Below are 507,863 nucleotides of genomic sequence, written 5' to 3' on the forward strand. Positions count from 1 at the left end.
AGAATCTTGATGCATTAAGAACAACTGAAGATAAAATAAGAGATCTAGAAAGAGAGAAACAACAGCTTGAAGCATTAGTATCTGAAAAAAAAATGATGAAATCACAAGGTTGATTGGGATTCAACAAAATCTGTCAGATCGATTGGGCTATGCACATCATCAAGCAAATCTGAAAGAATCAAGCATTGAAACTTGAAGTATCAAGGTTGACCAATGAACTTGAAACAGAAAAGAAATCCAAGGAAACATTGAAGAAAAGTTATGAAGCATCAAAGATGTTGGATGAGCAACTGAATACAAGAAGACCCAACAAAGAAGCATGACTTGGTTACAAAGGAAAAGACTCTACCGAGAAGGGAATTCATACAACCGAGAAAGGAGAATCATCAAAGCAAGCTGGAAATAAGAAGAATATCAAAAGAAGCCTGTTTGCAACTACTATGGAAAACAAGGTCACACTGCTAACATGTGCCAAATCAGAAAAGGTAAGCAACCGAATGTCACTAGGTCTAATGGTTATTGTCACAATTGCAACAAATATGGTCACACATCTAACCAATGTAGGACAAAGTCTACTAGCAATTATCAGAAGGCAAAATTCAAAGGGTTTTGTAAAAACTACAATAGATATGGACATAGTACCAAGGAGTGTTGGTTTAAGCAAAAAAACTATATGTGGTCTACACACCAAACAAATACTAGAGGCTACCGAACTCACACAGATCCTTACCGACAATATTTTGCAGTACCATGGGATTACAATACAAGGATATGGTGTGAATGTTGTGGAAGATATGGACATATAAGTGCCAAATGCTTTATAAGGTTTAGAATGAACAACCGAAGATCATGGAGAAATCCTGGTATGGCATGTTTTCATTGTCACAAAGTTGGACACTTGGCTAGAGATAGCAGAGATCAACCTAGAGGAGACACTAAGGAAATAAAAGGCAAATTACAGATGATTTGGAAAAAGAAGGAAATTGTGTCAAATGAAGAAAGCACCTTATCTACCGAGCTAGGTGCACCTATTCCAAATTAATCGGTAAAGGTATGAAGGGACTGCATTCTCTCAAATGTCAAATCTTAATAGTTCCTATTTCATTTTGTACTTAATTCAAAATCTGCATAATTAAAGATGCATTAGAAAAATTGAAATTTTATTTAAGTCTTTTGGAAGCTTGTCAAGCCGGTAAATGCAAGAAGTCTGGCTACTCGGTAAAAGCATGAAAAGGAAGTAGTGGTACCGAGTGCATTTAATGTTTTCTGACCTAACTGCACGAAGCCCGATGAGGTATAATGAATACTTAATGCTATTGCACGGTCATTTTTCACACACCAAGTTTTCAAGAAATCTGAGCAAAGCGAATCAAAGGCGATCAAACCTCCTCTGAAGCAAATTCAAAGGTATTTACATCAATCACAATGCATTATCAAGATAGTTTACCGATCATATCAAGTTGTTATTATTTTCTAAGTAGAAAGCGTCTGCCATTTGAAAATCTTCAAACCCTAAGGATCTTTTGTTAGTATTTATCTGAAATCTGCAATGGCACCTAAGATCCAGAAGCCTGTTGTTGTTGAGAACATTGAAAAGCCCTCATTGAAATACTCTTTAACTCCCAAAATTGCATCTGAATCGGATAAAAAAACTACATTTTCACTCATTTCGGATAGAGTTTTATTAGTCGAGGATGTGAGATTCTTCACTAAGTGTCGAGTTGAGGAACTAGGTCATGTTAAGATCAAAGGCACATATGATGAATTGTGTACCGATGGTAAAATGGATAGCAAATATGAAGACATCAAAATCAAGGGATTGACCGAAGCCCTAACCTATCCCCGTGTCTTCAAACCCCAATGGGTCAAGTTTGTTCTGAGCAGAGTTCATGATGACTTTATGTGGCTAGAAGAGCAACCGTTTAAGATCACCAAGGAAATCATTTATTTGATCACCAGCTACCCTATTTATGATCATGCTCGAGCTCAGAAAATGATATCATAGAAGGAATTGATCAGTTTAATCAGAGTAGAATCTGATTGTAGAGGACTGAAATTGAACAATGTCACTGATGCAGAGCTAAAGTTTGCCATTAGAGTAATAGGTTATTATTTCTTCCAATCGGCAAGGGAAAACAGTGTACCCTATGCAGTAGTCGACTTAGCATATAAAATTGTGAAGAAAGGCATGAAAATTGATTTATGTGAGGTATTGTTGAAAAACCTGTTTGAGAATCTCAATACCATAAGGAAGCCAAAGAAGAACAATTTGGCTAATACACTAAAATTTGGATCACTTCTAGTATGCATGTTTTTCTATTTTGAGAAATTCTTTCCATCAGTCGGTAAAGTTGTTTGGGAACTACACTGACCAATCACCCATCAAATCAATGACTTCATCAAGAAGCTAGGTGATAATTTTAATGATATTATGGATGATTATTTCAGCAAGTTTCAGGAGAAGATGCATAACAGATATAAAATTCCACCCAAGTTAGTGGAGAAATACAAGGATGACATATGTTTTGAAGTGGACACTGATTACTGCTATGTTAATATTGTGGAACAGAGAACTCAATCTTTTCCACCTATGGGTTATGAGATTGATTTTGATATCACACAACAACAGATAGATGCTTTTCTTACATTACCAAGGCATGCTACCGAGCTGAGGTATGGAACATATGAAGAAGTGAAGGAAAAAGTAAAAATGAGCATTGTAGTGCCCAAAGCTACAAGGAAGGCAACAAAAATGATCAAGGCATTAACGAAGAAATTTGGAGAAGGTTATTCCTCCACACCTGTCAAGGGCACTATAGACATCACCGAAGAGGAATATGAAGCCCAAGAGGCAGCTATAACACTGAGCACCGAATTGCCTAAAGGGAAAGTTTTGAAAAGAAAGAAACAGGATACATCAAAAGTATCACCGACTCCTCTAGCAAAGTGACCTAACACAAGAGCATCTGCAACATCACCAAGTAAGAAAACAAAGAATTTTGTTGCACCCAAGGTAACAAAAACTTACAAGAAATCTACTCGGAGACTCATTTTGACTAAACAGTCTAGTGACACTGAATCCGAAGACAAAAACAAATTTCAGATTGTCAAGAGTACAAAGGTAAATGTACATAGTGCTAAATTTTTTTGTGCTAATCTGAAGCAATATGGTGGATTTGGATCATTCAGATATGTAAAATATGAATCCAGATCTTATGATGAAAAGAGACAAATAGAAGAAGTTGTCATCTGCACACTATTGAAATTCAGATTGGTCCCATTGGAAGTATGTAAATCTCTTCCAAATGAATTATATTTGCATATTGACAACAGGTGGAAGTATGCCATGGACTTAGAGAAACAAATGAGAGAAAGAAGTCTGGTACATCTTTTCTCAGACATGTTGATAGATGAGATCACCGAACATCTGAAAAATTGCCACACAAAATTCCTAGTCAAGCAAAGAGCCTTGAAATTGATGAATGGCCTTTACTTAGATGTAGAGAATGAGACCAAAGAAAAATGGCAGGAAATCTTTCGAATCAAGCATGCCGGTGAGCAAGCTAAAGTTGAAATAGTTGATGTCACTGAGCAAGATCTTGATATTACCGAACAAGACCCTGCTGACACTATACAAGTTGATGAGGATATCATGGACAATGAGGCACCAGAACAAGAAATGATAGAAGGGAATGCTTATGCCCAACTTGTATCCAGTGAATCAGTTTTGGAACAAGTTCAGCCTTATCCTCCAGTCAATCAGCCTATTTCAACCGAGGCCCCTCAGGATATGGAACAAGGCACAGAAGGTCACAAGTCAATAGCAGGAGAAGGTACTTCTCAAGATCAGACCTCTCAAGCTCCCTCTAGCACTGAAAATGTTACAAACAAGACACCAAGCTCAGAGACACCAAAGGACACTACAGAGGCTAAAGAAACCGACCAAAGTGTTGCCTCTACCGAGCAACCTACCGAGGGTCACCAAGCCTCACAAGCCATTGTTTTAGTTCAACCGGTGAAAGGTAAAGAAAAGAAAATGAAAAAGCATAGTTTCAAATTAGATTTGTCAAAACCAATAGTGTTGCCCAATGTTGATATATCCAAATTAAAAGGGCAGGCACTCATTGAATTCAGTGAACTATGCAAAGCCAAAGCCAAACAAGAGAAGCAAATGGCTATTCAAAAGAAAAATAAAGTACTTCAGAAGGTGAAAGCACTCTTAACTGATATACTACTTGAAGCAATAGTGACAAAAGATGTCGCCATCCACATTCAACTAGATGAACTCCTAACCAAGATAGAGACATCTGTAGTAGATGCATCTAAATATTTGAGCAAGTTAAAGGACAAGGAGCTTACTACTAAAATGATTGAAGAGGTACAGAAAGCTATTGCTATTGGCAAAGTTAAACTTGTCAAATTTATTGCTGAGTTGACCCCTCAACTCAAGCACATTCTTTATTTATTTCAGAAACTCTGTACATTTTCTTTATTCATTAAAGATATTAAAAATAAAACTGAAGTGATTGAAAAAGAGATCACCGATCTCTCAAAATAAGTTGACCACTGAGCCAAATTCCATTCAGAATTTTTATACAAAGTTACAAAAGCTCATGGCTCAACAATTGGAACTTAGGAATGAAGAGCACAAGATAAGGATGGACATAATGACACTTCAAACATTATTCATTCCTCATCTTTCCTCTGTCCAAGAATGAATCAACAAAGCTACCTCCCTATCCACTCAACAAAAGGGAAGCACCTTAGATGGACTAATTTCATTGTTAGCTGACATTACAACTTAGAATTCACTCATGGATAGTGTCAAGGATGCCCTCTTTGCTGCTCTCATAGATGCCAGAACGAAGTACAAATCCATTTTTGATGAGTTTCCACCACCAAATGGTAACTAAGTTTTGATGTTTGTCAAAAAGGGGGAGTGAGTATCATATCAAAGTATACAAGGGAATGTAGTATACAGGAGGAGTATACCGAGCAGTGATCACCAAACAAAACCAAGTACAGAATATTGATCACCGAGCATGCAAAATCAGAGTTTTGTATAGTATATTGATAAGGGGAGTATATCTGAATATACTATTTCATTGACAAAAGTATATGCTGTCAGTTTTATCAAAATTTTGTAAGTATATAGATTTTTGAGTTATGACTTTGAAAGTAGTTTTGTCAAACATCTCAACTAATGTCAAAAGGGGAGATTGTTACTACTTATTATAGTTGCCATTAGTTTTATATCCAAAGTCATTCTATATACTCTAGTTGGTTACTACTACCAAAACATTCAGTCGGTATGCACAAAGCAGTCGGTTATAGAAGAAAGTAGTCACAGAGCCTAGCATTCACCGAGCTGTCTACCAAGTAACATTCCATGTCTACCGAGCAGAAACAATGATACACTGAGTAAAACGTGTTACCAGATTCATTAAATCTAGACACACATGGGAAAACGTGTTACCAGATTCATTAAATCTAGACACACATGGGAAAACGTGTTACAAGATCAAGGAATAAAGAACCGTTATCACATTGAAAATTGCACTTAAAGATTGTGTATGATTTTGAGGTCATCTAACCAATGAAATATTTTGTATGGTTATTCATTCGATAAATCATGTTTGTAAGATCGAAGCAATGAACTTGATCACTGACATAAGATATCTATTTATACATCATGGATTGAGATCAGATAGAGATATAGAGGTGTCAAAGAATAGAGTAAACGGAAGGGTTTACTGAGTTACTTTATGGGTTACCAAGGTATACTATAAGCAAGGTAATCTCATTTTGAGCACATAGAATCTGTTATAACGTTCCAGATGTAAAGTTGCAGATATTTGTAAAGATTTTATTGTAATATTTTGAAGTTGTAAGAGAAACCTTTAACAAGGTAAAAGACTCTAACAAAGTCTATAAATTGAAAAGCCTTTAACTAGGTGCAACATTTAGAATAAGTGTTGTAAATTCCTTTAGCAAGGTAAATCTAATGATCTTGATAGTCCTAACAGGGTAAGCTATCAGAAATAGCTGAACATGTAGCTCTAACCGAGCAACCTTTATTATTGTAGTAGTGAAGTTGTGGGTGTCATCCCCACCGCAATTTTTCTCTCTAACCAAGAGTTTCGACATAACCAAAATATATGTGTTATGGAGTGAATCATGTATGATTGTTATTTATTTGTTTTAGCTTTATGTTATGTTACAATAGTTTGTGGTTTATGCATAACAGTGAAGATATTGTTGATAAAAGGATTTGAAGTACTGATTCACCCCTCCCCTCTCAGTACATTATCTTTCCATAGTGGGCCTAACAAAAATGACATCACAACATATGAAATAATACTCACAAAGAGGTCTTCAAGGTCATATAACATCACTGAGCACATACTGCACATAAATCATACATATGAACCATTACAAGTATAATGCCTTCACAAATACCTCATAGGAATAGTACCAAAGCAATAACATGAAACATAAGCAAATCATAAACTACTGAAAATCCTCAACAACAAGGTACAAAACATCCTACTGGAGTCATAGAAACAATCCTCAAACAATAAGGCAAGAACCTTTTGCTGGAGCAAACTTTTGCATAAGGAAACTCCTCAATGGTAGGCAATGATCCCACATACCAGAGCATAAAATACATCATGAAATATCATATGACATTATGAACCAATCAAAATTACTCAACACAGACTTCACATGCCTCTGGAAACTTCACACAATCCAAACTAGGGCTTTATAGCACCAAAATTGACCTTTCTAGGCATTCTAGATCAGTTTAGCTCTCTTGGTATGCACAATGGAGTTCCTGGTTTGTAGGGTAGCATTTCTGATACCTATCATAGAATTTTTGGTTTATTCCATAACGTTTCTAGTCCATTAGTTAGCGTTTTAGGTTTGCAGGTCAACATTCTCAGTCTGCAGGTTAGCTCTTCTAGTCAATTTGTCGGCTCTTAGGGTCCAAACCATGGTGTTCCTAGTATGCATAGAAGTGTTCCTATTATGTAGGGTGACATTCTTGGTTGATTTGGTGGTGTTTCTAGTAAAGTGTGCAAAATCACAAGTTTGAGGGATCCTGAAGGTAAAGTAGTTGCCCAGATTGACTCAGAAGGAAATAATGACCCCAAGGGAATGAAAAATAGGCTGGATAAGAATTAGAAGGGGTGTAGACATGGATTATGCATCAAATCCAACTCTCAGGAAAGAGTTTGCAACTCAATGGGTAAGCCTTTTGGCTAAAACTACATTTTTTATTCAAAGAGCAAAGGAGGAAACCCAATCTCTGCATAGGACAAAAGAACTAAACCAAAAAAATTTCAAGACATTCCAAACAAGTTACAAATGTCTGAACATGACATGGATACTCTTTGTGAGCTTCAGGATCTCTTACAATGTAGCTGGCACATTCAAACCTAAGAGAAACAATTCCTATCTCAACAAGGAGTTCACAAGAGAACTTACACAAACAGGTATTCAAAAGCACCATGAAACTCTCCTAAAACATATAGGAACAATAACATTCAAATGAAAGAAATCCATTTTACATTTTAACAGTATAACATTTCTGGAAAACATACTCAGAAGAATTTTTTAGAAGGAATCCACAATAACAATTCACATGGAAGAATCTAAACAATCTTTCCCTACAAAACTAACCATTCCCCCTATCAAACCAAAATAAACTACTCCCCAATCAATCTTTGAGTTGCAGACACGACAAACACATTTTCACAGGAAGGAAGCATTCACTGTAAACGAGAATGTAAAAATAAAAAATCCACCAACCTCCAAATCACAATCCAAAAAGTCGAATCAAAGAGGAAGAAATGTTAAATCCAAAACCACTCCAAAATCTTCAATCCAAATAAAAAACACGAATCCAAAATCCAAAATAGTTCCCTGCTAGTAACCCCCTAACAGCTTCCGGAAGTCAAATAAAAAGGTTTCCGGCAAAAACTCTCGACCAATCAAAAAAATTCATAAAACAATATTTCCTACCTACCTTGTATAGTTCCAAGGTAGAATATTTAATATATTTCCTACCAACAATTTCAATTTTACCCAATCAAATAAGAGGGTAGGTTAAAATAAATCTATTTTATTTTTACATTTCCCTACATAGTAAAAGCAATAATAATGATATTGTTATTATTTTAGGAGTGTAAGAAAAGAAATATGCTTATACCTTTATTATTAATAATAATAAAATCAACTTTATAACAATATCTAAAATTAATAAAAATTAATCAATCATCAATAAACCAAAGGATAAAAATAATTAAATGAAGCAATAACCGATAAATCAATTAATAAATAACAATCAATTAAATTCAAACAAAAACAATTAATTAATAAATTAAATATAAATGTGGATCTCAAATTTTAATAATAAGTAGAAGCATTATCAAATAAATCATTATAATTGCTCTGCGAAAAGGCGAAAATGCGAAATAGACATCCAACGCATTTGTCAGGTTTTTCGACGGGGGGGAGCAGGCAGGTTTTCGCTTCTTGCCCAAAGAGCATCTCGGTTTTCAGTCCGCCTTGTAAGAGAATCCCTGCAAAAAACACAACGGTGTCATATGAAAGGAAGGATTCGGTCTCCAGATTGGGCGACTTTGGGATAAATAATGAATTTAGGGCTAAAAACGCCAAAACCCTGTCACTTCCCTCCGACGGAAGATGGCAAGTGTATCATTCGAAAAGAACCAAGAAAAAGATGGGCATTAATAAAGATACAGCTTTAAAAATGGATAAGGGCACACACACAGTTTCAAAGCTTTCTCCGGCAACAGGGGCTAATTTGGAGCCGCTCGGGAAAGTTCGAATTTTTGAGCCAAAACCTAATATTAGGCAGAGGTGTATATGCAAGATACCGGATTATTTGATGGAACCCCAATTCAATTCATATAACAACTATGGGGTTTTTGTAAAATGGACTAGATTCGGTGATGATATAGAAAGGATTGTCGACTAGTGGCTGGCCCTATATCCGGGACAAGTAAGTATTACTATCCTGGAAAATAATTTTCTTGCTATTTTGTGTAATAATCAAAAAACAAAGGATGACATTTTGCATGGTAAGGCTAAATTGTATAGAGGTTTTGGTTTTTTTCGATGTGAATGGATGCCAAATTTTGATCCACATTCACAGAATATAAACAAATACCCAAGATGGATTAATCTGGGCTCTTTACCTATCGAATATTTGGATTTTAAAATTTTGGAATTCTTAGGGGAACAGTTCGGGTCCTTTTTGGGCTGCGAAGGGTTAGAAAATATGGTTTCAAACAAAAACACCAAAATCTTAGTTGAATTTGATTGTAACTCCCGGGTCTTGGAACCCACCAAGCTAGTAACAAAAAGGGGGGAATGGAACATTCATCCCACCTTCTATGATGGGGTCATAAATGAATCTGATATTTGGCTGAAATCAAGCCCGGCACTGGTTAAAAGTATCGATCACAAGGAAAACCCTATTTCAGAACAGAATGATAAAATCACATTAAATTCTATCCATGAAAATGCTATCTGCCCTCCTGTGACTAATACAGATGAAAATAACCAAAACAATCTTAGTAATATTAATGACCTTGATAAGATAATAGATGAGGCAAATTCCATTAAAGAAGAAGCCTTAGTGGAGATGTCAAAAAGAATCTCCGATTCGGTGGATTCATTGAAATCTCCTTCTGAAACAAAATCAGTTGTAAACATGGGGCAAGAAAATGAGGCTGATCAAGAAGAAATGTCTTCTAGAATGGCTGCTGTTCTAGAGGTATTTAATAATAATGAAGTTGAAAATCTTTCCCCGAAAGAAGAAGCTGAGAAGAGGTTTCTAATTCAGGAACTTCTGGCCTCTTTGGATGTGGGAGATAATAATGAGAATAGGGAAGGAGATATCACCCCTCTCCCTGTCAATGACTACACAGCAGCTCAGTCCCAATTGGGAGAGGATGACGGAGAAGGAGTGACAATTCCCCAACTACCCTTAGGAATAACAAACATATATGACGGGAAAAACACCCCTGACTGCGCTAGAGAAGCTAGAAGTAGAGGCAGAAAATCTTTAAGCGAATTAAGGTTGCAGGATGGAAATGCTAAAGATCAAGGCAAATTAACTGCCTTCTTTGATGCTGGGAAGGGGAAGGGCCTTCCCTCGGTCCAATGAAAATCTCCTCGTGGAATGTTAGGGGCATGAATGCCCCTAACAAACAGCATCTTATTAGACGCAACATCATAAAATGGAAACATGACATCGTTCTCCTTCAAGAAACTAAATTAGCCCAGGTAGAAGCTGAGGCTTTTAAAAGGAAATTAGGTCTTCTAAGCTGGGAATTTGTGGAAGCCAGGGGTGCCTCTGGTGGATTAGGTATCATTTGGAATCCACGTAGTATATTATTCTGTCCATTAGCAGGAAACAGAAACTGGCTATTGGGAAAGGTTACAAGCAAACACAGTAAGCTCTCATTTACCCTTATAAACATCTATGGCCCGATTCCAGATGCTGGGAAACGCAAAGTTTGGTTGGAAATCTCGTTTATGATGGAAATAGATCCCTCTTCCCCTGTTATTCTAGGAGGAGACTTCAATGCTATCCTAAATTTATCAGAGAAAAAGGGTGGTATTCGCAGGGAACCACAATCTTTAAAAGACTTTAGAGAGTGGGTAGATCTGAACAATCTGATTGATATAGAAACTAGTAATGGTGTGTATACCTGGTACAATAGAAGATCAGGCTTTACTCAAATCGCTGAGAGATTAGATAGATTCCTTTTTAAAGGAAATATGAACGATCTAGCAATTAATCTCTCAGCTTCGTTACTCCCTTCGTCAGGATCTGATCACTATCCTGTCATCCTCAATATTGAGGGAGAGGCTACACCGAGGTGCTGCCCCTTTAAGTTTGGAAAAATGTGGATGCAAAATCCGGATTTCTATGATCTCGTTGCCAGGTGGTGGTCGGAGGTTAATTTTCAGGGTTCAAAAATGTTTTGCCTTGTAAATAAACTAAAACATCTTAAAAGCAAGTTATTGAATTGGAATAATGAAGTCTTCGGTAATATTTTTGAAACCAAAATTTCATTAGAAAAAGAAATTGCAGACCTTAATGAAAAGGTGTTTAGACTTGGAATGGATCAGGAGAGCTTCCTCAAGGAAAAGGAGCTTCTCGGGAAATATGAGGATACGCTAACAAAAGAAGAAATTTTTTGGAAACAGAAATCTAGAGAGAATTGGCTTCAAAATGGGGATAGGAATACTAAGTTCTTCCACAACAATACAAAAAATAGGAGGATCACCAATAGTATTCACAAGATCATGAGCAATAATGGCATCCTTCTAGAAGATCAAAAGGACATTGCTACAGAAGCGGTGAACCATTTCAAAACTTTATTCAGTTCGGAATCTTCTCCTAAAGACACCAATTTAGCTTTGCTTAGGAATATTCCTAAGATCGTAACTGAAAATCAAAACAAAGCTCTTTGCAACAAACTTTCAGAATCTGAAGTAAAATTAGCATTGGGGCAACTTAACCCGGATAAAGCTCCCGGTCCCGATGGTTTTCCAGCTTGCTTTTTCCAAAAATGCTGGCACATTATTGGTAAGGAGGTGGTGGATGCTTTGGAAGCCGTAAGAAATTCTGGAAGTATTTTAAGGGAGATCAACAATACTTTCATAACTTTGATTCCTAAGAAAGAGGAATCAAGAAACTTTGATGAATTCCGACCTATTTCCTTATGCAACACAATCTACAAGCTTTTTACAAAAATTTTAGCGAATAGATTGAAGGGCATTCTCCCTTGCATAATTTCAGAGGAACAGACAGGATTTGTTCCAGGCAGATCCATATTTGATGGTATTATTGTGGCGCAAGAAGTCATGCACTCATTACATCTAAATCGTTCAGCGGCTATGATGATCAAATTAGACATCAAAAAGGCATATGACAAAGTCGACTGGAGATTTTTGTGTAAATGTTTAGAATCCTTTGGGTTTTCTAAACAATGGATCAATTTAATATTCGAATGCATCTCATCTCCCAGGATATCATTACTCATTAATGGTTCTCCTGTAGGCTTCTTCCAGATATCTAGAGGGATTAGACAAGGGGATCCTTTATCCCCTTTCTTATTCATCATAATGGCAGACGGCCTTGGGAGAATCATTTCATGTGCTCGCATGAACCAGATTATTAAAGGCATTAAAATCACTAATGGATTGGAGGCTATTACTCACCAGCAGTTTGCTGATGACACAATGCTGATGGGATGTGTGAATAGGTCGAAAGCCATGGCTTTCAAAAGGATTCTTGACATTTATGCTTTAGCCTTGGGTCAGGAAGTAAACAAGAATAAATCGGAAATCTTTTTTTTCCATACTTCGCAGAACTTAGAAACAGATATATGTAATATTTTTGGGTTTGATCGAGGGAAACTGCCTTGTAAATATTTAGGGATACCGTTGGATAAGGGAAACAATTTAATTTCATTATGGAAAGCTATCCTTGACAAGATGGATCTCAGGTTGAATTCTTGGAAGAATAAATGTCTCTCTTCGGCTGGGAGGATTACTTTACTTAAAGCTGTTTTGGTGGCTATTCCGATATATCAAATGTCCTGCCAGCAGCTACCTAAAGGAGCTCGGCTCGATATGATAAAAAAGATGAGGAAGTTCTTTTGGAATATGGATTCAGACAAAAAGAAATTCGCATTAATTTCTTGGGACAAAATTAGCCAACCTATCAGTTTTGGGGGAGTTGGCATCAAAGATTTGGGGGCACAAAACTTGGCTCTGGGGGCGAAATTAGTCTGGAAAATGTACTCGGATCCTAATCTTAAATGGGTAAGGATCCTCAAAGCTAAATATCTTACCAATTCCAACCCTGATAGCATTTTGAGGACGGAAATAGTACCCAAAGGATCCAAAGTTTGGAATTTTATGATGGAATGTAGAAAGGTGATCAGGGATTATCTTTCTTGGGATATCGCGGATGGATCTGAGGCTCTGTTCTGGGAAGACTCTTGGGGGGGCTATCCAGCTTTAGACAAAACTGGTATTAGCCTAGAAGGTATTGAACATTGCAAAGCTATCAGGGGTAGGTTTGTTAAGGATTATATCAAGCTTATTTCCAATGATCCCGCCTTGGGTTGGGAGTGGAAACCCCTTGATGAGATGAATTTGTCAAATTCTGATAAGGAGATCCTCTGGAATAATTTGAGGCATAGGCAATTTTCATTACATTCTGGGAAAGATAGGATAATATGGGCGGGTAGCTCGTCTGGCATTTACAAAGCCAAAGAAGGATACTCACTTCTAAAACTCAGTTGAGCTGCAACCTATCCTAATATACCGATTAGCCTATGCTGGAATAACATTGGTCTTCCTAAAGCTGGTATCTTCTCATGGGCAGCTTTCGAAAAAAGAATTCTTACCTCAGACTGGTTCTCAAAATTAGGTTTCCTGGGTCCTTCGAGATGTCCTCTCTGCGAATCTGAGGAAGAAAATGTGGATCACCTGCTTCTCAATTGCAGTTTCAGACAGAGATGTTGGGATTGGCTCTGCTCAAGCCTTGGATGGCTGACGCCGAGACCTAGGGACATTTCAGAATGGTTGCTTAGTTGGCAACCTCCTCACACAAAGGATATATATCACTCAGTGTGGTTAATTTCCCCGGCAATCCTCATTTGGGAAATTTGGAAGGAGAGAAACAGGCGGATCTTCAAAGAATCAAAATTGAGGGTAGAATCCCTTCTAAATAAGATCGAAGCAACAATTGTGGAAAAAATCAATAATAAACTTAGATATACACAGGAAAAGTCCATTAGCTTATCCAGATGGGATGAGGTCCTTCGATCTAAATGGTTGGGTCTGATAATTCCCCCGTTTATTGGGAAAGGTGGGAAACAGGCTGAGATGGATAGGAAGCTAACAAAATGGGCACCTCCCAGAAAGGGCTGGGCTAAGCTTAACTTTGATGGCGCGTCCCGTGGGAACCCGGGTGTAGCAGGCATTGGGTGTGCTATCCATCAAGACAACGGTGATCTTATAGCTAGCATAAATAAGCCCATAGGTGTGGTTTCCAATAACATGGCTGAGTTTTTAGCATTGCGGGAGGGTCTGATTATAGCTAAATCACTCAAGATTAAATATCTGGAAATTGAAGGTGATTCGTCATTAACTATTAATGCAGTCAGGACTAGGGAAGTTACTAACTGGAGATTGAAATCGGAATTAAAAAGTATTCTGGATCTGATCAAATATTTTGAGGAAACTTCGGTTAAGCATATCTATCGGGAAGGTAACTCTCTAGCTGACAAGTTAGCTAATCTAGGGGCAGATGGTAACTCATCAGTCTTTAGGAAGGATTCTCCCTGGGATTAATACTTTGGCGCTGACCATGTCAACATCTCACTTCACTCCTCTCCAAGTCCTCTCCTTGGCCCTCTTGTATTTATCCTAGGAAATGCGGTCAGGGTATCCTTATTACAGCATTTTTGTAGTCTAAGCTTCAGACAAATATTTATTGGTATATATACAGATATATATATATATAATCACATATATATATATGTATATATTTGTAGACTCATATTAATACAAATATATGCATATATATATATCCATATATATAGATACATGTATATATATACAATCATATTGATAAACATATATATACATACTCATATATATATATATATATGTGTGTGTGTGTGTGTGTGTGTGTGTGTGTGTGTGTGTGTGTGTGTGTGTGTGGGTGTAAATAGATACTCATTCACTTACACTCTCACATATATACATATATATAAATTCAAATATTATATATATATGAGTTTGTGTATACATGTACAAAAACTAACTCATATAAGCTAGTATCTTTCTCTCCTCACCTGAAAAGGGGTGTTTCGGGAGTATTGCAAGGTGTTTGGTTGTTATCGGTTATTCTTGTTCTGGCACATGCTGGTCTCCCCTCCAATGCATGTTAACTATGTTGAGAACGCCCTGGGCAGCATGGGTATTGTCTGCTTTGGCAGATTTGATGACTTTTATGACAATTATTGAGTCTGCCGTGCCAGGTGTATTCAAGCTATGGATTTCTAGATCTTTATTGTCTGACATTCTTGATTCTTTGCACCGGCTGATAGCCCTGTGTTATATCGGGGACAGTTAGAAATGGTTGTTGTTGCATGTATAATGGTAAAGCAGTGGTTTGGGACTTTTCTTGGTTTTAGTTATCAGTGATGTTGCATATATTTGAATATATATACAATCTAACAAATATACATATTCATATATATATATATATATATATATATATATATATATATATATATATATATATATATATATATATATTTATATATATATATATATATATGTGTGTGTGTGTGTGTGTGTGTGTGTGTGTGTGTATGTGGGTGGGTGTAAATAGATATTCATACTATTTCACACACACAAATATGCATATATATATATACAGATACTATATATATATATATGAGTTTGTGTATATATGCTCAAAAACTAACTCAGCGATATCCTTATTCAAACCTTCACATATGCATGTATCATCCTCTCCTCTCCTGTCCCTGTTTGTGGGTAAAGGGGTGTTTCAGGAGTATTGAAAGGAGTTTGGTTGGTGCCGGTTATTCATGTTTTGGCACATGCAGGTTTACACTCCACTGCAGGGTATCTGTGTTTAGTATGCTCTGGGCAGCTCGGGTGTAGTCTTCAATTTGGCAGATATGATATCTTCTTATGACAATTGGTGTCTGCTAGGCTATGTGTATTCATGCTAAGGATTCTGGCTTTGTTTTTTGATATTATTGATTCTTTGCTTCGGTTGTGATTGATATTTGCCTTGTTTTTATTTTGGGGACAGATTGCACTGGTTCCTGGTGCAGTTTTAGTGGTATAAGCTATGGTATTGGACTTTTCTATATCGGGTGGGGTTCACTCGGGTCTTTACTATCTTCTGCGAATTAATGGAATGGTTTTCTTTTAGTGGTTTTGTGAAGGGCAGTTGTGATCAGCCCAGTCTCAATCATTGTTTCAGATCTGTAGTAGGTCCTATTGCCTCTGTACAGATCCTTTGTTATTCTGGTTGTTTTATTCCTTTATCCAGACATATTTTTCACTGTGAACTTTTGTTTAGAATCATGATCCTGGCAGACTCCATGATAATCTCGCATATTGACATTTATATGTGCATACATAGGCATATGAATTTATTTTTGCTATGGAGTATCAGATGTATGCTGTGTTAAAAGTGATTAAGAAATGGACCCTTTCCATTAGTGTAGGTAGAATTGTAGCCTGGATAATCTCTTAAATTGAATCCTAAAAGGTGAAAATGGTTTCAAGCTAAGGGTTATCCAGGCTACAATTCTCTTACATAAAATAGAAAAGATGATATTATTCATTGAAGGATTTTTTCATATTATCATGTTTACTATGCTACTAATAGTTTGGCAAAGTATGTTGCAATAAGGTTTTTGTAGATGCGGGATTCAGGTCCTAAAGTTAAAGCTCGGAGTATTAGTGGTTTCTCCTTTTTTGTGAAGACGGGTACATCCAGAAAGTGGTGCGAGATTTTATGCACAAAAAGAAACTTAAAATGTCTTATTAAGACAGTCATCTCCCTCAGATGAGGAATTGTAAAAAATTTTCAGTTGTTCTGATATCTGATCCCTTAAGGGATCTAGGCTAGACCGAAGGTTTTCTTAGCTCCATTCTTTCCTACCGGTGCCCACACTGAATGGAGTTGTAAAAAATTTCACAAAAGAAATAAAATGCGGCTTCGGCCTTTTATTGATCAAAAAAAAAAAAATTAAATATAAATAAATTCAATAATAATAAATCAAATATCTATTAATTAATTATAACTTTATTACACAACATTAATTAATTAATTTAATAAACATTAATTTGTTAATTAAACAAACATTATCCAACCATAGCATAATTAATCCAATCCATAATAAATCATACACACACACATGACCAACCACACATAGGTAGAACAAGATACCGACCCAAGACTGGACAACACTTACGCCTGACAAGACTAACAAGGTGAACATAATAGACCATGAGTAGGTGAGGGAAAACCAAGTCATCTCCAACAAATGCCATTGGGATTAGGACACGCTCAAACCTGTGAGACCAGGTGGAGTTGATGTCCGGTACCTACAGTCCTACATCCACTAGTAAACACAATAGAGCATATATATATACAACATCATAGTAGCAGGCAAGTGAAAGAGAATCAAAACACCTTATCATGCTCACAATGAGTGATAAGGCATCGTCCCTTTCATGAAGACGGTCACCCAGTACAAACACATCTCATAAACTCATCATCATGAAGTAGGGTTAGTATCATCATCATATATCATAAAATCATATAAATCACATAATAATCTTGAATACACATAAGCCATCAAGAAATATCATCCATCGAGTAATCATGACATGTCATCCATCACATAGATCATCAAAAGTCATCAATATATCATATATCCATAAAACATCATAAATGTCTACTGCATGGGAATAAAGCAATAGTCACCATCAAAATATCATCACAAGTCTAGATAAGTCTATCGAATCATGATTCAAAATGTAAATCTAGGAGGGACACTACAATTAACCTTTATAGATTGCATTCAAACTCATTTATATAATCAAACTTGTGGTTGATTCATCTAACTAACTACTATTTGATCCATGAATCTAGGGTGAGAGAGTTATTGAATGGATAAAGAAATCATAAACTAAGAAAGAGTCCTATTAGGATGGAAATTCCTTAAAACCATCAGGACATAAAATTTCACTCAAATTGGTTCAACAAATTACTAAAAGACATGCCTTTAGGTGGTTAAGATCATTATAGAATATTTTTACATGTGAGTGTCATCCCTAGATAGCTAAGTCTACCTAAAACTACATTTGACTGAATTAACATTGGCTCTACCTATGGCTATGAGAGCTGGTATAGATTTTGGCTATAGGAACAATTTCTTTTGGATTGAGTGAAGTGTTGCATAGAAGGTTAGTACATAAAATATTGCAAATCATAACAATCAACTATTTCCATCCATAACATTCACAATTACAAGTGTATATATATATATATATATATATATATATATATATATATATATATATATATATATATATATATATATATATATATATATATATATATATATATATATATATATATATATATATATATATATATATATATATATATATATATATATATATATATATATATATATATATATATATATATATATCTGTGTGTGTGTGTGTGTGTGTGTGTGTGTGTGTGTGTGTGTGTGTGTGTGTTGTATTAAATCCATTAACCAAACATATTAAGAGTGCTTGGGTAAAGGCTTAATAACATAATAAGTCACACTATGAGTAAAGTTTACAATGTGTATGTCATGAAACTTAGCTGAAGTTTGTAATGAAGCTTATAAAAAATGGATTAAATAAGGACCTGTCAGAAATGAAACATCATCAATATATGAGTACATATTACTTCTTCACATGAAGTAATGTCAAACCTTGAATATAGAGTACAATAACATAATGTTTAAATAGAGATGACCTAGGCTCTCTAGCCCATCTTATTACAATATAAAATAAAAGTACAAGTCGCCAAAGTCTTTGGCTACCACTAACCCAATGATCATTTGAAAAACCATGAGACGAGAACATGTTTTAATTACTTTTCTACCCAACCGTGAATCTTGCTCTTCCACAAAATTCTTCATCCTCAAAGAAAATTTGGCCCTACATGAGAAGCCTAACAACTTGGAAATTGTAGGCATGATGGAATCCAATGCAACCTATAATATATAAATATATTTCTAATATAAACATGTTATGTCCTACTATTGATATATGAATGAGAAAATAAAATAGTAAGCTTAACATTCATCTATTTGAAAGAAACACATGGATTTGGCCAAAGCACTTTAAATTGTATATTCATGGGTAAATCCTGAAAATAATATTTGCTCTCTCTGTCAACCCATATTCAACACTTCTCCTATAAGTTAAAGAACAAAATACATATAGAAAATAAGACTACAATCTTTATCAAAATAATTCAAAACATGTCATGCATGGTCTAGAAAATAAAAATAATTCATTATTATTTTCATGTAAAATTGATTAACATATATATGATACTTTATGAAATTCAATTTCTACTATCATTTCATGCAATCTTTATGTAAATGGATATACTATCTATATTTCATTGTTGTAAAGTGAAAAATTGAACCCTAGTGATTCCCCACCTAGGAGAGAGAAAGGAAATCACTAGGATGATTTTCACTTGGGAGATACTTTACATTCAAAAGAAGGGTTGAACTCAATAGATCCAAACCCTAGTTTGAATAAGGATCTTAATACTAATTGAATTACAAAGGTGAAATACAATTTACCCTCTTTTGTAAGTAGAAGAGTTGACTTGTTGACTATGTAGAAAATGAAGACAAAATGGGTGAAATAAGGGGCTACTAATTCAGGATCGCCTTGTAACTTTGGATTTGAGATATTTAGACTGATACAGACCTGCCCTGCAAATTTGGAGAAAATTCGTTGAGACTGAGTTGAAGTTGCACCTGGTCCTCCGAAAAATCCGCGAGTCGAAAAGGGTTTTTCCGTCTTTGCAAATGAAGCCTAAATATGCAATTACAGTTGTGCACCTGCAACCTACACACAAAAAAGAAGGGAAGAAGGGTTGTGGATAGGGGTTTACCTTAGTCAAACCCTGATTAAGGAATCAACCTTGAAAGAAAGCAATTGCAAATGCTTAAATGTAAATAATAGAAATGTATACCTTGCAGATCTGTAATTTTGTTGATGATGGTTTCTTTGCTTCTTGAATGCAATCACAAGTGTTGCATTAAATGGCATGTAACATGACAAAACCCTAACACATACACATGCTTGCAAATGAATGTTGTATTTCTGCTCTAATGGATGAATGAAGAAGACACATGAAGAAGGAGATGTTTGAAGACTTGAACGCTTGATGAGGATAATGAAGGCCTCGACCTGAATATTTATTATGCAAATGAGAGGACTAAATCCCTTTTTATACTTGCCTAAGAGGATTAATTTTCATTTCACCGAAGGCCGACATATGGGAGATTGAATCGTGAAGAGAAAATTAGGATCAAGGGTCAGATGGACCCATTTTGGGACCACACAAAGAGGGAGGACAAGGGCACCACACCCCTATCCTAAGGCTAGGGTGCCATGCCCTGGCCTTGCCCATTTTTGGGGCTTGAAACAAGGTCAAAACAAGTTATAAAGTGTGAAAATGGGGCCCAATTCCATTGTGGATTCATAGATGGGTCCCGATCAAGCATGGGAGATGATATCACCAAGGTAAGGGGCCTAAAACGTAGTCAAATTGCAAGGGGTGCAATTTTATGACACTACATTTAGCTCCCACTTTAGCGAGAGTATGGCTTATGTCAATACTACTGGTAAAGTAGAAGAAAGAAATAGATGAAGATGAGAGATGCAGAGCAATACCACAAGGAGTATAAGACAACACTAATCTTGAGGAACAAAGCCCCCATTCTCATGATCTTAACTCACTCAAACATTATGCAAGAGCACACAAAACAAAAAAGAACAAGACAAAAAAAACAAGATAAAGCACAACAAAAACCAAAACACAAGACCACAAATCAACTAGCTAAAGAGACCTCGATACTCAAATTTCCAAAAAAACAAATTGAAACACAAAGACAAATGCCATCACATAAACACCAATAATCACATAAAATAGGAAAGCTGACATCATTCATGAACCATCAATAGTAAAACTATGAGCTCATGAGAGGAAGAAGAGAGAGAATATGAATACATACTTTGGTGATCCATGAGAAGAAAGGCAAACAAAAGGAACCATGGACATCTTGCCCCTAGAACTAGGTGATCCATGGAGAGAAAAAGGACATGGAAAACTAGCCCCTAGATTCTGTCTAGGTGATCCATGTAAGGGAGAAGAGTGAGAACATCGTTAGTTCCACTCAACCTCATGCGCGTGTGTGTGTGTGTGCAAGTGAGGTTCGAAGCACCTCATAGGAGTCTATGCCTGAGTATGCTACAACTTGTATAAGATGTATAGTACAAATGTCAAGAAAGTGGCAACATCTCGTTCTAAGAGGTTGCCCTCTGGTTCCAAAAATAACCCACTATATAAGAGAAAAGTGGCAACTTCCTTCTCTAAGAGGATGCCCTCTAGTTTCAAGAATAACCTACTGTATAAGAGAAAAGTGGAGACATCTCGCTCTAAGAGGCTACCCTCTAGTTCCCTGGAATATCCCCTTACATAAGAGAAAAGTGGCGACATCTTGTTCGAAGAATGACCCACTGTATAAGAGAAAAGTGGCGACAGCTTGTTCTGAGAATGACCCATTGTATAAGAGAAAAGTGGCGATATTTCATTCTGAGAATGACCCACCATATAAGAGATACAATGTGTGAGAGAAATACAAAAGGAGTAGTGTAGGTACCCCTTCCCTTAAGATGTCAACATAGTTTAATGTTGATATCTTAAGGAAAGTAGAACAAGGATACCTACTGTTGGGACTCATAAAATTTGAGTATTTTGAGAGGCCCATTTCACAATTTTGCTCTGCACTTTCAAATGACTACCTAGTGAATCAGCCTGAGAGGCCTACTTTGAGGGCATGCAAAATGGAGCCAGTCGATTATCAAGAGGCAAAGCTTTGGAAACTTGTTGTACACCTTTCATTTAGCCTATGCAGTGTTCTACAACTTTCACACTTCAGTTTAGATCAGTTTGTCAAGTACCCATTTCGAGGGGTAGACTGAAAGTTATTCTATGCACAAATTCAGGTTTTACAAAGTAGCCTACTTTGAGTGCCTATAAATTTTGCCTAGTTGATCATCATGTTGAAATTAAAAGTGCATTGAATTGTGTGCATATAGGTGAGTCCACATGCCAAATTTCAAGACCCTATGAATACATTTGCTCAGTTTGGTAAGGCCATTTCATTTGCAGTTTGTGTTGTTTGCATAAGTCCCTGATTCAACAGCTAGTCAGAGCCCTACTTTGCACATGTGTAAAAAATGCCCTGGTGAGTGTCATGTCAGGATGTTTATTCCGGGCTACTGCTAGTATGAAAGAAAAGCTATATTTCCAGCTTGAAGCTCCTGCCAATCCGTTTGATCAGTTTTCCAAGATGGTTTCTTGAGTCATTTTATTAAGTTTTTTGCACTTTCATTGTTGCATATGTTAAAGTGGCTATTTTCATGAGCTCACCATTTGCACCCAGTCAGCCTTTTGGTCAAACTAAACATTCCATGGTCTTCCTTGTACTTCAAAGTATCTATGCCCGAGATTTGGGGATCCATGGAGATTATTTCAGATTTTTAGTAAAGGCATTTTGTGGTCCTTGCACATTGATTTTATTAGGTTCAAATGTTGACAGAACCATTTGGTCATCTTTGTGCATTAATATTTCTTCACTCGGGATTCGTCTTAAGGAGTGGTTTTGCAGGATGAAAGTTAATATATCAAATTACACACCTATCAGTTTGTGATGTCCAGGAAGTTGTTCTGACCAATTTTTAAAATGCCTCTTTGGGTTTAGATGTAAAAATGTGACACATTTGTCTGATAGTCGCAGATTAAGTTTTAATGATCATAAAACTGTGTCAATCAACTCCAGAGGTATGTTCAAGGTGCCTAAGGCATTTCAAGGGTCAGTTGAATGAAAACAAATTTTTTTTTAGTCGGGCCCACTTTGGGGCCCGATCTGGCTCATGCCCTTACAGTGTTGATTTCATGGTGAAATGGTCTTAATTCATAGTAGTGCATATTAACACCAGCTTGAATTCAATTGCAAACTTGGTTTAGTGGGACATGATTTCATTTCATTTTTTGTCATATATGGATGTTAGTACTTCAGGTATATGTCCATCAAGTTTGATACATATACAACAACTATAGAAAGGGGGCAATGTGAAATGAAATTGGAAAGCGTTAAGCCAAATCCAACGCAATGTGGTGTGAAGATCATTTGAAATTTCAAACAAAGGTGTATTGCCAACATCCTTCAGGTATGGGGTTTGTAAAGACTATGAAAAATTTCAGTAGATACAATTGGCATGAAGCCAAATCCTCTCCTCCCTGCGTGGTATGTGGAACAGGTATTAAACTTTAAGCAAATTCCATTGGCAGGCAAAAGTGCCCAGCCCTCCCACACGTGGTTGAAGAGACATTAAACCTCAGGCAAATGCAGTGGCATGTGAAATGCCAAAATCATCCCTGTTGTGGCACGCTATGGGTAAAGGTTTTATGAAACTTTCAGCGAATGCAATTAGCACGTGTTGCCTCCTCTTCATGTGGCAGTTAGAAAAGGTTTTATGGAAACTTAAGAAAATGCATTGGCAGGTGTTGCCTTCCCTCGTGTGCCTTTTCCTATGCCCCATGCGTGGAGGTTTGGGAGGGTTAAAATGAAAAATTTTAAGTAAATTCACTTGCTAGGCAAGGCGTTTAGCTCCTCCCTACCGTGAGCTATGTGGAGTGGAGTTTGGAAGGCTTAGAAGTCTTCAAACCAATGCAATGGCGTTAAATGCCAAAGTCCCAATGCTGCGTTGTTGAAAAGGCCAATTGAAACATTCAGCAAATGAAATTGCTAGGTGGTGCGTGGTTAACAAAGGAGGCATTTAGAAGCTTTCAAACAAATGCAAAGTAGCAGGTCTAAAATTATTTTCACAACCTTTGCCAGTCCCCCTGCCATGAGATGGAGGCGTTGAAAAACTTTAGAAAGTTTTAGGCAAATCCAATATGTGCAAATAACATTTATCCCACATTGACAGTGTGAAGGGAGTTAGTTGTATTTAAATACATAGCCACATGTAAGTATAGTGTCAAAGCTTAAGGGCTTTTGATAAGGAGCTAGATCAGCAACCCAGTGGACCCCACGTGCGTGCACATGTCCTAAGGCAACTAAATGTTTTAGCAGATGGGCGAATTGACAAGTGAGCAAGTTGCAGATGATCTGACGGTCGTCGCTATACCGCAATGGAAATACATCTAAACTTTAATCATTGAGACATGGCGACTAAATGGTGGGGCCCGCTAGAAAAAAATAGCTCAAGTGTTAAAGGTCGAGCAGGTCCGAGGCAGATCCAATGACTATCACTATACCATGATGAGAAATAGCTCATGGGTTAATCATCGTGACTTGGCGACAAGGAGGGCCCAGGTCCAGTGGTGAGTCCGATTCAAGGTGAGGTGGCGGTCCAGTGGCAGGTGAGGTTGCGTCTAGGTGGACTTAGAGCGAATCAGGAGGTTCCACGTGGTAAGGCACAGAGGGAAAATCAAGTAAAAATCAAAGCTAATTCATATAGTTTAGACTATAGTGAGAAATTCAAAAATTTAAATGATGGATCCAATCTGAGAGATTAATTCGCCCGAGGGGTATTTTTAACCCAAAATAGCAAGTATTATATACCATTGGAAAGCTCTCAGATCGGAATAAGGAATTTAGTTTTGTTATCAGTTTCAACAAATATTAGATATTTTGAGAGCAGTTTTCGCGGGCATGTTGCAAAGAATTTTTTCAGTTGGGGAAAGAGGACACTAGGCAATTTGTGATGCAAATATGATCTTTCCCCCCTTCTTTATATTCTCAATTCTTCCCATTTGTAAGGGTTCCAGAATTTTTGTGAGAAGGCTCTATAATTCTGTGCTTCCAATTCTGAACTTTGCTTCTAAGTTTGTACAGGGTAATGTCTTCTTTCAAATAGTGGGATATAACTCTTGTTGTAGATGTTTCTAGTTGTGAGTTTTACTTGTGTAAGCCATGAGTAGATTTCACACAAAATTGTCTTTAAATATGTATTCCTTTGTTACAAATTAAATCCTCAAGGAGGTTGGAATTTGTCATCTCAAGGAGATTGTTGTGATTGTTTGTAGGCATTCTTCAGTGAAGAGTTTAAATTCTATAATCAATCATAAATAATCGAATATATATTCAAGATCTGATGATTTTGTGAATGAGCTGAGTAATGCATTTATGTAAGGCATTAATGCAGGAATATTTGATGATGAAGATGGATTTGCAGTAGAACTTTTCATTGACAGTTTGATGTATGATTCCATGCCCTTGGATAAGGCACTGGTCTTGCAGACTCTGAGGATTCTCAGAGATTTAAAAAATCAAATATCCATTTGCTTTTATGTTTGCAGTTATAATTGGTTCCACCTATCTCATGCTCCAATTTAGTTGAGATATCAATGTAGATCTAGCCCATCTACAGTAACCTCCTTGGTGTTGAGCCTTTTGAGATTCATCTTCTTTCTATTGATGTTGTCATGTGTGTGTAATGGGTCTAATTCTATGCATCAAAGGGCGTTCCCCCTAGGTCTAGCAGAACCTGAAGTGCAAGAGGGTCATTAGGATCCTATGTTATGTTGTCCAAGTCCTAAAGTTCTTCATTATTTGAAACTAGCTATTTCATAGATCAATTGCAGGTGAACTTGGGTTAACCAATTTTGGTGAACAACACCTACCTTCAACACAAAGAAGATATCCATCATGAAACAATGTCATAGATCCAAGCAAGAGAGGGAATACTCTTCAAGCAAGGATAAGATATTTGAAAAGAGATATCTTGCTATAAGTGTAAAAGAAATCCTTGGAGGAGAAGAGATATTTTCTCAAAAGACATCTACCTCCAAGAGGAGTTGTCTTAGACAAATATAACATCTTTTAGAATAAATCAAAGAAGAGAGAAAGAATTAAATTCTTCCTCCTATTGCTAAGTGAAAGGGATTCTTGATGAATGATGAATCACTTTTATCCTAATGGGGATGGGTGAATTTATTATAGATGTACATTACCAAGTGTGAAAGAGATTGTAGTCAAGGATTTACACCTCTTGTATAAGAGATAACCCTTGGGAAAATAACAACAACTTCACACAAGGAATGACATCAAGCAATAAAACTCGCACCATCTGCAAAATAGGAAAGAGTGGATCCTTAGAGAAAGAGAGAGGGAGAGAGATCATTTCCCCCCAAGTGTAGGACAATGAGAAGAATTACGCAACTTCTAGAGAGACATTACTCATAAGAGACGTACCATTTTAAACAAGGAATTCATCCTATCCAAGGAACAAACAAGCACTCGCATGAAGGATAACTCCATTGAAGAAAGGAAATAAAGTTATGAATAACACAATAGAAGAGGTAATTTGAAAAGAGAGAGAAAGAAGAAGGTTCACAAAAGTTATCTGAGGAGAGATTGTTGATAATAGACATACCATTTCAAGAAAGGAGAAGATCCCACTCACAGAACAAACATGTGCTCGCATGAAGGAAAACTCCATGCAAGAAAGGACATCAAGTATATGAATAATTTACTCCATAAACAAAATAGTGAAACCTTAGAAAGAGGAAAAGAAATATTCTTTCCCCCCAAGCATAGAGGCAAGAATAAATAGACTATTATGTTGCTCACTAAGTATGATTGCACCTGAAATTGTACCACCATGAATGACAAGGAGCCCCCAGTAGGTAGGCTAACTATGTCACATAGTGGGGAGGAACATAATAGGAACTTGAATGTTATTTTAAATGATCATGATGAATATGGCATTCTGGTGCAAGGCACCCAAGACATATCTCAGAACCTTGAAGATCACTAGGTTGTAGTAAGAGGTTAAAAGGGTGTAATCATGGTGTTGATCCTTTGGATCCACCTAATAATGTTTTTGGTCCAGCTTGTAAGGCTAAGAGTCCCAAAGGTAGCTTATAATAGGATGTCATAGGTGTTTTGATGTTGTTTTAGTAAATAAATCCTAAACATATTTGAATCTTAGAGGATGCAAATTGCTAAAAGTTGCAAAATTATCAAAATGTTATCAACAACGTTTTGCAATATTGCTCCAAGAAATTGCATTTTGGTTCCAGCGGTCACAACCATTCAAAAAGGTGGTTAGATTTGTTGGAAAGGGTCTATGTAAGCATGTGAATCCTTCCATGTGAAGGTTAGAGAGATTGGATGACACTTTTGGTGGAAAATTGAATGAAAAGCACTGAATTTCTTGAGCAATTTTCTTTTTCTGAGGTAGTACGGACTAGTACGGATTGCCAGATCAAAACCCTAGGCATGGAATGTTAGTAAATTGAATTACTTCTTATTTTCATGTTGTTGGATTTCACTTGGTGTCTAGAATATAGATTTTGTCTTCATTTTGTTCAGACTGGTCTAGAAACCCTTAATTTCAGGGTTAGTGCAGAGATGGAGCCCTAACTTGTCTTTTTTGCAGTGGAATCTCACGACCACTTGGAGTAATTTAAGGGAGTGTATAATAAGACCCTAAAGGATTAGGATTGGAGGAGTTTTTTTGTTGCCTCAACCACCAAGTCCTAGGCTAAATATCTCTATGTATTTAGCCCTAGCGATGAAACCATTGTGTGGACAATCAGCCAAACAAGCAAGGTGACCAGTTTGATAGTGGATCCTAATAATTTGGAGGTAGGAGAACCCAACCAAAGTTCTGCATTGTTTCTATGCACCCATTCCTTGATACTTACTTTGTTAACCAAGCCTAATTAGGCCTATTAGGTCTATGAACATAGTAAGGGTTAGGGTATGCTGGAGTAGGCTCAATTCCTACAACTTTGGGATCTTTTGTAAGTCCAAAAAGCATAACCAAAATAGTGATTTGTTTGTCTAGTCCTTTGGAAGTTTTACAAGTTGTTTCCCATAAACCGGTCAAAGAGACCTACAAGGATCCTCTAGCCTTATAAGAGTTCTTAGCCTTGTGGAGGTCCCAGAACCCAATTTGTGGTTGATTGTCCTCATATTAGACATAAATAAACTATCCCAACCATCAAATTGAAGATTTGTAGATCGGAGGCCAGGTTTCCATATTTTGGTCAAATTTGGGGAAAGTGTCCCCAAAACCCAATTTTGGTTAGAGTTATGTAAGGTCCCTAGAACCTATGGGAGAAGTGTGGGGTGTGAAACACACTTAGGAGATTATTCCTTTCATCTAGGAAGCCATTGGACCACCTAGGAGTGAGAAATCAATCTTTGGGTGCATAAACCAAGAAGTAGGACCATTAGTACATTTCTTGTTGTGTACTCTACATTAGGTGGTATCAGAGCATTAGAAGAACCTTGGGAAAGACAAAGAAATGGAAGACACAATAGAGAATAGTGAGGAGATCCCCACTAGACCTATGACAAACATGGAGTTGGCCAAGATAGTGAGAGAGCAGGCGGCCACGAATAAAAAGATGGAGGAAGAGATAGAGAAGTTGAAGAGAGAACAAGCAGGCAAAGAAGTTGCATTGACCTCTGATGGAGAAGGAGAAGAGGAAGTAGAGAGACAAGAGATGCCGATAGACCAAAGATAATTTGTTGAATCCCTTAATAGGGTGGGATGAAGAGACAATAGAGAAGAACTACCTACATTCTCTGGGAAAATGAATACAAAAGAATGTATGGATTGGATAGAAGTAATGGTGAATTATTTTGAATGTGAGGAGGTACCTAATAACCAAAGGGTGAAGGTAGCTAAATCCAAAATGAAGGGTCCAACTCTTAGTTGGTGGAACTTCCTGCAAAATGAAATTGATGAAGAAGGAAAGAATCCTATAACTTCATGGAAAAAGATGGTTGTAGAGATCAAAAGACAATTTGTGTCTGAGGACTATGAGATCATCTTACACAAGAGATTACAAAACCTGAGGCAAAGGGATTTGGATGTCAGTACCTACATTGAGGAATTCCACCAGATGCCACTCAAGGCAAAGATACCAAAAAGTGAGACACAAAAGCTAGCAAGGTACATGAATGGCCTTAAGTTCAACATTCAAGATGAACTAAGTTTGTTTAATTCTGAATCAGTGTACAAGTGTTATCAAATGGCACTTAGAATTGAGGAGAATCAAAAGAGGACAGGAGAACACAATAATAGAGGAAGGGGTGCAAATTTCAGAGATAAGGGAAGATTCAATGGTACGGGACCATCTCCTAAACCCCAAGGAGAGTCCAATCATTAGGAACATGAAGGAGAATCGGGGAACAAAGGTAACTTTAGAGGAAGAAGGAGGAATGGTAGAGGAAGATTTGGTTGAAGAGGACCTAGTGTCTTCACCAGTAGGTTTTTTTCATCCAACCAAGTTGGGCATCGATCATTTCGGTGTCCAGAGAAGCTGAGCAATAGTAGCCAAGGAGGTGATAGAAGATAAAATCTAATATAAGAAGAAGATAGTCAAACTATGACCTCCTACCACACATCTACCTCAAAGTCTACAGACCTGGAGCAAGGAGAACTCTTGATGATTAAGAGGACCCTCTTGAAGATACCAACCACCAAAGAACCCCCTCAGAGGAAATCTCTTTTTAGAACCTCTTGCAAGGTACACAGAAAGGTATGTAAAGTCATTGTGGATTTAGGGTCCACAGATAACATAGCTTCTATTGAAATTGTTACTAAACTTAACTTGCAAATATTACCTCATCCCCATCCCTATAAGGTGTCTTGGTTGAACAAAGGTCAACAAGCCTTGATTAGTGAACAAGTTTGGATAGAGTTTTCAATAGGTGAATACAAGGATAGAGTGTTGTGTGATGTGGTAGAAATGGATTCTTGTCATATGTTACTCTGCAGGCCTTGGAAATATGATGTAGATGCTAGGCATGAAGGTAGGAAGAATGTTTATACCATCACCAAAACTGGAGAGAACTTCACCATGACCCCTCTCCCAGATGACAGTAAGGATAAGAATATTTTGACTAGTGTCATGCTAGTAGATGAGGAGTTCATGAAGGTCTTAAAGGAGGAAGATACCCCTTTCTTTGCAATAGTTGTCAAGCCTAAGGATGAACCTAAGAAGCAACCTAAGAGTCAAGAGGCAAAGAGGAAAGTAGGCCCTAAGGAGGTTCAAGATTTGCTAGATAAGTATAAGGGAATAGTTGCAGACAGTACCACAGATGCTTTACCTTCTCAAAGGGAAATCAGTCATTGCATTGACCTTATACCAAGTGCAACATTTCCTAATAAGGTAGCCTACAAATTTTCCCCTGAGCAAAATGCAGAAGTTGCAAAAGATCCAAGAATTGCTAGAGAAAGGGTTCATTAGGAAGAGTATAAGTCCATGTGCAGTCCTGGCAGTGCTAGCTCCTAAGAAAGAAGGAACATGGAGGTTGTGTATAGATTCTAGAGCTATTAATAGGATAACAATAATATATATATTCTCAAAGCCAAGAATACATGATTTGATGGATTGTCTAGGAGGAGCCATGTACTATTCCAAGATAGACTTGAAAAGTGGTTATCACCAAATTAGGATTAGAGATGGAGACCAATGGAAGACAACATTTAAAACCAATGAAGGCTTATTTGAGTGGATGGTAATGTCATTTGGGCTTTCTAATGCCCCTAGTACATTTATGAGGTTAATGAATGAGGTTCTTAAGCCTTTTATCTATCATTTTGTGATAGTATACTTGGAGGATATCTTGATTTTTAGTAAAGATAGAAATGAACATCTAATACACTTGGATTTGGTGTTGAAGAGGTTGCATGAGGAGCAGCTGAAGATCAACTTGGACAAATGTGTTTTCTTTCAGGAAGAACTAGTGTTTCTTGGATTTGTCATTTCCAAAGGTAATCTGAGAATGGATCCATCTAAGGTGGAGGCCATCCTCAATTGGCCAACACCTAGGTTTGCAAGTGAGGTAAAAAGTTTCCATGGCTTAGCAAGCTTTTATAGAAAGTTTATTAAGAATTTGAGTGGGGTTAGTGCTCCTATGATAGATACCATCAAAGGAGGAAGGAAGTATCAATTTGCTTGGAATGATGAAGCTAATGAGACTTTTGAGTTCTTGAAAACAAAAATTTCAGAGTAGCCCATCTTAATCCTCCCTAATTTTCATTAAGTTTTCGCTATTGAGTGTGATGCATCTAAGAAGGCTATAGGAGGAGTCTTGAGTCAGGAGGGTAGACCTGTGGCCTTTTTCAGTGAAAAGTTAAATTAGGAAAAACAAAAATATTCAACCTATGATCTCGAGATGTATTCTTTGGTACAATCTCTTAGGAAGTGGAGACATTATTTATTGCCTATGGAGTTTGTTGTATATACTGACAACCATGCTCTAATGTTTTTGAACAGGTAGGAGAAACTAAATCACAGGCACATGAAGTGGATGGAGTACCTTCAAGCTTTCACATTCACTATCAAGCATAAGAAAGGAGTGACAAATAAAGTTGTAGATGCTCTTAGTAGGAGAAACTTGATCATCCAAGAAGTTCAATTGGACAACATGGGGATTCGCTCCATGAAGGACATGTATGATGGTGATGAAGATTTCAAAGCTCTAGCATATCAAGTTTGTAGGGAAATGGGAAATAGGTATCACACTGAGTTTTCTAAATTTATTTTGCAAGAAAATTTGTTATTTAAAGGGAGTCAACTTTGTGTTCCAAAGGGATCTATAAGGGAAAACGTCATAAAGGAAAATCATTGTGGAATTTTGACTGGGAACTTTAGGGTTGATAAGACCCTTGAACTAGTTAGGAGATTCTACTTTTGGCCAAGGATGCAAACAGATGTCAGGAGGTATGTAGAGGGTTGTTTGATTTGTCAAAAGGATAAAGGCAAGACATCTAATGAAGGATTGTATACACCTCTCCTAATACCTACTAAACATTCAGTGAGTATGAGTTTTGTAATGGGACTCCCAAAGACTAAAGCAGGATATGATAGTATATATGTTGTTGTAGATAGATTTTCCAAAATGACACATTTTTTGCCTTGTAAAACCACAAATGATGCCTCTCACATTGAAGGTATATTCTTTAAGGAGATTGTCAGACTTCATGGGTTACCACTGTCCATTATCTCAGACAGGGATTCTAAATTCATAGGGCATTGTTGGAGAACATTGTGGAAAAGGCTAGGTACAAACCTATCATTCTCATCCACCTACCATCCTCAGTCAGATGGTCAAACAAAGGTAGTTAATAGGTCCCTTGGTAATCTTTTGAGATGATTGACAAAAGAGCATGGAGCCACTTAGGATGTCATCTTGCCTCAACCAGAGTTTTCATATAATGACTCAGTCAACATGAGTACTGGTCTAACTCCTTTTTAAATTGTCTATGGAACACACCCAAGGGGTGTCTTGGAATTAAGAGATGTTAGAGATATGGACAAGAGGAGCACCCAAGCAGAGGACTTTGTAGAGGTCATGAAAGATATCCATGAGCAGGTGAGAGACAAACTGCAACATACCTCTAAGAAGTACAAAATAAATGCAGATAGGAAAAGAAGAGAGTTGCAATATCAAGTGGGAGATATGGTCATGATTCATCTTAAAAATGAGAGATTGCCTAAGGAGAAGTATACTAAACTGATGATGAAAAAACTTGGTCCTTTCAATATCCTCAAGAAATGTGGCAACAATTCCTATCAAATTGACTTGCCCTCTGATATAGGTTTATCTCCTATCTTTAATATTGCTGACATATATGCCTACAAGAATGTTGTGAATGATGTTGGTGATGCAGGTCATGTTGATCCACTTCTTCCTGATATGATGGCAGATGTCCTTTCTCAGCCTACACCTAAGATTGAATACATTATAGATAAAAGAGTTAGCAAACAAACAAGGAGACAGACATATTATGAGTTCCTTGTCAAATGGAAGGGCAAAACTTTGGAAGATTCCACATGGATGCCCGAGGAGGCCATTAAGATGACTGGAGATACACCTTCTGACATACCAACTCAAGGGACTTGAGTTTTTTTTTGACATGGGGAAAGGGCACCCAAGACATTTCTCAGAACCTTGAATATCACTAGGTTGTAGTAAGAGGTTAAAAGGGTGTAATCATGGTGTTGATCCTTTGGATCCACCTAATAATATTTTTCATCCAACTTGTAAGGCTAAGAGTCCCAAAGGTACCTTAAGACAACCTTGGGTCTCATTAGACAAATAGGACCTTAGAATAGGATGTCATAGGTGTTTTGATGTTGTTTTAGTAAATAAATGACTTTAGAATAGATCCTAAACATGTTTGAATCTTGGAGGATGCAAATTGCCAAAAGTTGCAAAATTGTCAAAATGTTATCAACAACTTTTTGTAATATTGCTCTGATAAGTTGCATTTTGGTTCCAACAGTCATAACCATTCAAAAAGGTTATTAGGTTCATTAGAAAGGGTCTATGTAAGCATGTGAAGGTTAGAGAGATTGGATGACACTTTTGGTGGAAAATTGAATGAAAAGCACTGAATTTCTTGAGCAATTTTCTTTTTCTAAGGTAGTACGGACTAGTACGGATTGCCAGATCAAAAACCTAGGCATGGAATGTTAGTAAATTGAATTAATTCTTATTTTCCTATGGATGGAGTTCACTTGGTGCCCGGATAGAGATTTTGTCTTCATTTTGTTCAGACTTGTCTAGAAACCCTTAATTTCAGGGTTAGTGCAGAGATGGAGCCCTAACTTGTCTTTTCTGCAGTGGAATCTCACGGCCACTTGGAAAATGCAAGTTAGGGGAGTGTATAGTAAGACCCTGAGGGCTTAGGACTAGAGCAATTTGTTTATTGCCTCAACCACCAAGTCCTAGGCTAAATATCTCTATGTATTTAGCCCAAGCGATGAAACCATTGTGTGGACAGTCAACCAAACAAGTAAGGTGACCGGTTTGTTAGTGGATCTCATTCATTTGGAGGTAGGAGAACCTAACCAAAGTGATGCATTGGTTCTATTCACCCATTACTTGATACTTACTTTGTTAACCAAGCCTAATTAGACCTATTAGGTCTATGAACATAGTAAGGGTTGGGGTATACTGGAGTAGGCTCAATTCCTACAACTTTGGGATCTTTTGTAAGTCCAAAAAGGGTATCCAAAACAGTGATTGTTGTGTCTAGTCCTTTGGAAGTTTTGCAAGTTGTTGCCGATAAACCGGTCAAAGAGACCTACTAGGATCCTCTAGCCCTATAAGGTTTCTTCACCTTGTGGAGGTCCCATAACCTAATTTGTGGTTGATTGTCCTCATATTAGACATAAATAAACTATCCCAATCATCAAATTGAATATTTGTAGATCGAAGGCCAGATTTCCCTATTTTGGTCAAATTTGGGGAAAGTGTCCCTAAAACCCAATTTTGATTGGAGTTGTGTAAGGTCCTGAGAACCTATGGGAAAATTTTAGGTTATGAAACACACTTAGGAGATCAGTCCTTCCATCTAGGAAGCCATTGGACCACCTAGGAGTGAGAAATCAATCTTTGGGTGTATAAACCAAGAAGTAGGCCCATTAGTACATTTCTTGTTGTGTACTCTACATCACATTCATTGTCAGAAGTTATTTTTAACATGCCTAAATCAATCCAATATTGTATTTGTTTTTTCAAATCTTGACACTCATTAGTAGAATAGTCATGGGTTTGATGAAATTTAAAAAAAGAATAATTTTGAAAATGTTGTTTATGTTTTCTTCTTCGTTTAGGACAAAGAGGAGGTATTAATTTGGAATTTAGAAGATTGGTCAACACATTTTCTTGTTGTAACTCAAAATTAGAATGAGAAGGTGTGGATTTACAAGACAATTAAGAAGAAGATGTTGACAAAGGAAAGTGTGATTTCTCATGACTTTATCGCTCGCATTCAAGCATTTGTCCATTGCATCCATGTGTATGTTCAAAAGAGGGTTCACTCTTATGCCCAATAAATTTCAATATTTGTGTTAAGAGAAAAATTTGGAATATGAAATTCAGGCATCTTAGACTTTCTAGAAAAGGTAGGAGTGAAATCTAAGGACCCCCAATCATCCTCTAAGAGTCCTTCTTTAGGAACTTCTTTGGTAGGAGATGGTGTATTTGAGTGAATTGAAGAGAGGATTGTAGGAACTAAGAAAGCATATTATGCTTCACTTATGTTCTTATCAACTACCTCATTAGTATATGTGTAAGGCACAACATGATAATCAGGAAGAATTTTTGATTTCCTAGGAACATGAATGGAATTGATTTGATTTTTGTTAGGCTCTTGATTTTTGGGAGAGAATTATGATGAGAAATAATATCATCCTCTTGTTCTAGGGTTTTGAAAAAGATAAGAAATTGAATTGTAATTTTGAAAAAGGGCAAACCTAATGAATAGGGCCACCTTAAATAATATTTAGAAAACTGAAATTGGTTGAGATTGATTGAAATTTGCACAAAATCCAATTAAATTTGAAAATTAGGGTTTTAGGACCTAACCACTGAATTTTAAAATTTGGAATTTTGGGAAGAGGAGGGAAATTGAAAATTTGAATTTTAGGCAAGAAAACAAGTCTGAAAACAGTCGCAAATCTGAAAATTAAATGTAAATCTAATTTTTGCACAAGTTCAAGTTGATGTTTGAAAATTAGGGTTTTAACAATTAACCACTTAATTTTGTAAATTTGATTTGCAAATTGAACAAGACAATGAAAGAATTGAATTTGATAAGCAATGTAATTTTTAGATCTAAGACAATAAAGAGAATTTTTTACAAAATACAAGCATGTAAGATGTCGGGTTCACCAAAATATAAAGTGGAAAATTGAACCCTAGTGATTCCCCACCTAGGAGAGAGAAAGGAAATCGCTAGGATGATTTTTACTTGGGAGATACTTTACATTCAAAAGAGGGGATGAATTCACTAGATACAAACCCTAAAGTGAATAAGGATCTGAATACTAAGTGAATTACAAGGATGAAATTCAATTTACCCTTTTTTGTAAGTAGAAGAGTTGACTTGTTGACTATGTGCAGAAAATGACAAAATGGGTGAAATAAGGAGCGATCGGTTTGGGATCGCACTGTAACTTTGGATTTGAGATATTTACACTGATACAAATCTTCCCTACAAATTTAGAGAAAATTCATCAAGACCGAGTTGAAGTTGCATCTAGTCCTCCGAAAAATCTGTGGGCCGAAAAGGGTTTTTTCATCTCTACAAATGAAGCCTAAATCTGCAATTACGGTTGCACACCTGCAACCTACACACATGAAAGAAGGGAAGAAGGGTTTTGGATAGGGGTTTGCCTTAGTCAAACCATGATTGAGGAATCAACCTTGAAAGAAAGTAATTGCAAATGCTTAAATGTAAATAATGGAAATGTATACCTTGTAGATTTGCAATTTTGTTGATAATGGTTGCTTTGCTTCTAGAATGTAATCACAAGTGTTGCATTAAATGGCATGTAACATGACAAAACCCTAACACACACATTCTTGCAAATGAATGTTGTAATGTTACTCCAATGGATGAATGAAGAAGACACCTGAAGAAGGAGATGTTTGAAGACTTGAACACTTGAACGCTTGATGACGATAATGAAGGTCGCCTCCTGAATTTCACTTATGAAAATTAGAGGACTAAATCCCATTTTATACTTGCCTAAGAGGATTAATTTTCATCTCACCGAAGACTGACATAGGGGAGATAGAATCCCGAAGAGAAAATTAGGGTCAAGGATCAGATGGACCCATTTTGGGACCACACAAAGAGGGAGGACAAGGGCACCACTTCCCTATCCTAAGGAGGACCAGGGCATGGCCCATTTTTGGTGCCTGAAACAAGGTCTAAACAAGTTATAAAGTGTGAAAATGAGGCCCAGTTCCATGGTGGAGGCATAGATGGGTCCCAATCAAGCGTGGGAGATGATATCACCAAGGTAAGCGGCCTAAAACATAGTCAAAATTGCAAGGGGTGCAATTTTATTACGTTACAATTGTTTCTAACAATTTTCCTATGATGTTTTGCAACTAAACACTATAGAGATTTTAGTCACACAATAAACGACACAAGCATCTATCTTTATAGACAAAGCATTCAGTTGCTCAAAATATTAATTAATATAGAGATAGGTTGTCTAAAAGCTTATCTGAAAATAAAATTTGAGAGGCTTGGCATTCTGCCTATCTATTTAAAACAACTAGATTAATTTTATCTTTAGGTGCTTCATGTTGATACATTTTCTTGTCATATTTACCATTGAGGTCAAGCATTGGCATAGTGTTCTCCTTTGCATATAAAGCATCTATCACAGGGTGCTCTTGGTCCTCAAGGCCTATCCATTGTGTTAGTATTGTTGTAGTTACCCATCTTATTGCTTCCATTGTGATTTCCTTCAAATTTATCTTTGAAATTGTTGTCTCACTTCAAATTTTAGATCTGATGATTGTTACATCCCAACTAATTATTATTTTGAAATTTCTTATTCCTAGCTTTTCTATTCTTATGTTTATGATAGTTGGCCATGTTTTGATGTTTGTGCTCTTATTTGGTTTCTTTCTCAAAATAATCATCCATTTTTTAAAGATTAAGGTTATCCACATCTACTCCAATCTAAGGCCTCAACCCCAAGATAAATTTCAAATTCAAAATAGTTCATCCATCTAGTACTATAGTACACACTTAAGCAAATCGATGAATTTTTTTTACTACTAAGTCATTGTAATGTTAACATGAGTCATATTTTAAAATTATGTCATCTTCTTATCATATAAGAGTTGATGTAACCACCTCTTCCTAAAAAGTTGAAGAAAGAGTTCACAAGTGATCCCATTGAGTAGCAACTACTTCTTTGTCTTTTTATCGTCTCACCAAGTTGTCACTTCACCATTGAATTGATATGAAACCCACATAGCCTTGGTCTCATCTAATAGATTATAGAGATTTAAGTAGTTCTCAATCTCAATGATCTAAGCCTGTGCTCCATCTTCTATTGTTTTTCCATCAAAATTGGTCAGTGCAATTATCTTAAAGTCTCTAGCTAGCTCTTCTTCAATTTGAACCTGATTGTTAACTTGGTTTCCATCCTCTTGGTTCTACTCTCCTCAATATCTTGTAACCTCTTTCTCTAAGTTGTCCATCTTGTTTCTTTGTTTGGTTAGGGAGTTTATGATTTGGTCAAACCTATCATTTTTCTCACTACTTTAGCCACTATAGTTACTATTCCTAGTGTTTACCATGATCGATTAAGAAATGACCTCCATCAAGGTTTGCATCTTATAGTAGACAAAGGCCCTCGAGTTGAACCTAGAGCTGTGATACCAAATGTAAGGGACATACCTCAAAACTCTATCACAAAATCAAATAACTAACTAAATTTCACATTAATAAGGAATTTAAATGAAACATCATTAATATATGAGTACATGTTAAATCTTCACATGAAGTAATGTCAAACCATGAATATAGAGTACAATAACATAATGTACAAATAGAGGTGACCTAGGCTCTCTAGTCCACCTTATCTAACAATACAATAAGAGGGAAAAAATTAATTAAATTATTTAATTAATATAAGAAAGGAAAAAATAAATAATTAAAAATTTATCTAATTTGTGCATGAGAAAAGAAAAAGAAAAAGAATTAAATAAATAGACTATTTAATTCATGTGCAAGTGAGGAATAAATAAAACAACAATTTCATTTATTGCTAGAAGAAATGTATTTAGAAAATGAATAATGAGATAAATTAAAATAATTTATTTAACTAAAGAAGAGAATTATAGCTAATTAAATAATTAAAATAATTATTTAATTATAGAAAAAATGGAAGAAAAGGATTTAATTAATGTGCATGGTGGAAGAAAATTTGAATAATTAAATAATAAAAGATTATTTAATTTGTGTTGCAAGAAAGAATTAATTAAATAGAAAAAAGCTCTGCTCTAAATATTTTTGTGCGCTCCAAATATCAAATCTTCACACATTTGTAACATAAAATGACAAGAAATTTATTTTTCATTAGCATTCATAAAGATAAACAAGAATCGTGAGGGAATCCAAACATATTTCACAAACGCGTCTCTAACTACCAAGATTAATTTGACACGCATGAATTACTATTTTTCTTTTAAATTTGGTTGTTTTTCTTTTTTTCTAACTGATTTTTTAAAGGTATAGACCCTAACAATTTTTCTAGGAAGTTACAAGACCTAAATGATCTAAGAAGCATTACAAGCACAACAAATTAAGGAAAATGCAAACAAAGTATAAATTAGATTTGGAAGAAAAAGTTGCAACAACATCATGAAAAACAAGAAATAAGGGTATTACAAAAATGTTAGCCTACAAATCATAGACATTGAGGCCAATAGTGAATAATATGTGGGAATCCTCCTGGAATTAGTAGTCATGTGTAGATTTATTGGCCCAGGAAAAGATAGAGAAATGATTAGAAAATAGATTATAGACAAATGGAAGACAAAGGCAATAATGTTTCTACCAAATGGATTTTTCATTTTGGCCTTCATTTTGCCTAAGATTAGCTCTCGACAATGGTTGAATGTATAATTTTTATGCAAAAATGGTGTCCTAAGTTCGAACCAACCAAGATAAGACCATATGATCGACCAATATGGATTAGACTAGAAAACCTTCCAATGAAATATAGGTTTGAAACTTGTTTGGAAAATATTGGTAGATCTTTGGGTACTTCAATGGATATTGATGCTAAATTATTAGAAGGGGATTCATACTTATACACCAAATTGCATATCACAATGGTCTAAAAAATCTCAAAGAATGTTAAATTAAGCGTTGAAGGCAACAACTAGATCTGATCCATAGAAATTGATGACAAATGACTTTTTTCTTAAATGCAAGGCCAGGGGTCACTAGGAGAAAGACTACGCAAGGGAATTGAAAGGCATTAAAGCATGGAAACCTAAGCAAATAGAAAAGAAAAGAAGCCCTCTTTGTTCTCCCAAAAAGAATCTAGTATGGAGAGAAAAAAAGGCTAAAAAGAACAACTGCACTATTCTAGAACCTGAGAAATTCATGAAGGAAGAAATAGGAGCAATACAGGAAAATAGAAAAAAAGAGGCAAACAAGCATCAATAAGTAGTCCTAACAAAGAATTAAAAAATATCATTGAATTAAATAATTCTTAGAAATTAGTAGAAGATCTAGGAAACAATATCCTTGACAAGGGGAATAAGAAGGAGGAGATTAATGTCTATGAGGATGAATGGGATGAGGAATCAGATAGAGAGGATATTGGAATAATAGACCCAAGGTGCATTAGCCAATCAATTTCTAAACTCCTGGAACCTACTAAAGAGAAAAAAAAGAATAGGAAAAAAGACATGAAAGCATAAAAGAGAAGAAGAAGCAATAGAAAAAGGTTAGTTATAATTAAAGATTTCATCATTAAATCGAAGGGAAGTGCCCCCTCCCTTGGAGGGAAACAAATATATTATCATAGAATTCCATGAGCTTAAATGCCCTTGACAAGAGATGCTTAATTAAGCATCAATTGGAGAAGGGAATGTAGATATTATAATTTTATAGTGAATGAAATTAGATATAAGTGAAGCTAGGAAATTCGTAAAGTATGGCAAAATTTGGTCAGGTGAATTTGTGGGGGCAATTGGTAAGACTGGAGTTTTAGGAATAATATGAAAATATATGGATGTGACAGTTAAAATAACAACAACTCGCATGAATTGGATGGAATGTCAGATCAAAAGTTTCAATGCAAATCTATCATTCACCTTATAAAATGTCTATGAGCCAAAAAAGATAGGGGATAGAAAGGAAGTATGGACCAACATTGCCAATAGAATAAAATAATTAAGACACAACAAGATTATAGTGGGAAGATATTTCAATGCTATTGTAGAACTCAATGAGAAAAGTGGTGAGTTGAAACAAATAATAAGACAATGCAAGATTTTAGAAACTTTATGGAGGAGACAAGATTAGTAGATTGTCAAACATCAAATGGTAATTTTACCTGGACAAATCAAAGATTGATATTTACCAATATATCTGAATGTCTATACAAATTCCTAATATCATCAAATTGGATAGAGGAGGCAATAGGAATGGAAGCAAAGGTACTCTCATTTATGGTATCTGATCACTTTCCTATTAGTCTGAACATCCTAAAGGGATATAAGCCTTCAAACACATGCTTTAAATCCCAATCGATGTAGTAGAGAGAATCGACATTGCTAACATCTTTAGAGAGCTAGTGGACATCTTATCACATTTTGGGAACACCTAGCTATGTTTTATTGAAGAAGCTACAGTTCATCAAGTCAAAAATAAAGGTTTGGATCAAGGAAACATTCAAAAATATATTTAGCGAGAAGAAAATGATAGAAATGGAAATGAAGGCTATGAACCACAAAGTAATAACAACAAGAATGTGTAAAGAGGATTATAAAAAGGAAAAGACACTTAAGGAAATATACAAAGAATTACTAGCTAGAGAGGAGGAATACTGGAGAGACAAAGCTAGAGAGATATGGTTGAAGTCTGGAGACCTAAACACAATTTTTTCCATATCTCAACCAACGCAAAAAGAGGTAAATATGGAATTAATGAGATCCAATTAGTGGAGGGATCTAATTGTTCAACCAAAACAGAGGTGGAGAATGTCATAATCTCCTTTTTTTAGACATTACTATGAACAAGTAATTTCAAACCACTTGAGGCGGATCCCTTTCGATCATGTATACTAAGTTATATCAGAAAGGAGGATAACACGATGTTAACAGGAAAAATCTCTTTGGAGGAGGTAAGAGATGCTACATTGCATTTACACCCTAACAAATCACCTGGGTTGGATGGGTTCACAACAAGCTTTTTCCAAAAATATTTGCACTTTGTAGGGCATGACATTTGCGAAATGGTGGAAGAGTATAGGAATAAGAAAAGGTTTGTTAGGGACATTAATAACACAATTATTACTTTTATTCCAAAAAAGAAGGAATGTACGTCTTTGCATGATAACTATCATATATTATTGTGCAACACTATATATAAGATTTTGGCCAAGTACTGGCAAATCAATTAAAAAAGATGTTGAGTTTAATTATTTCTGAGGAGCAGAATGGATGTACATTAGGGAGAGAAATCATTGATAGTGTTATCATATCCAATGAGGTCATACACAAAATAGTCTAAAAAAAATTAGTGGAATGTTAATAAAATTAGATGTCAGTAAAGCATATGAAAAATTCAACTAGGAATTTTTACAAGTTATGAGAAGATTTGGATTTTGTGAGACTCATATTAAGATGGTGCGGGTATGGATAAGGAAACTAAGATACTTTGTGAACATTAGCAAATCCCCTCCGTTGACTCCTCTCTAGAGGATTACGTCTCCTCCCAAGATGAGGTTCCCTTTACTGCTGATGAAACCTTTGTTGATGTTACTGTTGTCGTGGACTCTTTCGCCCCTTTGGCTCCAACTTTTGTTGCTCCTACTCCTCTACCTCACTCTTCTCTTGGTGATTTTTCTCTTGTTTCTTTTCTACAACAACAGTCTATTGTTGTTCTGCAACAGCAATCTAGCAGTGACTCTGCGGGGTTCCCCCCCCCCCCCCCCCCCCCGGGTGATTTTTCTTTGAATGTTCCCAATGACAGTGTTGCCTAGATGGTTGTTTATCGCAGGTGGAAGGGAAAATCTACCTCCCTTTCCCAACCCCCCCTTTGTCAAGTTTTGGGTGTTTCTCCCAACTCTTAATTTGGGGTGGGTTGTTGCAGGTTTGACAGGTGTTTGGTTGTCTGACTTGTTAGTTTGGGGTTTGTACCCTTGCTTGGTCTGTTTGCTGCCTTCGGGTTGTTTTAAAAACTTTTATAGCCTTTTGGCCATGTAAAGGGTCAGCGCCCTAGTTAACGCTTCTTTTTTAATCAAAAACAAATCCCCATGCGACCTTTTTAATGCCACCAATGGACTCAAGCAAGGTAACCTGGTCTCACCATTTCTTCATAATAATGGCAGAAGCAATAGGTAGGTCTTTCAAAAATAAATACCACAATAAAATCTAGAATGGAATACAAGTAGTAGGAATGGATCATGTAAATCATGCACAATTCACATATAATATGCTTATGTTTGGAGAAGAAAGTCTAAGAGAAGCTAAGGTTAATAAGGAAGCAATAGAGGATAATTACTCAAAGATAACTAGACAAATTATGAATAAAGATAAATCATCCATCTTCTCGTTTAACACTAAGAAAAAAATACAAAAAAGAATAGCAAAATAGATAGGTTTTTAGATTGCAGAAAAACCGGCCAAGCACCTTTGAGTGCCTTTGATATTAGGTTTATGTAGATCTAAACAATAGGAAGAAATCATTGAGAACCACAAGAATAAGATGACAACATGGAAGACAAAATGATTGTATTTAGTAGACAGGATAACAATGATCAAAGCGGTACTATCAACAATACCAATATGTATCATGACATGCTTCTAGGTAACAAACAAGATTGAGAAAAATTTAGAAATTATATTTAATATTTTTTTATGAAAAGGGTCCCAAGGATGACAAAAGAGCACCCTTGATACATTGGGACCAAGCATGCCTACCAAAGGAACCATGAGGAGTACGGTTAAGGAAGATGAGCAAAACTAACATGGAAAATATAAAAATAAACAAAGAAATTGTGGTGCCACATATTCTAAAACAAATACCTGGATAAAAATGGTCCCACTATAATTCTCACAATTGGCAACTCAAGTGAAGGATTTGTTATATGGAAGTTCCTATGGGAAAGTAGACAATTGATTACACAACATTTAAATTGGAAAGTAATCGAGCTAAGGTAGATTTTTGGCAAGAGTCGTGGGAGAGCCTACCACCTCTAATTGACCTTGAAGGAGTTAAGGATTATGTGTAGAATATCGCTAAAGCATGGGGAACAAAATTTAAAAAACTCTATCAGTGCAGAAAAGGAAGAAGACGGATTACATAATAATTGGATCGATGTTAACCAATTTCCACTTCCTGAGGTAGTTAAAATACTATTGAGAAACGAATTGAATCGTAGGCAGAAAAATTTAATCCAGAAGATAATGAAGTTATTGGTGTGGGCCACGATCTAGTAATTACACAACAAAAACCTGGTTAAGAAAGATAATAAATGGCGCACTCCTTTATGCTGGCACCCGATGGTAATTCCAAAACTAATTACAAAAAGATTGATGGTTTTTGGTTTCAATGGGCCAAGCAAATGTGTTCTATGTTAGGTGAAAAATTAAATTATATATTATCTTTTATTATGTTGCCTCTATGCTTAGAAATACTAGAACTGGATTTAACTTGAGTTCGGTTGGTATAGACCATGATAGAAGGACATTTTGGAATTCCTTGTAAGTTGGCCTCAACCAAAGAAAAATTCTCTATGGAGCAATATGTGGATTGTTGTCCCATCTCAATTGTGTGATACAAGGAAAAAAGAAATTGACACATTTCTCAAAAATAGAATGTGAGGTCAAGGAACTTATAAGGGAAATCAAAATTAAAATATCTAAAATATCAAATGTAAAGGTTAAATTAAATATTTCCATTATTTGCATCAATTGAAATGAGGAGATCCAAAAGAATTGGAAAGAATTGAGAAGGCTAGTAGGGGTATATAGAAATAAGAAAGAAAACAAAAAGAATATTAAATGGTCACGACCACTTTCTAGAAGATTTAAGATAAACTTAGATGGACCATAAAAAGGGAATCCGAGACAAGTAGGGGCTAGTTGAATCATCAAAGATTAACAAGCAAATGTATCTGGGCACTTTCAAAGAATATCGAGACAATAACAAATAATAAAGTTGAATTGGAGACCCTGTCGTCAGGACTGAAGATGTGAATCGATAAAAACTTATAAAATATTGACATAGAAGAGGAATCATTATTATGCATTCAAGCCATAATAAAAAAGGAAACACCAAACTGGAAATTAAGAAGATGGATCACAATCACATAGGAATTGTTGAATAAGATCAACGACTATACTATTGTACATATTTACAAAGAAGCTAACAAAGAGGCAAACATTTTGGAAAATTATGAGTTGAAGAAAAAAATAAATCTAATCATAAAGGAAAATCCCCAACAATGGCCAAGATTATAGGATTGAATTAATAAAGAAGTGTAGAATTAACATAGGGAGCAAACACATCCCAAATAAGGTTGGGCACAAGAATCAAAAGAACATCATTAACCTGGTAGTAAGATTATGCTTGAAGCAAGGACTGGACATAACAGATCCATTACAAAAAAAATCATATAAGATTTGAAAAGATTAAGATTAAGGCACAAAAATTTTAGAAAAAAGAAAAGCACAAATGAATGGTGGATATAAGGAGTGAACCGTGATATTAATGCACCAAGTAGAGAAGGATCCAAAAAGATAAGAAATTAGAATTTGGAATATTTGGACAACCATCACTGAGCTAAATGGGTAGAATCTTAATGATGACACCAAGCATCGAAAGGACATTATTAAAATGGAAGTATTCAAATGCCAGGTCGAAGGAGAAAGTGGGAATTGGGAAATAAGGAAAGAACTACTAAAAGGATTGAAATAAGATTGAGGGAAGATATGATTAATATGAATGTGGCTATTAAAGCACATGGGATTTACAAATGATTTCTAGTTACATAGGCTAGAAATTTTGAATGCCATACAAGCCTAAGATAATGAAAATGGCTAAGAGTTTTGGTGTTAAATGTAGGTGCACGAAAGAAACACAAGAGTAGGTTTCCTTTTTGTTTCAAAAGGGAACAGAGGAAGAACACTTGACTTTATTAAGTTTTTGGGGACAGACTTCTAGGTAGACGGACATGTCCATGATGGGGAGGTTCTTTCCAATCTTTCCTCTAAAGTAGTGTAGGTGTTGGGCTATACTTTGTGGGGACTAGGCATAGCAAGAAGGATCGTGAGGCGGGATAGAGTGAACGAGGTGGCCTTAGCTATGGACACTTTGGAGATAGTCATGTATTCCAACATTATGCTAGGATATTTTGATCTAAATATTGAGGGAAAGAAAACAAGTGCCACATAGTGGCTAGTACTTGTCATTTAGATTTGTAATAGTAATTGAGTATATATTTTTGCAAACAATTAGCAAATACAAGAGATTAATAATTTTGTAACCATAACTTAATTGAATCCTAACCCTAATTAAGTTGTACTATTATTTGAACCCTAACTATAATCCCTAACCTAAGTTGAATGTTAATTTAACCCTTACCCTTACCCTATTTTAACTCTAATAAAATTTATCTCTCTAATTACAATTATAACTCTAATCTAAATTGAACTATATTCCTAATCTCTTTGAATCCTAACCATAATCTAACCCTAACCCTAAATCAAAAGTTTTACCTATAAGTCTAATTAATCCTTAACCTTAAGTCAAATCCTTACCCTAATCATGTTCGAATTATAACCATAATTTAATCCAAACTCAAAAAATTCTTTTATAACTTTAATTAAACACTAATTGAATCATAGTTCTAACCCTAATTGAACCCTACTCCTAATTAAAATCTAACACTAAGCTATAAATCAAATCCTAATTGAACTATAATCTTAACCCTATTTGTAATAGCAATTGAATATGTTTTTTTCAAACAGTTAGCAAATAGAAGAGATTAATAATTTATACTGTATTAATTATAATGAATAAATAGGTAATCGAAGAACTCAATCAAACTAGTACATATAAATGTAATAAATAAATGAGAGGCTTAGTAAAATTATTAATTTTATAAATTTATGTAAACAATATTTAATTTTTTTCAATTAAGAATACTATAACCCATCTAAAATTTAATATTTATTTGAAAATGTGATTAGTGAACAAATCATAAATTATACGTAAATAGTAGTAAAGAAAATTTAAATATTTACTTGTAGCAAAAGAGCAGAAAGTGAGAACAATTTTTTTTATATTACATTGTATTAATATTCATTATATTATTTTTTCATTGATATTCATTGTATTATTTTTTTAAACATTGTTATTTTGTAATATATTACATTAATATTTATTCAATGAAATAATATTCAATCTTAATCATAATTTAATCTTATATTTAAATTTTATTATAAAAAATGTTAATTTTATGTTATTACTGTTAAAATTATTAAATTATTATTTTTTCTTATTCTAATTACTAATATATTATATTATTGACTTATTATATTATTATCAATATTAATACTATAATTATTAAAATCTTTTTATTTTAAAAATTATATTACTATTTTATAATTTTTATGACTATGTTAATAATGTTTTAATCTTGTTATATTAACAAAATTTAACAGTATTAAATTGGGTGAGCATAATGCAAGCTAACCAACCAAGAGCTATTTATAAATTACTTGAAAAGTAAAGGATTTGTTACCTTGTAATGGTAAATACCAAGATTTTCACAATTAATTAATAATCAATCGATTAGATTTAAAATATTGGCAAAATATATTTGTCATGGTAGTTACCTTGTAACATATATCAATAAATAAATAAATAGATATATTATTATTTGTATATTATCAAATTGCATGAGGATTTCTAAATAATTCGAAAAGAAAAATAAAACAAACTAAATATTATTTTAATGTACCTAAAAAACTTGCCTAAAAAAAATCATGAAGAAAGTGGATCCTGGAAATCCGGTAATAAGATGCAAATTATTTGAGCCAATGAGATTGAAGAAAAACAATTTCTATAATTTGAAAACTTAAAAATCATGCATCTTAACTATATAATAATTGAAAAAAAACATCCAAAGAAAAAATTCATAGATATAATTGGTGGAAGAGAAAGTGAATAATAATAAGTTAATAAAAATTGTGTGCAACCGATTGAAATAGTACTAACCTAATGACAAGTACTAATAAAAATGAACAAAGCATGGAATCTCTATAAGAAGGGAGTGGAGAATCGTATAACTGAGATGAGTTTGAAAAATTCATTATTGAGAATTAGGGCCCGATGTCAAAGGAAATGGTAGAGAGGTTGATAAGAAATAGGGAATGGGATAGGATATCTCTATCATTGAGACGTATCCAGTTGATGTAATATTTTTGTTTTTTAGTTTAATGAAAGGGAGTTGTCCCAACTTGGTAACACTTATCTTGGAAAAAAAGAAATAAATAATGGTGGAAGAAAATTACATAATTGAATAATAAAATATTATATAATTTTGAGAAATGAGAAAAAAAAAAATTAAATAACAAAGCTTATTTAATTATTGTGCAAGAAATAATTAATTAAAAGAGAAAAATTACTTAAATTAATGTTAGAAGGAGTTGAGATAATCAAATAATTAAAATTTATATAATTTATGATGGAGGGAAATTTGAAATTTGAATTTGAATTAGAAGAATAATGTTAGATTAATTAATAATAAACTATATAATTAATTTAGAGGAATAATTAGTGAGGACAATTTTAGGTGTCTACATTTTGGCCCTCTTTGAGACTATGCAGTTTATCACAATGTTTCAAAGAATAGACATTAAAATGGTACATGTCCTAGTATGCCGCACTATGGGAGGTGGTATGCCCATCAAAAGATTGGACACAAAAAAAAATTGTAATCTCTCAATAGGAAGAAACAAAAAGGTTAGTTGGTAAACGAGTGGAAAGTAGGGTCAATTAGAAGAAAACACTACCAAAATAGGGTTGTCAAGGTCATGGGTTCTGGCAATCAACCATGGTCATTTAGGGTTACAATGCCTATATATAAGATCTTGGCATTCAATCCTCCTCATTTGCATCCTTTATGTTCAAATTTTAACCCAAAATAAAAGTAGAGCAAGCTAGGAGCCAAGACAACAAACATTCCTACAATGAATCACAAGTTTGAGTGTGTGCGATAGTTCAATCGACCTGAGTATGGTGAGTTGGTATGTATCTAACCCTTAGGCTAGTAGGTCATAATTAATGCATCATTAAAAGACCAGGACGGTAAGTAAAGAAAATATGAAAAAAGACTAATATTTTGCATATGATGTCGAAGTTCGTGCATATGATGTGCAACTACGCATGTGCACTGCATTGTTGAGCATATGTGTAAAGTTGTGCATATGATATGTAAATATTTGCATATGGTAAGTATAGAACATCTCAAATATTGAGAGGGGAGGGGTGAATCAGTATTCCCATGAATCTATTAAAACTTTTAAACAACCATCCATATAACATAGCTTAATTTGCATAATTGAAACAAACAATAAGGAAAAATACAATACACCACATAACACCAAAATTTATACGTGAAAAAACAAAGATAATATTGTGTGTGTGAAAAGTGGTAATCTGCAAGCTGTGGGACACAAACACTTCAATAAGTCATTGCATGCATGGTTAAAAAGAGATAATCAATGAATGTAAAAACCATAACAAGTCAACCTATTGCCTCCTAAAAGATGCAAGTATAGAATTTCTCTCAGATTTATCTAAGCAATACCAACGACTAGACTACACCAAGATGGAGGATTTAATCTATATGAGCAAAAAATTAAGCTAAATGGATGCAAGATTAAGCTAGATGGATGCAAGATTAAATAAACAAAGCTATATGAATGCAAGCAATGATTATCATGCTATATGATTTAACTAATATGCAAAGGACTAAGATGCAATAATCTCAATGAACCTAGAGAAAAAACAACATAATAACAATATTTTTTTGATTGAGAGATGAGAGCCCGAATTTATAGAAAATCTAGAGAGAGACCAATGGTCAAGATCGATTAATGATGAGTGGTCGAGATTCTCCAAGAGGAAGCACAATCCAAGTGATTTGATGTGATTAGCTGCTTTCTTCAGATTTGAAGGAAATAAAATTGAGCTAAAATAAAGATATAATCAGAAAAACCGATTTATTCCATACTTTTATTCAATTTTGAGATTTAATTGTTTTAATTTCTTTTCTTGAGATTTTTCCATTTATTAGATTTTCAAAATATCTCAATTTGATTCCTTTTTCCAAATTTAATTCCTTTTTTTCAAATTAATTTATTTTTAATGATTTAATGGCAAATTGATTAATTAATTAAATATGTTAGGATATTTAATTAAATAAATAGGATAATTGATCAAAATCATTTACTTGAAATGATTAATTAATTAAATAAATATTTAATTAATGTAAGATGATTTACTTGCCATGTGACATTGATGATTTAAGAATTAATTAATTAGGTGCTCAAGATTGATTTAATTTCCTTTGGTTGGGATCTTGGTGATATAGTCAAGATTAGGGGCACATGGTTTAGATGACCATTTTTAGGGTATTACATTTGCCCCTCTTTGATTTGATGTGCGAGCAATGCATTGATTCAAAGAATAGTTAATGTCAAATAAATATCAGTTCTGAAGTTGATGGATCACAAACCGATGAAGAGCGAGATATTCAACTTGATTGGAAGCGATGAAACTGAACATATTGATTAAAGTGATACCGATCCTAAACTTGATTGAACTAGGATCGATGAAGAGCGAGATCTACCGATCTTGAACTTGATGGATCAAGAAACGAGTACCAATCTAGAACTCGATTGAACTAGAATTGGTTGAGAAAAGAGATAAAACCAATTCTGAACTTGATTGAACAAGAACCGATTAGCAAAATAGAATGTCCAGCTTGATTTGATGCGATGAAAATGAACACCTATTTGGATTGAGCATGTGATCATTGTCAAAAAGACTCTTTAAACCCTTGATTAGGTTTAAACAAATAAACAACTTGATGAGATGTGATGAAACTGATTATCGTTAAGAGACTAATTCAAATGAAGACAATGTCAGCTTGATTTGGTGCGATGAAACCGATATGCCCCTAGAGATTGATTGAAGTTCAATTAAGCTTTGATTTGAAAAGATTTTCTGCTCGACTTTTGATGAAGATTTGAAAAAAAATTCTCAACTTTTGATGATGTAATCACTGATAATGTTGATGTAATGAGTATGCCCCCTCAGGAGTGAAATCGAAAGATAGCAAGATCACAGTGATTTTAGGCAATTTCATTTAATAAAATGATTTATCGATGATAATTTGAGTGTGGAGATTGATGTAATAATTAATTTGAGATAAGTTGAATAAATTTGGAGTTTATGTGAAAAAATTTGAGCACAAAATGATGCGAAAATTGACCTGAAGATGAAAGTGCCAAGTGGTCAATGTTGTGAGAATTTGACTAGAAAATTGACATCAGATTTCGATTTCGATCCTGAAAATGGATTCAGGACAGTCAATTTAGCTACGAGTACAAATTTTGTGTCAATCGGAGAAAGTTTGAAAAAAAATGATGATCGTTTCAAATTCAAGCTTTTATTCAAAGGAAAGAAAAAAATTAAGTAATCATGCTGAAATTTCTTGAAATGCACAAAGCTTAGTATGAATGCAACCTAAAACTTAGTCATTGGGTTTGGTATGATTATTTATCATCATTGAGTGTTTTAAAATGTTGGAGATAGACATAAGATCCAAGGCATGAAGAGCCAGGATGACCTGAATGTCATGTCCTTTTGATCTAGCAAGTGAACATAAGCACCAAGGTAGAAAGAGCCAAGATGACCTGAATGTTTGCACGCGAGCAAACAAACCAGAAAAAGTAGAGTGTCTTCCTTTACTATGCAATAGTGATTATCTTGTTTGCAATGACCCCTTTATCGTTCATATCCTAGGATAGATTAAGCATTCATCCAGATTGCACAATAAAGAAATTTACTCAAACAAACAAGAAAATAATTCCAACCTCCCTGTAGCATATAAATAAATGGAGTCAAGGTATGTGTGGCAATTTCACCTTGATGTGAAGGCACTTATCATAGACACCCAAATTATGAGATGTTTCCAGATCATCGAAATCATTCCTACAAGCAGAAAACAAAGAAAAGTATTATGCCCCCAATCCTAGCTCCTCTTAGTCAAGATAGACTTCCTCGAGTTACTTAGAGGGAATAATAAATGAAAATCAATTTAAAAGACAACACACAAAGAAAATTTCAATCATATCTCAAATACTTTTAGTGATTGTTTTCATTGTTCTTGCTTTGTGTGTTTACTCAATGGTAAAACCTTGCAATGGATAAGAGACAGGTGACTAACTCAGATTGGATGACCTGGTACTACCAACAAAAAGATGACTTGGTTAAACTACTTAGGATATTTAGTTGATCAGTTGATTACCTAAGACTAGGACGTTGATCAATTTCAAGCCATGAGGGTTCCAAGAAGAATCAAGGTGTCATGAAAGCGACTGAAGAATATGTACAAGCTAAAGCAAAGATGCAGGAAAGCGGGAAAATGCCAAATTTGCTTTGATAGATGGAGCACTTTAGTACAAGAAATAAGACCAACCTGGACAAAATCCAACAACCATACTGATCTATGCCATTGTTTTGATTTGTGCGATTATTGATAGGAATGTTTGGTTTCAATGAGTGAGTACCCCATATAAGACTGATCTGCCTCATTTTGAGTGTACCCTTCCTTGTATAAGACATGTTGATGTTTGATAGAGTTTGATAGATTGATTAACAAGACGTGATAATTTTTATTGCAAACTTTGAGAGTTTGTCTATTGTTGATTTGGTTTGATGGATGGTCTATGATTTCTTGCTTTGATTTTTCATTATTTGATTTTGCAAGTTTTTTATTTTTAGGGATTTTTTCAAGATATTTTATGATTTTTTATGTTTTGACCCTAGTGTCTAGCAAGGTAAAAGGGATTTTGAGCAAATGAATGAATAAATGTGATAAAAATGGACAAGTGAATGATGGAGGAGGCTTACACGATTTCAAGGACTATCTCGCAATGTCAATACAAGCAAAGGGACCAGATATAGCAATATAAAGCAAGGGTATGGTGTAATGAATGTCATATGGTCCAAAGAAATGACCATGTCAAGAGGTTTGTTACATTTTATGTCCTTAATTTTGATCAAGATCAAGAGATGGGTTTTGGATAGGAGGCAAATAGGATAAGCAAGATCAAAGGTGGTAATGAAGGATAAAAGTAAGAAATGGATAAAATAATGGATAGGAGCTAAAGGGTGTGGATCAAGAGCAATAGATAGGACATGCAAAGCCTGTAAAGATCCTTAACCTTGTCAAGATCAAAGGTGGAAAAGGAATATGCATGTAGATAAAGAGAATAAGGGATAATGGAGGATGAAGAATAATGGAGGAAGAAGGATAATAGATGGATGTACATGGATGGAACTAGCCCCTAGTGTAAAGTGCAAAAGGATAATGAATTACGCATGACACTTGTTTGCCAAGTTTTCATCATGGTACTTGCCCAAGGCACCACAAGAAGTGGTTTTTACACGTGAACGAAATTATTTCTCTTTACTTTTTTCTAATTTTTTTTTTGGAAAATAGTGGACGCATGATAGGAGATGGAAGAAGGACTCCAGTTTCTCACTTCTTTGAATGGTACCCTTGGAATATATTTTGCAATAGACCATGGCTATGAAGGTATGCTCAAAGATGTTGGTAGGATGATGAAATGAAACTAGGGTAAAGTCTTATGCAAAGGATTGGATAAAGGGGATGGAAGGGTGAAAAAGAGGTGTTGGATAATGCATCAGATATTGAAAGGTTGGTTTATGAGTGAATAGAAATGTTGGTGGGATCAACATTGGCACACATCTTGACGAGTGGTGGAGTGATGGAGGAAAAGTGGATCTCAGATTTTGAGATTTGGATGGAGGAACAACTAGGGATTTTGGGACATAAGGATCCAAAATGGATGAAGGAGGTGATGGAGGAATAGATTTGGAAGGTTTGGATGGAGGAACAACAATTTTGGATGCCAATTTGGATTTTTCTTTAGATTGTTGTGCTTCAAGGAGCCGCTTAGGGATCCACATGGTTTTTAATTTTTCATGCTTTTGTAGTTCCTTGGAACGCATTTCTTCTACAAGTGCCTTAGGAACCCATATAACTTTTGATTTTTTTTCTTTTTCTCAATGGGCCTTTGTGTCCTTTTAGATTTTTCTTCTTCTTTTTGGATCATATTTTGCTTTGTTTTGACATGTCAATTAGATGGGACATGTTGATCCTTGAATACATGTGGATTACTTGACTTATGACTTTTATGCTTGGCATCCAAATTACTTGGAGAAGAAAAAGAATGTGTGGATGGATACAAATGATATGGAAGTATTTTGGATGGATGGAAGGTGCTCGAAGATGCAAATTTGATGATCTGCGAAGCTGAGAAATTAATTTTTTTGGGCCCCATGGTGCGTGCCAAAAAATGTTTGTGTGAAAAGTGGTAATCTGCAAGCTGTGAGACACAAACACTTCAATAAGTCATTGCATGCATGGTTAGACAGATATAATCAATGTATTTTAAAAACCATAACAAATTGACCTATTGCCTCCAAAAATTAGATGTGAGTATAGACTTGCTCTCAGATTTATCTAAGCAATACCAGTGACTAGACTACACCAAGATAGGGGATTTAATCTATATGAGCACAAAATTAAGCTAAATGGATGAAAGATCAAGCTAGATGGATGCAAGTTTAAACAAACGAAGCTATATGAATGCAAGCAATGATTCTCAGGCTATATGATTTAACTAATATGATTAAACTAATATGCAAAGTTCTAAGATGCAATAATGTCAATGCACATAATCTCAATGAACCTATAGAAAAAAAAACATAATAACAATAAATCTCCAGGGTCCTTTTTCTGATTGAGAGATGAGAGCCTGATTTTATAGAAAATCCAGAGAGATACCAACGGTCAAGATCGATTAATGATGAACGGTCGAGATTCTCCAAGAGGAAGCACAATCCAGGTGATTTGATGTGATTAGCTGCTTTCTTCATATTTGAAGGAAATAAAATTGAGCTAAAATTAAGATAAAATAAGAGAAAATGATTTATTCCATATTTATATTCAATTTTGAGATTTAAATGTTTTAATTGCTTTTCTTGAGATTTTTCCATTTATTAGATTTTCAAAATATCTCAATTTGATTCCATTTTCCATTAATTCCTTTTTTAAAATTAATTTCTTTTTAATGATTTCATGGCAAATTGATTTATTAATTGATTTTTTATTTTTCAATAAAAGTGGAGAACCACTAATTTTATTAATTATAATTTTTTACAAACTTGGTTCAAAGAGAACCAATAGGAAAGAACCAAACAAACAAAACCTTTGGTCTTGCTCATAAAAAAACCCCATTGGGAAGAAAGCATGTACAATTACATAAAAAAGGAGATATGAGACCTCCAAACCAGTCCAACCCATCCCAAAAAAGCTTATAAGACAATACTGATAACAAAATGATAACCCAACACATCCAAAACTTGTGTGCCAATTACAAAATCGCCTGCCAAAGAGCTCAAGAGAAGGCGAAACAAGCAAGCATCAAGAATGAAGAAACCAATTGCTTGGACCCTCATCTAGAGGAGGTGAAATCACCTCAAACTGAGAACCAATCAAAACCTGATCATTCGGAGCAACCGCCTGTAGAGGTTCCACCATGCTCGAGAGAGACATAACTGCATTCATAGAGTCAAGAAGAAAGTGTAAACCTAAACAACCATTTACAACAGTAGCCAAGGTAACCGGTGAAACGTGATTCAAGAAAGCTACAAGAGAAAACATTGTATCATCATAGATATCATAAACCAAACCATCTCTCAATACTGAAAGTAATTCACAATGCCAACCATTAGATAATAGTTGATGTTGAGATAAAAAGCCACCATAAGGAAAATGACCAAATTCAAAATGATAAGAAGACAGAGCACTATCCAAATCAAAAGTAGAATAAAAAGAGGGATGTAAGTATGCATCCAATAATGCCCAAACCAAAGAAGCATCCATGAGCATATCCATACAAATAGTAAAAAGGAGAAGCCACTTCAGCAAGGAAAACATTAGCATTTTCCACCAGCCACCTCCTGCTCACCACCTTATGAATAGCAAAAGAAAACTCTGAAGAATGTAATTTAAACAACCCACCAAGCTTCTCATCATCGAAGGCATGAGTATCCTGAAAGTCATAATTCTTAATAGGCAACGAAATTCTGTAACTAGCAGAATAAACATCCATCAAGAAAACCCAAAAAAACTGTAAGGGACAAACAATATAAAATGCATAGAGTCGGTGAGCATATATAAAGAAAAAAGAAACATGATTAATTTATAACCTCATAGCACAAGCAGCCATAAAATCACACAAGCCTAATAGATACTAGTGCAAAACCATAAAGCCACACTAGCCATAATATATTACCCATACCAAAAAATGCACATAGGCCGCCACACCTCAAAGAATAAATCATTAACAATTCCTTAAAACAAAAAACTTGTGTGAAGCAGAGCAATACAGGAGATATCATAAAACAACAAGAGAATATCACCTCACCCAAGACGTCACCAATCAACACATCAACTCAGAAGCTAAGAACTAGCGGATACATTCCTTGCAATTATGAACAAGGATGCAATCTAATGCCATCAAGTAGAGAGCCAAAAAATAGGCCTTGTACTCCATCCCATCAAAAATGCATACATATTAATAATTCCAAGCAAAGTGCGAGATCGAGGCAGAGCTAAAGAGGATGACTCAAAAATATTCAAATAAAATCCCTAGGAAAGTGCTAAGATCTCATAGGCAAAGGAGGCAAGCAATACACATCTATATCCTCCAACATTTGAATATTCTCATCTAATTCCTTATTAGCCAAAAAAATTTGCAATGAAATTTGCTTCCCTATAACAATGAGAAATAGAATATGAATTAAAGAAATTAACCCATCTAAACCAACCGAGAGTACTTGAAATTTTGCAACATTATTAGTCCCATCCGGGATACATTGACACCTTGCTCTAATAATTTTGGAACCATCAATAGTAATCATCACCCCAATGGAAGACTTACCCAAGTTTCCACGTGAGGTAACATCAAAATTTAACTTATACTTGGACCTAGGAGGTGGCAACCAAGTCACCTCCTTTCTGTTGATTTTAGAAGCCATATTCCTAGAAATAGCACCTTGAGAAGGGAGTAAATGCAAGGCTGACCAATGCCTCATAATCCAGCTATCCCAAGAGGAAAAAGAACATTGAGAACCCAAACCCTTATAAATAAAAGCCAAAGGGGATTTTGAAATGGAATTTCTCAATACCGAAAAGCACATCCAGTAGGGAGGAAACCTTCTTCCTAAAAAATTTATTGTTCCTCTCTAGCCAAATATTCCAGATTAGAATAGAAGGGGAAATGTCCCACGGACAAGCATAAAAGGAGGATGAGCATAAAGAAGGCCAACTCCTAAACTAAGACTATAAATCCCCACATAATTTTGTAGACCAATTCAATTTACCAAAAATCCAGTACCAACACTCTGAAATAAAAGGACAATGTATAAAAAGGTGATCAGTTGATTCCAAAGAACAACCACACAATACACAAGGAAACACAACATTGATCTCAAGTCTATCTAATCTCATACCAGTGAGGATTCTATCCTGAATAGTCAGCCAAGCAAAAGCACCTGCCTTTGGAAGATAGGCAATATGCCAAAAAAGTCTAGAGGGCCACAATTCCCCCCTACAGTTAGCAGATAAAAACTTATTCCCATTTTTAACCGAATATCCCCCAGACTTAGAATGGATCCAAATTCACTCATCATCACACTCTGAAAAAATAATTTGGCACTTATTTAACTCCTCAACATAAGAAAACTTAATCTCTTTCCCAATAGGGAATGAATCTATCGATTTTCATCTAGCAACTGACACAAGACCAAACAAATCCAAATAAAAGTAATCCACCACAAAAATTCCCCAAGAAGACTTTAATTGAGACATGAAGGTCGACCAATCTCTAATACTAGTCAGAGCAGAAAAACCATTCCATATTTCCTCCCAAAATTTGGCTTTCCTACCATTATGCACAAGCCAAGATAAACTAGGGAGGATAATAGACCTACATTCAAACATAAAATTCCAAATTGCAGATCCTTTCGGAAGTGAGGAAGCTGTGAAAATAGTCTCCCTAGGGCTATTCCCTAAATATTTTGCAAACAAAATTGAAGCCCACTTGGAAGAAGGTTCTTTATATTACTTCCACACTAACTTAGTCCCTAAAGCCAAATTTTGCCTACCTAAATCTCTAATACCATCTCCTCCCCGGTCCTTCAGAGAACAAACCTTATCCCAAGCCAGCAATGATATTCTAGCCCTACCACTCACATTATCATTCCACAAGAATGAGCTCAAAACTTACTACAAATTAACAACTATTTTTTTAGGAGCCTTTAAGACTAACATCAGATAAATAGGAGCCTTTAAGAATGACCAAGGGAGAAACATTAAGAAAAAAGATCTTAGATTTAGCACTATTCACCTTTTGGCCAAAAAAGGTTGAATAATCTATGATAATCTTACTAATAACTCTTGCCTCAACCATAGTAGCATGTCCAAACAATAAAGTATCATTAGCAAAAAGACAATGTGAGTGCCTATCTACCATATTTGGAATACTAATACCTTTCCAATGCCCATCCTCCCTAGCAACCAAGATAGATCTGCATAAGGCTTCAGCTAAAATGATAAATAGGAAAGGAGACAAAGGATATCCTTGCCTAAGCCCTCTTGATGAGGAAAAAAAACCACAAGGGGAACCATTCAAAATCACAGATATCTAGCAGTAGAAATACATTCATTAATCCACCTCACCCACTTAACCCCAAAACCAAATTTTCTAAGAATAGAAGATAAAGCCTACCAACTAACCCCATCATAAGCTTTCATCATATCTAATTTAAGAATCATTGCAGGAATGGAAAGGTTGGAGATAGAATAGAACCTCATGTATCACAATGGCCCCTTCTGTAGTTCCCCTACCATGAACAAATCCACTCACCCGAAATAATCTTAGGGATGAGCCTAACAAGCCTCACAGAGATTGCCTTAGTAATTATTTTATACAACATGTTACATAATGCAGTTGGGTGAAAATAAACAAAAGACTTAAGATTCTCTATCTTAGGGATGATGGCAATAAGAGTAGTATTCATTTCTTTCAAAATAGACCTATTACACCTTGCTTCCTCCAAGACAAGAAGAATCTCATCCCCAACAAAATACCAACACTTTTGGAAGAACAAAGCAGTGAACCCATCAAGACCCGGGGCCTTCTCAAGGGCCATAGAAAAAATGACCTCTTTCACCTCTTGACTGGAAAAAGGGACCATAAGAATTTTATTATCCTCCTCAGAAATAATTTGTGGGATGGGCAAAGCAAAACTATCATCAAAAGAAGAAGATTATGCAGTCAACAAGGATTTAAAAAACTTGATGGCTTTAATGGCGATATCCTTTTCCTCAATTAAGAAGATCCCAAAAGAGTCCTGAATACAAGAGATCCTACTCCTATGTCTCTTCATTTTTGTGGAGGAATGAAAAAAATTAGTGTTCCTATCCCCCTCCACAAGCCACAAGTCTCTAGACTTTTGCAACCAATAGATTTCTTCCCAGGAAAGGCCTTCCTCAAGCTGGGAATTCAAAAGTTTATGTTTAGAAAAGGCAGGAGAATCTATACCAATACCCATTAAATAAATAGGATAATTGATCAAAATGATTTACTTGGAATGATTAATTAATTAAATAAATATTTAATTAATTTAAGATGATTTATTCTCCATGTGACATTGATGATTTAAGAATTAATTAATTAGGTGCTTGAGATTGATTTAATTTCCTTTGGTTAGGACCTTGGTGATGTAATCGAGATTAGGGGCCCATGGTTTAGATGACCATTTTTAGGGTATTACAAATAAAAACTAAAAAGAGGTTCAACTCTCAATATTATGTAATTGGCTATGGAATATAGGGTTGGCTCACTGCCAGAGGGCTCACTGCCCGGAGGGTTCACTGGCCAGAATATAACGTCTCACTATCGGAGGATGGCTTGCAGCCAATATTACAAAAATTGAACTATTAAGATTCCATCTACCATATGCATGAGACACAAATCCATTGAGGTGCATAAACACTTTCACATTCACTATACATATTCACCTTCACATTCACTATATATAATAACTTTCACATTTAATATACATCGCATGATATGATAAAAAAAATCATGATTCCTATCCATCACAAAGCAAATGTATATATACCCAACTAAGTCTTCTTCAAGTTGGCTCAACTAGAGGAAGGGTTAGCCTAAAAACCCTTTACATGTTATTGCTCAATTATTCCTACCATACTAGAGAAGTCAACCAAAATAGAAAAGAACTTGTCCATGATCCATGGAATAGGTGAAAACACCAAAATCATCTTACTATCGGCATTTCCTAAGAAGACTAGATCAAAACCTTCACACTGCACTATGTTGGTAAGTAGGCTATATTATTACCAGACGCATAATTGTGCCACAACAGAATGACTAAAATCTAAAAATAGACGTTAGACCAAATATAAAACATGTTCTCACAATCTTACAGAGGTATCTAGTCGCACGGAGAAAAATGGACCCAAAAGGTATATGTCAGACCCAAATGTATACCGGTTCTTGTTAGACTCATACTGGAGTATACCAGACTCGTGTTGCCAGATCACAAACACATCAATGACATCAATGACAATATTCTAACAATCTCTCCCTTTGTCATTGATGACAACATGATAACTAACAATTATTTGCATATATACAAAACAATTTATACATATCTATTTGTAGGCATCTAAAAATGGTCAACGCTTGCGGTGTCATACTTTAACATGTCCGTGTGACCTTATTTTAGGGTTTTCACATCCTATTAACATTTCTTCTATGTCGCACATTTGATCTTTATTATTTGTTGATATTTTGTCATTCTTTTGTGTTTCTTGCATTTGTTGCATTTTCAATTAGGTCTTGTGAACATTATCATTATTAATTGTGATCTTTGATCATTATCAATATTATCATGTCAATTGGACATGGTCAACCCTTCTCAATGTCAAATTAGGGTTTTATCCTGATCAATCATTGATTTATCATTCTCTTATCAATTTGCGATCAATTTGTCATTGGTCTTTGGTCATTCAACCTTCATCAAGTCAACTTTTTATCAATCTTTGATCAATTTGTCATCGATTTCAATCAATCATCATTTCTCGTCAATTTGGATCTATTAGTCATCGGTCCTCATCAATTGGCATCTATCAATTTCATCCTTGTCAATCTTGATCAATTTATCATTGATCTTTATCAATCAACATTGACACTTTATCAATTATCCAATTTTCATCGTTAAATCATGATCAAATCGACCCTATATCAATTATCTTTTGTCATGACCTAATTATCGTCCTTGCATTTCTAATTCATCTCCCAGGGTTCTGTGATTTAATCATTTAATCCTATTTATCATTTTCCCTCTAGGTTAAATAATTTATTCATTTATCCTAAGTCTTCTTGTCACAATTAAATATATATTTAATTGGCTAATTAAGTCCCCTTCTTTTGTGAATTAATGAATGAATGAAAACTTATTAATTAATTCACCTAATTTATTAATTTCCTAATTTCTAATTTCATCACTTTCTAATTTCCTAATTTCTAATTCATCATTTCCACCTAATTTCCTAATTTCTAAATCCTAATTTCCAACTCATTATCTCTCTCAAGTGGCTCCTACTTTTGTGCTTTAATTTGGAAGCATGTTTCCTTATTCGTCATGAGTTTGGATTCCACCTAATTTCCTAATTGCTAAATCCTAATTTCCAACTCATTATCTCTCTCAAATGGATCCTATTTTTGTGCTTTAATTTGGAATCATGTTTCCCTATTCATCATGAGTTTGGATATGACATATTATCCTAACATTAGATTTGATGGCTAGTCTTATCCTTTTGCATGGAAAGTGTGCAATGGCATTTCTTTCTAAATCTGATTTTTCCCATTTTTGAATCCAATTGTTGTCCTCTCTCCAATTTTTCCATAAATTGGATGCATTTCTCATCAGAAGAAACCACACTTTGAGTAACTTTATTATGTCATTTTCATCTCATAATATTGCTTCCACTTGCAATTGCACTTGTAGGTGAAATCCACAAAATCACATTTGAAGGTGAAAGAAGGACAATGGAGAACCATGGAGGAGGAACTTTGTGATTGGTTTACATTTATTTTAGTGATTTGTCTTCATGTATTTATTGATTGAATTATGATTTCATCTCATAAGCTTCTTAATTTTTGTGGTTAACTAATGGTGGGCTTTGATGTTTCCCAGAATTCCTAGTTACACTATTTACATAGCTACTCACTCCCCCTTGGACATCAATTAAAAAGGGTATAGACAAAAATCTTATATGCTAACTCCCCCTAAGAAAAAAAATTTAACTAACCATAGAACTATTTGATTTTTTGAATATGCAAAGTCCAACTACATCTATAGGTCCTTTGATTACTTTCTTGCCTTTGCTCTTTCTGACATGAATTTTGAATTTTTCTAGTTCTAATTTCTCTTACTCTTCCTTTGATTTTACATCAATAATATTCCTCTAAACCTCTTTTGGTTTTACCCTCTTAGATGGTGTAGATGAGGGAGTCTCCTACCTTTTTGTAGGTTTCTCCTTTATTTCTTCTAGAGATGCCTTCTCTTTAATAGGGGTTTCAGATGAAGCAATGATCATTTTGAATCTCTTGTGCTTGTCAACCTCTTATGTTGTAACACGAGCTTCCTTCAAAGATTCATCAATAACCTTATGTACATTTTTTTCCTTTCCTTCTTGGTCTGTTCTATGTGAAGTTCCATGGACTTTTCTTTTACAGTCCCAAATCTTTTTTGAGTTTCATCAACTGGACTTTCTAATAGCACTTTTGCTAGTCCTTCCAAAATTTCCTCAGAAACTTCATAACCTAAAATGAGAATCCAATTGGTTCTTGGTACAACTACCTCCATGATGCATTTTTTTATAGTGATTAGGAATGTGATGTCATTTTTGTACTTTTACACAATTGACTTAGGGATCCTTTCCCTATTGTGCATCTTATACTGAAGAACAAAGAAAAAGGAGGTAAACACAAGTGCAAAATTATCTAAAGAAATCCTTAAACGTTCTTCAATATTGTGCTCAACTGGTCTATCAGATGCCCAAAATACCTTGCCTATTCTAGGAATCTCTTGCATAAAGTAGAATAGAATGCACAACACTAGGGCTCCATATTTGAAAGTGTGCTTCTTTTCCTTGCACTGTTTCAAATTTTCAAGGAATTATAATCTCAACAACTCACATAGATCGTAGTCAATGTTCTTCTCCACTATCATATGCCTTGTTAACCGTTGTGGCTGAAATTGAGTTGTACTAGTTGGTAAAGTAAATCTTGTTACCGATCATCAGAGATGCATACTGTACAACAACATTTTCAACTATACTAACAAATAGAGAATGCCCATCAAAGGTTTCCTTGCTCAAATTTTCAACATCTTTGTTCTTTGCAGAATTAGGATTCAAAATCTCCCCAAAGTCATTCAATATAGTAATGACCTTAATTGAATTCTTGGTGATTTGGAAGGATTCTTCAAGCCACACAGACTCATCATGAAATCTGCTCATCACCATTCATCTTACCATGGTCGTGTTCTTCCAACTTCATATGTATATAATCCCTAATATCTTATGTCGATTAGACTTCAAAGGGTATGCTAGATAGATCAATCTCAATCAATTTTTTTAAGTATATTTTTCAGCTTAGTCGGTGTTGAGTGCTAATATCAACAACAGTGGGAGTGGCCATTGATTCAGATGTAGAAATAACAAATTTGCAAGAAAAATACCTTTCACAATTCCCCATAAAATTCTAACCCTTGAATCGCCTTTTTTCTCCTTTGGTTCTCTTTTTCTTTGAGTGAGAAAATAACTTAACAAATTCTTCTTTTAACCTTTTTGTAGCCCACTTGATTGTAATAAATACAATGAGAGAAAATAGTACTAGTATACTGTCTACATGCTTTGCCTGAGTCCACAAAGACCTTCCATATTTTTGCATTCTACCATAGTATAATGCATTCCACCAAAATCTTCACCATTACACATGAATCAACATGTTGTAACTACACCCTCACACTCTTTGGAGGGGGAAATATATTTCTTGATTTGCTCCCCCTGGGCCAAAGCCTCTTGATCTTAATTGTCAGAACAAATGTTTGCATTGAAGCTAGGTGCAACCTTGACTTCTTTCTTTCTCCAAATCTTCTTCATCTCAGCCTTCATGTCTTCCTTATTGTTTTTCTTTACCAATTCACTTATCTTAGCTTTTATTTTTTTGCAATATCTTACAATATGTCCAGGCTTGTAGCAGTTGTAGCATATATTATTTCCTTGACCTTGACTTGACCTGCACTAGTTAGCCTTATGTCCAAACATTTTGCATGTATAGAAATGACCTTCAAAATAATTATTCTATTTTGATCTATTATAGCATGATTTTTACATTGAATGGCTTTATGACAATAACTGTTACAAGTATAACATCTAATGGAGAAATATTTAGCATTTTGATTCATTCTATTTCTACATTACAATGCTTTGTGGCCTAGTTTATTACAATTAAAATAATAGCCATTGAAATAAGTGTCTCTTTTACTTACATGTTTCTCGATCGGTGACTTACCTTTGTCATCCTTAGAAAATTTATTGGGTTTTGCTTCTTTTGTCAGAGATGGACCTTCTTTTCTTTTTATCTTGCATTGTTATCTTTCACAGTTTCAAATCCTAAGCCATTTTTGTTTTCTGGAGACCTTTGTACAACTAACATCTTATCAAGCTTGTCTGAACTTATCTTAAATTTGTCCTCTTGTTTCTTTGATTTTTCTAGATCTGAGTTTAGAGCTATGAATTCTTGTTCAAGCTTCTTGCATTCTTCTAATTCATATTTAACCATGTTGTTTAAATACTCCTTAGTGCTTTCATATTCTTCACTTTTGGTCTTTAGATCTACAATAGTGCTATTTTCTTGCATAAGCTCTTCACTAACTTCCTTATGTCTTTCTCTAAATTTTTTTATTTGTTCTCTTAATTTTTTGTTGCATTCATTTGCCAATTGAATATTTTCCTTCAGATCTCTATTTTCATTTTCAACATTTTCAAGGTCTTCAAGAGCAGTTATAACTTCTTCATTTGCATCAAAGTATCTCTCTTGATCCAAAGTAGATCTAGGAGCCATATGTTCAACTTTTTGGATCTCCTTTGAGATATTAGACTCTTCTAAAGAACATTTCTCTGATACCAATTGTTTAACATTTAGAATACTAAGAGGGGAGGGGTGAATTAGTATTCCCTTGAATCTATTAAAAAAATTTAACAACCATCCACATAACATAACTTAATTTGTAGAATTGAAATGAACAATAAGCAAAAATACACCACACCACATAACACTATAATTTATATGTGGAAAACCCATGACGGGAAAACCCACAAAGAGGATAAGCTCTCAATATTATGTAACCAGTTACAAAATACATGGGTGGCTCACTGCTAGAAGGATCACTGCCTAGAGGGCTCATTGCCAAAAATATGGCAGCTCACTATAGAAGGATGGCTTACAACCAATATTACAAAATTTAAACTGTTAAGATTGCATCTACCATATGCATGAGATATAGTTTCACTGAGGTGCATAAACACTTTCACATTCATTGTACATAATCACTTTCACATTCACTAAATATAATCACTTTCACATTCAATATAGATTGCATTATATGATAAAAAAGATTATGATTCCTATCCATCACTAAGAAACTATATATATACCAAATTGAGTCTTCTTCAAGTTGGCTTAACCAAAGGAATACTTATCCCAAAAACCCTTTACACGCTATTGCTCAATTGTTCTTACCAAATCAAAGAAGTCAGCCAAAATAGAAAAGATCTTCTCCATGATTCATGGAATAGGTGAAAACATTGAAACCATCTTATTGTCAATGTTTCTCGAGAAGACCTAATCAAAACCTTCACACTATATTGTGTTAGTAAGTAGGGTATCCTATACTAGACCCATAATTGTCCCACAACATAATGTTATCATCTAAAATCTTGGAAATAAACATTAGGCCAAATATAAAACATGTTCTCACAATCTTACGGAGGTATCTGGTGATGAAAAACAATACAAACCCAAAAGGTATATGTTAGACCCAAATGTATACTGAAACTTGTCAGACTCATACCGAAGTATACTGAAATCATGTTGTCGAATCACAAACACATAAATGACATCAATGACAACATTCTAACAGTAAGAATGGTGATATTGCACATATGTGTTATTTTTTTGCACATTTGTGTGCTTTTGTTGTGCAAATGAATTTGCACATATGATAGGGTATTCTACACATATTCATAGAAGTTGTGCATTTTAAAGTTAAATGTGTGAAATTTATAGAAGTGAATGATTGATAGCTCACCAAGTTTAACTGATTACCAGATTGATCGATAGGTCGATACACTATTGGATTAGCTGATATAGTGGTTGTTTTGATTGTAGGATGATCAACCTATTTTGATGTCTTGTGAGATACATTCTCCTTCTCAAGGCATGCAGCCCAATCTATCAAAGATGAATCATGATTTGCTCAAGGGGACAAGATTATGGAATTCTACCTTTATGAAGGTAAAGTGGAAAATATAGGCTTAGAAAATTCACCACATTGAAAGGAGAAATCACTAAGTCAATTTTCACTTGGAGGACTTTACATTCAATGGAGGGAAGGAAATCCACTAGATCCAATCCTAAATGAGACAAGGACTAAATACTGAATGAATTGGATTAATTTGGGTTTTTCCTCTCTTTTGTAAGTTGAGTTGTAGAATGCTAGAATTGGAGACAAAATATGCAGAAACAATGAGCTATAAGTTCATGATTCTGCCGTGCACCTGGATCTAAGAAGTATGAGATGATTTGGACTTCCTTGTGAAAACTGCCAAAAATAGCAAGGACAATGGCACACCCTCTTGTTCCTCCAAAAAATTTTATCGCCGAAAAAGGTTTTTCCATCTTTGTGTCTGAAGCTTATTTCCAGAAGTACAGTCGCGCACCTATTTTCTACACACGGAAAGAAAGGGAAATATGTTGGGAATAGGGGTTTGCCTAAATTAAACCTCGATTGAGGAATCAACCATGAATTAAATATTGCAAATACTGAAGTAAATAATGGAAAGGTATACCTTAGATCTGCAATGATTGATAATCATTATTTTCTTCTTGAATGTAATCACATATGTTGTATGAAATTGCATGAACATGACAAAACCCTAATACACACACATGCTTTCAAATGAATAATGTTGTGATGCTAAAAATATTGTAAATAGAAGCAAGCATACACATATAATGAGACAATAAAACATAATGGAAAGCTTAATTGAAAACTAAATTAAAGATGCAAACCATAAGCCTTCCTTGGAATGTCCCATTTTCCTCTATTCTTGAGGACCTTGAAGGTGTTGGATTGATTGGCTCTCAGCAAAGCAATGACCTCCAAAGTGGAAACTCAAGAGTTGAGTAGCTACTTGATCATGATTGATTATGAAAATGATATGAAATGCATGATCTAAGAAACTAGATTAACATGCTATGATTAATCCAAAATGCTAATTACTAGATAATTGAAATACAAATTGCCTATAGTAATGATGCTAAAACTATGAATTGAAGGGATCCCTATTGCTCCAAAATGGGGGATATTTATAGGAATTCCAAGGCCAAAGCTGAGGTAGTAGGAATCGACGGTCCAGATTTGATCTGAAGATATCAAGGGCCAAGATTGAGGAAGTTGGAGAAGAGGTTGGAGGAAGGGACACTTGTCATCCCTATGATGACAAGTGTCAAGGAGCCTTTCTCATGAGAGGGCAAGTGTCCAAGGGAGGAGACATGTGGCAAAAGTGTCATGTGTCTCAAGGGGAGAATACCCACACCATAGGAGGTTAGGATAAGGAGGTTAGGATGTCCAAGATAGGATAGGGTTAGTTAGACCCTAGGATTAGATAGAATGAGTTGGGTTAGGGGATGATTGAAAGTTAGGAGCCATGTGCTCATTTGAATTTAGAAATTCAAATAATTGGAAAATGGTAATTAATCTCAACAAACTTGAGTTTGTTAATTTTAATTAGGGATTAGAAGAAGTGATTTATATGGGGGGGATTAATTAATCAAAAAGGGATATGAAATGAACTATATAAATAAATCATGTAGATTTATTTACTAGTAGATGAATAAGGGAATTAATCAAATTTGCTTGCGAATTCGATTAATTGGAAAGGGGGATTAATTAAATAACTACGCATTTAATTAATTGTCTTCGGATCATTTTTAGGTGTATACAGATGTAATGTTGCTCCAAATGCTTGATGATGAATTCTTGAATGCTTGATGTAGTCTCGTTGCCTTATCACGTTATGCTCCTCATGTATATTATTGTGTTATGCCAAATGAGAGGGGAATGCCTCCTTATATACTTGCCTGTTGTTAAACTTATTAATTTTCCAACATAGTCCGACATGAAGAGGCAATTCTCGCTCAAATTTGAGATAGGGCCAAGGGTTTGAATTGGGCCCCAATTAGGGAGGACTAAAGCCTAGCACCTTGGTCCTGGTGAGGACCAAGGCATGGTTCCCTGGTCCTACCCCAAATTGGGCTAGGGTTAAGGGCTTATGCAAGGTATAAGATGGAAAAATTAATCTTGACTGCATGGAGGAGGAACAAGTAGATCCCAATCAAGCATGGGGATGAGACCATTAAGGTGAGAGCCCCAAATACGGTCAAAATTATAAGGGGTGGAATTTTAGGATGCTACATTTAGCCCCCACTTTAGCAGGAGTATCAGCTTATGCAAATACTCATGGTAAAGTAAAAGAAAAAGAGATGAGGAATGCATAGAAAAATCACAAGGAGTATAAGATATCACTAATTTCAAGGAACCAAGCCCCCAATCTTAGGATCTTAACTCACTCAAACATATGCAAGGGCACACAAAATAAGATAGAAACCAAAAAGACAAATAAAGATAAAAAGACAAACAAATCAAAGACACAAAGGCACACAAGACCCAAAAGCCAAAGACCAATAACAAACAAGACCTCAAGTCAACTAGCCGAAGACACCTCGATATCAAAATCTCCCAACAACTAATATTGTATAAACACAAAAATGGCTATGAGTGATTAAATAAATATTTAACAATTATTCTTCTATTAAATAGTTAATTTGAAAAGATTAATTTATTTAATTCATTTCATGTCCTTCTATTAATTAATTTAATTGAAATATTTAATTAATTCATTCATTTATCCTTTTCTTCTAATCAATTAATTAAATATCAAATATTTAATTATTCCTCTAATCAATCAATTAAATATCTAATATTTTAATGATTATTCTTCTATCATATAGTCTCAATTATTAAATTATTTCTAAATTATTTAATCCCTTTTCCAACTCATCCACCATGTGGCTAAATTAATTCAACAAAATTTATTAGCCACTTATCTTCAACTTCCAAATTTAATGAAATATTGTGTACGTACACATATTTCTTAACCTTCTTCTATATTCTCTCCAATATCCCTACATCTTAGGAAGGACTTGAGTCCACTTGTACTCTCATGCCTAAATCTTCTCCAACCATCCCTAGATTTCTTCAGCCAGCAACCCAGTCAAGGTGAGATGAGTGACACTTGTCTTCTCCTTCCCCCTTTCTCTCAACCTTCACCTTTTCTCACAGCCATCCAAATCTGTAGATCTGATCATGACCGTTGATCCAGGCCACATCATCTTATCCTCTCAAAGTTTATAAAAATGGGAATTTGAGTTGAGAAAGAGTTAGTCTTCAAGTGGGTTTTCAAGTTAACCATTTGTGAAAACTTATGCATCTGTGAGTTTTAAATCTTGAATCAAATAAGCACTTCTCATTTAGCATAATCATTTAGCATTGCATATCATAGTATCAATTATTAGTCTATTCTTCATATGCCATCTTGGAAGCTATCAGTGCTTGTCTGAGAGCACATCATCTGCAACCAAGAAAAATGGAGTTAGGACACAATGAGACTTAAATAATGAAGGTAATAATAGTGTTTTTATTTTAATATTCATTTCATGTAGTTTCACTGGTTGAGTTTGGATTTCCTGTAGCATTTCCTTTGTATTTTGTAAAACTAACATATTGTAGGTAGTATTCTGATGATGAAATTCAAGTCGACACATTTTGGCACCCACCGTCCAACATCAAGTTTCTCTTGTTTACCAAGAGAATTTGATCAATCATCAATTATCTATCTATCTATCAAAGAGATCACTAATCTATCACATCAACAATTGGTACATCTTTTCAAATGAAGCAAATCGGGCTATCAAATCAATCTAAACCTAAAAATCATGGTTTTCTATCAATCAATGAGTCCAATCAAACTCTATCATGATCTTCATCAGAAATTGCATCGGTTTCTTAGAGATAATCTATCAATCTATCAATCTATCCAATCAAATTCAATCAATCAATTTTTTATCCTATCAATCATCATTATCAAATCTTTATCCATCAAGTACCTATCAATCACAATTGTGCATCAAAATGCCTAAATCTAATCGTCATAGTGAATTTTAACATTAACAAAATCAAAAAAATTCATTTGAAACATAAATGCTAATCTTTTTAACAAAATTTCTATTCTATTAAACACAGACGCTAAATCAAACATATGCGTGAACCTTTTTCGCACAAGCGCTAAACCTTGGAACAAAAATGTTGCCCTATTCATCATATGCGCAAACACTCAAAGCAAAAGCGCTGAAAAACTATATGCGCTAACATACATCATGAATACGCTAACTAAATGAGCATATGCACTAACTTTAAATGCAAAAGTGCTAACAAATAAATTGAAAGTGTTAAAACATAAAGCCGAAAATCGAAAAAATTCAAAAAATCCTCATACGCGCCAAAAACATGGAAAATCATACGACAAGTTGCAAAACAACTTGGGATAAGGTACATACCAGATAGCCATAGTCAGGAGGTTGCTAATATCGTCGAACGTGCTCAAATTGATGGTTCTCGAACGAAATCATCATTTCTCCACCTCACCTAAGGCAAATTTCTTCAAAAGATGACAAGGATGCAAATGAAATTAAAATTACCTTTGGTTAATTTTATATTTACCATTTGGAAGGGTAATTAATGCTATTAAAATGGGGCAATTTTATTTATTTTTCACAAATGAATTTAATTGACGGACTTTTCAATTATTGTGAGATCAATCGCTTATCCAAAATTTTCAACAATTTCACGATCAATCTCCCGAGGGGGCACACAATCAGGATTTTCAATCTCCATTAGGCACACTATCAAGACTTCATTTAATCTTTGAAACAATGTTGTCTCGACATCATTTCAAAGAGGGGCAAAATGTATACACATAAAAATGGCGATGAGCGTTTAAATAAAAATTTAATGTTTATTTAATAATTATTCTTCTATTAAATAGTTAATTTGAAAAGATTAATTTATTTAATTCATTTCATGTCTTTCTACTAATTAATTTAATTGAAATATTTTATTAATTAATTTATTTATCCTTTTCTTCTAATCAATTAATTAAATATCAAATATTTAATTAATCCTCTAATCAATCAATTAAATATCAAATATTTTAATGATTATTTTTCTATCATATAGTCTCAATTATTAAATTATTTCTAAATTATTTAACTCTCCAATCCTGTCTAATGGTTGACCAAGATCCTATTTCCCTGGAATCCCATGATGATCCTCTTATACCTTTCCATTTCTTCTAAGATGATCCCTTTCCATTTCAATAGAAAATAATCCTTCCAAAAGCTATTCCTAATTCACTTCCTAAGAAAGATCATGATGCCTCTTCCACCCTTTCAAGTGATCCTATTCATAATGAAGAGCCAAACACCCTTTCCACTTTATCCAATGGTTCACTTCCATGTCAAGATCAAATTATCCCTCCATCTCCTTGTCATAATCCTCCATATCCTACATAAGATTCTATCTCCCAAGGTGAACCTCTCATTCCTCCTATTTCAACTAAAGAACCTATTATGCCTCCAAATTCACCTAAAGATCCTATCATTTCTCTTAGTCCCCCTCATGATCCCAACATCTTTGTGCAAGTTGTTAACGAACCTTTTATAGGTCAAATGAGTTCCTCCACTTCCATTGGGTCTAGTCTACTTTGTGACCCTATCATTTCTTTCATCCCATATCCATCTCAAAATGGACTTGTGTCTTCTTCCAAAAGAAACGAGTATCCCATTAGTCAAAGGACTAATCAAGGCAAGAAGTCAAGCCTCCATGAAAAAAGTACATTAGAATCCCTCCATATCAAAACAAATCGTAATGTTCATGGTCCCAACAAAAAAATTGGTTTTCAAGATATTGGTCTCCCTATTAAATCCCACATCCTTCATATAAGTCCAAATATATGCCTACCCCTTCATCCCTTCCATCCATTTTAGGTCCTTATGCACCTCCAACCCTTATTTAGGATCAACAAAGGCACAAATTTATGATAACCTTCCACCGTCTACCTATATCAACCCATCCAAAAGGCCTTCATATCATTCCTATCCATCCATGAATTGCATTCCCTTGGAAAACAATCTGGATGCCAAGCAAAAAATTCACAAGTCTAAAAATCCACATGCATTTAACGATCAATATGTCTTATCTAATCAACATGTAAAAACAAAGAAAAATGTGATCCAAAAAGAAAAATTATCATTTAAAAGGCCACAAAGGACCCTTGAGAAAAAAAAATTAAAAACCATATGGGTTCTTAAGGCGCTTGTAGAAGCAATGTGTTCCAAGAAACTACAAAAGAGTGAAAATTCAAAAATCAGATGGGTTCCTGAAGAAATTGTACGAGCAATGTATTCCAAGGAATTGCAAAATAAAGAAAAATCAAAAACCATGTGGATTCCCAAGCGACTCCTCAAAGTACAACATCCTAAGAAAAAATCAGAGTTGGAATCCAAGATTGCTATCCCTGGTTCCAAACCTCTACAACCTTTCAAATCCATTTTGGGTCCTCATGTTCCAAAATTCATTGTCATTCCTCCATCAAAACCTCAAAATCCAAAATACACTTTTTCTCCATCACTCCACCACCCCTCAAGGTGTGTGCCAATGTTGATCCCACCGGCATTTCCATTCACTTGTGCACCAGTCTTCCAACATCCCATCCATTATCAAAAACCTCTTTGTCACCATTTCATCCCTCTTATCCAATCTTTTGCATAAATCCTTACCCTAGTTCCATCCAATCATCCATTCTATCTCCCTTTACCATTATCCTATCAACATCTTTGAACATACTTCCAATGATCATGGTTCATTATAGCACATCTTTTAAGGGTACCATCCAAAGAGTGAGATGCTTGAGTCCTTCCTCCATCCATTATCTTTCAAAAAGTCAAAAAAGTTTTTAAAAAAATGGAAAAAATGAAAAAAAAAGTAAGAAAGAAAGAAATAAAAAAAAGAAAAAAGTAAAGAGAAATAAATTTTTCCATGTGTGAAAACCACCTCAGTAGCGCCTTGGGTAAGTACCATGATGAAAATCTAATAAATAGGCATCATGTATAATCCATTATTTTCTTGCACTTTACATTTGGAGAAAGTTTCATCCATGTGCATCCATCATCCTCCATTATCTCTCATTCACTCTATCTACATGAATATCCCTTTTCCACCTTTGATCTTGACAAGGTTAAGGACCTTTGCAGGCTTTGTGTATCATATCTATTACACTTGATCCACAAACTTAAGCTCATATCCATTATTTTGTCCATTGCTTGCTTTCATCCTTCATTACCACCTTTAATCTTGCTTATCCTATCTACCTCCTATCCATATCTATCCCTCGATCTTTGATCAAAATTAAGGACAAAATGCAAAACATGTTTTCAAAAAAACCTCTTGACATGTCCATTCCTTTGAAAAGTATGACATTAGTTACACCATATTCTTTCTTTATATTGCTATATTTGGTCCCTGTGCTTGGTGTTGGGATTGTTAAAATCTCACCCTTGTCTGTTTTTTTTGCTTCTTGAATGAGCTTGATAAGTAGGGTTTAGTAGGGTTTAAGGACTTTGGCATTGTTTTCTACAAAATCCCTACCTCTTTTATGTTTTTTGGTTGATCGGTGATGGCAGGTTCATTGGTTTTAAGTTGTCGCGTGAAGGGTCTATTATCATGCGGTTATCGGCCCCTTGTGTCAAGCCTAGCTGGTTGGGTCGGTCGCTCTAATTAAAAAAATTGATCTTTTACTTATGCTTACAATTGCATAGAAAAATCCCTAAGTCTCTATGTCCTAGTGTGTACCCTGGCCACAACCCCTCTCACCCTCTATAAGTCTCCACGTGCATAATAAGTCCACTTAAGTGAGGGCCCTGACATCTAGCCGCACGAGATGGTGAGATCAACCTTTGGGCACTGAGAAGGCCTACCCCGCAAGGATCACATGTCATGGTTTCGAGCCACGCGAGATAATGGGGAGTGTTATCGCTAAAGGGAAGGTTTACCCCATGTAGTCTTCACATCTAAAAAGTTGCTCGTGCGAGCTAAGAAATTGCTTAGCAGGAACAGAGATGCTTACCCCACATGGCAGTATATAAAATTAAAATTATGATGGAGACAGAAAGATAGAGCCACCCTATAGGATAGCAAGAAAAAAGGAATTGCATCAAGAGGTTTACCTCACAAGAGTCACAAGATGCATTTTTTGGTGCTATGTGATAAGCGATATAGAAGAAATAAGAGGTCCCCGCCATCCCGCATGATCGAAGAAGAATTGTTGTGCCTGAATGAAAAAGAATATTTGATGACATCCTGGAAGCTAGTGGGAATAGTGGCAACCTAATGAGATTCATACCCCATAGGTTTTAAGGGCTAAGGAAAGAAGCAATGTAGGGAGAAAAGGGATAAGGAGTTTAGTACTCCTTGCCATCCCATGTCTAGTGATGAACAGATAATACAAAGGAAAGAAACATCAGAGTATGCAAAGCTAGAGAAGATTGTGTGGGATAGTGGGAGCCCTTAAAAGATGAATGAATGTTTACCCTAAAAGGGTAATACAAGCATGCCAAGGGTGACGTGGGATAAAAGTAAGGAAGGGAGATAGTAGTCCTCGCTATCCCATGATGACATGAGCCAAAACAAAATAGAAGGAAGATTTCTTCCTCCAATAGGAGAAGATGATAACTTATGGGGTAACGAGATGTATTGACATGCAAAAAGGGATTTTCCCCACATGATAATAAATGAATCCTGGAAGGTGATGCAGGGAAATGAAAGATGAGAAGAGCAAGTCTCCCCGCTATCTCATAGGAGAAAAATCTGAAGGGAGACGTGACTTTTGAAATAAAAAATAATCGAAGGTGGCTTACCAATCGCCATGTCAATAGTTAGAGGCCATTAAAGGGTGAATATTAACTATTCATTTTTTGCTCAACAGTCGAATTTGAATTTCTAAGCCACCAACCTGATACGCCATGCACCTTGGAATTAATGGCGACCAGCTTGTGTGCCATAAAGGTAAAATTTGAGGGCATTCTCATGCACCCTGCATTTGAAGAGAAACCAGAGAGATTAAAGAGCAAGCTAAGAGTAAACCTGTGCATCCAGAGTGACTGAATTACACCTTAAAAAGCCAGTAGGTCATTTCTAAGCTACTTTTTTATGTTCTGTAAGGTATTTGTAGTTGTTGGGTAGAGTTTTAGAAGGAAAGGATGCGTTTCTTTCCCTAGTTGTGGGAGGTTTTTATTTGTCTGGATTGTGTCTTATTTCTTTATTTAAAAGCAATACAATGGCATTATCTACTGAGAATACTCCCTCCTCATCCACTGCAAAGACCTCTGAAGTGGGAATAGGCTCTTCCATGCCTGAAATTACCCATGCCATCCCGTTAACCACAGTCCATCCCATGTCAAAAATTGCAAATTCACCTGTTGTTGTGTCCACCCCCGCAGCCACTCCTCATGCATCTTTAGATGCTGAACTGAGTTCTCCACCCAAGAAAAATCCTCTTCATCTCAAAAGAAAGATGGAATATAGGAAAGTAACTATCATTTAAACAAATGAGGAGTCATCTGATGACCCTAGCCCTCCCCCCAAAGGCTAGGAATCCAACTCAAAAAAGAAATGAGGTCAGTGCTAAAGCCTCCACCAAAAAAGCATCTACAGAAGCTTCCCCCATAGAGGATCTAAAAGTTGAGAGGTCAAACCCACAAAAGGAGTCCTCAGAACCCAAAAGGAAAAGGACTCCTGGCAAGAAGGCCACACCTAGGGCTACCAAGAAGACCAAATAGACTTTTTCAGAAGAGGAGCAAGCTCCTACCCAATCTGAATAGCCCATAGAGGCCTCAACAACACTTTCCCCATCAAAAATAGAAAAGGAAGTTGCCAAGGAAGTGGAAGATCAATTAGAGGAGATAGATCAGAGGAAAAAGAGAGAAGTGAGACTCCACCAAGATCTCCTTGAACTATTTCATGGTTCAACCATACAGGAGAATCTCAATACTACATTCAATGACCATGAGTCAAGGTGCAGAGATGGGTATACCAACGATCATGGATGGGACATTTTATTATTTCTATGGAAACACAAACAAACCAATCCCACTGTCTAACCCATGGAGACTCAATTTGGGAAAATTGGTGGTCCCAAACATATTTGTGGAACCAATGTTGATTATAGAGCTTGGTAAGAGGTATCACCCTCAAAGCATGACTATCAAAATAGCCAGTGGTCATGTCTTAGTGGATATACTAAAGAGGTCATAGTTGAATGTTTTGATTTAGATAGGAGTTCCCTTAAAGGCATTAACAAAGATAGGATGACACAAGAATATTATGCCAAAAGGGGCTTTTGTAGGAAGAAGATACTGCCTCTCTTCTTGAAGAAATTGTATTAGGGAGGGAAGAGTTACCTCTTGGAATCAGAGAAGGATCCTCTCAATTTAACTCTCTTTGAGGATTATTTCTCAAAGACATATTATGCTTTGTGCCAAGTTTTGGGTGAAGATTGTGGATTAACAATTATGCCTGTGGAATTCATGATGATGGCCATGAAGATCCAGCATTTAGATACTAATGAGTTATATGATTTTGTCACAATCATTCAAGAAAAATTACATGAGGGGTTAATTAAAGCAAAGAATCCCAAAGAGGGATTAAATTTCAAACATTATTCTTTGTTGTGTCATCAAATTCTTTTTCAAACAGAATTGAATGGGAGGAATTCTTGAAGTAAATAATTTTTATCCAAGGACTAATATAGAGTAGCCAGTATGGTCAGTGCAAAGATGGACCTAAGTATGGGACAACGGATCCAAGTATTTTTATTATAAGGCATTCTTTGATTGTTTTGTTATGAGGATCCTAATGATGATGGGGTTACATTGCCAAGGCTCCCAAAGTAGATAATAAAATTTTTGAGGGTCAACAGTGCTAACGCTGATAACATTGTATACCCTGAGGGAGAATTCACCCACAATTTTGGGGATTTCTTCTTTTATTCAAATTATACATTGATTAGAGTATATGGGTGTAATCAAGCACCTCATATACTACCCATCATAGTCTCTCCTAGTCTTGCATTCATAGAATTTATATGGCAATTAATGTGGTAAAAGAAGGATCAAATAAGGATAGAAAAGAAAGGGTAACACCTCCCCCAAGTGATAAAGTTCAACGAATTCACTATGGGGTGTGACACCCTTGATAAAGTGTAGGACTTCCTTGAGAATAATTATAGGCTAAAGGTCAGCTAGGCAAGGCATTTTGATCCAAAGGGCTACATTAATGATGTAAGGGTGAATAAATTGAAAGTGAGGGGTTTTACTCACAACTTTGATGAAAGCAAGGATTTAATTAGGAATGCCTACCCATCTGAAGCCATGTAAAGAAGGAAAAAGTGGGATTATTTAAATAAATTGGAAAGAGAAAGAAGAGAGGAAGACCCTGAATTCCATGGTTTTTTTGTGAACATTCATAATGACTTTGCCAGGTTGTTGTGCAAATTCAGAACATTTGATGAACTAATCACAAGTGAGTTGTCTCATAGACAAGCTAAGCAACCTGATAGAGTCCCTAAAGAAAGGCTCGTATTTACTCCCTCTGTAAGATACAAAGGGAAGGAAGTTGTGACAAAGGGGCCTTTACAAGGTGCTTCCCAACAAGACCCCCAAGGAACATAGCAACCAAGTTTCAGGGAAGTAAGAAATATTAAAAATGGGAAGGCTAGAATCTCTAATTTTGCTGATGTTATTGATGAAGAAATGGATTCTAGTGTGCTACCACCTTCCCCTCCTCATGATAGTTTTCAGGAAGATGAGGTTGCAGAAGTATTGATGGACATGGATAGGGAAATCATCCCTAAGGATGAAGTTACAGATGAAAGAGTAATTTCCTCAAGACAATTCATGTCAGTTGATAACTACATCAATACGGATGAGTTTAAATCTTTTTGGTTGCAAGAGAAGTTAAAGGAATTGTCTGAGGAGGAAATGCAAAATTTAAATAGGAATAATATTAAATGCACACCTCAAGAGGCTAGAGAATTAGTCAAAAAGAGTGGCATCCTCTTGATACCAAGATGGGACCTTGAGAAAATTTTCATTTTGGACCAGATAATAAGGCAAGAAGACCCCATGTATGCGCAAGAATTTGGAGAACATGGATTCGGGGTCAATCCAAGTATAAAATATTTTGCTTTATGGACTAAAGCTCCTAACACACATAAGGCCATGGTATTTCAAGGGTTGGAGCATAAAGAGGGTGATGAAGTCATTAGAAGTTTAGCAAACACAACTACATCAAAGGTTGCTACCATATCAATGCATGCAGCTCAATTCACTAAATTGGTTTTGGAAGAGCATGAAAAGTAGCATTAGAGGCTCAAATCCTTACACATGAACCTTAATGTTGATCATAGTCATCTCTTCATTGAAAATGCTAAGTTAAAGGCTATCTTGGCTAAGAGAGATTCAACATCCTCAATAAGTCCCAAACCTGAGGAGTTGGAAAAGATGAAAGAAGAACTACAAAAAGCAAAAGAAGAGGCCGAGAAAAATTACCTTTAAATTAGGAGGTCCACAATTTTGTAGATTTCAAGTAGAGTCCTGAATGAACTTGATGAGGTCCATGCTTCCTATTCTTTGGTGTCACAATTGAGTGGCCAGTTGGATGAAATTCTTTCATTCTTTCAACCTATCATGGTGACTTGGTTCCCGAAGGCACAGCAATTGAAAGAAATTCTTTTGGCAGTCAAAAATGACCCAAGGCACCCCAAAATGTGGGGGCTACATGGAAGAATTATAATTTGTTAATTAAAGAACTACCCCATGTGGATGATGAAATAAAGGCATCAAATGAGAAAATAGGATCTTTTAAGGGGCTACAAAAGTGAGACATTCCCACAATTTTAACAAATGAGGGGAAGGTAAAGGATCTTGCTAGATGGAAGGACTTCAAAATAGCAATAAAGTAAATCCTAGATACACTAACCAATGTGCCTAATTAGGAGAATACTTATCATTTGATTATTGATAAAATAATTGATGTGGATTCTCTATATCATAAGTTCATACTAGAGACTGTCAGCATACCAACTCACAGGATGAAAGAAGCAATGAAGAAATTGGAGAGCTTGAGGTCTTTTATCTGGCCAACTAATGAGATTGAGGCTTGGCATAAAAAGTACTGCTCCTTGGAAGAGGATCAACCTGAGGAGGATGTGTAATTAAGGTTGCATCAATTTTGGTATTGTCTTTTTTTATTTTTTCCTGTGCAGGTTATTAATTTCCGCGAGTTGATTGGAAAGCTCAACTACTTCGATTTGTCCATATGCATCTGCTCTAGCATCAAAAATCTAAATCCCCATGGTGGTCCGTGCAAGTACATAAAAAACCACCAAACAAAATTAATCAAGGATGGAGCTCTGGTTTCCAAAATCAATCCTTGCATCTACTATAATTAATGAACTATGAAGACTTGCACGTAGGGTTAATTAGAAGCTACTTTTGGTAGCATTTTTGTAAAGTGTAACGAATGACATTTTGACATGTGTCACTCATGAGCTGAAGCTTGTTTTTCTCCCTTATGCTTATAAAAGGGATTGGAGGGCCATAGTGACAAGATTCTAAAAAAAAACTCAAAAAGTAGTATGTAATAGGCCCCAAGAAATAGAGGAGTGAACATTTCCTTTCTACATATGTCTTCTTGTAATGTACACTTATATTTTAAAAATTAATGAATGAAATAATTATATTTTTAGATTGTCTCATATTTTATGTCCATATATTGCATGTATTTTTATGTTAATGAAATATAATTTATCTTCCTCAAGTATGAATGTGTGATTTGAATGTGGGCCTCTTTTAAGGAAGGAGTTAAAGTCTACTTTTAAGATTGCTACAATATGTGTTTGATTTAAAATATTGGTCATTTTGTTATGATTTTTCGAAATAGATTGTGCAAGTCATAAAATGTTCAAAGTGCCATTTGAATGATTGCATAACAAGTGTTGACATTTTTTAGGTTGGACTTTGTTTACCCTAGGCAGGCACTGATCTAGTTTATATTTTTAGGATCATTCTTATTTCACCTTTTATATTTCTTGTTTATCTTTTGCATTCTTATTTCACCTTTTATATTTCTGCAATAGGAGTAGTTTTTAGTTTAGAAACCAATCTCAATCCAAGTTTATAAGATATAAACTGAGGTTATAGCCAAAACTGAAAGTTTATCATTCTTTCCTTAGTATATTTTCATTGATACATCTTCTTAATTTAACAATACTATCCCATGCATAATTTTAGTACATTAACGCATTGTTAAGGTCTACCTGCCTTGGTCTTGTTGAGCCAAAAGTGCAGGAGATTACAGCCTTGCAACTGAATCTCATTCGTTGGCCAAATCCAGCCTTAGATGTGTTGATAAAAATGTGGCTAAGTCTTTAAGGTTTAAGGATTTGTTTATTTATGAACCAACACTTGGATTAACATCTTGTCATGTTGTGAGATATTCCTTGAAAATCACATAAGCCTCCTCCATCATTCACTTATCCATTCATGTCCCATTAGTTCATTCATTCACTCAAAATCACTTTTACCTTGCTAGGCACTAGGGGAAAACATTAAAAAATCTTTAAAATCATAAAAGGTCCTGAAAAAAATCTAAAAATCATAAAAATGCCTTGAAAAAATCCTAAAAAATCATCAAATGTCCTGAAAAAATCCTAAAAATTATAAAACTTTTCATCAAAATCTAAAAAATTTAATAAACATTGCGAAGACACAAATACTTTGGATGAGCATGCAACTTTGAACTTAAACAAAATCATCACATGATGAGATTATGATTAAGCAGACATAATAACACCTTATCAAAACCAAACACATTAACTGTGAACAAGAATCATTTTGGCATGAAGCATGATGTTTGTTTGTTTGATTATGCCTTTTAATTATTTATGATTTTTTTTTTGTGACATGTAGATTTTAACATTTCTGAGATGTCTCTGACTAGAGATTTTATCTCCAGGATGTCTTTGACTAGAAAGGCGAGGATGGGGCATCTTAACCCATTTGCTGCTTATGGATTGTTCCTTAGTAATATGATGACTCATCTTAGAAAATTATCATCCAATATCATTGAGGACATAATGGTATGATGCAAACTGAAGCATTCCTTTCCTATCTGATGAGTTTTCTTTCACACAATTGGTATGTAACTTCATTTAGGTCTAATCGATATCTAGATGACCTTTATATTTTGCTATGATAAGCTTGATGATGATATAAGCACTTTAAAAAGCACAATTCTCATCACTTTCACATCCTCTTTCTCATCATTATTCATTCTCATCACTTTTCTCCTTTCATCACCCCTTTTACATCTCTTTTTCATCATTTATTTCATCTTCCTTGTTTTGAAGAGGTCAATCAAATTGCTTTATTCAACTGATGCATGTCTCTTAATCAATTACTTTATCAAATAAATCAACTTGCTTCTTGAAATCTCACCACCCATGGATCAATCAATCATTGGATCACCTTATCTTGCACTAGCATCAACCCCTATCAACTTAATCAGCTCAATCCGGGATATACTGATCATTTCAATCAATTATTCAGTTATGCCTCTTAGTTATGGATTTTCATCAAATGTGCATCTCAGCTTAATCACTCACACAATATCAATCATCCAACCTCCTTTTCATAATCTATTGAGAGAGATATCTCCATCAATCTATTTGATCAATATCCCAAGGGGCATAACTGATCAATCATCATTCTTACTAGGACTTCCCTGGGGCATTTATCAGTTGATCAATTTTCATTAAAACAATGTGACAGGCTACATTGTCTCCATTATCTCAAAGAAAGGAAAGTGCAGACATAAAAATTTCCATTAAAATATCCTCTTATTTAATCTTAATTTTTGAATCATTATCAAGTGGATCCATATAATATAATACTATTATTCTCCATTATCTTATAATATTCATTTTTCATTATTCCATTATTCCTCACTATATCATAATATTCATAATATATCATATATTAAATAATTCCATTTAATAACATTATTAATCATTAAATCTATTTTTCATCTATTTCCTAAATCCCTTTCATATCTATTTCATCCCCTATTTATCATTTTTTATATCCACCTATTACACTCATCTAATTCATGTGGGACCAACATCTCCAATCCAATCTTTTATCCCACATCTATCCTACAATCTAGATCTACCAAGAGAATTTCTATTCAATCTTGCCCCTCTCTCATTTCAAGCTATCTAGCATTTAGTTCATCTTTTGCATTTTGTATTCTTGCGATCTCGCATTTTGCTTTCTTTTTCAATCATCTTGTATTTTGAACCTTCATTTCCTCATAGCCTTTTGTGTGTGCTTCTAAGAGAAATATTGCTACAAAACACAAAATCTTGAGGAATAGGAGTGTATTAGAGTAGGTTTTTAATAACATGCATGTGTGTTTTTAAATTAGATATTTGTATTTGCATGTGTGCGATTTGCAGGAACTCCATTGTGGATGTTAGAAGTTTTAGATCTTTGATTCAAAACCATTTCCTCCATCTACAAATACTTTTAAATCTTTCCCATAACTCATAAACAATATCTAAAGCAACAACCTTTTCCAATTCAGTTTTAGATAAAGCACTAAAGATAGCTTACCTTACTCACTCATTTTCTTCATAGGCTTCAATCTCATTCAATGTAGTAGGTCCATTGTTGGTGTCAAATAATTAGTCTCCATATCTTTCTAGGTCTTGCAACTCAAAGAAATCAAATATCCTCGCATCTTTACTTTCTAGAAACTATAGTCGCATACTTCAAAAGTAGGAATAGTCAATTTATGTGCCATCACATCTCCTTGAGAGGTTAGTCTCACTTTCTAGGAACCAAAGCTCTAATACCAATTGTTGAATATTTTGAACAACTAAGAGGGGGGTGAATCAATTATATATTAAAATATATCACTTTTCCCACAAAAACATATATGTAAAGTGGAAAATTGGACCCTAGTGGTTCCCACCTAGGAGAGAGAAAGGAAACCACTAGGATGATTTTCACTTGATACAAAAATGCACTTTACATTCAAAAGAGGGGTTGAATCCACTAGATCCAAATCCAAGGAAAATAAGGATGTGAATGCTAAGTGGATTGCAAGTATTGGAATGGAATTTGACCTCTTTTGTAAATAGATATGTTGACTTGTTGACTATGCAGAAAAGGAAGACAAAATAGATGAAATAAGGAGCTACCAATTCGGGATCATGTTGTAACTTCAGATATGAGATATTTAGATTGATACAGATCTACCCTACAAATTTGAAGAAAATTCATTGGGATCGTGTGTAAGTTATGCATGGTCCTCCGAAAAATTTGTGAGTTGAAAAGGGTTTTTTCATCTCTACAAATGAATCCTAAATTTACAATTACAGGCATGCACCTACAACCTGCACACAAAAAAGAAGGGAAGAAGGGTTGTGGATAGGGGTTTGCCTTAGTCAAACCTCGATTGAGGAATCAACCTTGAAAGAAAGTAATTGCAAATACTTAAATATGAATAATGGAAATGTATACCTTGTAAATCTGCAATTTGTTGATGATGGTTGCTTTGCTTCTTGAATGTAATCACAAGTATTGCATGAAATGGCATGTAACATGACAAAACCCTAACACACAAACATGCTTGCAAATGAATTTTGTAATGTTTCTCCAATGGATGAGTGAAGAAGACACATGAAGAAGAAGAAGAAGAAGAAGAAGAAGAAGAAGAAGAAGAAGGCTTGATGAATGCTTGAAGACTTGAAGACTTGAATGCTTGGTGACAATAATGGAGACCTTCCGCTTGTTTTCCCTAATTTTTGCCTATGCAAATGAGAAGACAAGATCCCCTTTTATAATTGCCTTGGAGGGTTAATTTTCCTCTCACCAAAGGCTGACATAGAGGAAATCAAATCCTGAAGATAAAATTAGGTCCAAGGGTCAAATGGACTCATTTTAGGGCCACCCAAAGAGGGAGGACAGAGGTGCCACACCCCTGTCCAAGCGAGGACAAGGGAACCATGCCCCTATCCTGCCCTATGTTGGGGCTTGGATAGGGTCACAATGTGATACAAGGGCTGAAACAAGATGAGATTTGGAATGATGATGCAAAGAGGGGTCCCAATTGAGTAGGGAGATGTTGTCGCTAGGGTGAGGACCTAAAACACGGTCAAATTTGCAAGGGTCACAATTTTATGATGCTACATTTATCCCCCACTTTAGCAAGAGTATGGCTTATGCCAATATTGTTGGTAAAGTAGAAGAAAGAGAGAGATGAAGATGAGAGATGCGAAACAATACCACAAGGAGTATAAGACATCACTAATCTTGAGGAACAAAAGCCTCCAATCTTAGGATCTTAACTTACCCAAACATATGCAAGAGCACACAAGACAAAAAGAACAAAACAAGGAAAAGAACAAAAGACACAACAAAAACAAAACACAAGACCACAAATCAACTAGCTGAAGAGACCTTGATACTCAAATGTCTCAACAACTAATCAAAACACAAAGACAAATGCCATCACATAAACACCAATAATCATATAAAAGAGCAAAGTTGACATCATATATGAACCATAAATAGTAAAACTATGAGTTCATGAGAAGAAGAAGAGAGAGAACATGAATACACACTTTGGTGATCCATGTGAAGAAAGGAGAACAAGAGGAACCATGGACATATCGCCCCTAGAACTAGGTGATCCATGGAGAAAAAAGGACATGGAAAACTAGCCCCTAGATTCTATCTAGGTGATCCATGTAAGGGAGGAGAGTGATAACACTATTAGTTCCACTCAACCTCATGCGTGTGTGTGCAAGTGAGGTTCGAAGTACCTCATAGGAGTCTATGCCCAAGTATGCTACAACATGTATAAGATGTATAGTACAAATGTCAAGAAAGGTGTGACAACTCTCTCTAAGAGACTGTGCTCTGGTTCCAAGAATAATCACCCTTTATAAGATAAAAGTGGTGACATCTCACTCTAAGAGGCTACCCTCTGGTTTCAAGAATATCCCACTATATAAGAGAAAAATTGTGACATCTCGCTCTAAGAGGCTTCCCTCTGGTTCTGAGAATGACCCACTATATAAGAGAAAAGTGGCAACATCTCACTCTAAGAGGTTGTCCTTCGGTTCTGAGAATGACCACTGTATGAGAGAAAAGTGGTGACATCTCACTCTAAGAGGTTGCCCTCTGGTTCTAAGAATGACCCACTGTATAAGAGAAAAGTGATGACATCTTTCTCTAAGAGGCTTCCCTCTAGTTTTGAGAATGACCCATTGTATAAGAGAAAAAGTGGTGGCATCTCGCTCCAAGTGGCTACCCTCTAGTTCTGAGAATGACCCATTGTATAAGAGATACAATGCGCAAGAGAAATATAATACAAAAGGAGCAGTGTGTGTGCCCCCCCCTTATGATGTCAACGTAGTTTAATGTTGATATCTTAAGGAAAGTAGAATAAGGAAACCTACCTTCGACACCAAGAAGATATACACCATGCAACAATGTCATAAATCCAAGAAAGAGAGGGAATACTCTTCAAGCAAGGATAAGATAGTTGAAAAGAGATATCTTGCTATAAGTTTAAAGGAGATCATTGGAGGAGAAGAGATCTTTTCTCAAAAGACATCTACCTCCAAGAGGAGTTGTCTTAGACAAATATAACATCTTCCAGAACAAAGCGTAGAAGAGAACAAGAATTCAATCCTTCCTCCTATTTCTAGGTGAAAGGGGTTCTTGATGAAGGATGACTCACTTTTATCCCAATGGGGATGGTTGAATTTATTATAGATGTACATTACCAAGTGTGAAAGAGATTATAGTCAAGGACTTACACCTCTTTTATAAGAGAGAACCCTTGAGAAAACAACAACAATTTCGCACAAGATATCAAGTAATAAAATTCGCACCATCCGCAAAATAGGAAAGAGTGGATCCTTAGAGAAAAGAGAGATGGAGATCATTTCTCCCAAAGTGTAGGGACAATGAAAAGAGCTTATACAATCCTTTAGATAGAGATTAAACATAAGAAGATGCACAATGTACTTACATAAACGCATGCAAGAAAAGACATTAGTAGATGTGAAATACACTTCTCAAGAAGTGGTAATCTTCTAAGAGAAGAGAGAAAGAGAATCACATATTCCCCAAGGGGGATTAGTCATAAGAATGTACCATTGTAAGAAATGATAATCACATATGAAAAATGCAGCCCCTAAAGGAAATAATGGTAAATGAGATAGAAAGAAAGAGAAAGGAGCAAAATCCTTGTCCCCCAAGTGAGAAGAACAAGGAGAAACATTACACATCTTGTAACAGTGATTATTTTCAAGCGATATGTCTTCCTAATGGAAAAAATCTTCTCAAGGAAGGGACATGTACTTCACAAGAGATTATTTCATGCTAGGGGAATATCATACTTGTAAATAACTGAAACCATAGAAGAGGTAAGTTTTCCAGGAGAATGAAGTCAAGAGAAGAAGTGGATTACTCATTAAAGATGCTCCTCTCCAAGCAAAGAGGAAAACCAAAGAACAATTATATGCTTGCATAAGAATAACTCTATGCAAGAAAGGAGATCTAATAATGAATAATGCACAAAGATAGATATAAATCCATAGAAAGAAGAAGGAAAGTGAACTTCATGTTGCTACCCCAAAGTAATGAAAATTGAAAAACCACCATCACAAATGATAAAGAGACCCCAATTAAGTTGGCTACTGATGTCATAGGGCGAAGAGAAACAAGAAGATAAAAGAAGTGATAAGGCACTATGTTTTTGCCAAGAAATATAGCTAGATCTATTGTAAGACAAATTTGTGCAAGATCATATTGCTTTTGAACAAATTTCTTAAATGCATGACATTTTCCAAGAGAATGTCAATATAAATCATGAAAAATGCAATATTTGTCACCTTTTACTTGCTCAAGATTGTTTTTCTGCTTTTTAGGGGGAAAGGAAATGTTCTTATCATACTTCAATATCCAATAGATTCTTTTAGCTAGTCTTTCGGGATGATAAATATGTTTTAACTCATCTTCTTGACATAGGGGAGAAAAATTGTTAGAAGAAAAAGGATCATTATCCACGATTCTAATTGTTCCATTGTCTATGCCTTCTTGAATACATTTCTAAAAATTAGGGCAATCGTCGGCATTGTGATCATGGGTTTGATGAAATGAGCAAAAAGGACATTTTGAAGAAGAAGTATTCTTGCAAGCTCTTATGATTTATTGTCTTTGGAGATGATTTTGAATGTTTTGGAGCCTAAAGATTTCATCCATACGTAGAGGAGTCTCATTTTCTAGGCCTTTTGTGGTAGGTTGTGTGAGAGGGTTTATAGGGACAAGAATTCCTTGTTCAAACTTCCCAAGTCCTTGTCCTCTAAAACCTTGTTTTGTTGGCATTGTGTTGTCATTGATGTCAATTGGTATGGGATGTCAATCGGTATGTTCCTTGGTATACAAGTTGGGATTAACTAGTGAGTAAGTATTGGAGACCAGCATAGAATGTCAACCAGTGAGTAATGTGTTGACATTGTGTTGTTGCCAACCGGTAAGAATGTAACCGATAAGCCATCAAGGTTGAACTAATGAAGAATGTGCAGGCAACCGATATGCAAGTTTGATGTCAACCAGTAGGACTCCCACCAATGAAGAGGTTGTCACCAAATGAAGAGAAGACTGACAAAAATTATGTTGCCTCAAGATAGCAAGAAAGACAAATGAGAAGTTTACCGAGTCATATGTTTGGTTGAAGGTGTATCCTCTCAATTTCAGGAAAGTCATATTAGTGCAATTTCGGAAGTAGAGAGAGCAACGTAATGACAACCAATTCCCACTAGATGATTGGTTGGCAGGTGAGAAAGATCCATTCCCATCTGGTGTTGGCAGTTTGAGTGCAACCATCTATCCACTCCTACCGATTGGTGGTAATGCTTAGCTTATCTCACAACATGCATGGAATACATCATAACCCTATGGGATAAGACAATCAAAGAAGTTAAAGGTAGGTGGTTGAAGGCTTATACCGGATGACCAAATTGAATCATGAGGAAGCCTTTGGTATATGAAACCAAAGAAATGAACCGGATCAACAAGGCATGATGAGCTACTAGGACAGAAAAGGAAGGATAAGAAGTGATGTGGTTGCCACTTTGCCAAAACCGAGATGATGTTCAGGCTAATGTAGAAGAAAGGAAAGGCTTAGCAATTGTAGACATAGTTTCATTCTGGGATGTTGATGTCAAATAGGATGTAGATGGAGATTGGTGTTACCACAATTGGAGATAGTTGAAGATTGTTGGCATGGTGTTCTCATGGGTGTTACCAATATATGGGCAGGAGTATTGTAAATCGGTAAACATATCTACCAATATTCTAGAAGTTCTGCATTGGAGTTTGTTGATGTGTTGTGTCAACAAAAAGGTAAGGCAATCGGTAACCTAACAAAGAGACAAAGTTAAGGACTCTCATCAGATGGAGATGTGCATAGTGACTCACTCTAGGCATGTGTAGTGATTTGGTAAGTTTGGTCCAGGATAACATGACCTAACCGACAGAATAGAAAAGAGCATGGCACAAAGGTTAACCAGTTATTTTATAACCGTTAGGGCAAGATGAAGCGGTAGGTAAACACCAGTTGTATGCTTGGTCGGTGACTCATCATGAACTGACATTGTGAACTGAGGTGGATACCGACAAATATTACATGTGGTCTCTAGGTGGTAAACATGTAGTGGCAAATGAACAGTGCGTCATCGAAGTAGTTGTTGATTGAGTCGACATTTAATGTAGACTGTGAAAATCACAGGTTGAGTGTAGAGGATTGTGGCTCAAAGTCGATCGAATGGCACAAACTTTTGATGAAAGGATTGATACAGGGCATCCAATTGCAGATCTAATTTGGAGTAGGGAACAACAAGATCATTTATTGTGATTGACAAAGAGCAAGGCCAACAAATAGGTTGCAGTTTTCTAAGCTTAGTAAATGTGTACTAAAAGGATGAAATATGGAGGTGTTATCTAATTTGTTGCAGACTGTCAATTCTAGAAACAAGATCATATATGATTTGATACGGTTTGTGGTTGGTGAAGAAAACCCTAGGGCATGAAGTTTGAATTTTTGTGTTGGCGGGAAAACATGAGTATAAATATGCAGACTGAAGATCTAATTTTGTGATGAAGGAGGTCGGATGTACCAAAGAAGAGAGTGTGAATGTGCAAGTAGAGAGGTAATCAGTCTGAGAGTTCATCACAAAATACTGAAGTGAATGAATGTTTATACAAGAACCAATAAGAGGGGTTTGACCGATAAGGCACAAAGTAACTAGTAACCAGTTACACAGTCTGATAGTTCATCTAACTGACAGAATCTGAACTGGTTAGTCAGCAGCAATGAGCGAACGAGGTAGAGAGAGAGAGTGAGAAGATGTTAGGTGAGGTAGAGGTTGAACAGAAGAGGAATCAAGAAAGGTGAATAAAACTGGTAGTGATGAGAATCAGAAAAACAAAGAAGAGTTGAATCGGTAGGGTGAAGTGTATACAAAGGTTACAAAACTCATTTTTAACAAGGTGCTTATTTTTTATTGATTCAATAATTCATTATATTTCACTGAGTTGGTTCTCGGTGCAGGGGTTGGTGCTCCTTTGGGTTGGTTCCCATAAATCATTAGGGATTGGTGCTCCTTGGGTTGGTTCCCTAAATTTTGTAAAACTATTGTTTTATTGCGAGGCTGGATTGGAGCAGTAGACTCCAACAGCATTTCTCACCAAGGTTTTTCCCACTTTGGGTTTTCCTCATATAACTAGTGTTGTGTGATGTGTCTTTGTGTGTGCTTATTTTTTTATTATTTCTTTTATCTCATCGATATACTCCCTTAGTCTTGGAATTGCTTATCGGTATGCATTTTTAGGATTAAAAGGCTTAAGGTTGTTGATAACCACTAATTCACCCCCCTCTCAGTGGTATCTTGTGTTCTACAATTGGTATCAGATCCTAGGTTCCCTATTAGATAAGATCTCTCTAGCTTGGGTAGATTCTGGTGTGTGAACATAATGGTTAAATTTGAGTCAATCCCTACTTCGATGTTTGATGGTTCAAACTATTTTGTTTGGAGCTATAGAATGGAAATCTACCTGTCGTCTTTAGCCTATGATGTTTGGATGTCTTTCAAGAATGGATACTTTGTCCCTACATGTCCTTCAACCAATTCCAATGTTGTGAGAAAGTATGAATGCAATGTTGAAGCAATGAAGGCTATCCTCAATGGATTATCTAATACAGCATTTTCAGAAGTCAAGACATGTAAATCTACAAAGAGCATATGGGATAGATTGAAGAATCTCTATGGAAATGAACCTAGCACTACAGAACCGGATTGTGTGAGCAAGAAGAGAAAGGGAACACATGAATATACAGATGATAAATATAAATCATTCGGTTGTTGCAGAAATGATGAAGAGGAAAATCATCTCCTCATGCCTCAAGAGACACAAAGTGAGATGCACAAATCAAAAAATGATAACAGAGATCAATCCTACCAGCAAGATGTGTTTGGGAGTGATGAAGAAGAGGAAAATAAAGTTGAAGTTGTAGTAGATATTGAAGGTGAACTTGTAAGTGCACTCGAGGAACTTAGTAGAGTAAGAAAAGAATACAAAATATGTGAAAAGGGTGCTATCAAAGAACAAGACCGGTTGAACAAATGTCTTGAAGAATCTGAGGAATGAATTTCAGAACTAAAAACTCAACTGGAAGATGCCAAGAAAATCAATGAAGAAATAGAATCAGAGCTAGAGGCCAAGAACAAAGAATGTCAGAAGCTAAAAGAAGAAATGGAGAATCTCGGGAAAGACCTTAAGAAGTTCCAAGATGAGCTCAAGGTGAGGATCCGATATGATAGCAGCACTGAAGCCTTGGATAAAATATTGAATAAATTAAGACACTCCAAGGATACCAGAGGAATTGGATGTGATATCGATAAATGCTCCACAAGCAAGGATATCTCTAACAAAGAAATTGTGTTTGTCTCCTCAAGTGAAAATGGTGATAAACAAACCTTTATAGTTAGTAGTGCTCCTAGAAAGAAGATAGATCTAACTACCTCTGATGAAAACATGAAAAAGAAGGTTGCTGCTACAAAAAGGGACAATGCTGATCCAAAAGGGAAAGGGAAGTTGAGAGAAGAAGGATTCATCATAAATGAGAAGATAAGAAGATAGCCTAGAAGACCTTCTGCCGGTAGAAGACAAAGAGATGTTGCTGCTCACAAGACAAAACAAGTGTGGAGAAAGAAGGGATCAGATGAAAGGACTGTAGAAATTGAACAGCTCAAGATCAATCCCCAAAAAAGTAGAAATGGAGAAAACAAGCTTGCAAGATGGGCCCATGTTGATTTCCAATGCTTTCTCTCTTTTAAAAAGATCATTAGTTGAAGCATTAGCTCTCATCTCATTCACGCAAGATACCCTAGGAGATGTACAAGGATGAGTATCTCTAAGATTGGGATCTAAAAAAGCCTTAAGGTGATTAACACATGAAATGCATTTTGTTAGTAACATCACCATAATACAACATAAATGGCACATCAAAGCTTTGAGATCAAATTGAAAAGGAAATGAATTTGAAATCCTAAGAACACAATATGACCAAGTCTTATAAATGAAAAGAAGCAACATGAAATGAAAGAATCCATTATCCAACACATGATTGTAATAAATATATGTTAAAAACAATATAATCATACGTGAAATAGAAAATAAATCTAATCCATTGATTTCCATTGAAAGTCTCTTAATATGCTAAAAATGAAGATCTAAAATTAGGACCCTTTTATGAAAATTAATTTAAAAGGTGAGAGTGTTGAAATTTGAATTTGTTTTCGAACTTAAGAGGTGTTAAAATTGATAAAGTACGTCAATTTCATGGATTTAAGTAGAAAAATACGGTCAATTTCGACTCCCAAAATTTCGGGAAAAAGGCTAGGGATCATGCGTAAGTTATGCACGGTCCAACCAACTTTTTTCAAAAAATTTCAGGGATGATAGAAATTATGATTTTATTACAGAAACCAAAAAAATTGTTGATTTGGAGATGTCTAGATAGGTCAAATAAGCAGTCAAAGTTCAAAATAGGAGATTCTGAAAAATTAGGGTTGTGTTGTTTAACCACTTAAATTTCATAATGAAAAGACATATTTGAATTACAATTTTAAAATAGAAATCAGACCTGAAACAAGCAACTAAAATGCTATACTTCACAAGCTTAATTTCCTCAAAATGAAAAATTGGGGTTTTTATGCAATTAACCTCTAAAATTTGCCAAAAGATCAAACTTGGAAATGAAATTTTGAAATTCAAATTGCAATTATCCAAATCTAACAATAAGAAATCAAAATTAAGATGTAACACGTCAAGTTCACTAAAATGTAAAGTGGAAAATTGGACCCTAGTGGTTCCCCACCTAGGAGAGAGAAACAAAACCACTAAGACAATTTTCACTTGATGCAAAAATGCACTTTACATTCAAAAGAGGGGTTGAATCCACTAAATCCAAATCCAAGGGAAATAAGGATGTGAATGTTAAGTGGATTGCAAGTATTGGAATGAAATTTGTCATCTTTTGTAAATAGATATGTTGACTTGTTGACTATGCAAAAAAAGAAGAAAAAAAAAATGAAATAAGGAGCTACTGATTCGGGATCGCTTTGTAACTTCGGATCTGAGATATTTAGACTGATATAGATCTACCTACAAATTTGGAGAAAAGTCATCGAGACTATGTGTAAGTAATGCACATTCCTCCGAAAAATTTGTGAGTCAAAAATGGTTTTTCTATCTCTACAAATGAAGCCTAAATCTACAATTACAGTCACCCACCTGCAACCTGCACACACAAAAGAAGGGAAGAAGGGTTGTGGATAGGAGTTTACCTTAGTCAAACCTCGGTTGAGGAATAAACCTTGAAAGAAAGTAATTGCAAATACTTAAATATGAATAATGAAAATGTATACCTTGTAGATCTACAATTTGTTGATGATGGTTGCTTTGCTTCTTGAATGTAATCACAAGTATTGCATGAAATGGCATGTAACATGACAAAAACCTAACACACACACATGCTTGCAAATTAATATTGTAATGTTTCTCCAATGGATGAGTGAAGAAGACATGTGAAGAAGAAGAAGGCTTGATGAATGCTTGAAGACTTGAACGCTTGAACGCTTGATGACGATAATGGAGACCTTCTTCTTGTTTTCCCTAATTTTCTCTTATGCAAATGAGAAGACTAGATCCCCTTTTATACTTGCCTTGGAGGGTTAATTTTCCTCTCACTGAAGGCCAACATAGGGGAAATTAAATCCCGAAGAGAAAATTAGGTCCAAGGGTCAAATGGACCCATTTTAGGGCCACCCAAAGAGGGACGACAGGGGTGCCATGCCCTTGTCCAAGGGGGGACAGGGGCGCCACGCCCCTTTCTTGCCCTATTTTGGAGCTTGGATAGGGTCACAATGTGATACAAGGGTTGAAGTAGGAGGAGACTTGGAATGATGATGCAGAGAGGGGTCCCAATTGAGTAGGCAGATGTAGTCATTAGGGTGAGGACCTAAAACACGATCAAAATTTCAAGGGTCGCAATTTTATGACGCTACAATATCTAGTATAGATTAAACTCAAAACACTTAGCCACGAATAGATAATACCATGAAAGAGCACACACATGAAATGTTAGATATGACGTCGAAAACCCAAGAAGGAAAAAACCACAGAGAATGTTAGTTCTCAATATGAAAAAACCTATTAGGGTGACATCGATTAAGCTAATTTTTACAAGATGGCTCACTCATAGAATTGCTCACTACAAGTGGGCTACTGCCTGGCTAAAACTATTAGAATAATACTTTATTATTTTATTATTAATGCTCAATATTGTAAACTTAGTGTAAATATCTTAATAAGATCTTGCTCAATCTTATTGGCAGTTTCTTTTTAGAAACTTGCCCTCTTGTAATTCTTTGTAATCCTATTTATTGAGCATTTTCTCATTGTAATATATCCAATTTTTTACCAATTATTTGCGTAATATGGTATCAGAGCCAAGTTATTTTTGAAATAATTTTTCAATTAAAATTTTTAACAGTTTTTTTTTGAAAAAATTTTTTGTTTATTTTAAATTGCTACTTTGGCAATTCATTTTGGCTGCAGCTACTAGGGTTTTCTCACTATTTTCCGCCCTCTCCCGTGACCAATCTCTCCTACATTTCGCGCAACCACGCGATGTATTTTTTCTCCCACCTGCAATTTTTTTCTGCCATTTTTGGACGAAAATTTGCATTTTTTATTAGGGTTTCTACCCTTTAGATCAAGTCAAAAAAAAATTCTGATTGCAAATTATTGGTGGGTTTTTCAAGATCTCAACTGGGTCATTGTCAGAATTTTCTGGGTGCCTTAATTTTCATGGCTTGATTTTCAAGCCAGCAAATCCAAATTCTAATAGTAGATTCTTTCTGGGTTTTTCGCAAGGATTTCTGGGTTGTCTTCAGATTTTTTTGGGTCAACAGATTTTTTTTCTTGAAATTTGTGCCAGCTATACTTCATTTTTTTAAGTCTGTACCTACATCTACCTCTGTTTTTGCATTGGGATTCAAATTTTTTTAATTTCGTGCCAGTGCCTCTTCTCAGTTTTTTTTGTTTTTCATGCATTGGGAAACATGCAAGATGGCGTCATTGACCAACTTGACGTTGAAAGGCAGTCAGCGATTTAATGGAAAAAATTATAACACCTGGAAGCAGCGCATGCTGACTATTCTTAATATTGCCGCCTAGATAATCTTGTTTTGGGCACAGAGTCCCATCCTAAAACACCTGGAGCTGACCAGGACAAGTTTGATGACTGTAATCGAGAAGTTGTTATGCTTATCAAGCTCTCTATTACAGATGACTAGCTACCTCAGATTCCTTCCGGCAAGTCAGCTGCAGATATCTGGAATCATCTGAAGGAGTTGCATGAGACGTCTGACAAAAGTTGAGCCTTTTTTCTCAAGAATCAGTTGTTCTCCATTACGATGGATGAATGCATATCCTTATAGGAGCATCTTACAAAGATTAAGGACATTCGAGATCAGCTCGAAGCTATTGGTCGGCACATGGAGGAAGAGGATATGGCAGTCATTACTCTGAAAATTCTACCAAAACCGTATGAGCACTTTATAGAGACTCTCAACATTACTTCTACTAATCTTAATCTGAAATTTCCAGAGTTATGCACCAAGCTTTTGTAGGGGGATTGTTGGAAACAACAGTTTGGTAGCAGTGCTACTTTAGCCTCCTCAGAACATGCCTTTGCTGCCAAATCCTTTCACAAGGATAAAGGCAAATCCCAGTCATCCCAGTCCTTTCAGCAAAAGGGCTCTTCTCAGTCTCAGGATGGTTTCAAGAAAAAGAAGGTGCAATGCAATTACTGTCATAAATTTGGTCATATGATCAAAGATTGTCATACCAGATTGGCTTTCGAGCAGTGGAAGCAAGGAGGGTCTTAGCCTAAAGCCAATATTGTTGAGCACACAGAGCAGAAAGAGTCTATCTTTTATGCCTTCATGGCTAAAAGACCTGCAGATCATGTGAAGTCTTATGCCTGGTACATTGATTCTGGTGCTTCTCGTCATTTCACTCATAGGCGTGACTGGTTTGTTGAGTTCTCTCTCTACATTGATTCAGTTATTTTTGAAGGTGGTGAAGATTACACTATTGTCGGCAAGGGCAATGTTCAGATATAGTCGGGAGGGAGGAATCTCATATTCCTCAATGTGTACTATGTTCCTGGTATGGAACTTAACCTCCTTTCTGTCAGTCAGATTATGTGGCATTCTCCTCAGCTGGATGTCATTTTCAGTACACATAAGTTCTCGATTGTTGATCATGCTTCTAGCACTACTGTATCTGTGGGCATTGAGGATCATGGTCTATATAGACTTGTGGATACAGGTGATTCTCTTGAACATGCCTTCGTAGCTAAATCTTCATCTATCAGTAGTCTCTGGCATCAGCAATATGGTCACCTAAACATTCATTATCTTGCACAACTTGTTCGGGAAGACTTAGTACATGGTCTACCTAATATTCAAACTTAGAATCATCACATTTGTGGAGCTTGCCAGGCTGGGAAGCAGCACCGGACACCATTCAAGAATGGTGACTCATGGCGAGCCTCTAAGGTACTACAGCTGGTCCACGCTGATGTATGTGGTCCTATGAATACTACTTATGTTACTGGGTGCAGGTATTTCTTGCTTTTTGTTGATGATTTCAGTCATAAAATGTGGGTGTATTTCCTTAAGCACAAATCAGATGTGTTTACTATATTTCAGAAATTTAAGGCCTTAGTAGAAAAAGAGTCTTTTTCTTCTATTATTATTCTTAGGTCTGATAATGGGGGGAGTTTTGTTCTTTTGCTTTCTCTACTTTCTATGATATACATGGCATCAAATGTCAGTTAACCACACCATACACCCCTCAACAAAATGGCATTGTAGAATGTCGTAGCCGCACCATTACAGAAATGGCCAGGTCTATGATGGAACATAGAAACGTTCCTAAGAAATATTGGGCAGAAGCAGTGTTCACAGTAGTCTATCTTCTTAATAGGTCACCCACTCATGTTGTTAAAAATAAGACTCCTGAGGAAGCATGGTCTAGTCGCAAACCTAGGATCAGTCATTTGAAAGTTTTTGGCTCTTTATCTTATGTGTGGATTCCTGATGCCAAGCGCACTAAGTTGGATTCCAAGAGTTAGAAGCTCATGTTTACAGGGTACAATGACAACCATAAGGCTTACCGACTGATTGATGTAGACTCTGATCATCTTATCTTTAATCATGATGTTGTCTTTGATGAAGAACGAGGACCATTTCAGCTTTCCTCATCTCAGCAGCATTATGAGGATCAGCCTTTGAAGGCTTCTAGCTTGGGTATCTATCTTCCATTTGGATCACCTGATGGGAGGGATGATACAGATTCTGTATTTGATGATGTACTACTTGAGTTTCCTCTGGAAGATGCTAATCTTCCTCCTACTCCTGATCCGTATCCGCTTCCTCTTCCAGGTATTCCTCCTACTCTTGATGTTGGCACATCTACTCTTCAGCCTAAATGGTGGGGGCTAAGAACATCAGTGATCTTCGTCCTGATGAGATCATTGAGGGTAGAGATTCTAGAAATAAGGGCAAACAACAAAACATAGTTAAGTTTTCTCTTATGGCCAACATCCACAGTATCTATGAGCCTCAAACATATGCAGAGGCTAAAGGGATTCCAGAGTAGGAACAGGCAATAGATGTTGAGTTCCAAAGTCTTCAAAAGAATCACACCTGGGTTCTTTCAAATCTTCCTCCAGGGAAGAAACCCATTAGCTGTAAATGGGTATATAAGGTCAAGTATCATACAAATGGTACCTTAGATAAATATAAGGCCAGATTAGTTGCTCGAGGATTCACACAGCGAGAAGGCATTGACTATGAGGAGACTTTTGCTCCTACTGCTAAGATGAGTACTATTCATCTTCTTCTCGCTATTGCAGCTCAATATGGTTGGAAATTCCATCAGATGGACATGAAGAATGCCTTCCTTAATGGTGAATTGCAGGAAGAAGTCTACATGACGCAGCCTCCTGGTTTCAAGGTTGCCAGTTCAAAACCTCAAGTGTGTAGACTCCAGAAAGCACTCTATGGACTTAAACAAGCTCCTCGAGCATGGTACATAAAAATTGATCATTACTTGGTTGCTCATGGCTTTCAGCATAGTCCTTCAGATAGTAATTTTTATATCAAACACTCTGGTAATGATATTCTCTTTCTTGTTGTCTATGTGGATGACTTGATCATTACTGGGAATTCAGCACATTTGATTTCAAAAATCAAATAGGATTTGGGCAGCACTTTTGATATGACAGATTTAGGACTTCTTCATTATTGTTTGGGTGTTGAGGTTTGGTAGACTAATAGCAGCATCTTCCTTTCTTAGTCTAAGTATGCCAGAAGCTTGCTTGACAGGTTTCGAATGCAGGATTGCAAACCTGGTTCCACACCTATGGAGACTAGTCTAAAATTGTTAGCCAAGTCTGATTCTCCTCTTGTAGATGAAACATAATTTGGGCAACTAGTGGGCAATCTCATCTATCTCACTACCACTAGACCTGACCTTAGTTTTGCAGTGAGCTACATCTCACACTTCATGATGGCCCCCAAGGATGATCATTGGGTAGCAGTGAAGCGTGTATTGCGCTATGTGAAAGGCACCTTGGATTATGGACTTCTTTACACTAGGAGTGATGATCCTAGACTTAGTGGGTTCATAGATTTAGATTGGGCAGGTTCAGTTGATGACAGGAAATCAACCTCTGGATATGTGTTCAGTTTGGGATCTGGTGCAGTCGCCTGGACTAGTAAGAAGCAGTAGGCAGTGGCTCTCTCTTCGATAGAAGCAGAGTATAGAGGAGTTGTTAAGGCAGCTTGTGAGGCAATTTGGCTTCACCGGATGCTTGGAGATATGCAACTATCTCAAGTAGGTTCGACTCCCTTGTTTTTGAACAATTGAGGAGTTCTCAAACTTGCCAAGAATCCAGTCTTCCATGAAAAAACCAAACATTTAGAACTTCATGGTCACTACATTGGTAGTTGGTTGAAGATAGATCCATTTAGTTGTTGTATGTTCCTACTTCAGAGCAGCCAACAAATATTTTCACCAAACCCCTCAGTCTAGATAAGTTTGTAAAATTCAGGGGGTCTATTGGTGTAGTTGATAAATTGAGCATTAAGGGAGGGTATTAGAATAATACTTTATTATTTTATTATTAATGCTCAATATTGTAAACTTAGTGTAAATATCTTAATAAGATCTTTCTTGATCTTATTGGCAGTTTCTTTTTAGAAACTTGCCCTCTTGTAATTCTTTGTAATCCTATTTATTGAGTGTTTGCTCATTGTTAATATATCCAATTTTTTACCAATTACTTGCGTAATAAAAACCGCCAGAAAAAGAAGAAGGGCTCACTGTCTGAAAGAAGAAAGAAAGAATCCACAACAAAGGCACAACCACCACTCTATTGCAATGCCAAAAGAAACCTTAGGCTCATTGCCACTGGTACCAAAAAATATTAGCAAACAACCACACTGATCAACCACTTTGCATCAACTAAAGATAAATCTTCCTTTTACAATAAACTTCCTTATATGAATCCTTCCTTGATTTCCATGTGTTTCATTACAACCATTCCTTACATATATTGATCTCCAAAATAGATTTTCCAAGTTGGACAAGGAGATAAATAAATAAAAAATACAATTCAAAATAGGTCTTCACTAAGCATTCCCACAATGGAAAGGAAGGAAAAGTGGACCACACAAAGAAGCAACAACACATTATCTAAACATCACAATCACCAGACCAAAAGATAGAGCATTTGGGGTTAACCAGACCAATTAACGACATGGTCAAACACATAATTCCGAAGCACATCAACACTTGCCAAATTAGAATGACAAAGATGCATGCATGAATAGCGTAAATCCAAAGACATGACAGGAGAACAAAAAATGTGGAGCTCTATAAACTTTGTCAGACATTCATTATCATCATTGCACAAACTTCTAGAGCACACCTTTCAGACCTCCAAAACATAAGAGAAGAATCTCAAGACAATATCTAACAACATGCCAACTCATCATGAATATATCTGCAACAATTCATCGTTGGGAAATAAGGTATTATACACCTTGCATAATATTGTTTGTAATTGTAATATTTTATGTATTATGTAATGTTGCACATGGATGTGTAACATGTAGAGATTCCTTGGGAATATTCTCAAGACCACTTGATGAGTTGTATTGTAACATTGGGATTATTATAATATTTATTTAATATTGGGGAAAGATATTTAAAAAAAGAAAACTTAGTACCCAACATTAAATGTGGGGTCAAGGGGGTAGGTAAGCACATGGTTTTGTGGCACATGGTTTTACTTTACTACTAGTTGTTTTTGTGTGATCTTGGGTCTATATAAGCAAACACATGCTTAGTTGTTAATGTTGGTTGGTGGTTTTGGGTTATCATTGTATTGAGTCCTTTGGAGGTTTGAATTTGTGAAGCATGGGATGTGTGGATTCATGCTTGGACACATGGGAATGTATTGGAGGGCTTGATGGTTCGAAGTTATTCATTATAACTCTTATTTCTTTATGGTTTATTGATACAATGGAGTATGGATGCTTTTGGAGGCTTTGTTTTTCCCTCATGAGAGTTTTCCTAGGATATAACTTGTGTTATCTTGTGGCTTTTCTATTTTTATCTTTGCATTATGGTGATTCCATAAGCTTGTATGAATGTTTTTCTCTCATGGGCTATGTAGGAAATGAGTTAAATGTATGTGGTTTTACAACATTATTTCCTAACATTCAGAACATCTGGAGCAAAAACCAAATACTGAAACACAAAATCAGTGCATTGACATCAATAACCACCATAATAAAACATCAATCCACTTCATATTTGCAACATTTCTATTACCTAGACAATTAAACTCCTACTCTACCCAACCAATTACAATATTCCATAACCCCTTACAAGTGATCTTGAATTCCCTTTTATATAAAAATGAAGGGAGCAAACAAGATTCAGATTACTTGTACACATGTCAAAATTTGATTCAATTACACTAGAATATTCCAAATGCATCTTTACTTGCATATGAGATAAAAAAATATTTGCATCCTTGAGAGGGAAATGCAAATATAACCACTTCTTTTTCAAAATTGTTGATGACTTTTTTTTTGTGAGGTGGCACATTGTTGTGTTGCATCTTTAATCATTTTGCCAATGACAAAAATTTTGTTGTTGCTGAGGTAGATCTTGCTAGACTAGAAATTTGAAGAAAATGAGATAATAAAATAACAAATTATTCATTAAAGACAATTGAGCAATAGTTGACCAATGGATCTAGATTCCAATGAACAATTAGCTTCTCTACATCTTCATAAGGCACCCATGATCAATTTATCTGGTAAAATCCTTATGTAAATAGCTGAATTGTGCCTGAAAATGTAGTTGGTCCCTCCTTCCACATGGTATTTGTTGGAATCAAGGAACATTGAGAGGGGGAGTGAATCAGCATTCTAAATTTTTTAACTTTATCAACTTGTTCTTTCAACCACTTAATGAAAATGAACAAAAGAAAGATGCAGAAAAACAAAGTAAACAACAACAACACCATAACACCAGATTTTATACGTGGAAAACCTAGTTAAGGGAAAAACCACGGTGGGGATGAGACCCACAATATAAATATACTCTGCAAAAGTATAAAAATATTACATTGCGAATGCACATGCATTCAAGCACACTGCCTAGAGCTCACTGCTCAAAATATCAAGGGCTACAACCCTAGGAAGACTCATTATCTTACAATATCTTTTACAAAAGATAATTGAAATGTCTGAACTGAAAAATAGCATCTACAAATGCCAAAGTATAGTTTTGGCTAAGCACAAAACTCTTAATCTTAAACACCGTTCTGTTGCACTACTCTGTTCCACTATTCTGCATTATTTCGAAGCATAAATCCTTCACTTGCGTATGTGAAACTATGCACAATCAATCACAAATACTATTCAAACATACATCGATATCCAAAATTATCATATCCATTGGTCTTATATATCCACAACATGAAATTAGGTATTCTACATGTCAGCTTCAAGAACACGTAACATATAATAAAATGTGCATACATAGTCGGCTCAATTTGAACTCCAATGCATATGTGAACCAAAAATAATTATCCACATGCTTCCTAGATTTCAGATAAACATCCTTGATCACAAAAAAAATCACCAAAATTACTCCATTAATTCCGCATAATTATCAACTATCCAAGACAGTCATACCACGTTGTTCAACCCAAAAACCTATACACTGAATCTTCTAACTCACACAACAATCATCACCAAAGGCTAGGATTCTACAATAAGGTACTCCAGACATCTAAATATCTTCCTCTAGCTCCGTAACACAAAATATTTAACTGAAATGAAAGGCCAACCAAAATACTACATTCTATCGGAGTGCTCTATTCTAACTCACCGGACTTAACCAAATCTTCATTTTGACTTCAAATCACACACTATGGATAGGATCTCTAACTAGAGTTGTCATCAATGAAAAAACTGGACAACCTATACAGTGTCTCTTGCCAACAATCTCCCCCTTTGACATTGATGGCAACATTTAGTGAAAAATGATTAAGTGTCGGAATCAATACCAACATATATATACACTGCAAAACTCAAAATCTACAAATTCCAAAATTTTGAATCTCCCCCTAAGATGAATACAACATTTTTCACTTCCCTACACTGCCCCTTTGACATCAATGGAAAAGGTAGGGATCTAGATGCCAAAATTCAAGATAAAATTCTATATGCAGACCACATATATACATAGGTCTTACTGCCTTACAAAAACTTGAAGATATCTACAAAAGTGTTTTTCAGTGAACCGAAATGGCTATCCCAGTCCTTCTTGAGACACTTAAGAACTAATATGAGACCACTAAATAGGTATGCTTGCATCTCTACTAATTTAAGATCTGGGGGCTTCCTGGTGGCTTGAGCATCTTGAGCATCCTCCAAGGCACTGAGCAATGTGTCCAATTTGGGAGTGGTGTGACTCTGAAGTTCACCAACTCTGCCAACAATCTTCTCCCTATCATATCTTAAGCACTTGATTTTGTCAAGTAGAGATATTACTTGATCTTCATGACTGCTCGCAGAAATTGACAAGGGGTCAAATGACTGAGATATACCAGCTAATTATTTTTCATGCTCTTTGGACTGCTTTTCAATATTGTCAATGAATTTTGACAATGATAGAAAAGATATGTAAATATTACCTCCTTCGAATAATGCATCTTGAATGCTCTTAATACAAGTATCTAATGTAACTATATCATCGACAATCATTCTTTTTAATATCCTAAGCCTCTTAGCATTAAATTCACTATAGACCTTGACCTCAGCTGACTTCTCTAACGACTCAAAATGAGTACTTACCAAATTGATCAAACTTTTCAGCTGACCAAAAGGGGAATCAAATGTATCCTTTTGAAATATAGGCATTATTTTATCCAAGATACCAGATGAAAGACTCACAAGCTCATTGTCCTCTATGTGAGACTTTAAGATCTCCTCTCTTGCCTTAGCCTGTGCAAGTGATGCTAGCTTTAGCTTTTGGATGGGAGAGAGAGAGTCCAAGTTAATTAGACCTTGAAACAATTCTAGATCATCAAAAAAATTCTTGTCTTTTTCAAGAAAGTCTTTCACATCATTTGCAATGTCTCTTGCTTCAAACCTTTTATCTTCTGCATCAATTTCAGTCTTGACCCCTTTAAGACTTGTCTCCTCTTCACCTTTACCCAACTCATCTTCATGCTTATCTTTAACTACATCTACCTTTACCAAAATAGAGGGAACACTTACATTAGCTTGATCATCTTTGGGCTACTCTTTTTGTGATGCCTCAGCAAATGAGACAACATCATGCTGGTTCCTTTCCAAAAATGGCTTGAGTATTGCCTCAGTATCCTTTATCACTTCATCTACTTGCCCAATCATCATCTTATTTATCTTAGTTTTACTTCTAAAATGTTGATGGGCTTCCTTGAGTATTATTTTTATTTCCTCCACTGTTATTACTAGACATATATTGACTATTACATATTCCTTCATTCTTTCATCTTCAGCTTTAGCAATTTGTCTTCTCATTTCCAAAATATGATATAAACTTTTTGGAATCTCTACCATTATTTCTATAACTGCCCTAATATAGATGTTCAAATATTTAAGTGTGGCTTCCTCTGGAGTTATTTTTCCATTATCATAAAACTTGTCATAAAAATCAAAAAGAGGTTTTAGATTACCTTATATTGTTAATGCTTCTTCCACCTCTTTAAGTATCATCTCAGATTGGGTGGAATCTGTTTTTGGCTTCTTGCTTGGTTTTCCTCCACCAGAGGGCTTTTCCTTAGAGAATTTTTTGGCTTTGGTGCCCTTGGTCTTCATTTTATTTACCTCTTCATTGAACTCAGTCTCCTCATCATCTTTCATAGTCACAAACCTTAATTTCTTCCTCTTTTCTTCACCACTAGATTATTTGGCTTCAGGTTTTGATGAGTGGGCAGGCTTCTAAGAACTGAAGGAGGGTGTAGAGCTCCTTTTTGGCTTTGTCTTGGGATAAGAGACTTCTGGTTTAGCCTTCTTCTTAATAGGCTCCTCTGCAGATGGATTATTTCTCTTTCTCACCTCTCAAATCTCCTCCTTTGTGATCCCTATGCTCTTTGCATATGCTTCCACTTCCTTCCTTACTTTCCCTTCAATTTTTGGATTTTTTAATTTATTATGTAGCTTCAAGCTCTTCTCAACATAAGTACTGAATCTCTCTTCTAAGGGATCTACCAGCTTTCTTAACAAGTGTTGAGCATATAGCTTCAATATTTGCTCATCTACCTAATACCCCATGAACATGATCCATACAATCTTGGGTTCAATGGCCTCCATCAAACATTGATCAGTATCCACCATGAAGCAAATGGTGTCTTGATACTTTTCAACTACTAACTTGGGAATTCTCTTCCTTCATGCATTTCACTCTGAATTTTTTTTAAGTAGCCCCATAAAATAGCTTTTCGGGTCTTAGTGTCACCAACATTGTATATTAGTTCTCTAATTTTCTCTCCCACATGTCTGTCATAAGCCCATTGGACTTGTCCAACTCCCAAAACTTCATTCATGAAGTAGAAAAATAAGAACAAGATCAAACTTCCATAATTGAATAGATGTTTCTTGTCTTGCTTGATTTTGGCCAAGTTCTTCATTAGCTCACTCTGAAGCAACTCACATAGGTCATACTTCTTGTTCTCCCAAATCGTCTCATAAGCTACATATATTGTTGTTCCAAATACAAAATTTTCTCTACTAGAATAGTATATCTTATACCCAATCACCATTGAACAAAATCTGACATCATACTCCAAAATGTCATTGATTGCCATGGCTCTTTTGTCAAACTTTAAACCGCTTGCGTTTGTGACAATTTGGTTCTTCACCAACTTCATTGAGGGCAGTTCACTAGATGAACACAACCTTGTTATAGCCATAATAGCATTTTTGTTGATCTTGAAAGACTTGTTTAACCACATGAATTCATCATGCATTCTGTTAAGAACATACCAGACCTATTCGTGTTCATCAAACATCAGAAATTTGATGAACTGAACAAAACCATTTTCCTCCAACACTTGAAATTTTGGTTTTAGCCCAAAATTCTATTCAATCAACTTCTTATTGTAGAGATTCAATAGATAAGAGCTTCGTAACTCCTTGATGTTGCAGTAAGTCTGAACCCTAATATCCTCAATATACAAAACACTGTGTGGAACCGACGAAAATGTGCTCTTCGAATCATCTTCAATGGAAATAAATGGGTGTACCTTAAAATATGGTCGATCTCTCTCAGTAATGTCTACAACAAGAGATGTCCCCATACCAGATGTAGCCATTTCAAAAATTTCAAACTTTGAAAAGTTTCACCAATAAATACCTCAACCACCAGATTAAGTTTTTGCTTGGGAAATCGCTTTCACGCTTCGATCTCTTGGATAATCTTCTCACAAAGAGCTCTCCTCTTCTTCTCTGGAATGCAAAGTGAAAAATGAATGGAAAAATGGCTTTTTATCATTCACTTATCTAATTTTTAGGGTGCATTATATGCATTTAGCCCTAAACCTTCCGAATATTCATCTTTTTCAGACAACTCACAAGGAATCACCTACGGGTCTTAATTATTGCTCAGATTCTTCCTAAGATTATATCTCATCATCTACAATACCCTAACACAACATCTGCCAATCTACCTAATTCAAGTATTATTTTCTACAGGGAGTGTATAAGATTTTCATGAAAACTCCCCTAGGTCGAAGGCCTTAACTCAATTCCCAGAGGAATTTCAAGCACCAAATTTAGGTGCATATCCATTCCTTGCATCTGAATCACTCTTCTTAACCCATTTGATCTATGATCTCTTCCACTTTCACTTTCCCTTTTTCATCTTTCCGGACATTCTTATTCTTGTTTATCGGACCATTCTTATTCACATTTCTACTTCTGTAGAATCTTGCAATGTGACCAGATTTGTTGCAATTGTAGCATACAACATTTCCTTGTCTAGGCTTGAAATTCCCTTGATTTCCTCTTGATCTTCACTGGTTAGCAACATGCCCAAACCTACCAATTGCATAACATCTAACATTCCTCCTATTTGGAAAGTTATTCATCATACTTCTACATTCATTTGACTTATGCCCATACTTATTGCATTTAAAAATTAACTAAAGAAAGATGGACCATTTTGATTCATTCTATTTCTACATTGACTAGCCATGTGACCAAATTTATTGCAAACAAAATAGTTACCATTGAACTTATGAGAATTAGGTTGCCTTACCAAAGACCTTTTAGCTTTGTTCTTCTGATGTTGAGACTTGGGATTGCTTTGATCAGATCTGGAGCTTTCACCTTTCTCAAATCCAAGTCCTCGCTTGTCATCTTCACTCTTTTGACTTTCAAGCATCTCATTAAGTTTAGTTGAACTGATCCTAAACTTCTCCTTGTACTCATTTTAGGCTTCAAGATCATATCTAAGAGGAAGGATCTTCTGTCCAAGCTCTTTCTCATGTTGTTTGGTTTCTTGTAGGTCAAGCTTCAGTTGGCCATTCTCACAATCAAGTCTACAATATTCATCAAATTTATCTTTCAATAACTAAGCAAGATTATCCTCATTCTTATTCCTTTCCTCAATCTCCTTTGTCAATTTCATCACAATGGATTCCATCTCATTCTTTTGAACTGCATTATCTCTAGCAAGTTTCTCACATTCTTTTATCATCTCTTTCAAGGCTTGGTCATCAATGCTTTGGCTTTCTTTCTCCTTTGGCTTATCAAAAAGTTCTTTTATCTTTTCTCTTGACTTGTTCAGCTGATCTTTCAATGAATGGATGAAGTTCTCAACATTCTTAAGATTCACTTTCATTTGTCAGACCTCTGCCTGGGATTGATCAAGATCTTCAAGTGCCACAATAAGTTGATGTTGAAGACTACTAGAATCCATTGATTCACCTTCTCAGATCCTCCTCAAGCTATTAGGATTCTTTTGAGGGACTAGGCTCAAATACCAATTGTTGGAATCACAGAACACTGAGAAGGGGGGTGAATCAATGTTCTGCAATTTTTAACTTTATTAACTTGTTCTTTCAACCACTTAATACAACTGAACAAAAGAAAGATGTAGAAACACAAAGTAATCAAAAACAACACCATAACACCAAATTTTATATGTGCAAAACCTGGTTAAGGGAAAAACCATGGCAGGAATGAGACCCACAATATAAATATACTCGACAAAAGTATAAAAAAATTATATTGGGAATGCACACCGCCTAGAGCTCACTACTCAAAAGATCAAGGATTGCAACCCTAGGAAGAATCATTGTCTTACAATATCTTTTACAAAAGATAATTGGAATGTTTGAACTGAAAAATAGCATCTAGAAATGCCAAAGTACAGTTCTGGTTAAGCACAAAACTCTTAATCTCACATTGTTTTGCTACACTTCTCTGTTCCACTATTCTGCATTATTTTGAAGTATAAATCCTTCACTTTCTCACATGAAACTACGCTCAATCGATCACAAACACTTTTCACACATACATCAATATCCAAAATGATCATATCCATTGGTCTTATATATTTGCAACATGAAATTAGGTCGTCTACATGTTTGCTTCAAGAACACATAACATATAATGAAATGTGCATATATAGTTAGCTCAATCCAAACTCCAATGCATATGCGGACCAAAAATAATTGTTCACACACTTCCCAGATGTTGACTAAACATCCTCGATCACAAAAAAAATCACCAAAATTACTCCATCAATTTTGCGTAACGATCAACTATCCAAGACGGCCATACCACACTGTTCAACCCAAAAACCTATACATCAAATCTTCTAACTCACATGACAATCATCACCAGAGGCTAGGCTTCTAGAATAGCATACTCCAGATGTCTAAATATCTTCCTCTAGCTCCACAACACAAAATATTCAATTGAAATGAAATGCCAACCAAAATACTACATTCCACCAGAGTTCTCTGTTTTAACTCACTAGACTTAACCAAATCTTCATTCTAACTTCCAGTAGGATCAGATCACACACTGAAAATAGGATCTTTTATTAGATTTGCCATTGATGACAACATCGGATGACCTGTAATATGTCTCTTACCAACAGTCTTTATCTATTCGTCCTCAATTGTGCAATATTAGTCATGCCACTATGCTATAGAAAAGTTTGAAGATCATTTAAACTCTTCTATCCATTGTACTCTAGCTGAAATTTCTCTATATTTATTATCCACAACATTATTTGCATTAGCTATAAAATTTCCATATATCAAATCAGTTGTAATATTTTTTCTATCATAGTATGGTATATAGATTGCTACAATTGATGACCACAATCAATTCTTTGAAGAGATGTGGGGAACATTGCATCAAATGCTCTATTCCATTCTTCAAGAGTTTTCATTTCTCCTCCCTTATGCAATAACTTTGAGATATTCGAATTCTAAAGCACATCAATTGAATCAACTTATCTTTGATTTCTCTTTCATCAACATGTTAAACATTTTATTTGTTGACATAATTATGGAAGGAGTCATCGATAAGTTCTATATAGCCATGGCTAGATCTTTGAGAGTGCTAGTTTATGGTTGTAACCTATCATAGAGTGGTTTCAATATTGCCACAAAAATCTTACATTGTTGCACACCTTGTGAAAGGATCTAATAAAAACCATACACTTCATCTAGTTTACTTATGATCCCTTTTAACAAAGGTAAAATCATACCCTTCATGACATCAAGAACTATATCTTTTGCTACAAATCTTGCTTGGATTAATAATTCTTCTATTCCTTTCACCTTTTCCTCCAAACCTTTAATTTGTTCATTCATTTGTTCAATTTCATTTGAAGAAGAAGAAACATCCTCCTTTGCAATCGAGGGTTGATCCATAACCATTCCATCTGATGGAATAGGTGGAGTCCTTTTATTCCTAATTCCCTTTTCAACTTTTTATTCTGAATAAATAATTTAATATATACATTATTTATCTCAATTCCCTCCCTCATCATATTCTCCAACTCCTTTTGTTGTTATCCTGTCATATCTTTAGCAAACATTGTAAAGTGCATGGTAATTGTTGCAGCTTCAATTATGGTGGCGTCTTTAAATTTTTTGATAACAACATTACCCATTGTTTCTTCCACACTTATCAATATTTGTGACTTTTTGGTCCTTGGGGCCTCAATCCATTGAGATAACTCTTTGAGTGTTGGGTGGTACCATGTACCTATAACTCCTTTTCAATGTTGAACTCAGTTGTAAAAAATGGATCCCTTTACTACCTAATCTGATCTAATAAAAATACATCTTCAAGATTCGAAGATGGAATCAACAACAATGCACTTTCTCTTACCATTTTTCTTTACATCTCAATTTTTAACTCCTCAAGGGTTGTCATCTCATTGTATTATGGCCCTTCCAACCTTGGTAGCTCTTTTAATTTCATTTTCAACCAAAAATCTTAAACTTTGGGGTCTTTATGAACTCATCATCTAACAAAAACCAAGTAGAAGCAATTTCCCTTTCATCATCTATTTGATCAAAATGAAGGGTTGTATGCACATCTATCTTGTCTTGTGGTACCTACTCTATAATATTCTCCCTTGGAGTGATCTACAAAGGTTTATCAACCTCTTCATCAATAGGTAAATCATACAATATATGAGCAACTCCTTTTGTCTCACCAGTCTACTCAAAAACTTTAGAAGGCACCATTGGTATAGTCTTCTATTTCTTATGAGGTGGCTCTTGTGTCAATGACTAATCTAGCAACACAATCTTAATACCCTTTGCCAGTAATTCCTCCAATCTTAGAGGCACATATTCTGAAGTTTCCTCTTCCTTAGGGAGTATATTAGCATATTATTCTTCTATTACAAGTGACATATTTTCAGGTATTTATTCAATCATTGGTGCCTTATTCATAGGTTTATCCTCAACCATTGGCTTCTTTCCCTTAGTTGCAACATTTCCAGTGTGACTTATCTCAAAATTTTCAATCATGAGCTCAATTATCTTGATTTCATTTTCTTCCTTAGAATATAAACCTAAGAATCTTGAGCCCCACTTCCTCCTTTTTGTTTCAATGCCTAGCAATATCACCCATTTCTTTCTTCTTTGCACAAACTCTTCTATATCAAGACAACTTCTTATGACATTTTTTTTTGTAATATAATTCATGAAAGTAGTGGCCCCTATTCAAATGTACCTTCTTCAACCACTTCATGAATCCTTCTATGATGGTATGATGAAAGAATAAGTATCTGGTAGATTACTAAGAGGGGAGGGGGTGAATCAATAATCTGAAAAACTGATACAAACTTCCCAATCTCAAACTCAATCACACAAAGTAAACTTTCACTGTCAAAATCAATACTCATAAGAATACTCAACATCAACTAGTTAACTATTATAACAACTTAATAGTAAACAAATTCAATCTTGTAAACATGAAAATGCTTAATCATATATCAACATATTCCATCTCTCAATGCTTCCAGTTATCATGCCTTATCAGAATAGTTAAGTAGTCAATCAAAACAACAAATAAGATCATAACCACAAAAGCATTCACCACATGACATAAATGTTTATATGTGAAAAAACAAAATAGGTAAAAACCACAGTGAGATGAGACTCACAAGATAGCTATCTGAAATCTTATGAAGTTCGCCCTATTAGGAGCCAAGCATGTTAAAGCTTTTACAATAAGTCCTATTAAGAACTGATCCTGCTAGGAATCACCCGGTTAAGGGATTTACAAAATGCCTTGATGAACAGCAAATACCCTGTTAGGAGTAACCTTGATAGAGGATTTGACAATCCAAGCTAATGGACCACCTTGTTAGAGGATTTAAGAAGTAACCAATCTTGTTAGAGCTTACCCGGTTAGGGGATTTCAGTTATGTTGTAATTGTTAGAAAACAACAGGTTTTCTTGATTTGTCTGAATAGCACTACATTTGCTTGATCAGATCCTTTTAAGCTTCAATTTGCCTTTACACAAACTGTAGATCCATTCTTTGGTTAGGCAACCACACACTCAATTGATTTCTGGCAACTTTGCCAACAACTTTACAAACAACTTCATTGACCTTAAATACAAATCAATTAGGTCGGTAACACAAAAAAAACCTAATTCTCTCATAGAGATTACAAACAAATCAGTTCAAGTGTGACCATTGGATTTACATAGCAATCTATACACATTCTTCAAGAAAATTCCAACAACTCCATGATCACCACTTCATCGGACTTTGTAACTCATCACGCACTATGCATTAGATGCAATCCACTTGTCTCATTCCCTAGACAATCAAACAAATGTGCCAAAACAATCTAAACTTATCCTCATACAATTATCACACATGTCACTATCATTATCGATCATCATCAGATCTTAAACTTACAAACTTGATCAGTTAGGGTTTAACAAAAACAACTAGTAGGGTTTACCAGTTACATTGCATAGAAAGGGTTTCACCTTATACACTGGTTTACCGGTTCAACTCACAAACTTACATACCGGTTTAAAACATCTTCCTCAAAGCTCCTACTACCAGTTATATGACAATATCAACAATATCATAAATACCATCACCGGTTCAATTGACATCAATGACAACATAACATATCATTAATGAAATCTTCATGCAAATGCCAACATTCTAGGTCATAGCTTCTAATCTTTCTAAATTGTAAGATATATTTGTTATTAAGATGCTCTTGCACCTCTTCTAAAGCTCTTGTCTTGATGAAAAAATCAGTATTTTATACAATAAGGCATAAAAGTACCTTTTCTTTTCTCTTCCAAGAATACTCTCTCCATCCACATCAATTGCCACATGAACTCTAAAAAGACAAACCCTGGAAAAATATAAACTAGCAATTGATGAGAAAATTGAGGAAACCAATAAACTCCAAGAATTGTATAATAAAAAAAGAAAAACCAATCACTAGAATTATGATCCATAACCAGATCAAGCTCGTATGCTTTAGGTTGCAACAACTCCATCATCCTTAGAGGCAATATTTCCAAGACAAAACCACACCAACTTACCACCTTTGTTGTAAAATGCTAAAGAAATTCTACATAGTCAGCTATCGTGCATTTGTTGTCCCATATATGAGTCTAGCACTATACATGTAGTGCTCTTCCATTATCATCAAAGCATTTCATTCTCAACTTCTCACTCCTCTCATATCTATTTCGGTACAATATCCAGTGACACAAAAGAGAATAATGCTTGAAATTAACTACCCTATCATTCTCTTATAACCTCACTCGTGCTTGATGAATTTTCCCTTCAATATATAAACCAAAATCATATTCACTATTAACATCAAAATCTTGGATTCTCATAGCCATCAACAATAAATTAGATGAAATCCTATCCTATGATCAATTCCCAATATTTGTCATATTGCATAATATGTACTGACAAAATAATTCTGAAATTTTGTAAGCTCAAAAGGTTCCTTTCTGAATCATAGATCGGTGCCCTTTTGTTATCACATTCTCTCTTTTTGTAATGGGGCACTTCATCATTTTTGAATGTTTTCTTTTGCAACTCATATTCCTTCTCAAATTTTGCCAAGTCAATTTCTATCAAATCTTATCTACTAAGATTAAAACACTCAATAATTGCAATCATTTTTATGTCCACTATATTGTACCATCACTCCTCTTGATAGTCCTAGTGGCATTATCATACCTTACTGATAAAAGTCTAATCATATCAACTTCAATAAAAACATTAGGATAATCAATCTATCCATGTCAAAGTACCATGGATTTGATAATGGGATAGGCATGTCCCTATTCCTATTGAAGTGAGAAAATAATCTCCACCTCAAGAGAGGTATAAGGGCATCTCTACAATTGGCACAAGCATCGTGAAATTATTTTTTTCTATTCAAATTCATGTTAGATTCTAGCAAAATGTCTAATAGGTCTTGATTAATTGGCCTTTTCTTTTCCATCTCGTTGGTGGCCTTAGTTATGCTAATAGTGGGCTCAATTTCACTAGGAGTTGGTTCCTTGCTTTTCCGTGGAACTAAAACCCTTTTATGTGTGGCATCTCTCTAACAAGTGGTTTGAGCTCAACTAACTATAGGCTCTTATCTACTAGGGGTTGGTTTCTTTTCCTTTCATGAATTTTTTTGTCTTTTTTGGTGCAAGCTCCTTTTTCTTTTTCAAGAATTCCCCTTTAGTATTTATTTTGGTTGGTATAGATTGACTAGGGTTTTATTTTCTTTCTACTTTCCCTAACAATTACAAAGCACTAAAGTGAAATATATGCCAACAATTGTAATTTAGTATACCATAGAGATTATTCAAGGACATTGATTTGAACACATTTTTTAAAGTCCCAACTATTCACCTGAAATATCCTTCATCATCGTAGAGCCCAATTCACATTTTTGGGTGCAATGTGAGAGAAAATCCTACACTTGCAAATATATGACCACTAAACTATACTTCTACTAATGTCTTGTCTACATTAACTCAAATCATGCAACAACTTTGAATTCAGTAGTTGTATTCATTTTTTAAAGTGAGGCATTGATTATTAAAAATCAGATGCAAATGAACAGCTACGATCAATCACTTTAGTTTTATTTTGTGATCCAATGCTTTCTTTTTACACCATGGCATCCTTTATGACTATTGTCACCTCTACCCAATCCCACTTGAAGACACATGACCAATACCCCATGCTCCCATAGTCGATCTTCATACCATTTTATTACCTCCACAGGGACGCAAGGTAAGCACTTTTCTAACCACACATTGTCCCTTCAACCCCATGTTCCTGCAGCCTTTACATACTCTATTCTATCCACAACATGAGGGTGTGGGGTAAAATAGATCCTCACACACCAAACAGAACTTGTGTTCCCATGACCTTGAAACCTTCACAATAAACACCCTTTCAAGGGCACAGGGTGAAGATAGCCAACAAATAACACACACCCCACATTCTTGCAGGATCCAAATAATTAAGGACCTTTACTCTACATGGGTGTGAGGTACGATCCACTCAATAAAATACTTAATGCACATAAAGACTTAAACAATCTTAGCAAAGGGGTTTGGGACCATTGTGCTAGGACATAATAAAACATTTAGGCATGAAAGACTTAGGAAAAATTAAAACAATTAAGTTTGTGAAACTTAACACTTGGGGTAAATGATTTCAACAACATGAGAACCCTTAATTGCAAATAACATAATTGGGAATTGGCTATTAGGGATCAACTACAAATTAGAATGTTCACAACAAAGGATAAGGGTTTATCTAAAAAGGACTTAGTCAAAATTTTTAACATGACCTTTTAGCAACATGAAACAAATATTAAGGCAAAAATAAAGTGAGAACCAAGAAAATATTGACTCTCCCAATAGTATCTCTAGTTGGGGATGATTGATCACTTGGATCATTGCAAGAATCTTGAATTTTAGGGGAAAAATCATACCAAACTAGAAGCAAACACACAAGGATATGTACAATTTTTACACTATAACCTACTATGTGTGGAAAGATTTCTGAATAAATAAATTCTTTGAGAACTATCCATGCACTAGAAGCTCTTGAATTTCAACTTCTAGATTCTACAGGAAGTACAAGTCCTCTACATTCTTTTCTATAATGACATATGAACCTAGCCAAAGGGCTTCAAACTTGTCATTCTTACCCTTCTTTTTTATTTCTGGCATTCCACATTAGAACCATATCATCAACCTTAACTTTCTATTTGTAGCCCTTTTATCAAATAGATATTTAGCCTATTGTTGCAGTTAGATATTTAGCCTACAACTGTAGTTTAGCATTTTTCTTTTGGGCCTCATTCTTGATTTTATCTAATTCAACTATTTGTTCTATCATTTCTTCCATGGGTTTAGGGATATCAACATCTTCTTCTTGAATGAACTTTAAAATTGGCAGAAAATTATGCATGAGCATTCTAGCTTGAGTTCCATAAACCAATTAAAAAATTGACTTGCCTATAGCCTTTTTTATGGTAATCTTGTCAACCCATACTACAAGTTTCAACTTTGAATCCAAAGCTCTCTTCTCTAGGATCCTCTTGATTATCTTCATCAAACTTTTACTACTTGACTCAGCTTTTATGTTCCCTTGTGGATGGTATGTTGATGAATATGATACTATTAAATACCATATGATTCACAAAAATTCTAAAACCTGGAACACATTACATTGTCCATAATTAATTTGGCCAGTACTCTAAATCTTGTCAATATGTGGTCCTTTAAAAAATTGATAACTACTTTATTGGTGGCTTGCTTTGTGGGTATGGCTTTCATTCACTTAGTGAAATACCAGGATCCATTTGTTTCCACCACTAGACTTCTCACTAATTTCACCAATGAAATAAATTCCCCATTAATGGAAAGGGGCTTCAACTTTTTGGGGTCTCAAAGGCAATGCACTTGAATACTTCAACTTTCTTGAAAACTTTTAGCATGTCTCACACTTTTTGACACGTGCATGAGCATAAACAAAGTGGGCCAATAGTAACCTACCCTCAAGACTTTGTGGGTCATAGAATTAGCTATGAAGTGCCCTCTACAAACTCCTTCATGCATTTCCTTCAAGGTCTACTATGTCTGGTAGTGAACTAAACACAAAAGCAAGATACCATCCCTATTTTTCCAAAACAAGTCTCCATTCACAATGACATATTTTTGGGCTTGAATCTTTAAGGTCCATTTTCCTATTATTAAGTAAAAGCTCAAGACATTTCATATGTTTCAAGAAATAAATTAAGTGTATACCATGGGGTGTGTTCAATACTATAAACCTTAATCTCACTTTCACTTACATTATTCCTTGACCTTGACTTGGTTGTATCCTAAGAAGCCATCCATCATAGACAATAACTCACAATCCATTGCCCTCTACAACATGGCTTCCATATTTGGTAATTGGTAATTGTCTTTCAAAGAGGAGATATTTAAATTTTTGAAATTACACACAGTCTTATATTTCTATTTTATTCCTCACTAGCACTAAGTTAGAAACCTAGGAAGAATGCCTGATGGGCTTGATTATTCCTCCATCCTTGAGCTTTATCAATTCCTCTTGCATTTTAGAGGCCAATGTAGGATTGATTGGTTTTTGCTTATGTGTGGAGGTCTTAGCATTTGGTTTCAATGGAATCTCATGTTGGAACAAATCTTCTCAGTATGCCTTCAAATCTTCATAGGACCATGTAAAGACATGTTTATATTTTCTTAATGATATTATAAGCATTGTTCTGATCTTTGGACTGATTTTCTTACCAATATACACTTTCTTAGCAGATGATATACTCCCCAAATTTGACTTCTCTAAGTCCTCTTTATTGACAGGAGCAGATTTCATGGCATGACTATCATTGCCATCAATAACCCTTTCTAGTATAGCTAGACCCCTTGGGATTTTATTTTTTTTCAACTACACCACTTCATTCCCAAAGATCATGTATTTACCATCTATGACTTCAACAAAAGAATTGAAATAAATCTCTTATGTTTCATATTGGTCTATACACTACAAAAATTTTAACAAATCATAATCATCTTGGAAAACTTGCCAATTGCAAATATTATTAGGAATTGAAGGACTGACCTTTACTTCTACTTTTGAAATTCATGCCAAAGTAATGTCATCACTCATCAAAGCTACATTATCTAATAAATATACCATAATATTCTTTGACCTTTCTACCCAATCAATTAAAAAAGTATATAAAAAACTCAAGGGTACCCGATACGGCAGACATACTGCTTTAACCACTTATTTTTTGAAGAGTATTTTGATCTAACTTGTGAAACTATTAATTCTAAATCTCCAAAGATAGTCAACATTTTTATTTCATGTTTCACAACCATATGAAGGCCTAAAAACAATGCCTCGTACTTGTTGGAAATATGCCTTGAATTCTCCTAACCAGTGTTCCGGTTGATCGATGTAACTTACCCCGATGGAACAGCTTGTGGGAAGGTATCGAGTTGTGGACTTTTCCTATCGGTGTAACTCTGACCGATGAACATGTTGCAGATAGGTATTGGGTTAGGTATACCCGATGTATCCTCCTTGTCTAGTTTATCGAGGATCGGGATTGCTTGTTCATAGTTATGTCGATGGCTAATGGAATCTTCTTCCTGTGATCGGTTAACAAGTGATCAAGTTCAAGATGATCCAACGAATGTCACTATACCATGATGGGAAGATGATCGAAAGTTATTCCCTGCAGCTTGGCAACAAAGCACGTGCAAAAAGAAGCAAGTTAAAGACCATGTAGGTTGCGGTGAATCAACGATTGTTGCTATACTGCATGATGGAGATGTATGAGCATTATCCATCGCGGCTTGGCAACCAAGTGGTGGGGCCCGACAAAAGAGCAACTAATATGGGTTAACGGGTGAACAAGTCTGGGATGATTGGATGATTGTCGTTATACCGCTATGGCAAGATGCACGAAGTTTATCCTTCGTGGCTTGGCGACCAAGGTGTGGCCCGATAAAGAAGAGCTTCATTCCGGGTGGTTAGTGAGGTCATGCTAAGGTGGCAGGGTAGGGACTCCAGAGCCAATCAAGGGGTGCCACATGGTGGAGCGTAGAAAGAGAGATCGAGCAAATCAAGGAAGATTGGATGATCAGGATAGCTGTTTGGCTGTCTTGCCGATGACCCAATGGAATTGTCTTTGCTGATCGAGGTATCATCAGAGATTAGGAGAATTGGTTGTTTGCTACACCAATACCTGATGAGGTCACCTTCGGCGATCGGGTTGAGTAGATGAAAGCTACGCCAAAGTCTGATGAAGTCATTTACTGCTGATCAGGGATCGAGGTAACTTCTAAGTGCTGGTTTCGATGGGCTAATGAAGTCATCTACTGATGATCGGATATTAGGGTAACTTTTCAATGCAGGTTTTGATGGCTGATGGGGAAGTATCCGACTATGAGTGGTCACTCGGACCGAAGTCCAAAAGACTAGTAGGTGAACACTTGGAATGTTTATGTCGGTGTATTTGAATACAAACTGACCCAACTTTTGAATGAATGTGGGATAATATGTTTTCCACAAGTTCATGAATGGATAGGTTATTACTCGATGGTTATGTTCCAAGGCTGTTATACAAACTGACAAAGGAATCTTTGGTTTGACAGATGGCGGTTGCTAGAGATGTAATCGATGAGCAGCGTGAAGAACGGTGTGCATGAAGGATGTGTGGAGGTAAGTATCCAAGTCGATGTGTCTACATGGGGTGAGAATAGAGTTCTGAGATTAGAGTCCGTAAAAGAGGATCTGATAACTTTATTGTAATCGTGTTGTTTACTGAATAAAGTGATCTCTCTTTGGTGGTGGGTTTTTTACACGTAAGGGTTTTCCCACATATATTTGGTGTCTTTCTCTGGTGTTATTCTATCTAGTTCATCTTAATCTTTTGTCTGTGTTTATTTTAATGTACTGCAAACTGAAATTGAAATACTTCCTTTCTTGCTAATCCCCTTAGAATTGACGATAGGAGAGCGTTTTCTGTGCATGGCTTCCTTAGAAGTGGTATCATAGCCATTTATTTATGTTATCCTTGTCAGGTAGGGCTATTTTGTGTCAATTATGTTTTGAGTGGGAGTCTGGCAGAGTATCTGGTTTGCAAATTGAGATGGCACACACTCCCGGACGAGTGGAGATTGAGAAGTTCAATGGTTCAAACTTTGAGTTGTGGAAACTCAAGATGGAATATTTGCCAGTTGATCGAGATCTATGTCTGGACAAAAACCTCCAGGCATGAAGCAAGAAGAATAGGATCTTGCAGATAGAAAAGCTAGAGGATTGATCAGACTCTATTTGGCAGAACTTGTTCTGTTAAACATTCATGAGGAAAAGACTGCACATCTTCTGTGGAAGAAACTTGGAGATATTTATCAGGGGAAGTCTCTGGTAAACAAGTTGTTCCTGAGGAAGAATTTGTATTCCTTGAAGGTGGATGAGGGTACATCTATTGTAGATCATCTAAATGTTTTCAACATGATGGTTGCTCAGCTAACTTTCGTGGGAGTCAAGATTGATGACGAGGATCGATGTATGCTTCTGTTATGTTCTCTGCCTGACGCATGGGATCATCTGGTAATGGCCATTGGGAGTACAACAACCACTTTCAAGATGAAAGATGTGGTTGCTTCGTTGCTATCAGAAGAAACATGAAGGAAATCTTCTGAGATGGTCAAGGAGGCCCTTGTTCTTCATGGCAAGATAGAGGACAATAAATCTAAATCCAAGTCAGAGGAAAGTTTTGCTCCTGAAAAGAAGTCCAAAGTGAAGTGTTGGAACTGTGGGTAGGTTGGTCACATTCAGAAGGATTGCAAAGTGAAGAAGAAGAAAGAAAATAAGAGTTCTTCAGATTATGGGTCCTCATAGAATGAGGATCGAGATGCCTTTTGAGCTGCTTTGGCAAGTTAGACATCTATTGATGTCTGGTTCAATCTTCATGAAGAAGATTTTTGTCATAATGCCATGTAAGACTTGGTACCATGTTTGGAAGTGATGTATATTCATCATTTGATGGTGGTTAATCTTCATGTGACTGAAGATGCTAACATCTTGAGGATTCATAATTCCTTGGTAGAGATGTTGTTTATGTCATATTTTGACATGTTTTCCTTAGTTAGGATGTCCTACATTATGTATGGTTACACTCTTGAGATGCATTTAGAGTTTTGACATAATATGGTTATGTTCATACAAAGCATGTAATCTCTTTGGAAGAGATGTTTTAGATCATGTTTGTCATGTTTATATTCCTAACTCTGCAATTGGAAGTTTGAAAATGATCTAGTTTGTTTGTTATTTTTGTTTCTGTATTTTGAGTACATTGATCATATTATCTGATACTTCATGATAATGTGGTTATGCATTTGGAGGTTCGCATGTGTTGATCAGTTATAGGTGCTCATGGATACATGGAAACATAGATAGTGTTATCTTTCTCTTGTGGCTAGAGATGTATGTGTTGGAATGATTAATAGGTCCAACTAAGATGCATTCATCTATTATAACAGAGTTGACATTTAAGAGGTGGGTGTAGAAGGGCATGATATAGGGTGTTGTGAAGACTTGCTTACAGGTTCTTTGTTTCTAGTCAGTATTGGGAAAGCTCTTGGTACAACAATTTATTCACTTCTATGTGATGTTGTAAATGGTTATTTTCAACTTTGACATTACTTGTGTAGTGGGAGCTCCTTGGTGTGTATTGCATGTGAAGCTTGAGAGTGTGAGTAACAGGTTGTACATGTTAATGTTCTAAAATTCATTTTGGTATATCTTAAGGGTATGTGTAGTTGGATGTGCTAGCACTTGGTGTGGGTGCTATTCTAGCTATGTCTGTAACAAATGTTTGTACATTCAGTTAATTTTTGGATCATGAGTTTTGTGTGCTCGAGAGATAGAGTTGTAGTTTTCTCAGTGGATAGCTTCTATGTATGTCCAGTGGCAGTGGCATGGTAGAAGGTGGAAGTGTTCATGAATGAGATGAGACTACTCTACATAGGTACACATGTTAATTTCATTTCTTTATGTTTTCTGATCGAGTGGTATATCAGCATTGATGGGCTTTAGAGTCTATGATTCTTAGTGAAATCTATAAATGTTTGGCATGGTAGATAGGTCCAGTAAATTCCTAGGAAAGTGGGAGATTGTTGGAAATATGCCTCAAATTCTCCTGACCAATGTTCAGGTTGATCGGTGTAACTTACCCTGATGGAACAGCTTGTGGGAAGGTATCAGGTTGTGGACTTTTCCTATCGGTGTAACTCTAACTGATGAACATGTTGCGGAGAAGTATCGGGTTAGGTCTACCCAATGTATCCTCCTTGTCTAGTTTATCAGGGATCAAGATTGCTTGTTCGTAGTTATGTCGATGGTCGATGGAATCTTCTTCCTATGATCAGTTAATAGGTGATGAATTTCAAGATGATCCAATGGTTGTCGCTATACTGTGATGGGAAGATGATCGAAAGTTATTCCTTGTGGCTTGGCAACAAAGCACGTGCAAAAAGAAGCAAGTTAAAGACCATGCAGGTTGATAGTGAATCAATGACTATTTCTATACCGCATGATGGAGATGCATGAATGTTATCCATCGCAGCTTGGCAACCAAGTGGTGGGGCCCAAAAAAGAGCAACTCAAACGGGTTAACGGGTGAACAAGTCCTAGATGATTGGATGATTGTCGCTATATAGCTATTGCAAGATGCACAAAGTTTATCCTCCGTGACTTGGTGACCAAGGTGGGGCCCGAAAAAGAAGAGCTTCATTCCAATCAGTTAGTGAGGTCATGCTAAGGTGGTAGGACAGGGACTCCATAGCCAATCAGGGGTGCCATGTGGCAGAGCGTAGAAAGAGAGATCGAGCAGATCAAGGAAGATTGGACGATCGAGATAGCTGTTTGGTTGTCTTGTCGATGACTTGATGGAATTGCCTTTAGTGATTGGGGTATCATCAGAGATCAGGAGAACTAGTTGTTTGCTATTTTCTACACCAATACCCGATGAGGTCACCTTCGGTGATTGGGTTGACTAGATTAAAGTTACACCGAAGTCTGATGAAGTCGTTTATTGTTGATCGGGGATCGGGGTAACTTTTGAGTGTTGGTTTCGATGGGCCGATGAAGTCATCTACTGATGATCGGATATTGGGGTAACTTTTCAGTCCTGGTTCTGATGGCCGATGGGGAAGTATCCAACTGTGGGTGGTCACCCAGACCGAAGTCCAAATGACTAGTAGGTAGACAATTGGAATGTTTATGTTGGTGTATTTGAATACTAACCAACCTGACTTCCAGATGAATGTGGGATAATATGTTTTCCATGAGTTCATGAATGAACAGGCTGTTACTCGATGGTTACGTTCCAAGGCCGTTATACAAACTGATAGAGGAATGTTTGGTTTGACAGATGGTAGTTGCTAGAGATGTGACCGACGAGCATAGAGAAGAAGAGTGTGCATGAAGGCTATGTCGAGGTGATGGTTTTATAAGTAGCCAATTTGATGTGTCTGCATGGGGTGAAAACAGAGTTATGAGATCAAAGTCCAGAAAATAGGATCTGATAACTTTATTGTAATCGTGTTGTTTACTGAATAAAGTGATCACTCTTTAGTGGTGGGTTTTTTACCCGTAAGGGTTTTCCCACATATATCTGGTGTCTTTCTCTGATGTTATTCTGTCTAGTTCATCTTAATCTTTTGTATGTGTTTATTTTAATGTACTGCAAACTGAAATTGAAATACTTCCTTTCTTGCTAATACCCTTAGAATTGACGATAGAAGAGTGTTTTCCACGCATGGCTTTCCTTACAGTACTCAAAAACATTATTTGTGCATTCAATGATAGTTCTGATACTTAATGTAAGTACAGATCCAATAGCCAACAAGATGAGAGGGGGGGGTGAATCATACAAACTTCATCTTCCATAAAAACATCAGATTCAACCTCAATAACATATACTTCAGTAATATAACCAAAACTGCTAAACATACAAACTCAAAAGCATACAAACATCATAAACCTCATAACACCAGATTTAACGTGGAAACCCAAATAGGGAAAAACCACTATGGGATTTCGGACCCACTAAGAAATATACTCTTCTAGAGTATGCTCAGTTAAAAGCAAATCCTGATAAACATTACAAACACATTGCTAGATGTGACCTAGTTAAGGGATTTCCCTCAGATCTATTAGGATCTTCACCTTGTTAGAAGTGACCTTGTTAAAAGATTTCAAACACTCAATTAGAATGTCACCTTGCTAGAGGGTTTTAAAAATAAGACTGTTAAGTCCACTCGGTTAAGAGATTTTCTGTCACTTTCACAAAATAACAGTAATAAAAATCTATCTACAACTTCACATCTAAAATGCTAAAGCGGATTCTTATTCACTCAATACAATCTAGACATAGAACTAATCGTGTCCATCTGTTGGGCTTCTATACTCCGTTATTCAAACAAGTCTTCAAGCTTTTGTGCTCGGTAATCACTATGTAGCATCCCTGTGCATACACTTGCCCGCATGCATTGTTTATCAATAGTTTCCTATTTATAAACAATTAGGTAACCGCTTAATCTCCTTGATCACATTTCCCATGATCAACCATAGCCATCAGATCTTCATGCTTGACCAGGTTCAATGCATCTTTCGATCTGAAAAATGTTTTACCTCACCTTGGAACTTGCATATATTTCTTGGAACTTGTGCTAGGGTATTGTGGTTCAATTTGAACTGTAGATCTTCCTGCCGATCTTCCATTGCCATAGATTCTTAACAAACTTTATTTATGGCCTACCAATCATTTAATCAATTCCAGCTCATCAGCTTCCTTCATTAAATAATGCATGTAAATATTTAATGCATTTTGTTACAACTCGGTAACAACTCAGTAAATACTAAAATTCACTCAGTAGACATTCCGCCTTCATTAACCGATAGCGATAACCTTAGGGTTTACTGACTAGGTTCCTTAGGGTTTACCGACTAGGTTCTTTGCTTGGTAACATAGTATAGTATTAACCTTACAATTTACAACATATGTATGATGTCAAAACAATCTAAACATCATGATCTCATCATTGTCTTACTCGGTAATAGTTTCTCATTGAATACCTTATTCATCCTCTTATTCATCATAATCTTTCTATGTCTTTTACCGACATCTTTATACTCTTCAAATCATACTTCTCAAGATATGGCAACATTATACTGAATTAGAAAATCAATTTCTTGACATCAATGAAAAAATAATAATATTAAGACAGTAAACATCCTTAATCAGTTATATCCATAATCATCAACAGCCTTCTCAATATCCTTGTTGAGATGCCAACAATCTTCCATTGTTTGTTATAATGCCAAATGCTAACAATCTCCCCCTTTGGCATTGATGGAAAAACCAATTGATTTGACCATAAAAGATTCAAATTGTTGTGATTCTGAAATGCTGAAATGCTCTCCCCCATACATTAGACTTCTCCTATTTTCTTCAGTCTTTTCAATCAGTCTTCTTTCCCTTATATTAGTCTTCTCCCCCTTTGACAACAATGCCAAAAAGTAAAGAACTAAAACATAATTTCTTCCCGTATGAAGTGATTTCTTGTTGTTGTGTATCAACTGAGTCTCGATCAGAGCATTTTGTCTTCAATTCATGTTCCATGTATGGTATCCTATATTGTTTCCTACACACCTTTAGAAAACCTCCTAAAGTGTGTAAATCAACATCAACTCCTAAAAGATATTCGATAGAGTCATCGGATTGATGCTTTCACCGAACTCGGTCAGTGAGTAGAAGATAGGGGTAGGACCCCTAACTTACTTCTGAGATATTCAAAAGTGTCCCTTGGTAGTGGTTTGGTGAAGATATCTGCTATTTGTTCCTTTGTGCTAAAATACTCCAACACCACTTTCTTTTCTTGAGCTTCTTCTCTAAGATAATGATATTTGATAGAGATGTGCTTTGTCTTAGAGTGCATAACAGGATTTTTTGAAATGTTAATGGCACTAGTATTGTCATAGAATATAGTTACTGGCTCGGTAACTTTCTCATTTATACCTTCCAACAGTTGTTTGATCCATGCAATGTTGGTACAATTCAATGTTGCAGCAACGTATTCAGCGTCTGTTGTTGACTATGAAACACATCCTTGTTTCTTGCTAAGCCAACTCACTAGTCTTTCTCCTAAAAAGAAAGCTCCTCCACTTGTGCATTTTCTATCATCAATGTTGTCTGCCCAATCAGCATCAGTATAAACTTTTAAATCAAAATTATTTCCTTTCTGATATACTAAGCCATAATCTTCAGTGCCTTTCAAGTGTCTAAAAATTCTTTTGATTGTTGTCATGTGTGTTTCCTTAGGATCTACAGAGAATCTTGCAACTATACCTACTGCATGTGCTATGTCTGGTCTACTGTAAACAACATATTGTAGCTTTCCAATCATGGATCGGTAAAGTGTCTCATCAATAGATGCAGATTCATCATTCTTTGATAATTTATAGTTGGTAGTCATAGGAGTACTTACTGGTTTTGAATCCTCCATTCCAAATTTCTTGCAGATTTCCTTTATGTACTTGGATTGAGTAATGAAAATCTCATTTTTCATTTGCAGTATCTGTAAACCTATAAAATACTTTATCTCACCAATTAAAGACATCTCAAATTCTTTGCTCATTTCATTTCCAAAGTTCTTGCATAAAGAGTCATTTCCACAAAATATAATATCATCAACAAATATGGCTGAGATCAGTATTCCATTTTCATCATTCTTCATGTACATATTGTTGTTCTCACTTCTCCTTATAAAACCAATCTTAATCAAATAAGAGTGCAATCTTTCATACCATGCTCTAGGTGCTTGTTTCAAACCATATAAAGCTTTGTTCAATTTACATACCTGATCTTTATTATTGTCTTCAACAAATCCTTCAGGTTGTTCAATAAAAACTTCTTCTAATATTCCATTCAGAAATGTAGATTTGACATCCATTTGGTATACCTTGAAGTTTTTGAAAGCAGGATATGCCAACAATGTTCTTACTCCTTCAAGTCTAGCAACAGGTGCAAAAGTTTCACCATAATCAATTCCTTCTTCTTGAGCATAACCTTTGCAAACTAGTCTTGCTTTGTTTCAAATGACCTCTCCTTTTTCATTTAGCTTGTTTCTGAAAATCCACTTTGTACTAATTACATTTTTGTCCTTCAGTCTTGGGATTAGTGTCCATGTGTTATTCTTCTTGATTTGATCAATCTCTTCTGTCATAGCATTTATCCAATCTTTACTATTAAATGCCTCTTTCACTATTCTCGGTTCAAATTCAGATATCAGACATGTGTTCTGTCTCAGTTTGTTCCTTGTCATCACTGGATCATCCTTATCTCCTATAATCTGACTTGGTGCATGATGTCTTTTGACATACTTGGCTAATACAGGCTCGGTAGGCTCTGTATGATCTTCTTCATCGCTCGGTAACTAGATATTCTCTTCATTTTCTTCAACAGTCTTCTCGGTAAGACTTGTCGATTGAACATAGACAAATTCATCATAGTCTTCTGGTTCCTTGGAATTTCCTTCATCATTTCTTTCTGCAAATTCATCAATTTTCACATTTGCACTTTCTACTATCTTGTTAGATGATTTGATCAGACATTTAAATGCTTTGCTTCTAGAAGAATAACCTAGAAATGTTCCTTCTTCACTCTTATGATCAAACTTGCCATTTCTATCATCTTTGTGAACAGAGCATCTACTTCCAAAGATTTTAAAATAACTTACATTAGGTTTCTTATCATACCAGATTTCATATGGTGTCTTCAAAGTACCTTTCTTCAATTGTACTCGGTTTAGGGTGTAAACTGCTATGCTTATTGCTTCTCTCCAAAATGTTTGTGGCACTTTCTTTTCTATCATCAGTGTTCTAGCACAATCCACAATAGATCTATTTCTTCTCTCAGCAATTCCATTCAGATGTGGAGTTCTCGGTGCAGAGACTTGTCTTTTAATACCATGATCATTACTGAATAAGTTGAATTCATCAGATGTGAACTCTCCTCCTCTATCTGATCTAAGACATTTCAGTTGTCTTCCTGTTTCATTTTCAACTCTTGCCTTGTACCATTTAAACATTTGAAAAGCTTCTAATTTTTCTTTTAAAAACATTACTGACATCATCCTTGAATAGTCATCCACAAATAATATGAAATATTTATCACCATAATAACTTTGAACTTTCATAGGACCACAAAGATCAGTGTGCACAAGATCTAAAATTCCCTTAGAAGTGTAAGACTTACTTGTAAAGCTTGATCTTGTCACCTTACCCATCTGGCATCCTTGGCACATAGAATTCTCAGGTTTTTCAAGACTCGATAGACCTCTTACTCGGTGCTTCTTGCTTATTTTGATCAGATTATCAAAATTTACATGACAAAACCTTTTATGCCATAACCAGGTATCATCTATCTTTGCATACAAACACTTGTTCTGAGTTGAGTCAAGGTGAAATGTGTTACCTTTTGTCTATGTCCCAGTAGCAGCTAACTTTCCATTCTTGTCATGAACTTTGACAATTCCTTTCTGAAATTCTATTCGGTAACCTGTGTTGTTTAGCTATGCTACACTCAACAAATTGTATTTCAAACCTTCAACCCAATAAACATCATTGCATCTTACATTGTCAAGAAGTGTTAAAGATCCTTTACCTTTCACCGGACATGGTGCATCATTACCAAATCTTACATAGCCTCCATTATAATCTTCTAATATAACAAACTTGTGTTTATCTCCTATCATATGATGTGAGCATCCACTATCTATGATCCAAGAATCATTAGTATTTATGTGAGATATTAGCGCTTTTTCTTCATACTTTTCTTCATCTGATCCATCTTTGGTAGCCACATAAACTACTTCCTCTGTATCAGTTTCATCTAATTTATCACCATTGGATTCCTCATCGACTATTAAGCATGTCTTTCTATCTCTTCTTCTAAAGTCTCGGTGTCCTCTGTAATGATTGTCTTTCTATCTATCATCTCGGTAATCTCTCTTTTCAGTAGAATCTTTGTCAAGACAGTTAGAAGCCATATGTCCTATCTTATCACAATTGAAACATTTTGAAGGTAGTTTTTCTTTATTCTTACCTTTGCCTTTCGGTAACCTTTTGGCTAATAGTGCTTCAAACTCTTCTTGCTTTCTGATTTCCTCATACAGTTTGTGTACTTCTTCCATGTTCTTATGAAATCTTTCACTTGCTCCATTGTGATCTCCTTCGGAGTACTTATACTTTCTTTCATTGTAATCATTAGATTCATCAAGATGAAAAGAACTAAATGCAGATTGGACTTTATTTACCGAAGATCCACTGTTATCAAAGTTACTTAACTCAAATGCATTTAGCTTACCAATAGTAGCATCTAAAGAAACTGGCATATTAGGTACAGACCTCAATTCATTGATTGCGGAGACTTAGATTGCATAAGTCGGTAGAAGGGTTCTTAACAACTTACTTGTTATATCCTTTTCTTCAATAGTTCCACCTGCTCCTTTGATTTGAATGACAATCTCCTTTAGTCTTGAACTGTACTGAGTTATGTTCTCACCTTCACTCATCCTCATAGATTCAAGTTGTCCTCTTAGACTATCTACTTTTGCTCTTTGAACATGTTCATCTCCTCCATATACTGATATAAGCTTATCCCACATTGCCTTTGCATCATTACAGCCTTCTAGGTCATTAAACTCTGAGTCGGTCAATGCAGATGTTATTTCAATCATTGCTTGGATATGTTATTGCTTTGCCTTTATCTCTTCCATTGTCAATGGATAGGTGCTCGGTGTAACAAAATCGTTCTCCAGATAGTATACAGCATATTCTCCAACTCCTGATAGATGCAGCTTCATCCTTTTCTACAATGTAGAGAAACTTGACTTGTTCAGCTTCGGTGCATCCCTCTTATACATCTTTGGATCTTTAACTCAAGTGCCTTTAAACTTTTCTTCTGGGGTCCAAAGCTCTAATACCAATTGATAGTTCTGATACTTAATGTAAGTACAGATCCAATAGCCAACAAGATGAGAGCGGGGGGGTGAATTATACAAACTTAATCTTCAATAAAAACATCAGATTCAACCTTGGTAACATATACTTTAGTAATATAACCAAAACTGCTAAACATACAAACTCAAAAGCATATAATCATCATAAACCTCATAACACCAGATTTAACATGGAAACCCAAATAGGGAAAAACCACTGTGGGATTTCGGACCCACTAAGATGTGACCCGGTTAAGGGATTTCCCTCAGATCTGTTAGGATCTTCACCTTGCTAGAGGTGACCTTGTTAAAGTATTTCAAACACTCAATCAGAATGTCACCTTGCTAGAGGGTTTTACAAATAAGACTGTTAAGTCCACTCGGTTAAGAGATTTTATGTCACTTTCACAAAATAACAGTAATAAAAATCTATCTGCAACTTCACATCTAAAATGTTAAAGCAAATTCTTATTTGCTCAATACAATCTAGACATAGAACTAATCTTGTCCATCTACTGGGCTTCTATACTTTGTTATTCAAACAGGTCTTCAAGCTTCTGTGCTCAGTAATCACTATGTAGCATCCTTGTGCATACACTTGCCCACATGCATTGTTTATCAATAGTTCCCTATTTATAAACAATTAGGTAACCACTTAATCTCCTTGATCACATTTCCCATGATCAATCATAGCCATCAGATCTTCATGCTTGACCAGGTTCAATGCATCTTTCGATCTGAAAAATGTTTTACCTTGCCTTGGAACTTGCATATATTTCTTGGAACTTGTGCTAGGGTATTGCGGTTCAATCTGAACTATAGATCTTCCTGCCAATCTTCCATTGCCATAGATTCTTAACAAACTTTATTTACGGCATACCAATCATTTAATCAGTTCCAGCTCATCAGCTTCCTTCATTAAATAACGCATGTAAATATTTAATGCATTCTGTTACAGCTCGGTTACTACTCAGTAACAACTCGGTAAATACTAAACTTCACTCGATAGACATTCCGCCTTCATTAACCGATAGCAATAACCTTAGGGTTTACCGACTAAGTTCTTTGCTTGGTAACATAGTATAGTATTAACCTTACAATTTACAACATATGTATGATGTCAAAACAATCTAAACATCATGATCTCATCATTGTCTGACTCGGTAATAGTTGCCCATTGAATACCTTATTCATCCTCTTATTCATCATAATCTTTCTATGTCTTTTACCGACATCTTTATACTCTTCAAATCATACTTCTCAAGATATGGCAATATTATACTGACTTAGAAAATCAATTTCTTGATATCAATGACAAAATAATAATATTAAGATAGTAAACATCCTTAATCAGTTATATCCATAATCTTCAACAACCTTCTCAATATCCTTGTTGAGATGCCAACAATCTTCCATTGTTTGTTATAATGCCAAATGCTAACATTCAAATGATAATAATATAATGAATATTTAAATGTCTCTCCACTAGGAGAAATGAAAATCACACCTGCCCTAGAACCCTCTCTACTACAAGAATCGTCAAAAAACATCTACCACATTCCCTTTTGGTCATGCTATATCTCATCAGCCTGTATTTTACAATTGAGGCTCAACCACATTAACCCTAAAATTGTCAACATTAACATCACAAAAGTGCACTACTTGGTTAGGGTCAATGTGTTCCACAATTACTTATGATATTGGTTCCTTGTCCAGCCTAACTTCTTTCCCATTCAAAAGGATTGTTGCATATGACATCTCTAGTTATACATTTCCACCTACAGTTGTACTCCATTGTCTAGACAATAACATTCCATAATTATGGGCTATGTCTACCCTATAAGTGGCCTCTGGGTAAGAGGAAAGCTTTTCTTCCACATTCTTCATGACACCTATTACTGAGACTAACATGTCGCTCGTTACATAACATTTCTCATAAGGGGTATCAACCCATAACCCTAACTCTTTCATGACTTCCACTGGCATTATATTTATAGTAGCTCCTAAGTCAATCATATAGTTTTTGACTAACTTGTTATTCACCAAATGGGTTATATAAAATGGGTCGATTTGGTAAGGATACTTGATGATTGTGGTCCCTAAGTACACTTCAAGAGTCTTCATTGATTCTGTTGTACATCATAAACTTTTTTATTTACGTTTTCTTGAGTGTTCAAAACTTTAAGTTGTACACTTGTCTTGGTTGATACACTAGAGAGTAAAGACACCCCTTGTGGTATATAGAGGATATCCCTAGTTGAGCTTGTGAATCCTATAGTTAAACTTTTTGGCCATCATTTCTTGTGTATGCAAGGATTGATAATCCCACTTGAGTAGGGTTGTTGATGTGTCTTATGTACTTGAGTGTTTAGACTACCTTCCCGACTTGAAGCCAAAAGGGGACACATCATCCAAAATGAGCCATAGGATTTTATATTTTTCATTTATTTCTTGTCTATATTCATTTTTTTTAAATGAAAAAAATCATAAAAATCAAAGAGACAAAAAAACATAACAAACAAAAAATACAAAAAAAAAAATCAAAATATTTCAAAAAAAAATATCAACAAAATATTTTGCTTTAACATCAAGCATTCCCAAGACATTTGACCTAACCCCCATCCTAAACATCCATTTCCATGACAAATCCTCAAATTCACTCATTTTCTATCAAACAATCACAAGACACTAGGATGAAAATACACAAATCATGGAGAACAAATTGAATCTTGCTTAAGAAAATTGGTCTAGCCAAACACCATCATGTTACAAAATAATTGTCACTATGAGCCTATAGTCAAACCCTCATGGCAGAATGGTACTAAATTTTGTGAATACCATAGGACCAAAGGAAATAGAACTTATAATTGTGTAACATTGAAAAATCTCATTCAAGACCTTATTGGTCAAGATATCTTACTATTGAAGAATATATTAATAATTCACCTAATGAGTAATTAGGCATATGTCAAGATTATTTTTCCTCACATGATAAAAATCATCTACCCATGTCTACAAATGGCCCATTACAAAACAATTACACCAATGACATATCTACCTCTTGTAAAGAAATTAGCCTATGAGTAGCCTCCATCTCTCCCACCATTCCTTCATACCCTAAAGCTTCACAACACCAACATGTGCCATCTCCATCAAGCAACACAACCAATGATGATACCTTTCAATTTTATCCCCAAGGGATATCTACAACAAAAATCTACACTAATCCAATTCTTGATGAAAATCCCTCCCATGATACAAAAACCCTAGAAACAATGCCACCATATGCTCCATCCCCAATCAAACCAATTCAATAGAGTCCCATTCAAAATATATTTCTATCATTCCATAATATGAGCTCATTCTAAGAATCTCCCATACATATCCAAACACATACCCCATGTCAAGGGGGTAATCTAAAGTATGAAGAAACAAGTCCTAAAATGAATCAAGATCAATACCCCAATGCTTTCCCATTCCATCCAATCATTGACCAGGACCCCATCTCCCTATAATTCCATGATCCCATCATCCATTTTCATTCCATCCAAGATCATCCCCTTCCATCTCAAGATCAAATTATATTTCCAAGTCCCATTCTTAATTTACCTCCTAAGCAAGATCATGGTATCCTTTCCATCCCATCCAATGATCCCATTCAAAATTAAGAGAAAAGCACAAATTCCAATGATCCTCTTCCAAGTCAAGATCAAAGTATCCCTTCATCTTCGTGCAATGATCCTAATCCACCTCAAGATCCTATCACTCCTCTCCAATTCATTCACAAATCCCTTACTTGTCAAATTGGTTCATCCAATCCAGTTTAATTCATTAGCTTATCATTCCTTCCATACCATATCCACCTCAAAATGCATTCACATTTTATTTCAAAAGTAACAAGTATCCCAATGATAGAATGATTAGTCAAATCATGCATTATCAATGAAAAGGGTTAGGAATCCATGAACAGGTATATTAGAACCCCTTCCTATCAAAGTGAATATCAATTATCTTGGGCTTTGCCACATAGCTTACTCTCAAAACATTGGTATCCCTGCTAAATCCTACATCCCTCCATCTAAATCCAAATATGTGCATCCCCCTTCATCCCTTACATCCATCTTATTCCCTTATAACCCAAAACCAAAGCCTTCATCCCTTCCATCCATCTTAGGTCCTTATTTCCCTCCATCCACTATCCATGTCACTCCTAGCTTACAATCTAATTACCCACTCGTACATCAAGATCAAAAAAGAAATACATCCTTGAAAACTTTCCAACCATCTATCAGCATGAACTCATCCAAAAGACCTACATATCATTCTTATCCACCCATGAATCACATTACTCTTGGAAGGAATTTAGGTTCTAATCATAAAATCCACAAGTCCAAAATCAACATGCATCCAAATATCGACATGCCGTATCTAAAAGACATGTAAAAAAGAAAAATCTGATCCAAAACAAGAAAGAATATCCATAAGGCCACAAAATCCCATCAATAAAAATGAGACATCAAAAATAATGTGGATTCCTAAGTTTCTCATAGAAGTAATGCATATCAAAGAACCACAAGGGAAAGAAAAATAAAAAACCATGTGGATTCCCAAGTCACTCATAGAAACATTGCATCGTAAAGAAAAATCAAAATTGGCATCTAAACTTGTTATTCCAAAAGCTTCCCTCACTCCTCCATCTAAACACATCCCACCTTTCAAATCTATTCCTCCATCAACTCCTTTATCCATTTTGCTTCCTTATGTCCCAAAATCCACAACCACTCCTCCATAAAAATATCAAAATCCAAAATCCACTTTTCCTCCATCATTCCACCACCCCTTGAGGTGTGTACCAATGTTTATCTTGCCAACATTTCTATCCACTTATACACAAATATTCCAACACCCCATCCATTATTGAACACCTATTTTCCATCCTTCCTTCCCTCCTATCAAATCCTTTGCATAAATTCTTACCCCTTTCAATCCAATCATCCATCTCATCTCCTTATCCATTACCCTAGCAACATCTATGAACATACCTCCAATATCCATGGTCCATTGTAGCACATATTTCAAGGGTATCATCCAAACAATGAGACGTGCTTGAGTCCTTCCCCCATCTTCTATCACTCAAAAGCTTAAAACTCAAAAAAAAAGTGACTAAAACTAATTTGCCCATTGGTGAAAACCACCACTTGTGGCACCTTGGGAAATTACCATGATAAAAACCTAGCAAATCAACGTCATGTGTAATCTATCATCCTCTTGGATTATACATGTAGGGGAAAGTCTCATTCATACTATCCTACCCATCACATCCTCATTTATCCCTTGTCCTCCACTATCAATCACCCTATCTACAAAAAAAAATTGTAGAATAGAGGTTAAGCTTCTTATCTTACAACCAAGCCAATGCTTGCTTCTTTCTATTTCTCCACCATCACCGCTTGAGGCATCCACAACATAACTAAACCCAATCTTCAAATTTTATTGTAATTGAATCAATTGGTTTCTCTCTACCCACTCTTAAAATTTAACTTGATATTGTAATTTCTTTTAAAATCCTCCCCTAGAATGGCATTAAAATCCCTTCCTAGAATATAAAAATCATTTGGCCAAGTAGCTAAGAATTGATATAATATCACCCATATCTCCTTGTTTCTAATATACACCATAGGACCATAGATATTTGCTAAAATAAATTGTAGATTGGAGGTTAGGCTTCTTAGCTTACAACCAAGCTAATGCTTTCTTCTTTCTATTTTCTCTACCATCATCGCGTGAGTCCTCCATAATGTAACTAAAACCACTTGAAGAACCATATGACTACACTGACTCTCCTTGCCACATTTTCAATCTCCTTTTGAGGTTCTCACCATTAGCATTAATCAACTTCATCTCTTGGATAAAGAATAAATTTTCTTTTGCAGTTTCCAAGTGACGCTTGACCAACCATTGTTTGTTGGAGGCATTTAAGCTTGTATAATTCCTTCATATGAGCTTCATGGCCCCTTGGGAATCAATATTTTCCTTCCCTAATCTAAGTAGCCTTATTATTTTGACTTGACCTTTCGCATCCCCATCAATTCTTTGTTTTTTTTTCTTGTCTTCCTTCATACCAATTTCCAGTTCGAGGAACCTTTGTTCCTCTAGGTAATTCCCAACTTCTTTGGATCTTTTCCAACTTTTATTGTGTATTCTTCTTGTTCCTTTAATTTTTTCTACCTAACCTTTCCCCTTGTCATTGTCTCTTTCATGTAACCAATATCTTCCTCCTCAAATTGAGATTCTAGGTTTTGGTCCCAATCCTCCTCTTCTAGGCCTCCTCTTTGAGAGTTAGAGATTTAAAATAGATATCTTGCTACCTCAAAGGCCATTGCATTGAAATATGAAACACTACTATTTAACCCTTCTAGTGTAGTATTGGGTGGAGAGATAACTCTAGCATTTGAGGTTTCTCCTACCTCTTTTGGTGCCTTTTCAATGTTTACGTCTTCTAGGTTCATATTAAACCTCAAAATCTTCTTCCCTGCATCAAGATTCTCCTTCTCCTTTGAGCCTTTTGACAATGACCCATCAATTGAGAAGTCTACCTCTATAAATTGACTAATCTCTTCAACTATTATAAATTTGAAAATAAGATTATTTGTGATCTCCTTTACTTTATGACATATAGTGGAGAAATCTAACATTTATCAGTTGCCTTCTTACGAAAGTCTTTGTGCCTTCCTTTTCCCAAATCTTATATGAAGTTGTTGGCTCCTTCTTACTAAGTTGCTGCTCAAAGTGGCTTTCAAAATATTTGTTTGTTTTCTCTATTTCCACCCTTTGTTTCCACCTTTCAGATTTTATTAATATCCCAACTTCACCCAACTATCTCCATTCACATCAATCATCACACAAACTTTGATAACTATCGTACAATCCCCTCCCACCATTTCTTCTATTTTTAGGAATGTCCCTAAATATTCACTTATTAAGGTCAACATTTCTTGTCTTGAATATTTGGGAGGAAAATTATTAAGCCTTATTCACATTGGGATTTTACCCATCATTTGAGAGGAAGGGTCAAAACTCGGTTCCCATTCCTTAATGTAAAAACCAACATCATCCATCAATAAAGGTTTCACCCTACATAATCTCTTTCTTTAGTTCCACAGTCTTACATTATATTAACAAAAAACCATTTGGTATATCCCTTTCTCTGACCCCATCTCCACATCTTTCATCCCACCGGTTTTCAATCTTATTATTGGAAGACCACCAATTGACCCATTTCGCAAAAAAGGCCCTTTCTTTTAATCTCTCTTTGTTGGGCGCTAATATTTTTTATGGAATGGCTATTTCATTGCTCCAAGGTATTTTCATGAAACCAAAACCCTCATCCTTCCTCTCTCATTTTCCAAAATCATTTTTCTAGATCCTACAAGTCCCACCCTTACTACTCTTCGAAGATCACCTTGCCCTTGTTGCACCCTAATCATCCTTCCCATGAAATCCTTCTTTCTGCCCTAATAGTATCTAATTAGTCCTTAGCGCAAGGAAAGGGATCTCCACTTGGGTCGTTGTTTGAAAAACCTCCCTCTACCCAAACTTGCTAGATTCCTTATCCCTAACTGTAGCGTCCTAAAATTGCGACACTTGCAATTTCGACTGCATTTGGGTCTTCACGATGGTGACGCAACACTGAACCTGAATGGAGACCCCGAAACTTGTTCATGACATCAAAAACTGCATTTTTCAGCACCCTGGCCTAATCCTCCTTGCACCCTGCTGTCCCTGGAGGTGGGACCATGGCGCCCAGCGCCCTGGTCCTTCAGGACTAGGGTGCCCAGCGCCCTGGTCCCTGGCCCTATTTTGGGCCCGGTCTCCTATGGGACTTCGGGCCTTTTTGTTTGCAATTTGGAAAATAACATTTCCTGGTCGGCCTAAGGTCGGGAAAATAAGTCTTTTAACCCTAATTGGCAAGTATAAAAACTACATTTCCTCTCCCATTTGAGGAGGAAGGACATATGTGTACAAGACGTGGAAACGATACTCAAACATTCAAGCATTCAAGCATTCAAACATTCCTTCAAGCAATTGATCATTCTAAGTCTCCATTCAAGGCTAAGTGTTGCATTCAAGACAAGGATTCAACCATTGAAGAGGAGATCACATGCTACAACATACAACATACAACAAACAACAACATCTATACCTTCGCATATAAGGATACAAACATCCTTACAACAAGGTACTAGTACTTGTTTTACATTACAGTCATTTACATTTACAGCATTTCTCATTTCTTGGTTAATTCCAAAACCGGGGTTTGACCTAAGGGCAAACCCCTAATCCCTAACCCCCCAATTGTCTTCGCTTTTCTGTGTGTAGGTTGCAGGTACGCAGCTGAAATTGAAGATCTGGAATCCTTGCGCAGAGACGAACAGATCCCCCTTCGTTTCGCGGATTTTTCGGAGGACCGTGTGCACGCCGGGCGCCATCGTCCCGTCAACTTTTGCTCAAATTTGCAGGACAACGCCGTCTCGACATTTTACTGCTAATTCCAGGTCCGCAGCTTCATCCTATATCCCTATCTCAGTTTATAAGTGAATCTTTCTCACTTTCTATGTATTCCTAGCTTAATCATTCTATCTACATTTCTTTACAAAAGAGGGTAGCCTTACTGTCTTAACCCTTGAAACTCATATAGAATCCAATCTTGCATTGTGTGGGATTGGATCTTGTGGGTTTCAACCCCTCTTTTGAATGTAAAGTCCCTCCTAAGTGAAAACCATCAACCCTAGTGACTCTCCCTTCTCTCTCCTTGGAGTCGGGGAGGGGAGAACAACTAGGGTTCGATTTTTCCGCTTTACACTAACATTCCATCTAAACTCTAATCCGCTCCTTACACCTCGTACTCGACTTCATTCCATTCTACTAGTGATCCAAATTATATATGCAATAATTAATCTATATTATAATAATTATTTACTAATAACATCAATTATATTATTAATTAGTAATAATTATAAAATTATAATTATCGCATTAATATATAATTATATTACATTATTTTATATTAATAATTTTTTATTTTTTTTATTAAATATATAATATAATATAATAAATTAGTGAAATCTCATCACTATATGAATGGGTTGATTAAAGTCACACATTTAACGTTTTTATAGAAATGTAAATCAACAAGTAAGAATAGTTCATTCTAGATCCCTTATGTTGGTTTTCCCACCTAGTGTCCAATCACAGGTTGAGAATGAACTCCAAGTCATTTATTTGCAAAATTAGTTTATGCAAGATTAGATAGATGGGGCCCCAAATTTATAGGTTACTATCCCTTAGGTATTACATGACCCTTAGAATCAAGCATAGACCCTATGCTGGTGGAAGAATGAATAATAATGATTAGATATTAGGGGATAATTTACTATGGTTGAACATTATCATGATTGCAACTAGTCCAAACTAGTAGAACTTCTTCATGATAAATTTTCTACCCAATCTAAAAATTGGTTTATATGGTCCAATAAAAAATGGGAAAGGACAAGAAATTGAGACATAGGTTGGATAGATTATACATATCCCCTATCTTGCCTTTGGTTTATGATTCAGGTCATGTGTTAAGGTGGACTTATCCACTACTGTTTATGATTATTATCTCATTATTTTCAATATAAATCAGTCTTAAACTTTAAAAATTGACAACTCTCTCCCCTTCAATTGACTTTATGTAACACTATGATTTATGTACATACTTTTTAATTGACTTTATGAAAATCTTTTCAAAGATAACAAATGTCAGGAAATTCAACAAAACCTTGAGGATATTGTCAAATCTTACATTCCTAACATAATAGAATCTTATTACAGTTAAATTATTTAGATAGAATTTTGTCACTAGAGGTGTTGGAAAATGCTCCTTTTCTCTATGGTCCCTTAGAAAGTTCTTACAATGATGAGATTTCTATGAAATTCTACCAAACTATGTGGCACACACATTAATGAAGATTTTTATTATTTATTACCTAGAAGCTATTAAGATTGTATTGTTGGTTCCTATTATTAATAGTGGTATAATTAAACTTGTTCCTAAAGAAAAAAGGAAGAATACATTTTTTGTTGGTGTCCTACCACATTGCTTGATGCTTCCTATAAAATTATAGCAAAAGCCTTGGCTATTAGGATTACATTGGTGGTGCAAAGAAACGTTAGAGTTGAGTAGACATGATTTATTGTTGGTATATTTATTCTTGACAGCCTTATGTTGGCATGGGAAACTTATGAATAGGCCCAACAAATAGGTCAAAATTCTATTGTGATCAAACTTGATTTTGATAAGGCTTATGACAAAATTCTCTAGAGCTTTATTCTTAAAATGCTTCAATTGTTGGGATTTGGTCCTAAATTTCAATCCCATGTTCAAATGTTGTTTCATGATGTTAATGTCTAGATTATTATCAATAATATGATGAAAAATCCATTTCTTTTACAAAGGTCTACCAAGCAAGGTTGCCCCTTTGCTCTATGCCTCTATGTCCTTATGGTTGATGCTTTGGGATATATACTTCAAAATGTCAATAATATGAAGTCGATTTCAAAAATCTCTATTCCTTATGATGTTGTAACTAACTCTCAATATGTTGATGACAATCTGCTATTTTTACTGATGCCCTGCAAAATGGACAAGGTTAGTCTAAGATAAACAACACAAGACACACAAGAAAATTGTTAGTGTTATTCAATCAAAAACTAATCTAAACAGGCATATCAAGAGAGACACTAAAATCATGCTAATATATCTAACTAATGAAATAAAGATAATGAGGCATCTCCAAATGCCTCTTAGCATGCTCTTAGTTCCTTCTCCCTTGTTCCTCTCCTCTCCAAGTTCCAAAATAGTGTAGCTCTCAGCAGCTTTTTGCACTATGGATGCTTATGGAGGATTGAGATTGTAGTATTGTGCTCCAAATGTAAAATGAAAAGCTAATATTAAGCTATTGATGCTAAAATGATTTATTTTAACCAAAATGACAATACATGAGTTTTCTATGCTAAATGCTCTCTAAAATGCCTATAGGTTAAATACATACAAGTTTTCAGGATCTGGATTATGAAGAAATGGGCTCTATTTATAGGAAAAATGGAGCAATGGATGGTTGAGATTGAGTAATCTCAACAAAGGTTAGGATTGAATGGTATTCAATCCATGTGAGGACTTTCAACCCAATCTCATGTTGACAAGTGTCACCATTAGGAGGCTTGAGAGGAGAGATAAGGAGCATTAAATGCTTGAGGGGACATGATGGTTACCCTAGTCAAAGAAATAAATGCTTTGAAGAGACACATGGGTTACATGAGGGTTAAGTTAGGGGTCAAAGTCCTTAACCATGGGTGCAAGTGGAATTAACCATTAATGGTCATGTAAGAGCCATAAGTGGTTTGGAAGACTTTAGAGGTTAATTTGTTGAACACACAAAGCATTAATTGTTTTTCAAAGACTTTGGAATCTTTGAGAAGTGACTCCAATTTGCTTAGGAATGTGACAATATTTAGGGGATGGATTAGGTTAATTAGGAAGGGTTTAGAAGAATCTAAAAGGGGTTTAAGCATGCAAGTGGATTTTGTAGGAAAATGCAAGTGGGAGGAATTTTGGTATTTTCAATTAAAATAAAATCATTTATTTCAATTAAATGGTGTAAGTTGCATTTGGATAAATATTTAAATAAATATTAATTTATTTAAATGAGAAAAAGAAGATAAAACATTAAATGCTTGAAGACTTTGAGGGAAACCATTAAAGGTTTAAGAAGACTCTAGAAGGAAGCCATTAAGTTTGAAGACTTTAAGGGAAACCATTAAAGGCTTAAGAAGACTTTAAGGGAAGCCATTAAGTTTGAAGACTTTAAGGGAAACCATTAAAGTCTTAAGAAGACTCTAGAAATAAGCCATTAAGTTTGAAGACTTTAAGGGAAACCATTAAAGTCTTAAGAAGACTTTAAGGGAAGCCATTAAGTTTCAAGTGGGTGAGGATAAATAAGATTTTAAATAAATAATTTATTTAAAATAGTTGGGCAACTTGCATTTGTAGGAAAATACAAGTGGGTGGAAGATAAAGGTGATTTAAATAAATGATTTATTTAAAATAGTTGTGCAACTTGCATTTGTAGGAAAATGCAAGTGGGTGGAGGATAAAGGTGATTTAAATAAATGATTTATTTAAATGTGAGAGGTGAGATTTTGGGGGAATTTAAATAAATATTAATTTATTTAAATGTGAGAGAAGATTTAATTAAATAAATATGATTTATTTATTTAATTAATGGTCTGAATTTGGTTAAGTGAATTAAATCAAATAAATTGAATAATTTATTTAATTAATAGGAGAATAGGGTTAAGATGAATTAATTAAATATATTAATTTAATTAATTATTGATTGATGGTTAAATAATCAAATAAATACTAAATATTCATTTAATTAAGTGGACAGATTTATGTGACTACATTTACATTATTTTTAAAAAGTTATATCTAACACAATGGATATATTGGAGTTGTATTATGTTATTTAATGAACTAAACATAGACATGATAAAACTATTTTTTTGATGGTTCAAGGCCTATTTCATATTGTATAGCCTAAGAAGAGAAACAAATCAAACATGAGGAAATTATGAGGTATCTTGGTATACCATTTGAGATGGGGGTTTCTCTCTCTAATATGCAAATTTGGTATCTTGATTGAGTCAAGAATGAACTTTTCAATTGAGGAAATCAATTCCTTTCTTTGGCTAGCAAAACACAACTAGCCAGTAAAACATTTCTTGCAACACATATTTATTATTCTTCATGTTTCATGCCTTCTAAAAGTGGGTACAAGGATAATCAAAATTATTTATCATTATCTTTGGGCTAAATGAGATGGTAATATTGGATTTATATCAACATCATGGATTCATTGTATGCAACATAAAGGTAAAGGTAGTTTGGGGCTAATAGATCCAATATATTTTGAACCATCTCCATGGGTGATACTCATAAAAAATTGTATTAACCTTTCCTCTGTCAAAGGTAAATGGAAACATGCGAGGTGGTCAAATAAAATTCTCCATGCCTCTTTTTTGTCAATCAAGGCCTCATCTCCCCTTTAGTCTATATGGAAGGCTTGACAAAATATTGTCATCTTCTAAAATGGAGAGAAAACTTGCTCCAACATGGATTCAACTTCTCTGCCTCATCTATTTGGTGGAACAAACACATTCTTTATTAGGATCAATCCCTTGCCTTAAGGTTTCCAAAATATTACTAATTTTTATTTTAAAAAGGAGTTTGCAATGTTGGAAATCTTATGGAATTTCTTATGATTAGTTGGTTACCATGGCATACTATTAAAACGCAATTCAACCTAAGCAACAAATACAAAGTTTTTTTGTTTTTTGTGCAATTATTGGTGTTATTGGAATTGTATGTGAAATTGTGTACCCTTATCTAAAGCAACTTTGCCAAATACTAGTTATGGATGTCATCATTTACTTTTCTATTTTTTTTCTTTAAAGAAAGTTTACTTACAACCACTTTATGATTTTCCCCTAAAGTCTTGACTAAACTTCAAATGGAATTGTAAGTTCAATGAATTTTTTTTTTGGCCAAAAATTTTTGCTCAAAGTTGATTTAGATGCTCAATTAATTGCTTGGGAGATTCTATATTGCAAACTACCCGATAGGGTGAAATATATGATGGTCCAACCAATTAATTGCCCTTTTTGTCACAGACAAGAAATCATAAGGCATATCTCGTGGGGATGTCAATTTGCTAAAAAAATAGTGGAATGTTGTTTTTCATGACTTGCCTGTTGTTTTGTAACACAAATCAAGCTGGAAAGAGGCCCTTATTGGGGCCATGTTACACTTTTTAAATATAAACTAAGTTAGAAAGAGGCCTTTCTTAAGTTTGGATTACATGCTAATATTATATTATTGATGGTTCTAGACATGTTATTGTATTGTACATATGGACTAACAAGTGCAAAATTATTTTTAATAACCATAATTATCACTAGGAAGTTGCATTTTTAAGGCTCTACTCTATTGTATTTCTTCTCTATTTTCTTAACTACAAATAGAGGCCAAGAGGAATTTAAAGATGGATTTCCAAATTTAATATATCAAATTAGAAGTTACATAATAGCTTAGTAAAAAGAAGTTTGTTATGGTGTATCGATTAAGACCTTTCTTACAGGTTTGACTATTGCTCAGGGTCTACTTGTTGTGATTATTAGTTCGTTCTCTTGTATATGTTAATTTTATGGTCGTATTATGGTACCCATGTTGTTGGTATGTTTTGTACTACTTATTGAAGTATATGGTTTCATTTATGTCTATTCTATGCTTATATTCTAGTAGAAAATATTGGTTTTTTTATATATTATTTGTTATTGATAAAAGGTCAAGGCTATAAAGGGTATTATGATACTTGTTAAAAAAAATTATAGACTATTAAAAAAGGGTCAAATATTATTTCAAGCCACAACCATGGTAACTAATCAAGAGATACAGACAAAAAATAACTATCTTGTCTCAATAGAACATGCTCATATTCATATTGGATAGAGACTAAGATAATAGTTTCAAAAGGATTGTCCATACTACTATAAAATGGGACAATGTAGATAATCAAACCAAGAACAAAATTGAGAAGCCAAGACAAAAAGGGCCTTCAATTTCTAGACCTTAATCACTAGAAGCAGGGGCGTTTGAATGACCAACACCAACCAAGTATGAACCATGATGAGAGTCATGATGATCTCCCTTTGTCCTAGCCACAACAACTTCCACATCTTCAATCTCCAATTCCAGTTCAACATCACTGGAACCTTCACTACCCATACCATCAATCCCTTCATTGTGTTTGAATTCCACCACCCACTCAGCCTCTTCATTCACCTCATCTCCAATAATATCAACAAGTAGTCCATATAGAGTGAAACCTTTGAGCCTTTTGAGGAAATATAGAATCGTCTAAATAATGGGTCTCCTAATATACATAGGCATATCACCCGTGGTGAGCACAAGAAACCTATGAACCTCTTCCCCAACAAATCTAATAGTTAACTAGCGCTTAGGGTAGGGAATGGTTAAATTATTATCCACATTTAGAAGCACTCAATCAATCTCCCAAGAAGGCATTATTGAAGACCCTTCTACACAATTCTTTAGCCACTAGCTTCTTCTCTCCCATCCACAAAATAGTGGCTAGAAGAAAGGAAAAATTATCTGTATTCACTTTATATTTGTAGTCTACCTTGATGAACTCTCCCCCCAAAATTCGCTTGACAACATGATAGAACAAATGATGAGAGTGATCCAATATTTGTCTAGACATCTGTTGGTCACCAGATCAAAGAAGCACATCTGCCTCTTCTTGGAGATGAGCCTAATTGGAAAATCCATCAGGAAGAAGCTCAATAATGCAAAGAGAAAATGTGGAGCTTAGAATGCATCCAGGCTATTACCAAGAGGTAGATTGATAGAAAGATAACCTTTCACCACACTCTTTTCGATATAGTAACAATTAAATGCATCATAATGATTCAGATCCAAGATGTCCTTTCTGTCATTTTGAAATGCTTCAAATTTAGTAAATCAACAAAAATTGACTAAGATGTGACCTTGAACTTACGTGAAATAGGTTGGCAAGTCTAGTTGTTGATCTTATTCATTGAATGAGAATTTTCTACCTTGGGACTAGAGATGTAATTGTTCTTGATTATGCATGCTAAGGTGTTGCTGACATGCCCCAAAGGTTAGCTGGCCAACTCATCAACCTCATGTCGTATACTAAATATGTCCATTTTTTTCCTTCAATAGCCTAAAAAGGAATTTCAAATAAAAATCTCATGCCACCTATGCTAGAATCAAATCCCAGAGAATGAATCAACTCATCATGAGATTTGGAGTAGTCCACAAAGTTGTTTTCTTGACTACTTGATTAATCTAATCATCCTTCCCATTAGTGCCACTCCTGATTAATCAATAGGACCCAATTTGCAAAAAAGTAGTCCATCTGCAACTACATTATCCAGCTTGTTAGCGGCCTTGTTCGGTTCTCTGTATATGTGATTGATGCTAAAATCATCAAAGTACTCTAAAATCTCTAGATTCCTCTCCAATAAATATTCCAATCTCCAATTTGGAGTGGCTTTGGATCTTACCACATTAAATACTATAGTTTAATCCCCTTCAATATCAATCTTGTCAATCTCCAAATCCTTGCACAGTAGGAGACCTTCTATTAATGCATTGAATTCTGCTACATTGTTAGTGTCCTCCAAAGGATAAGAGAACCTTGCCACAATAGAGCCATCCCAAAGGTGAATGATCCCACCAGCCCCAGAGGTCCTTGGGTTGCCACATGAAGATCCATCAAAGTTTAATTTGAACCAGTCAAATAGAGAGGGTGTCCAAGAGCAAACCTGCCTTTCTTTCTTGCTAGAATCCTCTCCAATGTTGAAGAAGGGGGGAATCTTTAGGCCACACAAAACCTTCATATTATTATCCCATTTTGTGAATATGATTCCTTTAGCTATATGTGTTGAGTTCCTGTTGTTAGATATCTCCACAATAGTCATTTCCACCTTATTGAATAAGTGCTCCCTAGCCATAGCCTTGTTTAAAAAGATCCTTATATTTTTCTCTTTCCATAATTCCCATAGAAGTATTGATGGATTATAGATCCAGAGGTTTCTAAAGATATTTTGTCATCTACCTTGTGGTCAACCTTTAAATAAACTTAATATATCATTTGGGAGAGTTGTAACCCACCCTAATCTGGCACATATCCACTGCCAACATGTTTGTGAAAAGGGGTAGCTAAGAAATATATGATATACTACTTCAACATACTCTCATAACACACACCTAGAGGGTCCTTCAAATCCCATTTTCCTGAACCACACAATAGTTATAATTCTTCCTTGAAGAGCAGCCCAAGAAAACACCCCTACCTTTGGTAAGCGTAGTTTTCTCCAACATAGTTCCAAAGGAAGCTCTATCTTCAACAAATTCAAGGTATGGATGATGCTCCTATAACCTTCCCTGCTATTATATTGTCATATTTTGGAACCCTTCTAGATTAATCTGTCCTATCCATGTCTAAAAGTCACTATCCTTTCCTTCAAGATTCGTTTGATTCAATCCAAACCCCCAACTACTAGAGGATGTCATCCATATTTCTCCATTTCCAACAATAAGAAAGATGATTCTCTGATAGTTCCACATAATCCCTCACTGTGGCTCCCTGATGCTATTTAAAATAAATCTTGATCCTACTAGTATCCATCATCTCATCAATAGCATGTAGACCATTTAGAACACAATATATCATTGAGAGGGGGGTGAATCAGTGATTTTAAACAATTTCAAATAGTGTGTGCAACCAGGAGAATAATAAAAACACTAACAAACAATCACACACAAGAGCATAACACATAACACCAAATATAAGAGGAAAACCCAATGTGGGAAAAACCTCGGTGAGAAATGTTGTTGGAGATCTACTTCTCCAATCTAGCCTCACAATGAAAATAATAGTTTACAATGATTTAGGGCACCAACCCAAGGAGCACCAACCCCTAACAATTTATGGGCACCTACCCAAAGGAGCACCAACCCCTGCACTAAGCACCCACTTAGTGAAAATACTATGAGATATAAAACAATACAATGGTCAACACCTTGTTACAAATGAATTTTGTAACTCCTGCAAATACTTTTCTCTACCAATTAAACCTTCTATGTGTCACACTGCTTATTTTCACTAGCGGTTCTCTGTCACTCTGTCTTGAATCTCATAACCTCAGTGTCTACCTAGCCGGTTCCTCTCTCACTTTTCCTACTCTCCTTCACTCTTTGTTGCTATCTTACCAGTTCAGACACTGTCGGTTAAATGAACTTTTAAACTCTGTAACTATTTACTAGTTACGTCAAACCTTTCCGGTTAACCCTTTCTTGTCGGTTCTTCTTGTAACACTCTGTCACTTCAATATTTTTTCTATCAACACCCAGACTAACCAACTCTCACCTGGCAAAAACACACTTTCTCATCATCATCTTAGATCTTCGATCTGTACATTTATACTCATGCTTTCCCGCTAAAATTGAAATTCAAACTTTACGTGCCTAGGGTTTTCTTCTCCGACCATAATCTGTATCAAATCAAATAAGATCTTATCTTTGAGATTGACAACCTGCAACAAATCAAACATTACCACCATTTCTAATCCGTCCAACACACGTACATTTATTATATTTAGCAAACTTGATCCTGTTGGTCGGCCTTGAATTTGTCAATCCAGTTGTTTCCTTTCGATCTGCTTCGAGTCGCAATCTTTTGCAATCGATCCATGATTTTTGTAGTCAGCATTTAATATCAACCTAATCTACAACTACCTTGTTGATGCACAATTCACCTACCACTACATGCTTTCCACCTGGAGTCCACGTATTATCTCTGTCGGCTTCCAACTTATTTGATTGTGTCGGTTCAAACTCGGTCACCAACAAAACATACTACCAATATACACTAACCAGTTAACATTCATATCATGCACTTCTTTGTTCTATAGGTTAGGTCATGTTAACCTAGACTACTCCTAGTTCTGTGTTCACCTCTTCAATCCATATGACTCGACAACCATTCAATTTGTTTTCTTCAGTTTTGTTCATCTTCCCTTCAATTTGTCTCTTTGCTTTCTTACAAATTGACATACTTACCGGTTGGCATCAATCAACATGTCAACAATCTCCAACTTGCATACCGGTTGACATACTTACCGGTGATATGCTATACCAGTTGCCATCAATGACAACACAATGCCAACAATCTCCCCCTTTGGCATTGATGTTAACATAATATCCCTTCAATTCGGGCTCTCAAATATCGGTTTCTTTCTCTGTCTTTGACAACAATGACAAAGGGCTCAGGCATCAATTTTCGGTCAGTCAAACCACTTTACCCTTTCTCCCAGCAAGTCAATTGCGACTTTTATAGATAGACAAATTGAATGGACAACTATAAAGCTCACAAATGAGGATGATGATCAAGTTCCCCCCTTGTGAAGTGACTCTCCTTGTCAAGTTGATTGTGACTTTGGTAGATAAACAAATTGAATAGACAACTTCCCAAAGTCTCAAACTAGTTGGTTTTGCCACACAAACACTTGATCTTCCCCTATGTCCAACAAATGGTCCAAGAGTCAAAAAGTATGGTTGTGAACTCCCCCTGAACCACAGATCTCCATAAACATTTAAGTGCATAAAGCTGGTGAGACAACTCTGAGCTTGTGTCTTAGATACTCAAATGTGTTTACTGGTAAAGTTTTTGTGAAGATATCAGCAACTTGTTCACATGTGGAAACATATTCTACCTTTACGTCTTGCTCTGCAACCTTCTCCTTGAGAAAATGGTATTTGATGTCAATGTGCTTTGTCCTTGAGTGCATAACCAAATTCTTTGAAATGTTGATTGCACTTATGTTATCACACCTGATAGAAATAGGGTCAAATATTTCTATCTGAATGTCCTTGAGGGTGTAAAGGAGAAAAAAGGTGATGGTGAGGAGATCAAGTGGAAAGCTTTACCCTCCTCAAGAAAAGAGTGAAAGTTTCACAAAGGATTCCCTTCAACTTCTCATGTCCATTAAATTTAAAAGAGGGGGGTTGAATTCATTAGATCTAATCTCAAATGAAAAGAGTTTGAATGCTAAATAATTGACAATGATTTGAAAAGAAAAGTAACCCTCTTTTGAAATAGATAAGTTGAATTAAATGAATTGAAACTAAGCATGAAGATGACAAAGAAATTATTATGACTTGAGATAGAGATGTAGGATGAAGTTGTGCACCTGGAATTAGCAATAAAATGTCTAGACGAAGCTTTCCTGCAAATTTGAGCGAAAGTTGTCGGGACCAAGTTGAAAGTGTACTTGTTCCTCCAAAAAATTTGCGCATTGAAAAGGGTTTTTCCATCTCTAAAATGAAGCCTAAACCTGCAATTACAGCTACGCACCTCCAACCTACACATAGAAAAGAGAGCAATTGTTGTTGGGATTGGGGGTTTGCCTTTAGGTCAAACCCCGTTTTGGAATTAACCAAATGATGAAAAATAATTGCAAGTAAATGAAAGGAAATGTCTGAAGTAGAATTAACCTCAAGAGAGGATTCAATTGAAATGTAGATAGAGTTGTTTGAAAGGATATGTGGAATTGAATGTCTTGAAGGTTGGTAGAGATCTCATCTTCAATGGTTGAATCCTTGAATTGAATGCAACACCTAGCCTTGAAAGGAGACTTGAGATGCTCAATGGAATTCTTGAATGCTTGCACTTGATTTCACTTGTGATCAATTTCACTTATCATTGACTCACTTGTTGAATGTATTCCGCTTGTGCAAATAGGAGGGGGAAACGCTCCTTATATACTTGCCAATTATAGTTTTTTTAACTGATTTCCCATTTTAGGCCGACATAGGAAAACCTTTTCGTGCTTGCAATTGACAAGCCCAATGCAAGATAGGACCAAGGAGGGCCCAAAATAGGGTAGGGACAGGGGCGTCATAGCCCTATCCTACCCTAATTCAGGATAGGCAGTGTGAGGTGCAAGAAAATGCAAGTTTCTAATGATATGAGCATGTCTCGAGTCTCCAATTAGGCTTAGGGATTCGTCCACTAATGCGAAGAACCAAATGCAATCAAAAATTATAGGGTGACAATTTTATGATGCTACATTTAGGCCCCACTTTAGCGGGAGTATAAGCGTAAGCCAATACTACTGGTAAAGTACAAGGAAACATGATTTAAAGACTTTAACCACATCAAGGAGGCAAGATACACCAAGCCCCTAGTGGACTAAGGATCTTATGAATTTGATTGACAAAGTAAAAGGGAAGATCAAGAGGGAGAGAACCATGACTACAAGTAGTAAAGGTTCCCCTCACTATGAGTCATGAAAGGAAAGGTGTATTGGTGGGAAAATGATGAGTGATGAATCAAGAGGAACACTACCCTTTCCCTCAAAGAGAGATGAGAGTTTCACTATTGATTATCCTTCAAGAACTTTTCACCATTAGATTAGGAAGAAGAAAATGAGATAAATCACTAGATTCAATATCCACATAGAGATGATAGATTGGATTCTGAATGAATTGAGAATGTTAGGATGATCCCCCTTTTCCTTGTTTGAAATGGAAAGGAATTTGATTGAATTATGTAGTACAAAAGTGACAAAGAATCGATTATAACTTGAGATGAGAATATGGGATGAAGTTGTGCACCTGGATCTAGTAGTAAAATGTCGAGACGAAGTCACCCTGTGAATTTGATGAAAAGTTGTCATGACTGTGGCAGGAATGTACACGGTCCTCTGAAAAAATCCGTGAAATGAAAAGGGTTTTTTTGCCTCTACAAATAGAGCCTGAATCCAAAAGTACAGTTGCACACCTACAACCTACACATAGAAAAGAGAGGAAAATGGGTTGGGATTGGGGGTTTGCCTTTAGGTCAAACCCCAGTTTTGGAATTAACCAAGTATTGAAAGAAAGTACTTGCAAGTAGATGTAAATGAAAGATTGAATTGTAAATCACCTCAAGGGAGGTTGTAGTAGAAATGTTGATAGAAATTATTGTGTGGAATTGTATGTTGAAATCAATCTCCTCTCCAATGGTTGAATCCTTGACTTGAATGCAACACCTAGCCTTCAAGGGAGACTTGAGAATGCTCAATGTTGGAAAAAAGTGCTTGAATGCTTGATCACTTGAACATATCCAACTTTGACCTCTCCAACTTATGCAAATGAGAGAGAGAATTCCCCCTTAAATACATGTTTGAAGGATTTGAATTTCATCAGGATCCGACATCGAGGAGGTTTCCTGCCCGAGGCACAACCCACAAGGCATGCTCTAGGAAGGGTCCTGCCCTAAAATAGGGCGGGGATAGGGCATGGGAGGAAAAGGGCACCATGCCCCTGTCCAAGGGGGGATAGTGGTGCCATGCCCTATCCTACCCCTTTCTCCAGGGCAGAATGCAGATAGGGTGATGCGGAGGCCAAGGAAGAAATTGCTTTCACAAGCCGAGCACTCTCTGATCTCTGATCATGCTAGAGGATTAGAGTTCGCATGCATGAGGACCCTAATGTAGTCTTAAATTGCTAGGGTTGCAATTTTATGACACTACAAAAGGATACCAAAAATTACAAAGCAAAGCCAAGTTCACCAAGTAACTTTAAGTATCAAGAAGGAAAATATGAGCGAAGTGTATGCCCCCATGTTAAAGCGTTTGCGCACGCCTTACCGGGAGCGATTGCTTTACAGTAGGATACACCCAAGAGAGAAAGAGAGGGATCAAGTTATCGCAAGGTTTTAGCCCCCAATCGAGGAATAAACCAAAGGATAATGAACACAAAACATAAAGAATGAGGTGGCTTCACTTTCCTCAGGGTCAGTATGTTGTATGATAACTCATGTATATCATGTATATATGCATAGAATAGTCCTAATTCCCTAAAGAAAGGAAACCACCTTGGAAGAAAGGGAACACGTGTCTTTTGAGTCAACATGAAAGAGACCAAAAGAGATCTCAATGCTTTGCATCATCCTCAAGTAGACATCACTAGGGACAACAAATAGAAGAATAGGGATACACATAGAAGAATGGGCACAAAAGAGCGAGAAAGAGAGAGGTAGAGGATATATGGTGTTAATGAAGCTAGTCTATCATGACATCCACCTCCCAATCTTTTTTATCATTATTTTGGGAAGGAAGGAAACACACTAGAGGAGCGACATCGAGCACAGCAGATGGATCTATCAAAAGATCCAAACAAGGACTATGCTCATGTGCTAAGTCACTTTGTTCATTTCTAGGAGCTAGGATCAAGGCTTTTGAAAATTCTGTAGATAAATGTTTGTCAACGTCAACATATTCATATTCACTATCAGAAGCATTAGGAGTTGTATTGCCATCATAAATGACATTTTCACCTATTTCTTCACCAATATTTATAGAAAGAGGATCTCTAACATGAATAGGAGTAAAACCATCACATGTTTTTTGCAACTTATGATTTGGAGATTTAGGTTCAACATCTTTCTTAGGAGAAAATGGAATCATGTCAACTGTAGGTGTTATGGGAGATTGAATAGCTTGAGAAACAACTTCACGAGCTCTATCAAAATGTTTTTGTTGGCGATCTCTTGCACAACAATTCTGTCGAGTCTTAGCAGGAGGCTGAGAAGAAGGAAGAATATTTATTGAAGGAGGAATGTTTGTTGTAGGAGGAATATTCTCATCTTTGGTAGTTGGAGGTTTAGGTTGAGGTCTTTTAGGTTGGACAAGAGGAAAAGGAGGTCTCTTCTCTCTATAAGAGAAAGCAGGCAAAACTGTACCATATAAAGGAAGAATATTCGGTATAGAAAGGAGACCAAGTCCATCATGAGGAGGAGGTACAGATCTAACCTTAGGAGGAATATTATTGTTCTTCTTAGGAGAAGGCATAGTCTCATCCATAGGAATAGGTTGGGAATCTTCCTTAGGAGGAAGATTAGTTCTATCCATTAGAGGAGGAACTTCATCTTCATGAATAGTGGGAATATCAAGTGTTGGAGTTATAGGTTGGCTTAAGGATAAGATCATATCTTTCTTTCATTTTTGATAAGATTGAAAGAGAGAATCACTTCTTGGTGGAATATATTGAAATTATTGAAGCCAAATCTAATCAATAGGAACACCTGGGCTTCTTTCGATTGGTCAAAATAGGTTGTGGTTAATAGTTATGATTTCTCCATTGTGGGGAAATTTCAAACACTTATGGATTTGAGAGGCAATAGCCTTCATGGAAGATATCCAAGGGTAACCTAACTTCACACGGAATTATTTAGATGAAGGATTGATAACAAAGTTGACATCTATTGATTTAGTGTGAAACTCAATAGGGAGTGTGATAGAACCAATAGTAGGACAAGAAAATACATCAAATAACTTAATGACCACATTAGTATCATCATAGATTGGTTTATGCAAATGTAAAGTATAAAGATATTCTTCAGTGATGACATTAACCATGCAAGAGGGATCAATAAGCACACCACGACAAGGTTTGACTTGGATTTTTGCAACTGTGTATAAAGGGCCATTGGGTGCTCTAATGGTCTCGCCTGGGTCAAACGTGATACATTGATCCTTAGGTGTTTCTTGTTTCTCTACCATATTCACTAAATTTGGAGTCGTGGTAGTGAGATCAGAAGGAGAGAAAGAGGTATGTTAAGTCTCAATCATGTTAAAAGTATGAGAGGGTAAAGGATCAGTAAAAAACTTAAGATTTTGATTAGGAGGAGCTACTAATTTGTTTCCTTTATCATCCACACCTAACATAGATATAGTATTATTATCAAGAAGGTCTTGAATCTTACTTTTTAATGCAAAACATTTCTTAGTATCATGACTAGGTTGACAATGAAATTGACTAAAATAATTATTATCAAAGTAAGGTGAGGTTGCCTTAGAAGTGTCAACTGGTTTTATTGGAGGAAGTTTGATAACATTTCTTTGTAACAAATGAGACATGATGCTATGCAAAGATTCATTCAAAGGAGTGAATTATCTTTCTCTTCTGAATAATTTAGAAATAGGAGCCACACCTGTTGTAGCATTCACATTTTTGTTGTTGATGGTGTCATTGAATTTGATGAATCCTTTTCTCGGTTTGAACTTCACAAATAGTTGTTGAGCACTCTCACCCTTATCACTTGGATCCATTGGAGTAGATTTCTCCAGTTGACTCATAGACAGTTGATAATTGTGGAGTGTTGGGCACAACTACAGAAAGGAAGTAAACTCAGAAAGGAGAATTTTTTCCCAAATGTCTTTTTACAAATTAGAAATGAAAATTATTTGAATATCATTATCAGACACTGGAAAAGAAATTTGAGAACACAAATGCTTATATCTACCAATGAAATCAGTCACTTTTTCTTTAACACCTTGTTTACAATGCATTAAATCAATCAAAGTGATTTTAGGACCTATGTTGTTTTGAAATTATTGAATAAAAGCATTTGCTAATTGTTGAAAAGAAGTAATAAAATCGGAAGGCAAAGAGAAATACCATTGTAAAGCCTTATCTCTTAATGTTCTAGTAAACAATTTGGCAAGTAATCTTTGATCATAAGCAAAGTCAGTACACAAAGTTTGGAATGTTTTGACATATGTTAAAGGATCACCTTTTCCATTATAGAGTTCCAATTGAGAGACTTCAACATGTTTAGGAGGGACATCGCTAACAATATCAAGAGAAAGTGGGCTCGCAATATCAAATGTGGGCACACTAAACTTAGATTGACTCATAGAAGCAATTTGTTGTTGCAATGATGACACGGTTTGGGCAAGTCTATTAATGGTTGCTTCGGTCGAGGGATTTATGTTAGACATGTTTGATTGAGAAGGTGGTTTGATGTTATTGAAAGAAGGCATTGATTGAGAATAAGGTGGTGGAACACTATGGTAAGTAGGCATACGGGATGATTGAGAAGGAAATGGGACAGTAAAGGGAGGGATAGAATGATTGGATGAATTGCCCCATTGTGTCACATTGATTTCTTGAGAGACAATAGGAATACTCATTGAAGTCATAGTTAAAGAAGGAGGATTGAATGAAGAAGAGGGAATTCCCCCATGACTAATGGTTGTAGGTATGGAATTTTGAGTTGATGTAGCCATGATGTTTGAAGTGAAAGTAGGAATGCTAGTCATTGGAGTGGTCAAAGAAACAGAATGATTGATTTGTGTAGGAGGTTGTGAATAACCTAAGGTCTCAACAACACTCTTTATAGGTAGGAATTAGAATCAACAATGTGAGCAACACCATGCAATATATCAATTCCATTCTTATCACTTTGAATCATACATTTTAGACCTTCAATTAATGGAAGAGCTTCACTATTAGGGTATTCTTGGGACATCCATTATTGAAAGTTGTCAAATTGATTATCCAATTTTGAAATTTGATCTATGGAAACTCTAGTCAAAGCTTCTTCTTCGTCATTGGAATCATCAATTGGATAGATAGGGATGTTATTAGGATGGGAAGAATTAGCATTATCCTCATTGAAGAAGTCACCAAAATTAGGCTCCATCTCTCTGGGAATTAAACCTTGGGAAGCCTTGATTCTAATGCTTCATCTAATGGGGATAGTATCGATAGGACTAATAGTTGTAAAACTCATGCACTAGAGGGAAATTTTGAATTTTGAATTTTGGGAACAAAGTTTGCAAAATATTACTTTGTGGAAAGAGGAAATGACATAATTTCCAAGATAATTTATGATGAATGGAAAGAAATTGAAATTGAAAATTAGGGCGAATGGGATACCACTTAATTTTGACAAAATTAGGATTTTTAAATCCAAGGCAGATTATAATTAACCTCTTAATTTAAAATGTTTTCTTGAAATATGTAATGTTGAAATTGGGAAGTATTTTTTATTTTAGAGAGATCAAAATTAGAAAAAAAACAGCCAATTTTATAGATTTAAACACTTAAATCCAGTCATAATAGTATCCCAAAATTTTGAGAAAAAAGTCGAGGACCGGGTTGAAAGTCCACCTAGTACGCCTAACTTTTTTAGAAATTTTAAGGGATGAAAGTTATGATGATTTTAGAGCTAACCCCAAAAAATTGGTTAATTTTACGAAGTTTAGATACGCGAAATTAAGGTTTAAATGTCAAAATAAGACCATATTAGGGTTTTGAAAAAGATAAGAAATTGAATTGCAAATTTGAAAAAGATCAAACCTAATGGATAGGGTCACCTTGAATAATATTTAGAAAACTAAAATTGATTTAGGACCTAATATACTTGAATTGCACAAAATTCAAGTATATTTGAAAATTAGGGTTTTAGGACCTAACCACTGAATTTTGAAATTTTGAATTTTGGAAAAAGGAGGGAAACTAAGAATTTGAATTTTAGGCAAGAAGACAAGTTTGAAAATAGTCCTAAATCTGAAAATTAAATGTGAATCCAATGTTTGCACAAATTCAAGTTGATTTTTGAAAATTAGCGTTTTGACAATTAACCACGTAATTTTGTAAATTTAATTTTGCAAATTGAACAAGACAATGAAAGAATTGAATTTGACAAGTAAACTAATTTTCAGATCTAAGAGAATAGATAGCATTTTTTTGCAAAACACAAGTTCAATTTTGACAACTAGGGTTTTCAATGAATTAACCGCTAAGTTTTGTAAGGAAATTAAACTTGTAAATGAAAAATATGCAATCATTTTTAATGTAAATCATGTAAGACATCAGGTTCACCAAAATATAATGGGGAAAAAAGGTGATGGTGAGGAGATCAAGTGGAAAGCTTTACCCTCCTCAAGAAAAGAGTGAAATTTTCACAAAGGACTTCCTTCAACTTCTCACGCCCATTACATTTAAAAGATGGGGGTTGAATTCATTATATCCAATCTCAAATGAAAAAAGTTTGAATGCTAAATGAATTGACAATGATTTGGAAAGTAAAGTAACCCTCTTTTAAAATAGACAAGTTCAATTAAATGAATTGAAACTAAGCATGAAGATGACAAATAAATGATTATAACTTGAGATAAAGATGTGGGATGAAGTTGTGCACCTAGAATTAGCAGTAAAATCTCAAGATGAAGCTCCCCTACAAATTTGAGTGAAATTTGTTGAGACTGGGTTGAAAGTGTACTTTGTCCTCCGAAAAATCCACATGCCAAAAAGAGTTTTTCTATCTCTGAAAATGAACCCTGAACCTGCAATTATAGTTGTGCACCTGCAACCTACACACTGAAAAGAGAGGAAATGTTGTTGATATTAGGGGTTTGCCTTTAGGTCAAACCCCATTTTGGAATTAACCAAATGATGAAAAATACTTGCAAGTAAATGAAAGGAAATGTTTGAAGTATAATTAACCTTAAGAGAGGATGTAATTGAAATGTAGATAAATTTATTTGAAAGGATATGTGGAATTGAATGTCTTGAAGGTTGGTAGAGATATCCTCTTCAATGGTTGAATCCTAGACTTGAATGCAACACCTAGCCTTGAAAGGAGACTTGAGATGCTCAACAGAATGCTTGAATGCTTGCACTTGATTTCTCTTGTGATCAATCTCGCTTATCATCGACTCACTTGTTGAACTTATTTCTCTTGTGCAAATAGGAGGGGGAAATGCTCCTTATATACTTGCAAATTAGGATTTTTTTAACTAATTTCTCATTTTAGGCCGACATGGGAAAACCTTTTCCTGCTCATAATTGACAAGCCCAATTCAAGATAGGACCAAGGGGAGCCCAAAATAGGACAGGGACAGGGGCACCACGCCCCTGTCCTTCCCTAATTCAGGATAGGCAGTGAGAGTAGGCAATGTCGGGTGCAAGAAAATGCAAGTTTCTGATGGTATGAGCATGTCTCGGGTCTCCAATCAGGCATAGGGATTCATCCGCCAATGCAAAGACCCAAATGTAGTCGAAAATTGTAGGGTCGCAATTTTATGACACTACAGAGGGTTTGCTTCATCCATAACACCTGAGGAAAACATGTAGCAACAATAATGTATTTTGCTTCAGCAGTAGATAAGGAGACTGAATCATGCTTCTTTTTCACCATGAAACTAACTGGTCACCTAAAAAGAATGCTCCACCACTTGTACTTTTCTAGTCATCAATGCAGCATGCCCAATCAGCATCAATGTAGGCTTGTAAGGTGAACTCTCCTTGCTTTGGATACCATAGGATATAATTAAGTGTACCTTATAGATACTTGAAGATCCTTCTAAGTGCATTCACATGTGACTATTTGGGTGCAGCTTGAAATATTGCCACCATACATACTCCCTACACTATATCCGGTTTTGAAGCAGTAAGATATAACAAACTACCAATCATGGATCTATACAATGTCTAATCCACTTCCAGTGACTCTCCAACCTTGCTCAACTTGCATCTGATTACCATGGGGGTACTTATTGATTTCTTGTCTTCCATCTGAAACTTCTTTGACATATCTCTAGCATACTTGGTTTGGGAGATAAATATACCTTTATTTTGCTGTGAAATCTATAAACCAAGAAAGAATAACAACTCTCCAAGAATTGACATCTCAAATTCTGACTGCATCTTATCAGCAAACTCTTTACACAAGATATCCTTGTTGCCTCCAAATATTATATCATCCACATACACAACAACTATAATCATGTGATTTCCATCTACTTTGATGTACAGATTACTGTCTGCACTTCCCTTTCTGAAACCCTGCTCTGTAAGGTACCTATCTAACCTTGAATACCATGCTCTTGGAGCCTTCTTTAACCCATAAAATGCTCTCTTCAATCGGAATATAAAAGTTTCATCATCATACAGCAGAAAACCTTCTGGTTGTTCTATGTAGACTTCTTCTTCCAAATTGTCATTCAAGAAGGCAGATTTAACGTTCATCCGATATACCTTATATCCTTTGTAGGCAAAGAATGCTAAGAACATTCTAATAGCCTCAAGTCTTACAACTGGTGTAGATGTTTCTTCAAAATCAATTCCTTCTACTTGAGAGTACCCTTTGCACACTAATCTTGCTTTATGTCTAACAATCGTACCTTCTTCATTCATCTTGTTCCAGTAGACCCATTTAGTGCCAATGACATTTTTATTTGTTGGTCTAGGAACTAACTCCCAAGTCTTAATCTTTTCAATTTTTTGCAGTTCTTCTTACATGGCATCCATCCATTTCTCACTTTTACTAGCCTCAATGAATGTCTTGGGTTCCATTTCAATCATGAGGCAGAAATTCACTTGTTCATTGTTTCGGGCAAGTCTTCTTCTTGTCTGCACACCTTCATTTTGTTTCCTATATTCTTCTCTTCTGGGTGGATTTTCTGCACATATCTATTAGGAGTCTTGTTGGGTGCTTCTTTCGGTTCACTTTCTGACTGCACTTCATCTTCATCACATGAATCATCATATCGGTAACCTTGTGTTTGTTTTCCTTTATGCAAATCTTCATCAACTCTTACATGTACACTCTCAATGACTTTTCTCAGTCTTTTATAGTAGCATTTGTAGGCCTTTCAATGAGTAGAGTAGCCCAAGAAAATACCTTCATCACTCCTAGAATCAAAACCACCTAAACTATCTTCATCTCTCTTGATGAAGCATTTACTTCCAAAAACTTTCAAACATTTAACGGATGGTTTCCAGTCATTACCACAATTCATAAGGTGTCATTCTACTATTTGTTCTCAGTTGAACCTAGTTCAAAGTATATACAGCAGTATGAACTGCTTCCTTCCATGACACATCCGGTATGTTTGCTTCATTCAACATAGTTCTCGTCATCTCCTTGACAGTCCGATTTTTCCTTTCTACAACACCATTTTGTTGTGGTGTTCTTGGAGTTGAATACTATCTTCTGATGTCATGTCTGTTTGTTGGCATTGAGTTGTCATTGATGTCAACTGGTATTGCAGGCTACTGGTAGATGTATGTCACTCGGTATGAAGAAGATTGAACTGGCATAAGGAAGATTAACATGAAGGTTTGTCAACCGGTATGGTGAAAGACGAGTAGGTATTGAGACTATCAGTGACTTCATCGGTATGAGGTAAGATGCATGTGTGTGTTAGCATGTTGAGTGATAACCGGTAGAGCATAAACTAGTTTGGAGGTTGGTTGCATGTTTATGATGAAGAGGCAGAATGTTAAAATGATCACAAACCACCGGAGGTGAAGATGTGCTACCAGTGTAGTGTTCATTATCGGTTAGCAGAAGGAGAAGGTCTCACCGGTAAGGGCTTGTGTCGGTATGAGTTTGTTAAATATTCAAGTGTAAACTGATCTTGTGTCAGTAAGCTGAGTGTATGTTGATGTGATGCCATGTGGAGCTGAGGTGGCAAGCATGCAGAGGTCAGTGAAGTTTCCATCGACATGGTTGTTGGAACAGATAGTCGACATTAATGAAACAACCACAAATCATGGGTCAATAACATATTGATATGGCTTGAGGAAGAAATAATGATAGAGAAAGATCAGGGAGTTGTTGGTGCCTAGATTGATGCAAAAAAATCAGATTGCAAGAGGACCTCGAGAAGGAAACAACAGAGTCATAAATGAGTCGATAGTTTTCAAGGCCAAAAATCTTGGTCAGGATTGCTATCTTTAGCAAATATACATTGGATGATGGAAAATGCGTACAGATGCATTCCCCAAATGTAGGTGATCGATCCAAGGAAGATTGGATTGAATCTAATGAATATTTGGTTAGGATAAGTAAACCCTAACCGCCCTTAGTTTGAATTGATTCTTGGTGGGAAAGCTCAAGATTAAATATGATGACTTTAGACTGCGATCGGTGTTGTTGAAGAGTGAAGGTAAGTGTGAAATTATTGTCTGAAAGCCGAAGAGATAAACACTTGAAGTGTTTATGAGAGAAGACTGTATCGGTAAGGAGAAGCAAGATAAACCGGTGTACGGAAACAAACCGATAGAGTTAGCATAGGATGCAGAGGTAAAAATCTAAAGGAAGCAACATTTGACAAAGAGTGATCGGTGTGAGTTGAATTGTGAAGATATTGTGAGAGGAGACTTAGAAAAGTTAGAATCAGGAGCAAAGCAAAGTTGCAAAGTGTGTGGAGGAAACACAAACTGGTAAGGTTGAAACTGGTAGAGCAGAATATTGTAAGGTTGCAAAACTTCTTTTGCAACAGGGATCTCATTTGTATAACTGAGTTTTATATTGTTTTCACTGAGTTGGTGATTAGTGTAGGGGTTGTAGCTCCTTTAGGTTGTAGCCTATTAACTGTGTAGGGGTTGGTGCTCCTTTGATTTGGTGCTCATAAATCAGGGGTTGGCACCCTAAAATTGTAATCAGATCTTTTACATTGTGAGGCAGGATTGGAGAAGAAGATCTCCAGCACCTATTCTCATCAAGGTTTTACCCACATTGGGTTTTCTCGTATATCTAGTGTTATGTGATGCATTCTTGTGTATGAGTTATGTTGATGTTATAGAAAATCATTTCACACACTTAGTTTGCATTGTTTGAGCTACCGGTTAGCACTCAGTTTGTTTTATATATTGTCGGTATATCCCTATTGAAGAAAAAGTATTTAAATCACTGATTCACCCCCCTCTCAGTGATCCATTGTTTCCAACACTCTCATGGTAGTCTTCAAACTCATTTGATGTGAACTCACCACCCCAGTCAGATCTCAAACACTTTAGCTTGCATCCACTTTCCCTCTCAACCATCTTTCAAAATATTTTGAACCTCTCATATGCTTGTAATTTATCATGCAAGAAAGTGACCCATTTCATTCCTAAAAAACCATCAATGAAGAGCATGAAGTATCTTTCTCTAGCTAAATCTCTTGTTCTGGTTGGACCACACAAATCTGTATGCACAAGTTCTAGGGGCCTTGAGGTATTATTTTCTTTGGTCTCAAAGGTTACCTTAGTCTGCTTACCTCTTAGACACTCATCACAAAAGGTGCTTGCCAATTTGATGATCGGTGGTATATGTCTCACATAGCCTTTCTTTCTCACCTTAACCAGATTATCAAAGTTTATATTCCCTAATCTTTTGTGCCACAACCATCTCTCATCTACTTGTCCCATTATGCATTGGAATTCAAAGTATTCCTTCAGATTGTACACATTTCCATCTATCCTTTTACCTTCTACACCAATTTGTCTGGTAATTTATATGAATTTGTATCCTTTATCACACATTTGACTCACACTTAGCAAATTATGCTTTAGTCCTTCCACATAGAATACATCATGTGCTTTTAATTTTCCATCTATGTTCAGGGTTCCTTTTCCTTTTATCTTGATGGAAGAGTTGTCTCCAAACCTCACTGAACCTCCATTCCAATCTTCAAACTTGATGAACTTCTTTTTATCTCTGGTCATGTGATTGGAACATCCACTGTCTACAACCCATAAATTTCTTCTTTCTGCATGTAGGGTAGTTTGTACAATCAGACTATATTCTGCTTTGTTCTTATCATTCTCAACCCAAACATGGTTGACTTCCTTATTCTTTTCTGCTACAATTTTTTGTTCTGGTTTTGCTTCCAGTCTCTGATCCAGTGCTGACTTCTTTTTCTTAGTTGTCCTGAGTTTGCAATGCTTTGCAATATGGCCAAACTTTTGACAATGATAACATTTTACATTGACATTGAAAGATGAACTTGAGAATTTATTGTAGGACACTGACAGACTTCTACAATCATAACTCCTATGACCAAAACCATTACATTGATAGCAAGTAATATTCCTCTCTCGAAGTGCACCAAACAAATTTCTACTTTCAAAGCTAGTAGGGGGCTTATGCATCAAACTACACTCAACAATTTTATGACCATACTTATTACACCGATAACAGTAACCATGGAACTTAGGTACATACCAATCTTGTCTCTTTGGACTGGAAAGCCTTTGTCTCATCGAGCGTCTTCCTCTCATGGTGTTGACTTTAGTGAACACTTCATTATCAACTTTGGGCTTTCCTTTAGGATCTGCATCCCAATACAATGGGTGAGCCTTCCAATTCGAAGGTTGAGCATTCTAGTTCACAATTTGATTTCTAGTAACTTCAGCATAGGTCTTCTTCTCAGTAGCTTTGTTGACTGTAAAGGTTTGTTTTTATTTACTTTCACTTGAAGAAGTAAACTATTTCTCTTTGTTGGATGTGTCTTTACTATTGGAACTCTATCCTTCTTCAAAACCTATACCTCTGGTATATTTTGAGTGCTTCTGATTGCTCAGCATCTTGTCCAAGGCTTCAATGTTGCTCTCATATTTTCTCCTCATCTTTAATTCATTCTTGCTCTTTTCAAGCTCTAATATGAGCCTTAAAATTTCTCCTTCTAGATCCTGATTCTCCTTCTCCTTCTTTATTAAATCAGAGGATGTAACTTCACATATCCTTTTAGCTTCTTCCAACAAGAGTTTCAATTCAGAAATTGTTTTCTTGGTCTCCTCCAGAGATTGCTTCAAACGATCTTGTTCTTCTGCACAAAAATACTTAGCATTTTTTAGTTCCCTTCTTGTTTTACTAAACTCCTCAAGAGCACTTATGAGCTCACCTTCTAAGTCCACTTCAGCTTCAATGTCTTCATCTTCATCAGCTCCATCAATTGGTTCATCTAGTGCCATAAAGAGATTAATTTCTCTTTCATCCTCATAGTAGTCATCTTCTTAGGAACTTTCTTCATCTGTAGCATTATCTTTAAAAGTGTAGAGACTGTTTTGGTGTCGGTAGCTTCTTATTTCTTGTCGGTAGGGTTTCTTCTTTTTATCCTTACCAGAAGATCTATTGGTACTCTCTTGTTCGTCTCCACCATTCTCACCATAGGGACATTTAGAGGCAAAGTGTCCTATTTTTCCACAGTTGAAACATTTGAAAGGCAATTTTCCTTTGTACTTGTTGGATCCTCTTTTAAGCCTCCTTACAAAGTTTTCTACCATTCTATATGAGTCTTCACTAGATTCTCCGTGATTAATTTCTTCCTTACCCTTTTTGATGGAGTTGAAAGAAGCCTCTTTCCTTGAAGTTTCTTCATTGGTTGTCCTCATCTCATAAGCAGTTAGGGAGCCAAATAACTCATCCATTCGGAAATTTTTCATATCTTTGGCTTCTTCTATTGCAGAGACCTTTGTATCATACTTAGATGTGAGAGATCAAAGCACCTTTTTGGCAATGACTTCATCAGATATATCCTCTCCAAGTCCTCTAATAGTGTTCACCATTTCATCAACTCTTTGAAGATAATCATCAATCTTTTCTTCACCTTCAATCAATCTCTTCAACTTACCCAAAGTTTCCTTAGTGGATTAGCAGTGCATAACATTAACAAACTCATTATCAGATGGTCCACTGAGAATAGCATGCTTATCCTTGGCATTGTTTTCATACTCCTTCTTAGCATCTGGATCTGTAGGAGGAGCATTAGGGATAGTGTAACCATTCTTCACAGACATCCAAACATCAAAACCTAGGGAGGACATATAGGTTTCCATTCTTCTGCTCCAAAAGGCATATTCGGTACCATCAAACATGGGAGCTTTGGAGGAGGAGGATTCAATCCTTGCCATTGTGTTCTTAAACCAGAATCTACCCAACCTAGAGAAAGCTTTGACCAACAAGGAACCTAATGCTCTAATACCAATTGTAGAACATAATATATCACTGAGAGGGGGGTGAATCGGTAATTTTAAATAATTTCAAATAGTGTGTGCAACCAAGAGAATAATAAAAACACTAACAAACAATCACACATAAGAGCACATCACATAACACCAGATATGCAAGGAAAACCCAATGTGGGAAAAACCTCAATGAGAAATGTTGTTGGAGATCTACTGCTCCAATACAGACTCACAATGAAAATAACAGTTTACAATGATTTAGGGCACCAACCCAAGGAGCACTAGCCCCTAACAATTTATGGGCACCTACCCAAAGGAGTACCAACCCCTATTCTATTCTGAGCACCAACTCAAGGAGCACCAACCCCTGCATTGACCACCCACTCGGTGAAAATACTATGAGATATAAAACAATACAATGGTCAACACCTTGTTACAAATGAATTTTGTAACTCCTGCAAGCAATTTTCTATGTCGGTTAAACCTTCTTTGTGTCACACTGCTTCTTTTCACTAGCAGTTATATGTCACTATGTCTTGAATCTCTTAACCTCAGCTTCTACCTAGTCGGATCTCCTCTCTCACTCTGCCAGTTCTCCTTCACTCTCCGCTACTAAATTACCGGTTCAGACATTGTCGGTTAAATGAACTTTTAAACTCTATAAATATTTACCAGTTACCTCAAACCTTGCTGGTTAACCCTTTATTGTCGATTCTTCTTGTACCACTCAGTAACTTAAATATTTTTCTATCAACACTCAAACTGATCAACTCTCACCTGGCAAAAAAACACTTTCTCATCATCATCTTAGATCTTCAATCTGCACATTTATACTCATGCTTTCTCGCCAAATCTAAAATTCAAACTTTACGCGCCTAGGGTTTTCTTCTCTGACCATAATCCATATTAAATCAAATCAGATCTTATTTCTAAGATTGACAACCTACAACAAATCAAACATCACCGCCATTTCAAATCCATCCAACACATGTTTACTATATTTAGCAAACTTAATCCTGTTGGTCAGCTTTGAATTTGTCAATCCAGTTGTTTCCTTTCGATCTTCTTTGAGCCACAATCTTCTGCAATCAATCCATGATTTTTGTAGTCAACATTTAATATCAACCTAATCTGCAACTACCTCACCGATGCACAATTCACCTACCACTGCATGCTTACCACCTGGAGTCCACATGTTATCCCTGTCAGCTTCCAACTTATTCGATTGTGTCGATTCAAACTCGGTCACTGATAAAACATACTACTGGTATACACTAACTGGTTCACATTCATATCATGTACTTCTATGTTTTGTTGGTTAGGTCATGTTAACCCAGACTAATCCCAGTTTTGTGTTCACCTCTTCAATCCATATGACCGGACAACCATTCAATTTGTTTTCTTCAGTTATGTTTGTCTTCCCTTCAATTTGTCTCTTTGCTTTCTTATTGGTTGACATACTTACCAGTTGGCATCAATCAACATGTCAACCATCTCCAACTTGCATACCGATTGACATACTTATCAGTGACATGCTATATCGATTGGCATCAATGACAACACAATACCAAAAGATCAATCCAAGTATCCTCCTAGAATAAGGTAGACCTACCATACAATATATCCTAAGATATCTACTCATAAATAACTAAGTTGTAATCAAGTATTAAATGTCATACTCTAGAACCCCTAGGTGGATTTGGGGTTCTAAAAATCCCACGTACATTTGTGTTCTCCAAATATTTTTGTTATAAAAGTTTCATCCATTTCAAATGTGGTTCCTTATACATTCACCATGCAAGTTTGGCACCCAATGCCTTATTCTATCATAGTTGGTTCCTCAAATTAGCCTCCCCTAACTCCTTGGGTCTGCAAATTTTGTTCCATGAAATCATTGCCAATTTCTTCTTTTCCTCACTGCCTTGCCAAAATAATTTTCTCATTAGTTGCACCAGTTTTGTGTTTGTTCCTATTGTAAGTGTGAGAGAAGAAGGTATATATATTGGAAGGGAAGAGATAACTAATCTCAACATGATAAGCCTCCCTACCCAAGACAGCCACCTACCTTTCTATGAGGATAGTCATTTCTCCATCTTCTCCTTCTATGGATCACATGGTTTAGTGGATCTCAATCCTTTATTCAATGGTAGTACTAAATAGGTGCATGCATGTTTGTCTTCATTAAATCCAAGAGACTATATAATCTCATCCTCTTTCCTTGGTTCAATTGAAAAGAAGAAAACTTTTGATTTGGTTTGACTAATCTCATGTCCTGATGCTATTGCATATTGTCTCAAAATATTCTTGAGCTATAATGCTTCCCTCTTCTTCCCAACACCAAATAATATCATATTTGTTGATATCTTATGTCATCCTTAAGTCATCAATTTTAGCCAAACTGAGACATCCTCAATGGCTTAATGCTTTGCCAGTCCAAATCCCAAAAGGCCTTAAAACCTAAACCCCAGGCCTTTATACCTTAGTCGGATGACCTTGTTTTGATTTCATGTTAATTTTCTCAGCTAGTCAGATCACTAATGCCAATCGACTGGAGGGTCCCTTAACCATTTTTGAAACTGACCCCAAGCTCCCCGCTATCGGTTGACTTGTCCTTTGTCACTTTTCTCATAGTTGTGTGGAGGACATTGGTTAAACTCTAAGAAAGTTAGTGATATGATGATGTTTATGATTCTCACCATAGTAGTGTGCCCATTAGCAATCAAGATTCGTGTATTCTTGCAGGGGAGCGGTAAATTTGTTGACTCGCACTATCTACATATAAAGACGTAAAACATTCTAATTTCAATAATAAAATGTAATACTCTTTATTCTTAAATAAACTCAATTCCTTAAATAAGTCTATTTACTTCCACTATTTCATCCTTAGTTATAAATGATCATTTCCAATGATATCATTATAAACACAAGATTGCTATAAGGAGATATAGATTCTTTATTCAATAAGAAAATGTAGTGGTATTTCAATCATATCTGCATACAATACTTAGGCCTTTCTAATGCCTTAAGTTCAATAACAAGAAAATATAAAGTAAAGGATGAGATGCATCCTTTGATTTGCAATCCAAGCTATCATCAATGCAATCTTTAGAATGAAGACAAGAACAAGATTCGGGTGCTTTTTCCACCCAACCTTGAAGCTTACACTTCCCCGAAATTCTTGGTCAATCAAGAATACTCGACCCTGCACGAATTGCTTGGCAAAATGAATTCGATAGACAAAATAGAATCTGGTGCGTGCCTAGAATGATACATGCATTTTCTATTTTCTAATTCCATTAAGAAACGAGCAAGATCAATCAAGGATATGGTAAAGAGCGTAAATAAACCCATATATTTCAATGGTCAATTAGTTACTCAGTCGAGTATAATGCCATGTATAGAAATAAAATATAGTTTGGAAAAGAAAACTATTCTCTCTATGATTCCACATTCAGCACCCATCCCAGAAGGTAACTTTCCCACAAACACAAACCTGTCTAGCTTTTTCTATGTTCATATGAAACCTAGAATAAATATATAGAAGACAATCTTTTATTTTTCAATTCTAGCTTCTTATTTCTCGCATGATAAAAATACAATGTTAAAGAAGACAATCTTTCGTTAAATAGAAATAGAAGGAAACAATCTTTTGTTTACAGCCAATTATATCTGGCAAGAAAACAATCTTTCATGGACAAACAAATATATATCCGAAAAGAGAACAATCTTTCACTTCTATCTTTTTAAGTAAATCAAATACAAGAATTAAATTAAGAAGGTGTAACACATGTATGTATGTATGTATGTTTGTATATTTACATATAAATGAATAGAATATGAGTACACATTCTTTCTTCAAATAACATATTATATTTGACACTAACATGTGTTTTCTATGATTTACGAACTCAACTATCTAAATTCAGTAATTTTTCTACAATGAGTATTAAGACAACATTTCATGATGCACATACCTATATGGCTTCTTGAAATGAAATTTCAAAATAAATTATCATGTCTTCTAATCCATAAACTAATTTAAAGTTTAACTCTTTCTTCATTAGTGATCTAAAATAAACAATTCTCAAGATAATTCTATTCTTATTCTATAAATATATAATAAACTATTGCTCGATTAAGAGACTACCTCTGAAATTTGACGCCAAAATTATGATGTTCAACACTAATTCTTCTTCTAAATCTGACCGCAACACTTCTAGATTTCCAATGCTTTTCTTTCTCTATGTTTTAAAATTCCTTTTGATGTGTTATTTTCATCTCCATTCTCTATTCTATCATCTTTATTCTTTATTTTACATCTCTATTCTCTATTTTTTGCATCTATATTTTTTGCATATTTCTCCCTCGTGTTTTCCTTCAAAACCAACAATCTATATATAGCGATCAAATCTATACTAATTCCTATTTTCGAGCCAATCTCTCATAGTGGTGGACTGATTTACTGGTATCTAAGTGACACCACACATTGTTTTACTGCAACATCACAATCCTAAATGGTTTCAAACACTTATATGTTCTTCATGCAATGATATTCATTATCTACTACGTGACACCAAACTGCTCAAGCCATTAAGTTCAATATTACTGGTGTTATTATGTGGCTAGGCAATTTCTTAATCGATATTACTATCGACTCCCACTACTATCAATGCAATTTGTTAGCCTCCCATGCACCATCATTGGTATGCGGATTAGTTTTCATTCCATGTAATGCTTATTCTAACAGTTTTTAGCCACGTCGATCAGTCCATATTCAACTTGAACTCTATGTTCTGTTTGCATCATGGTCGACTAATATTGATTTAACTTTCCAATAGTTTATAGTCTCTACGATGCCAAGTCAACTTCTTTCTAAGTCTCTGTGATGCCAAGTCGACTTCCCTCATATCATGCATGGTTTGTCGACTATGACTTGCAGTGATAACCCGCCACCATATCAGATAGATTGCTTTCAAATAAGTCGCTTTCATGCATATGTGTGTGTGTGTGTGTGTGTGTGTGTGTGTGTGTGTGTGTGTGTGATTGAATTATTATTCAAACTCATATACTATATAATACGTATAATTATATATATATATATATATATATATATTTAAATATAACTATAGTGATAAATCAATTATAATTTAATTATCTTTTCTTTTTTTTCAAGACATCATATAATTCATATACGTATATATATGTATGTATACTTGTATATGTATATCCTTATATACACATATACATATATATATGTTTATAAACATCATTATCATAAATCAAGAAGTGGAAATATAAGCACGATATTTAATCTATTTCACAAGATGAACATACAAACATTAAAGTACATGTACCTATTTAAATCAATCTATCAATTAAAACTACTCGTTCCAAATTCATCATTCCAATTTAAACAAACACTCAAATAAATTCATTTAAATCATCCATCTTTACAAGATGCAGATTATAAATTGTAATGTGGTGTGTGAGATTCCCATCTATTCTAGTGAAGTCCAAGAGCTAAAACAACTCTACCTGAACCATGTTCTCACCTTCATCTATGTTCATCTGTTCCTGCATTCACTTGCACTCAATTGCTCATTAGCAATGACGATCCCTAGTTTCACAAAAATAATACTGATTATTCAATTACATTTACGTAATGTAAATCTTTACATTGCATTTGAATTCCTATTTCACTATCATCTATTTCATTAAAAATTCCATTTCCATTTCATTTCAATTTCATAAATAAAGTAAACATTATTTTCAAAATAAGTAATTATAGATAGCTATGGTTCATGACACTACATGGCAAACAGGGAAGCAACCTTGTGGGGTAGCACTAAAGTTGCTAACATGCAGTGTTCACAAAGCTGAGAGTGAAGGTGTCTTGTAGGGTGGTGGTAAGAATAAGATAGTTGGCCCCCACCATCCTACAAAGAGAGAGAAAACTGTTTGGAGGATAGTTGCGGTATCGTTGTGAGCTTATCACTAGCTTGCTACCAAGACAAACAAAAATTTGCAAGGTTGTTGTGGGTGGGCGTTGAACTCGCTGAGCTATGGTGGTTGCAAGATTTGTTCGAGGGGATTCCTGTGGTAGGACATTAAAGACCTCTATTTTTACAACAACCCTGCAAGAAGGGAAGGAAAGATTGAAGAGATGCATGGGGTAGAGCAATAAAGGTATATATCTACTATTACTAGAGTCCTACAAGTTACCCCTGGCTCAATCTCAACCATCTATTTTGCAATGTTGATCTATATTGACAATGTTCTATTAGCTTCCCAAAATGAAGACTTCCATGATGATTCAAGGTCATCCATTTGCACATGAAGCCAAATCCAATGACTCACATTTAAATTTAAATTGAGTGTTTGAATACAAACGGTTGCATTGCCGACTAGCACATCGATAATCAATTTTAACTTTGTTGGTGACCCAAATCTAATATGATCCTATTCCAACCACTTGCAGCCAATTCAAAACGATTTCTATTACTATGTTGATGCTTATCAAGGAACCCATGGCCATTTATTCCATGCTAAAGACTTTCCTCTCTTAATAGAGGAAAACCAGACGTTATCTCTTTGACAGGGCCACTTGGATTTTAATGCCTCCTACTGTCATCAACTATAACAATGTCTCTTATGTCCTATTTTTTATAAATGGATTTACCCCATCACACAAGCAATCAAATCCTTGATATGATTCATGTGTCTTATTTCCTACTATAACCTAAACCTAGTTGGTTAGGGTTTGTTGAATTCAACGCCCAACCTAAGTTATGCCTACACTATAAAGACAAATTTGTAACATATTTTCAAGGTTTCTTCCCCTTTTTCTCTTATGGAAATCACTTTTGTAACAATAAAATTGGCCTAGCCTTCATATTAATAAATCTATTTGTTTTACCTTCTCTCTACTTTCAAGTATTTTGTGTGTATTTTCACCTTCACACTTGTAGTTTCACTTTCTTTGTTTTCAAATTGCATGTTGTGTTAAAAGTTATTATGTGGGTTGCTTGTTGATATTTCTAAATCTCTTTCAGCATCTCATTGAGTTCTAACCCCCTTGCCTCCTTTGAAGACAATTTAGAGATAGGGGTTTGTGTATATTTGGGTATCTTTATTTGATGTTTTGTGCAATATAGGAAGGGAAGACAAATTCTAATCTTGGTAAATCGCCTCTATTTTACTCTTCAGTACTCCTCCCTTTTTCTCTCCAAATCAATAGAATAGATTTAGGAAAAGGCTTTACAAGTGTTGGGTTGGTTCAACACTGCACCCTGATTGGAAAGAAAGTTGGTCTTCTTTATAGATTCACCTTCACATATGCAAGGCCCACACTTGGAGGTTGTTTCCATGTTTCACAAGTTTGCTTGAGTTAACAGATCAAGCAAGGGTGCAAACTTTTGTGACAATAGTTTCTAGCATGCCCCATGGGACTTCTATATCAAGCTCTTCATCAACTTACTGGTTAGATGGTTCTAGATAAAAAAATTCAATATGAAAATGCTAAGGATCCAATGCTTATCCTAGCATACCGACCTAGAACAGGTTCACTTTCAAGCACTTGGTGACTCTATGTTCACAACTTGGTTCTTATACCAGACCTACCATTTTCATGCCCAACATTCAAACAAGGTCATCTTCTAGAGGTATTTTTCAATATTCAAAACTATCATTTTCAAGGTTTAGAAGAAGGAGAAGTAGATCTTCTTTATCACCAGTTGGAGGTATTCAAGCTGAAGTTAATCACTCCCCTAGATCTCATTCTACTCCTCTAGCTATTAGACCATCACAACCTAGGGTTTTGGCCACTCAGCTAAATAGACCATTATTCCATATGGCTCACCCTAGAAATTAGGTTTTTGCTACCTCTAATGGAGGAATTCCTCTTGTTCTAGCTCAAAAATAAGATATTTCTATAGTTGCATTAAAAAGCATACCTGATTTTATTGGTGAAACCTACATCACTCCCATAGAACACATTCAAGAGATTGCAAATATTTGCATTGTCCATAATATTACTAAGGACAATGTAGTTGTTAGATTATTAGCCTAATCCTTGAAAGGAAAGGCCTTGCAGTGGTACAATTGACTACCGACATTTTGAAGATAAATGTGACCACCTATCACTTGTGGAACAATTCACTACCAACAAAAGAGCACCTCATGAGCTCATGGATGACTTCAATTTTAGATTGCAAAAGGCATGGAATAGAATTTCTACTCTAGTGAAGCCATCTTATAACCATGCTTTCTTATATTTCCTAAGGGCTCTTAATAGTAATGTCATTGTTATGATTCAATCAATGGGTGGGGATTCCTTACCAAATGCATATGATATAGTCATAAGGGCAGAAAATTATTTAATACAGGCTGGTAAGATAGCTCCAAGGCCTCCAATTCTTTTATTTCCATAGTTTCTAGCCTCTTAGCCTCTTTTGGCTCCCATCCCTATAGTTGTTCCACCTACAATTCAGACCCTCATGCCCTCTATGTCCTCAAATAATTTTGATGAGCTAAAAAGTATGCTACACAATCTTAGTAATTTTGTGATAATGAAAAGGAAGCAAGCTCAGAATAATAGACCATATCAAGCACACAATCAAAATTATCAATATAATAGACCTCCTTTTCAAGGGAAAAAACATTTGAATAACCCCAAACCTTTCAATAGTATGGGATATCAAGCTGCAAATAATTCAAAAGCACTTGTTCAAGTGCAACATAGCTTTTCTCAAGAGAGATATTGGTGTTTTCCATGCAATCATCCTCATAACCAAATTGCATGTCAAAATGGAGAGCTTTCTGAAGCTCTAGTTGCTTAATATGAACCAATAACTTCAGGTCAACAATATGAACAAAACCAGTCTAGGATTTGCAATTACAATCATCTACAAGGAGATTCAACTTTTGACAATTGGCAAGAGTCATATTTTTGTGGTGTCAACTAGTGACCCTGTGGCATGCAACACTAGATCAAAAAAAGGGTTTTTTTAAGTGATACACCTTTCATGGTGCCTAAAGATTCAAATTCTCAAGCTACCACACACATCTTAGCTTTGAAAAAATAAGAGAAAGTTGTTGCTCTAGGTCCAAATCAGAATATAAATCCAAACAATGAGAAACCAGAGGGGCCTAAGGTCGTCCCTATATCAAAGACATACCTTGTTGTTGCTAAAGGTCCTTTAAAGCCATAAAATGTTCCTTTCAACATTGTGGAACAAATGAAGAATGCCAGTATCAACGTATCCATGTGGGATGCTCTCTCCATCCCATCTCTGAGAGATTTGCTTCAAGAGGCCTTAAAGAACATCAATCAATAAGAGGAAGCAATAACAACAAGCAAGACTCCAGCTTCTACCAGCTTAGTACAACCCAATGAGGAAGAAAAATATAAAAAAATCAGTAAGCCACCTCCTTTATATCTCTCTTTAATAACAAGAGGTATTTTAGTTCATAATTGCATGATAGACTCAAGAGCCAGTAGCTCAGTTATGCCTAAAAAAGTGGTTGAACTTCTTGGCATAAAATATGAACCTGTGAATAAAGGGGTTGCCCAAATAGATGGCACTTCAGTTAAGACAATAGGGGTAAAAAAAAATTTAGAATTGACCTTGTATGCTTGCCCTAGTTGCACTGTTTTGCAAGATATTTAAGTTATAGACTCCCTATTCTCTTTTCCATATATTTATCTAGAGACTTCATAGCCAAAATAGGTGGGTACTTGTCTTCAAACTGGTCCCATATGCTATTAGAACTAGATATGACAAAAATGTTCTCATTAAAGCATATCTTGTTGCTAATGATCGTATTGAGCCCTACACTTCTAGTTCTATAAACATGAATTACACTTTACATGATGAAGAGGATGAGAGTATGATCTATGAGCTTGCTGCTCTCTTGGAAGAGGTCCTTGATTTCTTAGTAGATGAGAGGGATAATGCCTTTCAATTTGATCCAATTAGTGAAGTTGAAGAAACCAACCTTAGCAATTATTGCACTCATGAGGAGAATACTCTTGTTCCTAATCTCATCAAAGCACAAGAGGAACAAAAAGGATTATGGAGCATGTTTTTTGTTGGGTCAAGAAACAAAAATGGTGCACGTGCTAGTGTAATATTGATTTCTCCTAATGGGAAGAAATATTAATTTTGATTCAAACTTCATTTCAATTGCACTAACAACATAGTTGAGTATGAAGCCTTAATTTAGGGTCTCCAAATGGCACATAGAAGGAAGATCAAAGCTCTAATGGTCTTTAGAGATAGTGAGTTGGTTTTTAATCATTTTGTTAGTCTCAAATTCTGATTCCCCTCTTATCCACTGTAAGAAAAATAATAACTCTACCTTCTAATGAAGAGATCAAGGAAAAAGAACCTTAGAGAAACATATGACAAGGTTTCAAGAACCTTCTACACTTTGAACTTATCCAAAGTTCAGGTGGGTATACCTTTTGTGAATAGTTTCACACTTTTAAACGAGATCCACAGTAAACCAGTGTCCAAAAACCAGTGGATCTTATCGCCTTAACATAAACTAAAATAATAAAGGAAAACTTATGCTCATTTTCAATATTGATCCTCAAGAGATGTGGAAAGAGAACTACAACTGATACTAGTGCCTTATCCAAGCTACAGAGTCATCTAAATTAAGTAAGGATTTCACAATCAAAAACCCCCATGCATCTCATCACTTCGTCTTCTATTAACCCCATACATGCCTGACATATATAAGAGTCCTTCCTTATTAACAAAACAATGTTTATCAAATTCAAGGTTTCCAACAAAATAACCTACCGACAGAGATATTTCATGCGTATTTAATTCCTCTCCTAAAGAGAAAAGCTAAGAAACATATCCATAAAGATTGCATTACAATCCATGTTTAATTGAATAACCCTAGATTACTCAAATGAAACTAGCAAATTATTGAAAGCACACCAGAAGACAACATAATTTTAGGCTCAAAAGTTTCTGATCTGTATATTGATATTCATTTTTGAAAAAGCTTACATAACTCAAAGTATTCTCTGTAATAACTAGAAAAAACCAGATAAATTTCTACAGAGTTTCTTTACAAAATTCTTTTGATCCCCTTTTACACTAGTCCTAGTATCCATTTATAACATTATGGATGCTTACAAGCTTCGGACATTCCTAAGAAAAGTTTGTTACAAACCGTGATACTCTCCAAAAAATAGTTACAAGTCCTTCTCAATATTAACGGCCTCTTCTAATTGTTGTTCTATTGCAACCTCTTCTACTTGCTCTGCAACATCTTCCTTTTGTCTGACATATTTGCCTTTCCACTCCTAGAACACGTCATCACTTGGCCAAGCAAAGATAACAATCTTTTGTTTCATTCCTTCTAGCCTTTTCTAAATGGTCCTTAACTGCCCAATTTACTTTTCTATGAAACCATAATGTGATTTTACTTTTTCAATTTCTATAACTGTTTGGACAAATAGGGATGTGTCATCGGTGTTAATAATTTCATTAACCCTTAAGGACAACTTGTGGTCCATCTCTTCTAGCCAGGTCTTCTCCTCTTTCAACTGAATTGGACCTACAAATCCCCCTGGAAACAATTCAAACTTGTGATCTGAATATTCTTTTCTATACAATTGGGCTTTTCTTTTTACACCTGCCCTTTTCTCTAAGAGTATATTCATCTCTTTTATCAACTCACTGTTGGACCTTAGATCATCATTCTCCTCTGCATCTGCATGGGATGAACACATGAGCTCCAACTCCTTACCTCTAGGCATCCACTTATTAAGGATTGGTTCCAAATTGGCTTCATCCTCTCTGAATTTGATCAAAACATCAAGAATCCTCTTCATATTAATGTATACAATGGAGGCCTTGACTGAATCAGCAAACTTCAAGATTGTGGCTTTCACCTTTTCTTCATACTTGTTTGCAAACAAGGCTTGAGCTTGTTTTAACTTTTCCAACTCATGTTGGACAGTTTCACCTGACTGGAAACCAGAAGGCATAGGAGAAGGGGGATATTCTATAATCGGACTAGTAGGAGGGGGTCTTGCTAGAGAGGAGGCTATCATGAGTGTTGAGGATTCACCTGGATGGTGCTGACCTACCAACTAACTCTGAAGTTTAGTAATAATGTTGTCCATGTTGGCTATTCCTTCCTTGGCCTCAACATAAGCCTTTAAGATGGTCTCAAATTTCAATTGGAGATTAGCTCTTTCTTTTGCCTCTTTCTTTGCTACTACCACACTGAACTTTGCAATTTCCAAAACTGTGCTTGCAGCTTCCACTACCCCTATATCTTTGACTCTCTTAACAACCATGCCTCCTAAGAGACTAGAATCTGATGCACTTTTCCTCCTTTTGTTCTCATCCTTCTTCAATGACCACATGACTAGAGCAGCATTATCCTTGTTGAAGGTCACTACTTCCATCGGCTTTGTTTCCTTCCTCACTGCTTCAAGAATAAGAGCATTAGATATATCCCATTTAGGGAGGATTAACACACCAGCTTTAGACACCATCTCCATTCCTTTCTCAGGCATGATGGTTTTAAACTCTTCCATCATTTCTTGCTTTATTTCTTCTTCCACCTAAGTTGCATCTCTGAGAGGTTGTGCACTCTTCCTCTGCTCACATCTGGCCTTGAATTGTTCCATGTTTTTCTTCCACACAAATTGCATGAAAGCCCCTCTTGTAACAAAATTATTGTCAGTCAGGAATTCCTCACTGGCTTGCTTAATAGTAAGGTCTAATTTTTTGCCCCTTAGCTCACCATCAGTCAAGTTCATTTTAGCACTAGGCAGCTCTTCTGGCATCCCCTCTTGGGTCTCCTCATAGCTATAGGCAATCTCACCGAGACTCCCTAACTGTAATAATTGTTCAGCCACCACTTTCTCATCTCCTATGTGGATAGGGGACTGGGATGGAGAATATTGAGGTTCATCAGTTTCAACTTCCTTCCCCACTCTTTGCCTTTTAGGGGAATCTTGGATGTCAATGACATCTTCAATTTCTCTTTTCCCTCTTGAAGTGGAAGGCTCACCTATCACTGGCATCATCATAGTGTACTTTGGCTTCTTATGCATTACATAGTCATCAGGTGGGATAGCTTTAGCAAAGGCAGGCTTAGCCAGGACCAACTTAACCCTATCAGGATCATTTTGCATTATAGCCTCTCTTTTTTCTTTTAAGGTCTGCATGAGGTCTTCAAAATAGAGAATCAAGAATTTGATTTTCTCCTCAAAAGGGTTGAAGCTGGAAAGAGGGCCATAACTACTATCAAATTGATGGATAAAATCAAGTGCCCTCTATATGCAACCCACTTCTCCTTCCTTAGTTCCTGCTCATCTAAGTTTAATTCATTCCTAATCAAATCTTTGGGGAACTAAAATTGATGAGGCCTACCTTTACACACCGCCCTCTTTCTAAACATGCCATTGAAAAAGTTCTCAGGGTCTGCACATCTTGAAACTGCAATTGATAGCCTATATGGCTTAAAGAATACTTCAAATTATTTCCAACCACCTTTGGTGATTACAAAATGGTGGGCCATGGTGATAGTTGGGAAAATGGTCCCTTTACCCCTATTGGTCAGCTCTGCCTCTTGTACTCCTCCAATTTGTCTCAATACTTCTACAATTCCTATCTTCAATGGGACCTGATAGGGAAATAGATAGGGAGTGCCCCTGAAACCATACACTCTGAAAATAGTAGAAATAGGGTACAAATACATATCTCCCCAATTGTGAACAATCTTAAATCCCTCTGCAAACTCTTCAGATCTGAGGAATTCCAAAAGATCCTTAGGAATCCTAGGGTTTTTTGTGCATAAAAGAATTCTAATCTTAGATGCAAAGCATCTATCAAACTTCAGAAAACTAGCATCTTCTCTATCCCAAGATAAACAGTGCTCCAAAGTTGGACCGACATCTCTTCCTTATCCTTTACCTTAACCAAGTCCATTTCCTTTACAAAGTAATCACCACCTTTGAACAAAAACATATGCATTAACAGGGAGTACCATCCAAACGGCCTATCTACCTTACCATTTTTTATCCCTACTAGCCTTGCATGAATTGCATCAGTAAGGTATGGGGCATAATCAAATGTTATTGCTACGGAGGGGTTTAGAATTTGTGCAATCATCAGCATGTAATGGGTTGGCATGTTTCTCTCAGCATCTTCTCCAAAGATCTGACATAGTGCCCAATACATACCCTTAGCTCTCAGAGTAAACAAATTGAGGGAGAATGGTTCCATTCTACTAGAGCCTACAACTGTCAATCCTCCTATCTTAACAAACAATTCCTTCAATGGGCCACTCCTAAGATGATCCCTTTGTGCATTGTAGACCTGGGCTAATGACTCAAAGTCAATAGGCTCTAACAAATTGGAAGCCTCACTTAGTTTAAACACATTTCTGAATTCATCATCTTTTCTTTAAATCAGGGTTGATCCCTTCACACTCCTAATACATCTTGGTATAGGGTCATAATTCTGTGCAATTAGGGTCAACAGATATACATCCATGAAGACACCAGGGACCACAAGCTTCCCCACATCTAGTTCTCATATGCTATTCAAAGCGACTGGGGAATGTCTCTGCCCAAAACCTACTTTGAACAATCCTAAACCTAACATCCCTATTTTAGGGTCTCTTAACCAATTGCCTTTATAATACAAGCCATCCCCAATTCTCAGACGAGGGTTCTTTGGTACTAATTCTTTGGCCTTAGCCTCAACATTGGTAGACATGGTTAACTGTTCTAAAAGATCGTCACAAATATTTTTGTCCTGGTAATTCACTTTTCCTGTCAACTCCCTTCTCGGTGCCATTTTGAATATGCAATTATACCAATTGAAACTAGCATAGACCTCTAATGAAACAATTCACACAGCAAGAATTGAAAACAGACCAGAATTATCAAGAAACGACACAAAAATCTGTTATTCATTTGAAGAAAAACTGCTCGACACCAATTACTCTGCAACAGACTTCGATGAAATAATGCTAACATCAAGTTGATGCAGACTCAAATACGGCAAGTTGGCATTGAATTTCAGGAGTTAACTCCACATGCTTCGGCCATCACCTCAAAATTGAATTCATAAACCGAATTCAAAAATAGGCTCCAACAGGTTAGAACTTCTCTGAGTATTTTTCTCTGTTTCGCTCTTTCGCTATTTCGCAAAACATAAAACCTTCACACTTTTATTTCACGAAGTAACGCTGGCTGTTGGATTATGAGAACTTACACTACCATTTTATCTTCGTCTGATCTCTCTCTGTTAGTGTTGAGCCCTACCTTCTTCTCACTATTTCGCGGGCTTTAACACTCGTGCACTTTTTCTTCACGAAGCCACGCCAACCATCAGATCAAGCTCTAACTGCTCGGTCTTTAACTCCAACCACAACTGTCAATCTCACTAACTAACCGAGCCTCACCTTGACGGTTAATGGTTTTTGCCATTTCGCAGAACTTACACCACGTGCATCTTCGGGCCATGAAACAATGATGACCGTTGGATCGACCACGACATGAATATCTTTTAACAGGCTTTAAACCTTTCAAGTGGGCCCTTTAACTCAGAGATCACTTATGTCACCTCATCACTATTTAAGAAATGCACACATGGCAGTAGGCCATTTGCCCAAGAAGTTCCATCGGGTTCCATTTTGAAACCGCCATGTTCTTTACTTCACTATTCTCCACATAACTTCCAATTGAAACAAGGCGGGCCCTCAACTACCCTTTAGAGCCACGTGTACTGGACATGTCACTATCACACTCTACAAAACACACCATTTGTCCTGCCACGTCATGCTTTCATGTGATTGCCACCTATCTTTCACCATTTCGCGATGACTAACTTGCAATCATGTTACCTTCACGAATCCACGCGGGCCATTAGATCTCAGGAACTTGCCTGTTGTTTATCCTTTCTATGACCACCTCGCTCGGGCCCACCACCTTTTTGCTACTTCATGATAGGTATAACATGTGCATCTTCTGGCTATGAATCAATGTGAGTCATTGATCCTTTTCAACTCGATCATCCTTTAACCAAGGAAGTCGCTTTCCTTTGGGACCCGCCATGTGTTTTCGCCATTTCGCAGAACTTACACCACGTGCATCTTATCCAAATGAAACAACACGAGCCATTAGATTGTGATCAAGATGCAGGTGTTTAATCTGATGGTCTACCCACCTCCCAGACCTGCTTAGGCTTTTCGCTACTTCGCGAACATTAACCTGCTAGCAACTTCACTTAACGAAACAATGACAGCCACAAGATTAGCAATGAGCTGCACCATTTTTACGGGGCCCGACAAACATTAGGACAAGGTAAAGTAAAGGCACATAAATTTAAAAAATTAAGGCATTGCCTAGGGAAATAACTAATGGGGGGGACACTTCTCATGACCGACCCTTCTTTAAGTGACAAAAGTAACGCGTGAATAGAATCATAAGGGTTTCTCTCCAAAACCGGAAGGGTTAGAACTCAAAATTTAAACCTTCTTCTGACCTAAAACAATCAGAGGCAACAAGGCCATACCAGACTCAATTTTTTGCAGACTTTTAGCCAATTATGGAACATGAATATCCATTTTTAAAACAGTGATAACAGCGGCTCTGACTAGGGATGGTTGATCGCAAGATCAACACAAGAATTCAGAAACTCTCTGGAGAAGCAGACCAAACACAAGCCCAAAAACAACAACAAAAGCAAACCAAAATATGTACAGACAAGGACCTACTGTGCATGGACATTAAGAGAAGTAATGTTTCAGGAATTGTCCATGCACTGGAAATTCCTGTACTTCATCATTCATATTCTGCAAAAAATATGAATCCTTTCCATTAAGATCACAAACCACAGAGGGGCCTATCCATAGTGACTCAATTTTTTTGTGTTTTCCCTTATCTTGTCCTTTCGCATTCCACTGAAGAACCATACCAATTAAAAATTTTCTTAATGAGGTCCTTTTGTCAAATAGATATTTTGACTGCAATTGGATCTTCAAATTCCTCTTGTGAGCTAAAGTTCTAATTTCTTCTATCTCCACCATCTGAATCATCTAGTCTTCCATAGGTTCAGATAACTCCATGTCTTCAGCTTGCAGGAACTTGTACACTGGAGGAAGATTATTGACCGGCACCCTAGATTGTGTGCCATAAACTAATTCAAAAGGTGAAACCCCAATTGCTTTCTTGATAGTAACTCTATCAGCCCATTACGCTAATTTTAACTTTTGGTCCCAAGACCTTTTATTCTCCTCAAGGATTTTCTTAATAATGTTTAAGAGGCTCTTGTTACTTGATTCAACTTGCCCATTACCCTATGGATGGTATGGCAAAGAATATGACATAATTATCCCATGACTGGTGCAAAATTCAATGAACTCTTCTGATCTGAAACTCATGGCATTATCCATTACTAATTTCACAGGAACACCAAACCTAGTTATGACATTATCCATCAAGAAGTCAATAACAACCTTACTTGTGGCTCTTCTAGTGGGTATAGCTTCAATCCACTTGGTAAAATAATTAGTGGCTACTATGATCCACCTATGGCCTCTTCCTGATTTCTCAACAGTTTCTCCAATGAAATCAATGCCCCATTGGACAAAGGGTGCTTCCACTGTGACTGGGTTGAGGGGTAAAGCTCCCTCATACTTCAACTTTGATGAAAACTTCTAGCATGGGTCACACCTCTGGACATGTTCATGGGCATCTTTAAACAAAGTAGGCCAATAGTACCTAGCCCAAGCTATCTTACCAGCAGTTGTCTTGGCAGAGTAATGACCTCCACACACTCCATCATGCATTTCAGTTAACACTCTCTTAGCCTAGGATTGATCCAAACACATCAGCAATGCCCCATCTCTATTCCACCAAAATAGATCACCCTGAATGAGGACATATTTTTGTGACTTCAACTTCAAAGTTCTCCTCTGGTTATGGGTCATTCCTTCTAAAAATGTTGCATCTCTTAAAAAATGTACTACCTCTGAATACCAGGGCTATGTCTCAATACTGGTGACCAAGATGTTCTCAACTTCAAAATTATTCACTTCAACATCAAGAAGGTTTGATTCATCCATAAGCTTAGCCAGGCCTAAACCTCTCACCAATTTAGTGATCTTAATTTCCAAATCAAACTCCTGGATCCTGGTTATCCATATGCATCTCTTACCTGTGACCTCAGACTGGGATAGAATATCCTTGATAGCAGCATGTGGGACATAGGTAATTACTTGTGCATTTACAAGATATGGCCTAAAAGCTTTAACAGCTTTAACCAAAGCATATGCTTGCTTTTCCATGATTTCATATTTTAATTTTGTAGCTTGCAAGGATTTTCTATAAAAATCTATGGGATGTTCATATCCTTCATTATCCTTTTGTAAAAGGATTGCAGCCACTGTGTGATATGAAGCAAAAGAAAACAAAGAGAAAGGCTTACTGTAGTCAGGGGACTTCAAGACTGGAGCCTCCCGAATAGCCTTTTTGATCTCATCAAAAGCCTTAGAAGCTTCTTGATCCCAGCAGAACTTTGTATCCTTCTTAAGCAATTTAACAATGGGCTTGACTATCTCTGCAAAATTTTCAATAAATCTTCTAACAAAATTTACTTTACCCAAGAAAGATTGGACACCTTTAACATTTTTTGGCTCAGGCACATTGTTTATAGCCTCAATTCTTTCAGGATCTATTCTTACTCCTTTGGAGACAATATGCCCTAGCAGCTTGCCTTCAATAACAGCAAAATGACACTTTTTAGGATTTAAGGATACTCCAAATTCCAGAGCTTTATTGAAAACCTGCTCTAAGTGTCCATAGTGGTCATCCGCCCTTTTGGAGAAGCATGTCAAATCATCTTGATATACTACCATGATAATATTGATGAATTCCTTGAAAGCTACATCTCGGTCCTCTGAAAAGTAGCTCCAGCATTTTTCAAACCAAAAGGCATTCTGCATACACATATGTTCCCCAAGGGGTGGTGAAAGCAATTTTGAATTGTTCAAATTCCTTTACTAACACCTGGTTATACCCTGAGAACCCATCCATCATAGACAATAGGTCACAACCAGTTACCCTTTGCAACATAGCTTCCATATTAGGAGAAGAGTAATTATCTTTCAAGGAGGCAACATTTAGGTTCCTAAAGTCCACACAGAGTCTAATGTCCCCATTCCTCTTTCTGACTGGGACCAAATTTGAGACCCATGATGAATGTCTTATAGGCTTAATAATTCCCCGTTCCCTTAACTTGGTCAACTCTTTCTGCATTTTAGATTCTAACAGGGGGTTGATAAGTCTTTGTTTTTGTCTGAAAGGCTTAGCATCTAGAAGCAAAGGGACTTCATGTTGAAAAAGATCCTGTCTATACACCTTCAGATCCTCATAAGACTAAGCAAAGACATGCTTAAATTTCTTTAATAAATTAATAAGATTTATTCTGACATGAGGAGGCAAATTTTTTCCAATATATACCAACTTAGGGGATGATTTTGTCCCCAAGTTTACTTCCTCTAGTTCATCCAACTTAGTGGTTGATTGCTAGTGCAGATGACTGTCACTGTAACTGAACATACCTTCAAGCTCTACCAACCCTTTAGGTATTTCATTAGTCTCTAACTGAACCAGGTCATTTCCAAACACAGTTTCTATATTGTCAACCACTTCCACCAAGGCATTGCAATCAATTTTTTGTCCATCATAGTCATCAATGCATTGTATAAACCTGAGAATATCTTCGTCATCAGCAAACACTTGCCAATTATATACATTGTCAAGAATGGTAGGCCTAGCTTTTACCTCAACTGTGGATATATCGGTTAGTGTTGCATCATCATTCTTTAATGCAACATTTGCTAAGAAATCTGCCATGATATTTTTAGATCTTTCTATCCAATTTATGGAGAATGCATTAAAATGCTCAATGACATCCCATACTACATGCTTGTATCTTTTCAATCCATCATTCTTAGATGCATACTTAGCTCTAACTTGAGAAACAACTAATTCTAAGTCTCCTAACACTTTTAACAATTGAATCCCATGCCTTTTTGCAACTTCAAGCCCCAATAGCAAGGCTTCATATTCAGCAGTATTATTTGTACACTGAAAGGCTAACAAGAAGGAATACTTGAAAGTTATACTTGATGGGGATACAAAGAGAACTCCTACTCCAGATCCTTCTTTTGAACAAGCACCATCAAAATACATGTGCCACAAACCCTACTGTTGAGATTCCAATTCAGTTACAATAGAGTCAATATTCTTCAATTGAGGTAAAATTGGTTGTAATCTAAAATTGTCAAGATCCACATCAATCATGCAGTTGAGCATACTAGGATCCACTTTCGCAATTACCCTAGGGGCACATGGCTCTCTATACAATTTAACATGGCTTCCATTAATTGGGATAGTGGCATATGACAGATCCAATTGAACATTTCCACCCATTGTTGCAGCCCACTGTCTAGATAACAACATGCCATAATGAGGTTTGGTGTCAATTACAATGACATCCATCTTGTATGTTGCTTTAGGGAATGCTGCTATTTTCACTTCAACATCTTTCATTGTACCTATCACAGGCACTTCTCTGTTATCCATAACATAACATTTTCCATACACTGTATTTACTGACAATCCTAATTCTTTCATGACACCATAAGGCATTACATTTGCAATTGCACCAGAATCTATCATATAGTTTTTAATCAACCGGTTATTTACTAATAAAGTAACATAGAAAGGATCAACCTGTGAGGGTTCTTGGGTAATAGTTGTTCCAACATATACTTCTGGGGTTTGCAACTCCTGATCCTTTTCATCCTTATTTGAACCAGAAGGTAAAGATGTGTTACTGTCAAGTATTCTAGAGAACAAAGATAGAGCGGCTTCTCTATGTTCCTTTATTTTCGGTAATTCTATCAATGGGATAGTAACCTTCATCTAAGTGAGAGCCTGAGTCATATCAAATGTGGAATTATTAGTCAACTCAATAGTAGCTTTAGCTTTCTCTGTTTTAGGTTGACTAGCTTTCTTTATTGCAGTAATTCCTTGTATATCACCAGTAGCTTTATCACATGTACCCTCGGGTACTTCTTTTACTTGATTTTTCTTTTCTTGACCGACTTGAGGCATGGTAGCACTATTTGCTGCTTTCTTCTGGGATACTTCTTTTATAAAAATGGACCCAAGTTCACCTTGATCACTATCCCTCTTGGTACTCCTCAAATTGTAATTGTGCTTGGCTTTGTCTATGGCAGCTTTAGTGAGATTTTTTACTTCTTCATCACTAGGCCTCCTGAGATGAACTTCTTCATCTTCAATTATTACCACATTCAAAGTGGGATGCCAATCAAGTGTTAGTTGTCCTTGGTAAGACCTCTTACTATTCAGCACATTACATTCACTAAATTCACTTTGTAAAGATTCATCATCACTCTCTATGATAGTTTCAAAAATATTTATATCAGGCTCAGCTTCTTGTCTCATGGATTCTTCAAGGGCTTGAGCTACAACACATTGATGAGGGGAATGTGGACCATCACAAGCCATACACCAAGGAGTGTTCTCTATGTTATGAACATTTTTTCCTTTTAAAGGATCAGGGATTTCTTGGCTCTGAGTATTTTTTGGCTTCTCATTTTGAGGCTTACCATCCTTCCAAGTAGTGTTGTAAGGCATGTCATGCAATCTAGGAGGTCTGTCTTGCCATTTGTAATGAGGTTTGTCATTTTTACTCACCTTGGCAGTAAGATCCTTCATGACAGTTACTAATTTCTCTATTTTGTCTTCTTCCTTAGCAACTTTGTTAGGTAGCTATTTTGATTCCTGCCAGAGCCTACCATCAGTTCTTCTCCCTAGTTTCTAGGATGCTTTCCTACTACTCTCCTCATTAATGGCAATTCTAAATGCATCTCTCAGACTATGCAGATTTTTATCCCTTGGAATATAGGCCATTTTAGAATCAAAAACATTATAATAAGTATTCGGGCACATATTGTCATCTAACCTCATTACCTGATATAGCCTATGCATTGCTTTCTGGAATCTAGCATTAAAATCTATGACAATTTCATTGTCAGACTTTCTGATATTGTTGAACTCATTGAGCATGAAGCTCACATTTGTCTTATCACCATATTGTTCCTGAAAATAATTTTTAAAATCTTCCCAATACCCAATGCTATTCACAGGAAGACATCTATACCAGTCCCTTGCATCATCTACTAAGGATTGTACAAATAATTTCATGATGACATCTTCACTCACAATTTCATAATCATTTATCAGGTCACCAAAAGACTTCAAGTGCTCTTTTGCACTAATTGCATTATTCCCAGCAAATTTGTGAAGTCTATCTCTCAATTTAGTAGGAACATGGTTGGGGTATCCTGGGATTCCATCAAAAAAGAGCTGCCTATAAAGTTCTAGGTTAATAGGTCTTCTTTGGAATTGGTTAGCAACATGGTTATTTCCTATGTTCATTCTTACATTAGGGCTTTGAACCATAGAGATCTGATTACTTTGGTTAATAATAGGGGCTCGATTGGCTGTTGTAGTGCTAGCAGGCAGAGTTGGTTGAATTTTAACAGGATGGAGTGAAGCTTGTTGAGGAGCAGGTTTATTTTGATCTATCGAAGGAAACATGATAGGAGGAGCCTTCAGATAACTAATCTTTCTCTTAACTTCTTGATTAGCTGCTTCTAATTCAGCCTTTTCTAACTCCATTTGCAAATCTTCCTTTTCTTTCCTCATCCTTTCCATCTCTCTTTCATGTGCTGATAGCATGTGAGAGATCTCCACTGTAGTCTTAGATCCAGACCCACCTTCCATGCATTTTTTCTTTCCTTTGTCAACATTATCTCTAACAGGTTGTGGGTCACTAAGGACTTCCCTATTTGGTTGCACTACTGACTTGTATGCAGGTGTGGTATTGGGAACTAGGATTTCTCTAATCACAGGAACTTCATCCTCACTCTTGGCCTTTTCTTGGGCAAGTAGCTCAAGGTCAGCAATTTGTCTCTGGTGCCTATCTCTCTCCATCAATTTTGCCTTTACTTCTCTCTCTTTATCTGCTTCCTTTTGTGCTCTTAAGGAAATTAAATGATGGACTCTTCTATTTAGGTCCTCTATTTCTTGGGATACCTTATCTTCATTAGGGAAAATTTCTTCAGAGTCTGATATATTAACTTGGTCAATATCAATCAAACTGATGTTTCCATCAATTGTCCTAGGTACAGAATCTCTTACTATGTTTGAACTACTTCTGTCTTTCCCAGAAAAACCAGCCTGGGATATCCCTTGATTCAAAAAGTGGACATCTTCTACATTCCCAAATAAACTAGAATGGAAACCTAAAACATCATGCTCAAACTTGCGGGAAGAAGAATTTGAATTTGCATAGACAGGTCTCTCAGATCTCTTACCCGTATTGGTGCTTTTCTGCACCCAAACAACATTAGATGGCTCATGTACCACTGATCTTTTTTTACCTCTACGTGATTGTTCAAGTAGTCCCTCCTGCAATGTTTCATGAGGATGCTTCTTCATGAAAGACCTGGTATTCTTTCCTCTCTGCATTATGCTTGTTTTCTTAAAAAATTTCATTTATTTCAAAAGGACTGGTTATGATTGTTAGAGTTGCCACCCAAAAATACTATGGGAAACAAGAAAACAAACTTTACACAAGATACTTGCCGGTTTCTTAAAATAAAGATCACGAAGATTTTTCAGAGAGAGAGAGAAAACAAATCAAAGATCATGCAAAAAATTTTAACAAAGAATATCCGAACAACATTCTGAACCAATTTAAATGTCAATCTGCAACATGGATACACACTATGACTCTCCCTAGCAGAGTCGCCACTTTTGTTAGTCTCAAATTCTGATTCCCTTCTTATCCATTGTAAGAAAAATAATAACTTTGCCTTCTAAGGAAGAGATCAAGGAAAAAGAACCTTAGAGCAACATATGACAAGGTTTCAAGAACCTTCTACACTTTGAACTTATCCAAAGTTTAGGCGGGTATACCTTCTGTGAATAGTTTCACACTTTTAAACAAGATCCACAGTAAAACAGTGTCCAAAAACCAATGGATCTTATCGCCTTAACATAAACTGAAATAATAAAGGAAAACTTATGCTCATTTTCAATATTGATCCTCAAGAGATGTGGAAAGAGAACTAAAACTGATACCAGTGCCTTATCCAGGCTACAGAGTCATCTAAATTAAGTAAGGATTTCACAATTAAAAACCCCCATGCATCTCATCACTTCGGCTTCTATTAACCCCATACATGCCTGACATATATAAGAGTCCTTCCTTGTTAACAAAACAATGTTTATCAAATTCAAGGTTTCCAACAAAATAACCTACCGACAGAGATATTTCATGCGTATTTAATTCCTCTCCTAAAGAGAAAAGCAAAGAAACATATCCATAAAGATTGCATTACAATCCATGTTCAATTGAATAACCCTAGATTACTCAAATGAAACCAGCAAATTATTGAAAGCACACCAGAAGACAACACAATTTTAGGCTCGAAAGTTTTTGATCTGTATATTGATATTCATTTTTGAAAAATCTTACATAACTCAAAGTATTCTTTGTAATAACTAGAAAAAACCAGATAAATTTTTGCAGAGTTTCTTTACAAAATTCTTGTGATCCCCTTTTACACTAGTCCTGGTATCCATTTATAATATTAGGGATGCTTACAAGCTTTGAACATTCGTAATAATGGATTCACCTGGATGGTGTTGACCTACCAACTAACTCTAAAGTTTAGTAATAATGTTGTCCCTATTGGCTATTCCTTCCTTGGCCTCATTATAAGCCTTTAAGATGGTCTCAAATTTCAATTGGAGATTAGCTCTTTCTTTTGCCTCTTTCTCTGCTACTGCCACACTGAACTTTGCAGTTTCCAAAACTGTACTTGCAGCTTCTACTACCCCTGTATCTTGGACTCTCTTAACAACCATGCCTCCTAAGAGACTAGAATTTGATGCACTTTTCCTCCTTTTGTTCTCATCCTTCTTCAATGACCACAAGACTAGAGCAGCATTATCCTTGCTGAAGGTCACTCCTTCTATTGGCTTTGTTTCCTTCCGCACTTCTTCAAGAACAAGAGCATCAGCTATATACCATTCAGGGAGGATTAACACACCAACTTTAGACACCATCTCCCTTCCTTTCTCAGGCGTGATGGTTTTAAACTCTTCCATAATTTCTTGCTTTATTTCTTCTTCCACCTGAGTTGCATCTCTGAGAGGTTGTTCACTCTTCCTCTGCTCACATCTGACCTTGAATTGTTCCATGTTTTGCTTACACACAACTTGCATGAAAGCCCCTGTTGTAACAAAATTACTATCAGCCAGGAATTCCTCACTGGCTTACTTAACAGTAAGGTCTAATTCTTTTCCCCTTAGCTCACCATTAGTCAAGTTCATTTCAGCACTAGGCAGCTCTTCTGGCGTCCCCTCTTGGGTCTCCTCATAGGTATAGGCAATCTCACCAAGACTCCCTAACTGTAATAATTGTTCATCCACCGCTTGCTCATCTCCTATGTGGATAGGGGATTGAGATGGAGAATACTGAGGTTCATCAGTTTCAACTTCCTTCCCCACTCTTTGCCTTTTAGGGGAATCTTGGATGTCAATGACATCTTCAATTGCTCTTTTCCCTCTTGAAGTGGAAGGCTCACCTGTCACTGGCATCATCACAATGTACTTTGACTTCTTATGCATTACATAGTCACCAGGTGGGATAGCTTTAGCAAAGGTAGGCTTAACCAGGACCAACTTAACCCTATCAGGATCATTTTGCATTATAGCCTCTCTTTTTTCTTTTAAGGTCTGCATGAGGTCTTCAAAATAAAGAATCAAGAATTTGATTTTCTCCTCAAAAGGGTTGAAGCTGGAAAGAGGATCATAGCTACTATCAAATTGATGGATAAAATCAAGTGCCCTCTTATATGCAATCCACTTCTCCTTCCTCAGTTCTTGCTCATCTAAGCTGAATTCATTCCTAATCAAATCTTTGGGGAACTAAAATTGATGAGGCCTACCTTTACATAGTACCCTCTTTCTAAACATGCCATTGAAAAAGTCCCCGGGGTCTGCACATCTCGAAACTGCAGTTGACAACCTATATGGCTTAAAGAATTCTTCAAAATATTTCCAGCCACCTTTGGTGATTACAAAATGGTGGGCCATGGTGATAGTTGGGAAAATGGTCCCTCTACCCCTATTGGTTAGCTCTGCCTCTTGTACTCCTCCAATTTGTCTCAATACTTCTGCAATTCCTATCTTCAATGGGACCTAATAGAGCAATAGATAGGGAGTACCTTTGAAACCATACACTCTGAAAATAGTAGAAACAAGGTACAAATACATGTCTCCCCAATTGTGAACAATCTTAATGCCCTCTGCAAACTCTTTAGATCTGAAGAATTCCAAAAGAGCCTTAGGAATCCTAGTGTTTTCTGTGCATAAAAGAATTCTAATCTTAGATGCAAAGCATCTATCAAACTTCAGAAAACTACCATCTTCTCTATCCCAAGATAAAACAGTGCTCCAAAGTTGGACTGGCATCTCTTCCTTATCCTTTACCTTATCAAAGTCCATTTCCTTTGCAAAGTAATCACCACCTTTGAACAAAAACATATGCATTAACAAGGAGTACCATCCAAACGGCTTATCTACCTTACCATTTTTTATCCTTACTAACCCTGCATGAATCATATCAGTAAGGTATGGGGCATAATCAAATGTTATTACCAGGGAGGGGTTTAGAATTTGTGCAATCATTAGCATGTAATGGGTTGGCATGTTTCTCTCAGCATCTTCTCCAAAGATCTGACATAGTGCCCAATACATACCCTTAGCTCTCAGAGTAAAAAAATTGAGGGAGAATGGTTCCATTGTACTAGGACCTACAACTGTCAATCCTCCTATCTTAACAAAGAATTCCTTCAATGGGCCACTCCTAAGATGATCCCTTTATGCATTGTAGACCTAGGCTAATGACTCAAATTCAATAGGCTCTAACAAATTGGAAGCCTCACTAAGTTTAAACACGTTTCTGAATTCATCATCTTTTATTTCAATCAGGACTGATCCCTTCACACTCCTGATACATCTTGCTATAGGGTCATAATTCTGTGTAATTAGGGTCAACAGATCTACATCCATGAAGACACGAGGGACCACAAGCTTCCCCACATCCAGTTCCCATATGCTATTCAAAGCGGCTGGGGAATGTCTCTGCCCAAAACCTACTTTGAACAATCCTAAACCTGACATCCCTATTTCAGGGTCTCTTAACCAATTGCCTTTATCATATACACCATCCCCAATTCTCAGACCAGGGTTCTTTGGTACTAATTCTTTGGCCTTAGCCCCGACATTGGTAGACATGGTTAACTATTCTAAAAGATCGTCACAAATATTCCTATCCTGGTAATTCACTTTTCCTGTCAACTCCCTTCTTGGTGTCATTTTGAATATTCAATTATACCAATTGAAACTAGCACAGACCTCTAGTGAAACAATTCACTCATCAAGAACTGAAAAAAGACCAGAATTATCAAGAAACGGCACAAAAACCTGTTATTCGTCTGAAGAAAAACCGCTCCACACCAATTGCTCTGCCACAGACTTTGATGAAATAATGCTAATAATCAAGTTGATGCGGACTTGAATATGGCAAGTTGGCATTGAATTTTAGGAGTTAACTCTGCATGCTTCGGCCATCACCTCAAAATTGAATTCATAAACCGAATTCAAAAATAGGCTCCAACGGGTCATAACTTCTCTGAGTATTTTTCTCTGTTTCACTATTTCGCAGAACATAAAACCTTTGCACTTTTCTTTCATGAAGCAATGCTGGCCATTGGATTACGACAATTTACACTACCTTTATCTCCATCTGATCTCTCTCTGTTAGTGTCGGGCCCTGCCTTCTTTTCACTATTTCGCGGGCTTTAACACTCGTGCACTTTTTCTTCACGAAGCCATGCCAGCCATCAGATCAAGCTCTAACTACCCGGTCTTTAACTTGAACCACAACTGTCAGTCTCACTAACTAACCACGCCTCACCTTGATAGCTAACGGTTCTCACCATTTCCCAGAACTTACACCATGTGCATCTTCGAGCCACAAAACAATGATGACCATTGGATCGACCACGAGAAGAATATCTTTTAACAGGCTTTAAACCTTTCAAGTGGGCCCTTTAACTCGGAGATCACTTACGTCACCTCATCACAATTTAACAAATACCACATGGCAGTAGGCCATTTGCCCAAGAAGTTCCATTGGGTTCCATTCTGAAACTGCCACGTGCTTTGCTTCACTATTCTCCACATAACTGTTGATTGAAACAAGGCGGGCCCTCAACTACCCTTTAGAGCCACGTGTACTGAACATGTCACTATCACACTCTACGAAACACACCATTTGTTCTACCACATCATGCTTTCATGTGATTGCCACCTGTCTTTTGTCATTTCATGATGACTAACTTGCGGTCATCTTGTCTTCGTGAATCCACGCAGGCTGTTAGATCTCAGGAACTTGCCAGTTGTTTATCCTTTCTATGACCACCTCGCCCGAGCCCACCACCTTTTCACTACTTCACGATAGGTAGAACACGTGCATATTCTGGTTGCAAATCAACATGAGCCATTGATCCTTTTCAACCCGTTCATCCTTTAACCAAGGAAGTCGCTTGCCTTTGGGACCCACCATGTGTTTTCACCATTTCGCAGAACTTACACCATGTGCATCTTATCCAAACGAAACAACGTGAGCCGTTAGATCATGATCAAGATGTAGGTATTTAATCTGATGGTCTACCCACCTCTCAGGCCTGCTTAGGCTTTTCGCTACTTCACGAACATTAACCTACTAGCAACTTTGCTTAACGAAACAATGACAGCCGCAAGATTAGCATTGAGTTGCAATATTTTTACGGGGCCCAACAAACATTAGGACAAGGTAAAGTAAAGGTGCATAAATTTAAAAAATTAAGGGACCGCCTAGGGAAATAACTAGTGTGGGGAACACTTCTCATGACAAACCAACCCTTCTTTAAGTGACAAAAGTAACACGCGAATAGAATCATAAGGTTTTTTCTCAAAAACCGGAAGGGTTAGAACTCAAAATTTAAACCTTCTTTTGACCTAAAACAATCGGAGGCAACAAGGCCATACCAGACTCAATTTTTTGGAGACTTTTAGCCAATTATGGAACAAGAATGTTCATTTTTAAAATAGTGATAACACATATCAAATCTCAAATCATAAGAAATAAAAACCTGCTCAAGTCATATAAACATCGAGTTTGGGACTTGATTGAAGAATGGCCTTCAACATTCAAAGTGTTCCTAGAAGCAAGAAAAAACATGTTGATAGACTTGTAGTAGTTGGTGCACAATATGATATACCAACACGTATTTCAAGTAAAAAGGAGAAATATTTTGAGCTTGTTATGAGGCCTAATATCCCAGATAACCAAGCAAATTGGCAAGTATTTGATTCAGATCAACAAATTGTCAAATTTTTACAAGATGAAGCAGAGTTCTCTGCTAAAAATCAGTCTATGTTGCAAGAATAGTATAAAGATCAAATCATGTAGCTCAAATCCAATAAGTTGCCTAAATGTTTAGTCACCTTGGAGGGCATCTTAAAATTAGATGATCAAATAAAGAACAAAAGTATGAACTTAGCCACAAAAAAGGGGTGATTACAAACCAATAAAAATTATTGATGGGAAGACACTCAACTTGGAAAACGTATGCTCCAAAACTGAACAAGAGACCTTAGTCAATCTTTGTGAAGAATATATTGATATATTTGCTTGGACTTATAAAGATCTAAAGAATTTGATCCTAGTTTAGCCTAGCATTCTATAGAATTAGACCCTAATGCTAAACCAGTAAGGCAAAAACAGAGGCCTGTCAATCCCAAGATAGAGTCATTAATGAGAAAAGAACTAACTAAACTCATAAAGGCTAATATTATTTTTCCTATCAAGCATTCCATGTGGGTAGCTAACCTAATGAGGAAATCAAATTATGTGTAGACTTTAGGGATCTCAATAGAGCCCCCCTTAAAGACCATTATCCTCTACCATCCATAGAAAAAAAATTGTCCAAGGTTAGTGGCTTTGAAATATTTTCATTCTTGGATGGGTATTTAGGTTATAATCAGGTTTTAGTCCAAGAATCAGACCAATATAAGACTTCTTTCACTACTAAAAGGGGCACTTATGTCTATTGTAAAATTCCATTTGGTCTAACCAATGCAGGGGCTACATTTCAAAGGGCAATTGATATGGCTTTTAAAGGTGTATTAGTATAATTTGTGCTAGTGTATCTTGATGATTTGATTGTTTATTCAAAGCATGTAGTTGATCACTTTCATCATCCAAACAAGTGTTGGAAAAGTGTGGAGAATATGATGTGTCTTTGAACCCAATGAAGTGTGTGTTTGACACTGATTAATGCAAGTTAGCAGGACACATTGTATCAAAGGATGGTTTGGTCATAGATCTAAAAAAAGTGGATTATATTCTTTCTCTTTCACTCCCTAGTAAAAAAAAAAGGATTGCAAAACTTCCTTGGTAGAATCAACTTTGTGAGAAGGTTCATCCCCAACCTTGTAGCCATGGTAAAACCTCTCATAGATATGTTAAAACCAATTTACTATTCGATTGGACCAAAGAAGGGAGAAGTAGTTTTGAATAGATAAAGCAAGCAATTGTATTGGCTCCCACTCTTGTCAATCCTAATTATGAAAAGGATTTCATCCTCTATACCCTGCAGGATTCAAGTATATCAACTATCCTAACCTTGATAAATGATGAAGATTTAGAGTAGCCTATTGCCTTTTCAGTGAAGGACTCAAAGAGTATGAACTCAGGTATAGTTATGTTGAGCAGCAAGTCCTCGCCGTCATAAGGGCATTAAAAAAGTTTAGAAATGTGTTGTCCAACAACAAGATCTAGCTATTAGTTCCTCATGCAAGTGTTAAGGACTTCCCTTTGAACAAGGACATCTGTGAGAAGAGAGTTGGATGGATCATAAAGGCCATGGAATATGACCTGGATATTAAGATCACTAAGCTTGTAAGAGGCAAGGGCCTGTGTAAAAAAATTGTATCATCATTTGAAACTCATTCAGAGGTTGTTGTTGTGCTACAACAAGAAGAAAAATAAGCCAACAATAATGATAGGCAAATCAATTGGATGGAAGAAATTATTACCTTCTTGAAGGAAGGTAAATATCCTTAAGGTCTTGATATAACAAAAAGAAGACATTTTAGACTACAGTTTGTTTCCTACATTTTGGTGGATGACATTCTTTTCAGAAAAGACCTTAATGGTGTTTTGTTAAGATGCATATAAGAAGATTAGGTCACCAGATTACTAGAAGAATTTTATGATGGCTCCTCGGGTGGCTACTTCTATACAAGGACCATAATCATAAAGATAATGAGGGCTGGCTATTATTGGGCAACCCTATTCAAAGAATCACATCAATGGGTGAGGAAATGTGACAAATATGCATTATTTTAAGGAAAATAAAGATTAGTCACCCTTCCTATTCATCCAATTTAAGAAAATCAGTTGTTTGCACAATGGGGATTAGACTTCATTGGACCCACTAATCCTCCATTAGATGTTGGTCATAAATGGATTTTAACAACCACATATTACTTCGCAAGGTGGATAGAGGCAGTAGCATTGAGAGATGCCATTGAGACTATTCTTGAATTTCTTGATGGTATTGTGACAAGGTTTGGTACCCCTTCCACCATCATTTCAGACAATGTCAGGGTGTTTATTGGAGCCCAAATCAGTTCATGGGTTGTTAAGTAGGATATTTACCTAAAAACCTCATCAAATTACTATCTTCAAAGTAATGGCTTGGCCAAGTCTTCTAACAAGAATCTCATCAGGACAATCAAAAGGACTATCAAAGACAATTAGAAATCTTGGTATATTAGGTTAAAGACAAAATTATGGGTTGATAGGATTATGCCCAAGAAAGTTATTGGCAACTCACCTTTCTTTCATGTCGATATATGGAAGAGAAGCAAGACTTTCAAAATTTCTTGAGTTGCTCTCTTTTGAATTAGCACACCAGTTAGAGCTGACAGAGAATGATGCAATGACAATCCGGTTAGTTGAACTAATGGACCTAGAAGAAGACAAAAATCAAGGAATGTTAATGTTGAAGCCACACCAAAAGCAGGTCAAGAAGGGCTTTAAGAAGAAGGATACTAAAAAAACCTACAAAGAGACTGACCTAGTCCACAAATGGGATGCCAATAGAGCTAAGTTAGGCCAACATTCCAAGTTTGATGCTATCTAAAGCAGTCCATATGTCATTAGCAACTGTAAAAAGGCCAACTTGTTCCAACTATCTAGGGCAAATGGTGAATTGCTACCCATTCCTGTGAATGAGATTTATCAAAAAACCTTGCCTCTAAAGAAGGTTTAGAAAATTGTACGTAATAGATTAGATGTTCCTTTCTTCTCAAGAAGTGCTCGAGCACAAGTTGTTCCTTCTTAGAATGGTGAAGTGTTGATCTTTTGCAAGTTACATAAGAAAGCTCAATCAGTTATTGTAATCATGACTCTACACCCAATAGATTTTCAGGTATCTAGTCATATGAAAGACAATCTTGCATCCCCTTTGAGTCACAAAAAATGTTGACATATTATATCACCCTTATACCATTAGTTACAACCAATTTGAGACATCATCAATGGTTGAACCCCTCTGCTAGTCCAAAACCCAGAAGGCCTTAAACCCTAAACCCCAAGCCTTCATGCCTTAGTCGATGGAACTTATTCTAATTTCATGTTGACTTGCTCAATTGGTTAGATCAATAATGTCAACTGACTGGAGGGTCTCCTCAATCTCCCTACTACCAATTGACTTGTCCTTTGTCACTTTTCCCACAATTATGTAGAGGAAGTTGGTTAATCTCTAAGAATTTTGGTGGGACGATGATGTTTACGATTTACGACCTATTACCACGCCCATCAATGATCAAGATTGAATTAGTCTTGCAAGGTAGCGATAAATTCACAGACCTGTGCTATCTACATGGCAAAGGGGGAAGCATCCTTGCAGGGTAGCGATAAAGTTACTAACTCGCAGTGTTCACATAATCGAGAGTGAAGGCGTCATGTGGGGTGATGGTAAGAATAAGGTAGTTGGCCCCCACCATCTCACAAAGAGAGAAAAAGTTGCTTGGAGGATAGTTGTGGTATCATGATAGCTTACCGTTGGCCCACTACCAAGACTTTTTTTGCAAGGTTGTTGCAGGTAGGCGGTGACCCTGCTGAGCCTCTATGGATGCAAGAATTGTTCATGTGGATGCCTGTAGTAGGGTGGTAAAAGTCTATTGTTACCACAAATTCACAATAAGGGAAGGCAAGATTGAAGAGATGTATGCAATAGGGAGGTAAAGGTTTATACTATTACCAAAATCTTGCAGGTTGTCAATGGCTCGATCTCAGTTGTCTATTTTGCAACGCAAATTCAGATCAATGATGATATATTAATTGCCCATTAAGAAGACTTCCATGATGCATCAAGGTCTCTCATTTGCATGTGAAGTTGAATCCAATGACTCACATTCAAAGTTGAATTGAATGTTTAAATTCAAACGATTACATGAGGTAGTTTCCAACTAGTAGGTTGATAACCAATTTTGACCTCGTTGACGACCCAAATCTGATTCAATCATGTTCCAACCACTTCCAACTGATACAAAATGATTTCCATTACTATGTTGATGCTTCTTAAGGCTGCCCATACCCATTTATTGCATGCAAAAGACTTTCCTCTCTTGATAGAGAACAATCAGACACTATCTCTTTGAGAGAGCCACCTGGATTTTAATGTCTATTTCCTTCATCAACTACAACAACATCTCTTCTATCCTATTTTGCATAAATGGATTTTCTGCAGCATGCAAGGAATCATATATTTTATCTAATTCATGTGTCTTATTTCCTATTGTAACCTAACCCTAGTTGGTTAGGTTTGCTAAATTCAACACCCCGTCTGAGTTATGCTTGTACTATAAAGGCAAATTTGTAACATATTTTCAAGATTTCTTCCCCTTTCCTTCTTATGGAAATCACTTATGTAACTATTAAATTTGCCTAGCTTTCATATCAATAAAGCTATTTATTTTACCTTCTCTCTACTTTCAAGTATTTTGTGTGTATTTTCACCTTCACACTTGTAGTTTCTCTTTCTCTGTTTTTAGATTGCAAGCTATGTTAAAAGTTCTTATGTGGGTTGTTTGTGGATATTTCTCAATCCCTTTCAACATCTCACTGAGTTCTAACCTCCTTGCCTCATTTGAAGACAAGTTAGAGATAGTTTTTTGTGTATGTTTGGGTAGTTTTCTTTGATGTTTTGTGTAATATAGGCAGTGAAGACAAATTCTAATATTGGTGCATCACTTCAATTATACTCTTTTGCACTCCTTTTCCCATTTTCTCTGCTAATCAGTAGAATAGATTTAGGAAGAGGCTTTACAAGTGTTGGGTTGGTTCAACACTACACCCTGATTGGAAAGGAAGTCAACCTTCTCCAGGGATTCAGCCTCACGTATCCAAGGTCCCACACTTGGAGGTTGTTTCCATGTTTCATGAGGTTGTTTGAGTTAATAGATTAGGCAAGGGTGAAAACTTTTGTGACAACAATATCATCAGCAAATTGTTGATGGGTAATAGTAGGTAGGTTGCTTGTGATTTTATTCCTTCAATTATCCCTCTCTCTTGAGTGTTCTTTAGGGCTCTCCCTAGAGCTTCAACCATGATAATATAGAGGAAAGGGGATAGGGGATCCCCTTTCCTTAATCTTCTCTAAAAAAAAAATCATGTGAACCATTGATAAGAATAGAAAATTTTGGACTTGAAATGCAATAGAATATCCAATTCACCCATTGTTTGTTAAATACAAAGGCCTCTAAACATTTACATAAGAGCCTCCAATCTACCTTGTCATATGCCTTCTTGATTTCAATATTAATGAGCATACTTGATGAATTATTGCTATGTATGGAATTGATTGTTCCTTGAGCAGTAATTACTCCATCCAAGATTGATCTACCTAGGACAAACCTAGACTGTTCTTTTGAGATGATTCGAGAAATTATGAGATTTAATCTATTTGCCATATCTTTTTTCATAATTTTATAAATAGTATTACAAAGTGAAATAGGCCTAAATCCATCCAAACTCCTAGCCATCTCCTTCTTCGGAATGAGGGCAATGAAGGTATTGTTGATCTCCCTTAGAAACCTTCCTAAATTTCTACTAGCCTCAATGTCCTTAGCTAACTCTTCACCTAGGATATACCAACACTTCTTAAAGAATCTAGCTGAGAAACCATTCAGGCTCGGAGCCTTATCTGGGTGTAGCTAATCTAGTACTATCTTAATTTCCTCTTTAGTGAGTTTTCCTATTATCATACAGTTTTGTTCCTCTATCACTATGAAGGTTTGTTGATTCCTCTAATCAAAGCCTTCCCAATTATTTAGGATCTCTGTGGGAGAAGTGAATTGTATACTTAGCAATCTCTTTTGGGTTCTCTATGGATGAATTGTCTTATCTTTTCAAAATGCTAATTCTATTGACATCTCTCCTATGTTTGGTAGCATTATGAAAGAATTTTGAGTTTTTGTCCCCTTCTACCAACCAAGTCTCTTTGGATTTTTGCCTCCAAAAAGATTTCTTCCTTAGCCAAGTTATCCTCATATTTGGACAATAACTCCTTCTCCTTAAGATATCTTCCCCAATTCATTCCTATCTCCATTACTTGTCGATTAAGGGTATCCAATTCCTCTTCTGAATCCTTCTTTGATGCAAAAATATATTTGAAATTCTCTTTGTTCCACATGAGAAGTTTTTGCTTGATTGATTTGAACTTTTCTACAAAGAAGAAAAGTGTAAAGCCAGAGAATTATTCTTCCTTCCACCAACATTCCATCATCTTGGAGAATTTTTTGTCTCTCATCCACATATTCTCAAACTTGAAGGGGTAGAAGACTGGTTTCTTATCTCCTTTAATCATTAGTTGATCTAGGAAATGATTCGACCCTAAATATGGCAAGATGGAGGCCTTAAGACCAAAGGGAAAGGTGGAAGGGTCCCCTTGAAAGAAAAATCTATCTAATTTTTCAACAATGTTACTAAATCCCAAATGCCTATTGTTAGACAAGTAAATACCCCCATTGTTGATTTAACTGCTAGAAAATTATTTTTGTTGACCCATCCCTTAAAATCCAAATGTGATTAACTAATCCTCTAATTCCCCCGCTTTTGTTAGCCAAAAAAAGAATGGCATTGAAATATCCTCCAATAATCTTATGTGGAGAAGGAAAGATAGAAAAATAAAATCTAGTTCTTCCCAAACTTCCCTCTTTTTGATGTTAGAGACTGAACCATACACATTCAACAATAAAAAACTTAAATTGAGGGACAAGCTCCTGATGCTCCCTCCAATCTAATTCTTCCCATTTGCCAATTTGTCAAAATAAACTCCCCTAGACCTCTAGAGAATAGCAAACCCCCCAAAGGCTCCTTCTGATTGGACCCATGCTAATTTCCAATTACCAAGTTTCCTAAGAAAAAGGTTCATCTCTTCATTGGTTAGTTTTGTCTCTTACAACAAAATCATATCCAATTTTGAAGCAAAGATCTAACACCTAACCATGAACTTCTTGTTAGGGGCATTTAGGACCCTATCATTCTAGGTTAGGAACATCATGGCCACTGGGGAAGGGTGTTGCACTTCCCTGATTTCAGAAGCGTAGTGATTTTGGCTTGATCCTCTAGTTTTGATAAATATTTTCCACCTTTCCTCTTGCTCGATGTTGTACCATAGTCTGGTTTGCTTCTATTGGCCTTATTTTATAGAAGTACACCTTTCCAATTATCTTCCATCTCTCTCAACTCCACTCGAAGCTCCTCAACCCCAAAAAGAGCTTCCTGCTCAACCTCTTCTATTTCCTCCAGCTCCAAAATTCGCCTAATCACTTTTTGTTTTTCCTTAGGAGTCTCCTCATCTTCTTGTTCTAGAGTTTATGTAATGCCAAGGAATTCATTAACCACTTCCAATTCCAGGCACATTGATTCCATATTATTCTCTCCATTCTTTTGAGTGCTTTCATCTTTATCCTTGGATTTTTTGCCTTTTAGCTCTTTTCGATCCTCTTTACGCATAGAGTTGTGAGCCAATTTATTGATTTCCTTTTGACTCTCTATCATGTTTCTCCCATTGTCCAAGATATGTTGGCTAAGATAGTCTTGCTTAATGACCAATCTTCTATCTATTTCTTTTTGAATGGATTTAACTTCATTCTTGAGAAAGGTTAGTTCTTCCTCACTCAGTCTTTCCACATCCCTACTAAACTTTGATTGTTATTCCATTGTACTATTGAGAATCTTCTCCTTTCCTAGATCACATTTCATCCGGTCCATTTCTATCCATTTTCTTTCCTATAGATTCAGATTATTTGAATTAAATTGTAAAGTTTGATCTCCTTTCGTATTTTTACTTTGTGGGATAGGGGAAAGAACCTTCTCTAGATCATTTCATTACTGACTTTATTATATTTTGAGCTACTAGCATGAAACCCATGTCTTAGGATGCATCTTCCCCCCTTCTCATTCATAACCACTTCTATGCTTTGTCTCCATTTTCTTTTCTCTATTATAATTTCTAAATTGTCTAGATATCTCAAATCATTATTTGAATCAACTAGGATTATATGTATGAAAGATCCTAGTGCTTCTCCAATATTTTCTAAAGCTTCCAAGCTCTAGAATTCAAAGGGCATATTTTTTTAGTTTAATCAATTTCAGGAACCTCTTAGGTTTGTGGTTTATTGGATCGAAGTTAGGCTCCCAATCCACTAGTAAAAATAGAACCCCTCATAGAATATGGGTTTTCCATATAAATTTTATTTTTCCAAACATTTGTCCATGCAATCTATCAGGAAAAAACCATTCTCTAGGGTTTGAACACTTACCCGTCCTTCGAATTGTATTGACCACCAATTCGTAATTGTCTCCCTCTGGTTGTTTCCTCCAATCCATTTCACAAAGATATCGCATTCTAAGAGGTGTCTCCATATTGATCCTACGGTTTCCAAGGAGATAACCACGATTCTACAATTATCTTTGTCTAGGGCATACCATCCTTTTCCTTGATTGATTCTCGTTATCCATTATTGTCTTGCTTATCATTTTGCTGCTTGTTTTGGGGAGCTCCTTAATTTTGTAAGGAAACTTGCAGCCAACTTTTTGACAATTTTCACATAACTCGATTTAGATCTTAATAAAATAAACTCATAGAATCCACATACAAAGAATAGACAACATACCCAAGAAAATGTGACACAAGATATACCCTGGGAAAACCCTCATGAGGGAAAAACCCAGCCTCCAAACGTATCATCCACCATCTATTATCAGCAATGAGTCCATTACAATACAAGTATGAAAAGCTTCTAAAAACCCAACCATAACAAGCCATCAACAAGCACTCCATGTGGCCACGCATGAATCCACACATCCCATGCCATACTTTCTTCATAAATTCTAACCTGGCTAACTGACCAACCCAAACAACTACCCTTGTGGTTGCTTTTATAAACACAAGCTCCCACAAAACCACCAAGTGGTATTACATCAAAACCATCAAAACTATGTGCCCAAAACCATGTGACAATAAAATATAATATTTCTCCTACCTACCCTTGACCCACATTTAATATTGGGTACTTCATCACAATTGAATTCCCCAATATTAAATAAATATAATATAATAATACCAATGTGTCAATACAATTCATCAAGTGGTTACAAGAATATTTCAAGGGAATCTCTACATGTTGCACGTCCATCTAGGTGCAACAATAAAATTTGATATTACAATATAATTCCATGTCGATCTCACACAATAATAAAATAATACAACAAAAAAACATTATTATGCAAGGTGTACAACACCATTTTCCCAACAAATTTAATGTCCAACTTGATGTACCTGTCCCGGGCTGCGATTAGGTCTACGGCTCGTGATATGTCTCCTATCAATTTTTGGTGACAATTGTCCTGATCTGGGGGCAAACAAATTCCTATTGACGACCAATCCATCTTGCCTTCTTTCTTCCCGATGGTCTTTCCTTTGTATTCTATCATTATGTCCTTTTGCGAAATGGTTGCCAAGTTGACTCTAACTTGATCTTAGTGGGATCAAATCTTCCACCATGCCAAACTTTGGAATGGTTGAAAATTCAAACCTATGTTGTTGGCTGTGTGATCTGGCCTTCAATTTTTTGCATTCCCTTGCTTTTTTTTGGCTCCATCAGAGCATATGAGGTTATTTTTACTTTATATTAGCAAATATTTTTATCTTCATTCTTTTTTAATAAAAAAATAAATATTGCATAGTAAAAAAAGAAGACAAATAATTATTGTAATATATTGGTGACACTTGTAAAATAATATTCATGCTGAGAACTAATAACACCATTACCTTAAAAAACATAACAAGAAGATGTTATAGAATTGTTGGTTAACAGATTTGTCACTTTTGTTTTATACTCTTTTGCCCATGTCAATGTCAATCTAACCAACAGTTGAGTCGCTTGCAATGGTATTTGTAGGTGCTCTCAACTATTGGTCAGATTGTCATTGACATAGGCAAAAGAGTATAAAACAGAAGTGACAAATCTGTTAACCAACAGATTTTTGGCGACTTTGTTGGGGAATGAAAGGTCAGTATTTTGTTCTCTCAGAAATTTGAAGGTGCCTCCCCGAGAGGATGGAGGTTGACAACTCTGTGTTTTCTTTAAAGATCTCTTGGTAGAAGAATTCCAGTGTATGTTATGGCTTTAGTTGCAACCCATCCATGGGGAGCTCAAATCAGATCCTTGGCTTTGCCCCAATACTCAACTTTGCCTAAAAGATCAAGAAAATATTTTCCAAAGTTTGATGGAGATAAGACACAAGATCCTGATGACCATATTAAATCATTCATAGTTTCTTGTGGGATTATTGGAGTGGAAGAAGAAGATGTTTTTGTGCGGTTGTTTGTTGAAAGCCTCATTGGAGATGTTGCGGTATAGTTTTAGAATTTGGAATATGGATGTATTACTAGCTCAGATGATTTGAAGGTAAAGTTTTTCGAAATATTTAAATCCGTGGTTGATACATATGAACTGTTGCTTAAATTCTTTCAAATACAAAAGAAAGAGGATGAACTTATTAGGAATTTTGTTGAGAGATTTAGTTGGTATTTTGAAAAGATCCCTCAAGAGTATCAACCAACTGAAAAATAATCAGTTATATGTATTTGTTGTAGCATTACATACTGAGATTAAATTCTTGTTGAAACGTATGAAGGTTCAAAATATGAGAGATGCACAAAAAGAAGCTATCAAAATAGAGGATGATATGATCATAACTGGAAGTGTTGTTAAAATTCTAGAATCTGAAGTACTTCAAAAAAAGGAATCTTTGCAAAGAAGCCTTGTTGTAAAAAGAGCAGAGATAGTGTCACCTATATCCTATTGTCAAGATCTAACAATGTTTAATGAAAAATATTTTCAAGCGTCTCCTATAACCGAAGCTGACACTTTTGATGCTGCAAGAGTTTACTATTTTTATACTGATGAAAGTGATTCCTCTAGAGGTGTAGATGATTGTGTTACACAACCAGAGGAATTGGTGACTTTCCTAGCTTCAACTATTGTAGAACAAAATTTTGACAACATGCAGGATCAAGAATTGAACATAAAATTATTAGAAAATTCTTTTTCTTCAGATTTTGAATCTTTCACATTTGATATTTTTGATGCAATCCCAACAAATGATTTTAATCAAGCGAGCATGAGAAATCAACATGAAGAAGAAATTTGTAATCAAGAACAATGAGGAGATGTCTCTTGTGCTGAAATGCAAATGGATTATGAATCATTCTGATTCACTTGTAGCCATAATAAAGAATTTCTATAGGCTAATTGCTTGGGGAATTATGAAAATACTGGAAAACAAGTTAGGGGCAATGAATTATTCACCAATGATGGAATATTCCACATGCAACCAGATTTTGAGGCATTCAAATTTGGTGATGAATTTTGCAAAGACGAGCCATGCTTAAAATAATTTAGTAGTCATCACATACTGGTATCTTTTTGTTTTAAAAAATGAATTTGATGATTCATTCTTTGAGAACAAACATTCAGAGGATTCAAGTTTGAACATGGATAAAAATATCCCTGCACATCATCCTCACTTTCTTTATGAAGGCTTCTCTATTAGAGGTCTGATTTATTGTTCAAAGAATTACAAAAATGATGCTAGGATTCTCAATGAGGATTCAAACCAGCCTGCACAATATGGTGTGAACACATTACAGTCGGTTTCAAAACTTTATGATGCAGAGTAACTCTTTGGAATTAAGGTTTTACTTGAAAACTTTTTGCAAAGCATTCTCGCCAAGTCTTTCTTCATAATAGTCGCGAGCTGGTAGATTATAATGATGTTTTTTACTTACCAGCCACTTTTCTGCACTGACAAATATTTTTCCCAACCCGTCAATGACTTCACTTAATCACTTGTGGGCATGATTTGAGGTAGGGTTTTAAAGACCATGTACATATTTAGGTGGTTTTTTGTTTGAGCTCCATTTTTAGTTTTGGCTTCCTGGTTTTGGTGTGCCTAGTTCCCATCCACCCATTTGCAAAGCAACTCCATGTCCTCTGCTCTGTTGCCCAATGAATAATGCACTGGTCTTATTTAAGATTCTAGATCTCTTGCATCGTCATTCGCAACCATCATCCCCAATCAAAGGCTATTGTTAGTCCATTTTTGAACTTGGCCAAATTTAAACTTTTAAGTCCTAGTTCATAGTCAGCTCTTTTTAAGTTCATGTTGGCAATTGACACTCATCCGAGCTCATGGTGTTGTCATTGATGGCAACACACATCATTTTGGGATGGATAATTATCATTTATCCACTAGTATTTAAGGATTGACATTCGACATTTAAGGAAACCGACATATTGAAAAGCAAGGGTAAACGGGCAAACTTGGAATTGGTATTTGGAGGCCGACATAAGAGATTGATCCGACAAAGGTTAAAGCAGAAATGGTCATGAAAATTTAAGTTTATAGTTTGTTTTGAGCCGACATGTAATTATTTTGTAATATAATTGTAAGTTGACATAAGGCATTCATGTATGTAAGGGTATATAAGTCAGTCTATAAGATCATTTTGGGATATAGGATATATGCAAGTGTGTGAGAGAGATCTTGATTGGCAAAGTGCAAATGTAATGGCGTGTAGTTGGTCTTGGTTGTTTGTCAAGAAGAATGGAAAGTGAATTGATATACCAGCAAGGAAGGTTTCAATATTCATCAGTAAAGTCTGTGCTTAAACCGGAACTCATCCAGCATATCAGATGCACACTCAGAGTTCATGGGAAATTCATGGGGAATTCATGTGGTTGGACCAACCATATAAGATAACTAAGGAGGCCATTCGGGCAATAACTTGTTTGCCCCAGACCGGAATGAAGCCGATGAAGAAGAAGATATCCAACACTAAGATTAATAGGTTAACCAGTGCTACATATGATAGCCGATCATTGAGGATCAGTACCATCAAGGAGTTGGACGTGCAATTTGCAATCATGATAATTGGTTACAAGATAACACAGTCTAACCGGTTAAACTTAGTTTCTAGCACTTGCATACATTATGCATATCAAATGGTGAAAGAAGATGAAAATTATGATCTATGTGAATGGATGTGTGATGAATTGATTGTTAATATTGGAAAGATAAAAGGGGAAAAGAAGGGTATGGCAATCTCATTATGTGCTTAATGCTATTCTTTCTTAATGAAGTCCCGGGATCTGAAAAAAGGCATATTAGGTGAAGACCCACTAGTTTTGGACAAGAAAATAACTGAGGATATTCTTTTGGCAATACAGGATGTAAATATTGAGGATAATGATCCTTTGACATTAAATGTGGATATGGAAGAGGTAGAGGCAAAAGAAATAACTACACCAAATGGCAAATCCACCGATGCCAAGGAGCACAAAAAGGAGGAAGAGCAGGAAGAGGAGAAGGAAAAAGAAGAAGAGCAAATTGAAGTCAGAGTGCTGATAGTTCTGATACTTAATATAAGTACAGATCCAATAGCCAACAAGATGAGAAGGGGGGGGTGAATCATACAAACTTAATCTTCCATTAAAACATCATATTCAACCTCGGTAACATATACTTCAATAATATAACCAAAACTGTTAAACATGCAAACTTAAAAGCATATAAACATCATAAACCTCATAACACTAGATTTAACGTGGAAACCCAAATAGGGAAAAACCACTGTGGGATTTCGGACCCACTAAGAAATATACTCTTCTAGAGTATGCTCGGTTAAAAGCAAATCCTGTTAAAGATTACAAATACATTGCTAGATGTGACCCGGTTAAGGGATTTCCCTCAGATCTGTTAAGATCTTCACCTTGTTAGAAGTGACCTTGTTAAAGGATTTCAAACACTCAATCAGAATGTCACCTTGCTAGAGGGTTTTATAAATAAGACTGTTAAGTCCACTCGGTTAAGAGATTTTGTCACTTTCACAAAATAACAGTAATAAAAATCTATCTGCAACTTCACATCTAAAATGCTAAAGCAGATTCCTATTTGTTCAATACAATCTATACATAGAACTAATCTTGTCTATCTGTTGGGCTTCTATACTATGTTATTCAAATAGGTCTTCAAGCTTCTGTGCTCGGTAATCACTATGTAGCATCCCTGTGCATACACTTTCCCGCATACATTGTTTATCAACAGTTCCCTATTTATAAACAATGAGGTAACCACTTAATCTCCTTGATCACATTTCCCATGATCAATCATAGCCATCAGATCTTCAATCTTGTCCAGGTTCAATGCATCTTTCGATCTAAAAATGTTTTACCCCGCCTGGGAACTTGCATACATTTCTTGGAACTTGTGCTAGGGTATTGTGGTTCAATCTACGTTGTAGATCTTTATGTCAACTTTCCATTGCCTTAGATTCTTAACAAACTTCATGCACGACATACCAATCATTTAATCAGTTCCAGCTCATCAGCTTCCTTCATTAAATAACGTATGCAAACATTTAATGCATTCTGTTATAGCTCGGTTACAACTCGGTAGCAACTCGGTTATAACTCGGTGAATACTAAACTTCACTCGGTAGACATACTGCCTTCATTAACTGATAGCGATAACCTTAGGGTTTACTGACTAGGTTCTTTGCTTGGTAACATAGTATAGTATTATCATTACAATTTACAACATATGTATGATGTTAAAACAATCTAAACATCATGATCTCATCATTGTTTGACTCGGTAATAGTTGCCCATTGAATACCTTAATTCATCCTCTTATTCATCATAATCTTTCCTGTGTCTTTTACCGACATCTTTATATTCTTTAAATCATACTTCTCAAGATATGGCAACATCATACTAAATTAGAAAATCAATTTCTTGACATCAATGACAAAATAATAATATCAAGACAGTAAACATCCTTAATCAGTTATATTCATAATCATCAACAACCTTCTCAATATCCTTATGAAATGCCAACAATCTTTCATTGTTTGTTATAATGCAATATTGCCAACAATCTCCCCCTTTGGCATTGATGGCAAAACCAATTGATTTGACCTTAAAAAGATTTGGATTGTTGTGACTCTGAAATGCTGAAATGCTCTCCCCCATACATTAGACTTCTCCTCTTTTCTTCAGTCTTCTTTCCAATCTGTAGTCTTCTCAATTTTCTTTTACTCTTCTCCCCCGATGTTAGTCTTCTCTCCCTTTGACAACAATGCCAAAAACTAAAGAACTAAAACATAGTTTCTTTTTGTATGAAGTGATTCCCTGCAGTTGTGTATCAATTGAGTCTCGGTCAGAGCATTTTGTCTTTAATTTCTCTTCCATGTATTGTTTCCTGTACACCTTTACAAAACATCCTAAAGTGTGTAATGCAGCATCAACTCCTAAAAGATATTCGATAGAGTCATCGGATTGATGCTTTCACCGAACTCGGTCAGCGAGTAGAAGATAGGGGTAGGACCCCTAACTAACTTCTGAGATATTCAAAAGTGTCCCTTGGTAGTGGCTTGGTGAAGATATTTGCTATTTGTTCCTTTGTGCTAACATACTCCAACACCACTTTCTTCTCTTGAGCTTCTTCTCTAAGATAATGATATTTGATTGAGATGTGCTTTGTCTTAGAATGCATAACAGGATTTTTTGAAATATTAATGGCACTAGTATTGTCACAGAATATAGTTACTGGCTCGGTAACTTTCTCATGTATACCTTCCAACAGTTGTTTGATCCATGCAATGTTGGTACAATTCAATGTTGTAGCAACGTATTCAGCTTCTGTTGTTGACTATGAAACACATCCTTGTTTCTTGCTAAGCCAACTCACTAGGCTTTCTCCTAAAAGAAAGCTCCTCCACTTGTGCTTTTTCTGTCATCAATGTTGCCTGCCCAATCAACATCAGTATAAACTTTTAAATCAAAATCATTTCCTTTCTGATATACTAAGCCATAATCCTCAGTGTCTTTCAAGTGTCTAAAAATTCTTTTGATTGTTGTCATGTGTGTTTCCTTAGGATCTGTAGAGAATCTTGCAATTATACCTACTGCATGTGCTATGTCTAGTCTACTGTGAACAACATATTGTAGTTTTCCAATCATGGATCGGTAAAGTGTCTCATCAATAGATGCAGATTCATCATTCTTTGATAATTTACAATTGGTAGTCATAGGAGTACTTACTAGTTTCGAATCCTCCATTCCAAATTTCTTCAAGATTTCCTTTATGTACTTGGATTGAGTAATGAAAATCTCATTTTTCATTTGCAATATATGTAAACCTATAAAATACTTTATCTCACCGATTAATGACATCTCAAATTCTTTGCTCATTTCATTTCCAAAGTTCTTGCATAAAGAGTCATTTCCACAAAATATAATATCATCAACAACTATGGTTGAGATCAGTATTCCATTTTCATCATTCTTCATGTACATATTGTTGTTCTCACTTGTCCTTATAAAACCAATCTTAATCAAATAAGAGTGCAATCTTTCATACCATGCTCTAGGTGCTTGTTTCAAACCATATAAAGCTTTGTTCAATTTACATACCTGATTTTTATTATTGTCTTCAACAAATCCTTCAGGTTGTTCAATAAAAAACTTCTTCTTCTAATATTCCATTCAGAAATGCAAATTTGACATCCATTTGATATACCTTGAAATTTTTGAAAGCAGCATAGGCCAACAATGTTCTTACTCCTTCAAGTCTAGCAACAGGTGCAAAAGTTTCACCATAATCAATTCCTTCTTCTTGAGCATAACCTTTGCAAACTAGTCTTGCTTTGTTTCAAATGACCTCTCCTTTTTCATTCAGCTTGTGGAGTTCTCTATGCAGAGACTTGTCTTTTAATACCATGATCATTGCAAAATAAGTTGAACTCATCAGATGTGAACTCTCCTCCTCTATCTGATCTAAGACATTTCAGTTGTCTTCCTGTTTCATTTTCAACTCTTGCCTTGTACCATTTAAACATTTGAAAAGCTTCTGCTTTTTCATTTAAAAACATTACTGACATCATCCTTGAATAGTCATCCACAAATAATATGAAATATTTATCACCATAATAACTTTGAACTTTCATAGGAACACAAAGGTCAGTGTGCACTAGATCTAAAATTCCCTTAGAAGTGTAAGACTTACTTGTAAAGCTTGATCTTGTCATCTTACCCATCTGGCATCCTCAACACATAGCATTCTCAAGTTTTTCAAGACTCGGTAGACCTCTTACTCGGTGCTTCTTACTTATTTTGATCAGATTATCAAAATTTACATGACAAAACCTTTTATGCCATAACCAGGTATCATCTATCTTTGCATACAAACACTTGTTACGAGTTGAGTCAAGGTGAAATGTGTTACCTTTTGTTTGTGTCCCGGTAGCAGCTAACTTTCCATTCTTGTCATGAACTTTGACAATTCATTTCTGAATATCTATTCGGTAACCTGTGTTGTTTAGCTGTGCTACACTCAACACATTGTATTTCAAACCTTCAACCCAATAAACATCATTGCATCTTGCATTGTCAAGAAGTGTTATAGATCCTTTACCTTTCACCGGACATGGTGCATCATTACCAAATCTAACATAGCCTCCATCATAATCTTCTAATATAACAAACTTGTGTTTATCTCCTGTCATATGATGTGAGCATCCACTATCTATAATCCAAGAATCATTAGTGTTTATGTGAGATATTAGGGCTTTTTCTTCATACCTTTCTTCATTTGATCCATCTTTGATAGCCACATAAACTACTTCCTTTGTATCTGTATCATCTGATTTATTATCATTGGATTCCTCATCAGCTATTAAGCATGTCTTTCTATCTCTTCTTCTGAAGTCTCAGTGTCCTCTGTAATGATTATCTTTCTGTTTGTCATCTCGTTAATCTCTCTTTTTAGCAAAATCTTTGTCAGGACAATTAGAAGCCATATGTCCTATTTTATCACAATTGAAACATTTCAAAGGTAGTTTTCCTTTATACTTACCTTTGCCTCTCGGTAACCTTTTGGCTAGTAATGCTTCAAACTCTTCTTGCTTTCTAATTTCCTCACACAGTTTGTGTACTTCTTCCATGTTCTTACGAAATCTTTCACTTGCTCCACTGTGATCTCCTTCAGAGTACTTATACTTTCTTTCATTGTAATCATTAGATTCATCAAGATGAAAAGAACTAAATGCAGATTCAACTTTATTTACAGAAGATCCACTATTATCAAAATTTCTTAACTCAAATGCATGTAGCTTACCAATAGTAGCATCTAAAGAAATTGGCATATTAGGTACAGACCTCAATTCATTGATTGCAGAGACTCGGATTGCATAAGCTAGTAGAAGGGTTCTTAACAACTTACTTGTTATATCCTTTTCTTCAATAGTTCCACCCACTCCTTTGATTTGATTAACAATCTCCTTTAGTCTTGTACTGTACTGAGTTATGTTCTCACCTTCATTCATCCTCATAGATTCAAGTTGTCCTCTTAGACTATCTACTTTTGCTCTTTGAACATGTTCATCTCCTCCATATACTAATATGAACTTATCCCAAATAGCCTTTGCATCATTGCAGCCTTCTAGATCATTAAACTCTGAATCGGTCAATGTAGATGTTATTTCAATCATTGCTTGAATATGTTCTTGCTTTGCCTTTATCTCTTCCATAGTCAATGGATAGGTGCTCAGTATAACAAAATCATTCTTTTTGTAGTATACAACATATTCTCCAATTCCTAATAGATGCAACTTCATCCTTTCCTGACATGTAGAGAAACTTGACTTGTTCAACTTCGGTGCATCCCTCTTATACATCTTTGGATTTTTAACTCAAGTGCCTTTATACTTTTCTTCTGGAGTCCAAAGCTCCGATACCAATTGATAGTTCTGATACTTAATATAAGTATAGATCCAATAGCCAACAAGATGAGAGGGGGGGGGGGTGAATCATACAAACTTAATCTTCCATTAAAACATCAAATTCAACCTCGGTAACATTTACTTCAATAATATAACCAAAACTGTTAAACATGCAAACTTAAAAGCATATAAACATCATAAACCTCATAACACTAGATTTAACATGGAAACCCAAATAGGGAAAAACCACTATGGGATTTCAGACCCACTAAGAAATATACTCTTCTAGAGTATGCTCGGTTAAAAGCAAATCCTGTTAAAGATTACAAACACATTGCTAGATGTGACCCGTTAAGGGATTTCCCTTAGATCTGTTAGGATCTTCACCTTGTTAGAAGTGACCTTGTTAAAGGATTTCAAACACTCAATGAAAATGTCACCTTGCTAGAGGGTTTTACAAATAAGACTATTAAGTCCACTCGGTTAAAAGATTTTCTGTCACTTTCACAAAATAACAGTAATAAAAATCTATCTGCAACTTCACATCTAAAATGCTAAAGTAGATTCCTATTTGTTCAATACAATCTAGACATAGAACTAATCTTGTCTATCTGCTGGGCTTCTATACTCTGTTATTCAAATAGGTCTTGAAGCTTATGTGCTCGGTAGTCACTATGTAGCATCCCTGTGCATACACTTGCCCGCATACATTGTTTATCAACAGTTTCCTATTTATAAACAATTAGGTAACCGCTTAATCTCCTTGATCACATTCCCCATGATCAATCATAGCCATTAGATCTTCAATCTTGTCCAGGTTCAATGCATCTTTCGATCTGAAAATGTTTTACCCCACCTGGGAACTTGCATACATTTCTTGGAACTTGTGCCAGGGTATTGCGGTTCAATCTGCGTTGTAGATCTTCATGCCGACTTTCCATTGCCTTAGATTCTTAACAAACTTCATGCACAACATACCAATCATTTAATCAGTTCCAGCTCATCAGCTTCCTTCATTAAATAACACATGCAAACATTTAATGCATTTTGTTATAGCTCAGTTACAACTCGATAGCAACTCGGTTATAACTCGATGAATACTAAACTTCACTCAGTAGACATACTGCCTTCATTAACTGATAGCGATAACCTTAGGGTTTACCGACTAGGTTCTTTGCTTGGTAACATAGTATAGTATTATCATTACAATTTACAACATATGTATGATGTTAAAACAATCTAAACATCATGATCTCATCATTGTCTGACTCGGTAATAGTTGCCCATTAAATACCTTAATTCATCCCCTTATTCATCATAATCTTTCCTGTGTCTTTTACCGACATCTTTATATTCTTTAAATCATACTTCTCAAGATATGGCAACATCATACTGAATTAGAAAATCAATTTCTTGACATCAATGACAAAATAATAATATCAAGACAGTAAACATCCTTAATCAGTTATATCCATAATCATCAACAACCTTCTCAATATCCTTATGAAATGCCAACAATATTTCATTGTCTGTTATAATGCAATATTCCCAACAAGTGTCGGCGCAATCACCGATAATGAAGGCCAAGAATGAAAAGGGGGAGGAACTACAAATTGTAGGTTCCTCATTGTTGACACTTGACACATCTGGTCAAGTGCACTTCAGTCATTTTGGGAAGAAGAATATAGAGCAATTGAGCAGTTCAGAGTTTATGTTGGATGCAACACAAAATCTAATGAAGGAAGGATCAAAGGATAAACAAGTAATAGAGCAAGCAATTCCAGTCTTACAACGACTTGCACTGGAATGCCAGATCAGTCAGGTAGATATCCCTTCCGACAAGCTAAAGGGTTTGACATAACACATTGCCAAGGAGTTCAAAACTCTACAACAAGTGTCAAACCAATAGTTGGTAGAAAGGTATAATGCAGCAAGGAAAGTTACTTATGATAACATGATCATGCCTAGTTGACAGAAGGATTGAAAAGGATTGATGAATCCATTCATCAATGCATCAGCATATACTGGTCTTGCACTAACACTGCAAAAATAACAACAGCGTGGAAAATAAAATAAAGGCAACTAAGGATAGGATAGAGCATATTGTAAATAATTTTGATGGTACTCAGTCCTTGACCAACACTGTTGACGGTCAAAATTTGCTTTCTGAAGTAGAAATTTCATCTTTGGTCAAGGATAAGGACAGGTTAACCTGGCGAGCTTGAGAATTGAGAGGTTTGGTCGGTCCCCAACTAAACACTTTATTGCTTCATAAAAAGGAATGTATGGAGCAGATGAGTAAGCCCAAACCAGACACATTAACAAAAGAAGAATTACATGCCTACATCTTAATGGGTTTGTATCAATTTTGGGAACATTGAAAACTAGCTAGGACACTTAGTTGTGATTTTTGAAGACTGCTTACCCTGATATATTCAAGCACATCTAGATCCGGTAAACACAAATTTTGATTCCATTCATTCATTTCTTATTATTGTCCTGACTTTGGCATTGCTATCAAAGGGGGAGACATGTAGCATGTGAAAAATATCTTTTGGGGAATGAAGTAGCTCAAGGGGAGGAACGTACAAAAGAATGAATGCATAGCTCAGGGGGAGAATCTTTCTGAGATTAGTTTTTGGGAAAATTTTGGACAAGAACTGGAACAACAGTTCAATGATTCATTTTTCACATGAGTGTTGTCATCAATGTCAAAGGGGGAGATTTTTGGCAATTGATACTCATCTGGGCTCATGGTGTTGTCATTGATGGAAACACACATCATTTTGGGTTGGATGATTATCTGGTATCCATCGGTATTCAAGGATTGACATCTGACATTTAAGGAAACTAACATATTGAAAAGCAAGGGTAAACCGACAAACTTGGAACCGGTATTTGGAGGCCGACATAGGAGATTGATCCGACAAAGGTTAAAGCGACAATGGTCATGAAGATTTAAGTTAATATTTTGTTTTGAGACTCCATGTAATTATTTTTTAATATGAATGTAAGCCGACATAAGGCATTCATGTATGTAAGGGTATGTAAGTCAGTCTATTAGGTCATTTTGGGATATAGGAGGGTGAGTTCACAATAATGGTTCCCACTTTCACCCACGAAGGAAAAATGTGATGGTAGGAAAAAAAAATTGGAGGGGTTCGAGCGAAGTGGGGTGTTCGAACGAACTACCCTTTGGGGTTCGCTCGAACCCCCTCTTTCGAGTGAACCACCTTTAATTCTTGTTTATATAGATTTTTAATTGTATTGGGGGGGTTCACTAGAACCCCCCTTCATTTTGACCCCCCTAAAAATGGGGGCTTTGCTCAAACCCCCCTAAAAAGGGGGGCTTCACTCGAACCCCCCTTTGTTCAAACCCCTTTTTTTACACTTCTCTAAAACTTTCTACATTTTTTTCAGATTTTTGTCCTTTAAACCTCTGGTTGAAGGCTCAAATGGGACAATCTTGACAAACCAAAATGTAGTATGGTAGTCCTCGAAGCAAGCTTTCCAATGACTATAATTTTATTACATATTGAGTTTATTATGAACTTGCTTTTTAATTTTACCAAACATAGGTTTCTCTCCGAACATGAATTTATCTGATCAACGCATTGGGAAAAATAGTAAACTAATTCAAAAAAAATCCGAAAAATATATATGCCATAGGTATTCATGTCTTCTATCTAACAAAAAAAATAAATTGAATTTTGATATATACAGAACAAGTTATGTTTTCAAACGTACACCTATCTCTAAAATATAATTAGTCAGACTTCAAAACTTAATAAAATGAAAAATATTAGACATATCACTATCAAACTAACTGCAAGCCTTGGATATTGATGTTAGAAACCAAAATTTGAAAGAATTGAGTTTTTATCATTTATAGAAAAAAAGTTATACATTTCGAGAGGCGCACCACTCTTAAAAAATATAGTTTGTTGTAAAAAAAAAAATTTCTAGGGAGATAGAGAAATTTAAAAAAAAAAACTTTCAAAAAATTTGAAAAAAATAAATATAGAATCTACAGACAAAATGCTACAAATCACTAATTTACATCATCCTCAAATTCTTAATAGTTTAAAAGTTATAGTTGTCAGAAGTTGAAGATTATTCTAAAAAATGTTCATCTCAGTGTCAAAAGTGGCAAAAAAGTGGGAACCATTATTGTGAGTTCACCCAGGAGATATGCAAGTGTGTGAGCGAGATTTTGATCGACAGAGTACAAATATAATGATCTGTAATCGGTCTTGGTTGTATGTCAAGAAGATTGGAAAGCAAATTGATATATCGGTAAGGAAGGTTTCAGTATTCATCGGTACAGTTTGTGCTTAAACCAGAACTCATCCAGCATATCAGATGCACACTCAGAGTTCAATTTTTTTTATTGCAATTCAATATTTTGTACCTATATTCCATGAGGCTCATTTGTGATGAGCAATGCGCTCTAGGGAGTGTGCCTTACTGCATGTGCAAGCCCCTCTCATGTAATATTTATTCAATTGGCCAATGGATAGACATTGAGGGTCACAAATCCCACCGTGATTTTTCCTCTTTGAGGTTTTCCACATATAAATCTCTATGTTATGGTGTTGAACTTTGTGGTTGCATTATTATTACTTGTTGTTATTTGCTTTTATGCATACTAGTTACTAAGTTGTTTTGCTAATAAGGTTAAAATTAATCATATCGAGAGAACATTGATTCACCCCCCCTTCTCAGTGTTCTTGAATTCCAACAATTGGTATTAGAGCTTGGTGGCTCAGAATAAGTCTAATAGCTTGAGGAATATCCTGAATCTAGAATCCATGGAGATGAGTTTGAGGAAAGAACTTGAAGTAGCACTTGAATACTTTGATGCTAAAAGATTGAAGAACATGAAGCTGCAAGATGAGTTGAATTCTGCAAAAGATGAGCTAAGATCTGCAAAGGAATTCATCCTTACTCTGCAAGAGAAGTTGTCATCTGCACAAGCCAGAAGGAAAGAACTTTGTGATCAATTACAAAATTAGGATGATGATGAGAAGAATGCTCTAAGGGAACTATGCAAGAAGTTGAGTCAAGAAAATGGTGTCATAAAGAATGAAATGGAAGCCCTTACCATGAGGATGTCCAAGGAGATTGAAGACCGGAAGAAGAATGAAGAAAATCTTGCCAAATATCTGAAAGATAGATCTGAAGAATTCATTAGGCTGGCACATGAGAATGACATGTTGAGAACTGAATTAGTACAATCTCAAAACAATGAGCAAGAGTTGGAAAGAATGATGACAATCCTAAGAAGTGATCTGGATAATACAAATGAGTACAAAGAAAAGTTCAAGGTTAGTCCTGCAAAGCTTGATGAATTATTGAAGAATCAAAAGGACAATGGAGACACTAGAGGTCTTGGATTTGAGCATGGAGAAAACTCCGGTACTACAAATCAAAATGATGCAACCAATCAAAAGAACAATTAGAAGAATCCACTAGTCAACCAAAATCAGAGGTCACCGGTAAGGCAACCCAATGCATATAAATTTAATGGCAGATGCTTTGTTTGCAATAAGTTTGGTCATATAGCAAGTCAATGTAGAAATAGAGTCAATCAGAACAACAATTCATTTACTGATCAGTGTTTCAATTGCAAAAAGTATGGTCATAAGACAACAGATTGTAGAATGAATGTAAAATGTCATGCATGTGGAAAGTTTGGACATATGGCTAATCAATGTAGGTCATGACATGATCAAGGTTACAGCAAGGCAATTCAAAAAAACAATGTCACTTGTTATACATTCAACAAGATAGGGCACATTGCTAAATTTTGTAGAAGCAAGAATGTACTGGCAAGCAATGACAAATCAAATGACAAAGGGAAGCAGAAGGTTGATGAAATTAAGCAAGCTCATGCAAAGAAGTGGGTTATGAAGTATGAAGAACAACCGACATAAGCAAATACCCTGGTTACTCAACTGACAGAGTAGAATGTTCCTGCACTGGAAGGAAACTCATCCAGTAACTAAGACATTAGCCTTAGTGGGAGGCAAATCGATGATAAATCTTGCATGAGCCCCTGTTATAGTCTAAAAAACTTATTTTAGACATTGGAGAAGTCAGTCTAAAGGTTTACCAACACATATATGGTGGATCTTGGATCTGGTATGATATGTTGGCAATTATTTATGTCAATGAGGAATTAGGGTTTCGCAGGTTAAAAGGCAAAAGCGACTCATTTATCACCACCAAGCATTTAGAGAAAGTCAAAGAAAGTTAAAGGGAAACCAAGGTGATTCAGAGTGATCCTAAGCATCTCCAAGCGAATTCAAGTACATTTAGAGCGAATTTTCAAGGGCTTTTCACTGACGAAGTTTTTAAGGTACTTTCGGGTTTCTAAGCTATCTTTTCACATTTTCAATGGAATCTGCATCCGCTAATGCCCTGACAGACATTGCTACCCCTATTGTCATTGATATTAAGGATTGTGCTTGCACCCTATTCAAGAAATACCCTTAGATTGCAAAGGTAGATGATTCATTTGGAGCATTTTCTAGGGTTCCCGACGAAGTCTTATAGGTTGAGGATGTTATGGCATACATCCACTATACCTCGGAGGAGATAGGCTCATCCGAAATCAAAATCCTATTTGCATCCAAGATGGTGGGCCAGAACAAAGTAATCAAACTAGAATTTGAACATCTAAAGAACAAAGGGTTTACCGACATATAGGAACTGCCCGAGTTTGATGAGGAGATGATCTGGTATTTGCTCAGTAGAATTCATGGGAAATTCATGTGGTTGGACCAACCATACAAGATAACTAAGGAGGCCATTTGGGCAATAACCTGTTTGCCCCAGACCGGAATGAAGTCAGAGAAGAAGAAGATATCCAATACTAAGATTAATAGGTTAACCGGTGCTACATATGATAGCCTATCTATGAGGATCAATGCCATCAAGGAGTTGGACATGCAATTTGCAAGCATGATAATTGGTTACAAGGTAACACAATATAACCAGTCAAACTTAGTTTCTAGCACTTGCATACATTGTGCATATCAAATGGTGAAATAAGATGAAAATTATGATCTATGTGAATGGATGCGTGATGAATTGATTGTTAACCTTGGAAAGATAAAAGGGGAAAAAAGGGTATATTCTAGTATGACAATCTCGTTGTGTGCTTAATGCTATTCTTTCTTAATCAAGTCCCAGGATCCGGCAAAAGGCATATTAGGGGAAGACCTACCAATTTTGGATAAGAAAATAGCTAAGGATATTCCTCCGACAATAGAGGATGTAAATATTAAGGATAATGATCCTCCGACATTGATTGTGGATATGGAAGAGGTAGAGGCAGAAGAAATAACTGCACCAAGTGGCAAAGCCACCGGTGCCAAGGAGCAAGAAAATGAGGAAGAGAAAGAAGAGGAGAAGCAAAAAGAAGAAGAGCAAATTGAAGTCAGAGTACCAGCATAATCACCGATAATAGAGGCCAAGGATGAAAAGAAGAAGGAACTACAAATTCTAGGTTCCTCATTGTTGGCACTTTACACATCCGGTCATGTGGACTTCAGTCATTTTGGGAAGAAGAATATAGATCAATTGAGCAGTTTTGAGTTGATGTTGGTTGCAAGAAAAAAGCTAATGAAGGAAGGATTAGAGGATAAACAAGTAATAGAGCAAGCAATTCCAGATTTAGAACAGCTTGCACTGGAATGCCAGATCAGTGAGGTAGCTAGTCCTTCTGGCAAGCTAAAGGGTTTGACAGAGCACATTGCCAATGAGTTCAAAACTCTATAATAAGTGTCAAACCAATAGTTGGTAGAAAGGTATAATGCAACAAGGAAAGTTACTTGTGATAACATGATCACATCTGATAAGGCCCAATTGACAGAAGGATTGAAAAGGATTGATGAAGCTCTTCATCAATGCAGCAGCATATATCCGTCTTGCACTAACATTGCAAAAATAACAACAGACCCGGAAAATAAAATAAAGGCAGCTAAGGACAAGATAGAGTAGATTGTAAATAATGTTGATGGTACTCAATCCTTCACCAACACTGTTGATGGTCAAATTTTGCTTTTTGAAGCAAAAATTTCAGCTTTGGACAAGGATAAGGACAAGTTAGTCAGGCGAGCCAATGAATTGAGAGGTTTGGTCAGTCCCTGACTAAACACTTTATTGCTTCATAAAAGGGAATGTATAGAGCAGATGAGTAATCCCACACTAGACACATTAACATAAGAAGAATTGCATGCCTACATTCTTAATTAGTGTGTATCAAATTTTGGGAACATTGAAAATCGACTGGGACACTTACTTGGGATTTTTGAAGAGTGCTTACCCTGTTATATTCAAGTATATCTAGATCCGATAAACACAAATTTTGATTCCATTCATTCATTTCTTATTATTTGCCCTGACTTTGGCATTGCTGTCAATGGGGGAGAGGTGTAGCATATGAAAAATATCTTTTGGGGAATGAAGTATCTCAAGGGGGGGAATGTACATAAGAAGGAATGTATAGCTCAGGGGGAGATCAATTTTTGGGAAGATTTTGGACAAGAACCGGAATAACAGTTCAATGATTCATTTTTCACATGAGTGTTGCCATCAATGCCAAAGGGGGAGATTGTTGGCAATTGACACTCATCCGGACTCATGGTGTTGTCATTTATGGCAACACACATCATTTTTGGTTGGATACTTATCTGGTATCCACCGGTACTCAAGGTTTGACATCCGACATTTAAGGAAACCAACATATTGAAAAGAAAGGGTAAACCGACAAACTTGGAACCAGTATTTGGAGGCTGACATAGGAGGTTGATCCAACAAAGGTTAAAGTGGCAACGGTCATGAAGATTTAAGTTTATATTTTGTTTTGAGTTGACATATAATTATTTTGTAATATGATTGTAAGTTGACATAAGGCATTCATGTATGTAAGGGTATATAAGTCAGTCTATTAGGTCATTTTGGGATATAGGATATATGCAAGTGTGTGAGCGAGATCTTGATCGATAGAGTGTGAATCTAATGATCTATAGTCAGTCTTAGTTTGTCAAGAAAATTGGAATATGAATTGATATACCAGTAATGAAGGTTTCAGTATTCACCGGTATGATCTGTGCTTAAACTGAAACTCATCCAACATATCAGATGCACACTCAAAGTTTTGATTTTTTATTGTAATTCAGTATTTTGTACCTGTAGTCAGTGAGACTCCTTTGTGATCAGAAGTGTGCTCTAGGAAGTGTGCCTTCCTGCATGTGCAGGCCCCTCTCATGTAATATTTATTGAACTGGCCAGTGGATAGATATTGTGGGTCACAAATCCCACAGTGGTTTTTCTTCTTTGAGGTTTTCCACGTATAAATCTATGTGTTATGGTGTTGATCATTGTGGTTGCATTATTATTACTTGTTGTTATTTTATTTTATGCATACCGGTTACTAAGTTGTTTTGCTAATAAGGTTAAAATTAATCATACCAGGAGAACACAGATTCACCCCCCCCACCTCTCAGTGTTCTTGGATTCCAACAATTGGTATCAAAGCCTGGTGCCTCTGAATAAGTCTAACAGCTTGAGGAAGATCCTGAATCCAGAATCCATGGAGATGAGTTTCGGGAAAGAACTTGAAGTTGCACTTGAAGAATTTGATGCTACAAGATTGAAGAACATGAAGCTGCAAGATGAGTTGAATTCTACAAAAGATGAGTTGAGATCTGCAAAGGAATTCATCTTTAATCTGCAAGAGAAGTTATCATCTGCACAAGTTGAAAGGAAAGAACTCTGTGATCAATTACAAAATCAAGATGATGAAGAGAAGAATGCTATAAGGGAAGTATGCCAGAAGTTGAGTCAGGAAAATGGTGTCATAAAGAATGAAATGGAAGCCCTAACCATGAGGATGTCCAAGGAGATTGAAGACCAGAAGAAGAATGAAGAAAATTTTGCCAAATCTCTGAAAGATAGATCTAAAGAATGCATTAGGTTGGCACATGAGAATGATATGTTGAGAGTTGAATTAGTACAATCTCAAAACAATGAGCAAGAGTTGGAAAGAATGATGACAGTCCTAAGAAGTGATCTGGATACTACAAATGAGTACAAAGACAAGTTCAAGGTTAGTTCTACAAAGCTTGATGAATTATTGAAGAATCAAAGGAACAATGTAGACACTATAGGTCTTGAATTTGAGCATGGAGAAAGGTTTGGTACTGCAAATTGGGATGATGCATCCAGTCAAAAGAACAATCAGAAGAATCCTTCAGTCAAACGGAATTAGAGGTCACCGACAAGACAACCCAATGCACATAAATTTAATGGTAGATGTTTTGTTTGCAATATGTTTGGTCATATGGCAAGTCAATTCAAAAATAGAGTCAACCAAAACAACAATTCATTTACTGGTTAGTGTTTCAATTGCAAATAGTATGGTCATAAGACAACAAATTTTAGAATGAATGTAAAATGTCATGCATGTGGAAAGTTTGGACATATGGCTAATCAATGTAGGTCAAGAAATGATCAAGGTTATAGGAAGGCAATTCAAAAGAACAATGCCACTTGCTATGCATGCAACTATAAAGCGAAAAATTGAACCCTAGGTGTTCCCCCACTCCAAGGAGAGAGAAAGGAGGTCACTAAGATTGACAGTTTTCACTCAGGAGAGACTTTACATTCAAAAGAGGGGTTGAAACTCACAAGATCCAATCCCACACAATGCAAGATTGAATTCTAAATGAGTTTCAAGGGTTGAGACATCAAGGATACCCTCTTTTGTAAAGAATGTAGATAGAAGGATTGAACTAGGAGTGTATGTAAAAGTAAGAAAGATTCACTTGTAGACGGAGATAGGGACACGGGATGAAGCTATGGACCTGAAATTAGCAGTAAAATGTCGAGACGATGCTGTCCTACAAGTTTGAGTGAAGTTGACGGAACAATGGCACCCAGAGTGCACACGGTCCTCCGAAAAATCCGTGAAACGAAGGGGGATCTGTTCGTCTCTGCACAAGGATTCCAGATCTACAATTACAGCCGCGTACCTGCAACCTACACATAGAAAAGAGAGGACGATTGGGGGGTTAGGGATTAGGGGTTTGCCTTCAGGTCAAACCCCGGTTTTTGGAATTAACCAAGAAATGAGAATGCTGTAAATGTAAATGTTTGTAGTGTAATCAAGTATTGATACCTTGTTGTAAGAATGTTTGTATTCTTACATGCGAAGGTGTAATGATGTTGTATGTTGTATGTTGTATGTTGTATGTTGTAGGTGATATCCTCTTCAATGGTTGAATCCTTGTCTTGAATGCAACACCTAGCCTTGAATGGAGACTTAGAATGCTCAATTGCTTGAAGGAATGCTTGAATGCTTGAATGTTTGAATGTTTGAATATCGCTTCCGCCTCTTGCACACATATGTTTTTTTCTCCCTCCTTTCTTTTTCTCTCTTTTTCTCTGGGAGGGGAAATGTAGTTTATATACTTGTCAATTAGGGTTAGGAGACTGATTTTTCTAACCTTAGGCCGACCTAGGAGCATTATTTTCCAAATTGCAAACTTGAAGACCCGATGTCCAACAAGAGACCGGGCCCAAAATAGGGCCAGGGACCAGGGCGCTGGGCACCATGGTCCCACCTCCCGGGACAACAGGGTGCAAGGAGGATCAGGCCAAGGTGCAGAAAGATGCAGTTTTTGATGTCGTAAACAGGTTTCGGGGTCTCCATTCAGGTTCAACGTTGCACCGCCATCGTGAAGACCCAAATGCAGTCAAAATTGCAAGTGTCGCAATTTTACGACGCTATATTTAGCCCCCACTTTAGCGGGAGTATAAGCGTACGCCCATACTTCCAATAAAGTACAAGGAAACAACATTGAAAGACTTTCACCACGTCAAGGAGGCAAGATACACCAAGCCCCTAGTGGACTAAGGATCTTACGACTTCGATTGACAAAGTAAAAGGGAAGATCACGAGGGAGAACCATGATTGTCAGTAGTAAGGTTCCCTCACTATGAGTCATGCAAGAAAAATACCAAAAATTTTCAAGGCACAGCTAAGTTCGCCAAGAAATTTTCAAGTATCTTGAAGAGATATGAACGGAGTGTATGCCCCCTACGTTAAAGCGATCGCACACGCCTCATCGGGGGTGATTGCTTTAAGGTAGTGATGCACATAAGAAATGAGAAGGGAAGGAGCATGTTATCACAAAGATTTAGTCCCCAAGTGTGAGATAAACCCAAGGATAATAGACACAAAACACAAAGCACGAGGTGACTTCACTTTCCTTGGGGTCAGTATGCTGTATGATAATTCATGTATATCATATGTATGTATGCATAATTGTTCTTCATTCCCCAATCAAGGAAGGTCACCTAGAAGAAGGGAACACATGTGTCTTTTGAGTCAACATGAGAGAGACCAAAAGAGATCTCAATGCTTTGCATCGTCCTCAAGTAGACAACACTAAGGACAACAAATAGAAGAATGAGAATAACACATAGAAGAAGTAACAAAAGAGATCAAGAGAGAAGGAGAGAGTCTGCAATGCTAATGAACTAGTCTAGCATGTCATCCACCCCCCGATATTGCTGATCAATATTTTGGGAAGGCAGGAAACATGCTAGAGGAGGAACATCCAACATAGCAGATGGAGCTATCACAAGATCCAAACAAGGGCTATGTTCATGTTCCAAGCCACATTGTTCTTGTCTAGGAGCTAGGATAAGTGCTTTAGAAAATTCGTTAGATAAATGGTTATCAATATCAACATATTCATATTCACTATCAGAAGAAAGAGGAGTAACATTTTCATCATGAATAACATTTTCATCTATATCATCATCAAGATTTATAAAAATAGGATCTTTAACTCGCACAGGATCAAAACCATCATGCATCTTATGTTTAGGAGATTTTGGCTCAATTTTCGGCTAAGGAGAAAATGGAATAATACTAGCTGAAGGTGTTTTTGGGGATTGCAAAGTTTGGGAAACAGCTACACGAGCTCTAAGACGACGCTTTCGTCGGCGTTCATGCACAGAACGATTTCGTCTAGTCTTAGTAGGAAGTTGAGAAGATTCAGGAGGAGGAATGTTCTCATCCTTATCACTTGGGTGTTTAGGTTGTGGTCTCTTAGGTTGGATGATAGGAGAAGAGGAAGGTCTCTTCTCTCTATAAGAGGAAGGAGGAGGAACTGCTCCATATAAAGGAGGAATATCTGGTTTAGGAAGGAGACCAAGTCCATCATGACGAGGAGGTATACGTCTACCTTTAGAAAGTTTATTACTCATAGACATAGTCACATCCATAGGGATGGGTTGGGAATCTGCTTGAGGAAAGACATTAGTTTTATCTTTCAAAGGAAGAACTTTCTTCTCAAGAACGATAGGAATATCAAGTTTGGGTGTTCTAGGTTCACTTAGAGATAGGATCATATCTTTTTTCCACTTTTGATAAGATTTGAAAAGATGATCACTTCGCGGTGGAAGAGATTGAAATTGTTTAGGCCAAAAATAATCAATAGGAACACTAGAAGTTCTTTCAGCTGGTTTAAAGAGACTATGATTGACAGTAACAACTTCACCATTATGGGGAAATTTCAAACACTTGTGAGTAGGAGAAGCAATAGCTTTCATGGAAGATAGCCAAGGATAGCCTAGCTTCACACGAAATTGTTCGGATGATGGAATAATAGAAAATCTTACATCAAGGGATTTGTTATGGACCTCAATAGGTAATGTAATAGAACCAATTGCAGGAGAAGAAAATGCATCAAATAATTTCACGACCACATTTGTTTTGTCATAGATCACTTGATTCAATTGCAAAGTAAAAAGAAATTCTTCAGTAATGACATTAACCATACAAGAAGGATCAATAAGCACTCCACGACAAGGTGTATTCTTAACTTTTGCAACTATATATAAAGGACCATCAGGTGCCCTGATAGTTTCACTAGAATCAAATGTGATGGAAGGTTCTTTAGGGATTTTCTGCTACTCCACAAAGTTAATCACATTCGGAGTCATAGACACAAGACCATCAGGTGAGAAAGAGGAATCATTAGTCTCAATCACATTAGAGGTATGAGAAGGTAATGGATCAGTAAAAATCTTAAGATTTTGGTTAGGAGGAGCTACAGATGTGTTGCCTTTATCATTCACACCTGAAACAGAGATAGTATTATTATCAATCAAATCTTGAATTTTACCCTTTAAAGCAAAACATTTTTCAGTATCATGCCCAGGTTGACGATGAAATTGACAAAAAGATTTGTTATCCAAATAGGGTGAATTAATCTTTGTAGGATCTATTTGCTTTATAGGAGGGAGGGTAAGCACATTTCGTTCCAATAACTTATTCATAATACTATGCAATGATTCATTCAAAGGAGTAAACTTTCTTTCTTTCCTGAAAAACTTAGAAATAGGAGGCACACCTGATGCTGCATTCACATTGTTGTTGGTGATGTTTTCATTGAACTTAATGAACTCTCTGTTCGGTTTAGACTTCCCAAATGGTTGTTGACTACTATCACCCTTATCACTCGGAGCCATAGGATTTGCTTGTTCCATTTGACTCACAGTCAGTTGATAATTGTGAAGAGTCTCACACGACTGTTGGAAAGAAGTAAACTCAGAAAACAGAAGTTTTTCTCTAATATCTTTTTGTAAATTAGAAATAAAGATTCTTTGAATATCATTGTCAGGTACTGGAAAAGAAATTTGAGCACATAAATGCTTATATCTACCAATGAAATCAATCACTTTTTCTTTAACACCTTGTTTACAATGCATTAAATCAATCAAAGTAACTTTAGGACTTATATTGTTTTGAAATTGTTGAATAAAAGCATTTGCAAGTTGTTGGAAAGAAGTAATAGAATAGGAAGGCAACGAGCAATACCATTGTAGAGCCTTATCTCTTAATGTTCTAGTAAACAGTTTTGCAAGCAACCTTTGGTCATGAGCAAAATCGGTACATATTGTTTGAAAGGTCTTAACATGTGTTAGAGGATCACCTTTACCATTATAAAGTTCCAACTGCGGGATTTCAACATGCTTAGGGGGGATAGCTCGAACAATGTCAAGAGAAAGTGGACTCGCAACATCAAATGTGGGCACACTAAACTTAGATTGATTCATAGAGGCAATTTGTTGTTGTAAAGAAGAGACAGTTTGTGCAAGATTGTTAATGGTCACTTCAGTCGAAGAGTTCATATTAGACATGTTAGATTGTGATGGAGGTATTATGTTATTGAAAGAAGGTATTGATTGAGAGTAAGGTGGCGGGACACTATGATAGTTAGTCATAGGAGATGATTGGAAAGAAGGAGCACTACAAGGAGGAATGGAATGGTTAAATGAATTGCCCCCTTGTGTCATGTTCATTTGTGGAGATGTAATAGGGACATTCATTGAAGGAATGAATGAAGAAGTCAGATTGAATGAAGGAAGAGGGTTGATTGAAGAAGAAGGATTGCCCCCATGACCGGTGATCATAGGTGGAATGTTTTGTATTGAAGTAGTCATTATGTTTGATGTAAAAGTAGGTATACTAGCAATAGAAGTTGTCAAAGGGGTAGAATGATTGACTTGAGTAGGAGGTTGTGTATAACCTAAAGTTTCGGCACAACTCTTCATAGGCATCACATTCGAATCCACAATGTGTGCAATACTACGCAAAATATCAATTCCATTCTTATCACTTTGAACCATACGTTTTAGACCCTCAATTAATGAAAGAGCTTGACTATCGGGGTATTCTTGAGACATCCATTGCTGAAAATCATCAAATTGGTTATCCAATTTCGAAAGTTGTTCTACAGAAACCTCATGGAGAGCTTCTTCATCATTAAGAGGATTAGAGGAATTACCCATGTCCTCGTTAAAAAGGCCATTCAAATTAGGTTCCATCTCCTCGGTAATTAAACCTTGGAAAGACTTAATTCTAAGGCTTCGTCTAACGGGGAATAGTGTAAGTAGGGCTTATTGTTGTAAAACTCATGCACTAGAGAGAGAGAGAAGATTTTGAATTTTGAAAATAAAGTTGGCAAAATTGAACAATGAGATAATGATTATCCAATTTGAATTTTGTGAAGGAAGAGGGAAACACAACTTCCAAGAAAGGTAGGCACAATTGAAAATTAGGGCCAAGGGGGTAGCACTTAATTTTAATTGTTATCTTGAAAATTGAAATCTTGAATTTTGAATTTATTTTCAAATTTAGAGGTAGCAAATTTCAATAAAATCAGCCAATCTCCTAGATTTAAGCTGTTAGATGCAATCATGACAATCTCTCGAAGTTTCAGAAAAAATGTCGGGGACCGTGGCGAACGAAGTGCACACGATCCTTGCAACTTTTTTCGAAATTTTCAAGGATGAAAGTTATGATGATTTTAAAGCTAATCTAAAAAAATTGAGTGATTTTACGATCTGTAGATAGGCCAAATTAAAGTTGCAATCTCAAAATTGAACCCTACCAAGATTGTTGAAAAATGCAAAATTTGAATTTTGAAAAGGAGAGGGAAACTGAAATTTTGAATTTTATGATTTTAGAGGGAATACTAAAAGCAATGCAAGCTTTGAAATTTAAAAGTTGACTCAATTTCATGCAAAATTCAATTTTGAAAGTAGAAATCAAAGTTGTTGCAATTAAACACTTAATTTCAAAAGTCACAAACTGCAAAAATTTGAATAAAGCACTGAAATTCCGAATGAATGCCAACACACTTTTCAAATTTAGGACAGTAAGAAACACAATTTTGACACGAATTTCAATTTCAACAATTTTTGAATGATTATAAGCCTTAATCCAAGCAATCACTAGACCAACTTTGACTTTAACTTCGAAAGTGTTAGAATTGATGAAATCAGCCAAGATTCTAGATTCTAGCGGAAAAATACAGTAAGATATAGCTCCCGAAATTTCAGAAAAAATGTCGGGGACGATGGCGCTCGGGGTGCACACGGTCCTTGCAACTTTTTTCAAAATTTTCAGGGATGAGAGATATTGTGATTTTGTTGCGGAATCCAAAGTTACAGCCAATTTGGAGGTGTTTTGATCAGTGAAATCATCAGTCAAAGGTTGAATCAAGAGGGTTTTAAAAATTAGGGTTTTGACACTTAACCACTTAATTTTCAGAATTAAAGCACAAATATGATTTGACAATTTGCAATAGAAGGGTAGATCTGAAACAAGCATTAACAATTAAACATTTCACAAGCTCAATTACTAAAAAGAAAATTTAGGGTTTTTTATGCAATTAACCTCTAAAATTTGCAAAAGCAAACATGGAAATGTAATTAAGGAAGCAAATTTTTTTAATTTTTTTTCAGATCTAACCATGAATAATCAGAATTAGGATGTTCACGTCGGGTTCACCAAAATGTAAAGCAAAAAATTGAACCCTAGGTGTTCCCCCACTCCAAGGAGAGAGAAAGGAGGTCACTAGGATTGACGATTTTCACTCAGGAGAGACTTTACATTCAAAAGAGGGGTTGAAACTCACAAGATCCAATCCCACACAATGCAAGATTGAATTCTAAATGAGTTTCAAGGGTTGCGACATCAAGGATACCCTCTTTTGTAAAGAATGTAGATAGAAGGATTGAACTAGGAGTGTATGTAAAAGTAAGAAAGATTCGCTTGTAGACGGAGATAGGGACACAGGATGAAGCTACGGACCTGAAATTAGAAGTAAAATGTCGAGACGATGCTGTCCTGCAAGTTTGAGCGAAAGTTGACGGGACGATGGCGCCCGGAGTGCACACGGTCCTCCGAAAAATCCGCGAAATGAAGGGGGATCTGTTCCTCTCTGCACAAGGATTCCAGATCTTCAATTACAGCCGCGTACCTGCAACCTACACACAGAAAAGAGAGGACGATTGGGGGGTTAGGGATTAGGGGTTTGCCTTCAGGTCAAACCCCGGTTTTTGGAATTAACCAAGAAATGAGAATGCTGTAAATGTAAATGTTTGTAGTCTAATCAAGTATTGATACCTTGTTGTAAGAATGTTTGTATTCTTACATGCGAAGGTGTAATGATGTTGTATGTTGTATGTTGTATGTTGTATGTTGTATGTTGTATGTTGTATGTTGTATGTTGTATGTTGTATGTTGTAGGTGATCTCCTCTTCAATGGTTGAATCCTTGTCTTGAATGCAACACCTAGCCTTGAATGGAAACTTAGAATGCTCAATTGCTTGAAGGAATGCTTGAATGCTTGAATGTTTGAATGTTTGAATATCGCTTTCGCCTCTTGCACACATATGTTTTTTTCTCCCTCCTTTCTTTTTCTCTCTTTTTCTCTGGGAGGGGAAATGTAGTTTATATACTTGTCAATTAGGGTTAGGAGACTGATTTTTCCGACCTTAGGCTGACCTAGGAGCATTATTTTCCAAATTGCAAACTTGAAGACCCGATGCCCAATAAGAGACCGGGCCCAAAATAGGGCCAGGGACCAAGGTGCTGGGCGCCATGGTCCTGAGGGACCAGGGCGCTAAGCGCCATGGTCTTGAGGGACCAGGGCGCTAGGCGCCATGGTCCCACCTCCCGGGACAGTAGGGTGCAAGGAGGATCAGGCCAAGGTGCAGAAAGATGCAGTTTTTGATGTCGTAAACAGGTTTCGGGGTCTCCATTCAGGTTCAACGTTGCACCGCCATCGTGAAGACCCAAATGCAGTCAAAATTGCAAGTGTCACAATTTTACAATGCTACAGCAACAAGATAGGGCACATTGCTTAATTTTGCAGAAGTGAGAATGTACCGACAAGCAATGACAAATCAAATGATAAAGGGAAGCAGAAGGTTGATGAAATCCAGCAAGCTCATGCAAAGAAATGGGTTATGATGTCTGAAGAACAACTGGCAAAAGAAAATACCTCGGTTACTCAACCAACAAAGCAGAATGTTCCTACACTGGCAGGAAACTCATCCGATAACTAAGGCATTAGCCTTAGGGGGAGGTAAATCGATGATAAATCTTGCATGACCCCCTGTTATGGTCTGAAAACTTTGTTTCAGACATTGGAGAAGTTAGTCTGAAGGTTTACAGATGCAGATATGATGAATCTTTGATCTAGTATGATATGCCAGCAAGCATTTATGTCATTGAGGAATTAGGGTATCACAGGTTAAAAGGCAAAAGTGACTCATTTATCACCACCAAGCACTCAGAGCGATTCAGAGCAAGTTAAAGGCAAACCAAGGGTGTTTAGAGTGATCCTTAGCATCTCCAAGCGAATTCAAGTACATTTAGAGTGAATTTTCAAGGGCTTTTCACCGGGGAAGTTTTTAAGGTACTTTCGGGTTTCTAACTTATCTTTTCGCATTTTCAATGGCATCTGCATCTGCTCTTGCCCCATCAGACATTGCTACCCATACTGTCATTAATATTAAGGATAATGCTCACCCGATATTCAAGAAATACCCTCATATTGCAAAGGAAGATGATTTAGTTGGAGCATTTTCTAGGGTTCTCGACAAAGTCTTATATGTTGAGGATGTTAGAGCATACATCCATTGTACCTTGGAGGAGTTAGGCTTAGCAGAAATCAAAATCCTATTTGCATCCAAGATGTTGGACTAGAACAAAGTAATCAAACCAAAATTTGAACAATTGAAGAACAAAGGGTTTACCGACATATTGGAACTGCCCGAGTTCGATGAGGCAATGATCCACTATGTGCTCAGTAGAACTCATGGGGAATTCCTGTGGTTGGACCGACCATATAAGATAACTAAGGAGGCCATCTGGGCAATAACCTATTTGCCTCAGAACTGAATAAAGCCAAAGAAGAAGAAGATATCCAACACTGAGATTAGTAGGTTAATTGGTGCTAGATATGATAACCGATCTATGAGGATCAACACCATCAAGGAGTTGGACATGTAATTTGCAAGCATGATAATTGGTTACAAGGTAACACAGTCTAACTGGTTAAATTAGTTTCTAGCACTTGCATACATTGTGCATATTAAATGGTGAAAGGAGATGAAAATTATGATCTATGTGAATGGATGCGTGATGAATTGATTGTTAATCTTGGAAAGATAAAAGGGGAAAAGAAGGGTATATTTCGGTATGGCAATCTCATTGTGTGCTTAATGCTATTCTTTCTTAATGAAGTCTGGGGATCCGACAAAAAGCATATTAGGTGAAGACCCACCAGTTTTGGATAAGAAAATAACTGAGGATATTCCTTCGGCAATGCAGGATGTAAATATTGAGGATAATGATCCTCTGGAATTGAATGTGGATATGGAAGAGGTAGAGGCAGAAGAAATAACTACACCAAGTGGTGAAGCCACCAATGCCAAGGAGCAAGAAAAGGAGGAAGAGAAGGAAGAGGAGAAGGAAAAAGAAGAAGAGCAGATTGAAGTCAGAGTACCAACACAATCACCGGTAATAGAGGCTAAGGATGAAAAGGGGAAGGAACTACAAATTGTAGGTTCCTCATTGTTGGCACTTAACACATACGGTCAAGTGGACTTTAGTCATTTTGGAAAGAAGAATATAGAGCAGTTGAGCAGTTCATAGTTGATGTTGGTTGCAACACAAATGCTAATAAAGGAAGGATCAGAGGATAAACAAGTAATAGAGCAAGTAATTCCAGTTTTACAACAACTTGCACTGGAATGCTAGATTAGTGAGATAGCTAGCCCTTCCGGCAAGCTAAAGGGTTTGACAGAGCACATTGCCAAGGAGTGCAAAACTCTACAACAAGTGTCAAACTAGTAGTTGATAGAAATGTATAACGCAACAAGGAAAATTACTTGTGACAACATGATCACATCTGATAAGGCCCAGTTGACAAAAGGATTGAAAATGATTGATGAAACCCTTCATTAATGTAGCAACGTATACCAGTGTTGCACTAACATTGCAAAAATAACAACAAACTTGGAAAATAAAATAAAGGCAGCTAAGGACATGATAGAGAAGATTGTAAATAATTTTGATGGTACTTAGTCCTTGAGCAACACTGTTGATGGTCAAATTTTGCTTTTTGAAGCAAAATTTTTCAGCTTTGGACAAGGATAAGGACAGGTTAATCTGGCAAGCCAGAGATTTGAGAGGTTTGGTCAGTCCTCGGCTAAACACTTTATTGCTTCATAAAAGGGAATGTATGGAGCAGATGAGTAAGCCCACACCAAACACATTAACAAAAGAAGAATTGTATGCCTACATTCTTAATGAGTTTGTATCAATTTTGGGAACATTGAAAACCAGCTGGGACACTTGAGATTTTTGAAGAGTGCTTACCCTGATACATTCAAGTACATCTAGATCTGGTAAACACAAATTTTGATTCCATTTAGTTAGTTCTTATTATTTGCCTCGACTTTGGCATTGCTGTCAAAGGGGGAGAGGTGTAGTATGTGAAAAATATCTTTTGGGCAATGAAGTAGCTCAAGGGGAGGAATTTACATAAGAAGAAATGTATAGCTCAGGGGGAGCAACTTTTTGAGATCACTTTTTGGGAAGATTTTGGATAGGAACCAGAACAACAGTTCAATGATTCATTTTTCACATGTGTTGCCATCAATGCCAAAGGGGGAGATTGTTGGCAATTGACACTCATTCGGGCTCATGGTGTTGTCATTGATGGCAACACACATCATTTTGGGTTGGATACTTATCCGGTATCCATTGGTATTCAAGGATTTACATCTGACATTTAAGGAAACCGACATATTGAAAAGCAAGGGTAAACCGACAAACTTGGAACTGGTATTTGGAGGCCGACATAGGAGATTGATTCGGCAAAGGTTAAAGCTGCAACAGTCACGAAGATTTAAGTTTATATTTTGTTTTGAGCTGACATGTAATTATTTTGTAATATGATTGTAAGTCGACATAAGGCATTCATGTATGTAAGGGTATATAAGTCATTATATTAGGTCATTTTGGGATATAGGATATATGCAAGTCTGTGAGCAAGATCTTGATCGACAGAGTACAAATGTAATGATCTGTAGTCGGTCTTGGTTATTTGTCAAGAAGATTGGAAAGCGAATTGATATATCGGTATGGAAGGTTTCAGTATACACCAATATAGTTTGTGCTTAAATCGGAACTCATCCAGCATATTAGATGCACACTCAGAGTTCAGATTTTTTTATTGTAATTCAGTATTTTGTACCTGTAGTCAGTGAGACTCCTTTGTGATGAGCAGTGTGCTCTAGGCAGTTTGTCTTCCTGCATGTGCAGGCCCCTCTCATGTAATATTTATTGAACTGGCCAGTGCATAGGTATTGTGGGTCACAAATACCATCGTGGTTTTTCCTCTTTGAGGTTTTCCACGTACAAATCTCTGTGTTATGGTGTTGATCTTTGTAGTTGCATTATTATTACTTGTTGTTATTTGCTTTTATGCATACCGGTTACTAAGTTGTTTTGCTAATAAGGTTAAAACTAATCATACCGGGGGAACACTGATTCACCCCCCCCTCCCAGTGTTGTTGGATTGCAACAGTTTTTAAGTTCTAAACTTCTAAAATTTCTCGACTTGTCAACAATGGTTCTAAAGTTGTGAAAATGGTTGACTTGTCGACAATGGTTCTAAAATTCCAAAAATTCTCGACTTGCTGACAATGGTTCTAAACTTCCAAAATTTCACGACTATTAGACTTTCAAAAATTCCTGATTTCCTAACATCACTGATTCACAAGCCTAAAAAATGCATCCGAAAAAAGTTGCAAATTTCTTAAATCTAAAAACAACCCACCTAATATTATGGTCTCAAATGCCTCGAGTTTTAATTTTATGGCCATACAAGCTCATATGATATATTATTTTAATATTTTTTCTATGGAGCGATATAGTTGGCAAGACCAATTTACTAAGGAAGTACCTCAATTTTGTGAACTGTTAAAAAATGGTTAAAAATTCATGTTTTATTTTAATTATCATAATTGCTTACAAATTTTCATGGCCCAAGATGCTCGGTTAAGCCGTAGTGAATTTACCCAAAAGTGGCTGCAAGAGAAATTAAGAATTTCTCAATTCTCTATAGTTTATATATGATAATTTAAAACATTTTAAGATGTTTTAAATCATATTGAGAGCAACAATTTCATGAGAATTTGAAAGGGTTATTTCACTCTTTAAAGAAGAGAAGCGATTACAGAAATCGAAAAGGTTGATTGGAGAGTCTTTAAATATGTAATTAACAAAATTATTGAAAAAGAAAAAAAAGTGAAATGCAACATAGTTTTCTTTTCAACAGTTTTATTGTATAGGGTTGTGGAGTCTGTGAACTCACATTTTAACATTGAAGGAATAAAGAGGATATTTCCGAGTCTTTGAATTTATTAATGTTTTTCTTTAAATTGCAATGAACCATGCTTCTTTGTAATTACTTTTAGTGTCATTTGTTATCTCAAACTGTGTATGTATTTAATTCTGAAGCTTTGAATTTAGATTAAATCATTCATTGAAAAAGGTCCCTCGATATCATTTGTGTGGGATAAGCAAGCTTTGTGTTGTTTGTCTACATTCACTTCATTTTAAAATCAATCTTTTGCATCTATTTTCATGGTTATGGGCAGGTGTTAGTTTGCCGTTTTTGCTTTCTGGTGAAAATCATACCTTGTGTTTTCATTCATTGCATATCATTCGAAAGCAGCTGCGCCTTGTAAATAAGGAGAGAGAACCTGCAAATACCATTGCAAGTGACTCAACTGTTGGTCAGATTGTCATTGACATGTGCAAAAGAGTATAAAACATAAGTAACAAATCTGTTAACCAACAAGAATATAATTGAAAACTTTTAATGTGATCTAAATCAAAAGTACTTATGAAACAAAAATGAATGAATGAATAATGTTTTTATTCACGTCTAGGAGTAGCCAACAAGAAAAACATGTAGAACCCAAAACACCATGCTTAAATCTCTTTTTTCTTGGATTTTCTATTGTATATCTTGACCAAAAAATCTGCAATTCTTATTATCTTCTCTTCTTCAAACAAATTATTCAAATTATTCACTTTTAGTGTTTCAATATTTAATTGGAATATCCTTGTACGCTGAACACTCCATGAACTAACTTTACCATTTTGTATTGTTAAATATATTTTTTTTCAATTTAATTTAATAATGAGCCTCTGCCATTCGTGTCTTGTTTTCAATCAATTCCGGACTGGCATAAACTTTATACTAAGGCGCTTGCGTATTGAGCTGTAAAAGTTATATCGTTGCAATTTTATTGCGGGTCGAGGAATTGAGATATGTCTACCATTTTGGTGCGGAATTTGGCAGCAATTTTATTCTCTTCTGGTTCCGGTAAGTATTTGTTCAAATACAACCATTTATTCCAATTTTTTTTGTATTTTATGTTAACGATACATACTACTGGTTTTGGGAATGCTGTGATGCCCTACTAAGTAGTGTATGCTCACGAGTTCGAACAACCAAGGCATTTTGTTCCTTTACCTACAGTTTAAGTTGTATATATGGAGAATCCTAGAATGCAACAGGAACGAACTTCAAATTTGCAAGTGGTTGTGTTTAAGATAGAAAAGGATAATAGTAAGAAGGTGAAGCAATAAGGTGGCTTATAGCTCCAGTTGACATGTTTGTCTTGTAATCGATATAATTCTCAACAAAAGCTTAATAGAAAGAATATTTTGCTTTAACTCCCACGGACCAAGGCTTCAAGATAAGCTCTTTATCAAGTATAGAGTCAAACTCAAGAACAGAAAAACCATGGGCATAGAGAGAAATATAAATTTCCTTGTGTAGGAACTGTTAACATTTCTTAGGAATCCATTCATGGAGTTCGGATAGTGTAGGCCGTAAATTGGTGAATTTGCAGATACTGCGTGGTGTAACAGACATTCTTCATGCTTTGTTGCCTCCGAGTTCATAATAATTTCAGGAATGTGTTAAGATTTTTGGAAACTAGAAGAGGAGCCCTTGCCCGAAATGTTGCCAATATTGCCTGACTCAGCCTCAGTGTTCCCACCGAAATCCTTAGAATTACAGCCTGTGAAGCAGTTGAATATAGAGTTTTTATTTGAAGAAGCCCTAGCCACCACATCTCTCCATGAACCACTGTCTGTGTGGCCGATTGCATGCTGTTGCAGACACATCCTTTGCAGGAATTGCCATTATGGCAAAAGTATTCCTGGGAGCTTTAGAAAAAACTGAGGAGCAAAACAAACCTAATCCTGATTAGGCAGCTCTGGTGGCATGGCAGCAGAGAGAATATCAGCAGACAGTCCCACGCATGCTTCTCATAGCAATGTTGCTCCTACAGCGTTTGGTCAATCACAAACGTTTCACCCCACAAGTTGTCAGAACTTTTTAAAAAACTACAGGCTCATATCACAAAGATCGTCCGGATACAAAAACCACCTTGCCACCAAGATGGCCATGACATTTTGCTTTGTCGGGCAGCAGCGAATCTGAAAACTTGTGATGGAAAGTGCTGCAGCAGTCTAAATTCTAAGTCTTGTAACATTTAAAATAAAAGAGCCTAAAATGCAATTGATTCAGGATACATATTTCAAATAGTTACTGCCAAACACCACACCATTAAGAAACGCGATGGACGATAATATGATTAATTTAGCTTGCAATGTTCAGTTATATTAATCTCTGCCCTTTGCTTCACCCATCCCAAATAATATGGACGAGGGTGATCATATATCTCTAATGTATGCTGCTCTACTAACGTTTGGGAAAACAGATTTGCTTGAGAACATGAATAAGTTAGTTTATCCATCTTTGTCCTGTTTATTGGATTTTGATATGGAAGAGCTTGGGTAATTCATCCTTATCTTAAGGACTGGTACTTAAACATACTTCCCCTAATTGAATTGCAGGAAATATTGTTGAATGCCACATTTTAATGGCTTCCAGTCAATCTGCCCTCTACCATGGTTTTCAAGTCTTCTTTGATCAAACCATTTTAAGATTCTTGTAGTGCATTTCTAGTTGCAATTTCCAACATTATAAATTGGATTGTGTATCTAGATCATAATGGTTGCAATGTTTCTTACCATCTTTGTAGATACAAGTGACAGTTCTCTTACCTTTTTCCATTACTTTAACACTTGTTTGAGGTCGCAACTTGCTGATTTGAAGAAGACGTTTTGCCAGGTCCCCTTTCCCTATCCATTTCCGTGTAATGGGCTCGTCTTCTTATGTTGCCTGTAATGTCCCCTATTGGAATGCTACTTGTTTCCCAATAGTTACATACATCATTTAACATCATTATGTCTTAAATTAGGTTAATGAGATTAGAAGTATATATAATGCAATAAATAACTAATTAAATTTAGGGCTTGCCCTCACTTCTTCCCTAACTCTATGGAAGATGGTGGAATTACTGTGCTAGGGCGCTTGGAAACAGTCTACGAGCGGGCTCTCTCAAGGTTTCTTAGGAACATATGTTTATGCCCATCTCTGGACTCTCCCTCAAGGCTTTAAAAACATATGTCCTTACCCATCTTGGGATTCACCCATTTAGTGACTGAATTATTCCGCCTTTTCCTACACAAACCAACCTATCCTCACGAAGGCATTAGCAAAAGATTAAGGACTAAACCGTTTAATATGTTGGTCTTTTAAGTATTATGAATGTATAAGAAATTAAGTAGGACTGTCATACATATTGCAGTTTATATTAATATTACTATTAAATTTTGCATAAGAACATTATCAGGCTTCATATATTAAGCATACATATTAAGCACATCCCCATGCATATCACCAAGAACAAGGATGTTACTGCCTGTAACTTAATAACAGTTCTATCTGATTTGATCAATGGTGATATCACTGGAGGATTCTGATTCCTTTTCTTTATATCTCTCAATGTGAGGGAGAGGTCGCACCTCTTCATCATGTATGCCCTTTGGCAAGAGATACTCCCTTTCACCATTAGCACCCTTTGAAAGGGTGCCACTATTCATTATTTCTGCCCTTTGAAAGGGACACAACCTTTCACAATCAGATCGGCACTTCTTATTTAAATCAGGTCTACACTTTTGATTCCCCAATTATCCCCTCTCAAATGAGGTTCTCTTCTCCCTTTTATATCTCATGTTAGAGGGAGTCACAACTTTTCATTTTATGTCTTTTGACCATTCATTAACTTATTTATTTAAATAATATTTAATTATATTCTTTTATATTTCAATTTTATTATTATTATTTATTATTAATAGTACTACGTTACCCCAAGTTTCCGGGACGAGGGGACGGGGGGACAGGGGGACGAGTTTCCGGGACGGCAATTTTTTTTGCCAAATTTGGAGACGGGGGGGACGGCAAAGGGGACGGCTATATAAAATATAGGGAAAATTTAAAATATATAGGAAAATTCTAAATGTTCATATGAAAACATGGATAAAGTGCATCTATACATTATATTCATATGAAAACATGGATATAGCATGTGTATGATACTATGAAAACATTTTAGAATGCAAGCATCGAACATACAACATTATCAATAGACTCAATACTCAATATGCACTCATAATTCAGAATTTCAATTCATTCACATTGTCAATATGCATATCATAATAGATATTAAAGAAATAACATACAAAATGCCCAAAGGCCACACTGCTGCCATATTGTTTCATTGTCAATTGCGATATGGAAATCAAAATAGTACTAAGTAAATACTAAAAAGCAAAGTATAATATTTATTATATAATATTTTATTATTTAATTTATTTTCTATTTATAAATTTTAAAATTTATAATATGAATTAATTTAAAATTATAAATATTTGATATGAATTAATAAATTTAATGTTGCCTTTTAATTTTTGATAGAGGGCCCATGTTAGAAAAATAGTAAAATATAGATAGTCGTATTTTGATTTCATAACTATTCAAATTCAATAATAAAAAAATTGATAGTCGTTTTTTAAATTTTTTCAATATAGAGGGCCCATGTTAGAAAAATTAAAAAAAAAATTGAAAATACGACTTTTTTTAAAATTTTTTTTCCCTAGCTCTAGATGTGGGGGACGTCCCCAGCCGTCCCCAACTGTCCCCAGCCGTCCCCAACCGTCCCCAATCTGTCCCCAGCCGTCCCAGGGACGTCCCCTCAAAATTCTGACAATTTGGGGACGGGTGGGGACATCCCCTGGCCGTCCCCAAGTCCCCGAAACGTCCCCTGGACTGGGACGGGGGTTTTCAGGTAGGGGACGCGTCCCCGGGTTTCGTAGTTATTAAATTCTATTTTAAAGTGGGGACATTGCTGTCCGCCCCACCCAAGATGATCATGGAGTGTTCAACATGACTTCCAATATGAAATGGTTTTGCAAACTCACATGGAATAAACAGGCATGAACCAAACACGGAGCATACACATGGATATATGCAAACACAAAGCATACACACAAATACATGTATTGTTAGTTTCCTTCTTATTGACTAGAATGATTCATTGGTTCGTGTTTACCCTGCAGGATGGCAGGATCAAAGCTCTGATACCAATTGTAATGTCCCCTATTGGAATGCTACCTGTTTCCCCATAGTTACATCATTTAACATTAATATGTCTTAAATTAGGTTATTGAGATTAGAAGTATATATAATGCAATAAATAACTAATTAAATATCAGGTTTGCCCTCACTTCTTCCCTAACTCTACGGAAGATGGTGGAATTGCTGTGCTAGGGCACTTGGAAACGTCTACGAGCGGGTTCCATCAAGGTTTCTTAGGAACATATGTTTATGCCCATCTCGAGACTCTCCCTCAAGGCTTCAAAAACATATGTCCTTACCCATCTTGGGATTCACCCATCTAGTGACCAAATTACTCCGCCTTTTCCTACACAAACCAACCTATCCTCATGAAGGCATTAGCAAAAGATCAAGGACTAAACTGTTTAATAAGTTGGTCTTTTAAGTATTACAAATGTATAAGAAATTATGACTGTCATACATGTTGCAGTCTATATTAATATTACTATTAAATTCTGCATAAGAACATTATCAGGCTTCATATATCAATCATACATATTAAGCACATCCCCATGCATATCACCAAGAACAAGGATGTTACTGCCTGTAACTTAATAACAGTTCTGTTTCTGCTTTTAGGATCTGATTGAATCTGCATATATTTTTCACAAGGAACTTTTTGTAAAAGACATTCAATGATTTATGTCCAAATCACTTTGCTTTATATCCCTTGCACCTTTCCTTGAACATGATTCTCCCAAGAGTAGCGACCTTTTGTTAATTAATTGCTGCCTTTTATTAGTCTTTATCGCAGCCTTTAATAGTCTTATAGTCGCAGCTTTTCATTCTTATTTATAGATAAGACAATTTTGTCTTATATGGCTTTTGTCTTTTGTGCCTTTGTCTTTTCTTTATTAAAGTAATCGCCGCATTCTAAAGACTTCAATTGCTGCTTTGTCTTCTTATTCCAATAGCTGTCTTTATCTGTATACTCTGATTCCGTTCCTTTATAGTCTGCTTCCACATCGCTAGATAATTATAAATGCTTTTGAATCAATATTATATGTTTTCTGAGTTCTGCTTGAGTCCAACAGAATAATTAAATCTGATTATGTATTTTACATATACATCTTGTGTAGCATCTTCTTAATTCCCCTCTTCATGCCTTGGGTAGAACTTGCGATCTCCATTAAGTATCCACGATGAGAGATGATGTGAAAAGTTGTGTCTTACTTTCCCATCCTTTCAATAATTAACTGATTCATGCCTCTTCATTATGATTTAGTTTGTTATTTAGTTACTTAACAAATATAAATCATGTTTCTTCTTTGAACAGCGATATTGATAATCAACCTATAGCAATTCCTTGTCTTCTGACGTAACATCATATTGCCCCTTGCAAATTTAAGGGAACCAAATCTGACACTTCTCTGACATCCTCTGTGGGTTGTCTGCTGAAGATATGGTCTTATAATCGTATCACCTAAGGAGAAATGGGATAAGTTTTAAGGTTTTTATTAAATATTTTTTTGGTGAACAATTTCTTACAAGCTGAAGCAATCTGGTGGGTCCCAGATGCCGTCTCAGAAAAAATACAGAATTTTATTATTGATTTTCTATTAAAAAAGAACCTTTTAACCAAACAGGTTACAAGGCCCCTGATCTCAGTTTGACGGGGCATGACAATTCTGCATAAGAACATTATCGGGCTTCATATATTAAGTATACATATTAAGCACATCCCCCAATTGTTCTTTGTTTGTTACCTTTCTGGGTCAAAGATGGGTACATGACAATATGGCCAAGTTACAAGCTTTGCAAGTCCTAGGTTAATGTTCATAGTGACCATTAAATGACCTTCAAGATGCTCATCATAAGATTATTTTCAATATGCTTCTCTCAAAATTCACTAAGCAGTCTTCAACATGGTGTCACCCTCGTGAGACCATAGAATGGTCTCAAACATACAAAATGAAGTTGTCTTGTCAGGGATGTATCCGCATCAAGGTTCACTATACAAACAGAAATTTGATATAGATGATACATTCCAATGACTTTCATAGCCCCCAATTACAGAGTGGAACAGAATTCCTTAGTCACATAGCTGGTATGAGAAATTGTCTTGTCCGCTTCAACAAAGCTTTCATGACACTGAACTTGAATTGTTGTATTTCATTGAAAATGGAACATTCCCTTGGCCCTCTACAGATATAATCAGTTTGTTTAGAAGTAAATCTTTTTTTTTTTCAATACGTCTAAATGATTGCATTATAAGTGAGATTATTTTATCTGTGAAAAAACAGATGTGTAGTTATTAGAAGCTTAAGGAACAGAAGGGGGAAACCTACATGTATGCTTTCTATCTCTATTGGAAGTTATTACACTCATAATGCTATCAGTGATGGATTTGAAATTTATTTGCACTGTAAGTGTTTGTTTGATGGCAATGTTTTCTTCATTATCGTTACAGTAATTGCATGTTTTGTTATTTATGCACTCTGCTTAAGCTAGATGTTCTAATATTTTTATTTCTCATATGCATCAAACTTTTATTTGCATCAAACTTTTATTTGCTAGTTGTTACTGACTGTTTGTGGCCTTATTCAGGACATGAACTGCGAACAAGCTGCGTTTGGAGGGTTTGTCTCCATCCTGTGTTATTGAGCAGGTTTTATCATAAAGGGAAATTTGATCTAACAGACTTAACGTAAGTATTAATATAAATGGTTTTCGTAGTTATTATGTCAGTAAATTTCTCAATTTGAAACTTTGTCATAATTTCTGGAGCTTTATCTTGTTGAGAGGCCAAGATTGGTGTAAAACTCCTTGTTCCTAAGATCCCTGCCCTCTGTACATCATCAACATGATGCTCATCAAAGAGTCACCAGCTCAATGGAGTGCCACAATTTGATAAATGCAAAAATTATAATCCATGTACTTAATCACATGATCCATGCAAAACATCAATCTTCAATAATGTGTATATCAAGTTGGCCCATCTGGTCATCTAATCAATTGGAATTAAATCAAGCAAATCTCAAGTGCATTACTGAAGTATAACATGAGATCATCAAATTGGCATCATTATCAAAGTGAAATGTAATGCCAACAATTTATAAAACAATTTGTCTTAGTCAAATAGGATATATTTCGAGCAAGCATCTAGAGGGACACCTTGTTTGATCCAAGATACCAAAGCCTAAACAGAAATGGACTCCCTAAAGTTTTTTTTCAAGGAAACTCCGGGTCAATTTGGGAGAGAAAGCCCAAATGCCATATAGTTGTAGCCATAGGTTTGTGTACTGAATATTGTATGAAGATGGTCTTGATTTAATACCTTTCGCATATTAAAGGGTTATCAATCATGCTATGGTCTCTCTAAAGGAGTATCAAACATTGGTGTCTAGCTCTATGTGTGTAATATGCAGCCTAGTTTGCTACTATTTTTTTTGCCTTTTCTTCTCTGAGTTATTTTGTCAAACAGTTATGCTTGTTCTCTCGTGTGACTCATTTCAGTTTGCAAATGATGATGTTTGTTTGTGTGTTTGGTGAATGATTTGCAATTAAACTTTAATCACAATCCTTTGAAAACTTGACTGACACTTTGCTCAAACTTTAATGTTCCCTTTTGGGATGATCCTCAATCTTGCCCTAAAATCACAAGTTAAGTTAAAAACAAGAGATGTAATATAGTTAGAATTATAACTTTATCAATTAAAATGTCTTTAGCAAGTTTAATCCTGGTTTAGGTCCTGCAATCATGTTAGTCAACGTTTAAAAATGTAATTTGTAATATTAATTTCTTCTATGAGGGTTAGGGATCATTAATATATACAAGAAATTTAATATATAAACAATCGCATTAAATATTATTTATAATCAATTTGAACAAGTATTTTAAGTTGAATAACATCATGCGCTGGGATTTAATTCCAAGAATCAACAATAATAAGGATTAGTGAAGAAGCACGATTGAGTGCCCGGAACCATTCACTGCATCTAAGCCCAATGGCTTGGAGCATCTCACTAAGACAACTCAACCCCTTGGCCCACAAGTGGCAGGACCCCTAGTCCATTGAAGCTTGGGGTGGGCTACTTAGAAGGGGAACTCGTATTGGCTTTCTCAAACATGTCTCCTTAACCCATACATGATTGTTCCTTTCACTTCCCACAATCAACCATCGGTGGGAATAGGAGAGGGCAATACAAAAGGGCTCTTGGAACCATTCGCCACAACTAAGCCCAAGAGCACAGAGCATCCAACTAAGACAACTCGACTTCTTGGTCCACAAGTGGCAGGACCTCTTAGTCCATCCAACTTGGGGTGGGCTACTTAGAGGGGGAACCTGTATTTGCTCACCCCAAATGCATTTCCTTCCTAACCCACATGTGATTGTTTGTGGGAGAATAAGTAATTTAATGAATAGGTTAGGAATCTATTTTGAATAGCATTTCCTATTCTTGCCTATATCCAAAATATATGAGAGATTATATATTAAATATACTATCATTACAATGCATACCAAAATACTTGTAGAGAACAAGTTATTTGCAGATTTTTTTGATGACTGCTGACTTCTGTTCTTATTCGCTGACTGCAGATTAGATAATGATTTCTGATCTTGTTCGATCTTCCTTGATGTCTTCCGTCAAATGGAGTTCTCCTTTTTATAGCCTTCGATTAGTAAAGAAGGGTTATTTCCCTTCCTACGGTCATAGCCCTTTTTAAGAGTGGTTCCTTTTCACACTGTCCTTTGTTTCTTAATAAATTGATGTTGTAAAAGATCGCTGCCTTAATGAAATTACTCCTCAATCATAAATAATATCATCCGTGTATGGGCCTTATAGCAACCACTGTGTATACACCAACCTTTATATCAATGTGTGTTCAGATCGATCACTTTTTCTTTGCTATTTGTTTGGGTTCAATTTAGATTTCAGAAAATTGTGAAGTCTTTGAAGCAAGACAATTTTTTTTTACTAAGAATGGTCCAAGCATTTGTTGTCATGGCAGGGGCACGACACAAACAAAGGAAAAGCTCAACTCATACAACTGAATTCATATATTTCATTAATCTGGAAAGATTACAGAGCAAGGGTGAATATTTCTGACCTTTTCATAATTCTGAGATAAATAATACCATGATTGCATAAATCTGAAAGGAAACAATAATCTGAACAGCTGCTCAATGTTCAACAGCAACCAAAATAAGAATTTCTCGGCAAGCTAAATGAGGAACACTTTGATGAAGATCAGCAATCCCACACCCCACTCAAAAAGTCTGAAACTCTTTGCACAGGTCTGAACACTGCACTGTCAGCAAACAGAGATATTTGGAGGTTTGAACTAGCTTATATACTGAGTCCTTTTTTGTCTTTTCTAGCGAATCTTGTCTCCATGTATTCTAAACTTTGTCTTTCATTCCTTGCCACACCCTGCTTAATCTCCCCTATTCGATTTCCTTTCCTTTTTGTCTTCATGTGCACTATATTCTTTTTTGGGATTTAAACACCTGACTCCCTTTATGCTGCCATGCTATATTTTTTTGGTAATTCTTCAAAGCTTCAATTCACTTCATAAGCCTGCCCCTTATTTGTATGTAGTGACAAAAATGAAGGAGCCTGATAACACTGACTAGGCTCACTGACTAGCCACATCACCCCTTGTTTGTCTTTTGTGAGTTTTTAAAAGCTTCAAATTCCAATCGATACCTTTAATCAAGACGCAGCTCAGCAGCAGCTTAAATTGACTCACCAAAGGTCTTACACTAGATGAAAGGAAACTTTCAAGTTTTAACAATAAGAGAGGAGTCACACCAAGAGATAAATAGAAGCACTGCCCAAATAGGAATTCCCACACAAGGACAAGTGATATTACGGCCAAGATAATCAATTTACCAAGCCACAACTAGCAATACCCACGCTAAGCCAAGTGATTGAGCGGTTAAGACTATCAGACCCAAGCCATAAATCTATGCCATTGCAAATAGTGTCTCACACCAAGATATGCATAAAATCCGCACCAAGAATATTTGTCAAAACTATGCCAAGAGTGTATTAATATGTTAAAATAATATTAATATCTATTCTATAATGGTCATCTTCTATTCTTAGTGGTCATCTTAGTTGTCGACTTATTTAGCTATTTAGCTTTTTAGTCGACTTATTTAGCTTGTTTTGGTGCGTTAAGTGAAACTATTGCTTCTTTATTAAAGATGCATAGTTAGCTTTTTAAGCTTTATTTAGCTTTTTAGTTTGCACTTAACGACTTGTTCTTAATTTAGAATGTCGTCTTGTAATCTCTCTATATACGGTTGTATATCATTGAATAGATTATCTAATTATTTGAGCAATCAATTTTTCATGGTATCAAAGCAGGTTTTAAAATTTTTGGAAAATTTATAATTCTAAAATAATTTCTTATTGCAATTTTTTAGTGAAATTTTTCTTAAGTTTTTTTCTGGGCGAATTGGATCCAAGAAATTTTTGCAGGTCTGGCCTGCTAGGGTTTGTTGGAAGAATTTTTTTTAGAGGATTCATAATTTTTTTGCAAGGTTCGTGTTATTTGTAGGATTTTTACTAGGTTGTGGGGATTTTTGCAACTGGAAAATTGTGTTTTTGCTGCAGAAGTTGCGTTTCCATTCGGTGTTTTTTTTGGTGTGATTTTTACGTTTTTTCAAACCGGTGTTTTTCGCGATCTTGTGTTTTCTGGTGATGGCAACACTCCTGTTCAACAATTTTCGCGAGATTTAAAAAAAACCCACGTTTTTTTCCTCCTTGCCAACGTGGATTTCTCTGTGATTGCGATTTTTCGCGATTTTCTGGGTTTATTTCGTGTTTTTTTTTTCTGAGTTTCATGGGCGAGTTTTACGTGATTTTTTGGTGTGACATCTGTAGGGTTTTTCACAACCCGCGAAGTGATTTTGTGCCCTTTTCGCGACCTCCAATTTGTTCCGTGCGATCTGGGTTTGTGACAGATTTTCGGCGGTGCTACTGTGTAGTCTATCCACGATTTTCGAGGGTTTCCATACCCGCGTTTTCTAGTCTGCATTTTTTTTTGGTCGTGGGTTTTTGGCAGGATCAATTGAGTGCCTTTGTCAATCCGAATAAGGGTTTTTTTAGTTTTTTTAAAATTGTTTTTAAAAAAAAAAACATTATTTTCTGCCAATTATTATTTTTCTGATTACATTTTTCAGGAGAATTTTAGTTTTAAATTTGCAGAAAATTTTAGTTTCTAGGTTTCTCCCAAACCTCAAAATTCGTGCATTGGGATTCATGCCTAGAATTCCCCTCCAGGGTTTCAGATTCATTTTGCAGCTGCTTCTATTTCGATTTTTTAATCAGATTCTTTTGTCTCTTGCTTTCACTCGGTTGACCTCGTCCAACCTCGGTTTTCGTGATGGCATCTTTGACCAACATCATGTTGGATCACGATTAGAAGTTCAACGACCACAACTACAACACCTGGAAACAGCGCATGCTTACCATTTATGAGTATTGTGCCTTGATCAGATTATTTTGGGCAAGGAATCTCGTCCTACAACAACAGGTGATGATCAAGACAAACATGATGTGAAGAATCGAGAGGCTATCATGCTTATCAAACTGTCAGTCACAGATGATCACCTCTATTAGATGCCTTCAGGTAAAACAGCTAAAGAGATCTGGGATCTCTTGAAGGATCTTCATGAAACGTCCGACAAGAGTCGAGCTTTCTTTTGAAGAATATGCTGTTTTCTATCATGATGGATGAGAAGTCATCTATCCAAGCACATCTTACGAAGATCAAGGACATCCGTGACCAGTTGGAAGCTATAGGCCGAACCATGGTGGAAGAGGATATGGTAGTGATCACGTTGAAAAGCCTTCCCCGATCCTACGAGCATTTCGTTGATATGCTCAATATCACTTCTACTAGTGTTGATTTGAAGTTTCTTGATCTCTGTAACAAGCTTCTTCAGCAGGATCGATGGAAGCAACAGTTTGGAAGCAACGCTAGTTTGTCCCCTGATCAGGCCTTCACAACTGAAGTTTTGGATAAGAACAAGGGTAAAGCTCAGTCCTTCTAGTAGAAGGGACAAGGTCAATATCAACAATCTCCAAAGAAGAAAAGTGTACATTGTAACTACTATCGTCAGTTTGGCCATATGAAGAAGGATTGTAGGAAATTGTTGGCATCTGTGCAATCTAAATTGGGAGGGTCTCAGGAATAGGAGCATTGTAATGTCCCCTTTTCCGCTCTAGTTTGTTTTGGGGACCGCTAGCCTATTCCGAAGACCTGTAGGCTAGTCAGAAGCAGAAATTAGGGTTTCCTACCTCTGGGAGGATGTTTCTGCAGTTTTGAAGGTTTGCATGTTGGAATTTGTCTGTTTGGATTATGGATTCCTTCTGGGTTTTCAGAAAGCTTCGCGGTGAGGGTACATGCATAGCAAGTTATGGAGTTTGACTAACTTACTATTTTTAGTAAGTGGAGGTAGAAACAGTTGAGTTCTCTGGGTTTTCTGAGAGCTCTGCGATGGTATAACATGCAAACCAATCTGAGGACCTTTTCAGGACTTACTATTTTTAGTAAGTTTGGTAGCTGCTCAGAATATGGTAAAAATCACTTTGGAAACACTTACTATTTTTAGCAGTATGCTATTTATAGTAAGTACTATTTTTGGCAGGGATTCTGCAGCTCAGCTTAGTGGCTATTTCTGGCAGTATTATTTTGGCAGGATCCCGTATTCACTCAGATGACTATTTTTAGCAGTTCAGTTCAGAGCTCCAACTGAGTTTAGTTTTGGTGATTTCTAGCACTTCAGTCTCTGGCTCAATTTGACAATAATCAGTATTTGAGGAGAATATATTTTTTAATATATTAATACCTTAGGCACGAGGTATTGATATTTGATTATTTTATGGATGGACGACTTAGGAAGGGAGAAAATATTAATTTTATTCTAAGTCTTTTTGGGCGAATTATTTCACCTTCTTTTTGGATGCCAAAGTGCAATTTCATGAATATTATTTTTTAAGCATTATATTTATCAAAAGTGGCGATATGGATGAAAATGTGCTTAAGTTATAATGTTTTTATGTTGCAAAGTGTGGACCAAGGGAAAAGTTCGAACTTGAAGCCTAGGTGGTGGATTTTCATCTTTGCCGCCATATACTTGAAGGAAATGAAATGAAATAAATCGCCAAATGTGAGTGGGATGAAATGACATGTGATTTGGGCGAATTTGGAGGCATTTGCATTAGAATTTGAATTTGAATTTGAGCCTTCAAAATCTATAAATGAGAGCGTTGGGTTTCTCATTTGGCATTTATGAAGAAAATTATAATGAAGTGCTACCAAAATTTGGAGTGAAGCTTCAGGGAATGCATACCTCCTAGCTACCGCTTGGTTTCTTGCTTGCAATACAACAACTAATTGAGCTTGTTACTGCTCTTCATCCAAAGGAGTAGATTTGAGGAACAATGTGGCAGATTTGTGTGTTAGTTTCAGATATTTTGGAGTGTTTTTTGAGTGTTCATGTTGCTGGTTGCGGTGTGTGTTGAAGGTGTTTTTTGCTCGTGGCTCCCTATGTGCTTGACGTGTGATTTTGGGTATCTACTCCATCTCTTTTTATGCCTTGGGCGATATAGTTCACCATTTTGCGGATCTTGAAAAGTTGATTTGGATTTTATTTAGCAAGTCGAACTTCCCAGCAGAGTTGTCCCCTTTCCTTGGCTGCCTCAGGTTGTGTGTAGATTGTGTGCGGTGTTCGCGGTGCAGGTTTGAGGTTCTATTTGTGTTGTCAATGCTATATCTCTCATTTGCTTCTGTTTTTGTGCGATTCAGAGTTGATTTGGAGAAGTTATGAGCATTTTGGGGTGTCTGTAGCTTGCTGCTCTGCGTGTTTTCTGTGCGTGTTATTGATTTTCAGAATTTCATAGTTGTGTGTTAGAAGAGCTTTTTGGTGTGAGTAGTCTAAGTTGGTTGGGGGGTGATTAATTATTATTGTTGCAGCTGTTGGACTTGTTATTAGCACTTGATTCTTCATTCTATATGATTTGTAATGCTGGTTAGTAGTACTAACAACAAAGTTTTGTTATTTTTTAGTTCCACTGTATAAGTGGAAGAGGTTGGCTATGCTGCCTATCTTTGGGATAGTGATATTTCATGTATTGATAATCCATAATGTGCATTATAAAGCTAGTTAGTAGTACTAACAACTATCTTTTGGATTATTGCTTGTAGTCCCACTGCGTAAGTGGAAGAGGCTGGCTTAGCCGCCTATTTTAAATATTTTGTAATACTGTCCTCCTGTTGCATAAGCGGTTGAGTTGATTGTAATGTTGTCCTCCCGCTGAATAAGCGATGGAGTTGATAGTAAATTTCATTTCTAGTCCTCCTGTTGCATAAGCGGTAGAGTGATTGTTCTTCAGTTTCTTGTATTATCCTTGGCTCGTTTACCGCCAAGTGATCTTCAATATTCTCCATATCCCGCTGAAAAGTGGAAGGGGCTAGCTTGCAGCCCAGATATTGTAAGCAGTTTTCAGTTATTGGCATCTAACGATCCCCTCAACACTATATGCTCTCACCCTCCCAGATTGGGCTCTCGGTATTAGAAAGTGGAAGGGCTACTTTCAGTAGTATTGTGATTATCTTTCTTAACCTTAACGGGTGCATTGTAGTGTTTGATGTGTTTAAAAAATAAAAAAAAATTAAGGAAGATATTACAAACAGGCTCATGTTGCAGAGCGTTCTGAAGAGGAGTCAGCTTTCTGTGCTTTGTGATAAGCAAATTTACTGTTTGGTAGGTTTTCACGATTTTTACCTGAAAAATTGTTTGCAGGGTTCATAATTTTTCCTTAAAAATGATCATTTGTAATCCGCAAAGTTTGCGTGGGATTTCTTGGGATTTCTAGGTTTTCACGATTTTTTCCTCAAAAATTGTTTGCTGGTTTTTTCGATTTTTTTCCTCAAAAATCATCTGTAATACGCGAAGTTCACGTGGGATTTTGTGATTCCAGAAGTTCTCAGGGTTTGACGGTTTTTTCCCTCAAAAATCGTGCTTTGTTGCAATCAGTTTTGGATCGCATTGCTAGGGCGAACATCTGCAACCGTGGTATCTTGCAGTCTGTTTTGGAGTTGCTGGAGCAAATAGTGCTTAGTACTCTTCTGCAAAAGGGTTCGCTGATTTTTCCTCAAAATCATGGTTTTAGGCTTTAGTAATTCGCGTGTGCCAGATCTCTAATTCGCATGTGAGGGCTACATTAGCTTGGAGGGCTTTTGGTACTCTCGGTCATTTACATTCTGCAGATCCTGGGAGGGTCTCCGTAGGAGTCGAGTGTTCTTTGCATTTGTGATCAAAACACCTGCAGTGTCTTCTGTAAGGTATTGAGTACGATGACCATTAGGGAGGGTGTTAAAATAATATTAATATCTATTCTATAATGGTCATCTTCTATTCTTAGTGGTCATCTTAGTTGTCGACTTATTTAGCTATTTATCTTTTTAGTCGACTTATTTTGCTTGTTTTGGTGCATTAAGTGAAACTATTGCTTCTTTATTAATGACACATAGTTAGCTTTTTAGTTTTCACTTAAACGACTTGTTCTTAATTTAGAACGTTGTCTTGTAATCTCTATATATACGGTTGTATATCGTTGAATAGATTATCCAATTATTTGAGCAATCAATTTTTCATAATAATCCAATGCCAATGAACTCCAATATTATTTGCTTTCAAACTCACAAATATGGTGCCCCTATGCAAATAATTGCAATATGACCAATCTCTTGCAAATCTGCCACTGAAAGAAGCCACACAAGAAATCTCAAACTTGAAAGCATTGTGAAATACCTAATCGATATCTCCAACAAATTAGCCAGAGTAGATCTTTCACCATCGGAGCTAATCTTCTTCAAGAGCAATTTGGTCCTTAGGAAAGTTGAGATGGACCAAGTCCAAATCTCTAGGACCACACAAGGTTCCTCAATCAAAGAGAAATATCAGAAATAATAATCTTCAACATGAATCAAAATGAGATCCAAAAGCCTTTTTAAAAGCACCGAATCCAACGACCTATGTAGGGTTTTGCAATATTTTAATTTAATTTTAAATTCACCTTATGTCTCTCCCTATGTTGGCCCCATCTCAAGAAAGTACTTTATTTGATAATTTAAAACCTTATAACTCCATAGGCACCAATAAAGTCACATTATTAAATTTAAATAACATTAAGTTAAAATATTTAATTTAACTTCAATATTTTAACATTATTTAAAACAAAATCTCTAAACACCATAAGTTGCCAAGGTATCTTCAAATTCAGCAATCACCGATTATCTCAAAATAGTAATATTGCCAAGTACGCAAGTCGGAGTCTAGACTGACACTTAGCATAAATAGTAAGGACAAATTGCCCAAAATCCCTCCAAAAAGTGTCATTCAACTCCAATAAATCAATTGATCTCACCGGGGACATCGAAATACTCCTTTGATCAAGTTGACACAAACCCAAAGAGTCAGCTCCGACTACACTCCAAGGGAACCTAGAAAAAGGGACATTACAACGTGGGTCCCAGTTAGAATGGAGCATCAAATAGTAAGTTAAGTTGTCAGTTTTGGTACAGAGTTAGGTATAGGTATAGGCTTCGCGTATGCTCGTATGACATTTTTTTTCTTGTGTACATCATATATATATTTTAAAAATATATAGAATTCAAACAACATCGGATATATCATATAATAATGGCATTTGAATCTTTATAGTATGATACTTTATCATTGAACAATGGTAGTGATAAGGATAATATTAATTGTTAATGGATAGTTCAAAATTTGAATGTTATGTCATCTATCAAATATGTCGGCCACTACAAATTCAAATTCAAGATTCGAATGAAAATCATTTCAATTACAATATTTTAAAACAATACAATAAAAAATCTGTATAGTGGTCTTCTCTTTTCATTGAAAGCATCTATTTCGAAGTTAATGCTTGGTTCAACATCATTTGAACGACAAGCTAATGGATTGCCACTCACACTAGGTACATCATGTGGAGCCTTGTCATCATTTACATTGACTTTGACAAGTTCTACAGTAGATGCATCCAAATTGGCACACTTGAGGGTTATATCCCAATTCTTTTTTTTTCTTTCCTTCTAGTCAACTTTCTTATGTGAAAAGAGATGCAAGTTGGAATGGATATAGACCAAGTCTATAGTTATGTCTCATTGAGTGGATAAAGGAATATGCACTCCAATTTTGTTCAACCAAAGAAAAACTTGCAACTTGTTGAAATTGGAGAGAAAGTCAATACAATTTAAAAATGAAAATTGCAAAAGAATGGTATGTATCAATACTTTCAAAAATAAAAAAATGCTTGTGATAGAATTTTAAGGTCAACAGCCCAGAGGTGCAAACAATCTTGCTCGTGGAGGTGCCACCATGTGTGAGTATCTTCCTTGTGCTGGTCTTGAGGAGCACAAATACTATGATCTTGTCTTGAGATGAACTTGCGAAACTCTTTACTTACATTATCCACCACTTCTAGATTTGAGAAGATTATTTAGAATGCTATCTTGTACCCATTAGCAAATTTATTATCTCTATATGGTATGGTTCTCCACGGCAAAGAAATTATCTTTGTGTTGTAATATTTGGGGGATAATGCATAGGTAGGGAGATGCAAGGTTGTGTTCATCTTGTTTTAGGGTCATGAATGATTTTTTCCACACTTTTGAGATATTTTTTTTGGGGTCATTTTCCTTCTGTGCTAATATAACTTCTATTTTTTTCTATCATGGGGTCTTGTTGGATGAAAATTTTGTACATCTGGGAAGATGTGCAAAATTGTGGTTTCAACCATAGCGTGTGAGTGTAAAACTCTCCTAATTTAAGGGCAGGCTCCCCCTTTTCTACTATTATTAACTAAATGCTAATCTAAATTGGGTGAAACAACGTCCTTTTCTCTTTTTTCAGAAAAGACGATATTCTTTCCTCTTCCTAGGAAAGAAATAACAGTTTTAACAACAAATACAACAGCTTAAAGAAACAATAAGAATGCTTTATCAAAAAGGAAGTGAAGTTTCTGTGAAATCCCAAAGTCTTCCGTCACTTCCCCTGGGATGAGAAAACATCAACTAAGCACAAAGTCTTGAGTTCCTATTATCCTATCTACCTTTTTCAGAATGATAAAAGAAGAACAATATACAACATATGGCAGCACAAAGTCTGCAAGTGTGATGCATCTCCAAACTATTTCAAATGGGAACAACCATAAGCACAAAGTCTTGCAACTCTTCTCAGCTTTTAACACCTAACTATACTAATTCAATCCTCAACATTTGTAGCACAAAGTCTGCAAGAAATCAGATTGAAGCTCCTTTCAACAACCTCACTATAATCTCAAGCAAATACAAAACAATATGCCACTATGACACAAGAACACAATGGATATAAAAGTATTGTTTTCAACACAAAGTCTGAAACTCAAAACCCTTTTGATATTACTTGAGAAAAAACAGTTTACAAGTATAAAGTTCAAAGTCTCTATGATTGCAAATTTCTGTAGAGTTTTCTTGCTTGTTGAAAAAGATGAAAATTACAAAGAGCACCCTCATGTATATATAGGAGAGGGGCTGAGAGCAAAATGTGGGAGAAGTCTAACTAGTTGAGACTTTTTCCACAAATAACTAACTAACTATGACTTATTCAAATTATAGTGCTATTGCTAACCAACTTGTAATTACAAGTTACAGGATTACAATTGGCAAAATTACTTGTAATTACAAGCCTTGACACTACATGTAATTTGTCAAAAAAAAAATGCATAAAACAAATACAAATGTCATGAGACACTTCTTATTGTCTTGTATCTCTGGCCATGAAGGATTGGAATCTGTCAATAGATTTCTGCAACTCATAACAATAGTCTTCACGATGACTTTGAAATACCTCACTATTGTTGTTGCATGTTCTTCAAGAATAGTTTGCATTTTATCAAGAAAAGATTGATAACTCACTATCTGATCGATCGAAGCCACCGTAAACTGTTTTGATTTCAGTTCCTGACGAAGCCTTGACACTAATTCAGTAAGTATCAAATCTTTAGTAAGAGATTCTCTATTATGACTTTAAATCTTACCAGATATCATTTCAAAATTAGAGAGGACATCCTGCTCCACCTCATCGCTCATTTCAGGAGTAGCCTGTACATCTTTGATGAGGTCTTTGATAACCAATGATCAGTTGGTCATAAGTTCCTCAATTTCTATGTACCTCTCTCTGCTTGGTATCACCAGATTGCTGCACAGGGTTTTCAACTTGATCTGATCCATTTCATGCCAGACCTTCAAATCATTCTCTGTGGATTCTAGACTTTGGCTAAAAGCCTCCAAAGTCTGATTCAACTTTATTTTTGCTGCTCTTACATTGCTCAACAAATGCAATGTTTTCTTCATCACTTGGGTACTTTGATCAATCAGTTGATCTACCCAAGAATCAATCGCCTTGGCCTTCTGAGCAGCCTTCTCCAACTACTTGATAGATTCTTCAGAGGTGGAAGAGGTTAAGAGATCAACCTTTTCTAAGGAATTAGTGATCTTTTGGATCACTAAGATGAGCTATGTATTCTCCTCTTTGAGTTTGTCTTTCTTTGCTAGGAGCTCATCATAACTCTGAACTAGTGAAGCCACTGAATCTTGAGCATTATGCATAATTCCAGCATGCGTCTGCTTTCCTAGTTCCACCCTTGTGAGCCTATAATTTGATAGCTGCATTTCCTCAGGTGGTTTCTTAGCCAGGGGTTCTGCCACTTCTACATATTTCATTTTATTGCTGTCCACTACCACCTGCGAGATTGTCTTTGTCTTCTTAGCAGCCCTTGGTTTAGGTTTCCTGAGCTACTGGAAATCAAATATTTTAGGAGAGATTTCCTGCTTCTTCCTCTTAGGAGTGATTGAACTCAACCTTGGAGGTATTTCTAATGAGTTCATATATGAGACAACAATTGTGGTTTGTGTAGAAACATGGTCTGCCTATACCACAACTGTAACTCTAGGAGAGGCCTCTATCTGGACAACGAGTGTTTGTTCAGGTGGCAAATCATGACTAGCTTCAATCATGAACTTATGGTAGAAGTATCAACCTCAGGAAGAGATATGCTGGACAAAATAGCATCTGAGGGATTCACATCAAAGACATTCTACAAACCACCATGAGAAGTCTCAATAGGTACTTCTACATTAGTACAAACAAACGTACTTAGTACAATAGGATCTACATGAATAGTGGAGAAAGAGTCTACATCCATATCAATTGGAGACATAGGTATATCCAATGACAATTGGGGAATCGAGTGAGGAGAACTTGAGTCCATAGTAGGAGAGGATTGTGCTGTACTCTCCTCATGCACTTCATCTTCAGGGTCAATGACATGGATCTACACTTGGGGTTTCTCTTTCCCTTTCAGTGTCACTTCTTGTGGAGGAATAACCAAGGATCTACTCACCCTTAACTTGATCCTAGTGCCTGAAGAAGAAGCACCTTTTTTGGACTTGATTCTGACTTTAGATTTATGCCCAACTAATCCAGATGAATCATTTTCCGCTCCACCTTTGATCTTGATGGTTTTGACATTATTATTCTTCAGCCAAGCATTGGTATTAGCAAGGATAGGTTGAAATCTATCAAAAATAGAAGTACACTCCTTCTGTGACCACTGAGGAAATGGAAGAGGAGCCTCAACAACCCTTTGTTCTGTATATTCCGGGTCAAGAGTTTTACCATCATCTATCATTCCTTTCGGGATCTTAGTGAGATCCAAATCCACAATTTGCTCCAAGGTGAGCCCGCTATAATCCATTCTCCTGACATCTTCTCTACGAAGATCAACCCATATATCCTCAAGGAGATGGACATGAGTGAAGGCTCTCTTAATCTTGTCCTTCATTCCTCGATAATCAAAATCTTTCCTCGCTTCGAACTTCTTTAACTTGATCTCTTGAAGTTCAATTTCCATTGCCTTGGCAAAGGTTGTCAAAGAATAACGACCAATTCGCAATGGATTGTGAGAGGATATATTGATACCTTGCTTATGATTGGCTAACTGGATTGCATGAACTGCCACCAGTTATCTAGCCAACTCCATCAGGATGATCTTGTCAGTAGGCTATTGTAATGTCCCCATTTTGCGAGCATCAGAGTTTGTAAGAATTAGCCTATCATTTGACCCTCGTAGGCTAATAATTATTGATAGAGGGCCTCGTGTGGCAGTTACTTGGTGATTAGAGACATTACTCTTCAGTTGGATTCAGGTTTTGGCCTTTGCACAGGTTTTTTGACTCAGATTGGCACACTTACTATTAATAGAAAGTTACTATTTTGGGAGAGTCAGGGTTCCTATTAATAGAAAGACACCTGAGCAGAGCTTATTGGCAGTGTCAACCTTGATTGGGCCTTTGCAGCTATTTCTAGACTCAGTTCCACTTACTTACTATTTATAGTAAGTCACTATTCAGGGTTTCTATTTTTAGACAGGCATCCAATCACATGGAGAACAGGGAGAGTCGACTCCTGGCTCAGACGGTTTAGCAATCAGACAAGTACATCAAGAGATATTAAAGTTTAAGTGACTTAAGTGATTTATTTAATATTTTAATATTATTATAAAGTTCTAAAGTAACTTTATAATAATAAAGTCACTTTAATATAATAAAGTGCTTTAAGTGAATAATTTAATGTGGGAATAAATCTTTTATCCCACATTGGCCAGGAAGGTGTTTGAGCTCTCTTAAGGAAAGAATAAAAGGAAAGGCAAGAGTTCATTCTCAGCATCTAGTTGATGAATAGTATTTTGATTGATTTTTATTGTGGAGCCTAGGGCTTTCGCAATTTTCTTCTTTGATCATAGGAAACGAAAAACTTCCTATTGATAGTAATTTTGAAGGCGTGAAATAACACCTGAATTATTGCAGTTGTGGGAAAGAATACTTCAGTTCTTTCATTTGTGCAAATTGGTGAATTTTTCTACAAGGGTTTGAAGTTTATTGTTGGAGAACATTTATAATTGGTTGTGAATCGTCCTTCTTTGGCACATGGAGTTACATCATTCTTGTTGGGAGAGATTATCAACAAATTATTCAGGGTTTTAAGAGCAGATTGCAAGTTTGTTCTTGCTGCTACAGTGCGGGTGAACAGTGCGCGTGAACAGTGCGCATGAACAGTGCGCGTGAACAGTGCCGCGCTACCGTATTTTGCTTGATTCCGATGGCAACTGTCATCTCCATCATTAAGCATCACTATTATCAGAATAGAGAAAGACAACATACAAAGTGTTTGACAATATTCCTTGAGCCAAAATCAGTCAGTTTGGGCAAGGGATATTACAGTGGTATCAGAGCGGTTTCCTGCCAACCTGTTGGGTGATGGTTGCATTCAATTGGTGGGAAAATCTTCCGTGTACAAATCAGTTTTGATTTGGTTTTCAGTTGGGTAGTGAAAATGGGCTACATGACAACATTGTTCAGCGATAAACAGGCACTGAAAGAACTTGAACAATCACAATACAAGCTCAGCCGAGAGTTGTTGCATTTAGAGCAAACGCTTTCAAAGTCTGGGTTGCCTAAAAGATTCAATTCACTTCCTACCAGCAAAGGTCGAACACCACAAAACAAAGAAGAAGAAGTGATTAGCATGTTTAAGGAGTATAACACTCTTCCTCAAAAAATTAAGAAGGAACTTCGTTTCATGAGTTACATGGATTTGCACCCGAGTCTTTGCCATAAGACAGAGTTTGCAAGGAAGAAATATCACACTATAGCTCATGAATTGTTTACACATGAAATGGATAGAGAATCTACACATAAGGATGATACAACTCTTCATCAAAATGATTTGGTATCTTCAAATTCCTATGAAGTATGCAGAAATTTATATGATGAATTTGATAGACATGCTGATTTGATTCAAGAAGACACTAGCACAGCTTTGGGTAATGATTTATCTACATCATCCTTGCAAGAGGTGACTCAAGAAGTTTCTAATATAGAGGCTACTTCTGATTTTCATGACAGCGATGATGAAACTTTGCATGAGCATGAGACAGCAGTGTTTTCACATGTGCAAAATGATCCTATTGAATTGTCACATGAAAGTACTCAGAAATTGGGTACTAATGATGCATTGTATGTGGAGGATTCATGTCATGGTGAGTCTGATTTTCCAGATCAGACCTTTCAAAACAAGCTAGAAGATTCATATGTTGATACGGAATCCCAAGATCGTGCTTTGGATGGGCATGCAGTTACTTTGAGAGTGGAGGTGTGTGAAGATACTGTCATACCAGCAACTTCTACCTTATCAGTTGAGCCATCCTTTGAGGTACAAAGCAGCAGTACCTTAGATGTTGAGGTGTGCATGGATGAAAGCACACATGATGCTGCTTATCATGTAGTGAGTGATGACGAATCAGCCTCATATCATAGTGCATATTGTGAACTGGAAAACTTGTATGGGGGTCATAAGCTACAGAATCCTCATCATTTGGTTGGGCAACTAAAAGTGAATGACAATATGATTGCCACAACCATTGAGCATTTTGATGTTGCTCGTCAGATGTTGGCTACCTATGGTTGGAGTACTCCTTTGACAGATGAGCATGGTGATAGTGGTTTTTCCCTTGCAGAGATACATGCACTTCGAGAAGCAATTGGAATGATGAAACAAAATTACCTAAAACTACTTGCGGATAGGGATTTTCTTCTCGAGTGGGATTGCATTTGTTATGATGCATTGAAGGGAAAGGAGGAGCAGGTCGATGAGCTCACTCATGAGCTTGAGGTGACTATGGACTCATTGCAGAGTGCCGAGTTGGCTCTTCAAGAGTCACAGTTACAGATTGAGAAGCTTACTGAGGAGTTGAGTTTGGCACAGTCTCCACCAACTGCAGATATAGTACAGTTATATACAGAGGCAGTTGATGAGGATTTTATATCCACTGGTTGTAGTGAGGATGTGGTTACATCTATCACAGATATAGGTACAAAAGTTTCAGCTGGGATGAGTACCTTGGTTGAGAGCAGTAGAGAACCACTAGTTGCATCAAGTTCTCTTGAGGTCAGTACTGGGACAGTTAATGCAAGACAGTTTACTGGTAGCTCTTGTGTCACAATGGTGGATTCTCTTGAGAGTTGTGTGGTAGTACACAATGCTACTCCGTCCTCACAGGGCATTTGCAGAGTGTCATCTAGTTGGGAGTATGGCTCCCATGTTGATTTGTTTCCATCTCCTGGAAGCAAATTTGTCACTTCATCCCATGCAGCTGATTTTGGATGCCAGCTTGTTGTTTTTCAGAATCAAAGGGATCAGCTGCTCGATTCAAGTGTTGTTAGTGATGAGCCATTGATAGAGTTTGGAGCATTTTACTGCGACTACTCAGTGAGGAGTGCTCATCATTTTTCTTTTGATCCACACACAGAGGACTTGATGATGCATCCGTGTGGATTGGCTCCGAGATGCCATCCTTTGTGGGATGGATATTCATCATCTTCAAAAGATGGGATTAGCAGTTGCGAGCGCCCGACTCAGCAGTTTATGGGGGATTACTTGCAGGGACAACTGTCAATTATACATCATGCTGATATGTATCCAACAGGGTTTGCTACTTCTATGTCACAAAGTTTTCTTATGGCTACATGGTTACAGGATGACTATGGTGTCAGTGGGCATGATGGTTTGGTTAGTTATCACATCCATGGGAGTTTACCGAGAGCTGTAGAGAGATATTGTGTTATAGACACTTCCAGATATTTTTATCTCTATATGGCGGATGGATGTGGGGTTCAGTTGTTTTGGGATCCAGGAGGCGACAGGTTTGGCACAGTGTATTGGATGGGTCCCATTGGTTTGCTTCACCACTTCTGGCATGGTGAAGTTGAGATCAGAGTAGCGCAGAGGAAGTCAGAGGGTATTAGGCTTGGCAGACTTCCATTCCAGGTTTGGGATCCAGGGATATTGTGTGCAACTATGTTTATGTTGGTGCTACAGGAGTCGGTTAAGGTTTGTGGGACATTTCACAATTCTCCTTTTTGGGCCTCCCGAGGATTGGAGTTTCTTTGCAGTGGAGATTGCTTGGGGACAAGCAATTTCAGGGAGGGTGGACTGTAATGTCCCCATTTTGCGAGCATCAGAGTTTGTAAGAATTAGCCTATCATTTGACCCTCGTAGGCTAATAATTATTGATAGAGGGCCTCGTGTGGCAGTTACTTGGTGATTAGAGACATTACTCTTCAGCTGGATTCAGGTTTTGGCCTTTGCACAGGTTTTTTGACTCAGATTGGCACACTTACTATTTATAGTAAGTTACTATTTTGGGAGAGTCGGTTCCTATTAATAGAAAGACACCTGAGCAGAGCTTATTGGCAGTGTCAACCTTGATTGGGCCTTTGCAGCTATTTCTAGACTCAGTTCCACATACTTACTATTCATAGTAAGTCACTATTCAGGGTTTCTATTTTTAGACAGGCATCCAATCACATGGAGAACAGGGAGAGTCGACTCCTGGCTCAGACGGTTTAGCAATCAGACAAGTACATCAAGAGATATTAAAGTTTTAAGTGACTTAAGTGATTTATTTAATATTTTAATATTATTATAAAGTTCTAAAGTAACTTTATAATAATAAAGTCACTTTAATATAATAAAGTGCTTTAAGTGAATAATTTAATGTGGGAATAAATCTTTTATCCCACATTGGCCAGGAAGGTGTTTGAGCTCTCTTAAGGAAAGAATAAAAGGAAAGGCAAGAGTTCATTCTCAGCATCCAGTTGATGAATAGTATTTTGATTGATTTTTATTGTGGAGCCTAGGGCTTTCGCAATTTTCTTCTTTGATCATAGGAAACGAAAAACTTCCTATTGATAGTAATTTTGAAGGCGTGAAATAACACCTGAATTATTGCAGTTGTGGGAAAGAATACTTCAGTTCTTTCATTTGTGCAAATTGGTGAATTTTTCTACAAGGGTTTGAAGTTTATTGTTGGAGAACATTTATAATTGGTTGTGAATCGTCCTTCTTTGGCACATGGAGTTACATCATTCTTGTTGGGAGAGATTATCAACAAATTATTCAGGGTTTTAAGAGCAGATTGCAAGTTTGTTCTTGCTGCTACAGTGCGCATGAACAGTGCACGTGAACAGTGTGCGTGAACAGTGCGCATGAACAGTGCGCATGAACAGTGCACGTGAACAGTGTGCGTGAACAGTGCGCATGAACAGTGCGCGTGAACAGTGCCGCGCTACAGTATTTTGCTTGATTCCGATTGAAACTGTCATCTCCATCATTAAGCATCACTATTATCAGAATAGAGAAAGACAACATACAAAGTGTTTGACAATATTCCTTGAGCCAAAATCAGTCAGTTTGGGCAAGGGATATTACAGATATCTGGGTAACATGTATGGCATATCTTCAAAACATCCTCCAAACTTTCCATCCCAATGATGACCCCCACCTTGTCAGGGTCTGTCTTCAATCCCTCTTTACAGACTATGTGACCAAGCAATTTGCCTTGTGGTACCATGGACCGAAATTTCTTCGGGTTGAGAGCCAACCGTGTGTAATGTCCCAACTTTGAAATATAATTTAATATAATTTAATATTAAATGATAATAATAAAATTAAAATGCGAAAAAATAAAAATAAAATTAAAACTAAAATATAAAAGAATATAATTAAATATAATTAAGATTTCATTAAAGTTAATGAATGGTCAAAAGGCATGAAATGATAAGTTGTGACTCCCCCAAATATGAGGTATAAAAGGAGGAGAGAACTCATTTGAAGGGGGGATAATTTGGAAATAAGAAGTGCACACCTGATTTAAATAAGAAGTGCAGATCTGATTATGAAAGGTTATGTCCCTTTCAAAGGGCAGAAATAATGAAGAGTTGCACTCTTTCAAAAGGTGCTAATGGTGAAAGGGTGTGTCTCTTGCCAAAGGGCATGCATGATGAAGAGTTGTGACCTCTCCCTTACATTGAGAGATATAAAGAAAGGAATGAAAGCATCCAGTAACATCACCATCGATTAGATCAAAACATAATTGTTATTAAGTTACATGCAGTAACATCTTTTTTCTTGGTGGTATGCATGTGGATATGTTTGATAGTTAATATGTATGCTTAATGTATGAAGCCTGATAATGTTCTTATGCTGAATTTAATAGTAATATTAATATGCACTGCAATATGTATGACAGTCATACTTAATTTCATATATATTTATAATACATAAGAAATTAGTATATTTATAGTCTAAATTATGTTATTACTGTCAGTATTTAAGAAGATGGGAATGAGATGTTCCAAAGAGGGGTAGTCTAAATCCAAGCAATAGGTTAAGTCCCAAGATAGGGTGGGGATCAACGACCCATAAGCCTTGCGGGTATAGACCCAAGATAGGTAAGGGCTTGGATCTGTAAACTTTGAGGGAACCTATTGTATTTGATCTCTAAGCGCTTTGGTAACATACATAGACCCTTCTCCTTTAAACTGAAGTAGTAGCAGGATCTGATATCTATATTAAGAACTATGAATAATGGAATTAATCAACTAACGAGGAAAATAAATAAACACTTCTTAATAACTAATAAGTTGAAGAATATCAATTACTGTGTAATGTCCCCTTTTTCGCTCTAGTTTGTTTTGGGGACCGTTAGCCTATTCCGGAGACCCGTGGGCTAGTTGGAAGAAGAAATTAGGGTTTCCTACCTCTGGGAGGATGTTTCTGCATTTTCGAAGGCTTGCATGTTGGAATTTGTCAGTTTGGGTTCTGGATTCCTTCTAGGTTTTCGAAAGCTTCGCAGTGAGGGTACATGCATAACAAGTTATGGAGTTCGATTGACTTACTATTTTTAGTAAGTGGAGGCAGAAGCAGTTGAGTTCTTTGGGTTTTTCTGGGTTTTTTGTGAGCTCTGCGATGGTATAACACGCAAACCAATCTGAGGACCTTTTCAGGACTTACTATTTTTTGTAAGTTTGGCAGCTGCTCAGAATGTGGTTAAAATCACTTTGGAAACACTTACTATTTTAGCAGTGCTATTTTTGGCAGGGGATCTGCAACTCAGCTTAGTGGTTATTTTTGATAGGCTCCCGTGTTCGAACGCAAATGATTATTTTCGGCAATGCAGTTCAATGCCTTGGCCTCAACTCATTTTGGTAGTAGTCAGTATTTGGAAGCAAAAGTATTTTTTAATACTTTATTATTTTTCCCTTGGCCTAGGCGTAACTTGTGTATGACATAAAGGGGGCCGATTTGATATTTAAATTATCAACTTATAACCTAAGTCTGGACGCCCATGGAGGTATTTTCATTAAAAAAAAAGATTATGACTTTACATGATATATTTGGTGATTGATTATTTGGGCGGCCACTTAAGGGAGAAATACATTTGTTGCTAAATGAAATATTTTATTACTTGGGCGATTTGGTGAAGGAAGGAAATGAAATTTAAATTAAAGGAAAGTTGAATGCCATTGTTTAATCCCATATTGGAGGGAGGAGAAGTTCGACTTGGGAAAAAAGTTATAAATAAGAGTGTTGGACTCTTGTTTTGGTTATCCATGAAAATTTGTGTAAGGAAGTGCTGTTGGAATGGTGCCAGATTTGTGCTTCGAAGTTGCGAGCTTCCTAGCCTATGTTAGTTTCATGCTTGAGAGATAGCACCTAGCTACGGAGAGACTATTTCTCACTCAGAGGAATAGATAGAGCTTATTGGGAATGGTTGCTTCAGTTGGTTTTCTGTTTTTGGTGTGAGTTTGTGTGTTTCCGGGTTGCTGGTTGGTGTCATGGCTGAAGCGTATTTTCACTCCTAGTTTCCTGTGCGGGCTCCTGTTGATTCTGGGTATTGGCTCTAAAGATTTCTATGCTCCCAACGATAAGATTTGTAAGTTTATAGCCCCTAGTATTGAGTTTCCAAATTTTAATTGCAAATCGAACTTTTCAGCTTAGACATTTTTGTTAGGGAGTGCACGGGGTTGCGTGTTGAGTGTTTGGGGTTGTATTGCTGCTGTTTTCCTGTTGGTTCTTAGTTGCTATATGCTTATTATCAGTTTGGGTGTGTTGTTGGGTGATTTGAGTGGGTTTTGAAAGAGTTAGGAGCATTTTGGTGTGTTTGGATGTTGCTGGTTATGCATTTCCAGCTTGCTGTCATAAATATCAGATTTTCGAAAGTTGGTCTTTGGGTGTGCTTTTGAGAGTGTGAGTAGATTGGGTGGTTAGGTGATGATTGGAGGTGTTGTTGCAGTTGTCAGCTCATAATGAGCACTTGGTTATCAAATTTCATATTTATTGTGATGCTGGTTAGTAGTACTAACAACAACATTTTGGCTTTCTGTTGTCCCACTGCATAAGTGTGCCGCCTATCTTAGATTAGTAATATTTCTTATATTCATAAATCATTGTAATGAATTTGTAAAGCTGGTTAGTAGTACTAACAGCTATATTTCAGATTTCTTATTTGGTTCTGTTGTGACGTATTCACACATCGCCCCATTGCAAATGGGGACCCCTTTTTTTTTTGCTTTCTAGGGTTTGTTTTCTAGGTCTTTTAGGGTTTTGTTGGTTAGCCTTTGCAGGATGAGTGCTGTTGAGGGGATCGTTGGATTACAGGCTTTGCTTCAGCCAGGGTGAGTCCACAGGGCCCCAGAATTAGGGTTTCTTTGACAGTCTTAATTAGGGCCTGGTTTTGCTCTCGTTGCTCATTGTGTCTTGCTTTGTGAGTGGGTATCATTCTTGAGGGTCTGAGTTAGGTTGAGTTGGTGAGTGATGAAGTCTGGAATGTCATCCTGATCTTCAAATGCCCTGAAATTTGGCTAAGTCTGGAATGTCCTGATCCTGAAATTTGACTAAGTCTGGAAAACTAAAGAATCCTCCAAAAACTAGATTTTGCAATATAACTCCTGGAGGTCCGAAATCACTCTCAAACATCCTGAAAATATATATGGAATATAACTTAAAGTATAAGGACTTATACTTAAATGTTATATTCCATAAAATGATCCCGACGGAGAGTCCAAAATGTCAAATTTCGCTCCTGACCCTTCCAAAGGGTCCAAAGCGAATTTCGCTCCTGACCCTTCCAAAGGGTCCAGAGCGAAATTCTCCATAAGACATTCTACTTTGACCAAAACTTAGAACTAATGCATTCCTAGGCTTGAATGAAGGTAAAAACACTTGTTTGAATGAAGAAATGTGAAAATGAAGTCAGGATCTTGGCCAAGATTAGGAATTTCGCTCTTGACCCTTCCAAAGGGTCTAGTGCAAAAATCTTTATAACTCTTGTTTTCCTCCTTATTTTGGCTAGGCGTTGGCTTGATGGGAGATGAATGGGTATGTTTTTGCCTTGAGAGGGAGTTTGATTGATTTTGAAGAACAAGATTTTGGCCTAAAGGAGAATTTCGCTCCTGACCCTTCCAAAGGGTCCAGAGCGAAATTCATCATAAACCCTATTTCTTGCCTTGGATAGACTTGCAACCTTGTTCCTAGCTTGGAAAATGACCTAACTTTGCCCTGTGAGATGGTTTGAAGCTTGAAAAATGAGCAATTTAGCCAGGAATGAGATTTTCGCTCTTGACCCTTCCAAAGGGTCCAGAGCGAAAATCTTCTTAAAGCTCATTTCTCCCTAACTTTGGCTAATTTTTTGATGTGCAGGGTATCTTGGAAGGAAGGTTGGACATTCTTGTCACCTTTGAAGATTTGAAAGGATGAGAAAATGAAGAATTTTGGACAAGGGAAATTTCGCTCCTGACCCTTCCAAAGGGTCCAGAGCGAAATTCCCAAAAACTCTTATTTTGCATTAAAGAAGGTCAAGTTTTTTGACATGGATGGAAGAAGAATGACTTGCTTTTGCCTCTTGAGGTTGTTTTGAACTGAAAAAATGAAGGATTTAGCCCAAATGGAGAATTTCGCTCCTGACCCTTCCAAAGGGTCCAGGGCGAAAATCTCTATAAGAGACATTTCTTGCTTGGTTTGGTCAAATTGAGGTGTCCAAGACATGATGAAAGGAAGAATGAACATATTGAAATCCTTGGGAATGTTTAGAAGTTGTGAAAATGAAGGATTCTGGCCAGGAAAGGAAATTTCGCTCCTGACCCTTCCAAAGGGTCCAGAGCGAAATTCCTTGTAAACCTATTTTTAGCCTTTCTTGGACATGAAACTTTATTCCTAGCACAATGAAACATGAAATCCTACCTTGCAAAGAAGTTTCAAGTTGAAAAAATGAAGATTTTTGGTCAAGATTGAGAATTTCGCTCCTGACCCTTCCAAAGGGTCCAGAGCAAATTTTCTCAAAACTTCTTTTGCTATCAAAGTTTTGCTAAGTCAAGTGTTGGATAAGGTAAAATCAAGAAGGAATTGCCCCTGGGAGTGACTTGAAGTTGCAAGAAATCATGAAAGATGAAGGAATTGAGCCTAGAAGAGATTTTCGCTCCTGACCCTTCCAAAGGGTCCAGAGCGAAAATCCTCAAAGTCATCTTTTCTTCCAGATTTTGGACAAAACTAAACTTAGACAAGGGTGTGGGAAGGCATTTGGTTTGCCTTAAAGTGGATTTTGGTTGCTAAGAAGGAAAGTTTTGAAGCCTAATGAAAATTTCGCTCCTGACCCTTCCAAAGGGTCCAGAGCGAAATTTCTAAATTCTCCTTTTTTCCTTGCAATTTAAGACAAGATTTTGGTTTTCATGACTTGGAGAGGAGTGAGGCAAGATGTTCTATGCCTTGGAGGTGATTTGAAGATGAAAGGATGTGAAAATTGCCCTAAAACCTGATTTTCGCTCTTGACCCTTCCAAAGGGTCCAGAGCGAAAATCCTAAAATCCCCTATTTTGCCTTGCAAAAACAAATCAAACTTGGATTGGGTGAAAGAAGAGGACTATTTCCTAGCCTTGAGTGGTGGATTCAAGATAAAATGATGGAGGAGTAAGCCCAAGCAAAGAAAATCGCTCCTGACCCTTCCAAAGGGTCCAGGGCGAAAAACCCTAAAGTCACCTTTTCCTCCAAAATTTAAGTAAAGCTAGGCTTGGACTACAGTGAAAGAAGCCATTTAGAATGCCTTGGAAAGATTTGGACCTTCAAAAAATGTGAATTTTGAGCTAAAGAGAGAATTTCGCTCCTGACCCTTCCAAAGGGTCCATGGCGAAATTCACATTTTTCACCTAATTTACTCATGTGAAATGCTAAAATTTGAAATGCAAGACTTTGATTAGGTCAAAACAAACATGAGCTCGCCTTCCGGAAGATTTTGGAGTCAAGAAAACAAGGTACTCAAGTCCTAATTAGAAAAATCACTCCTGACCCTTCCGAAGGGTCCAGGGCGAAATCATCAAAAGGCCTATCATTCAACCTTGTTAGATTGAGTCAAAGGCAAGTTACAAGATTGTGAAGACAAGGACATCGGAATTTGCAAATCTACGTTGTGAAGATTTTGATTTATGAAGTGAGCAAGTCAAGATAAGGGGTTTAAACCATCACTTTGGATATTTTGATGCCTAAGGGGGAAAGAAGCTTTATTAAGCCTTGATCAAACCTTGACATTCCTAAGCTAGCCCATAATTTTCATTAAATTCGCCAATTTCAAGACATTTGGGAAGCTAAATCAAGTTCACATGAATTAAGGCATTTGCAATTTAATTAATTAATTTTTAAGCCTTAAAATAAATGAAAAATTCACCTTTCAAGCCTTGAAATTAATTGTAAAAATAAAAAATTAAGGTGAGCGCTCAAGCCTATTATTATTATTTTTTTTTTTAAGCAAGTCGACCATCCTTTGAAAGGGATTTTGATTTATTTTATTGCTAATTTGCTAAGTCGGCCTCATGGAGAATTAGGGTGAGCGCCCTACATAAGGGAGATGTATTGTAGCAATTGTAAATCATTCATTCAATTCTTCTCATGCGAATTTGAAGAGCAGATTAGAGGAGCGAATTCTACCTGATTTGGAGGCGAATTTCTTGCTAAGTTGGAGGATAATTTCCAGAATTTGCTTAAGTGTTTGGAGGTTAGTGGAAGGCGAAATTCTTTTGAAGGCTGATTGGAGCATAATTCATCCAAAGGAAGACCAGAAATTCAGATCTAACATTCTTGCCCAGCAAAGTCATGATCTCCTTTTATTCATTTTCCAAGGTTGATAGTTAAGCATTCAAAGAGGAGGTATGAAGAATCAGATTCTTGAAATTTTTATTCAAAATTTAGTTGGATTTTCCATAGTAATCCTTTGGAAAATGTAAGTCTTGTACAATCTGATTTTAATTTAATTTGAAAATTCATAAATCTTAGATTTATCATCATTTTCAAATTAATATTTAGTTATTTCCTTGAAAGGTCTTGAATCCTATACCTTAAGATATTATGCTCAAACCCTAACTTTAAGCTTTTGTGTAGGTATCAAATAACGACCTCCACAGGACCAGACCAAGACAAGGATGACCTTCTCCAGTCCAGCATCAACAAGGACGACCTTCTCCAATCTAGCATCATCAGGAACGACATCTTCCAGTCCAGCATTCCAAGGAAAAGTACACCATCCATCCTGCACATCAAAGACAAAGGAGGTCAGAGCAAGGGTCCATTGGAGAAGCAGATAGTTTCAGAAGAGTTAACTAAAGTTAGCTTCTCAGCAGCATCAAATTGAGCATCAACCAAGTGTCAGACAAGGTGGCGTCCCAGTCATCACTCCTCCTGTCGGGTTGGTCCACTTCAGCATGTCTAGATTCAATGTACCTGATTCATCAAGAGATGGCACTAACTTCGATGTACCTACCTCGGCTATCCATTGGTCGAATATTCCAGAGAAGACATGTGTCCAAATAATGCAATTTTTTCATTGGTTAGAATTAAGTTTGTTGTAACAAACCCTAATTAGGGTTTTCATTGTAAAATCTCGGCCATTGATCTCAAATTGATCTAAGCCATTGAATTGTATTGTGGGCACTATATAAGCCTGGCTCTTCATTTTGTAAAGGCTAATAGTTAGTCAATAATAGCTAATAGTTAATAGTTAGTAATAGAGGCCAGAATAGTAGAATAGCAATTAGAGTAGATTAAGAAGAGAAGGCAAGGCATTGTTGCCTTAATTGTAAAGACTTCTTTTCATTGAAGATATCGTGGAATATGTTGTTTCTTTGCAATGTGCATGGTCTCTTGTCGAATCTTCATTTTTGATGATAGATGATTAAATTGAGTGAAGAAAATTGTTGAATACACCTGTGTGGAATCTGTCTAGTCCATACCACTAGCCTCTTACTGATGGTAAGTGCACCCTGCGTGGTCAACTGGCATAAAATGAGCTTAATCTTAAGTCGTTACACGTCTATTGTTCATGCATTATCTTGAATGGCGATCATTGTCAAATGGTGTATGATTTGAACATATTGGAAGCATCCCTTAGAAGATCGCACTGAGTTGGTGTTGAATTGTTCAACCTGATGGTGAGACCCAGCCCAGTAGGACTCCACATAGTCATTCATCCATCTTCTCGCATCCTAGATAGTAGAGTAGACTTCCTGAACCCTGCATCTTTTGCCATTTGTTTGTCTTCCAGTTAGTGAATAGGACTTGTGATTCCAGCAAATTAGACGTTCAGGTCATCGAGTGTAAGTCCCCTTGTGATTCCAGCAAAATCACATCATACCGCGAAGAGCTTATCCACGAGTAGAGATCCTACAAAGGAGAACCTTGGGGTTGCCTGGAATGATCCTTCGGCGAGATCTTCAGCAGTCGGGAACTTTGTTCAAGAGAGGATAAGGTACCTTTTAGGTATTTTATTCTGTGTTCGCATGTGCATGAAAAACACATCAACAGGTTCCCACTGCATAAGTCGAAGAGGATGGCTTGGCCGCCTATCTTGAGTTTGTAATACTGTCCTCCCGCTGAATAAGCGGTGGAGTTGATATTAATTTCCATTTCTAGTTCTTCCGCTGCACAAGTGATTGAGTGATTGCATTTTTCAGTTTTTTGGCTTGTCCTTGGCTGGTTTATTGACTAGTGATTGCATTGTTTCAATGTCCCACTGTATAAGCGGAAGGGGCTGACTTGTCGCCCGAAGATTGTAATCATTTTCAGTTATTGGCATCTAACGATCCCCTCGACACTGTATGCTCTCACCCTCTTAGATTGGGCTCTTGGTGAGCAGAAAGTGGAGGGTTACTTTCAGCAGCATTTGGTTTTCATTTCCTAACATTAACAAGTGTTGTGTTGAATGTAATTGTGGAAAAAATTTGGGAAAAATTAAGGGGGATATTATAGACTGGTTTCATAATTAGTCTCAATCAATTTTAGTATATTGAAATAGATTAGTTATGTTAATCAGGTAGGGGACATTACACCGTTCCCTCCTACACCTCTCCATACATTCCCTCAGCGTAGTGAGGTGGGTCTCTTGTCCACTGTAATAGACTAGTCATCTAGAAAAGCCTTGAAGTTGCCCAAGGACATTTTGTCGAAGATGTGCAATATTATCCTCTAGAAGTGGCTGGGACGTTGCATAGCCCAAATGGCATTTGATTGTATGTGTACACTCCCTCCACCATGAATGTGGTCTTTAGTTTGTCCTCAACAGTGCTGATCTGGTTGTACCCAAAAAACCCATCCATGAACAAGTACATTTCGTGGCCTGCCACCTCCTCCAGTATGCTATCCGTAAATGGGATTGGAAAGTGGTCTTTGATTATGACTGCATTAAGACATCGAAAGTCCACACAAATCTGGAATTGATTTGCTTCCTTCTTTAGGGATATCACGATCGATGAGACCCACTCACTTGTTTCTACTTTGAAAATGATACCAGCTTCCAGCATCTTCTCAATCTCTTCTTGGACTTTCATTGCGTAATTTTTGTTCATTCTTTATGATCTCTTCCGTATGGGTTGTACACCTGGTACGAGAGGTATTCTATGTACGCACAACTCTGGAGGTACCCCTTTAAGGTCCTTGCATGTCCATGCAATGACATATTTGTATTCCATGAAGATTCTAAATGTTGTTGCCTTGAGTATGGGGTTCTAGTCGTCCCCTACCAGTATCACCTGTGGTTTGTCTTGTTCCCCTAGGTTGACCACCTTTATGTTTGGTTCCTCATACTTTATTGTTTTATCCCTCTAAAATCGATGAGCAGGCGTATCATCTACTCTTGTCAGTACCTCTTTGTACTCTTTGTATTCCGGAGGAAAGTGACTTTTTACGTACCAATTTCTTCAATCTCCCCAATCTGCAACACGTTACACTCGGGGTGTAAGACTTCGTAGTCCCCATTTGCCAGTGGAACAACCCGTAGAGGGAGCTTGTCTCATCCTCCGAGCAGTTTCTAAGTTCCAACACCCCTTCATCATTGGGTTCCATTGTCCCTCCTTCCTTTGTCTCGAACTCTCCATTCTCAGATTTTAAGTCCGATGCCAATTCCTAGATTATTGGCTGACTCTGTAGGTCAATGACATACTGCCTCCCATCACTCTCAGTGGAGAGTGTATTTTTCTTCCAATTGTGGTTTGCCTTCACCGTGATTAGCCAACTTCTTCTGAGGGGGGCGTCATACGCTTTCTTCTCCAACGGGATGACAAAATCCAGAAAGAAATGATGGGTGCTAATGGTGACCTTTTGTTCCGTGAGCATCTCGAGTGGTTTGATGCTATGTTGGTCAACACCTACTAGATGGAAGGTTGGTGGCCAGAGTGTTAGCTTGCTAGGCCCCTTCCACATCTCCTCCGTTAGTATGTTCATGCTCGAGCCTTCGTCGACGATGGTGTTTGTCAACTTGCATCCCATTATCTCCATGTCGACTATGGCCGGCTTCCTTCCAATGCCCATTGTTAGCAACAACGGGTTGGTTAGTGACCAGGTCGCCTACTGCTTTGTCCGTTGGCTTGTTGTGCTCTTGGCTGACTGTGTCATCACAGACTACATTGGTTATGGCCATCTTTAGTTGTGGCATGGTTTGCAGAAGATTAGATACTCGTACAGGTATGGTGGCTTGCAACATTTGTCTCATGATAGTTTTATCCGATTCGATCATAGTGTACTGGCAGCCTCGCTCGAAACCCTTCTCTCTTCCGCCATCGCTCATTCAATGTTAGCCTTAGCTTCCCGAAGTCTTTCCTTCTCCGTACAGGGGTCAAGATATATTGCCTTCTTAGTCCGGAGTTTGATAATTACTAGTATTTCCTCATCTGGCTCCTTCATGTCTAGCATGTTCAGCCCTTTCTGTTTTCGGTAGTTGGTGTCTTTGTGGTTTCCGGGTCTACACCACTTGCATAGCAACCCTGCATTATTACTTTGGCCACTCTGACAATCCTGCACGAAGTGACCTCATTGATTGCAAGTGGATCATGGGTCTACCCTTTGCGTTATATTGTGTTCTCCTTCATGGGGTGTTGTTATTGCTACTATTATTATCTCGCCTGTTATTTCGATACCCTCCAAGAGATGCATTAGAGTTGGTAGGTGGTTTTGGAGGTGTGGCTGGAGGGGATGTTTGTTCCCCTTGGGCGAAGAGCACTTGTGTGCTTGTTTTGAGATTGTGCGAACATTCCTTGATGGAATGTCCTGATACCTAATAGATGTTGCAAAATGACTTTTTTGGGCAAGTAGCCTTTGTATGACCTTTTGCCTTGCAGTTGGTGCACCACAAATCTTTACTGTCCTTATCACCCTCTTTCTTCGCCTTTAGCTCCATCATTCGCAACATATCCCTCCATAGGACTTGTATGGTCTTTGATTCGTCGTCGCTGTTTTCTCCGGTGCTATCATCATCACTGGTCTTCTTCTTTCCTCGGGATGTCTTATTCTCACTTTCTATATCCATCGCTTGTTTGTAAGCATCAATGTACAAGGACGGTGGTACCACCGTCATTTTTTTCTTCAAGCAAGGAATCGATCCCTCGACAAACCATCGTTTCTTGAGTCCATCCATTGGTTTGTTTTCCATCTTCAACAGTTCCTTGAGCCTATGATTGTATGCTCGTATGTTCTTGTTCTTCCCTTGTCTGGTGTTGTAAATTTCCGCAACAATCTCATTATCATCTCTCAGCAGTTTGAATTCTTCTTGAAATGCTTTCCTCAATTCACTTGATTCTGCCTTGTGCTTAGCCTCTAGGTTTGTATAATAGTCGATGGCAGTTCCCCACAGGGTAGCAGGAAATGCCTTCAGCCAGTAATCCTAGTCATCTTGACCATTCACCCCCATATTGTTATACAGGTCTTGCAATGGCGTACCGGATCCTTCGATCCATCCCTTGTGAATTTCAGGAGTTTTTGCCTCTTCTTGGTGTTCAACATTGTCTTCACTTGGAAGGTACCATGTGTATTCGACTAGATGGGACCGTCTTGCTCTCGTCCACGTTCTTGTGCCTCTCTTGCGCTCTCAACCATGCACGAGCTCTTTACGCATCCACCTTCTACGTCTTCTACACCTTGGTCACCTTCTTCGCTTCTATACTCTTTTCTCCTTGGTGTCTTCTACTCGGACCCCCCATTCTCAGTTGCTTGGTGAGGGTTAAATTCTTGATACGGTATAGGTTTGTTTCAAAAAGTTCGACAAATTCTGCCTACAGATTCCTTTCTTCTTCGTCACGTATTGATTGTATGGACGAGCTGCTGGTACTGGTACTAGATTCAAGGTCTTCACTTGAAGCAGAGTGTACGGTTTGGCTACTATCCTGGTCGACAAGATCTTCACTTCATCGTCTGGGAGTGGTAGATATTTGTCAACCTCCTCTAACTCACTCCACATACGTGGTCTTATTCTCTCTTGACTACAGCTTTGGCTTGCACTCCAACTCCTACTTCTCGCTGGACTCACCGAAACTTCGACGATTCCTTTTAACTGTCGTCTCCTCTCACTTTGCTTTCATAGGCAGAGAGATCTTCTTACCAATCCCTCCCCTTCCTTTGGGGTGTTTCTAGTACGTTGGTCTTTATTTGGTTGTAGGGGCATTAATTGTCGGGGGTATGATGTCTGCTAATATCCCGCTCTTCTTCCTCCCTATGGGTCCTCTCTTCATATCATTGCAGTATTTGTTGCCGATGTTGCTTTTAGTTAGTTTCCTCTTGTTGGTCTTGCAATTCAACTAGGTTCTGTCCCAACAACCTTGGGATTCTTCCTAGAAGATCGAAGACTGCAGGGTTCATTGTGAGTTCGTCGTGTACTGTGCCTTCAGGGACTGCTCGCTCCTGAGCGCCCTTCTACATGTATTGCGTGACCGAAACTTCCCATAGATCTACCAAGTCTTTCGTCAATTGATCTTCTCGTGCTTCTTCTTGTGTTACCACTTTTTCGTTGTCACTTTCGATTACACGTACTTGTTTGAATGGTTGGCCCATTATGCGTGCATATTTCCTGCTGTCATACTGATCTCCAAGTTCATATCGACAATGGTGCCAAAATGTTTATTTCCGAATGGAATAACTTAAACTTACAGGAACAACAAAACATAGAGCATAATAGAACTTGCTAGCAAAAGATATTCAACACATGATATGGCCAAAAATGATATTCCTTTATTCACAGTGGTAATGTTTGTACATCATCACTATCTCCTTGTTCTTGATACAACACTATAAATAGTACCGGACGGTTGGTTAAAACTGCCAACCATCGACAATTGACACAACTCTTAGGAACTAATTACACTGCCATTATTAACAAAACATAAACAAAGTTTTATTTTTTACTAGCAGCATATTTGCCGTCTACATTTGTAATGATGAACGATGGTATGAGTACCCTCCATCGCTATGGACTCAATGAGGATTTTGGAAGTGAGATTGACATACTTGACTTGCCCCTCACAATCAACCACCTTAAAAAACATTGCCCCTTGGGGAACACTGAAATAACATCTTTTTTAAGGTTTATTTTTTTGCAATATTTCCATCCATCCAAAGCAATGGACGGTTTTGTTTCAATCCATGAATCCCTAATTGGTTTTAGTGATATCTGTACAATTTTTTTTCTTGTGCCCATAAGGTTGTGCACACCTTTTCATACCCAAGAGTTGTGCAACCAAAGAGTGTATTACTAATTGCCACTACCATTTCTCATTGATATGATGATCTCACCAAGTTGAAAGTAAGACCATTGGTGTAAATGTAATGTGCAATTTTTTCATTTGTGATAGCTCTTGCTTCATATTGAAATGCTTTAACCAATGGGCCTCTTTTGTGGAAAGAAGGAGAGGGGTCTTCTTTTTGTATAGACATCGTCTCCAAGAAAGGATGTTGGGAGGCTATTATTGAAGGAGAATTTATAAGTGGCTTCGATGATGTTTTATTTGCTTAAGGATTAGATTTTGATTTTGCTGTCTCATTGACATCATCTTCTTCATGTTCTCTAATGAATGCTATAGCTTGTTCTTTTGGCAACCCCTTCTTGTTTGGCCCTAACATATTTTAATCTCACATCCACTCATATCACATAAGTAATCTTTCACTTGACTAAATGAGCTGTTATATTGAATTTTGCATTGTCTACGATTCATTGTAAACTACCCACCTCTTGGAAATTGTTCAAGCATCATAACATACTTCCGTAGAGGAGATGCTTGATCATATTTAAATTGTTTATTTGCCGCAAGACTCATCGAACTTGAAGTAGAAGCTATTCCAAATATATTGCTATTATAAGTAATTACAAATTTTTAAATTAAAAAAATGCAATCCTACAATATGTATAAACTAATAATAGTAATAAAGGTTCAAAACAAATAGCAAAAATCATTTTGAAAAATCTTGAAACTTTTGATATTTTTATTAAAATACTTGAAAAAGTTCATTTTAAAATTTGATTTTTTTTGTGAAACAATTTACCTTAGATAGATGTGCTTCATGCGAGTTAGATTCCTCCCCCTCACACTTTGCAATTGTTTTCCTTCGAAAAAATATCAGCAATCTTCCAAAATGCAAATGGAAAAACAATGAATGATTTTTTGTGAAATCGGCCTGTTTTTGTGAAACAACTGTTAGTATGGGTGTGTTATAGGGTTTTAGGTTTTTAATGTTTTGATTTAATAATCAGGTTTTGATTTAAAAAAATGTTGTTGTTGTAGGAATGTCAACTGTTGGGCTGCTCTTATTTAGGATTGATTTGGTATGGGATCAAGACCTAGGAGCATACTCTGCAACTAAGATAATAAGAAATGCACTCAGGATCCTAGTCAAAATATGACAATGCTGGCCCTACAAATAAACTATTTTGAATAAACTACTAGAACAATATGCCACATGGATATGTGGGTCCTGGTCAAAAGCATATGTCAGTTAAGTATGTGGGCCCCAAGAAGGCTAGTCAAATTAAAGAAGCCTTAAAAGTTAAAACCACATGCCAAAATTTAGAGAGAACTAAAATCAAACTGCCATGCTTATTAGCAATGCAAGATACCCCATAGACTTGTATGCTCTTGCATCATTTTTTAAAAAACTATTTTAATTATTTTTAAATTTTTTTTTAATCAAATTTCAATAGATTTTAAAAAGCTTAGGATTTTATTAAGCTGTAAATTTTTTGTTTAGTTTATATTTAGCTTGAGTTTTTATAATATTATCCATAGTTACTAGACTTAGACAAGATGCAAACTAGGCAATGACTCAACAAATTGAAAAACCATGAAATATGAAGACTGTTATGGATTTATGATGTGTATCATGTACACTTCAATAAATAAATTTTAAAGATACAACAAACAAATCAAATAGAAGCTCTTTAATCACATACATAAGTATACATCTACCACATGAGTATAAATGTGGATTTTAGTTGAAGAAAACAACATTTGAGATATATAAATATTCCCCCGAATCATTACAAATTAGCATGGAAACATACCATTACATGCATATGTGCTTTACAAACCCTTCCTACAATGTACAAGATGTATTCCAACATTTGTAGCTGAGACTTGCAATGTGTGATGCCTTAGAACCAACTCAAGACACTTATAGACAAAAAAGTTGGATAAGTGACCAATCCTTGAATGAATGAAAATCTTGTATTTATATCATTTGGTATTTTGTGCATGAATGTGGGAAATCTAGGAGGAACTAGTGGTCAATAGATTTTGAATGTAAGGCATTTTTCGATCGTGTGAAATATGTTGAAATGATGGTCTAAGTTTGGTGAAAATCATTCATGTCATTAATATAACCATAACATCAAAAGCGACATGGTGTTATTCATCCTCCATTGCTAAAAGTACATTTGTATCCATGCCCTAAAGATGGACAACTATTTCTAGGTGTGAAAACCATTTTGTAGTAGTTGCGGCATCAAATTTGGTCACTAATGGTGACCTATGTTGTGCAAGGAGGTAGGTGGGAGTGAAGAGTGCAAAAAGTGGGAGTTGAAGATACTTATGATTCATACCATTGTTGAGCAGTTGGGGATTGAGATTTAGGGATTCTTCATGCTTAAAGTAAACAAGTAAGGGTATCTCCACGTCTCCAAGTCCAAAAGGTAGTATGAAGGAAGCTACTAGGAGTTAGAGATTGGATGTACCAAGGAATTCATCCCTTAAGGCATGTAAATAAGAATAGGTTTTAACTTGTGGTCTTGATAAAGTACTATAGTGTGATACGTTTGGGATTGAGAGTTGAGGGAACTTCTTATGAAGTACCCAAATAAGGATAGTGTAGTGAAAAGTGTCGAGAATTGGGGTTTGAGGATACTTCATATCATGTGCCACATTAGAAGTATTCTTGCATCATTGACTTCGGAAAATGTATAGAAGGGAAATGTTGGAAGTTGAGGATTAAGGATACCAAGGAAAAGGTGCTTGGATAAAGGGATCACTGAAAGTTCAGCTTCAGTGAAGGATCGGGAAGTTTTTAAAGTAATCTTTGTATAGTCAATTCGGTGCTTAAGGTAATCTTGCTCTCTTTTTTTTGCTCCGCAAGTTTTTACAAGTCTAACTCACAATTTTTTATATACACAGGTAAAATATGGGTAAAATCGCCAACGTGGGTAAAATGCTGGTTAAAATGTGTGTTTCACATGTTTTTTTGGCTATAAAAACATGTAATTTCTCTTTTGAGATGTCAATTTCTAATTTAATACATTTTTTATTTAATTGAATTTTGCAAAAAAAATATGTTTTTTTAAGAAACTTTAACTTTTAGTACCTTCTAAGTTGTCGAGTATTTGCCGAGTTAATTTTTTTGGGCTTGCCGAGTACTTTCTGAGTTCAAGTTTGCGAACTATGCTTGGAACGACATATGCAAACCAAAAGAAGATGCGAGAACTCAAACATTAGCCTATACACTACCTGTGTGTCACAACATCAGAAGCAGCCTCCCTTTGAATACTAAACTCTGCCTTGAAATTTTGTCAAATTATGCAAAGAATAAATTGCTGGACCTCTAGATAAATGCTGTTTTTCTGTTTTAATCACCCGCTATGTAGTTTTGAATAGTTATTTTATGGGTTTTAATTGCCTTTGCTATGCTCTTTTCTCCCTTCCAGGCAGAAGTTGAACATATGCATTAGAGACGACATTTACAGACAGTACATTCATACCACTTGGGTCAACCCCCATGGGGGCCTTAGCCCCAAGATGGCATTCTATGCGGAGCATTTTCTCGAGATGCAGGACGGACTCATTGTTCGTCCCTCTTACATTTCACGCCATTGGTCTCACTCCATCCGGATCCCCCTTGGTTCTTTTAGGGTGGGGTCACACCAGCTCCGGGTCGATGTTGATCACCAGTTGGACAGGATTGAGAGAGTTTGCCAGCTTTGCGACATCGGTGAGATGGAATCGGAGGAACACTTTATCTTCCGATGCCTTATTTACTATGAGATTAGAGGGAGGTTCTACTGCCTTTTTAGAGAGACTCGGACTCTCTCCTCCTTCTTTAGGTTCACTGATCAGAGATGCCTCGCTCTCTACTTACAGGAGACTCTTAGACTCCGAGATCATTTGATGCAGCGCCCCCCACGCCCTCCATCCTGCCATCTTATCACCTCCTTCTCCAAGCTTTACCCCACTCGCGGTACCAAAAGAGAGTTGGCTACCTCTCCCAGTTACTCCAGATCGGTGAAGCCCTGCAGAATGACCATGCATCGTTCCCCTTCCTCCAGTCAGACTCAGATCACTCAGAGGCATTGCCCTTATCCCTCAGTGTTGAGTTTTTTCTCTTATGCTGCAACCCCCTAGGGTTGCTCGGCTGGTCTCTGTTCTCAGTGTTGTGAGTGGTTAGCTTTTATTGTGTTTTTTGTGGGCACCGTTTGGTGCCCTTGTTGGTGGCTGCTTTCCTCGTTTGTAACCTCCAGTCCCTTTGACCCGTTTATGGTCTTTTGTTGGACATTAATAAATTTATCTTATCTATCTTTGTCTTTGGCTGCAATGTAAATAGCCAAGTCATTGTACTACATCACCAAAGGTAATAGTTGCTGACAGGCTAGATGGTTTCCTAATGTCATCTCACTTCTGAACCCTACACTCCACCTGGCACAACCTCTTTCCATGGGAGGGGTTATCTAGATGTAAACCTAAAATATTCTTCCTCAAAATTTATTCAAACCTCATTAGTCAACCTAAATTTACTTCGTCAAGCTGTGATAGAATGACTACACAAAAATAGACTCACAGCCTAAGAGATACTTGTGATTTATACTTTTAACCCACCCATCTTCAGGGCTCTATGATTGCTGCCTCTTCTTCAGTTAAGTTTTTCTTTGAAGAAAGATCTATGCTCAGCTTAGGAGGGTTGAATAATTGTTATTAAGATCTGGCTATGCATATTAAATCCAAAATAGTGTGTATTCCAAAAACTTTGGGCCTTTTTGCTTCATGGAGCAGAATCTTAGATTTTAGCTTTTGTGTCTTTCATAGGCAGGGTCCTTTCCGTGACTCTGTTGCTCGTCTAATGTTTAATGTTTTTGATCTTTGCCATTTGGTTTAAAGTTTGCTTCTTATTCTAATTAAATATCTAGTAAACATCTCCATTGGTTAGTATGCAGCAAAGCCAGTTCAATTATGATGTCAAAATACTGTATAGCTGGTGCAGTCAATTCTGGGAATAAGCCCAGACAAGCAGAAAAATTACATTCTACTTCAAAACATAGAACAAAATTTACTGTCCAAACACTTTAAACATTCAGCTTTATTATTCAACTATGGTTCTGTTATAGTTCAGGGAAATATTCCCTTTACACAACATGGGAGTTCTCTTTCTCTGCAATCTTCTTCATGCCTCTGTGTGAGTTTTCAGTCCCCTCTCTACCGTTCCTGTTGGGAATTAGTGTTCACATACGAGTTTAGGTTAGCTATAAAGTTGTTGACAAACAACTTTATATTATTGTTAGGAGACATGATTATTATTTATTAAGTTTGTTGTATAGGTTATTGTGTTAATGGTTCGTATGTGTTGAGTTGTTAAAAAAACTCCCATATTTAGGAGAGTTGTTATAGGGAGTTTCCTAAATAATAGGATATAGAAATCCTATAAATATGTAACCTGCATTTGATTAAAAATGTAGAAGCAGGGCATTATCTTGTGTAAAATTATTCTGCTTTTACTTCTCTGCACATTTCTATCATGGTATCAGAGCAATGCAGATCTTGTGCCTATTATTTTGTGATGTGAAGAGATTATTGGCACTAATTGAGGCGAATTGGATCTTCTCTATTTTGATGAGGTTTTTCAGTAGTGATTTTTGAGGCCGTGAATGCCAAGGTTGTAGCAAGAGATCGATGCATTTGAACTCATTTAGGCGTGAAGCGGTTTTATTTTTCTTGGCCCACGATGTGATATTCACCTTGGTTGCGTTTAGGGGCTGAGGGTATATAAGCACTTTGGGGGTCAATCTTCATGTTTTTTAGTACATTCCAACAGATGTTGATTTCCAAGTCCAAGTATAATGTGGCCAGCAAATGAACAGTTCATCATTGGCCTATTGTTTTTTAGTTGAAGAACTTTATCTATCACTAGCTTATAGGCATATAAGTAGTGCTGAGGTTTCTATTAAGCCCATGTTGGAAACAGTATTATTGGCTTTAAATATATCTCAGAGCTGCGTTTCAGGAAATCCACATTGTCAAGTTCATCATCAACTTGTCAAGGTGAGAGAGCACTTCTATAAAGTCACAGCCTGCAACCTCAAGGAAAATCATTTATTTCTTGAAAGCTGATGCACAATACAAATCAGAGTGTTGTCTATTTCTTTTTGTGGCAGATCTTATTGCATTGAGAGGATTGGTGTCATTGGCTCCTTGTGTGGGCATATCTATTTATTGGCCTTCATCAGAGTTCACTTTAAGATTACAATGAGGGAATTTGAGAAGTTTCATTTTGATTGTTATTGAATGGGGCCAATAGCAATTGAAAACAACAGCTACATAATTAGAGAAGGCAAGTTGAGAGATTAGTGTTGAACATGAGCCAAAGAATACAGTTTGTGGAAGCCTATGGTGGATCGAAATAGCTATTATACCTGAGGTTTTCGTCATCTGCTGCCTAAAACGTGGGTTCCAGTATCACTGCAGGACTCTAAGAATGGTGTTTGGAAATCTTTGTGTGCTAGAGAAGACATAGGAATTCAGAAATCAATAGTGCGGTGAGCGTGGAGATGCAGGGTCGGTGAATCTGCACCTTTCTCATTTGGAATTTCACCATCGAGATTCTCACCCCTACTCAATTATATACTCTTTGTCTCTAGTAACAACTGTCATTTGAATGGCATCAGCACCTGAGTCAATGATGAGAGATTTGAAGTTTTAATAGGTTCGTAACAGTAGGTTGATTTATTTTCTACTTTGGTGTCTTAAAAATATATTATTTTCCGCTGGTATGCTTGAAGTGAAAGAGTTGAGTCAATTAAATTAGTTGTTTTGTATTATTTAATTTAGGTGTCTTATTATAAAAATATTTTCTGCCATTCTAGAATAGGATCCATTTTCTAGAGCTAATAATTTTCATGTCATCAAAAGTATGTGTGAATGTTAAAGTGTTAAAAATATAAAAAATGTGTCAATTGGAGTGCATGATCGGTGGTACCCGACACTCCTTATAAGAAGTTAAAATCCAGGGGGGGGGGAGGATATGTTATTTCCTCACAACTGATGAAATGAGCCTCAAAAGAAGAAAATTGTTAAGTAGGAATTTTACTGGAGGTTGGAGGCACAAGAGGCTAGAGGAAATTTAGTGACTTCTCGTCAGTCACTAGCGATGGGGTCGTGAAATTGCATTAGTGACAAAATTATTTGTGCCAAAATGACTAAAGCCAAGATTAGTTTCTAGGTGGCAGCGGCAACCGTCTCATATCATTTGTGATTAGAGTGGCAATGATCTCAAATAGTGGCTGCATATGCGACAGCAAAGACTTGGTTTTCAAGCTTTGTAAGTTGTGGATGGATGTGTTTGTCCCCAATCACTATTGTTGGTTGTTTGTGAATGGATGTGTTTGTCCCCATTCACAAGTTGACTGGATGTGTTTGTCCCCAGTCGCAAGAGTTGGTAATTATGATTGGATGTGTTTGTCCCCAGTCATAATAGTTGTGAGCAGATGTGTGTGTCCCTGTTCATGTGAGATGTTGAATAGATGTGTTTGTCCCTATCCAAATTTGATGTAATACCCTGGGTAGATGTGTTAGTCCCTATCCTTGGATCCATGGGTAGATGTGTTTGTCCCTATCCTTGGATGGAAGTACTAAGCATAGTGAGGCTAGTTCCACTATTGCTTCTCATGAGTAGATGTGTTTGTCCCTACTCTTATCTTATAGTGTTTGGTGAGCTACTATGTGTGGTCATCAAGTATTGTGATGTACTCTCACCCCATATTCACACTAAGGGGGGGTGTTGGGAATTAGTGTTCACATAGGAGTTTAGGTTAGCTATAAAGTTGTTGACAAACAACTTTATATTATTGTTAGGAGACCTGATTATTATTTATTAAGTTAGTTGTATAGGTTATTGTGTTAATGGTTTGTATATAGGAGTTGTTAAAACAACTCCTATTTTTAGGAGAGTTGTTTTCAACCAACTCTCTATGAATTAATATATTTATCTATGAATTGAAGTTGGTGAACCAAACCATTTCGGCGATATTGGTCTTCGGCGAACCAAATGATATGTGAACTGCACCATTGGGTGAAAACAAGGCTTTCGGTGGAAATTGAAGCTGGTGAACCAAGAAGTTTGCCAATAGAAGCCTTTTGGGCGAGATTTTAAGTTGGTGAACCAAGGACTTGGCCAACACACAAAGTTGTCGGCCATTGGCTGTTTATCGAACTTTAGAACTAATACTCAAACTTAGAAGATGGCCAAATAAAGAGCTTATTTAAGCTTGATCACTCTTAAACCAAAATGTTCCCCAAATCAAACTATCAACAACCAACAGAAGGCACCAAACTAAAAGAAAAGAAAACCAAAAATACCCAAAGAAATATTTTTGGTTGATGAGGATCACATGTGCACCCAGATGCTCCTGCATCAATGGTATGCCTCTGTACAACAAACTTCCATGTTTGTTTGAGCATCTCTAGAAACATGCCTAACAAAATGAGTTGTTACAGCTATTTTTCACAATACAATCAATCCAGAATCTTCCACATACATAATAACTAATAAGGCATCAAAAGCCTCCTTCAAAATGTGTTTGACAATTAGAACACAATCATCAGAAAAGTGGACATTTAGAAGTTCAGCCTAGGCTTCAGAACTTAGGACTTGGTGAAACATAGCTGACCTAATTTTGACTTTGTCTTGGTGCCTCAGCTGAAACTTGGCAAAACTCAGCAAATTAAAAAAGTACTTGATTTTATAAGAAACACAACTTAAAGATGAGCCAAACTTGTTTACCAAAATTTCAATTCCTTGCTCAACTGACATCAGCCATTCGTTCTGAAATAAATTAAGGTTTCAATGCAAACCAGCAGTTCATTTAATGAACACATTTCAAGGTTTAAAATTTTAAATATTGAAGTTAAACAATTAATCATTTCTCGCAATTCTTATCCTTTTTGGTAACTTGCCTACCGATTTGCTCAAGAAAGCATGTAGAAAGAACAACCCATTGTCATTTCATTGGAGCAATAGATTGAAAGCAAGCTGTTTAAAGAGGTAATGTGGCCAAAGACTTAAATAAACTGAACATGAAAATAAGTTATAACCTTTGAGATGAAATTTTCAGCCATCAAAAGATGGACATCAAATCCTGTATTCATATTATAAATTCCCTGCAAGAAACCACATGGACCTGTACCATGGCAATACCCTACCGAACAGACCAATGTAGTGCCCATGTTTTTGTTCTATCTTACCCACAACTTTTACAAGAGAGCATTATCGTTTATCTTTGGAAAGTTGACGTGAAAATCCACTCATTACCCTGACAGAAGTCTGCTCGAAACAAATAAGATATTAATGTCCATAAAAAAATTCAGCATTTAAATTGTGTTTGGAGGGTTCAATGGTGGTTCTGAATGTGTCCGCAACACGTCCTGAGTGTGTGGTGAGTACTTGCCAAGTTCTTGCAAGTCCTTGCAGGCAAACTTGATGATTTTTTGCCACCAGTGTGGGTTGAGTTGCAGGCGAGTCCAGGGTGAGTAAATTGTTTACCTTTTGACATTTGAGTACTTGTTTCACTCACAAGTACTCTGGAATTTTTGAAGCCTTGAGTTAAACTATCTGAAGTTATTGTGATCCTGCTGTTTCCACCTTTAATATATGAAAACTCTTGTAAATAATTAAAGGTCTTGATTCTTCTTATAGTGTCTAATAGGCAATTTAAAGTTCACAAACAGGCACAAAGAATTGTCAAATAATTATCTCACTGTTCCTATTAGAAGCTCAGGTTTACAAGTTGACAGAGAATATATTAGTTAGATCAATCCTAAGTATGGTGTCATGGTTGGTATTTTTAACATAACTTTTTTAATTGCTAGATTAATCATGGCTATTGCTTACTTAAAAGGTCAGCATTCTTGAACTTATCATTTTCCTTAACGAATTTATTTCTAATTTTCTCTGATAAGCATGGATATGACTGTTTATGTGCATTTGACATTTTTCAGGCGTCCCCATACTTGGTATCCACTTGCTCGGAAAAAAAAGCGCAGCGTGTTTTTACATGTAGGCCCCACAAACAGTGGGAAAACTTATCATGCATTGAAGCAGTTGGAATTAAGTTCCTCAGGTATTGGAAAGATTTGGTTGTTTTATAAATATAATTTGGTCAATATCAATCTTCCAATTTGTCTTAATGAAAAGTAAGAATTTGTGATAGGTTTTGTATCAAGCCAGTATATTTGATGAATGAGCTCATTTTGATTGGTGCCAGGAATATATTGTGGTCCATTGAGACTTCTGGCATGGGAAGTGGCTGAAAGGTTAAACAAAGCAAATGTTCCATGCAGTCTGATTACTGGACAGGAGAGGGAGGAGATTGATGGTGCGAAACACGTGGCTATGACTGTTGAAATGGCTGATGTTTCATGTGAGTATAAGTGTGCCGTCATAGATGAAATTCAGGTATGTTATTCTGATTTTATATACATTGGGTACCTTGCTATTGATTAACTTCTATTCATAGATAAATCATATGAGAATCTGTCGTTGAAATTCTATGCACTTTTTGACTTAAATAAGATTAATAAATTAATCTATCAAAAAACAAGAACATTATTAGTACACAACCAAATTGACAGTAAGCTTATGATATCTATGTGAGGCTAAATAGGTCATTCTAATATGTTTTGGCGTTTGTTACATATCATCCCACTGGGATATCTGCACTTAACAACAAAATACAAACTATCTGATTTCATTGGTTCCTACTTCCTATACATAAAGCACACACTATTAGTGTAGGTCTAGAATATAAGAAGCTATTGTAGATGGTAGTTATAGTGACACATATATCTCTATCCAAAGCTATAATGAATTTGCTTAATAAAGAAATGGCTATAATGAATTAATGTACTTGTAACCCTTGTTTTAATTTTTTTAATTAATGATAGTCATGGTGCAAGTTACCTTGGTAGGGGTATTGACCCCTTTTATTTGGTAGCCCTGAGTTTGGTATCGTCTAGGTACATTGTATAACTATAAACTATAAAAAATAAAATAAAAATGAATCATGGTATAAATGTACCACCTTATGTGCATTTTTAATGCTTTTATTACATTTTTTATTATGAAATTTAATCATGTCTTATTATGGGTAGTTCCTAGGTACATCTTGTATATTGCAGTACCTGAGAAACATCTAGGAAGAACAACAAACCTAGGGCGTACTTGGACCAAACCTAAACTTTTCTAGTATAGTGTGGTCCTTTTTGGGGAGTACCTGATAAGGTAGATTGTGGTAAGTTCACATGTGGACAATTGCCATATGACCAAAACACTTGCCATGTTCCCCCTATGTGTACTTGGGTTGGTATATTCTAGTGAACCATAGGGACGTGTTGGCCCCCAAAATCCCCACATTTTCAAGACAATGATGTTTCAGGGACGTAGGGGGAATGTTTGTACCACCACCACTGCGGGGACGTCATTGAGACTTCGGGGACAATTGGACGTATCGGAGACTCCTAGGAGTCCCTTGACCATCTTGGAGACGTTGAGGAGTCTCTGATAGCCCCTAGTTAGAATCTCCAACCCTAATAAAAAAATTGGTGAAAAAATTGTGAAAATGACACTTGTAATGAAGGTTTGTGAGGTTTTGGAGGCCTTATTTGTGCTTGTTGGTGGGGGATCCACACTCTGCCCCTAGATCTTGGTGGGGGCTTTGCCCTCGGACCCCCCACAAGGGGCACTGCCCCTTGACCTCACAAGGGGCTTTGCCCTTAGACCCTCACAAGGGGCACTACCCCTTGACCCCAAACCACCACCCACCATTCTTATTGTTAATGCAATCATTGCCATGTTTCTTATGTTTAGTAGTTTAAACTTCACTTAGTATGCCAAAGTTTCATTTGCAATTCTTATACTTATTCTTGGTTTGCTCCCAAAGTTCGAAAATTCTGCCCACCATTGTTAATGCTCAAATTTCAATGCAATCATTTTCATGTTTATTAGTATAAAATTTACATAGGGTGGCAAAGTTTCATTTACATTTCTTATACTTATTCCTTACACAACTTTTTATAACTAATTTTTCAAGAACTATATGTATTTGCGCCACCCCATTGCTGCCCCCCTTGCTGTCCCCTTGCCGTCCCCTAACTTAGGCTTTTGGTCCCCCCATCCTTAAAACCCAGTCCCCCTGTCCCACCGTTAGTAAACTCCATGGAACTATGGTATATTCTGAGATATTCCCCACAAGACAATGCAGATTTCAAATATGATTAATAAGAATCTTCCTATTGATCTAATATTCTACATGATTGGTGTATTTTTGTTCCTATATTTTGTATAGATGAATGTGCACATACAAATAATATGATGCTTCTTCAAATTTTAGACTTTCATGGTGTTCAAGGTTTATCCAACCCCAAGTCATGTACAAGATTTCCAAGATCTCCATTCTATTGATGGTTATATGGAGTTGTCTTTTGCCTAGCTATTACATTGTTCTTACAATGTCTCAAAGTTTACAAAATAGAACAATCCTTCATTTTTGATTTGCAAAATCTTGATCTTGTTCTCCTAATTCTCTACAAGAGCATTGAATTCTTAAATTTCTTGAAGACCTCAATATTTTATTTTGAATGGAAAAATTATCTATAAATGAAACATAGTACCAGGATTCTCTAAATGAAGGTACATCAACAAGTTTGTAAACATTATTGTGGACCAAATACAAGATTTGCCCTAATATTTGAGGAGGTTTGGATGGGTGAGAAACCCTCTCTTTGACATCTCAGAGTGTTCAACTATGATGCATATGTGCATATTCCAAAGGAAAGAGGTCAAGTTGGACTTCAACAATGAGAAATGTATCTTCATTTGCTATGGTGATTATGTGAAAGGATACAAGCTTTGGAATCTTGAGATAGGGAAGATGGTATACAGCCGTAATGTGATCTTTGGAGAGATCAGGTTTCCTCCTTTTGAGTAACCAAGAGATGAAGAGAAAATGAATGTGCAGTTGGTGCCAAAGATTAAGCATATTGCAGGTGAGGTTAAAGAAGCTCATGAGGCACCATAGAGGATCTGGTCGAGATGAGGAATTCGAGGAGGAAGAACTTCATAGTGCACTCTCGAGAAGGTCCAATTGACAAAGAAGAGAACCTGATGGATATAGCCCACTTGATTTTTGTTTATTTTCTAGTTATGATGAACCTGAAATTGTGAAGGAGGCAATTGAGTCAAAGGGGAGTAAGTATTGAAAGGAAGGGATGGATGAGGAGATCGCATGCTTGGACATAGGAAATAAAAGGACTTGGGAGTTGGTTTAGATGCCCAAAGGAAGGGAACTGGTTGGATGCAAATGGATTTTCAAGAAGTCTAGTTCTGATGATAAAATTGAAAAATACAAGGCACAATTGGTGGCTAAGGGTTATTCCTAGGTTGAATGAATTGATTTTGGTGAGATTTTCTCTTGTTGCAAAGCTTACATCCATTAGATTATTGCTAATCAATTGCTACTAGATATGTGCTTGAGATTGAGTAGATAGATGTCAAGACAACTTTTTTTCATGGAGTGTTGGAGGAGGAAATCTGTGTATCACATCTTGAACACTATGTAGAGAAGGATTTAAATTTTGGGTTGAAAATTGAAGAAGTCACTTTATGGATTTGAGCAGTGACCTTGGATGACGTAAGTTTGATAAGTATATTTTGAAGTTGGGATTTTTTAGAGGAAAATCTGATTATTGTGTTTATTTTAAGCGGGTTGGTGATCTTTTTATATATGTGTGACGTGCTAATTAGTAACAATAAGGACACGATCAAGAAGCTTAAGTTTTAGCTCTCATTATAATTTGACATGAAGTATCTAAGTGCTGTTAAGTTCATTCTAGGAATGGACATTAAGAGGGATAAGGCTAAGAAAAGGCTTTGGTTGAGTCAGAAAAGGTATGTTAACTCTACGTTGTAGCATTTTAAGATGCAAGACTATAATCCTATGTGTGTTTCCATTCGTTTGGAAACAAAGTTGTGTGATACAATGACTTTTGATAGAGGACAAGAAAAAGGATGTGTAATGTTTCATATTCTAGTGCAGTTGGAGGTCTAATGCATGCAATTGTCTACAGGGCTGTTGTGAAAGTTTAATATTTACTACCAAGGAGGTCATAAGCTAGGCATGGAGCTGAACGTACAAGGTTTCATTGACTCAAATTGGCCTAGTGATATCAATAGCAAGAAATCATCTAGTGTATATGTTCTTAATTTATTTGGTGGTGTAGATAGTTGGATGAACAAGAAGCAAGTTATAGTTACTCTTTCAACTACAGAAACATTGTACATGGCAGCTACTCATGCTTGTAAGGAGGCACTTCGGCTTCAAATGTTGTGTTTTGATATTAGTCTAAGACAAGGTAGTGCATATTGACTATGATAGTGTGAATGCTATATGTTTAGCGAAGAACCCTATGTTTCATGCATGGACAAAGAACATTGATGTGTAGTATCATTTTGTTTGTGACATGGTGGAGAATGATTGAGTGATGATAGAGGTGGACACTTTCAAGAACATTGTAGAATCGTTGACCAACCTTGCGAGCACAAAGAAGTATAGATGGTGCAAATTGGCAATGGGCATTACTCTTAGCTATTAGATTTGTTTGTTTGTTTGTTTTCTATGCTTTTGCAATGTATACAAGTGGGAGAATATCAAGATATTTGGTTAGGTATGTGTTGTGACGTTTTCACACATTGCACCATTGCAAATGGGGACCCCCACTTTTTGCTTTGCTTAGTGTTTTTCTTTGTAGTTTCTTGGTTGTTATCCTTTACTTATGAGTGGAGGATGGTTTTGTCAGCCCAGGATGAGTAGTTAAGATTAGGTCGATAGGAGATGTCAAAGTTGCTAATATTGTCAAGAGGTAAGAGAGTTGTCAGTTTGCAAGCAAAAGGTCTGAGGGTTTGGGATGGTGAGAATTAGGGTTTTTAGAATAGAATAGATTAAATTGAGAAAATGGTAACCAAAGTTGCTTTCAGTGATAAACAAACGATGAAGCATGATAACATTGGGTACATTAAGGTTTTGAGATGAAAATTTGACTAAGGCATGAGTTTGCTTAAAATGTGGTCTTGGCTAGGGTTTGCCCCCTATGAGGAATTTAAATGGATGGAAGATGAAATGAGACTAAGTTAGAAATGATTGAGGCAGAGATACACCAAATTGATTATCTTAGTCAATGAGCTTTCTATGGCACAAATGGTATGCAAGTTTGTCTTTACAAATAGAGCCCTAAATACTGCCTAAGCAAGATGTTTGTGCAAATGAAAGGCTCTAAACCGACTTGATTATGCAAACAAAGCATAAAATCCCGCCTAAGACAAAGTTAGCCTTGTGCAAACAAATTCAAGACAGCATGAAATTCCCATCAAATGTGTGCAAATAAGGCAATAGACATCGCTCAAGGCAACGTGCAATCTAAAGGTTTAAGGGGCAAATCACTCGTGCAATTAAAGGCTGCCCAAAGACCTTGTTATGCAAATGAACCTACAAATGCTGCCACCCTAAGATTGATTTTAGGCAAGTTTAAGTTTTGCAAGTGGAGAGTTCAATACCGCCAAAGTTGTGCGAATGAGGTCTCAAGGGCCAATTTGCTTAATTGCAATAAGGTGATAAAAAAACAATCAAACACGCTGCTTATGTGAAAGAGACTCAATTCATTGCCAAGCTTGTGCGAATGAGGCATCAAAGGCTGATTTAGCAAAGAGAGTTCTGTTCATACAAGGGATAGGCAATATCTTCATCAAGATTGCTCATGCAAATGAAGCCCTAAGGGTAAATTTGCTTAGGGTCAATGTGGCAACCAAAAGTTGATCAAACCAACTTAAGTTTGCAAATGAATAGCAAAACACCGATATGTCTTGGTGGAGAAGGGCAATCAACATTTCATCAAATGGATGAGCTAATGCAAATGAAGGCCATTATACTAATTGTGCAAATGAACACATAAACACCGATTTGTATTGGTGTAATCAAGCAATCAACAATTTATCAAACAAATTCACTGATGCAAATGGGCAAGAAAGGGCCAAAATCTTTATGCAAATAGGGGTAAGGACACCGACATTATACAAACCAAGAACTCAATATCGAAATCTCTATGCAATTGAACATCAAAACCCCACCTTGTTTATGCATGCATATCCAAAATGCCAACAAGAGGGAAGTAATAATTTGTGCAATCAAAGCATGTAATGCCGCCCTCCTTAAGTTGTGCCAATGATTGCCAAATTTGTGCCATCTTGTGCAAACAAACACACAAAATGCACTCAGCGAGGTGTAGGTAATCCGACTTGCAAACAGTAGATTCAGACCTTAAAGCGACCCCAAAATCAAATTCATGATTAGGATCAGACCTAAAATCAGACCTGTATCAACATCAAAGACAAGATTATTTGAAAATTAGACCTTGGGATGAGATAGAATCAGACCTAACATTCTGTATTTGTCAAGATTTTGTCTTTATTGATGTGATATGATTTTAAATCATTCTGTATTGCAGGTTTGAGACGTGAAAAGATGAACACTTATAAGCTAGGAGGAGAACAACATCTATAGTTCACACTATCAAACATTGCAGTATCAAGAAGAATTACAAAATTTCTTGAGAAGATGATAAGAAGGCCAAGGATCAAGCCTAGATCGTGCAAGGAACGAAAAGAGGAATTTCACAACTTGAAAGATAGGTTCAAGGTTGCATCACATCAGGACTTACATCATCAAGACAATTAGGGGGTGATTGAAAGAATCAAGACATCATAGCATGAGGAAATACCCCAATAACATGAAGAAGTAAAGCCATAGCAAGGGGGATCAATGACAAGGTAGAGACTTGAGTGTAATAACCTCAAGGGTATAATCACCCCATGAAGATAATCCTACGACCTTAAGACTTCAAGCAATACAAAGTGGAAGGAGATGAAGTTAGAGCTCAAGGTCAAGTATATCACAAATAAGGGAAGATCAACCAAGGGCATCACATAGTCTACATCAAACGTGATCCAGGAAGTAGATAGTTTTAGAAAAGTTAATAAAAGTTTGCTTAACCATAATGATGCTTCCCATCACCACATTGAGCAAGCTTGAGATGCTGAGTGTCAAGAGATATTGCTTGAGGCATCAACATTTGCTTGTGGTGAGGTATCAAGTCTACAAGCAAACTTTGGTGTCATCCTAGTCACCATTCAACCAATCAAAGGGTTCCAAATCAACATGACCAGATGCAATGTACCTGACTCATCCCATGGGCACTTCGAGATACCTAACCTCATTTCCTATTGGTTCACATTCAATATTGAACCTAAATGTAAATTTCTCATTGGCCAAAAGGAGTTTGTTGTAAAAAACCCTAATTAGGGTTTTCATCTTGTAACCTTGGCCATTGATTTGAGAATCAATCTGAGCCTTTCATTGTAAAGAGCTATCTATATAAGGCTTAGTTTTCTCATTTGTTAAGGGTCAACAAGATTAGAGTAATAGATAGTAGTTCATAGATAGCAATCAATAGTTAGCAATTAGAATAGAAGTTAGATTAGGAGAAGGTAAAGATTGTTGCCAAGACTTTGTTGTAAGGAGCATATGATTTCATTGAAGCTATGGTGGATTTAATGTGTTGTTTCAACAATTTGCATGATCTTTACTTGTCATTCATTTTCATGTTGTTTAGATGAATGAAAGAACTTTGTGCATGATTAATGGTGAAATTCATACATCCATACCACTGGCAATTTGCTGATTGTAAGTTTGTCTTGTGTGGTCTATTGGAATCCTTAAAGAAGCTTAAAGTTTGCGTTTCGGAGACGGGGACGTTTCCGGGATGGGGAAACGGGGATGTGACGTCTCCCGCTGTCCCGCCACTACTATTGGTGCTCCGCTGGAGATGGGGAAACGTTTCCGTGTCTCCCAAGGAGACGTCCCCAAGTCTTCCTGGGAGACGTCTCCACGTCTCCACGCCTCCTTGGGAGATGCCTAGGTGTTTCTCGAGGGTTGGGGAGACGTCTAGATGTCTCTCGTCGCCCCACGTCAAATGCAATATAAAAAGTTAAAATTTTAAAAAAAAGTTTGATTTTTGGGGGTTGGGGGATAACCCTAATTTGATGTGGGCCCCACTTCTTCCCCCAAAACAACAAAAAACCATCATATTTAATGATTTCACTCACATTTTGAGAGATTGATTTTTTTCCAGCAAGTTGAAGAGGAGGAAAAACTTGTAGAAGTCTGATTGAAGGAGTGAAAAAAGTGAGTGCAAGTGTGATAGGAGTGAGGAGCAAGAAGAAGAGGATTCTACTGCATTTTGGAGAGATTTTTCAAGCAAAAGGTAGGGTTTTTCTTGTTTTATTTTCTGATTTTCATTTTTCAATTCTTTGTTTGTTTAAAAATTAATTTTAAACTTGTTTTTTTTCTTATTCATCTCAAAATCAGATTTGATGTTGAATCTTAAGGGCAAAATGATGAATGAATCATTCATCATTAAATGATATAAAATTATAAATTGTAAATTTTGTTTTCAAAATTGAAGTTCCAATTTTGTATTTCAATTTGTTAAACTAGGCTGATTTTATTTTTATATTTATTTTGTGAAATGCAGTGTCACTTTCACAATGAGTTCCCAAGAAATGAGTGAGAATGAGATGGAAATCCATTCTCATAGTGTACATGATTCAAAATTTGAACCTGAGGATGAGGGGGGCGACCATGGGGCTGATCCTGGAGCCTGATCTAGTTCCATGGCGAGTGCACCAACTAGTATAGGTTGCCCTTCAGAGTTGTTGGCATAGTATGCTAGGGGTGCTTATGATCCTAAATCTCCTCCCAGACAGTTTGCTTCAAGAGTAGAAGGCACATCATGTTCAGGTGGGGGAACAAGGAAGTGGAAGTGCAACATTTGTGGGGTTGAATAGTTTGGTAGCATCACTAGAGTGAATGCACACATTCTTTTTTGGACAAGAAAGGGTGTGGATCAGCTTAAGTTCTTGAAGCTAAAAATATACAGTACAAAATTGAGTTTAACAAGCTTTGGGGCGTTCCAGATGACACAAATTTTTCAGTCCCTACTACTTTGTCTGCTAGGGCAGCTCTTCAACACAACTAGCATGTGCCACATACTTCTCCTCATGCTTCGCAAACAAGAGGAATGATGTTTGGATCTCCATCCACTTCCACTTCTAGTGCCATGCCCCAATCACAAGAGGCTAAGGAGACAGGGAAACACAAGTTGCAGACATTGCAGAGTAACTCCACAGTTGATATGTTTAATGTGCAGTTGAGAGATGAGATAGATGAATCCATTGGGAAGTTCTTCTTGGCCAGTGGCATCCCATTTCATGTTACACGATGTCCTTATCATAGGGATATGATGGCTATGGTGGTGAAGGGAGGAACATCATATGTGCCACGAGGTGAAACGAAAATGAGGACCTCAATCTTGGATAAGTGCTATTCCAAGATCAATATTTTGATGGAGAAGATGAAGGCATGTTGGGTGGCATCTAGGTGTAACATAGTTTTGGATGGGTGGACAGACATTAGCCATCGTCCACTCATCAACATCATGGTCACATGTGCAGAGGGCCCATACTTAGAGTAGTTGATTGTACAGGGCATCACAAAGATGCTGATTTTGAATTTCAGGTCCTCAGGGAGGCTATTGAGGAGGTTGGGCCACAAAATGTGGTCCAAGTAGTGACAGATGTAGCCCATGTGTGTAGAGCAGCAGGGAGACTCATTGAGGCAGCCTATAGACATATTTGGTAGACCCCATGTTGTGTGCATGCCATGAACAATGCACTCAAGGACATGGGGAAGATTGATTGGATTAGAGGAGTGGTCACCGATGCGAGAGATGTGCAGATGTTTATTTGCAATCACCACACTTCAAATGTACTCTTCAGGACCTTCGCGAAGGAGTTCTTGAAACCAGTTGAGACCAGATATGCATCCTATTTCATTCTCTTGGAGAGAATGATTGAGTTGCAAGAGGCATTGCAACCCATGGTTATGATTATTGAGTGGAATAAGTGGGCCGAGGCCAAGACAGCGCAGGGGAGAAGGGTGAAGGAGATAGTGAAGAGTGATGTGTTTTGGGCTGATGCGAAATACATTGTCTCCATCACTTATGCAGTATTCCAAGTTATCAGATAGGGGGATGGGGTTGCACCTAACCTTGGAGAGGTGTATGAGTGCATCGACTCTATGCTTGACTAGATGAGGGCTGCTGTGCGAGTGAAGGACCCCTCTCTATCATTCTACAATGAGCACATCCGGCCAATCATTCAGTGTAGATGGGACAAGTTGAACACTCCTTTGTATATGGCTGCCTTTACTTTGAATCCTAAGTGGTACAAGGCTAGACCGAGTAAAGTGACACCAATTCAGGATGATGAGGTGAAGGCAGATTTCTTTAGGTGCATAGAGAAGATGTATGATTCTAGAGATGTCGACATAATTCGCACTGAGTGGGGAAGATTTGCCACTCTTAGAGGCTATTTAGATGCAGCAAAGATGGATATAGAAACTATGGCACGTGAGGACCCACTTTTGTGGTGGGATTGTCATGGTCCGAAATCTTTGACCACCACTCTAGCTATCCGTCTGCTATCCCAGGTTTCTAGTTCTTTAGCTGTTGAGAGGAATTGGTCTACATATAGCTTCATCCACTCTCTTAAGAGGAACAACCTTACCTTTAAGAGAGAAAAGAAGCTTGTGGCTGTACACAGTGCTTTGCGTCTCATGGACCGCAATGCACAAGGAGAGTCTAGCGGCACGATGGGATGTAGAGCCAAAGGAGCCATCACAGATTGATGAGGATTATCCTACCACTTCAGATGCAGGGCTTGTTGGTGTGAGCTTGAGGGATCTTGACCTTGTGGAGTCCAGCAGTTCCAATGATGATGAGTTTGCAGATGATTAGAGGCCTCCCTTCACTACATTTTGAGTTTTGACATTTTGGCATTTTGTCTTTTGTAATACTATTTTATTAGTATCTGTATTTGCTACTCATTGCAATGACATTGTAATGATGAATCATGTAATCATCTTATAGACTTTGTGATATCTCATATGACATCAAATATTCATATTTTCGATATAATAGAAATCTCCAATTTGACAATTTCATTTGTCAAATTTTATTTAGCAATTAGCATTCAAGAAATCTTCGTATTTAGATTTAGTATTTCAAAATTTTTTCTGTTATAATTTTACTAATTTCCTTTAGTTTCATTTGAAATGTAATTCCTATACTGTTATACATATTTTCAAAACTAGTTTTTCAAGTACTATAAGTATATGTATAACTATATCAGCACCAACAGCACCACCCCCCTCTCCCCCCTCCCCCCGCCGTCCCCAAACTTAGGCCCTTTGCCCCCCCCATCCCCAACACCCGTGGAACACTGCCATCTTCCATTTCTCGCAATGCTGTCTTTTTGGCAATGTTCTCTCTAGTCACCTTCCTCCAATAGGATACATGGAAGGCAATATGAATCTTGAAGATGTTAACTAATTGAGTATGTCACTACCTGAACCTGTTTAAGAACTCTATAACTATTGAACAGAAGACTGTTCTTTTTCATTTTAACATATGAAATAAGCACATATTCAATGTGTAAATGGCATTCATTGCAAGATGTTTTTCCAAGGAGATAAAGAATGTTATGGAAGCTTAATTGTTCTTTTGTACATCTAGATGATGGCTGCAATGAAGGATTCATTCTTTCTGTGATTAATTATTATTTGAGTTTCCCGAAATGATGTACATTTAGTTGGAGACTCTGAACTACATTTTCAAGTATTTTTTTTATATGTGTGCATAGATTTGCTGCAAAGCTGGAGGATTTTCTTTTGTCTAATGGGTAATTGCTAAGGAAAATTTGAAAGGTCTATTCAATTACACTGTCTGAATTACATACTTTTTATTTCTTGCTTAGATGATTGCCTGCAAAACGAGAGGTTTCTCATTTACTCGTGCCTTGCTTGGAATTCCGGCTGATGAGTTGCACCTTTGTGGGGAACCAGCCGTTGTTTCTCTTATTCAGGAAATGCTTAGTGTTACAGGTGATATTATGCAGGTGATGAAGCAGAATCTTCTGCTGTTCTTGTCTGAGAGTATAATTTCCTAACAAACTCCATTTTATCTCTCTTTTTTTCTTTCCTGTTTCCTTAAATTGTTAAGTGTCATCTGTTTTTTTAATTCTTGAAGTTGAAAACATTCTCTCTTTTCTTGAAGTGAAGCTGTGGACACACGATAATGGAAGTTAAACTTAGATTTTAATTTTCATGCAGGGAATAAATTGAATTGCCTCATTTCTATCCTTTGTAGCAAAGTTCTTGAGATTCTTTTTAATTTTTTATTTATTAGTTACCATAGGGGATTTGACTATTACACAGTTTTTGATGTTGTATAGTTCTTGGTTTTCTAATTTCATATTTAGCTGTAAGGTTGTTGGGGTCGGATCATGTCAAAATATGTTGGTCTGCTTCAATATTTTAACTGGTTTCATAAAGTCAGCAATTTTTCTTATCGATAGCAAACTTATAATCTTGATAAATATTACTTTTGAATGCTATTCTGATCTTAACAATACACAATTTTAGACACCTAATGTCTTAGCTTAATGTTTTCAACCTTTTTTTTTTTTTATGCATTCAGGTTGAATACTATAAGAGACTTTCTCCTTTAATTCCATCAGAAAGGCCATTGGATTCTTTTTCAGAGATTCGCACAGGAGATTGTGTTGTTGCATTCTCTCGACAAAATATCTATTATATAAAGGCAAGTATGCTGGTAATCATGCTGTATCAGATGAAGAGTGTTGAATTATTGTTTCAATGCATGGACAAAAGTTAGTTTTAGGAAGTGTTGTTTCAATAAAAAGGTAGGAGAAAAGGCAATTTGTTTTATTTCTAGAAATGTTACTCTAGGAAATAATGTGTTTATGTCAGTGTATGCTGATCAGTGAACTCAAATTCCCCTTTGTGTAGTATAATCTCTAATTAACATTTTAACATAAGATCCGTATTCCATACTGATTTTATATCGACTATATCTATCTAAGAAAATAATTCGATTCCTTAAAATGGAGTAAAATAAAGTTTCTTTCCTCAAAATTCAAGTCATTCTTTTTCTTTAACATTCATAAAAGAATGTCTTTTTATTTTTTAATTTTTCCTTTCCTAATACTATATATGTTGTCATGTTTTGTGCTGTATGTTGTTTTTATTAAGTGAATAGAAAGTTGTTGACTGGCTGGTTGTAGAGTTAGACTCAAGTTTAAATCTCATTTCTTCTGGGTTGCAATTTTGTGGGCTTGAAGTGTTTCATTGTTATGTGTATATTACTAAATCACAGATGGCCAATAAATAATTTCAGAAGTAACACTGTTGCTATCATTATTGATAGTCGTTCTGCTCTATAATTGTAATACCCACATAGTAAGGACAGGTAGGGGCTTCAGTCTTCTGTATAATCTCTTTCATTTCATATTTTTGGTAAATGTTTTGAACAGAAAAAAATTGAAGCCAAAGGGGAACATTTATGTTCAATAGTGTATGGATCATTGCCACCTGAGACACGTACAAGACAGGTATGTTCGGTTTGCACTACATTAGTTTAAAAAATTGGCATTTTCTATAGTAATTTTTCCTAATCTGTTATTAGTGCTACTTAATAGTCTTCTTATCCTTATAATTTGGCTAATATTCAATTTTCTTTGAATTTGTTTTATATATTTTTTGTTTGATATACTTATCTATGCATGATGCCAAAAATTAAAAGCAAATGGAAAAGAAAAGGAATGATAAAAAAAAATATAAATAAGAGGTATGATTAAACAAAGTGAAACTATTGTAGTCGCATTTTATGTGTCATCTCTCATTGCTATTCATGGACACCTCAATGAGTACAAGTCCTGTTATACGTGGAGACAATGCCATTTGCATTTACATATAGTGAAAGTAATCCAATTTGGCATATCTTTGTGCAATGCCTTTCTTCTGGATAAGCATTTTCATAGTGTGTATATTGATCATCTCTACTTCTGATGTCTGTGATAGTGGTCATCTATGTATATACGTAAGTGAATGTTGAAATGTAGATTTATCCATCTACATAATCCAAATGCTGAGGATTATCCTTAATCCAGGTGGTAAAGGCTACTTTTGTGGATTGTGTCACCCTATCTGGCAGTTGATGTAACGAAAGGGGTCTATTGAGCATTTTTCTACATTTCCACAACATTTAAAAGAAAAATACTTTGTTTAAGCTTAGATGTCTCTTATGAATATAAATTTATTCAATTTGTCATGATTTATTTCTAGGAGTAAAAGAAAGAGAAATTAGAGAAAGATTGTTGAGCGAATTGTCTACTGCTAACTTTTGAAAAGACCATTATTTCTGTTTTTACATTATCAAAACTGTAGAACATGACCCATTCCCTTGTTTAACATAAATATAATCATTTATATTCACTAAGATTACGCTTTTTCACCAGGATGATTGTTATGTTCATATTTGATGAACACAAGCAACAAAGGGTATGAGTTAATCCACAAATTGATCAGTAATTGGTCTTTTATGCTTAGAGATGACAATTTGATCTTAAAAGTTGGGTCAAGCTGAAAGATCACTAAGATCATGGTTGCCATTTTCAGTATTTGAGTTAGCCTTATGCATTAATTTTATGGAATTCGTTGTTTTAAGTGGAATCCAATACGAGAAATGATGTGATGGAGTCAATATTGCTTCCAGGATGGAATGAGTCATCTTTAGGAGTCATTGGGACAAAATTGCAGGCTTTATAACACTTAGGAAGACAATTTTGGACTGACTTCTGGTTGAATAAGGGTAAATTGCAGGATCACCCTAGAGAATGATGTGACACCCTGACTGCACCAGCGAATGAATTACTGGCAAAATAGGTGACTTTGCCATTTAGGGGACAATTTGGGGAACTTGAAGCGACATTCATTTTGGACGGTTGGACTTCCACTTAGTAAATGTTTGGTAGTTTATAGGAAAGCCTTGGGCATTTGGGAAAGGAGATTAAATGCTTGTTGGATCATAAAGTTGTTTTCTAGATTGTATTGTACAGGTGCAAGGTTATTAGAGTTGTGGGGGCTGATTGCAATTGTGAGGAGCTTTGTAAATGCATTGATAGCATTGTATCACTTGTAAGTATTGAAAATTAAGTGGCATGAGGATTTCTTTACTTGGTCTTCTTGGATTTTTTCCCATTGAAGAGAATCCTCTTCCACACTAGCTTCTTTACACCAAGTGAGTTAGCTAGAGATAAACTTGTAGTTAATGCTTCCCATTCAGCCTAATTGTTCACGTGATTACCCAAGAATAACTAGCTGCCATGAACAAAAGAACCTTTGTCACCTAGAATAATCAATCCCACACCTACCAAACTTGGGTTGCCTCTAGAAGCACCATCAAAATTTAGCTTCTAGGAACTCTCTAGGGGTCTCAATTTGAAAACCAAATTTCTCGTTAGTTTTCTTTTCTCTTAATCCTCTAATGGGGGGAGGAGTTTCCTAATTCCATTTTTTCAAGATTAAATTGTGATGGTGGGAGAATATCCTTGATCCCATGTTTAGCAAGAAGCAAAGTAGGAATAGATGGAGGCCTTGATTTGTGCTAGCATAGCATCCACATTGTGGAGGTACCATTGAAGATCTTATGGTTTCTTTCAAGCCGTTAACCCCATATGGTGCACTACCGCACAATCTTCCACAACGTACCAAGTATAGCTGAAACTTGTAGCCAATTGCATGAATGCATATGAAGAGAAGCTAAAGAGACCTAATTTATCCCCATCCTTGCTAAAGCGCTCAAATGAATGATGTTTTGTAATGTCCCTTTTTCCAATGCCCTTGATTTTTGCCCTAAAATCACAATCCCAAGTAAGGTAAGGAATGAAATAGAGATATCATTTAGCAATTAGATCCTGATTGAGGCCCATCAATAATGTTAGATATAAAATCAATCATTTCTACTAGGGTTAGGGACATTATCTTAATCATTATTGTAAATTACATAATGTGCATGTGAATTCCTTTAAGGCTTTTCCCAACAACCCATACACATTATGAAGCACCATGGCGTTGATGTGTTTTTTATACACCTCAAACACAGAATAAAATACCAAAGGTATTCTATCCCCTCTTGATCAAAATCTCCTCGGATGCTAACTTATATGATCAATCGAGACAACTCCAAAGTTTCTTTAGTCAAGCCTTGATGTGTAGATAGCTCAATTGGTTGATGTGATTGTTGGTAATCCAAGGGGACTTACGTTGAATACTTGAATGTTGAATGTTTAGATGTTGCTGGAACGTGGAAATTAACTTGATTAGAAAAAAGGGCAAAAGATAGGGTTTAAGAAGACTAAGCTACTCCTAAGATCAAAGATAACGATGAATCTTACTTGGATAGACAAACTCCTTCATATCAAATCTTGCTTCGCCATGATAACAACAACTACACAAGATTGATGCGATCTTCTAAGGGATGAGAAAGGTTTTCATATCATGAATATTCATGCAAATACCCATACATGACGCAACTTGAATAAGCATTCATAGTTGAACTAAACACAAGTGTAAGGTTCAGGCTAACTTTGCATTGTAGCATACAATCAACAAGCTACAAAAAGTATGAACCAAGGAGCTCACCAAAATATCTTCATAAGCATACATTATAATCAATGAAATTCAATTAAACTATGAGAAGTAGACAAGAAATCATGCCACGAGTGGAAATAACACCAAATTCACCATAACTTCAATGAATTTAAGTATTACTCCAACAAGCCTTTGCAACAACTTCAAGTTTTCCTCCTCCTACTTTAACTATCAGCTAATTGCTATAGTTAAAGTAGGAGTTGGAAAACTTACAAGCCTTTGCAACAACTTCAAGTTTTCCTCCTACTTTAACTATCAGCTAATTGCTATCTAACTATTGCTCTTCTCCCGCTGTCTTCTTGTCTTATTCCACTACTCCTATGTTAACCTTTACATATGAGAAAACTGAGCCTTATATAGAGAGCTCGTTACAATTCAAAGGCTCATATTGATTTGAGATCAATGGCCAAGATTTTACAATAAAAACCTAATTAGGGTTTTGTTGATGTGTTTTTCATACACATGCAGACACATAATAAAATACCCAAAAGTATCTTATCCTCTCTTGAACAAAGTTACTCAAATGCTGAAGATTCGCATAAGGATCACTTGAGATAACTCCAAGGTTCATAAATGTCGGGTCACGACGTGTGGGTAAGCTCGTTGGTTTGATGTGATTATGCTGGAATCACAAGGGGACTTACGTTGAATTGTTGAATGCTTGAATTGATGGAACTTGAGCATCTGATATTGCAATCTTGTGATGCTTTTTATCCTAAACTAGCTTGAATTGAAAAAAGGGGCAAAAGATGAAGGGTCGAGGAATTCTATCTTAAAGCCTAGAATGCAAGAATATGGATGAATGATTAGATGGAATCCTACTGAGCAAGGTCTCACCAACAAATTGAACAATTTGACACAAGCTTAGTGCAATCTTCTAAGGGATAATTCAAAAATGTTCAAATCATTACCATCAAACATTGATCACCATTCAAGTTAATGCATAAATAATGGACGCATAACAATTTGAAGTTAAGATCATATCATTCCAGTTGAGCACACAAGGCACACTTACAATCACCAAGAGGCTAGTGGTATGGACTAAACGGATTCCACACAAATGCATTCAACAATTTCTTCCACTCAATCTAATCAACATGAAAACAAATTGAGAAGTAAAGATTATGCAAGTTGTTGAAGCAACAAATCAAACTCACTATAACTTCAATGAAATCAATTGTTCTTAACAAGGTTTTGCAACAATCTTTGCCTTCTCCTACTCTAACTTCTATTCTATTACGATTCTCCTAACTATCTATTAACTATTAACCTTTACAAATGAAGAGCTTAAGCCTTTTATAATGCTCTCAATACAATGAAATGGCTTAGATCAATTTGAGATCAGTGGCCGAGATTTTACATTGAAAACCCTAATTAGGGTTTGTTACAACAAACTCAATCTTGGCCAATGAAATAATTACAACACTTTGGCATACCAATAGATAATAAGGTTGGGCGCCTCGAAGTTTGTGCCTTCATGTATGACTCAAGTTCATTGCATCTAGACGTGCTGATGTGGAACTTCTCTAATTGGTGGAGGTAGTGACTGGGATGATAACTAGGAAGCCACTTCAACTTGCACTTGTAAACCTAGTTCATCACCATGAAGGGATGTTGAGAAATATCTCTTAATATTCAACCTTTCAAGCTTGCTCAAAGTAATGGTGATGAGAAATTTGAAACATTGAGGTAGCTGAGTCCTTCCTTCATCCTCGCTTGCCTTGGGGTGATTGTATAACTCCTCTTTTGCACTCCTTTGATCTCTTCATGTCTCCATAGTGTGGTAAGAGTTCAGATTCTTCCTTTCTTGATACCCTTGTGCTTGCTGATGAAGTTTTCTTCTTGAACTTGCATGGTGGCCGAGTCTTGCAATCTTCCCTCTCTCATTTCTTCAAGGTGTTGCTTTGCAATTTGCATCATCTTCCTTTCATTTCTGCAAAACAAAACAAGTATGGCATCAAATACACATAATATATAACCTTGATAGTTCTTTTAACTTGATATATTCTTTGATTTTATGTGTTTTGCAGGTTTGGTAAGAGGATTTAGAGAAAATCTGCTCTCATGAAGGGGCACTTGAAGTTGTTTTTCGCTCCTAGAGAGGAACACTTGAAGTTCGCTCCAACCCTGATGCTCATGAAGTTACCCTTAAACTTGTCCTTTATCATCTCAAATTCAAAATTATTCTCTCCTAAGTATGTTAAGACATCAAATTAGTTCAAGGAAATGATCTATTAGCTTATGCACATGAAGTTCGCTCCAATCACCTTGCTCATGAAGTTCACTCCAATATGGGAGCACATGAAGTAACCTTCTATCTTGCCTATTCATCTTCGTAACTCAAAATTACTCCTTCCAAGCATTAAATCGGTTCAAAGCAATGTTCTTATAAACAATCTTGCAAATTCGCTCCAAGGCTTATGCACATGAAGTTCGCTCCAATCACCTTGCTCATGAAGTTCGCTCCAATATGGGAGCACATGAAGTAACCTTCTATCTTGCCTATTCATTTTCTTAACTCAAAATCACTCGTTCCAAGCATTAAATCGGTTCAAAGCAATGTTCTCATAAACAATATTACAAATTCGCTCTTGATCACATGCACATGAAGTTCGCTTTACTTGGCTTTCACATGAAGTTCGCTCCCCTACCTCAGTACATGAAGTTCGCTCCCCTTGGCTTGGACATGAAGTTCACTCCCCTTGGCTTGCACATGAAGTTCGCTCTCCTTCCTTAGCACATGAAGTTCTCTCTTCTTGCCTTGGACATGAAGTTCGCTCCCCTTGCCTTGGACATGAAGTGAATTTCAAACTAAAACAAACTTTTCTTCAATCACTTCATTGTTTCTTCAACTCAATCCTTAGGTTTTTTAAGTCTTCATCTACAAAAACATGTTAAACTTTTCCTATGAAGGCCTAAAATGCAAAATTCAGTCCTATCAAAGAGCACATGAAGTAAAATTTTCTCTAAGGGAGCACTTGAGGCGATCTCAAATCGAAATCATACTCACTATCTTCATTCACACCCATACAAGGCTTCTAGGGGGAATTCGCTCCAAGAGTGATGGTCATGAAGCGATTTCAAATCAGAATTCTAACTCTGCTTTGCTCACTTTCACTCACTCTCTCAACTCTAATGTTTTATACCATGCTCAACATGAGGTCTTAGGATGAATTTTCGCTCTGAGAGAGAAGCTCATGAAGTTAATTGAAATTTGACACTTAGTGTTTTCTCATTCACCCTCCTCCATTCTGTTAATTCAAGCTTGCTAAACTAGGCTCACAGTGTGGTCTAGGAGCACTTCGCTCTCATCTAAGGGCGCTTGAAATGAATTTCGCTCCTCAAGAGGAGGACTTGAAACTTTTTCGCCTTTAACCTTAAGCACTTGAAGTTCATCAAAATGTACTCTTAAAGTTGCATCTCACTACTTCATACCTTAGTTCATGTTTCTATATACTATAAGACCTCAAAACTTACCTTAAATGTGACTTCGCCTTCAACTTGGGGCACTTTGAAGTGAAATTCGCTCTGGGAGAGTGGCACTTGAAGTTTTCCTATCTAGTAGCCTCTCACACTCTTTGGTTGTGTTGTCCTCATTTTTGGATTTTCAAAAATGGGACAATCCCTACAAATTTTTGCTTAAAATGTGTCATTTTTGTCTCTAAGGAATGTTTTACAAGGTACAAAACTCACATTTGTTGGTCTCAAATCATTGGGGGGTGTCTTTGCAGTCATTGTCCAAGTTTTGGTGAGTTTTGGCCTTCATTTTCCTAGCTTTTTGTGTAATTTCGGGTTTCAGAGCAGTCACTGCAGGTTGAAGATTTTACTCTTAAGGCATGCTTCCCGAGGCAAAAATTTGGCTCCTTGGTGAACTGGACTTATCATCGGTCCATCCTCAATTCACTTTTCAAATTTCGTCATGTTTCGAGTTCGTTTGCTATGTCTTTCCTTCAATTTCGGGTTTTTTCTTCCTGATTGTAGGTGGGAAATTTTCTTTTGATTGCAAGTTTTATTTTTCTCTTGTTTTAGTGTTGTAGGGAAATTTTGAAACAATTACAAGTGCACTTTATTTAAAAACTTGTTACTTCTAACTTACTTTTTATTTCCCCCTTGCTTTTTATGTCTTTTAAGTCATTGTAGGAACTTTTTGGACAAATTACAAGTGAATTTAAAATTATAAGTTCAAAAAAGTACTTGTAATTTCTTTTAAAAGTTCCTACTTAAGTGAATTTTAGATGTAAAAGGGATTTTATTTCCCTATTACAAGTCTTTTTGTCAAAGTCATTTTAAACGTGTAAAGGGGATTTTATTTCCCTATTACAAGTGATTTTGACGTCTTTTTGTTCTTTCCTCTCACAAACCCGAATTTGCCTTAGGAGTTGAAAAAGTGAAACAATTAAAACTTGTAAAAGGGTTTTTAAAACCCGATTACATGTCTTTTGCAAGCATTTTTAACTTGTTTCTTCTTTCCAAGAACCCCACTTGAGTTTTTCTCCAAGAAGTTCGAGTTTGAATCCATTTCTTTTGCTTTGAATCCGGATTTGATGGTGCCAAGTGTTGAGGGAAAGAGGCACGAGAGACCTTGCTTCCATTTTTGATGGTTTTCTTGCCACGTTTTTTACCCTTTCTTAGGCGTTTTAAACTAGCAATTTGTGGCTCTTTTGCCACGTTTTTGGCACTCTTTCAATCCGTTTTTGCAGCATGTATGGAAGCGTTTTTGGTCTCCTCAATTAAGTGATTCATCTCTTTGCTTCCATACGTGGGTTTGCTAGGTGTATTGACCTGTTCTTTCTGTTCCTTGGATGCCGTTTTTGAAGGAGGAGGTTGAATCAAAATCCGTTTTTGGCTGCAAAGGGTTTTCAACATGTCTATTTATGGAGCATTTCAGTTCTTCCCAAGCTCATTTGTTTTGGTCTAGGGCCTTTGACCAAGCAAGGATTCGGGTTTCTAAGTGATCTTGCCAAATGGATAAGTTCTTTGAATGCAAGTTGTAAATGTGCAAGATTTTCCCCTCTTTCATTTTTCCTATTTACTTGTATTCGGGTTTTCAAAACCCAATTACAAGTAACTGTGGTAATGTTGACCTTCCCCCTTTGGTAAAAAGAGTTAATCTTTTTTTTACAAAATTTACAAATGTTGAAGAATTGCCATGAGACTCATTCATTTGATTTCGGGATTTACAAATTTGATTACAAGTTGAAGTTTTTCCCTTTTTCAAGTTGTCAAGCTGAAAATATTCCTTCCCATACATGTACATGGTCATAAGCTTCATTCCCATCATTTCACACATATCAAAATCCCTATTCCCACAATTTCATCCACTCATTTCACACTTTCATCCATTTTTCCCATCTAAAGTCTACTTGTTGTCAAAATTTTAAAACCCGATTGCAGTTGTGTCTTCACTTGCAATCAACCTTCCAGAACCCGAAATTGGTTCAAATTGCACTCAAAAAACACTTTAAAATGAGTTTTAAAGGTCCAAATACAAGTGCAAACTTGTAGTTATCCATTACACATATGAAGTTGCATGTTTGTTCTCCACAATTGCAAGTTAATGCTCTTGTTTTACCACACATGTAATGCAGTTTCTAGAACCCGAAATTCACTTGCGAGCCCATTTTTGTGTCAATTTATCCCTTCCCTTGTCAATCTTGTTTGCACACACGACCTACCAAATCAATGGATTAAGGCATGGGCCTTATTTTGCAAGCAAATTCCAAGATTGGAGGATGTTACAAAGAGAGAACAACATGACGGAGCCACACAAGGAGATGGATAAGTGATATGAATGATTGAGAGTATATAATGCTTTCAAGACAAAGATAGGCTTCTTACTTCAGCCTTGCAAAGGACTTCCCTCCTGAAAAGCTAGTACTACCCCAAGCATGTGAAAGGTTGAAGTTCGCTGGGTAAAGACACAGACTATCAAAGGTGTAAGTTCTTGTTCTGGTTCAAGATGTCATTTACGTCGATCGTAGAGTGTCTTTTAGCAGCATGAAGATTTTCAAAACGAAGGATGATGTAATTAGAGTCGTGTCTTCAGACACATAGAATAGTTTCAATTATGCATTTGTAATTTTGTTTTGACAAATTACATGTAATATCAAATTTGTAATTGCAAGTCACTTTACTTGCATTTTTGTAAAATGTAATTACATGTAAAACAACTACAAGTTGAGTTAGACTAGGACTGTAGTTGGATAAGTCATGGTGGTTGAGAGAATTTCTCTAGCTAGGATCCTCCCACCTTTTTCTCAAGGCTCCTCTCCTATAAATACTTGAGGGGGTCTATTGTAATCTTTTATCTTTTGGCAATGCAACAAAACTTTGCCAGTTTGTATGTATACTCTAAGACTTTGAGCTTAGTTGTAAATCAGATTGCAGTCAATTAAAAGAGGGAAATTGCTTTCAAACTTTGTGTTGATTCAAGGTGTTATGTGACGACATTTTCTAGAGATTGATTGTGATCTTGAGGTGTTATACAAGAGGGATTCAAGCTCAATCTTGCAGACTTTGAGCTGCTTATTGTGTTTGGAATTTTAGATTGGTTTTAAGATTTGATATTGCAAACTTTGAGCTGCTTGTCACATCTAAAACTATTGTAGGACGCTCAAGCAAAGGGGTAACTTGCAAATTTTGTGCTGCTTTTATTTTCTATGTTTGTGCATAAGAGGTGCATCATGTGGTTAGACTTTGAGCTGCTACATATTGTGCTTAGTTATCAGAAAATCATCTACAAAGGTTGATAGGACAGTAGAAGAGTTGAAGACTTTCTGCTTTCATTTCTGTTTTCCCGTCCCGAGGAAGTGAAAGAGGTCTTTGTGCCTTCATGGAAACTTTGCTTCCCTTTATGTTCCAAAAAATCTACAAAAAAGCTTAATTTCTGTATTTGCTGTTATTTATTTCCAATTGCTATTGCTTTTCTATGAAGAGAAAAGAGTATAGTTTTTCTTGAAAGAAGAAGAAAGACTGCTGTCCCACCCATATTAGATTAGTTTAGTTTGTAGATAGGGGGAGCCTTCCCTAAATTAGGAGAGTATTATACGCACACATTGTGGCTGAAACCACAATTTTGCACATTCTCTAGGTGTACAAAATTTTTAACCAACAAGTTGAACTCATGATGGACTTAACTTTTCATGTGATCTGGATGTTACTGAAGGCTAACAAACTCACTCATTTCACACCTCACACAAGGCTATCCACCTAACTTCTGGCTTTTTGACCATCTATACTTCTTCAATGCAAAGGCTAATAGCTAAGGACTCTAACACTACCCTAGAAAGCAAGAAAATAGTGGGGGTCCCCATTTGCGATGGGGCGATGTGTGAATACCTCACAACATCTAGCACCACCTCGAATAAATGTTTCTGAACATTTCAAAGATAAAGAATCAATTCACACTTAGAACCTCTGGACATTCATCTCAACTTATCAATAGACTAGGAAACATACTCAGAAACGAAGAAGAATCCCATACCGGATCAAGGTACTTCGTCTTTGATTACCCATGTGTGTGTGAGTGTATTTATTCCCTTCAACAAGAACATTATAACTTGCGAGTTCCATCGTGATTAGCTACGTAGTTTGTTTAAACTTCATAAGCATCCTGGATAGAGCCTCGTTGCCAGTCAGACGTCTATAGCCCCGACGAGGTTATCGCTGTGATCTCACGAATATTGCTCCATTGCCAGCCGAGCGTCCATAGCCCTGATGGAGTTACTCGCATATTCTTATAGCCAATTTTGATATTTCATTTCACTTCACTCTTCCTTTTCTCTTGATTTTTTTATTTTTATTTTTATCTTTTCTCTCTTTTGATATTGCTTTCTTTTCTTTTATTCTGTCAATTCCTTTGGCTCGTAAGCAATGAAGCTCACTTGGGTTTGACGATTACAGTGGCACTGAAGCAAGACTTTGGATTTTTCACTAATCACGACTTCGCTTGAAAACCATGACTCGGAGTTTATTAGTGTGTAAAGATATAGTAATCAAAAGATGCTGCTAGAGAGGAATAACCTCGGATTCAAAAGCATTCCATGAATAGATACCTAAGAAATGGACCGAACATAAGATCCAAAATATGCCAATGGGTGAGAAACAACACAAAAACCTTTCTTAAAAATGAAGGTTCCCACTTAGGACACCTAAACTAAGCAAACCGTCTGACTCGAAAGAAAACTAAACCCAAAGCAAAAAGAGCTAAAGCACACACGAAAAAACAAACCACACTAAGGCAAACCGATAGCAAACGAACCAAAGAAAGCAAACAACTAACTATTTGAGCCACCCAAGAATCATGAGTCAAATGACTCAAGGCAAATTAACAACAAGGCTCAAAAAGACCCCTAACTAGACCACACGAAAGGAAAACCTATTACGCAAGTAATTGGTAATGTAGGGAGAGAACTCAACAAACCAGTCACGCCTGTGAGTGAAATGACAAGAAGCGCTAGAATCAATGTACCAGGCAGAAAACTTCACATGATTTGTAGGTCTTTTAGCCATGAAGGCATAAAAGGCAGACTCTTTCTGCTCAACAACATTGGCTTTAGGTTGAGACCCTCCCTGCTCCCGCTGCTCGGAAGCCAATCTGGTACGACAATCTTTGATCATATGACCAAATTTGTGATAGTAATTGCATTGCACCTTCTTTTTCTTGGAACCATCCTTAGACTGAGAAGAGCCCTTCTGTTGAAAGGACTGGGATGATTGGGATTTGCCTTTATCCTTGTGAAAGGATTTGGCAGCAAAGGCATGTTCTGAGGAGGCTGAAGTAGCACCGCTACCAAACTGTTGTTTCCAACGATCCTGCTGCAAAATTTTGGTGCATAACTCTGGAAATTTCAAATCAACATTAGTAGAAGTAATGTTGAGAGTCTCTATAAAGTGCTCATATGGTTTTGGTAGACTTTTCAGAGTAATGACTATCGTATCCTCTTCCTCCATTTGGCGACCAATAGCTTCGAGCTGATCTCGAATGTCCTTAATCTTTGTAAGATGCTCCTGTAAGGACATGCGTTCATCCATCATAATGGAAAACAGTTGATTCTTCAGAAAAAAGGATCGACTCTTGTCGGATGTCTCATGCAACTCCTTCAGATGCTTCCAGATTTCTACAGCTAACTTACCGGAAGGAATCCGAGGTAGTTGGTCATCTGTAATAGAGAGATTGAGAAGCATAACAACTTCTCGATTACGGTCATCAAACTTGTCCTGATCAGCTCCAAGTGTTTGAGGACGGGACTCCGTGCCCAAAACAGGATTATCTAGGTGGCGATATTAAAAAATAGTCAGCGTGCGCTACTTCCAAGTGTTATAATTTTTCCCATTAAATCGCTGACTGCCTTCCGACATCAAGTTGGTCAATGACGCCATCTTGCACGTTTCCCAATGCACGGAAAACGAAAAAATTGAGAAGAGGCACTGGCACAAAATTCAAAAAATTCGAATCCCAATGCAGAAACAAAGGCAGATGCAGGTACATACTTCAAAAAATGAAGTACGATGGGCACAAATTTCAAGAAAAAAAATTCTGGCTGACCCAAAAAAATCCGAAGACAACCCAAAAATCCTTGTGAAAAACCCAAAAAAGAATCTGCTATCGGAATTTGGATCTGCTGGCTCGAAAATCAAGGCACAAAAATCGATTCTAACGATGGCCCAGTTGAGATCTTGGAAAACCCACCAAGAATCTGCAATCGAAAAAAAAAATCGACTTGATCTAAAGGGAAAAAACCCTAGTCGAAAATGCAGATTTCTGTCCAAAAAATGGCTGAAAAAAATTTGCAGGCGGGAAAAAAATTGTGTCGTGTGGTCGCGCGAATGCAGGAGAGACGGGTCGCGGGAGAGGGCAAAAAATAGCCAGAAAATAGCTGAAAACCCTAGTAGTCGCAACCAAAACGATCTGCCAAAAAATAGAATCGCGGAAATAGATTGCAGAAGACAAAACGCGATTTTAAATCACGTCACTGTTCATGAGCATGCGAAAAAACCCTCGACCAATCCACACGAACTAGTAGCAATTTTGAACAAACAAAGAAATTTTTCAAAAAAAACTGTTAAAAAATTCGTGACAAATTTTTAATTGAAAAATTATTTCAAAAATAATCAAGGCTCTGATACCATATTATGCAAGTAATTGGTAAAAAATTGAATGTAATATTAACGATGAGCAAACGTTCAATAAATAGGATTACAAAGAATTACAAGAAGGCAAGTTTCTAAAAAGAAACTGCCCATAAGATCGAGCAAGATCTTATTAAGATATTTACACTAAGTTTACAATATTGAGCATTAATAATAAAATAATAAAGTATTATTCTAATAAAACCTACTCTAAAGCTATATACAAGACTCCTAGACTTGACACGACTCAAATAAGCGAAATATATACATGACTTTACATGATTTCTTAATATGTTCAACAGGAGCATGGCAAAAGTGATAGTTCGCAGTTAAGCAAATTCATTTTTAAATACAAAAAAGCAAGCTCTCACCATGCATCTCTCATATTCAAGCAATTCCTCACACAAGATAATCAATTGAGGCAATTCATCGGGACCGTGATCTATCCAAATGCAAGTTGTTTTTCCTAACCCCTCATAATCAAATTCATAGCATTCAAAATTGAGAGCAAGGAAAGAGACAACCTGGTGTTGTTTGTGCTCGAATGGAAGTGCTTGCTCGAATGGAAGTGTTTGTGCGCCATTCAATGCATTGTCGGAAGCATGATCATTAGCTGCTTCAGAAGGTCACCATTGATGATGTACCATTCCGCGAGCATTGACAACATGTTGATCCTCACTTGTGAGCTCTTCTGTCATGTCCCCCATTTATAGCAAGAAAAACTAATATAAATTTTGCCATATAATATGTTAAATCATGTTAAAATTATATTATACTATATTGCATTGATATAAAAAAAGATATCATATTATCAATTTACATTGAATGATGTTATTATATTAATAATGTACATTAATTTACATTTATATATTGAATAATGTTTTATATTAATAATATACATCGTATTAAAATGGTGTAACAATATATATATATATATATATATATATATATATATATATATATATATATATATTAATAATATACATTATATACATTAACAATATGGAATGATGCCATTTTATTAAAATATATATTATATTTGTTGACTGGTCCCCAATAGCCATCCCTCTAAAACGATGGCTTGATTAAATGGAGGATCCCGTCAGGTGTGAGGGTAGTGACCCTTCGAAAAGGGGTGCTACCAAATAGGAAGCATCGTGGCTTTCCACCACGATGGGAGGTTAGGATAAATACCTCCCCCCCCATGCCAATTTGGGGGGATATGCAAGCAAGGAATGGTAAAATCTGCCAGCAGGGATAAAGACAGGGTTAAGTTTAGTGTCAGGTACGTATAAGCATGAATTTCCTGAGTTAGCATTAGAGTATTTATCAGCCAGTATGATATACATATTTAAATTCAGATTTGTGCATCAATGAATATAAATTAAGATATTCTTAATCAAGTCAATGACAGTTAATATCATATTAAGTTAAGAAGGTAAATTTTATCTATTTATTCAAACAGCATTAAAATAACATAACAGTACTGCCAGACATAACATATAAATATATATATCTGCACATAATCTCAGGAATACATAATATAATCAGATTCAGGTTATGCAAATTATGGTGATACTGCAAATTCTTATAAGGAATAACAAACTGATTATTATGAAATGACAATAAGTGGTTGATGCTGATACAAAGTAACACTAACAGGAAACTTTGATGATAATCCAATACACAACACTGTTGAAATGTAATATAAAATGATAATTCTGTTAGATGTAATTGATTATCATAATGTGATGGATTGAATAAATATAATAAATAGTTCATTGTAAAGAGGGACTCTCTTTTAAGTACGCCACTCCATAGTGGATGCCTAACACCTGCCACTTGGAGCCAAGAGGGATGAAGCATCTGCTCTTGGGCTTAAGAGAGAAGGTGGTTGTGATGAGGGGGAACGGTGATAGAACACCTCACTGGGTACGCCACTCCATGATGGATGCCTAACACCTGCCATATGGAGCCAAGGGGGATATGGTATCTGCCTTTGGGCCTAGGAGGAGTGGTTTCTTGGACACCCTATCCAACTAGCCTACCCTAATGGGCTAAGGAAATTGACTGGTAACTGACTTTCAATCTGACTTTATATAATAAACTGATTATATCCAACAAATTGTAATTCTAAATAGTAACTAATATAGCAGAATTGATATCATTTAATATAATTTCATTGGTATATGTTTCAGTTTTACAAGTATTATTTCATGTGTTCTCTAATCTTTGTTGCAGGAAACCAGTATACAAAGTTATGCCCATAAAACTTAATTACCTATCTTTTAGATTTAGGCAAATTTAGGTTCATCTAAAGTATAATTAATTAGGGGACATTATATCTTCTTGAAATAAACTTAGTACCCCTTCGAATAGCTCAACATTCTCTTCATGGACGTTTGAACGTTCTCTCTTTAGGATGACTTGACATTCTTCATTTGATTCTCCTTCTTGTGGTAAGGATGGATGCTCACCAATGATTTCATCCTCTTGAATACTATAACACTCAATTTGTTGTTCTTGTGGTGGTGAAACTTCAAATGAGTGATAATCCCTCAAGTCATCTATGCCTCTTGCATCGTTTTCCTTCTCAATCTCTTTATGATCCTCACTAGTATCCATGTTTTGTAGAGCTTCATGCCTTGGTGTCTCCACACATTGATCTTCATCTACTAGCATCTTGGTGACTTGAATGTCTTTCACTATACCTTCATCTTTCTTGGACACAAAGTTATCTTCAATTTTGATGCCTTGACTACTTGTCTCATTCGTGCTATCTTCTTGCTATAGAAACAACATTTTTTGGTGTTTGCTTAAATTCAAATTTGCATTTGTTTAATGATTAAGCCGACTTTACAAGGTCAAAGTTAAGAGGAAGACTACCCCAAACATGAAGGATATTTCGCATGAATTCCAAAGGATGAAGGACCTTTCAACACAATAATTAAAACATTCCAAGGGAATCACCAAGTGTTTGAAATTCTAAGTGCTCTACAAGCATGGAAGAGTGAATGTGATCAAGGAATGGAGATAGTTTCAGAAGAGGTTGATGTGGCATCCTCTTCGCATTCAAGCCAATCAAGTTACTTCCTGTTGTGACCATTTCACACATCGCCCCATTAGAATGGGGACCCCCTCTTTTTGCTTTAGGTTTTGCTTTCTCTTTGCTTGTTTTTCTCTCTGCTTTCTAGGTTTTTTAGTGAGTGAGTGGTTTGCCTGGGCTGGCTAGATTAGGGCTAATCTCTGAAGCTCGTTTTAGGATTTCTTTCAAGTTGAGTCTAGCCTTGCTTTTTAGAGTTGTTAGTCGTTTGCCTGAAACCTCAAGATTGCTATAATGAAGCATGCCTTTCAGGGGAGTCAAGTTGGTTTGATCAAGGAATAGGGTGAATAGGCCTCAGGTCAGGTCAGGACTAGATTTGAGGGTTTTCTTGTCAGAGTCCTGTTTGTTTACCTGTCTAAGTCAGTTGAGCAGAGCCAGTGAAGAAAAGGAGTTGGTTTGATCAAGTTTGATGGAGGATGAAGCGAATCAAGGTAACATCTAGCCTGAAAATGTCAATTTCGCTCCTGACCCTTCCAAAGGGTCTAGAGCGAAATTTTGAAAAGCTCTCATTTTTGCCTAGTGAAAAGCAGGATCTTGATGGAGATACATGAGGAAAGTCTATGTTTGCCTTTTAAGGAAAATTGGAGTTCAAAATGTCCAGAATCAAGCCTAAAATAGGATTTTCGCTCTTGACCCTTATAAAGGGTCCAGGGTGAAAATCATTGTAAACCTCTTTTTTCTTCTCATTTTTGACTGAATGATGCTTTCTAGGGCATGTTTGAGGGTAGATTGATATGTTCTTGCCTGGAGAGGGACTTGATTGATTTTTGAATAGCAAGATGATACCTGAAGGAGAATTTCGCTCCTGACCCTTCCAAAGGGTCCAGAGCGAATTTCATCCTAAACCCTATTTCTTGCTGTGGATAGATTTGCAATCTTGTTCCTAGCTTGGAAAAGACCTAACTTTGCCTTGTGAGGTGGTTTGAAACTTGAAAACTGAGCAATTTGGCCTGGAATGGAGATTTCGATCCTAACCTTTCCAAAGGGTCCAGAGCAAAAATCTTATTAGAGCTTATTTCTTCCTAACTTTGGCTAAGTTTTGATGTGCAGGGTCTCTTGGAATGAAGATTGGACATTATTTGATACCTTTGAAGATTTGGAAGCATGTAAAAATGAAGAACTTCGAACAAAATAGTGAATTTTGCTCCTGACCCTTCCAAAGGGTCCAGAGCGAAATTCCCAAAAGCTCTTATTGTGCAGTGAAGAAGGTCAAGTTTTTGGCATGAATGAAACAAGAACAACTTGCTTTTGCCTCTTGAAGATGTTTTAACTTGGAAAAATGAAGGATTTTGCCCAAAAGGAGAATTTCACTCCTGACCCTTCCAAAGGGTCCAGGGCGAAAATTCTTCAATCACCTATTTTTCTTGCAAAATCAAGACAACTTTTTGGTTTTTATGGCTTGAATGGGTGTGAGGAGGTGTGTTTTTGCCTTTTGAAGATGATTGAGGTTGAAAAGATGAAGGAATTGAGCCTAAGAGAGATTTTCGTTCCTGACCCTTCCAAAGGGTCCAGAGCGAAAATCCTAAAAACTATCCTTTCTTTCAAATTTTGGGCAAAACTAAGCTTAGACAAGGGTGAGAAAAGGTATTTGGATTGCCTTAGAGTGGAATTGGGTTGCTAAAAATGCAAGTTTTGAAGACAAATGAAAATTTCGCTCCTGACCCTTCCAAAGGGTCCATAGCGAAATTTCTAGATCCTCCTTCTTCCTTACAATTTAAGACAAGATTTTGGTTTTCATGACTCGGAGAGGAGTGAGGCAAGATGTTTTATGCATTGGAAGTGATTTGAAGATGAAAGGATTGGAAAATTGCCCTAAAACCTAATTTTTGCTCTTGACCCTTCCAAAGGGTCCAAAGCAAAAATCCTAAAACCAACATGTTCCTTTCAAGTTTGTGCTAAGACAAGACTAGACCAAGGTAGAAAAAGCCCTTGAGACCACCTTTGAGTGGATGTTTGTTTCAAGAAAAAAAAAATAAAAAAAAAATGATGATTCTAGGTCAGAGAAGGATTTTTGCTCCAGACGCTTCCAAAGGGTCCAGGGCAAAAATCTCAAAATCCCCTATTTTGCCTCGCAAGAAAAAACCAAGCTTGGGTGGAGTGAATGAAGAAGACCATTGCTTAGCCTTGAGGGGTGGATTGAATCAGAATGATGGAGGAGTAAGCCTAAGCAAGGAAAATTGCTCCTGACCCTTCTAAAGGGTCCAGGGCGAAAAACATCAAAGACGCCTTTTCCTCCAAAATTCAAGTAAAACTAGGCCTGAACTATAGTAAAAGAAGCCATTTGGAATGCCTTGAAGAAATTTAGACCTTCAAAAAATGAGAATTTTGAGCTCAGGAGAGAATTTCGCTCCTGACCCTTCCAAAGGGTCTAGAGCGAAATTCCCAAAAGAACAATATTTCCTTCAAAAATTGATAAGCCAACTCAGTGATTGAGATGAATAGACCCTGGAGGAGGTTAATGATCAAACTAAGGTGAATTTTGACCTAAAAAGTAAAAATCGCTCCTGACCCTTCCGAAGGGTCCAGGGCGAAAATCACATTTTCATCTAATTTGCTCATGAGAAATGCTAAAATTTGGAATGCAAGACTTTGTCAGGTCAAACATGAGCTCGCCTTCCGGAAGATTTTGGAGTCAAGAAAACAAGGTATTCAGTACCTAATTGGAAAAATCGCTCTTGACCCTTCCAAAGGGTCCAGGGCGAAATTATCAAAAGGCCTATCATTCAATTTTGTTAAGAGTGAGTCGAGGACAAATTGCAAGATTGTGAAGACAAAGACATGGAAACTTGCAAATATAGGTTGTGAAAATTTCAATTTATGAAATGAACAAGCCTTGAAGTGGTTTAGACCTTCATCATCTTGGATATTTCAATGCCCAAGGGAGAAAGGAAACTTCACTAAGCCTCAATCAAACCTCAATATTCCTCAATTTTCACTAAATTTGCCAAAATTAAGACATTTGGGGAAGCTAGATCAAATTCGTATGAATTAAGGCTTTTACCATTTAATTAATTAATTTTTAAGCCTTAATATAAATATAAAATCCACCTTGGAAGCCTTGAAATTAATTTTAAAATTTAAAAAATGAAGGGGAGCGCTGAAAATCCATTTCTTTGCTTTTATAAGCAAGTCGGCCTCCTTCTAAAGGGGATTTTATTTGTTTTATTGCTAAAAACCTAGGTCGGCCTCATGGTTAATTAGGGTGAGCGCCCTATATAAGAGAGGAGTGTTGTAGCATTTTCAAATCATTCATTCATTATTCTTCTCATGCAAATTTCAAGAGCAGATTGGAGGAGCGAATTATACCAGATTGGAGGCGAATTTCTTGCTAAATTGGAGGCTAATTTCCAGAATTTGCTAAGTGGTTGGAGGCTAGTGGAAGGCGAAGTTCTTTTGAAGGTTAATTGAGGCATAATTCATCCAAAGGGAGACCAAAATTCAATCCTTATCCAGCAAAATCTGATCTTCTTTCTTCATTTTTTCCAAGGTTGATAGTTAAGCATTCAAAGAAAAGGTATGAAGAATCATTTTTTCCAAGGTTGATAGTTAAGCATTCAAAGAAAAGGTATGAAGAATTATTTTTTTTGAAATTTCTATTCAAGATTTATTTTGATTTCCATAGCAATCTTTTAAAGTCTAAGTCTTGAAAAATCTAATTTCCATTCATAATTAATTTGAGAATTTATAATTCTTGATTTATCATGTCACTTTCAAATTAATGTTTTGAATTATTCCCTTGAAAGGTCTTAAATTCTATGCTTTAAGGTGCGATGCTTAAAGACTAATTTTAAATTTTTGTGTAGGCATCAAATGACGACCCCCAAAGCCGGAGGATCTACTACTCGGCAGGCTCTCATCAAGGAAGATCAGAGGAGTGACGAATTGGAGACCAGGATCGTGTCCAAGTGGAATAATATCGGAGACACCAACTTAGGAAACTTCAATGTGAAGAAGTTTCGAGAGGTCCCCTACATTGGCAAGCCATCACCTGTTGCGAGGAGGATAATTGAGAGTGGCATCATCAAGGCTGCAGGTTTCCCTCCCGCAGTCAAGTGTCATGAGTTGATGATTGAGTGTGCTTGCCACTATGACTCACAATCAAGGACGATCGTAACCAAGGATGGGAACATCTTAGCCTACCTTTCAGAGGAAGCTATAGGCGAAGCTCTTCATCTTCAGGACCATAAAGACATGATCTACAAGAGCTTGGAAGGAGCAAGGTCGATGTATGAAGATGATCCCGAGTCTTGTTTGAACTTCATCAATAAGAATTGGTTGCTCAAAAGTCGGCCTTGCCTGAACAAGATTCCCAATACACCACATAGGATTGACTTCTAGGAGGAATACAGGGACTTGATAACTTTGCTCAATCGAGTTACAGGTGCTTCTCAAGCCTTCTTCTTCGACAAGTGGATGTTCTTCTTCATATAAGTGATCGTCCAAGGAAAAGGAATGCTTCATTGGGCTAGAATCATTAGCAATTGTCTGGACGTGCAGTTGACAAGGCTAAGACCCACCAAATCATTCCACATGAGCTCATATGTTATATATGCCTCGGTCAGGAGTTTCGAGTATGCAGGGCTACCTCACAGAGGAGTGATTGGAAGAGGAGCCGAAGAAATAAGAGTTTGTGATTCTTATGTTCAACTGCATCATCCGCTTAGAAGTGACTACAAGTTAGTCAATGACACCTTCACGATGAATATTACTAGGATATTGCAAGGTGGGATTCACAATCGACTGTCTCCGGACGCACAAGAGCTTGTGAAGAAGCATGGTGCATGGTTCATTTAGTTTCCAAAATTCACATACATCAGAGTTCATGGGTGTCTTTCACCTCCCTACATGTTGCCAAGATATCCAACAGACATGATAGTACTACTTGAGGTGACTAGACAGTTGGCAGCTTATGCGAAGGCATCTAGACACAAGCATGGAAATGGAATTCCCATGCCCATCATACTAGGGAATTCAGTTGAAGTGTGTCCTAATACTCAAGCCGTGGAAGATGCAGAAAAGGAATTATCTCTATACTCATTCACATCCTTTGCCTCGAGAGAGAATTTTGATCCTCATGGTTATATGGAGGAGACAGTCGGCAAGAAGTACAAGCATGAGTTTTAGGTGGAGGACTTTTGGATGAATGTCCCAAACGATTTAGAGGTCAAAAGAAAGATGCATTCCAGGCTACCCTTAGATTTCATCAGGAAATGCAAGATTTATAGAGTTGCTGATCAAGCCCAGGATAGTGGTAAATACCTCCAATCATCCTATGAGAAGGAAGATAAAGGAGTGAAGGTAAATTGGAATGAGCCAGAGGTTTTAGACTTAAGAGTTTTAATGGCTCCTGTTTTAGCTTGCACTCGCAGATGGGTGGATGTACAACATCAAAAATTAAAGGAGAAGAATGTATCCATGACATTCACCTTGGAAACAAGACCAGAAGAAGGAGAGGCGAGTGTGAGTGAGAATGCTTCTCATTCCAAAGGCTCAAAGAGGAAAGAAGGACTTGAGAAGAGAGAACCTTCCAAGAAGAAGCAGAAAACGAATCCTGATCGCCCACCGAGCACATCTTCTAGGCATGAAAAGGAAGCAAGTCAAGGGGAAGATCAGAGGCAGATAGTATATAAAATTGATGAGTCTATGGAATCCATGGTACAAAATGATAAACAAGAGAAAGGACAGACACCTCAACATTCATCAAGTCAATCTCCCCAAGTTGGTGCTAATGAGCAACATGAAGAAAAAAATGATGATGAAGCAACATCTCCTTTCCAGGAAGATAGACCTCTACCTAAAGAAATACAAGTGAGGGAAACAAGATCTGCCATTCCTGATTGGCTGAAAGAGAGACTGACAAGGGTAGTTGTGGTTGAAGATGAAGAAGATGTGTTTGACTTGGAAAGCCTTATAGGAAATTCTCATGAAGTAATAGAGAAGAAGAAGGCCACAAAGATGTCTAAGGTAATTAGAGATGAGACAGGATCTAGAAAAGTGCAGATAGCTACACCAGTGGTGGACAAATATGAGGATGAGATTCTAGCAGAAGAATATGATCCAGAAACATTTGATCTTGGTCCACTTACCACCGAGCAGGCTATGGAAGAAGCAACTGACTCATTGAAAACACTCAAAGACAAACTCAAAGAGGAAGTGGAAAAGAATAAGAAACTTGAAAAGGAGGTCAGTGCTTGGTGGAATTATTTTAGCCATCTTAACCAACCTTTGAGACGACAGGATCCAGCAATATCTCCTTTACATGCACTTCCTCTTGAATCAATAAGTGAGGCAGAAAGGGCGAAGAACCTAGTTCAACTTATGAGTTCTTGGATTGATGAATCTCACAAGGTAGCCGTTGAATTTGCAACAAGAATGATGAAGACAATTCATCGAGCTATCCAGGTCCTTGAGATTATTCATAATCTAATGATAACTGTAGCTGCATTCACTCACACTAGAGATGTTATCATCCCAGTCTTACAAGTGATAAGAGAAACACCAAGACGGATTCCGACACAAGAAAAGATAATGGATGGAGGAACCCATAGCCTCCTACAGTGGTCAGCTCTGCTCCAGATGAAAGAAGTCTTTTTTGAAGACGTCAACGCTAGATGCAGCTGAGTTCAAGGCATCATTCATCCAATTCAAGATAAGGTGTTTGAGATGTTGTGTACCATTCTTGACAGGCGGATCGAGATCAAGACAGATGTGGACATCCAAGAGTTGGAAGACAGAATCAAGGTCATCTTTTGCAAGGAAGAAAACATCGTCACAGAAAGACAATGAGATCAGATGTATGCTACTATGTTCCTGATTGAGAAGACCAAAGAACTTGAGCCTAGTTGGGAGACAACTCTTCTCACCGCTTTTGATCAAGTCCTTCACTTGGAAGAACGAATGAAGAATCTTCCTGATATTCTTATTGCTGAGATTGAAGGAATTGTGTCCAGATTCATTGAATATGTTAGAAAAGAGCACAGGAAAGGGAACAAAGTCCTAGATGAAAAGTGGTTATGAAATGATGTGGCGGCTTAATTCCTATTGGTCTATGTCTCCTCGGTTTTGTGCCAAATTTTTATTGGCTATGGTTTAATGATGTTTATCTAAATGGGGACTTTTTTGTAACAAACCCTAATTAGGGTTTAGGTGTCATAATCTCAGCCATTGATCTTCTTTCGATCTAGGCCGTTTATTGTATTTGAGGATGCTATATATGCCTTAGCCATTGATCTTCTTTCGATCTGGGCCGTTTATTGTATTTGAGGATGCTATATATGCCCTCACTCATTTCATTTTTAGGAGTTAGAAAAAGAGTTTAGAAGTTTAGAAAGTTAGAAAGTTGGAGAGAAATTAGTCATTGTTTGTAGCAAGATTGAGTAGTGAAGAAAGAATTTTGAACAATTGTTGTCCATTTGGCTATGAGATCAATAAAATATTGAAGTTATGGTGTTTTATTGCAATACTTGTGGCTATCTTCATGATTGTTTATCTTCTTGAATCACTCTCTGTTGAAATAGCATTTAAATTTTAAGTTTGAAGGACGAATCGTTGTGCTTGATCTTTGATAAGATTTACATTCCAAACCACTAGCTTCTTACTGATTGTGAGGATGCCTTGTGTGGTCAACTGGAAACATTAAGATTGATTAAGAATTCAATCATTATTGGAAGTATTGATATATATCTCTATGATAGTATCTATATCCTTGATGATTTGAAAGTTATTGAATCCCCTTAGAAGATCGCATCAATTCCAGTAGAGTTGTAATTTCTTGGTGATACTGAAATTGGTAGAATCTTATCAAGTCTAGCCTTCATTGAGTCATTCTTAGGATCAGTTTAAGTCTCTATTCCCCGAAACCCTTATCTTTTGACATTTTTTGAAAATTTGTTAGTGTTAGGAAAATCCTGTTCCCTCATTTGAAAGGAAGTAACACGGACAAGCTTTCTTTGAAAGTGCGTAAGGCCCCTTGAAGAAACAACAAACACAACGACCACTGGTGCTTATCCACACGTAGAGATCCTACAAAAAAGAACCTTGAAGTCATCCCGATCGATCCTTTTCGCGACATCTTCAACATTCGGAGACTTTAATCAAGAGAGGATAAGGTACCTTTAGGTATTTTATTCTGTGTTTGGTTGTGTACATAATACACATCAACACTTCCACATCAGCAAGCTCGAATGCATTGAACTTGATTCATCAAAGGGTGGAGCAAATGACAAATGGTGCTTCATCAAATATTTTTTTATGTAGCTAACCTCAATTCTGATTGGTTAGAAATCAAGATGGGCATGTGTCCAAATTATTGTAATTATTTCAGAAGGAAGTTTGTTGTAACATTCCCTAATTAGGGTTTTATTGTAAAATCTCGGCCATTGATCTCAAATTGATTCGAGCCTTTGAATTGTAATGAGCTCTCTATATAAGGCCCGGTTTTCTCATTTGTAAAGGTTAACATAAGAGTAGTGGAATAAGACAAGAAGATAGCAGGAGAAGAGCAGTAGTTAGATAGCACTTAGTTGATAGTTAAAGTAGCAGGAGGAAAACTTGAAGTTGTTGCAAAGGCTTGTTAGAGTAATACTTAATTTCATTGAAGTTATGGTGAATTTGGTGTTATTTCCACTTGTGGCATGGTTTCTTGTCTACTTCTCATAGTTTAATTGAAGCTCATTGATTATAATGTATGTTTATGAGGATATTTTGATGAACTCCTTGGTTCATACTTTTTGTAGCTTGCTGATTGTATGCTACAGTGTAAAGTTAGCCTAAACCTTACACTTGTGTTTAGTTCAATTGTGAATACTTATTCAAGTTGCGTCATGTATGGGTATTTGCATGAGTATTCATGATATTAAAACCTTTCTCATCCCTTAGAAGATCGCTTCAATCTTGTGTGGTTGTTGTTATCATGGCGAAGCAAGATTTGATATGAAGGAGTTTGTCTATCCGAGTAACATTCATTGTTATCTTTGATCTTAGGAGTAGCTTTGTCTTCTTAAATCCTTTCTTTTGCCCTTTTTTTAATCAAGTTAATTTCCACGTTCCAGCAACATCCAAACGTTCAACATTCAAGTATTCAACATAAGTCCCCTCGGATTACCCACAATCATATCAACCAATTGATCTATCTACACGTGAAGGCCTGACTAAAGAAGCCTTGGAGTTGTCTCGGTTGATCATATAAGTTAGCATCTGAGGAGATTTTGATCAAGAGAGGATTGAATACCTTTGGTATTTTATTCTGTGTTTGAGGTTTATAAAAAACTCATCAACACATGGGAGATCATACAAGGCACCTCGAGCCATTCTATTAGATCCAAGAGCATAGAATGACACTTGCCATTCGGCCTCCTAGCCCCTCTTGGGGTGTCTCTACCTGAATGGCTTCCTAGCTACATGCATTCCTCATATACACTTTCTCCCCTCCATAATGGGATGGCAAATTGGCTGAAGCTTTAAAGGAATCTTCATCATCATTAATTATCAAAGAAACGGGACTCGGACTCGGCTCGGACTCGGCAAGGCCGACTCGGACTCGGACTCGGGACTCGGCGTCAGACTCGGCTCCAGACTCGGCTGGACTCGGGAAAGTGAAAAACTCAAGAAATTTAGAGATTTTTAAAGATTTAAAATTTGTTTCAGACACCCTTTATTGAATACACCTTAAAGACACAAAAACATCATTAAACTCGGCTCATTTGATTACATACACAAGTATACATCAATCACATAAGCATAAACGCAAATTGTAGTTGAAGAAAATAAGAAACATAGATATATAAATATTGTCAAATGTATACAATATTACAAAACTCATGGAATAAAAAATCCATGTCATCATATGATCATCATCAAATGTTTCATACAAATACCAAAGGTAAATAGTAAAACTAAATACAACTACAAGTGTACAAGCCTATGGCTGAGATGGCCGTGCACCCTCTCGCCCTGGCCCCTTGCGAAAGCGTTTAAAGTAGGTCCTAGATGATTCAGCAGCCATAGTTGCTCCCCGTGACACCATGCCATGCTCACCAACATCAGGAACGACTGTGTCATGCTCACCAACATCAAGAACAGCTGTGTCAATCCGAGTCTCAGTATTTCCTGTCTCTGCTCGTGTTCTCTGCTCCTCCTCTACCATGGCTACAGCCTCAGCCTCTATATCTACCTGGTCGATCCAATCAATGTCATCATCACTAAATACAGCTGTAGGAGTCCCAGGAGCTGTCTGATTCTCATTGGCCCACTCTGCTTCAAGATCAACCTCATCTAGAATGATAGGAGACATGTCAACTGTTGCATTCTTTCTCATTCTCAGGCGGAGGTTGTAGTGAACAAAGACGAGATCATTCATCTTCTCCACAGATAATCTATTGCGCCTCTTGGAGTGTATGTGCTCGAACATACTCCAATTGCGCTCACAACCTGATGCGCTGCATGGTTGGTTCAAGATACGAATGGCCAACTTCTGAACATTTGGTGTCTCTGGGCCAAAAAAGTTCCACCAATGATCTGAGTTTGAAATGAGAAAAATAAATAAAATCAGTCTCACTCATGAACTCATTTAACAAGTTACAATATAGTATTGAATACAACTAAAATTAAGCCTAACAATTTATTTTTACCTGGCATCATAGTTGTTCTAGCGTGTTTGGCGACAGGACGAGAGAAGGTCTCCCCTTGTGCATCTGAGAACATCTGTAGCTCTCGAAAAAGGTCTATCTGAGAAGTACCGGCAGGTCCCATCTTCTCCATGATTGCATATAGCCCATTAAGGACCTCCGCATTAGCCTTGAAAGAAGGGATAAAACGGAATGCCGGATTCAGATAATAGGCTGCCGCATGGATGGGCCTATGTAGCTGATGATGCCATCTCCTATCAATGATCTCCCAAATGGGACCATACTTGCTCTCATCTGCTCCATAGACGAATTTGATGGCCTCCTTCGCCCTATCCATGCCCTCATATATATAGCCCATTGCGGGCTTATCTCCATCCGCAACTCGCAACAAAACCACCAAGGGCTTAACAAACTGCAAAATTGAAAATATTGTGTAATTTAGAAAAATGAGCAAATAAGAGAATACATATAATAACTTATAAAACATGAAGCTAAATTGTAGAATTTATAAAAAAATTACCTTCACTATCTCATCACAAGGGACCCAAAAGCCTTGCTCATCAAAAATGCAGTCTGCCATCTCTATCCCTGCAGGGGTGGTAGCATAGGATGAGGAAGACCACTCCTCACCAACAATCATACGTCTCAAGGCAGGCTTAGACCTAAGCATGGACTGCAATGTGAGGAAGTTTGTGGCAAATCTTGTGATTCCTGGACGATGCAACTCCTTCTGCTTTGTGTATTGTCTCATAAGAGCCAACACCCATGAATGATTATATACAAATTTGCAGACATTTCTTGCCCTTTCTACACATCTCTTGACCCATGGGATTTTTCCAATATCCTCCAACATGAGGTCAATGCAATGAGCAGCACATGGAGTCCAAACTATAGATGGGTGCCTCTCCATCAATAGTCTACCTGCAGCAACATAATTTGTTGCATTGTAAATTGTAATTAATGGAGGTACAAACTACAAGATAGTAATTAATTTGCAAACAAAATTAGTTTGTAATCAAAAGTTTACCCGCAACAACATAATTTGCTGCATTGTCGGTCACCACCTGTACCACGTTCTCCTCACCCACATCTTCAATCACCTCCTCTATCTGCTCACATAGGTAGGTGGCATTCTTGCAATGGGCGGAGGCATCAATGGACTTGATGAAAACGGTGCCCCCTGAAATAAAAAAATAAAGCTAGGTCAATGATCATTCAATAAACCATTAGATAAAAAATAAAAAATTAAAGACTATATGAAACTAAAATTAATCAATCACCTACGGAAGAAACAAGAAAATTAAGGAGAGTTCTATTTCTCCTATCCGTCCAACCATCAGTCATGATGGTGCAACCTTTAGTGCTCCATATGTGGTGTTGTTCATCTAAATCCTTTTTCACATCATCCACCATTTGAGACAAAATGGGTCCCCTCAAATCACTCTCACTAGGGGCTTTGAACCCCGCCCCGCATATGGTAATGGCATCAACCATTTGTTGCCAATAAGGAGACCTGTCACAAAGAAACTCAATGAGATAAGTTAAGTATAAAAATTCAATGAGATAAGTTAAGTATAAAAATTAAAACAATCAAAGTTATCAAACATAAAAGTAAAACATTCACCTGGCTACAAAGAATGGAATACAGCTGTAGCTCCAAAACCTGCCAATTGCCATTTTAGCAGCATCATGGACCTCCTTGTTCCAACCCATGCCCTCAAGCGACGGTTGGGACCCAGGAGTAGTGCGAGGCACAAAGAAGGAATCCAACCTAGATTTACGAATCCTAGGTCCAATGGTAACATTCCCACTATGACTACTAGTGGTAGGAGCATGAGAAGTGGCGATGGCAGTGGCACTGCCACTTATAGAAGCAGAAGCAGAAACGGAAGCACCAGCAGTAGCAAACTGAGTGGGACGATATGGAGGTAAGGAAGAAGGGCCTCCAACACAACCTAACTGTGTCCCTCTTCCTAAAACTGTCTCTCTCCCAATGGCCGCTCGATCCTCCTTTTGTTTCTTTTTTCTTTCAATCTCCTCAACCATTACATAACAATCATGTATGGCCTCAGAGACTGCTTTTAGGCATGGTTCGGCATCATGTCCACGCATACCAGCAATATGGTATTTCAGCCTATATATACCTCCATGGAATATTGTTTTGCAAAACATACATTTTGTTTGCCCCTTTCCTTGCCCTGGAAAATCCTCATGATATTTCCAAGCAGGGTCCTTTCTCATGGGGGGTCTAGAAGCCGAAGTAGACATTTTAGGATAGTTTTGTGAAAGTTGAAGATGAGGCAAATAATAAAGTGAAGTTTGCTGCAATAAAACATTACAAATACAAAATAAAATTAATAGATACATTCAAAAAAACTAAAGTAGGGTTTGTAAATTTTTTTTAAAAAAAATTGTAGGGTTTGTCAAACCCTACAATTTAAAAAAAAAAAATTTACAAACCCTACATACAACCCTACATAGTACAACTACATACTACATGCTACATACAAATTACAAACATACAAAAGATCTTGCATACAAGAAAATGTAAAACTTTCAAAATAAATGAATAGAAAATGGAATTTTTGCATATAAGAAACAAAATAATGTTAAAAAAAACAATCATACCTCTTACAACAAGCTTGAAATGAGCTGCAAACTCTTCCTATCCAACTCTTGATGCACCAAATCGAAACACAATGTAGCTCCAATGTGAAAAATTGAAGAAAACTTGAGCTTCCTCCTTGCTGGTTTTTCTTCTATGCACCCTTGTTTTTCTTCCCAACTCACTTTACTCTTCCTTTTTTTGCAAGTGAATGAAATGAAAGTCACTTTTAGGGCTAGAAGACAATTAACATTAAAAAACGGATTTAAAAAAACTTTACAAACTATTTTCTTTTTGACTTTTTATTTGCTGCCAACGCCGGCCGAGTCCAGGGCTCGGGACTCGCCGAGTTTGGCGATTTTGTGCCAAAATTGCCAACTCGGCGAGTCTGGCGAGTTTAGCCTCCAGACTCGGCCGAGTCCGAGTCCGAGCCTCTGGGACTCGTTTGGCCTGACTCGGACCCGGACTCGCCGAGTTTAGGCGATTTCGGGCGAGTCCCGTTTCTCTGTTAATTATGCACATATATATGTTAGAAGCAATGGATTATCTGCATACATTCTTACTTCCTATCAAATGGAAGATAAGATAATAAATCAGCCAGATCAGAATGCACTATGGATCATACCAATGGCTTGAATGATTAATAGTCTGCGGTCTAGTTCTATTAATTATGAAAGTCAAAGTTTCTTCTTGATCGAATGTCTTATCTCCTTCTTCGATGCCCCTCCTACAATGGAGTTCTTCTCTTTTAATATCTTTCAAAATGGGGAAAGGGTCATACCTTTTTATCCCGAAAGGTTACACCTATTTGCACTTGCTGTCCCTTGTGAAGAATCACAGCCCTTCCATATACACCCGCTGCCCCCAGAATGGGTCATATCCCTTTTAAAAGACCACCTTGGAGACAACACACACCTCCTCATAAGGAGTACTGTTTATGCATATTAACTCTTGATGAAAGTATCTCAATTGAACCCTTTGAGGAGGTGTTTCTTTAACAAATTAAACCTATTTCTGCCACATTGTACTTCAGCATATTAATCTGTGTGCTTGCTAGGTAATTCACAGAAAGGCATACAATCAGAATCACATCTCTCAGTCTTAATGATAATTAGTTTTTTTTTTTGCACCTAAGGAAAATACTCACCAAGCATAATAATACACTTGAATCGTGAAAATTATGCAAGTCCTATGGTGACTGATTTAAGTTCCTAGTTTCAAAGAGGCAACATGACATGTTTGCTCCTTTGAAAGATTAAATGCTGGTATGAAAAAAATGTCTTTTCATCCACAAGAGTATTAGATATTATTGCAAGATAATCTTGATGAATACTTTGATGGTATTAGATGATGGATATAAATACCCTGAAATCATAGCAAAGCCTGTGGAACAAACGAATGGAAATAGTTTACAAAACAAACTAAAAAACAACCTATTAACAAATACATAAATAAACAATAACAATGATAACGAATTAAACAAACTAGATAAGTGACAATGATGGATATGCCAACATTCCCCTCTTATTATATCATTGTTGTAAAGTACTAACAAGAGAATCTTGAAAGTTATCAAAGTTCACACGTCCAAGAGGCTTTATGAAGATGCTAGCATGTTTCTCTTGGGTAGTGCAGAATTGGACTTGAATGTTCTTTTGTTCATCATGTTTTGTATGAAGTGGTAGTCAACTTCAATGTGCTTAGTTCGTTCATGAAACATTGGATTACGAACAAGCTTGATAACACTTTGATGATCACATTAGAGGATTGTGGGTTTATTTTGAGGTACTCCCAAATCTTTCTAGTATGCAACATAGCCAAATTGCGTCACATACTTTTACTGGTTGCACGATATTATAGTTTTGTTGAAGAACAAGCAATTATGGCTTTTTCTTTCTTCCTCAAGAAAGAGGACCAAATCCTAAGAAGAAAACAAATCTAGTTGTGGATTTCCTGTCATCAATAGAACCTACATAATTTGCATTTGTTTACCCTATCAAGATGAATTAATCATTCTTTTTATATTCCAAATCAATGATTCATTCTACCATGGATATACCTTAGTATTCATTGGGGTAATGTTGGTATAACAGAATAGGCTGATAGATTGTTGGACAATCTACCTGTTGTGACGCTTTCACACATCGCTCCATTGCAAATGAGGACCTCCGCTTTTTGCTTGTCAGCTTAGGTGTTTTGTTTAAATGGTCTTTAGCTTGGCAATAGTCGTGGTCTTTAAACTCTACTTAGGGTTTGTCTTGGCAGTCTAGGTTAGGGGTGTTGAGCAACCTTTAGTATGTCTTAAGATTGTAAAGTCTTGTCTTTAGTGTGGTCAAGTCCGGAATTCATGAACAAATGTCTGAGTTGAGGAGTGAAGGTGAAGTTGTAAAATCTTGTCAAAATTGCTAAAAGGTTGTCATTATTGTCAAATGTTGTCAATTTGGTCATAATGCAAGATGTTGTTAGGAATGGATAGAAGAGTGAGAAGTGCTGTGTTTGCTTGTAATTCTATCAGGAATTGCAAGCGCAATGCCTTAAGGTCATAAACTTCAAGTCCATATTTGTGCAAGAGAAAGGTGGGGAAATAGTATGAAAATTTGACTAAGTCAAGAGTCAACCCCCTTACACCACATACATGCACTTAAGTTTGTATATTGACCTATCTCAAGTGTGCTCTCACAGGGAATTGATGAACAAAGATTATGCACAAAGTTGTGCATACATATGTGCAAAACCTACTATGACATGTGTGCATACACAAGAGAAAAGTATGTCTAGTTTGTGCAATTTTACTCCTCCAAACTGACCTCATGATCTGAAAAATTGTCTGTGTCAAACCAAGGGGGGTAAGTTGTGCATTAGTGTCAAAACAAGGGTGTTAAGTTTTGCATATCAAGTCCATCCAAGATGCGCTCACAACTTTGGGCAAATCCACCCCTCATATGCACTCAAGTAGAGGAAACAATGTAAAATTTGTCTAAGTAACAAACCAAGGGGGTCTCTACATGCACATGTTTATGAATGCACTCATAATGTGCTCTAATTTGTGCAAGTCTTCCCCTCAAACCCGACCTCATGATGCAAATTGTCATTCAAAAACTGTCTAAGTGTTGCCTTAAAGGGGTTCTCAACCTGCATTTTGTGCAAACACATTACCTAAGTGTGCTCAACCTGCATTTTGTGCAAGCACGCATCTCATGTGCATTCAAGGATAAAACTCGTGCATGCACACTACCCAAATGTGGTCACTGCAATTTGTGCGTGCACCTACCTAAAATCCGCCAGTTCAAGCAACCCCTTAAATCCTGCCCTGCTGGTCAGTCCTTGAGATCCTAAAAATAAGAGAAAGGAAATCAGCCATATATCCTAAAAATCAGACTAAAGAACATCAAAATCAGGGCTAAGATACTAAAAATCTGATCCTAATTCGCCTAGCAGACCTGAAAGTGCAGATATGATTTGGACTTAAAGGCAGAGCAGACCTAGGTGAAATAATAAGTGCAGATCTGAGTAAATTCAAAGAGCAGAATGGAAACACGAGGGCAAATTAATAATCAGACATTGGGCGAACTTGCAAGGATCAGACTTAATGCAAATTCAGGGCAGATCTGATAAAAAACAGAAGCTTATCAAAGGGACAGCAGACCTGGAACCTTGTATTTGCAAAACTGAAAGCATCATTCTCCTAGTCAAAATCATCATTTCCAATGATTAGCAAGTCTATTTATTGATGCAAGGGTTTAAAGTTTAAACCTTCATTTTGTTGTAATCTTGCATTTCATTAAGGGTTTTATCTAATTTTACAATTCAAGGTATTTCTTTCTTTTACATGTGTGAAGTACATGAAGAATTCACTAATGCAAGAACAAGGTCTACATTCCAAGGCAAGCACATGATTCACATTTCAGGGATGCATTGGATCAAAGTGCAACATCATCATAGTCTCAAAGATCAACATAAGGAGGCATCAATACAAGGATCAAAATGCAAAGATCAACACAAGCAAAGGAAGGAACAAATCCAGAACAACATCAAGGCTTCAAGGCAAGAAGGAGATCAATATATACACTTTACAATTTCAACATTGCAAAAGATGTTATAACAATCTTGAATTTCCTTTGGAAATCGAAGATCACAGTTAGTGTAACAAGGAGGCAATCCTGGTCAAGACATTATGCACAAGATGATCAAACATAGACATCATGAAGCCAGGATCAAACATCATTAAGGAGAGAACAAGGTGAATTCTCGAACAAGAAGATGTGAAAGTGAAATGTGATCAAGGAATGATAGTTTCAGAAGAGTAAAGCAAAGTTAGAAACTTGATCACAAAGATAATACAATTGGGGAATATGATCCATCATCACATCAAGCTTGGAAATGTTTGAGTATAACAAGATATTGTTCTAAACACAAACACTTCTTTGTGATGATCTACAAGATAAGCATGTTGAGTTGACGTCTAATCACACTCAACCAATCAAATAATTCAAAGTCAATGTGTCCAAGTCCATTATACATGACTCATGCTACAAAGCAGATAATTACACGTGTCATGTGGCACTTCATCAAATATTGTTCAACATACCTAATCTTATTTCTCATTGGTTCGAGTTTAAAGGACATGTGTCCTAAACATTGTACTTTTCTCATTGGTCAAAGGGAGTTAGTTATAACTAACCCTAATTAGGGTTTCATCTTGTAATCTCGACCATCGATCTTGAATCAATTTGGGCCATTCAATTGTAATTGGGATGTCTATATAAGGCATTACCTTCTCATTTTTAAAGGTTAATAGAGTATAGATCATTAGGAGTTAGAAGTAGAGTAGGAGGAGAAGAAATTGTTGCCAAACCTACGTTGGAATGAACATAGAATCTCATTGAAGTTATGGTGGATTCTTTTGAGTTATCTCAATGTATTGCATGATTTCTACTTCTCATAGTTAGATTTATTTATATGGAGTTGATTGGATGAATGGAAGAACTTATTGTTGGTTATTGGTGAAGCCTAATAATCATACCATTTGGAATTTTTTGATTACAAATTGTAGTGCATGGTTAGACTGAACTTAATTGAAAGCTTAACTTCAATTACTTTATGGTCATTGTTCATAGTGTTGATGTTCATAAGTGATATGCAAATCATTCGCTTATCCTTAGGAGATTGCAACATCTTTGTGTAGTTGTTTCCTCATGGCAAAGCAAAGCTTGATTTGGTTTCATCGAAGCAACAATCATTTCTTACATCCTTAGGTTGCGAATAGATTTCTCTAACCCCTATTCCTTTGTCTTTTATTTTTCCAAGTGAGTTAAGTTAGATTCCATGTTTTAGCTGTTTTGCAAAACGTAAGTCCCTTTGTGTGAACCCACATATCACATCAAATCACTGAGTCTATCCAAAATATAAAGTCAATTGTTCGCATTGTAAACCTTGTAGTTGCCTTATTTGATTGTATTATTTGCGTATGAGGTTTCTTTGTTGAAGAGGGGATCAAATACTTGGTATTTAATTTTGTGTTCGAGGTGTCCTAAAAGACGCATCAACACTACCTAGACTCTGTTGTGACCATTTCACACATCGCCCCATTGCAAATGGGGACCCATGTTTTTTTTGCTTTTTAGGGTTTGTCTTTCTAGGTCTTTTAGGGTTTTGTTAGTTGGCCTTTGCATTTTGAGTGCTGTCAGGGATCACATGGATAGCAAGTCCGGCTTGAGTGATGCCCTAGTCCTGAAATTTGGCTAAGTCTGGAATGCCCTGATCCTGAAATTTGACTAAGTCTGGAAACTGAAAAAACCTCAAAAAACTAGATTTTGCTATATAACTCCTGGAGGTCTGAAACCACTCTCAAACATCCTGAAAGTATATATGGAATATAACTTAAAGTATAAGTCTCACTTATACTTAAATGTTATATTCCATAAAAATTATCCTGATAGAGAGTCTCAAAAGTCAAATTTCGCTCCCGTCCTTCACTGAGGATCCAGAGCGAATTTCGCTCCTGTCCCTCCCAGGAGGACCAAGGCGAAGCGCTCCTGTCCCTCACCAGGGGACTAGAGCGAAAATGCTTAGTGGAGTCATTCCTGACCTTGTTTGGACGAATTGAGACATCAAAGGCATGGTGAAAGACGAAATGAGCATGATAGAGCATCCAGACTTGATCAAAAACGATGAAATGATGAAGTTTTTGCCTAGAAGGTCAAATTCGCGCCTGTCCCTCACTGAAGGACCAGAGCGATTTTCTTTATATGCACAATTTTAGACCTTTTTTGGACATTAACTTTTATTCATAGCATTAAGTAAGATGATATCTTCCTTAGCCAAGACTTTTTTTTGATGAAAATTGTAACGATTTGGCCTAGAGAGCAAATTTCGCTCCTGTCCCTCAGTGAAGGACCGGAGCTTAAAGTCTGACATTGCTTTGTCCTCGCAGGATTTTAACGACTTGATGATTTGAAGAAGTCCAAAGAGATGCATTTTACCAAATGAATATAACTTGAAGTGCCGTCGTGAAGAAAAATGGACCAAAATGAAAAATCGCTCCTGTCCCTCAGTCAGGGACCAGGGCGAAGTTCAGTGATAGCTCCCGTCCCTCTCCCAGGGACCAGAGCGAAATTCTTCATAGGGTATGCACTGGGCAAAGATCAAGCAAGTTTTATGTTCGAAGGCAAGAAAGGAGGTGAATTGAACCCGTTGAAGATAAATTGAAGATTATAAAACGTCAACAAGGGACCCAAATCCCCAAGTTCGCTCCTGTCCCTCAGTCAGGGACCAGAGCGATTTTTACTTTTGACAAATTTCTTGCCAAGTTACAATGATTTCCAAGCCAAAGATGAATAAAATGGGGCACAACAAGACCATTGAAGATAATTTTTGAAGGTGGCAAAGTGTAGTTGAGCTTGAAAGTACAAATTCGCTCCTGTCCCTCATCAAGGGACCAGGGCGATATCTTAGTTATGTGCCTTTCCTCCAAGTTTAAAACCACTCCAAGTCAAGGTGAAAGGTGGCAAGGACATTTCGAGGCATCTCAATCAAACACAAAGTTACGAAGATCACCAAATTGAAGGATTTGCACTAAAATACCTAATTCGCTCCTGTCCCTCTCCAAGGGACCAGAGCGAAATTCTCATAAATGCCTAGATTTCAAAAGTTTATCAAGTATCAAGTGATTAAGAAGGATCAAGAGACTTTATTTTACACGATGAAAACGGTGGCAAATTAATGGAAGCAAGGACAAGTCCAAGACATTCAAGTTCGCTTCTGTCCCTCTCCAAGGGACTAGAGCGATATTTACTATATTTGCCAATTCATGCAAAATACATGTCAAAGCAAGGTTGAACAAGATCAAGGACATTATTTAAGAGGCAATGAACGAGGAACCAAGGTTGAAAGATGACGCATTTTGACTAGGGCTTCAAGTTCGCTCCTGTCCCTCTCCAAGGGACCAGGGCGATGATCCTTCAAACATCCATACGCCTTGTGGAAGTCAAGTAGGACAAGCGTGGAATGAAAGAATAGCATTGTTTATCCTTTACAATGAAGATTGAAGTTCGAAGTTACAAAGGTCAGGGAGAAAACACTAGGATCGCTCCTGTCCCTCTCCAAGGGACCAGGGCGATAATGGTCATAAAAGGCATTTGTTCACATAAGCAAGACACTCAAGCTCGAAGGACCCAGCGAAAGTGGCAAATTCAACGTGGAGATGAAGACTTTGAACGTTAAAATTGCAAGAATCATGACCAAAGGTGATGGATCGCTCCTGTCCCTCAGTCAGGGACCAGGGCGATGAGGTTTGTATTTTTTTTTATCTTCAAAATTTGGCGCTCAAACAAATATTTTTGAATTTATTTAGATGCTAAAAAATCGATAACTTGGAAAATTCAATTAAATTAGCATTTAAATATTGCGCTTGATATTTATTAATTATTTTTGCCTTTGTAAAAAAATCGAATTTGATAATTTAAATAATAAAGGCATTTAATAATTAATTATTAATTAATTAAAAAATTAAATAGAGCGCTTGGTATTTATTTGTTTTATGAAGGTTGGCCCTTGTTATTTATTTAAAAAATCATTTAAATTGTCTTATTTTATCAAAGTCGGCCTAGAGGTAATTGTGAGAGGTGAGCGCTTATAAAAGGAGGTGTTTATTTCATTTTCACATCATCATTTATCATCTCTCATATGCGACTTGGAGAAGGCAAAAGAGGAGCGAATTTCATACAAAGGAGGGGCGAAATTATCATTCAAGAGAAGGTGCGAATTCAATCAAAGGTGGTGCGAAACTACTATCCAAAGGAGAGGCGAACTTGAAGTTTCACTTGGGCGAATTTGCCAAGGACGTCAAGGGCATATCAAAGGTGGCGAAGTTGCTAACTTGAGGAAGAGATCACGTTGAAGACCATCTAACGTCAATTTTGCCTAGGCAAATTCCTTGTTTTGCATTCTAGAGTTAGCTCTCAAGTGAGGTATGGCGATATGGATTTATTGTTTTGATTTTGATTGTTGATCGTCATAGCCTTCAAATTTTGAATTTTGAATTTTGAATTCCAGGTAGCCCAATCGTTTTTTAGGAAATGATAACTCAAAGACTTATCATGAAGTTTCCTAAAATTAATCTAATCTATGTTATGCATTGCAATATCTAGTTACTAATTTTGAAATGTTGTGTAGGCATCAAATGGAGATCTCATCAAGGAAAATCAAGCTGGATCAAGGACGATCTTCGCCGAGACGATCAAGCCAGGACAGGGGCAACCTCTCTCAATCCAGCGTTCCAAGGTGAGGTACATCATCATCCTGCACATCAAGGACACAAGGAGTTAGAACAAGGGCTCGTTGAAGAAGTAAATAGTTCCAAATGAATTAATTAAAGCAAGCTTCTCAACAACATCAAGTTGAATATCTACCAAGTTACAAGTGTCAAATGAGGTGGCGTCCTAGTCATCATTTCTCCAATCAGTGAGGTCCACCTCAGCATGTCCAGATTCAATGTACTTAACTCATGGAAGGTGGCACAAACTCCGATGTACCTACTCCGGCTATCCATTGGTCGATTTTTCTAGAGGGGACATGTGTCCAAGCAATACAATTTTATCATTGGTCAAGCATTAAATGTTATGTAATGGTTGTAACAAACCCTAATTAGGGTTTTCATTGTTGAATCTTGGCCATTGATCTCGAATTGATCTAGGCCATCGAATTGTATTGAGGGCACTATATAAGCCCTGGCATTTCATTTTGTAAGGAGGATGAGAGATAATATAGAAATAGTTGAAAGCAGTTAGTAGGTAGAGAGTAGTTAGAAATTGATAGAATAGCAATTAGAGTAGAATAGGAGGACAAGGCAAGAAATTGTTGCCATTGATTGTAAACAAACTCCATTTTCATTGAAGTAATGGTGAAGTGTGTCGTTTCTTGCAATTTGCATGGTTTCTTGTTGAGTCTTCAATCCTAGATGGTAGATGATTAGATGAATGGAGGAAATGCGATTGATTAATGGTGGAATTCGTATATCCATACTACTAGCAGTTTGTTGATTGCAGACTTGCCTTGTGTAGTCAACTGGAATCATTCAGCTTAAGCTCAATTTCAATTTGTCGCTTCTTCATTGATATGCATCAACTTGATGGTGTCTATGCCTGCGGTGATGATTTGAACATCATAAAGCTTCCCTTAGAAGATCGCACTAGCCTTGTGGAGATGGTCCATTGATGTCAAAACAAGACCTAGTTAGAGTTTCATCAAAAATCAAATCATTGCTCCTACATTCTTAGTATTAGGATTAGATCTTCTCTTCGCCCTCATCCTTTTTCCATTTTTTGAATCTAAGCCAGTAAGAGCCTGTGTTCCAGCAAAGCAGATCGGAAGTTCAATCATCAGATGTAAGTCCCCTTGTGATTCCAGCAAATCACATCATACCACTGGAGTTTATCCACACGTAGAGACCCTACTAACCAGAACATTGGAGTCATCCTAACTGATCCTTCATGCGAATCTTCAGCAGTTAGAGACTTTATTCAAGAGAGGATAAGGTACCCTTGGGTATTTTATTCTGTGTTAGGCAGTGTACAAAATACACGTCAACAGACTCCTGACTAGGAACCATATCATTTTTCAAGATCTCCATGTTGAAAAAGCATGAACCATTTAGACAACAAATCTTATAATAGCATGAAGAAAGGTGTCATTTGAAAGAAGAGGAAAGACTCAAGACCAATGTTGAATTTCGTGAAATTATTATTATTCCCAAATAAAGGTGGAAGAAGACAATGTGGTTAGTGAGTGTCTAGGAAATCACACAATGTACTAGATTGGTGAACAATAAGAATGAAAAAAACTGCGATAGCAAGTGAAATCTTGAAATGCATTAGAACTTTCTGTTGGAGGTAAATCATAATGAAATGTGAGCTGGAGTCAAAGCAAGAACAAATCTATAATTTTATTAACATTGGAGCGTGGTAGATATTTCACAAGGGAAAGTAGGTAGACGTTTCTCGACAACTTCTCTTACCATAGGAGCTATAAATCTTGTTGACTAAGTTGGGTTGAAGGGTGTTGTAAATGCACCAAATTGACAAAGTTGATTAGCTGGCATGCTCAAATTGATGGAAGTTTTTTATTCATAGATGGACTTTGATGAATTCTTAGTGGAGGAAGAGATAGTAGCTAAAAATTACAACTCTCCTTGTCGGCCTTTAGTTGTTTCATCATTCGCATCATGTCTCTGTGGAGGGCCTGTACGGTTTTGGATTCACGGGAATAATGATACCTTGAAAGTGACTAGGTTAGCATATGTATTGCCTAGACTATAGGAAGGCTTGAGGACTCAAATGTGGTTGAAACTTGACAGTGCTAAAAATGAAAAGGAATATCCTAGACAGACCTTTTTGAGAAAGAGGATCCTACTATTGTAGTCGTATCTGTAGTGCCCACCTATGTATTGACTCTGAGCTTGTCTTAACTTTTCTATGATTGGGTTAAATATTTTCATGAGATGACTTTGATATGGTGTATCTGTAAGATGGATTCATGCATCACTAGATTACACATACTTCAGTCAATTTATGTTTCTTCAGCTATGATCTTTGTTGTCAGATTTGATGCGTTGCTTGAGTGTTGTTGTGACCTTTTTCACACATCGCCCCATTGCAAATGGGGACCCTCTCTTTTCCTGCTTTCTAGGGTTTTGTTAGTGTCCTATGACCTTTTTGCTGCAGTTTCACCAAGCCTTGTCCAGTTCAGAGCATTTTAGGCCCTGACGATTGAAAGTTAGTTTTTGCAAGTTATGTGATTCCGAAGTGTGAACACCACTAGAGTGCTTAGAAAGGCCAAAGGATGAAGATCGCAATCGATTTGGACGAATTTGGACAACTTTCTATTTTTAGAAAGTTTGCTTTTTTGCTTCTTCCTATTTTTTAGGAAGTTTTGTTTTTGGCATTTTTAGCCTAATCCCCGGTATGGCTATTTTTAGAAAGTTATCCCTATTTTTTAGGGATGTCTGCTTTTTGCTTTTTCAGGATGCAAATCTAGGGTTTACACTTGCACCACTGACCAGCTTCGACCGGAACTCAAAAATTCCAAGTTTTGACCTAAAAAGCCAAATCCCTAGATTTTAGGCTTTTTGCTTTTTCAGAATGGGAACCTAGGGTTTGCACCGATACCACTGACCAGCTTCAACCGGAACTCAAAAATTCCAAGTTTTGACCTAAAAAGCCAAATCCCTAGATTTTAGGGGGCATGATGCCTTAGATGATCCACCTAGGCATGGATTTCAAATTTCAAGTTAATCCGATTAAATTTGATTAAACTGTGAAATTTTGAATTTTTTCTAAGAAATTTGGGTAAGTCTGGAATGTCATCCTGATCCTGAAATTTGACTTAGTCTGGAAAATTGGAGAATCCTCCAAAAACTAGATTTTTGCATTACAAGTCCTAGAGACCTGAAACCACTCTCAAACATCCTGACAATATATATGAAATATAACTTAAAGTATAAGTGTTCTCTTTCTTATACTTAAATGTTATATTTTATATATAGTCTGCCCTCTTGAGAGCCTCCAAAAGTCCGCGTTGAAGAGCAAAGGTCTAAAAGTCCGCCATGTTGGGAGGTAGACCAAAATTCCGCCATGCATGTTGGAGAGGCTATGAAGAGGGAACATAGAACTCCGCCCTCAAGGAGACCTTCCTAAAGTCCGCTTTGAGAGGCTTCAAAACTCCACCATGTCTTGTGGACTCTCCAAAGTCCGCCCAAACTTGTTGGTGAAGATGGTAAGGACATCAAAACTCCGCCCAAGCATGTCAATTGTTGGTCATGCCTCTTAAACTCCGCCCTATGTCTTGTGGAGTGAGAAAAGAAGATGTGGGAGCACTCTCCAAAGTCCCCCCAGCCTAAAGAGGCCAAGGTGGCCAACATTCTAAAGTCCGCCATAGGCTAGGAGGGTATGTAGGAGCTATGCTTAAAGTCCGCCCAAGGTGGAGAGCCTTCTAAAGTCCGCCCAAGGCTAGAGAGGTCATGTGGGAGCACTCACCAAAGTCCGCCCAAGGCTAGAGAGGTCATGTGGGAGCACTCACCAAAGTCTGCCAAGCCTAGAGAGGTCATGGGGGAGCTAACACTAAAGTCCGCCAAGGTGGAGAGCCCTCCAAAGTCCACCAAGGTTGGGAGGCTAAGGAGGAGGAGTGATAGAAGTCCGACCAAGTTGGGGACACCACCAAAGTCCGCCCAAGATGGGACCCGCCACCAAAGTTTGCCCAAGATGGAGGTCATGTAGGAGCCCTCTCCCAAGTCCGCCAAAGTAAGAGAGCAAGGTAGGAGGTGCCAAGTTTAAAGTCCGCCAAGGGTAAAGAGAGCTATGAGGAGGGACCTTCAAAGTCCGCCCCATGCCTTAGCCAAAATTTCGCCTTGATGGAGAGCCATGAGGAGAGACCTTCAAAGTCCGCCCCATGCCTTAGCCAAAATTTCACCATGTAGGAGCAAAGGCTAAAGTCTGCCCCATGCCTTAGCCAAAAATTTTGCCTTGAAGGGAGCCATGAGGAAAGGTCTCCAAAGTCCGCCATACCTTGGAGAAGATGGAGATAAATTTCAAAAGTCCACCTACACAGTGAAAAGTCAAACAAAATCAACAAGATGCTAGTGATGTCACAAAATCCACTGAGATTTCAAAATTAAATCCAAAATGAAGAAAATATCTAAGGATTATTAAAAATCCTCGAAATAAATCCAAAATAGAAAGTTTTCAAAAGGAGAATATTGGAAGATTGATAAGGATTTCGAATTTAAATCCAAAATGGAAAGTTTTTTTTAAAGAGAATATTGGAAGATTAATAAATATTTTGAACTTATAGCCAAATTGGAAACTTTTGGAAGATATTTTCTTCGAATTTGGAAACATGACAACACTTTCCAAAAGAATGAAGTTAAAATTGGAAACATGATTTGGAAGATTTTAAGGGTTTCTGATTGAGGATTCAACTTTATTTACAAATACTTCATTGTAAACTTCATTTCTACACCAAGAAGTTCAAAAATATTAAGGAGAGCATAGTAAAATACTTTCAGTTTGGAGTTCATCTGGAGAAAGTTTTGGATATTGCTAGAAGTTGGATAAACTTTTTTGACAAAAGTTTCACAGATTTTTGGAGAAAGACAACCAGTATAAGGACGAATTATTGAATCTCTCTTGAATTTTTGAGTATTTTTGAAGGTGAAATTAAATTCATGATGCAGATTTATGTATTTTCTGAGTTTTTCCAGAGTTTGAGAAATGATTTTTAGTGAATTTGTTCGAATTTCTAAGGGAGGAAAATCATTTTTTTGGCTAAGTATAAGAAATTTTCGGAGTTATAACACTTGGTGTTGGATTGTGATCACAATTATCTTGAAGGTTGGAGAATTTACATGTGAAAATCCCATTCTCATGGCTAAGTATGAAAATGAAGTGAAATTTTCCAAACACTTAGCCGTTCGCAGCCTCGATTTTCTTTAATCCAAGATAGATTTCTAACTTATTTTCCTTTGGTTTTATAGGTCGCAGGAGAAAATAGAAGCGGGATCATCATAGAGATTGTGGCTGGAGTTTCAAGCCAAACGAAAGATTGAGGACAAGTTCACAGGCAAGGTTCATCCGGGCGTGAAGATAGCCAAAATTTGGCTAAGTATGAGAAAAACTTCATGAGGGGATTTGTTCTCCAAATTCGAGGCACTTGAAAGAATCTCAAGGCATCAAGAAAGAAAAGTTCTCAGACTTGGTGAAAATATGGAAAAGTTAGATAAACTTCCAACTTCTTGAAGAATTTCATCTCCTGAAGGAATTTAAAAAGACAAGCTCCCAAGCAGAATCAAATGGCGACAAGAAGGAATCAAATTTCCATACTTAGACGATTTCTTGACACAAATTGGAGAATTCAAGAAAGACATCCAACACGTTGAGGTGGCGCCTCGTCATTTTCCAACCAATCAGATCGCTCCAAGTCGGCATGTCCAGGTTCGATAACCTGACTTATCCAGAAGCTTCTAGAAGGGCACACTTCACAATGCAACAACCTTCTATTTTCATTGATGGTTCATATTTAGCAAGAAGGACAAGTGTCCCAAATGTAATTGGTCGAGGGTAGTTAGTTTTGGGAAACCCTAATTAGGGTTTATAGCTTTCAATCTGGGCCCTTGATCACTGTTTGATCTCGGCCGTTCATTTATTCTTGAAAACTATATAAGCCTACCTCCTCTCATTTGGAGAGTGTGAGGTTTTTGATGTATTGTTGCTTAAGGTCATTTCCAGATAATATATTGCTTGTGCGCTGCTTTGTAATCTCTATTATTTGAATGATTTGCATGGTTTCAATTGCCTCAACACTTAGTTAAAATTAATCTAGATTTGCTTTCATTGTTGTTAATTTGAATGAAGGATTTGATAAGTATCAATTGATGGTGTGTCTCCGCTCATACTTTTGGTGTATGGATGATTTCCATCTCACTGTGCAAAGTTAGTCTGAGCCCATCCCCTTGTTGTGACGTATTCACACATCGCCCCATTGCAAATGGGGACCCCTGCTTTTTGCTTTCTAGGTCTTTTAGGGTTTTGTCTATTAGCCTTTAGCTTTCGAGTGTTGCCAGGGGGATCACCTGGATAGAAGGTTCTACTTAAGTTAGGTCAAGTTGGTGAGTGATGAAGTCTGGAATGTCCTGATCCTAAAATTTGACTAAGTCTGGAAAACTGAAGAATCCTCCAAAAACTAGATTTTGCAATATAACTCCTGGAGGTCTGAAACCACTCTCAAACATCCTGAAAGTATATATGGAATATAACTTAAAGTATAAGTTCTTATACTTAAATGTTATATTCCATAAAATTATCTTGACGGAGAGTCTAAAAATGTCAAATTTCGCTCCTGACCCTTCCAGAAGGTCCAGAGCGAAATTCATCATAAACTTCATTTGCCACCTTGTTTGAGCTTGAAACCTTGTTCCTAACTTGGAAAATGATCTAATTTTGCCTTGTGAAGTGGTTTGAAACTTGAACACTGAGTAATTTGGCCTAGAATGAAGATTTCACTCCTGACCCTTCCAAAGGGTCCAGAGTGAAAATCTTATTTGAGCTTATTTTTCACTAATTTTGGCTAAATTGTGATGTGCAGGGTCTCTTGGAGTGAAGATTGGATATCATTTAAAGATTTGGAAGCATGCGAAATGAAGATTTTTGGACAAAATGGTGAATTTCGCTCCTGACCCTTCCAAGGGGTCCAGAGCGAAATTCCCAATAGCTCTCATGTTGCAATGAAAAAGGTCAAAGCATAGGCATGAATGGAAGAAGAATAGCTTGTTTTTGCCTCCTGAAGAGGTTTCAACTTTGAAGAATGAAGGATTTTGCTTAAAACCTAATTTTCGCTCCTAACCCTTCCAGACGGTCCAAAGCGAAAATCTCTATGAGGGGTATTTCTTGCCTTGTTTGGTCAAATTGAGAAGTGTAAGGCATCATGAAAGGAAGAATGAGCATATTCAAACCCTTAGGCATGTTTAGAAATCATTGAAAAGTGAAGGAATTGAGCCAAATGGTGAATTTCGCTCCTGACCCTTCTAGAGGGTCCAGGGCGAAAATTCTAAAACCCACCTTTTCCTCCAAAGTTTGAGCAAATCTAAGCCTAGGCATGGGTTTAAAACGACATTTGGATTGCCTTAGAGTGGAAATGGATTGCCATGAATGCAAGTTTTGAAGCCAAGGAAGAAATTCGCTCCTAACCCTTCCAGAGGGTCCAGGGCGAAATTTCTAAATTCAATGAATTCCTTTCAAGTTTGTGCTAAAACAAGGCTAAGACCAAGGTTGAAAAGGCCTTTGAGACCACTTGTGAGTAGATGCTTGTTTTAAAAAATGATGATTCTAGGTCAGATAGAGAAATTCGCTCCTGACCCTTCCAGAGGGTCCAGGGCGAAAATTTGAAAAACCCCTATTTTCCCTTGTAGGAACAAGCCAAACTTGGGTGGAGTGAATAAGGAAGAACATTGCCTAGTTAAGAGTGAAAGATTCAACAAAAGTTGATAAAGGAGTAAGCCCAAGAAGGAAAAATCGCTCTTGACCCTTCCAGAGGGTCCAAGGCGAAATCTTGAAGAAACTTCACTAAGCCTCAAACAAACCTTGATATTCCCAAATTTCGCCAAATTTGCCAAATTCAGGACATTTGGGAGGTTGAATTAAATGCGCATTAATTGAGGCATTGGCAATTTAATAAATTAATTTTTAGGCCTTGAAATAATAAAATTTTTTACCTTGGAGGCAGTAAAATTAATTTTTAAAATTAAAAAAATAAAAGGTGAGCGCTCAAGAGCATTTATTTGCTTTTACAAGCAAGTTGGCCTCCTATTAGGTGAGATTTTATCTTATTTTGTTAGTAAAAACCTAGGTCAGCCTCATGGTTAATTAGGGAGAGCACCCTATATAAGAGAGGGGTGTTGTAGCAAATGCAAATCATTCTTTCACTCCTCCTTATGCGAAATTGAGGAGCAATTTGAAGAGCGAATCCTAGCTGAGTTGGAGGCGAATTTCTTGATAAGTTGGAGGATAATTTCCAGAATTTGCTAAGTGTTTGGAGGCTAGTGGAAAGTGAAGCTCTTTTGAAGGCTAATGGAGGCATAATTCATCCAAAGGAAGACCACCATTCAACCCTTGTCCAGCAAAATCCGGTCTTCTTTCATCATTTTCCAAGGTTTTATAGTTAGGCTTTCAAAGGGGAAGGTATGAAGAATCATTTTGAAGTTCTTATTCAAGATTTATTTTGATTTCATTGCCATTAATTTGAAAATTTAGAATTCTGGATTTATCATGTCATTTCCAAATTAATATCTTAAATCATTCTCTTGGAAGGTCCTGAATTCTATGCTTCAAGGTTTGATGGTCAAAGACTAACTTTAATCTTTTGTGTAGGCATCAAATGGCGACCCCGGAGTCAGAAGATCAACTACTTGGCGGACCCTCATCAAAGAAGATCGAGTCAGGACAAGGACGACCTCCTCCAGTCTAGCATTGACAAGGACGACCTTCTTCGGTCAAGCATCATTAGGAATAACCTCTTCCAGTCCAGCATCATTAAGGGCGACCTCCTCCATCTATCCTCCAGTCTAGCATTTGAAGGAGGGCATCACCAAATTGGCATCAACCAAGTGTTAGATAAGGTGGCATCCCAGTCATCACTCCTCCATTCGGATTGGTCCACCTCAGCATGTCCAGATTCAATGTACCTGGCTCATTAAAGGTGGCACAAACTTCGATGTACCTACCCCAGCTATCCATTGGTCGAATATTCCAGAGAAGACATGTGTCCAATTAATACAATTATTTCATTGTTCAGAATTGAGTTTGTTGTAACAAACCCTAATTAGGGTTTTCATTGTAGAATCTTGGCCATTGATCTCAAATTGATGTTAGCCATTGAATTGTATCAAGGGCACTATATAAGCCCCGACTCTTCATTTTGTAAAGGCTAATAGAGAGTAGTTAGAAAGTGAATAGTTAGCTAATAGTGGATAGTCAGTTGATAGAATAGCAATTAGAGTAGAATAGAAAGAGAAGGCAAAGATTGTTGCCAAGATGTTGTTGTAAAAGACTCGTAAAACTTCATTGAAGAAATGGTGAAATTTATGGGTCGATTCAACAATTTGCATGGTCTCTATACTTCTCATATTTGATTTCATGTTATTAGATGAGTGGAAGAAATGTGTTTGATTGATGATGAAATTCGTATATCCATACTACTAGCAGTTTGTTGATTGCAGACTTGCCTTGTGTAGTCAACTAGAATCATTCAGCTTAAGCTTAACTTCAATTGTTGCTTCTTCATTGATATGCATCAGCCTGATGGTGTCTATGCCTGTAGTGATGATCTGAACATCATAAAGCTTTCCTTCGAAGATCGCACTAACCTTGTGGAGATGGTCCTGGGATGTCAAAACAAGACCTAGTTAGAATTTCATCAAAGATCATTCATTGCTCCTACACTCTTAGTGTCAGAATTAGATCCTTTCCTCGCCCTCGTCCTTTTTCCTTTTTTTTCAGATCTAAGCCGGTAAAATCTTGTGATTCTAGCAAATTAGACGTTTAGGTCGTCAAGTGTAAGTCCCCTTGTGATCCTAGCAAATCACATCATACCACAGAGAGCTTATCCACACGTAGAGATCCTACAGCAAAGAACCTTGAAGTCATCCCGATTGATCCTTTTCGCGACATCTTCAGCATTCAGAGACTTTATTCAAGAGAGGATAAGTTACCTTTAGGTATTTTATTCTGTGTTTGGTCGTGTACAAAATACACATCAACACCCCTGTGCATCCCAACATCTCAATCATAAGCACAACCCATTGAAGATTGCACCGGCCTTGTGTAATTGTCCCTAGTGTGGCGAAGCAAGGTTTGGTTTCTCGAGAGCACCTAGTTGATACCGTCTCCAGAATTCGTAGGATTAGATTAGCCTTCCTGAACCCTATCTCTTTTTCCCTTTCTTTTGAAAGTCTAAATCCCGGAAAATCCCCAAAAAAGAAGAGCCTAAAATTGCTAAATCCATCTAAGTCCAGCAGTTCAAGATACTTGTCAAATGTAAGTCCCCCTTGAAATTTCAGCATACACTACCCAAGAAGCTATTCCACTAAAGTCGCTTGTTTGCACATATAGACCTTGGAATCAGTAGTGATTTTTCAGGAGAGGATAGAATACCTCCGGGTATCCTATCCTAATGTTTGGTAGATGATAAAACAAACACCAACAAGTGTGTAGGATATTAATGCAAGCGTGGATTGGTATACACTTGAACTCAATTGTGTTGGCCTCACTATTTTATTATGATATTTTCTTGCAATTGCATGTTGAGTTCTACATTGGGTTTAACTATGTGTACTTGAATCATGCTTATGGTAGGTGGTTTTTAGTTATATGTGAATTTTGATATTATCTAGTTGGTGGCTATATGAATATTGTACTTTGGTTATTTTGTATTCTATTGTTACATTTGATGGTTTCCTTGAGTGTGTAGGTGCACATTTTCCCCAATGATGATTATTAGGAGGGGTGAATGTGTTAGGTTTTATTTTACCTTGTCTCGCTTGAAATAGTATGAGATGTGTCCTGTGTGGGCCTTTGAACCTAAATCTGAATCAGTTAAGTTTGACTTTGCAACTTGTGGGTAGACTTGTCATGGTGGTTGGGTGCTTGCCAATTACCATAATGGTTTGAGTGATATAATTTATGTTATTTAACAATTTTTCTTAATTATTGTGATTTAATTTATTTTATTAATTTTCGTAGAATTATGGTGTGCTAGCAAGTAATTTGTTACTAGTAAGTGATTATATATACTCTAAGTTAGTGGCCGTAGTATTGGTTTGAATTCAGGTTTGGGGGTTCGGTCAAAATTTTCTTTTGGGGTTTTGGGTTCGTCTATTCGAATATATATATATATATATATATATATGCAGCATTTAAGTTCAAAATAAACCACATAGCATCATATATTGTATAATAAACAAAATCACCATAAAAATAAAAATATTACAATATCAATTAGTGAAACTCAAATTTAATGATATATATTATATATTAAAATTAAAAAATAATAATGTAAACCGTCAACAATCAGCCATCATTGATCAAGCATCATCATATATTTGGTTGGAAATGCTTGTTCCACATCTTCTATCTCCCTACTAGTACCAAATTATATCTTCTATTTGTCTTGTTGTAAGAGTTTATTGCACAACTCTTCAAATATAAGGTCAACATTTGTAGAGGTGATATTCAAGGTCTCAATAAAATGTTCATAAGAATATGGTATCTTTCAATGTGATTACCATTATGCCCTCCTCTTCCATATTTTGACCAATGGTTGATAATTGATCTTTGATGTCTTTGATCTTTAGTAAATGTTTTTGCAAGGATGCTTTTTAATCCATTATGATCGGAAATAGCATATTCTTTAGGAAGAAGGCTTTGCTCTTATTTGAAGCCTCATGCAAATCTCATAGATGCTTTCGAATTTTAGCTAAATTCTTCCCTAATTGGACTCCAAGAAGTATTTCATTTGTAACAAATGATTTAATCAATATGATTGCTTCTTTATCACGTTCTTCAAATTTTCCTTGGTCTTTACCCATAGTGTCTGGATCAGTATATTTACCAAGTATAGTATAGGTGAGGCATTTGTACTCTAAAATAGTCAACAGATGTTGCTTCCATGAGTTGTAATTTTTAGCAAACAATCTCTGGTTGCATTCCAACATGATGTTGGGTAGAGAGACCATTTATACCATTCTTCCATCCCACAACTTTTAATCATTCAGCAAGACCAAAGAATGAATCCCTTTCTGCTATAATGTAATGTCCCCTTCCTAAGCACTTCAGTTTGGTGATCGCTAGCTATTCAGCAGGTTCTTGTAGGTTAAGGAGTTAGGGTCAAGGGACTCATGGTGACAATTTGATCCAGCTTATTTGACAATGACAGGTATTATATTGAGCTCAAGTAGTTGAGATTTGCATAATTGCCCTTTTTTGGAGTGATTTTAGGTGTTTTATCCATACTTTTTTTAGCAGAGTTGCCGGAAACTCCTTTGTCCCTCCCTGGGAACGCGTATCCCCGTATCCGTTCCCATTTCTGAAATGGATACGTATCCGATACAGCCCAGATACACGTTGAATATTGTAACCATGCATGCCCAAAAATCCTTGATTTCCAACCATGCTAGATACTAATGTGATTTGATTTTTTAAAAAATTTGACATAAATCTTCCTAAATTTAATTTTAAAAAACTTCATTCATGCATTTTTTGGAAAAAAAATGATATTAACAAAACCTACACCAAATGAATCTATTTCAGTGACCCATTTTTTGGGTTATCTTCCAATGCAACTCTACTATCTTTGCATATTGTAAAATGTCAAATCAACTTATTATTATTTATGTAGCAATTATGTATCTATATTGCTTTTGAAGTAATGAAAATCTCCTCGAATAACTTAGAAAATTGTGTTAAATATGTGTGTATGTTTTTTATGAATGACGTATCCAGCCGTATCCATATTGGGGGTCTAAAAAAATAGCTGTACCCGTACCCGATACCGTATCCGTATCCGAGTCCATGCAACTTTGATTTTTAGTAAGTGCCAGTTGGTATGATTTCTATTTTGGAATGTTTGTTAGAGCTAGTGATGATGATATTTCAGCTTTTTAATGTGGTCTAGTGGATTTAATTTAAGAATGATGAGTTATAAAGTTAAACTAAATATTCATCTTAATCATTTTTTAGTTTATTTAGTAATTGACTACATGAGCGCCCATGTTAAAATTAAAAACTGCTTTTGGGCAAATATTAAATAAAGTGACTTTATTGGGTTAGGCGCTAGCATTGGGGATATATAAGGCGTTTTTAATTAATTTTTAAGTTAGCGGGTTCGGCACTAGAAGCTCAAATGTGGGTTTGGGTTTGTGTTGGGTTCGGATCCGGGTTTGGTGTCTCTTTTATTAGAGCATCAAAGCACATGTTATTCTTCATGGGCCCTTGCTTTGATTGCAGCGACGTGTAATTTGGTTCAGTAAACTCTGTTGCTTTTTGTCTGAGAAAAATTTATTTGCTGACCAAACTTGGTCGCTTATAATCGGAGTTGTGGATTTAGATTATGCTCATTTCCGAGAACCATTGCAGAAGCTAGTGATGCCTGTGAAGAATATTTGTTGGCTAGAAGATTGAAAGCTCTTAAGAAAACAAAGGGTTTCATGGAAAAAGGGTGTAGAGAAGGCTTCGAATCGGAGACATTGGTTCAACCCTTGAGAACACATTCTTCAGGTCAAAATTCTGAAGGTGAAAAGTTTCTTCGAATTCTGCAAAATAGGCTAAGGGAGGACCTTTGTTTTGACTATTTGACAAAGAACTCATGGAAGATGATAGCGTATCCCTTATACAAGTCATAATTCAATTGGAAGGTGGTGGAGCAGATGATGTGTTGGATGCTTACTCTCAAGCGTATGATTTTTTAATCTACTTGACAAAGAATAAAAACAGCTATGCAGTATTATATTTCTAATTGTCACAGCTCTTGGTCAAAGCATCTTTCTAATGGCAATGTATTTAAATGGACCAATGGCTGAAAAATGATATCTTACTCAGTAGTGGTGACTAAGTTATATGCAGCTCCGCTGGTATTATCAATTATTATACGGGTTTATTAATTTTAAAGTTTTTTCATAAATTCAATGATATAATATAATACAATTTATATATTATTATATAACATAATACACACACACACAGACACACATTGTTTTTGTACTAATGAACCCAAAACCCATTTGCAAACCAGCAAACCTGGTCCTAGAACTTGAACCCAAACCAACAAGTTAGATTAATTTAAAAAGTGAACCCTCTTGGCTGGGCGTGGGCTTTTGGAAGCCTATAAAAGTCAATTTTTGAGCTCAATTGCTACATGCTTGGATTTGATATTTTGCAAATAGATTTGGTTGGTTGAACTTGTTCATCTTGTGGCTTTGTGAGGACAAAAACCCTTGCAAGGAACATCCTCTACGTTAGTGAAAGATCTAATTTGGAAGATTCATTGGTGATTTCATTTAGGAATAACATTTGGATTTCGCAATTGATTGAAATCTTTAGTTTTTGAGCACAAACTAACAGGGCAGATTTGAGAGATATTGTGAAGGGAGATTGAAGAGATTACTTGCAAATTTATCATTCTTGGGCTGTCTGTACTCATCCCTTTGTTGGCTGTACAATTGAAGTGAGTACGTGGGGGTTTGTGGAGATGGGCGATTGGAGTTTGTACAATACTAGTGACTCCACTTGCAACTCATATTTACCTTTCCTCAATTTGGGCTTTCCAAATGAGGTCTTCAATGTATTTATAAGTATTATCTTCTCTTGTTAATACTTGCACAACTTTCTCTCTTGAAACCACAAACTTGTCCTTCAAATCTTGCAAATCTAAAGGTCTTGGATCAAATTTATCAAAGTGAATTGGGTTGTCACTCAAATTTTCTGATTAACTATCATGTGCAGGAGCAATATTATCATCAATATCAATTGATTCACTAGTTGTTGCCATGCAATCCTCTAGAGGGAGTGGAAGAATAGTTTTATGATCAAATACAATATCTATAAAGGAGTTCATCTCTTCACTAGACTCATTAATAGTGATCTCAAGCTGACCAACAAGGAGAATTGTGTACCCCTTATTTGTAGCAACCATTGATTCTTTCGTCTTACAATCCATTGGGATATTTTGTTGGAACCAAATGATACCAGTCCTATCTTCTTCATTGGTTGACCAAACTTCCTTTGTTGACTTATCTTCAGATTCTTCAATCTTAGAACATCAAAGTACTCATCATGTAATGTACCCAAATTAGAGATGTACTAAAGCTATCGAAAATCTTAATTCCAAATAGTAAATCAGGTTAAAAGAGTACCTTGTCTTAATTAAGCCCTTGCACATAAGTTAGAAGGCAATCATAATCATATTGCATTAAGTAAACAATTAAACCATTAAGAAATTCCGAAACTGAATTATCTACTTAACAATAAGGTATTCAAATAGGAAGATTCAACCATAAAGAGATTGCGGGAGTGAGTGACCTCGATGGGGTGTCCTTGAAGACCCTATCCTAGGCCCAAAAGTGGATGTACCATCCCTCTTTGCCCCATGTGGTCCATGCCATGCATATGGGGTGGCCTACCTAGTGACGTGTCCTCCAACCGTTCCCCCTCATCTTGTCATCATCCTAGTTTCTCTATGACTGATCCTCTTGCATTGATGAGCAATGGTGGAGGAGAGGGAAAAGATTGCTAAGAGTGCCCCATAAACCATATGTCCTAGACCCAAAGACCGAACCCATTGTACTCCTTTATCCTCTATGGGCTCATCCTATCCCACTTTGAGGTGGCATATCTAGGAGAATGCTCATACATTGTACCCCTCTTGTAATACTCTCACACCCTCCTTCACCATGTCTTGGATATATTATAAGTAATGAAGAACCAATACATATATTCATTGTAACAATAATTAGTTATTGTTGAGAAGTTTGTACACTATTTGTTTCCTAATATTGAATATTCTAGTTTGGGTTATGATGATGGGCACTTCTTGGAGTCCTAGAAGTTGAGGATACCGATTGATGGCACAAGTCAGTTTGTTATAATCAAAGTGGCACAACGTAGCATGGTGGCTCTTTCCTAAGATTAACTTGGAATTCTGGGATCACATGGGACTCATTAGTTGTTGAAGATGAATTTGCGGATCTACTACTAATAATCATCATAATGTTTTTGGGGAGAAATAAGGAGGTGACAGTAGTATGTAGTGTTCCTAACAGAAGATCACAACAACTTCCGAGATTAGTATGGGATCTTGGTGCTTATTGCTTGAGGACAAGCAATTTTGGGTGGTAGGACTTGTAATGTCCCCTTTTGGCTTAAGATATAATTAAATAATTAAAAACATGTTTAATTATTTAATAAGACATTAGTGTCATTATTTAATATTATTCCTTTTAAAAAAGTACATCATAAGGATAATATTATATAATTACTTAAGTGACTTAATAAAGTGAGAAATCAAATTAAGTCACCTTTAATTCAAAAGTGAAATAAAAGAAAAGAAAATGAAAAGGGAAGAGGAAATGGAAGGACAAGGGACATTCAAAATGTTATAAAAGAGCATTAAGAGGATTGTTTGAGCATGTGGGGTTTATTTCATTTCTTGGTTGTAACCTTGTGAGGTTCTGTGTTAATGCATTAGTAGCTTCTGGAAGATAAGACTTTCCTAACTCATTAATCTCCTCTATTCTGTTATTAGTTTACTCATTCATGCTTTATGTTTATCAGACTATAACATTGATCATAATTATGATATTGATAAGATTGACGACCTGCTTAACTATGTTAAGCATCAATCTAAATGCTATCGGGCTATTAACCCGATAGCATATTAATGTCGATTCATATCGGCATTAATATGCTATGGGGGTATTAACCCGATAGCATATAATGCTAACAGCTATTGTTATTGTTTACTTTATATTGATCCATTATCATATGCTTTGATACCGATTCATTATCGGGTATGTTTTAGATCTGTTACAATTAACAATGATACCGATTCATTATCGGGTATGTTTATAAGCACTGTTACCATTAACAATGATACCGATTCATTATCGGGTATGTTTATAAGCACTATTACCATTAACAATGATACCAATTCATTATCGGGTATGTTTATAGCATAAATTAGTTATGGATCGGTTGATGGTTGTAAGAGTCACGACCAAGTGACATCTTGGTCGGACATGTCCGATCAAGGTGCCACTTGATCGTGGCCATCTTACTATTTATACTTCATTCAAATTAAAGGAGATGACATTGAAATCGATACATGTTCATCCTCCTTATCTGCAGTAAAAGACAGATAACGATATTAGTGTCATAGTCATAATATAAAATAAAAAGACACCATCCTGCATATAACTTGTCTATTAAATTGGAAATTACAATACTTTTACATGGTATCAGAGCCAAGTTGATCGAACTTGAGGCTATTTAATTTCGTGAAACAAATTTAAGAACAAGTTTATACTACATCACATTTCTTCAAATGGCCAGTGCTATCAGATTCGAAGACAAACTCGGAGGTGGCGATGATTTTTCAACCTGGAAATTCAGAATTCAAATGATCCTAAAGGAGAACAAAGTGGATTTGTTTGTTCAAACTAAAAATGATCAACCCGAAAATGAACCTGACAAAACAACATGGATTGAGGGAAATGAAAAGGCAATAAAAATAATAGTTGATGGGGTGAGAAACAACATAATGCCCATCATAAGAAAACATCAGACAGCCTATCAAATGTTCAAAGCTCTTGAAAGCACATTCGAGATATCAAATGCAAGTCGAACTCTAGCATTAAAACGAGAAATAAATCATATCACCATGAACAAAGGGGAGACAATCAACGCCTACTTTATGCGGATATCAGTTTTAAAAGATGAACTTGCAACTCTGGACTACGAGATCCAAAGCAAAGAGTTAACACTCATTGCTTTAGATGGGTTGCCTAGTGGACAGAGCACATTCGTCCAAGGCATCAGTGCAAGGTCCAAATATCCCAAGTTTGAAAGATTAAGGGATGATTGTCTCCAAGAAGAATCAAGATTGAACAAGATGGGAATGAAACACAAGAATATAGATGAAGACCTACAAGTTCTAAACACCAATTCCACCAGGCAAAATAAGAAAAGGCAGTTTAGAAAGAGAAAAGGTCGTCAAGGCAAGAATACTTCAAAGAAGGACTTATCTCACATTCAATGTTACAGGTGTGATCAGTTCGGACACTTTGTTGCAAAATGCCCGGAAAGAACCAAGAAACATGCCACATTTGTCAAAGCAGGAAAGACTAAAGGGGAAGATGACTCCGGGAAATACGTATTCTACTCAGCACTCACAAGTCAAGCTTCTAACAAAATCAACTCATGGGTGATTGACAGTGGTTCATCCAGGCACATCACTGGGTTTAGAGAAGTACTGGATTCCATGACAGAGGAGAGTGATGAGGATGTAACCATCGGAGATGACTCCACACATCCAGTCAGAGGAGTAGGAACTTGCACCATCAAATTGAAGACAGAAATAACCTTGCGGCTTGAAGGAGTACTATATGTCCCTGGCATCAAAAGAAATCTAGTCTCTATATCGGCACTGGAAGATAACGGATACAGAGTAACATTCATGGACAACAGAGTATTGGCTTGGCCAAGGAACTCCTCCATCAAGAAGGCAAAGACCATTGGACAGAGATGGGGCTATTTGTATGAGCTGTGCACGGAACCCAATCTAGCCCTAATCCATGAAGCCACTAATGCAAATGAAGTTTGGCATAGAAGATTAGGCCATCTGAATTTTAGGGCTTTATCTTCAATAGGAAACCTTGTCACAGGTCTACCCAAGTAAAAGCAAGATCATTTAGGAGCATGCAAAGGATGTGCCCTAGGTAAAAATACCAAAGGTGCATTCCAAAATAGTACTAGGAAAACTAGTAAAATTCTAGAATTAGTTCATTCTGATGTATGCGGACCTATGTCCGTATCCTCTCTAGGGGGATTCTTGTATTATGTAATATTTGTTGATGACTACTCCAGGAAGACTTGGATCTACTTTTTGAAAAGTAAAGAATCAAAAGAGATCCTCTCTAGGTTTAAAGAATTTAAATCACTAACTGAAAACCACTTAGGAAACAAAGTTAAAACCCTAAGAATCGACAGTGGGGGAGAATACACATCAGATTCATTTAAAGAATTTTGTAGAGATAATGGGGTTAAGAGGGAGCTCACTATACCTTATAACCCCCAACAAAATGGGGTAGCAGAACGGAAAAATAGGACTATAGTTGAAGCTGCCAAGGCCATGATCCTAGATCAAAACCTTAACACAAATCTCTGGGTTGAAGCATCCAGCACCGCTGTATATATACAGAACAGATGCCCTCACTCCCATCTTGAGGACAAAACTCCTGAGGAAGTATTCACTAAGACTAGCCTGATATTAGCCACCTTAGGATATTTGGATGTCCTGTCTATATCCATATACCTAAAGAAAAGAGACTAAAACTAGAGCCTTCTGGAAAAAGAGGATTGCTTGTAGGATATAGTGAAACCTCCAAAGCCTACAGAATCTATGTACTTGGTCAAAGAAATATTGAACTAAGTAGGCGTTGTGACGTTTTCACACATCGCCCCATTGCAAATGGGGACCCATGTTTTTTGCTTTTTAGGGTTTGTTTTCTAGGTCTTTTAGGGTTTTGTCAGTTGGCCTTTGCATTTTTGAGTGCTGTCGGGGAGATCAATAGGATAGCAGGTCCTGCTGGAGTGAAGTCCTGATCCTGAAATTTGGCTAAGTCTAAAAGTCCTGATCCTGAAATTTGACTAAGTCTGGAAACTAAAAAACCTCAAAAAACTAGATTTTGCAATATAACTCTTGGAGGTCTGAAACCACTCTCAAACATCCTGAAAATATATATGGAATATAACTTAAAGTATAAGAAAGTTCTTTCTTATACTTAAATGTTATATTCCATAAAAATTATCCTGTCGGAGAGTTCGAAAAGTCAAATTTCGCTCCTGTCCTTCACTAAGGATCCAGAGCGCATAGCCATCCTGGCCCTCTCAGGAGGACCAAGGCAAAAGCGCTCCTGTCCCTCTCCAAGGGACCAGGGCGAAAAGACTTATTTGAGCCATTCCTGGCCTTGTTTGGTCAAATTGAAACATCAAAGGCATATTGAAGGACGAAATGAACATGATAAAGCATCCAGACTTGATCAAAAACGATGAAATGATGAAGTTTTTGCCTAGAAGGTCAAAAGTGCTCCTGTCCCTCACTGAAGGACCAGAGCGCTTTTCTTTATATGCACAATTTTAGACCTTTTTTGGACATTAACTTTTATTCATAGCATGAAGTAGGTGAAATCTTCCCTAGCAAAGGAATTTTGAGGTGAAAAGTGGACAATTTGGCTAAGAGTTGAAAAAGTGCTCCTGTCCCTCACTGAAGGACCATGCCACTTTTTCAAGTTTCTCTTCTTTGTTTGATATTTTATGGCAAAACTTGACTTGGATGGGAAGGACGAATGATGTTTTATGCCTTGGACGCAATTGAGAGGTTTAAAGAACAAAGAAGTATGCCAAGATGTAAAAAGTGCTCCCGTCCCTCTCCAAGGGACCAAAGAGATTTTCCAAAAAGTGCTCCCGTCCCTCTCCAAGGGACCAGAGCGATTTTCCAAACAAGTGCAAATCTCTTGCAAAGACAAGGCGAGTTTGTGATTGAAATGAATGGAAGAAGACATGATTAGCCCATTGAAGATAATTTGGAAAGCTAGCAAAGGACGGATAAGCTTGAAGTTGAAAAAGTGCTCCTGTCCCTCACTGAAGGACCAAAGCACTTAACATGCTATCTAGCCTTTTTCGCCAATTTTGGACAAATTGAGGCCAAGGCGCAAGTTTGAAAAAGTGTTTAAAATGCCTTGAAGTGGAATTGAGATGCGAGAGTTGCAAATTTTGACGACAATTGGCAAAAGTGCTCCCGTCCCTCACCAAGGGACCAGGGCGCAATTTCCAAATATGACCATTTACCTTGCATTTTGAAATGATATTTTTATTACCAAGGCTCAAGATGGAGTGAAATGTGATATTCTACGCCTCGAGGATAATTTGAAGTTGATATGATCAAGAATTCATGCAATGGACTCAAAAGTGCTCTCGTCCCTCACTAAAGGACCAGAGCGCTTTTTATGAAAACAACAAATTCCCTCCGAGATTATGCTAAGGCAAAATTGTATGAGATGGGAAGGATTTTCTAAAACATGGTGAACAAAGGTTTGACTTTAAAAAATTGAGAATCCTAGCCTAAAAATAAAAAAGTGCTCCTGTCCCTCTCCAAGGGACTAGAGCGCGTAACATGTGCATTCTTTATTTTTGCCATATCCCAAACATTACTATCCTCCAAATCGCATTAGATGCCAAATTGCTAACTTTGGAATATTTGAAAAAATTAATTAAATTGGCATTTAATAAATTGATTTTAGGCCTTAAAAAATCGAACTTTTATTGTGAAGGCATTTAAAATTAATTTTTTTTAAATTAAAAAATTAAATGTGGAGCGCACAAGGCATTATTTGCCTTTATTTGACAAGTTGGCCTACTCCTTTTGGGTTTTTATTTATTATTTCACCTTTTATTTGCTAGGGCGGCCTCATGGGTAAGTGGAAGGTGAGTGCTCTATATATTGGAGGTGTTGTTTCACAATTCAAATCATTCAATCATTCTTTCAAGTGCGAATTTGGAGAGCAATTTGAGGAGCGAAATCCAGAGGAGTGGAGCGAATTTCTACTAAGTGTGGAGAAGCTAGTGGTGGGCGAAATTCATATTGAAGGCCATTGGAGAGGCAAATTTCTTGCTAGTTTGGAGGATAATTTCCAGATTTTTTGAAGACATTTGAAGGCGAATTTCCAGATCTTGAGAAAGCTAGTGGAAGGTGGAATTCTTTTCCAAGCTAGAGGAGGCGCGATTCATCCAAGAGGAGGCTATGATCTACACTTTGCCTAGCGAAATTCATCTATTTTTTTTGCATCATTTCTTAGAGTTTAATACTCAAGAGAAGGTATGAAGAATTACTTTTTTGAAGTTCTTATTCAAGACTTATTGTGATCCTATTGAATCTAAGTCTTGAAAATCCAATTTCCATTCATTATTAATTTGAAAATGTATAGTTCTTGATTTATCATGACTTTTTAAAATTAATATCTTAAGTTTTACCTTTGAAAGGTCTTAAATTTCATGCTTTGAGGTTTGATGCTCAAAAGACTAACTTTAATATTTTGTGTAGGCATCAAATGGGGATCCCGAAGTTGGAAAATAAATTCAGATCAAGGGCGGTCTCCTCCAAGAAGATCAAGCAAGGACAAGGGCGACCTCCTCCAGCCTAACATCGACAAGGACGACCTTCTTCGATCCAGCATCATCAGGATAAGGGCGACCTCTTCCAATCCAGCATTCCAAGGCGAGGTACATCAATCATCCTACCAATCAAGGACACAAGGAGTTAGAGCAAGAGTTCGTTGAAGAAGCAAATAGTTCCAGATGAATTAATTAAAGCTAGCTTCTCAACAACATCAAGTTGAATATCTACCAAGTTACAAGTGTCAGACAAGGTGGCATCCTAGTCATCACTTCTCCAGTCAGTGTGGTCCACCTCAACAATGTCCAGATTCAATGTACCCAACTCATGGGAGGTGGCACAAACTTCTATGTACCTACCCCGACTATCCATTGGTTGAATTTTCCAGAGAGGACATGTGTCCAAGCAATAAAATTTTATCATTGGTCAAGCATTAAATGTTATGTAATGGTTGTAACAAACCCTAATTAGGGTTTTCATTGTAAAATCTTGGCCATTGATCTCGAATTGATCTTAGCCATCGAATTGTATTGAGGGCACTATATAAGCCTTGGCATTTCATTTGTAAAGGCATATAGAAGCAGTTAATAGAAGATAGATAGAGAGTAGTTAGAAGGTGATTAGCTAGTTGATAGAATAGCAATTAGAGTAGAGTAGAGAGAGAAGGCAAAGATTGTTGCCAAGATGTTGTTGTAAGAGACTTGTAACTTCATTGAAGAAATGGTGAAATTTATAGGTCGATTCGACAATTTGCATGGTCTTTATACTTCTTATATTTGATTTCATGTTATTAGATGAATGGAAGAAATGTGCTTGATTGATGGTGGAATTCGTATATCCATACTACTAGCAATTTGTTGATTGCAGACTTGCCTTGTGTAGTCAACTGGAATCATTCAGCTTAAGCTTAACTTCAGTTGTCGCTTCTTCATTGATATGCATCAACGTGATGGTGTCTATGCCTGCAGTGATGATTTGAACATCATAAAACTTTCCTTCGAAGATCGCACTAACCTTGTGGAGATGGTCCAGTGATGTCAAAACAAGACTTAGTTAGAATTTCATCAAAGATCATTCATTGCTCTTACATTCTTAGTGTTAGGATTAGATCCTTTCCTCGCCCTCATCTTTTTCCTTTTTTTAAATCAAAGCTAGTAAGAGCCTGTGTTCCAGCAATATTCAAAGCAGATCAGACATTCAATCATCAAATATAATTCCCCTTGTGATTCCAGCAAATCACATCATACCACAGAGAGCTTATCCACACGTAGAGATCCTACAACGAAGAACCTTGGAGTCATCCTGATTTATCCTTTTCCACGATATCTTCAGCAATCAGAGGCTTTACTCAAGAGAGGATAAGGTACCCTTGGGTATTTTATTCTGTGTTTGATAGTGTACAAAATACACGTCAACAGTAGGGATGTAATCTTTGAAGAGGACCTGGCTTTCGAAAGAGCTCAGAACTTCATAGAACCTGAAATCTATGCACCTACCTTTAACTTAGATGAAAATCCTGCCCCTAAGTTTCAGAGGGAGAATTTAGATGAAACTGAAAATGAAAATGAACACTCACCTAGAAATCTCAAGAAAAGACCACTATGGGCCACCAAAATAGTAGAAGAAGCTCAGAGGTTTGCTGCTCCTTCTGGAACCTTCAGAGAAAGCAAAAGACCTAATAAATTTACTAGCTATGTTGCTCTTATGAATGATCTATCTAAAAACGAACCTGACAATGTAACAGATGCCATTAAACATCAAGTATGGAAGGATGCTATGTCTGAAGAGTATCAATCCACAATGAAAAATGATGTATGGGAAATCGTTCCTAGGCCAACTAAGAAATCTATTGTTTCTTCTAAATGGCTTTTCAAGATCAGATGGCAGCATTGAAAAATATAAGGCAAGATTTGTGGCCAGAGGATTTTCTCAAAAAGAAGGAATAGACTATGAAGAAACATTTGCTCCTGTAGCCAGATATACCTCAGTAAGGACTGTACTAGCCATTGCAGCAGCAAAGGGATGGAAGGTACATCAAATGGATGTAAAGACAACTTTTCTTAATGGAGAGATATCTGAAGAAGTATACCTAGAGCAACCTAAAGGGTTTGAGATCCGTCATGCAGAATCTCATGTGTGCAAACTTAAGAAAGCTCTATATGGGCTCAAACAGGCTCCCAGGGCCTGGTATGAAAGAATTGACACATATCTATCAAAACTAGGCTTCTCTAAAAATGATGCAGATCCTAATCTCTACTACAAACAGAATAAAGGTGATATGCTAATAATGATTTTATATGTTGATGACTTATTAATCACAGGAGAAGATCACCTTATAGATCAATGCAAGAAAGAGCTATCCAAAGAATTTGATATGAAGGACTTGGGATTCCTTCATTATTTCCTAGGGTTGGAAGTATGGCAGAATTCTAATAACATTGTTCTAAACCAAGGCAAGTATACATTAGACATCTTGAAGAGATTTGGAATGCTAAACTGCAGACCTATGACCGCTCCAATGGAAACCAATCTTCATAAACTTAAAGAAGCGGCAACTGAATCACCTTCTACTGACCGCGCTCTATACAGGCAAATGATTGGGTCTCTTATGTATTTGGTAAACACAATACTAGATATCTTCTATGCAGTAAATGCCTTGAGTCAGTTTATGTGTGAGCCAAAGGAGATACACTTGGTAGCAGTAAAACACATTATGAGATATTTACAAGGCACCTTAAATCTTGGTCTCAAGTATGAGAAAATTGATCTTAATCTACACGGATTCACAGATTCAGATTGGGTTGGAAGTGTGACTGACCGGAAAAGCACCTCTGGGTGCTGCTTCAGTTTAGGATCAGCCATGATATCCTGGATCAACAGAAAGCAGTCTTCTATAGCGCAAAGTTCCACCGAAGCCGAGTACATTGCAGCCTCCATGGCTGCCCGAGAAGCAGTGTGGCTTAGAAAGTTGCTTGTGGGATTGTTTGGTAATCCAATGAAACCTACTATCATCCATTGTGACAATCAAAGTTGCATAAAGCTTTCAGTGATTCCAGTGTTCCATGATAGATCCAAACATATTGAGATCCCATACCATTATGTACGAGACATGGTAGACAAAAATGTGATCAAATTAGAATATGCTAGTATGGGAGATCAGACTGCAGATATTCTGACCAAACCACTTTCCAAAGTGAAGGTTGATCACTTCAGAAAGGGTTTAGGTATGATAGAAAGGTAATTTGCTTTGTAAATAAGATGTTGAAAACGTAAACTTCTTTTGTCATGTTGAGACATTCTAGGTTTTTTACCCCCTGTGTTCATATCTAAGAGGTGACGATCTCTCAGATTATGAACTCTTGTATGCAGACATCATAAGGTGACGATCTTATGATTCTCAAACTAGTTATCATGTTGGATCTCTGGTATGTCATGGATGTGCCATGATGGTGTTGTGATAAAACATTTGAATAAAATGTTTGTGCACATATCACAACCTGGATAAGATGAGAATTTAACCATCCTCATATGTTTATCCTCAGTATTGCGTGTTTAGGCAATACTGATATCACGTGTTTAGGTGATATCTTGTCATAATAAAATGATGACTCTTTTATATCACATGGTTGGGTGATACTCTATGTCACATACTTGAGTAATGTTTTATATTTGTATCCTATGTTTTGATGGTACTTCATATCATATGTATAGATGATATATATTCTTGGAGACTGACATTTTTGGAAAAGAAATGTGATGTAGATTACTTTATCTTCCAAAAGCTAAGAGGGAGTGTTAATGCATTAGTAGCTTCTACAAGATAAGACTCTCCTAACTCATTAATCTCCTCTATTCTGTTATTAGTTTACTCATTCATGCTTTATGTTTATCAGACTATAACATTGATCATAATTATGATATTGATAAGATTGACGACCTGCTTAACTATGTTAAGCGTCAATCTAAATGCTATCGGGCTATTAACCCGATAGCATATTAATGTTGATTCATATCGGCATTAATATGCTATCGGGGTATTAACCCAATAGCATATAATGCTAACAGCGATTGTTATTGTTTACTTTATATTGATCCATTATCATATGCTTTGATACCGATTCATTATCGGGTATGTTTTAGATCTGTTACAATTAACAATGATACCGATTCATTATCGGGTATGTTTATAGCATAAATTAGTTATGGATCGGTTGATGGTTGTAAGAGTCACGACCAAGTAACATCTTGGTCGGACATGTCTAAAAGACATGTCCGATCAAGGTGCCACTTGATCGTGGCCATCTTACTATTTATACTTAATTCAAATTAAAGGAGATGACATTGAAATCGATACATGTTCATCCTCCTTATCTGCAGTAAAAGACAGATAACAATATTAGTGTCATAGTCATAATATAAAATAAAAAGACACCATCCTGCATATAACTTGTCTATTAAATTGGAAATTACAATACTTTTACATTCTGGAGATTTGGACGTGGTCCATATCAGCCTTCCTGAGGACAAAATCCCTCTTGGAGACTAGCTACGATGGTGAAAGATCTACTCTGGCTGGTGTTTGCTGAAAATAACATATTGATCTGTAATTGGTGTGTGGATTTCCAATCCAACTGTACATCCAGTATCTGTGATTGAGAGGTTTCCCATGCATCCAATCTTTTTGTAAGTTTTGTTGCTACGATTGGGAAGATAATTTAGTTATTCTGCTGAAGGTTGTAATGATTTATCAATTTTGATGACAATATTCATATTTAATTTCAGATCTCTATTTCAGTCTGATATTATATGATTTTCAATATTATTTGTTAGATGAATAGAAATTAGTTTTCATACAAACTGTTTGTTTAAATTAGTGTGGAACATTTGGTAAAATCTGGAGCAAATATCTATAGGGGATATTTCACCTACCTAGTGACATGTCCTCCAACCATTCCCCCTCATCTTGTCATCATCCTACTTTCTTTATGACTGATCCTCTTGCATTGATGAGCAATGGTGGAGGAGAGGGAAAAGATTGCATAGAGTGCCCCATAAACCATATCTCCTAGACCCAAAGACCGTACCCATCGTACTCCTTTGGCCTCTATGGCTCATCCTGTCCCCACTTTGAGGTTCATCCAACGACTTTGTGAGGATAAAAACCCTTACTAGGGACATCCTCTATGTTAGTGAAAGATCTAATTTGGAGGATTCATTGGTTATTTCATTCAGAATCACATTTGGGCTTCATAGTTGATTGAAATCTTCATTTTTTAAGCACAGACTAATAGTGTAGATTTGAGAGATATTGAGAAGGGAGATTGAAGAGATTACTTGCAGGTTTGGAGCAAAATCATCATTCTTGGGTTGGCCGTACTCATCCCTTAAGGTAGATTGAAATGATTACTTGCCGATTTGGAGCAGATTCATCATTCTTGGGTTGGGCGTAGTCATCCCTTTGTTGGCCGTACAACTTAAGTGAGTACGTGGGGGTTTGTGGAGATGGGGGATTAGTGTTTGAGGGAGTTTGGTTGCTGATTTGAGGTGTCCAGACCTGCAGTGTCATATCTATATTAAATTGTCCCTTTTGGAGGTGTGCTTGAGGGGTGCCGTCTAGGGTTTATATTACCAGTTTACTGGATTTCCTGTCATTCTTCAATATTTTTTTCTAATCGGCAAATGGGTATGTTTGATATTTTATTGTTATCAGATTCCACCATGTGGGTAACTTTAGTTTCAATGGTAAATTGCACTTTCAGTTTATTGCTGGTTGTGGGTGTTTGAAAATATTCTATTTGGAGAGTTATTTCTGTTCTTCTATTATTGCAAATATATCTATTGTGAAACAAACTTTCTGCATCTCCGTTTATTATTTCTATAAAACCATTCAAAACAAAAAAAGGGTGCATACTACATATAATAAAATCCCTTGTTACTTGTGGATTATTTCCACCAAGTTTCCCCTAAGCCTAGACAAAATCTTCCATAAAATAATTTCCAAACCCCTAGGAAAATAACAGAGCAAATGTGTACCTTAACTGCGGAAGAAAATAACCCGTAAACAATTGTTGATAAAAGTTATGAAAAATAGCTGAGAAATTTAGGCAAAGCCTTATTTGAGGTTAAAAAACCATTTAAATCCTTAGCAAACAGCTTCTCAAATGCAAAAGAGACAGTTGCGTTCTTCAAAAGCTAATCGTGTTTTGTGTGAAATCTATTGTTGGGTTAAAACCCTCAATTTTTGAAAGAAAAAATTGTTGAAAAATCTCAGAAAGTTTGACTGTGTTTCTATTCGAAACTGTATGCAAGTACTTTTAAAAAAAATTCTGTTGTGATTTAGAACATAGTTATGATTTTTTTTTTTAAATAAAATTTTGGCATTATTCTTGATGTAAAGCCTACTAGGATTTTGCATAAAATGATGCAATTCAGTTGAAAAAAGTTGTGGTTTGTATTCATGAATCCGTATGGATTTTATGCATGATGCCTTTTGTCTCTTTTCTATGCTAGGAGTGGTACCTCGATTCGTCATTGTTGGCAACAGTCCTTAGGTCTTCATGCTTTCTTTTATCGCAAAGCTCTAGCCGAGCTTACTTGTATATGTTTACAATGAAGGCTGACAAGCCACTTAATGAATGTGGGATTAAAAAAAATTAATAAAGTAAAATAATTATTTAAAGTCTATTTTAAAGTCAGAACAACTTTATCAAAGCCTACAACTAAAAGCTAATTGACCATTATAACATAATAATTACTTTAACAATAATTATGTCTTGACGTTATAAAAGAAAAATGGTTTTTTTTTGTCTAATCATCTTTGGGCTGCTAACACTAGGGCTGTTTTTGAAGCTTTCATTTTGTCAAGAATAAACATTTTGGGAAATAAATGACAGCACCTTGAAGTTATATAAGCAAAGTGGCGCTTCATTTCTAATCATATTTGGACCACAAACACTGAGGCCGAGTCTTTGAAGCTTTTAATTTTATGTAGTGTAACATTTTGGGAATAAATGACAGCACCTTGAAGATTTTTCTGCCTTGGAGGTTTTTTTTTTTTGCCTTGGTTTTGCAGATTACTTATTCTATCTCTGTCAGCGCAAGTTGATGTCTACTTTTTGGTTAAAAGTCATGTTCGTTGATGATTCTCTAAGCTACTTTGGGTGAAATGCCATTGCATGCAATGTCAACATCCTATAAGAAACTCTATCACTAGTCTTTTGAAAGCGTTGGTTTCTGTTTTGTATTAACTTCGGATTGTAATTAATCAAAATCATCAAATCATTCTTTCATGTAAATATAAGTAAATGTATAATGTCACAATTGTATATTTCCCACAGTTTTTAAAATGCTATCTCCCCTGTAAACAGAGGAGGGACATAGATTCTGCATATTGCCTCTTACTGATTTGCCTTCACAAGTCTTAAGGGATAACAGAATTTGGCATCCACCATTGGCAATGAAGTGTTCATTTTCGAGAAGCTCCACATGCACACAAGGCTGAGCGCAAGAGCATCCACGGAAACAATCCAGTGCTGCAACCTAATCCTATCTGGCTTGAGGCTGATAGAGAGACATTACTAGAAGTTTGAGAAGGTTCTTGTTTGATAGCAAGACAAAATCTATACATTGGTGGGTTGCTGCCAGTCTCGGATAAGGAAGAAAACTGAGCTCAATTAATCAGCACATTGCACTCAATGCATCAGCTTCACCTCCTCAATGGTAACGAGACTCTTCACCAAGCTTGCTGTGAAGAGTTTCACGAGATCCAATCACGCTAGTGGAAGTTCAGTGTTTTGGAGTCACATACTTGGTCAATTTGCCTAGCCAATGTATATAGTAGCTTAATAAACTGAACTTACTAACTTTTCAATATTCAAGTCAGATAAGTTCTTATGTACATCACAAAGAAATTTATGAAGCAGCCCAACTTATTCATATAAAGACTTTCACCCACAGGAACAGGTAATGTATTACATACAATTGAATTGTCATAGCCCAAAATTAACATTCCTCATGTTAAGCATTATGCTCAGATGATATAACTTTCTGTTCCCTGGAGTTTTATATGAAGTACTTTTAAAAAATAAAATGAAAAAAATTAAAATTCCACTTCACAATCCCTCACGGTAATAGTGATGTTGTTATAGAAGAGGTAATTATAGACTCAAAAAAGGAGGTTGAAAGTTCTGTTTTTATGGATGTCTTAAGTGTTGGATTGTTTGAATACACAGATTTAAGAAGAGTTGCTAGCCCTCATTAATTATTTAACTAAAATTTGAAGAGAATGATGAAAATTTCTATGTTCGTTGTTTTAGAACATTCTAATAAATGATGCTCAAATCACTATACTATTAAAAAAAGAAAATAAATTAAATAAGAACTGATTTTTGCATTAAATGGCTTGATAATTTAATTTATGGAAAGTTTTGTGTTTCAGGCAAAAATATTCAATGATTCCACCACTGAGTTTGATGTTCTTGTGGCAAGTGATGCCATTGGAATGGGTTTAAATTTGAACATTCGTCGCATAATTTTCTCAACACTGAAGAAATATGATGGTATAGGAACTCGTGATCTCACTATTCCAGAGATCAAGCAAATAGCAGGTATTGTACAATTACTTTTCTTTTACATTTCTAAATTTTTTCTACTAGTTAATTTAACTTTTCAATATGGAATCAGGGATTTTATGCATCCTGTTTTTATTTGCACTATTATGTTTTATTGCTATAGTTCTTGGCCTCACTTCTATGTAGGAACTACATATTTATTATTCATAATTTTATTGTGGTAGTGTTGACGTGTATTTTGTACACAATCATACACAGAATAAAATACCGACAGGCATCTTATCCTCTCTTGAGAAAATAGTCTCTAACTGCTGAAGATCTGCAAAAAGGATCAGTTAGGTAGACTCCAAGGTTCTTTTAGTGGGATCTCCACGTGTGGACAAGCTTTTTTAGTGGTATGATGTGATTTGCTGTTTCCTTCAAGGCGTCTTACGGATTCAAAGGCTCGAAGATTTTACTAATCTAAAAGGAACTTTCAAAAAATGGCAAAAGGACAGGGTTTAAGTAAGTCTAATCTAGCCTAACCCTATGAACGACTTAGCATGAATGAGATTTGGCAAGACTCAACCAACTTCAATTTTGCCATAAGATAACAACTCAATTGAAATTAGTGCGATCTTCTAAGGTAATAATGGTGTTCAATGCATCAAAGACCAAGGACACTACTATGAAGGTACATATCCTAGATGCGAAAATGCTTGAAGGTTAAGGACTCAAAATGTTTTCCAGTCGACCACGCAAGGCGTTCCTACAATCAGCAAGAAGCTAGTGGTTTGGATAGCGAATCCTACCAAATATCAAATCTCACACTTAGTCTTTCAAATTAACAACTACTTCGATTGAGCGTGATTCAAGTACATCCAACAACCATGAAGATAACTTATGAAATTTGCAACAAAACACCATAACTTCAATATTTTATTGATTTCCAAGTCATCATATACAACAATTGCTTGAATTTCTCTCTTCAAGACTCAATCTTGCTACAAAATAAAATTGCTTCTAACTCTAATCTCTCTATTACATCAACTATTATCTCTCACACTTATTCACTATTTTCTATTACAAATGAAATGAAAAATGGGGGTATAAATAGCATCCCCAGTTACAATGAAAGGTCCAGATTGAAAATAAATCAATGGACAAGATCATGACACCTAAACCCTAATTAGGGTTTGTTACAAATGACCTCCTTTTTACTGAACAACATTAAATACATAGCCAAATATTAAATTTGGCACAAAAATCTAGGAGGTATCAACCAATGAGAAATAAGATGTCATGTCATCTGTAACAACCTTTCATCTAGAATCTTATTCCCTTTCCAATTCTCTTTCTTAGCATATGCAATGAATTTTGTCACGATTCCTTCGATTTCTGTGCTTGGAATCTCGGGAAGATTCTTGATACTCTCTTCTAAGTGGATAACCTGATCAAATGCATCTAGAAGAGCTGCGTCCCAAGTAGGTTCAAGTTCCTTTGTTTTATCAATCAGGAGCATGGTGGCATACATCTGATCATACTGCTCATCTGTAACATCTGCGTCCTTGCGAAAGATGATCTTTATTCTATCCTCAAATTCTTGTAAATCCACATCTGTCTCGACCTCGATCCTTCTGCCAAGAATGGTATGAAGTACCTCAAATACTCTGTCCTGGATCGGATTGATCACCTCCTCAACTTGACCACATCTAACACTGATGTCCTCGAAGAGAACACTCTTTATATGGAGCAAGGTTGACCACTGAAACAAACTGTGAGAATCACCTTCTAAGATCCTCTCTTGTGCTAAAATTCTTCTGGATGTGTGTCTTATAACTTTCAAGACAGGGATGACAATGTCCTTGGTATGGGCAAATGCAGCTACTGTTGCCATCAATCTGTGAATAATCTCAAGAACTTGGATAGCCTGATGGGTGATCTTCGACATCCTTGTAACAAACTCAATGGCCACCGTGTGAGATCTATCCATCCAACTACATGTACGCTGGACTAGGCTCCTGAATCTTTCTGCTTCATTGATTGATTGAAGGGGCAATGCCTGCAATGGTGATCTAACTGGATCCTGACGTCCCAAAGGTTCATTGATGTGACTGAAATATGTCCTCCATGCACCGACCTCTTTCTCAAGCTTTCTATTCTTTTCTACTTCTTCTCTAAACTTGTCCTTCAATGCCTCAAATGTGTCTGTGGCATCATCTAAAGTCTGCTCTGCTGTGGATGGTCCTAACTCAATAGTCTGTATATGATAGTCTTCTGCTAGGATCTCACCCTCATATTTGTCTGCTGCCGGTGTAGCTATCTGCAGTTTTCTAGATCCAGTCTCATCTCGAATCATCTTGGACATCTTTGTAGCCTTCTTCTTCTCTGTTGTCATATGTGAACGTCCCACGAGGCTCTCTAAATCAATTGCACTGTCCTCGTCCTCTATTACGATCACCTTAGTCAATCTTTCCTTCAACCAATCTGGGATATTCGATCTTGTCTCTTGAACTTGAATTTCTTTATGTACCATTTCTTCTTGTCTGGGAGGAGATGTTACTTCATTATCATCCTCTAAATCATAGTCTTGGAGAGATCCATCGGATGAAACATGCTGTGCCTGTCCTTCCTCCTGTCTATCATTCTGTACCATCGATTCCATGGACTCTTCCACTCGAACTGTTCTATCTTCTGGTCTGGAAGAAGTACCAGGTGCTTGATCTTTGTTGGCACCTTGCTTTTTCTTGGAAGACTCTTTCTTTTCTGATCTTTCCTTTCTCTTCGAACCTCTCGAATGGAGATTGCCCTCACTGGCACATCGAAGGTTACCTTCACCTGAATTCCTAGGATTAGGATTGCCTTCACTAACACTGGCTCCACCTTCGGCTGGTTTCTCTTCCAAAGTAAAAGACATGGCTATGCCCTGTTCTCTCAACTTCTGATGCTGAACGTCTACCCATCTGCGAGTACAAGACAAGACTGGTGCCATCAAATCATCTAAATCCACGGCCTCGGGCTCATTCCAATTCAAACTTATTGTTTTGCTTTCTCTATCATATGAAGATTGGATGTGCCTGCCGTTGTCCTGAGCTTGGTCGGCCACTCTGTAAATCTTACATTTCCTGATGAAATCCAAAGGCAATCTAGAATGCATCTTTTGTTTCACTTCGAGATCATCTAGGAGATTCATCATAAAATCTTCAATCTGGTGCTCATGTCTAAATCTTCTACCGACCGTCTTCTCTAAATGTCCAAGTGGATCAAAACTATTCCTCCAAGCAAAAGATGAAAAAGGATACAAGGCTAACTCCTTCTCTGCATCATCCATGGCTAAGACATTAAGACATACCTCAACTGAATTACCCAAAATAATAGGTACCTGAACTCCATTCTGATGTCTGTGTCTGAATGCCTTCACATATGCTGCCAACTGCCTTGTTACTTCAAGTAACACAATTCTGTCTGTCGGGTACCTCGGCAACATGTATGGAGGTAAAGGACATCCATACACTCTAATGTAAGTGAACTTGGGAAACTGAATGAACCAAGCACCGTACCTCTTGATGAATTCCTGGGCATCCTGAGATAATCTGTTGTGAATCCCTCCTTGCAATGTCCTTGTTATGTTCATCGTGAAAGTATCATTGATTAACTTGTAGTTCTTCCTTGGTGGATGATGCAAGTAGGTATAGGATTCACAAACTCTGACCTCGCCGGGTCCTCTACCAATCACTCCTCTGTGAGGTAGTCCTGCGTACTCAATGCTCCTGATTAAGGCATAGATGACGTATGAACTCATGTGGAAGGACTTAGTAGCCCTGAGTCTTCTCAACTGTACGTCTAAGCAATGGCTAATTATCCTAGCCCAATGTATTGTACCCTTTCCTTGAACAATCACCTGGATGAAGTAAAACATCCATTTCTCAAAATAGAAGGCATGAGGTGCTCCTGTAACTCTGTTGAGCATGGTAATCAAATCTCTGTACTCCTCCTGGAAATCAATCCTGTGTGGTGTGTTCGGTACTTTGCTCAGACGGGGACGACTCTTAAGTAGCCAGTTCTTGTTGATTATGCTTAGGCAAGCATCTGGATCATCATCGTACACTGATCTGGCTCCTTCAATGCTCTTGTATATCATGTCCCTGTGCTCTGGAAGATGGAAGGCTTCACTTATGGCTTCCTCTGAAAGGTACGCCAAAGTGTTTCCTTCGTTGGACACAATTGTCCTGGACTGTGGATTGTAATGACGGGCACACTCGATCATCAACTCGTGGCACTGAATGGCTGGAGGAAAACCGGCCGCCTTGATGATGCCACTCTCTATTATTCTCCGGGCGACAGGTGATGGCTTGCCGATGTAAGGGACCTCTCGGAACTTCTTCGTGCTAAAGTTCCCCAAGTTGGTATCTCCAATGTTGCTCCACTTCGACACGATCTTGGTCTCCACTTCTTCGGTCTTCTGATCTTCTTTCATGAGAGCCGAGCGACTGGTGGATGCTCCCGCCTTTGGGGTCGCCATACCTACACAACATTTCATTATAAGAAATAGATTTTGCAATAAATAACGTAAATAAGAGAGATAAATTTTAGGAAACCTCATGATAAGTCTCTAGAGTCATCATTTCCTAAAATACAACGATTGAGCCAAGAGAAATTCAAAAATCAAAATTTCAAAATTTGAAATATGACGATAAATGAATAAAGCAATAACAATTAAATCGCCATACCTCGATAGAGAGCTAACTCTAGAATGCAAAAACAAAATTTGCCTAGGCAAAATTTGAGATATAAAGTAATCTTCAATATGATCTCCTCAAAATTGACTTCGCCACCTCTGGAGAGAACGTGATCTTCAATTATTGCCTTGGACGTGGTCTCAAATGGATCTTTCAAGTTCGCACTTTGGCGTGGTCTTCAAATGGATCTTCAAATTCGCCTTGGTCTTCAACGTAATTCGCACTCTATACTTGATGATATACTTCGCATCACCTTTGGTTTGGATTCGCACCACCCTTTGATAACTAAGCGCGCCACCCTTGGATGAATGAAACTCGCACCACCTTCGAACACACTTCGCACTATATTCGCTTCTCCTTGATTCGCATGAAGAAAGGTAAAAAAATGATGTAGAAATGATAGTTTTTACCCCCCTTATATAGCGCGTTCATCCTTCACCCCTTAGGCCGACTTGATAAAAATAAAACCATTTTTTAAATGATTTGCAATGAAATGACAAGGCCGACTTGCTTAATTGAGCGCTTAAATCGATTTTTCATTAATTAAATAATTAATTATTAATGCCTTGCCTTTTTTTTATTTGCAAATTTCGATTTTAATAAAGGCAAAAAATAATTAATAAAGATCAACGCCATATTAAATGCCAATTTAAATAGGATTTTCAATTTTTAAATCGATTTAGCATTTAAGGAAATTTGAATTGTTTAATTTGGCGCCAAAAATATGAAAATAAAGGGACGTACCTCATCGCTCTGGTCCCTTGGAGAGGGACAGGAGCGATCCATGATTTTGGTCTTGATTCTTGCGTTTTAAACGTTCAACTCCTTCATTTCCACGTCCCAAATCGATCATCTGGTGGTCCTTCGAATTTGAATTTCTTTCTTGTGCGAGCAAGTGCATCTCATGACCATTATCGCCCTGGTCCCTTGGAGAGGGACAGGAGCGATCCTAAGGTTTTTGCTCGAAATTCTCCATTTTGGTACGATCCTTTCCTTGTATCATCTTCCAAATGTCATTTAAAACCTTGTGCGTCCTTATCTTAACGTGATTTTCAAAGAATATCATGTGTTTTGCCTAACATCGCCCTTGTCCCTTGGAGAGGGACAGGAGCGATCTCCATGTCTTCACGTTCATCTTGTATCTTTGACCTTCGAACTTCCATTGTAAGGCGAATAATATCATTGCTTGTCTATTCCACGTACGTCCCAATTGCTTTTACAAGGCACCTTTGATGTTATAAAGATCATCGCCCTTGTCCCTTGGAGAGGGACAGGAGCGATCCATGTTTTTTCTTGATCTTGGCGATTTTAAACTTCGATCTCCTTTGCAACGTCTTTCCAACGATGTCCCTTACCTTGCTTATCCTCGCCTGGCTTTGGTCTTGAAGGAACGTGAGTGTTATTAATAGCATCGCCTTGGTCCTTGTCCAAAGGACAGGAGCGACGTGAGGCTTTTACATTATTTGGCGATGTTTGGACGTTCAACACTCTTGCAAATTATCTTCAAATGATGCCTTGGACCATATGCTATCTTAAGACGTCTTGACTTAGCTTGATCTTGAAGCAAAACAAGGGATCCAAAGCAAATCGCCCTGGTCCCTTGGAGAGGGACAGGAGCGATATGGTCCCTAGGTCCATTTTGGTGATTATTTAACGTTTGAAATCTTCATGCATCACCTTTCTACTTTTCCGTGGACCCTCTAAGACTTTACGAAATCTTGTCCTTACGTAAATCTTGCATGAATTGATCAAATATATCTAATATCGCTCTGGTCCCTGGGAGAGGGACAGGAGCGAAGTTCATCATTGCGAGCTTGTTCTTGTTTTTACCAACTTGCAATTATCTTCATTGCGTGAAATGACGTCCTTTAAGTCCTCTTGGTAACTTAATATTTGCTTGTCCTTTGAAATCGATGCCTTAATGGAAATATCGCTCTGGTCCCTTGGAGAGGGACAGGAGCGATATGGGTCTTAGAGTGCACATTCCTTCCATGTGATGACCTTTACAACCTTGCGCTTGATGGAAATGCCCTAAAATGTCTTTGCCACCCTTCGTCTTGACTTGGATCGGTTTAAACATGAACAAGAAGCAATACAACCATTGTATCGCCCTGGTCCCTTGAAGAGGGACAGGAGCGAACTTGCTCTTGTGGCCTTCATTTCACTTTGTCACCTTCCAAATTTATATTCAATGGATTTGTCATGCTCTACTCCATTCATCCATGCCCTGACATCATCTGCAACCTTGCAAGAAAAGCAATTATACCAAAAATCGCTCTGGTCCCTTCCTGAGGGACAGGAGCGAACTAGGCATTTGACATTGTTATGGACGTCCCAAAAATCTTCAATTTATATTCAATGCGTTCATCTCATGTTCTCCTTTGTTTTTGAACGTAAACTTGCCTTGACCCTTGTCTGGATTTTGCAAAATGAAGGAAATCGCTCTGGTCCCTGGGAGAGGGACGAGAGCTACAAGGTACCTCGCCCTGGTCCCTTGGAGAGGGACAGGAGCGATTTGGTCAATATAGGTCATTCTCCTTCGTTTTTGCATCTCAAATTATATTCATTTGGCAAAGCATCTTCCCTTGGACGTCCTCAAATCATTAAGTTTTCGAAATCTTGCAAGGACAAGGCGAAATTTGAATTGTAGCTCCAGTCCTTCACTGAGGGACAGGAGCGATTTTCCTCCTGGAGGCCTTTCTGTGCTCACGAAAATCTTCAATTTATATTCAATAGAAAGATCTCGTCTTTCTCCATCACTTCAAACGTAAAATTTGTTTGGACTCTGCAAGGATGATGAGGTATTTGAAAATGAGCTCCTGTCCTTCACTGAGGGACAGGAGCGATTTTGCTCCTACAGGCCAAAATAACAAGATTTTTCACATTTTAACACTTCACGAGGTGAAAACAAATCAATTCCAATGCCCAGGATCAAAATTCAAAAAAGTCAAAATTTGGTTAAAATATTCAATCGGACAAAAATTCACATTGACGGTCAACACTTAGACAAATTTAAGCTCTGCATTCAAAATTCCAATTGAGAATTTAGACCATTTTGGCAAATTTATTGCATTCAAAATTTGCATTCTAGAAAAGGAAGCCCAAAAGCTCACAAAAAGGACTGGATTCTGGCCTGAAAAGACGGAAATTAAAACCCTAAGGCTTGACCCTAAATCCAGACAACCAACTGACTAACAAAATCCTAAAAAACGAAAGCGAAAACGAGCGAAAAACAAGCAAAAAGAGGGGGTCCCCATTTGTGATGGGGCGATGTGTGAAATGGTCACAACAGGTAGTTGTTAGAAAAGAATGTTAAATTGAGTTCTGATATTTAGGCACCCTATCCAGTTCAGAGATTGATGAACCACTTACTATATATTGTACCCTTTTCTTTTTGTACTGTGATGTCCCCATCTTTAACCTTACTATCAGAAGCAATAAAACACTTATGTGTCAAGGGTGGCAGCCTTGAAAACACTTCCAATTAGCTAGTAGCGAAGAAATAACAAATTGTTTATAGTTCAAGTAGGTAGTTATATATTTATATCATGAAAGACATTGTGGAAAATCTTCTTATTCCATAAGACTTCACGATTTTCCTAACAACCACCCATACTGAAGCAGTGACAATAATGCTGGTGATACACAAGCAATCATGGAGATCTTTTATGCCAATCCCTCTTCATTAAGAAGACAATACATATCCATACCTCATCAACCATATATACATCCATTCTTTATTATTGCTGCCATATGATATCTGACAATGTATCATCATTATCAGGAAGCATATCATTACATAAGAGGATCCGATAATCCATGTCAAAGGAAGATGATCATACTAAGGCATTAACTAAATCGATTCAATATCCATCGAGGGAAGATTAAGCTTGACAAGTATATCTACTTCATCATCATCACTGCCATAAGAAGGGCAAAGGAATATAAATCCCCATGAACCATGTTCAGGCAACTAGACCAAGCAATAGTTAATGAATAATGACAACTGATATGAATTAATGTAGCAGCGGTTAAGGGATAACAACCAAAGGATATCGATTAAGACCTAATTAAGGTGAGACATGTCTCTTAGAATGTAACCAGTCTCATTGTGCAAGATACATAAGGGAGTTGGAACTCATTCAATCAGACATCATTCAATTTTGTCTTGTTTCTTTACTTTGCATCCTAAACGGATCTGCTCTTTTGAGCATTCATTGCCATTGGCTTAAAGGTTGGATATATCTGAGTATATATCAGAAACGGCACCAAAGATATTGCATGTGTTTCAAGCACCAATCAGAAACAGCAATTGTACTTCATCACTGTTAGTGATTGAAGAGTATTAGCAGTATATTAGCATTGCCAGGTCAGACACAGCTTCATAGTCTTATCACTATAAATCCAAGAAGGAGATTCAAAGCATATAACTCACAGTGACACATCAGAAAGAGCAGATTTTTCACTTAATTTCTGCAGATTTGATATTTCATTTGCATATTCCTTCAAGCTAGATCAGGGACAGCAGCATCCAATCAGAAGTGAGGTATAGTGCAATTACTTTTATTTTACTCTTTTACATTAAATTTTTTCTACTAGTTAATTTAACTTTTCGATATGGAATTAGGGATTATATGAATCCTGCTTTTATTTGCACTATTAGGTTTTATTGCTGTTGTTCTTGGCCTCATTGCTAAGGGGGAACTACATTTTCATTATTTATAATATTATTGCAGTTGTTAGAAAAGAATGTTGAATTGACTGCTAATATTTAGGCACCCTATCCAGCTCAGAGATTGATGAACCCCTTACTATATATTGTACCCTCTTCTTTTTGTACTGTGATGTCCCCATCTTTAACCTTACTATAAGAAGCAATAAAAGACTTATATGATCAAGGGTGGAAGCCTTGAAAACACTTTCAATTATCTAGCAGTTAGGATATAACAAATTGTACATATTTCAAGTAGGTAGTTGTATATTTCTAACATGAAAGACATTGTGGAAAATCTTCTTATTCCATGAGACTTCATGATTTTCCTATCAACGATCCATACTGAAGAAGTGACCATAATGCTGGTGATACACAAGTAATCATGGAGATCTTTTATGCCAATCCCTCTTCATCATGAAAACAATACATATCCATACCTCATTGGCTATATTTACATCCATTCTTTATTATTGCTGCCATATGATATCTAACAAGGTATCATCATTATCAGGTAGCATATCATCACATATGAGGATCTGATAATCCATGTCAAAGGAAGATGATCAGACTAAGGGATCAACTAAACGGATCCAATATCCTTCCAAGGAAGGTTAAGCCTGATAAGTATATATACATCATCATCATCGCTGCAATAAGAAGGCAGAAGGAATATCAGTTCCCATGAACCATGTTCGAGCAATTAGACCAATCAATAGTTAATGAATAATGACAACCAATCTGAATTAATGTAGCAGCGGTTAAGGGATAACAACCAAATGATATTGACTAAGACAAAGATAACATGTGCAATTGGAGTAATTAGTGGTGGCAGTTAGTTAAGACTTAACAAATAGTCCCTCAGCATGAAAAGTTACAATTTGCATGTTAAATCAATTTGCTTATGTTATGAGGAGGTGCGATCTAATTATAGAGAGACTTATTATGAGACATGTCTCTTAGGATGTAACCATTCTCATCGTGCAAGATACATAAGGGAGTTTGAACTCATTCAATTTTGTCTTGTTTCTTTATTTGCATTCTAAATGGAGCTTCTCTTTTGAGCGTTCATTGCCATTGGCTTAATGGTTGGATAATTCAGAGTATATCTAAGAAACAGCACTAAAGATATTGCACGTGTTTCAAGCACCATTTGGAAACAACAATCATGCTTCATCACTATTAGTGGTTGAAGATTATTATCAATATAAAACCATTGCCACTTTAGACACAACTTTATAGCGATTTATAGCCTTATTGCTATAAATCCAAGAATTCTCCCTTAATTTCTTGTAATGTCCCCTTCTCTGCAGTAATCAATTTAGTTGGCCGTTAGCCTATTCTGGAGACCCCTAGGCTAGTCGGGAACAAAAAAAATAGGGTTTCCTATTTTCGAGGAGGATTCTATGGAAGTTTGATGGCCTGCATGTTGGATTTTCACAGTTTTGATTCTGGTTTTCTAATGGGTTTTTTGAAAGCTTCGCAATGATGGTACACGCGTAGCAACCATTGGAGTTTGGTAAACTTACTATTTTTAGTAAGTGGGGGCGAGGTCAACTCATTTCTCTGGGTTTTTCTGGGTTTTAGAGAGCTTCGTGATGGTGTGACATGCAAATGAATTTGAAGACTTTTTTGGACTTACTCTTTTTAGTAAGTTGCGACGATTGCTCAGAATGTGGTTAAAATGCTCTTGGACACACTTACTATTTTTAGAAGTATGCTATTTTTAGCAGGGTTGCAACAGGTTTGTTCAAATGGCTATTTTCGGCAGGTCAGTTTGAGCAGTTGGGTCTTCCAACATTTTTGGAGCTATTTTGGCAAGTGTGAGCTTATGTTGGGCGAATTCATGGTTGAGGAAAAATATTTTATAAGTGAATTATTAACAAGGCAAGATGGATGCCTTAGGAAGAAATAAGTTAATTTAATGAAATAATTCACTTATCTACTTTGGACGCCATAATACACTTTATTGATATTTTTTTATAAATTATATTTGCCTACTTGTGATGGGCGATTTTGAGAAAAGAGAAACGAAATGCAAATTACAAATTATAGAGAAATGAATGTGCATTTGGATTTGGTGTCCATTTGGGAGGGAATTTGAATTTGAATTTGGAGCTTCAAAGGCTATAAATAAGAGTGTTGGGCTCTTGTTTTTGTTGTCCATCAATATTTGCAACGAAGTGGTGCCGAAATTTAGATTGATTGCTTCGAGGAATGCATACCTCCTAGCTGGTTCTTGGCTTCTTGCTTGAGAGATAGCAACCAGTTGAGATTGTGAGACTGTTCTTTACACTGAAGAACAAATGGAGTTCATTGTTGTAGTGAGATTTGATGTGCTTAGGGGTGTTTGTGAGTTTCCAAGTTGCCGGTTGATTGTAGAGCTAAATTGGTTTTTCCATCATAAGTCTAAGAGGGAGTTTTTGTTGCTTCTGGGTATTTTCTCTTTATTTTCCCAAGGACTAGGCGATCCCTTTTGCTAATTTTCAGAGGTTAATTCGAAGTTTTGAATTTTATATTGGAAATCACCCTCCTTACCAGGCCATACCATGTCCGTGAATGCCTTGGAAAGCAAACATTAATGGTTTGATCAGATTTGCAGCTGGTTGTTGGTCTTGGCTTGGATGCCTTCTCTCTGGGGATCATTTGCACTTAGTTTCAAGTCATTCCGTCGAGTTTTGGAAGAGTTATGAGCATTTTAGTGTGATTTTATGTTGCTGGTCTGTGTTTTTTCAGTCTACCGATTAAGTATTTCAGACTTAGAGTTTGGAGTTTGGGGATTGTTTCTTGGTAGTGAGTCATCTTGGAACTTGAGAATTACATTGCATATCATTTGCAGCTGTTAGACAGCGATATCTCTTGATTTGCAGTGGTTGAGTAGATAGTTTGTTATTTCTAGTCCGACCACTGTATAAGTGGTTGAGTGATTGTCTTGTTTATTCCAGTCTTCTTGGATTTGTAATCGGCTGGTTATATCGCCAAATAGTTGTTAAATTGTAGTATTTCTTTATCCCGCTGAAAAGTGGAAGTGGCTAGTCTAACCGCCAATATGTATTGATCTCAATATTTTATCATGATAACGCTAATGGGTGAAATTATTGTGTGTAAAAATTGAAAAAAATGGTGGGGAACATTTCAGTGGTATCAGAGCTGGTTTTCCTACTAGCTTGTGTGTTCAGTTGATCAGAATTCTCCATGAGCGATAGAGAAATCCGCTATTACAACAAAGAAGAAGAGACAACAGTATCAGATTTCAGTAGTTCCAATTGAAGAGACCTTTTCAGAGCTGCTTAGAAACAGAGAGACAACAGTTGACATTATGGCATAGAGACCAACAAGACAAAATGAGACCCCTGATGCCAGAGCAAAAAGAAAGTTTGATGCCATGATGGATTTGATGTCACCGTTGCTGGCTAAGCATCAAAATGTTGGTGGAACCCCTAATCAACCCACTAATGGACATGAAGCTAGCACTTCCATCACTTGTGGAGGAAATGGAAGCAACCATGGCAGTAACCAAGGAGGTCCTAATGGTTGAATTCCTCGAGGGTCAGTTTCTAGGCCTTTGCAACCTGTCTTCCTACCCAAGGAAGCACCACAAGCTGAAATCGAGATACACACTGTTGATGAAGTGAGGAATAGTTACATGGAGTATGCTTCTCTTCCCACTGAGATCCGGGATGCCCTCACCTTGGATCGGTTCATGAACCAAAAGAAGAGAGGTGGAAGATATGATAGCCAGCCTTATGCTCCAAGAGATTACCAGCAAGCCCTTGGAAAGGTTACTCTATCCCACTTTGACGGGAGTGATAAGTGCTCTGCTAGATCGTTGGTTCAAAAGCTAGACAATTATTTGTCTTTGAGACAAATGCCGGAAGAAAATGCTATCAAGTTTGCAACTTTGCATTTGGAAGGGGCTGCTCATTAGTGGTGGTATTATGGTTTGGTCACTCTTGGCCATAGTTCAATTGTCACCTACAATGAGTTTACCAACAAGCTCATTGAAAGATTTGACACTAAGGATCCTGAGGTGAAGTTTTGTGAGCTTGCACAACTGAAACAACAAGGTTCATCGGATACCTACATTGCCGATTTTCAAAGACTCTTTGTGATGGTTACCAGCATCTCTGAGAAAAGGCTAGTGGTTCTTTTTATTGAAGGACATGAAGAGGCCTTGAAAGGTTGGGTTAAAGCCTTTGATCCACCCACCTTGGCTGAAGCAATCAGGAAATCAAGAAGCATGGAGTTGGCTGCCCCTAAGTCAAGAATTCAGTCCAAGCCTTTCCCTTATCGAAAAGACCAAAAGAAAATTCTAAATTAGGTCGAGAAGTTTCCTTCTAGGATGGATGATGAGCTCCGAAGGAAAAATCAGTGTTACTCTTGCAAGGAACCATGGGCCCCAAGTCATAAATGCTATGGAAAAGGCAATGCACACTACATGGAAGCCTATTTTGTCGATGGATCAGAATCTGAAAATTTTGAACAGCAGACTGATATGGGGGAAAGTGAGTATGAGGAGTTCCCTAATGATGAGGAAGGAGGTCAAGAAGGTGGGAGTGAACTGGTTCAACTCTCGAGCTTTCAAAAGAACGAATCCTTCAGCGTCCTGTTGTGACGTATTCACACATCGCCCCATTGCAAATGGGGACCCCTACTTTTTTTCCTCTCTGGGGTTTGCTTTCTAGGTTTTTAAGGTTTTGTCTGTTAGCCTTTGCATACTGAGTGTTGCCAGAGGGATCACTAGGATGGCAGGCTCTGCTTGAGCCAGGGGGAGTCAACAGGTGCTCCAGGTTAGGGTTTCTTTGAAAGTCTTCCTTAGGACAAGGTTTTGCTCTTGTTGCTAATTGTGTCTTGTTTGAGTTTGAGGAGGTCAATGAAGCTTGGTGAGTGAATATCATCCTTGAAGGTCTGAATTAAGTCAAATTGGTGAGTGATGAAGTCTGGAATGTCATCCTGATCTTCAAATGTCTTGAAATTTGGCTGTCTGGAATGTCATCTTGATCCTAAAATTTGACTAAGTCTGGAAAATTGAAGAATCCTCCAAAAACTAGATTTTGTATTATAACTCTTGGAGGTCCGAAACCACTCTCAAACATCCTGACAGTATATATGTAATATAACTTAAAGTATAAGAATCTTCCTTCTTATACTTAAATGCTATATTCCATATATGAATCCTGATAGAGAGACCAAAATGTCAAATTTCGCTCCTGACCCTTCCAAAGGGTCCAAAGCGAATTTCAATTTCGTTCCTGACCCTTCCAAAGGGTCCAGAGCGAATTCTCCATAAGACATTCTACCTTGACCCAAACTTAGAACTAACTCATTCCCAGGCATTATTGAGGGCAAAACACTTGTTTGGATGAAGAAATGTGAGAAATGAAGTCAAGATTTGAGCCTAAATGTGAATTTCGCTCTTGACCATTCCAAAGGGTCCAGAGCGAAATTCTCCCTAGACACCTTTTTCCCTCTTTTTTTGCGCACAAACCTAGTTCCTTGGGCGTAGTTGGAAGGAGAATGATGTGTCTTTGCCTTTTGAGGTGATAGAATGTGAAAGAATGGAGGATTTTTGACCAAAACAAGAATTTCGCTCCTGACCCTTCCAAAGGGTCCAGAGCGAAATTCCCTATAGGTCCTGTCTTGGCCTAGGTCCAGAGCAAAATTCCTCATTTGACCCTCTATTTTGCCTAGGGCATTGGAAAGACCTTGTTTTGAGCTAAGTAATTGGCAAGTAGACTTCATGGTGATAAGGAAAAATTGGTTAAATCAAGTTTGAAGTGAGTTGAGGAGGAAAGAGGTGTGAAATCAACCCAAAACTTGAATTTCGCTCCTAACCCTTCCAAAGGGTCTAGAGCGAAATTCTTAGAAGACACCCACTTCTTCCTTGACTAGACCAAGATCTTAGTTTCTAAGGCATATTGAGAAGGTTCTGACATGTTCTTGCCTTAGGAAGTGAATGGAAGCATCAAAATGTGAAGATTTTGTCCAAGATCAAGAATTTCGCTCTTGACCCTTCCAGAGGGGCCAGGGCGAAATTCTTGCAAACACCCATTTTTCCCTTAGAGGAGGTCAAGTCCTTGGTCTTTATGGTGTGGATGGAAGTGAGATAACATGTCTTTGCCTTTTGAGGTGGTTTGGAGTTAGAGAAATGAAGAATCAAGCCTAAAACTAGAAATTCGCTCCTGACCCTTCCAGAGGGTCTAGGGCGAAATTCACAAAATGTCCTTTTTCTTTCAAATTTGTGCTAGCCAAGACCGTGATCAAGGTAGATTGGGCTTAAAGATTGCCACAAGCATGCCTTCGAGGGGATTGTGAGTGAAAGAAGTGAGTATCTTGAGCTAAGGGAAGAAATTCGCTCCTGACCCTTCCTAAGGGTCCAGGGTGAAATTCTCAATTTTACCTAACTTGCTCATGATGAAGGTCAAGGCATGGATTCCTAGGCTTTGGACAAGAGAAAGATAGCATATGCTTGTCTTGGAGGCATTTTGAATCAATAAAATGATGGAATTTGAGCTTAAACAAGAATTTCGCTCCTGACCCTTCTAGAGGGTCCAGGGCGAAAATCCCAAATAGGTCCTGTCCTTGGCCAGGGTCCAGGGCGAAATTTTATGGGGCCTGTCCTTGGGAAGATTTCAAGAGAACTTCATTTTGATAACTCTTATTGATGATTTAAGGTAGAAAATGCTATGTTAAATGAATTTATTATGTACCCTTAATCATCTTTTGGTTTATTTTGCAGATGGGAGGAGACCAAGCTAGGACAAGGACGACCTCTTCTAGTCCATCATCATCAAGGACGTTCCACATGCGGAAAGGGAGGACTCAAGGTGCTTTGAAGCGTTGGAAGACTAGGGGTGTTCAAGGAGTTCAAGTTAGCCTCAAGACCTCATTCTACCACAAGATGACAAAGAAAGGCTTTGCCAGCACTTCAAGGCGAGATATGCGACTGGAGAAGGAAGACTTGACAATAAGGAAGCCTGGTCAAACAAAGGAAGTACATCATTCATCATGTCAAAAGACTGAAGAGGATCAACCAAGTCACAAGTGTTAGACAAGGTGGCATCCCAGTCATCATTCTTCTAGTCGGATTGGTCCACCTCAGCATGACCAGATTCAATGTACCTGACTCATTGGGGACAACACAAACTTCGAGGCACCTACCTGTTGTGACGTTTTCACACATCGCCTCATTGCAGATGGGGACCCTTGTTTTTTGCTTTTTAGGGTTTGTTTTCTAGGTCTTTTAGGGTTTTGTTAGCTGGCCTTTGCATTTTGAGTGCTGTCGGGGAGATCAATAGGATAGCAGGTCCTGCTAGAGTGAAGTCCTGATCCTGAAAATTTGGCTAAGTCTGAAAGTCCTGATCCTGAAATTTGGTTAAGTGTGGAATGTCCTGATCCTAAAATTTGACTAAGTCTGGAAACTGAAAAACCTCAAAAAATTAGATTTTGCAATATAACTCCTGGAGGTCTGAAACCACTCTCAAACATCCTGAAAGTATATATGAAATATAACTTAAAGTATAAGAAAGAAGAAACATAGAAGGAAATGTCACTTATACTTAATCCTTCTATGTTTCTTCTCACTTATACTTAAATGTTATGTTCCATAAAAAATTATCCTGATAGAGAGTTCGAAAAGTCAATTTTCGCTCCTGTCCTTCACTGAGGATCCAAAGCGAATTTCGCTCCTGTCCCTCTCCAAGGGACCAAGGCGAAGCGCTCCTGTCCCTCACCAAGGGTCCAGGGCGAAAAGGCTTATTCGAGTCATTCCTGACCTTGTTTGGTCAAATTGGAACATCAAAGGCATGGTGAAGGACGAAATGAGCATGATAGAGCATCCAGACAAGACAATGAAATGATGAAGTTTTTGCCTAGAAGGTCAAATTCGCTCCTGTCCCTCACTGAAGGACCAGAGCGCTTTTCTTTATATGTACAATTTTTAGACCTTTTTTGGACATTAACTTTTATTCATAGCATGAAGTAAGGTGAAATCTTCCTTAGCAAAGGAATTTCGAGATAAAAAGTGAAGTGATTTGGCCTTGAGGACAAAAATCGCTCCTGTCCCTCATTGAAGGACTGGAGCTTGAATTCCGAATTTGCATTATCCTCGCAAGATTTAAGTGATTTCGTGATTTGAAGAGGTCAAAAGAAGTATGTTTTGCCCGTTGAATATAACTTGAATAGGCCACAAAGGAGAGAATCAACCCAAGTTGCACTAGGCGCTCCTGTCCCTCTCCAAGGGTCCAAGGCGAATCGCTCATGTCCCTCACCAAGGGTCCAGAGCGAAAAAGCTTAGTGGAGTCATTCCTGACCTTGTTTGGACAAATTGAGACATCAAAGGCATGAAGGAGGACGTAATCAACCCATTGAAGGTAGTTTTGAAAGTTAACAAGGCATAAATGAGCTCATAAAGGCCAGGGCGCTCTTGTCCCTCTCCAAGGGACCAGAGCGATTTTCCCTCAAGACAAGTTTTTGGCAAAAGGAAGGCAAGTTTCGCGTTTGAGGTGGGTGAAGGAAGACGCAATCAATCCGTTGAAGATAATTTTCGAAGCTAGCAAAACACAAGTGAGCTTATAAATGCAAAATCGCTCCTGTCCCTCTCCCAGGGACCAGGGCGAAAAACACATTAGCTAACCTTCCTCTCCAAATTCAGACGAATCCAAGTCAAGACGCAAGGTCAAAATGATGTTTAAAAGGTTTCACGGAGGAATGAAGTAACAAAGGCCATCAAGTTGATGAAAAATGGCTAGGGCGCTCCTGTCCCTCACCAAGGGACCAGGGCGAAAATGCTTTAAAGTGCACTCATTTCAAAGATCGAATAAATTGAACTCGAAATTCTAAGTAAAAATGCCATCTTGGACGTCAAAAATGAGGTCTTGGACGTAAAAAACAAGAAGTGTGAGGTCCAAATGGTATAGGCGCTCCTGTCCCTCTCCAAGGGACCAGAGCGATCTTGTTGATATCTATTATTTTCCCATGCTTGGGTGCCAATATCCTTCAAATTGCATTAAATGCCAAATTCAATAAAACCTTGAAATATTTTGAAATTAAATTGACATTTAATGATGGCGCATGGCATTTAATAATTAATTTTGAGCCTTAAAATCGAAATTTTTAATTATAAAGGCATTTGAAATTAATTATTATTAATTTAAAATCAAAAAAGAGGGCGCTTGGTGTATTATTTAACGTTTTTATAAAGTCGGCCTCTTCTTTTATTAAATTTTTATTTATTTTTGGCCTATTTTCCAAGTCGGCCTATGGGAAATTGCAATGGTAAGCGCCTATATAGTGGGGGTATCTTGAGCAATGTTAATCCATCATTCACTCATTCACTCAAGTGTGATTTGGAGAAGAGCAACAAGGTGCGAAATTTGGTCTAGGAAGGAGCGATTTTTGTTGAAGGCCAGAGGTGGAGCGAATTTTCCTCAAGGCGTTGAAGGCTAGAGGTGGTGAAGTTGATAGAAGAAGCACATTTTGAAGACTTCGATCCACATTTTGCCTAGCAAACTTGCTTAATTTTGCATTTTTTCTTAGATTTAGTTCTCAAGTAGAGGTATGGCGAGATTCTCCTGGTCTCAATTTTGAATTTTGAATTTTCAATTTCATTTGGCTTAGTTAAATTTAGGGAATGATAATTCAAAGATTTATCATGAGGTTTCCTAATTTAAAACTTAAATCCTCTTTCTAGTCTATATTTCCACGTTGCAAAACATGTTACTAATTTTGAAATGTTGTGTAGGTATCAAGATGGCGACTCCCAAACTCGAAGGATCTACATGTTGGAAGTCTCTCATCAAGGAAAATCAAGCCAGATCAAGGACGGTCTCCTCCAGGACGATCAAGCAAGGACAAGGGCGACCTCCTCCAGCATAGCATCGACAGGGACGGCCTTCTTTGGACTAACGTCATCAAGGGCGACCTCTTCCAATCCAGCATTCCAAGGCGAGGATCATCATCCTGCAAATCAAGGACACAGGAAGTCAGAGCAAAGGGTTCGTTGAAGAAGCAGATAATTTCAGAAGAGTTAATTAAAGATAGCTTCTCAACAACATCAAGTTGAATATCTACCAAGTTACAAGTGTCAGACGAGGTGGCATCCTAGTCATCACTTCTCCAATTAGTGTGGTCCACCTCAGCATTTCCAGATTCAATGTACCTAACTCATGGAAGGTGGCACGAACTTCGATGTACCTACCCTAGCTATTCATTGGTGGAATTTTCTAGAGAGGACATGTGTCCAAGCAATACAATTTTATCATTGGTCAAGCATTAAATGTTATGTAATGGTTGTAACAAACCCTAATTAGGGTTTTCATTGTTGAATCTTGGCCATTGATCTCGAATTGATCTTAGCCATCGAATTGTATTGTGGACACTATATAAGCCTTGGCATTTCATTTTGTAAGGATATAGTTAGAATATAGTTAGGAATAGTTGGAAGCAGTTAGAAGATAGAGAGAGAATAGCAATTAGAGTAGAGTAGAGAGAGAAGGCAAAGATTGTTGCCAAGATGTTGTTGTAAAAGACTTGTAACTTCATTGAAGAAATGGTGAAATTTATGGGTCGATTCGACAATTTGCATGGTCTTTATACTTCTCATATTTGATTTCATGTTATTAGATGAGTGGAAGAAATGTGCTTGATTGATGGTGAAATTCGTATATCCATACTACTAGCAGTTTGTTGATTGCAGACTTGCCTTGCATAGTCAACTGGAATCATTCAGCTTAAGCTTAACTTCAATTATCGCTTCTTCATTGATATGCATCAACCTGATGGTGTCTATGCTTGCAGTGATGATTTGAACATCATAAAGCTTTCCTTCGAAGATCGCACTAGCCTTGTGGAGATGGTCCTGGGATGTCAAAACAAGACTTAGTTAGAATTTCATCAAAGATCATTCATTGCTCCTACATTCTTAGTATTAGGATTAGATCCTTTCCTTGCCCTCATCTTTTTTCCTTTTTTTCAAGTCAAAGTTAGTAAGAGCCTGTGTTCCAGCAATATTCAAAGCAGATCAGACATTCAATCATCGAATGTAAGTCCCCTTGTGATTCCAGCAAATCACATCATACCACAGAGAGCTTATCCACACGTAGAGACCCTACATACAAGAACCTTGAAGTCATCTCGATTGATCCTTTTCGCGACATCTTCAGCATTCGGAGGCTTTACTCAAGAGAGGATAAGGTACCTTTAGGTATTTTATTCTGTGTTTGATAGTGTACAAAATACACGTCAACACTACCCCTGCTTCCTATTGGTCCTCACTCTTGGAATGTAATTTTCTCATTGGCTAGAGGAAGTTTGTTGTAACAAACCCTAATTAGGGTTTCTATCTTGCAATTCTAGCCATTGGTTCTAAGTCAATCAGAGCCGTCAATTTGTAAAGGGCTCTCTATATAAAGCCCTGGCTCCTCATTTGTAAAGGTTAATAGTTAATGGTGGGTGAATAGTTAGAAATAGTGAATAGTCAGCTGATAGAATCGCAATTAGAGTAGATTAGGAGGACAAGGCAAGAAATTGTTGCCATTGATTGTAAATAAACTCCATTTTCATTGAAGTTATGGTGAAGTGTGTTGTTTCTTTGCAATATGCATGGTCTCTTGTTGAATCTTCATTTTAGATGATAGATAATTAAATTGAATGAAAGAAGTTATTGAATGCACTCGCATGGAATCCACCTAGTCCAAACCACTAGCCTTTTGCTGATTGTAAGAGCGCCTTGCATGGTCAACTAGCATAGAACGAGCTTAATCCCGAGTCATAACACCTCTGTTGTTCACGCATTATCTTGAATGGTGATCAGTATTTGATGGTGTACGATTTGGACATATTTGAAACATCCTATAGAACATCGCACTGAGCTGGTGTTGAATTGTTCAACCTGATGGTGAGCCCAGTAGGACTCCACCTAGTCATTCATCCATCTTCTCGCATTCTAGGTCTTAGAGTAGACTTCCTGAACCCTGTATCTTTTGCCATTTCTTTATCTTCCAGTTAGTAAATAGGATTTGTGATTCCAGCAAATCAGACACCCAGGTCATCAAGTGTAAGTCCCCTTGTGATTCCAGCAAAATCACATTATACCACGAGAAGCTTATCCACATGTAGAGAACCTACATATCAAAACCTTGGAGTTACTCCAAAAGATCCTTCGGCGAGATCTTCAGCAGTCGGGAAACTTTGTTCAAGAGAGGATAAGGTACCTTTAGGTATTTTATTCTGTGTTTGGTCATGTACAAAAGACGCATCAACAGGCCCGTGGGATAGTTGCAGGCCACAAAACTGTTGCTCTCATTGATACTGGAGCAACGCATAACTTCATTGATGAAGGCTTTGTTGCAAAGAGAGGCCTTGAAACTGAAGAATTTGGTGGGTTTAAGGTGATGGTTCGACCATTACGTGCAACAAGAAGATTTCGAATATGTCCATGAAGATTGGAAATTATGAAGTTAATGATGTTTTCTTTGCAGTTAACATTGGAGGAACAGATAATGCCATGCTTGGAATGTAGTGGCTTCACTCTCTTGGCGAGATCACATTGAACTTGCAAACTATGGAGCTCAAGTTCTCATCTGAGGGGAAGAGAGTAGTGTTGAGAGGGATGTCTAATGGAGGCCCTCAATTTGTGTCACTGAAAAGGATGGAGAGGCTGATCCATCATGATCAAGTGGAATGGGCAGCGGAATGCATGATCCTGCCATCTGATCCTATAGAAGAGAAGAGACATTACCCTCCAGATATTCAAGAATTGATCACCAAGAGGAGTAAAGTCTTTTGTAGCCTACCCCCTGGGTGTTTTGAGAGAGGGACTGAGCACATTATTGAATTGGAAGAAGGAGCTAAGCCAATCATCACTACTCCATATTGGTATCCAAAGAAGCAGAAGGATGACATAGAAAAAGCTATCAAAGAACTCTTGGATATGTGATACATTTGGCCAAGTAAGAGCCCCTTTGCTTCTGCAGTGGTTTTAGTAAAGAAGGATGGGACCATGCACATGTGCATGGATTACCGAGCTCTTAGTCAGAAAACAATAAAAAATCGGTACCCCATACCCAGGATTGATGAGCTCATTGATGAGTCACATGGAGCTGTTTTCTTTGCTAAGATTGATCTCAGATCAGGCTACCATCAGATTAGAATGAGGGAATCGAACATTGTGAAGACAACTTTCAGATGCCACTTTGGGCATTTTGAGTTCCTAGTCATGCCCTTTGGGTTGATTAATGTTCATGCTACCTTCCAATCCTGTATGAATAGGATCTTTTAGAAGCAGTTGAGGAAGTTTGTGCTCATATTTTTTGATGATATTCTGATCTTCAACAAATCTTGGAAGGAGCACTTGAAGCATTTGGATGAAGTGCTTAGCATTCTAGAGTCAGAATCGTTGTTTGCCAAAGAATCCAAGTGTGACTTTGGGACGAAGGAGCTGCTTTACCTTGGTCGTATCATCAGTGCGGATGAAATAAACGTTGATCCTGAAAAGATCAAGGCAATAGTTGATTGGCCACCACCTGATAATTTGACACATCTGAAGGGGTTCTTGGGTCTTTGCGGCTTCTACATGAGATTTGTGAAGGCGTACTCTCAGATTGCTGCTCCTCTTACAGATCTCACTAAAAAGGGAGCTTTTGTTTGGTCAGAAAAGACACTAGGTGTTTTGACAACTTCAAGAAGATTGTGAGCTTGTGCCATGTTCTGGCTATACCTGATTTCTCCAAGCCCTTTGTGTTGCAATGTGATGCTTTTGGAGAAAGTATTGGTGCTGTTTTGATACAAGAGAAGCATCCGATAGTGTTTGAGAGCATAAAACTAAGAGGAGTTGAGAAGTCTTACTCTATCTATGACAAGGAAATTTTTGCAATCATGCATGCATTGGCCAAGTTCAGACAATACTTGGTGGGGAGCAAATTTGTTGTCAAAACGGATCACAATAGTCTCAAACACTTCATGCACCGAAAGGATTTGAATGAAAGGTAGCAGAAGTGGGTGAGTAAGCTACAAGCTTACGATTTTGACATTAAGTATGTCAAGGGCAAGAACAACATTGCGGTAGATGCATTTTCAAGAAGGCCCCACTTGAGCTCTTTGTGTGAGCTTACTATTGATTGGAAGGACTTGTTGCTTGTTGATTATACCAAATTTCAGTTTGCAACCAGCATTATTGAGGGTACTTTTCATGATGAAAGGTACAAGGTAGTTGATGGGTTGATACACTACAATGGAAGGATCTTTTTGTTGCCCCAATCTAAGCTCAAGAAGAAGCTTTTGCAAACTTTTCATGACATTCCTCTTGTTGGTCTTCAAGGATATTTCAAGAACTATAGGCAGATTGGTGAGAGGTTCTCTTGGAAAGGGTTGAAAAATGATGTGTTGAGACTTGAGCTACATTAAGGAGTGCCACACTTGTCAGATGAACAAAAATGAGCATACTCTTTCAGCTGGTTTGTTGCAACCTCTACCTATTCCCAATAAAAAATGGGAAAGTATTTCGATGGACTTCATTACGGGGTTGCCAAGAGCTCATGGCAAGGATTGTGTCTACGTTGTGGTGGATAGATTGACCAAGTTTGCTCATTTTTTTGCCATAACTAGCTCCTTTACAACAACTCAAGTTGCAGATGTGTTTTTTCATGAGGTGTTTAGATTGCATGGGTTGCCAAAAAACATTGTGAGTGATAGGGACAGCAAGTTCCTAAGCACCTTTTGGCAATAGTTTTTCAGACTGTGTGGTACAGTGCTCACCCCAAGCACTAGTTATCACCCATAGACTGATGGGCAAACAGAGATTGTAAACAAGTGGTTGGAGGGCTATCTCAGGAATAATGTCTCGAAGCAGCAGAAAGCTTGGGTGAGATGGCTACAGTTAGGGGAGTATTGCTACAATTCATCCAACCACATGTCCATCAAAATGTCTCCTTTCATGGCACTTTATGATTACGAGGCCCCTAGCTTTGCTAATTTGATGTTCGGTGATAGCAAAGCCCCCCAAGCAAAGGATATGGTGCAATAGTGTTAGGATATTTTGAAGGCTTTGAAGAATAACCTCCAGGTTGCTCAAAATCAGCAAAAGTTGTATGCTGATCAGCAGCGTATAGAGCGCACATTTGAGGTTGGAGACATGGTCTATCTTAGGCTTCAACCTTTCATATAGTCTTTTCTCAAGAAGAGTGGAGCAGAGAAACTCAAGCTACGTTTCTATGGGCCGTTCAGAGTCATCAGGAGAGTTGGTGCGGTGGCTTATGAGTTGGAGCTACTAGCGAGTAGCAAAGTACACAATGTCTTCCACGTTTCTCGCCTCAAGAAGGCATTTGGACACAATGTAGTTTTCTCTTTTGATTTGCCTCCTTTGGATGAGGAGGGACAATTGGTGTTGATTCCAGAGGAGATCATCGATTTCAGAGAGTGCTCCTTGAGGAGAAGGACAATTAGGGAGTATTTGGTGAAGTGGAAGAATTTACCTACAAAGGATGCTACTTGGGAGAGTGAGGAGATTTTGCAGCATCCAGGCTTGTGATTGCTTGACGACAAGCCATCTTGGGGAGGGCTGACTGTAATGCCCCCTTCTTAGCAGTAATCAATTTAGTTGGCCGTTAGCCTATTCCGGAGACCCGTAGGCTAGTCGGGAGCATAAATTAGGGTTTCCTATTTTATAGGAGGATTCTATGGAAGTTTGGCAACTTGCATGTTGGATTTTCACAGTTTTGATTCTGGTTTCCTTCTGGGTTTTCTGAAAGCTTCGCAATGATGGTACATGCATAGCAATTAGTGGAGTTTGGTAAACTTACTATTTTTAGTTAGTGGGGGTGAGGTCAGCTCATTTCTCTGGTTTTTTCTGGGTTTTCGGAGAGCTTTGCGATGGTGTGACATACAAATGAATTTGAAGACTTTTTTGGACTTACTATTTTTTGTAAGATGCGACGACTGCTCAGAATGTGGTTAAAATGCATTTGGACACACTCACTATTTTTAGCAGTATGCTATTTTTAGTAAGTGCTATTTATAGCAGGGTTGTAGCAGGTTTGTTCAGATCTCTATTTCTGGCAGGTTAGTTTGAGCAGTTGGTCTTGCAACATTTTTAAGCTATTTTGGCAAGTGTGAGCTTATGTTGGGCGAATTCATGGTTGAGGAAAAATATTTTATAAATGAATTATTAATAAGGCAAGATGGACGCCTCAGGAAGAAATAAGTTAATTTAATGAAATAATTCACTTATTTACTTTGGACGCCATGATACACTTTATTGATATTTTTTTATAAAGTATATTGGCCTCCTTGTGATGGGCGATTTTGGGAAATGAGAAATGAAATGCAATTTACAAATTATAGAGAAATGAATGTGCATTTGGATTTGGCATCCATTTGGGAAGGAATTCGAATTTGAATTTGGAGCTTCAAAGGCTATAAATAAGAGTGTTGGGCTCTTGTTTTTGGTATCCATGAATATTTGCAACGAAGTACTACCAAAATTTAGATTGATTGTTTTGAGAAATGCATACCTCCTAGCTGGTTCTTGGCTTCTTGCTTGAGAGATAGCAACTAGTTGAGATTGTGAGACTGTTCTTTACACTGAAGAATAGATGGAGTTCATTTTTGTATGTTGGATTTTCACAGTTTTGATTCTGGTTTCCTTCTGGGTTTTCTGAAAGCTTCGCAATGATGGTACATGCATAGCAATTAGTGGAGTTTGGTAAACTTACTATTTTTAGTTAGTGGGGGTGAGGTCAGCTCATTTCTCTGGTTTTTTCTGGGTTTTCGGAGAGCTTTGCGATGGTGTGACATACAAATGAATTTGAAGACTTTTTTGGACTTACTATTTTTTGTAAGATGCGACGACTGCTCAGAATGTGGTTAAAATGCATTTGGACACACTCACTATTTTTAGCAGTATGCTATTTTTAGTAAGTGCTATTTATAGCAGGGTTGTAGCAGGTTTGTTCAGATCTCTATTTCTGGCAGGTTAGTTTGAGCAGTTGGTCTTGCAACATTTTTAAGCTATTTTGGCAAGTGTGAGCTTATGTTGGGCGAATTCATGGTTGAGGAAAAATATTTTATAAATGAATTATTAATAAGGCAAGATGGACGCCTCAGGAAGAAATAAGTTAATTTAATGAAATAATTCACTTATTTACTTTGGACGCCATGATACACTTTATTGATATTTTTTTATAAAGTATATTGGCCTCCTTGTGATGGGCGATTTTGGGAAATGAGAAATGAAATGCAATTTACAAATTATAGAGAAATGAATGTGCATTTGGATTTGGCATCCATTTGGGAAGGAATTCGAATTTGAATTTGGAGCTTCAAAGGCTATAAATAAGAGTGTTGGGCTCTTGTTTTTGGTATCCATGAATATTTGCAACGAAGTACTACCAAAATTTAGATTGATTGTTTTGAGAAATGCATACCTCCTAGCTGGTTCTTGGCTTCTTGCTTGAGAGATAGCAACTAGTTGAGATTGTGAGACTGTTCTTTACACTGAAGAATAGATGGAGTTCATTTTTGTAGTGACATTTGATGTGTTTCTGATGTGTTTAGGGGTGTTTGTGAGTTTCCAGGTTGCCGGTTGATTGTAGAGCTGAAGTGGTTTTTCCATCATAAGTCTAAGAGGGAGTTTTTGTTGCTTTTGGGTATTTTCTCTCTATTTTTTTAAGGACTAGGTAATCCCTTTTGCTAATTTTCAGAGTTTAATTCTTAGTTTTGAATTTTATATTGCAAATCGCCCTCCTTACTAGGCTGTACCATGTCTATGAATGCCTTGGAAAGCATGCATTAATGGTTTGTTCAGATTTGCAGCTGGTTGTTGGTCTTGGCTTGGACGCCTCCGCTCTAGGGATAATTTGCACTTAGTTTCAAGTCATTCCGTCGAGTTTTGGAAGAGTTATGCACATTTTAGTGTGATTTTATGTTGCTGGTCTGTGTTTTTTCAGTCTACCGGTTAAGTATTTCAGACTTAGAGTTTGGAGTTTGGGGATTGTTTCTTGGTAGGGAGTCATCTTGGAACTTGAGAATTACATTGGATATCATTTGCAGCCGTTGGACAGCGATATCTCTTGATTTGCAATTCATGTTATGTATTGTAATGCTGATTACTAGTTTTAACAGCAAACTTCGTTCTGAATTGTTTCACAATACCCACTGAATAAGTGGAAGAGACTGGCTTCGCCGCCGATCTCTATTTCATTTTGTACTCCTGTGCATCCGCTGAATAAGTGGTTGAGTAGATAGTTTGTTATTTCCAGTCATCCTGCTGAATAAGTGGTTGAGTGATTGTCTTGTTTACTTCAGTCTTCTTGGATTTGTAATTGGCTGTTTATACTGCCAAATAGTTGTTAAATTCCAGTATTTCTTTATCCCGCTGAAAAGTGGAAGTGGCTGGTCTAACCGCCAATATGTATTGCTCTCAATATTTTATCATGCTAACGCTAATGGGTGAAATTATTGTGTGAAAATTGAAAAAAATTGTGGGGAACATTTCATTTCTGTAGATTGGATATCTCATTTGGATATTCCTTCAAGCTAGATCATCAACAACAGCATCGAATCAGAAGTAAGGTATTGTACAATTACTTTTCTTTTACACTTTTAAATTTTTTCTACTAGTTAATTTAACTTTTGACTGGCAATGTCACCTTCCTCATGGCAAGTTCCAGAGGTGATGCTGCGTGCAGGGGTGCTGATGGTTTTATGGCATTGGTGTCTTTACTTTTGAAATCTTTTGATTGATTTGAATGTTGTTGAGATGAACCATTTGGCTTGAGCTGTATTGTTGATGTTTATTTAATCCCATGATCTGAATCTTGTTATGTGCTTGAAATGTGATATTGTATATGAAAGCTATGGAGAAGCTTGTTTGAGCTAATTGATGACAAAGAAGTTACTGTGCAGGTTCATTGATGTCCATACTCCTATAATTTTAAAAATGTATAGTTTTCAATCAACCAGCACTATCATGTAGTGCTTAAGTGAGACTCCTTATCATGCAAACAATATGGATAGAAGTTTTTTGTTTCAATGTGGACGTGCAGATGCAACAAAGGTGATCTATAACATATGCAAACACTAACTTTTGGAAATTTTTTAAATGCGTGTGATGCTCCTTCTATGTGAGACACATCATCAATGCTTTCTTGTTGTTGATCCTCAATTTATAAACAGGTTAATGTACGTAATTATTAATGATAAACATCCTGTGTTATTTCAACACTTAAGATATATTCATAAGTTTGATTTCTGTGATCAAAGATGTGTTCTACGAAGACATTTATTCTGAGGTTGTGGTCAAAAGAGTAAGAAAGAATGTAGGATATGCAAATGGACGTATGCACACTCTGCACAGAAATAAGCAAGTAGCTAGCCTTCAGTCAAATTTAATTTCAAGTATCACAAGAAGTCATGGCTATTTAAATGGATAGTGAGGTACAGAAATTAATAAAGTTTTGGCAGAATAGATTCTATACAAGTCAGTAGAGCCCTTGTACTTTTCGTTCTCTCTAGTGTTTGCTAAAAGTATATACAAAAGGAATTTACTGTTTTCATTCCCCAAGTGCTAGGGCAATCTACGAATACAGAAAACAATAATGACTGTCAAAACTGACATTTTTCTTGCTATGCTGGTCTGAAGATCAAACTTAATGTTTTTATTACCATGGAACTGATACCTTGCTTAGCGATGCCATGATAATAGAAAATCTTTTGAGTGATTATCCTGGTTGTTAAGCTGTTAGAGTTTGGTTGCAGGAAGGGCTGGGAGATATGGTTCACTCTTTCCAAATGGAGAAGTCACATGCATGTTAGAGGAAGATCTTTGTAAAATTCATTCTGCACTTAAGGCTACCTCTTCTTGCTTGAAGGTGATATTTTCTTGTCTCATTGATGTGATGATGCACACATTTAAACATTGGGATAGCAAAAATTTTCCAATGAATGATATTTATTTTCAGTACTGTAAAATTTTCATACTAAAATTGGAATGGTTCAGCAGAAAGTACTGCAACAATAGGGCACAGGGTCATTTTCAGTTAGCCTAGAAACAAAATGTGCATACAACTTTTTGTAGCTGTGTTCTTCAATTTGAAAACTTAGTGGCATGTTTTGGCTGCTTCAGATCATTTCCAAGAAAAACATGTGTTTTCAGGGGGTGTGTGGGTCCTTCATAAGGTCCACGTGAAGAAATTTGTTTTTGAAATATACTTAATGATTAAAATAAATTGAAAAACATGAAAACTAATTGAAATTATAAAAAACACAACCATTATTAGACATGCTAATATGTTATGACCACAATCCAGTTGTGCAGGCCAACTTGTCTGTAATTGCTATTCTTCTCAAAAGCTTCTCAAGGACAGTGTTACACGAAAATTAAAGATTTAAAGCAACTTGTCTATTACCCACCGAAAGTTAAAAAAAATATCCAGAATTTTTAATGAGCTATGGAAAAAATAAGGATAAAAAATAGTGAAAGATATCATTTTGAGAAATGCTATTATAGTAAAATTTCATTGAAAGAATAAATAAAACGAAGAATTGTTGTTGATAAGTATATGCTGTTTTTGTGTCAGGTTTTGAAAATTTCAATAGTTCACTAGATAACTGAATTAGATTGAAAAGTCTTTAATTTGGCAGCCATTTTAATACTGTAGTGTCAAAAAAGTTCATAATAATGTGAAAAAATAAAAGATTTTCTTTTGCATTCTATTTAAAGTTTTTTCACTGAAAAAAGCATGTGATAAAATGTTTCATATATTTCTAAAGTTGTATAATAAACTTAAGATGATAGATTTTGCATACACATGAATATGCTTTCACGCTTTATTGAATTATTCATCTTCTTTGTTTTTTTTTGTAGAATTTTTTTATGTCTATATCTATACTCTACCTATCTATCTATATAGTTTGATATGCTAAAATAGTTTGGAGACTCTCACCTATTTTGTTTTGTTATTTTTCTGAGTTTCCAGCTTGCTGATTGTAGGGTTTTTATGAAAGTTTTTGACAGTTTTGATTTGTTTGACTCTCTAGAAGGTATTTAGGGGTTCTTGCTTGTTTCAATGTCAATGATAGAATGTTTTGAAAGCAAAATGTAAAGAAATAATTGACTGATAAACGATTGCAGAATTCTGATTTTTACTACAGGAAATATCAATATAAAGAAATGAACAATTTATAACAGTCAGAACCCAAGTGGACATACCAGGAGCCCAGCGCTGATCTGGAAGAGTGCTTTTATTGGCTAAAATTGATGAATAATGCAATATAGGAGCTTCTAGAGAGTATCAACTGCTCCAATGTGATTTATTCTTATCAACTATAATTATCTAAAGCTTTTATTGCTGAAATAGGTAGATTTGGCACAAATCCAAAAAAGCTGCTAGGCAAGATCTCTGGATTTTGCCTAATTCTCCCACTGAATTGCTGATATCTTCCACATGTGCCTGTAGAAATCTATTTAATCCACTTATTTGCTGATTGCTATGCCTGACAATGATTTTCCGCACTTATTCAACACTGCTGCATTATTTATTTGCTACCCCAACAGCCCTAGAAGTAGTACGGACAACCTAGGAGGGCCACGTGGGGCTTGGAAATGATAATTGCTGCCTTCAATAACCTCCAATAACTGATCCTCTTGCTGTTGCAGATCTGTAACTGCTGATAAAGACTGATATTTGAAGCCCAAACAGAAATTTTGAGTGAATTCCTTTGAAATATGGCTTGGGGTTTCGTTCAAGCTTGCCTGGAATTGAAGGGTTTTCGTTCTCCACCATTTGAATGCTGCTGATTTGATCTCAGAGCTGCAATTTCTCAAAAGAGAGATAAAAAATGAACAATAGAATGCCAAATGATTGCCGTACACACTCCTTTATGCTTTTCCAAAACTCAACGCCCAAATTAGGGCTCCAATATGCCGAGATGCCAAAAGAATATTCTTCAACTTGGGCGCCGAGCTTGAGGGTTATGATTCATCATTGATGTTGCCCCCTTTATTTTATTATAATTTGCCTAGGTAGGTATGCATAAAGGAGTAACTTTATATTTATCATTGACATTTTAATTAACCCCTTTTATAAAGTTACTTTATAATATATGACTAATTTTAGAAAAAGTAACTTTATAATAAAATATTATAAAGTTTACATAATATAAGTTCACCAAGGCCAAGAAAATGACTAAGTACAAATCCCCTTGGTTAGTCAATCATCTCCTAACCTCTGAACTTGCCTGCGGAGATGGCTAACAGGCAAATCTATGCTCTTGACTCCTGAGTGATCATTGGGAAAGTGGGGACATTACATACTATGAACCTAAACATAGAAGAGACCAGACAAAAACAAACAAGAGAGATATACAAAGATTTATTCTTCATCAGATATGGCCTATATAACACCCAAGCGTGAGCCATCCCTAGAGACTGCAACCAATCTGCCACATACAACTTCAAGTGGAGGAAAAGACATCAGCTCATCTGGAGGATGTATATACAAGATATGAAGATTCCGTATTTTGTTCAAATCTTCCAATTTATCCTTGCTATATCCTACCCTATAATCTATCTTCCCATCAATAGTTGAGTTGGCTAAGTAATAAGCGACCTTGTTAACTTTTCTGTAACAAGGAGCAATATAGAGAAAGGAAAATGTATACAGGAAATGTGAAACCTCTCTCAACATGTTATCCACCTTCAGAGAATTAGATTCCCGATTGTGGATAGCTTGTAGAATGACCCTGGAGTGACCCTTGATATAGAGAGAGGAGACCCCACAATGAGCTGCTAGTTTCATTCCGAGAAAAAGAGCTATTGCTTCTGCTAGATTGTTTGTTCATTTTTTAATAGGAAAACAATTCATTTGTACCCATATGTATGCCTAAAATCTCTTTTGTATTCTTAAATGTTTAAAAAAAAGAAGTTATTTGATACCTGAGATGCAGCTCATATGTTAACTTCTATCACTGAAAGACAGGGCCAACTTCTTCTTGATGCCAAACTGATTGGCAGTTGATCAAAATTATGTGCTTCTATATTATAAGGAACCATGGCTGATGAACTTTCCATTGGATTGGATATACCTTCTGTTTATAGTCCTTCTAATTATTAATATTGATAGAAGGTGGTCACCACTTTTGAGTTTAAGGACACGTCAATAATGATGGAATGCAACGAACTCAATTCATGGACACTAAAATAAATGTGTCAAATACAAGAAAGTTAAATTTCCTTGGGAAGTTATTAGAGGTCATTGAAGTTATTTTCAAAGTTAAAAGTCAATTTGAAAGACAATCATTTTCATTACAATAAGCATCTTGATAAATGACAAATGCTATGGCTTCCATTAAACATGAAGCCCTCTCACAATAAATGTATTCACTATATTCTAATCAAGATATTTATGGAAGCAGATTTCATGAATTGCATATTTTCACGACAGAGGAAAAGTCCTCATCATTTTCTCTGCATTGGCATGGTATATTATATATGTATCTACTTTTATCAACTAGAACAAAAAATTCTATCATGAACTATAGAGCCTAGTTTTTATAAAGTACATCTAGACTTCTAGTTATATAATATGCCATAGTAAGATAAATTGATTAATAAAGGAATGTTGTAATCTATATGGTGTGATATATGTGGACATGGGTAATTAATATTGATTCTGGGGGTATTTGAATCCTTTCCCAATATTGCCAATCCTTATACCTACTTCCTTCACAGCTATGGTTATTGTGGTAATGGTATGATTACTTTTGTTCTTATATGCATGTTTGGATTGATATTTATTTGACTTGGGCCTGCATTTGGAGACAACACAAACTATTAATGAAGGGATTTCAATAATATACAATGTGTTTATAATTGCATGTACAATCCTGTAATGTATATAGTTGACTATTCTATTTGTTCCACATTTGATAAACTACATTTTTGACAATTGGTGACCTCATCATTTGGTGCTGTCCTCCACTATTAATATGATAGCAAAGCACAACCTATACTCTATGTAATCGATAGTGAAATGTTAAGAAGCAACAGAAAGAAAGTGATTATGGAAAGGTTATATTAATTAGGATGTAAAATCAATGAAGAAGAAAATCAGAGATTTGAGGAAGAAATTTCTTAGTTGATAGGCTTAGTTAGTAGAAGTTTTGTTTTGAAGCTTTGGCTGGAATGGTTGGATGCCGGGAAGCCATATAAGAAAACCATTAAAAGATCAAAACAGACACTCTATGAAGATTTCAAGTTTAGTACTCAAATTAAGCATATTCATTTTTTGTTTTTTGTAAGAGCATAAACCATGCCTGGAAATTTCTTTGATTGTAAAAGCCATATGATTTTTTGCTTGAAATAATAGTTCAGCTTCCAATAAGTAGAAATCCTGAGAGTGCGTTGATTCTTCTTACATAACGGTCCCATGTGCTTAACTATGTGTGCTGCTTAATTTTTAGCAGTGCAGGCAGTCCAATGTGAACTTTTAGCTAATTACAAAGGATAATTTGGAATATTTTCCTATAGTGTACACATTCTTGTTTGTCCCTTCTCACACAAGAGTGATGATTATAAGCAAGGATCAACTAAGCTTATCAAATTATCCAAGTTTGTGAGAAAGAAGGATGCATGTGTTGCTTGTGGTCTCAAAAGATTTAGAGTTGATAGATTGTCAATGCCAACGAGAGAGTTTTGGTAGGGACACATGCCATACATCTCTATTAAAAGGGGAGCATTGTGAGTTGATATATTGTAGAAAGGAGTTTGGTAAACCTAGTAGTTTATCAGGTTTCTCTTTATTTGTTACAGCCACCCATTGGTCTCGTTCTTCAAGCAGATCTTTCATTTTTAGCTTCCACAACTCATAACCCTTTCCATTGAACTTCTTTATGTCTAAATGAGATGAAGTTGCAGCCATGATAATTGGTATTAACACAAATTTGCAAAAAATAGATCAACCGAAACTCCCACAAAATCTCAAATAGCCTCCTTTTTACCACCCAAGACACATAATTGGCCAGGCTTTGATACCAAATGTTAGAGAGGAAAATAGGTGAACAACAATATATGTAGCTTCAAAGTAAACTATAAGTTAGATTTAATAGTGTTTATCATATGAAAGAAATCAACTATAACATTAATAAATAACGCCATAGAATATTAAACACATAACATTGGAATTATGTGGAGAAACCCTTTCGGGAGAAAACTCCACCAAGAAGAGATGAAAGGATTGTATTATCAGCAATATGAAACTACAATACAACTCTCAAACTCCAATCTTGTCTTCAATTCGACAACACAACCCCTACAAAACAAGACCTAAACCAACTCTACAAACCATGGCCACAAAGCCCCATTATATAGAGAATCCTGTGAATGGTAAACCATCATGGTAAAACCAAAACCATTTGCTGAATTCACCTAGAGAAAATCCATGCCTACCTCCTGGTATCATCAATTTGACCTATAAATAACCTCTTATAAATCGTCTTACAGTTGTCATAAGGCATCTTTCAAATATGGCCTCCCAAAGACCAAGATAGAAAAGATTTGTCATAAATGTTGTCATAATTGTCATAGCATCTTATGGCAGTTGTCATAAGTGTCATGAATGCTCTTACAACTTATGACAGATGTCATAAACCTCTAAAATAGCATATTCCAAAGGTGGATGCCGAAAATAGGTAAATGTAAATTTTGACCTATATTGTGATGACTGTGTAGTAAATAGTAACCCATTAATTGTCTGCCTACAAATATACAATTACTGAGGCTGGTAAAACATTAATTACCCTTGCTTGTGAAATTCTCCATCCCTTATGGGTGACTTACAAACAAAAATAGGAACATTATTAAACACATGGATTTACATGGTTGACGACACCTTAACCCAACAATAAGAACACTTTGAACTCATGTAATCTGTATTTTGAGCTTTGTTAATTCACTATCTAAATCAGGAGTTAGAAGACATAACCCACCAATAAACAAGACTTCTTATCTAAGATAAAATCAATGAACCATAGGGATGAGCTCCGCACCCTTCCCTCGCACCCCCCTCCTCCTCTTCCCCAAAATCCATGCATTTTTGGGATAGAGGCATTTTTGGGATGCATGGATTTGGGGAAAATGTCCCCTTGCCGCACCGCCACCTTCCTCAGGACGTTCAAGGGACTTCTAGGAGTCCATTGTCTCCAGGATGCCCAAGCATCTCTCGTGGCCCCTAGTTAGAAACTCCAAGTGAAAACAAACAAATGTGATAATATTGTGAAAATGACATTTGCCATGAAGGTTTTGGAGGCACTGCTTCTAGATCCCCACAAGGGGTGCTGCCCCTTGACCCCATTGGAGGCTTTGCCCCCAAACCCTTGTAAGTGACTCCAAAGTTCCAAACCTTAACCCACCATTGTTATTGTTAATGCAATCATTGCAATGTTTTTATGTTTATTATTTTAAACTTCACTCAGTATGCCATACTTTCATTTGCAATTCTTATACTTATTCTTGATTTACTCCCAAGGTTCCAAAACTCTGCCCACCATTTTTAATGTTCACAGTTCAATGCAATCATTGTCATGCTTTTGATATTTATTAGTTTAAACTTTACATAGTATGCCAAAATTTTATTTGCTATTCTCAAACTTAATCCTACACATCTTTTTATAACTATTTTCCCAATTACTATATGTATATCGGCATCGTACACTCACTGCTACTTTGCTGCCGTTCCCAATCTTAGGCCCTTGGTTTTCTTGTCCCCAAAACCCGTTCCCGTGTCCCCACATCCCCTTGTCAAGAAACTCAATGGAAGTATGGATAAAATCAACAGGGCTCAAAAGATAGAAGCTAAGGGTTTGGTAGGAAAAGGAGAATATCAATTGAATTATTTTTTGGTCCTTTATAGTCAGATGATAAAGTCTCGATGTCAGTTCTCATGGTATCTTGAGTTATTGTCTAGTAAGCCCAAGTGAGGGAGGATCATCAAAATTAGGCTAAGCTACAAAAGATATTTATCAAGTCAGCTGACCAAATCAATTGGTTGTCTGATATCATGGTAGCCTGAGTTATTGTCTAGTAAGCCCAAGTGAGGGAGGATCATCAAAATTAGTCTATGCTACAAAAGATATTTGGCAAGTCAGCTGACCATATCAATTGGTTGTCTGATATCAGAAATTGGCAGACTTGGGCCATCAAAGTCAGCAACATGCTGATTGAGGTGAAGAGATGTCCAAGAAGCCTAATCATGAGTTGTTGGCAGTTGAGGTGTTGACATCCCTTTTTTATTTTGTAAACTGCAAAAAAAAAATCTACTTATATTACCATAAAGGAAACATCTCATGTAAAAATCACAAAATTTTTGAATTTAGTTTCCTTTCATATCTCTGATGTATATATCATTATAAACTGGTAAAAGTTATGGATGGAAACCAAACAGCATAGTTAAATAAGTAATGGTATGGGTAGGGCCTGGACATTGGGTTCATAATTGGACAAATCTGAGGTCTGAATCCCTTGCCCAAAGTGAGTCCTCTATGAACCATGACATTTTTTCATTTCTATCTTTAGCTTCGCACTGTATTTTTTATTTGTCTTCAAAATTCATGCAAAGAATAAGTATAGAATTCCTGTAGTGTTGGTTTTATGAAAAACCAATTTGCGAGAAAAATTTAGAAGGGTCAGCTGCAGCTGATGTGGCACTTGCAGGGCCAATGTCACCTCTGCAGTGCTGCTGGTGACTTTGCAGGGCAGACATGGTCCTTGCAGGCTGATGTTGGTTGTTAAGTTTATTTTTATTTTTAATTTTCATTGTAGAAAATTCTTTTTGAGTTTAATATCTGAGAATCTATTTAACGTATAAGAACTTTAAACATTTAAATTTTAATATTTAATATTCTTAAAATTATTAATTATTTATGGTTTTTTTTTATTATATGAATGCTATATGTTATCTGAACTTAGTTTTTATTTTTAGGCTAAATTATTTATATATTTATGATTTTTATATATTATTTTTATGGACAAACCCATAATGTATCCAACCCAATTTGTTTTTTTTGCCATACCGCCATATATGAACCCACATATCCAAACCTTAACCTGAACCCAAATTGTAACTCAGCTGAGCATTGTTATTATATCAAAATCTCTAAATTCTTTGAGACCTTTTCGGATCTCCATTATAGTGTGGGCATCTTATCCCATGTTTGGGTGATTGTACTACAGTCTTTGTATTTGCTTTGCTCTCGTTAATAACAGACTGTTATATTTTGTTCTAAATATTATGTTAATTATGCTTGTAAATGCTCTGTCCATGCCTATTTTTTTAATGTTCCACTAAACTTGGATTTGAGAAAGGTTCATCATAACAGGCTTTAGATCTCATTTGTTACAATTGAGTTGATGATGTTACATGGGCAGGATTTTTAGCATCTTGTATTTGAATCCCCTATCTTGAGAGAATTCGTGTTGATATCTTCCTTTGACTGTAAATTTCTAACCTTGAGACGATTCTTTAGTTTATCCAGGGTGTGGGTTGTTTGGATCCTGTAGAGACACATAAATTCAAAAGAAGTAATTGTTTTAAATCAATTAACACAGATTTGCTTAACCATGCTATTATTTCCTTTATGATTATTGAAGGCATCGACCTTGGATGTCATTTCTTTTGATTCTCTTGACAATATTGAACAGGAAAAACTTTTATTAGGTTGATCAAGTCTTTGTTTGAAGTAGCATATTTTCTTTTAGTACTGTTCAGTTGCTTTCTTCTTGATACAATTTATATTTTAAATTTTAAGATAACTTTTGTGCTTGTATAGGCTGCTGGGTTGTTTCCCACTTTTGATATATTGGCCTTATACTCAAGGCAGCACCCAAAGTGTACATTCTATTCATTGCTGGTAAGATTTGAGTTCTGGTCATATAGCACAATTTATATTTCTCTCTAAATTTATGTGGTTTGGTTAAACACAATCATAACTATGCATTTTGATGTTTGTCCATGAAATTGTACAATGATAGCTAAAGCAACTTTTAAGTTGTTGAAATAAGAAATATCAGCTTAATAAACTACCCACTAATGTGAACATTGTGAACATTAGAACATTCATCTTCTATGATCTTAGTGGTATGTATAAAACAAGTAAATATTGCAACTGGAAGACCTATAGATAATTATATAAGTTAGCATTTGCCTGACAGGGGAATCTTCAGATTTTTGTGATAATGAAGATAAATTAAACCTCAGTAGATGCCACACACCATATGATCATATTCAAGTGTTAAGGGCAAATAATCATCTCTCTTTGGGAGACTGTAATGTCCCCTTTTTAGCGCAACATGATATGGGGTGTCGTTAGCCTATTTTGACATGGTCCCGAAGGCTAACAAGGACATTGGTGGGATCCTGAGGTGTTTTGGCCTAGGTGTTTTCAGTTTCAGGCCAATCAGTGCTGCTTTGACAGGGTTTCTAGACACTTACTATTTATAGTAAGTTAGTCCCCAAGCAGTGACTTGAAATTTTTAGTGTTTCCCTGGTTGGCATAATTATCAGTAAAAATGTTTGAAGGCGACAATGATTTAAAGAGATTATCAACAATGTTTTAATGTTTAACGATAAAGTGTAAAGTTAAATTAAATATTTAACTTTATCGTTATATTATAAGGTTGGGAATATAAAGTAATGTTTAAAATATTAAAAGTTCCCTTTAATGTGTACATTGTGGGAAATAATATTTTATTCAAAAATGTATTATCCCACATTCAGGAAATGAAGTGTTTTGCATCCAGGAAGAAGATATAAATGGAGGTTGAGAGCTCTCTTTTGGGGTATGCTGGGATGAGATTAATGTTATGCTGTTGGATTTCGTAGAGATCTGATTATTGGGCTTGGAGGACGGAATCCCTCTTTGCTAGCATTCTCTTCGCTGTTGAAAGACACAGTCAGGAGGATTAATGGTGTTTTCATTCAGGAAACACATTGGGCTTCATCTGGTGCTCTCGCATGAAGTTTTTATAGGGGTTTGAAAGTGCAGATTTGAAGATAGTGATTTTGCTACAGTACCGCGTGAATAGTGTTTTTGCTACAGTACCGAGTGAATAGTGTTTTTGCTACAGTACTGCGTGAATAGTGTTTTGCTACAGTGCCGCGTGAATAGTGTTTTGCTACAGTGCCGCGTGAATAGTAAAAATGCTACAGTGCCGTGAATAGTGCAGCTACAGTGTGTGAACAGTGTTTCAGCAGGTTCTATACTTGTGGAGTTCAGGGTTGAATTTGTTTATTATCATATAGTCTGTAATGCTCTTCACATCTGATTTGTATGCTTGAAGTTGGAATTAAATAAATACCATCAGCATTAATCTTTTTGTTTTTGGTATTTGATATGTCTGGTTGTTTTTATATTGAATAAACTTTGAAAGCTTTACAATAATATATCAGCTTATCCAATTTATCCTATTGCAAATCAAGAACCAAAAAAATCCAGTAGTTAGCTTGCAAGCCAATTGTTTGACAAAATTACACTAAGTAAACAGGACATAACTTTAGTGCCGAACAGGGGGTGTCCATTCCAGACTCCACAAGCCTTGTCCTGTAGAGATGTTCTCATAATTAAATAGAAGTTGAATGAGTTCTCTATCCTTGGGACTTAAGACCATGGTGTCCTTTCTCTGAACTTGATCATTGTTTTCTTGAGGTGTTTGGTATATTTTTTGGCAATTGACCTCCTGTGGTGGTGTTGCTTGTTATCCTTGAGTTGGGCACACACTCATATCAAATGCCCATGTGCATGGAAGATTCAACATTTGGATGGGGTGTTTTTTTAACCTAGTGGTTGCTTCCATTCAATATCACAAATTTTTAGGATGACTACATTAGGTAGAGGTTTATTAAGGTCTATATTTATGCAGATCCTGAAACAGTTGACTATTCTTAGTTTATTGGTAAATCTTGAAGCAATGATGTATTCTCCAATTGCTTCTGTTACATTTCTAATCATGCTACTATTACTTGGAAGAAGAGGAACCTTATCCTGGATTGGAATTGTATTAAAATGACCTGCAGTGGGGATAAACATAGGTGTCTCTAATGCTTTGTTAAGAAAAATAAAATCATTTTTTTTTTAAAAACTAAGGACCCCCCTTAGAATATATTCTCTCTTTCCTGTTTGGTAAAGAACAGAACCATAAATTAACCCTTGGACATCATCAAGAATAATTGAGTCCAATTGTTTCCATTCCTCTTGGGCGTAGAGTTGAAGTTCTCAACTCTGGATAAGTCCTCACAAATTTGCAGCCAGGGATATTATTTGAGCCGCCATTACTTGTTCTATATCCCATCAACAAAAAATGAGATGTTTGGATATGTACGTTTACAGAGAACAACCATTTTCTTTCTTGGGAGGGAAAGATGGTCTAGAGATAGTTTGACGTGCCTGGTAGTAGAGAATGCTTTGTAGTTCTTCCTAGCAAATTGGTAAGGTTTCATTGGAAACCAGAGTCTTGTAGTTGAGGCTTGGATTGAGGGAAAGAGTGATATGAGAGGAGACTGTAGCCTGCTGTACAGGGGATGCTGTTCCTTAAATCAGCCCTCAGATAATTCAAGATTAGGTGGGTTGGTAGTGGTGCGGGGAAGGATCTAGGGGAATAAAATGAACATAAAAGTATGAAGGCTTGCAGATCATAGAGCTGTTGTGATGTTCTTGGTTACTTGTTAGGTCAGGAATTCAGATTGGATTGTTTGTGAGAAATTGGAGAGTCAATTATGAAGCATCTTATTATAAAAAACATAAACTTTTGATTATATAAGTGTGAGGTTCTGGGGGCAAGAAAGATAAACTGAATTCTTACTTAAGCGTCTTGTTGAAGTTGTCTCTATGGGAAAAAGTATAAAAAGTTGCCTTAAAATTTTAATTTACCGTAACTGCCATTTATGTCAAGTTTGTTGCTACAAACTATATGTGTTCCATCAATTCTAATTATTTGGTATTCTACAATAATTAATAGATTAATATTTAATTAGCAAAGGACAACTTGCTAAACCAAAAACAACCTTCCACAACAGATGGCAAGAAGGAAATGCTAGATTGCTAATATCCATATTTCCATGAAATTTCCTGATTGGGGGGATGGGTTTCGGGGACCGGGGGACCAAGTGCCTAAATTTGGGGACGACAGTGGAGCGGTGTGGGTGTGGGTGGGGGGTGGGGGCGGGCGGTGCTGATATAAAATAGAGGTGAATTGAAATCTTCAAGGCAAAATCTGCAATATAACATCTTTGTGAGTGCCTCATGGAAGACCCACTAGTCTTCACAAAGTTAAAGGATGCAATCAGTATGTAATAGCATGTGCCATATAGCAAGCGACCTAATGACATTGTCGATAGAGGTGGCAGAGCTGGTGATGTTGTGGGGGGACGTTTCCCCCAAGTCCACAAGTCTTGGAAACATTCCCCTACATGGGACGTGGTTTTTTTTGGGGGGCACGCGGGTTAGTTAAGAACTTAAGATACAATAGGATGCAAAATCCAAAATGAATTATGTTAAAATGTACAAGAGAAACCTTGCTTAAATAGGCAAGGTGAGAGATAGGACAGCATAGGATTATGACAAGTGTTAATCATATGATGAGACATAAAAAGTAAATAACCTGAATGTTCCCTAAAAGTGCCATAAGTAAACTTAACTAACTAGGCGCGGACAAGATCCAAGTGGAAAACACATTAGGAAATAACCAAGTTCACACCAATAGCCCCCATTAATATTACAGAAAGTAACAACAGAGAGAATGATTACCAAGATATTTTATATTAACATAGGAGCGAAAGTCTCCTTAAATAAGAGTTACAAATGATTTATCTGATAAGGATAAGATCAACAACTATGAAAGTAGATGACAACTAAAAGAATAAAGAATATTCCTAAAGTCTATCCTAACAACATTATTGACCATTACAAACTAATATTGCAATAATGCTTTAATAGTTAATTGCAACTTAGGGAGGAACAAATGATTGGAAACATGTAATAACCAACCTCAATTTTAAAAATTCTTTTTTATGCCAATTTGAAAACAACATAAACTTGCCAAACAGTGTCACAACTGCTGTCATACATTTCTGATATGAATAATCAGCATTCATTTAACTGCTGTTACAAATGCTCTGATAGAAAATCACTCACAAAGAGATGCTAATATATGTGATATTCATGATTATGAAATACCCACAAGAAGATACCTGGAATAGGAAATAATAGAAGATGTTGCAGGTCTGAAATGATTTTACTGAGAGCTGCTACAGGTCTGGGATAGCAAGTATCAGTCCAAGAGGCTCACCAATCTCGTTGCATTCATTCCCTTGTAAATAGGTGCTGGAATGACCAGTGACAAGTCTGGAAACACTTTGCAAGGTTGGTAACTATGGTTTGATCAGATCTGATATCATGAAAAATACTCAGCAAACACGCCAATTTGCTGATGTATTACTTTCCAACAGAAAACCCTATCATTTCTAACAGTAATCCTATGATAAACTAAAACACCAATAGCAACAACCATCACCAATGGGCCTGATAACACTTATCTACTGCCATTTAGTGTCCAAACCAAATTGAAAACACTGCTGATAGAGATCAGATTCGCTGACAGAAGGTAATCATCACACACCTAAACACAATACGACTAACACTTTAAACTCCTTATAGCAATCTCCAAAAACTGAGAATAACAACTCATAACTGAAATAGTAATCCTGTCATAAACCACTGAAACAAGACTCTTTTTTTCCCTGCCATACGGCTAAATCAGCAATCATGAACAAACTTAAAACTCATCAAACCTCGGGTTCACCCAACATAGATTTGGATGTTTCAATACTTTATGGGGTACCAACATTCAAACGAGAGGCCCAAATAATAAGGCGCCTCATACTCTATATCTCAAATCCTCACATCATTTGTTTGTACAACCCTTTGATAGGAGGTGGAATGGCCTAAGGAAGCCGCAATATCTTCCATCCTGAGCATTAGTAACAAGAGATATCATGAATTGAAAACAACAAACCGATATGCAATGTAACCCTTGCTACCTGCAACCATGGATTGGTATGTCTGAAGGAACGTATAAATGGCAAAGGGAAAACCCAAATCACCTTGAAACTCTCCAAAACTACAGATATTCTCCACACAACCCTGCCAAATCTGTGACATTAAAAACACATCAAAAGATCTTCATTCTGAAACCTCAAAACTGAAACACAATATGCACAATGGTGATTCATTAATAGAACCACTTTAAACTAGCTAGTAATTATCATTCAAATCCAAAACTAGGAATCAAATGAGGGTTTCCATAGATTTTGAGGGAACTCATGGGTTTAATTCAGCAGCATTTCAGTATTAAAAACCTTCAGCATATCAGCAAATCAAACCCCAAACCTCCTTTTATTGCTTTGGAGGGAAAAAGAATAGAAATAATAGAAAATAACTTATTTTTCCACTCAAAAACCTTTTTTGAAATATTAAAGATGACTTTCGTGTGCATGTCTCCCTTCACTTTTCCCTAGGTGTCCACTTTTGAGGGGACATAAAGCAACTTAATAAAATGTAACACTAGAAACATTAATAAATTAATGTTAAACATTAAAAACTTAAGTGTATTTTAAATATTTCACCTGACTTGTAGAAAGCACTGCCAAGTTATTGGAATCCAATTTTGGGCATGCCATGATTGAACTGAAGTAGTGGGATGATGACTCGGGCCAACTTGGAGACTTACTAAAAATAGACGTTCTCTCCAAAAAGTTTGGAGAATACCCTAGGAGTCTGAAAATGCTTTTGAGCATCAGTATAATCCACTATGCCAACTGAGTTTAATGCCATCAATGGAAATCGAGAATGACTGAATCTGTGCTCTCCAAGAATTTTGGAGTTCTCTACAACACACCTAGAAGCTTACGAGAAAACTCAGAAATTGGCCAAAAGCTCATGAAACGATATTGCTGAAAATGTGGACATTAGAAAAGATGGGTCTTGACAACTAGTCCATATCAGGTATCCATGTACAAATAAATCTTTCAGAAATATAGTAAAGGAGAAAAACTTGTAGAAAAAAAATCTCCCTTCAAAAGAGAGAAAGCATGTAAACAAACCTGCACAAGTGACAGAGGGAGAACTCACCATGAGCCCCTCAAGATTATATCCATCACAAATATACAATCAATACCCTCCCAATGTGTGTGTGTGTGTGTTTGAGAGAGAGAGAGAGAGAGAGAGAGAGAGAGAGAGAGAGAGAGAGAGAGAGAGAGAGAGTATCCCCCCAAGAAGTAACTTTTGTGCCAATGGTGAGTTCTCAAAGATGAATGTTAAAGATGATTCAAAAGTGACAAATAACATTTTTTTGCTTGGGAAGAAACAAATCCAATGGTGTATGTGGAAGAAACTCCCACTCCAAGAAAGGAGATGAGGGAAGAAGTCTCATTATGTGTGCCTTTGAAAACCACTCAAGTGTTCACATGTTAGAATCAAAGAATATCACAATGTAACAAGGTGAAACCCATCCAAAAACGAATGAAAATGCATCAAGAAAAAACTCCAAAGGCAAAGATGATGTGATAATAGGTGTCCAAATTGTTATAAAAAAGGAAATGAACATGCTCAATTGTGTCTGTCAAATTTGCAAGATGGGACTCTCAAAAAAAAATCTAATATACTAATCAAAAACTCATCTCACAAAGTTGAATCTGAAAGACAATAAATGTCCATCTGAATTGAAGTACTAGAAGCTCTAACAACACTAAACTTTGAAGTAGGAGGTGGAGAAGATTGAAGCTTAGCACAAGTCTCAAGAATTGGTGTGGGCAAATGAACACCAAGGTTCAAATGATCAAACTTCTCCTTAAGAATACAATCCACACTAGATGCATGAGTGAATATCAATCAAAGGAACTAAAATCTCATTAGGGTCAAAATGTGAAAAAGTGTACAAGTGAGATACATGATTAACCATCCAACAACGATGATCTCTCTACTCTCCAAGTCTTTGATGATCATTGAATCAGGTGTGAACTCAATGTTTTTCCCTTCTTCACTTTGTGCAATTTGATAGATGGAAAGGATATTAGTTGACAAGGATGGAACACAAAGTACATCTTTGAAAGTGCCTTCACTCATGTCAATAGATCCTTTTCCACAAACAATCATATTTGTGCTGTTCTCCATTAGGATGTGTGGTAAAGTACAAGGCTCAAATGAAGAGAACATAACTTGGAATGAATCCATATGATGGGAAGCTTAAGAATTAAAAGGCCATCTCTTGACTTAAGACTTTTAGATGCAAAAAATTCCTTGCTTTCCATATTTTTTATTCCAATACCTTCATTGCCTGTCCTTGATTGTGTAGATGATGATGGTGTAGAAGAAGAGGATTAATTAGATAATATTAGGGAAGACAATTTGATATTGTTCTTTTGAAGAAGTTGCTTCAACTCATCAGTCTGTTTTTTATTACAATTATATTCATCATGGCCAATTTTCTTGCAGTAAGCACATGTGGGTTTTTCCTCCTTAGGTATATCCTCTTTAGAAAAGTTGCGAGGCTTATTAGATTCTGTATTAGGTTTTGGTTTCTTCTTGCCTTTGTGTTTGGGTGATTGGGCTATCAATGCGTGACTCTTGAGAAGTGCACGTAACTAGATAAGCTTAGCTTGCTTTCTAGTCAAATGGTCAAAAAATAACTTAAAGAAGGTAAAGTAAATGAATCACCTAGGGCATCCTTAGTGGAACAAAAGGTAGAAGAAGAGAATTTATGTTTGTATAACTTTATTAGATTTATCTATTGCACAACCAGTCAATTGAGATTTCAAATATTTGAACTTAATCAAATAATCTTTAATAGAAGGAAATGCATTAGGAGAAAGATAAATTAATTCTACCTCTATTTGTAAAGCACGAGATTCACTACTTGTTCCAAATAGATTTTTGAATACATCTCATAGTTGTGTAGGTGTTGTACAATCTTCAATATAGAACAAGAAGCTGTCAAAAAACATGTAAAGAAATAAAACCCATAGCCTCATCAAGTTCGTTTTCGTAAGCAAATCTCTCACAATCCTTATTAAAATATTGTTGTGTGTCACCTAATGTAGACCATAAATATTCAGTAGTAGTCATTGCATCTTTGTTTTTCCATGTGTGATAATTATGAGGAGTGTGTTGCTCAAATGAATTCGAATCCACCATTAGCAAAATAAACACCAATAGAGAAAAATAGACATAATACAACTGATAATTTGCCTTGGAACCTCTCAAATATTAATGAATATTGAAATTGAAGCTCCCAACAAAAAACCAACAATTTCGACAAATTTTCCAAGAAATGAGTCAGAGTACAAATGACCTCAAATTGAAATTTTGATACTTGAGGCAAATTCTAGAAAAATCACATGGATGGATTTGTAGTCATGGAAATAGTTTTCTAACACCTATAAGAAGTCCAAAATTGGATGTTGTGGGTGTAGTATATGGCTTGTCGAAAAATGTGAGCAAATATGGGCTTAAAATTGAATAAATAGGGACCTACAACAAATTTGGAAAAATCACCTATACCTCTACAAAGTGCTCAGAGAGAGCTTTTTGATGCCTAATACATAAAAAACCTTTATGGGTGAAAGTTATGCCCATTGGAAGAAAATTGCTGCTTTATGCAAAAAGTTCAAACCTCATGCCATTGCTTTAGTGGCCAATGGATGGCTCCTCGGATTAAGAAGGTGTTGATGTGACATTTTGGTGGCAGATCTTGTTGCTTAAGTGACATGTGGGTGTTGTGGGCTTTAGTCCTCGGCTAGACAAAATTAGGTGTTGAACCCCAACATGATTAAGTACCAAACATGGTGTGGGTGGTCATTGATGTGATTGTAGACTTTGGCCCCAATCATTCCACTCTGCAAATCCTTTGTGACAGCCTAATGTAAGACATGAGGGTATTACAATGTTTGTGGAAACCAATGGTGAGTCCCCATACTCTTTAGATCATGTGCCACACCAATAAAATAATATAAATTGCTAAAATTTTGTCAATAGTGTCTCTTGTACCTTGATGATGCATAAGTTAGTGTAGGAGGAATATTCCTCAAAATATAGCACTTGTTTTTTGAATAAGTATGAATTTGTAAGGTTGTATGGAATTGTATGAATTTAGATGGATGTATAAATCTAGATGACATGTTATTCTACTAAACCCCCAAAAATGTGTGAAAATTGATTAGCGCCAAACCCTATCAACTTTTTATTGAATTATAGGTTTTTGAGCTGTTTGGACTCAATGGTGAGTTAAAATTTGGATCAAGATATATTGGGGAAAATCTTCTTGTAGAATCTTTACAAAAATGAGAAGTGGCTTGCAAGAAAAACTGTAATACCATTTAAGAGTCACAATTGACTCAAGGAGTGAAGACTAACTTGCAAAATCTAAAACAACCTCCCACAAGAGAGTAGCAAGAAGGAAATGTTAGATCACTTATATTATATGATGCACACAAGATACAATAGGATGTAAGATCCGAGATGAATAATGTGCATGAGAAACCTTGCTTATATCGTCAAGTGAGAGATTAGACAACAAAGGATTATGACAAGTGTTCTAATAATATGATATGTGACACATTAAGTAGATAGCCTAAATGTGCCACATGAAATGGGTTGGCATGGGCAAAGAAAACTTTGGCAATGAAAGACAACAAATTCTTGTGATTGCATATCGAACATGCTTGCAGCTTCCCCAACCTCTCAGTATCACTGGTCTTCCCCTTTTCTCTTGTAGAAATTTCAACTAGCAACCACGGATGGCATAACAAATAGTGTGGACTTTATTGGGATTGGCATACTCTTAGACCTTGCTTCACTCTGCATGGACAATCTCTTAACCAATACCTTCTCAATTGCACACATTGTAATGTCCCCTTTATTTGACCTTAGAATATAATTAAATGGTTAAAATTTAAGTTGTCAAAAAATAAATAAATTTAATGATGTCTTAGTTTGATTATTTAATAAGGTCATAAAAGTGGCTTATTTTATGTCAACAGAAAATTATAAGAGGGCCACTTTATTATTTCCTAGACTAAAGTTTAAAAATTACAAAGAGTTGGAAATTTAAAAGGAATTGTAGAAGTTTCTCTAGTTGGTTATAAAGGAGCACTGAGAAGCTCATTTTTTGTACGTTGGGTTTTATTATTTTCTCTTCGAGAGCTTGAGAACTTTTGGCTTTCGATTCAGCAAATTTCGATGATAACCCGATTCGATCTGTGGGTGGATTCACTACAGGATTCACACTTGGGCTTCATTATCAAAAATTGCAAAGTCATCTTCGAAGATAGATTTCAGGAATATTGATCTGATCTTCAAAATAAGGTTTATTTCAGAGATACTATGTATTTGTCAAAATAAGGACTTATTTTTTGAATAATGTTATGATGTTTGGAAGAATAATTATTGTTGATTATTTGGATCATTCAAGCTAGAGTCTATGAACTATTATTCCAAGTTGTATGATGAAATTGTTGGAGGTTGGCGTGAAGTTCTCCATGATGTTTAAACGCCTTCCAATAAGAGATTAATTAATTGCAAAGTTACTGGGTTCTTTTGTGCAGGCCTAGGTTCCAATCTTGGTTCAACCTGGGTATTGGTTTGTTGTAAATATGAGTTTTGGTTATTATTGATGTCAAACTTGTTGGTCTAGAAGAGATACTTAGCTGTCCTCTGGGTTCGGAGATGGTTCTGAAATGAATAGTTAATGTAAGTTTGTGTAGAAGACATGCGGTTGTATGGAGTATGTGTTTGAATGTTTGTGCAACAGATTATGGTGTGTTATGGTATTTCTAGAGTTTTGTTGGTGTTTTGTGTATGCCTGTATGGTGTTTGAGTCATGTCTAAGTGTTTCGGTGAACAGTTTGTGCTGCAGTTTGGTCCGGTACATGGCGGATATGAATCAAATAGCTGTGGTTTCAGAGTAGTGTTTGTTGATGTACATTCTTATTATATCTCTATTTTTAGAAGGATAGGTGATCAATAGTTAGAGTTAATTAAGTCTGATTTCTGGTTGATACAATTGCAGTGCAATGCTGTGGAGAAATGCATTGCCTTCCTTGGCTTATAGTTGGTAAAGTGTTGCAGATGGTTGATTCAGGTTCCCTGATATTTTATGTTGCTTCGTTGCTTCTTTAGTCATCCACAAGTTTTGTTGGTAGTCTGGATTGAAGTTTGACTTTGTTGTACTGGCATGAGTTAACCGTTTCATCTTTTGAGGCCAACTTATGTGTTTTTTGGTCTGTGTGGTAGTGTGTGGGTGCATGAGAGCTATAGTGGGAGTATCTGGAAGGTGTGCCAACATGGTGTGACCCTTCACATGTTTCATTTACCGTTCACATTGGTGTTGGAGAGTGTTTTGGGGTTGATGGTTATGTATGAACACGTTACATCTAATTAGGATGACCTAATGGATGTTATTGAGGTTGCAAATAGTATATAAAGGTCAGATTCATTGTGTGGATGCATGAACAAGCAGAGTGTGTTGTGAGAAGTCATTGTGAAGTAGTGAAAAGGTTTAGATGTATGGTAGAGCAGTGATGAAGACAGTTTCTAATGTGTATTGAATTGTGAACTATATTCAGCATTCCGGTAGATGCTTTTTCTACTATACAGTCTTGTTGATGTCATTGTTTTAGAAGAATCATATCTTACCTTGAAGAAGTGATCTTCAGTGAGTGCAAATAACTACTATATCTTGCCCTAAGATTGTGCACCTTAGCTTGCAAGTCATCTTTTGGAGCAATGAGCTCCCTTGCCTTTGGCCTAAACTTTGTTAATAGTTTTACATATATTGTGAGCTTGATTGTCACTGTGGTTTTTCCTAGTTCATGTTTTCCATGTAAAAATATTGGTATTCATGTGTGTTTGGTTTAGTGATTTCAGCTATTTACTTTCATGATGAAATGAATGATAAAGTAACAAGTTAAATTTGATCAAGTTTTTAGTATATGCTGATTCATACCCCCCTCTCATCATCCGATAGTGTTCAACAATTGGTTTCAGAGCTTGGTTCCTGAAGTAGTTTAACCACGGAGGTAGATCCAGGATTTGAATGGTACGTTTGATTCTAATATGGATGCTATGGAACAAAATGAATGGGACATTAATGTTGTGGTAGACATGGATGGAGAATTGAGACAAGCTTTAGCAAATCTAGATGAAAGCAAAAATAAGTGCAAGAATGTTGAAGAGAAGATCACCTACCCGAGAAAGCTACTTGATGAAGGAAGAAAGGCAAGTGATGATCTTGAAACAAAGCTACATGACAAATCCGGAGAAGTGGACATGCTAAAGAAAGATTCGGAGGCAAGAGATCAAATTGACAATGGTTTGAAGCTAAACGGTGAAATTGAAGTACTTGATGTGATGCTTAGTGCTCAAAAGCAAAATAGGGATAAAGGTGGACTTAGATTTGAAAGTGGTGAAAGCTCTAAGAGGTTCAGTAAAGGAAACAAATTAAAAAAACAGGTCAAGGATGAACTGAAAGACTCAAACAAAGATCAACAAGAATTCATTCTAGTCTGGAACAAAAGGATTGATAGAAGGACTACTCCTGCTCAAACCAGGTATTCATCAAACTTTAATGGTAATTGCTTTGCATCCAATAAATTTGGACATAGAGCTAGTGAATATAGAAGTTAGATCAGATCTCAGTCATTCAATGGTCAATGCTACACTTGCACTAAGTTTGGAGATAAGGCAAATGAGTGTAGAAGTATGATGGTATGGAATGGATATGTGAATATAGGCTATGATAGAAATGTTCAGTCATTCAATGGATATTGCGATGCTTGCAACAAATTTGGACACAAAGTTGTTGAGTGCTGGTCAAACATCAGAAGAAATGGAAATGGTTCGTAACAAGGTCCAACTTGTTAGAATTGAAAAAAAATAGGACATATTGTTAGGCATTGGAGAGAGGAATGAGAAGTCTACTGATCCAATAAAGAAAATTGATGTTAACGAAGAAAAGGAGAAGATGAAGATGACTTGAGTGAAGAAAATAGAAGAAAAGGTGGAAGAAAAAGTGAGGATGGATCCGCACCCTCTGTTGGTGCAGATTCCTCTTTAGGTAACTAGATAGCATGCAGTGACTGATGGGGAGAATTGAATATAGATCATGTGTGCCCCCTTGTGGTTTGGATGTTGAGTTGTTTTTAGCATCGCAGAGGTTTGGAGTATATTTTTGGAGGTTACCAGATGGTTTCTTTGGTTTGGAGCGTTGTTTGTGGATAGCGGCAGAACAAAGTATTAGCTTTTGAGTTGTAACGGTAAAGTGCGTTTATGGCAGTGCAACCTCAGCTAGTGGATAATATAGATAAAATGGGATGTTGAGATCATTTTGATCATTTGCAAACTTGCCATTTTGTGTGCTCTTGCTTGCGAAGAAGATTTCCTGTGCGAACCCTAGTTTCTGTGTAGTCTAAGAAGTAAGATGACTATTTGATTGTTGTCGACCTTGAGCTGAAGACACGACCGATTTTCAAGCCCTATCCATATGTGGCAATGCTAAGAGATAAGTAAGGAGCATTCTTGTGGGTGCCGATCGATTGAGTTTACATCAAAGACGTAAGGGTATACATTCATGTAGACATGGAAGAGGTGAGTCATTCTAAGTTCTATGACATTTGGGACAAGCTTACTGAGAGTGATGTGGTGACTTTCAAAGATGAGTGTAAGAACATTCCAACATTATGGTTAAATATTTGGATAGAGTTTCTTGATTTCACCTATGATACAGTGGGTAAGAATCATTTTGAGCCAAATTCGTGGAGACATCATGTATCTGGATAAACCACACAAGATTACAAAAGAGGCCATTAGGGCATAAATTGGTTTGTGCATGAATGAGATGGTTTCAGTTAAGAAGTTGGTAAAGAACAACACTATTGCTACTCTAATTGGGTCGAGGTCGGATGGAAGAGCGATGACTGCTGAAGATATAAAAGGTCCAGGAGTCAAGTATGTGACTAAGTGTTTAGCCTACAAAGTTTATTTTAAGAACCAAGAGGTTTCGATCAATAGGACAACAATTTATACAACACATTAGATAGTGGTTGCCAGTGAAAGATTTGACATCCGTGAGCTTCTAAGACAACAACTAGGGGAGAACTTGGAGAAAACAAAGAAAAGTAAGTATGTGTTCATATATGGGTCTCTGATCATCTGTTTGGCATTTGTGTTTTTGAATGAACTTCCGGGAAGGGATAATCATACTTGGGACAAGTCTTCCCTTGTTGCAGTACAAATCAAACAATACATTAGAAGTTTTGGAATGAATAACAAAACATACAATACTGCATTCTTTGGATGGTTGAAGAACTTTCAGACTCTATGCAAAAAAAGGGAGAGATTTCCTTCGGATGTGGTCCAAAAGTACAAAGACACTTTTATATTCTTGCTTAGCATCTAGATAATTATTATATTGAGGCAGTTGAACCTAGAGCGGTATGGATTCTGAAGTTGCCTTATGAGGTAACAGTAGAAGTGGAGGAAAAAATTGCTAGGATCATTTAGTTGTCGGTTGATCCAAATGAGCCTTAGTTTAGTACAATGGAGGAGATTGAAGCAAAATTGAGAAAAGAAAGATTGATAAGGGACTTGAAAAGAGGATGGAAATGTCATAAAAGGACATTGGTATGAGGACAATATCAAAGCCTTTGGTGTGGATTCTCTTGAGGGGTCATCAAGAAAGGGACAAAGGAGCACAAGGTTTATGTCCACCTCCCCTCCAGTGAAGTTGGGTTCCTCCAGAACCCCTACTCGATCCGAGACATGTGTAATGAAGGCACCAAGGAAGAAACAAAAGGCTACAAGGAAAGTAGGTGATCCAGAGCCGAAAGTAGAAGATGTTGAGAGCAATAGTTTTGATGAAGATCCAGAAAGAACACCTCCCTACTTGGCCCTCTTACCTATCCTTGTCTTGCTCTTATATCCTCTACGACACTAGTAGATTGTAGGTTTGTGCTTTGCTGGTATGCAAGAGCTTCCTCTTTGTTATGCCTCATTGGCCTTGATATTCCTAGACCATTGCCACAAATTTTCCAATGAACACTCCCAATTACTTCAAACGGAAGATAAACACGGGTACTTGTGTTGAGATATATAGAGCATACCTATAATCCACATGGATGCACCTAGACCATCATTGTCTTCAAAACTTCATTACTACTTAAACCTATCTCTAGTTTAGTGATGGTGTCATCTATCTTAGGGAATACTAGATTCCAACTACCTTGCAGCTTAAGGATTTCTCTTTCACAACTAAGAGTTGCTCCCACTAGCTTCACATTGAAACAAACCACCATACTCAAGAGAATCATATTTGCCAATTACGTTTATTAAGACCAAAGAACAAGGAACATTTTGACTCAAATGTTCTCTTTATTATGAGATTAAAGAATGATCTTTTTGTCTCTTTGAAAAATCATTTCATTCTTTCTAGGCTTTGATGGCTTAGGAAAGCTAGAGATGTCTCTCTTCATAAAAGAGATTTGAAAATGAGTGCCAACTTTCTAGAAGCATATCGACCAAGGGGTTCAAACTTTGATTAAAGGCCTAAAAGGATTAAGGTGAAGGAAGAAGAAGAAGAGGAAGAGGACATCGTGCCTCTTGCAAAGAAAAAGAAGACTTTAGTCTTCTTGATAGAGACCCTTGTAGTGAAGAAGGAAACAAAACCTAAGATACAAAAGAAGAAGAAAATTAAAGATGATTCGAATTATGAGCCTTTCGAGCTGAGCAATGTAGTAAATGCTGTGTGTGAGCACAATTCTATGTAGTATACAACAAGATTGTAAAGGATGCTCCTCCGGTGGACAAAGAAACAATAGAGAAAACAATCATGAGGTATTTAATGACTTTTGGTAAAACTCTCAATGATATAGAAGATCTAAGTTATGTAAGGAGCTTCTAGAAGTTTTGAGTAAGAAAAGGAAGGATACAGTAGCAAAAGAGAATAAAATGAGATTTGGAGCATTAGATAAAGTATGTAGCCCATTATCTAAGGAGGCTAGGGTAAAGATTGTGGAGGCAATTAATACAAGATTTAGAACCAAGGAAAGAGTAAATATGATCGTGGGTAATGATCTGGAAGAGTACAAGAGGATGGTCAGATAGACACATGAGATAGCTATTGAGATTGCAAAAGAGTTAGTGAAGACTTTGTCTTCTTCTCTGGAGAAGACAAACACAGGAACCGGTAAAGGGGAGACAAGCAACAACATGACTATTCCGGAGAAAGAGACTGAGTAGTAGAAGAGTGAAGTTGTTGGTCTGGAAACTGATCTGGAGAAGTAGAATGAAGAGCAAAATATTGAGAATGTTTCAGATGACAAGAAGGAAGAATAGAGTGCTGGTACGAAGATTGTTTCAGGTGATTAGGTTGATGATGGACAAAATGTAGATATTACAGCAATGGAGATTACAAATGACAAGTAAAAGGAGATGATAGAGGAGAAGAAGGATGAAGATAAAGATAAGGTAAGATAAGATAAATTTATTAATGTTCATCAAAAGACCACAAAATGGGTCAAAGGGATTGCCAATAGCCAGACAAGGGGGCCAACCCACAGCAGGGACACCAAATGGTGCTCGGAAAATAGCAACAAAGGAACAAAGATAAAGACAAAGAAAGCAAGAAAGCTGAAGGAAAGAGAGAGGGGGGGAAGATAGCCCCTCAAGCCCCTTTCACTACAAAATCTGCATCACAGAGAAGAACTTGAAAATAGATCTGCCACCTGGGAGATCGGCAGGAGACCCCATTGCTCTTAAGATGTTTCCTGGAAGGAGACGAGCATCGATGTAAATGGGAGGTATTCCTGGGAACCGCAGACTGATGAGATCTAGAGGGAAAGTTGAGCCAACACTTGGTGCTCCGATTTGAGTGAATCTCCAGAAAGGAGGAGGTGATAAGCTAGCACGACTGTATAGTGTCATAGTGCTGAAGCTGAGAGGATAGCTCCCAAAGCCGAACGACCTCCTGAATGTAAAGAGCAAGGCACCTCTGGTTTGTGTAACAGAAAAAGGTGGAGAGGAACTTCGCCTCCTTGAAGAGGCAGAAAAACCTGCCTCTGATCTCATAGTATATAGGAAAACAAAAAATGTAATGCTCCTCACTCTCTGTCTCGCCCATGTAACAAAACCGATAGATCCTGCTATCTTTGGCTAACTAATGATCAGTCTCAATACGGAGATGATGAGAGTCCACTCTAAAAGAGCCAAGTGGGATTTGAAGAGAATGTGCCCAGTGATGTGAAAGGTAAGGACACACAATGAGCCCACCATGAAGCTCCAGAAAGTGCTCAGCATAAAAGGCCATCTTGGGGTGGAGGCCCCCATGGGGGTTAACGCAGGCGGTGTGGATGAACTGCCTATAAATATCCTCACGGACACACCGATTGAGCTCTTGTCTAGAAGGAAGGAGATGGTGAGGAGCACCCATAGAATACTAGAAGGGAGGAAGACGATCAATCTCAATCCCATAGAGCCAAGAAGAATAGAAGCCTCCGCAAACCATCCACGGGCCCAACTAGAAGACACCGATGTAGCTATGGTCTCAGAGGAGCAGTAAGCAAGGTAGGGGTATCTGAGGCACCCCTCACCTATGTCGGCATAACCCCGTAGCCGGTGTAAAAACCAAATAAGGTCAAAGATGGCTCCAAGCCTGAAGGGGTGGGCTCCGAATTCTGCCAGAATAATATTATGAGGTATGGATTGCTTGCATTTAATGATGCGTCGAAGAAGAAGAACCTAAACCTGCTCCGCAGAAGTCCAGTCAGACTCCAAGAGGGACGACCCCCAAACTACAGACTCATAGAGAACAGTAGGCCTAATCAAAGTATCCATGAGAGCCATCTTGGACGTGGTGTCTTGGAAATGATGCCTGAAGCATTGTCTCTCGAGAAAAGCCAAGGAGCCATAACCCTTGTTGATTTGTGGCTGAAGGGTAGGCCTCAAACTGAAACGGGGGCCAGAAAAATTGATCCCCAGGTATGTGTATGAAGAAGAGATCTTCACCTCCAAACCTTTGAAGAAAAAGTGGAGGTGAGAGGTCTTAAGGCAGTTAAAGACCATAACCTTTGTTTTCCCCAAGTTGATCGTCAACTGTCTAAGGTCACAAAAAGCAGCAAGGCCATCCAATTGTATCTGTAAACCCTCAGGGGAGGAAGCGAGAAGGACCACATCATCAGCAAAGAGTAAAATAGAAACTAGGACATGGTGAAGATGGCAGCCATCAGTCGAGAGGGAGTGCTCTGAAAGAAAAGTCTCTAGCTCATCAATATAGATACCAAACAAGGTGGGAGAGGGGGCAGCCCTGCTTCACACCAATGGTGCTCCTGATGAAGTTGGAGAAGCCAAGGGGGGACATAAGATGACCCCGAACTAACTCATAAAGTCTCATAATGGCAGCCAAAAGAGTCTCAGAAATGCCAATATCCCGCAGTCTCTGGAATAGGGCCATTCTCAGCACAAAATCAAAGGCTTTGCGGAAATCCACAAAGCAGTAGTACACCTTCAAAGAACAATGACGAGCCTCCTCAATAATAGCTTTAAGAGTCAAAATATGATCAATGGTCTGATAATCAGGTCTGAAATCACCCTGACCCCGTGCACGAATATCATGGAGGTCCAACTCTCTAGAGAGTATAGCATGAAGAACTGCGGTGTAGAGTTTGGAGAAAGAGTGACCAACCATAATAGTTTTGTAGTTATTAGCATCAGAATTTGGGCCCGCCTTGTGGATTGGGTGAATGATATGATGCGACCAAGATGGAGGGAATCCGGTGCTAACCAAAGAGAAGACAAAGGAAAGAGCAGAAGAAAAGGAGAAGATAGAACAAAATGAAGTGAGGGCACATAAGAAGATAGAAAAGGAGTAGAGTGTCAAAAGGTTATTAGTGGGAGAATCTTTTGGGGATTTTGGAACAAAACTTTTACAACTTCAAACGGAATTTGAACCGATGGTGACACTAAAGATATCGGAAGTAAAGTTTGAAAACTCGGACTCGCCATGGACTTGACAACCCAAAATTTGGACACGGACTCGCCACAGACTCGTGATAGGACTCAGCAAGGACTTGGAAAAAAAAAACCGTAGTTTTACAAAAAAAAACAAAAATAAATTAATGCATTTAGAGAACACAAGAGCCATAATTGAAACATTACATATGTCATAATAGTCATATGATCTCAAAACACTTAATATTTGAAATTTCATGATTCATACTCGTAGTTTTCAAACTTTAAAATGTATAATAGCAGCATAAGTTTAAAAATGTTTACAAAATTACATATAATGATATGTCCAAATGTGAAAAATAACAATGAACAAACTAAAGAGAAGACTACATCTTCCTCTTCCAGCTCTAGTGAAAACCAAGGGAAAGATAGAACTAGAGGGTCTAGTTCTAGGAGTCTGATGTGGCTTCTCCAACTCACCAAAATTAAGTTGAGGGTAGCACCGCTTGCTAGGGTCTGAGGGTGAGAGAGAGAGAGGGGTAGAGAGATAGGTCTAGATCTTGGGGGAGAGATGTCATGTCCCCTCCTGGATCGTTATATATATACGGAGAGAAAGGGAGAGACCCTAAATGAAGAAATTATTATTATTAATTAATATAATAATTACCAATGAATGATTATTTAAATTTCATTAATTAAATATTATTTATGATTTAAATATTATATATTATCAACATAATTTATATATTTAATAATAAATAATAATACAATTAAAATACAAAGAGGATATAAATAATACAATTAAAGAGGATATTATATATTAGCAATACGTATGACAGTCATATATAATATCATATATAGTGGCATGCAGAATTTAATAGTAATATTAATACATGGATATTAATATAAAATATTAATAGTAATATTTATAGACAGCAATACGTATGACAATCATATATAATATCATATATAGTGGTGCCTTTACAGCCATTAGATAGACTAATAATTAGTGTCTAGGCAATGGTAGTGTTAATAAATATAATAGATAATATTATTTGATTCATATATGTTTTCACTTATCAATGAATATAACTTAAATGTAGCAATTAAATTATTAATTAATAAATGTTTATTTATTAATTTAATATATTTAATTCGAATATGAAATAAATGTAACAATTATTATTAATTAATTAATCAATGTTTATTTAATATTATTATCAATTAATTAAATATTCATTTATTAATATCTGAAACTATTGATTAATATTTATTAATGAAATAATAATAATCAATACACCAATTGTGAAAAGGCATAGAGTCAACGATTAAGGTTAATATCAGCGATCATAATTGTGAAACAAAGAGATCATACGTCTCCATCTAAAAGAATAATGGAGCACCAAAGTAATCACTTTATATAACAAAGATTAATTAAAAGATAATAAGGAAAAGGCATGTTACATTGAAAAGTCACAACCTTTCTATGAAAGGTTATATGAAGGATATAAAACGGAGAAGAATAATTAGAGGCTGGGGGGAAAGGGGAAGGTTATATTAGATTTACTTATGAAACAAGCAGCCAACGGTAAGGGGAAGAAAGGAGGAAGGACTGCTACATGGTGGGAGAACAGTTCTGGAGGCTACGGCAGCAGGTAAGTAAGGAGGGAATATATTATTTTTTATGTTAATAAATATGAAGGGTAGACATGTTATTACATAGGTAAATGAATATAAATTAAATACTTAATACATATGTTAGTGAACATAGTGATGACCAAGTTTAATACATATGTTAGTAGATGTAGTAATGAACAGTTTGGTATTATATATATTAATGAATATGAATGATGAACACGATTATTACATATGTGGATGAATATAAAATAAATACTTTAGTACATAGGTTAGTGAATATAGTAATGAACGGTTTATTACATATGTTAGTGAATATAGTAATGAACAGTTTATTACATATGTTAGTGGATATAGTAATGAACAAATTAATACATATGTAATGAATGATTTTTCTTAGATGTTAATAAATGTATAAACATAAGTAATAAATACGTATCAATGAATAGTAGGAATATATGTTAAGAAATAAATGCGAATATTAGATAATGAACATTTTTATGAATATATGTTAGGGAATACATGTTAAATCAGGAATATGTAAATGTGGATTATGGAATGGAAAATAGTAATAAAATGCAAAGGAATGTATTATAAATGTAATCACATGAGGGAGGCTATAGGGAGGAAACTCTCTTAGCCTAAGGGAGGGATTATGATAATCCCTAGGGCAGTATATACTGAACATTGATATGCATATGTATGGCTTGGTTGATTAAGTTCAACCAAGAAGAGACGGATCTGGCCAGTCCCCTCTGAGGACTTGGATGATGGAGGCATCACCCAAGGCAAGGAATAGACAAGGGTCTTCCTTGGATGGCTTGAGTGATAGGATTCAAACTCATCTTCGATTTCCTGGAGGGCTTGGGACCAAGGGGTTCCAAGAAGGCGAGCTTCACGACCGCCTAAGGACATACTTTCGTATGGCATTCGTATCCTTTTTATTAGATAAAAATTATGATTATGTTAATTAAGTATTAAAAATAGATTGCAAATTAAAAATGGTTTATATATATATTTTTATGTCGTATTCTAACAATCTGTTTTGCAGGACAGTAATCTCTAACTAGTAGGGACATTACAAGAGAGGAGAGAGTGAGATAGAGAGTGGTAGAGAGAGGGGATAGAGGAAGAGTGATAGGGAGATAGATTGCTCTAAAATTTGTGACAGATAAAGTGAGTGAGATAGAGAAAGCAAAAGAATGCTAATAGGAGCCTATGATTATTGAAATTTGACTAATTCTAAAAAGTTAAAAGATCTTCTAAACCTAGAATTTGCATTATAACTCTTAGAGATCTGAAACCACTCTCAAACATCCTGCCAATATATACATGAAATATAACTTAAAAGTATAGACTTATACTTAAATGTTATATTTCATGTATATATCTAATGGAGAGAATGAGACTGACTTGAAAAACAAAAACTAGATAATTTTTTGATATGTTTCCTTCAAACTCTACAAACCTGTTTTTAGCAAGTAATAATGCCAAATGAGTGAAAAAAGAAAAACAAAACCACTTCAAAACGTGGCTGGGTGTGCATGCTGGGCGATGCAAGTCTCTGTAAAAAACTCGTGAGTCCGTGTAAAAAACTCAGGCGAGTCCATGTAAAAAACTCGCAAGTCTTTTGTTAAGACTTGCCAGGACTCAGCTTGCGAGTTCTTGGTGAGCTGACTTGGCATGCTAATGGACTCGCGAGTCTGTGGCGAGCCCCACGAGTCTTTAAACTATGATTAGAAGTATTGGTGACTCAAGGAAGGTTGGATTTGAACAAACTAAAACCCCTTTGCACGCTACACTTGGGTGATGTCCTACATCATAGAGCTAGGAAGAAGTACATAGTATCCAAAGTTGAGTGTATTGAGTTGATTGAAGATATAGTGAAGTTTCTCTTGAACTTCCAAATGTAAAGTTGGATGAATCTTTGAGTGGTGAGGAACAATTGCGGATGTAGTTAGGAGACATGAAGGGTTATGCTTCTAACTTAGAAGCAACAATTTTGGCAAATATTGAAAGGAAGATTGAGTAGAAGAGATTGAGGGATTTGGTGAATAAGTGTACAGCGACACATTTTCGATTGTAAGATGGTGTGTCAGCTTTTGAGAAAAGTGTAGATAATGTAATTAATGTTTATAAGTTTTGTTACTAGTGGCCTGAGTCTACAAAGGAGATACAGAAACAGATAGGAATGTCTGAAGCAAAGATTTTATAGATGATTGAGAATGTGAATTTAAAAGAAGATGAAGATGGAAAAGGGAGAATGGAAATAGAGGAGTATACAAAGTTGAATTGGCTAGTTTACCAGAAGGAGAAAATCAAGAAAGATTTTTGTAGATTGACAGATATAGTAGACATTCGCGTCACCAATATGGTGAAAATCTTGAAATGCTCTCCATTATTCAAGTCAATATTAATTCCGGTCAATTGTGAAGAGGTAGAAGATTTCATTTTGCAGATGGAAAGTCAACGAAACATTTTGATCTCTGTGGGAGTTGATTGGCATAATACTTAGGCTCAGTTAAAAGCAATTCATAAGGAAATCATATTCCCTGCCTAGTACCACGTATATATGTAGTTGAGCTAGTTTTGGTTTCAAGTTTGAGGAGATGCTATAGATAGGGGGAGCTATGTAGAATATTCAGTTTGTATTGTATAGGCACCCTTTGTTCTTGATGTCAAAGAGGGAGAAGTTTTGGAGAGATGAGTGTTTGAATGAAGACAAGTGGTTGAATGGGCACAAGTGCTGCCATTAATGACAAAGGGGGAGATTGTTTTAAATATTAGGTTTGGTTATCATTGATGTCAAACTTGTTGGTCTGGGAGAGATATTTAGCTGTTCATTGGGTCCGGAGATGGTTTTAAATGAGTAGTTAATGTAAGTTGGTGCAGAAGACATTCAATTGTATGGAGTATCGTTGTGATGTTTTCACACATCACCCCATTGCAAATGGGGACCCCCACTTTTTTTTTCTCCTTTCTAGGTTAGTTCTAGTGCCTTTTGCTATTAACCTTTTATTTTAGCGAGTGTAGCTCTCAGGTTGTCAAGAGATGATCAAGTCATGTCTCTCTCTTTGAGTTGAAGTGTGGTTAGTTAGCTCTCAGGGCTTAGGAGATGAGTGATTTGGGATGATCATTTCATTTGATCATCAATGTCATATGCGTCCAAAATCAGAGATAAAATTGAGTCTAAGCATGGAGGACTATCAAACAAAGTTCAAGGAGGCTTGAGATGAGGATAGTCACAACATAGGAAATCCAGATGAGGGTGCATTGATGACAGAGGGCCCTAAGATTGATGAACTAAGTGTTTGTTAGTGAAATTGCATAAGTGAGGTCACTGTCAGTGACCTCCCAAAAGTCCGACCTACTTCATCCCATAGTCAGTGCCCCCTCAAAATTCCAACCTCATTCAGTCAGTGGGGTGTACAAAGTGCGATCTCTTTCTTTCTTAGTCAATGGCCCCCTGAAAGTACGATCTAGATGAGGAACCCCTTTTGCTTAGCAAGATAGACATTTCTAAGGGTAAATACTTGATGTTTGATAAAATTGAAGTGATTGAGCAAGCAAAGCTAGCATCTTTTGTTCACTGTCAGTGAGGGGTGAAAACCCCGATCACATTCAATCAATGACCCCTCAAAACTGCAACCTTTCTTAGTCAGTGCTCTATCAAATCCATGACCTCCTAAGATGACTATTAGTGCTTGGTGCACTCTCTGCCCAAGGATAGAGGAAGGTGTTTAAGTCAATGAAATGCTAATGGTGAAGGAGAGATCAATTTAATGGGATGAAGGAAGGATTAAGGAAGATCATCAAGATGTTGTAAGGCATTGTCAATGCCTCCCAAGAAGCCCGATCATCCACAATCAATGGCCCCCTAAAATACCGACCATATTTAGCTAATACCGTCTCCAAAGTCCGATCTTTTTGTGTCGTATTCGATGCCCCTTAGAAAGCTCGACCCTTCACAGTCAGTGCCTAGGCAAAAGTCTGACCACTTTTGGTCAATGCCCCATGAAAACCCCGAGCTGCCACTGTCAATGCACCCCTAAATCTCTGATCACTTTTTGATGACTGTCAGTGCCCCCTTGAAAGCCCGAACTCCTTAAGGAGTTACTTCCAATATACGCCTTGGGAAGTTAGTGAGTAGTAGCAGGCCCTAGACCTGAAACCAATGAAAATTAAGACATGTATCAGACCTAAAGTCAATAAAAATCAGACATAAAAGTGGAGTCTCAGACTGAAAATATGAAAAATCAGATTTTAGAACATCAGTGAATCATACTTTGAAATGTGAAAATCAAAGATTAAACAAGGGGAATTCATTTTAAAGATCGAAGTTGTTCTCTTCTATGTCTTGATCAAGGTTTGTTTGCTTTTCAGGTTTTGGAAGCAAAAAAAGAAGGAACTTCGTCAAGAGATAGGGACGTGCAAGGGATCAGCTCATGGTGTTTAAACCTATGGACATGAGAAGACAAAGAAGGCTTTGCAACATTAGGAAGATTAAGTATCCAAGATAAGTTGCTTCACGACATCAAATTTGCTAGGGTGTGGGGGACTCACACATCAACATTAGCATGCTCAAAGCAAAGACAAGGAGCATTGTAACCTTGCTAAAGGGAGGCATCATAACCCCATCCTGTGCATATGCAATGATTAACACCCTCAAGAGTGTCATTGAATGAAAGGAGGTGTTCTAAGTTCAAGGAAGTACAAGATATAACATTAGAATGCACGTGCTAAAAGAAGAAATTTTCACAATCTTGAATTTACTTCCGGAAATCCAAGAATCATTGCCAGTACATTAGGGAGATAGTTCCAAAAGAGTTAATAAAAGTTAGAAAGATTGATCCCCAAGGATGATGCAATTTGGGAATATCTCCTACCTTCATCTCATTTCCTCCATCATCACTATAGGAGCTTGATAATGTTGAGTATCAAGAGATATGCATCAATCACCTACAACTTGTGATGAGTTACAAGAGGCAGCTAGTTGAGGTGGTGCCCAGTCATCACCAATTCACTTTCACACATCACTTCAAGATAAGGTGTCCAAGTTCAATGCACCTGATTCATCCAATGAGGCAGATAACTAATACATGGAGACACAAAATCCGATTTACCTACTGTCACCATCTATTGGTTGAAAATTCAAAGGACGTGTCCCATAAAATGTAATTTTGTCATTGCTTTGTAATAGGTGTAACAAACCCTAATTAGGGTTTCTATCTTGAAATCTTGGCCATTGATTGTGAATCAATCTAAGCCGTTCATTTTAATGAGAGCACTATATAAGGCTCCACTTCATTTGAAAAGGTTAATATTTAATAGCAAATAGTCAATAGTTAGACAACAACTAGAGTAGAGTAGAAGAAAAGGAGATTGTTGTCAAGACATTGTTGTAAGAAGCATGCTAATTTCATTGAAGATATGGTGAACTTCATATGTTGATTCAACAATTTGCATGGTCTCTGCTTCTCATTTTTTTTTCATTTTGAGTAGATGGATGGAAGATCTTATGAATGGTTACTAGTGGAATTCTTATGTTCATACTACTAGCATTTCATTGATTGTGAAATATCTTGTGTGGTCAACTGAACTCTTTTTAAGCTTAACTCAATTACTATTTGCTCATTGATATGCATTTTTGATGGTGTTTATGTCGTTGGTAGTGATTTGAACATCGTACGCTTACCTTAGGAGATTGCACTAAACTTTGTGGAGTCGTTGCTTCACATGGAAAAGAAAAGTACAGCTGAATTTTGCTATATCATTCATAGTTCCTTACATTCTTAGGCTTAGATTAGCTTTCTCAAACCTTTATCTTTTTTTCCTTTTTTCAAATCAAGTTAATTTCCATGTTCCAGCAGCATTTTAAGCATTTGAGATTCAACGTAAGTCCCCTTGTGATTCCAGAAAATATCACATCATACACACTAAGTCTATCCAAGAGCATGTCAAGACGTGACATTCGGAACCTTGGAGTCACCTCCTATGATCACAAAGTTTAGCATAAGAGGAGATTTTGTTCAAGAGAAGATAGAATACTTAGTATTTTATTCTATGTTGCATAGTGCATAAAAAACACATCAACAAGTATGTGTATGGATGTTTGTGGCAACATAATATGGTATTTTTGGAGCTCAATTGGTTGTCTGTGTATATCGGTATGAACTTTCAGTTATGTTTGATTGTTTCATTGAATAGTTTGTCATACAGTTTGGTCCATTACGTGGTGTATATGCCTAAAATAGTTATGCGGTTTCAAAGCAATGTTTGTGGATGTACATTCTTATTATATCTCAATTTTTAAAAGGATAAGTCATCTACAGTTGGAGTTAATTAAGTCTAAGTTCCGGTTGATACAGTTGCAGTGCAATGGTGTGGAGGAATGTGTTGCATTCCTTGGCTTATAGTTGGTAAAGTGTTGTGGATGGTTGATTCAGATTCCTTGATGTTTTACGTTGCTTCTTTAGTCGTCTGCAAGTTTTGTTGGTGGTCTGGATTGAAGTTTGGTTTTGTTGTACTATCATGAGTTAATTGTTTCATCTTTTGAGGCTGACTTATGTTTTTTTTGGTTCATGCTATAGTGTTTGGGTGCATGAGAGCTATATTGGGAGTATTCGGAAGGTCTACCAACATCGTGTGACCTTTCACATGTTTCATTTTCCTTCCGCGTTTGCGTTGGAGAATGTTTTGGGGTCAATGGTTATGTATGAACATGTTACATCTTATTAGGCTGACCTAATGGATGTTTTTTGAGGTTGTGGATAGTATATAAAGGTCAGATTCATTGTGTGGATGCATGAACAAGCAAAGTGCATTGTGCGAAGTCATTGTGAAGTGGTGAACAGCTTCGGATGTACAACAGAGTAGTGATGAAGACATTTTTTATGTGTATTGAATTGTGAACTATTATCAGCATTCTAATAGATGCTTTTTTCTATAGTTCAATCTTGTTGATGACATTGTATCTTGCCCTAAGGTTGTGTGCTTTAGCTTGCAAGTTATGTTCTGGAGCAATGAGCTCTTGGCCTTTGGCCTAAACTCTGTAATTAGTTTTACATATATTGTGAGTTTGATTCTCACTGTGGTTTTACCCAATTCGGGTTTTTGACGTAAAAATCTTGGTGTTCATGTGTGTTTGGTTTAGTGAGTTCAGTTATTTACTTTCATGATGAAATGAATGATAAAATAAGAAGTTAAATCTGATCAAGTTTTTAGTATATGCTGATTCACACCCCCCTTTCAGCATGCGGTAGTGTTCAACATGGTTTTGGTACTAGTACGTCCCTGGGTTCGCCCAGGGTACTGCCCAGGGTTAGGATTGTGTTTTTAACATATGAACATGACATCATAACATAAAATTTACAGTAGATTGAACAAGAAGCAACAGACATCATTAATGAAAGTAAATAACAGGTATTTATGGCTACAGATGAATGATTTTGTTAGTTTAGACTTGTTCATATATCTGGTCTTGGTATGACAAATTTATAATTCACATTTATCAGCATTTATTAGAGCAGATAAACATACTAGTTGCATATATATATATACAGATGAATGATTTTGTTAGTTTAGACTTGTTCATATATCTGGTCTTGGTATGACAAATTTATAATTCACATTTATCAGCATTTATTAGAGCAGATAAACATACTAGTTGCATATATATATATATATATATATATATATATATATATATATATATATATATATATATATATATATATATATATATATATATATATATATATATATATATATATATATATATATATATATATATATATATATATATATATATATATGATTTTTATATGTTTTTGTACCAATGAACCCAAACTCCCCAAATAAATTTAGCCGAACCAGATCCCCAAACCTGAACTGGCAACTTAGATGAATTGTTTATGGAAATATCAAGGGACTTCATAAAATATTGGGTTATATGTTGAATGCCAATATATTACACAATTCATATTCAATACTTGCCTTTGCCTTTGACGCCAAATATAAGGAAATATTATATTTAATTTGCTAAGCTATTAGAGGAGTTGAATATGTTTGGCATGGCTTTGAGATTTATGTCAGGATTATTTTGATGGAACAAACTTGTGGGCTTTATTGGCATTTGAACTCAAATACCTAGCCACCTACCAACATTGATTGATTCCTTTGCCGCTTTTGAAATTCCTCGGCGACTTCTTGTTGTGTATTGGAAGGTTTTGGTGATTTAATATTCTTCTATATCTGGCATAAGAACTGCTGTTAAGCTGTTGCACTTTGTTCATATCAAATACCTATTCCTACCTTGGCGTGAGCAGTCTTTTCCTTATCATGGCTTTTTGTGACATGAAGAAAGATAGTATTCTGAACTGGCCACCAATTCACAGACTGCTGTGATTCCTTTATGAAATTAGTCTTTGGTTCTGCTAGCCATAGAAGCTAGGCATAGTTTGTTTTGGATGCTGATGAAGGACACTTGAGGTTGGTCCCTTCATTCCACTATCTGGAAGTGGATTATTGCTGTTGGGTCGAGGTTATTGAGATCATCCTTGCTGCCATGGACATTCACCATCTTCCTGTGGCATCAGCCTAACTTCATTGGTGTAAGGTTTCTTTCCTTGAGCATGCTCTATCCCCTTTGGTGTAAGGCTCGTTTGTGACACAATTTGGGCGTAGGCTTGCCTCTGTATTGTATTTCTCATATCTTCAAACTTAGAGTCTGCTGTATAGTTTGGCATATTCCAATATCAAACTCAGATTGTCTTGAATACCAGATGGAGTTTTCTATAAAAGGTTAGAGGTTTAATTTCAGTCCGCAATCCATTCTATTCTGCAACTATTTGAAGTGTGTTCTTTTATTTAAATATTTCTGTTTTCTATGCTCTTACCTTCTAAGTATAAATATTACACTTCATTCTGAAACAATCAAACAAACAAACCTGCAACTAAGATCCTAACCGAAGTACATAGATTCAGCTTTATATTGAGTGGCAAAGGAAAAATTGGGCTAAAATCCATAGGGGATATTACATATATTTGTGGAAAACCCTTTTGTTTTACTATTCACAAGAGGGGACTATACACCCTTGTTTATTTCCTTCTTAAGATCTTTATTCCAAATACAACATAACCAACTCTACCTCTCTCTGAATTTTTCTTTCTGTCCTTGTCTATAACTGTTGGAAATTGCATAGTTTATGAGGGTTGAAGGGCATTCAATTGGGTTATGAGGCTGCCCTATTTCGTCAATCCACACCACTCCCACACCATAATGAATCCCCAGCTGAATTTATTATTTGTGCCATGCCAACTGTTTCATGTTCATTCTCACTGCCACTGCTCATGTTGTTTAGTGTTTTCTGAAAAAATGAAGTGCAACTTGGAAGTGCGAACTGAAAATGGAAAGTAAAGTTTAACCTTTAAACTTTAAGAAGAAAAAAATCAGGTAAAGAAACACTAACATTAATGGAACTAACCTCTGCTCTTTTGCTAAGTCCTTCATTGATGCTGCTGCCTGAATAATCAACAAACTGAAACTCAACTGAACTTCAACTTTATTTTCTCTCTTTCAAGTGACTTCAACTTGCTGCTGCTCATTGGGATGAAGAATGATGTTGAAATGAATAATGGAGCTCTGTTTAAGGCATTTAGGGCTCACTGTGGTGTTGGGGCCCACTGGAAATCATACCTTTTTATTTTCTTATCTGAACTGGGTGGATTTTTTTTCGACTTTCTGATGGCGGGGATGACCAGCCCTACCCTACGTATCTCCAGCACTTGCTCTCCATTTCCAAAAAGAGGCAAGCGTTAGGGAATGACCAGGTGACATTTCCAAGGTGTCCTTGTGTCCTCAGAATGCCCCTAGTACAGAGACACCTGCAACAGAGCAGGGGATGCATCCCCATGTACCCTTGTTACACTCCTTTCGAGTAGTCCTCTGAATTTGGTCATTTGTGATACTTACTGTGAACTGTACTTCTGATCTGGTAACTCTGTATAAAGAAAGTAAGATTGTTTTATATTCAGTTATAAATTTTTTCATTCCACTTATGAATGCCGATATGAGAACTGCCCCTTGACAATTGTAGAATTTTTGCATAACAGGAGCAATTTGTGGAAAAGGCTAAACTTTCTTCGCATTACTTCCTTAGCGACTGTGAATCCATTATGGTAATATTTGCTTGCTATTAAGATTAGGTGCTTTCTTTTGGAAAGTGAATTTTTAAACTGAGTTCCTATAATTGAAAGATCCATTCCATTCTCTTCCCTACTAAGGACAGATATACATTTAGTTAGCTATCTAATATATGATCCGGTTGCCTTATTTATGTTTGTTAAATTTGATCATATTATTAGTGTCCAATATTTTAGATTGGCCCTTTTATGTAGTCAGTCTATATTTCTAAAATGCGTACTTTTGTGTTTCCAACAGAATGCTGCAGCTATGGTTGAAGATCTGCCATTAGGATTACATGAAAGATATATCTTCTGCATCAGGTTTTTCATATGAATCAAATATAGTTTCTGTTTGTTTCCTTAGAATTAGGAGATACATAAAATGGTCTTTTAATTTATGAAATTTTCTCCAATTATGTTAATAACATTTCTTTAGAGTCAGATTGGATACTTATTCCTTCAACTGCATTGCCTCTGCCTATCTACCCCAATTTGACCTAACCACCATTAATTGTAGAGTATCCTGCACCTCAATCATCCTCTCCAACAAAATAAAGTAGCTGGCATATTTGGTATCCATAAGCTTGAGAAATTCCTTCCCCGAAGAAATCCTAAATAGAGCAAATGACGTGTGATGATTACAAATGAACATTTGAATGCCTCTAGCTTTTGACACCACTTATTTTACCCAATCTATTTTCCTAGTGTCTTTGAATGCATTGTTCAACACATGAACATGTGGGTCCAAAAAATGTGCTTGTAAGCATCGTCTACCATTAAGCCAACTAACTTGTATACATGGGCTGAATCAATCATTACTTGTACAACACCAGAGGGTCCAAGCTCTTCTATGGCATCCTCCAAAATCCGAAATTGGAAGTGTTGACGTGGGAAAAGTGCATGCTAATCTTTTGGTCAACACAAAATAGAATAGTGAGTTGATCCCATTTTCTCCTGGATAAGGGAGTCCCTAATGCTGCTCAAAACGATCAAGAGGAACAACCTCAAGGTTTCTACTGTCAAGTCTTGACTTACATGGGATAACTCAATAGTTGATGTGTTTGCTGGTAAACACAAGGAGACTTATGCCTGCTGCTAGGATAACTTCGGGAAGGGTTCTAAAGGCATCTCTAAGACTCTATAGGTCTTACATTCATAAGATCTTCGTTAAGCATGATGCTGTTTTGAATACTTAGTAACAGATTTTTTAAATAAATAGAAAAAGATAAGGGTAGAGAGAAACTAAACTATCCTAACTAGAACAGCATTCTGAGTTAATAGACTGAACTTTCAAGAAATGAGACCTTGTTGTGCTAGTTTCAAATACAACTTAGCAAAGGCCGGTGCAATCTTCAGATGATAACATAGATTTTCAAACTACTAACAGCATACATTGAACTTCGAAACATTCATTCAACTTAACATTTAGTATTAGAACTAAACTCTGTAAGTGTTCAGACTAACCATGCACAAAAATTAACAATCAACTAACTTCTAATGGGATGAACTGAAGGTTCTATCAAATATCAACTCAAGATAGCCATTCCATAATAAAATGTATAAAGTGAAATAAAAGATGGGAAGAAGTAGAACCATGCACTCACAAGAAATTCATGGACAGATTAGTCATTAACAATTCTGTATTGAATTTGACAGAGTTTCAACAACAATTCATAGTCTTCTTACAAAAATAAGATAGAACTAGGTCCCTTTTATAGATTTTCACAATTTAGATGAATGGCCAGGATTTAATCTAGCAAATGGCCTAGATTCATCTACAAAATATGCCCCCCCATACCTAGTAAAGATGTATTTCACATCCCAACTAACTATGCAACTACCAGTCATTTAAGTTGTCCCAAAAAGTAAATAGCATGAAGCTCAAAACATATAAAGGTGCTTTTGGCAGCTGGGGTAATAACTTTGGGGATTGTATTTTATCTTTTTGTTAGCCCAAAAATAGATATTTCTTCCTATATGGAAATAAGTTCTTTTCACCATCAAAGTACTTTTGCCATATATCTCTATCAGCTGCCCACTCTGCTCGAACATAGTTCTGGAACCTTACCAAGACTGCTTTCATTTCTTGCAAGGGAGGCATGGGTGTGTTATCCAGTCGGAAGCTAGTGCTCCCACAATGAATTTCCGCCCTACTTAATTGCCGATGCCAATCAGCCTTGTTGTCTTCATACTGGCATATTATTGCTCATAATCTGCTAAAACCCTGCATGTCTTGTTTGGTGTATGGGGTGTTGTCATTCTTCAGCTGAGTTATTGAGCGGAGTTTGTAATGTACCCGACGACATCCCCAGTCGTACGATACCTTCCCGACAACACCCCAGTCATATGGAACCTCCCCGATGGCACCCCAGTCATACAAAACCTCCCCTGAAGACTCTCACCCTGTACATCAAACCCCAATTGTGCTGCTCGTACGGAAACAGTTCATATGGTGACTACACAGACCCGTACGGTGGCTGCACTCCACCGGTACAGTGACAGGGACACTACTTCACCCGTACGATGACGATGCCTCACCTGTATGATGAAGTTTACTTCACCTCAGTACGGTGTAACCGTACGATTACTACCCCAGACCACGTGCAATAAGTACCATACCACGTATTGCGCACGACAAATCTCCGGAAGCATGATACAGGAATGAATTATCAACACAGAGTATACACCAACAACATTGAGTGGCCAAGAACCAGATATTGTAATTATATTCCACACGATAGAGATAGATCCGACAATGAAGTACATAGTGAAATATCAAAAATGATATCTCCAACGACAGACTAGGGTGGCTGCTAACCACCGAAACTGCGATTATAGAATAGGGAGGGTCTTGCACCTTCGAAACTGCAACAACGCCAAACTCCAACTGGAATTCGCAAATACAAAGAAAACATCAAATTCACCATCCTACAACTATGCCAAACTCGGCCTTATAAATGGGCTCCAGGAAGTTTCCCGAAGGGTTACAAATAGGCCGACAATAGTTTATTATTTTATTAATTTGGGCCCCTTTATTTAATAATTAAATTAATTAATTAAATAAGTCCTTATGATATTATTTAAAATTTAGGACCACTTAATTAATTAACTTAATTAAGTCACTTTATTAAAATTGGGGACTGTTGCGACGTATTCACACGTCGCCCCATTGCAAATGGGGACCCCTACTTTTTTGCTTTCTGGAGTTTGTTTCTAGGTCTTTTAGGGTTTGTCTATTAGCCTTTGCATGCTGAGTGTTGCCAGAGGGATCACTAAGATAGCAAGCTCTGTTTTAGCTAAAGGTGAGTCAGTGAATGCTCCGGGTTAGGGTCATCTTTGAAAGTCTTCCTTAGGACAAGGTTTTGCTCTTGTTGCTAATTGTGTCTTGTTTGAGTTTGAGGAGGTCTTTGAAGGTTTGAGTTAGGTCAAATTGGTGAGTGATTAAGTCTGGAATGTCATCCTGATCCTGAAATTTGACTGTCTGGAAAATTGAAGAATCCTCCAAAAACTAGATTTTGAATTATAACTCCTGGAGGTCCAAAACCACTCTCAAACATCCTGACAGTATATATGGAATATAACTTCACTTATACTTAAATGTTATATTCCATATATGAATCCTGACGGAGAGACCAAAATGTCAAATTTCGCTCCTGACCCTTCCAAAGGGTCTAGAGCGAAATTCTCCATAAGACATTCTACTTTGACCCAAACTTAGAACTAACTCATTCCCAGGCATTATTGAGGGCAAAACACTTGTTTGGATGAAGAAATGTGAGAAATGAAGTCAAGATTTGAGCCTCAATATGAATTTCGCTCCTAACCCTTCCAAAGGGTCCAGAGCTAAATTCTTGAATGACCTTATTTTCTCACTTAGACCTTGAAATAAATGCCACTTTGAGAGCAATTTTACTTGATGATGGTAGGAGGAAGCCTAAGAAGTCATATTCAAGCCAAGAAAGGGAGGAAAAAGGTGAGAAATGAGCCCAAGTAGGAATTTCGCTCCTGACCCTTCCAAAGGGTCCAGAGCAAAATTCACATAAACTTCATTATCTTCCTTGTTATGGCCAAGTTTTGGACTTCTAAGGCATGGTTGGAGTGACCTTGAGGTGTTCTAGCCTTTGAAAGGAGATTAGAGGTGATGAAATGGTGAAAATCAACCTAGAATGGAAATTTCGCTCCTAACCCTTCCAAAGGGTCCAGAGCGAAATTCCCTATAGGTCATGTCCTTGGCCTAGGCCCAGAGCGAAATCCTCATTTGACCCCCTATTTTGCCTAAGGCACTGAAAGGCGAAGTTTTCAAGCTAATTTGGTGGTAAGTGGACTTGATTGTGGTGAGAAGAAATTGGTTAAATCAAGTTTGAAGTGAGTTGAGGAGGAAAAAGGTGTGAAATCAACCCAAAACTTGAATTTCTCTCCTGACCCTTCCAAAGGGTCCAGAGCGGAATTCTTAGAAGACACCCACTTCTCCCTTGACTAGACCAAGATCTTAGTTTCTAAGGCATATTGAGAAGGTTTTGACATGTTCTTGCCTTAGGAAGTGAAAGAAAGCATCAAAATGTGAAGATTTTGTCCAAGATCAAGAATTTCGCTCCTGACCCTTCCAAAGTGTTCAGGGCGAAATTCTTGCAAACACCTATTTTTTCCTTTAGGGGAGGTCAAGTCCTTGGTCTTTATGGCGTGGATGGGAGTGAGATAACATGTCTTTGCGTTTTGAGGTGGTTTGGAATTGGAGAAATGAAGAATCAAGCCTAGAATGAGGATTTTGCTCCTGACCCTTCCAAAGGGTCCAGAGCGAAAATCCCCATAACTCTTATTTCCTTCTTAGTTTTGGCTAAGTGTTGGTTTCTAAGGCATGTTGGAAGGTGGATTGATGTGTTCTTGCCTTGAGAGGTGGTTGAAAGCATTGGAAGATGAAGATTTTGCCTGAAGGATGAAATTCGCTCCTGACCCTTCCAAAGGGTCCAGAGTGAAATTCATTATAAACATCGTTTGCTCCCTTGCGTAGGCTACAAACCTTGTTCCTTGAGTGGAGAGTGATGTATTTTTGCCTTCCAGAGAGGATTGGAGTTGAAGAGATGAAGAGTCAAGCCTAGAGTAGGAATTTCGCTCCTGACCCTTCCAAATGGTCCAGAGCGAAATTCCACAAAACCACTCTTTTCTCCCAGTTTTGTGCCAAGTCAAGTGTGGGTCAGGGTGAGGTAGGATTGGATATGTGCTTAGGAATGACTTTGAGTTGCTAGTGATCAATAAATTTGAAGGAATTGAGCAAGAACTAGGATTTCGCTCGTGACCCTTCCAAAGGGTCCAGAGCGAAATTCTTAAACTCATCTATTTTCCCTTCAAAGCAAGTCAAGTCTTTGGTTTTTATGGCTTGGATGGGTGTGAAGTGGCGTGACCTTGCCTTCGAAGATGAATTGAAGTGAGAGGAAGGAAGGAATAAGCTCAAAATAAGAAATTCGCTCCTGACCCTTCCAAAGGGTCCAGAGCGAAATTCCTTAAAACACCCTTTTCCTTTCATTTTTATGCCAAGCTAAGCCTAGACCAAGGTGGGAGAAGTTGGGGGATGCCCCTAGGATTTCCCTTGAATGTATTGATGCCTCCAAAAATGAAGATTCTAAGCTTGGACAAGGATTTCGCTCCTGACCCTTCCAAAGGGTTCAGGGCGAAATCCCTTATAGGTCCTGTCCTTGGCCATGTTTTTTAGTGAAATTCTCCTTTTAACCATTTTTGAGTCCAAGTAAATGTTGTGAAACAAGTTGCGAGATAGATCCAGAGGTGAGAAGCAAGTTAGAATAAAGTAAGAGGAATGGAGTTGAGTGAGGGAAAACAAGCAAAACATGAATTTCGCTCCTGACCCTTCCGAAGGGTCTAGAGAGAAATTCTTCAAATCCACCATTTTATCCTTGGGTGAAGCCAAAACATTGATTATTGTGGCATGGTTGAAGGTGGAGTGAGGTATTCTTGCCTTGCAAGATGAATTGAGGTAAAGGAAGTGTAAGATCAAGCCTAAAACTAGAAATTCGCTCGACCCTTCCAGAGGGTCCAGGGCGAAATTCACAAAAATGTCCTTTTTCTTCCAAATTTGTGCTAGGCCAAGACAATGATCAAGGTAGATTGGGCTTAAAGCACGCCTTAGAGGGGATTGTGAGTGAAAGAAATGAGTATTTTGAGCTAAGGGAAGAAATTTGCTCCTGGCCCTTCCTAAGGGTCCAGGGCAAAATTCTCAATTTTACCTAACTTGCTCATGATGAAGGTTAAGACATGGATTCCTAGGCTTTGGACAAGAGAAAGATAGCATATGCTTGTCTTGGAGGCATTTTGAACCAATAAAATGATGGAATTTGAGATGAAACAAGAATTTCGCTCCTAACCCTTCTAGAGGGTCCAGGGCGAAAATCCCTTATAGGTCTTGTCCTTGGCTAGGGTCTAGGGCAAAATTTTATGGGGCCTGTCCCTGGGAAGGATTTCAAGTGAACTTCATTTTGATAACTCTTATTGATGATTTAAGGTAGAAAATGCTATGTTAGAATGAATTCATTATGTGTCCTTAATCACCTTTTGGTTGGTTTTGCAGATGGAGAAAGACCAGGCTAGGGCAAGGACGACTTCTTCCAGTCCATCATCATCAAGGACGTTCCACATGCAAAAAGGGAGGACTCGGGGTGCTTTGAAGTGTTGGAAGACTGGGGGTGTTCAAGGAGTTCAAGTTAGCCTTAAGACTTTATTCTTTCACAAGATGACAAAGGAAGAGCTTTGCCAACACTTCCAGCCGGAGGTGTGCTACCAGAGAAGAAAGACTTGACAATAAGGGAGCCTCATCAAGCAAAGAAAGTACATCATTCATCACGTCAGAGACAGAAAATAATCAACCAAGATGCAGATGCCAGACAAGGTGGCATCCCAGTCACTGCTCCTCTAGTCGGATTGGTCCACCTCGACATGTCCAGATTCAATGTACCTCACTCATCGGAGGTGGCAAAAACTTCAGTGTACCTACCCCTGCTTCCTATTGGTCCTCGCTCCAGGAATGTAATTTTCTCATTGGCTAAGGAAGTTTGTTTTAAGAAACCCTAATTAGGGTTTCTATCTTGTAATCCTAGCCATTGATCCTAAGTCAATCAAAGTCGTAAATCTGTAAAGGGCTCTCTACATAAAGCCCTGGCTCCTCATTTGTAAAGGTTAATAGAGAATAGTTAATAGTTAGCTAATAGTGAATAGTCAGAGAGTAGGAAATAGTTAGAGTAGAGTGGAAAGAGAAGGCAAAGATTGTTGCCAAGACATTGTTGCAAAAGACATGTAAACTTCATTGAAGGAATGGTGAATTCTATGGGTCAATTCAACAATTTGCATGGTCTCTATACTTCTCAAATTTGATTTCATGTTATTAGGTGAATGGAAGAAATTTGTATGACCAATGGTGAAATTCGTATATCCATACTACTAGCGGTTTGTTGATTGCAGACTTGCCTTGTGTAGTCAACTGGAATCATTCAGCTTAAGCTTAACTTCAATTATCGCTTCTTCATTGATATGCATCAACCTGACGATGTCCATGCTTGTTTCTGTGATCTAAACATCATAAAGCTTTTCTCAGAAGATCGCACTAATCTTGTGGAGATGATCCTAGGATGTCAAAGCAAGACTTAGTTAGAATTTCATCAAAGGTCATTCATTGCTCTTACGTTCTTAGCATTAGAAATAGATCCCGTTCCAACCCTTATCCTTTTTTCCTTTTTTCCTTTTTTTCAAAATCAAGGGCCGGTGAAATTCCACCTTCTAGTGATATCCAAAGTAAATCAGACGCTCAGGTCATCGAAAGTAAGTCCCCTTGTGATTCCAGCAAAATCACATTGTACCGCAAAGAGCTTATCCACACGTAGAGAACCTACATATCAGAACCTTGGAGTTACTTCGACTGATCCTTCAGCGAGATCTTCAGCAGTCGGGAAACTTTGTTCAAGAGAGGATAAGGTACCTTTAGGTATTTTATTCTGTGTTTGGTCGTGTACAAAAGACACATCAACAGGGACATTATAGAGCAAGGTTGCATGGGTGCGGGGGTACTCGGAGACTGGTACCGGTACGCCTATTTTTTCAAAATAGGAGACGGGGGTACTTGGAGACACCAATTTTTTTAAAAATATAATTTAATAATTTATAGAAAATTTGAAAATATAATGACATTGAACTTTCAAAACAAGAATTAACATTCACTTTGAAGTTTAAGTACACAAATGTGAAATGAGTCAAATCAAAATGTCTGAAAATGGGGCTCACGTCGGTGGTTTTTGCTTCTGCCCATGCATCGTGAGAAATTTTTTGACTTTTGCACGTGTTATTTAGGGTGGAGACGGGAGGGTTCGTTGACGTGGAGTCTCCTATGTGTAGAGATGTCTCCTGATGAGTCTCCGGTACGGGAGACGAGTACCAGTCTTTGGTACACGTTCTAGGGGTTTGGGTACGGGTACCCATGCAACACAGTTATAGAGTCTCAACGTGTCAAAATCCATCTTGGGCCTTTTGTCACCTATCAAATTTCCTAGGAGCTAGGAGCAACAATCCGCAATGAATGACATGGTGTGCTTGCAAGTCTCCCATCTCGCATTAGTGATGTCCAGGACATCGTTCTTCAACCTCAGGCCCCTGTGCCAATTTTCGATGATGCTGAAATTATGTGGATCAATAATTTGTTGACCTGTGGGGATCTCAAAGAAGGTCCATACCAAGGCAGCCATGAGGGGAAGTAGATTATCAACCACTACCCTTAGTCGTTTTACATTATTTTGAATGGACTCCACTATTTCAAGGTTTCGGTCCATGTTCTCTTCTAAGAGAATCAATTCCTTAAGCACCCGACTCCCCTTTTCTATTATTTCTTTGAACCATTCCTGCACTACCTTGGTTGAGGCTCTTATCCTTTCATATTTAGCCATTTTTTTCAGTGCTAGCATTGCGGGAGGGACATAAGCTTCACCAACATGCTGCAGTGGTTTAAGAAGGTGATCAATATATCCCTCAACCCGCTCTGCCCGAGCCTTGTACATCTCTCTTTGCTTTGTTACTTTCCCTAATTGTCTCAGCATTGTCTCAATGGAGTCTCGAAATTTGTCGACCTCTTGTTGTTTGGTTGCCTATCCCAATGGGATTGATAAAATATTGTAATCAGCAAGTGTTATGTCTTTAGCTGATTTGTCCTTTGGGGGGATGACATGCACTATCCGATTCCGCCGAGCATCCCTTGTTATTTTTGAGTAGGTCCTCAGTTTCTTCTTTTCCTTAACTTGAGGTCGTCCTACTCGGGAGAATAAATCTTCAAGGCTCATGGGTGGCCTTATTGCCATTTTTTTTCCACTCGAGCCTGCAACCATACAGGAGGTACAAACGGACTAGAAGAAACTACCACCTCTCTCCCTTGCTCTCCAAAAACTGCAACTGATTCAATTTATGTTCTTTGTTGTCCTACTAGAGCCAAGAGTCGGTTCTCATCAGCATCTGGTTTCTTCCCTTCAGTCGAGCTTTCTCCAACCTCGCTTAATAACAGCTGAAGTATATCTGTTTCTTGCTGCTCTTCATCTTTGTTTGGGTATTCCTCCTTGTCTTCCTCTTTGTCTTTCGATCTAGTAGGCAGGATTTCCCCTTCCTCAATCTTATTTTCAGGATCGTCTAGATCGATGATTTGCACTTCTTGCTACTACTGATTGGACCCTTGTAGGTTAGTTGCTTCAATGAAAGTAGCCTCTGTTTGCAATATAGGAGGGGTGGGCTGGCGCTCTACATTAACTGCATCTTCTGTTGTAGTAGAGTTTTCTTGTGAACTAGTGGGAGCAAATGGAAGTAGTGGGAGCAAATGGCCTCCTTATTGTTAATTTCTTACAAGCAAGGGCCTCGGGTGATATGCTTTTCTTCCTTTGGGACTTCCTAGCTGCCTTTGGCTCCTTACTAGCCTTTGTCTTTTTTATTTTCTTTTTAGGCTCCTTTCCACATTCTTTGTTGTGTTCTTCTCCTTGTGTGGTTGTTGATGCCTCTTCTTCGTCCAAGGATTGAGAATCAAGGTCTCCCATCAGGTTATAGGTGAACTGTACCCCCTCACGAGTTAACTCCTCAACACGCTGCTGATCCAGGCTTCGGTGAATCTCTTAGGTCCCTCCATTGTCACCTCCAAGTTGGTGATAGGATCCTGAGACCAGTCGATCAAAGTCGGAGGGCGGTCCTTGACAAAGTCATAGACCTAATGCTGTATGCAGTCCCCGTGGTTATATTTGGTCTGGAACCTGAGCATACTCAAAGGTTCTGATCTAATATAAGCTAAGCCTGGAGCATTCTCTCTTGTGGACCTTGTAATGCCCGCCAAGAATACCCTAGAGAATACAAGCAAAAACCTAAAAATATCTTCTTTCCTTTTGCATGAAAACTCAATCAGCAACTTCCCATACAAAACTCAAAAATCACCCCAACTCATAATTTGGAAAGAAAAGGAAAATAAATAATAATTACCAAATTCAACTCCAACTCACCAATAAAATAAAAAACTAATTAAATTCTTGAATAAACACAATTACTTAAATAATATGATCCCATAAAATAATTATTAATATTTTATTATATATTCACAATAAATAAATAAATATATTTATAATATTATATATATCTATTCATAACATTATTTATTAACTACACAAAGGAGCTATATGTAACAATTAATTAATTAATCAACACAACTCCATAAAATCAATCCCATTATAAAATAAAATACACATAACACTAAACAAGGGTACTCTAGCCAAAACACTAGAACTGACAAGATTCCAATTAAGCTTAGAGTATGGTAAGACCTTCTGTCATTCTCCGATCAACTGCCATTAGGATTAGAGACACGCTCAGATTTGTGAGACTAGGTGGAGTCGATGTCTAGTACCTACATCCTACATAACACCAAATATCCATACACATCATATATATACACATAATTGCAAAGTAAACAAACAAGTGAAGCCAATTGAAACATCACACCCTGCTCATAAATGAGTGGTGAGACATCATCCCTTTCACATCCACAATAACAACACAGTCATGATAAAGACATAGCACTGTCAATAATATCATTGCACCTAGTATAAACATGAAGTAAGGTTAGCATATGTGTAATGTCCCCTTCTCAGTGATGTTCATTCAGTGATCCAGTGGCCTATTCCGGAGACCTGTAGGCTATTTGGAAAGGAGAATTAGGGTTTCCTACTTTTGTGGAGTTTTGCACAAGCTTTCAAGGGGTTGTCAGGAGGGAATTCTTCAGTTCTGTTTATGGTTTCCTTCTGGGTTTTTCATTAACTTCAGGGTGGCATAACATGCATTTGATTCTATGGTGAAGTGTGAATTTACTATTTTTAGTAAGTTAGGGTTTGGCTAACTGGATGGTCCAGTTTTACCGAGCTTTCCAAGATCTTTCTCTGGGTACGAAGATCATGTTTTTCGGAGTAGTATTTCATGACTTACTATTTTTAGTAAGTGGCAGTTTGAGCATTGCTATTTTTGGCAGTCTTGGGAAGGGCTTTGATCCAGTTCAGTTCAAGGGTTCTCATTGCTTAGTTTCATCCTTCATTTTGATGATAATCCGTATTGGAGTTATAAGATATTTAATTAAATATTATTTCCTTATCGTAAGGTTTAATATTTAATTATTTTATTATTGATTAATTTTATTATGGGCGACTTAGGGGAAAAGATGTATATCTGATGTCAATATTATTATTTCCTAAGTCAGATGGCATTGAAAATATTATAACACTTCATATTTGCATTATTTTTTATGTTGCAAGTGTTCACCTAGGAAAAGTTCGAACTTTTGCCTAGGAAGACTGGGTAAAGCGGGCACCATGTCTTGAGGGGACATGAAAATGAAATGAAGTGAGTTTCAAATGAATTTGGGCACCATTTGCATTTGAATTTCAGAGAGGAAAATCTATAAATATAGGTGCTTGGCCTCTCATTTGGTTATCTTGGAGAAAATACATCGTTATGCTGCCGGTTTGGCGATTGAAATCTGAGCTTCGAAGTGGGCCTTCCTAGCTAAGTGGCAGTTTCGTACTTGAGAGACAGTACCTAGCTGTTTTCTCGTATTCTTTGTATTGTTAGTGAGTGTTTTGGAGTGTGCTTTTGCTGGCCTGCTGTAGTTCAAGTTTTCTTGGGTGTGATTGGGTTGCTGTTGTGGCGTACAGGCTGAAACAATCTTCTGCTCATTGCTCCCTACTGTTGGAATAACTTTTTGTGGGTATCGATGCAATCTCTGACTATACCTTGGGCAATGAATTCCTCCAAAGGGCAGGTGATATTGTTTTGAAATGAACTTTTCCTTGCTGGTCAAAATTTTCTGCTGGGATGTTTTTTCCTTTCTGCCTTGGGATTCATGCCTTGGTCTCCAGACTTGGAAGATTGCAAGTTTGAGGTTCTAAGTGTTCGCCTTGGTCATATATTTCGTTTTCTTTTGATTTGGTGTGATTTCGTGTGGATTTGAGTGAGTTATGAGCTTTTTGGTGTTGCTGGATGTGGCTGGTTCTGCGTGTTAACGATTTTCAGATTCAGAACAGCAAGTAGTGTTTTTATGTAGTGTGCTTTGATAGCTGTTTATTATTGTAATCCGTATTGGACATCATTCATAATCTTCTCATTCTTTATTGTAAGGTTAAGTAGTAGTACTACTAACCATCTCTAGAGTGTTGCTTGCCCACTACATAAGTGGAAGATGTTGGCTTAGCCGCTTTCTTGTTGGTTGTTCAGTTTTTGTAATTATTGTCCTCCCACTGAAATATGCGGTAGAGTGATAGTTTTTGTATAAGTCCTCCCGCTGAAATATGCAGTAGAGTGATTGAATTGAATTTCCTTGTTGTTTCCTTAGCGCCGCCAAGTAGTTTAGTTTCTATCTTGCTAGAGAAGCAGAAGGGGCTGGCTTGCTGCTCGTGCATTGTAATTTCAGTTCAGTTTAAGGTGCTAACGATCCTTGGTACACTGTATGCTCTCACCCTCCCAAATTGGGCTCTCGATGAACAAAAGGTGGAAAGGTTCCCTTTCAGTTGTTTTGGCTTATTTCTCTAACCTTAACGGGTTATTGTGTTTGCCTTGTAATCCTTTTGAAAAAATAAAAAACAAAAATCTGTCAGGGTTATTACAATATGGCATGATACCATCATGAATAAATATAAACCACAACATGAATAACCAAACATGAATCCCAACATCATAGTCCTGAGTATATCATCATCTACATAGAACATGACATATCAACGGTCAACATGAACTATCTAACATCAAACTAGAAGCATCGGAAAACATAAATAGAGCCATAAGTATCTATCAAGAGTATCATAGAAGAGTGTATCATGGAAGGGTACTACAGGACCTCAAAATCGTCACTACAGCTGGCCCAGTAATCTTCTTTATTCATTTTGTGCTTGTAGTGCTGGAGATAAGCCTTTCATCCCAGCCGCGTAGGATCAAAACTTGTCCTACTGGGATGCTCTTGCAAGCAGTATGAGGCCAATTCTTCAGCTGACTACTCTGCTTGTGCAGGGGTTTTCAAATATATGTCACTGTCTCCAATTGCCATTGGGAATGACACTCATGTGACTTTCTTCTCTCTGAGGATTTTCCCTATTGCATTTGCTTGCCTAGCGACCTTTAGGAGAACCAACTTGTCAATAAGGTACTTGGGGAGTCGGTATGGGGAGCCTTCAAATCCTAAAATTCTCAAGTAAGATAATCTAGGAAACCGGATAAACCATGTTCCATACCGCCTCACCAACGCAATTGCCTGCTTGGATAGTCTTTGTTGCAGTCCCTCTTCAATAGTTCTAACCAATGATGTAAAACTCTGCGCGTCAAAGCTAAACTCGTGAGTACTCACAAGCCCTAGTCAGGCGCAAGTCACTTGCCCATATACTGGGCGTCGAGTTTAAGGAAAAATTGCGGCAAGTTTAACACAAAAAAGTTGTCGAAAATCGCCAAAATGCGGGCAAAACGTTGGCACAAACATTTACGGTAAGAGTTTTAAGTCAAAAAATACCTAAACGCTGTTGTATTTTGTCATTGCAATCCGTGACAGGAGGGAAAAAAGATGACGCGATTAGGGAATGAATTGCAAGCAAAAAACTGCATGACTAGGGCACAAATCACACGATTTCAGGCAAAAATCCAAACGACAGGAGCACGTTTTTACGAAATTTTTCTCAGATTGAAAGAAGCATTTCAATTCTTTTTTTCCTACAATTCTGTTATATTAAATTTTAAACTATAATATACAAATTTTTTGCAGAGAGAAACATTATTTCTTTCTAGCACTGAAACATTATTTCCAGCACGAATTTTAAATTGTTGCCACTAGGGGGCGGGAAAAACTTAATATATTAAATTTTACTTTATTAAGTTGTTAACATTGTTATTTAAAAATAACACTTTTAATAACTTAATATATTAAGTTTATTAACTAGGTTACCGGGTTTGCCTCTGGGCCCCCTTGGTACGGGTCCGGTTCGACCTGGGTTCGAAAAACCCAGAGTGGGTTCGAACCCAACCGAACCCGGGTGGACCCAGTCGAACCCGGGCGGCTGGGCGGCCCGTAAAGTGAGGCAGTCCAATGCTGCATAGTAAATAGGCAGTGCAACAACATTATTCAGGTTGTAGGGATCTCTTAGTCTTGTATATGCTTTGTGAAACCTATTATTGAAAGTGCTAATAGGTTCATGTTCTTGTCTTCTTATTTCCACAAACTGTCGATATAATTCAAATGGAGAGATTGGCGATCTGAATTTTTCTAAGAAGATATCTTTCATCTCTTGCCAATTATGAATGGAGTCAGCTGGCAAGTGGATATACCAGTGAGAGGCTTCTTCATCAAAGGTGTAAGGAAACAACCTACAAGCTACGTCTTCATGCTGGATATCTCTATTATGCAGGAGATCTTCAAAAATCTTGATATGTTCATCAGCTGAGCGACTTAGGTCACAACTATGAAACCTAGAACAAAAGTGTTCAAGGCTCTTTGGCATTGCATTATAGGCTGTGAAGACCATAGGGGATGCATTGGCCGGACGCCACGCCATTGGGATGTTTGCTGGGGAAATCACTGGCTGAACTTGTTGGACAATTGGTGTAAAGGAGATTGAAGGTGGAGTGCTTGAGACTTGAGGGGAGGGGGTTTGGAACAAATTGGAAATGTCTTCCACCTCTGGTCTATCTTCTTCTGCTTGATTCTCTCCTTTCTCTGGCGAAACTTCTCTTTTTTGTCTAGATCTGGTGGATCGTTCCAATTCTACGAATTCTTTGGATGAACCTTGTGCTGATTTGAGGATCCTCTGAAATTTATCCGGGGAGAAAGAACTTATGTGATCCAGCGTAGCGTTTATTCTTGCTGAGGCAGTGTAGGAGCAGGTTCAGGGGCTGGATTAACTTCCTCTTGTTCTCTCTGATTTTGTGCATTGATGCGGTTAGCAATCTCTTCTTCCTTTTCTAGGATGAAGCACATTCGACACCAGTCAGGATAATTTCTTTTCACAGACCAGGCTAAGCTATATAACTCAATGATGATGTCTTCTTGTTCGTCGTTGAAGCTCAAATCTGGTTGTATTACTGGTTTGGGGTCTCTTCCTGGTTCAGGAGGATTGATGGGCAGACCCATCTCTTACCATGTTAGTGGATTGGGAAGAAAATTGTAGGATCTCTTTCAGAACTTGCTTGTGAAGGGTAGAAATCCTTTGTCTCTCTAGATTTTCTTTGATCACAGTCTCTATTTGTCTTCCTTTTTCTTCTTCCGTGGCAATAACTTGACTTGCTTGTCTGAATTGAGAGTAATTTACTTTTGATTTCCAAGCAAGTGCTCACAATTGATCTGTAATGCAGGACTGATTTAGTCCTTGTTCAGGTTGTTCAAGAGGCAGATTGAATGGGAATTCATGCGGCAATACCATGCTGCCTCATATCTACTGTCCAAAATAGGTTACTTTAGCTGGTCCAAACTCGACGATGATCAAGCCCTCCTTCTAGCGCCATTTTATGTTGGTGTCTGTTTTATCATCTACCAAACATTAGGATAGGAAACCTGAAGGTATTCTATCCTCTCTTGAAAAATCACTATTGATTCCAAGGTCTATATGTGCGAACAAGCGACTTTAGTGGAATAGCTTCTTGGGTAGTGTATGCTGAAATTTTCAAGGGGGACTTACGTTTGACAAGTATTTTTGAACTGCTGGACTTGGATTTAGCAATTTAGGCTCTTCTTTTTTGGGGGGGGATTTTCTGGGATTTAGACTTTCAAAAGAAAGGGAAAAAGAGATAGGGTTTAGGAAGGCTAATCTAATCCTACGGATTTCGGAGACGGTATCAACTGGGTGCTTTCGAGAAACCAAACCTTGCTTCGCCACACTAGGGACAACTACACAAGGCCGGTGCAATCTTCAATGGGTTGTGCTTATGATCGAGATGTCAGGATGCACAGCGGATGGGCTCAGACTAACTTTGCACGGTAGAATGGAAATCATCCATTTACCAAAAGTATGAGCGGAAATACACCATCAATTGACACTTATCAAATCCTTCATTCAAATTAACAACAATGAAAGCAAATCTAAATTAATTCTAACTAAGTGTTGAGGCAATTGAAACCATGCAAATCATTCAAATAATAGAGATTACAAAGCAGCGCACATGCAATATATTATCTAGAAATGACCTTAAGCAACAATACATCAAAAACCTCACCCTTTTCAAATGAGAGGAGGCAACCTTATATGGTTTTTCAAAAATAAATGAATGGCTGCGATCAAACAGTGATCAAGGGCCAAGATTGAAAGTCCTAAACCCTAATTAGGTTTTCCCGAAATACTATCAGTTCAAGCAAATGAAAGAGTGACAAGTGGCCTAGTTGCTAATTTTACTGAGGTGAGTGGCCACTTTCCTCTTTGAGAGATTCAACGTATCTGGACACAATGAGCTTGACCTCCTCCATGGTGACACTTGGCAAACCGCCAATCTGGAAGTCGATGAGGTCCATATCGTCGGCGCATGTGGCAAGGATGCCTTCCCACTCCATTGCTTGGGTGAGGAAGTTGTCATCGATGGAGAGGAAGTTTGCAATCTTCGAAAGATCGCCTTTGTTAATCATCCCTGAATCTCGGAAGAAGCTTGCCTGAATCTTGGCTCTCAGGTTCTCTGCTTGTAAATGCTTCTCCCTTAGGCTTTCCTTCTTCCAGATCTCTGACGCCACATGGAATACCTTGCCCAGGATCTCTCTAACACTTGCCTCTGTCTCAAAACACTTGGTCTCGGATTTCTTCAGAACCTCAATCCGAGTGACTAGAGCATAGTACCACGTGCCGAAGTCGTACCTGTCTCCTGTCTGTATGATGCCTGCATCCACTAAGCTCCTCTTTGACATGCCTCAGATAACCTTCAGGTGAGGGAATATTTCATTATGAATTTCATCCACTTCTTCCCAATTGGATGCTAGATCTTGGATACGATCAATCAACAAAGAAGTTGCCTCGTGTGCCAATACTAAGTTTTCTACCAGGGTGTTAGCACGTACCAAAGCATCTGAAATCCACTCCTCTTGAGTGTACGATCCCTTCATATCATCATAGTCCTTCATTGATCCCTGTTGAAGAGGCTGTGGTGGAGTAGCCGAGACTTCATGGTTGAGCGGGCTAGTAAGATGGAGAACATACTTCTTCCACTGTTGGTTCTCTTCTTCCACTTTCTTCCTCTTTTCGTTTTCATGAGCCAACCTTGTCTTTAGAACGTTGCAGGAGTCATCAAAATATTGGATCTCTTGGTCCTGGGTAGGCTTACCCATCTCTATGGTGGTGTTGTGATGCATTCACACATCGCCCCAATACAAATGGGGACCCCTACTTTTTTCGCTTTTTGGGGTTTGCTTTCTAGGTGTTTTGGGTTTGTCTGTTAGCCTTTGCATTTTCAGTGTCGCCAGGGGATCAATAGGATGGTAGGCTTTGCTTGAGCCAGGGGAGTCAGCAGGTGCCCCAAAATTAGGGTTTCTTTGAGAGTCTTCCTTAGGGCCTGGTTTTGCTCTCGTTGCTAATTGTGTCTTGCTTTGTGAGTGGGTATCATTCTTGAGGGTCTGAGTTAGGTCAAGTTGGTGAGTGTAGAAGTCTGGAATGTCATCCTGATCTTCAAATGCCCTGAAATTTGGCTAAGTCTGGAATGCCCTGATCTTGAAATTTGGCTAAGTCTGGAATGTCCTGATCCTGAAATTTGACTAAGTCTGGAAAACTGAAGAATCCTCCAAAAACTAGATTTTGCAATATAACTCCTGGAAGTCCAAAACCACTCTCAAACATCCTGAAAGTATATATGGAATATAACTTAAAGTATAAGAAAGAAGAAAAATGTTATATTCCATAAAATGATCTTGACGGAGAGTCCAAAATGTCAAATTTCGCTCTTGACCCTTCCAAAGGGTCCGAAGCGAAATTCTCCATAAGGCATTCTACTTTAACCAAAACCTAGAACTAATGCATTCCTAGGCTTGAATGAAGGTAAAAATGCTTTTTTGAATGAAGAAATGTGAAAATGAAGTCAGGATCTTGGCCAAGATTAGGAATTTTGCTCCTGACCCTTCCAAAGGGTCCAAAGCGAAAATCTTTATAACTCTTGTTTTCCTCCTTATTTTGGCTAGGCGTTGGCTTGATGGGAGATGAATGGGTATGTTTTTGCCTTGAGAGGGAGTTTGATTGATTTTGAAGAACAAGATTTTGGCCTAAAGGAGAATTTCGCTCCTGACCCTTCCAAAGGGTCCAGAGCGAAATTCATCATAAACTTCATTTGCTACCTTGTTTGACCTTGAAACCTTCTTCCTCAGGTGGAAAATGATCTAAGTTTGCTTCTTGAAGTGGTTTGAAGTTTGAAAAGTGAGTAATCTAGCCTAGAATGAGATTTTCGCTCCTGACCCTTCCAAAGGGTCCAAAGTGAAAATCTTCTTAAAGCTCATTTCCTCCTAAGTTTGACTAATTTTTGATTTGCAGGGTATCTTGGAAGAAAGGATGGACATTCTTGTTGCCTTTGAAGTGTTTGAAAGCGTTGAGAAATGAAGGATTTTGGACCAAAATTGGAATTTCGCTCCTGACCCTTCCAAAGGGTCCAGAGCGAAATTCCTAAAAGCTCTTATTTTTGCAATGAAGAAGATCAAGTTTTGATTTGTTATGACGTGGATGGAAGAGAAATAACTTGTCTTTACCTCTTGAGGTCGTTTTGAAAGGGAGAAATGAAGAATCTAGCCCAAGTTAAGATTTTCGCTCCTGACCCTTCCAAACGGTCCAGAGCGAAAATCTCTCTAAGAGGCATTTCTTTCCTTATTTAGCCAAATCTTGATGACCAAGACATGATGAGAAGAAGAATGAGCATGATTTAGCCTTTGAGAATGTTTGGAAGTTATGAAAATGAAGGATTCTAGCTAGGAAAGTGAATTTCGCTCCTGACCCTTCCAAAGGGTCCAGAGCGAAATTCCTTATTAGCCTACTTTTTTGACCTTTCTTGGACATGAAACCTTGTTCCTAGGGCAATGAAAGATGAAATCCTACCTTGCAAAGAAGTTTCAAGTTAAAAAAATAATGATTTTTGGTCAAGAACGAAAATTTCACTCCTAACCCTTCCAAAGGGTCCAAAGCGAATTTTCTCAAAACTTCTTTTTGCTATCAAGTTTTTGCTAGGTCAAGTGTGGGATAAGGCAAAATCAAGAGGAAGTTGCCCTTAAGAGTGACTTTAAGTTGCTAGAGACCATGAAAGATGAAAGAATTGAGCCTAAAAGAGATTTTCGCTCCTGACCCTTCTAAAGGGTCCAGAGCGAAAATCCTTAAAATCATCTTTTCTTCCAAATTTTGAACAAAGCCAAGCTTGGACAAGCATGGGAGAGGTCATTTGGATTGCTTTGGAGTGGATTTTGGTCACCAAGAATGCAAATTTTGAAGCCAAATGAGATTTTCGCTCCTGACCCTTCCAAAGGGTCCAGAGCGAAATTCTTAAGATCACCCTTTTTTCCTTGCAAATCAAGTCAAGATTTTGGTTTTTATACCCTGGAGAGGAGTGAGGCAAGATGTTCTAAGTCTAGAGCGAAAAACCTAAAATCTACCTATTCCTTTCAAATTTATGCTAAGCTATGCCTAGACCAAGGTGAAAGATGCCCTTAAGATTGCCCTTGAGTTGATTGTTGTCTTCAGGAATGATGATTTTAGGCCAGAGGAGGAAATTCGCTCTTGACCCTTCCAAAGGGTCCACAGCGAAAATCCTTCAATCACCTATTTTGCCTTGCAAAATCAAGTTAAACTTGGGTTGGACGTGAGAGGAGAAGTGTTTTCTAGCCTTTTGAGGTGAGTGCAACTTGAAATGATGGAGGAATAAGCCTAAATTAAGAAATTTGCTCCTGACCCTTCCAAAGGGTCCAGAGCGAATTTTCTCTAAATCACCCTTTTTCCCAAATTTGTGCCAAGCCAAGTGCTGACTAGGGCGAGTTTTGATGGGAGAGGTCCTCAAGAATGACTTTGACTTAACAATGATTATCAAACTTGAAGGAATTGAGCCAAAAAGTGATTTTCGCTCCTGACCCTTCCAAAGGGTCCAAAGCGAAAATCTTAAAACCACCTATTTTCCTTGCAAGTCTAGTCAAACGTTAGGTTTTCATGGCTTGGATGGGTGCGAGGAGACATGTTCTTGCCTTTTGAAGTTGGTGTTGAAAATGATGGAAATTAGCCCAAACCAAGGATTTCGCTCCTGACCCTTCTAAAGGGTCTAGAGCAAAAATCCTAGGATCACCTACTTTCTTTGCAAGACAAGTTGAAATTTTGATTTTTATGGCCTAGATAGGAGTGAGGCAATGTGTCCTTAGTCTTGGAGGAGAATTGAAGTTGAAAGGATGGAGGAACATGCTCAAAACCTGAAAATCGCTCCTGACCCTTCCAAAGGGTCCAGAGCGAAAAACACTAAAACCATCCCTTTCTCCAAATTTTGTGCTAAGTCAGGCCTGGACTAGGGTGAGAAAAGCTATTTGGAATGCCTTGGAAAGATGTTTGACCTTCAAAAATGTGAATTTAGAGCTAAAGTTGGAATTTCGCTCTTGACCCTTCCAAAGGGTCCAAGGTGAAATTCTTATAGGGTCTGTTCCTGGAGAAAATCTTGGGCAAGTTTCATGTTAATATCTTTTTGTTGATGATTTAAGTTGAAAATGCTATGTTGAAATGAATTTATCATGTGTCCTTAATCATCTTTTGGTTTGTTTTGGCAGATGAAAGAAGACCAGGCTAGGACAAGGATGACCTTCTCTAGCCCAGCATCATCAAGGACGACCTCTTCCAGTCCAACATTTGAAGGAAAGACAAGGTGGCATCCCAGTCATCACTCCTCCAGTCGGGTTGGTCCACCTCAGTGTGTCCAGATTCAATGTACCTGGCTCATCAAAATGGCACAAACTTCGATGTACCTACCCCGGTTCTCCATTGGTCGAATATTCCAGAGAAGACGTGTCCAAATAATGCAATTATTTCATTGGCCAGAATTGAGTTTGTTGTAACAAACCGTAATTAGGGTTTTCATTGTAAAATCTTGGCCATTGATCTCAAATTGATCTAAGCCATTGAATTGTATTGTGGGCACTATATAAGCCCTGACTCCTCATTTGTAAAGGCTAATAGTTAGTCAATAGAGGATAGTGGGTGAATAGTTAGCTAATAGTGAATTGTTAGCTGATAGAATAGAAATTAGAGTAGATTAAGAAGAGAAGGCAAGACATTGTTGCCTTAATTGTAAAGAATTCTTTCATTGAAGATATGGTGGAATATGTTGTTTCTTGCAATGTGCATGGTCTCTTGTTGAATCTTCATTTTTGATGATAGATAATTAGATTGAGTGAAGAAAATTGTTGAATGCACCTGTGTGGAATCTGTCTAGTCCATACCACTAGCCTCTTACTGATTGTAGTGCGCCCTGCGTGGTCAACTGGCATAAAATGAGCTTAATCTTAAGTCGTTACATGTCCATTGTTCATGCATTATCTTGAATGGTGATCATTGTCGGATGGTGTACGATTTGAACATATTGGAAGCATCCCTTAGAAGATCGCACTGAGTTGGTGTCGAATTGTTCAACCTGATGGTGAGACCCAGCCCAGTAGGACTCCACCTAGTCATTCATCCATCTTCTCGCCTTCTAGATAGTAGAGTAGACTTCCTGAACCCTGCATCTTTTGCCATTTGTTTGTCTTCCAGTTAGTAAATAGGACTTGTGATTCCAGCAAATCAGACGCTCAAGTCATCAAGTGTAAGTCCCCTTGTGATTCCAGCAAAATCACATCATACCACGAAGAGCTCATCCACACGTAGAGACCCTACATATCAGAACCTTGGAGTTACTCTGATTGATCCTTAGGTGAGATCTTCAGCAGTCGGGAAACTTTGCTCAAGAGAGGATAAGGTACCTTTAGGTATTTTATTCTGTGTTTGGTCGTGTGCAAAATACACATCAATAGGTGGTAACCTTGTAATCATCTGCGGTGACATTGTCCCTAGTCTTCCCTTCTTTGGGCACTACCATCTAGACTGTCCTGAATTCGGCACTGTCTCTCCGAATCAGGGAAAACTTCTTGGCTGGTTTGGGTGGTTTAGCTATAGCGGGTTCATTCACCTTCTCCAGGAATGCTGCGGTGACCTCCTCGGTTGAGTGGGCCTCCTTGGGAACCTTGGCCTTTAACCTTGCTCTCAGCCAATCCAGAATGGTTGATTGTTCTATAGTGTTCCAATCAAACTCGTCACCTGCCCCTCCTGGGTTCGTTGGTATGCCATCCAAGAAGATTGTAGGGGCCTCAATCTGCCCCCCGTCTGGAGTTCGGAAGAGCTTTTCCACCACTTCCTCAACTGGCTGGGAAAGCACTCTTACTTCATCATCAATCACACAGATGTTCATCTCTTGCTCCCCAATTGTACTCTGATCAGGCGCAATGGAAGCAACACTTAGGATGGAGTGACTTTCGCTGGATTCTCTTCTCTCACCTACAACCCTTTTCCCTGTGACCTTTGTGGAGCTTCCACCCAACTCCTTCCTCTTTCGAGACCCAACACTTTCTGGATTCCGAGCATCACCGGCGGAGGTACAAGGATTGACGGACAGAGTATCATCTACTCCCATTAATTCATAAGTTAAAGCCACACCTTTGGCCTTCAACTGTTTTGTCTTTTCAGATGCCCACCACCTTGAGTACTATTGATGTGTATTTTGTACACTACCAAACACAAAATAAAATACCCAGAGGTATCTTATCCTCTCTTGAATAAAGTCTCTGAATGCTGAAGATGTCGCGAAAAGGATCAATCGGTGATGACTTCAAGGTTCTTTTTGTAGGATCTCTACGTGTGGATAAGCACCAGCAGTCGTTGTATATGCTGTTTCTTCAAGGGGCCTTACGTACTTTCAGAGAAAGCTTGTCCGTGTTACTTTCTTTCCAAATGCAGGAACAGGATTTTCCTAACACTAACAGATTTCAAAAAATGTCAAAAGATAAGGGTTTCAAGGAAGGAATACTTGAACTATTCCTAAGAATGACTCAATGAAGACTAGACTTGATAAGATTCTACCAATTTCAGTATCGCCAAGAAATTACAACTCTACTGGAATTGATGCGATCTTCTAAGGGGATTCAAATAACTTTCAAATCATCAAGGATATAGATACTATCATAGAGATACATATCAATACTTCCAAGAATGATTGAATTCTTCATCAATCTCAATGTTTCCAGTTGACCACACAAGGCGTCCTTACAATCAGTAAGAAGCTAGTGGTTTGGAATGTGAATCTTATCAAAGATCAAGCACAACACTTCGTCCTTCAAACTTAGAACTTAAATGCTATTTCAACTAAGAGTGATTCAAGAAGATAAACAATCATGAAGATAGCCACAAGTATTGCAATAAAACACCATAACTTCAATATTTTATTGATCTCATAGCCAAATGGACAACAATTGTTCAAAATTCCTTCTTCACTACTCAATCTTGCTACAACAATAACTTTCTAACTCTCTTCTCTCTAAGCTCTCTCTCTTTTTTCTAACTTCTAACTTTTCTAACTCTTTAAAATGAAATGAGTGAGGGTATATATAGCATCCTCAAATACAATGAATGGCTTGGATCCATTCAAGATCAATGGCCAAGATTTTACAATGAAACCCTAATTAGGGTTTGTTATAACAAACTTAATTTTAACCAATGAAATAATTGCATTATTTGGACACATGTCTTCTCTGGAATATTCGACCAATGGATAGCCGGGTTAGGTACATCAAAGTTTGTGCCATCTTTAATGAACCAGGTACATTGAATCTGGACATGCTGAGGTGGACCAACCCGATTGGAGGAGTGATGACTAGGATGCCACCTTGTCAAACACTTGGTTGATGCTCAATTTGGTGATGCCTTCCTTCAAATGCTGGACTGGAAGGTAGATGGAGAAGGTCGTCCTTAATGATGCTGGACTGGAGGAGACCTTCCTTGATGATACTGGGCTGTAGGAGATCGTCCTTGATCTAGCTTGATCTTCTTTGATGAGAGTCTGCCAAGTAATTGATCCTCCGCCTTTGGGGGTCGTCATTTGATGCCTACACCAAAATTTAAAATTAGTCTTTAAGCATCATACCTTAAAGCATAGAATTTAAGACCTTTGAAGGGAATAATTCAAAACATTAATTTGAAAATGACATGATAAATCAAGAATTATATATTCTTAAATTAATTATGAATGAAAATTAGATTTTCAAGACTTAGACTTTAAAAGATTGCTATGAAATCAAAATAAGTCTTGAATAAGAACTTCAAACAATTTGATTCTTCATACCTCTTCTTGAATGCTTAACTATCAACCCTTGAAAATGGAAGGAAGAAGATCAAAATTCGCTGGATAAAGATTGAATTGTGGTCTTCCTTTGGATGAATTACGCCTCAATTAGCCTTCAAAAGAACTTCGCTTCCACTAGCCTCCAAAGACTTAGCAAATTCTGGAATTTAGCCTCCATTTTAGTAAGAAATTCGCTTCCAATCTGCTAGATTTCGCTCCTCCAATCTGCTCCTCAAAATCACATTTAGAACAATGAATGAATGATTTGCATTTTGAAACAATACTACTCTCTTATATAGGGCACTCACCCTAATTAACCATGAGGCCGACCTAGGTTTTTAGCAATAAAACAAATAAAATTCTCTTTAGAAAGAGGCGGACTTGCTTGTAAAAGCAAATAAATATGTTTTGAGCGCTCACTTTTATTTTTTTAATTTTAAAATTAATTTTAAGGCTTGAAAGGTGTTCTTTCTCATTTGTTTTAAGGCTTAAAATTAATTCATCCAATTGCAAATGCCTTAATTCATGCGAATTTCATTTAACTTCTTGAATTTGGCAAATTTAGAGAAAATTTGGGAATATTAAGTTTTGATTGAGGCTTAATGAAGTTTCCTTTCTCCCTTAGGCATTGAAATGTCCAAAGTGATGAAGGTCTAGATTATTTCAAGACTTGTTTATTTCAAAAATTGAAATTTTCACAACCTATATTTTTGCAAATTTCCATGACTTTGTCTTCACAATCTTGCAATTTGCCTTAGACTTAATCAAACGAGGTTGAATGATAGGTTTCTTGATGAATTCGCCCTGGACCCTTTGGAAGGGTCAGGAGCGATTTTTCCAATTAGGTCTTGAATACCTCATTCCCTTCACTCCAAAATCTCTCGGAAGGCGAGTTCATGTTTGTTTTGGCCTAATCAAAGTCTTGCATTTCAATTTTTAGTCTTTCACACGAGGAAATTAGGTGAAAATGTGATTTTCGCCCTGGACCCTTTGGAAGGGTCAGGAGCGATTTTTACATTTTAGGCCAAAATTCACCTTAGTTTGATCATTAACCTCTTTCAAGGCAATCTCCAGGGTATATTTATCTCCATCACTGAGTTGGCTCATCAAAACTTTGAAGGCAATACTACATTTTTGGGAATTTCGCTTTGGACCCTTTGGAAGGGTCAGGAGTGAAATTCTCTCCTGAGCTCAAAATTCACATTTTTTGAAGGTCTAAATTTCTTCAAGGCATTCCAAATAGGTTCTTTCATTGTAGTCCAGGCCTAGTTTCACTCAAATCTGGAAGAAAAAGATGACTTTAGGGTTTTTCGCCCTGGACCCTTTGGAAGGGTCAGGAGCGATTTTTCTTGCTTGGGCTTACTCCTCCATCATCTTGTCTTCAATCCACCCTTCAAGGCTAGGCAATGGTCTTCTTCATTCACTCCACCCAAGCTTGGTTTGTTCTTGCAAGGCAAAATAGGGGATTTTGAGATTTTCGCCCTGGACCCTTTGGAAGGGTCAGGAGCGAAAATCATCCTCTGACCTAGAATCATCATTTTTTGAAACAAACATCCACTCAAAGGTGGTCTCAAGGGCCTTTTCTACCTTGGTTTAGTTTTGCCTTAGCACAAACTTGACAGGAACATGTTGGTTTTAGGATTTTCGCCCTGGACCCTCTGGAAGGGTCAGGAGCGATTTTTAGGTTTTAGGGCAATTCCTTCATCCTTTCAACTTCAAATCATTTCCAAGGCAAAGAACATCATGCCTTACTCCTCTTTGAGTCCTGAAAACCAAAATCTTATCTTGAACTGCAAGGAAAATAGGAGGATTTGGAAATTTCGCCCTAGACCCTTTGGAAGGGTCAAGAGCGAATTTCCCTCTTGGCATCAAAACTTGCATTCTTGGGAATCCAATTCAACTCTAAGTCATTTCAAAAGTCCTCTCACACCCTTGTCTAAGTTTAGCTTTGCCCAAATTTTGAAAAAAAAATGACTTTTGAGGATTTTCGCTCTGGACCCTTTGGAAGGGTCAAGAGCGATTTTTACAATCTTGACCAAAAATCTTCATTTTTTTACCTTGAAACTTCTTTGCCAAGTAGGATTTCATGTTTCATCATGTTAGGATTAAGGTTTCATATCCAAGAAAGGCTAAAAAATAGGTTTATAAGGAATTTCGCTCTGGACCCTTTGGAAGGGTCAAGAGCGAAATTGCCTTTCCTAGCCAGAATCCTTCATTTTCATCACTTCTAAACATGTCCAAGGGTTTCAACATGCTCATTCTTCCTTTCATCATGCCTTTGACACCTCAATTTGACCAAACAAGACAAGAAACGCCTCCTATAGAAATTTTTGCTCTGGACCCTTTGGAAGGGTCAGGAGCGATTTTCTCATTTTAGGCCTATTCCATCATTTTTTCAAGTTAAAACATCTTCAGGAGGCAAAAGCAAGTTGTTCTTGTTTCATTCATGCCAAAAACTTGACCTCCTTCACTGCATAATGAGAGCATTTGGGAATTTCGCTCTGGACCCTTTGGAAGGGTTAGGAGCGAAATTTCCCTTGTCCAAAACTATTCATTTTGCATGCTTCCAAATCTTCAAGGATGTCCAATCTTCTTCCCAAGACACCCTGCACATCACAATTTAGCCAAAGTTAGTGAGAAATAAGCTCAAATAAGATTTTCGTTGTGGACCCTCTGAAAGGGTAAGGAGCGAAATCTCCATTCCAGGCCAAATTGCTCAGTTTTCATGTTTCAAACCACCTCATAAGGCAAAGTTAGGTCATTTTCTAAGCTAGGAACAAGATTGCAAGTCTATCCAGGGCAAGAAATAGTGTTTAGGATGAAATTCGCTCTGGACCCTTTGGAAGGGTCAGGAGGGAAAATCCTCTTTCAGGCATCATCTTGCTCTTCAAAAATCAATCAAATCCCTCTCTAGGCAAAAACATATCAATTCACCTCCAAACATGCCCTAGGAAGTATCACTTAGTCAAAAATGAGGAGAAAAAGAGGTTTACAATGATTTTCGCCCTGGACCCTTTAGAAGGGTCATGAGCGAAATTGACATTTTCAAACTAGATGTTACCTTGACTCGCTTCATCCTCCATCAAACTTGATCAAACCAACTCCTTTTCTTCACTGGCTCTGCTCAACTGACTTAGACGGGGAAACAAACAGGACCTTGACAAGAAAACCTTCTTTCAATCTAGACCTAGCCTGAGACCTATTCTCCCTGTCCTCTGATCTAACCAACTTGACTCCCCTAAAAGGCATGATTCATTATAGCAATCTTGAGGCTTCAGTCAGACGACTAACAATCTCCCAAAACAAGACTAGACTTAGCTTGAAAGAAACCCTAAAACGAGCTTCCAAGGTTTAGCCCTAATCTAACCAGCCCAGGCAGATCACTCACTCACTCAAAAACCTAAAAAGCAGAGAGAAAAAAAAAAAAAAAAAGCAAAAGGAAAGCAAAACCTAAAGCAAAAAGAGGGGGTCCCCATTCTAATGGGGCGATGTGTGAAATGGTCACAACAAGTACTCAACCACCGACCTCATGAGGTCTGCTAGATCTGATTTTTCTCCCTCTGTCCAATCTGTCAAGACTAAGGGTTCATTCTTCATCTTCTCAAAACCTAGTTGTTGAAGTTCTAGGCTTTCTTCTACCTGATCAGCAACTTTGAATACTTCTGTTGCTCTCACCATACTCAAAGGAATTGTTGACTAGAACCTCTTTCGGATCTCGAAACTATCGGCTGCATTAGCCCAGTAGTCTTCTAGATCCAGTTTGTGCTCAAACGTTGCCCCTTCGATCTTCTTTATCCTATGGAATGGATCGAAATCTTTTCTTGCCTTGTATTGATAGAAGGGATACCAGGCCAGTTCTTTCTCAGCGGTGGCTGCAGCCTGTGATGATGGACATGTTTCCAGCCCATTACCAATTGTAAGTGAGGACGTCCCTGCCTTCTTCTGCTTATCCCTTTGAATCACTATATACTCCTCCAATTGTCTCACAACCTCGAGCAACACCACTCGGTTGGTAGGGTAAGCTGGAAGCTTGTATGGAGGCCCAGAGAATCCCTGAATTCGGAGGTAAGTGAACTTTGGATATTGGATGTACCAACACCCGAACCAAGCGATGAAGTCCATAGACTCTTGAGAGAGCCTCTAGTGCAGGCCACCTTGAAGGGTCTGGGTAATGTGCATCAAGAAGGTATCATTCACCCTTTTGAAATGGAACTTCTCCTCCATGTGGAGCTGGGGATAGCAATCATATACTGGAAATTGGTTCTCCTTGTTCCCAACTTCTCCTCTACAAGTGAGACCTCTGTACCTGTAGGTCCTGGCTAAAGAATAGAACAAGTAAGAACTCATGAAGAAAGTCCTATTCGCCTCCAAATTCCTTAGCTGGCTGTCTAGGTTGTCACTAATCATACGGGCCCAGTCTATCATTTTTACTCCATTGATTATTTCATTAATGAAATTATACATCCAGGGTTCGAATGGAGCTCCTTGAGGATTTCCTATTATTCTATTGAGTAGGACAATCATGTCCCCAATGTCCTCCTTGAAGTATGCTCGCACTAGGCTCTTCCTCTGGAGTTTGGAGGCGCCCTTCCTTGGCTTGTCTAGCCAGGAATGGTTAACTATGGCATCATATTCCTCCAGGTGGTTGTGGTACAGACTGTCAGCTTCGTCCTTTGCCATATATACTGCGTTGTGGTACTCAGGGATCCTAAAGGCCTCTCTGATGGCCTCATCGTTGACATTCGCCAACACTCTTCCATCAGGTGTAACAATATCCTTACTGATGGGATTGTAGTGTTTGGCACATTCAACTACTAGTTCATTGCACTACATGGTGGGGAGGAAGCCGGCAGCGTGCACGATACCACTCTTCATCATTTTTCGCGCAATGGTGGTAGGCACAAGGTTGTCCAGACCAAACATTCGCTTCTTAAACTCCCTCAGATTGATGTGTCCGAGGTTGGTGTCGTTGATGTTCTTCCACTTTGAAGTCATCCTCGATTCTGGAGGAGCATCTTTGTCTACCTGGAATTTCATAATGTATAAGGCCTGCAGACAAACAATGGAAATTTTAAAGTTAGAAAAGGATTTGCAAAGTTTTGAAAATAATGGGGCTGCGAAATGGCTAAGTGTTGGAAAATTTTCCCCTTTTTTATTCTCATACTTAGCCATAAAAATCGAATTTTCACCTTAAAACCCTCAGTCTTAAGGTTGGTTGTGGTTACCACCAAGTGTCAAAACTTTCTAAAAAATTCATACTCAGCCAAAAAAATGATTTTCTTCCTCCAAATTTTTTTGAAAAAATCATTTATTAAATTCTGGAAAATATTTAGAAAATTCACAATTTTAATTTCACCTCTGACTTGGATAGGAGTAAGGCTAGACTTTTCTCCAAAATATTCAGAAAATTTAGAAAAGTTGCCTTTCTCCAGAAATCTGTAAACCTTCTGCCAAAAAATATTATCCCACTTCTAGCAATATCTAGAATTTTCTCCAGATGATCTTCAAACTGACATACTTTACTAAGCTCTCCTTAGTAATTTTGAACTTCTTGGTGTAATAATGAAGTTGATAATGAAGTATTTGTAGACAAGGTAAAGCAAAACCCCTAAAATCATCCAACTCATACTTCTAATTCTAAAAAAAAACTTTCCATTTTGATTTTAGTTTGAAGATATTCATCAATCCTCCAATATTCCCTTTCAAAAAAAACAAAAAAACTTCCCATTTTGAATTAAGTTTGAAGATATTCATCAATTCTCCATTATTCCCTTTCAAAAAAACTTTCCATTTTGAATTAACATCTCAATAATTTTCCAATATTCCTTCAATATTTTTTTCCTCAAAAAAAACTTTAACACTTTGGATTTATTTTGAAGATATTCAATAATCCCTAGATATTTTCTTCATTTTGGATTTAATTTTGAAATCTCTGTGGATTTTGTGACATCATGTTGACTTTGTTTGACCTCCCATGTGTAGGTTGATTTTTCGAATTTTATCTCCATCTTCTTCAAATTTTGGCGGACATTGGATACCTCTCCAAGGTATGGCGGACTTTGGTGACCTCTCTCCCACCTTGGGCAGACTTTGGTGACCTCTCCTCAGGACCCTCCTAGCCTATGGCGGACTTTAGGCATCTCTCCTAGCCTATGGCGGACTTTGGAGGTTGCTCCCAACACTTGGCAAGCTTGGGCGAACTTTGTTGTTAGCTCCCACATGACCTCTCTAGGGTGTGGCGGACTTTAGGCAAGGCTCCTCTTGCTTGACTTAGCATCTTGGGCGGACTTCTAGCAAGGTTTCCGCATGACTATGGCGGGCTTTGGTGTCTTCTCCATCTTGGGCGGACTTCTAGTGCTTCTCCTCATTGGGCGGACTTTGATCACTCCTCCTCCTTAGCCTCCCAACCTTGGGCGGACTTTGGAGAGTGCTCCCACATGGCCTCCAAATGCATGGCGGACTTTGGCTAAGGCACCTTCATGGCCTCCATCATTGATGTTATTTGGCTAAGGCATTGGGGCGGACTTTAGCCTTTGCTCCAACATGGCCTCCTTCAAACTCATGGTGGACTTTGGTGAGAGCTCCTTCATGGCCCCCCCTGAGGTGTGGCGGACTTTAAGGATAGCTCCTCCATCACTTGGGCGGACTTTAGCCTTCCCTCCTCCTGCTTGGGCGGACTTTGGAAGGCTCTCCACATTGACCTCTTAGACCTTGGTGGACTTTAGAGTGAGGACCTTCATGGCCCTTTTACCCTTGGCGGACTTCAGAGTGTGCTCCCATGTGACCTCCCCAAACATGGCGGACTTCAGGGTGAGCACCCACACAGCCTCCTAAGGCATGGCAGACTTCAGGCAAGGCTCCTTTATGGCCTCTCTTGCATCGTGGTGGGGTTTGAACCTGCAAAAATACTTCAAAACCCTTGTTAGCCAGACTTAGAATAATTTTAAGAGAAATTTCAAAATTTCACAGTTTAGTCTAATTTAATCGGATTAACTTGAAATTTGAAATCCATGCCTAGGTGGATCATCTAAAGTAGCAAAAAGCCTAAAATCTAGGGATTTAGCTTTTTAGGTCGAAACTTGGATTTTTTCGAGTTCGGGTCGAAGCTGGTCAGTGGTACAAGTGTAAACCCTAGGTTTGCACCCCGAAAAAGCAAAAAGCCTAAAATCTAGGGATTCAGCTTTTTTAGGTCAAAACTTGGAATTATCGAGTTCCGGTCGAAGCTGGTCAGTGGTACAAGTGTAAACCCTAGGTTTGCATCTCGAAAAAGCAAAAAACAGACACCCTAAAAAATAGGAAAAACTTTCTAAAAATAGCCATACCGGGGATCGGGTTGAAAATGCCAAAAACGAAACTTCCTAAAAAATAGGAAAAAGCAAAAAAAACAAACTTTGTAAAAATAGAAAGTTGTCCAAATTCGTCCAAATCGATTGCGATCTTCGTCCTTTGGCCTTTCTAAGCACTCTAGTGGTGTTCACACTTTGGAATCACATAACTTGCAAAAACTAACTTTCAATCGTCAGGGCCTGAAATGCTCTGAACTGGACAAGGCTTGGTGAAACTGCAGCAAAAGGTCATAGGACGCTAACAAAACCCTAGAAAGCAGGAAAATCAGAGGGTCCCCAGTAGCAATGGGGCGATGTGTGGAAAAAGGTCACAACAGATCTCTAGAGGGAACATATGAAGGACCAGTAGCAAGTATATCTTTGAACACTTGTTTAAAATATGGAAAGCATGCCACGTGAAATGGTATGGCATTAGCATAGAAAAATTCGGCAATATAACTGTCAGCTACATCTCGTAATTACATATTAAAGTTGTCTGCAACACATGTAGATTTAGTAGCAGTAGCACTAGATAATGGGTGCAAAAACTCCATTGACATTCCTGTTTTTTTTGGCTTCACCCTCTGTGCAACCTAGTCACCTTGGCCTTCTCGATTAATTCTATGTTTTTGCATATTTTTACCCCTTGATTAGTTATACCTATTTGATGGAAGTAAACTCATTTAGCTGCCCCTGTATTCTTCCTTGCAAATATGACACAGCCATACTCTACTCCTCCCTGAATTTTTTTTCTTGATGTCTATGGCTGTTGCATGTTGTAAAAGTGATTTTTGGGGGGTTAAATGGGCCCTTTGCATATTTTTTCAAGAGTTCAGAAGGGCATTTAAATGAATTTTCTGAAATGTGTCCCTAAAGCGCCCAAACTTTTTGAAGAACTTCCATGGCATGTTTGTTCAATTTCGATTTCTTCATCCTCACTATCCCCACTTCTGTTAGAGCTCATTGTTTTCTTTTTGGGGGGGGTTGAAATGTAAATTACAGCTGCAAGTGAAAATATAGAACTCAAACAAACAAAATATCCCTCCAAGTGTTTGAAATTTTGAAAAAAAAATGGAAAAAATAATTGTAGAAGCATACAAAAAATAATGAACTTACCTCTTTCCTTCTTTCACTTGGTTTTCCTTCAGCTGTGTTTTTCTTCCTTCAACTGTTCACAATTTGCATATTGACACAAATGAGGTTAATTTTTTTGAATATTTTATTTTTGTTTTTCGGTTTAGGTTTTTTTCGAAGGGATGTCGGGGTCCTTGTGGGCCCCTCACTCCTTTGTTTTTTATTAGTTGTTTTTATTTTTTATTTTTTAAAAACAACTTAAAGTTGCCTGTGCCATAAGGGATGGTTAGCCATCCCCAGCTGTTTCCTCCTGTTTTGCAACTGTACTGAAAACATATCTGTGTCTTTTTAACTTTTGGTGACAGCGGGGGATGTTTCCAACTCAGGACGACCCGATTTTGGCTGGGTACGTGTCACCAGGCAACATAGATTTACACTCAACATGCGAAAATGTTGCAACAAAATGTTGAAAGACTTTTTAATATATTCTAATGCTATTGAAAGTAAGCTTCTTTTGGACACGAATCATGGGAAGCAATCAAGTAAACATTTACAGCAGTAGAGGAGCTGCATCACTTGGGTCTGTAGAGAAAAAAGAAACCGGATTGTGCACAAATGACTAAAATAGGTCAGGAGTTGTTAGTACGTTCAGTTACATCCTAAATGTTTAGGACTATAGAAGTGTACACTCTGAAAATAAATTAAATTGAAAACACTTGAACAAGCTATATGTAATTAGAGATTATTTAGAATCACTTATCACCTTGGTTGGTACATAACCAGCACAAGTTCTGTTCTTTTAAATCTGCGCCCATTGCCTAGGCTCTTCCCTTAACCATTTCATAGTGTGACTTACGAGAATATCTTCACACAAAATCCATAGTGAATATTGATATTCATAATAGTGCTCTACTTTATAAGCATTAGTGAAGTCTTCAAGTGGAAATGTCACATGCATTAGCAATACTGTTATCATCAATATTTAAGCATAGTAAATTTGTTACGTGGCTCATGATGTGTAGTATACATCAATAATCATTATGAGATCTACATGTTTATATTACATCCACATATGAAAAGTATTTATAGTATTTTAGCTACGTATGTAGTGAAAAATCAAATGATACACAAGGAATATGAAATGAACGAATGAACGGAGACCAAATATAGATTAGGTGTTGATCATTATCTATTTTGAAAATAGAGAAACTAATAAAATTTAATCAAATTAATAACCATATTGATCCTTTCTTATAATCAAGACACACACCATTGACATCCAGCAACGTACAATTCAACTTATAATATTTATAAGTACCTTACTATACTCTAAGTTATGCACTGAATTAAAAGAATGCCATTTGAATGTCCAGGGGACTTATGGAAGTCAGTCACCTTTCTTGAATTAATTCTCTTTATTTGGACATTGTTGCATCGTAAATGTAGAATACATAACAGAAAATGACATAACAAGTTGTCCAACAATGAGTTAAACCTTAGAAATTCAAAATTTAATAGAAACAAATGGTAAAGCGAAGTACAAAATTCCATCCAAAATCAATGTCGAATCTCCAAAAGTGTAATCCACTCAATGTTAAGATTTGATGAGTAAATTAAACAGCCCAGTTACTCATTTATAATATAAGAAAAAGCTAAAAGCAAAGTTTTGTAAGCAATTGTTACAGGCCATTCTACCTAGATATCTAAAAACAAGTGAAAACTACGAGATGACTCCTGGCCATGATTATGTTTGGACATAAACTATAATCCATCCTTCGCCAGGATGAGAGGCTGCAGCATCACATACACCAATTCCAGAGATTATATACTAGAAAAACTATAACATCAAGAATTACATATAATTTTCATCCATTATAATAATAAAAAAATTAAGTTATTGAATCAAATTGGGTTAGGGTATGATATGCTGGGTTAGGGCATGATATGCAGGTGTGACATTTTTTTTAGTGGACGTGTTCATTTAAAACTCATAAATATATACATATTTGTTAGTAAAAGCTATACAATATTAATACTCTGTTAAGTTAATATAAACTATAAAGCTTTACTATATTAAATTTATTTTTGAACATGTTAAATATTAATAATAAATATTAAATATAATTAGAGTTGCATAGACACAGATACAAAATTATATATATATATATATATAACAATTGAATAATAATATTAATAATAAAGTTGACAATAAATAATATAACAAATATATTATTTGTAATAAATTAAGTTCAATAAACAATAAATAAATGTAAACTTAATAATAGTTAATATTAAATTTAAGCCATCATCAACACTCTCACAAAGAGAAAAATAATTTGTATTGATTTTGGTGTTGTAGAAGTCTTGGTAACCATAAGCAATGAGAAAGCTGAACCAATGCCTGTAAAATTACCTGCTTTGGGTGATCAGACTCCATATGAGATCTCAATCCAACTTGATACTCGTGCTAATGAAGAGCACACACCTATACTAAGGGGATCTGGGGGCTGAATCAATATAATACAATCCTTTACTTTTTCAACTTAACAATCACAATAACATTAATTTCACAATATCATTCACATAATATCTTTCAACTTAACAATCACAATAACATTAATTTCACAATATCATTCACATAAAATCTAACAATTATGTAACACAAGTAGAACACACGATTTACGTGGATATCCTTACGGCAGAAAAGCACAACAAAATATTGCTTATATTGTTAAGTTATAGAGATCAGATTTTAATTTCAATCTGCCTAAAAGATGAACTGATAGACACAGATTTGTCACAGCACAAGAGGAGAATTCCAAATCTATTTGATTATAGTGAAGATTGACTGAGAGATGATTTGATTTAATCTGAATGTGAATGGTGAAAGCAATGACAGTAAATCCGAACTGCTAATGATACTGGACAATTCGAATATCTATATATGTGGGACTGTAGAGTTATAATTCTATTTTCCTGCACTTCTTAACCTTGCTTCTTAACCTTATATATAGAGAGAGAGGGAGATCGAACTAATATAAGAGCATCATGTCTAAACCAATCAACACGACCCTCTTAATCATCACGTCTCCCAACCATCATGTCTCTCTATCAAATCGGTTAGACATAACACGTCTAAAGCAAGAAGATAATACGGTTTGATCATTGAATCGAATCAAGTATTAACACGTCATTAGTTAACATGAATTAATAAGTAATTAATTCACACTATTACATAGAATCGATTAACATATGAATCGAATCATATGTAATATGCATTACATAGAATCGATTAATATATTAATCGATATATGTTGATTATCTCAAATAATCGAATCATATGATAGTTGATTCAAATACAATGTATATTCATTATTATTTTATTATAACATATAATTAATTAGTAATCTAAGTTGTTTTAGATGACTCAGTCAGATCAGATTACTGACTGACGCTAATCTTCAACATATATAAATTCTCCTTTACAAGCTTCATGGCCGCCAACCCATAGGAGATGCCAATCTCCTCAATTCGTAGGCACCAACCTTTTGAAGGGTGAATTATTGCAGACTTGAGGGCGATTTTATTGCATTCAAGGGCGAGTTGTTGCAGACTTAGAGGCTATTTATTGCAGCCTTGACGGATTTTTTATGTAGACCTTAAGGACAAATATTTGGATATCTGTGAGTAAAGATTCTTGAGCAGAATTGAGAAGATTTTCAGATCTGATTGAAGAAGAAGGTCAAACATTCATCATTTTATTCTTTTGAAGTTTGGGGCATCATTTCTAAGAGATTGGTGTTCTCTAGCTGAGTTGGTGCTCAGTTGAGGGGATTGGTGTCTTCAGTGGATTGGTGACTACAAAATTATCTAAAGGCAACTGGTGTCTCCTGTGGGTTGATGCTTACAAATTTTGTAAGAAGTTTTCAATATAAAAGCAATATTTTGCCATGGTTTTTTCCTGCAAGGGTTTGCACGTAAATCTTCTATTCTTTTGTGTTCTTACTTGCTAGATCTTGCATGTGTGGTTGATTAGACTTTATGAAATATTACTGACATCTAATCCAGATTTTAAAAGTAAAAGTTTGTTGATATGCTGATTCCCCCTCTCGATTCGTGTCCTCTTCAGAATTATAGCTTAAAATGTTTGAAGTTATCTTTCTTTGTTTGAGCCTTGGCATTTTGTTTGGTCTTTTGCTTATTTCAAGCCAAGTCATTGAACAGATTGTGATCGCATAAAACCACCCTATAAGAATTATTGAATCAAATTATTGACGTTCAACAAAGAGCAATTATTGACGGTTAAAAAACATTAGTCTCGCTTTAAATTGGCTTGTAACAGAGTACGAGAGCTCCTAGAATTCTTTGTAGGAGAAATGGGAAAGTGTGAGATACATTGTGGGGCAAAGGTGATCACGAAACATATTATTCCTATTAAGATTATAAAAAATTGTCCTTTTCCGTCTAAAAATCTGTCTTGGAATCGATTCTATGACAGAAAACCTCAGATCATATCTTTCCGGTTCATTATATCCGAAGTGTCAATACAAGAACCAGTGCTGCCAAAGTTTTATAAATTCATGGAAAATAATCCTTAGCACAATAATAATTGTTAATTGGTGCAAGCAGAACAGGATGAGTTGATTTGCATTATGCAACTGTAAATGCAGTTTCTACGTTGTCAATGTACTAAAATGCTTTTGAAAAAATATCATGTTCTGTAGGGTGCAGTGTCGAATCATTGAAGTAAGTAACAAGATTGGACGTTGGGTACGTTCTCCAACGAGGCACATTTGGAGAATGATAATGCAACTGGTGAAATGGCTGGAAAGTGTCTATTTGAAAAATCAGGTATCTAGTTGTGTATTTTCAAAGAAGGGGATGCCAGTCAATAGAAAAGATTGAGACATGCATATTTAGCTTTTCCTAATATACCTTCACATTTTGAGGAGATGTGTAAGCATGGATGTATAAATGTCAAGTACGAAAGCCATTGTGCATTTCAAATCAATACGTGGTTGATTGCCGGGCAATTTTTCCTTCTTTGACGAAAAGGAGGTGGTGATTATGAATGGAGGGAAATGGCTATCCAACTTTCAAAGCATTTATTATAATGTATCTATAATGCATGAGAAGTAATCTATTATAATATATTTATAATGTATGAGGAGTATTGTTGTCTTGGTGCATTCTAAGAGCTGGATAGGAGGATAAATAATGTAGAACAGAAGATAGAAAGAAAGTTGTTAAATTTTGTTTAGCATTTGGAAATATAAATAAAGAATTAAACAGCAAACTATTAACAAATCATTAGTAGAGATATTAACTTCTAATCATTAGATATAATTGGCATTAAGGGAAAGATCGCCTATAATAATTTAGAATTTCTGATAATTTTCACAAAAACACAGTATTTCTTGTTAAGATGAGAATAAAAGATAATATTTGATTCTCTTGAAGATTTTTATCTAGATTAAAATATATTTTCATATCAAACATTTACTCCTTAGCCTTCACCTTTTGACACTAATCTGTTTGCCCTATTAATGTTCTCCCTAGTTGTCATTCCACCTCCACTCATCCTTCGGTAAAATGGAGTTTAGGTTTTGGCAAATCAAAGAAGATCATATATAGCTTATGTAGCTTTTATAACTAGCGAAAAGCAATGAAAGTAAAGATAAAAGATCAAATTTGATTTTAGAAAAGTGAAACAGAAGACAGTCAGAATTGGTACTGAAAAAGAAAAGATAAAATCATGTTTGATTTTGTACTAGGACTTAATTTTCTGCTTATTTGTAATTTTTTCCCAAGTGTAAGCTCTTTTGTTTTGTCGATCAAATCAAAATATATGAGGATGAATTGACTAACTAGATTAAATTGTGCAGTCCTGTTGATGTAAAAGATGACATTTCAGCGCAAGGACTCATCCAAGTAAGCAATGCTCTATTATCGCAACCTATCATTTTTAAGATGGAAAACTGAGAAAGATTCCTTCAAATCTTTCAGAAATGACTCAAAAACTTATTCTTTATTTTTGAATGATTGAATAGTTTGCAGAAGCTTATGCGAAAAAAGGTTTGGTGCACTTGCATCAGATTTTTACACCTGAAACCCTTCGTGTTCCAAAGTCATACGAAGAATTAATGGAGCTTGAGTCCATTTTTAAGGTGTGATTCATGGTCACGAGGTTAATATTCATCTTTATACGATGCATTAGCCATACTCATTATATTGACATGCACTTTGTTAGTTCTCATATGATTTTGTTTTTCTTGGTTAAGGTTCTAGATCTATATGTTTGGTTGGGTTTCCACTTCAAAGAAAGTTTTCCAGATTATGAGGTAGCATCTTCTCAAAAAGCACTTTGTGCCATGTAAGTTTCAAGCTGAAGTTATTTCACGTCAAATATTTTTAAAAAAAGAGAGAGCATGGACTGGAATCGTTAAATATCAAGTGGTCCTTGGCTATCTAGCATTTTGGATGTATAATTTAGTATATGATACACTTTAAATTAATTATTTTTATAAAAAGTTTATTTGAAGGAAGGTTTTTTAATGCAGGTTAATTGAAGAATATTTAGAAAGATTAGGATGGAAGAAGCATAAAAGACGTTCAAACCAATCAAAAATTTCTTTTAAGCAGAAATTGCTTTTACAAATGTGAGCTCATTGTCCGAGTTTATAAAATAGTATCCAATTTTGTAATGTAAGTTTCTAAGGTTATTTATATTTTTTATGGTCAATTTAATAATCAAAATGGGTTATATCCATTCTTTGTGATGAAATTGTTGGGATTATATAAGATAACTCAAGGTGGTTTGTTATTCTGGGTAAAATATTGTGTAACATATCTAAATTAAAATACAATTTTCAAAAGATTTTTAATAATTTAGATATTTATAATAATTTTAAGTACTCAACGATAATTTCTTTTATGAGTAGTTATCTTTTAGCATCCTTTAAACTCGTGATATTTAGTGATAAACAATCATGAGGTAAGAGGACCTACAAAATATACAATCCACTACTTTGAGATTTTCTCATTATAATTGATTTTTTTAGTAACAAAACTTTAATGAATGCATTCCTTAAAAATTGTCATTATATATTTCAAATATGCTATTTGTATTACACGATCGTTTTGTTAAGAGTAGGTGTGCTATTTATCTTGTACATGTAGAGGTCTCTTGGAACTTGATTGGTCATAAAAGAGTAAGTAATTTATGTATTTCTAAGAATCATGCATGGAAAAAAATGAGATGTTGTTTGAAGGTGGAGATATGTGTAATTATTTGGGGATTTAGAAAATTATTTGTAATGAGAAATTGAATAGGGGATTATATGGTGGCTTTGGATCATCTTCCATTTTTAATGGGTGTTAGATGCAAAAGTGTTTCAAGTAGGGGTGCTTAAGAGTTACATGCTAACATTAGTGAAAGACAAAGATGCTAGTAGAGTACTTATATTTTAAATTTGGGGTCACTCTCTTGTAATGAGTGGTGAGAATTCTTACCATGGTATTGTGGGACTTTGTTGGGCCTATACTATTGACTTTTGGTGGTGTTTCGATTTTTGAAGAGTATATATTGGGTGCATGAGACCTGGACATTATTTTTATGCAAGGTTATGGTGTCAAGATTCAAGGTTGAAAAGCATGGAAGATATGAAGTTTGATATTGTATCGTGTGTTATTGAGGAGACATTAGTTTCATTGCTTTTGAGGCTCAAGTTTTATCAAAAGGGATTCTCTAGGGTATAATATTCATTCTTGTTTTTATGGTTATTTTTATTTATTGTTCTTTATTAGATGTTATTTAACATATCAAAATGTTATTGAGATTTTTGTAGACTAGTGTGTGATTTAGAAAAAAAGAAAAAAAAATCTAACATACTAATATATGACAACCATCATTATTTGATTTTAATAATTGTCTTTTCCTTTTTAAAAATAATTTGATCATCTTAGAAAAAAGGATTGGCAAGTTTCTATGCGAATCTAATGTTTTGTGATTAATTGTTTGAATAAATTTCATGGACTACATAGAAGATATTTATTTAATATTCTCTTATTTTCATTATTTTTAATAATTCTAATGAAATTCTTATTATAAAATGTATCTCATAATAGAAATCAAGAATTTAATGGAGTTCAATTTTTTTATTGAATAATAGAGAGTATAGATACTACTATAAAATTATTTGATGATAAAGCTTACAAGTTCAATGTTAAGTTTAAACTATTAGTAAAAATAATTTACATAATTTGTCATTAGAATGTATAGGAACATATGAAGATTGTCATTTGAATTTTTTTTTAATTATATAAGCAACACATTAAGGTGCTGAAAATTATACAACAAAATGCTCCTAGAGTACAAATACACATGCCACTTACAACACACAAGCATAACCACAAACATCCCTTATCAAGAGTGGGTTGAAATTTCACCCACAACTTGAGTATGAGTTTGGGAAGAGGAAGATGAAAGACTTTTAATCTATCTACTAACAATAGTTCAACCAATATTGTCATCCAACATCTCTTATAAAGGGGAGCAAGAGGGGAAACCCCCACAAAGGGTTTGTCAACACATGAGTAGCGAGTAGTAGGAAGATGAGGTGATAGGTGGCCATGCACCTCATGAGGTTGGAATTGAGTAGAAGTAGTGACAAAAATAGGTTGGAAACATGAAGCAAGAGGATCCACAAAATCAATTCATTATCATTGGACGAATCGTTATTATTATAGGAGTCATCAAATGAAGCAGTAGTAGTGTGGACTATTAAGTGATTGTCACAAGCTTTCTTCCATCAAGTAACAACAACTTTACAATGCAATAGAGAACAAGGATGTTGCCAAATAATAGCCACAGTAATTTGAAAAAACAAGATTCCATTATAATTTAACACATTAATTAGTTTTATTTTGTATAATATTTTAGTGAATGATGAATTTATTTAGAAACTTAAAAGTAACTCTTTGAAATGATAATTCTTGTATTCATTAAAATGTATAGTTAACGTATGTTTAGGCATCAAAATAATTAAAAGATTTTAAATATTTGAGTTTATATATTAAAAAATATTAAATTGTATAATATATACATTTTTAAGTATAATAGATTTAGTTATGCAGTGGATTAAAATGAGCATGTGAGTACATAGTAAACAATATAGTTTTTTAATTTTTGATATTTGATGTGATTTAGACATTTTAAAAAGTTGAATTGAGATTGGGATGGAGTGATTGAATTATTTGTAATGTGAAGCGTTTTACTTAATTTTATTTTTTTTGGTATAAAAAAGTCATATTATATTAATATATAAGTATAAAAGGATACATAATGGGATGATTACAGACTGATGCCGACAAAAAACTTGAGACAAAAAAAACACTCAAGTCAAGAGGATGAAGACACAAATTAGAATGTCTTTGCCAAATGATCTTTGAACTAAAACTGTTAGGATTTGGAAACGAATTAGAAGAGCAGAGAAACAAAATAATGAATTCACAACAAAGACAAATAAGACACAAATTTATCGTGGTTCAACAAACTGCCTACGTCCACACTTAAAGTAGGCGAATCAATTTTATTGATGACCAATTCGGTTTGTTCATACACAGTTGCAAGCAGCTCCAGAATATATGCATAAAAAAATGATATTCCAACAGCTCTTAAAGAGCTTACAAATAGAAGTTGAAGAGCCAAGAGTTTTTGGCGGTAAAGGGAAGGAGTCGGTTGGACTTCACTTCCAACAATCTCCCACTGAAGGCCAACGAACTGCCACAACAAGTAGATTCCCTGACTCAGTCCTTCTATCAGATATTGGAAAGGCCGAGAGAAGCTTGACAAAAATCGAACTTCTCCCACTTAACAACTTTAGTGAGCACATCAACTGGATTCTTTTCGGTATGAATTTTATCTACATGAAACTTGCCTTCTTTGACCATATGACGAACATAATGATTACGAACATCAACATGTTTTGATCGAGGTTGAGATGTCTAATGTTTAGTCATAAAGATGGCACTACTATTATCACAAAACAAAACAAAATCTGATTGCTTCAAACTCAACTCGTTAAACAAGAGTTGCAACCATACCATCTCCTTTGCTACCTCAGAGAGAGCTATGTATTCAGCCTCTGCAGTCGATTGAGCAACTGTATGTTGTAATTTAGAAGCCCAACTAATCGCTGCCCCAACAAATGTGAAAACATAACCTGAAGTAGAGTTTCTTTTGTCTAAATCTCCAGCAAAATCAGAATCAGTAAACCCTTGCAAAATTACCTTGCCCTTCCCAAAACATAAGCCAAAATCTGAAGTACCCTTGAGATACCAAAAAATATACTTGATCGCCTCCCAATGTGATTTGCCCGGATTAGCCATAAATTTGCTCACCACTCCCATGACATGAGCAATGTCCGGACGAGTAGACACCATAGCATACATAAGACTTCCAATTGCAAATTTGTATGAAATTTTGTCCATAAACTCCTTATCTTCTTATGTTTTTGGACACAATTGAGAAGACAACTGAAAATGAGAGGCTAAGGGTATGCAAACAGATTTAGCATCCGCCATACCAAATCTGTCTAATAATTTTTTAATGTAGTCTTGCTGAGATAGTTTGAGTTTTCTCTTTTTCCTATCTCGAAAAATAGTCATCCCAAGAATTTTCTTTGTTGCCCCTAAATCTTTCATGGCAAATTCATTAGCTAAGTGAGTTTTAAGCTCACTAACAATCTTCATGCTTGTGTCGACCACTAGTATATCATCCACATAAAGAAGAAGTATGACAAATTTGCCATTGGAAAGCCTTTTAAAATAGATGCAAGGATCAAACTCGCTATGAGTAAACTTGTGATCAATCATGAATTTGTCAAATTTAAGATACCACTGACGGGGGGCTTGCTTAAGGTCATACAAACTCCGTTTCAATCTGCAATAGAGATGTTCCTAACCCTTTTTAAAAAATCCTTCAGGTTGATGCATAAACAGTTCCTCGTCAAGATCACCATGGAGAAATGTTGTCTTCACATCCAACTGTTCAAGCTCAAGATCTCAGGCTGCAACCAATCCCAATACTACTCGGATGGTAGTCATTTTGACTACTGGTGAGAAAATTTCTTTAAAATCGAGGTCTTGTTGTTGAGCATATCCCTTGACAACTAGTCTTGCTCGAAATCTTTTGCGACCACCAGCTTCATCTTTCAATTTATACACCCACTTATTTCGTAATGCCTTTCTGTCAAGCGGAAGTGGCACCAAATCCCATGTCTGATTTCGCAATAGTGCATCCATTTCTTTGCACATTGTAGCATGCCAGTTATCACAATCTGCAATTTTACAAGCTTCTTTGTATGTTGCAGGCTCTGTTTGATCATAAATTAACAAAGTAGGCTCAGCTTCTTCACAAAATAATGTCATAATCAGAGAACTTTACAGGAGGTTGCCTCTATCTGGTAGATTTTCGCAATTGACTCTCTATTGGACTAGTGGAATCAGACACTTCATTTGTGCTATGTTTATGCAAATCAATGTTGTTTACATTTAATGTTTGATGCCCACAATGATTTTTACCTTTTGCAAAGCGATCTACCTCAGTGTTTTCCAAAAGACAAGGCGAATGAGGTCCACCCGTACCATGTAGATTCTTGTCCATGCAATGTGAAGGCAGGTTGCGAGAGTGGGGAGTCGTGGAAGCATCCTCCACAGTCTGCACGGGAGGATGACTCCTTTGCTGTTTGACGACAGAGGAGGAAACGCCTGCAGGGAGCCCACAAAGGACATCGTGTGAGGGGTGTGGTGATGAAGGCTGCAGTGTAGGCGGAGGTGAGTGTGCTGCATGGTGTGGAGACTTCGCAGCATGCTGTGGAGATGGTGATGCAAGCCAATGTGAAATTTGTGGACTATGCCGCCCAATGTGCTTCAGTCCAAGCAGAGTTGACTGAGATGTAGGTCACGGCTCAAACGGGTTGAAGACACTTTCAACAGTCTTCCTGCAAGCCCGTGAAAATTGTGATGTGTTATCCGATCCCCCTGTTCCATGGTGTGCCATTTCAAATGGTAGTGGCCTGTCATGATAGATGCTTTCTTCTTCATCATTCTCAGTCTGAGAATTATATTCAACCATGGTAGATGACATAGGGGCTCCCACTTGACGAGAGATGTGAGGTAGAGCACTGGTAGTAGAATTTTGAAACAAAGACATAGGAACATACTCTTTTTTTAGTTTATTGGAACCTTGTAGTGCAGGGAAGGAAGTCTCATGAAAAATTACATCCCTGGTGCGAACAATTTTTCTGTGAACCGGATCCCACAACCTAAAACCAAATTGTTCTTCGCCATACCCAACAAAAATACACTTCTGCGACTTGGGATCCAATTTGGTTGGTTTCTCCTTGGGTATATGCGAGAAGTCTTCACATCCAAAAACGTGAAGATGCGAGTATGAAATCTTCTTTCCTTGCCATTCCTCTTCCGGAATACCAAAGTCTAATTTAGATGAGGGACTTCGGTTGATCAAATATACTGCCATGTTACAAGCTTCTGCCCAAAATTCCTTGCCTAAACCTGCATTTGATAACATACATCGTGCCTTTTCAAGGATTGTTCTATTCATCCTCTCGACTGCACTGTTTTCTTGAGGAGTGAAAGGAACTGCCTTAATTCTTCTAATCCCATTATCAGCACAAAAATCATCAAATTCATGTGAACAACATTCTCCACCATTATCTGTTTGTAGACACTTAATCTTATGCCCAATCTGATTTTCAACTAAAGCCTTGAAAATTTTAAATTTTGAAAAAACTTCAGATTTCTTAGAGAGCATATAAATCCATACTTTTCTTGTACAAACATCAAGAAAGGTGACAAAATAGTTAGCTCCTCCAATGAAGGTTACCTTGGTAGGCCCAAAAACATCCGAGTATACAAGCTCCAGCGGTGTTGTCTTTGTGTCACGCCCATCTCTCAAAAAACTGACTCTCTTTTGTTTGCCATAAAGACAATGTTCACAAAAGGCTAAGTCGACAAATTTGAGGCCCGAAAGTTGATTTCTTGTGTGCATAACATGGAGCCCTTTCTTGCTAATATGTCTAAATCTTTGATGCCAAAGATCCGCTTTGCTGTCCTCAATCACCATCGCAATCCCACTTCACCATGAGTTTTAAATATATATAGACTACCCAATTTATTGCCATTTGCAATCAATATGGTACCATGAGTTACCTTCCATGTATTCGGAAGAAAATTTACATTAAGACCTTTATCAAAGAGTTGTCTAACGGATATCAAATTCCACTTCAATTTTGGGACATGTCGAACATCTTTGAGTAGCCATATTTTACCACCTTGTAATTACATCAATACATCACCCTTGCTTGTAATTTCACAAGCTTTGTTATCTCCTAAGAAAACATTTCCAAAATGACCTTCATGGTAGTTAATGAAGGCTTCAAGACATGAGGTAGCATGATGGGAGGCACCAGAATCAAGTACCCATGAATCCAGAGTAGTGTTAGTTGTTGAAAGGATTGGTACACTATCATCTTTATTGTAGATTGTATTTGCTTCGCTGTCTCGCACCCTCTCTTGTGCCCTTTTGTAGTTTCTACAATCCTTCTTTACATGACCAGCTTTGCCACAAAACCAACAATCTCCATTTTTGTTTCTAGACTTCGATCTCCTTGCTGATTTCGAACGTCTATGATAATTATTTCTGCCTCTATTATGGCTTCTACCTTTATTTTCGGTGCTTACCATTGTTAAAGCTTCAACGGATGAAGGTTCGTCATTCTTTCTTCTCAAATCCTCGTTGAGAAGAGTAGTTGCTACATCATTAAAAACTAACTTATTTTTATCGGATATTGATGTGCTAACTGCTGTTACAACGCCATCTCAGCTGCTTGGCAAAGAGCATAATAAAAGAACAACATTGCTCTCATCATCTTGTGTCATCCCCACTGAAGTTGCTTGATAAATCAATGTATTAAATTCATTGATGTGATTTGCCATAGTGCAACCTTCCTTCATCTTAAGCTTGTACAACCGCTTCATGATAAACACTTTATTGGCAGCTGGCGCCATTTCATACATGGCTATGAGTTTATCCCATACATCTTTTGTTGTTGCTTCACCCGTGACATTGAAGAGAATATTGTTGGACAGCGAGAGAAAAATTGTAGCTCTTGCCTTCTTGTCAAATTTTTCCCATTCTTCATTAGCCATTGTAGTTGGCTTCCTTGCTTTCCCTTCAAGCGCAAGTGAAAGGTCTTGCTTTATCAACAAAGACTCCACCTACACCTTCCATAACCCGAAGCTCTGACCGAAGAACTTCTCTATCTTCGCTTCTTCCATGTTTCTAGAATTTCAACCACCGAAATCTTAACAGCGATCAAACCTCGCTCTGATACCAATTGTTAGGATTTAGAAACGAATTAAAAGAGCAAAAAAACAAAATAATGAATTCACAACAAAGACAAATAAGACACACAAATTTATCGTGGTTTGACAAATTGCTTACGTCCACACTTAAAGCAAGGGAATCAATTTTATTGATGACCAATTTGGTTTGTTCATACACAATTGTAAGCAACTCCAAAATATATGCATAACAAAATGATATTCCAGCAGCTCTTAAAGAGCTTACAAATAGCAGTTGAAGAACCAAGAGTTTTTGACGGTAAAGGGAAGGAATCCATTGGACTTCACTTCCAACAAAAACAACATGAGAACCTATGTTGAAATACAAACGTATGTCGAGCATATGAGTAACAACTATGACCAACTAAAAGTGCATATCTACACTGCCATCTGCCTTCACAAAATAATACATTTTACTAATCAAATATACAACAGATTTATAGAGTAATCCAAGTGTAGAAATTCTATTGCAGTCACTGATTATTAATCTCCTATCTCATAAAAATTATTTAACTGCTGAAAATAAATTTACAGCTGAACATCGAAAAATAACACAACTGCAACTTCACTAAAAATATGGAAAGAAATAAGCAACACAAGGACACAATAATTTTGGACAATCGTCCCTGGAAAAACCCCTAAGGGAAAACCAGTTCTACAGATGGAAAATATATTAATCTTCAGCAATATAAGAATTACAAAAGCATTCCTTGCCTCTTACTGGCAGAACTCCGACAAACTCCTAATATCTCCTGTTGATATCCTCCACTGCTATATCAACGCTATCACTACGCCTCTTGCTAACACTGCAAGACTATTTGCTATCACTGCAAATTCTTCTCAAGACTTCTTGTTTTCCAAATGACCCATGACCCCTTTTTATACTACTCTGTTGGAAAACCAACGGCCGAGATTAATTCAAACCAACGACTGAGATTAAGACAACTCAATAGCCAATAACTAATTTTGGCTATGAGGTGTCACCTAAAAAGAGCCACTATTAAATAACAATTGTTTTTATCCTAACAATACTTGTTTGACAAAAACAACCATTTTCTAATTCTAGGTTAGGACGAACAGCTGTCCAAAACTACCCATAACTAATGCTATTATTTCTGGGTAAGGATGAACAGCTGTCCAAGCTACCCATAATTAACACTCCCTCTTAGCGAGGAAGCTGTTCTGCACGACACCCATCTTATCTCTAAAGAAGATGAATTTTGCCTTCCCCAATGCCTTTGTTAGAATGTCTACTACCTGCTCCTCTGTAGTTATGTACTATAGCTGAACAATCCCCCTCTGTACACAATCCCTGATGAAGTGATACCTGATGTCTATATGTTTCGATCTATCGTGAAACACTGGATTCTCAGTCAACTTGATACAACTCTGATTGTCGCAGTGTATCACCGTAGTCTCAACCTTCTGACCAAACAAGGCTACTAGCAACTTCCAAAGCCATATAGCTTCACACGTCGCCATGTTGGCTGCTACGTATTCTGCTTCTGATGAACTAAAGGCCACAGATTTTTGCTTCCTGCTAAACCAAGAAATAACTCCTGATCCCAAGCTGAAACAACATCCTGAAGTACTCCTTTTGTCCATTGTACTGCCTGCCCAATCTGCATCAGTATAGCCTATCAACTTGATACCTTCACCTCAAACATATCTGATCCCGTACTCAACTGTACCATGAAGATATCGCAACACATGCTTAGCCGTTGTCCAATGCACTCTCTTTGGCTCTACCATGAACTGACTAAGAGAGTTTACTGCAAAGGCTATATCTGGCCTGGTGTTGACCAAATACATGAGTGAACCAATCAGTTGCCTGTATAGGGTGGGATCAACATCCTTTTCCTTGGATGCATCTACTTTCCTCCAATTAGTGATCATGGGTGTAGACATGGCTTTGCAATCTTCCATCTCGAATCTCTTCAAGATTTCAATGCAATATTTCCCTTGACCAAGGAAAATCTCTCCATCAGTCTGCCACACCTCCATGCCTAGAAAGTAGTACATAAGTCCCAAATTCTTCATCTCAAACTCTTCTGCAAGGTCCCTCTTGCAATCCTCTATGAGCCCTAGCGCACCGGTAAGAAACAAGTCATCCACATATAGAACAAGAATGAGAACCTCACCCCCAACCACCAAGTAGTAGAGGTTCGCATCAGCGTCACTCTTCACAAAGCCCATTTCCTACAAGTATGTATCAATGTGCTCATACCACGCTCTAGGAGCCTGCTTGAGTCCGTATAAGGCTTTCTTTAATCTGCACACGTGGGTCTCTTTGTTGTGTGCTACAAAGCCTTCTGGTTGTTCTATGTATACCTCCTCCTTCAATTCTCCATTAAGGAATGTTGTCTTGACATCCATTTGATGGATTTGCCATCCCATCTGTTCTGCAAATGAGATTACAGCTCGTATAGAAGTATACCTGGCCACAGGAGCAAATGTCTCCTCATAGTCTATTCCCTCCTTCTGAGAGAACCCCTTGGCCACAAACCTCACCTTATATTTCTCAATGCTACCATCTGCACCATGCTTTATCTTGAAGATCCAGCGCGATCCAACTACTGCTCTATCAGTTGGTCTAGGCACTACCTCCCATACATCATTCTGCATTATTGAGTTATATTCCTCAACCATAGCATCTCGCCATACTTGATGCTTTGTAGCTTCCTGATAGCTAGAAGGTTCACTATCTACCAACTGGCTGACTAATGCCACATAGTCATTGAACTTGGCTGGTTGTCTCCTTTGTCTTGTACTCTTCCTAGGAGCTCCCACAGACTCCTGAGTATCCCTTTGTATGTCTTGAACCTCATGGTTCCTACTGCCAACTGTAGAGGATAAAATATCAACCTCTATATCATCTAGATGCATATCCTGCTGCACCAGTTGCTCCATACGCTGTGAATCTTCACTACCTGAATCTATGCTTGTACTAGTAACTGTACTTGAGCTTTGCTGTCCTTGACTTGGACTTGGAGCTTTCGTTGGCTGCTCACTCCGATCATCTGCTGGCAAATCTCTGGACCTTCTAAACGCCTTGTCCTCCATGAACTTGACATCGCGTCTGACAATAATTCTTTTGGTCCCTGGAATGAACATCCTATATGCCTTTGAAGTTTCACTATACCCAACAAAGTACCCCTTCTCTGCAGTCTTATCTAACTTGGTACGTGTGTCTCCAGGAATAAGGCAATATGCCAAACTCCCAAATATCCTGAAGTGACAAACATCTGGCTTCTTCCCCGTGAAAGCCTCCTCTGGTGTCATTTTCCCTAGTACCTTGTGTGGAACCCTATTCTGAATGTAGACTGTTGTACTACACGCTTCTGCCCATAAGTAGCGGGGCATATCCTGGTTATGTAGCATAGCCCTTGCTGCCTCCGAAATAGAACAGTTCTTCCTCTCAGCAACTCCATTCTGCTGTGGATTGTAATGAACAGTCCACTCTCTCTTGATTCCTTCTCTGATACAGAAATTCTGGAAGTCATTTCCTTTGTACTCGCCTCCATTGTCTGACCGAAGAACCTTTATCTTCCTTCCCGTTGAGTTCTCCACATGAGCCTTGAACTCTTGGAAGCGACTGAAAACCTCATCCTTGGTCTTCAAGAAGTATATCCAGGTCTTCCTAGAGAAATCATCAATAAAGGTAACATAATACTCATATCCTCTGAGAGACTTTGTCGACATTGGTCCACATACATCTGAATGTACTAGATCAAGAACACCTGTAGATCTGGTGTCACTCCTTGGAAAAGATGCTTTCGCAAACTTTCCCAACACACATCCCTTACATACATCATCATGCTCTGTGCTCACCTTTGGAACACCTGTCACCATCTCACGAAGCAATCTAAGTGCTCCATGATGAATATGGCCCATCCTCCTATGCCATAGCTCTCCAAGATCTCTAGGGTTATTGCTGCTCATGAGTGCCTTAGGAGTATCAAACTGCAACCTATAAAGGCAACCACTCCTAACTCCAATAGATACGGGTGATTTCCAATCTTTATGCTTAATCAAAACATGCATCCCTCTAAAGAGAACATTATACCCTTTATCCTGAAGGACAGATACAGAAACCAAATTCATACCTAAGCCTGGCACATGCAACACATCATGAAGAGGAATTACCTTTCCATTCTCCCTCTGAAGTTGAACAGTCCCTTTCCCAACTAACTTGAGCTTGGACAAGTTCCCCATAGAGATCTGGATTCTGGTGTTCTCCTCCTTGTAGCTGGAGAAGTACTCTCGAACTCCTGTCATATGAAATGACGCCCCACTATCTATATACTAGACACTCTGTGAGGTTGAGCTAATCATACAGGCTATGAGTGCAAACTCATCCTCCAATCTACTAGAAAGCTCCTCTGCACTTGCTGAAGCTGCCACTTGGTTCTTTCCCTTCTTATCTTTCTTCTTTTGTGGGCAATCGCTGACATAGTGGCCAAACTCGTGACAACTAAAGCACTTGACCTTAGATAGGTCCTTCTTCTTCTTTTCAATTTGTGAATTTGCTCCTTTGCTAGATCCCTTCTTTGTTTTCCCCTTTCTCGCTAGGGCAACATTTTCTTGTTCTACCTCACTTTTCTGACTCTTATTGTTGGCTCCATTGACAAGGCTTAGTCTAAGCTCCTCCTGAGTGAAATCACTCCAAAGTCGATCCCAACTTGGTAAGGTGTCTCGTCCATTAATAACTTGAACAAAGACATCCCACTGCTTAGAAAACCCATTTAGGGCTATTCTTACTAGCTCGTCTTCATTTGGCTTATCTCCAACAACTGCTAACTCGTCCTTGACAAGTCTAAGCCTGGTGAGGTAACTTGTAACATCTTCTCCTTTGTTCATCCGGGTATTCCTCAATTTTTCTCTGAGAATCAGCTTCCAGTTAGTGGTAGCATTCTGGTACAGATTCAGAATGGCGTCCTACATCTTCTTCGCTGTATCTAACTCTGCGATATGTGGAACAACATGGTCCTTGACACCATCAAGGATTATCCTTCTCGCCTTGGCATCATCCTTCTTGTATGTTGCAAGTTGTACTGGATCTGTAGGTACAACTACAGTACTGGTAACATATTCCTTGATAGCATTCTCTTCCAGCAATAAAGAAATTTTGGCTTTCCAGACACCAAAATTTGAGGCACCATCCAATCTGTCCTGATCTCTCAAACCTGCTGAGGCCATCTCAAAGAAATAAAGGAAAACAATAACTCGAAAGAGGTCAAACTCAAATTTCTTTCCTTTGCTTAGGGTAAACCTTTTCTACCCTCAACAAAGCTCTGATACCATGTAGAAATTCTATTGCAGTCACTGATTATTAATCTCCTATCTCATAAAAATTATTTAACTGCTGAAAATAAATTTACAGCTGAATATCGAAAAATAACACAACTGCAACTTCACTAAAAATACGGAAAGAAATAAGCAACACAAGGACACAATATTTTTGGACAATCGTTCCTGGAAAAACCCCTAAGGGAAAACCAGTTCTACAGATGGAAAATATATTAATCTTCAGCAATATAAGAATTACAAAAGCATTCCTTGCCTCTTACTGGCAGAACTCCGACAAACTCCTAATATCTCCTGCTGATATCCTCCACTGCTATATCAATGCTATCGCTGCGCCTCTTGCTAACACTGCAAGACTATTTGCTATCACTGCAAATTCTTCTCAAGACTTCTTGTTTTCCAAATGACCCATGACCCCTTTTTATACTACTCTGTTGGAAAACCAACGGCCGAGATTAATTCAAACCAACGACTGAGATTAAGACAACTCAATAACCAATAACTAATTTTGGCTATGAGGTGTCACCTAAAAAGAGCCACTATTAAATAACAATTGTTTTTATCCTAACAATACTTGTTTGACAAAAACAACCATTTTCTAATTCTAGGTTAGGACGAACAGCTGTCCAAAACTACCCATAACTAATGCTGTTATTTCTGGGTAAGGACGAACAGCTGTCCAAGCTACCCATAATTAACACCAAGAACGCATACATTGATAGAAGCCGGATGATAAAATAAGCCTGTAGACACACATGTTGAGGGGAGAAAAGGAACCAAGGAGAACATGTGGAGCCTGAACCAGCTACATGGTCACTTAAGTAGTGAAAAGGCTTGAGATCAATGTGAACCCAAAAGAACAAAAACATTTGAAATCCCCTATTTGAGAAAATGACCACCAATGCAAAAAACCGCTTGCCAACCAGGAGGGAAAACCAAGGACTCGGTTTGAAGTTTCATTATCACCCAACTCATTGCTTCCATCAATAGATGCTGGGAGTGGGGAAAGGGGTTCATCATTGAGCTCCATAGACGAATTTGTATTCACCTCACTGATGAATTCACTGCAAACCAAAGAGATATCCGACTTGTTTAGATTGATGCTAACTGGTTTCAACAGGACTTCCATTGTGTGGTGCATAGCATATGTCTAGACAATGAGGACATCCTCCACCTCATCCTCATGTGCATAAATTACATTCTTAAGGGACAAAGAGCAATAAGTTTGAAGGCCAAGTGACAGTGCTTGGAAAATGCATTTGTGGTATGAGGAAGTTTGAACCAATTTTACCAAGAAAATGCCACCGACCAAGTCTGGACCTGAGAAGGGAGTGAATGCAGAGAGGGCGGATTGAAGTTGGTCGGTAGGAATGACATCTTTTTTCATGAATTTGTCGTGAATTGTGAGCACTAGAGCCTCTTCCTCTAGGATATCCAAGCAATTGGAAAGAAAATGAAATCCCACATCATATACAGACATATTAAAGTCATTGGTAGATAACAGACCTATCCCCAGAACCATTTTGATAGACTTAACTAATTCGCAGCTGAAAAGGAATAAAGAGCTCAATTTGGCCGAGTTAAATTGTGTGAGAAACTTGCAATCTTGTTGGGGAGGATGATAAAATCATGAGCCAACCATCTTCAGATCAGGCTTTTCCTTTGCCATGGAGAACCAAGAGCTAATGTAAAGCTTGTTAAAATATGTTTTTTAATTAAAAAATGGTATAGCTAATGTTTATTTGAATATTTTAGTGATTGCTATCTATTTGTATAATTTTGGGATATATAGTTGAATGTTAAAATGTTATGATTTTGATGATTTGAAATGTGTAGTTAGTAATTGAAGAAATAAAAAATTATTTGAATTGTTGATTTTAAACGACATTCTTCATAAATTTTTTGACAATAATGTATGTTGATACCAATTTAAAAAATCTTTGCACATAATGATATAATTGAATTTCTAATAATAAAGTGTACAAGAAATATATCTTATTAAATATTGTTATTACTTTCAAATTTCTAAATTAACTTTAAATGGTTAAGTAGATTTAAGCTTTGAGTACTTGTAGTGGATGAAAGGAAATAATGTTTGAATTTGGACAAATCTTATAGTTAAGTAGAAGATTGTGGATCACTCAGTCTCTTTTTTAGTACTTGTCGTAGGCAATACTATTGCATTTACTGAAGCTCCAATCAATCAATTAGTTTACATCAATCAAAAGTGATTATTATTTTTTCTTTCAAAATAATTTTGGTTTTGGTAAAGTTGAGCTTTATATTTTTAAATTTAAGACACTACAAAAATTATTTGTACACTACGATTGGTTTAAAAACATTGGTGTTATAGGAGCAAATTTTTAGGAATAATAGATTTTTTAGGTCTTTTTTTAATTTGTTTGTATTTTAAATAATTTTTTAATTTATTATTATTATTATTATTATTATTTAAGCAAGTTCTGCCTAGGGGGCAGTACCCATTATATTTCCAAGAGAAAACTTTACAAAGGGCGAAGGAGATGCCACTCCTTATACTAACATTAACATCCAGAGAGGATCAGTTATAAAGATACTTGATCCCATTACCTATGAAAAAGATCAATATTTTCCTGAAAGAAGGTTGCAAACCCATCCATAATGTTTTCCTTAACTATGCCATCCTTGAAGATGGATGAAACCTTCTGCATCTTCTTCTTTTTCCCTGCTGCCTGCAAATTGAAGTATCCAAACATACACCCATCTGCGGGAATGGAAACAATCCCATCCATAGCTCTCATCACCTCCAAATAAATCCCCTCCTCCACCGTCCTACACAGAATGCCATTTGTCGACAAAGCATGGCCCAACACCTGAATGATTAGTTGGAACAAATCTTCCATCAGCCTTCCATCGTGCACATGACCCCCAGACTAGTAGTCGGGTCCAAGAATGTCAACCATGGTCTCTTTCTCTTGTTCATTGGCTTTTTTGAAAAGGCGCTCAACCTGCTCCTCGGGCGATTCCTCCAAACCAACCACCTTGCTACACTTACAGACAATGCCTAAATCATCTGCCATCATCTCTTATGCTAAAACAAGGTCGAATATGTGTCCATAAATAGACCTCCCCTCTGCCCGAGCATCAACGACACCCAAAACTAGAAAGCTTGGAACAATCTTACTATCAGTCGCCTTGTTCCCAAGCGAACTTCCTTGTTTAAAAAGCATACGAAACTAGCCAAATGGCTTCCTCGCACACGAGAGGTCTCCAATCTGGGATCCCATCACCCTCTGCCTATCGCCGTCGAAAGCTGCTAAGCTTATCCAATTCCAGACTTCGGGATTGAAAACAAATCAAAGGATATGATCTCCTTAAGTCCAATAGGCATCATATCGTCCTTGCCAAAATCCCTGGCAAGATCCTCCTCAATCCCCATGTTCGCCATATAGTTTGTTGCTTTGTTGCCTTCTCGAAACATATGTTGGTAATCACCTAGAGAATTCAAAAGCAAATTAATCCTCGGGATCCAGCTCTGCAACCGCCAATTTTGGAATATGGATTTGATCACTCCATTAAGGATGACATGAGAGTCTCCTTCAATTACAAGTTTGACAACCCCATTATTAACACACCACTGAAGCACTGCCTCCAGTGCGGAAATCTCTGCCACATTGTTAGTAGCTACTCCTACCGGACCCGATATGGCATGCACCACCTCACCAACTTCATTTCTGATGATAGCTCCCAAACCACTCCGACCCGGATTACACCTACTTGTACCATTGAAGTTTAATTTCATCCACCCTGATGACAGGGCCTGCCACTTAGCATTTTTTCTTTTTTCTCTTTTATCATTTAATCTATGATCACCACTCTGCTTAAAAGTCCAAAGTTTCTCCATTTCGAAGTCCCACTTCAATAGGAATTTATAATTCTTCCGTTGAATTCTTTCGTTTACAAATTCCTCTATCGCACCTTTAATTTTTGCTTAGGAACTGAACTTCCAATGCTTCTTCCTTGAAAATCCTTTTGTTTTGTTCCTTCCAAACATGCCAGACCAACAAAGAGGGACAAACCAACCAGAGCATTCCCCATTTAGAGTGTCTCCCTTTAATCGGCCAGGAAATGAGAAAATCCTTTAAAGTTTGATTTTTGGCAATGAAGCATTGCAACATTTCTAGGAGCCAATCCCAACATTCACTGGCATATGGGCACCAATAGAGAAGATGATCGACCGATTCCTCCTCCTTCTTGCACATGATACACCAATTTGGCCCCAAAATCCCGATCAATTTTAATCTACTACCAGTTAGGATCCTGTCATGAATAGAAATCCATAGGAAAGCCCCCGCTTTCGGTAAAGTCCACTTACCCCAGCACAAGATTGGGAGCCAATCACTATTCCTCTCTCTCTCTTCCTCTGAAGCTCGTAGCCAAGATTGACTCTATATATCGCTCGATTTGGATGCACTCCAAAGCAGGTTGTCTTCCTCGTCTGTGGGAAACACCTTTTTGTTCTATAGGGCATCTGAGAGCCGTCTATGATTGATTTGATGCCAATCCCCCACACTCCTCCATGACAAAGAAGAGGAAGAGTTGGGTAGTGTTTGAAAGTAATATGCCACCCACGAGCCTATAGATGATTCAATCTGGTTGACCCAGTCTTTGTCTTCGAATACATCTGCTAATGGCTCGTCCCCATTCCATGAATCGTGCCAAAACCTCGCTCTTTTGCCATTTCCAATCTTCCAGGTTAAGAGCTCTGTGATGAGCTTGCGACTCTCCCAAATGAACCTCCAAAATGGTGAACCTCAGACTGAACTGGCCACCATCAGGATTCTGTCAGAGGAATTTGAATCTAAATATTTAGCCACCAATATTCTGCACCAAAGTTTCTTGAGGAATTTATACATTTTCCACGCTAGCTTAGCGCCTAAAGCTAGATTTTGCAAATTCATCTTTCTTAAACCTGCCCCTCCTTCTTCCTTGATCATACATGTAGTGTCCCAATTAATCAAAGGAATCCTCCTATCTTCCTTAGAACCTTCACATAGGAATTTCTTAAGCAAACCATCAAGAGACAAGGAGGCTCTACCTGATAACCTGTAGCATGACATGCAATAAGTGGGTATCGCCGATAAAACTGACTTAATCATTTGAATTCTCTTGGCTTGAGAAAGCCATCTATTTTTTCAGGAGGCTACTTTGAGGTGACATCTATTGATAACCACTTCCCACAACTTGTTGTCGACTCTTCCAGGAAAGAGAGGGATGCCAAGATAAGTTATGGGGAACTCACCTGACTCAAACTCCAGAATTTTTGAAATTCTAGAATAGACTCTTTTGCTGGTGTTTAAAAAGAACACCATTGATTTGTTCTTCTTCATACTTTGGCCTAAATCTGACTCAAAAACATCAAGCACCTTCCTGATAGTTATTACCTCCCTAACTGTAGCCTCCCCAAAGAGAATAGTGTCGTCTACAAATTGTGAGTGCGAGATAGGCTCCGTATTTTCATGGATGGAGATCCCTCTCTAGAGGCCCAGACTAACCTGCTTTTTGATGTTTCTCCCCAATACTTTTGCCATTAAAACAAATAAAAAGGGAGATAGGGGATCACCTTGTCTTAACCCATTAGTCGCCTGGAAAAAACCACAAACCGAAACATTTACAAGAACAAAGAAATTAACCGAAGACACACAGTGCTCAGTACATTTCACCCAGCCTCTATCGAAACCAAAATGAAGGAGAACATTAAGCAAAAAGGGCCACTAGACTCTGTCATACGCCTTGTTGACATCTAGTTTAACAATCATACCTTGTTTCTTATCTGAAAGCATAGAGTGAATGGTCTCCCCGCCATGATGATGGTGTCCACAATTTCTCTCTCGGGAACGAAACCATGTCATTCATCAGAGATAATTTTATTAAGCAACGACTTTAATCTATTTACTATCGCCTTAGACACAATTTTGTACAATGTATTGCATAGAGAGATCGGTCGATAGTCCATCATGGACGAACATTCTTTCTTTTTAGGAATCAAGACAATAACCGTGTTGTTCATTTCTCTGACAAACTTTCCTTTCCTTCCAAATTCTTCCGCCACCTTGAAGATATCATCGCCCATGAATCCCCAACATTTTTGGAAAAATTTCGAAGTGACACCATCGGGCCTAGGCGCTTTGAAAGGAGGGTTATCGAATGTGGCCTTTTTAATCTCCTACATTGAGAAGGGTTGCATCAACTGATCATTATCTTCCGCTGTAACCACTCTGTTGATGACGTCTAGCATGGAGGAAGAAAGCTGAGAGGAATTGTTGAGGCAGCCCCCCATCAAAGTTTTGAAATGATTCACTGCTATGTCTTCAATAACCTCGACCTTGTCTTGCCACACCTCAAAGCCATCCTGAATACGGCTAATACGACTGTTAGCTCTTTTGACCTTGACAAAAGCATGGAAGAATTCTGAGTTCAAATCCCCTTCTTTGATCCAACACTCTCTTGATTTTTCTCGCCAAAAGACTTCCTCTCTGAGCAAGAGTTCCGACAATTCGCTTTTTAGTTGTTTCTCTTTGGGAAATTCATCGTTGGACATTCCTGCTAAGATAACATTTTTATTAAGGTTATCCAGCTCTGCTTCCACTCTAATCTTTTCTGCAAAAATATTCCTAAACGAGACCTTGTTCCATTCTTTTATTTTCTTCTAAACCATCTTCATCCTTTTTACAAATCAAAAACTCGGAGTGCCTGAGAAAATGTCGCTATCCTTCCACCGAGATTCCACATTTGGCAAAAAATCCTTATCTCTCCACCACATACCCTGAAACCTAAAACTCCCTTTGAAAATCTGATTGGCTTCCTGAAACTTAATTGAACCGAGAAATGATCTGACAAAGATAAAGGAACAATACAAGAGTCAAGGTTGATAGCGGAATTCAACCAAAAGGGTCCTACCAGAAATCTATCCAGCCTCTCCAAAATTCTTGCAAAGTTCTCTCCTATTGGTCCAAGTATATTTTTCATTCTTTGGTATGACATCAAACAAATGATTTGATGTCACGAAATCCCTAAAATCCTCCATGACTTTGTTGGTCATTTTCAAACAACCTCTCTTTTCCTCCAAATCAAGCAGAGCATTAAAGTCCCCTACTACAATGACTCTATCATTGTTGAGGGAGCCAATCTTGACGGAAATGTCCTTCCATACCTTCGCTTTCTCTTATGTCTTTATTAGACCATATAGATTGACCAATAGAAAACCCATATTTTCCTTCAAGCTATGAACCACTCCAAACAACCAATTTTTTGTTCTTTCCAACTTTTGTCACCTTTATGTTATGTGGGTTCCACAGGACTCCCAACCCCCCTGCAGAGCCTCTGGCTTCTTGAAAAAAACCTTCCCATTTAGTGCAAGAATGGAGAAAACTGAGAGCTTTGTCCATACATAATTTAGTTTCTTGAAATAATACAATGTCACTCTATTCTACGTAATGCTCTTTTTACCAAGCATTTCTTGTCAGGGGCCGAAAGGCCCCTGACATTCCAAGTGGTAATCTTCATCTCTCACCAAGGGAGGCCCCGAATCCCTTGGCTTTTTTCATGAACTCTATAACATTGATGATGCCTTTCTCATTGGCTTTGGCTTCTCTTGTCTGCTTATTTGATCTTCTCCCCCAATTCCCCTTGGCCTTACCTAGCAGTATATTAGCAGATTGGCTAATACATCTTTGATCGAGGTTGTCCAACACATCAGTCTGCATAAAATCTTCATCAGAATCCCTATCGTATTCAATTTCTGTGTCAGAACATCCTTTCTTTTTTGAAGGGGACTCTCTCAACTGTGGATTATTCTCGACACCCTTTTCCACACTTCTGTTTGTTCCAAAAAATTCTCCCGAAGTCCCTACACACTTAGACAACCTTGGCGAAGTAGGCTTCTATTAGATCTCTTGCTATGGAGAAATGGTTTTTGTAATTGATTTACGATCTCCCTCTTTCTGAATCCACTTCTTGGCCAGTTTAACAAAACTAAAGCAATCCTCTGCAACTTGATCCTTAAATACACTTTGCTCACGACATGGAGAGGGATGTTCCACTTCTACCTATTGCTTCCAACGTCTCTCACTAGCATTGAGATATATGATGGAGGGAACTTTTTTGACCGCTACAATCTTGATCCTAGCATACAGGTAGGAGTCATTTTCAATGATTTCTTCATCCACTGCCAACAATGTACCTAACGATCTTCCAATACATTCCAAACTAGAATCACCCCAATACTCCATCGGTAGATTATACAAACGAATCCATATAAGCTCCTTGTACACTGCTAGTGGAATAGGGTTGAAAATAAGTTGCCACGGTTGGAGATACATATGAGCTGCACCGAAGACCCAATTTTTGTTGGTTCAGAATCTTGTTTCTAACTGTTTCCTCTCTGAAAACTGCAATGAAGAAGCCTTTTGGGATGAACTTCAAGACAACATCCTGGCTCCAATTATCTCTAACCCAGTCCCTAGTTTGCATTTTGGTGATCCTAGCACCAATAAATCTCTCGATAACTGCCATCTCCCTCCACAAGGCAATGTCCTCTTCGATTTCCACAGGCTAATCAATAACCACGTTTGATTCGCTACTATTAATTTCGGCCTGAGGGAGAATATTTGAATCCATTTTACCCCTAAATCCTCCTCCATATCCTCCCCTGGGTCTACTATGATGCTAGTCTTGCCTAAACCCTTGTTTTCTGAAACTTTCGCCATAACCATACTGGGGAAAACCTTGAAATCTCCACATGCCTCCGTTCTATTTTTGGAAAAATTGAAATGCTTAATTTTTTATTATTAGTACGACATTACTATTGTATTCACTTTGCACCAATCAAAAGTGGTCATTATTTTTGCTTTCAAAATAAACATGATTTTTATAAAGTTGAGATTTATATTTTTAAACTAGAAATTATTTATTACAATATGATTAGATGAAAAAATTTGGTGTTATAAGAGATAATTGATAGGAATGATAGATTTTATAGGCTTTTTTTAGATTTCTTTATACTTAAACAATATATGTCTATTTTAACTTACTCTTTTCATTTTTTTCGATAATCTTGTAAATTAAGTGAATTTTCTCTATAAATATAAATAAATTTTAATAATTTTTTATTGTATTTTTGAAAATAAAAATAATAAATTCAATTAACTATTGTATAGGGATTTTATTTACACCATTTAAATAAAATAAAATAAATTTTAAATAAATAATTAAACTATTTTTTCTATTAAAAAAAATAAACTCAAGTTTCTATCTTTTATAATTATAATTTTGCATAATTTTTTTAGAAAATCATATATTTTTTTAATAATTTTAATGGATATGTAATAAAAGTTTATAACATTCAATCATAAATTTAAAATTTTTCATTTAGTCACTAAAAAATACCCATTTTCGACAGTTTCATAATTAACAACCAAATTTGAAGGAAAATAAAAAAAACTCGCTCTGCTCTGTAAAACAGATATGCGAATAACGATGTTTCCAAAGGAGGCTCTGCCTCCTACAAATCCTGTGAATAATACGGGTTGGCAGATTGTCTGCTCCCAAAAAAATTAGAGGGAGTGGAAACAACAATTCAAGAAGACACATTCTGCTAGATTTTCAAGGAAGAAGGTTTATCCGCCGCGAGGAAGGAAGAATTATGGGCATGCAATATCTAGGGCTTCAGGCTCCTTGAACTCGCCGGCAACTGGTGCGAACGCTATTCCGATCTTGAAGGGCCGTTCATTCTCAAAACCTAAATCAAGCCCTCCTCCTTCCTGTCAAGAGCAATTATCCAACAAAATTCCGCTCATTCTGGACCCCACTATTTATGATCTGATATGGAGGCGTTATGCTTCTCTGGGTATTCTAGCGGTTTGAAGCGGCAATGGCCAACCCTTAGTAAATATTATTGATTGGTGGGAAAAGCGCTATCCCACTCAGGTAAGTATCGCGGCCCTTGACTGTAATTTTCTTGCAATTCTTTGTGCGATCAAAGAGGTTAAAGATGACATTTTATTTGGCGAAATCAAGTTCTTTAAGGGCTACTGCTTTCATTGTTTTAGCTGGATTCCAAATTTTTTTCCAACTCTTATCTGTCGGTTCTCTTTCCAAAATGGATTGATCTTGGCCAATTACCTAATGAATATCGATTCCCGGCTATCCTGGAGGCCATTGGAAATAAAATGGGTACCTTCTTAGGGTGTGAGGGCATTTCACTTAGTGATTGTAGTAAATCAGCCAAAATTCTCCTGAATATAGATACTCGAGTTAATCAGCTTGAGAATATAGAAATTCAAACAGTCAATGGCCCTTGGCTCATTAAACCAGTCTTTTAGTCGGGCCCTATTGAGGAAAGGGATATCATTCTTAAACCTAGGGTTAAGCCGATAAACAGCCCCCCCCCAGCAGCCCATACCCCAATCCTGCGATTAGAATTAGCCTAAACCCTACAAAAGGGGGTTTCTCATTAGCAACAAATGACTCCTTTCAGCGGACGAAGCAGGCGTCCCATATGGATAAATCCCCCCTGGTGAAGAATTCACCTAATCCCATTAAATCCTTAAAAAAACTTCTTCATGATACCGAAACGCTTAAGGAAGAAGTTGTGGGGCATATCACAACGTTGGAGCATTCAGGTCATGATAGGGTTATGTCTGTGGAAGAAATGGAGGTAATGAGTAGGCCCCTTGAGGATGAGGAAGCGGAAGATCATGGAAATCCTTTTGAGGCCAATATTCCTCCTGAGTTGGATGCGGCCTACGAGTTGCTAGGATTTAGTAATGAGGAGGATGGCAACCCTAAGGCAGTTGTAACTGAGAAATAGGAACTAACCACCAATTTCCTGAAATTAATGAACTTTGATGATAGGAATGATAATCATGATTTGGAGGTTGCCCCCAAAAATATGGGTGACATGGAAAAATTTGATTAAGTTGCAGAAGGAATAGGTAATGGATATTAGGAATGGGCAGACGCCTTCTAATTAGGCTAAGATGTTAGGCATTAAACAAGACTGTCTAAACCTTGAGAGCCCTGATTGCGCTAAAGAAAGCAAGAGAAGAGGTTGCAAGTCCATGAATGATCTTAGGACTAAAGATGGTTTGGTTGAAGACCAAGAGAAGTTAAAAAACTTCTTTAATGTAGGGAAGGGGAAGGTCCTTCCCAAGGAGCCATGAGGATTATCACATGGAATATTAGGGGCATGAATTCCCCTAACAAACAACGCATTATCAAGCGCCATTTATCAATCTGGAAGAGAGAGATGGTTTGCATTCAGGAGACCAAATTGGGCTCAGTTGAGGTAGAATTATTTAAGAAGAGGTTAGGTGTTTGGCAAATGGACAATGTGTTGGCTGAAGGTGTTTTCGAGGGTTTGGTTGTCATTTGGGATCCCAGATGGGTGTCTTTTTCTAGGTTGGATGTTAGGAAACATTGGCTAGTAGGAACACTGAAACATCACAATAGCAATTTTAATGGCATACTAATAAACGTATATGGCCCAATTCTCTCAGACAAAAAAAGGGAGCTATGGTTAGATCTAGAAAAAAATTATGCTCAATATCATAGCTGCAACATCCTTTTGGGGGGATATTTTAATGTGATATTGCATCTGGATAAATTTTTTGGAGGAATCAAGAGAGAGCCTCAATCCCTGCAAGATTTAGGGATTGGGTCAGTAGGAACAATCTTTTGGAGATTAAGGCCATCAATGAACTTTTTACTTGGAGTAACAGGAGGTCTGGGTTCTATAAGATTGCAGAAAAGTTAGATAGGTTCTTTTATAAAGGCTCCCTTGCTCAGTTTCCCTCCAACCTAAAGTCAGAGGTTCTCCCATTCTTAGGTTCAGATCACTTCCCGGTCTCTCTTATTATTGAAGTGGACAATGGCCCAAAGAAATGCCCCTTCAAATTTGAAAAAATGTGGATGTTGAATGAGGATTTCTTTAGTAACATTGAACGGTGGTGGAATGAGAGACAATTTGAGGGATAAAAATATTCTTCTTTGTCTCAAAATTGAAGGCAATTAAGAGGAATCTACTGCAATGAATTAAATAGCAGTTTGGGAACATTTTTTATACAAAAAAAACCATTGAGTCGGAACTGGTAGACCTCAATGAAAAAGTGATTAAGGTGGGAATGAAACAGGTTAGTTATCTTAAGGAGAAGGAGTTGTTGGGTAGATATGCAGATATATTGGCAAAGGAGGAGATTTTTTGGAAATAGAATCCAAAGAATCTTGGCTGGAAGCAGGGGACAAGAATACTAAATTTTTCCACAATAGCACTAAACAACGTAGGCTCATTAATAGAATCCATAGAATTAAGAATGGTGTAGGGAAAATTTTAGAAGATCCAAAAAAGATAGCTTCAGAGGCAGATTTTTTTTTTTTATAATATATATATATATATATATATATATATATATATATATATATATATATATATATATATATATATATATATATATATATATATATATATATATATATATAATGACTGGGGTTTCTCTGATCTTTCGGCCCAAACTGAGTTGCTAGCCAATATCCCAAAACTGATAACTCAGGAATAGAGTAGAATTTTGGATATCAAGTTTACATCAACAGAAATCAAGGTAGCCTTATTCCAACTTGATTCGGATAAAGCACCTAGACCAGATGGATTTACAACTTGCTTTTTCTAGAAGTGTTGGCACATCTTAGGAAAAGAGCTGGTGGAGGCTTTGGAGGCAATTAGAAATTCAAGAAAGATTCTTAAAAAGATTAATAATAATTTTATTGCCCTGATTCCTAAATTTGAAACAGTTAATTCCTTTGACAATTATAGGCCAATATCCTTATGCAATACAATATATAAAATCCTCACCAAGGCAATAGAAAATCGGCTAAGAGGTATCCTCCCTCAAATCATCTCGGAAGAACAGATAGGTTTTGTGTCGGGCAGATCTATTTTTGATGGAATTATAATTGCCCAAGAATTGATACACTCCTTACAACAGAACCACAAACTAGGTATGCTAATCAAGTTGGATATAAAGAAGTCATATGATAAGGTAGACTGGAGATTTTTATGCAAGTGCCTTGAGGCATTTGGTTTTTCAAAATAATGGATCAATTTGATTTTTTAATGTATGTCCACTCCCAAGTTTTCAGTTCTAATAAATGAAACCCTGGAAGGTTTCTTTGGAATCTCAAAGGGGCTTAGGCACAATGACCCCATTTGTCCTTTCTTATTCATTAAAATGGTTGAAGCCCTTGGGAGATCCATTGATAAGGCGCATAGACACAACCTAATTAAGGGCATCAGAGTAACAAATGGCACGAGACCCATTACTCATCAACAATTTGCTGATGATACAATGCTTCTAGGTGCTGCATCAAAATAAGAAGCTAGAAACTTTAAAAGAATCCTTATGAAATACACGAAGGAATCTAGCCAAATGGTCAACCAAGCTAAATCCGAAATCTTTTTTCTAAACACCCCTCCTAGGTTAGAGGTAGAATTAAGTCATTGCCTAGGATATAGGATAGGTAAAATTCCCTGTAAATATCTTGGTCTTCCTTTGGATAAGGGGCATAGAAGTAATTAGTTATTGGACAACATACTATCCAAAGTAGACAAGAAAGTTGCCTCCTAGAAAAATAAATGACTTTCCATGGCTGGGAAAGCAACTTTGCTGAAAATAGTACTATCAGCTATACCTATTTACCAAAGCTCTTGTATGCCTATCCCAAATGGAGTCAAGGAGAAGCTAGACAAAAAAATTAAACACTTTTATTGGAATGGGGCATTTGAACAGAAGAAGCTTTCTCTAATTGCATGGGAAAAGTTATGTAGACCAACCAAGGAGGGAGGATTTGGCTTCAAAAATTTGTCCAGACAGAACTTGGCTCTTGGAGCAAAATTGGTATGGAAAATGTACAAGGAACCTAACTTAAAATGGGTAAGGTTACTTAGACATAAGTACCTATCTACTGATGACTCACTAAATATTTTAAGGACAACCAATCCTCCCAAGGGCTTTAGGATATGGAATTTCCTATTAGACAATAGGGATCTAATTCTTGAGCTGTTATCTTGGGATGTAGCCAAGGGGAATCAAGCTCTCTTTTGGAAAGAATCCTGGGGAGGTTACCCTTCCCTGGAAGGACAAATGAACAACTCAATTGTCAAAGATAAGTTATCTTCTTTATGGGGAAGATATGTCAAAGATTACATTGAGTTCACAAACAATGATCCTACTTTGGGATGGAGATGGAAATCACTAGACAACATAGATATCCTCAGGAAGGAGAGAGAGATTTTGGAAAATTTGTTAAAAAATAGGAGCTTATCATTAAGGAATGATGTAGATAAATTGGTCTAGACAAACTCCAATACAAGTTCTTATAATGTTAAGGACGGTGAAAAAATCCTCAATAGTAGATTCCAATATCCAGAAACTAATCTTCCGATACAACTATGTTGGAATAAATCATGCCTACCAAAGATAGGCATATTTGCTTGGATGGCACTCCAAAGAATGATTCTTACTGCTGACAGATTTACTAGAATGGGCTTTGAAGGACCATCTAGATGTCCTTTATGTAAACGAGACTCAGAATCTGCAGATCATATTTTGTTAAATTGCCAATACAACAATAAATGTTGGTAATGGTTATGTAACAATCTAGAGTGGTCCTTTTCCCTCCCTAATAACATTTTAGATTGGTTTAGAAGCTGGCCAGCTATGGGACATAAAGGCATCTATAGTATCATGTGGACTTCTGCCCCTTCTATTTTGATATGGGAATTGTGGAAGGAAAGAAACAGGAGAAGCTTCAAAGATAAACATCTAGAGTTAGAACAATTATTGCTTAAGATTGAAGCAACCATAGTTGAAGTGGTCAATAATAGGTTATTTTCCCAACATATTGTAGAGGTATCTTTGTCTAGTTGGGATGAAAATATGAGGAAAAAATGGCATGGTCTTAAAATCCCCCCTCACATAGGGAAAGGTAACAATGGAAAGTCCATCAAAAGAGCCGATACTAAATGGATCCCCCCTAAAAA

General features: G+C 36.9%; 3 protein-coding genes across 10 annotated transcripts; 2 read left to right on the forward strand and 1 right to left on the reverse strand.

The window, feature by feature from the left end:
• The first annotated feature begins 29,701 nt into the window (after positions 1–29,701).
• LOC131859107 (uncharacterized) lies at positions 29,702–30,202 on the forward strand. The gene has a single exon (XM_059212642.1). The coding sequence runs from the start codon at positions 29,702–29,704 to the stop codon at positions 30,200–30,202; it is 501 nt and encodes a 166-aa protein (XP_059068625.1).
• Positions 30,203–237,376: 207,174 nt separating this feature from the next.
• On the forward strand, positions 237,377–479,943 carry LOC131036035 (ATP-dependent RNA helicase SUV3, mitochondrial). 8 transcript variants are annotated; one of them, XM_057967830.2, is made up of 17 exons: positions 237,378–237,561; positions 244,318–244,349; positions 287,611–287,639; positions 287,740–287,861; positions 288,006–288,196; positions 299,720–299,860; positions 300,442–300,564; positions 301,298–301,375; positions 370,361–370,529; positions 399,675–399,787; positions 408,741–408,821; positions 439,707–439,772; positions 440,035–440,099; positions 478,942–478,987; positions 479,107–479,223; positions 479,338–479,429; positions 479,617–479,943. In XM_057967830.2, exons 1-17 carry the CDS (start codon positions 237,507–237,509, stop codon positions 479,717–479,719), a joined length of 1,623 nt encoding a protein of 540 aa, XP_057823813.2. In that variant the 5' UTR covers positions 237,378–237,506; the 3' UTR covers positions 479,720–479,943. The 8 variants fall into 8 exon arrangements, with proteins under 8 accessions (XP_057823819.2, XP_057823813.2, XP_057823817.2 ...); XM_057967831.2 differs by lacking the exon at positions 287,611–287,639 and adding an exon at positions 244,014–244,135 and having other exon boundaries at positions 237,431–237,561; XM_057967832.2 differs by lacking the exon at positions 287,611–287,639 and adding an exon at positions 244,014–244,060 and having other exon boundaries at positions 237,431–237,561.
• LOC131036036 (uncharacterized) lies at positions 328,604–330,174 on the reverse strand. The gene is made up of 4 exons (XM_057967837.2): positions 329,959–330,174; positions 329,615–329,847; positions 329,362–329,514; positions 328,604–329,255 (listed from the first exon to the last, which is right to left on the reverse strand). Exons 1-4 carry the CDS (start codon positions 330,045–330,047, stop codon positions 328,840–328,842), a joined length of 891 nt encoding a protein of 296 aa, XP_057823820.2. The 5' UTR covers positions 330,048–330,174; the 3' UTR covers positions 328,604–328,839.
• Positions 479,944–507,863: the final 27,920 nt, after the last annotated feature.

The sequence above is a fragment of the Cryptomeria japonica genome, chromosome 10 (assembly GCF_030272615.1).
Source record: "Cryptomeria japonica chromosome 10, Sugi_1.0, whole genome shotgun sequence".
Taxonomy (NCBI): Eukaryota; Viridiplantae; Streptophyta; class Pinopsida; order Cupressales; family Cupressaceae; genus Cryptomeria; species Cryptomeria japonica.

Bases quoted from the DNA above. Each gene is read 5' to 3' on its own strand.
- LOC131859107 (XM_059212642.1), top strand. From the start codon at position 29,702: ATGGATTCTTGTCATATGTTACTCTGCAGGCCTTGGAAATATGATGTA.
- LOC131036036 (XM_057967837.2), bottom strand. From the start codon at position 330,047: ATGGGTTGGAACAAGGAGGTCCATGATGCTGCTAAAATGGCAATTGGC. The intron at 329,848-329,958 runs GTGAATGTTTTA...TCTTTGTGACAG, and splicing joins ATTCCATTCTTTGTAGCCAG to GTCTCCTTATTGGCAACAAA. The intron at 329,256-329,361 runs GTAAACTTTTGA...ATGTTGCTGCAG, and splicing joins AGCAAATTATGTTGTTGCGG to GTAGACTATTGATGGAGAGG.
- LOC131036035 (XM_057967829.2), top strand. From the start codon at position 237,507: ATGTCTACCATTTTGGTGCGGAATTTGGCAGCAATTTTATTCTCTTCT. The intron at 237,562-244,317 runs GTAAGTATTTGT...GGCCTTATTCAG, and splicing joins TTTATTCTCTTCTGGTTCCG to GACATGAACTGCGAACAAGC. The intron at 288,197-299,719 runs GTATGTTATTCT...TTTCTTGCTTAG, and splicing joins CCGTCATAGATGAAATTCAG to ATGATTGCCTGCAAAACGAG.